At 43.3% G+C, this 576,716-nt stretch overlaps 4 protein-coding genes and 3 long non-coding RNA genes across 20 annotated transcripts in view; 3 read left to right on the plus strand and 4 right to left on the minus strand.

Annotated features, from left to right (window-relative positions):
- The first annotated feature begins 24,751 nt into the window (after positions 1–24,751).
- On the plus strand, positions 24,752–357,214 carry TSPAN4 (tetraspanin 4). Of its 10 annotated transcripts, none has more exons than XM_068684539.1 (9): positions 24,752–24,859; positions 125,420–125,469; positions 167,397–167,476; positions 286,315–286,506; positions 302,684–302,758; positions 336,072–336,173; positions 345,840–345,971; positions 347,535–347,618; positions 350,439–357,214. In XM_068684539.1, exons 3-9 carry the CDS (start codon positions 167,414–167,416, stop codon positions 350,505–350,507), a joined length of 717 nt encoding a protein of 238 aa, XP_068540640.1. In that variant the 5' UTR covers positions 24,752–24,859; positions 125,420–125,469; positions 167,397–167,413; the 3' UTR covers positions 350,508–357,214. The 10 variants fall into 10 exon arrangements, with proteins under 10 accessions (XP_068540640.1, XP_068540641.1, XP_068540637.1 ...); XM_068684540.1 differs by lacking the exon at positions 24,752–24,859 and adding an exon at positions 29,229–29,303; XM_068684534.1 differs by lacking the exons at positions 24,752–24,859; positions 125,420–125,469 and adding exons at positions 166,663–166,846; positions 167,002–167,151.
- Positions 257,692–260,510, plus strand: LOC137857697 (uncharacterized). The gene is made up of 2 exons (XR_011097229.1): positions 257,692–258,066; positions 259,043–260,510. It is a non-coding gene; the product is annotated as an uncharacterized lncRNA (long non-coding RNA).
- A 699-nt stretch (positions 357,215–357,913) lies between the features above and the next one.
- LOC137857696 (uncharacterized) lies at positions 357,914–370,644 on the minus strand. Its single transcript, XR_011097228.1, has 2 exons — positions 367,523–370,644; positions 357,914–361,161 (listed from the first exon to the last, which is right to left on the minus strand). It is a non-coding gene; the product is annotated as an uncharacterized lncRNA (long non-coding RNA).
- A 1,673-nt stretch (positions 370,645–372,317) lies between these two features.
- CHID1 (chitinase domain containing 1) lies at positions 372,318–471,579 on the minus strand. 2 transcript variants are annotated; one of them, XM_068684531.1, is made up of 13 exons: positions 471,457–471,579; positions 469,029–469,195; positions 468,198–468,347; positions 467,240–467,372; positions 466,189–466,233; positions 464,799–464,905; positions 462,928–462,989; positions 453,320–453,412; positions 429,379–429,480; positions 427,241–427,396; positions 377,603–377,683; positions 374,619–374,661; positions 372,318–372,591 (listed from the first exon to the last, which is right to left on the minus strand). In XM_068684531.1, the coding sequence occupies exons 2-13, from the start codon at positions 469,137–469,139 to the stop codon at positions 372,493–372,495; spliced, it is 1,182 nt and encodes a 393-aa protein (XP_068540632.1). In that variant the 5' UTR covers positions 469,140–469,195; positions 471,457–471,579; the 3' UTR covers positions 372,318–372,492. The 2 variants fall into 2 exon arrangements, with proteins under 2 accessions (XP_068540632.1, XP_068540631.1); XM_068684530.1 differs by lacking the exon at positions 471,457–471,579 and adding an exon at positions 471,266–471,414.
- Positions 471,580–477,032: 5,453 nt separating this feature from the next.
- Positions 477,033–525,590, plus strand: AP2A2 (adaptor related protein complex 2 subunit alpha 2). Of its 4 annotated transcripts, none has more exons than XM_068684526.1 (23): positions 477,033–477,232; positions 491,404–491,472; positions 501,656–501,798; positions 502,597–502,790; positions 504,666–504,795; positions 505,766–505,867; positions 507,314–507,422; positions 507,932–508,079; positions 508,493–508,661; positions 509,536–509,673; positions 510,805–510,987; positions 511,712–511,809; positions 511,984–512,215; positions 513,288–513,461; positions 515,300–515,463; positions 517,169–517,246; positions 518,157–518,239; positions 518,998–519,087; positions 519,890–520,013; positions 520,849–520,965; positions 521,197–521,266; positions 521,937–522,071; positions 522,900–525,590. In XM_068684526.1, the coding sequence occupies exons 1-23, from the start codon at positions 477,166–477,168 to the stop codon at positions 522,975–522,977; spliced, it is 2,895 nt and encodes a 964-aa protein (XP_068540627.1). In that variant the 5' UTR covers positions 477,033–477,165; the 3' UTR covers positions 522,978–525,590. The 4 variants fall into 4 exon arrangements, with proteins under 4 accessions (XP_068540627.1, XP_068540626.1, XP_068540630.1 ...); XM_068684525.1 differs by having other exon boundaries at positions 477,034–477,232; positions 507,929–508,079; XM_068684529.1 differs by lacking the exon at positions 517,169–517,246 and having other exon boundaries at positions 477,034–477,232.
- Positions 525,591–527,144: 1,554 nt separating this feature from the next.
- LOC137857695 (uncharacterized) lies at positions 527,145–534,838 on the minus strand. The gene is made up of 3 exons (XR_011097227.1): positions 531,702–534,838; positions 528,433–528,535; positions 527,145–527,338 (listed from the first exon to the last, which is right to left on the minus strand). It is a non-coding gene; the product is annotated as an uncharacterized lncRNA (long non-coding RNA).
- Positions 534,839–534,870: 32 nt separating this feature from the next.
- Positions 534,871–576,716, minus strand: part of MUC6 (mucin 6, oligomeric mucus/gel-forming) — a 69,088-nt gene continuing 27,242 nt past the window's right edge. The window contains exons 11-45 of the mRNA XM_068684353.1: positions 575,659–575,781; positions 574,550–574,670; positions 573,546–573,684; positions 573,279–573,383; positions 572,842–572,914; positions 572,397–572,534; positions 571,141–571,302; positions 569,992–570,086; positions 569,218–569,350; positions 568,062–568,311; positions 566,824–566,876; positions 566,615–566,724; positions 565,653–565,804; positions 564,728–564,869; positions 564,016–564,126; positions 562,551–562,736; positions 561,872–562,111; positions 561,631–561,787; positions 560,743–560,886; positions 560,186–560,248; positions 559,153–559,197; positions 558,189–558,386; positions 556,994–557,263; positions 556,273–556,320; positions 555,634–555,885; positions 554,030–554,425; positions 552,524–552,940; positions 550,854–551,270; positions 545,695–546,111; positions 542,097–542,513; positions 540,652–541,068; positions 539,316–539,732; positions 537,087–537,503; positions 535,119–535,535; positions 534,871–534,914 (exon numbers count right to left, since the gene is read on the minus strand). Coding sequence (XP_068540454.1) covers positions 534,871–534,914; positions 535,119–535,535; positions 537,087–537,503; positions 539,316–539,732; positions 540,652–541,068; positions 542,097–542,513; positions 545,695–546,111; positions 550,854–551,270; positions 552,524–552,940; positions 554,030–554,425; positions 555,634–555,885; positions 556,273–556,320; positions 556,994–557,263; positions 558,189–558,386; positions 559,153–559,197; positions 560,186–560,248; positions 560,743–560,886; positions 561,631–561,787; positions 561,872–562,111; positions 562,551–562,736; positions 564,016–564,126; positions 564,728–564,869; positions 565,653–565,804; positions 566,615–566,724; positions 566,824–566,876; positions 568,062–568,311; positions 569,218–569,350; positions 569,992–570,086; positions 571,141–571,302; positions 572,397–572,534; positions 572,842–572,914; positions 573,279–573,383; positions 573,546–573,684; positions 574,550–574,670; positions 575,659–575,781 — 7,286 coding nt within the window. The remainder of the gene's footprint in view (positions 534,915–535,118; positions 535,536–537,086; positions 537,504–539,315; positions 539,733–540,651; positions 541,069–542,096; positions 542,514–545,694; positions 546,112–550,853; positions 551,271–552,523; positions 552,941–554,029; positions 554,426–555,633; positions 555,886–556,272; positions 556,321–556,993; positions 557,264–558,188; positions 558,387–559,152; positions 559,198–560,185; positions 560,249–560,742; positions 560,887–561,630; positions 561,788–561,871; positions 562,112–562,550; positions 562,737–564,015; positions 564,127–564,727; positions 564,870–565,652; positions 565,805–566,614; positions 566,725–566,823; positions 566,877–568,061; positions 568,312–569,217; positions 569,351–569,991; positions 570,087–571,140; positions 571,303–572,396; positions 572,535–572,841; positions 572,915–573,278; positions 573,384–573,545; positions 573,685–574,549; positions 574,671–575,658; positions 575,782–576,716) is intronic.

Raw genomic sequence — 576,716 nt, forward strand, 5'->3', positions numbered from 1 at the left:
ATCGGTACGGTGCCTCCTCTGCTCGCTCACTCCAGCACTCTCCAGCAGTATCCTTCCCTTCCCTCGGTGAAAACTCATGCGTTCTTGCTCTGTCCTCCCAATTCCCCCACCCTGGCTGCTCGCTGACCAATTTAAACTGAACATGGTCCAGGGAGGCAGGAAACATAAAGGTAAGGACTCCTAAGTATTTCGTGAAGCGGGTTCACTCAAGCAGAAGTGATATTTATTTAGTTCCTCTGCTGTGGGAAAAGCTACAGCATGAGCTCAGCATTTATTTAACTGCGGTAAACCCACACTGGAGAGAAGTGTTACCAGTGCCCTGGCTCTGGGAAAAGTATCAGCTAGAGCCCTGGATTTAAGATGCCTGAGAACTGAGCTGCAAGGCACAGCAGGGACAGAGGTAGCCTCTTGCCCAGGGCTAAGCCAACAAACAGCCCAGCAAACCTAAGCCAAATGAGTCCACAATTTTGGATTAGTCACAGTCACCTTTTTTTAAGGTCATTCTTAAAACCTTGTCTAGGTGAAAAAGCCACTTGCTTACAACTTAAGAAATGTTGTCTCTGTACTTGTCTGGAGATGTCCTCCAAGAAGACAAACGTGAAAGGAATTAGCAGGAGCAACAGGGATTCTTACCCTTAGCTTCTGATGAGGATCCGAGGATCCTCTGACAGCACTTTCTTCAAGAGAGAAAAGTCTGCAGTTAACTTTTCCATGCAAGTAAAGAGACTGATAAATGTGTGTGGGGATGTGAAAGGTAATGCAAATGTAAACTTATGAATATATGTATTGTATTTTATTACTGATGTGTAATATTAAAAAATACTAGGGAAAGATTTCTTTCATCTAGAGAAACACAGCTACTCTTTCTTATAAATTTGTAAAGGCTTTTTTAAATTAATATGAAACGCAGCTCCATCTAATGAATGAATCCAGCTTCTAATTAAGAGTCTGTTTTTGCCCTTTATAAACTGTGGGAAATATTGCTTTCAGCAGTCAGCGCCTGATAATGGAGCTGTGGCTTAGCAAGCCCCGTTATGACCTGTAGCTGAAGGCTTGCGGCTCGTCAGGTAGTTTGAGCCCTGTCCCTCTTCCTGTCCAGTTGGATCACCTAGCATGAGGGATCCTCTTCCACTCCCTGGAAAACAAGGTATTTGCAAACACCTACATGTTTACATGCAGTACCTTGGGAGATATGCAGGTGATGATGATGATTTCAATTGCAGGAAGTCTTTGTAATATGCAAAAAAATAAAAAGTAATAAATCTGATAGATCACAGCAGATTGAAAAGAGCACCTCACAGCATTTGAGGGAAGGCAGGTCCTAGGGAGCAAGGCTTGGAAGTGCCTGTTGTCTCCTGTTGGGAGCAGGAGCAGATGTTGGTGTCTTGGCTCCGTACAGCTCAATGAATTGCAATGAATGCCTTCACCATGCTGAGGGATCTAATTAAACGTGTAGAGCTAGTGGGAGGACAGAAGTGTTTGCAGCAACATGGGAACTGAGAGACTTCTCCTGCCGTCATTTTGGTGTAGCCTGGCAGGTTCCCAATGAAGTCAGCCCACCAATAATTCATATAATAGGATCTGGCCTACACAGGATCTATAAACAGAGGGTGGGATGTTTCCTAGAGATTGTTTCTTTTCAGAAAAGAGGCTTTCTTAGTTGCTTTAATTAGTCCGGACAGTAGAGATCTGATTCTACAAGTACGTCTGCTGCTAATGAAATCTGTGGTAGGGAATCTTTCTTTTTAAGCAGTCTATTTTTAACAGTGCTGCTGTAACAATAACTTAAATGCTCTGAACCCTATGCACAGAGCACGGACCCTGATGGGCTTTTTGCCTCTGCTCATTAGATGGAAACAGCTAGCTGTCTGAGAGCACAGTCTGTTACTGGGGTTTCTTTAGGTGGAAACAGGCTGTGGCTGTTCACTCTGGCTCCTCTGCACCATGGGATCACCGAATGCTTTGGGTTGGAAGGGACCTTAAAGATATCTAGTTCCATGGGCAGGGACACCTCCCACCAGCCCAGGCTGCCCCCAGCCCCATCCAGCCTGGCCTTGGGCACAGCCAGGGCTGGGGCAGCCCCAGCTCCTCTGGGCAGCCTGTGCCAGGGCCTCATCACCCTCCAAGTTAAGAATTTCTTCCTAATATCTAAGTGTATTCTCACTTAATTTAAAGCCATTACTCCTTGTCCTGTTGCTATGCTCCTGCTCCACGTGCCTGGTGGAAGCACACAGTGCTGCAGGGCTGCTTCTCCTACTGTTTGTTCTTTTTCTTTTTTCCAGTGTGATTTCCCGTGGGGACAGGGGGGCAGTGTCCAGAGTGCAAGCCAACCCCGTGGCCTTGTAGACGTAGAGAACAGTATCCTAATGCAATTAGGATGCTTGTGTTATACCCGTTGCTGTCTTGAATTGGAGTGTGTAAGTTTTCTTGCATGCTTCTCCCTGTTTGTAGTCTGTTGCATGCTCCCAGCAAACACCCAGAAACGTAATGGTTGAAATGACAGTTGGTTTATCGCTACAGGATTTCTTTTGCTGGGTTTTGTGTTAGCACATATCAGCATAATGGTCCTGACTGGAAGGCTCTTATTGCCATCTGAAGACCTGTATACACTGTACATGAGTTTTGCAGTGTTAACAGCAGAAGCTCAGAGGTAGTAATCTACTGTCCGTAATATAAAAACAGAAAACCCCGACAACTCTAAAGGAGTTGAGAAATAAAGCACACACAACAAAGTTGAACTTCTGCGTCTTGTGCTAAGACTTATCTGATAATCACATCCTCAAAGTTCTTTTAAAAATACTGGCTGTTATTTAAGGACGTTATTAAAATCTTTCCTTTGGAGAGTTTGAATAAATGTAGAATTTAATTTAATTAACCTTGAGCAGTCTTTCTTCCTGCATGAAAAGGTGACCTTTAGAAAATACCAATTACATGCCCAGGAGCCTGCTGCTTGCCGCCTTCTGTGTCTGCATATATATTTGTACATATAGATATAGAGATTATCTATATATAAGAGAGATCTTTATAATAGAGATTTCATAGATATATGTATAGAATACGTTTATATATGTATATGTTATAGATATCTCATACACAATGTCTGTGTACATATACATGAAGAAAACCCTATTAAAACATGTTGGTACTTAAAAATCCTGTAATTTGAGCAGTGGCACTAACTACTGGCTACAGGTTTCCACGCACACTCGTGGTAGGCTCAGGTTGTTCTGCCTGCTACCTGACATACCAGGGTCCCATCAGAAAATGGGGCCGGGGCCACGTGAGGGCCGTGGTCTGGAAACCAGGCGGTGTTTGAGTTAGGGCCGTGCTTAGGGGCGTTGGCAGAGGTCACTGAGATGGCTATGTGCTAGCCCCGTTATGGGTGCATGGTAAGAGAGGCTCTCTGACCCCAAAAGCATGTCAGCTCACCAGACTGAAAAATGTTGGGAAGCTCAGGCAGAGGGAAAATGACTGTCCAGGTCACGTTGCCTGATTGCATTTCTCCCGAACCCCTGCTAAGCACGCTGTCCCATAGACTGCCCTGTCTTTTCTTGTTCTGAGATTCATCACTCATTCACACGCACACTTTTCCCATTGCTCATGTTAAGCAGTCTGGAAGGGAGACATCTAAAAGCTTTCCTCAACTAAGACAAGTGTGAGTAAACAATTTTTTGGAGAATATGAGGTCTAGTATGCCTGTTAAAATCCCCAGATTGGATTTGCTTTTAGTATGCTCTTGGGGTTGGGTTTCAAATGTATTTAAGTTTCTAAAGATGCGAACAGATGCTTAGTAAGATTTTTCAAAGGCTTTTAACTTGCTTAGGTGCTCTTGAAAATCCCTTTAGGTATCTGTGTGCCTTTTAATCTCAATAAATTTGCAAATCCATAGAGCATGTTGTTGAGCATTTGGGACTTGAACAAGGTCTGGAGTTTCTGTCTTCTGTTCGTATTTCTGTAGGAGTATTGATTGCAGCTGGATACCTGAATGCTGACAGCAGCCATGTAAAGGCAAGTGGGTCTCAGCTTTAAACCTGACCCTCCCCAGTGCAAGAATACGGTGTTCTCAGATTAGTTTTTAGGCAGAGCAGGTTTGTACATTTTGTGCTCTGAATCCATCCTGCTGCAAAGAGGGGATTCTGCTCTCTTTTTTTTTTTAAGACAATCCCTTTTTCAAACTAATCTGGTATAAAAGAGGTTATTGAATGTTAAAATATGCTCACACTGGTCCATAGCATCATAGAGCTTGCATGGAACCACAGCCTCTTTTCTCCTGCTAGTGGGAACGTGTTTGCAAACAGGTCTGTGTTTTAGGGAGAGGATTCATGGCGGTGCTTGGATCTTTCTGTTTCTTACCTGTTGACCTCATAAATCGAAATGGAGATCGATGGCAGAGCTAGTGCAAAAAACATTCACTTATTTATGCTTGAAATCCAGCACACCGACCGAGAGGACTCCAAACTGGTTCTTCCATGGCTCGGAGCTGAGATCAGGCCTGTTGAGGTGATAGCTCAGTGGTAGAGGGAAAGAGCTCTTAAATTTCAGGTGAGAATGTCCGTGAATTTCTTCCCTGTGATGTGTGTGATTAGAATACTTCAATTTGCAGTTAGGCTGCTTAGGTTAGGACCCTGCTCCATTGCAGAACCTGTTTTTTTTTTGAAGCCCATTAGCTTCAGTGAGCCTTGAGTGAGGTCCCCAGAATAAACATACAAGAAGTGCCATGTGCCAAGCAGTGAGCGTAATGTGGTTTGGTGCAGTAGCTGGGAACTTCTGGTCCTTTAAGGAAGCTGCATCTCACGTTGTAAGCTCTCTCCTGCATTACTCATTGCCAAATTATTATTATTGTTTTTAACTCCTCTGATGTGAGTGTGGAGATGAAGAATCTCCACTTGTAATCTGCAGTGTAGATTTCTTATTTTAAGTGGAAATGCTAAGGACTGCAGTGTCAAATGGAAGGAGCGTGTGGATAAATCTCCTTGAGAAAGCTAATCTGCCAATTAAGTTTTGCTCTGAGAACCACTAGCTAGGTTGTTACTTTTTTTCCAGCCACTAATTATTTTATTTTGCATTTTGCAGGGGTCTCTTTATGTAACAAACTAAATAGCTATTAACCCAATGCGGTAAAATCTTGCAAATGATGAAATGATTGCTGGGAAGTAATTGTCACTGAAATTTGTACCCTACGTTCCTTATTTTGCTCCTGACATTTGCTTCATCATGTCTTATGGGCGCTCCTTATAGAAAATGAAATTGCGCTGAGGCAGCTACCAGTAAAAGTAATGCGCTCTTTGTCTGGAGTATGCACTAGATAATTAAAGAGCAGACCTTTGGAGGCTGAATTTAGTGACGCTCCAGCCTATTTTACTTCTTTTTAAGTTCTTTCTTTTTCTGAGATAATGCAGTATATTCATTTCTCTGCTTCCATTATTGTCTAATGGTTCTTACATCTAGCATCTAACACTGGCACTCTTTTTTTTGTGAGTCGGTGACAGTTTATTTTGACAGCTTTGGGGAAAATGCCCAAACTTTCCATTAACCACTGCCTCTCTGCCTCTGCTGGGCTTTGCAACAGGCCCTGGAAGGGGGGCTGTGGTGAGACTGCTGCACTCGTTTGTAAATCCTCGTGCAAGGTGGGATTAAATCCTGGCAGATTTTTCATTCCCTAGCTGAAGAGGCTGGTCTTCCTGATTGAATGCTGCTCTTCTACCTCGTCTGCCTGCTAATGCAGTGTCCTCCTATCCACTGTCTTACCTGGGGTCTCTGTCTTGAGATTTGTCTGCCTCCTGGATGTCACTTCTCATAGTATGGCCTAGCATTGATTTCTGTGTTGGGTTTTGTATTTTGCAGTGCTGTAAATACATATGGCAGTGTGTATCTTCTGCATGGCTGCAGCTGTAGCAGTGCGAACGGTGGCTTGTGGGCTGGAGGAGGCTTGGAGCTCTGCTGCTGACTTGCGCTGGGAACTGTGGGGAAGGATGCTTGCTTTCTGTGAATTTTTTTAAAGCCTAACTTAAAACCTCTTAAAGCAGCTTTTTATTCCTGTAGAAACTTAAATACAGTTTGAAAGCGGGCCCCTTTGGTAGTGTTTCTCCTATGCAAGCGATCTTGTTTATCACGAGCCTTTAGATGTGGCTGCGCCATGTGTTCACAGCATGCACACACACACGGTGCACGTGGCCTGCAGCACTGACTTGTGCATCGTGCTGCAGCTGCAAGCCGGGCTCCAGCTGCACAGATGGGAGCCTTCAGTAGCAGCTGGGTGGCAGATTTACTGCTGCTAATGTTCTCGGGCACGTTAGGGATGGAGGCTCCCCAAAGCTGGCAGGGAGCATGGGTCACTGCATTTCTTGCTACGAGACACACCAAAGCCAAAACGCTCGTGTTTGTCTGTTAAGCTGTTTCTGTAGCTCTCTTGTTTTTCTGCTGCGCTCGGTTACATCCCAGAGCGCTTGGGGAACATGTGGTGCTCATTATGTATTTCTCAATAGGTCAGGAGCAATCCCAGCCCAGTGTGGATGTGTGGTAACAAACAGGCGTTGCCAAATCGCTGGTGTCCGTCCAGCCAACTGCTTGCGGGGCAGGAGCCAGATCGCTCTCGGAGTCCTTTGAATTGCCAAGGCCGGGGGCTGTTGAGGGACTTGGAGATGACACTTGCTCCTCCTGAGTTTGAGAAGTTGAAGTTGTTTCCTCACGTCTGGGTGTCCAGGCTGGGGATGCTGTCAGATGTTAGTGGTGGCAGGGAAATCGCGGGGAAGAGGAGTTCAGTTTGTGCCTCGTTATGCAACCATGAGATGAGAGCATGATCTTTTAAAAATACAGCTGTGCCTGAGCCTTCAGGAACCCTTGGCTGTACTCGGTTATAACACAAAACATGTGGCTGCGGTGTGGAGCAGAGGATAATGATTCAGCCCAAAGCGGCAGATCCCCAGCGGTGGCTGTGATCTGTGCTGGCAAGGAGGAAGCTTCAACAGTCCCTTAAATTCAGCTAACTGGGGGAAAAACAGCTCCAGTATCCAACAGAGTTGTGTGCTGAATTGATTACTGGTGATTTGAACAGAGGTTGAAATAACACTTGGACATTACTTAAGTTGGAATTGAACTAAAATGCCATCGCTCCTATGCTGCACCCTCCAAAACAACAAAACCAAAAACTCACCGACAAACCATTGTACTTATAGGCAGATCTCAAAAGGGGGCTCAGAGAAAGGTTGATTTTTATGTTAGTGTGTCCTGCGTATAAAAGGACTCTATTTTTAAATAGAGCCATCACTGTGTGATTGTTTCTGGTCACTGGGAGCTTGACTTACCAAAAAAAATAATAATTGACACTAAAAGATGCAGCTGGGCACCAATTTAAAGAAAGGACAGGTCCTATGGCTTTTAGGACAAGTAGATTTCTGACTTTTCCACCTTGTTTGTAGCACAGCTGCTACAGAAAGAAAGTCTCTCCCCCTCCCCCTCCTCTAAACTCTCAATTTATATTTCAAGTGAAGTATTGACATTTGGGGAAAATGCAAATAGGAGCGTTCACTTTGGTACTTACTGAAAGCACTACTTGACATTGTGCTATATTTATGGAGCTCGAGTTAACCTCAAAAGTCAAAGCTCTGTTACGTGTGCAACTTTAAAAAGAGCCTTCTAATGCTGAGATTTTGGGAGGGCATAGTTCTCCGGGGTGTTTGAAAGGTTATTTGAATGTCCAGAGGAGGATGTGGAAGAATTAGGCTACAACATAGTTCTTATTTTTGAAATCTAAAACTAACTTTGTATTTTAAAAGGATGTCTTTAAAAGGAATTAAATCCTTTAAGCAATACGTGGTGTTGTTTTAAGAAAACGAACTGCTCCTTATCCCATGCTGTAGTGAGGACCTTGTTTGTGTTTTAGTACAAGCTTGGAGGGGAAGGAATAACAAACGCCTCTGTCATGGCTTCAGTCCAACAAGATGTATGAAATGAACATTAAAAGCCAGTGCATCAGCGCCTGTCACCAGCACACTGTTCTGCTGCTGCATGGCCATGCGGGGAAGATGAATTAGCTGAGTGAGGAAATGACTTTCGAGTCTATTTTTCTGCAGTCAGCAGAGTTAAGTGAGATGACAGCACTCAACTCCTTCTGCTGTTACGAGATTTTGAGGTAGCTAGAGCTTGAAATACTCTATACCCAAATACGCTTGGGGGAGACTGATTTGTATTTTCAGGCTGTGTTAAGGTGTGTAGGGGAAAATCAAAACCATGCCGAGTCCTCACCAGAGGGAAATATTTCCTTGTTAGATACTCGGAGCATTTTACACACGACGGCTTTAGCAGGATGTAATATGCAAAAGCATCTTGTACTGCTCCAGTTCTGTGGGTCTCTCAAGAAGTTGTTTGCTTGGATCAAGACCTTGCCCTTAAATGCCTAGTGGTGCGGTTTGGGGTTTTCTGTAATTCTGAGCCACACCTGGCTAGAGGAAAATCTCCATCGGAAGGCCCTCCTTTGCATTACAGATGTCTGCTTAATAAAAATGACTTCTCCCTTTACTGAATATGTTAACTGCAGGCTCTGAACCTGATTTTCGGCTTCAGCAATGTGTAGCAGTAGAAAGGAGGATTGAGAGGGGCTCTGGAAAAAGAACAGGCTTTACCTCCTGTATCAGCACGCAAAACAGTGGTATTTATTTTTAAGACTTACTCTCCAGATCCTGTTTAAAAAAAAATAATAATTCACCAGCTGCAATGAATTATACCAAATTAATTTAATTTGCTGCTTTAAATTATCAAAGGTTTTGATCCACAGTGTCAAAACCTCACCTCTGTGTTGGTAGGCAGAGCTGCAGAAAGAGTGATCAAACAGCCAGGGCCACGGGAGCAGTGGGATGTGCATCTGCCCGCAAGGTGCTCCGTGCCCTCGGCCCCTGTTGCTGTGAGCGGTTTCTCCTGGAGTGGTTAAATTTAACAATGTGCAGCCTTCCCTTAGCAATGAGTTGCTTATTTTCAACCCAAGACATGAGACGTGAGATTCGGCAGCAGTGACAAACCCGGAGCAGCAGGCTCCTGCCAGAAGGGCTGTTCCTCCATCAGTGTGCTGGGATTATTAATGTTTTGGATTTAATTTATAAATTACACCTTCCAGGATTCTTGTGAGGCCCAGAAGCGTGCTTCATTAGCCATGTACAGCTCATAAACCATGGGTTAGATTTGTCATTCATTTTTAAAGGCCTTTTAAGTTCTTGTCATTTGAATTGCAGGAGCGCTTAGCAGGTCTGAGCTGCCACACGGAGGAGGGCCAGTCCTTCCCCCAGAGAACGGGCAGTTTAAGCAGAGAAAAGATGTAGAAAAGGAGGCCTAATTTATCCCCAGCACATGGATCTGTTTCATGGATCAAAAGCAGAGTGGCCAACAGGGCGAGGGAGGGGATTCTTCCTCTTTACCTGGCTCTCATGGGACCCCATGTGGAGCGCTGCATCCAGTCCTGGGGCCCCCACTACAAGGGATGTAGGCAGTGTGGAGTGGGTCCGGAGAAAGGCTTCAAAAATGAGCAGAGGGATGGAACAGCTCCCTTGTGGGGAGAGGTTGAGAGAGTTGGGGATTGTCAGTCAGGGAAGGAGAAGGCTCTGGGGGGACGTTACTGCAGCATTTCAGTGTTTCAAGGGCTGTTACGTGAAAGGTGGAAAAGACTTACTACCAGGGCCTGTGACGATTGGACAAGGGGCAATGGTTATGAGCTGAAGCAAGGTAGATTTGGAGTCAATATAAAGAATAAATTTTTCATGATGAGGGTGGTGAGACACTGGAGCAGGCTGCCCAGAAAAGTCACGGATACCGCACCACTGAAATTGTTCAGCGCTGGGTTGGATGGGACTTTGAGCAGCCTGAGGTAGTGAAAGATGTCCCTGCCCATGGCCGAGGATTGGACCAGGTGATCTTCAAGGGCCCCTTCCAACTCAAACCATTCAGTGATTCTGGGCTAATTGCAGACAGATTTATTCCTTTCACTTAAGCTTCACTTTATTTTTTTGGTCATGTTTTGTATAGGTGAAAGTCTTAGGTGAAGCAGATCTTTCACACTATTCTCTTTGCAGCTATCGAAGTAGTCCTGTTCTCTTACAGTTCAAGTGTAAGATCTGGTGTAGGAAAAGCAAGTAATATTTCAAGAACATAATTATCAATTGCAACGTTTAATATTAAGTTGCAAAAGGAAATTCTTTAGCTGAATTAATGACCAATGGCACTGTTAATGCTAAATGAGTCCATCAAGATCATGTTGTTATCATAAATGTCAGATGAATTAATCATGATTAGGCTGTCGTTTTACAGCTTCTACTGTGTCCAATAGTTATTGACGCTGATAAAGGATGCTGGTACAGCTGCTGGGTAAAAAGCTTGACCCACTTAAATTTTTGTTAACTTGTCAAGCATCTCTGAGCACACCTCTGTAGACAGAATTTCAATGAACACATGAATTTATTTGTGGTCTCCAGTAGTTGCAATGACACAAAATACAGTCTAGCACCAATGCTGAATCCGAATTAATGCTTTGATGTGTAGTTCAGATAATAAGTTTATCTTCACTAAGAACTTGTATAATTTTGTGTGCATGGTTGGATTGTAACCTCTAAATAGCACGGGTTGTGATTATTTCTCTTACACGAGGTGTAGGTGTGTGGACCCAGGCATAAGAGCCTTACTTGAAATTTCAAGTATCCCCTCTCTGGGACTCGCTGCATGGCACTTGATAATACGCTTGGGTTGTAGTTCCAAGGATTGCTTTTTATAACGTACTTAAATGCTTTTGTAACGCATGTCTGGAATATTGCAGAAAGGCATGGTCCTGACTTCCTCTTGCTTGTGGCTTTGTTTTTTCTCTCTTTTCCTTTTGTTAGATTTTTTTTTTTTGCAGGGTTACCAGCTGCACCGCTGGTTCTGAATGCTAGTGTCAGCATGAGAGAGGAGGCAGGTATAGAGCAGGTAGGCGGAAGACAGTAGGAGCCAGATTGCCTTTTTCAGTAGCATCCTACACATCTAAGATTAAAGTGCCTGTTGGACTGCCTTGTCCCAGTCTCTCCTGGCTGTGTCTGTATGCTCTCCGTAGCTGTACCCAAGTGCAGCTGAGCTTGTTGCACCGTGTGGTTCAGACTGGCTGTGCAGATCCAGTTTGTACCAGTGTTAGAAACCAGCAGTGAAAGTAATCAGGGTTGGTGAGCCTTGAGCCAATGTGAATGGGTAGACACATCCTTAATGCCTTGTCTTCTGAGTGATGGGAACTCCTGTCCTGATGAGAACAGGGGAGAAAATGTGCTGTAAAGATTATGAGGCACAAAAATTATATATTGTGTCTGAGGCGTGTGCAAACTAATCCTTTCATGTTGGAGATGGACAAATGCAGTGCCTTGGGTGACTGAGTCTTGATCTTTCTTGGTACTGATCTTCTACGTAGTACCTGTAATAAAGAAAAGGTGATGATAAAATGTGCACATATACACGTTAATATATGCACACTTGGTTCATGTTAGCACAGTGTTGTGCCTGCATTCTTCATTGCTATATGAAACAACAAACGTATTGTGGACTGAGTGCTCTCTGTAAGAAGTCAGGCTCCTTGGTGCATGTTGCACCCCAGATATGGAGCAGATGTCTCATTATCCACAGAATGTCTTCAATTACTGGGCTTTCAGGATTTTGCCACTCTTGAGATGAGTGTTTTGTTCAATTGAGCGTCTCTTTGGTGCTCGTGAGCAGGGCTAGCTCTCTTTGGCAGAAGGCGCTGGAGACTGAGGCAGGCTTGGAAGATGGGCTGTGATGCACCTAAAGGGAGAGCAAAGCTGACAGCTTTATGGCTGCTGTCACAGAACCGGAGCAACTCATAAAGAGGCCAGACTGAAGTCGTCTTTGCTTTGATAGGCGTTAGAAGATAGATGTTACCCTTGACATATGTGCTCCTGTAATTTGTGTATTCAACAGAAAAATGTCACTTGGTGACCATGCTGTGTAATATGTGCCTGATACTGTCTTCAGGGCTGGCAGATATATTTATAATGCAAGGGGAATCAGAGGAGCCACCCACACAACTGAAATATTTTCAGGAGATAAAGGCTATTAAACAGCTTGAAAAGACCAGTTGGGTCTCTAGAGGGTAGAAAGCCAATTTTGACCTTATGGAAACTTTACTTGCTGATCTTACAAAGGAAATGTTAGCAGAAAAGAGAAGGAGAAATCTATAATGGAATTACTTTCACCCTTACAAAATGTGCCCAATAGCAAGATCCACAGAAGTTGTGTGCTCCTTAAACCGAAATAAACTGAAAACAGGAACCAGAGGGTAAAGTGTTTGTTCTCTTCCCTGATGCCTTCCCCTTTTGTAGTGTCCAGCTCTACTCATCCACGCTGTTCAGCATTCCCTTGCCTGGCAATGGGAATAGCCCAGGATATGCACTGGTGATCCTATCTGTGGCTGGGGGCAGGCAGATCCTTGTACCGAATAGATGATAATGTTTGCCATCCCTGTCAAAGCAGTGCAAGTGTATGGCTTTAACTTGCTCCTGTTGTAGAAGGAGCACGAACTATACCAGTAAGAGGTATTCTGGGATGATAACCCTGGTGGCTATAAACCAGAAAACTTTTTCAGTACAATGTTATTTTTTCTGGTAATTGGGCTAGTTCAATCAGTGCAGAATTGATTAAGTGTTGCCGATTTGTTAGCTGAAGGGAAGTACTGCAGTTTATTTGTTCTTGTTAAGCTAGTATCTTTATTTAAACATATTGATGTTTTTCTGAAAGAATTCTCAACCCATTGTAGCCCTTCAGTTTTGTTTGTACAACTGTTCTTACAAAGAGGAGAGACTTCTTTGCACGTGCTGCTCACCTCTACTGAGAGGTAGTTAGATGGGTGCAGCTAATGGGCCGAGGGAAGTGTTTGTCCTGGAAATATCCCTGTTACTCAGTAACTTGGCCAAAACCACACTTGCTTTTGTATTAATTCCCTGACAGATGTTGCTGACCAATGTAAATACAGCTCTACCACCAAGCGAGAGGTGGGAGGAAACCAGTTTGTTTCTAATGTTCTCTATTTGCTCTGGCTTTTACCATGGAGCTGTTGACAGAAAGGTGGAGCTGCAGGAGGGGAGCTGTGCTTGGAAAAGACCTCTAAGGTCATCTAGTCCAACTGTCCCCCTACCAATATTGCCCACTAAGCCACGTCCTCAAGTACCACATCTGCCTGTTCCTTAACCACCTCCAGGGATGGTGACTCCGTGCCCTCCCTGGGCAGCCTGTTCCAATGAGCATGATTAATTGTCCTCGGGTAGGTGGAGTGAGAGAAAAACGTCTCCCTACAATCGAATTACTTCCAGACCTCTTTTGCACAGTACAGAATGACTGGATACGCTGCCCTTGAAGGAAAGTGTTTTTGGAGCTGTACTAATGAAAGGAGGTGTATGAGTTTGGTTTGTTCTTCTGCTGTAAACTTCCTTGCGTGATCATGAATGAATTTTTTGTCTCCAAGAAATTTATAAATGAGGTGAATTGTTTTTTTCTCCTACCTTTTTTCCATCTCAGTTGTGATGTCTGGGTAGCACAGATGGTACACTTTGTACTAATAGTAGCAAACATAGGAGGTGAAAGGGCCAAAGCTCTCCTTTCTGCTCCCTTGTGCCACTAGTTGCATTGCAGAAAGTACAGCAGCAGCGGTGTGGGAGAGGCTGGAAGGTGTGGAGTTGAGAATTTAGGGGCTGTAAAGAGGTATTAGTGTGGGGTGGGGCATATAGGAGTATTTTTAAATACTTAGAATTTTGGAAATTTTCAAAGGGTGTAGGAAACTTTTTTTTTTTTTTTAAAGTTACCCCATGACTTTAGGCTATGTCTTTATTCATGCCTCTTCTCAGTGAGACAGACAATGCTATAAAGGTAGAAAGGAGCTGGGTGGTTCATGGAGGAAGGATGTCAGACTTTGGGGGAAGATGAGAACAGGAGAATGTTTTTGAGTTTACTTTGAAAATGGGACGTGAATTGGTGTTAGCAAAGCTTTTGCACTGTGTGTGTGGCTGCTCCCTAAGTGCTGGCAAGTAGCACCATTATGAGCACTTGGGGACTGCTGGACTCTGAGTACAGGGTACTGATCTATAGATTTTTTTTTTCCTCTTAGTAAAGGACATCTCTTATGCCAGCTGTATTTGAAGCTATAAAGGAGTTTTTGAAAAGCTTCACACAGCAGCTTTTCATAATTTACTGTAATATCCTGCTGTTTAGGATAACTAATGAATGCATTTGTTCCTTGGATATGTTGAGCCAGATCATTAGTCTGTATAAACTGGCTTTGCTTCATGGAACTGGGGGGAGTTTCATTTATTTCACCTCACCTGAGAACCTGTGTCCTAGTGGGCATGTCAGGGCTGCACAGGGCTGAGAGGAAGCTTGAGGTCCCTGGTTGCTTTGTTAGCAGGCTGCATTGGTACAGAGGAACCTACAGAGCAATCTGTGCTCCCTTTGATGGAAGGAGAATGGTTCTGCGTTGAGTCTTGATTCCCACACTCCTGCTCCTCACCTTCCCCAGTAGCTGGGTTTTCCTCCAAGTTGGGTGGTGCAGGGAGGACACGGCTAAGTATATATTGAGGTCATGGAGAAATATCACCAGTTCCTTTTGTCAGGAACTGTCATGTAATTGTAGGGGTCTTAATCATATTTGCAGGAAAGTGGAAGTAATTGGAAACAAATAATGGTTGATGCTAGTCACTTGCACTGACAGCTTAAAATATACATGTAGAAAGAAACTAGTGTGGAATTGCTGGCTGGATTTGTGTTGACTGGAGATGAAATTGTGTACCTAGCTTATTGTTGGGAATATTATGGCATGGAACAGATACAAGAAACAACTGGTATTGCCAAGTTTGGGTGTTATTTCTTAAGAAACTTTTAACAACTTATACTTCCCAGCCTGTCCATAATGAGGAGCTACTTTCTTCCAGCCAAGTCTAGACTTTGCTTGACTTCCTTTCTTCCCATCCAGCTGTGAGGTATTGTCCCCCTGCCCTATCTCCTGCAGACTGTGTAATGTTAAATCAGTCCAGACGCAAGAGGATGTTATCTTCATAGCAGGAGTTTGCTCATATCTGAAGAGATACAAAGTTTTGACATAGCCACGGTATATTTCTGAGTTATAATCTCACCGTAGGTAGCAACAGCAGCGTTTCTCTGATTCTCATAGTTGAAGATCAAATACGTGCTCTGGCCAGCCATCCGCACAGGGCAGGAAGCAGCTCATGCAGGGACTTCAGACAGCCCCAGTGCATTGGTGGTGTTTACAGCATGGTATGAGCAGGCATTTCTTGGAGGAGCCTGCTGGGGTTCTGGGGGAGCAAGAAAGAAACGAGTTTATTTCTGTGCTTTAACTGTTGGCAACAAAGAAGCCTATCTTTTCCTATTCCTTCATGCTTATGTCAAAAAATGATGCATGTTTTATTACATACAAAACATCTGACTTGGGGTACTCCATTCTGTCCTTGACCCGTGGTCTGTGCGCAGCACCCTGTGCTTGATGGCTGTTTTTGTCTCAGCAGAAACTGTGACAAGTGACCTGAGTTCATGTGGCCTCGTTATAGCACCTCATCCGATTCTCAAAAATGTCTGAGACATTTTTATTTGATTAGAGTAGTGCACGCTAGTTGTAATGGATGGGCATTAGCCAAGCTTTTTGTTTGCAAGAGTCCTACCTGGGCAAAGTGAACATCAACACGCATGTGAAGCTCAAACTAGAGAGTCGTTTTAACCTCTGCCAAGCAAATGGTGAGTCAGAAGGGGAGAGGCAGGTGGCAGAAACTGCTGGAGAGAGGTAAGGAAGGACTTTATGGTTTTTATTAACTTGTGGGCCTGTTGTGATTCTGACAAGAAACACGCTGGTTAGCTGTGGTGCTATTGGAATACCAGTGGCCGGTGAGCAGCTGTTAGCCCTGCCATTTAATCTCCACCTGTAGCATTTAATCTACTTGACCAACTCTTGTGTAACTGTACCAAATCCCATGACAGAAGGAAAATGGAATGAAGTGTTTTAACTTTGCATTTTCTTGGATGCTTTTTGTTTTCTATCAATTTCTGAAGCTCCAGGATGGGCTGTCAGTCTTGTCACAGACTTGTACGGAGCCTTGCTTTTTATAAGTTTTTTGTTTCCCTCCATTTTTAAGTATAAGCAGTAATTATTTGTGTAGTCTAACGCCTGTTCAAATCAAGCAAAATCAAAAATTTCCTGAGGTAGACATAGCAAATAAGTACTGAGAGAGAATTGGTGCTCTCGAAAGGCAGGTTCAGGCTGTGTCCTTGAGCACCACAGCGCCTCAGGCGGGCAAACATGGCGCCGGCCCTCAGTCAGGGCGAGGTGCGCTTGGTGCGGGGAGGCTGGGGGATCCCTCCTCGATGCGGAGGGTGCCTCACCGACAGGCTGCAAACCCAGCCAGAGGTTGTGGTGACCCAGGCCCAGTGCCTGCCCCAGCACGCGGCTGTTCAGGGCTCCGGCTGCAGGGGTGCCTGAGCCTGTTGCTGCCGTCAGAGGGTGACAGAGATGCCGCCTGCGTGAGGTGCGGGCGGGTGGAGGAGCTGAGCAGCCTGGTGGCGGAGCTCAAGGAGGAGGTGAGGAGATTAAGGGATAAAGGAGTGTGAGCAGGAGGTAGGCCTGCGGAGTCACTCCCTGCCCTGCCTGAGGGAAAGGCGCCAGAGAGCAGGGGACCCCCAGCCCTGGCACTGTTGGGCAGAGGGAGGGGACCTGAGAGATGGAGAGGAACAGAAACAGGTCCCTGCTTGGCATCACGGGGAGCCCCCTCCCTACCCGCCTTGCCTCCCCAGCTGCCCTCACACAGCAGGTTTGAGGCCTGGGAGCTCGGGGGACAATGTGGTGGGGGTGTGGGGAAAAGTCCATACAGGAGGCTGTCTAGGGTGAGGAAGTTGACTCCATGCTTCAGGATTGCCTCCACCACGAAGGCAAGAAGGGTGATGGTGGTAAGCAACTCCCTTCTGAGGGGAACAGAGGGCCCCGTATGTGGGCCAGACCCTACTCATAGGGAAATCCACTGCCTCCCTGGGGCCCAGGCCAGGGACATTAACCAGGAGCCTTCCTGGCCTGGTTCTCCCCCTCTTAATGATTTTGGTCCCAAGATGGAGCAATCACATGAAGTATTGTCTCCATTTTGTGTGAGGTGCAGAGATGTGAAGACTTGAGACCTGTTGGTGCTGATTTGCCTGTGACAGGAATTGGGAGAGGAAGTGAAGAACTGCATCTGCTTTCAGGTGGATGCGGTAATGTGCAATGTGACACTACTGTAGCTGACCTGACACAAACCTTTCAAAACCCCTTAAATAATGTAAAGATGTTGATTTCTAAGCAATTTAGGGTCTCTTGGATGAGTTTAAAATACTTCAGGTGACTTGCAGTGCCTCAAGTCAACCTTCATTTCTACAAGTGGATCTTAAAGCAAACAAAAAACAACACTGATTCTTCAAGAGATGCATTCAGTTTTCCCCAGGCCCAGTGGTGCTAGCGATCCCATTAGAGCAGTTCCTCCTCCAGAGGGAAGGTTGTGGCACAGTGTAGCTGCTTTTTTTTTAATCCCCAGACAAAAGGGGACTTGGGCCCAAGAGCATGCATGGAAATCCAGTGCTTAAGGCTGTCAGAAAGCTGCTTCATGCAGCACTCGTTGAAATGAAGAACTCTCTGGATGGCACAAATGCTGCTGTCCTAGCCCAGACAGATCTGAATTCTGCCTTACCCACTGACTAGGTCACATCCAGCACTGAAACCATTTGCCAAATACCAGTGCTTTTAAATTACTGCGCAGCAGCTCTTCATTTACTGCTAAGTGCCTGCCATAGCTGCAGCGAGTTTTGCTGCTGGCCCAGCAAGAGCCCATTATTTTGTAATAATGGCTGATGGGCTCACAGCTGATGCTACGGTGCCCTGCCAGCACAGGGGCCGTGCCCGGGTTCAGTGTCTCTGTGACCAGATGGAGGATTGGAACAGAGGGAGTTGCTGCAACCCAAGATGGAAAATGTATTTGGTTTGTGTGGTTTTGGGTGGTGGGTTTAGGAAAGCAAAAGATAGCTAGACTTGCCTCAAAACTGGGAATGTGCTGTTAGCTCTGAAGTTACCACGAAGGGCAAAGATAGGATGGGTGTGTTTTCTCGCTGGAAATACCATGGTAAAAATTGTATGATGTAGTTCACTGCCTTGGAGATTTTCTGGGAGCAAAACGTGTGCCTTAGTTTTGTTGCTGTGGATACATGAAGATAGCAGTCATTCTCAGTCACTGGCTTAAAAGGAAAAGCTTTTTTCTTAATAAAAAAAAAAAAAATAACGCACAAAAGGAGGGGGAAGGGAAAGAAAGAAAAAAGTACTTTGCAGAAATCACAGCACTAGGCAACTTACAGCGCTGTGACCTTAAGTGCTTCACTTAATTGATTGGATTAGGAAATTAAATGACATGTAAATTGGTGGTGCTACCATCAGAATTTCCATTGCCTACGTTGGTTGCTCTTCCTGTCTCCCTCACTCCTCCACAGGCGCTTCTGAGGGCGTGCTTGGGGCATGCTTGTGGGATGGCATTTACCTAGTGGCTGCTCCCCATTGAGCTGGGTGCTCACTGCAGCTGCGTGACAGCATCATGGGAGGGCCTGGAGAGCTCTGGGGCTGTCTCCTCAGTAAAGTCACTTACTTCTACCTTCCTGCACGATGTCGAGTGCTGTGGGTTGTGTCAGGGCAGCTTGACATTTTGCTGTGACTCAGCATTGTGCTGCAGCACTGGCTGGGCTGCGGAAAGAGGGTGGTGTGGCCCTGGACCCCAGCTGCTGTGCCGTCAGTTGGCTGCATCAGCCTTGCTCAGAGTATTCCTGCACCCTGAGCTTTGCCCGGAGCCTGGGCGGCATCCTGCTCTTGCTGGTGTTGCCTTTCTTGCAGTGCCTCAGGTCTGAACCCACCCCAGTGTGGGAAAGATAGTCCTCCTTGTGCTTCTGAGGATGGGAAGGACAAACGTAGGCACTACTGTCATGTTGGAGGGGATGCATCAGCTCCTTGGGAACTGGAATACCTCCTTTGGAAAATACCTGTGACCTTTGGGACTTAGTGAGGGACAGTTGGCTTTGTCTGCTGGTAATGCATTTCAGGAGTTAAGCACCTGTCATGCTTTAAAAACATTGTTTCTGAAGCCTTGCAAGAGTTTTAAAAAGTGCTGGGGAAGTACTGCAATGAAGGCATTTAAGCAGTGCTATGTCCATAGTGTGTGTGTAAATATATATATATAAATATATAAATGGTGTATGTGAGATTAAATGCAGTCTCTGAAAAGAAACCTATTTAGTGGTGAACTCAAAATAATGGCAAATCAAGTTAAGATTTAAACTTTCTCTAACTGTTTAATAGCACTTGAATTAAGAAGTAGTAACCGGTGTAGGTTAATACTAGGGCTTTAAAGGGAGATGAAAGTGCTCGAACCACAGGAAATCAATGGCTTAATTGTCTGGAAAAAGTCTACCACAGTACCAGGACGCCTTCGGAGAGCAAGAGCCTATTCCGCAGGTGTAGGGAGAATGTTTGGCATTTACATTTCTCAGCAATTTCAGTTCTGTCAGGTAACCTGTGAAGTTCTGAGTCTGAATGGGAGTTGAAAATGTTTTTTGTCAATTCTCTCCTGGCCCAGGCATAGTGAGATATTCTCTTTACTCTGGTAGGACTGTCTGTATTGAATGAAAGGATGAAAACACGACTGCTTCTATTTTAAAACAATCTTGTGTAACATCTGCTTTGATAAACTTGCTTTCTTCTCTTGATGTGCCTTTAAGTTTGGGGCAGTTTGGGTAGTAAAGTTCAGTTAATGCTGTTTCTGCAGGTTTTAATTGGGTTTCAATTTTTGTTCAGGGACATCTTAGCAGAACGTATAAGTTTTAAAAACAACCAGTAATCCAACTGTAGTAGTAAAAAGGAAGTGCAGCATTCATCTAAAAAGGGCAAAAATAGACTTGAATAAGTGTATGATTTATTGCATAACTGCTTAGTTAAATGAATGGTGATGTATCTTCCTTAACAAATTTGTGTACCAACCTCTAGTGTAGGGGTTATTTTAAGCAAACATCTCCACAGCTACGAAGCAGGGAGAATCAGTCCTTATTCAGACGCAACAGTTAAAAATGGAAACCAGGTTTAAAACTGCTGACCTTACCCAAGGTTTTGTATTTGGGACTTTTAATCATTTTGATTTAATTAAGGACACTGCAACTACTAAATTGTCAGCGCGTGTCATAACAGCGCCAGAATTATGAGCAAAAGGTAAGCATCGGGCAGCCTGTCCCTTCTGGCAGGTGCAGGAGGATGTCATGGGAGCTGCTGCTGTGCTGCTGGTGTCCCGTGGGGTGTCCTGGTGTCCTGTGGTGGCTGAGGCCGGGTGACTCTGCCGCAGGTGGCTGTTCGAGCTGGTGCTGACCCCTCTGGTTGTTCAGAGCTCCACGGCCACGCTTGTGCAAGCCTGGGGAAGAAAGAGAGGAATAGTGATGCCTGGAAACCTCAAGAAATTGTCTAGCACAACACTCTGGATTTCACACGACTATTTAAACTCATTAATGATTTCTGGACACAAAGTAACCGATTTTATTTAAAGATACCAGCACAGATGGCTTTGGATTTCTTGATGTTCTAGTAGATACGAAGTCAGATAGCGAGTTTTAGATGGCAGTAATGGAAAGCAATGGCTGATGCCAAGAGGCTTTCAGGAAGGAATCCGCTGTTTCTGCCTCCCTTACAGGTTTGCAAGGGCTATTGGCCTTCTCAGGCTGCCCCCATGGGATGGATCGTTTGCTGGACAGCAAGCAAGGATCACACACCTTGCAGGTTTCAGTGCTACGTGCTGAGCACAGGTGCTGCTGTGAGCAGGAACACAGAATGCAAATACTTAACAAAATCTTCTCAAAGGGACGCCCCACTCCACTCCACGTGGTTCCATCTGGGATGCTGCTAGAAGTTTACACGCGGCATGTGGTTATGTTGCTTGGTACAGGGTTGGGAAGCGTGCAGTATTACAGCAGTGCATGCAGTGGAGTAGGAGGAGGTCAGAGCTCTTACAATCTGCCAGCCCTGTAGCTGTGCGCTGGGTCAGCTGCTTCTGAATAAGCAGGAGCGCTCGTCTATTTACTTGTTTCTGTGACTGTCATTGGGTAGCACGGAGGTGAGAGAGGAGCTCTCTGGAGCCTTAGTCTCGGACAGAAGAGATTTAGTCGTACGGAGATCTCAAAAGAGAACAGGATCACAGTTCATCAGTGATGTTTGCAGCCCTGTACCATTCCTTGGCATAGGGAATGTAGCCGTGAGCCAGAGCTTTATTGGATTTAGTGTTTACTAAAGAGCTTTTCTTGGTGCCAGAAAAACTCGATAGCAGCAGCTCCTTTTCAGAAGGCAGTGGTTCAGCGCAGCTCCCACCTGAACATCCACACGCGCTCAGGAGCTCTGGGCAGTGCTTGAACAGTCATCTGCTCTTTGCACTAGCTCTAATCAAAGTTCACACGAGTCTGTCCGTTGAAGAGTTGAGATACTAGTGTATTACGAGCAGATATTCTGGACTTTTTGTAAACAGTAACTCTGAAAAGTAAAATCAATCTGGGGCCTTCGATGAGGAGCGAGGCAGGTGCTGTAGGAATACAACTGTCAAGGGCAGTGCTGATGTGAAGAGGATGAGGATAGTGTAGGCTTCGGGAATATATTTTAATATATTTCTATATATTAGAAACCAAACCCACTAACGACACACAGGGGCTTCCAAGAGGGCGATTCACGTGTAGGAGCTTGAGCAGGTACCAGTGGAGGTAGCGGCAGCTTTGCTGGCCTTTGAGTGTGTGGTGATGGGCTTGGGTACAGCGGGAGAGGTGCACGCTGCAGCCTTCTGTGAGGCTGAGTGGCTTGTATCAAGCAGCAGGAATGGAAGGAGGAGGTCTCAGAGGAACAGGATGATGCCAAGTTGCCAAGTGGAGTTTTTGTTTGCAAAAAGGGAGAGTATGTAGGCAAAAAATTCAACATTACCTTTAAAAACTAAATTTAAAAAAATGGGGCAGGGAAATGCAGAAACCAGTGGGTTGTGGCACAGAGGTGAAAATTGCTGACATTTAATTTTGATACTTTTCACTTAGGAACACTGTTTTGGTTTTGTTTTTATCTTCCCTGAGCAATGCTGAGGCAAGAAGAGAAACATGAGGAGAGCAAGTGAAGGAGGAGAGCATTTCAAACCAAGCAAATGAGAGCAGCAGGGCTCTTGTCTAGTTCAGGGTGTTCCAGTTCCTGGAAAGCTGAGCTGTCTGTGACAGGTCCTTAATCAGACAGTTTGAATTTAGGCATTAGGACTCCATTCGCCCTCCCTTGCGAAGCTGTAATTTCCTCGCTTAGGAAACCCGTGAAGTGAGCCTGAAGAAATCCGCTAAGCAGTTGGGAGCTGTCAGAGCCTTCTGTCCCCATCGATGGACCGCAGGCTGTGCGCTGCATGGCAGGCAGCCGGGAGGCTTTTGGCACAGGGCAGGGCAGAGAGGTTAAACACGTGCCGCTGGTCTGTGGAGCAGGACGCCTGGTGTAGCTGGGCGAGGAGGGAGCCCTGTTGCGCTAACTGGGGTGACACCGCAGCGATTTTCCTGTTGGTCTCATGAAAGCAATGCTGCGAGGCCCCGTTGTGCTCAGCAGCACAAGGGACGTCTGCGCAGGGGCTGTGGTGCTCAGAGGAGGATTTAGCACATCTGCTGGGTCTGAGGAGCAGACTTGAGCACCAGCCTCTGACTAGCGACTGCCACTTGTGATGCAGCCCTGTCTCTTTCAGGAGGTGGGACTGCAGCCTGGGTAGCCTCATGTGACCCAGCTTTCATTAGCGTCGCTTAACAGGCGTGACGAAGCTGTGGCAGCGCTGGCTTTCATGTCATCGCCAGCCTCACTGGAGACAGCGTCGTGTACATGCTCCTGCAGCTTCTCCGCCTTAGCTGGCGAGCTGCCTGTGGCTGCGATGGAGACCCAGCTGCAGCAGTGTGTGACGCCTGGTTCTGCATTCCTACAGAATGAAAAGATGACATTAGGATGGGATCCGGGTCGGGCACTCTCTGTCCAGCTTGCTCACTCTTCCATGGCAGCCAGGAGCACTTGCTGAGCCGGTCCACACCAGCCCACAGAAGTTGTGGGGAGAGAGGGATGGGTTGGCATCGTTATTACTTGGGCTTCTCAACTGCTCTGCTCAGTGATTGAATTTGTTTTTCTAGGAGAAGTCTTTGCTGTTGTGAGTCACTCTGGCTTAGAAGGATTTAGCTTTCAGCTGCCTTTTGCCTTAAAAGGTGATGTTGCTTCTGGTATTTCTCAAGTTTAAAAATACAATAAAAATCTAAAAATTGTCAGGCAACTCTCCTTAAGAAACACTTGATACTTGCTTCCTTCGTTATTTGGTATTTTTTGTGTTTTTCTTCTTTTTTTTTTTTTGGGGGGGGGGGGGGGGGGGATGCAAACCAAACTAAGGCAACGTTCAGGGAGTGCACTGCTGATGCTCCTTGGGGGCCTGCTTGATTTATGTGGCAGTGAAACATCAGGCAGCGATGCTCCCACATGTACCAGGGACGCAGCCTGCTTTCTGTCGTGCCGGATTTCTAAAGCAGCTGGAAATTAGTGGCGCTCGACACGTGAGGTGTTGTGGTTTGGGCTTCTCCATCTGGTTTTGGTCTAAGGAGTCACACTGTAGCAAACCAGCCATGGTTGCTCTACAGGCCAAATGCCTTTAAAATGGGGAAGGAGGCTGTCCTCTTTGCTGTCTGTGGTCAGGAGGGATGTCACTCTGTTTTTAGGAGCTGAGCTTTAACCCTAAGGACATTACAGGGGTGCAAATTGCATTGCACTTAACTAAAAATCTCTGCAGTTCCAAAAGTTATGCTTGATACACATTAAAAAAAAAAAAGTCCCATGGCAAAAGACAGTAGTGAGATCCCTCACCTACTATAACTATGATAAAACTACAGTGGAGGAGGAAGGGCTTTTGTTTTTAAGAGGTCAATCCACACTACAGACCTTACCGCTACTTCTGGAGGTGGAACCAAACTGTTGATGTGTTTCAACATTCCTGTGCATTTGAGTATAGCTATAAACCTGCTTTTTCCCTGTGCAGAAGCATTTTATGCAGTTCTATCGCTCCCATGCAGAAGATGTCTTTCATTTTAGGGTATTTGATACATAAGCTGCTCCCACCAACCAGGCTGGCTTTGGTGGCATTTGTCAAAGTCTGAAACTTGAATGATTTATAAAGATTTATCATTATCACCGTCACTTGCTGTGACCTTCTCCTTGCACAGGAAACATAAGCTTGTGGTCTTTTCTGAATGCTTTCTGTGCCTTGTTCCCCAGGTGCAACAGAGCTTGTTTCTTAGGCTGCTGGTGGACCATAAATTGCAGGGTGATGTTAACAGGCACTCTCTACCTGGACTTTCCAGCTGGACTGCCCAGCATGCTATGTCTCTTGCCATTGCACGTTCACTCTCACTTTATTAGCTTGTGTGTGGCTTTCCTAAGAAAATGTCACCCCTTTTAAACTGTTTTTTAATTGTGTATTGGAAATGTGGAAGAAGAGATCTTCTCCAGTAAGTCAGTCTGTCTCCAGTGACTTGAGTTTCAGTCTAGTGACAAACTTCATCGAGGTTGAAGAGTGTGTGGGGAGAAGACCATGAAGTAGTGAGCAGTAATCACAGATTGAAGTGTTCCTGAAGTGATGCTTCATCTCTGCCTGCCTGTTTTACTCAGAAATCTATTGTTTTGTCTCTTGCAGAGCACCACCGAAGAACTGGACATTATTGCTGTGGGAGATCAACAGCAACTTCCAGCTGCATCTCGTGTACCAGCTGTAAAACCACAGTCGCAGTGAGTTTCTCTTATACTCTTATACTTTTCTCCAGTGAGGGGTCATTAATTGTAATCCATGAAAGTAATTGTGTTCTCTGTTTAGACTTCGTCCATTCACTTTACTACCACAAAAAAATTACCAATCCCATGCCAAATGGGTATGGAACATTTTTTCCCTTCATACTGGGAGCTTGGTATTGTGCAGGTGCCAGAAAAGGAAAGCTTTCAAGTTTTGCTGTGTCTTGAGGTGGGGGCGTCATACTTCGATTGTTTTGCTTATGTGTCCATTGATCAAAATGAGAATTGGATCAAATATTTTGCTCCCGAGAAACAGCTTCTGAAGTAAAGTTAAGTTAATTAAACGGAGGAGAGAAAACTATTGCTTGGGCAAAGAAAATTGACTTGTCTACTGGTTCAGAGTGCCAGAAGAAAGCACATCATACACCGATAGTCATAGGTAGGTGAAAGGAGAAGGTGTCACACTGCTGGAGTGTTGCTGAATCTGTTCTTAGGTGTACTCTTAAAACAAGAGGCTGGAATATTCTTAGGGCTGTAAGGAAGCTTGCTGACCAATGCTATTTGGATACCAAATGAACTCTTGAAAATCCTTGTTCCATGAATTTTTTAATAATTCCTACCTAAATGAAATGCTGAAGAAGAAGGCTCCCCTAGTCCTACCAGCTACCTGTGAATGTTCACATAACTTGCCTGTGATTCTTTTATCAATAATTCTCTTCTGTCAATAACACAGTAGAACACGTTCAAGTGGTATTTGATATTTTGCACAGCTTAAAATGATATAACGATTGTTTGCAAAGTCATCTCTGGTTTTGTATCTTATGTGGGGATTCTGTTTGCAAGAGTAGAAGGGCAGGAGTAAATCTAGGCCTGTGCAAGTGTTTGCTCTGAGGAAAGCTTGAGGATTCAATAAACAAACAAAAAGGTAAGTGCTTAAGGGATCTTAGGACACTTGTACAATTAAATGGCATTGAATATTGACATGCTATAGATTTTGGACTATGGGGGTTGGGTGGAAGGGAAGTATTTGTGCTCAGGTAACTGCTTCTCCTGAGAAATAACAAGGACAACAGGAGGAAACAACTCTGTAAAAGGAAAGGCCCCATGTCCTCTGAAAGGATATAGGAAAAAATTGGGTTAAATGTATGTTTCTAGCCTTTGTCAGTATTGCTGATGCATAAATTATATAAGAGTTAGAAAAAAAGACTTAGTAAAAGGTCGCTTCTATAGAGCTATTGTTTCTTTGCCTGGAAGGACGCAGCCAGCTTGCAGCGTACGCGGTGAAGAATACCTGTCAGGAATTGAATATTGAGTGAAGGTAATCTTTCTAATGAAAAGTAGTTAGAGGCAAGGCAGAGTCGAAGGAAAAGCAACTGCTCAGCTGGAAGGCTGCTTCCAGTGCTGCAGACGTCCTCTAAGATGCATATTTTATGTATTAGGAGTATCGATCAAGGCCGTGGTGTGCCTCACGTTAGCACTGTTCTTCCTGATCGTTGCGATAAAGATTTCTTAACTCTTTGAGTTCCGCTCCTGTCTCTGCGAGCAAGTGCAGCACACGTGGTGCTGCTGTGATGGGGGACTCAGCACTGGATATGGTGGTTAGTTTGCTGCTTTTTTCCTTCTAATTTAGTGCCATGCAGAAATGACTGTTTTAATCACAAAAAGATAAAAGGGTGAAGCTCAGTTTCTGCACTCACCTCTGAGTTTCTCTAGTAAATCTGCAGATGATGCAGATACCTCTGCTGAAGGTATCATGATCTTGTCACAGAAGCTGCCTGCAATCTCTCTCCTTTCCTCCCCCCCGTTAAGCCTTTAGATCCTTGGTCCTGCCTGCAGGCATTTTGCCTGACAACTAGACCATGAATTCGTGCTGGGTAAAATACAGGAGGGAGAAAAGCTTTAAGTGAGACACGTCCTGTGTCAACTGACGGAGCACTGCTCCTAGCAGAGGCTTCTTGATGCATGGACAGATACTCAGCCAAGTCTCCTGACTGTAGTGCAGACATGCCGGTTTAGATCTATTAAAATTTCTGAAAAATCATCTGCAGCTGTGGTGGTACCATCTTAAGGGAGTCGTAAAGGGGTGTCACTGGGAGCAGTGCCTGCTATGCACACTGGAGATGCACTGAGCTGAGTGCTGTAAAGGAGCCCTAGACTTTGCTTCTGCAAAGAAATATCCCAGGCTGCTTTTTGAAGCTCTTGACGTTGACTGAAAGCAGGATTGCATCCCCACACTTAAGCCTGCTTTCTGTTCCTCTCGAGCTGATGTCCATTCCCTTCTGATCCGTTACAGTGCTCTAAGAAAATTGAATCCAGGTTGAAGCCGTGGCAGCCACCTCTACTCGTTAAAACTAGCCTGCGTCAGAGGGTGATGTCGAAGGCCTATTCCCTGCTATAACACTTGGCTGCCGCAGCCTGCGGAGGCAGGAGTCTGCAGCTGTGGCTGCTTGAACAAGGCTCCCCGTGGAGCAGGTGTGATGCTGGATGCCTCGCACGTGCTGCTAACGCTGACCCGCGCCACCCTCGTCTTTCTGCTGCCGACTTGCCTTTTGTTTAGCCAGTGGGCTTCTTGTAAGCTGCACAAGTGCATGCTGACATGCACGCCTCTTGAAAGGAGAATGATCTGGAAGCTAATTCAGAGCTCTGCAAATCCAACTTCATCGCCCTGGTCTGCATACAGATTTCCTCTGAGAATTCAGCAGTGTGACTTAGTCTCTGTGCCAGTTTACTCTTTGTTAAAGGACTCTTCCCATCTAGGATGGGAGCTGAGGATAAACATACAGAGCTAGCAAAGGTTCCAGTATAGCAGTTAAAGAAATAAGTATTAGGATACCTTTCGCTAGTATTTCTGCCCAGCCCAAGTTGTATCCTTGGAGTCTGTTTAGCAGTCACAGTGAGATGATGAGGAATGAGGACTGGATGGATGGGAAGTGAGAAGGTTGTGTACTGTGCTAGTGACGCCAGGTGTCATCCCAGCGTCGAGTCTGGCTCCGAGCACCCAGTGTGTGTCGCCTTCTTGAGTGAAAATGCTTGCTTAGACCTGGGGCAGCAGCAGGAGCAAACAGCTTCAGGCTCGTGTTCCTCACCCGGTGTCCAGCAGCAGCAGCTTGTTCCTCGTGTGGCTCACAGTGCTTTGCCTTGTTTGGTCAAACTGCCTAACTCAGCTGGCCTGCCTGTCCCGTGTTGGCTTCACGTTAGGGTCACAGGAAGGACTTTTGCTTTCCAAATGTCACCGTTCTTTTTCAGAGACCGGCTGTTTGGTGGCTGCACAGCCTCACTCAGGTGCGCTCTCCAACGTGTCAAAGAGTAGAACCTGGCTAGGATTGACAGCTATAAAACATTCCCTCTGAACTCCGAGATGAAAGCGAGCCATTTCCTTTCTCCTTCCAGAGGGCTCATCTACTATAAGAGGGAGGTGTTTTTTTTTTTTTTTTCCTGTTTGTTTATTTTATTTTATTTAAATGTAACTCATCAGGTATCATAGCAGTATCTGTGGCAGTCTGTGGCAGCATGCTATGAGAAGCTGGGAACATGAGAATAAAAGGCAGCTCTCTCAAGGGGCTTCAGTCTTCCTTGATTTTTTTTTTTTTTCTTTCCTCCCCTCTTTTCTCTCTCCACGTTGGCTCCTAGAATGCAAGGGCACTGCTGAAATATGCTGGTGGTTAATCTTGTATTATATCTTTGGTTGTTCCATAACTTGATCCTCTTCATGCCAGAGCCAGTCACCTTAGAAAATGCGAGGATGCAGGCTGCAAGAAAGCAGGCAGTTCTGGGGGTACCACCAGCTCTGCAGAAATAACGCTGTGTGTTTGATCCTTATGAAAACGTTCTGAAGAACTGAACAAGAAAGCATTGTAGGAATTTGGAGGGTAGATTAATAGCATTCCTGTTTCAGGCTGTTTATTTGTAGCTTTAACTTTTTTTAAGGCAAAAAGTCTATTTTTAGCTTGCTTTTTTTCCCCCACCTTGCTAACCCAAACAAATTTCCTTCCTCGGAGGGGAGGGTGGAGTTGGGAGGAAGGAAGGGTGGAATTAAACTGCTTCATTAAATCGGTTTCAAGATCATCACCACACAATTTCATTTTCACATCACAGTTCTGAGTACACAAGAGTCCCTTTACACTTTCCAGAGAGGGCAGGCTTTGTGTGCAGAAGGGGAGAGTGAGGGCCTCTGGGACAATGAGGTGGTTATGGAAAGCTTGTGACTTTGGCTGAATTTTGTTCCTTCCTGCATGACTTTTTTTTTCTGGTTACTTCTGTTGGGGCTTAGCCCATAATTTCCAAGAAAAGGTGGGGCTTGGTGACAGTTTGCATTCACAGCTCCCAGTGTAGCAAGATGCAGAGAAGGGAAGGATTCTGGTAAAAACAGGAACGTCAATTAGATGTTGCTACGCCGCCGAAGGTGGATGCTCTCCCTGAGATCCTAAAGTATATCTGGTAAGAGGTAAGGCTGCGAGTAGGGAATTCTGTCAGATGTAACTCATTCGAACAGGGGCACAGTGAGGAGGGGAATCAAGCTCTCCTGAGTCCTAGGATGTATGTTTTGATGGTTTTATGGTAAGTTGCTTCTGATTTAGAGAGAACAAGAGCAACTAGCACCTTTCTTATTAGGTTGATATGACTCGAGCTTTAACTTCAATATAAGTACTGATTTTGGTGTGCTGTAGAAAGGGTTGATGAATCTAGGGCCTGTGGATCGAGTCTGCAGAAAGAAGCACAGGTCCCTGGATTGATCGATGGCCCAGCAGCCAGTGACATCTGGCCAATGCAGAGCATTGCTGCTTTCTTCATTCCCCCTGAATCTCTGGGCTTTAAAGTTGGTTCTTCAGCATCTGTGAAGCTTTCTTCTCCCTCTGTTAATGGGAGATAAGGATCTTTGCAACAGAACTTATGTGAAGTCTCCCTCTGGCAGCAAAATTGCGGAGAGCCTGTCTGGACTGCCTGTAGAGGCTTCTCAGGACTGCGTCATGAATCATTTCTTCTTGAAACATGTTGACCCTGTTGTGTCTCCTCCTGTGCTGCTGGAGAACTGACAAAAACCAGACATTACACTTGTGATTATTTAAAAAAAAAAAAAAAATGAACAATAAAACACCAAAGCAAACAAAAAAACCCTTTCCTGTTTTTGGAAATAAAGTAAATTCTGTTTTTCCCCATCCTTCCACATCAGGAGGTTCCTAATTTTCCTCTTGCTAGTTACCAACGTACTGAACCCTGCGCGTGAGCTCAGAGCTGGAAAAGACAACCTGACTTTCCGAGCCTCTGTCCCAGGGAAGGCTCCCTGCTGCTGAGGATCAACACGGGACAGGAGCCCTTTCTGCAGACTCTCAAATTCTTTCTTTATCTGCTTTCTTCTTCCGCTTCTCCCACTGGGAGGCTGCTCCAGAGGATCTCTGCTCCATACTCAGCTTCTCCTGACCTCCAGCACAGAAATCTTAGCTCATTTCTGCACCAGGATCACCCTGCGGGTTAAACAGCTCTTATTTCTTGCTACTTGCCCCAGCCAAGTCTGTTTGCAGGGACCAATCCTGTCCATTTTCAGGCTGTTCTGCCGATTTGAACAAGCCAAGCTCTCCCGTGAGAGGCCTCTTATTCTTAGCAGCACTTCTGTGCACCTATTTTCATTTCAGCTAATCATCTCTGAATTGTCATGTGCCCAGAACCGTTCACAATGTGAGTGGCTGGGAAAGGGCTGCTTTCAGTAACACTAATTTCAGCATCTAGCCATCAATTGCGGTTTAAGCTAGGTTATACATCTGAGAAAGATTTCCTGGTCTTGTTCTGAAGACATCAGCAATGGTGGCTCTTTTTCTGCTTTAGGGGAGTTCTGTCAATGGTTTCTTTGATGTTTAAATAGGTACCTTAATTTGAATAGGTAACATCTTAGCCACTGCATCTTGAAATGCACTTTGTGTGTGTGTGTGTTTACTTGAGGCTTTTATTATTCAGAACTCTCATTTTCTTGGAAGTGCTCTTATACTTGTAGAACATGTAAAAACAATTACTGAATTAGCCAGATCTGAGTTTCAGAATCTGAGCACTCCCATTCCAAGTAAAGGTCCCTTTTAAGGTATCTTTCAGTATCCAAAAATGTCTGACTATCAGCTTCCATCCCTGGATCACACTGGGCACTGCACCAGCAAGAATATATGCAAAGAATGAAAATAAAGTCCATTATTTATGACCCTCTCTCTGAGCTTCTCTGGCTTGTGTGAGGAAAGTGGAACTACTTGGAAATACTTTGCCTCCCCTTGGATTTCTGGCTTCTTTGAAGGTTGTCTTGATCTTTGTGAATAATCTTTGGTTTATACGTTTGATTTCATGCCAGCAAACTAAATCTTTCTATAATGCGCATTCCTTCAGGGTTTGCGTATCGTGAAGACTTGAGGCATTTCTCCCACTGTTTTGTGTAGTAGCATTTCCCTTCAGCTGGCACTGAAGAATAGAGGGATGTGGTTGTGAGCAAGGCAAAGTCAGGAGCTGGGATGTGGTTGTTCTGCAGGCTCTGTGCCTGTCCGAGAGCAAACTGCACAATTGCTCTCTGTATCTGTCCTCAACCTGGGGGCAATGGCATTTTGTCTGGCCCAGCTGAGCCCTTGTGCTTTACTAAATGCTTCTGGTGGCACGTGCTGCTTAGCTGTTGGGGTTACAGCAATGGTAGCACAGAGCTGCTAGGGGAGATCAGCTGGTGGCCCCCCAACCCACCTGAAGCAGTGGTGATATCTAGCTGAGCTTAATGCTCTCACGGAGTATTCTTGCTAGGATAGGATGCTAGTCATCAGTTTGTCCTAAAATTAAGTAAATGTCCATTTTTTTTTTTTTTTTTTTTGGAGGGGGGGTGGTGGTGATGGTGAGGAAGCTGCCTTCAGGATTTTAACTGAAATCCTAGCATGAGCCCCCTTCCTGCTAGATTGCTCTGCCAACATGCTCGTACAACTTGTCAGATTTATATGTTAAGAAAGCACCCATCTTTAAGTGTATTCCTCTGCTCTAAGATGGCAGCCATCCTTGTGCACCAGGGCTCTTTTGTATCATTTGAAGTATATCATAAACTCAGCCATTAAAGTAACTTGCCACACGTCCCATTATCCTTGAATAACTTTTCAGGTGTACAATTATAGTCCTTTCTACCTTCTTTCTTTGTGCTCTTGGGGAGGAAAAAAAAATACTCTGCTACTTTTCAAAGTATTCTTTTCCTGCTGTATCAAATGTAGTGTTAAAGTTCACTGTGCAGTTCTCCTCTAGTCACTTGCTGTAGTCCTTTAAAAGTAAAATTACATAATTTATATAAATTCAGAGGAGGAAAAGTTGAAGATGTCTGTACCAGCCTATTTTTTAATCCTCTGTGGAAGCTTGGAAAAATTCAGGTGAGTGTTCTGGAAAATAATTAGCATTTGAAATTGAGGCTTAGATTGGACTGTTCCTCATGTGTACTGCAGAAGGTGCTTCTGGAGTCCCTTTGCCTTTTGCAGGTAGGAGTAATCTCTCAGTTTTAATAAATAACTGCTGCAGAGTTGTGAAGCAGCTTCCCCATAGCTATTTGTCCTTGATAAAGAAGGTGGTCAGGGTCTGGTTTACGTCGAATTGAGAGATTAGCTCGACCCCTTGTAATCTTGAATATGTCTCCTATGCCTCTTTCCTGCCTGGAAACAGCCTCTTGTTTGGAATTTAGTCTAAGACTGATTTATTTATTTGCACCACAGAAACGTTTATGAGCCATGACTAGTAACTCATAGTATACTCATACCCTGTACAACGCCAGGACAAGAAGACGGTCCTTAACCAGGGAGCTTTCAGCCCAGCGTGGAATAAATGACCTCTGCATTAGCAAATACTTCTGCCTGAATAGAGACTTGGTGCCAGCTGTGCACAGCCCTCCCAGAGGGAGGGAGCACACAGTTCATCCTCCAGGCTGGTGAGAGCCGTAGCCCCAGTGCAGTTGGTCTGTACGAAGCAGGCACGGTGTGCTTCTCAGACCTGGACACACACCTAGGGAGCTTCTCATCCTGAGCAGCATGTGGACAAGATAGTAGGCAGCAGGGGGCTGCTGGCATCCGGGTGAAGGTGACCCGGTTCTGGCTGTGCTTTTCCCAAAGAGCCTCTCACCTGTGTACAGAGCAGGTCTGTGGGCTGTGCAGATTGCTTTTGTTACCTGCTTCCACCCAGATGTCTTATGGGGCCTGAAAGGGGAGAGATGAAGGGACACCCATGGCTTTCCAGTGGGACCCTGGTCAGTGAGGGCTATAGGAGTTCTTTAGCCAGCACATGGATTTGGACACTTTCAGTCTCTATCATTAAGTTCCGTTTTAGGACTAATTTGTTTTGTTCACCTATCTAAAAAAAAAAAAGTGTTTTAACAGTAGCAGGGGTTTATCTTCCCTTTTGCCCCTGGAAGCAGCAGTTGAACCCAGGATTAAAAGCTGAGGGGCAGACCTGCCAACATGAATCCAAGGGATAATTTTGAAGAGACAAAACTCTGTCTTGAGAATTTTCCTCTGGCTCGGTTCATGCTCTCAAGCATCACTGAAGTGCTGTTTGTATCAATCTTCAGGCTCATGAACAGAGCATTGCTCTCATTTGCATTTTGGGTGTGTTTAAAAGGCTATCTCTGCAACTGTAAGGGCTACATCTTGATTCATTTTAATTGGTAACATAGACTGTACAGACACTCAGAACTTGAATTTGCATTCTCCAGAGTAAGACTTCCAGTCAGTACAGAAAAAAGAGGATTCATTTTTGCAGACTCCATGTCTGAACTTGAGTCTCAAGTTAGGTGTGCTGCCATCAGTTTGACAGCCAGTGAAGTGAATCTGCCATTAGCTTCAGATGCCTAGAGACTGGCTGGCTGCCTCTGAGCTATGAGGACTGTCCTTTCAGTCAGTAAAGAGGAGATGTTTTAGGACACACTTCATCTGACACTGTTTTAGACAACTGCTTTAGCACAAAATGCGTTCTGCCCTGGAAGTGTTTCATGTTCTCCAGCAACTCTATTGGCGGTCCAGGCAACGAGTGCAGAAGTCCATGCTGACACTTGCTCAGATGAATCCCGTATGAAATACTTCTGCTTTTCAGTTCAATTGATTAGGTATTTTCAGCAAAGCACCATCAGACATCCTGGTACCCAGGAAGCAGGTTGTGTGCTGCATCTTTTCTGCTTTTATTCTCCAACTCTCTGTCTAGAGAACAAAAATTATTCCATCATGACAGGAGCATTGGCCTTCAGAAAGCTCCTTTTATCTACACGAGTACTTTCTGTGGTATTTTTCCACTAGCGTTGGCCTTTTGCTTATCCATCTTAGAGCTGGATTAACTTCAGAAAGGAAAAAGTGCCTTGTATGGTACTCTGAGACACATTTATTTCTTTGACCAGTAAATCAGTATTATAGTTCCCTGGGGACTGGGAAAGAGGTATTATGATGGAGTTATACTTCTAAGTCCACTTTCCTGAATGCTGAATTTCCAAGGGGAAGGTATAAATCTCCTTTGACACAGAGGAATCTGTATGAAACAGTTTTTGGTGGCCTCATTCTCTTTGCGTTTGTTTCTTTGCCTCCCTTTTCTGCCTTCCTCCCTTTCCTCAGGTGCTACGGTATATTACTTAGTTTCCTTTGAGGTAAGTATAGCTTCTTTGTCACTGTATGGAACACATTCGTATTCAGGAGGGCTTTTTCCTGTGTCAAAGCCAATATTTTGTTGCTTTGTAACACTAACCTTCTTGGAACTCTCCAGCTAATATTTTTCTTTTCCTCTGCCTTTTATTGACTGTGGTACGTTTAGTATTGCTTCCCTCCCCAGTAATTTTTTGGTTTTTATTCATGACTAATACATTCATTTTACGAAGCAATGAAGCCCATTTACACAGGAAAGTGAAGCTGGTTGCAGGGGCTTGATGGAAGTGACAATAGGAGGCACACACTCTTGAGTCATGTTTGTTTTATAAATGAGGTTCAGTGTGCAGCGGAGAGGCACAAATTCTGTTGGCTCTCCAGGATCCTTCTGGCTCTGTTTAGGTATTCTCCTCTATAGAGTGACTCTGAGATGCTGAACTGAGGCTAGCTGGAAACAGTTTTGTTCAGCAGAGAGGGCAAGGAGCTGTGGTCCTGTTGTGCATCCATCCGTGGCTGGGAATTCACATGGCATGCAAGGAAGGAGGATTCACCTGCATTGCAAGCATTAATCAATATGTGCAAATAACATTTACTTTTCAGCAAACCACATTTCGACCACCCTCAGTCTTCTCTTTAATTTATAGCTACTCCAAACCTCAGTTGTGCACCTCCCTGTTGGCGTTCCCCCAGCCCCACGAGGATGATGTCCAACCAAAACTGGAAACAGCTGCTCTTTGCGGACACTGAGCACTCAGTTTTGATTCCCTGCTTTGAAAGTGGTGGGAAGCCAGTGAGTGAATGGCAAATCTGGCCATCTAGCAAATGAACAAAGACATTCAACACACCGGCATTTCTCATGATGAAGTAGAGCTCCGATGGGAAGAGAGCAGCAGGAAAGAGTTGTTGGTGGGGAAATTTGGCAAGTTAAATGTTTTTGGATGTTTTAATTGGATAGGTTGGGAGACAGGGAGAGAGAAGATGATACTGGAAACAAGTCATGGAGTCCTGGGAATGGGGATGGAAAGTAATTGTAAACATGACCAGCAAAATAATCTACTTCATGAGCAAATCCTATTTAAATGTAAATTGCCTAAAGTGTTTTTTTTATTGGAATTTTTAGCAGCATGATGTAGAAAGACAGAAGTACTTTTCCTCTTGTTCAAATATGTGATGCAGACAGCTGTAGAGAGCTATAAAGACCCCACATCTCTCTACCTCCTCACACATTCTTCTTTCCCTTAGACTCCTTGGAGCCGTTCCCTGCAGCAGTGCTTCCAGGTAGTGACAGCTAGGATGTTCACTTCAGTCACCAGAGCTCTGTCAGGGCCAGTTAGCATCCTAATGACTGGCATGTACCATCTTGATAACATTCAGCCTGTGCTTTGTACCTGGGGACCTAGCCTCTTAAGAACCCATCTTGTTTCATTTGGACCATAGCAGTTGTATAAGCCTGTTTTAAAAAAAAAAAAAAAAAAAAATTTCCATTTCATCTTGTCTTCTGTCCCAGGGGCTTTGGCACAGAACAAATACACTGTCCTTTCCTTTAGCTGGAAATGATGAATCTGGGCTAGGGAGAGGGGAGCTGAATCAAACAGCTGCTCTTACAGGTACTGAGGACCTGGGGTCAAAGCCTCAGCTGAGGTTAAGCAATGCAGCACGCGTTCTTTCGAGCTGCGTTGAATAAAACAATCAGAGGCAGTCTTTAAACATTAAATACCTGGCCAGTATCAGGGCTAGGCTGGTACTTTCCTGGAATTACAGCTACCTGTTGTTTGGCTGTCTGCTGCCAAATCTGCTTCGCAGTGGACTAGCATCAGCAGTCAAAACTGTGCTTTTGTCCGTCAGTCAAAGCAGGGCCGAGCGCTGTGCAGAGACCTTTTCCAGCAGCACAGACCAGGGCATGCAGCTGAGGAGGTTCCAGGGAGATTTCACAGCTGCTCAGCAAGGTCAGTGTGTTGGAGAGGCCGGGGTGTAAACCTGCCACTCCGGCAGCCTTTTATCAGCACTGAGGCTTTGTGCTGCACCCTGCCAGGCTGCAGAGGGAGCAGGTCCTTGGCGGGGGCAGTTAAATGCTGCCATGTGAAATCACCCCGCTTCTGGGCTGTGTTGTATTGTTTAGGGACAACACACTTTTCCAGAGAAACTCGTGCATCTCTCCTGACTCCCAGTCCTAAATGGCAGAGCTCTCCTTGTTAAGGTGGCATTGCTGTGTAACCCTGCCTCATGTCCTAGCTCTTCAAGGGCTTTAATGAAGCGCTGCGATGCCAGAGCCAGCTGGCTGGCACACTGTTAGAGCTGGCACAGCCACGCTAGGTCATCTGGAGGGAGAGGTCAGCAGTTTAATGGTCCTTCGGAGAAGCCAAATAGCCTGTGATGCTAAATCAGAGAGAAGTGGCTGCAGGGCAGCGTGTGCGGCGGCTGGACTATAGCTGCAGCAGGGAGGATTTGTTTACAGTGAGCCTTTCACTGGCGGTGTGAAACTTTAACATAGCATTGTTTGAAAAAAAAACAAAAACACCATTGCTAAGATTTTGAGGACACACAAGTTGCATTCCCTATTAGAGACAGCAAATCCCAAGTGTGAAATCTGGAGACTGAGTGAGCAAGAAGTGTTGCTGCTGTTATTAAGGCCATAAGTATTCTTGAAAACACATGCAAAAAAAATACCTCTTCCACCTCCCGGCCCAGCCTGTGAGGCTGAAAGACAGCACATTAACATATCCACATGGTGCATATGTTATTCTAAAAGTTGCTGTGAGAATTTTGTCTTTTCCTGAATTCTTTGTATGGTGTTTGCATTTTCTATCAGCATGCTGTCATATCACTATGACAACTACTGAAATTATGATCTTAGATGTGATCTTCTGAAGCATCACAAGAGCTTGATGGCTAAGAAGGCTGCGGGTGAGGGACTGACAGGAAGACTGATGTTCATTCAGGTATTGGCATATACCTCAATCTCTTCTGGACGTGTCACCTGGAGACCTAAACCTGTGTCTTGGAGCCTATTTTCAGAAATGCCACTTGGAATATCACAGGAGCTGTCACACCCTGGTTGGTATGCACTGAGCCCGCTTTCACTGTGCGTGAGGTGTAGAGCTACGAACAAACTGCAGAGCTGACTTACTACATCCATACGCAGTACCCAGGACTAAGGGCACACCTGAGATGGCCTATTTGAACTCTGCCTTTTCCGTTCTCTTGTGCGCATGGCTTTGTTGCTTTTTGGGTAGATAGCTCTGAGGCTCGAGCCCCCTGTGTCCCTCTCTTGTGCATTCCTCAATCTGACAGTATCGGGTTTGAGATTGCACTATACTGCTTTCTCCAGATCTTCTTGTATTAAGCCCTACTCACAGTCAAACCTGAAGGCCCAAAGCTTTGTAAATAAAAACCATCTAAAGCATAACCTTCCATAAAGTGATTACTGCATAATGATCTCTGTCAAGAAGCTTAGGTGCTTAGTAAAGTGTCAAAACTGGGAGAGTTGGACGAGCTGATGTGACAGATGCTAATGGGGCAGTTTGTCCTTGCAGGAGGGATATGCACCTACCCCTAACTGTGAACTGTTCTGCCTCAAACCCAAAGCAGGGAAGGCAGCTAGCTGTCTGTGGCTGGTGTAACAGGTGGGTAGTGCCCTGCAGCTTTCTACGGTGTGTCAGAAGAGAGTGTAAGCTCCTGGGCTAGGCTTCAGGGGCTCTGCTACAGAGGTTAGCAACTCGGCACACGTCAGCAGGGGACTGGTTCAGTTCCCCACACCACACAGCAGGGCAGAGCCGTAGTGGGAGCCTGAGCCAGCCTTCCTGTGGTGGTGGAGTTTCTCAGCCTTCAGTCATCTGTTTGTACAAGATTGAAGCCAGAGGCTGAGAGGTAGGAAACTGGGGCTGAGGCCTCAGCTTATCCCCGACTGCCCTGGAAAACATAAATCTAGTTGATGTAACAGGACATATCTGTTGTAGCCAAATCACTTAGATCTGTAACTCTCACTTGATCTCAAGAGGATTAGGAGCCTATGTGGCTTTATATATCAAAACGTTCTGCTTCAGTTCTCCATTTGTGAAATCAATCAAATACAACCTCTTCTTTTCACCTCCCTGCCTGGCTGCATAAAGATGCCAGGGATTTATCCCATGGATTTTTCTTTTCAAACAGCTGGGACACGCTCTCAGTTGGGTCTGTCGGTACGGGGTAACCATTGCCCTGTGTCAGAACAGACGTCTGCTACAAAGCTTCTGCAGAAGCACATGGGCAGAAGTCAAAGTCTGCAGCTCAAAGTAATGCGTGGTCAGATCACCGCTCCGGACACTCGGCTTTTCTGCAGGATAGGACAATTGCCAGAGATGGATGTAAGTGCCAAAGCCTTTCTGGAGAAGGCAAGCCTCGGGACTGTATGATCGCACCAGGCATTGCAAATGGCTGTGTGAAGACTCGAAGCGATGTGTTTTTGGAACACATTTATTCTCAGTGCAGCTCAGATCTTAGCTCAGTGATGAATTGCTTTAAATTTGAAAAAGACCTCTTTGCCCTGGTGTCAGAACGGGTTATAATCTAAATGGTCACTTGGAGGAGGAAACAAATATGTGATGAAAAAAGCATGAGCCAAATAATGCATAAAGGGAGTATGAAGAGCAGATGCTTCCTGAAAGAGTCAAGGGTGCCTGAGGACTGGTGAAACAATGACTCTGTCCAGCATTTCCAAATATCTGATCCGTGCAGTTTTTTTAGGCTTGTAAAAACTTGTTTCTAAATCAAGATTTTTTTCATGTCCACTTCAATTAAATACTCTGGAGAAAAAAAAAAAATAAATCTTTGTTTCAACAGTTTGGCCTCCTTGCCCTTTCCAACTAAGTTGTAGGAGCTTGAAATATCTGTTCCCAAGGCTCTTGGGGAAGAAACCTGCAGTCAGCTTTTCCAGCTGCAACAGATGGCTGCTAAAGAGGCAAAAAATTGGAGAGTCTAGGGTTAAACTTAATATTTGTACAAATACTTGAAAGATGCCATCACCCCGCCCTTCACAAAATTTATCTTAATTTCTGAGGCTGATTTTCATCCCAGCTGCAGTCTGTATTCTTAGTTCTGCACAACTTCATATCTAGGGGCTGATAAAGTCTTGTCCCTGCATCGTTACTGTAGATTAAACTTAAAAGCCATGTGATTTAGTATAAGAGCTGATTTTTGTCCTGAAAGCAAAATACCCATTCTGGTGTTTGTGCTTTTGGAGGTACAGAGTAGGATGGCTCTACTCTGCCCACCCCTCCAGCCCCCACGTACTCTTTTCACTCATTCTGCGTGTACATGGGAAACATTAGAGGTTTTTTATGAATCTGTAGAGTTAACTGATACAACTTGTGATTACTCGGCTAAATGTTACGTTGTCAATCTTGAAAATGAATGAGCAGTTAATAATTGATGCTTAGCTCTTTCAGTGAGGCCCTTGGGAAACCTGGATCTCCCCCTCTCTGTCAAGTGGGAGAGGCTTGCATCAGCTCAGGGCTCTGCGTCGTTCCTGGTGTGGCATCAGTGCATGGCTTTTAGGCAGAGCCTTTTGGAGGAGTAAAACCCAGTCTGTCTGACTGCAGCTTTGTGCGTGTTGTGAGCGGAGCTGTGGTAACGAGCTTCTTAGCTGTAAGGTACAGAGCTGCCTAGCTTCAATCCTGCAGCTGCGGCAGGCTGAGAGGACACGTGAAAAGCTACGGTCAGATCCCGTGCCTCAGCTAGCACACTGTTACTGCTGACTTGCTGTAATTTGGGGCTGGGGCTGAGGCCACAACATGTATCACGTTGGGCACATCTGCGTTGTGGTGCGAGCCCTGGCGCACGGTGGGAGCTGGCAGTTCTGCGGTGACTTTGCATGAAGAATCACGTGGAGCTCTGCATTCAGTTAGCTCTGGGATAAGCAACAAGTGTCAGTGAGTAAAAAACTTCTGTTGTGTTAAAATCACGTTCTGTTCTGAGGATTTTCATATGGCTGCAGGCCTGTCGTGAATCAATGCAGCGTGCCTGTGGCCGGTAAGGAGAGGACTTAGGAGCTTGGTGCTGGGAATGGTGGGGGGCTCTCTGTGCCTCTGGGCTTAGTGGCAGGACTGCCATGCAACCTGTTATGTGCTGAGCTCTGAAGGAACAGCTGCTGAGGTGAGGTGGTCAGGTTGCTAACAGGCAGCAGGAAAGACTTTTTGCTTTCTCCACTCTTGTTTTACTACTTGAGCTGCGCATCATCCCGACCAAGAACTCTGAGTGTAGCGTCAGGCTGACTGGTTTCTGAGCCCCGCTCCCTGCAGCCCTGGCTGCTGTAGGAAACAACGGGGGAGGAAGCATGGGGGAGTAGTGGTTAGACCACGAGCTTTGAGGACCAGGCTCCTTTGAGGACCAGGCTTTATCGTTGCAAACTAGATGAAAGTAGGTTGGTTTCTTTTCTGTGTCCTCGAGGGACAATGAAGAACTTAAATGCTGTCACTGGCTGCCTGAAGGCAGCTGTGCCCTTCTGGTCTGCTGTGGCTGGTTGGCTGCAAGCTCAGACGTGACTTAGAGCGCAGTTCTCCTAGGTTTTCTAAAGTTAAGACTCCAAGGCACGGTTCTGCTACAGCGATCTGCAAAATTTCTAGCTGCGCAGTTCATTCCAGCCTGTGTGGCTCCTGAGACAGTTCATTGTCTGTCAGAGCTGCACGCTTTCTCTCTGTTCCAGGAATGTTTACAAATACTGTATTTCTTGCTTAATGCTTTAAACATCTTTTCCTCCACCTCCCAGGGCTTCCTTTTCCACTACCCAAGCGCAAAGTGCTTGTCTTCATTCTTGGAGCTCCTCGAAGCTGATCCCAGCCCTGCAGTGCCGAGACAGCCCCGTCCCCATCTGCTCTGTCGGTCCCGAGGGTTGGTTTGTCACGTTTTGCCATGAAGCCACTTTGCCATTTTCTTCCACGCCACCTCAGGCACCTGAGAGGGGAACCAGTTAAGGGGCGATAGAGCTGACAACTCTTGTTCTCTTCGAAACTTTCCCTTAGCCCTCTCCTGTCAGCAACAAGCTGGGAGGTCGTAGAACCATGGAAAGGTTTGGGTTGGGAGGGACCTCAAAGCCCATCCAGTTCCATGGGCAGGGACACCTCCCAGCAGCCCAGGCTGCCCCAGCCCCATCCAGCCTGGCCTTGGGCACTGCAAGGGCTGGGGCAGCCACAGCTCCTCTGGGCAGCCTGTGCCAGGGCCTCACCACTCTGAGTAAATAATTTATTCCTTATAGCTTATCTAAATCTAATACTGGCCACCACGTGCTTGAGACAGCTCTTTCCTCCTCCGAAAGTGCAGTGGATTTGAACATTTGCACGTGCTTCCTCACCAGTGAGAGGAACGGAGCTCGCTGGGGTTTCGGTGCGAGTAGCAGTGAAGGCCTTCCTGAAAGAGAATCTCTTTCCCCTCCTCTCCCATGGCAGACAACTCTATGGACTTATTTTTATCTCATTGTTTAACATGCCTCAGTTGTTTGTATACTTTATAAAGCCTTTAAAGTGGGATTATTGAATAAACACCCTAATGTTGGACCCACGTGTTTCTCATGGCTGGCTTCACACAGATATTTTTTTTCCCCTCTAATCTTTGTTTACAGGATGCAGCGTATTACATCCCCTCCCAACGCTTGCACTCCCCCAGCCAGAGCCAGAATCTGCTTCTAATGCTTTTTGTTTCGCTGACCATAGTCCTGTTCTAACGTGGGGATTATTTCCTTTTAATGTGGCGAGATGATATATCCAGCCCCGTTATTGATGTACGTGCACCAAAGCAAAGGGCCTGATTGCGGATCTGCGTGGGACTGTGAATCTTCCCATTGATTTTTCGATAGGTTTTGACTCTCCCTCTAATTGCCTATCGTTCTTGGGGAACCTCTGCTGCTCTGCTTACTTTGCTCGATGAGATAAGGATCGTTTTGTTCCTCGGTGAGATGGATTTCCAGGCACCTCTTTTTTTCCACCTGTGCAAGGATCGCTATATTTTAGCAACCTGATGCTAGTAAGTGCTGCAGCATTACTTGTGCCTTTGAGACAAAGCTAGTGCCACTGAGAGAAGTGAGACGTGCTGCAGCACAGACCTCTTGTGCACGTCAGGCTCCTGCCTTCACCTCGGCCTTGCTATAGAAATGGGTGACTGTGGCTGCCCTCAATCTACATCCAAACTCCCACAAATGTCACTCAAATGAAGGCACAGCTATGACATGTTGCTCCACCTTTTGCTTTTCTCTGCCATTTTTTATGTGCCTTTGTTGTCAGCTCCTGTGGCTTTTTCTCTGTGCTACTCCTTACCATGTGTCCTGCTAGTATTTCTGTGGCTTCTTTACATGTGTTGGGCCTTTCTCTCCATGTTTTTACCATCCCCACTGGTTTCTGCTCCCACCTATGTGAATGCTACTTTCTGAATAGCTCCGCGGTGTTTAATGACTTGTTTTCCTCTCGTGTAGCACTGGACAGCCAGCTAGTCCTCCACAGCTGGGCTTTGCCTGAGCATTCAGCCAAAGATCATCATCTCAGTCTTCCCTGGCAGCCCAAGTGAAGGTTACAGGAGTAGGATTTGTGCTAGAGCAGCTGACCAGTTTAGTCCCATTTCAGGCACTTCAGCTGGGTGTTCACAGGAAGAGATTACGGCCTGGTGAGCATGAGGAACCAGGAGCAAAGCATGCAGAACCAAGGCCCAGTGACATGCTTTGTGGCCTTGTTGCAAGGTCCTTGCTCCTATTTTGAGCACAGGGCACTCATGTAATCCTCTAGTTCAGCTTAAGAGTCTAGGTTGCCAAATTGTGAGTACTGAAAGCAATTAGGTATGTACTGACCCCTGAAGGAATAGCTCTACCTGAGCAAACAAACTGTCTCTGGATGCCCCAGTGCCCTTCCTAGTGGTAGAAGGGAAGTGGCTGTGGTTATTAAACCTTCCAAACCTGACTTTGTGACTCTTCTGTGCTTACAAACCTGCACGTTGGTGTCTGAGTGACTGCCCCACGTTGCAGACCCAGCCGTGGCGATGCCTTGTCCTTGGTATCCCCACCGAGACTTTGTGGTGACCCTACCCTCAGGAAGCACCGAATGCATACAAGTGGACCCGTTTTCTGTCTTGGTGTCCTGAGGGACAGTGCTGTGGTGTTTGCTGATTGGAGTCGTGCCTGGAAAATCTTTCTGGGCGTCTCAGGAAGTAGCTCAGAAGTCTTGATTATTTCTTAGGGAAGTTTAGCTTCCGCAGACTCTGAATCTTATCTGTAGCCCATGTTAATTTATTGCATTTATGTATTGAGCAGGCTGCATTCAGGATGTCAATTGAGTGGAGAGATGATTTAAAAACATGAAGTGTTCTGGAGATAGATTAAACTTTTTTTTTTTTTTCTTGTTCACTATTTCATATCTCTCTTCCTGCCGTGAAAATTGAAACTGCAAGTATTAATAAATTAATTGACATATTTTCTGGTCTCATTGCAACAATGCAGCCAATCCACAAGCAGTCAGATAATAAGTCATAACTTCAAAAGCAGGAGATTTTTTAAAATTGGGAGGTTATTTCACAGTGCTGGGTTTTATTTTTAATTTGTCTTCTGCTTTATGACCATTTAGGGTTAGAATTCATAGGCTTTTTTCCCCTCAGTCAGGGGAAGCAGAAACTTAAATTTCTTTTTTGTTTCCCTTTTCTAAAAGACACAGCAGTTATCCTCAAGAAGAAGAGAGATTTATAACAATAGTAAAAGTTGACAGATCTACAGCTTTCTCTGTATCCTTTCTGTTGTGATTTAAATTCCTTAAAGAAACAGCTCCCTGCGACTAGCAAATAGATAATGTTAACTCAGGATTCTCAAAGCAGATCCATAGTTGGCACTGTCTTCTCCCATCTTTCTCTCTCTTTTCTTTTGTTACCTCTTATCAAACCCCGAGGTTGTTTCAGTGGCATGAGCCACCACGTCTCAGTGGCCGTGCTCCAGGACAGCAGCAGCACTTTGGACAGGAAGACTGGGCAAGGTACATGCCAAAAAACCTCCTCAAAATGCATTTTTCAATGTCTTGTGCTGTTTGATTCCAGCCATTTGCATTGGAGAATTATTGTCTGAATGTGTTGGAGCTGTAGTGTTGTGCTAGGGCCTGGTACTACTGAACTGTGATGGTGTTACAGATCTTGGAAACATTAGCACAGTGTTCAGAGGTGATTAAGGAGGCAAATAAAATAAAAATTTTTGTTCTGTGCATGAATTCATGAATCTCTAGACTGATCAGTCTGGCAAAGAGGTAGATGAGAGGTCACAAGAGAAGGCTAATGAAATCATAAGGAAGAGAAGATAAATTAGGGAGTGATTGTTCACCGTCTCATAAATCAGATATTAGAAGCCATCTAATGAAGTAAGAAGTATTACTTTAAAAAAAAATAAAAATTAAAACCTGTTTTTCTGCAACACCGAATTCTACACCGAGGTGTAGAACTCATTTCTACAGCATGTTTCTGGGGCTCTTAGCATGCATGGACTAAAAAATCATGGGGGAGAGATTCATGGACTATTAAAAGATGATAGTTCAATCCAGCCTCAAGCTGAGGAGCTGTAGCCTTCTGATAGCCAGAACGCTTCAAGGAAAGGGGTGCACCTGGAGGAAGATCACGCTACCATCTCCAGGTTTCTGGTTCTTGCCCTTGTCACTTCTCCCAGTTTGACATTTGGGAGTGAACGGGGGCTGGCTGGACCCGCATGTGCCTGTTCCCTTACCCAGAGGGTATGGGCTTGGCTTCTCCTGTTGCTGGTTACTTGGTTGTGCAAAGTGCTGAGCAGCTGTAGGGGGCTGGTAAGGCAGAGAGCTGCCAGTGGGATGGGCACATTCCCAGCCTCACCGCGTGTGCACACAGCTTTTCTGGAGGGCTTTTCTGGGTAACCAGACTGCAGCTGTTTTGTTCCAGTGGGCTGGGGTCTTGATGCAGATTGCATCCAGAGAAATCCAGTGAGGTGCGCTTATAAGGATCCCCACTAGTTGTCGCTCGATCCCTATTTTAAAGCTGACTTCGACACCGATTCGAGCACTTCGCTTCTGGAAAAGCTTCGTGTGCCAGCCCCAAACAACAAGCATCTGTGGCAAGCTTTGCCATGGCTCTTTCTGAGACGTGGCGATAGAGAGATCTGATTAAATCATTGAGGTGGCAACCTCAGAGAGTTTGAGTAACTCTTACAAGGGCATACTGGCCAAGGGCTGCACTAGTGTGGGACATGAGGCGTCAGCTGCTGTATGCGCCCTGAGTGATGGTTCCTCTCCCTGGAGAGGTGATAGCCTCAAGGGATGTGTTCCCTCCAGGAGGAGGAGAAGCTACAGAAGAACGAAAAGGATGTGGCAGTGCCTCAGTCACCTTGGTTTTAGGTGTCGATAAGGGTTTCCTTGGATGCAAGTTAGCAGGACTGATAAGGAGTGTGCTGGCAGTGATGAGAAGGAAGAGGCTCTGGAGAGGTGCCACGTGGCTCGTTCCCAGGATGATTTCCTTCCTTTGAATTCTTCCAGTTAAAACTACAGATGCTTGTTCACTGTGCATGTAAACTGTTTTACAGGTACACCTTTCCTGTTTTCATTTCTTGGCGCTTACAGTCAAAGCCACCCTGAGTTTGAGAAGAAGAATACATTTCATAAACTCTGTAAGCATCTTATTTCTTGCTCATCTTCAGCCCTGCCTGTCACAGGTCCGTGCTGAGAGCACACGTGCTTTATTGTTTGCGTTGGAGGTGGCGTTGTGTCGAACGAATCCCGTTCTGTACCAGCTGATGCTTGGCACTGCAAAGATAGGAAGGGGGAGAAGCTGCTTCCCTTGAAGAGTTTGCAGTCTGAGTGAATCACGGGAAGATGCAAACATGTCACTGTTCAGGCTTGTAATTTCTCATTAATGTAACAAAACTCTGTTGTCCTTCTTTGTTTTGACATCTGTCTGCCATCTCTCTTTGTCAGCCTTGTCTTGGCCTGTCCCACTCCACAGAGAGGTGCAAGACCCAGTCAATAATAATAAGATTAATATTAATACCTGGGGACACTGCGGAGCTGTGCGTTCAGCTCAGGCAGTAGAAGCTCCCTCGTCTCTATGGAAGGAGGAGGTGGACAAGAGCTGTCTGTCTGGCAAGCTCATAAGGAAAACACGTGCCTGTCTCTACATGCTTTGGCTTCAGTGAACGTGTGATTTGAGGCAGTAGTCAGTGATGGAGTTCAGTGAGCAAGAGCAACTAGGACGTCATCTGCCCTCCTCCCACATGCTTGCTTTGTCCGTAAATATCGTTATGAGCTCCAGCACATGCACTCTGGGAGCCAGGATGGGATACAGCTAAAGCAGCCTGCGTCGTGTGATGAGAGAGTCTGGTGCCCATTTGTTCCCACAAAGCAGTTTCTGCTTCCTATCTCAGTGCTTAAATAGTAGGAGAAACTGCAGAAGGAGAAAATACGTTTTTCAAGATTTTTTTTTAAATGAAATGGGAAGGATTAGCTTTTCAGTGACTTGTTCATTGCACCAGTAAAACTGTTGTTCTGACTGAATTATTGATACAAAACTTTCATAGAAGGTATTATTTTCTCCCTTCCTCCCCTCCTCTTGAAATAGAGGAACGAAAATCAGCTCAAACTGGATTGCTCTCAAGGTTTTTCTCCTTCAAGGTTAGAGCATGTTTGTTTCCTGCCCCAGCCACGTGTTTGAGATCATTATGTGTGGGTTTGGAAATATTGTGAGCCCAGAGCATCAAGACGAGTGTCAAGGGAACAAGAGATTATTTTTAGACCAATGGGCAGAATGTTTGTGGTTCTGTATCGCAGTATTTATTATGTTTCATTTTTACACTGAGATCAAGCGTGCTAGGGATTTTTGTTTGCATGAGAAACGTGCCTTTTTATCTCTACTGTATCAGCCTATAATTTGCCTGCTTTGTTGAAACCTTTAGCTGATTGTCTAATATTTTTCTTCATTCTTCCATTTTCTAAGAACTAAAGAAAACCACGGAGACTGGGCAGTACCTTCCCCCATATTTTTCATTTTTAAATGTGGGAGAAAATGATCAGAAAATTCTTATTGCTCTTAATTGCCTTTTAATTATTTTACACTTTAATTAAGTCTCACCATTCCTCATTAAGAGTATTGTTCAGGAAGTGTATTAATAATCCTGCACAAGCAGCATCTGTGAAAGCTTTCGGTAGCTGTTGCCTTGGCAAGGAGGATTGCCAGTAATGTAAGCAAATAGCACACGGTGATGTTTGCTGTTCTCTTGTCACCTGGGCCGGCCTCGGGGGAGCTGTGGGGCAAAAGCTAAAAATCCAAATTTATAGAACAGCTCAGAAACAAGTTCCTGAGGCTGGAGCAGTCCATCCTGGAGATGATTATTGTGCTCATAACATGACCTTTTTCATGGTTTATGCTGCACAGTTCAGAAGCTTTCTTAGCCAGTTTGATGGCTTTGTTGATCCAAGCCACTTCATAATAAAACCAGAGAGGTTCCAGACAGTGACTTCTTAGGTGCTTACATCACGTCTCCTGTGGTGGCAGAAAGTCTCAGTCAGGGATCAATGCATGCATGAGGCAACTTGCCCAAGCCTGCCCACGTACATGGGAGGAAGGGTGCTGCTGCCAAGGCCAGGGCTGGAAGAGCTGATGCTTGGTGTGACCTAGGTGTAGTCACACCAAGGGGAGGGGGTCACTCAGCTCACTCACTCTTCATTTTAGCAGTTGCACAAAATTTAAATCCACCACAACCAGACCTTGAGTTCAAGTGAAAAATTCCTGTGTCACTGTAACACAAAAGAATAAAGCATGTGGCAAGACAGCCTCAGCTGTGAGCTGAATTTAAAGCTTAGGGGTAACTTAGAAGAGAAGTTTGAGGAGCAGTTAAAGATTTCCAGCCAAAGCCCATGCGGGAACAATGTCTAGATAACTCGGTAGTAAGATAAGAGAAGCCTGGGAAGTTGCAGTAACACTGAGGGAAGCTTTATCAGCTTGTCCAGTATGCTGGACACTTAGCTTGATAGGGCATCACTGCAGAATTAGTCAAATGGAAGTGCACCTTCATCTGCTGCAGTTCAGCCCTCAGTGAAACAAGCCCGTATCTCCTTGATTGGCACACCTAAATGATCAGTTTTTGTAAAGGTTAACATTAGCTATAAGACCCACATAAGTAAGTAGCTTAGCTCAAGGCATCGCTCTGAGCGGGGTATAATTTGGTCGAGTACCTCGTGGTGCTCAGTCTCACTTTGGGTCAATCTCATTTCTCTGGCACAGAGAAGCCGAAAAGCTGCGCTGTCTTTGTGTGCCTCTCTGCAAGAAAACACGCAGTGTAGCACACTCCAGGGCTGGAGTTGTACACAACGCTAGCTCAACCTTAGTTGACATCTTGGGTATTCAGCTGTGAATAAATGCGAGTCTGCCTGTCTGTTCAGGAGGGAATCTAGAAAATGAGGAACTGCAGTAATTAAAATCTTACTGGTGTGAAATCCTACTGAAAATACTTAGCATCTGCCATCCAGCAATTTTAAAATACTTAACAAGCTTTCAACTTTTTTACGAGGAGGAGAACATCAATGTCTCCCAATTCACAGGAACTGGGATTACAAAAGTGGCAAAGGACTTTCCCTAGCCACAGGCAATAAAAACCAAAGGAGAGCTCTCTGAGGGTTTGCACAGTAACGTTGGAGGTCTTTCCATTCGTGCAGTAACAGCTACCACAAATGGCAGAGCAAAGTTTTCCCTGCTGTAGGTTGAACATGAGCTTTAGAAATTTGTCAGTCAAGGAGAGACCAAGTGGCTTTCTCTGGAAGAAGTGGAGAGCCTTCTGCTGCTGTAAAAGAGGAGCTGTGACTGTAAATTCACTTCTTCCTTGCACAGATTTTTTTTTCATGAGCAAAAGAGCAGAACTGATACAAGTTGATTCTTAAGGAAAAGCTTTTCCTCAAGAGTATAAGAGCACTTCTAAATTACAGCTTAGAGCCTTACTTAGCATGTAAACCATATCAACACGCTGTATGAAATGGCTTATTACAGAAGTATTCTTGAAAGCAGTCAGATCGGTAATAAAGTGTAGCTTGACCAAGATCTGGTTGAAAAGAATTGAATAATTGCTGCACGTTGAAGGTATTTCAAGTGGAACATAAAGCACTTTCTCACCTTCATGGAAATGTAATTGCATTTCACATAACCCTCTGGAAGCGTCTAGCCAGAACCTGCTTTCAAGCTTAGGTGGGATACCAGGGGAAATATTAGACAGGGATTTGGGGGTTATATTATATGTACTATGGAGGCACAGGCCTACGTATTGATGGGGACTCTGGAAGACTGCAAGCAAACCCTGCAGAGGTTGAAGAGAAGATGATAAAGAAATTTAGCCTTGATAGAAGTCTCCTTTGCGTTCTGGTATGTTTTTTGTGGCACCCTGCTTACAAAATTGTACCTGGAAAACCAAATTATGCTTAGAGAAGTAATCTGGAGTTCTGCTGTGATGGATTTGGACTAAAACATTTAGTTGAAGCAGCGAGTGGGTACGTGTGCTCTTCCTTATCTTGATCTCATGGTTTTGCAGTGGAGTTTTTCAAACCTATACAGAATTCACAGGAGTTCTGAATTTTAAACATTAAGCTGGCTTTATTTCACAAGAAGGTTCATCATGAAGTCACTGAGATGTAGTTTATTTCAAAGATGCTGCAGATTAAATCCCCGATCGCTCATCAAATACTGCAGGTATTTACCTGAACAAAATAGGGTACTGGCTCTACTTCCAGCTGAAGCGTCACTGGGGGGTGTGTGGGATGCGATGACCATTCCACAAGTCACGATACGAGTTTGAGGAGGGGAAGAGGACGTGGTAAAGCCCTTGTGTGAGACTTCAGGAAGGCTTTCTAAGCATGATGGTTTTAGTGTTGCTACAAGGAGATTGTCCAAGATGCCTGAATGAAGACCCGTGTTATTCATTTATTATTTATAGACTTCTATTTGAAGTTTTCTAGGTGGCTGGGTTCTGAGATTGGTGTTGTCCTTAAAGCGCTCAGCCTGGCAGTCAGAAGGTGTGTAGTGATAATTCATCAGGTGTAGTGAGCACAAATACATTTTTGACAGATGCAATTAAGCTGTGTGTCTTAGCAACATTTTTCTTAGCCACAGGTCAATGTTTTCTCCATTTATTCAGGGCTTTCTCCTAACTGACAAATGGTGCAAGACAGCTGTTTTAAAAACAGGACTCATTTCAGAGTCAGAGGTGAGAAAACACTTTTTGTTGTGTGTAATGGAAAGGCCAACACCAGCGTCCACAGAGAGGCAGCTTTCGAAAGCTCTGTAGCTTTTTGCGATGTGGAAGAACTCCTTGTGTGTGAAAACAGGAGGTAGAGAGCACCCCTGCTCCTAGTGCAAGCACTGCGTAGTGCTGCTGCCTAGCACCCTGCGGTGCAGGAATCTGAGCACTCCACATCAGCGGTGGGCACAGGGTCAGTATCATACACCTCCGAACCTCTCTGCTCTGGGAGAGCAGCTGCTTTCCTTCCAGGACGTGATGTGCTCCTGTGCTGTTCTGCTCCCGGCCCTGACTCTGTCCTGTTGCCCTCCTGGTGCCATGAGTACCTTGGGGCTGAGCTCCCCGGTGTAGCCCTGGCAGCCCCAGTCTCATTTGGAAATGTGGAGATCTTTTTAGAGCTTTTTGGGCACCAAGCTGTTCCTCGGTCTTTCTCAAGTCCACTTGCCTTTCCTACTTTGCACCTTGAACTTGGAAAAAATGGTGGATTAGCTTGATTCACGAACTGGAGTCTTCTGCTTGAAAACAGTGGCCTGGAAGCGTATAAAGAGAGGCACGAGGCTTTCACGTGAGCCATGCTAGCGTCTCCCAGACCTAGAGGGAATCATTTCTTGTGGGAAAAAAAGGAAACTCATCCTTCTTGCCGTAGTCACTGGTAAGAGGATAAAATAAAACAGTTCGTGCAGCACGGGGAGCCTTTATTGGGAGCTTTTATTTCCTGACAAGACCAGGAAGGAGAAAACTTATCTTGCGTAGTCTGTAGGTACGCTGCCTGCTGAGAGCTGCTTAAAGCAGGTGACTTTGTGTTTAATAATGGCTTTCAAGCAGTTTTTTGTGCTCTTTTGTAACAGTCCTGCCAAGCAGGGGAGGTGTGCAGGAGATGGCAAGGAGCAGAACAACGCCTGTCCTCCCCGAGCCTCTGTGTCTCAGCAGACGTGCTCAGGGGCTGGCAATTCATGGGTTGTCTCCAGGAATTACGTATGCAGCCATCTGAAGGCACAAACGTGATTTGGTGTTGACGATTGGAGTTATTTAAAGTAACTGTGTTTAAAACATGAGGCCTGTGGGAACCGTGTTGATTAAGAGAGAAAAATGCCAGATGTTTCAGGTACAGTAGATGTCGAGAAGGGATTAATTAATAGTTTGTATAAATATGTATTTTCTATGACTAAAGCCTCATGCACTGAGGACGAAGCGATTAGTTTCTTGTGCAAGGGGTTAGTGAAGAAAAGTGGTGGGAAAGTGCTTAATGAGTTTTCACCACACTGAGTTCATGAATTTTGTGTGCGGTGAATCCCAGCTCTCCCGGCCTCGTGTCAGACAGTCCCACAGGACCCTTCCCGCTCCGTTAAGGTATTTATCAGAGAGCACGGCCCCGGTGCGCAGCGCGGGGGCCTGATGCCATGCGGCAGGAGCGCTGTGTTAGCACGCTGCAGGCTCTGTGCTGTCTCCGTGCCTCCCGAGGCTGCGTGCCAGTCGTGCGACTGCCAGCCGTGTCTGGACGGGAGCGGTGCCTGCGTAGGGGTGGCGCTTTCAGCCAGCGGCTCGTGGTGACGCTGACGTGTTTCTCCACGGGTGTTTTTACAATGTGTGTGCGGACAAAGCAGCAGCTGCTGAGATGCTCGTGACTAGCTCAGTTCTAATTACTCAACAACTGATGCAGACAGTCATCTCCGAGACAGGCTGATTGCGATATGACACAAAACAGTGCATTTAGCTGATTAATTTTCCTGGTAGTTTTTTTTCTAAATTCTTCTTCTTGAATGCAAAGCGTTCTCATTTCACAGTTGCCAGCTCTATTTATTTTGGGTTATTTTGACGTGGCATTTCCCCTGGGAGCCTTCACGGGTCTGCTCTGTCTTCTGGGCCTGGATGCTGCTCTTCATTATGAAGCATCCTTACGGTGTTATTTGTGTGAGTTGAGTCACATATTAGCTAAAAGGTCTCCCTGAAATTCCGCATTTCTGCAATTTCTCTTCAGTGGCCTTTAGAAACTGTCCCACCATTCTCTCTCTTGATCCCTGTTTAAAATCAGTTGATGCAAGGGGATACAGAAATAGCCATGGGGAGGATGGAAGGCCACTTTCACTTCAGATTTTAGGAATTTGTCAGGTGTTCTGCTTCCTACTGGCATGGAGCAAAACCTAAAATGTTGAAAGACTCCAGTAAGGAAAACTCTGTAGTCATGTGCATATAAAGAGATGTTTGACTTAGTCTGCATTTCTTGTTTCAAATTCAGAAACTGAAATATTTAATTTTGTTTCTAACTATTGAAATGTAATATGCAGAAAAAAAAGGAATTTAATAGAATGAAAAGTCATTTAAGAATGAAAAGTGAGCAAACCCCTTCTTCTGAAAACATTGTCGAGGGAGTAACTTGTTTCTGTGGTGGCTGGGGTTTTTGTTTGCCAATTCTGGCAAAATTTAAAACAAGCACACTTTCCAGGAGTCCCCTTCTCAGAAGGTTAACCATTTCAGTGCCTGCAGAGCCTAACTGCTAGGACAACTCGTTTGTTTCTTATAGGACCCATTTTGGTGCCAGCTTCGGCTCTCTGGAAGAGAGGATGCTCCCTTCTATCCCAGAGTTCATTTTTCCATGGCTGTAACTGACAAAAGGGAGCCCTGTTTTACATCTGACTTCTTTCCTTTCCCAGGATTTTCAGTGATTTCAAGGGAAACTCAACAGTAAATGCCCAGTTTAATGAAGGCCAAGCCACGAGTTCTGGGCTGAAAACTGTCATGAAACTAAGCTGGCTCTGACTGATGCAGCGCTGGATTTGGAAGTTACATCATGCTATCAGTGTGGCTGTGTTTTAACAGTGGGGATTAACGTGGCCTGTAGAAAGGTGGTGGTTTCCTGAGAGCCTCTAGGAGCTGTGAACACCACAGGTCTGTGACATGGGGGCTGTGAGGTCAGCATCCCTGCACCCTTCTCCTACGTGCCACAGGCTTCTCGTAGGTGACCTGGGGAAGTTTCTCTGCCTATGGTCTTATACAATGGAGAGGATTCATGACCCTTGTCGTTCTTAACAGCAATTTTTCTTATATATATATGTATGTATACATGTGCATTTCTGTAAGTATATCTGTATAGTTATATATACTCTTTGCTGACAACTGCCTTGTGCCCTGTCATAAGTACAGGGCAGTTGTTGCCTGTAGTGTGGGTGTGTAGCATTACACGTTCTGAGTATGTGCTCATGCTTGCTAACTTCTAAGCTTGCTCTGTGAAGAGCCTGCTTATAATAAATGACTTCAGCGTGGTACTCAAGACTTGTTTAGAAAAGTTCTGTTAGGAGTGTGTCGCTAAATAGCATTCGGGGAGTTAAGTTGCTGGATCTTATTACCAGAGGTGCAGTTATCTGGGAACAGTTACAAGACGCCTGATTATAATAACATCTTGCTTATCTTCCAGCCCTGCTCTCAGCAAGTGCCAGTTTCTTCTTGAAAAGTGCTGCAGCGTTTGATAGCACCGCGCGCAGGCTTAATGGGAGTGCAAGCAGGGCTGTCCTAATGCTGGGTTTGTAATTAAACATCAGGTGTTTGAGCAAACACCTGAACTGTACAAATACGCTGCAAGCTGTAGTTCTGCGGCTCTGAAATTGTGTAAATGGGGTCATTGTCCTGTGGCTTTGACTTGAAGGTGTTTTTCTATCATGCTTGCTGTGACGAAGCTCAATGGCCTTGTTCCAGGTCAAGATCTCACTGCCCTGTGCTCCCTACAAGTGACGCTGAAGAATTTAGCATTTAGATGGGCAGGACAGAAGGGAAACTTTCTTACACTGCTTTCAGAGATATGACCGTAACCTCGGCATGCTCAGGTCAGGCCCGTAGCAAGGTGCTAATTAGACCCAGCCATCAGTCTTAGGCCAAGGGCTTAGGCTCAAGGTCGCTCATCCTTCGTGCAGCGCTCCTGGTTCTGCAATAGGCATTTCCCTGATGTGTTGTTTCAGTGGTTATTTGCTCTTTCCTCGTTACATCGCTTCAAAAAGTACTCAGCCAGATGGGCTGTTTGATTTTCTGGATGTTTCGCTCTTTTATGTTTAGTGAAGTCAATACATGTCAATTTTTCATCCGTAAAGCAGAGCTAAAACTTTCCTATTTAATACTGTGCTGTGAGGATAAATTAAGAGGTTCATTTCTTTTTTGCTGTGTCAGGAAGAGAGTTAATATAGTATAAAGATGAAAATACATAATTCAAATCTGTTCTTTCCTTCCTCCCTCTCTGCCAGTCACACATATATACTTTGTATACCCAGGGTTTTGGCTCACACCTATCCACGTGTGGTTTAAGTAATGGCACATTTTAAATTTATTTTATTCCTTTTGGATTGCACAGGATAACACCTACTTATTCCATCTTTCTTTGACCTTGTTTCACGGTGGTAAGGAGAGAATTTGTTCTTCAAAGACAGCTCGTTCATACCACTGCTTAATTATCAGGAGAGAGCACTAACGGTGTTGTTGGGTGACTTGAGATGAGGAGTTAGGCTGCAGTTGCCAAAGGGAGACAATATCTTCTGGTGGTTAGATCGAAGGAGGCAGACCTTGCATTCAGTCCCTCTTTGTGCATCCTTCAGTATCCCAATGTCATTAAGTGCGGGAGCTTAAATTTCCCTGTCTAGCCTAGGTGCTGTAAGAATAAATTAATTGGTGTGTATGAGTCACTCAATACTCTGGGACTATGGGTTATTTAAAAACCTGAATTTATCACTGAGGTAAAGACTTTTCTGCAGGGCTCAGCTTGGCTTTTAAGCTCGTGCCAATAGCTTTCTTGCCACTGTCCTTTAAGATTTGTATTGCAGGCATGCCTAGAAGCCCACATGAACATCAATAATGTATTACACAGAGGTTTATTATCCAGGAGTCCTTGCCCTAAAGAACTTGCGGTCAAGTCGGGCAATAAATGGGCATGAAGAAAATAGAAGGAACGTGGCAATGGAGTGCGTGATGCATACAGCTGCTCACTGGTTGCTATTTGTGGTTACTTTTTGGCCTTTCTAACAGATGACATCTCTGAGGATGGGAGGGCAGGAAGAGATCAGGAGGTTTTTTTTCTTTAGGGGAAGTATTCACACGTACAGGCACTGCCAAGAAAGAGAAGAGAACAAAAGTGGTCCCCGAAAAGCTTTACGAATGAGTGATGCAGCCTGGTTTTGGCATGGGAGAGCTGGGAGGTCAGCGTGCAGCGGAGAAGTGCGGTGAGAAGGGCCCTTGGTGGTAAAACAAAACTGAGAGCTGGTGGAGAGGAGCATAGGAGTTCCTGTCGTTGTGGCTCTAAGCCAGCAGGAATCTCCTTGGCAGCATTTTAAACAAATGTAAGTAGCACAAGGTGGCATTTATCAGGAGAGGAGAGGAAGAGGCTTCGGTAGCAAATTTCTGAGTGAGATCGTTGGCAGATTAGTGCACAGAGACCGGTCTGTCTGTGCCCTGCAAGGTGTATTTCCACCCTACATTGAATTATTTTAGCTGTCAGCAAATACTTGATAATATAGTGATCTGTGCTTGGGAGATTCGCTCTTCATATTAGTGTTGTATTGCACTCAGTGCTGAGGCTAGACAGAGCCACTCATCTTCACCTCACGGTCCCATGTGGACTCACTTAACTTGCTCATGAGTGGGCAATTAAATAAGAAGAGAGACCTTGTCAGCTCCAGGCATTAATATAAATCTTGGTGCTTGTAATACATTTACATGGCTCCCCCAGGTCCAGCTAGACTTATAATCGGCTCTCTCACTCATGGGTCTTCTGGGACAGTGACTGCTTCGCTTCTGCTTTGTAGCTCTCCGAATCTGAACCGGGCCCAGGAGATAGCCAGCAGTGTGAGCGGTGTGTCTGTCTGCCAGGCACTCGGTAAACACAGACACTTGTCTACTTACCCACTTGTAGTGGGTAGGCATTGCCTCACATAGTGCTAAACACTCTGCTGGGGAAGCAGAGGCTTGTGCGTAGTGGGTAGCAGGCTTCTGCTCTCAAATTTGTCTTATTCAGATGCATTTTAGCTCTAAAATGGCTTCAAGTTGTCGTTTCCCAGTGGCTGGTACAGGTCTTTATGAACAGATTTGGTAATCTCTCCATTCAGTAAACGCAAGTGTCTGCATCATGGGGTCCTGAATGCTCAGGACAATGAATGAACAATGAATGAACGCTCAGGACATCTCTCACAGGGATTCCAGTAAGAAGCTCTTCCTAATTTCTTTACCTTAATCACCTGGAGGTGCATTAAGGACATAAAGAGTAGTATCATGGTCCTAAGTAGGCATGATCCACTTGTTTAGGTGGCTTCTGTTGGGCTTAAGCCTTAGCTGAGCTTATGGAAGATCCAGGAGCTGAAGGAAGCTTATGAAAGGGCCAGGAGCTGAGTTTGGCTCAGCCTGGAGAAGCCTCGTACCGAGGGGAAGGCAAGGTGCAGCCGTGCTGGAGCAGAATAGCAAAGAGGTGTCAGACTTGATTCTGTCTGTGTTTTGTTTTTTTTGGACAACTGGCAGGTTTCTGTATTCAAGCTGGGGAGCTACTGCCTGAACACCACCAAACTGTTTATATAAAATCCCACGGCATCTGGGGTGGGTGCATGACTGGAAACTGATATTTTTTGTTTTTTCCCCTGAACCCTAGAAAACGCTTTTTAATCTCAAAACAAGGCTCCCTCAGCTCTCTTCTATTACTCCAAATAAATACTGGGGTGTATTTTTATAACTTGTCTCCACTGGAAAATGGGGACTGAGCCTTCATTCCTGCTCTACACAAAGATGTGTGTTTTAATGACTTTTATTTGGATGACAGTCCTAGTGCTCTGGGTCTTTTAAAGCTAACATTTCTGGAGCTCCTTCCCTCCGCAGAAAGCACTGAGGTAGTGTCCACCTCCCATGTTGCTAGGTGCTGGCATTTCTAGTGTAGATGTGTCATGAAACCCTAAATAAGCTTAAGAGGTAACGTCAGCAGAATCAAGTATTGTCGGAGGCTGATGTCTCTAGCTCCATAAAGGGCATGCGGACTGTCAGTGTTTGTTCTGCGAGCCAGAGACGGGGACGCTGTGACAGAGCTTTGTTAAGGTGACTATTTCTGTTACACAACATGACTGGCGTGCATTTCCTCGCTTGGACTGATGAATGTTAGTGCAGAGACATGAACTGCCCACTCTGTATTCTCATTGATCTTCTGTTTTCAGCTCTGTTTCGAGAACCAACTGGTGGCAGGCTGCAGCAAGTTACAGACCAGCCCTTCACGCTGCGAGATGGATGATGGCAGCTAGGTTTGGCTGGCTGTCTTTCAGAGTTAGCTTTCAGCACTAAGTGGCCAGGAGTCTTCCTCAGGCAGCTAGCAGAGCCATTCCTTACCAATTTGAGCTCAATTTTGTCCTTGCGTGCATGCAAACTGCTTAAAGTGAACATAAGTTGTCTGCGTGACCGCAAGGCAGAATGTGGTTCAGCCTGGTGCTAAAGCTGAGTGGCAGCAGTTGGGGACGTAGTCAAATGGCCCCAGACACTTTCTATTTTATTACCTAAACCACTGCGGGCTTGCTCTGCTCTTTGCCGTCTCTCCCTCGTCACCTTTCCCTTCTGTTCATTGCAGGTGGGTGCTGATACACGTGCCGTGCAATCTGTTAGAGCTTTGGGGGAGCTCAGGGAGAGAGAAACTGCAGTGTTAATTCAAGGCACGGCGTCAAGTGTTGGAAACAGTCCCGATTGATGAAAGATTTGTGTGTGTGTGTATGTATATAGCCTGTCTGGTTGATATTTGTTGGTTTTAAAAAAAAAAAACTTAATTTGCGCGATGAACACAAAACATCTTCTGTTTCTTCTACTGCAGAGACAATATTTACAGCTGAAACTCTTATGGTGACAATCCCTCGGTAGTTTATGTTCCAGAGCATTGCTGAGCTGCTGATTACGACCTTTTGAGTCTTTGTGGTAACAGCCACAGAAATATTTTCCCTTCCTTTACTTAGATCCATTATGCTCGAGGTCAAGCATAACCTTGTCAGCAGGTCAGAAATACCCTGCCTTCCTCCTGCTGCTAAATGGGAGGGGAGCTCCTGGCATGGTCTGAATCATTTGCCATTAGTAAAAATGCATGCAAATTAATGAAGCCCTTGCCTTTTCTTGCTCATGTTGTATTTTGTCATTCCCTAAGAGGTTTATTGCCTCTCTGCTGAATCGTCAGGCTCAGAGCTCCTTTTCAAGCACTGTTTTGTTCCTGCCTGAGCAAGGCTGAATCCCAGGCAAGGAGTTCTGCAGGCGTGCATGCAAAGCAGACCAGGTGCTGGGGCAGGAGCCCAGAGGGAAGGCTCCTGCCTGCTGACCCACGGCTTCTTGCTCTCTTTCTAGATGTGGGGTTATAGCCAGCTGCTCTCTCTGGAGGGAGAAGTTTCAATACATAGCTTGCAGGAGTGATTCTGTGAGAGACTGATCTTCAAGACCAGACCTTTGTATTTTGTCCACCACACAACCGCTATATAGAATGTCCCCAGTTGGAAGGGACCCACAAGGATCATCGAGTCCAACTCCTGGATCCACACAGGACCACCCAAAAATCAGACCAGGCGTCTGAGAGCAGCATCCAAACACTTCTTGAACTCCAGCAGGTTTGGTGCTGTGACCCTGGGGTGCCTGTACCAGGAGCCTGCTTGGCCCAGGCTCCCCAGGATTTATTCCCCCTCCCACCCCTCTAAATTTCAGTACAGTCCATCCCCAGGGGTCTGGGTTTCTCTCGTGAGCAGTCCCACTGATGGCTACGGAGGGGCTTGGCATTCAGCAGCCACATGAAGGTGTGGAGGGCAGGGCTTTGTGTGTCAAACCAGCAGTGTTAACCTGCTGCTCCTTGTAAGAGGTGATTTGAAGTGGAGGTGCCATTGTGCGGGTGCTGAGTAAGTGGGACTTTTGTCTCTGCCTCATGAGTGCGTTGTCACCTAATTCAACAGAGATTTAATTAAGAGTGACGTAAGTTGTAGCTGAAATGTGCAGACAGTATTTAACTGCTGTGTAATTTGAAAAGGATGGTCTGCTGCTCTCAGATTCCTTCTGAAGCTTTACAGCAGAAGAGGCTTGGTTGCCCGCTGTCCTCTCAGTGCTGGACTTTGAATATTCACCCAGCCGACCTACCAGATTGACTGAAAGCCCCAGGTGGCTGCATATACACTAACACCGAGTGCTGCAGCAGCTTCATGCAGGATAACGTGTCTCCAGCACGTGGGGCTCGAGCTGGTGTTGCTGTGAGCATTGAGCATCCCTGCAGGTCTCAGGCAGTGCTCAGAGCAATGCTTAGCTGTCCTCAGCCCCAGACCTGCCTGGTCTCGTCTTGCAATTCTTCATCCATTCATGGCATAGATACCTTTTTCCACCACACGTAAAGCTGGCTCTTCCAATCCCTCTCTCCTTCGTTCAATTGCCTGAGTCCAGCTCTGACGGGCAGGCTGAGTGAGGCTGCCCCAAGGGGGAAAACAGTCCGAGCCTGTACTGTGAACATGATGGTAATGCAGGTGAAGCACCAAGACTTAAATTCTGTCATTTCTTCACTGTTATGAGCTTCACCTTGTAACTCCATGCTCTTTTTGAGGCTCTTTGCCAGCAGGTTGCACGCTGATCTGTTGACAGCAGAGGAGCAGTAAGACTCAGGAGGCATCCACCCCAATCAAGAGATGGATACCCACTGGAGTGCAGGATTTTTCTAAGCGCCTGTTTCCCCAAGAGCGGCCTTTCTGCCTTTTTCTAGATGATTGATGATGTTCCAAGCCTGGCTCTTCCCACTGGAGTCCCACAGGCAGTTTCACGCCACTTTTCTGTAGCCCTGCTTCAGTCCCTGTTGCCTTGATCGCTTAGCAGCTTTTGTGGACTTTCAGCCTCCAAGTTTCTCTCCTGACCCCATCAGATACGGTATTTCCTTATCAGCTTCCTTGCCTTTGCCCAGCCAGTTTCCTGTTCCCTCTTTGTTCTTAGCAAATCTTAGTTAGCCTTTTCTCCAATTTTCACTGCCGTGCACAAGCTTTTAAAAATGCTCGTCTTCTTTCACCTGCCTGCCCCCCATGGTGGCTGGTGCTGGAGTCCTTCCCCTGGTTCGTACGCTGCCTTCCCAGTGCTGCTGGGATCGCTCAGCCTGCTCCCTGGGGATTCCATTGCAGAGCATCTTGCCCGGTTCCCCAGCCTGCCGAGAGCTCACTGCAGCCAGGATCCCTGCAGGTGAGAGATATCCTAAAGCCTAATAAGTCTTTGCTGAGCCTGTGCAGACTGCAACACTGCGACTGCAGGTGCGAAGCTGCAGTGTATCAGCTGGTTTGTTCCAGAATGTGTAAATTAATCATGTTTGGGTGATTTCTGGCTGCACTCTGATTTAGAAACAAAACCCCAAAATGACAAACACAAACCCTGAAATGTTACATGTGTGTAAGATGTGCTGCCTCCTTCATAGGGTAATGCAGCACTCTGGTGTGTGCCTCAGCACGTTGCCTTGTTAAGGCTGAAGCTTTTTCCCTCCTCCTGCTATTTGGGGACACGGGGCCTGAGACAGTAAAGTGGTGCTCCAAATCATCTTTTCCTCCTTTTGTTAAATAAGATGACATGATGGCTATTCTTTGAACAAGGAGGAGATAATGTGAGGCTGAGTAGTGAAACCAGCTGACATTAACCCAGTGGAGAGAGCTCTGAGAAGTAGGCTAAAAGAAGGAAAAACACCAGAGTCCATCAAGCCGGCTATTGCAAAGAAAAAACCTAGGGGTCTTAGCAGATGGCAATAGAGAGGAGGATCCTGTGCCCCTTGCTAGCCCACTGAGAGAAGCAAAGAAAGCAGCAAGTTTGGAGATTCCAGGTTGGGATTTGCTAACAGCTGGTTTAGATCAGGTACACAAGTTGCTGTTGGTCCTGGTGGCATGCATAAGGTCTTGGTAGCACACCTTGCTCTGGAGCGAGACATAAGCCGTGGAGGAGAAATTCGTAATGGAAGGGCAGCAGCAAGCAACTTGCATCGTGTGTTAGCGGGAGAGCAGCTGCCTGGGACTCCTGGAGGAGCAGCAGGCCTTGGGGTTACAGCACCCTCTCGGATGAAGTCTGTTTCATCTTATAATCAAAAGTACGTTTCCCCGCTGTCTTCTCAGCTGAGTGAATCAACAGTGACCCTTGGTGGCTAGAATGACTCAGTGCCTGCTGGTCTGCCACGTGTAGCCCTCCCTTATTTCAACCCATATATTTGCCTTGACATGTCCTGAGTAACACAGGTAGTGTTGGCTGAAGCATTGGGCATCTTATTTCCTAACTGATCAGAATGATGTTTTAAGACAAAAGTCCTCTCCAGCCAGTTCAGGTTGCATGGAGCCTTCCTTTTCAAATGGAGGGTTTAAGGAGGGCACTTGAATGTCACCCTTGGACATTCAAGTCATCACTCTGACATAGAAATTGCCCCAGTGCTAATCCAGTTATGGATCCACATCACTGTCCTGTTCGGATCAAAGCTCGCGCCTTGATCCCCCATCCCTTGTTCCTTCCTCTCTCCCTGGCCCTTGGTGAACAAAACCCACAAATAATTTTGGGCAGAGAGGTTCCTTAACCTGAATTCACGAAGAGAGCAGCCCAGGGAAGTTTAACATCAGACCCCAAGGTGCCATTACCCGTGCTTTTCCTTGCAGACAGCTGCCTGCTGCACCAGCCTTTCTCACGCTGCCGTACCTGGGTGTAAAGCCAAGGCTCGCAGTGAGTTGATATTCTGATGGGTATAACTGATGATGATGTTGCTGTGTTTTTACAGTTCATTTCTATTTGTTCTTGAACCTGGGCTGTGCTTCAAAACAGGATTTAAGTAGAGTCACCACCTGTTCATTTTTCAGCCAGACAATCTGTTTTTTTCTTCTTTTTTTTTTTTTTTCTTTTCTATTTTAATCTTTTAATCAAATTCTCTTCAGCAGAAATCAGTTTGTTTCCCTGGCTGGCACCTGATTTCTGGCTCACTTTCTGGCTAAGTGGCATCTTCTCCTCGTGCTTCTCTTTGCGTCTCTGCTTCTGGCTGCTTAGTGCAACCTGTACCAGGCGATCTGGCAGCCCTGGGAGCTGTGGTTAAACTCCACGAATCCTGCCGGAGCAGGGTGCTGCAGGAGGTATGGTTTCACAAGAAAACTGTATGTACAGGGAGAAGACATTTCAATTAAATTTTCAACGTGTTCCTGCTCTTCAGTAAACTAAGCTGTTGTTCTGTTAGCGTAGGCAAGACATCTGCGTCCTGCTGGTGATTATATTTAATGTGTACATAAAAAGCACACGCACAGTGGATGTGTATAATGGTGATTTCTGGGCCCAATTTCAGACCCTTTTTGGAGCTACAAAGGGGACTTGGGAGTCCCTTGAAGGTGTTCCAAGAACAACATTTGCTATTGCTGCTTAGTTTGAAAACACAACCTTAGTATATGATGTCTCACGTACCTGTGTTTGCACTGCTTGGGTACTGGACAGGTCAGCTCTTGGTTTGTTTCCAACCCTCTCACCTTCAGTAATGCTGTAGGTGTGCATGTGTGTGTCAGCTCTCTATTGACATAAAACCTATGGGGAGCTTTGAATAACAGTCTGCTTTACCCCTCCTTCTCCCAAATGCTATTGTGAACTGATTTTAGATGTACTAAAACTTTTAGGAGGTTTTGCCTTAGTAAATTGCGCATAGGAGAGGGATGTGAGGCAGAGGAATGGTTAACTAGCCCTGTCTTGCAGGCTGGTAGCCACAGAAGTAATGGGTTACAGCGCTTTCCTGGGAGACTCAAAGCACAAGGGCCTGACCCGCTTCGTAGTCTGGTGCTAGATTTTATTATTTGCATTGCTACAGCATTTGTTTTTTCTTCGTCTCCATTTCAATCTAAACTCTCTGCTGGAGCTGGCTGCAGCAGTCTGATTGTGGAAGGAAACGTGGGCAGCAGAGTCCCCAAACTCCTAGGTTGGTATTGCAAGGTGCTGTTTGTGTTGCTCCATAAAATACGTCTGTATTTGCTGTGGCTCCAGTGCAAGGCTCTACAGAGACCCATGAGGGTGTCCTGTGCTCTGCTCTGAGCTGTAATTTCCACCTGGGTTATTTGGCATTTTATGATTTTTGTTTGTCTGAGTTATGCTGTTGTAGGGTAGGGAACCACTTTACTTTCAAATCTGTCATGTCCTAGAAATGGCACTTAGACCACAACTAAAATTAAATAGAGAATGGGCATGGGAGGGGTGCTTTCTTTGAGATTAAGCAAGAGGAAATTTTACAACACTAAAAAACTCTATAACGATGTAAAAAGAGTTGTCCAGGTGCAGTGTTTAGGATTTCAGAGCTGTGAAAAGCTTTCCCAGGAGACAGAGCATATGCAGGTTATAGAAGGACTCCTTCACGTTAATGTAATGCTGATAAAATACTTAACGAAAGGTGATTGAGGCTTTCACTCTCATTTTACCAAGAGAAAGTGTCTTGCCCCGGGTCAGAGAATACATCAACTGGGCTTGCCTTTTTCCTTGGGGATGTGTGGTTGATCCCCACCACGGTTTATAACCCTGGGTGAAACCTGCACGGCAGCTCCCAGGGGTGATTTCTCCTAGCTAAACATCAGAGCTCCTTGGTTTTCAGTGGTACCCCGGCTGCTTTGACCCTGGTGAAAAAGCACAACTTGCAGGGGGCAGGAACGACCTCTGGAACTCGTGAACCACAAACCTCGTCAGTTCAGGAGCTCAGGTCAAACGTGAGGCAGAGATGTGCCACCTGCCAGATGGGATGTTTCACCTTCAGCTGCTCACGCACTGGGGACCAGCCAGTGAATTTAAGTTGTCAAAGAACCGGGTGAGTGTTGAGATACTGTGGAGCCTTGAGAGTTGTGTCACTCGGAGGCAAGCTTACCATTTGGCTTCACGTGGACAAATTGAAATGCGGGCTTTCATGAAACTGCTGGGGTGCCCTTGTAAGCTTGTTCTCCTTGAGGGAGTTCCTGCAGTGCCTCACCATCTTCAGAAGGAACGTGTCTGGAAGAAACTTCGATTAAACAGAAGCCCCCTCCAGGGCACCGCTTTTGTTTATTACGAAGCACTGATGTATGAAATAAGTGCTATAATCATCTGTAAATGAACCACGAACTAGGAGAACATCCACGAGCGTTTTATAATGAGACTTGCTCTCTAAAGTTGCAGTTGGCTGGGATAAATCAATAGCCCATGGAGCGCACTTTTATTTTAGCCCTAAATGTGCAAAGGCTCTGGCTTTGTTTCTGAGAACACAGTGTGAGCGACTTTAAAACTTCCTGACTCCAGCCATTTTCTGTGCCTTAAGTTGTGTGCTAACCAAGTGGTAATAAATTTCCTGGCAATGTAGTAGGCCTTTCATCTTTATCTGCTGTGACGTATTCAAAGGAGGGAAATAATTACGGCTCCTTGTTTCAGGGGGCATTGTTCAGTGTTCCAGTGTTTAATGACTCCTCTGTTAAATATCATCGCTTTTGGGCCATTTGTTGTTTGTCCAAGGTGCTTAAAAAGAAAAGGGAAGAACAAGAAGAAGCAGAGGAAACTCTGAGGTGTGTTGATGTTTCAGCAAAAAGCTTGGACAGCAAAGGAATCGCTAGTTTTGTTGCTTTAGACATCTGCAAAGGAGTGGTTGTATCATCAAGAGTGTAGAAGCAAAGGATGCCCCAAACTCTTTCCTGGACAGCGTTTCCTTACCTGTCTGTTCATTCCTTCTCCCTTGCCCTCTGATTCCTTCCTGGCCCGGTTGCCTTGCACCCTGCAATTGCCTCTCTTCCCGGGGCAGTTCCTTCCCACAGCCCCTTTTCAGCACTGAGCTTCACAAGAGGATGATGCATACAGCAAACCTGCCTTGTGCTTTCCTACAGCTGGTGTCCTATGGCCCTGTGTGAGCCTGCAAACCCTTGGTGGCCACAGCACCAGGACATTACTATAGACTGGGATGTTAAACACTTCCAATTTTAGCAAGCACTTCCATAAAAACCTCATTTCACTGGTTTTTGTTGGTGCTGCAGGCATTGCTTTTCATCCGCCTGCTCAGGACGTGCCTTTCAGCAGCAGTGCTTCTCCCTTGCTTGCTAAGCTCTTCCAGGAGTGTAAGTGCCGTGTGTTTATGGCCGAGGTGGTGGCGGGTTGCTTCTGCTCTAACCAAGTGAATTCCCTCTGTGGCAGAGATTTGTGGCTGCTGGATCCTCGCTGGGAGAGCACAAGTCAGAGCAAGGTTGCTGCAAACAAATAAATCAATCGATGCCAGAGGAATTTATGGTCCATCACAGAAAACAGAATGGGAGCTGTGATTTATATATTTATTTGCTTTAATATGAAAAAATAAAACATGGTATTATTCATAGGAGCCCTGGTGGTGAGCGATGATGGCTCAATCTGTACCTGTCTGCCCAGTACGAGAGCCTTTCCTGGGCAGAAACTAGAGCAATGGACAGCGTGTTGAACGGATGGTTTGGGGTTGTTTTGCTATTAAGTGTGTGTGGGGCAGGCGTTGTGTTCAGCTAGCAATATGCCTTGGCAGTAAGTACGTGTGAGTAAGAGACAGCTCGCCTGTTTCTCCCTCAGACTTTTCAGCTTACCTTGTACGTCATCCTGGTTTTTTGTTCTTATTTTTTGCTGTGCTCTTGCCGTAAGCCAGCGTGGTGCTCCTGGTCTGTGCTAGTTCTGTCATTCCTATAGCGATCTTGTCGCTGATGCAGCATACCCGGACACGTAAACATTGACCAGACAGCAGAAGAGGTGGATTTTTTTCTTTTTTCACAATTTGCCGTAAGGAAATTGAGTTGCTCTGATGTCTAGAACTGAGTATGTGGAGAGTGAGCACTGTTTGCAGTTCTTACGCAGCCATTTTGGAGTTACAGCGTGTGTGCCACACATGGCTCTCACAGCAAGAGCGAGGACATACCCAAACTCAGGCTGACTGCTTATACATCCTCTTTCCTGGAGCACTTATTTCCCAGGGAGTGATTTCTGTTATTGCCACCGCTGATAACTGTTAATAAAATAGCTGTGTGGTACTGCACGTGGAAAATACGGATACGAGTTTGGGGTTTTGGAAGCCCACAGCTGAGATGTCCAAAAGGAGCTGACAATCTCTGTTGTGGCACATGGCAAATGTCTGAAATGCCTATAGGGCACTTGGCCACTGTATGTCACCACTAATCTTCCTCTGTACGTTTTCTTTTGTGAAATCTAATCTCACACATGTAGATCACACATTGCACTTGACCTGCTCAAGAGGACCCCGAGCAGCTCCGGGAAGGTGAGCAAGGAGTGAACCTGGGGATAACAAGCTGGGGCTCGTGCTTTATGTGCTGGTGTAGGGCGGGGTGCTCCCCTGCTCGCTGTACCAACACGGTAACACAGTGAAGCGGACTCACCCGGCTCCTACCTGCTGCACTAATTGAAAAGAGGCAGCTTCTGAATTGCATTACCTTCTGCAATAACATTTGTAAAGTACTTAAATGACACATTTACAGTCGCTCTCTTCTTTAAATTTAAATCTTCCCCATTCAGGTAGTCACAGCTCAAAAGTCTTGCTCAAGGCAAAAGCACGCCATAAAAACCTAATGAAAGATAAATGGGCCCTCCCGGCTGCTGGGGCTGTTTGAATAGTTTACACAGACTGAGCTTTTTCATTGCCTTTAGGCACCTCTTATAGATCTTTCATCCTTTTTTCTTTTTCTTTTTTTTTTTTTTTTTAAGTTGTTCCTCCTTGTAGTTATCCCAGCCCAAAAAATTTAACCAACACTTTTCTAAGGTGAAGGTAGATGAGGTAGGTAAGGATTTGTATCCAAGGTGATGAGGGTGGTTGAGGAAAGGTAGACGAGGTGGTTAAGGGTTGGTTTTGTTTCCTGCCCAGCTTTGCTGTGGGTTATCAAACACCTCCACACATGGATTTGGTGGTTGATGCCAGTTCATCTAAGCAAGGTCCTTGGAGCAGCAGGTAGCAGCAGCACTAAGGCAGGTACTGCAAGCGCACCTCTCCTTTTAGCGGGTGCAGGTACGTGGCAGCAGGCTGACTGCCTGCCTTCAGGCTCCTCATGTCCCCCGGGATGGGGAGGTGGTGGGTCGGCGCTGGGGGAAGCAGCTGATCAGTGCTTCCCAGCAGCGGAGACTTCTGCGAACGCTTAATCTCTTTTTCCCTGTTAAATCTCATTTCATGCCGATATCATGGGGGGAAAGCCTTTTGGAATTTAACATAAGTGGCTTCTTTATGGGTTTGGAGAAACTGGGAAGTTTTAATTGCCAATCACTGGTGGAAACTGTGACTGGTCATTTTAAACCCTGATAGTCGTGCTTTCCCAGACATCTGCGTTCACAAAATAACCTGTTACAAAAATTGATGGGATACCCGTAACGGGCCTTTTTCATGCACTCCTGTTGTATAAATAAGTGGCTTCTCACACTCGTGGCGCACAGGTGGCTGCTTTTGATGCTGCCTTTGGACTATGTGAAATAACCCAACAGACGCACGACTGCTACATACCAGCTCAGTGCAAGGCAGCATAAATCAGGGACTTTGGGAGCAGAAGTACAGTGCCAGGCTTCTCCTTTCCTCATTCGTCTTTGCCACGTTTTACCCCCCTGGGGGGGATAATATTTTGATGGGTGAATAAAATACCTTTAACTTCCCCATTATCATCAATCATCGTGACAAAGAAGGACAAGTAGGCTTTGTACCAGGTTTTGCTACTTGATTAGTCATTGAACCCTTTGCAAAATGAGTGTAAACCTCTACTTTATTAAGCCAGGGGCCCTGTGATACAGGCTTTTTGACAGCAAGACCTGTTTTAGCTGCTCTCCCCACTCACTTGCCCCCCTAGGGCACAGCAGCATCTCCATCCATTGTGCTGGCACAACTGCACGTGCAGGGAACCAGCTCGGCTCACCTTTTTAGAGAAAAAAAAAAAACACAACAGAAAATGCCTTTGGGGAGTGGTTGGGGCTTGGGGGAAGCTTTTTTAAAGCTTATTTTGTTTCCTGGTCCTCTTGCTGCCTGGCTTTGTGGAGAGCTGGCCTGGCACCCACCAAGAAGGGTGAGCTGGGCTGGGGGACAGGCAGGCCTGCTGTGGGGCGGGAGAACAGGTAGAAAGGTTTTTTGCCTTTCTTAAGGACTTGAGAATTTAAAAGGCAGGCTTCAGGGTAAGAAAAAGCAGTGAACTGTACTGAGGAACTAAAGCCTAGTTTGGTAACGTGCACAGGAGTTGGCAATGCCTCCAATCCAGACATAGAATAGTCAGCATCTTTGTTGGCAGCTTTTATTATGATCTTTTTTTTTTTTTTTCCCTTGCTGATATTTCTTGAGGGGAAAAAGCCCTCGGGGAGGTGGGGTGTGCTGCACAGCAGCGGGGCACGGTGCAAGGATGCGTACTGGGGCTGGTGGGGGCTGAGAAGCGCAGGGGCTCACGCTGAAGCTGCTGCACAGCTGGGGAATGAGGATGCACCAAGAAACTTCTATCAAGTGTCTCTTTCAACAGCAGCCCCTCGTGATGACACCAGAGAATTCTTCAAATACCTTTCCTCTGTTTTTTGTTCTCCAAAGGTCCCTGCAGACGTGTCAGGTTGTGTTTTTGTAAGGCACTGCTGTACCCCGCGAGGGATAGGTTATGCGCTGCCTCCCGGCCTTGGGTTTTTCATTTATTTTTTCCTTTGAAGCATCGTCCTGCCTCTTCCTCGCTGCAGCTTGTGTCTCTGCAAGCGGGGCAAATGGCATTTCCTCGTCTGCTCATTAGAGGCAGTTTTGCTTGCTCCTTGGGTGACTGTGGTGTGAGGATAGTCTTGAGTCTAGCAGAGGAACAAAATGTCGTGCGTCTCTTCCTGGTAGCATTGCTCTGTGCTTCTTTGTGCTGTCAACGTGCATGAACGCTTAGCAGGCCATGAAGCAGAATGACTTAAATAAAAATCTGCCCCTGTGTAAGGATTTCATAGGGATGTAATCCAATATGTAAGGGTTGCAGGATTTGACACATAATTTCATAGAATCACGGAATCATTTAGGTAGGAAAAGCCCTTCAGGATCATCAAGTCCAACCACCAACCTGACCCGAACTTCCAGGAGGCCCCGGCCTTTGTTTCAGTGAAGCAGCACTGAGCCACAGGCTTTATTTCCCCCAGTAGTGTCCTGTGCTTTGTGTCCTCTGTTTGCCCCTGCAGTTGTCCTGTCTGCAGCACCCTGCTTCTCCTAGCCTGCTCCTTGTCCTCTCCTGCAAGGGATCTTACAACCATGTGGTACCAGAATGGCTCAGGAGCAGCCTGCTCCCCTGGAGGAGAACCTGCACGCAGCCACTGCTGCAGGAAAAATAACGCCTCTCGGCCCCAGTCATTAGAGACGTTGTGCCACAAAGTCAGACTAGTGTTAACTCCTTCCCAAACTCCTTCCTGAAAAAGAACAATTATTTTTCCTAGTGAATGGAGTCTGTCTCCTCCACAGAAGCACCAAAGCCTTTCGTTTCCTGATGACTTGAACACATCAATTATTTCCCAGGCTAAGGGTATCCACACAGACTAACTGTATTTTCTATAGGAGGCAAAAGGTCTTTCAAATTGAGTTTTATTTTTGTCTCCTTTCCGTTTTATTCATTGTTCAAACCCCTTTACACTGGTCAGCCTAACCCTCTCACTGACCTTACGCTACTGCACATGTGGTAATGTTTGGAGGCAGCCAAGCCGCGTCTTTGTTGTGTTCCGCGCTAACAAATCTGTAGGAGTTGCCACTCTTTGCCTTCTGTGTGCAATTAGTAAGTGCTCTTTGTAACCCGGGGTAAGTCAAGGAAGAAGGGGCTCGGTGGGAAGAACAGGAGGGTGACCTGGTCCAGCTGGACCTGCTCTGAGCAAGGGGGAGTTGCAGAGGTCCCTTCAAGCGTCAATGATTTCACCCGTCAGAGTCTGAAAGGCACCGCAATACCTGGGAAATGCTCTAGTCACTACTGTTGCCTTGTTGAGTGAATTTGATTTTTTTTTTCTCCTTTTGTTTGTTATTCCTTTGGGAGATACCTGATTTCCAGCGCTGAGATGAGCCTGGTAAGTTAGCCAGTACATCTCCCTTGCCTCCCTTCACTGTTGAGGGAGGAGTGCTCCTTCATGTTGAGCTGGAGACGCTGAATGGCCTGCAGGTCTGTTCTCTCTGCGGCTTGGAGAGGGCATCTGAGGAAGGGAGAGAGCTCGATGAAAGGCCTCATCCTTCTCCTCCCCTTCTTCCTCTATTACTTTTTTGCTTTTGATGCACATTTTGTTTGAATATTTTCACCTCAAGAGGAGCGTTTATCACCTGAGCCTTGTCAGGCTTGCTGTGCTCTTACTTTCTCTTTCCATTCTTTCTTCCTTTCTTCTTCTTTTGTCCTTCTTCCTGTGCTAATCACCCGAGTTAATTTTCATTATTAAGCACTGGATTTGGCAGTCTGTGGAATCATCTTATGGTGCTTTGTGTGTCTGGACCAGGTTTTGAAATCTCAAGCACCGGGAGCTGTAAAAGAGCACCCACCTTCGGGGCGGCAGTGTTACGCTGTGAAGGATGAGCGCAGGTGGCACTGACCCGCGTTTCCAATCGTGGCAGAATAAAGTCTGGAAGAGTTCACCCAAGAGAGGAAAGTATCAGTGCTGCTTCTGAGAAATCTAGAGAGGGAACTGCATGCCTAAAAGTGGAGGTTTTAGACACTTGAGTTTCTGCATTAAGGCTTGTTGTGTTTGAATCAGCCTGCAGAAAGCTCTATAGCCTGTTCCTACCTGACCATGAAATGCAACCTTTGAGGCAGGTCATGTAGCACAAGATCCATCGCGTGCTCTCAGCACGGGGCACAGCAGAGCGGGTTGCTGTTGCAAATCAGTGTAATCAGCCCTGCAATCCCCTACCTCGTTCCTGCACTGTACAGGTTCAGATGCAGCAGAGAGCAGTTGGGTTCTCAGTGCAGATTTGGGTGAAAAACATTCACCTTGCTAGAGCTGCGTGGGTACTGATCACAAACACACCTTACCCCAGGTATTTGTTTAATCCTTTCTGCACATGTACCAGGGGAAAGCTTGGCAGTGGTTTGCCTGCACTGAGCTCCTGAAGCAGACGTGCAGCCATTGCAAATGGATGATCCCGGTCTCTGGCTGTGCTGGCCATGATGAATTGAAGTCCTTGAGATACGAGAGTGAGCAGATGTGAGTGACCTTACCTGGCACAGAACTGAAGCCTTATCTGCATCAGAGCTGGGGGTTCAGCTCATCAGCTACACTAGAAACTAGCCCAGGTAAAATTTACCAGAAGAAACCTGGCCAACTTTTATTTTATCTGATAACCAAAATGCTAACGAGCATTTAAGATGATGTGTGACTTTAAAGTGGTGCTTTCTTTTTTTTTTTTTTTTCCCATCCCAAATCTATTTTTCCTTCAAATACTCTTTCCCAGGGGTAGTCTTTGCTCTGTGCCTGTTTGGGTTTTATTTTCTTTCCATCCTCTATCTACTTTTCAGCACCGCCTTTCCATTCTCTTCGTCCTGATGTGTTTAGGGCCTGGTTCTGCGTGCAGACGGAGCAGTGGGTTGTTGTTACCCAGGCTAACAAATTGGTCAGGCAGCACTGGACACCGCAGACTGTACTCACAGGCAAGAAAAACACCACCCAAAACACTTCCTCTACCACCACCAGAATGCTGAGGCCTTGCTTCACAGAATCTAGGGGGATTCCTACAAGCTTCCAGGTACAGAAATCCTCTTCATCTGTGCTGTACCTGGCAGAACAGGATGTTCAGCTTGGTTGGAGAAACTAAGTATAATGAAAGCAACAAATACTCGGAGTCCCTTTTTGGCCAGGAATGCTGGGGATGCGTGCGGGCTTCTTTGTGAGGATGTGCACAGGAAGCTGTTGCTGAGTCCAGCGGGCAGGCCTGGTTTGTGTCTTGTTTTCTCTGCACTTTGCGGAAGAAGCAGCCGTGTACAAACAGCAGTCGCTGTAATACCAAAGCTGAAGTGCAAGTAATTATGCATGGTTGTAACTTTAAATTTCTGGGTAGTCTCATTGCTTTACAAAACCTTCCCAGGGGCATAAAAGTTGGCTCAGACACGGATTTGCTGGAGTCGTCTTTTCTGTAATGTGCACAGTGGAAGCTGCAGCGTAATTTGTTCGCAGAGCTGTGCTCCCTGTGGCTGTTGGAGACTGGTGCTTCTTTCCTTGATAGCAGTGGCACGAGCGGTGCTTTCGTGTGTCTCCTTGATTGAGTGGCTTGCTGGCAGAGGCTGGCTGGGATAGCAGGTCGCTGTGAAATGAGGGCTCTTTCTTTATGCTCATCAGAAAGCCTGTACCGAGCTGCTGGCTCCCAACAGAAGGAGGGAAAGCATAGGGGGGAAATGAGATGGGAGCAAGAGTGCGTTTCAGGCTGAAAATGTGAAAGGCCAGGAGTGTCAGGAAAGCGCCATTTCCCTCGATGAGTGATTGCTGCTCTCCGGGACATGGCCATGCACAGAGCACACCCTCCGCAGCACTGGCACTGCGTCTTCTCTAGCACCTTCCACCTGAAGACCTCAGGGAGCACTGGGGGCTCTGATGAGTGAAATTGGTGGCCTTTCTGTGGCAGAGATGCAGTCACCTCTGCTTCGCTGATGGACCTGAGGAGAAGTTCAGGTGCTTACCCAGAATTAGTAAGTCGTTAACCAAGGTAGGAACATCACGAGAGCCCTGACTCCTAGTCAAGTGTGTAGTCAGAAATGGGCCACAGTGAAGCTATTAAGCGAGGCTCAGCCCTTGCTGATGTAGTTGAACTAATAAAACTGTTTTTTTCTGAGGCATTGAGCACCCACCAGCTCCTGCAGAAACCCACCGGAGTGGTGGGAGCTCAGCTGTTGTGCAGATCAGGCTCTTGAAACGTGAGGAGTGTCGTGCAGTTGGTGCTGGCAGGCCTCTTGAGCCATCTGAAAAGAAAAGCTGCTTCTCCCAGTGATGTGCCAATGTTGTGTGCTGTGTGAAGGTGCTCTGATTTTGGCCGAGTCCTGCAGGTACTGACCTAATGCTAAATGTGGGAGCACCTCCCAAAACCTGCAGGTAGCAGCTTGAAGAAAGAAGGCAAAGAGTAAGAGGCACGTGGGAACTGTGTAGCTTTGGCTGTAACTTGGTTTTTATTCTCATAACCAAAGATTTAATTTGAAAGTGTTCTGGAAGTGAATCCTTGTCACCTGACACGTAACTCAAACACCTCTCCCCACATCCTTTCCTTTTTGCTCTGTGTCACTAATGTGTTGCAGACGTACAGAGAAGGCAGAACCACAGTGCCTCACCTTACCCAGGGGAAGTCGGCGATTAGCTGGCCACAGCCGCTGTGTTGCCATGAGCTGGGAAGGGCAGCAGCATGGGTACCCTTTGGAGAAGGTTGTGGGCTGGAAAATTCAGGATGTTTAATTTTTGTATTTGTTAAAAGAAAAGTTAGGAAGTGTGTGTGTGTGTGTGTGTGAGCTGGACTAGGTGAGTGCGTGGGGTGGGAGGAGAACTGAAACCCGTGCTGCTGAGCATTGAAATACCGGCAGGAACAGGCTGCTGGGCTGCGGTGGGAACCCTGCAGAAACCTCCTGTGAGGACTCCCCAGTGATAAATTGATAGCATCACCCTCTCATTGGAAATCTGTGCCGTGGATAGCAGTGCTCTGTTTATGCAGCACTTGAAATAGATCTTCTTTCCTACTTGCAGTTGGGCTTTACTACCAGGGAGCTCCGTTGTGGGAGTTACTTAACAGAGGGAACAGCCTCAGGAGAACGATGGCAGTGCTGCTGGCATGAGAACCCTGCTCTAACATTTTAATGTTGTCTCAGGTTTTCCTGCATGTCCTTGGGTGAGTCAAAAATAGCCTCTCTGTGCCTCAAGTTCCCAGGAATAGCCCAGGGAAAGTGGTGCTACGTGGCTTGGTGGGCATAGGATGATAAAGCCATTAAAATTGGTGAAGCATCCAAAAATAGAAGCTTTTATCTGAGTTAATAAGGGTGTCTGCCCATTCTAAATGGGAAATATCCTCAAAATAAGTATGGAGGCTTTTGCAAGCCAGGCCCTCGCAACCTTTGAAAAACCCTGCAAGGAAATAGAAAGCTACTGAGTGGCTTCTGCACCTCACACTTGGTTGCATCACCGTCTCTGCGACCCTCATCAGCCTGGGGGCCCACCAGGCTGCCTCGGGGCAGGTGCTGCCCTCAGCCCTTGGAGCTGGAGGTGTTTCTGCCCAAGCCGAAGCGCAGCCAGCGTGGTGGCAGCTCGTTCCTTAGCCTTGGTGCTGCTCTGGCCACATGGAGGAAGCATGGTTGAGCCTGCCAAGCCCTTCGGTCGTGCAGATGAATCGGGGAACCCATCTGGACATGGCAGTGACATGGAGTGACACAGAGTGCATCCCTGCCCCTCGCTGCTGCCTGGACGGTTTGCTCCCAGCTTGTGCAGCGTCAGCAGGAGCTTTGGCAGCCTTCGGGATGAGGAGACCGGGCAGCTAACAGAGGTACTGCAGGCAAGCAGAGCCTCTCCCAGGTGCAACATCAAGGCAAACAGGGGAAATGTGGATTTCCCGTGGTTGTGGCTGTGAGCTCTGGCTCTGCTGCAGATCAGTCACGCCACCTCGGGCAGATCCCCCTGGATGCTGCTTTTCTCTCGTTTGTTCCCGGCACGCAGCAGGGAGTGGGCTGCGTGGTGCCCTCTGTTTGCACAGCACCGCCTTGCAGGAGCCACGAGGATCTCCCAGCACATCCCTCATCCTCGTAGTGATAGCAGGGAAGGAGGGTGCCCGTCAGGAACTTCTCCTTACCTTTTAGTGATTAGTGTATTTTCCTTTCTCTATTTTTTCTTCTTGCTTGAAGGGGAAGAAATGTCAGCTATCTTTTATTCCTTCTAAAAGAAATGAGTCTTGACAGGTCTGGAAATGTGCTTCCTGCAGTTCCTCTGAGCACACAGGGGCTGTGCTGGCTCATTTATACACCCACACCACAAGCCAGACGTTTCATTAACTTGGCATATATCTTTTGTTTGCAGTGACAGACACGTGAAAGTACAACAGGAACAGGGCTGGAGGAGAGAAGGGAGGGAAGGGGATGCATTGCTTCCTGAAAATCGCTGTCTCACTGTGTTATGCCTTGCATATGCTAGGCAATAAAAAAAAATCTTTCTTCTTTTTAGACTTATTATCGCTTACTAGCAGAGCTTTCTACGTGCGAGAGCTGACGTGGACTCAGAAGAGCAGCCCGTGGCCCGGATGGCTGCTTGTGCCACTCAGACAGGGTTGATTTGTGATCTTTGCTGGCAGAAGGAGGGAGGAGAGCACGAGAGAGGATTCTCCCCTTGGTCAGGAGCCTGGAGAAGGGAGCACAAGGCAAGCACTTGGCCAGCCCACTCCCCTTCTCCAGGTCTCTCAGTTTCGGCTGAGATGCAGCCAGGGCTGTTGGATCAGCGCCGGGCTGATCTTAAATCCTGCGCTGCGCAGCCCCAGCCCTCCTGCTCCCCCCCATCCTGCTGCAGCTCCATCTTCCCCCTTCGGAGCTGTCCCCCTCGTTCCTCAGTGCAGTTCCTGGGCGGGTGGGGTTTGTCCCTGAGCCCCTCTGTGTGCTTGCAGCTCGTGTCCTGGAAATGTTTGCCCTTATCACATCCGTCCCTCTCAGTCAGCCAGCCACAGAGCCTGGCAGATGTAGGCCTCCTGCCAAGGCTTTCGCGCTGCTCTGGTCTCTCAAGCAGAAAGCCCCTCTCTGCTGTAGGTAGCAGAGGCTGACAGCTGTTTTGACTTCGGCTTTTGTCCCTGCCCGGCTGTCTTGGAGGCAGAAAAGGCACACTGAATCCTGCACAGATGGGAGAGGTGTCTGCTGGGATCTACCAAAGGTCAAATGAAAGCAAACCATGGAAGGAGGATGCTAGTGCCAGCCGTGCGCCTTCCCTCCTTCATCCCTGCCTTGAGATGCTCGTGGTGCGTCACCCAGGTCTTTGCAGCACAGTCTGCCTTTGTTCCCTCCTGGCTGTCCTCTCTGGAAGGCAGTGTCAGCACTCACCTTCTCCGTGCCTACATTTGGGCAGTCATCTCAGCAAGCTGCCCCAAGGAGCTGCAGATGGTCACACCTCGCATTGCTCGGGGAATGGTGTCCACGTGGCTGGCACCAGAGCTCGAGTTCCAGCGCTGAGTGAGAGCCTCTGAGGTTTGAGCTAAAAGGAAAGTTTTGCAGTTACTTTTTTTTTTTTTTTTTTTTTTTTCCAGTAAAAGTTAATACCCAGAGACTGACAAACTAAAAGAGCTACAATGACCTTGTACCTTCTCTGAGTATGAGGGGACCTGGAACATGCTCTGAAGAGCAGGGCTTTGGTCTTGCTCCACCACCAGCGCCCCAGCTCCTGCTGGTTGGCACTTTGAAGGCGCTTTGCAATCCAAGGCCATCGCCTTGCTGAACACAGGCGAGATGTTGGGATTCTTTCTCTGGGCTCACTGATGGGATCTGCTGCAGAAAGCCCCCTCCGTGCTGTTGGCTCTGACAAATGAAATACTGACTGCAAAATAAGATCTATGCATTTTGTTATTATCATGATTTATTGATTTATTTTCTCCTAAGCTTGCACCCCAGCAAGAAAGCTAACAGTAGTGTTTGGTGTGCAGTGCCACGGGTTATTCAAGGTGCTCATACCTATTAAAGCCACTGGTTGATTGAACATCACAGAGTTATAGGCCTGATCTGCCAAATTCAAACAGTGCAATAGTTTTTAGTTATTTCATAGGTTTAAATCCTGGTCTTTGGTCTTGTTTATTGACTGATCAGCTCTGGGCTTTCTGGGCTTTCTTTTTTTTTTTTTTTGTCATTTGCCAGTAAATTCCCACCATTGTGCTGAGTAAAAGAGGGATGGGTAGGGCTTTCAAAACACCTCTTTGTTGTGTCCTCATCATCTTCTGCTCTGAAGGCATTTGCTCACTCTCTGAATTGTTGTCATTGCTGCACAGAGAGTGTGCTTTCAGCAGATGTCTCGGCAGCTCTGAATTGTAGCAGGCCCATTGTTCTTTGGTACTGTTTCTTCCTTAAAGTGCTAGACAAACACTTCTTAAACCTTTGAATCAAGCAATGGTTTTCAGAGGTGCTTGAATGATTTAAGAGCATGGTTCCCTTTGGCTTAGAGTCGGGCTTTGTGCTCTTTAATCTTTTCAGGTGTTTAAAAGACATCTTTTCTTTCCCTTCCCCAAGGCTTTGCTGAATCTGTCTCTTCTAAGTGCCGGCTTGGCCCCTTTAGCTGCAGCATCCAGCCCTTCGGTGTGTCAGCCCAGCAGCCTAGCTGTGGAGAGGAGGTTGGTGTCTCCATCTTACAGCTGGGGAATCGAGACACGAGGGAGGCTGAGAAGCTTGCCATTAGCCAGACAGGGTTTTGGCAGCACAGATGCCCACGTCCTGCACTAAATTGCACTAAATCCCCGAGCAGGAGGCTGCTCTGCTTCTGTAAGGGCTGATGCTAAGCATGCTCTGACGTGCTTTGCTCAGGGTCCTGGGCTTTTTGTCCACATGTATGAGTGGTTGTCCACGCTGCTGAAGTTTTGCCAAAACAGAAATGTGAGAGAAGTTGGAGTGAGTTGGAAAAGGTTTCTGCTCTGAACTTTCCTAAGATGCTGCTGCTTTGGGATGCAGTGAAAGCTTATAACTGCTTGGAAGAGCTGCAGCCTTGCTGCTTGGAGAGGAGTGGGGCTTTGTGGAGGTCTCCTTCCTGAGCGGGGAGGAGGGCGAAGCCTCTGCACTGACCCAGGCTTTGTTCCTCTCGTTCTGTCTGTGCCGAGTGCCTGTCTGCAGCCACCACTGCCCAGCCGTGAGCAGTTCTCCCTTGGCCAGAAGGACTGGCTGGAGCACGGGGACGTTTTTTCAAACAAGAACTTAATTAAAAATGGTTAGGAGAAAAATACTAATTGTGCAAGGTAATTATTTCTGGGCAGTTTTTAACAATAACTGCAAATGTGCAGCATCTTGGCTTTTGTCTACTTTTTGTGTGTGTTTTGGGGTCTTTGTAGCTGCTGCTGCTGCAATTCCTTCCCGTTGGCTGCTCCTCGGTTAGCCGCGGCGTTTTGTGTTGGCTTGACAATGCTGCGTGTCCCAGGGCCCGTGTGCTGCAGTTATCTGCTCCGGGCCAATTGAGCAGCTGTGCTCCTCTGGCAGGATGGCTTCCTGAAATAAAAAATGTGGTGCTGATTTAGTTTTGTTTATTTTAATTCCTGTCTGGCAGTCAGTGCTTTGTACTTACTACGTTCTGATCATTGACAGTGGCTAACTGATTTGTTTGGAGTTTCAAGCCCTGAAAAAGGGCTTTTTTTGTTGTTGTTGTTTTAAAGGAAAACATTTTTGCAGTTTTGAAATCTCTTAAAATGCTTTTTTTTTGACTATTTTATCTAGTTTTATCCGAGATTATCAAATTTACTACCCAGAGATGCTCAGGGGAGCTCTTTCAGACCAAAGCTGAGCCCAGCAGCCTGTTGGAGCATGTAAACACACAAATATGTTTCAGAAAGGGCAGAAAACAAGCTGAGGATGGGGACAAAGAAGAGAGTGAGAAGCAGCAAGGAGGGGGTATCTAGGTTGAAGGTGTTGTGATTGTGAATCAGAAGTTCCCTGCGCTCATGGAGAAGACATGCTGGAGCAGCTGGATATTCCCAAAGCAAGTGCTGGTGATGGAGAGCCCGTGCTGGAGCCAGAGGAAAGACCTGAGAAGAAAGGAGTGGCAGAGAGGACCTCTTGTGGAGGGAGCATAAACTCCTTCCTCCCGTGCTGCCGGGCTCTGGAGTGATAGAGTGGAGTTGAGCCTGGGAAAGGGGAGACGAAAGGAACTGTCTTAACGTTTATCTGTTTGCTTCTTACTGCCCAAATCTATGTCAGTTGGCAATTAGTAGTTTTTCTCAAGTAATGTCTGCTTTGCAACTGGTAAGCAAAATCTCCCTGTCTTTATCTCAGCCCACAAGCTTCTCCTTCCTATTCCTCCTATTTTCTGTTTGGTAATGTAACCTGTGTGGGGTGCGGGTGGCGTAAGAGGGGAATAGGAAATGAGGATCAGGAGCCTGAGCCTTGAGCTTGTTGCCTGAGACCATCAAGGCAGAGCTACCTGGGACTGAAGTGTAAACTTGAAGGGTCCTTTTTCTCATTGACACACCCAGCCTGTGAACTGCCATCTAACTCGCTACTTGAAGCAGACTGGAATTGCAGGGCTATGGCTGAAGCTGTTGCTGCTGACTTTACTAGAAATGGCATTTCTTCTCTGACAAGTCTTGGCTCGAGCTGTGCCCATCTGGATGGCATCCCAGTGCTTTTAGCTGCAATCCCACTGAAACATCTCCTTGACGCTTAAGGTCTTAAATCATTACGTTGCCTGCAATTTGATGGACTCTGCGTGTGATGTGAAAGTGCCAACCTCTGCTCTTGTTTTCAACTCTTTATTTTTTAAGTATTTGACCTGAAAAGTAAAAAAAATATCAAGTAGTTATTACAATTCCAAAACAGAGAAAATTGAAAGCTGTTTACACGAAGAGGACAGGATTTCCAGAGTATTTGGCTTTAATTTCTGTCATTGCTGTTGGGATCCAGAACCCACTAGTAGTTTTTGGTTACTTGACAAAATAAAGTATTTTGAGTTTGTCCCAGGTGTTGGGTGGGGCAATATAAAAGGCAGAGAAAGAAAACAGACAGTCCCCATTGGGTGTGTGTGCTCAGGTCTGGAGACTTGGACGGTGTGGTACAGAAGTATCTGCCACAGGTTTGTTTATTTATTTTTGGTGGGGTGGGAAGCTGCACAAGGCAAACCGAGAGCATCTCTCCTTGCATGTCGTACCGATGCTGACCCAAGTGAGAGCCTGCTAGAGACCCAGCTGGCGGTAGGGCTCCAGTCCACCTGCAGAGAAAGTGAAGCAAGGCCACTGCTTACAGCTGTGCTGGGCTTTGTGGGGTGCCCAGGGTCTCAGCGATGGTGTTTGAGCCTCAGAGGAAGCCTCCTAACTGTGCAAGTCTGGAGTTTCACTCTGAGTGTGCTGGGTTAACCATCCAGGCTCCTCGCGTGCAGCACAAAGGGCGCATTGTTGTGTAGGGGGCTGCTCACCATCGGGCAGCAATTCAGGCAGAGGATCCCTCCTGAGAGCTTCACCGTTAAGGCTGCGCTCGTCTCTGCCAAAACAGGCCCTGAACTTCCCCTGAAGTCCCCGGTTCGGTCAGTATCTGCCAGGGGTGGGAGATGCACGGGCACCTGGGGCTTCCGTGCTGCATAGACAGGAGGAGATGCGGAAGAGCCAGATGGAAGCAGCCCAGCCCTTGACCCTTCTTCCCCTCCTTACAGCTGCTGCAAAGTGCCCCAGGCAGAATGTCTGTGTTTGCTGTGCTTTCCTGATGGTATTCTCCCCTGAACGTGCAACTGGTGTGTTTCTTGCAGAAGTCTCATGCTGGATGCAGGTGGAAGGTTTGTCATCTTTTGCAGTTGTAGGAGAGGGGAGCTGGCTGGCTCTCTTGCAATCAGAGGGGATGCACCTCTCAGCCAGCCAGAGCAGTAAGATGCCATCCATGGCACGAAGGCCAGTAGGGGCTGTCGTAAGCTACCTGCAGGTGGGAGGTGAGCTCCATTGAGAAGTTCTCCACAAAAGTAATTAAGCTCTTGAGAGACCAAACAGGCTTATCTTGGATTTAACGTCTCGTTTGGCTTTTATCCTGTGTTTGCAGAAGGGAGAAGGTTGGAAAGGTGTCTGCGAGTGTGTGTAGAAAAGCATTCGCCTTCATAGGCTTCCTTTTGTGCTGAGACATTGATTCAGTTTTCCTTCTTTCCCCTGTAAGCTAAGGGAACCACCCGCCTTGCTTATCATCTTGAGTTTTCCCTCTCCTGCCTTTGCGCTCTTTCCCCTTGTGTGTGTGTGTGTGTGTGTGTGTGTGTGCATTCCCCTTGATATACATCAAGGACTCTTGCAGTGTCCTGCGAGCAGCAAATTCTGTGATCTGTGATTTATGTGTGCGAGCTGGCAATGCTGTTACGTGATTACATCAATCACGGTCGCTGTGCTTCCTCCCAAGCCTTCCATCTGTGACCCTGCTGCCAGGAGAAAGTAACCACGTGCATGAGCCACATCTAAATAGAGCAGTGCTTTGGCGGCCGTGGCTTTTCTTCTTCTCCTTTCCCCCTCTGGTGAATTGTATTGATTTTTACAAATATACACTCAATTAGCACAGCCTGCTAATTCTAAAAATATGTTTGTTTAGCTGTCCGAGTCCTTGTCACTAATGCCTACCGTGTGACATTATGCAAGGAGCTGGCCGACCTTTGGGTTTGTAGAATATAAATGGGAGCCACTGCGCTTGTTCCTCATTCCCTGCTGCCAGGCCAGCTCTGCTGTCCTGATAACGCTGTACTGCTTTACGCTTGGTGGGATTTGCTTCTTTTGGAAGAAGTAGACTGGCTTTAATAAACACAAACAAGCTTAATAGGCATCCTGTAGGAGCTATTACAGTCACCTGGCCTTTCTAGTTAACTTCTTGCTGAACGAGGGTCTTTAACCCCCCTGTGCTCAGCCCTTCATTTTGATTTCTGCTGGCCTGTGTTGTCAGAAACCATACCGCTGCCAGGGAAGATCTGAAGGACAGAGACAGTACCATGCAGCTTGTTAATCTGTGGCAGTGGTTAACTACTCTCTATATTAAATTAGTCATCTTTTCTTTGATTTGTATTCTTGCTCTGCTTTACCGTGAATGGCTTTCCACGTGTCCTTTCTGCTATTTTAAGTTTCCTTCTATTACTGGAAATCATCTGCCTATGCAGGTGGTTATTCCTGGTAAATTAGGCAATTTACAGTTTCCAGTATTAAAGTTCGTACACAAGAGGATATGCTCCAGAAACTGCCAGCAGGACTGATGAACCTCAGATTTTTCTTTTTTAGGACATTTTTGAGTATCTTGTCTATCACAAGAGATAACATGCCCTTCGAGTTCCCTTTCAGCAGACTTCTGCACCACTCGCCCTCTTTGGATGGGCTGACTGTGATCGTCTTAAAACCTTCTTGGCCAGACATCACAGATCTGATTTTTGTAAGGCAAACATGAAAACGGAATGAAATTTCAACTATGGAAGGAGCTAGTTGATATGGGAAGGAAAAATAAATCTTGTTGGACTCCCCATCCTCATTTTCTATGCTGTAGCTACCTTCGTTCTTTAAGGACGTAAATGTCTAGCAGCTTGTTAGATAGTGCAGCCTTGTCGTGTATATATATAGAAATAAAATATTTTGCCTTTTGACATTTAATAAGTATTGCCTTTCCCAAAGACCAAGCAAGTGGTGTTAGTTTCCTTAATGTTCTCCGTTAGCAGCCAGTGCTGCTTGATCTCATGGAGAGTGATTAGTCTCTCTCAGATAGAGTATCAAGGCCTTTTGGTTTAACACCTTCATGTTCCTTTTGTAACAAAACTCAAACCAGTGGAGATATTCCTTTCTCTTTTTTTTGGCCACACTTCTCCAAAAGAGCTGGAGGATGTGGATGGCTTCAGCGTTGTATATCCTGGGAGCAGAAAGTGCCCTGGGGAGAGTGCTGGGAGTTTACAAGGGGCTCGGGATGAAGCATCAGGTCTTGGCTAGCTCTGGGTGTAAGGTGGAGCAGCTCCAGGGCAGGTGCACGTCTGCACTGCTGTGGTGCTTCTGCATGTGGCAGCACCAGCGCAGGTTCCTCAGCAAGTCCCCCGTGCAGGTGGGAGGCTGTTCCTGTAGGCAGCATGTCCCTGTGCAAGGTGCCCAGCTCCTGCTAGGCTCCAGGGCAGCAGCCCTGGCTCAGACTGTTGAATAGCTGCTAAATTTGGATACCTGGGGCTTGGATGTCCAGGTCTAGTGGTGTGTTACGTCTGGTTGTTCCTTAGTTGGTACGGGTCTGATGGATTGCTTGCCTCTCACCACTGCACTTTAATCCACTAGGCAGCTGTAGGTGTCCCAAGTGCGTGAAAATTGGCTTGCCGAGTTCTGCAGATGTTTTTGTGAGCCCTAAACACCTTGTATTTACGTTCTTTACGTGAATCCTGAGAATGAGAAAAGGATGTCCAAATATTGGAGCTGATTAAAAGAGAGAGAACGTAATTGTTTAGATAGCAGGGGTGCTCAGAAAACTCATTTACTGAGGTTAATTTTCTTCGGAGTGAGGTTTGTGCCATTGCCAAAGTGAAACTCGGAGAGGATCCTATCACAAGATGCAGTTTGTACTGAATCTTCCCCCGGGAGTGGGAGCTCTGAGCTACCAGCTGTGTGGGGGCAGGAAGGGCAGGGAACAGCAGCTCATCCTAGTAGGTGTACCCAGGCACCTCTTGAGGGGCTCCTCTCTGTTGTGCTTTGTGATGCTGCCCGTTATAAAGAGCACTGTGCTCGTTTGGGTGTCTGTGGTTCTTTGTTTTGTTTGGATTTTTTAATTTTTAACACTTAAAATGTAGACAAAAATAAAGTTGTTGAATTTCACTGAAATGTCATAATACATTTTAAAGCAATTTTGGGAAGGAACCCTAATGTAACTCTATGGTGTAGATACTTTGCTGCAGGCCCCGAGTGCTGAATCCCATCATGGCAGGGCTCAGTTCATCAAAGTGGAATTCATCTCATCTGTCTTTAGCTGTCTAAACTTCAAGCATCTGATCCAGGGAGTGCTCCAGTCCAGCTATTTTGGGCACCTGATTTTCGGTGGGTAAGTCATGCTCGTGTGCTGCCTGGCTCCACGGGCTGCATGGAGAACTAGCTCCAGTGCTGTGCCCGATTGCAGCCCTGCCTGCAGCCTCATGGTGTTACTTAAGGTGGGATTTGTGTGCTCGATTGATGCAATTTCTGCTCAAAATGGCACGTGGGCACCTTCTTCTCATGCCTTTGAGTGGGCGTGCTATCCTGGAACGGGGCCTCCAGGAGCAGATGTCCCCTCCTGGCTCCAGCTGCGTGCCAGCTAGGATGTCGATCCCCTTCGCTACTTCTCAGCTGATGACCCCACACGGATCTGACAGCAAGGCACGCTGCGGGAAGCCAAACCTATCAGCTTAGTGTAAACAATTTACAGCTCTCGCTCTGATCTGTTCTGATGGGTTTTACCCAAAGAGGACCCAGCAGCGCTCGCTCAAATGCTTCCACCAGCAGAGAGCCAGCAGCCACCGCAGGGTGATAACGTCAGCGGCACTGCAGCGTGTATAGGGCACGTCTTTGTGTGTGAACAGGTTCAGGGAGTCTCAGCCGGGTTTCTGCCTGCTGGACCAGGCTGTTCTCTCACTCATATCTCACCTCAGCCCCCAGTGATGTGAAAACACAGTTGGGTCTCAGCTGTGGACACATGGTTGGGTGCTGACCTCTTGTTCGGCCGAGCTGAGTGAGATGAACCATCAGGGGATGTGCTGTGCTTTGGGGGCAGGCGTGATAGTCCCAACGGGGGTCACTCGGGGCTGGGTGGAGCTGAGGTCAGCCTCTCGGAGGTGCAGCGAGCACGCAGAGATAACAAAAAGCTGGTTGTACCAGGGGGATTTGTGAGAACAAACTATGAAGTTTGGTATGGTGGTTAGCAGATGATTTCTGTGGCTGCGTGTATTCTTGCAGAGTCCTTTTGTTTTCTCAGGCTTCACCGTCACAGATGTGATGAGGCTATAAACGCTCTAATCTCTCCTTCTTAATTCAGAATTTGGAATCTTCCCTGCCCCATTAAATACCACATTTAACTTTATTTTGAAGAGTTTTAGTCATCAGAACGGCGTTGGGGACAGAAATGGTACATTTAGTTCTGCTGAATGGCTGTGGTGTTAGATTGACAGTCCCTGTCAGCGTGTAATTGCAGATTAATGGGATGTAGTATGTCATTATGGCAGCCCGAGAGCACAAGTTTTGGAGCTGTGCACAAGTCCAGGCTTTCTTTTCTAGTTAAGGGGGCTGCTCTCACCTCCCTTGCACTATTTTCTCTCTGATCTCTTGTGGCAGAGAATACGGATGTTTACTGTTCAGGTACTTAATGATCCTAGGAATATGATGAAATCCGACAGTGCAGTTTAAAAGGGATGGGGACACAGGGAAGAACCGATACAAAACGGGAACGACTGAGCCCAACAGCACGGTATAAGGAATGAGATGCGTGTGGAAAGTTTTATGTTGTGAAATGAGCAGCCTTCTGCGCAACACCTACCAGCAGATGTGAAAGTATGATTTCTTTCCCAAATTAATTAGGGCTGCTGAGCTCTGCTAACCAGATCGTGAAGCCAAGGGAGGGACTATGCTCATGGACTGGAAAATGGGGGCATTCCGTGAACGGGTTACTGAAGTACCTTTCCCAGCTATCGCTGGGCTGAGTGTCTGTCAGGCAGTAGTTTAATACTTCGTGTCCTGCAGCAAATGCTTTATGCTGAGCTGGCCGATTTGAAGGTGTTCTCACTGAAGGCCACCTTGAAACATTGCCCACCCATTTACCCCACGAGCAGCCCTCCTTATGTCAGCAAAATAAAATAATGCTGGTTGGGAATCGGAGAGATTTGATGATATTTATACACTTCTTGTTTTTAATTGCACTTACCTACTGCTACCTGCTCACTCACAGTTGGGTCTGTCATGATACGAAGTAAAGGATCTGCCCATGCTCTGCTGCGTGGCATTGGTACATGCTCGTGTGGTTCGGGACCTGTGCCATACTAACCAGTTATGTGTGGTTCCCAGAAGGAAGCGAGAACACAAAGAAATCTTTTTAGGACATGTACATCTCTCACCAGTTGGCCTTGTTTCACTGTGGGTCTAATCACACTTGTTGAAGTATTAGAAATGTTGTTGCGTGAACTGCCATACAACAGAATGGATTTTTTTCTCTAATGGGATAGGGAAAAGCTTTGTTCCTCTGTGGGACTGGGCAGGGAGGTACCAATCCCTCCCGCTCTGACTGGACTCCAGTGGAGGTAACACCGACCTTCCCAGCATGACAGAAAATTTGCAAGCCCGGAACTGCTTTCTCTCTGGCAGACTGCAGAACAGCAGCTGCAGCACCAGTGAAAAGACACAGAGGAGATGAGAGCCCACAGCTGGGACTTTCAGCCACATGGGAGGGATCCTTCGGGAATTTTTCCTTGTGCTGTGAAACTATGGCTCCCACCATGTCTGTGACATGCCATTTGCTTATGCTTCTTGTTCATGTTTCACGTATCCGTGGTCTCTTCCATTGTAAAAGTGGGTGCTGGCAGAGCTTCACAAGTCCTCTACTCAGGGGATCCCACGTCTTTTGTTGGTGCCAGGGATGCTTTCAGGCAGAAGCAGTATGTCTCTTCAGCCTGATGTGGTGTGACTGTGCTGCTGTGGGACTGTCAGGGACCTGTGAAGAGCCTCGCCTGGAGATGGGGTTGTGAGCAACCCATCAGGGCTGGATGTAATGCCACCCACCTGGGAGGAGGCTGCAGGTTGCAACTCCAGGTCCCCTGGGACGTGTGAAACTCTTCCAAAGGGATGTGGGGACCTGGGAAGGAAGCCTGTGGTGGCCTCATGTTTGCAACTCTCCTCCCTTTGCTCAGGGCTTGACGGGAAGCAGTGAGTGAACTAAATATTTGTGTGTTTACAGTTCACAGAAAAAAAGGGAAATTCTTATAAATAACACATATATGGGGATAATACTGCAAAACCATCAGGCTACTTCAAAAGAGTGGCAAGATCCTACTAACGCTTTTGTTTAAAAGGGCTGAGACGCTAATTCACCCCTAGAACTGAGCGTTTATCAAGTACCATGCTGCCAGATTTAGTATGAAAGTAATGCAAACAGTCATCTGTAATGCAAATGTTGACGTCTGATTAATAGAGAAAATAACATGAGCAATTAATCCACGGGGGAATAGATCATTATAAATGTAAATTAGATCATCAAAGGATAAGCCACACAGAAATAAAACTACCCCCAAACATGATTAATTATTGAAATTCCAGTAAAAAAGGCATCTTTAACAATAGGATCCTTGGAAGATGTGTCGTGCGATTCATCAAAATTCTGGGCAGGGTTATTTTACAACCCCAAAATTGATTAGCTTCATTATAAATATAATGGGGACATTTATTCCACCCAAAATAGTGGGCTCTCTTAGGGACAGGGCACAGCCATAGCACTACGCTGCCTCAGCTCTGATTTATGCACACCCCATTTTTTCTGTAGCGTGTAGTTACTGGGGTAAGTCAGGAGATGTATCTGCATGCATTTTTCAGGAAGGAAGACAGATTTTGCACTCGCACATTAGTACTGCGTATGCTCTTAATCACCCCAAGATACAATGTCAGAGAAAAGATCATCTCGCTGGTCAGGGCAGAGAGTTGAGTCAAAATGAGTGTGTCTCGTCTCATAAAGAGAAATATTCAGGTGACCTTGGGCAGATTGCTTTATCTCCCTTGCTTTATTCTCTATCTTGCTTTTGAATTCTTCTGCTTAATGATGTGAAACATGAAATAATTCCAAAGATCTTCTTTTCAAATAGTGCTGGGAATCTACTTCTCTAAATCCCTGGTCAGTTTTTAAAAGCTTAAGCAAAGATTTTACTTTTTGTCTAACAAGATAGGGTTTACCTTGCTCACCAAGTGGTGTTAATACTTGTGGCAAATCCTTTATCCATTTACACTTTATATACGTTCCTACTCACGCAGTGTTTTAGCACTTTTAGTGTTTGCAGCATTAAAAGCTGGGATCATAATTTGCATCTTTCCTGAGGTTTGGTGTTGTGTCTCGCTGATATGACAGACCTGCGTAGGACCTCGGCATTTCCCCCTTTCTGTCAAAACGAGATCTGATGTGCCTTGCTGCGGTAGTTCCAGCCCATTTCGTATGGCCACGCTGTGCAGAGCTGCACGCAGCTCACCTCATGCAACACCTCACTCCTGGTGATGACAGCAGTCGGGTTGCCACCTCTCTCAGACTTCAGCTTTCTTAGGGTTTGGCACATTTCCTTATGATTCTGTTCTGTCAGAGATTTCTCCTAGTTTTGAAGGACTGCAAGGTTGAAACATCTAAAAGGTGGGGCTCCTCCGCCCCACCCAGCTGTTAGCAAGCCCCGAGTGTTTTCTGTTTCCAGGCTGTGGCTGAGGTGCTGGTTCCTGTATGGAGTTGTTCCCCAAAACATTCACCTTTGCAGTGACCCACAGCCAGTGGGTTTTCTTCTCCCAGCATATTATTTCCAGCCCTGGCAGACTCACCTTTGGCGAGTAGCACTAGCGTGCTGATGCTTGTGGTGTGAATTTCTGCAGCTGAGAAGGCCACCTGTTGGTAAGTGTTTCTGCTGCTTCGTGCCATCAAATGGCCTTGGGGCACTTCTTACAGGAATTGAGCTCGGGTATTGTATGAGGTACCTTTGTGCTTTTGAGGCTCCAACAGCTCGATTTAAAGGCTGTAAAACATAACACAGAAAAAAAAAAAACAGTAAATTAGTAGCAAATACCTGCCAGGAAAATAACATTTTTGCATCTTTACACTGCCATCATGTCTTAAGAACCAGCCCTTCTGGCCTGGCACTACTACATGGGAAAAACTTGGCTCTGACTAACCTTTTGTTTCGTACCTGAGCCGCTGGTGGTACGAGGAAGGCACGTGTATCACTGCGAGCATCCCAGCTGAAACAGCAGTTGGGTTTAGCCTCTGATGGAGAGCGTCCCACTTGGGAAGGCTGAGTGCAGTGCCCTATGCTAAGGGCCTGCTATCGTAAACAGAAAAGGCAGAATTTGTGTTTTTCTGAGTTCCCTTTGGGCTGTAGACAGGGCCCTGAAGGGAGAAAGGCAGCGGAGGATAAGTGAGGCTTGGTAAATGGTATTAAAAACTAGCAGAGAGGGAGATATATGAACACAGGATACGTAGGGCTGTTAAGCGAGGGAGCAGGCTGGGAACCCAATTTATGCCAGTGGCATGAGGAATGAAAGGAGGAAGGTGGCACTCGGCAGATTCCCCTGGTTCCCCATAAATCTGAAAGCGACTGCCTTTCCTTTTTTAGTAGCCTGTAAAATGCAGCCCCGGGACTGTTAGAAGATGCGCTGATGAAGGTGATAGCAAATGAGAGGCTCATCCTGGCCCTCATTTCCCAGATCTTTAATGATTTGGCAGTCAATTAACTGGAGGTCAGGTGGATCTGTAGTCTGTTAAAGCATTATGCTCCCACGGCGTGTGCTGTGCCACCTCTCCCGCCTGCATCCTCACAGGCACACTCACTGTGACAGCGTTTTGGGTGCACGGTGGCAAAGAAAAGGATGTTAATTTTTCATCACCCTCCCACTGCTCTCTGCAGAATGTGGTTACTCTCTGTATATTCCTGTATTTTCAGTGAGAGGGTAAGGAAGGTGCTGAGCAAACAAACACTCAGAGGGCAGCTGGTTCCCAGAAATCATTTTAGGTAACGGGAAGAGGAAGAGAGGAAGGAGAGGCAGTCTTGTGGTGTTCCTGTGGTGGATTCGTTAGCTTAGGTCCAAAGGTTCTTGTGATGCTCCTCGTTAGGATCCTGTTCTTCTCCCCCATTACCTAGTGATTCCTCGGCTTGGGGACTCCCCTGGGGATCTCCATGCAGCTGCTATCTCACTTGGAGTATTTATTTCTGGCGGATTCGGTGTGATCCCTAGGAGTGGCCATCCTGTTCTCTGGCCATCTGAACTCCACCAAGGTAAGGTCTCGGCTTTTCATAGTCCCCTGTCCCTCAGGAGAGGTGGCTGATTTTCACGGGGGTGCTTTTCAAAGGTGCCTGCCGACACAAACCTCCCAGGCACAGCTACCTAGGGAGAGTAGGAGAAATCTCTTTTTGGAGGCATTAATGAAAGTAATTCCCTACCAAAATTTGCCGACTTCAACGAACTGTCCTCAGTGTCAGTACAGATAGACCTCATTAAGCCAGGAATTGCTCACTAAGTGATTCCCTGGCCGGAGTTAATGTTCCCTTCTCAGTGACCTGTTCGAGTGCTTGCTGATGGATTACCGATGCTCTTCTGGTAGACCTGGTGGTCTCCAGTCACTTTGCTCCTGTGTGTGGTGAGGCAGCGAGCCCTGCCAGCCCTGCAGGGCCTCCCCACGTCCCTGTGCGCTGTACTGCATCCTGTCCCCTCAGAGCAAGGGGTTCTGTGGGCCCTCTTCATGCGGAACCGTGCCACAGACAAAATGTCCCTGACCCTCTGGTGGCTTCTGTGTCTGGCTTCTGGAGGCTCTCCTGGCCTCCAGGGCTGGCTGAAGGACTCGGGCTTCCTCCCAGGCTGGCAGCACATCCCATCACCTCTCATTGCTGACAACAGCACCTCGAGCTGAGCTCTCCCTGTTCATTGGGGAAAAGGTGCAGCTCCTCCTCAGCCACCTCTGATGTTGGCATCATGCCATCATGCCAGTGGTCCTCAGCTGATCATGAGGAGCTCAGTGGGTTCCTGCGTGTGCAGATGAGAGGATGCACTCCAGAGGACAGACACAGAAGCCACCAGAGGGTCAGGATGGGGGGGATGTGAACTGTTCTATTGTTTTATAAAATAGCCAACCTCCTTTCAGGTAAGAGCTGCTGTTTCAAAGCTCTAAGTGGGTTCCTGCTCAGCCTCGCTGCACTGGCGTCGCAGCTTTCTGAAACCGAGAGCTTTGTGCTGTCTGGGGAGTTTTGTGCTGAACTTGTAATAGTTTGTGATGAGGTGCCGTGCAATTCAGCAGGTAATTGGCCTGTGGATAACTTGAAATGCTCCTGCTATACTATGTGGGCGAACAGCAGTTGGTGCTAATTAAATAATTGCTTCCATTTAGCTCAGTATAATTAATGCAACCTAGATAATAGAGAAAGGTAAGTTGGTAATTCAACCTTTACAGGGTTGGGGTAGGATTCTCAGTGATTTGTTTTGAGGCAAAGAAGAAAGTGTTGGAAAATATTGCTACGGAAGAACAAAAGGGATCATCTTGCAGGATGCGTGGCTTCTTGTTAGGTTACTGGAGTTGGAGCTGGGTGGGAGTAGGTTTTTCTCATCTCAAGAAGCCTTTAAGAATTAGAAAACTTTAATGTACCTTACAAGGTTGTGTCATTGCCCAAGATGCTCCCAGCAGTCTGCAGCCTCTCCCTTGCTCCCTCTAAGGAGTTCGGCAGCCTGCGATCAAAGCCTTATTGTTTCAGAGCAATCTGGTCTCAAGGTAGGGTCACATCCCTCCAGAGCTGGCCTGGTACTGTAACACCAGTGAAAAACCTGTTGTGTTCAACCAGAGGCTGAAACTACCTGTGTTTTAAATGCTCATGGTCTAGTGCCAGAGCAAGGGAGTAGGGCTGGCTGGAGTGCCTGGAGCAGGATGAAATCTTTATCTCTGATCCTGCTGAGCAGAGACCAGCCAGAAGGGTGTCCTCCGGGCACCAGCAGAAAGCCTTGCATCTCCTTCATCTCAGGCGCCTCGTATCAGAGAAATTCCTTGAAAACTTTGGTTGCTGGAAGCGGTGTTGGGTACTGTGAGACTGATGCTTTGTGAATTCCTGATAATTTCGTCCTTCCCCTGGTGCTGCTGGAGATGAATCGCAATAGTTCAGCTGTCAGAGGGCAGCTATGGTCCTACAGTAATTTCCTCCGTTGTTCTCACCTGCATATCTGCCTCTGCTCTCAGAGGGCTGATCTCAGGTGCTGGAGAGGGATTCACCTGCCTTGTCCTGTTATTTTAATCTTAGCTGACGCTTAGAAGACATTATAACGCCTCAAGTATGCTTTAGATAAGTCACTTGCTCTGTGTAAGCAAAAGATTGATTTGTCTTGACATTTCATAATCTTTCTGTTTTCACACGTTGAAGCTTAAAACGTATCACAGAAGACCTCTGTCATTTTTCTGAAGCCTTCTGGGTCATGGCAGACAGGATTAATATCCTCACTTCCTCGTGGTCCCGTTTCTGTGACCTTCAGGAGCCTGACGTAAGGTTTTGTTTTCTTCGGGGCTCTTGTGGACACTTGAGGTGTATTTGCTACCAAATTATGTTTGATGAGGAAATACAAAAAGATGAAATATAGTTTTATTCTCAGAAATGCCTCATTTATATTGAGAGTGGAGCTGGGTGACTTATCAGTCAGTACTGTCCTGTTCTCCATCGTGCTACACCTTTGGTTGATTCATGTAATGAATCTGGCAGCCTCAGCTTTAATCTTATTTTGTTGTGAGCAACCCATATACAGCATTGACAAAAGTCATTTCTATGCCAAGCAATATGCAGGACAAGAGAAAACACTTAGGATATTAGGATTTAGGAGACCTGTTGGATTTGGGAGCCTGCAAAGCTTGTCATCTCTGCCTTATTGTGTAGCCCAGCGTTCTGGTACCCTGCAGCCCATCAGGAGCAGGTGTATTTCTGCCAAGGAGAGAGAGAAAATTAAGCATCCTTCTCTCTTTCTGCTCTGGTGCTGCAGGAGATGCAGAGAAGAGAAGTGTGATCCCCGAGGATCCCTGCAGACAGTGAGGAGAGAATATATGGCGAAAGTGAAAATCAGCCTCAGGATGCTGTACCTCAAGGAATTCCAGATTCAATCGAGTTTTGATGCCTCAGGCTTTAAGCTGTCTTTTGGTAGCAGGCGTTGTAGATGATGCTGTCTTCAGGCAGAAGACAGCCCTGTGCAGCCTGTCCAGAGAACATCTGGGGGTAGGGAGGGGACACGTCAATGAGCAGTCAGGTTCTTGTATCAAAACATAGCCACTTTTTCCACAGAAACGTCAGAATTGATGATTCCTTATTGATGGCAGAAGCACTTTGTCAATAAATCCCCCCTTGAAATGAAACCAACCCAGTTAATGATGCTAAAAGGAGCTGGTTCACAAACAACTGGAAAACATACCCGTTTTGAATCCTCAGGAAAGACAGAGCCTCCAGCGTGCCACTAGTTATTTTTTTAAGTCATATATTTTCTGACAAGCTCCTCTCTTGGTACGGAGTCTCCCAGTCAGGGGAGGCTGGAGGGTAACACCAAGGATGCCGTGGTGTGAGATGTCTGTGAGCATTCACACTGGTTCTGTTCAGACCTTAGCCCTACTGCCGCTGCCCTTCAGATTTGTGGGTTGTGTTTGTGATGCTTTTCTCTTCCCTTGGAAGCTGAGCTCGCTTTATCACTTGGAGTGGCCACTGAAGGGCAATAGATTCTGCCTTTGTACCAGGATTTAAAAAAATGACTTATAGTTCTGTGGTGGTTGGACGTGTTTCAGTGTTAGCAGTGGCTATGCATTCTTAGGAGTGGAATTGAGACGCTCATACAAAAATAATCAACTAAGCATGTTCCTAGGATATTACTTTATAGTATTAAAGTATTGAGTGGGGTGATATTAAATAAAACCTTTCATTTATCAAAACACTTTCAGCATTTTCTTCCTTTTAGGAAGACGGGCAGAACTTAAAGTCTGAGCAAGGGGACGGAAACAATTTTGTGACCTTATATTCTTACATCTCTCGCTTTAGCTGGGGCTGGTAAAGCTGAATACATAATCATAATTTCAGAGGCTTAATTTTTGTTGAAGGGAACTTCTGTAGCAGAAGTTTGAAAAGTCAGAGTGCGATTGATGTCAAGTCAGTGTGGAGTTGTGCAAGCTTTGAGCCTCTTATCTGTAATAATATGAGCTACCCTCAGCCATGGTAGTGGGCTAACAGAACACGCAGATTTAACAAAATGTAGATGATGACAAAGAGATCTTGGGATTTTTACCCTTTGAATGTTAAGTGAGAGAGATTAAAGAAGAACTTTGTGGCTAATATTTACATGCAGCCAGTATGGTTTTAAAAATGTTCAGCAAAATGGATGCTGACGTTCCCTATTAGTCTGGTGCTCTGGCAGACGTGAAAAAATAAGTTCATAAACCACAACTGATTAAAACTGTGGAAAGGAGAAGCAGCCATTTTAGTAATGTAGACTATAGATGTGATTCATTAGGTGGGCAATAGAGCTGCTCCTCAGCTTCAGGCAGAAGTCCAGAATTTATTTCTGAGCTATCAGCCTGGTCAGTCGTGTCTTTGTATTTAGATCTCTGTGCCAAAAGGCAAAAGGATTTACAGCAGAGGAATTACAGTTGGGGTGGTCTCTAAGAATAAGCCAAGCAAATTCTGCAGGGAGATTTATATTTTGCTAGACCAAGTGATATACAGGGCACAAAAGCACTTTCTTGGATCAGAAACAAGGCAGAAACTTTGGGTAAGTACATTGTGGGGAAAAAAGTTATTCCAATTTTAACCTTACTCAATTTTTTGTTGGTTTTACTGCTTTTGCCATTTGAAACCGGAACAGGCATGGAATTTCTTTGTTCCAGTAAGCTGAAAATGAAGATAAAGACGTGCTTCTCCCCATGATGTGCTTTTTTTTTGTCTGTAGGGTTCTCCCCACATGCTCTCCTGTTCATGCTTCACGTCTACAAACCCCTCTGTTGAGAGCTGCTGGAAAGTCAGACTTCAGGCACACTTTTCCTGTTGTGAATGTCCTGCTCCCATATTATGGGATGCACCTTAGGCTGAAGACCTTAAGGGCAAGCTGTGTGTGCATCTTGCATGGCGCTTCAAGCTCTGAGCCTGATGCAGTGATGCTGTTTTTAAATAACAGAAGTGTCCAAAAGCAGGTAAAGGCACATCAGTGCAATCAGTGGTTCATAGTCTCCTTTCTCTTATAGGATTACTTCTTACTCGAAAGATCTTCTAATGCTGCACTTGAATTGTTTAATTTATGCAACAGATACATTTTTTCCCTTCTCGGTACTTATCCTGAGCTAAGAATGTGCTTAAATGGGAAGGAATGGCCCTATTTCTACTGCCTGTCTAATCTAATTAATCCATCTCATTTATTCAGTAATTGGAACATACAGATCTCTTTTTTTCCCCTTGAAGTAGAAAATGGGAGTGCTGAACATCCCTGTTTGTTCTTGCAGAGTCTGTCTGGTTGAATAAAACATCCTCCGGTGCCATCCTCTTCAGCTGAAACAGATGTTTGAAGTTCACCCTTTTGGATGACTTTGAACTGAAGGCAGGGAAAGCCTCCAGGGAAAATAAGTGTCAAAGGCCTTGTAGGCCTTCTGAAAGAGTTAAATCACTCTCTGATCTCCCTGGTTTCAGCCAGCTATTAGGTATTTAAGCATCTTGTCTTTGAGGATTAGTCTGAACTCTTAATCATCCAGTCCCAGTGGTTGCTCTCACCCAACGTGCACTAATCCCAACTTCAGTAAGAGCTGTGGCATCCTTGCGTTGGCACTAAACCTCTTGTTCTGCTTGGAACTTCTCTGCTTAAAAGCTTTCCCTTCAAAGCATCCAGCCAGTCCATAACTGGAGTGATAGGGACTGAGGAATGTGGGCAAAGCTGAGCCAAGCACGGGACTTGATTAAATCCCTTGTTCTCCAGTTTTCTGGGTTGATGGAAGCATCACCAAGCCTTTGTCCTAAAACCTGCCGGTATTCACAGGTTTTTTGCACCAGAAAAGGATCTAACATGTTTAGGGCTTTGGGAAGACTTGTTTTGTTTAGAAGTGGAACACATTTGTACATGAGTAGCAGTAGGGTGTGGGGTTTTATCATAATGGAGATGGAGAAGTCTTAACAGAGAGCACCACGAGGGCAATGACTTGACCGGGGACACAGGTTTTATTTCCCTTTATCAGTGGCATTGAAACACTGGATAAAGTGTGTGCAAGGGTGTTTGTGTACTTTATTTATGAGCTACACCTGCACAGTTAGCTCGTTTTTGTATTGGCTCCTTAAAGAAGCATTTTTAACCTGTAGCCTTCCTAGGTGAGTTTTGGCCTGGAGGCTTGCTGCCTCGTGTCTCCCTACGCACAGTGCTACCTGTGGTCATCTTGCTTTGCTCTGCAGCCTGGTCCCACTAATGATACCTCGGGCAGCTCTATTATTATTATTATTATTATTACATTTTAGTTTATAAAAAATAAAATCCTGTATCCATGGGGTTCAGGGGTAAATGTCAGCTTTCAGAAAAAGAAAAAAAATAAAGATAAAAGTCAGGTCTCTGTGGTTATAGAGGAAAAAGATCAGAAGCAGAACTTACTATAAAGCCAAGATATTAGGTAACACAGATTGTAATGCTCAATGTGTCATGAAAACGTTTTGGTTTTAGGAAGCTGATTTCTGTTTTTGCACTAGGATAACTTGACAATATTACTTTCTTGTACTTCCCGTCTTTCAGGCTTTTTTCCCCCCAAAGAGTGGATTTATGCATTATGTATTCTGGATGTGTAGAATTTGTGTGCATCTCTTTTCAGTCTCAAATCCATGAAGTGCTCATATCTGATCCAATGTTTAATGTGATTCAGATTATGCAGAGGAGCTGATAATGTCTGTTTTAATGAAGTGCTTGAACACGGGCCTGAGTGGCGCCGTGCTGTGTGGGACGTTCAGAAGTGCCCGTGGGTGAAAGCAGCTCAAGTCCCATTGAAACTGAAGAGCTCGATCCCACTGGCATGAGAACGTGACGCCTCCTCGATGCTCTTCTCCTGCTGCTGTCAGCAGCTGGTGGCAGCTCAATTTCATGAGCCGAGCGATGGGTTTCAGACCAGGGATGGGTTTGTGTTCTGAATTACTGTGTCAAAACTTCAGCAACTTCTCTTTCACTTCTCAAAATGAACTATATGCTAGGCCAAAGAGGTGCAGCAAGCAGGCTTTCAGTGCCTGAACTGACCCAGTTTTCTGCATTGCCACTGACAATTTTGTTGTTTTTATATGATTATATATTTAAGTCAAGCAGAGCTTCTAGTAGGCAAGGATTGGAGAAAAGTAGGAGGCTTCTTTGTTTGCTTTGTTGCTGTAAATATTCAGGACGGCTGTATAATTCAGAGCACACAGCTCTCGGGAACGCAGGGCCGTGTTTACTGCCTCATCCTTGGCACCGTGCGCAGCAATGTCCTACAGAGAGCACAGGAAAACAACAAACAAAATCTGTTTCTCTGCAGAAAATGTTTGTGTCGAGTCTTCACGATTGCCTTGACAGACTGAAGACAAACTCTTCTTGAGGCATAAGGGCATCTGGTGAAACAGCGCCTGAGTGCTGGGGGCGCCTGCTTGGGCTGCTACTGAATGTAATTGCTCGTGGATATAGCAAGGGTTTGTCGCTTAAATCATCCAAAAGAAGCGTGAGCTTCCCAAGTGTAGCATTTCTCTGTTGCAGTCGTGTGGTATGAACTATCATTCGGCAGGAGGTGAGGTTTAGCCAAGGTGCCAAGCAAGAGGGAGAGCCCCCGTGGACGCGCAGAAGGACAGCACGCCGGCATCTGTTTCCCTGGCAGAGGGAGGGAGATGTCTGCCCGTGTCTGTGCAGTACTTGCTCACAGACAGGGAGTCTAGACAAGAAGCTGTCAGGTTGTAGACTCTGATGGATCTAAAATGATCTTTCAGCCATCAAAAGACATTTTGCCCACATGCCTGATGGTAGGGATGGAGTCATTGTGGAGGAGAGTAATGCTTTCCTCTCCCCACTGACTTTTTTTTTTATTATTTTGCCTTTTCCTGCTTCATGGCTCACTACTGACAAGGAGACTGGTTTGCCATGCTAAATACCTTGGGTCTGACCGTAAGGAGAAAGCTTGCAGGCTCCTTTGACAGCTGTAATCAATAAGAAGTGAAAATCTCACTTGAGAAGCCCTTTTCCAACTATAAATGGCAACAAAAGTCACGAAGGTGAATTCCTGCTTTTAAGAGCAAGCCATGAAAACAGAGAACCAGGAACCTAAACAAGAAACAAGAGAAAGGTTTGCAAACCAAGAGTTTCTCTGTGCTCATCTGTGTGCACCTTGGTCGAGGAATGAAGCACCCAGAACGGGCTGCCGGCCGTCCTCAAAGTCATCCCGCAGGTGGTTGATAAGCTGGAGCTTTGCTTAGCTCTCAGGGCAGAAGCAGGCCTTGTTGCGAGAGCTTTCATCACACTGCAATCTCCTCTGAAGGAGCTGATCACCTTCTGAAAGGGGCTGAGTTCCTCCAACCCTTGGGAGGATCGCTGGGCGAGGAGGAAACGTCTAGGCCAAGGGAAGGATCTGAATTAACTTCTGAACTTAACAGGTTGTCTTTATTTTTAAGTACAAATCATTTCTGTGGAGGAAAAAAAGTTGTTATTTTCCAAATAGATTTAATTGCCAGCAAGCCTTGCATTGGAAATGGGAATAACAACTTTTAATTATGATGGAGGATAGACAGAAATTCCCAGAGCACCTGGTTAATCAAAAACAGAGGCAGTATTTTCATGCTGTATTACGGTGACAATGCGAAGTCATTAAGAAAGCATAATAGGAAAAGTTTTGTCTGACTGCTGTGCTCTTGTTTCGTGATGTGGAGTACTGTTTGTGTGGGCTCGTACCCTCATCTTGGTTTTGCAGGAAGTGATGGAAGTGAATAAATATGGCTGGAGCCTGCCTTGCTGTGCTCATACCTCTCAACGAGGAGATTTATTCCCCCTGTGTTACGGGTGCTGCTGGGACGTTGTTACTACTGAAAATACAGAGCTTTGGGGAAGGGCTTTGCACAGCTGGACCTCCATGTTTGCAGGGTGTGATTAACCTCGCTTTGCAGAAGGGAAGATTTATGCAGTGGAGAACCAGGTTTGCTCCCACGGGGACTTGGAAATCTGGTGGAAAGAGGACCCCAGCCCTGGAGCCTCAGCATGGGACTCGCTGTGCCCGACCGTGCAGCCTCTGCTCTGGCAGGATAATAGAACTGTCAGAGGCATCGCTCCTCCTGAGGCTGTGCAGAAGGGTTTCTTTCCCTCGATATTAATCAGGTACCTTTTTGTCAGCACTAAATTCATTTTAAAGAAGTGATACAAAAATAGAGCATCCTTTTGTATTAGATAGAGCATCCTTTTGTATTAGTTATCATACATCCTCTGGCAGCATCTTTGCCAAATGCATAAAAGAATGCAATTAATGGCTACCCAGGAGATTTATTCTATTATCCTGACTAGCTTATTTCTAAAGTAGTTTGACATTTTATTTGTCTGACTTATCTGTTGTTGTAGGGAGATTTTGGTTTATTACCCTTGAGAAGGCTGAAATGTTAAACAGGAAATAGAGGAGCTCCTTTCATTCCTTCTTTTTGTCGTTACAAAATGGGAACTCAGGCCGGAGTGTCAGCTCTGTGGAGAAGGAGAAATCTGGAATCATGGCTGGGACAAAACAGTGCTCAGGAGACTTAGATTTCCTTACAGACAGCAGCATCCCAGTCTCTCCATGGTAAGCTGCTCGTACCTCAGTCCTACAAAGCAGTTTTAAGCCCTGCACGCCCTACCTCTCAAACCTGGAAGTCAAACTGAGCTTTGTCTTCCCCTGGCCCTGTGTGAGAGTGCACTGTTCTGTTTCACGTTGCCATTTTCAGTCAAAGAAGGCAAAAAGTGTCTGGTTAATAGAAGCCTGGATAAAGAGATGTGCTGTTACAGTGGTTTCGGAGCTGTGTGAGTCCTCGGTTTGGCACCCCAAAACCTGTGTATCCTTCTGAAGGAGCTTTCATTCTTACTGGAGAACACCAGTAAATGGTAAATGGACCAAGCAGAGCAGCCATATGGTATTAGGCATGTTTTTGTGTAAGTAAATGAATACCCACAAGCCTAAAAGGAGACTAAAACTGAGCTCTGCAAAGATACATTGCTGTATCTCTCTAATATGCACCACATAAAAAAGCTCTGCTTCTTGAGAAGAATGATAGGAAACCTTAAACCTTTCCATAGCAAAGGATAATTGAGCTCTTGCTTTTTTTAATTACGTTATCTTAAGTAGGTCACCCATGTGCTTAAAGCTGTGGAAGGTTCAGGAAAGGTTAGGAACCTGATATAAGTGTAGAACGGGGAACTCTGTCTTTGGATCAGTCCCTGTGTTAGCACAGCTCTTTAGCATGGCTGCCTGCAGGCTGAGAGACATTTTCCTTGTATTTGTTGTTTAATCCAAAGTTGTATTAGCAGTTCTTTTCTGGGTCAACTGATTTCATGTTCGTTGCAGTCAAGCTGTCTTGTAGCAGCAGTGTTAAAAAAGATAGAGTCAGGCTTCTGAAATAGTGGCGACAAGATTGGCTCGGGATGGGGAAAGAGACTGAAAACAGAAACAACTTCATATGGGCCGTGATGGTACTGAATGCTGGCTTTCTGGTTTGGGATTTTGTTTTTCTCTTGAAGAAAGATGCGAAAATGATCAGCTCAGTTCATAAATGAAGTTTAGGATCTTATTTGTCCCTAATTAATTTCTTAAATGGGTGGCCACATCTTCCAGGTGTGTAGGATGCTGAACGTCCCTGGGGTGCTGAAAAAAATCTGACCTCTGGTGTCACCTCAGGAGGAACAGAGCTCCAAGTGCCTTCATGGACTGCTCCTCACCTCATCTGCTGCCCAAGCGGGATAGCAGAGCAAATGGTAATGCGTTTTGCTGGCAGTTGCTTTGGTATGAACTTCTCAATGATGTTCAGAGTAATAGGATTTTGTAAGTGTGAGATAGGATGTCTTACTTCTGGGATAATTGCAAATAAGCTTTTTTTCCTCAGCTTGGCCACGACATTGCCAGAGGGGTGAGGGAGGAAGGAGTGCAGAGGGGAGAGAGTGAGATAGCAAAGAGGCAGAACCTCTCTTTTTTTCTTCTTTGCTGCTGGGGTTAGACTCACAGTGAGGGACTCAAGTCCTGATGCACAGTTTTTCAATTCAAAGACATCTTTTCCAAGAGATTTAAGGCAAGCTCCAAGCCTGTCTCTTTTAATCCAGCGTGTAGTATTGTTGGTTGGCCAACCCAGCAGAAAAGCGGTATTAAAATAAAAATATTTTAATATTATAAAATGTGCTGGGGGCAAGCAGCCTTGTCGTTACAGCCCTGCCTGTTCCTACACCCATTTCATCTCGGTGCAGTGGCTGCTTTTCCTGCTCCGGGTCCTTCCATAAGAACACAGGTGGTACTGGAAGTAACTTAGGTACGAAGTAAAGGCTTGAAATGAACTTGAAACAAAATGGCCAAAGCTGCAAGAAAAGTGAGTTTGATTGGAAAGCTTTATCTGTGTGATAAGCCAAATCCTCAGGTCTGTTACCCCCGGACTTTTTACTGGATTGACTCTTCTAGGTTAATTATATATGTATAATCCTCTGTGGGGACGCTTGTTCTGGAATAAAAGTGTCTATGTAGAAATTGAACTTGAGCAACCACTTGGAAGTGTTTATTCTGCAGTAGCTACTTTGATTAATTGCTAAGCATAGCAGGGCCTACAGTGATTACATCTGGTATTGCTCCTGTAGCTCACTGCTTGCTTAAAGCAGCTCAGAGCACGTCCCCGGCAGTGAGTCGGGTTGGTAATTGAGCCCTTTCGTTTTATTTAAACCAGCAGAAGCAAACAGTCTTCTCACCTTTTCATCTAAAAATGTGCACCACAGATTGGAAAGCTGCACTGCGTGTCCGTGTGCTGACTCCACACAACTCCCCCTTTGCTCCGTCTCTCCGTAACAGTAGAGTTTAAATGTGGAAACATCTCCTGAGTCAGGCGAGGATAGTTGGTTCAGAAGATGGAAGGAGGAGGTCAGCGCATCCCATGAAGCAAGGTGGGAGCGGATGAGACGTGTCTAATGGAAAAGATTGGGAACAGACAAGGGAAAAATACCGAGGGAAAGCGGAACAACGGGATAGGAGATGGAACCAGGCGAAAATGCAGAGAGAGGCGGCAAGAACCTGAGGAAACAAAGAAATTGCTAATACAGTTCTGCAGTGCTCGGGCTGGGCCAGGCTCCCTGCTCTTCAGGGAACTTGGCCTTCACTGCTCTGATGCTGCCGTCTGTCACAGCCACCCACTGGCCTGTGGATCATTTGTGCCTGTCCAGAGGCACTGACTGCTGAGCACGTCCACACTGCTGTCTCGCCAGGACTGATGCTGTAGCTCAGCTGGGGGCCAAATTTTAGAGGCTGAGCCCCAAAGCAGCTTGTGCAGCTCCCTCCAAGGTCACTGAGGGAGGAGGGCAGCCCTCCGCTGCGCTGCAGCCAAGGCCATGGACAGAGTAGCAATATTTAAAACATAAAAAAGAAATGCTCTGTGCCTCCATGGTATCATTCATCTAAAGACCTTACAGTTTTATGGCTGGCTGAATGAAACTTTACAGAAATCCGGGGAGATAGCTCATCTCGTTCCAATTAATGCTGGGAAAAGAAACCAAAGGCAAATAGCTGCTAACTGAGCAAGAGCTGGGAACAACTTTCAGCTTGCCTGCCCCTTTCCCTGGGCAGTTGTTTCTTCATCAAAAGAAGTCTTTCATCTGCATGGGGCTGATAAACAGCCTTGTGTTTGGCGCGTGTTGGACCTTCTGTTCGTGATGCTCTGCTTTCTTTTGCTCCGTTCCCTGCAGGTCTGGTGAACCTGTGCTCGGCCAAGTCCATGTAGCTCGTTTTTGGTTGTGTGCAAATGCCAGTGGTGAGGTCTCAAGGGATCTGATTTGACTCCAGATGGGAAATGAAATTCTTAGTCCCTCTCTCATCTCGGATTGAGGTCAGCTCCCAGAGTGTGGTATAGCTCCCTTTTCTAGGGGAGCAGAAATGAGCCTGTCTTCACGTGGTCCTTATTGCTTGGAAAGGATTCAGTAGTGCAGGGGTGCTTGGTTGTGCAGGAGATGGTTAAAACTAATAGCTTGCAAGCACGTGAGAATTCACCTTCACCCTTCATTGATGATAAGGGGGAAATCTGATACACGTGTTAGAGTATGGCACTGACCAAAATAACTGCAGCACTTCGTACCCACAGGGAGCAGCTGATGCAGCAGGCAGTCTCTTCAGGCGTCACCATCTCCATGCAGTCGCCACTTAGACCCAAATGACAAACCCAAATAAAGTTACAGGCCACCGTCAACACGGCCAGATTTGGGAAGGGATGGAAGTTCCCATTGCTTCATTAAGGTTTCATTTCTTTATGTTTGTGTTACTGCCTGATTTCACAGCTCTAATTTAGAGTGTCAACGCAAATAACTTACATAAAGCGGACTCTGCTGCACAGAGAGCAGACATGCACTAGGGGAGAGAGTTAGCCCTCTTAAATCAGATGTGCTGTCAGTAAAAATAATTATGTGGAACTACAGCCTTAATAGTTTAGCCTTAATGCAGTTTTATACCGGCTCCTGATGTGAAGCTAAACTTTAATTTATTCACCTCCCGGCTCTTCGTGCTGAGTATCGTAATCGCTAAAGCTTATCTCATCTTCAAATGGTCTTCAGAGTTAGCTGTGTGGGGCACTAAAGGTAGGCCAGGAGCGAGCCATGTGCTCCATACCATGAACTCACAGCCTGTTTATCTCCTGCCAGTGGGGTTATGAAAGGCAGTTAGCATTCTGGATGTCCTTCTCTGCAGTGCAAGTGCATATTTATTGCATTTCTATTTACTTAATGATTATTTTCAGTGGGGCCTAACTTTTCTGAAAGTGCAGAGGTGATGTTTGGAGAGGTTTGGGGAGATGCCAGGTCTGTTTACAGGCTCAATCTCAACATCTCTTTTGTTGTTTATAGACCTGATTCAGACTTAGTTGGAGATTAAACCTGTGCAATTCTTTGTGAAATCAGCAGAGCTCTTATCAGCTGAATAATGCTTCTAGTGTCTCCGTGCTATAGGTTTTCTGGTTTGTGATGTATTGCTGAATATCTCCCATAGAAACTTCCTGAAAACCTGGAGAGAGCTTCAGGTAACAGCATTTTATTTATTTATTTATTTATTTATTTTTCTTTTGATAGCATGCAAGTGGAACATACTTTATCTGAGATGAAGAGTTGTCCTGGTTTTCTGTGTTTTGTCAACCCTTAGTTAGGATTTCTGGACATGTATGTGACAAAGATTTAGATCTCCTTTGCCATTCTGAATTTCTTTAAGTTTCTTTTTGACTTCAGCAGGTACTAAATCTAATAAGGGCAGGCATGTCACTATAAAATTGAAGCACAGACAGGAAATAAGCATTTGTCATATGGATGAATTTCAGCAAGCTTGATTTCATATTGCTTTTTGAAAAGCAGCCTGGTATGATAAATGACAGCAGATGAAATTCTGTTTAACAGTTGCTGACCTCTTTTTTTTTCAGAAGTGTTCCTGCAGAAGACATAATATTTAAACCTAAATACTGAAAATAAGCTGTAAGCACGTTAGGAAGCTTTCCATGTGTATAGTGTTCTCCAAAGCACATTGAGTAACAAGGTCCCGATAAGCACAAACATTTTTGCCATTATACAGCTCTGTGACAAATGTGGAGGGATGGAAAAAGATTCCCATGTGGCAGGTGTTAGCCATGGCACTTGATGTACATCTGGAAAGGCTTTGGGCATTGCTATTACCTTAAATTGAAATTGCTTCACAGACTTTAACATATGTTGTTTGGCCCCTGATTCTCTGCCTCCTCTCTTCCCAATACCATAAATAATAATGTTTCTCTCCTTACCCCAAATGGTAATATTTATAATTTTAGCAGCATTCATTGCCAAGGTGAAAATGAAGTGGCTTCCCAGCAAAGCTGAAGGAGATGAATAGCTCTTCTCCTGAACAGGAGTGAAGGATGGCTACATCATTTATCAGGGAGCGTTTAATGTTGGCTGTCTTCATACCAAGCCTGATACATAAAAGGTCGTGGAAGTAAAGGCCTTCACAGCTGGGAAAATCCTGCCAGCCATGGGAGAGCTCCCTTGAACTGCTTGGGTGAAGCCCAGAGGACCCAGCATGTATGGGAGAGTACAGATTGTCTTACCTCATCTAGTGCATGGGGACAACGAAGTCTGCAAAGGTAACGTGTTGTTGATGGAGAGCTGCCTGTGGAGCTGCTGCTCCCAGCTGAGCCACCTCCTCTGAAAGCCCCTTGGGGCACATTCACACATGCACGGTAGCAGAAATAGATCTTTTGGTCCAGAGAAGCAGCAAAGCCTTTGGAAAATGTCTCTCAGGATTGGTCATTCTGAACAGGGCAAAATCCAAGTATTCCCCTTGTCTCCTTGTTCTGTGGCAAGAATATATATATTGATATTTATGCGTATATGTGTATATGTATCTTTATTCCTATGTTTACTATAAACTGATACAGCTTTCCTAGAAGAGCACAATATGAAAAATGGTGTTTGGTTCTTGGAAACCTTGAGTATACAGGTCCCTCGTACTCCTTGGAGTTTCTGGGTGTATTTTTTTTTTTCACCCATGGTCTTGTGCTTGAAGCAGAGAAGCAAACCACTTTCCCTTAAATACTGTCTGTTCTTTGCTGAGAGTCAGGTAGTATCGAAGGATACTTTCTAAACCAGATGAATTTAGTTGAAAGTGAGCTCTCAAGCTTCACAGAAGCTGTATATTTGCATGTTAAGGCTGATCCCCTCCACCTTTTTTTTTTTTTTTTTAACCTTTTTAACACAATTTTGTGTTGAAAAGAGTTCAAATTCCAATACGAAGACGAGATAAAATGGTGTTGTGCCTTCTCTCCAATTTGGAAAAATTGCTTTCCAAGTGAGAAGACCTCCAGCATGTCCTAGTGCTGGGAACAACATGACAAGTCCCCAGGTGCCTTGAAGTCAGTGCATATAAGCAGCCTGGTGGAGCTTGAATTTTAAGATGGCTGGCAAGCTGAGACCTCCCCGCTCCCCCCATGAAATGCCTTCCAAAATGGGGGTGCATTTATATCTGCTGTTATATCTAATTTACTAATGAGAGAATGATGTTAGTGTTTAATGACTTGAGGCACGTGGTTTCTTTGCAAATGCTGGTCTCTTGTCCAGCAATAGCTTCCTCTTGCAAAAGCCCTGAACATGAAGGAAAATACAACTCCATATAGCACATCGACTGCTTAATTCCTTCCCTTGGACAACTTTGCAGTGCCACGCAGTGTGTGTGCAGTATTAACTCCCACCTCGTGCTTGGAGTTGGGCTTTAGGTCCCTCCCAGGGGTGCATCTTCTCTTCAGCCCTGTGCACCTACAGCTGGTGGTGTGATGAGGCGCTGGGGCATAGCTGGCCCTGCTGATGGAGTAAATAAAGCTTCCCACAGGTTTTGTCAGTCTCTCGTGTACCCTACACAAGCTAATTGCTCACTTGACTTACTGTTCCTCAGTCTCCAGACAGTTTTGAAATCCGTGTGGCTTCAGTTCTGGGTTGCAGCAAAGCTCTGTGTGCAATTGCTGTATCTTTGAGCTGCTGTTTAAGCTTGTACAGAGCTTAACGGAGCACAAAGGCACGCACATGCTTGTAGGCTTGAGTGCTGTATCAAATCAGATTGAGCACTGTGTCAGTTTTAGGAAGATTTAAAGGGCAGATTTGTATTTGCCTTTTTTTTTCTTCTCTTTTTTAAACAAAAAATCAATGTCTTGAAAGTACAAGGCTTCTTACTGCCACTAAGGAAAAGCCATACTTTCCGAGAGCTTCCTGTCCTGTAAGAATTGTGGTGGCATGGGGGGAAGTTTTGGGGTGGTTGCTTTTAATTTTGCTATTTACCTGCCATCTCCCACTGCATGCTTTAGACTGAAGAGTCCTTCAGTCATAACGAAGTATCGGCAGCTCCCAGCTCGTGCATTCACCTCTCGTCTCGTTGTGCTTGGTACTCTGGATAATGCAGAAGCTGCTGTGTAAATCCTTGGCTTTGCAACAGAAATGCCATCCAGTTACTCGCTGGCTGATCTTTATTATGCTTCATCTAGCTTTCTGATTTCATTGCAGATTTGCCAACACGTGGTGTGCAGGTGGCAGTAGCAGCCAGAGGTGTTTATAGGCACACAGTCACGTATGTGTTTAAATTGCATGCGTGTACATAGTAAATGCTTTCACAGTTATGAGTTACCATCATCTGCAGGAGTAGGCTACCAGTGTTTTCTTTGAATTGCATAAATTCTCAAGGTGCCCTAAACAAATAAGTGAATGAATGAATGGAAATGAATTGACTCAGAAGGCATGCATTGTAGAGATTGTTCAGAAGTGAACCGTTTGACTTGACAAGTTCAATTTTGAAAGCAATCTTTTTTAGGGCAGTGAAAGATAACAAGTGAGAAATCCGGCCCAGGAAACAAAAGAGACTCAATTTGCCAACTGTCAGACACGTGGCATTAACTTTGAACAAAATGAAAACCAGAGCCTCTAATGCTTGAGGCTTCAGTGGAGCCCAAAAGTCGGATGCACGTGTCTGAGTGATGCAGAGGAGTGGCCTTTTTGTAGCAAGGTTGGTTTTATCTCCTCAAGTGAAAATAATGTAATCCATAAAGGTGACTTTCCTAAAGGAATGACTTGCAGTGTAGCTGTTGAAATAAGTATCTTAACAGGTATGGAGAGGGATGAATTTTAACTGATCGCATTCCTCATTTCCCTGTGAAAAACTCCTCCTAGCTTTCATAGCATGATTCAGTTCAAATGCTGCTCCCATTACAGACTGCTTCCAATTTAGCTAGAGAAAAAAAGTGATGAGTGTTGAGAAAGACACTGTGTGTTGAGGTATAATATTCTCTTGTGTAGTCTTAGTGTGGTGCTGGGAGTGTCCCTTCGAGTCTCTTCCAGCCCCCTGTGCCCAGTGGACGTGTGGCTCTCGCTCTGATGCAGTGGCCTCGCTCCCAGCCTGGTGTGAGCTGAATGTTAGACCAAAACCTGAGCAGGAGCTGGGTGAATGGTCACAAGCTGCCTTAAATAAGTAAATAAATAAATAAAAGTCTAGTAAAGGTGCTAACTTTGTCAATCACACTCCTTGAAGTGGCTTCCACAAAGAAATGAGAGCTTTCCCTGCAAAAAGGGATTTTGTTGGACTAGATGGTGTTAGAGGTCTTTTCCAACCTAAGGGATTCTATGATTTTAATTAAAACAAAGAACACAAAACCAAAACCCAACAGGATAGTCAAATGCGAAGGAAGAGAAATGGAAGGAAAACAGCACTCGGTGGAAGGTTAGATTTTTGATACATTCCTCTGTTTTCAGCAGGAAAAACCTCCTCCTCACTCTGGGGGAAGGTGTTTTGCAAGTCCCGTCTTGCAAGTTGGAAGTTTAAATGCAGCATCGCTGTGGGTGGCAGGTGGCGCTGAAAAAGTGAAGCAGGACTTAACCCCTGGGTACAACCCCGCTTCATGAAGGAAGTTTAAGTAAGACTCCAGTCCCGTATGCTGCCATTTTGATCTTCCTTCTGGTGGAGATTACTCTAGCAAGTTTTATTTCAGGATCAGACGATAAGCTATAGGTTTCAGATTTCTTTATGATTTAGCAGGTTATGCATCCTAGTGAGCATGGTGGCTCGTTCCAGTTTTCCCAGAATCACCGTAGGGGTTGGAAAGGGACCTCTGGAAATCAAGTCCAACCCTCTGCTAAAAGCAGGTTCCTTACAGGAGGTTGAGCAGGAAAGCATCCAGGCAGGTCTTGAATATTTCCAGAGAAGGAGACTCCACGACCTCTCTGGGCAGCCTGTTCCAGTGCTCTGTGACCCTCACTTACCCACGTTTGTATGGAACTTGCTGTGTGCCAGGTTTTGGTCCTTGTCCCGTCGCTGTACACCACGGAAAAGAGCCTGGCCCCATCCTTTTGCCTTCTGCACTTTAAGTATTTATAAGTGTTGATCAGATCACCTCTCTGTCTTCTCTTTTCCAGGCTGAACAGAGCCACGTCTCTCAGCCTTTCCTCATACGGGAGATGCTCGTATAAGAGGTACAAAGTGAGTTTCTTGTTTATATGCCAGCACTACAGGAGGAGGGGGAGAGGAGATGTTAATTAGTGGTACGCAGGAGTATGCTTGAAAGAGGATTATGGTGGTTTAAAAAGTGATTATGAATTTACTCTGCTGGCTTCCTAAGAGGGCTGTTATATGTTTAGAGGGTATGGGATAGCCACAGATTGGTAGAAAAATCACTAGAACAATAAAAAAAGAAGTTTAAAGTATTTGGTATTTCTCTCTGTTTCTCTGAGACTAGATTTGGGTAGAAGGTTTTTGATAAATGGCTGTAAATGGATAAATGGATCCTGGTGTCATGGGTTCCTACTAGTAACTCTTACTGTGCCATGTTGAGGAATCATTCCTGTTGCACAGGGACTGAAATTTGGGGCTGCTGCTGCAGAGACCTACCTATGCTGATAGGCAGAGTGGAGGTAGAGAAAGTGACTAAATAAATAGACTCTGCAAACTGTCGTTTCTCCCAGCTTAGGCAGAGAGGCAGTTTGGGCACTTGGAATGCTAGTAAAACAAACATATTTTTTTTCCTGCTAAACCTGTGTGATCCTGAATGAAGTACATCTCACCGTGTTCTTGAATCTGTCTATGAATCTGTCAACTTTTTACCCTATGGTCCTGTAGGTTACAGAGACAACTGTAGCTCCCAGCTGTGCTAGGCTGTATTGTGCCAGGGACTGTGCAGACGTACAGTTATGGGAGAGCCTTGCTTCAGAGATCTCACTTTCTGAGCAGATTAAGGCACTCATGAAATGAGTAAATGCAACTGATATCTAATGCTTTGATCTCCTGGATGCCTGTGTCATTTTGAACAAGGATCTCGTGTTCATGGATCAACAGGATGGAATTCATCCAAGCCATCTGTCTAGCCTCTGCCAAAGGAAGTAAGCACCCCTAGGATGTTATCTCTCCTCTTACAGACACTATCAAGAACGGATTGGATTAATTGTCTGGGAAGTGCTTATTTCTCAGTGCTGGCAAGGGGAAGGGGAATAACAGGGAAAAGCTTAGTCTGGATGTCAGAAGTTGGATGACAGGAGTCTCATCCTGTTTGTTTTTTAAAATGTTTTTTAAAAGGTCAGAAATGGAAAAAGAAAACAAAAGTGCTGAAAAGTGAGGTAACTTGCACAGTTACCAGATGAGCAATGGATTGAGAGAATCCTGTCTAGGGTTGCTTTAATCCCTGAAGCATGCTTTTTGTCTGGAGAGTCACCCAAATGCCTTGCAGCAGCTGGGCAATCCTCTTCAAACCACAAGCACATGCGAAGGTTATGCCAGAGAAAACAGTAAATGAATTGTTCAGACCCATGTCCTGGTGGAGTGTAATGCAGTGACACGAGAGATCAAGGTTTCTTGGAGGATGGTATCTTATGAGCCATTTTAATCCTGTATTGTTCAGGAAATGTTCCTGAGATAACCCTGCACTCTCCCCTTCCTGCCTCTGGCAATACTCATTTTTGTCTCCACTTTCTGGAGCTATAGTTCAGTTTTTGCTCTGCTGTAGGTCATAGCATTGGCTAAAAATCCAGTGATTTAATGCAGTGACAAAGGTAAAGGAAGGTCTGTGGAAATATCTGCCAGAATTGTACTGAAATGTGAAGAAACACTTCCACACGTTGTAAAGCCTAGCTTATTGCCGCATGGAGGAGGCTGCTACAGATGGTGTCAGCGGGGGACCTGGAGAGTCATTGCACCTTAATCCTTCTCTGCACATCCTTAACTGGTCATTAGTTTTGTGTAATAGTTTATTTCAGAGAAAAAAGAGAAACCAAAAGAGATCAGAAAGTGAGGGAAGATAAGGGTTTTCAGGAGTATACAGGCTTTAAAAAAATGTATTGTGAAAAGAAATCCCTTCTTACCCTTCCCTCACACCATACTTCCCCCTCCCCCCCCCTCAAAAAAAAAAAAAGAAAAAAAAGAAAAAAAAAGGCACAAAGTCATTATTGACATTATTGAGGGGAGTGATGCGTGTGTTTGTTATGGCTCAGGATCAGCTTTTTCCTTATGGACCAAAGAACCTTTTCTCTTTTATTAAATGGATATGGATAGCGTGTGACAGCTCTGACATTGTTTTTTGAAATATAGCCGCTCGACAACTTTGTGAAGGGAGAAAAAAATCCTGCTTGATTTATGGGGAAAAAGCCTTAAGCTGTAGGTGACATTAGCAATGAAAATGTCAGGCTCTGTAGTATGTAATACATGACTGTGCTGTGATTTCACTGTATTTAATGTTATGGGACAATAACCAGGACTTCTGTGCTTCTGATTACTCATTTTGAATGCAGCTTTTCTAAAGAGAGTGACAGTTTGATATTCCTGGGGAACAAAGTGCAGCTATCTTAATGACTGAACTTCGGCCTCCCTCTACAGAAGTCAGTGGGATTTACTCATCTCCTATGGGAGAAAAATAAAGCCTTAAGGATATGTGTAAAGTGTGAATTTTCAGAAAACTTACTTTATTGGCATCAGCTTAGTTAGCGATTTACTCCTGTTTGCAAGGACCTCTTTCATTTTCATCTCAAATCTGTTTATGCCCTGCACCAATATTTTGTCCTTCCACTTCTACGCTTAATCTCTCTATATCTTATATATATATATTTATACATATAAAAGATCTGAAAGCTTTCAACACAAGGGTAACATACTTGGTACAAGATGGCGGCGCTCCCCTCAGCAGGCCGACCTGAGGCTCTGGGCTGCACCGGGAAAATCCTGAGGGAACAGCTTGGATATGTGGGGAAAAAAGGGTGTGTTGAGGGATTGTGGCTGAGTTTGTGCACAGCTGGTGCTTCTCTTCATAGGGTTTGTGGTCCCTGTGCGAAATGTGTGTGTTTGTGACCCACAGGTGCGTGTCACAGGTAGGCCCATGGGCCTGGCCATAGGAGGAATAACCACCACAGCACATCCATACTCCTTCCCCTCTTATGTGATGGTTGGAAAAAATGTTGCTGGGTATCTCTGTTCTTGTTCTACAGCAAATGGTGAATAAACTGAAAATTGCTTCCCCTGGGAGTAAATCTCCCTGTTCTTCAGCAAGGATTGAGGTGGCTGGTGCAGACCAAGTCCGTGCAGGACCTCACATTAGGCTAATAGATGTTACTGGAAGTGGCTTCATGCATCAGCAGGTTCATCACTGGAATTGCAGAGCTGAATGTTCAGCAGTGGGACAAGATCATCCCAGATGTCCGTTCTGCCTCTGTCATCCACTCAGAGGTGGCAGAGCACAGGAACAGGACAAATGGATGTGCCAGAATTTCTGAGAGATGACGGAGACCTAGGAACAGGCAAGTGACAAAGATGAGACCAACAAGTATTATTAGAGTGACTTTTTGGAGTCACTTCTGACTCTCAGCAGATGACTTCACTGGAGTTAAACCCATGTAATGGACACTGGGTTACATCCAGCTGACAGTGGCCTTGCTGCTTTAATTTTTAGCTTTCCCCAGTGTTTTACATGTCAACATAACTACAGTATGAAGTCTAGTCCAGTTGGTTTAATACTTTTGGATAAGGTAGTGCACAGAGTTGCCATTAAATCTGCTTCTATTTCTGCTTTTTATTTTGGTATTAAAACACTGGTTCAATTCTGCTTGTTCGTTAAACCCTGTTATGATACAGGAGCTGAGTTCTAATGAGCAACTTGGCTCATACAGTTGCAAGCACCTTTTATGGGAGGAAAAATGTCAGTTGGAAATAAAAATCCAGTCTCAGGCTGCCAAGGGCCTGTCATTATAAAGACAGTTTAAAAAATAATAGAAAACATTCTCACTGGATAGAAGTTTTGAATGGGCTATGTGAACTACAAGTCTTCAAGCTGGGTTTCCAAAGTCACTTAGGATGAGTTTTATGAAGATACTGCAGTGAGTAGAGCTACAGGTAGACATCTTATGGAACCAACAAATTTAAATGTCATTGAGGGCCTCAAAAATACGATTTTCAAAAAAAGAAAAAAATATCTTGCTATTTTTAGTGCTTCATTTGAATCTTTTTAACGAGGCACGGTTTTCCTGGGGAGAGGAAATATCATTTTAGAAAGTTGAGCTCTTTAAACTGTTTGCAACTGTACATGAGTAATAGAGAGAAATATTACTACTGTAATTGTTCTGGAAAACTATACAATTAATTCACTTCTGAAAAGGAAAAGGGAGAATCGTATCCAGTTAGAATAGTAGCACCATGTTTGAGACCAATGGGAAAACTGCCTTGGACATAATGATGATTAGTGATAGGATCTGTGAAGCTGGGATGTAGATGAGATTTCCACATTCCTTTGCCTAAAACGAATGTTTGGATTTCTTTTTCATGGGCTGATCTGAAAAAAAAAAAAGGAGACTTTTCTCTTTTTGCGTTTCAACTCAGTGTAGCACAGCTTCCAAATAGACAGTAGAATAATATAAATAAAAGAGAGCTAAAAATAAAGTGAAAAAGTCATTTCCAGCCAGCTCTATATGAGCACTAAAACCAGAAATAGAGGATATTTCATAGTTTCCCTGTAGCATCCAGCAATGAAAATCAATCAGTCTGAACCAGGATCATCGTGTGAAAACAAACCATCAAATTGGGGTTAGCAACAAGAACTGCAACATCCACAGCAAGGAAAAGAGGAGGAAAGGGTAAGCAAATGAATGGGGACATTTTACGTACTCTTTTGTGTGTGTTTCTTAGTTCTTCTATTCCAATAGAAAATCCAGTCTATACATGTAAATGTACGCTGTCCTGCATAGCCCAGTCATGTAGTACCTGGCCAGCACCTCAGCACTTACCAGACTCTCGCTTGCTGCCCCTCAGCGGGATGAGAGAGAGAACTGGAGGAAAAGGGAGGAAGGCTGCAGGTTGAGATGAAGCCAATTTAATAAGTGAAGCAAAGCTGCACATGCAAGCTAGGCAGAACGAGGAATTTATTCACTGCTTCCCACAGGTAGGCCGATCTTTAGCTGCTCCCTGTAAGGCATGCAGATCCCCTCTGCATGTGGCAGTTATTGGGGAAGATAAATGCCACGTCCACAAGGGACTGTCCTTCATCCTCCTTTCCCTGAGGTTTTGTTGCTGAGCCATGGCATCGCAGTGGGAATCGTTAAAAGGAGAGGAAGGAAGCTGACATCTTTGAGTTCTGCATGCAGCGAGGCTCTTTACCTGCAGTATGCTGGTGGCAGGCAAACTTCTTCAGCTATAATTCACAAAATATCTGGGGCATTGCTAGAAGTGTAATGTCTGGACCAGTATGTAAAATCCTGCGCTAGGTACCTTAACTGGGATCCAGTAGTATGCTATTGAGTGTTTTAAATGTTTCTGCTTCCATATAAACATTGATGGCATTACTCAGTGTTTTTGCTGCTAATTTAACAGCCGAGGTTCTGTTGAATAAACATGAATTCCAAAAGTTTGGGGGATTTGTTAGAAATTAGTTCCTAGTGCTTATGTTGCTGGCATGGGATTGCATTTTCAGCCCTTTAGCTATGGACAGAGGCCGTTTGGCTGGACGTAAGTCAGTTTAGCCTGTTTCATTTGCAGCAAAGAACTTTAAAAATCCTCAGCATCATTGTTGCATTCATTTGGACATGTTGAATTCTCCATGCACGTGAATCTTGCGTTTTGGAAGTTGTAAAGAGGTCCTGGCTTTTAGAGGGCAGTTGCCCATTAAGATAAAAGAACCGGACATTACTGCAGGTTGCTCTTGGCTGTAGCTGCATTCAAAGCATGGGACATAGGGCTTTTGATTCATATCCGAAATATGCATGAAACATTTCTGTGGGTTACAAATCAACACTGCATTTCAATGAGACATTTGCTAATGTTTCCAATACTATTAAAAAAGCTCAACCGTAACCACGAGTTTGTTTTCTCATGTTTGGATTTATTTATTTTTTTGCCTAGTAATTACACAGTTCCGTTATATAAATTATTTTTAACTAGAGCTTACACCTATGCCTACCTTGAATTTATTTCTTCCTGAAAATTCTTGTTTTCAGGTATGATAAAAGTATATAATAAACAAAGATTATTCTTAGCTGGTACAGAATCTCTCATATTACCAAAAATATGGATCTCTTGAGAGCTGAGTCTTTGTACCACATCCTTAATGCTTTACCCCTGCCAGCAATCTTAATGAAGATGATCTGTTTTTAAAGATCTGTTTAGAAATGCTATTTCAGTATAAGTTTTTATATTTCCTTTGCCTGAAGCAGCTGGTGTGCCCCTGAATCCTGGGCTTGATATTTGTCTCTGGTATTGAAGCCACAGAGCTGTGCCTGTGTAAACACAATTCCAGTCGTTCCTGAATGCCCTAGCAGTGTGTCAGAGTTAGGTAAATCAGCTAACTACATTAATTGCTCCTACGTCCCTCGAGTGCTTCCACTTTGTGGGTTTTACAGTAATGTTAATGTATTGTAATCCATTATTATCTGCAAAATTAAAATTTTTTTCCTTTGCATGCATCTGCCACTGTTAATTCAGAAGCTCTAATAAATGCATTAGAAGAGGGAAGAAATACGCAAAAGCAGGATCCCTCTGGGACTGTATAATTTCACTTTTACTCATGACTTTTCATGCTGGGTTGGATGAAAATAAACAGGGTAAATATGCATGCAGCTAAAGTGAGACTACAAAGCAAAGTCGTAAAACCCTTTTGTAGCTGTTACACTTGCATTTATTACAGAAATAGAAAGAATGAGACCAGGTAAATGCAGTAATGAGCTGAAAGCAGGTTTCAAACTTGCACTGAAGGGATGGGTGTCATGGAGAAGCCCTGAGTGGTGTCATGCACTGGAAGGGGAAACAACCCAGTAGGGCACATCAGGTCAGTCACTGTTATTGGGGAAAATGATAAACAGTCAGAAAGCTGAGACTCGTCAAGGACAGAAAGGAAGACCTAGAGGAGCTGGTGTGAAGACACAGCATCTGAGGAAGAAAAAAAGTGGCTGCATGAGCAGCTGAAGCTTTACAAGACCAATAATTTTGACCTGGTGCTTTATCACTGTTTGGGAGTTGGCCAATACTTGGTACGGGTTTCTCCTGCTAATTTTAAGAAGGCATTGGGTGATAGCAGACATTTAGGCACTTGATTGCCTAACTTCAAAGGAGCAGGGCAGCATGTGATATGGGGACAACCAGGGTGAGTCAGAGAAAGGTTTACGGAAATGCAAGTAATGTGAAGGATAAAATCAGGATAGGAACGAGACAGTGAAAAAGAAGGGAAGAAATGGAAGGGGAGCAGATATTTGGGAAGTGTTACATTCAAAAGCTTTTCTGTGAGGCTGAACTCAGGCAGAAATAGGAGAGGCTGAACTGCCTGGGGTGGAAGAAATGTTTGAAAGCGGTGTGGACATCCAGGAGAAGCCAGGAAGGTGGCAGTACGTAGGGAGTGTAAAGGGAAGCCATGGGAGAAGCGTGTGGCAGAAGCAACAAAGGTGCTTAATTCCAGTTGTTGGTGTTGCACTGTGTCCCTCTGGGGCTTCCCTGGAGTTTCAGAGGAGATTCTGGCTCAGCACCATACAAGTACAGGTGACACGTCTGACAATCATGACCCAGCCTTGCAGAGGAGCTTCTGGCTGCTCAGCTGAGGAAGGAGCTGCAGGGACCCTCGGCCGCAGAAGCGCCAGCAGCAGGCAGTGTAGGGCAGGTAGGAAGCGGGCCTTGCCCCGTGGGTAGGACGTGACAAATGTCCTGTTGTTTCAGTGCGATAATCGTCTGCCCTTGGTCTAATCACTGTAATTAGTCCTGCTGTGCTGGCTGGTGATGCCCCATGGGACGTGCCTCAAAAATGTCCTCCTGGTAGGTGCCTGGAGGGCCCTGGGTTTGGGAGTAAAGAACAGTAATGCTGTTATTGTTATCCGCAGTGACAAGAGAGATCACAGCACAGGAGGCATTGCAGAGTGGATCTTTCAGCAGTCACAATAAAAAGAAACAAGCAGAAACGTGGGTGAAGGTTATGAAGGGAGCAAGCCTATTGTACTTGACCAGATGGATATATTTATACCAGGGCAAGGTAGTCTGTGTTGAGTTATTTGTCCTGAGGTTTCTGCCTTCAGTGTATGTTCTAGAGGAAGAGTTTAATTCTTCAGCTGCTGGGGTGCTTACAAATCCAGGAGCAGGCCTGTAAAGTTCAGTGATAGAGTTTTTATGCAGACATAAAGCAATTGTAGTGAAATAAAGAAGTTTTTTTTTTTAGTATGATGAGGCTTAAAAATGTGTACGGCCCACAAAGCCTTACAAATCCCTCTTGGTTTTCTAACATGCAGCAGTATTGGGCTCTGCAGAATAAATGGAGCTAATCGTTTCTAGAAGCTGGTCTGATCCATTGCTCAAGAAGCTGAGAGCCGGGACTTGTTCCCTTGAGTCAATTGTAAGTCCTTTCTTCTGTCTTAAAATGCTAATAAACAGAGCTGAGGAATTTCATGGGTGTTTGTAAAGCTTTGTGAATCGCTGCAACGAAAGATTGTCCTTTACAAAGTACAGTGTTATGCCTCAACTCCTGTGGGGTATAGTGCCCTCCTTTTGTGTATTGGACTTAAGGGCTGAATAGTAATTGTTGGGCTTGAATATTTGCAGTGAGTTGTGGAAGAGGAATGGTACAATAGATAAAGTTTTCCATTAGTGTAGGTAAAGAAACAGATGTGCATTTAGTGAACATAAATGCATATTTGCCAGTCTTTCAAGAATGAAGAAAAATGGTATTAAAGTAGAACAAAGCAACTTTTACTAGGAATGAATAGAGCTTCTCTGTAGAAGTAAGATAAATATCAGAAAACAAATAACTGTGAAGCCCCTCAAAAAAAGCCGTGCTGTAGCAATGCTCACACACTTTGCTACTCACGTCCTACATTCATTAAAAAGCATCAAACGCTGTTAATGTGCTTTCAGCAACATCTGTTTCCTGAGCTCTCATTAATAGATGCTGATCTACATTTAGTTACATTATTGCCTCATTTCAGAGCCCTCAGTTTTCTGCTCCTTTGAAGAGCACGCTAGCAATATTTTTGGTTCCGTACTTCATCAAGCTGTAGTTCCTCTTCCCCTCCCACTGCCTTGTACATACAGTGCAAAATGTTTCCTGCAAGTTCAACAACCGTGCTAGTTTATGTGCAGACTGAAGAGTTTAGTGAGCAGAGGAAGGGCTTTTAAAAAGGAGCTCTGATTTTTAAAAGTAACTGCAGCAATGACAGCAAGATGGCCCATATCTATCGTCCCAATGATTTCTTGTTTTAGCCAGGAAAAAAAACACATATTCTTCTCTTTTAGTACATTAGGCAAGTTTGATGCTAATGTAGTTCTGATGAAATCAGTAGCAACATGGTGCTATAAAATAAGTGTAACATAATGGAAACAAGTATAGTGGTCCCAGTTGCCAATTCAAAGAGCTAAACTTTTTGTGTGAGCAGTACTTTTGGTATTTTTGGTCTGTGATTGAGAGTATTTTTTTTAAAAAGCTTTAGAGTCCTATAAAAGCACTGTGACTTTTCCTAACTTTGGCATTGCAGAGAGCTAATGCTGGTATCTAATTGATGACTTGGACACCACTACATTTTCATTATGTATACAACCATCACTGGTGCCTTATCTGTAAGAGTAATTTTGGCAATAAGCATTAAGTGATATCATCACTCTTCCAAATAGTCTCAGGAGAAGCCAAAAGATGATGTCATGTCTAAGCAGTCCTCTAATCCTGGAAATATTTTTAATGTCCTGATTTACATGTGTGAAGAATCAGTCTCTGTCGAAGCTGTATTTCATCTCGTGGGCTGTCAATTTTTCAAGTTCAGCAGTAGAAATTAGTACTTTTCAAGGAAAATTATGCATTCTTTAAATCGATCTCTGTATTTATGGATACATACATAGATCCAGCTGAATGTATGTACATATATATGGTTTAGTTTTTATCAGTCGGATGTTTTATTTATGTGTCCCAGTCCTAGAAAAAAAAAAAAAGGCCAGATTGTGTCAGAAAGGTTTCTTGGATCGAGTGGGCTATGTTGTGATTTACTTATTTGCTTATTTATTAGAACTTTTCTATACCAATAGCAGCCTTAACACATTGCATTTCTGCTGCCAAAAAATGTTTTTGCTGAAAGAGTTGTTTGTTGGCTTTAATTCTATGAACTGGTATAAATCCTACCAGCAAAAGACAATGGCACTGCTATAGGCTGCACCTATAATATGAGAATTAGCTGCTTTGGTTGTAGCAAGGTGGTTGTGCTTACAGAGCAATACCAGCAAGCCCTTTCTGAAGCAGACCTTGCCCAAGGCGTGTGCTTTATTTTACATACTGTGAATGGTTTCATTGATTTTGGAAATTACTTGTAAAACAAAATTTTGGCCCACACATCCCACAGACTTCAGTGGAGCTAGAAGGCACCCAAGGGGCATAAAGCATTTTCAAACTCGGGACTAGAGCTGATTGAATCCCTGAGGCTATGACAGAGGTAGAAATTGAACTTCTGATATTGAAGAAGAGGTGAGAGAGGCTTGTGGTTAAACTGTGGAAAATATAGCAACGATATTGATATTTCAGCAATGTTGAAAGAGAGAAGGGAATGAACAGAGGCTTGCGTAGTAAGAAATAGCATTGCCAAAGGGGATGGTCTAGGAAAATAAATGGCCATTAAAGTGGCATTTTGGATAAATAGCTGTGGAACAAGATTGCATTTGTCAAGAGAGTTTTATCTCTGTCGATGATACGATGCTATGGCTGGCCCATTAGTGATGCTGTGTGGGAAGCGTCTGCCTGTCTGCCGTGCTGAGGTATAGCTTAGATACAAGATATAAGAATGAACAGTGAGCTTCAAGATGAAGATGATAGTCGAGTTATGGGCTGGTACAACAGGAAGATGTTGTTATTGCTCACAAATCGTTAGGAAAGAAGTTAATGGGTGGGAGAGGCTTGAGGAGAAAATTAAGATATCTGCTTTAGCCATGATGAGTTTGTGGTAATTGCTAAGCACACATCAAAATATAAGCAAACAAGCTGAGATTCACATTTGAACAGAAGGTGTGGTATTTTGTAAGTCATCAGACTAGCTGAATTTTGTTTGCAGATGAGATGAAATGCGGAAGGAAAAGAGAAGGAACAAAAAGGACAGAGGCTAATGGAATTACAGAAAAAAAAAGAAACGTATGGAGCTTGAGGAGAGTTCAGCAGAGGACATGCTAAAGGAGTGCTTAGAAAACTAGAAGGATTTAGGAAATGGGATCTCAGAAGCCATGAAAAGAAACAGCTCAACAGCAGGAGCATGGCCAAAGCTACTGAAGGACGTAACTAAGAAATCATAGAGGTGGTGGTAAAAGTGGCTTCCCTTGACTCTGAGAGCGTAAAAAGATGTTTCTAGGCTGCATTTGTTGGAAAAGAATGCTGAATGGTAGCGAGCTCACATTGGCTTATGTATTCTGGCATGGATTTTTCAAGATGGGAGGAACTGGTGTCTTTGTACTGTGAAGGGCAGAGTTAGAAGAAAAAAAGTTGGCTTTGGGGGAGGTTTGAGAACAAGAAGAGATCACCCTGAAACATGAAGTTGGTTAGTGTTGGAGACCCTTCTCATGCAATCATCAGTGAGCACTCCCCTGAGCAAGAAAATTAATTACTCAAGCTGTAAACTAGACTTTCACTTGGGCTGCTGTTTTAACACTGTGGTCTACAATTTATCTCTGAGGAGATCTTGGCCCAATGAATTAGACTAGTTTTTGTGATGTGTTTGAGTGAACGTGCGTGTGTACCTTGGTGCGTTTAGAAAACTTTCATTCTGGCATTTGGAAGCCGTGATGACCATGTACGTGAAATCCCGCAGGCTGAAACAGGGTAAGAGTAGTTTCTTCCTGATGTCATCCATCAGATATTGCATGGGACAGGCAGAGCTGCTGTAAATGCCACATGAAGCTCGCGGGAATCATTCTATCCCTTTCTAGTATCTTGGGTATGCGTTCATGCCTTAGACGAAAATGCTTGTCCTGCGTCCCGGGAGACACATGCACCCGGTTCTTCAAGGCCACTTTCACAATCCCTTGAGCAGTATCGCTGGTGCATATTAGATTGCTTCTTTTGTTGATTTCATCCTGTTTGAAATATGCTTTACAGAGATTTAACCAAAATTTTCATCACCTCAGAATATTTGGCTTGCTGTGTTCAGAGGGGCCAACTCAGGCATTGCGTTAATCCTGATGCAGATGGGGACTTGTGCTAATGAGATCAAACCACTCATAACACCATTCAACACGTGTTCCTGTTCCATTTCCTTTTCTCGAAGTGGAGGCAATAATGGGCTGTCCTGAAGTTGTTGAAAGTGAAGTAGATGGCAAGAGCTTGCTGCCTATGTGCACCACTGTGAAAACGCAGTGACTGTGCTCTCCTGGCTGAGCGTACTCAATGCCCGTTAACATTAATGGGATGTGTCTGTGCTTGGAGTACAATGTACCCTATAGCCTCTGGGTAATAGAAACCCTTATCTTGCATTTCCATATTGCTGCATGGAACAAAAGCCATTGTACAAACAAATCCACCCCATCCCTTCATGGGTGTTTTCACTTGCTTCTCTCTTCATGAGAGCTAATTTGCAATGAGACAACTGAAGGCTGACAAAAGAGCTTTGTTACTTTCTGCTAGCTTAAAGAGACACAAGGAGAGACTTCTTGACATGCTGCCATTGCTGCCCAGACCTTTTATAAGCTTTATCTTCTCTAGATGCAGTCTGTGAGGTAAAAGTCACCTCTCCTAAAAATGCCATATGCTTTCCATAGAATGGGATCTCTACCCCCAGTTAGATTGCAACTCCTGATTTATGAAAATGTCACCGTCTCTGTGTGGCTTCAGACAGCTCTGAATTCTGAAAAGCTGTAATAAGTCCTGGTATCAGCAGAGAAACCAACCTGAGCACCTACCAGCCCTCCGTTTCTGTTTGTTGCCCCACCACTTGTATCGGGATGACTGTCAGTGGGGCATTGTGAAACTAGAACATCAAAATGATGGAGACTCGGAAACATGGCAGAAAACATGCCCTCGCCTGGAAGGAAAGGGAAGTGACACTGTTTATAGTAGATCTATGCAGCAGGACAGTTGATGTTGAAGACCTGATGGAGCACATTTGGTGCGTGTAGTTCAGACTAACTCTAGTCTAGTCTAGTGAATGCCTGTTAGCATCTGGAATGCATTCAGTGTGCTCCTGAGGCTCATCCTCGGGTTTCATTTCATCCAAAAGAAGTCAGTCCCCTCTGTGCACTGAGATGTGCCCCAGACTGACAACCAACAGGTAAAAATTGGGGATGACTGGAAAGTGTCCCTTCTTTTCTGAACTGAAACAGTAACACAGGTTTTCTAATACAGATTTGGCAAAGGTATTAGTATTAACTCTGCTAACTTCTAAGCTTACAGCCATCCGTTCATGACAGTCACCTTAACAGGCGAGGAGAATGAGCATCACTAGAAGTCCACAAAAGCACAGGCAGCTTCAAAAGTGTCAGTTACTCTTTGTGAACAGTGAAATTAACCTCCACGGAACTATACGCTGCCTATCAGTTCTGGTATCCAAGCTACCCAACCCTATTCCTAAAGCATAAGAGAAAGAAAATAGGATTATACTGACTTTACAGATTAGTTTGGAAGCAGAGAGAGTGTCAGTTAAATGATTCACCCAAAGTTAGAGAAGTGGCTTTTGTCAGAGCCAGGATTTGAATCATAATCATCTGAATCTCAGCCTGGCGCTTTAGCCACCGAAATGGAGTGTTGCTCTGGAGAAGAAAAGCCTGCAGTCAGACTGAAGTGCCATCGCTCAGTCACAGTTGCTGCTTTAGGGAAGTGACTGGCCAGAAAAATGAGTGTTAGCCAAATGTTTCTCATTTTTGTGTTTGTGTGAGAGAAGCTGTACATGCTCTAATTTGGTAAAAATGCAACTTCATTTCTTAATTAGAAGTTGTTGTTATCTAAAAACTTTGCAGCACTCCCACATGTCTCCTGACAGCTTGGGCTGCATGGCACAGACAAGCTAGGATGGCTTTAAATGTCAAAATATGCTTTTCATTCTTGTGTGTATATATATATCAACGCATTATCAAGTAAAATAAAACCCTGCAGTGTGACAGATTACGTTTCTTTAATTGCCATCACTCTTCAGATGAATTTATGGCTGTCAAGGGAAATTTGCACTTCTAGAAATGTTGGAAACCTGAATCATCTAGGCTGAAAAGCAGGCCAGGCCTTGCTCTGCATACCTCTTGCTGGAACAGTGCTGGAAGTGGCTGAGCTGATTTGAATACATTTGGTTTTGAATGCTTTCTCTTGCTCTGCTAATTATATACTGAGCTGTATTTCATGCGGATCTCCGACTATCTTCCTCAGCTTTTGAATTCTGTAATACAAGGAAAGTTGGTGTGTTTTCCAGGTCCAAAATTTGCTCTTGTTCTACTTTAGGACAAGATGTGTCCAAAAGTAATTTCCCTGTGTAAAATCTTCTCTCTGATTGGTGACTTTTGTACAATTATCAAGTTTGTTAAGAATAAAAAGAATATTCTCTGCTTAAGTGAAAACCTTTACAGTGCCAAAATAATTACTAGAAAATATAACTCTTGTGAGTATGTTTTCAGTTGTAAAACCTGTAACCAGTAGGGTAGTACATCGTTCCTGCTTATGAATTTGAGGATGTATAAGCAATCTGAAATGTCAGTGTCTCTTTAAAGGATAACATAGAATTGCTCCAGCCAAAATTGACAGGTGGATTCCACTTCAGTTTTTACATTTTGTGTTCATGCACGCGTGGGCATTAATTCTATCATGTTTCTCTTCTGAAAATAAGCATGCTCAGATAGAAAAGTAAAGAGTGTTTAGAAGTTTATGAGGGCAGAGGGCTGAGTAACGGAGGGAAAGGGTTTAGTGTGGACAATGTCTTAGTAGGGGTATGTAACATCAAGTTCCACAGTTATATTGGGATGCAAAATAGCTACAGTGGGTAATAAAAATGGGTTTTGCCAGGTGTCATCAGTCAACAGTATGTCTAACCTGCCCACCCAAAGGGAGTGGTTGCTTAGGTGAGTAGTGTGTAGTCCCCTAATTCGAACAGCTTGAGGAGAATAGCAAAAGCTCTTTTCTCCATTTCACTGTGCATTGGACAGCAGTATGACTGCCATGTCTGACTGAAAGGTCATGCTTCCCAAGGTTAAAATGCTCTTAACCAAAGGCAGGAGAGCAGGGAAGCTGTGTTTGCGAGCTCAGCTGATGGCTGTCAGCCATGGTGCTCCTCTTGCCTGGCCCTTCAGGTACTTGGCAGCTAGGCCGGGCCCCGAGCTGGCCACACGTGTGGTCCTTTGAGCTTTTTGTAGGGACAAGGGGGAGTTCTGCTGCCTGCAGCTTTCTCTTGGCGCAGGGCCTGAGGCCTCCATTGGTGGGTGGCCCCTGTGTGTGGGCCCCCCTCTGTGTGGGCCCTGGCCTGCCTCAGGGGTACAGCCCCGCGCGGGGCCCTGCCATGCAGGATCCCCCTCACAGCCCCACAGCTCCTCATGGTGCTCCCTCTGCCCTCCCTCAGAGAAACCTGGTCCCCAGGGGATCTACATGTAGTGTTTAATTTTAGTTTCTAGGAATTGTGTCTTAAGGAGGGGGAAGCTTTTCTAACTAATATATCTGCGTGTGCTACGCAAAATGGAGGGCCCGAAAACCTCTGTGTGGGAAAAGCAGCACTTGAATGCATTTTCCTTTCAATGAAGTGTTTCAGAGCATGTTCAGGACTTTGACTTCTGTTTTCATGAAGAGAAGATGATTTTATGTGGTAAATATCTGCTAATTTTGAAACTCTATCATATTTTCCCTCTTCTCTTCTTGATTTGTGTTTTCCATTGTTTAGCACATGTGGAGAGAAAGATTTGTGACAGAGGTTTTCATTCAGGGATGTGGCCTAATTAAGTAAGTCTCCAAAATAAAGGTGATCTATAAGAAAGTGATGGCCTTTGTGTGTCCCACACCTGCTGCGGGAGGCATGGAGGCACTGACTCCCTACCCTACCTGAGGCATGGAGGCACTGACTCCCACCCTGCCTGGGGTTTACCCACCCTGCTCTGTCTACAGCTGTAGGACACAGCAAAAATGTACTTTCAGTTATTGTCAAAGAGAGCTGGAAATGGCAGTATTCTACAGGCAAAGTCAGACTGGGGGGTGGGTCCAAATGGTCGTAACTTCTCCAAGTATTTTTCACATCAATGTGGATATTCAGCTAAACAAATCTTAAACATATGTTCTGGCCACGTCAGAAGTTTTATTTGTCATTTTTATTTAATTTCTTATTTTTGGTGTCTTATATTTATGTTTTCCCATCTCTTTCTTCTTTTACAGAGGCTTCAATAGACCATACTGCAAGGCATAAGCAAGCAGCAGAAGCAGAGGTGAGTATCTTCTATTCCTTTTGATGATGTATGTTGTTCTAGTGCTGTCTTGATTTGGATGTTTGTTTTCCTCATTATTGCTTGTTTGGGATGATGCATATTTATCAGAACCATCTGTATTGTGGCATGCCAGGGTGATGGAAAGGTATCTCCTTTACAAAGGCAGAAAATAGATGCTTCCCATTTTGTAGGAGCTGCAGGTTACATGAGATTTTGTGTTTTACCAAAGCATGCATGTATTAACTAGGCATCTGTAAATATTTCAGGTGAATCTATAGGGAAAGCGTGGATATTCATGAATTGTATTTTTCCATAAAGAGAACAAACAAACATGGATCAGCTGTTGATGGTTCTGGGAACATAGTGGTATCACCGTTGTCATCTGCCTGCCAATGTCTGATTGTAGAATGAAGAGCATATTTCCAGGCTTAATATAATGTTGTGAGGGATCTTTGAGATGGCAAACCTAAAACTGATGGTATTATTAGGCATCATGGTATTGCATCATGTGTCTATTAAGCAACACAAAATGATGTGTGAACATCATCTATAGGTATACCATAACAAAATTGCTACTAGGAACCACTGAAGGATGTGAGAAGGGGAACTAGGGAACAAATAGAGGCAAACTGAAACAAAGATGACTTGTCTGATGCCTTAACCATAAATGTCGGCAATGACTTTTAGCTAGGCAGAGATCTACAACTGCTATTCCAGACAGATTTCCTCCCAACCTTCTAAGGTGTTTAATTTTGAGTTTTATTTATTATTGAGCATCCTTTTATGTGCTGTGTAGATCTAAAGTCTTATATTGTCAATGAAGGGTCCCAGTGGGGTCATTAAAGGGGCCAACCTTGACACTATTTTATTTATTTATTTATTTATTTATTTATTTATTTTTGCTATGACTTAATTAAGAAAGCTCAGACTCTGGAAGCCTTAAAATCATATGGCTTGTGTGTGAGCTGGGCCTCTGCCTTGAGAGATGCTGTTCAAATGGCAGTTGTAGGTAGGGAACTGCAGGCAGGCAGCAGTGGTCCACCAGCGTAGCCTGAAGTCTTCTTTAAAAGGCAGCTCAGCTAAGCCTGGTCTTTGCTGCTGCAGATGTACCCCATTAGTCAGGGATTGTTGTATTTTCTGTCTTTTGGCCTTCATGGATTTATTTACCTGTTTAGATACTCTGTTGCCTTCAGAGAAAATCTGTGAATTAGAGGCCACAGATAGAATTGCCTTTATCCTGTGCTGCAGTTCCAGATGCAGATGGATGCCCTCCATGCACTTACAGTAGCAGCCAAGCAAGCTGGTAGGTCACAACACTCTTCTTCAGCCTAAACTGAAAAAGGAGTGACTAGCCTTAGTTAAAATGCGGGAAGAGCCTCTAATACTTTAGTGTTAATAGTGGTGCTGTCCTTGACCAAAATAGTTGTTAAATGGGGAGTAAAAACCTTTCCGTGTTGCCAAAGTTGTAATGAAAACAGTGGAGCTGTCATAAATATGATGTTCTCAGCTAAAATGATTATGGCTTAACAATTTTCCAATGCATTGCATTGGGTTATTTCCAGCACATTGAGATCTTAGCGCTGTAAAGGTTTAATACAAAATCTTGACAGTGAGTTGTTATCTGTGCTGGAGGAAAAGGTAGGCAGTGTTTGTGAAATCCACTCGCATTCTTTATCCACCTTCTTGATGTTGCTTGCATGCTCATTTGTTGTCATTATTCCATGTGTCTAACTCTCTCAAGAAACACTTGATCCAGTGTTTGGCTGCGGATTGCAAATTCAGTTGCTGGTGTGATGGAAGCTGCGTGAACCTAACGATAGTCATAGCCTCTAAATACACAGGCTGTATCCTCAGCCAGGATAAATCCATGGCAGTTCACAGAAGAGGCTGGAGCTGGGCCAGTCTGTGGTGCTTAAGCAGCACAACGATGCATCTTTGATGCAAATTACTACTTTTAGGAAAGACTGGCGTTTACAAGGAGTCGAGTGTGCACAGGTTAACGTTGAACAGCAAAGCAGCGCCAGAAGCTGCATTTGACAGATCTTTGTGAGATGCCAAGGAACTCGGGGAAGACTTAACTACCAGCCTCGGTAATGGTGCTAGAACAATAATAGTTGAGAGGATGCACAGAAGTGTTTTATTCCACATGGCAAAATGATTAGAACTGTCACGTTACCATTCACACAGTGGGAAAGTCATTCACCTCTCCGTAGCTCTGATTCCAGTTTGTCTTGTCTCAGTAGCAGAAGCTTTAGCAGTGGATGGCTCCAGCTTTCCTTAATTGATGATTCTGTTTCTTATTGCTCCAGAATAGGGTTTGAACATTCCTTGGTATGTTCCCTAGGGGGATTCCTAGTGGGCTTCATAAGTGAAGGGAGAAACAAGCATGTTGAAAGTTCTTCTGTTAGCCTGCAAAAATGTTGCCTTCTTTTTCATGTTTGCTTATTTTGGAGTAAAGGAAGAACAACAATTCATTTCTCCCATGGCCAAGAACTGCATTGAAGCTAGGGTGGCATTAAGAGCCTGCTGTCATATATAGTCATATAGTCATATATAGTCATATAGTCTATGACTATATGGGGCACCCCAGAAATAGTGGGCTGCAAATACTGAATAGTGCTTGCTTGTTTATCTGGTGGTAAAGAAAGCTCTTTGCACTAGAGGAGCATTCCCATTTGCAGTTAGCCAGCATACCAGGAAATGTCTTTCACATCCGTAGGTGTCCTCTGCATCTCAGTTGAGGGGAAAAAAGGTAAGGCTAGCCTCATAAGAGAGCAGTACAGAGACCCTGGTTGTCACTTCTTGCTTCACGGGTTTATTATGATGGGGCTCTGCGTTTTCTTAGTTCACTAGGTGCTGAAGAGCCTTTCTGAATAGATTACAGTTATGAAGAAATAGTAATAATAAAGTATTTTCTGCATTCCTGTGACTTTTTTTTTTCTCCCAGACAAAATAGACTGCACAAGCTAAAGAAATTGGTTGGTGTATTTATGTTATTGCCTCTTAATCAGTGGCTTTTTCCAAGCGTGTAAGTGAGCCGGGTACATAATGCCTTTGGAATCCCCGTGCGCTATAGAGATAGTGCTCACTGCTGACACCTTAGCAGTTGTGTGTGGATTGCTTTGGTGGACTAAAAACATACGTGAGGGAAGATTTTTCTTGGGGGATATTAAGTTTTAGTAAATCAACTGATTACTCCTAGAGAGAACAGACAAGCTTGGAGAACCAGTAAACTTGAGGTAAATCCTGTTAGTGGAGTAACTGTGATAGGAACACTTTCAGACGTTGTGTCCTAAGAACACTTGGATTCAGGTGCTAAATGCTCAGCACAAGGGGTATGTGCATACACATATACATGTATTAAAAAACAAACAAACAAAAAAACCAACTAATTATTTATATTACTATCCTGTTAGGATTATATTTGGTCCTCTATTTCTTCCCATTTTGTGTTCTAATGAACTGGACTAGGAGTAGTGACGTGAATGTAGTAACACAGGCGCTATGACATTCCTTGTTTGTATATATATTTTTACAGAGATTGCTGACATTTTAGCTCTAGATGTAGGAGAGTGAAATAAAGAGAAGAGGCAAGGGAAAAGATGGAGAGAGAAAAACAGGCAGTGATCCAAGAAAGAGTTTAGGGGAGGGCATCTGCAAGAATTTCTGAAAGAAAACCCCAATTTGATGTATTTTGCATTATCTGACAAGTGACATATAACAATAAAAGAAGCCAAAATTAAAGGTAACCACATGGGAAGTGGGCTTCAGCTCTGAATTTAGTGTTGGCATTTTCTGTTGCTGATTTGACATTTTATTGTTGCAGGGAATTTGGTGTTGTTTTTGTGAGTAGAATTAAGCTTTCCTGCTAGGATACGGAACAGCACCACACACCCCCTCAGGTTTCATTGATAAACAATTCTTTAGTACATACAAAAATGAGCGCCCTTAATATTCCAGGCACATCCAGTTTTGGCAGATGCACCTTTTTTTGGCGACAAATTCAGATGGTTTATATATTAAAGAGATGTGTTGCAGTGTCTTGAATTCGTGAAGGCAGATGGTTCTGAGTCGGACCGACATCTGGCCCCCTGTCCTTTTCTAACAGCAGCTTGGAGCAAGTGCCTTAAGAAATGGTAAAAGAAACAAGACAATATACAGTGTTAATTCTTGAGTGCACTTAGAAGCCATCGAGCCATATTACAGCATCAGTGCAAGCCCCAGGCAGAGGCTGCCACTTGGTACTTCCAGTTTTCCTCCTCTTTGAAACAGGAGGAAGTGCAAACATTACAGCTTGAGCTTTTCTCTTGTTTGCATCGGTGCAGATGAAATCAGTTCTTGGCCGCTGCCCTGTTCTGTAAGCCTCTGGCCCCAAGGAGCAGGTTAGACCTCTCAAGGTGCTGGGGGTAGTGTTGAGATGACACGAGTGCACTTAGCAGCTGTCCTGCGTTGTGATTCAAGCCTGGCTCCCGGTAGCTGTACAGCTGTTTCTCATGTCTGTGCATTTTGGATGGAAAGCGATAACAGCTTCTTATGACTACCAGCTCCTGAGGCTACCGAAGAAGAAATAAGCTCATGGTTGTGGGTGTCTTGTCTGCATGCAAGTGCAAAAGGATTATCAGAAAGTTAGCTTGGGATTGAAGCTGGAGATTCACCTCCTTTTTCAGAATCTTTTTCCCCTCCTTCCTGTGCCACCTCCCCTGAGTGGTGCTGGAACGTGAGGGCAATTACATCAGCTGCCAGGTTATTCCCCTCGCTTTCTGTTTAAGGGAGATTTGAGGCTGGCTGTACTTCTTGAAGAGTGAAAGAAAGACGTTGACATGCCTCTCAGTTTCTGTTTTATACCTGCTGTTTTAAATAATTTGATATTCTCCCTGAACACTGAAACTAAAATTCATATATTGGTTTCCGATTCCTTTTTCTGTTAGTCTTCAGGTGCACAGACTGTTTAACACCAATGATCAATAGATTCATCAGAGCTTTTTTCCTTTAAGCATATAGGATCTCTATGAAAAAGTGATTTATGATTTGGAATTAGACCTGAAAATGTCTTAAAAGATAGCTTGCATGGTACTAATTCTCAAGTGAGGTGAGTAGTCTGGATTTTCTAAAATGAAAAAAAAAACAACAAACAAAACCTACAGGATGGTGGAAGTTGACACTGCTGCTGATTTTTTCATTTGTTTCTTCTTCTTCCTCCTCATATTTTAAATCCTCTCTAGTAATTGTCATGGTGACTGCTACATTACTTTTGGTGACTTCTTTTGATACCTAAAAATTGTGGTTTTGTGTAGCTGTCTTTTTTTTTTTTTTGACCACTGATCCCAAGCCACTTCATAAGGGATAAAATCAAGGACAGAGGGGAAAAGATTGTCATTTAAAAGAAAAGGTGTAAGTAACTATTTTAAACTCTTCATTTAGAAACAAATCAGCAAATGTTGAGGCCCTCAAGGTTGGCCTCGAATTGCTCATCCCAGTTTGATCAGTCTTTCAGCATCTCTGTATGAACCGCTGAGCACAGGTGAGAGAATGGTGAATAATTTCCTAACTGAAGTTGGCAGTCTCCAAGGGAACATGGTTAAAAAATCATGGAGGTGATCTCGGCGCTTCACCTTTTGGTTTTCACAAAGTTTGAAGCTTGCGAAATAAGGTATTGAAGGCAGGAGGGATTATCAGACAGCCTAAGGCTTTTATTAATGTAGTTCTTTTTTTCTTCCTTTGAATTCTATTTGGTCGTATGCAATGAGAACTGTAAATATCCTATTGGAAAGGAAAGGGTTTTATAGCAGGCTCTTTCTCTTCTTTGTGAGAGCCAGTAATTTGAGGCACCGTCTGTTCCTGCTCTGGTAATTATTTAGCAGGTAGGCAAGATGGACTTGTTAACTTTTAGGTGGAAAGCGATAGAATATGTGAAGGTACTTGCGCAGGGCTTTTGTTAACTAGTCTTATTCTCCCTTGGCCTTTTGTAGCTGATTGGGCTTCTAGTGTCTTGCTGCAAATGAAAGGCAGTTCTGGAGAGTCAGCTCATTGCAGAAATAGCAGAAGGCTGTTGACTGAGAATAATCTCTCATGGAGACACGAATTCACAGTAACAGCATTTCTTCCGCTTTATTTCCCACAGCGCTAGGCTGAAGTGGCTCAGCCTTCTGGACATTACAAGCTTGTGTTGCTCCTTTACTTATTTAACACCTTTCCTGAACTTCAGGTTGATGTCAGATCTGGCTGTCTTAAGGCATGTTTCGTGTTCTTGTACACACTTCAATTACAGCCTTCTCGCTCCCCAAGAGGCCCGCCTCATAGCTAATTTCCTCGTGCTCCCCCTACACTTCTTTAATAGATTCTCTGAGCACAGAACAGCAAAGGATAGATTCCTAGCGCAAGGTCTTGCTTGAAAGGGCCACGTTCTCCAGAGCTGCAGTCAGACCACGAGATGCTAGAGGTGATCCGTGGTTGATCAGAGAATAGTCCTGGGGTTGCTCTGTTACCTTTCCACGAACAGAACCTCTCCAGAACACGTCTGGCCACAGCTTTGGATTTATCTGGTCAAGAATCTGCCTCTGAGCTGCATGTGGCATTTGGGTTACTGTGGGGTATGCGTGTGCTGCGGGTTACGATGCAGCTGCTCTATGAAGGAATCTCCTAAGGGTCGCTGCCCCTGACACACACTGGGAAACTGGTGGGTTATGGCATCTGCTGCTTAATGGTGATCTTACGGCTTCCTGTGAACTTGGCAGTCTCACTTTTTGTGCGTTAGTTCTTGTCTTCTTGAAAGCTCTACATGGGAGGGACTCTTTTATTGTTACCCTTGAGCTGCTAATTCTTCCCTAAGCCTCCCGATGCTCCCACAGGTTAAGGACTACTAACAACTGCCTGCTGTCGGGATGTCTGTCAGCTTTGTGTCTTGCCTCTTGTGGTTTAACCGTGTATTTCTGAGAAATGCCTGCAGTTATCTTTTGTTTAAATCTAGACACAACCAAGGTAAGTCAGTGAGTCTGCTGGTTCTTCGAGAATTGGGCCTGTTATGTATGGCCAGCTATGCACTTGTTTCTGGACTGTTCTCTTCCAACATGCGTGTGCATTGTCTCGGTTATAGTTGGCTGTGCAGAAATCTGAGTAGTTTTTTTATGCAAAAATCTGGTTATTTCTTTTCTGTTCTTTATCCCTCTACTGTAAGACTAGATGGTAATTTTTTCTTTCTGAAGTACAGTCATAAAATCCTTTTGGTTGAAAACAGGTCAATTTTATGAGTTTCTAGTGGTTAATATCTCTATAATCTTACAACTAGTTCAGGTGTCTAGTTCTGGTTTTATGCTAATTATTAATTAAAGACAACTTCTGTATTTCTGGATATTTTCTATATAAAACTATTGTTTGTTTTGTGGATTTTGGGGGATTTTGCAAATTGCCTTGGCTTTGTGGTTTTCCTTAAAACTAAAGATTAGATATGTAGTGATTTATTCGTGTCTGCAGTCTGTAAGTCGAATATGCTGCTACATATTTGTTAAATGCGGGCTGGGGTTGGTGGTGTACATGACGAACCGTATAGATAGTCATTGCTCTGAGCTAATCTTATCTTCTGAAGCGAAGCATTTCCGAGGAATTTCTAATTTTGACAACTGGGATCAAATGTCTGACTTCTGAGGGCTGACAATAATGCCAGGGGCTGAGCTGCTTTGTCCTGTTGATAGCAACTGCGCAGCTCAAAAACCACACCGAATGCCGGGGAACCACGCATCTTAGCTGCTCAGGTCCAGGGCGTGTGTGTTTAGGGGAAGGCGTTAGCTTTACAAGTCTATGGGGCAGAAATGCTGCGGCTGCTCGGGGGTAAAAATAGTTCTGGGTTTTCAATGGCTGCATTCCACGGCCGGGGCCTGAAATCATGAATCAGGGTTCAGCTCTCGGGCTGCGCGAGACCGCCGGCAGGAGCTCCGCGGCCGGACACGGGAGGGGAGCAGCTAGCTGAGATGAGGCCGAGCCCAGCGCCGCTGATACTCTGGGAGGGACCCGTGCTGCTCGTACACTCTCAGCAAGGTATTGTACACTCGTAGTTTGATTTCCAGCAGGAGCTTAGCTGCTTGAATGTGAATAATTAAAAATCTGCTGAACCGTGCAAAATCTCTCACTAAACCAAAGATGACTTTAGAAAAAGTGTCTCTTCTGTGCAAATTCAGCTTCACAGAGACTTGCAGCTTCGCACGTTACGAGCTTCCTGGGACCTGGGATGATGTATTTTGGTTGGAAGGGTTTGCTGCTCGTTCCCACATGAATGCTGTTTTGTGCGAGGCTTTGTCCTTGATTTTTGGATGGCAGGTGGTGTTTTTTTTTTTTTTTGCTTCATTTCAAAAATTTTCTAGCCTAGAAATTCCACCTGGGACTTTAGACACATAAATAGTTAGGACTCTTTCAAAGTCTTCCAGGAAGAGCGCTTTTTAAAAATGGTATTTAATACATGGATGCTTAACTCAAAGTTCTCTCTAAAGCTTCAAGCTGTGTGTGTGTTGTGGCGTGGGATCTGTGTAGGTTTAAATCCCTTTCTGACAGAGTTCAGATGATCATTTATAGTAGTTTAAAACCCAGCACAATTCCATGAAAGAGAGCATTTTGTACTTAGAGTCAGGGCTTCTTGTTCAAAGTGTTGTTAGGATGCTGCTAATGCTTTTGTGACCAACATTACCTTTAAAGGTGTGTGTTTTTTTCTTCTTGCTTTTTTGGTCTCTGGCACATTTCAGATATGTATCCTTCAGGCCATTGCTAGCGGGACTTCGAGAACTTGATGTTCGTGCCTTTTTTGTCATGCCCTGTGAGCTGAATAACTGTTTGATCCTCCTTCCAGAGTGAATTGCTCAGTTTTGAGTCGCTCGAAGTTACCCATGCCAGCCACACGTGCAGGTGTCCGTCCCGAGTGTTGCTTGAAGGTGAGGAGTAATGCTGGAGGAATCAACGTAGTTCCATGCCATCAGCTGAGTGAGGTGTTAGATGCAGGGATAGGATGAACAGCAGAAATTGGGAACTGTAAAATCTATATGGTTTTACTCTACTTGAGACATCTGAGTGTGTGAGGCACTGGGCTGGGTGCAGGGCCTGGGTTATATTTCAGCCTTGCTGACAAAACTTAGTTGCCTAACAGTCTGCTTGCTCTTTGGTTCCCAATCTGGGTAATGAGAGTGCTTTTACAACAGAGATGTTGTGGGAATAAAATCTCCTTGTCATGAGTGTACATGCTAGTAACGTTTTTACCCCTTGAGAGCTGCCAAGTTATCTGCTGGTGCACCACACCTGGGAGGCACGTCCCACTTCTGAAGCAGGAATTTTGTGTTCTTCTCACTAAAGTGATTTTACAGAAAGCGAATGTGGACTGCAGGCAGTTTAAAGGATGTTCCCGGAGTTGTATAAGGTCCGAGGACAGGAATAGATACAGTAATCCTGCCTCCCCGTGTCCTATGTGCTGCCCTCGCTGCGTGCTCCCCTTTTGGGACGTTCAGTAAGAGTTAGAAATATGTTGCAGGACATTAGGCCAGTCATCAGCACAGTACAAAAATAGTTGAATGGGTATTTTAAAGAAGTGACATGGCAAAACTGGTGGTGTAATTTTACCAATAGCAGAGCTGCCTAAAATAACAAGAACATGAGAAAGTCCTTTCCAACTGCAGCACTTCAGATAATGCCATTTTGTCCTACAGTGAAAAAAGCAATGAGAGGTATCTAAAGCATTCAGTCGGTGGTCCCAGATATTATGTGCTCTTTGTGTTAGGAATTAAAACACTGTGAGCTATCTGCCAGAGCTGTCAGCGGAGGTGAATGAAGATTCGGATGTTTGCCCAAGCTGTCCAAATTTAATTATCAAGTGAAACCTCATTAGAGATGAGCTGCACCTGTGATACTAGGAGGGAAGGAATATGAAGGTAGTTTAGACTGATTCATAACTCAATTTCAGAAATACTCTCTTAGAATCTGAAAGTTCTTGCTTCCCTACGTGGCTTGCTATGCACGGTGTTCAGTCCTGATGGGATTTTGTGAGGGCTGGGAAACAGAGAAGATGCACTTGATGGCTAAAATGATCTGGACAAATTGGAGATACAATCTGAAAGAAAACGCTAAATGCAACACGTCTCACTGGAGAAATAATCAGCCGCACAGGTACAAACAGGCCTGCAGAAGGTGTGGGGGTTATGGTGGATCAGAAGGTGAATTTAAGCCAGGGATGTTGGGTTGCTTGAAATGGCAGAGCCACCTTGTGCACCACAGCAGAGAGTTTTGCCCACGAGGCCTGAGAAATGATCGTTCCTTTGGCACCTATACAGCCTCAGCGGGATGTAGTGGGGTTTTCGGGAACTGCAGATGAAAGATGTGCTTCAACAGGAGAAGGAAACACGAGCGCAGTGAGAATGATCAGGACCTAAGTAACAAAATCTAACCAGGAAGACTGCGTGAGTTGGAGTTCTTTGGTAAAGACATTTAATGACACTGTACAAACCTGTAAGTGGCTGCTGGAAAGAGGAAGGGAAGAGCTCTGTGTAGGCACGGGCTAAGGAGTAACAGACGGTCACAGAATGAAACACCTGAGGCTGGAGATAGTTACACTTCCCAGCATTCGTGAAGCACTAAAATAGTTAGGGGAAACTGCAGCCTCCCCCAGGGACAGTCACTGAGAACAGATGAAGCCAGCGTCAGTCGAGCCTGCCTTAGATATAACAACCTGTACTGCCCTTGTCTGTGGGGTCACCTCTCCCAGTTCTGCCATTCTGTAATTCTTTAATTGTGCATGATTACAGGTTGGAGCTGGGAACTAATGTCCTTAATCCTCTGCAAAAGGCAAGGTGCTCGGCGCTCCCTGGACGACCAGTTCTTGCAGGCAGGGCTGATGCAATTATCTAGCATTACCTGCTATTTAGGTGAGGCTGTGCCTTGAATGCTGTGTTCAGCGTGGGGCCCCTTGCTGCAAGGACATCGAGTGTGTCCAAAAAGGGCAACGAAACTGGTGAAGGGTCTGGAGAACAGGTCTTATGGGGAGCAGCTGAGGGAGCTGGGGGTGTTTTGCCTGGAGATGCTCAGGGGAGACCTTGCTGTCTTTGCAATGACCTTAAAGGAGGTTGTAGTGAGGTGCAGTTCGAGCTCTTGTCCCAAGCACCAAGCGATGAGATGAGGGGAAATGGCCTCAAGGTGTGCCAGGGGAAGTTAAGGTTGGGAATTTCCTGAGCCACGTGTTGCTGGAGGCTGGGATTGTATTCCCTGGAGGCTGCTGCTATGTTCGTGCCCTGTTCTTATACCATTGGTGCTTGCAAGTGATGTCTGCCAGAGGCCAAAGGCAGAGCCGGGCCCAAAATTTATTGGAGGAGGGTGTTCTCTTTCTGAAGTCTCCAGCGCACAGCCTGTGGAGGCTTCCACATGCCTGACAGTCAGCACGTTTAAAATAGCCTCCTGCCTGTCCGGATCGGAGAAGAGCCCTGAGCAGGCCTGCTTCTGTTCCCATCTGAGAAGCCTCGTGTCAGCGCCCCCGCTTTAATTGGGGAGGTGCAGGGGAACAGCTGGGGCAGAGCGCAGAGAGGCAGCAAAAATGTGCTCGCAGGCCTCTGGCATTCTCGTGGCTTCGCTGGGAATTTCAGGGCACGTGCTTCCCACAGGATGTCCAGCCAGAACAGTGCTGGGAAGTGTCAGGTCTTTGCCATGGAGGATAGCTTAGGAAGCCCCATCAGGAAAGACATCTGTGTACATCTCCTTGCTGAGCATGAAGCTTGGCAAGGTCTGCAGGAGGAATTGCAAATAGCCAAGAGGTATGGGAGCAAGGTCAGATCAAAACTGCACTAATGCTATGCGTCAGGTTTTTTTCTCTCACAAAATTGTCCTCTGTTTGGCAGGACGATATTATGAAGGATCCTGAAATAATTCCTGTAGCTGACATGCTGCCATCCTGTTCGGATTATGCATTAGGAGGACATAACTCTGCGGGATTGATTTGCCAGGAGGTGGCACACAGGCTCTTGATGCTTTTCTGCCGATAAGCTTTTCTCTGCCAACAGTAAACCACTGTGTGGACAAGAGCAGGCTACAAATTTTACCTGTGGGGCAAACAACTTACTGTGTTGTCAGAACAGGATCGAGGACATCGGCAGGGGCTGCCTGGTAAGAGACTGCGGGGTTGGGAAAGGCCATACCGTGAGCTGAGCACCTCTGGTTGGGTTCGGCTGGCTACAGATGGTGGCCAACCTGCTGGAGCACGCTGTGAGAAGGAACGTTCCTGGCAGGCAGCGCGCAGAGAGATAACAAAACAGAAATTAGGCAGAATAATCTGCACATGGGAAGTCCTTAGCCCTACAGTGCAAGCTGGTGGGCAAGAGAGACTTTCAGCTCTGTTGCACAGTGCCTCTCTCTCAGTGAGCGGAGAGACTTCAGGTTTGGGAGGTACTGTGGTACCTAATCATTCTTCTGCTAGGCAGCTGAAAATGTGTTAGCAAGTCTGGAGCAAAGCTATACGAGGCGAGAGTCCTTTGTGTGTTGGCCACATTGTAGGGCAGATGTAGTACAATAATGGTTAGGAATCATTATTTCAGAAGCTGCCATTAAATACAAGCTGAAGAAGTGTTTGTTTGTGAAAGCCTCCTCAGAACACTGTCCTTGTCTCTCTAGGTATTGTCTCAGTTCTCTGCCCTGCTTCTCTAACATCGAGCCTTTTAGGGCAAAGCAAAAGCATCCTTTAATCTAAAGACCCTGAACAAAGATTCCTCAAGTTCAAGTTGTGAAAACAAAACATCAATTTAGCATTTCTTCAGCAGATTTCACTGCAGGTGATTCCCAAATCATTTTATCATTTATTCTTAATTAAAGAGCAGTAGCAGATTCAAAAGGGGGCTGTATTTCATAGGTGTGACACAAATTGTTTGCCTTGACCCAACCCTAATCCCTTGCTCTCTGCTGGCCATTGGCCAATACTGCATAGCTCGGGAGCCCTCCATTTTGTGGTTGGCTTTTCTCATCTTCTATAAATAAATTCTAAATCTTGTTTAACAGAAGTGTAAATGTTCTCGGGAGCCATATAGCAGTCAGTCCTATTAGGTCTCAGAAAGAAAGGTCTTTGTTTGTGATGGGGTGGTAAAAGGAGCCAGAACAGTTGCACAAGAGGAAATTTATCCCTTGCAGAACTTGGAGCAGCCTTCAAGCTGATTTAAGTTGTGCTGTCTGAATTAGTACCTGCCATGGGCTCTCGTCACGGGCTCGACACACCCCATGTGAGGAGACATCCTGCTGTGGCCAGCCCGCTCGCCCTGCCTCTCTCTGCACCACCTAAGCCAGAACGGTGCCAGCTGCGACAGGATGTGCCTGGTGCCAGCAAATCCCCAGCTTTGTTCTGATCGCAGCTTTGTGTATTCTGGAACATGCAGTCAGAGGAGGAGCTGAATAACCGTTGCTGTCATGTGCCCACCTTAAAGAAAATTCACCCTAAGGTTAATAAAAATAAATAACATAAAGCATCTTCACTCGGTGCTTTTCACTCCCTTGATAGTTATTGTGGAAGCAACAGATGTGCCCTCGGGGTTTGCTATATATATTGGGTGGTGCGCATAGCTTATCATGAATATTCTAGTGGCTATTCTATCGTAGTTATTTCTGATGTCCCAAGCAGAGTGGGAGATTTGTCTGCAGGATGTCGTCCTTGGTGCGCACTAATTCCTCCTGAACTTTTGATCTGCTTTGCTGAAACAGAATTTCCCTGAAGAATAATTCGCCTTCCTGAGATTGAACTAATCCACGAATGTGAGAGCACAGAGCACAACTCAGCTGTAATAATAGTCAGTTATTATTGTGAAATACATATCATTGTTGGTTTTTTGTTTGTTTTCTTGTTCTTTTTTTTTTTTTTCCTTGAGCTTAATTCAATGATGTTTTGAATATAGCAAATTTCCACTCAGAATGCAAACAGCTTCTCTCAGTGATACATAGGGAAATTCATGCTTATATCCTCTGTCTCATTACTAGTATTTCTGCAAAGTTTATTTGGGATTGCTTGTGCCCTGAAGCAATTTTACTGATGCCTATACCAAAGCAAAAAATCATTGGTCAAACGAGAGGAAAAATCCACGTTGGTACAGCGACATATCTGTGGCGTTATCACCTGCTTTATGGAGCAATGCCTTTAGTTCATCTTGTACATCTGTATCCTTAGCAGCAGGTGCCACTGCCAGCCAATTCATCAAAGTTCCCGCGACTGCCGAGACACGCTGAAGCTGCGCCCGTCGCGGGAGCACGCTGTGCTGACAAACAGGCTGCCAAGGTGGACTTCCCAGCTCCTCTGCCTCGAGGATTAAATGTAAAAGCCACGACAACGTTCCCTCCCCGGCTCATGATGAAGAGCGAATGTGGGACACCTTGTCTCAGCAGGAGACGGGAGCACAAGTTCACCGAAGGGGCCATCTGGTAGCTGGGCTGGCATGCACTTGCAGGAAGGTCGGGGATGAGAAGCGAGCAGGGATTTTTCCAGCTGAAATGCCGGCTTAGTCACGCTGTCAGCAGAGGCTGGACACTCGCATTCTTCTCATGGCAGGAGGCTTAAAAAGCAGCTCGTGCTGGTTCACAGATCGTACTGAGCAACTGCACCGCTCTGCCCCACCGAGAGCTTGGCTTTTCCTGCCCGTACCTGCTGATGCCTGCTAGCAGCAAGGTTTGCAGAGGTTTTACATCCGCCCAACTCTTTGCCCCACGCTGATGAGGCTGGCACAGAGAGCAGGGGAAACCAAAATTTGTAGCCGTGTGGCTGCATCCAAAGTAGTCAGGTTTGGAAGCAGGGAGCCTGGAGCTGGAGCAAGGATGGAGCAAGGACTCAAGGATGAGTGGAGGCACGCCTGTATGTCCTGCCCTCGTGGTTAGAGGTTACAGTGCCAGGGGGATCCTCATGCTGAAGCACGCTCGGCAGCTGCAAGGCTGCGTCCCTCCCTCTCACATGCAGCCGCACACATACAGGGATCGTGTCCCAGGAAGGACAGCCGAGCTGCCTTTTCCTTACCTCAGCGCTTTCACATTCAAAGAGCAGCAGCAGCGAGACAATCGGAGAAGCTGAGCGTGAGCTAAATGGGCTTGATGGCAGAATAGCAATGCTGGGCAGCTCGGGGAGGGACAAACTTAAACAGGACTGCAGGACAAAAGTGACCATGAAATGCTGAGCTCTCACAAGTGTTTTAGGGCACCAAAAGCTAAGATTCAAAGCCCAGGCATGTATTTAGAAACACAATTAAAAATGCAGGCCTGCAGTGTGATCATATTAGTAAACTATGCAACGATTAAATTAACCTTCACAGAAAAGATGTAAGCGGTTCTGCCATGTGCCCTGTGCAAGGCCGTAGCTGAATTGCGAGTCAGCTTTAGTCTCGGAGCACCAGATTTACATCCTACAGCCCAGCTTAATCGCTGTTCTTAGCCAGACATTTTAGAGAGATGCTGCAGTGATGCCAGTGCAATATTCTCTTCATTGTCCCCTGTATGATCTTGCCTGGTTCTATCTGAAATAGCAAAGTGTGGGTAATATCTATGGAAATTGTTCAGTTTATTGATTTTTACATGCCCTAAAGTGAAAGGGCCATCAGCACCATAGCTTGGATTTATGAAACAAAGATTTGAATTCTAATTTGTTCAATATTTTAGAAAAGTGCTATTTTCATTTTCAAGGCCAACTTCTGTCTTTGTTTGGAGCACAGCATCATCCCCCACGGAATTAACTTTTATTTCCTCATTTGTTTGCGCTTTTCAGTAGTTTGAGGTGGTTTGATGCTTACCTGTTGATGTTTCAGAGAAAGTTTCCCAGGCCCCCAGTCCCAAATTGTTGTTTTCCATCAAGTGCCAGAAGCTCCTTCCTTTGGCATTTATATACCCGCTGGTAGCACGTGAGCTTTAGAGCACTTCACCTTTTCACATGTCTCCTTTCTTTTCCAGCAAAGTTTTGGCTCCTGCTTAATGTTGTCAGCTATAACGAGTTAAGAATTTTGCAGATAATGTGTGTGTTACAAATTCTCCTGAATATTTTCATTGGTTTCATTTTATTCCTACATTAGATTACATGGGAATGCTGACAGGCTGACAGAGCTTAAAGAGCTTTCATTTTCCTCTAAATGGAGTTGTATGGCCAAATAAAGTAGCGTAAACAATTTGAAATGCAGGAAGCAGAGTATGGCTCAGAGATGGAAATTCGGCTCTCTGGTAGAATTTAAATAAACAACTCCACCACCAGCAAAGGCCTGTAATCTAGTTCACACGAGCGCAGCAGATGTTTGGCAGGATACAGCACGGTGGGTTTGCAGTCTCTGCTTATCACAGAAGCAGGGCTGTATGCATCACTGCCACGTGCTTCTCTTTTCCCTTCATCCCAGGGAAACTAATCTTGTGGAGAAAAGGAAAGTGGGAGGAGGAAATGTGTCATTCCAGCACAAGCTGGACGCAGTTCCTCCGCTTGATGTTTGTTAGCGGAGGCCGGACTGGGAGCTGCCTGGTGTCTTGCAGCCAGCCCATTGCAGATAGGAATTTCAATGTCTGCTCTGCCTTTTAGTGTAGATGTTTTCTTGTTTTGTTTTGAATGTATGTGAATTACAAGACTATCTACTTCAACAGACTCAGACACTGACATGTTTGGGACTGCAGCGTCTCTCCTTGTTGGCATATACGAGTGGCTCTCCAGCTGTAACTTCTGTTTTGTCTTGAATCAAGACCAGGAGAAGACGTGTGAGCACCAGAACCTGTCTCCAAAATGGAAAGTGTCCTTAAGATGCCTCTAAGTACCATGAAGTTTGGAAGCATTTCCCTTTTCCATTAGGTGAAGAAAATACTCTTTCCTTAAAGTTTCAACCATGGGAGTAATACGTGGAGTGTTGATATCGATAGTTCGTCAGTTGTTATCTAATGGTATATCCCTGTTAATCTCCTTGGGCTTCATGCTCTGTCCTTTCTACCTGAGCTGTAAGAGGAGGGAATTGACAAGACACGTTTCAGTGGCTTCTGACAGAGTGAAGTTTCCCACTTGAGTCTGGACAAACTACAGAGAGTCTGTGGCCTGAGCAAACCCGGGAATGGTGAGATGCTGGGAGTGTGGGGCAGACAAGCAGCAGAGCTTTAATTTGTACAGGAAACTCAAATGGGCTCATTTGATGTGGCTGTTAAGGGCTGAGTGTCACGGAAGTTGTTTGTAGGTAGGGAAATCAGTGGAACAAAAGACAAAAGGACCAAAGACACCAGCTGCCAAGCCCCTTCCTGATGAGCCAAGCTAGTTTTTGGGTAGATCTTTTACTCCCGTTAGGATCCAGCAGTGGTCGCGGGGAGGTCCGCTGCAGCAGAGCCATGCTTATGCCAGTGTCCATAAACCTCAGGCCAGGTTGCTGCCCATCGCCTGCTTCCCTGGTGGGCTGAGGAGGACAGGAGTGGTGGCTGGGACATTGCTGCCGTCCTGGTGTCATCTTCCTGAGGAATACAGGCCCTTCTGCTGACCCGTTGTTCTTCTGTTTCTTCTCATCCTGTATCTCCGTGTTCTGTTCAAACTGCGTTTATGCCGACCCTCATATTTCTGTAACATCTCTCCAGGTGAAATTTTAAAATGCACTTGTTGTTTTCCAAACTCTTTTTGTGTTGAAGTTAGTGGTAAAACCCTTCTAGACCTCCAGAAGAAAGAGTGAGTCCTGTCAGTGTTCAGCACTTTGGAAGATTACCTCCTGAGAAATTCAGATGTGTGCCACGTTTCCCTAAAGGTGGGGAAGGGACCCAGAGTTGAGATTTGGAACAAGCAGAATAATTTCATGTCCCTACAGTTGTTCTAGAAATGAAGCTTTGTATGAGCACAGAGGAACACCTAGGGTTTTGCATGGAAGTAAAGACATGTTTTTATGGGGCTGTTTCCACGTGGTACCTGGTTTTAGGTCTTTGCCAAGTGAGAACAACTTTGCTTCCCCATGGTTAGCAAAAACATTTAGACCCCCAGAAAAGTGACTGTTACCCTGGTGTGGCTGCGATCCTCTTCAGCTTTTGTACCCCAAGGCTAACCACAGGAGACCAACATACATACTATTTTGAAGATCCAGAGAACAGCTGTGGCAGAAGAGGAGCGGTTTGTGGGCAGGACAGCAGCGCTGAGAAGTGCTCCTCACACAGCTCGAGGTGATGGTGCTTCCAACAACCAGCTGGGTGAGACTCGCTCATGCACACAGACAAGATCTCGGGCATCGGGGACGTTTTCTGTACCGCCCTGCTCCTCCTCCCCACTTTGGTGTCTCTTGTGGTGCGTTAGAGCTATTAACGCAGAGTTTATCAGCACCGTGTGGTTAGTAGTCTCCTATGGAGAGTCCCCGGCGGTTGGGTTGTGTCGGTGCTTTGGCTTCTGCACAGCATATGTGAGCTTCACGCCTCGGTGGCTTTTGTCACAAGAGTGCTTGGTTATTGAAGCTGTCAAATGCACCTACCTGCAGCGATTTGGATGCTTGATTAAAACTTGATTTGATTCCTCTCTCTGAGATGAATATTCAGCAAAGAGTCCAGAACACCCCAGCGGGCTGAGGCAAGGGGAAATCAGAAGGCAGAGGTGGGCAATGGGGGTAGGGGCAGGAAGCAGCTGTTAAAATGTTCTGCAGCCACTGAAAGCTACATTGAAATTCAGTATCATTCCCAAGCTAAAAACGAGATTCTGCAGACCTCTCTTTATGCTGCATGTTGCGGGCAGCTTTGAAGCCTTTTAGAGAGTTGCCAGTGGGGTGTGACCCACTGGGAGATAACCCAGCCCGGAATAAAACTTTGCTAGTACCCAGGGGCAAACTGTCTGGGAAACAGCAAGTTTCTGAAGTATTTAGTTCGGGCCTTAGCCTTTGGCAGGATGGATGTGAGGGCTCATAAGCTGCAGGGAGTCGTTCTAACACGGAAGATCCCAAAGCAGATAGCTGTGAGCTCATGTGTTTGTAAAATTTCAGCCGCAGTTTCTGACATGCTTGCAGCTTTCTGGCTTTGTCACCCTGGTGCGCTTCCTCCGGATGTTTTCCTGGGACCTAAGCTGCAGCACCGAGGGGACACACCACTGAACGGGCACACAGCTGTATTTGAAGAAACCACTTCTGTGGCGTAGTGGAGAGCAACGAAGTCTTGTGGCATGGTCAGTCGTGAGCCTGGAACATTGCACTGCAGGGATCCAGGGAGCGATCCTGGCTGGGCTTTGGCAGGTCCTCACTGAGTCAGCCCTGGCTTGGCCTGTCTTCTTTCCACGGGCTGAAAAACCTATTGGGGAGCTCTGGTTCCCTTGGGAACATAGCACCGAGCTGCATTTCCGAAGAGAAAGATGCTTGGCGGGGTAGGGCGAGCATGTCATCAGACCTCCTGTCACCTTGTGTCCCGAAGCTGCCAGCACCAGGGAGCACCTCGCCGAGCACTGGTGGTGCAGATGAGCCAAAAGGCTCTTTTCTTAACTCCTGCTGCTCCCCTCCTGCATCCTCCTCCATGGCCATCGTGCAGCGAGGTTGGCAGATGGGCTGCCCCCGAGATGACACATGCTTACTCGCAGGGAAGAGCAGCTCTTGTTCCGAGACCCCGGTGAAGGCGCTGCTGCTGCTGGCAGGCAGGCAGCTCTGTCGCTTGGCAGCAGACCCCAGGGAGAAGATTACCTTGTCCTCGTTCTTAGCCCTGTTTGCCAGGTTCCCTCCTGATTACCAGGCTGGTAATGCTTGGGAGAGATAACCCTGGTTCAGCAAGCAGCAATTCAGGCTGCCATTGAACAGAAAATACTTGGATGGAATTAACAGAGCCATGCGCTGAGCTAATTCGGCACCAGACTTGTGGCTGTGGCTCTTCAGTACAGGATCGTTGTTGTCTTTCTGCAGGGAGGGCCAAAATCTTCCATCAGCACCTCTCTCTGTCCTCTACAGACCCTTCCCTGATGTTCAGCATCCACCTCCATGCTCTTTATCTCCAGACCAAGCTGCTGTCTCTTTTCTCTCTCCAGTAGGCGTCCCAGCAGAGGTGGCTTTGCCCCTTTCCCCCAGTGCACTCATCACTGGCTCTGCAGACAGCTCCTGCTGCCCTGGGGCTGGCGGAGCTTGCACTGCTTGGTGGAGATGCCCTACTTGGTGCAAAGGCCACGGAGAATTTACTGTGATCCTAATGTGTTTGAGATCTACTAAGCAGTGAATGCAGAAGAAAACGTGTTATTGTTTATTGGCCATTCTAAATGAGCTCCTGAAAGCAATTTTCTCCAGTGTTTCGATTTAAGATGCCAGTTAGCTGGTTTGACGTTGTGAAGAAGTCACTCTTTCCTCACCCTCTGCTGCAGGTGTAAAGCAGCAAGCAAAGGGAGAGAGCCTGGGAGGACGGGGAAGTGGCTGTTGTGGCTGTGTGGCGAGGGACAGGCAGCAGCAGGATCACCTAAGAAAGGCATTTATGGCATCACAGCTGCTGGCTGCATTTTCCGAGTGCTCAAATCTGGGTTGGAAATCTCTCTGTGCACTCCAAAGTCTTGCTGTTGCTAAACTTCAGGAAGGCATCGTGTTCCCAGATGCTTATTAAATGCACATGCCAAGAATATAAAGGGGATGAAATTGCTAATTGAGTGTGGCTGTATCAAAGCAGATCTTGGTTCTGCGCTTCGTAATGCTTTGTCAGCCTAGCAGTGGATTTCTGTTGTTGCTGCTGTGTTTTCTCTGAAGCCATTTGGTGCTGAATAACTGTGGTTTCCTAGTGCCTGCTGCAGCAGAACCCTCAGATGCACGAGCTCCAGGGTTTTCACTCCAAAACGTCATGTAGGAGACAGTAACCCACGCACGGAGCAAGGGTCCTACGCCACCGAAATTGTCCTTGTTGTTATAATTTGATTTGGCCAACGATTTTCTATTTTGGTGCAGGAACAAGTACGGAAAACCAGCCAGATTCCTTCCTACCTGGCGTGCTTTCCTACGCGGCGAGACGAGCGCCCGCTGCGGGTGGCACTGGCTGGCATGTGCAGTGCGCTGTTCTGTCCCACTGCAGCAGCTCCGAGGTAGTTTAATCACTGTGCCCTTGCTTAGGGCCTGCCTCAAACATCCCTGCCCGGTGGGGCTACCATGGGGAAGCTGGGCCTCTTCACCTTTGTCAAAACCATTTGCTGCCTCTGAAGTAGCCTGCTGTCAGTTCTCCTGCGCAGGCAGCGTTTGCTTGCTGTCGCCGTTCAGCTGATGCAGGGTGACATCGTCCCGGCGGTTTGACAGTGACCTTAATGCATTTGTGCAGCTCCAGCTACAGGCTGTGTGGCCAGAGATGGAAATGCATGGGCTTAAGCAGCTTATAATGAAATACAGGGGCTTTCACTTCAGCTGCTTTGAAGCCGCCGCAAATCAGTTGTTGGATTTGCTGTTTCTTTGGGGATGTGAAATGAATTTAGTGGCTTCTAGCTGGTTGTAGTGAATCAGGTGTTCGCCTCGTGAAATGTCCCAATATAATCAGGGTTTCTGGGAGATAGGCTTAGCACGTATGCCAGTGGCTATGTGGAACTGGGTGTAGTTGGTTTACCAACAGGGATTTTGATAAACCGGGATGGAGGCAGTTTAGCAGATGCATGGAGGATGAGCAGGAGCTTCCTGTTGCGGTTACTGGTTCTGGAGGAGCTGCCAACAGACGAGAGCGGGCTCTGAGGAGCTGAGGTGGGTGCTGGGTCGGTGGTGAGCTGGGAGCTGGCCCCTCATAGCCCTGCTGGGTAGAGGAACTGCCTCGGCACTAAGTTACCTCTGCACTGTGAAAAGTCCAAGCCTGGGCTCTCAGTCAGCTGCCTTTCTGAGGAGCTGCATGTGAGAGCAGGTAGCAAGTTACTGAGGAGAAAGCAAACTAGCTCTGATAAACAGAAAATGCTCAAACTGTCCTTGCCAAGGGATGGGAACGCATCATCTGGCTGAGCACCTTCCCACAACAACTTCTGGGAGTGCCAGTGGGGGGAGATGCCTGCAGGGCCCCTACTTCGTGCCACGGACACTCAGAAACATCTCTTCGGAGGATGAGACTTCTCAGAAGATGGCTTCTTAGATGGAAGTAGCTATGCACTAAGGGTAGACACCAGAAAACATCCCGGGCAGCAGATGCACGGTGTTTCCCTTGCATGGCACATTTGCTTCTTAATGGCAGAAGTTGGGAAGAGCACCGTGTTCCTTCCCTTTTGTCTTTTTGGTGTAACTTTCCTGGACTCTGTAAACTCAATAGCTCAGCATCCATTTCCAGAAGTCAACCATTTCCCTTGATAGACATTGTTTATTCGATGATGATGCAGTGGATGCATAAGCTGTGAGTGAGAAAATGTTCATTGCAGTCGCTTTTGCGAGGGCAAGCACCAGCTTTCAAGGCAATTAAGAGATAAACTCCCAGGTACGTAACCTGCCTCCTGCTTGTTACAGTGACAGCGTTTGCACAGGCTGTTCTCTGTAATCCCTTGCTGCCATCAGAGCATTTCCTGCTAGTAATTCTTGCTAGTCCCTGGAAACTTAGCTCCAGAAATTCCTCTTTCTCCTCCTGTTGATGGGAGTCTAAGCCAAATCAATAGGGATATCCAAGCCTGGCCTACGGGTAAATGAGAGTTGAGTGTTCTGTGGAGGAAGCAGCCCTTGTGGTAAAGGAATAATACTACAAACAAGCAGCTGGCTAGCATGGAGAGCTTCAGTATGACTGCAGCAGCAGAGGGAAGAGCCCAGTCGTATGGGTGACGCCATCAGCACGTGCTGGGCGAAATGTGAATGCAGCGTTAGCAAGTGGCAGGGGGAGCTGTGGATGAGCTGCCTTCAGTCGGTGCTCCTGGTGCATCCAGGCTCAGTGACACAGTGCTGAGCAATAAAATGGGCGTGGAGATTATGAAGAAGAAACACTGCTGAGATCCGGGGCACCATCTCCCTTCCTGCCTTTTCCACTGCTCAGCTGAGGAGCCTCTCCTTAGTTGTGCATCAGTGCCTTTAGCTGGCAGGTGTCAGTAACCACAAAAACGTTTTTTTTTTAAAAGATCCCTGTGAAAAGCATACAGAGGATCTGGACACAAACTCTTTTTTATGGTGTTCACTACAGACCAGGAGTGAGAGAAGGGGAACATAGCTGAGATCTGCAACATGGGCAGCAGGGACTTTAACTGCCTCCTGGAGTATTTAGAGCTGCCTGTCCGTGGTGCTTGCTCAAGGACTCGAGGTCAGACAATACACCAGTTGGTGTGTTCTCTTGTGCTGTGGCCCCAGAAGATCTCAGTGCTTTGTGAGCAACTGCCTTTGTGATTTTCAGCCCCCAGCCGGTCACATCTGATGGCCTCCCCTCGAGTTCTCCATCTCTCAGCAAACGGCAGAGCCGAGTTCGTGGTGAAGCACTGAAGCGTTCTCCCTCTCCCGTTTCTTATGGTCGGCGTGCCTGGTGTTTTACAGATGCTTCCTGAGAGGGAATGGCTGAAAAGTCCCGGGATATTTGTGTGCTCTTAGCCTCTACAGCTTTGATCTATGGTGGCGTTATTCTCTGCTATTTACAGGTCATACTTCTGCAGAGCTATCAGTGCACAATACCTCTAACTCTGTCAGTTTGTGCTTTATATACATCTGAGGTCAACTAAAGTACGTCCATTTGTAGTGACTGATAGTCCTTTGGGCCTGGCCCCTCATCCTACATTCTGGGTGTTCAGCTTTTCCACCGTATATCTTTGGTTTTTTAAACACAAGCGTGTAAATAGTCTGTGCCTGTGTGGCCATACTTAAACCCTCTGTCCCTGCTGTGACAAGCCACTTATAATTTATAACCACGTTTCTGTGAATTTTTGTAAAAAGTCCCTTGTATACTTTTTTTCCCTGCTGTTCACATCTGCCAAAGTCTCTCTTCTTGTCTGCTAAATCACTCGCTCTCAATAAAAACACAATCCTCACTTAATGCTTGGAACGCCGTCAGAGGCTCGGTAGGTCCATCTTCCATCTCTCAGGCACTCTGTTGCTTTTTTACGTTCCTTTTCCAACCTCTGGGATTCTGGAAGTGCTTCACCCCCTGCCTTGCTCTGTTTTGCAGCTGTGCAAGTGCCGAGTGGAGCCAACTGGTGGCTTTGCTTGACCTTCACACGCAGAATGCAGTAGCTTGGTGGTAGATGTTGGTCTCCACTGGGTTTGCGGCGTTGAACTTCATTCAAGACCTCAGTATTGCTTTCCACGTTACTGTTTGCAATATTTCTTTGTGCTTTCATTTTTAACCCAAGGCTTGGTAAATACTGTAATACCCAGAGCAGTCGTTACCTTGTGACCTGTTATTTCAGTCTTTATTTTCCAGGCACTATTTATCATTCTGCAAAGCTCAGGATCAGGAAATCCCTAACTAATGCTTCTTATTTGGAGCCCCACGTGAGACAACAGGGCTTATTTTTCAGAAGATGTAAACATGTCCTGCAGATACAGCATTGAATCTTACTGTCAGTTTTATCATTTTTTCCCCCTTTTTGTTATCACTGCAGAACAAAATGAGCTCGAGGAGTGCACTGTATTCTGGTATAGCTTGTGCTTTATTTCTGTGTTTGGTTCCTAGATTCTAATCTATTGTTTCTGTGCAAGTTCCTTGAAATCTGATGAAAGAATCCAGCTGGGACTCCTGCAGTGAATTTATAGGACTTGGGAAGGAAAATATTTTTTCCTACAAATTGAGGCTATTTGATTTGCAATTCCTTGAAAAGCTTCGACAAGAGAATGCTGTACTACTGCTTTTCAACCAGCTTTTAGATAGGAAGGCTTTGAGCAAACGCTTTCTGAAAGGTTTGGTCTGAACTCTTCATTTGAAACGGCTTTTCAGTGCTCCAGTTCTCCGTGCAGACTTTTCTCGGGGCTCTCCCTGTGTTGCTGCAAAGATGTAAAGCCTGGAAAGCTCCAGGTGCCACCACGCTGGGAGGAAGACTTGTCAATGCAGCAGCTTTGTCCCAGCGTGGAAAGCAGTCTTTTGCAGGCTTTTGTAGAGGATGTTGTTATCCTGCTTCACCAACGGCGTGTTTACTGAACAGGAATGTAGTTTGTAAGTGCCAAAGTGAAGGCATGCTGCTCTTCTTATGTGGAGGTGCCAGCTCTTCCTCTCCTGCCACCCCCTACGTCCTCACGTGTTTCTTGTCAACTAACAAACGTCTTTGTGGTGCTGTGCTAATGGCTGCTGCTGATGAATTGTCCCATCTGATCAGGATGGGAAGGTCAAGTTGATTTCTCCTCTGGAGGGAAGGCACCCTGCAGGTTTCTAGACGGAGCAGAGCTATATCCCTATCCCACCCAAAAAGCACTTAAATGTAAGTACGGTGAGGCTTTACAGAATTAAAATCTGCCACTCACACAGATGTCAGTGTTGTGCAGTCAGAAAGGCAGTCCTGTATCCGTTCCACATGAGGAACCACGAACACACGGGGCTGAAACAGCTTTCCATGGATGGCCCAAGGTTTTTTGTTTTTGTTGTGTTTTCTGTTCCAGTATTTTGTAACAGCACTCCCCAACCAAATGACCAGCTGCAAGAGCAGAAATCACGCTCTGCAAGGTTACAGTCAGTTCCCTGTCCTGGAGCAGTGGCAAGCTGACGCAGTCCGTCACCAGGAGAGCAACTTGGTGTCAGGATGGATGACGTTAGCAGGGTTTTTATGGTGTGTCAGCGTTGCTAAACGCAGGACCCGCTTTCACTGTTGGAATCCTCTTTTCTGGGCTAACCTAAGCTGACTTCTGTGTGCATTAAAACCCCAACCAGCTTTAGCAGAGCTGCAGCAGTGACAAGTTATGGAAATTAAACTTGCCAGCCTAGAGACAGCTGTAAAAAAAAAACGATGTCATGTTAACAGTGCTGTTCCACTAAGGGCTGTGTCCGCAATGGATAGCCCTGCACCGCTTTATTCCATCGCCCACCTCCGAGGTTATGATAAGCCTTGGTTAGTCGTGCAGTTTGAGCAGTACGAAAGAGCTGTTCTGCCAAATAGGTACTTGGGTTAATCAGCTGTGATTTAACAGCTTTGCTCTTCTGATTGTTAAGGTCTTTTTATAGGTTCATCAAAAATGTCTTAAGTGTAGTAAATGATGTCCCATTAAACTTGATGTCAGGGCTCTGACACCCAGAGAGATGCCTCTGACCAAGCAGTGGATGGCAGAGGTGTTCTCAGGGATCGCACCAGGTGGGAGCATGCTGGGGCTCAGTCTCCTTTTGCCTGAAAAGAACAAAGGACATGAGGTGAAATTAATGGGCAAAGAGGGATTAAAATTTAACATAGCCTGGAGCAAGTGTATCCTTAGCAAGGCATCGCCCTGCAGCCCTGAGTGTTTCAGTGAAGGGCCACCAAGAGGGCTGTGTACCACAGGGTAGAGTTGCTTGTTTGTCCTAAATCAGACGGATGCCTGTCTGTGCTCTTCAGTCCAGCAGTGAGCCCAACATGAGGCCCATTTCTTTATGAGGCAGGACGTTTAGTAGTGAGGGATGCTGTGCTACGTGCCCCTCCTGCGCACACCGTGAGAGGGAGGACCGCGTGTTCTCTGCTCCCAGCAGCGCTTGTTAACAAACATGTTTGAAATGCTTTTATCCCTTACAGTGCTTCAGGGAAAATCCGGTGCTTTGTCAGGCATATGTCTTCAACAGCTATTCCTGTTAGCGAGCTGCGCTATGCAAACGTGTAATCATCTCTTTCGAACAGGCAGGGATCGCTCTGCAAGGCGTATTCCTGATTTGTAGTATTAATTGCCATTCTCCTCTGATACTATGGCTTAGCTGTTAACGGGGAGTTGAAACTTAACTTGAAAATATCTTCAGATGCAGCGTTCTCATGTAACTGAAAAGTAATCATAAGAGAAGCCAAAATATCAAGGAGCTGTAACCCGGCTTGCTTTCTCCACCACTTCCTAAGGACTTTGTCAAACTCCTGGTGGGCAGTTGGGGGGATGCTGGAAAGAAAGGGCTCGTTACATCATGCTCTGTTCCCGCATCCCTCAGCAGGACGATGGCTGGGTTCTTATGGCTCTGGTACACGGTAGGAAGACGAACAAAACTTCATGGCAGCTGCTTGCAAAGCAGCCGGGCAGAATAATCAAGGTGAGCAGCCCTAGAAGTTAGGAGACTGGGAAACATTTTCAGGTATGCTTTCCAGCTGAAAGGCGATCTGCCAGTGGTGTTTGCAAGGAGAACTGCAGCACCTGAGTTGCTGTTGTGTTTGGTTAAAACAAACACAGGTGTTAAAGCCGGGAGAGGGAAAATTACTGGGATAAGTGTAAAACCAGGGTATCTTCCAGTGATAAACCTTCACTTCGTTTTCTGAGAGGATCGCTAGTAACAGGATGATGAAATTCTTAGTAATGCTGATGGGCGCCAGCAGAGGGCATTTGGAAACCTGGCTTTTCTGCTCATTTATTCTGCTCGTTTCTCTTCCCACCAACTGGAGCCCCTGTGCAGCTCCTGCATGAGGCCGATGTCCTGCAGGGCTGATGCCTTCAGTGTTGGCACAGGCCTATGGGAAAGGCAAAAGTCTTTGAACAGCCAAAACTTAGGGCGTTTTTGTGTTGTTGTTGTTTGAATTAAGGTACATAATATCAACAAAATACATATTTCTGAATACATTCTAGGTTATCAGCAGTATTAGCTGAGAGCTCTGGCTTCTATCAGAAGGGAACATTTCGGTGTGAGGTAGGTGAAAAGCCAGGAGGCAGGAAGTGAAGAAACAGTTTATTCTGTTTTTACAGTGTTTGTTATGTCTAAATTAGCAATCTAAAGTGGAAACAACCTGTTTGTTTGATATGGCATACCATATTTAGTCTTAATTATGTCTCTTCCTCCTGCTACCTCCATACCGGACACATACAAGGCACTTTACAGTGCCCATTTAGGGTCAATACTCTGTTATGGTTAACAAGAAATGGCTCCTATAGGCATAGTAGAAAACAAAACAAAACAAAAACAAAACACCCCCCAAATAATAACTCTTTGTATTCATGGCTGGAAGGACCTTGTGGTCTGCCGCAGTACTGTGTGAGGAGTTGGAGGCTAAATCCAGCTGTGGTTCTGTTGATCAGGGCTTTTGTGGCTTGTAGCAGGGTACATATGTGGTACATATGTACATATGTGGTAGAGGACAGAGCGGGTCTCTCCCCAGCGATCCTTTGGGAGAGACCTGTCGTTCAGAGCTCCTGTGCAGGTCACAGAGGAAACAAACAAGGACATTAAAGCGTAAGAGCATTTAATGATGATGCTCTTTTGTTCTTGGGCTTTGGATCAAGTGAGTCCAATCCATTGGCATCTTGTCCTTCTTGAAGAGGATTTCAACAGACTATTAAAAAGACAGTCTCAACTTCTCTGGTAAATGAGGACAGCCGGAACCTTGAGGCTGGCCTGGCCCTTTTCGTTCCAGGATTACAGATTGGGGTCTGAAGAGAAGGATCCAGCTTAGGTGTAAAATCTAAACAAACACAAGGAAGTTCCACTACATTTTGCACTTAAGTAAAACATGTCAAAACAGTGGTAGGATTCAGATCTCTGAACTGTGCATGCTCCATTTTGCTATGCAGTCAGAAGTTTGCCTTCATTACCGAAAGCCCGAGTATGCTGCCAAAACGTGCGGTGTGTTTGCGAAACCAACTGACTCCCATTTCGTACCTGTATAGCAAGGTGCACGCCTCGGGCACTGTGAGGCTACTCAGGCTTTGAGGTTTTGTATCTGTCTGGAAAAATGGTGATGAGGATTAGGGCAATACATGTATACGCATACATACATGTATATACACACAGCATGTAAAGATGCAGTAAGTGGGTCTAGTTGTGGTTCTTAGGATTGCTACCACGCATGTTAAAATATTACAGGCGTGAATTTTAATATACATGGTGACTTCTTTATTGCATATGCTAATCAACTACATTTGGAGAGTAGTTCCTCTAAGTCTCATTTGTGATAAGATATGATTTATGCTGTCAAATATGATTTATTAAGTACATCTTGATAAGATAGATGGAACAAAATCTTTCTGGGAGCAAAAAATATATTGATTTATAATAGAAGTGTCAGTAGCAAAGGCGGAGGAAAAAAAAGAGGAGCTGAAGGGTACATTTATTGATATATATTTCATATATACTTTACTTGCTATAACATCTGCTAACAGAATCCACCTGACATGTCCTTATATTTTGTTGTATCCCTGTGGCAGAGCTTTCCTTGGCCTTTTGAAAACGCTGGCTTGTTAGTGAATGTTAGTTTGTGCTGCAGCCCTTGCACTGCATTGTGCTTCCACATGCACTCGTTGGAAAAGGATTCATTGGCTTCAGCTGAAATAACTAGCGGAGCCCCTAAACTTGATTATTAACATTTGGGTGGTTGGTTTCAAAGGTGTTTGCTTCCACCGTTTCAGCCTAGATATCTGTCAGCTATAAAAAGCGAGCTCTTCCTTTGTGGAAACTTGTCACAGGGCTGAAAAACAGCTTGTTCCCTTCTCTTGCACGCTTGAATAAGTTAAGAGGGAGGCTGTTGGGAAAGGGAAGGAAGAACAGGGCTTGGGTGAGCTCTCTGCTGTGAAAGGAGCACAGGAGAGCAAAGAATTTACTCAGACCTTCAACAAATGGGTCCAAGGCTGTAGTTTTGCATCGGTGTTATGGGAATGCAGTGGTTACCACCATGGAGAAACCGTGTGTTTAGGAAATGCAGAAATCTAATTAAATTCTTGGCTCTACTGTATGGCTAGCGGCTCCTTTTGGAATTTAAAATGGGATTTTTTATTTTTTTTAAGCAAAGCTGAAATATTTCCTGTGTAATGACAGCATGCCTCCCTTCTCACTATCATCACCTGTCAGTACTGAATTTCCCAATTTCTGTTCCCTGACTTACCCTATCTGCTAGTGAACTATTTTAGGACAATGCTGAGATTACGGGGGACGTGGCAGACCTCCATTTCCATTTGCAGACCTGTCTCAGAGGAATCGAGTCAATACATCAGTTGTAATACACGCTGTTCTGGTTGAAGTGAGTTTTCATCCAGCCAGTGTAATGATTGAGCACAGAGCAAATAACATTGGAGTGACCAGCCACGTGTAATAGCTCTTGAAGTAAAAGCAAAAAGCACTTCAGTGAAGACTAGCCGGTGATATAATGTTATAATTAGCAGGGAAGTTGACCTCTTGCTCAGGAAAGTTCTTCTGTGGTACTCACCGATGTCATTAAAAAGCATCCTAGGATGCTTTATGCATTGCTGGGCCCACGTCAGCTCCCTGTGCTCGTGCTCAGGTTGGCGTTGGGTCCCCCCTCAGTGCCTGATGCCGTCACTGCTGCTGTCATGGAGCACGTCCAGCCCCGGCAGAGCTGCCCTGGTCCCTGGAAACCTCCAGGAGCTGCGAGCAGTGGATAGACACGTGGTGAGAGATGGCCTGAAGAAGGTCTGGGGCATGAAACAGGAGCACAGGGACTGCTGGGCTACCCAGCGCCAGAGGTGTGGGGCAGGGCTGGAATGGAAACGGCTTCTGGCTTCGTCCTGCTAACCCCTGCAGTTCTGGGGTCAGAGCCTTAGTCCTTCCTGGGGTTTATCTGCAAGATGGACTGATTGTCATCCTCCTTTCCTAGCAAAAGGCCAGATCTAATCATCTAGTTCGGCACATCAGGAGGCACCTGGAGTTTCTCCAAGTGTGCAGGCTCCGCGCAGAAGGGCAGCTGTCAGGAAAGTAGCTGCCAACGTCTGCTAGTTAGCTGTGTCGCATCTACAGGGAGATGGCTTTAGATTACGCTTCAAATGATAATGATTCGCAAAAATATTTGCCTCTGTGCTCTTCAGACTCATCGGCAGACCTCCTACTGGCTTCAGTGGGTGCTGGATTGTCCCCCACAGGGATAAGGAAAAGCACATTTGAATTTTGGAATAAACACTAGCTGAGCCGATAAATCCCAGTGGAAGCTGAAGCTTTCTCACTGCCATGGCTGCGTGGGTCCCCACCCCGGGGAGCTGTGCTGCCTCCTCTCATCTGCTTTAGGGGAGCAGGAATTTCGGTGCAGAGCTGCACTGTGCCTCTGTCCTGGGCAGCCTTCCTTGAGACCCTGTGTCTTCCAAAAACACCGTGAAAAACATAAAACAGGGCCATGAGGAACAGCCTGGTACAGAATAAATGAGAGCATTCGGCAGCAGTGGGAGGCTCTAACAAAACATGCAGCCGGCAGCAGCGTCCTGTCCTGCTCCCCCTTTGTCTGAAAGGAAAAACAAATCTAAAAACCTGGCTTCTCGAATGCAGCTGCCTTGGGTACGTGGCTTGGCAGGTGGCAAATAAGAGCACGAAGTGACTCCTGGCCCTTCCTGGCTGCTCGCCTGGAGAGAGAAGGGAGCCAACTGTGCCCTGAGCTGGAGGAGTGAGAGGGAGGCTGACCCCGTGCCCCAGAGGTTCCTCTGCAGGTGCTGAGCCCCGGCCCTGCTCCAGGAAAAGCGGCGATGGAAGCAGCTCCCAGGGTGCAGTTTTTAGATGATCATCTGGGTTCTTGGTTGGTGTAAACCCAAGCACTGCTTTTGGTTTCCTTGTAGTTCAGCTGTTTGGCAGTGGCTGGGAGTCTTGCTTTTGACATCTGACTTGTGACTGAGGGGCACGAGCCTCCGAGGGCTTCGTTTCATCAGCATACGGTGTTACAGCAGATCTAGTGGTGGTGAACACTGCTTCAGTGCACCTATCTGGGTAGAGGTTTGCTCCCCATTTCTAAAGAAGCCAGGCTGGCAGGTCCCAGCTCAGCCCCAACAAAGTCCAAGCCAAGAACAAACAGTTCCTTTTAGAACTTAACAAAAAAAAGTGAAGGAAGCCATTTCTCAGAGGTGTCATCGGAGTTCTTCAGACTGATTTCCTGTGAAGGTGCACGTGCTGGCGCATGCTCATTGATATGTGCGTTCACCACAGACGTATGTACTGGGAATATGTGCAGAAGCATCTTGAAACCTAAAGGCACGGGGAATCATCCAGTCAGAGCAAAGAAACCGCTAACTAATGCAGGTAATAGAGGCAGACAGGAATAGCAAAGTGCAAAGTGAACCCTTGAAACAACAATTTTGTGCTGAAACGTGTTTGCCTAGACTTGTGAAGAGACGGGTGGTTTGCACAGGGACAGCAGGGAAGCCGGCACCCAGCTTCCACTGAACCCAGTCTTCCCTATTCATTGTGTTCCCCGACCCTTTTTCATCAAGAACCCTACACCGATAAAGCCCAGGCCTCTCACAGGTGATGTGCAAATGGTGAGGTGAGACTCCTAGTTGTCATTACATTTGAAGTAATTGGCTATGTTAAAAGTCTGCCTTGTAAATCCAAGGTCATAGTTTATTTGTTGTCTAATGAGTTTTGTTTCTTCTCCTGTGATGCCAGAAGCTGTTGCCATGATCACTACAACATGCAGATTTACTCGCTGTCAAGTCACTCTCTGGGTGTTTTCTGTCCTGTAGTCTGTGCTTCTTCGTCCCTTCCCTTTGCCTGAAGGAGGATAACTGCAGGAGCAGAAGCCTTTGCTGTTTTCTTTCCAAAAGGAGGTGTGGGCTGAGAGTGAAACACGGATTTCCAAGAGCCGCTGCTGGCACTGGCTTCCCGCGCTGCCTCAGCGGGGTGAATGGAGTCAGGAGATGCCCGACATCCTCCTTCGTCCCAGCCCTCCGGGCAGGGGGATGTCCCGAGCGTGGCTGCGGGATGCAGATGTGGTTAAGCGGGTCCTTTTCCCCCAGCACCTTTTGTTCCCCTTGCAGCTGTGGTCTTGGAGCCCGCCGCGCTGTCTCGGTGGTATGCTTCTGTGACAGCTCAGGCTGTTATGACAGCGCTGCCTGTTCCAGAGTTTCCCCCTTGAAGGATCCCTATTTAAAATCCCAGCCATCAAGCAGCCTAGTTAGCTAGTTGTCAGCGCTCGTCATGCCATGTAATTAATTTTTGGACAGCATTCAGATACCTCTTCAAAGAGTGCGTAAGGGTATGTGTGGCACAGCATCTTTCCTGCCCTGCTCCTGCAGAATCAACACAGATCTTACTGCTTCAAACCAGGCTGCAGCCTTCATCATTGTAGGATCAGTGGCGAGTTTGAGATTAGGACCTGCTGTAACCTGGTCCTACACCAAAATTCTGGCTAACGTTGCTGCTATCACAGGGGTTTATTCACAACTGGCTGGGGAACGACCAAGGAGATTGATTCCTCGAGTTTCATCAACCTAGTTTGAGGAGCTGGCTTATTATATCCTAATAACTCTGTCCTGGGAGCAGGGAGATGGCACAGGCAGCCCTCAAGTTCAGGTCTCTGTCTTGGGTGGGAGGGGTAAGGCTGCTCACCGATTAGAGACAGCCATGCTGCTCACTGATTTTGTCGTGTGAGCGCAGTCATTCAGGGAAACAAACTCCTGGTGCCGTGGTGTTCGTGCACTGCAACGCCCAGCCTGTGCCGGCCTCTGGCTGAGCGGATAAACCCCAGAGCTTCGCTGATCTGTGAAAAGTATAAAAGGTCTGTGTGCACTTTTTTTCCCTTTTCTCTGGGAAAAATGCCAACAAGCTGCTTCTAATTTTGAGGGATTGCCATCCTGGGTGCAGTCTATTGGATTTTGGGGTTGTTTTGTTTTGAAAACTGTGTTATGGGAGTTACTGTCAACATGGAAAGTGGTTTTTTGTTTAGAGTGTAATAAAAAATCATCTTTGAGGTCTCCTAAATAATCAAACATTACTGCAGCAGAGTGTTTTGCTTTTAAACTGTGCAAGGCACCTGTGCTGTCCTGGTTCATCCCAGAACTTTCAATAAGGTCCCAGTGAAGGCAGAATTCAGCGTGGCTCTCACTGGAGTCTCTCTGCTGTCGGAGCTCAGAATCACAGAATCACAGAATTTCTAGGTTGGAAGAGACCTCAAGATCATCGAGTCCAACCTCTGACCTAATGCTAACAGTTCCCACTAAACCATATCCCTAAGCTCTTCATCTAAAATGGTCAAAAATAAGCTTAAAAATCATGGCAAAGCTGCAGAAGGTGATTCATTTGAGCTCCTCTTAAACCAGGAGGAAATAGTCCTAAAACCCCACGTGCACTTCTGTGGTATTGGAGAAGTGTGGAGGAGCAGGGATCCAGGACTGAAACGTTTGTGCTGGAGGAGCGCAGACACACGCCAGTACCAGGGTATGTGTGGGGATGGATGGAGATGAAAACACAGCAGGATTAAACTAGTAAAGCCTTGTAGCTTCTGAACCCAGCCTTCTCTGTTTGCCATGCATGTCTCTCACTAAATACTGGCTCCTGTGGCAGCCCACAGTTGTCTGCCTGCCTCTGCAGCCCCTTCCAGGACTCAGGAGTCCAAGGTGAGATGACTGCTTTTACACTCTGCTCATCACTGCTGATGACGAGAGCTTGTCTCCAAATTTTGTCATCTTCATCTAAAGGAAGTGGCCTCCTTTCTCCTGATTGCTCTCCAGCACCTGCTGATTGACCACATTTCAGACACGCCTCCTTGGTGACTCTCGGAGTTTCCTTTTTTCAGCTTGGATTTGTTTTTAGGGAGCACCTACAACTGCAGCTCATTTTCCTAGGTGATAAGTAAAACGAGAGAAGGAAGAAGGCAGTGCCCTGGGAAGTGCAGACTGGATGTGGAAGGCAGAGCAAAAAGAACAGGCTTTTTTTTCCCCTCTACACTATGAAGCAGGGCCACAGAGAGATTTACAGCGACACTGTGTAATTACAGGTGCAGCCTGGCAGAGTGCCGGCTCCATTTCTTCAGGCACTGCTGCTTGGACGAGGCTGCAGCTCTGCCAGCGCCGTCCTCTTCTTGTTCCCACTCCCTTCCCAGCAACCTGCCCTGTTGTTTGCACTTCTCAGGAGCTTGGGACCTTACGGCAGTACGTATTATTTTAGCTGGCTGCTTAGTAAAGAGCCTTAACTTTTTGCTAACTCGGGTGTAAAATAGCGCGTGGGCTCTGTGCACCGCCCTCACAGGTAGGGCCAGGCACTCCTGACATCATCTCTTTGACAAGGTGGCTAAATCCCACCTGGTGGTCGGCAGGAACAGAGGAGAACCTGCGAGTTGGTGTTTCCCTGCTGGGAAAGCAGCCGTAAGGGAACATCGGCAGGTCGAGCTCAAACCAGTTATCTTATTACAGAGAACCGCTGGGCCTCCAGGAGGAAAAGAGGCTGCTTTTGAAGTCAGGTCTGGGTGTTTATGAGCTTCAGTGAGCAGCGGAGAGCAGGCTGTCCTGAGGGCTGGGGAAAGGGGAACCTCTTGTGTAATTCCTCTGATCTGCAGGTTTTGTTATGTGGATGTTGTGATTTGTAGCCTAGGATTAAAAAGACCAAAGACCTTTTAAGTATGGATTTCATTCTGCTGATTGTGCCGTCGTCCACAGATGTGGAGCCAGGCAGTGTGCAGCAGACCCTTCATCAAGTAATTAACTCAAGTTGTCAAGCTGCAATCAGCGAGCTGCTCTCCTACTAAAATAATAATGATAAATTCCTCTCATCTGAAGCTGTCAGCTTCCAGCTGCACCAGACACGAGTTTGCAGGGTCTGTAACGTACTCCGTGTGGGAAAACCCGATTTGTGCCTCTGTCTCGCTGAGGCCAGCTCCAGGTTGGTTCCCTTCTCCTCGAGTCTGCTGTCGGAGGTAGCGGCACAGGACAGGTGAGGACTAATAGCTGTTGTCGCAGCAGCTCCTTATTGAAAAGGTGATGGTTTGGGTTGGGTTTTCTCTTTAAAAGGGCTACGTTTGTGTTGCAACTCTTTCCGTGGTGGTTTTGTGAAACAAGAAAGGCGCTGTCTGCTCCCTGGAGCTGGCACGCTTCTCCCCTCTGGGACCTGGAGGTCTGATGCCCTGCTACACCTGTCCTGTCGTTCCCATAGCATCTTACAGCTCAGGAAGGAAGCTCTGCCCCTCAGCAGTGGATTCAACCCTTCTGCCTCTGCCTTGCCTAAGAAAATGGAACCTGCATAAGAAAACGTAACTCACAGCAAGACCAGGATCTGGCTCCCTGAGCCGTGTGCTGGTTGAGGCAGGCGGAGGTACAGCTGTCTCCTGGGTGGTCTCGTTTGCTGCCGCGGCCAAAAATCGTTCAGCATCTTGCTTCTTGGGAGAGGTGCTGCCTGGGCTTTGGAGTGTCTGTGGAGTGTTTGGGAGTAGTCCCAGAAATAATAATTAGCTTTTACTATAATGAATCTCTTTCCACAGGGTAAATGTAACAAATAGAAATTAAAACACAGTTTATCCTTCAGGATAGGCTTGGGTGACACTTGTAAAAGGCTATAAAACAGCTTAATTAAAGTTTAATAGGCTCATAATTATGCACTATTTTAGGCCATCATCATTAATAATACCAGAACTATTGAGAAACTTAGTATGGTATTGAGATACCTGGAGATAAGTGTAAAATAAGAGTTTCCAAGCAGGTCCTGTTTCCCTATCAAGTGAGAAATGCCGTCTGAAGGCAGGGGGCAGAATGCAGGCACTGAGGAGTCTGGGTCGTCTTTCCTGTGCTCCCTGCCTTTTCTGAAAACCACCAGGAACAAGCATCTTTTCAGCTGGCTACTCAGCGATCTGATGCAGAAATCATTCTGTAAAGTAGAAATCTGCCTTTGTAAAAATCCCCATAAGCGTAATGAGGTAAACAAATGGCGTAGAGGTCAGACCGCAGCAGAGGTCGACCTTGCGTTTTAGCAGTTTAACATATGCCAGGGCTTAGGTTTAGCAGGATTAAATTTTGCAGACCTGTGCCAAGCTTTCTGTACAGGGCAGGAGTATCTGAAAGCCTTCTGCAGACCAGTAGGAAACACTGAGCACAAAAACTCAGGTGCGATTTAGGCATGGATTTGGTTTTGATTAAATCCTGAATCTTAACCAGTGTGCAGAGCAGGTGATGACTTTTAGGTCTAAACAGATACCTTGGAAGTACCTTTTCAGTGAGAGCCCCTAAATTCAGACATTTAATATCCTTCACTCCTTACCATTAAAGCTCTAAGAGATGTCCTTAGCTCTGTCCAAACAAAGCACCATGATTACAGTTAAGTACCAGCAAGTGCCTTAATCAATAGGGATGAGTTTAGCGTTATTTTAGACAGCTCAAATTTACTGGATTAGGGCCTCTGTATTACCTTCAGTAGCTGAATGTAGGTAGGTTTTGCAAAAAAGGCATCACACCTCTGCTGCCTGAAACTACAGGGGAGGTGAACACACAAATACAGATAGATGCATTCCAGTGCAGATGATACTTTCTCTTCCAAAAGAGCATCTTTAGTCAATGTATTACCACCATTATGCTCGCTAAGCTATCATTTAGGAGTAAATCCTTGGCTTTTGTTTTAAATTGTTTACCTGTTTGTGTTATCTGTTCGAAAAATATATTTGAAGATACGTCTGACGTCAGGAGTGCTGTGAGAGCTGAGAATGGCAAAGGAGAAAGCTAAAGCTTGTGCTCCTGCCTGTAATTCTTTCTTTTTTTGACAGCAGAAGCTCTTCTCTTTTTGCTTGAATGGATACAGAGATGTCACTGATAAGAGATCCACTGCTGTTTACTGATAGTAGGTGGGATGATAAAAGCCCTGTGATTCTTTACAACATCAAGGAAAAGGGATAATAGCTGATAACATAATATCTAAATATGGCCGGTTGCATTTTCTTTGCACAGGTCCGTTCCATTTTAACATTAACATTTAATCATCACCTAGCGTTCTTGTTTATTCTTTTCTTTCAAATACTCTTTTAATTTGCTGGAGGCTCTTTAATATTTCAGTTTTAATTTTAAACTCTCTCCAGCACAGCTTGCACTGTAAGAAACGCCTCCTGAGTTGGTGTGACAGAACTTCTGTGACATAAAAAATAACGTCCTTTTGCTTATTCCAAGAAGTTAGTGTTTTTCTTCAAGATGAAAAGGAAATCTGTTGCTTCCTAAGGGATTTTATTTTCAGTCCTTTTTGGAAACAGAAGTTTATTTATCGTTAAGGTAGGATTTTGGAAGGAGCCTAAGGGAGCTAGGAGCAAACTGAGGTCTTTTGGCTGCGAAGAGAAAGATGCCAGCAAGACCCAGCAATGCCAGCAGCAGAGATGACTTCTCCAGCCTGCCCTCGAGTCTCAGCGTGCTTGCTCACATCTGTTGACTGAGCTGCTGGTTTGAGAGCTCCCTACCCTGTCTCAGACCATCTGAACCAACTTTGCTTGTGGCTGAAGGCATCTCCCAGCCAACTCCACCGGTAGGTTTGAGAACATCAGCCTCAGAGCTGTGTGCTCAAGGCGTGATTGCTGCTGGGACAGCAGCTGTATGCCAAGTCCAGCTCCACCTGCAGCCTTTGAAACACTGCATTCCTCATGCTTGTGTGCAGTCCTGCTCATAAAAGTATTTAAGTGTGTGCTGACTACTTCACTACGTGAATATCTCAATGCAACAGAAGTTGGTGGTCGAGAACCTCGCAGAAATGGGCTCTCCGGGACCTGATTCTCAGAAGTGCTCAGCACTTGGAGCTCTGGGAGGCCAACGAATGTTGCTAGGCCTTCCTTGCTCTGGAAAGGCAGCTGCAATTTACAGCAACTTATCGTCATGCTCACAAAGCCCTAGCCCTGTTTTTAAGGGTGCAGGACAAGAACAGAACCCGTTTTTAATTTTCAGGGAAAAATCCACGGAGATGTTGAAAAGCAGACACTTGGTGGGGAGCATTTATGAATCTTTCAGTTTTCCTAAGTCATTGTTTTGTTTTGTTTGCTTCTGCTTTAAAATACCTACTTTCACAAGCAATCAGAGCTGTGTGTAGTTTAAAGATTTCTGCGTCTGATTGATTGCTTTATACTTGACAGAAAGATCCTGAGTACCAAGCGTGTGTTTGAAGTGGCATTTCTTTGAACGTCAGCTGATTTCTCAGGTTAGAGAATGTAACCTGATTTTAGGAAAACTAGCACATAAATTGCATTTGTGCTGCTAAGACCTGCTGACACCACAAAGACAGGTCCTGATAAAGGTTTTCTTTGGGCGGCAACTCATCTTGTACAGGGTGTCAGGCACATTCTTTATTTCTGGTCCTTCATCCTTTATTACTGAAGACATTGGCAGAGGAACAGGGCTGCTGCTTCTCAAGAGTTCAGCGGCCGGCATTGCTTGTCTTTCCTCTGAAGCAATGATGCTCTCTGTCCAGGACTTGGGAGTTGGCAGAGTTTGCTGGGGTTCCAGGGAACCTCCTTACTTAAAACTTGTGCTGTTGGGGAAAAAAAAAAGATCATTAGCAAAGAACAGGCTGACAGAAGTGCAGAAAGCACAAATGGCAAAGGGGCTCTGGTACACAGGGTTTTGGGACCCAATCCCAAGTCGGATTTAAAGAGAGTTTTTTTGTTTGGTTTGACTTGATACCAGCTCTCCTGCATGCCTGTCCGCTGCCCTTGCTGTAGGAACGTGCAGCCGCTCACACGCTGGGCAAGAAATGCTCTTGGTGTGCGCAGTGCGTGCAGCAGGAGCAGTGTGTCTGAACACACAGCGGAGGCGATGAGAACTGTTATGCAGATGAGAGCAGGTAGAAAGCAGTCAGGGTTCTGCAAAAGTAACTTTTGAGCAGGTTTAAATAAAGAGCATTGTAAATCATACCCCAAATATTTTCTCCCAGTGTCTGATTATGTTATTTCCATGGCAACTAATTATGCCATAAACCAAAGATCATGACTTCAGGTGGCATGTGAGCAGAAGGAGATGAGCTATTAAGTACTGAAGATCCTTTTTTTTTCTTTTTTTTCCATGCAAATTTCCTTATTTATAAAGAAAAGGAAAAAAAAAAGAGAGAAAGGAAATGAAAAAGAACCCTGAAGTCTGCTCTCTAAGTGAAATTGCTTCTGACTAGAATATTTTTCAAAGTTTTGTTGGAGGCATCAATGAATCTTTAAAGGAGTTGCAGGTACAGCTCTGAATGTCAAAAGATCTTTAGGTTGTGATAACTAAGGAAACCTCTAGAACATCTGGCTTTCTTCACACAGCCACGGGATGGCTGAGGTGGGAAGGGAGCTCCGGGCCCACCTGCTCCCCCCTGCTCCAGCAGGGACACCTCTGTGGCAGAATGGGAGGAGCTGCCAGACACCTACCCTCTATCAACACAGGATGTTTAATCATTTCTAGCAGGATTTGTTTTATTTATTTATTCGTATTTATTTCATGGATCACTTCGTAGAGTTTTTGAGATGCTCACGGACAGGCTTCTGAGGCTCATGGTGGGCTGTTTCATCGGGAAGATGGAGCAGGTGCAGGGAGTTTTGAAGGCAGTGACAAGAAGCATCGGTAGAGGGAAAGCCAGTGCAACTGTTAAAGGACTAATGAAGACTAAATTAACGAGGAGGTGACTTAGTGGCTGCACTCTGTGTGACCTGAAGGGGATGGATGGTGTTGCATGCGTAATCGTGAAAGTGAGATCATGGAGCAGAAATAGGAAGTGATGTTCAATGGCTAAAGCAAAAGCCCGTGCCAAAGTGGTATGGAAATACCTGTTGGTTTGGGGCCCAGAGGCATCGTGCAACATGGGGAAGGAGGAGGGGAAGCTGTGGAGGTGTAACAGGGAAAGAAGCAGCTGGGTTTGGAAAAAACATGTTTTTTTTTTTTTTTCCAAAAACTCTGTTTCTGATCAGCTGTTGATAGTAGGGTCAGAAAGAAGAACACTGGCAGCCGGAGAGGTCAGCTTTGCACACCTTCCTCGTGTTTTTCTGCGTCAGTCTGAAGGAGCCCCGCTGCTTGCTGATATTTGTTGTTTGTAATTTAGAGCAGCATTTAGAAACTCGTCACCTCACCGCAGGCCTGGGCTTTACGGACGCTTCCACCCCTAGCACGGGCCGAGTTCTGGGGACTGCTGAGCTCTCGCCGTGAGCTGCAGGGGGGTGGCTGCCGCCTCTTTGCTAGCCCAGAGAGAGCAGCTGCCAGGGGAAGTTTGCGGAGCAGACGGGCCGGGAGGGCCGAGCCTCGTTGTGCCCCTACGGAGCTCCTGCAGCTTGTTGGAAACCAAGGCAAATAATTAACCCGGCTCATAAATTAACGCAACTGGAGGGCGGCGTGCGGGGGTGAAGCACCCAGGCTGCGTGCACCCCCAGCTCCTTTCATTCCTCCTAATTCCTTCATGACCCCGCTGCCCGCACCTGCCTCGGGCCCTGCACAGGGGGGCTCGGGCTGGGGGCCGGGGGGCTCCGGGTGGGGTCGGGGGGCTCCGGCCGGGCTGTGGGGCCTCGGCCAAGCCGGGCCCGGAGCCTCCCCGCGGGGCTCGGGGCGGGGGCAGCGGGGGAGGCGGAGCGGGGGCCGAGCCGTGAGGCGAGGGGCGGCGCTGGGCTGCGGCTCGCTCGGCTGCCAGGGGCCGGGGGGAGCCGGGGGCGGCCGGCCGGGGGTCCCCGCTCCCTGCCCGCTCCCTGCCCACCCCCTGCCCGCCCTGCCCGCGGCGCTGCGCGGCATGAGGAGCCGGGCTCCCGCCTGGCGCCCGCCAGCCCGGCGAGCCCCCGCCTGCTTTTTTGTAAAAGTCGGGGCTTTGGGTAGAGTATCGCTGCGTCTCGGGGTGCTGCTCCGGTAGCGGGGGGGGGCCGGGGGCACGGAGGGGATGGTGACTCGCGCACCAGGCGCGCTCCCCGAGTCGCGGCTGCAGTTCGCCCAACTTTGCTGCCGTACAGCCCGCCTAACTCCTTGACAGGATGGCAGACAAAAGAACAGCTGGTGCAAAGCAATAGGGGATTCGGAGCAAGGAGGAGGCAAGGAGAGCGCCAACCTGCCACCCGCGCCGCCGCCGCCGCCGGTCGCCAGAGCAGCAGCCGCTGGGACCAGCCGAAGGCACCATGCGCAGGTCCAGCACCGATGAGTCGACGTACCACAGGAGCCCTTCCCTGGACAGCAAGGATTACAGTTTCCCAAATGGCGCCTTCCGCCGCTACAGCAGCATGTATGGCGGCCAGTTTGGGGCGGCCAGCAACTCTTTTTTTGGATTCCACACCAACCCGGGCCCCAAGGCCACCAAGGCTAAGTACACGTCCCCGAAGGGAAACAAGTACGTTGTCTTTTACCTGGATCTCTCGTTTATTTTTCTCCTAGAACTGAAGAGGTGCAGCATGGCTCACAACTGCCTGCAGTGTATCAAGTACCTAATGTTTGTCTTCAACCTTCTCTTCTGGGTGAGTACGCGTTCAAAACCGCGGGACGGTCGCGGCTGTGTCTGCTTACTAAGGCAGAAAAAGAACTTGTTGCTGCTTTTAAACTTGGAAGTTTAAGCTTGGAAGCTGGGCAAGATGGTGCCTAGGCTGCCCTTTCTTTGGCCTTGTTAATTTGTGTGGACAACTTGCCAAGGGTGTTTCCTTCACCCTCTCATTTCTTGCTCTTCAGTTTTGTTTCAAAACCATGCTACAAGACAAGACAGTGCATTTGTAGAGGTTGATTGCACAAATGCCTTAATTGTTTTGTTACAGTCAGGGCCATTCATGCCTTTTGTTGCTTTAATCTCTCATTTTCGTATTTGCTTGCCTCAAAAGTCACACATGGTCCCAAAGAAGTCACTGAGACTGCTTGTGATATTAAAGTTGAGCACATGCTTACACCCACTGCTGTATCAGGGATGGCACACTCAGTACATCTCAGCATCAATGCCTGTATCGGGAACCTCCAGCTGACACCACCAGCTGACCTCTGTCCCAGTTGGTGATGGGTCTTGATGTTGCCATTCCCTCCTGGAGACCTGGCTCAGAGGGGTGGAGGGACACCGAGAGTCTGCCTTGCTCCTCATGGGGCTGCAGCTCAGGGGTAGGGGGCTTACCAAATCCCTACAAGGCACGTGTGTGTCAGCAGGACCCCGCGATGGGAGGTATGGGCGTGCCTCTCCACGTCATCGTTCTGATAAGCGAGGTGGCTGTCGGCAGCAGGGCGGTTGGGTGTTTCGCTGCTGTGAAACTGAGCGTGGGCTGCAGAAGGAGCTCAGCAAGGGGTGCGGGCTACAAATGCCATGTGCCGTGTAAAAAAGGGGTAGTGCGATTGCTTGAAGAGGGGAGCAAGTGAACTGTAGTCCAAAGTCACCCATTGAGGTTTGGGGATCTGCTATGAGGTCCTCAGGAGGTGCCTTTGAACATCCAGAGTGCTTTATTGACATGCTGAGGGAAGCAGGGTATTGGGAAGTGACACCGCTCCTGTCCTGGCCCTTCGGGAGGGGGTGTTTGTTCTCTGTGTTCTCGTGTCCTGCTTATTGATGCCCAGTGCTCTCGTGAGTTGTCAGAGGTAAGCAGAGGGCTGAGAGTGAGATGCAAAAAGCTGTTCTCTAGTGTGCGCTGCTGTACAGCTGTTTAAAACCAGGCGTGCTGCAGTGCTGGTGCATCAGAAAACACAAAGTGCAGGAACTTTTGCTGGCCTGAGTCATAGCAAGGAGTTAAGGGTGTGATAAACTACTGCCAGCCCCCTGAACTGGCACGCTGCTACCCCGAGCCATGCTATGCAAGGAGGGTGCTCACTTCACACCCTAGGTAGTCTGGTAGGAGGAGTGTTGGTGAGACTGCAGTCTGTCTTTCATTTCACATCGGACTCTGGTTGCTTCTGGGCTTCTAAATATCATCTAATACTTATCCTTAGCTTACTCCAGAGCCTTCTGAAAAAGGCAAAAAGCACGAGTTTTCTTGCCCTTTTAAGCCTTGTGCCTCTGCCTCCTGTCCCTGCTCAAAATTACAGCACAGTCAGCCAGTTCAAGTGTGTGCTAGAGAAATGCAGTCGGATGCTGGCATGAATTACTCTTCTCAGGACTACGCATGGCACTGCATTCTGATTCCTCTCACAATACTCATCTTCCACTGAAGCATATGCACGCGATGCGGGCAGGTAGCGCTGCAAGGAAGCGTGCTACTTACAGTGGGAAGATCACACACAAGAGTTTATCTTCGGCTTGCTTTTCAGTAAGGGAGCCGAAATCTTTTAAGAGAGAAGGAGAGGTTTTTGGCTTTCCCCTGAAATCACCGAAGCTGTTCTCAAATGCCTGGAGGGAGAGAAAAGACAGGTCCCGAAAAGAGAGAATAACCATATGTGAACTTGCTTGGTGGTGAACCGAGGCATACAAGCAGGGGAGTGGGTGGTGTCGAATACTGCAGCACGATTTCTGGTTTGTTTCCCTTTCGCGTGCTACCTGCACAGCAGGAGTGATTGATGATGATCATGTCCAAATGAGGTTTGCACAGCGTGTAGTTATAATAGATGCAGCTTTTCACCTCCTTACACTGGAGAAAGTAACTGAAAAGAGATGATTTTTAAAAGTACTGGTTTAGGCTGACCTATCTTTTGTAAAAGAAAAAATCCATTTTTAATGATGAAAAATCTTGGAATGATTACAGGTTGTTGTTTTGTTTTTCGAGTTGGTGTCCGTTATCTGTCATCTTTTACTTTTGGTGAAATTAAAGGAGAAGCATCTCTGCCAGAAGACAGGATTTCTGTTTGCTTACAGGCTTGCTGAAGTTTTGCTGTTTATTATTGACAGACAATACAAAGTAGGAAGAGAAATTATTTTTTTTCCATGGTTTGACCTCAAAATAGAAATTACAGTTATTTCCGTGTATAAAGTACAGTCGTTACACTAACTGAATTAAATGCCTATTATAGAGCATTCCTGCTTTTCATTCAATTTTGAGAAAATGCTTTGATTTCCCTTTTCACAAAGCATACTTCTATTTTCTTCCTCCTGTTCCTACTCATTAACTCCAGTCCATTTTGTGCACCTCTATAGCCTACTCCCCAGCACTTCCCACTGTCTTTCCCACAGCAGGGCAGCAAAATAGTCCTCAGCCCTGTGCAGCTCCTGTGGGGTTGGTGCTGCGTTTCCGAGGAGAAGACCCTTCCTTGTGAGTCTGGGGAATCTATAGGAAATAAAATCTCAGAGACCTTGATTTTAAATGTTCCTGGCAAGCTTTATTGGATTAGGTGCTGCACTCCCGCTGTAAAATTTTTACAAGCTGTCATATAACTGTGAAAATAGAGCAAATTTCTCCTCCCCTTTCGGAGTGTTGAAGGGAACACAGAGCTCTTTCACCAGTGTCAGAGGCCGAGGTGCCTTGTCAGCATTGGTGCTGAATCCGTCCGTCCGTCGGCACAGCAGCCCAGCAGCTATTTACATGGAGCGAGGGTCTGGGAATCCTAGAATAGCTCTTCTCTCCGTGAAGAGTCCTGCAGAAATTACTCACGGTGCATTTGCGCCTACCCTGGGGTATTAAGGTGCTGGAACGTGGACAAAACATTATTAGACAGCAGCGCTGCCGCTCTGCTGGGAATTGCCATTCAGAGGCTGCTTCCTGGAGGGCTGCCAGCTGCGGAGCTGCCGCCCTTGCATCACTGCCTTGGTTTGTAAGCTCTGGAATAACTTTTGTCACCTGATACACAGTACTTGCCTGACTTCATTCATTTCTATGGACTTCGATTTTCTTTTGTTGAGTTGCTGAAACCCTTGAGACTAAAGATGGCCTCAGATGATCGCAAAGCAGAATATTTTTATTTCCTAATGAAATATTTGTATTTCGCTGTGAAATACCCAGGGAAGAACATTTGTTTTCCACATTTGGTCTTCCAAATATCCAGAGATTTTTTATGACAGTCAGTAAAATGAACTATATTATTTTTGCACTTATAATCCAATGCTCTCCTTGCCTTCTCTCTCTCTTTTTTTTTTTTCTCCTGGTGAAAAGGGGTAGGATATATCCTAAGGGCTGTGAGAGTGCTGTAGAAAGAAAAATGTCATCTCCTTAATCCCTCCTGGTTTATGCCAGCATTCCTACTTTCATTGAGTTGTAACTCCCAAATCGCTAAGACTCAAAAACTGAAATGCACAGAATTACGCTCATCTTTCCAGTGGCTCTTGCTTTCCTTGGAGACCCCATGCTAGAGAAGACTAGCTAAATTGGTAGCAACTTGCCCTGCCATGAAGCAAATACCTATACTGACCCTTCAGATGATGCTCTAGCCAACAGAGAAATTCAGCAAAGTACAGAATTTGCAAAATGCTGTTGTAGAAGATTGGCCTGCAGAGAGGAGACAGCAACAAAAAGAAAGGATGCAATTGATCTTAACAAACTTTAAATTCCTCATTTCTATGCATGTCTCCTTTCCATTGTTAATGTACACCAGGGGTGTATGCCTTGTAAAGAAGTCCAAGTGTTCAAAGTGTTGGGTGAAAATGTTCTCCCATTCCAGCAGGTAGGCTTTATTGGAAAGAAGGAGTGATGAAAATGAGAAGTCCCTCGTTACTGGCAGTTTTTCCTTCCTTGGACTTCACCCTCAGTGTCCGCAGGTGTCTCACGGAAGAGCTGTGTCCGTGCTGGCAGTACCGGAGGACTGCGGTCCCGGCGCAGCGTGCTTGGAGCAGCAGGAGGAAGGAACAGCTTGATCTGGAAGTGCTCCTGGGGAACTGGCCGGTCCCTGAGCCATCCTGGCCAAGTGTGGCCAGAGGGCGGAGGCAGAGGGGTGTCCCTTCATGTCTCTGCACCTCATTGGGAAGCCATCTGCCGAGGAGGGCTGGCAGCTGAGCACCCAAAGGCCGGGGAGCTGGGTGAGAAGAGCAGCCGAGTGTTGGATTGGATTCCTCGTCCTTCACCCACGGCCCCCACCCTGCCTCAGTTACCTGAAGGAGATGGATGGCTGGAGCAGCCGGCAACGCTACAGGCTGTTAGCGGCTGAGGCCAGCGATCATTTTGTAGCTGTACTTGGCTGCAGTCTTAAGTTAGTGGAAAAACATTAGCAGCAGAGCGGGGAGGCATTTTAACAGCCGGCCCCCATGGGTGAGGGCTGGTGGAGCAGGGACTAGGCATGCGTGTGCCGCTCGCGTGGTGCTCTGTGGCTTCTGACAGGCAGAAAACTAAGTAAAGAGCAGTGCAGGCTGTGCTCCTGTGCGGTGAATATGTGGGAAGTTTACCACAGAATGCCATTTTTTTTTCTAGCTACCTCCCAGCCTCTGATTCTCCTTTGTTATTTACCTCCTCCAGGAACTGCTCAGTCTCTGACTGACATCTTATCTCTGCCTCTGACTTTGTGAAGGCTCTCTGAGGATGTATTTTTAAGGAGCATTGCTTTTAAAGATAGGAAAGTCATTTGATATGGGAATTACAGGCTTCAGAAAATGGCAATGCCGTGTGAGGCAGAACTATTGAGAACGGATATCAAGTGAGAGAGAGAGATGATTGTATTACCTGATGTCTGATTTATATGAGCAGCAATTAAAGCTTTTTCTGTAGCGGTGCCATTCATACTGTCTCTTTCCTGTATGGATTCTGATGTCTAATAGGGGTTGGGGATCATGCTGGAGCCTTATCTCCCAGTGAAGGCATTGCCAAGGGCTGCATTTGCTGCCTAAATGCCTATCTTCTGAAAACCTTTAGGAAGTTAATGACTTTGAAAGGGTACCTATCTGTCAAATCAGGCTGACGGTGACAAATGGACCCGCTAGTTATTTGTGGGATGCACAGCCAACACAGTTCCATTTCATAATCTTCTTTTCCTTAGGAAACCGGGCTAGGAAGGCTCTTAATAGAGCAGAAAAAAATTGCCTTAAAGTTGACAGTATATTAGATACCGTCTTCAAATTGCCTGCTGTGGGCCTGTTTCTGCTTCTGTTCCTCATGACAAAGAGTAGCTTCATTGCTTCAGGTGGCTTTGCTGACATACTGATACGTTTTTTGGCCACGAGTATTGGCAAGGACTAAGCACCTAGCCTTATAAGATTTGCTGTCAGATATATCTACTGTATCTAATTCAGGCTTACTCTTAGAGCAAAGAACTGAGGAAGCCTCCAGTGGATAAACCCACAGGACACGGCATGTTGCAGCTGGGGGGAAACTGGCCTTTGGAAAGCAATGAGTGAAATGGCTGCAAACATGATTCCCTCTTCTGGACAATGACAGATATTAAATCTAGTGCAGCCAATATTTGGAACTATATGGAGAAAGGCAAAAGGCAGATGAGATCATTGCCATCATTCGCAGTTTGTCTCCAGACACTGCTGTTTCGAACAAGATAGCTATTAATACTGCTGGGTGATTTTTAAATTTGAATCCAACTTTTTGCTGAGATAGCAAATCCGTGGAACTTACTATATGAATAATATGAAGTATGTATTTAAGATACATAAAGGCACTTCTTTCAGTTATTAATAGCATGAAGCGAGCACGGCTAGGTCAAAAAGGAAATGTGGAGCTGGATGGAATGAATGCTCATGCATTCTCACGCTCGTGAAAATAGGAGACAGTAAATTGTATTTCTTAGCACTGTCCTGTAATTGTTTCTCCAGGAAATGTTAAACCGTCACAAGACGCAACAGAAGTAAATGAAATTGAAATTGCAGTCTGTAATTAGACTGTCATACTGTAACGCATCTTAAATCTGTCTTCAATAGGGAAACTAACACCCTCCACAAAACCCTCCCAACCTGCTTGGAGTGTGAAGGCATGCAGAGGTTGGTAATATAACACCACTCAGCTGAGACTTGCTCTGGAGATGCCAATTGAAATGGTCATTTAGATGAGACAGAAAGTTGATGTACAAGGACAAAGGACCAGAATGACCTGGTCTTGTAAGTTTTCATACGCAGACTTTCAAGACTTTCAGTTTCTTGTTTTGTTTTGTTTTTTTCCTTTGGCTTGCTTTTCCAAATTGCTGATACATCCCTTTTTGTTCTTTCCTTGACCCACAGTACCTTTGTTTCTTCTCAACTGCCTTCGCAGCAGTGCAGCAGCAGCTATTGCTTTGCGTTACCTTATTCCTGGGGTGCCTCTGAGTCCACATCAGCTTGATCTATCCTGGCGTATTGCATTATTTTATGGTTTTGTCTACCTTTGGTTCTGCTCTGCGTGTTATGCCGTACCTAATTATCTGCTCTCCTCCCCAGCAGCTTCATGTTCTCACCCCAGTCCATACTCCACAGGAGAATCCCTGTGATTAGAGCTCCCCTTTCCTCTCCAGCTGTAGTTTGTGACTTCCTTTTTGAGTGTACATCATCTGCTGTGCTGCTGGTACACGCTGCACCTGGTGACCACGGGAGGACAAAGCAGTGATTTACCAGCGCTGATTGTGCTTAATAGACACATTCATCGTGAACACTGATTAATCTGTGCCGGCTCTAATTTCATGTTCTTCCTCCTCCAGCACCCCGTGCTTACGTGTTTCGTTCACCTATCTATATATGTTTCATATCACCTATTACAGGAGGCATGCATGGAGGAACTTTGTTTTCTGTACATCGTTCCTGGCACTGTCTCTGGGGCCTCGGATGCTGCAGAGGCCCCTGTGTGTACCATAGGGTGGGAGCTCTCTCTCTCTCTGCTGGTTGTCACTAGTAGATGGATGTTCTGCAGGTAAAACCGCAAAATGTCTGCCTCCACTGCATTCAGGCCCTTCCTTTGAGCCTAATAGGATTTAGCTGGAAAGCAGAACTGTGCTGTGGGGTCAGGAAACCAAGCAGCTGCCTGGCCTTCCCGCAGAGGGCAGCCCGCACTTCCCTCTGCCATACAAAGTTCACTTTCTTTTTCCCTGCGTGGCTTTTCTTTGTCACCGTTGCCAACTTCAGCGATCAAACAGCTGGCGCGAGGTGGAATACTTAGAATTAAAGAACTTAAGTCTCTTATTTAAAACAGGCTTAGCACTTAGGAGCAGAAATCTCATTGACTTAATGAATGGCTATGTGGCAGGGCTACGGTGGGATTACAAAGCCTTCGCGTAGCCACAGTAACACCGGCAAAACTGTGCTTGTGCCAGGAAAGCTGCTTGTGTTCGGGGGGCTGGTGTAGTGGCAAGAAGTCCTTCTGCTAGTGTTAGTTGTTCCCCCGCTGGGGGTTTTGCTGGTGTGACATGCTGGCAGTTTCTTTCTGGCCCCCGAGGATTAAGAAAAGCAGCGCACTCTGTGCTGCCATCGGACAGCACTGGGTCCAGGCAGGTGGAGGGGAGTCAGGCACGGGGAGGGAATGGGATCTGGTTGCTCTCTTTTGCCATGGAGGTTGTTGGGACGGATTCATTGATGGGGATTTTACAGAATCACAGAATCATCTAGGTTGGAAGAGACCTCCAAGATCACCGAGTCCAACCTCTGAGCTGACACGAACAAGTCCTCCACTGAATCAGGAGGTCTCGCTGAGGTTTGGTCTGGTTTTCTCCACTTGGAACTTTTTTGGTGTTTTTGCATGTCAGCATCAGAAGTTTCCCTGCTTTGAAGGCTGGCTCTGGGGAGCGAGGTTTTGTTGTTGCCCAGGGGGTGGAGGCTGAAACTGTGCAACAGCACTAGGGGCACGAGCAAGGGAGCTGAGAGCAAGGGGGCTTCTCTGCGAGCCCCAGGACCTGATAGCTTTGTGATGCTGGCCTTGGAAAGGCGATCCGATGGCTTCCCCCACAGAAGGCTGTTTGGCTCTCTTGAACATCTGGATTTTTCTCTAGGTCATCTTAGTACAGAGCATGCCCGTGACATTGCTGATGCTTTTTATTCCCTCAGTATTCACTGCTGCCCATTTTTAAGGTACGTACTGGCTGAGCTGGACTTAGGGCTCTTGTATAAACTGTAAAACAGCTCTGGTTTGTCATGGAACCACTTAAGCATCCAGAAAAAAAAATGTTGCTGTTTATCAATAGCATTTATTTTTAAATTCCCCACAGAAACTGTTTTTGGTGTGGTTATTCGTGGCCATTTTATTGCACTACCTTTTTCTAAAGCCTCTCTACAAACTGACCTTAAGTTGTGACCTTAAGTTGTGTTGCACCCGTGAGGTTTGGAAAAGCCAGCCCGCCTTCGTGTTGGCCAGCAGAAAAATTGCGCTCTTGTTTTGCAAGCAGCATTTATCCAGGGCTGTCGCACAAATTGTTTCCTTACGTGTCTGAATAAATCTTTTCCCTAATCCATTCGTGGCAGCACAGGGAGGAGCTGAGGTGACACATGTGATACCGTTTCCTTCAACTGAACAACTGCAACTCTGGACGGGAACCGAGCTCCGCAGCCACTTGCAATCTGTTGCCAGCTCCCATCCTTGAAGGCCAGAGTTTTAACACAGCCGCCATCTGCTCCGTGCCTGTTACGCTCGTGCACAGTGCTTGCCTGCTTTACAATGACTTTGCAAACTAACATGTAAGCCCCAGAATTTGTCTGATCTGTCCTCCACGCACGTGCTGCAAGTCCCAAAGGCTGCACTGAGGCATCTTCTTTGGGCGTGAGGAATCGGGTGTTGTTTCATTGTTTATGTGGGGTCACTCCGTGACCCCCATCCACACGACTTTTTCCCTCTTGTAGCTCTCCAGTACTTTCCTGGTAAGAACTGGCTGGCAGTAAGAGTGGTACAGAAAAGGAGGCAACCCTGGGAGCTGGTTCTTCACTGCAGAGAAGAGCAGGAACAAGTTGTGTGTGCCTGAGTTCCAAGCCCATTCCTTGTAGCTGTGTGTCTTGGACTCAGCATGAGCTCAGGTTGGATTTTTTGTTGTTCTGTCAGTGAAGGGCTGCAGCATGTAGCATGGAGAGCGTGCTGATTGTGTCCTGGGGGGCTTTGGTGTCCTTGTCATCCTGGCGTGGTAACGTGGCAGCAAAACCCCCAACCTGTATGACAGGTACATTTGTAAGTAGGCTTTAGGTAGATTATTTGTGCAGCAAGACTGACTAACAGCTACTGAGAGAAAAGGCCTGCTCCAAAGAGGATGTCTTCACTTACAGGACTGCTGAAATTGTAATCCTGATAACCCCCAGCCTGGACAGCCTCGTTTCTTTCCACTGCTGACACTGTAGTGATAATTCGTTGCCCTAGGCAAACTTGAGAGAAAATCCTGTCATCTTCTATGTCCTGAATTTCTGTGTCTCTGCCTTTGTTTGTCAGCAAATACTGCACAGACTCTTCAGAATTAAGGAGCTGCTCCTTCTTCAGACACAGGTTTTGCTTTCCTTAGCTGCTGGTACCTTCCTCTAAGAGTCCGGTTGCCCTGCCAGAAGTTGCAGTGAGTTATTATTTTGAGGTTGGAGCTTGGAAATACTTCATGCTTTGTCACTGCAGCAGAAATCTCTCTCCAGAATAATACATAACCCATTCAATTCCCTGCTGAGTATTTTTAGCAGAAGCTGCTTACAGTGCCATGTCGCCTTCCTGGCAGTAGCAGGGTAGATTTCCCCGTGCATGTGTTTGCAGCGCTCCCTTTCGCAACTTAATTCCGTTAAGTAACTTGATAATTCTGATGTGACATGATGAAACCAGCAGAAGGCCTTTCATTTTAAATTTCTCTGCTACCAGTTGGAATTGTGTGCGTGTGTAAGTATCTATAACTTTATGGTCCCCTGTGCTGGGCACTTGTACCCTATTTTCTGTGGACTCCCAAACAAGTCAAAAGCTAAGAAATCTGCGTGCTCTGGCGTGTTCTCTTCGAGGCTGCTTGTACTTGCTCTTTTCGCTCTATTTCTTTCTGCAAGAACATGGTTGTGCTTTTTTTTCATGAGAGGTTTTTACAACTCCTGTACACATCCCATTTTTCACAGCTCCCACAAGATTTCCCTTTGACCCAGGCTTTGTTTGGATTCCAGGGTTGCAACACCGAAAGCCCACGCTCGCATCCTTTTCTCCCTGGTGTGCTTTGCTTGAGGAGAGGTGCCGGTGAGGTGGGCATGTTGCAGTGAGGAGGGTACAGCTCCCTGGCGTACGTGCCCGGTGAAATGTTACTGAGGGGAAAAAAGGAAAAGGAGAGGAGCCAAGGGATAGGGGTGGTGGTCCTGGCTGCCATTTGGTGCAGCATATGCACTCACCGTCCATCACGTGGCCGGGCAGCTGCACCAATGTGCCATCCCGCTGCGGGGATCTGAGCCCATGCTGGTTATGTCAGAGCCCGTGAGTTTTTTCACTCCAGCCACGTGTTGAGAATTTTTCTTCTCTTTTAGCATGTCCATAGAAGCAGAAGTGCTCTGCGGCCACATGGTGGCTGTGGGCTGGGGACTGTGCAGGTCTTCGCACACACTGTGTGTCTGCTGGTGTAAGAGGAGCTGGTAGGTTGCTCGGTGCGATGCAGGCTTCAGCCCCCACTATGCTCAGTGAAACAGCCATCTTCTCATCACAGATACCAGTAGCTATTATGTGCTGCTTCAGTTGCTGGAGAGAGGTGTCAAATCTTCCCCTGAATTACCAAGCAGGTCCATTTTCCCCATATACCAGCCCAGTTTAACCCCTTTTCCGACTGCAGGACCGGTTGCTCACACAGCCAGCGCTGCACATGGAGTAGCTTGATTTTGGGTTTGTGTCTGCAGCTACACCCTGCTTTGCTCTGTGCCCAAATTCATCTCTCGCCCCTGTTGCCAAATGCTTTGTCCGATCTTTCTAAGCACTGCCCGTAGAGCGGGGAAGCTGCAGGGCGCAGCTGGCTTCCAATGGCTGTGGCATGTTAATTAGACACAAACCTTTAAGCCTCAGCTACCCACCGACTCTGCCGTGAAGCTGTTGGGGCTCATAGAACCATTAGGGTTGGAAAAGCCCTCCAAGATCATCTGGTCCAACCACCCCCCTGCCACCAATGTCACCTGCTACACCACGTCCCTAAGCACCACGTCTTGTCCAGCCTGCAGGCCCTGAGCCACGGGCACGGGGGCTGCTCAGTTTCTCTTGCAGGGGTTGTTGCGGAGCAGCAGAGGTGCCCTCACGCTGCCGAGTGGCTCTGGGAGCCCTGCGTGCCCCCAGCCTGCAGGGGAGCAGTGGGATGGGTGGAAAGGTGAGCTGCTGCTGTGGTAGGTGCCTTGTGGCTAGTGCCTCATCCTTGTGCCAACAGGTCCTGGCACCTCCAGAAATGATGCAGAGCCTCCTTGGGGTGTTGTGAGCGTGGGAGGAAGGGAAACTTCCTAACGGGGAGCATTTGGGGCTGGGCAGGTGAGCGTGGCTGCTAAACATGCCATCTCTCTGCTCCTTCTGTAATCCTGCCCCTTTTCCCTCCCAGCGAGGCAAAGCAGAAGCCAGGGGGCTACAACGGGCTTCCCAGCTCTGGGCGCTGTGCCTGATGCAGCTGAGATCAAACCTTTTGGTTTAGGGCTCAGATGGGAGTCTGCCTTTCTCTCTCCAGAGGGAATCGAGGTGCCTCAGCTCAGTGCCTCAGCCGGCAGCATCCCGGTGCGCATGGTGATGACTTCCAGTCGCAGTCCGGTCTCCTCCAACCTGCTCTGCGTCAGCATTGCCTTTGCCTGGTTTTCCCCCATTTTTTTCCCCTGGTTGTCCCTTTTTTGTTGTTTGTTTTTTAATCAGAGAAACAGAAATATTAGCTCGCCCTTCCCTGTGTGCATACAAAGCAGAGAAGTGAGCAGGCCAGCCTGGGCATCTGCTTGCTTCTCCTGCTCCAGCACAATTTGCCATCTGCAAAGCCAAACGTGGATGGGAGCTCGTTCCCAGCACCCCCGTGTCAGACCTTGGCTGGTTTTAGCAGCACAAACGCTTCAGAGCTCCTCAGTGGGACAGGCTGATGGAAACCTTGCTTGTCTTGGCACCGGTGTGACCACTGCCATTTGCATCCAGGGAGGTTTTGGTGGGAGCACCGTGGTGTGCAGGTTGTGGGGAGTGAGGCTGCGTACAGGGAAGAAGGATCTGTAAGGTAAAGTTGGGCTTTGTAGAGGGCACAATGAGAAGCTTTTGCAAGGTTATCAACATCCTGGATGCGTGTTCTGGGATCTCCAGGGCTTTCCAGAAGGTTTTCCCAAAAATATTGCTGTGACAAGGCGATTCTGCTGCTGCTGACTTTGTCCTGAGCTGGCACAGCGAGTGTTTCGGGAACCCAAGAGCTGCAGGAAGTGATTTGTGTTCGAACTTCAGGAGAGCGATGGTGCTCCCCCAGATGTGCTCTTGTTTTGTGCAGCATCGCTTGCTTTATCCAGACAGTGATCGCTGCGTGCGGGTGGGTGTGCATGGCTACGAGTGAGTGAGAGAGCCGAGTGCTTGTGAGTGGGTGTTCAATTTGGGCTAACAAGATCCCACTTCACTTAGAATTTGAAATAACAAGTGACAGCTGGGGGGCTCACAGATACAAGTTGGGAAGTTTGTGTTACAGCCATTGTACCGGAGCGGTAGGTGTATGTATTGGACAGGCTTATTCTGCTCTGCGGGGAAAAACAGACATCAAGTTATATGAATATTTAGGGATATTAAGAGAAAATCAGATCAATTTCCTTGAAATAAATAGTACAAGATAAGAGATGGGAGTTGCAAGACACAAAATAGAGACACAATAAAAATAATTACTTTGCCAAGATCCATAGATCATGGGATAGAAAGCCTCAGTAGGCTTTTTTGGCAGAATTCACAAACCAGGCTATTTACTGATTGTGCAACTCTATTTGAAGCTCTTTTTGATAAAATAACAGATTATCTCTAACATCACTGGGGGAATCTCAAAAGAATTGAAATAAACAATTTCTCTCTGCCATCCAATTGAAAACAATACCCCAGCCACGGAAATAAATATTTTTGGGCTCGGAAAACCGCTTGAGCATTACAGCAATATCATCAAAGAAAATTCTTGTTTCTCTTCGCTTGCTTTAAAATGAACACAGAGAACTCAGCGCAGGGCTCTGCCAGCAGCTTCGTGTGCTTGTGCTGCGGGGCCTGGTGCTCTTCTCCCTGGCTGGAGAGGCGTTTGGCCTCTGTCAGGTGGTGAGCTGCCTTTGGGCAGGCGTGAAGCTGTAAAACCGTGCTGTCTGGTGCAGGCACTGCTTTAAAAAAGGGGAAGGGGAGGCTCAGGTGAAAATAAAATACAGTGGTATTTTAAAGAATGGCTTTAGCCCTAGGGTTTTCTCCATTTACCTTTCTTCTCAGAAGTAGGAAACATGATTTAAATAAATGTTTGTGTGTAAAACTTGGAATTATTCAGCCACATCCCTTTAGGAACTGCGTTGTGCAATACCTGGTGGCTGTTAGGTGCTCCGTACGTGTGCTGGAGGTGAACAGGCGTTGTCAAGTGTCACAGCTGGAAGTGGAGAGATTCCCAAAGAGTCGTGCTTTGGGTCTGTGCCATTTAGAGAGCACAGCTGTGCACGTGTGGTAGGGGGAAGGAAACAGAAGGGATTAAAGGGGTTGTTTGAAGAGCCTGGGTGTCCCTTAGTGGCACGTGGACCTTTTTACTCCTTGGCGGGGTATTACTGCAGCATACCGATGGCTGAGGGTGACTCAGTCACTTTCCCTGGGGACAGGGTAGTGATGGTTTTGAACCTGATGCTGTTCAGAAGGATTAATGTGACTTAAATGTCCACGTCCCATTGAATTTCCTCCAGAGCTGAACATCTCTTTGGTCCTTGGAAGTTTTATTCCAAGTCTGTGTCTTCAGTGACAGCTTCTTCGGGCACGTAGCCCTGCTTCTGCCTCCCGAGGACTGGAAGAGCTTTGCCCTTGAACAAGGCGCTGTGAGAAGGATCCAAGAAAGTGGGTCCTCACCTCTCATGCTCCAGACTCCTGTGATTCTCTTGGCAAATGTCAAGACTGAGCAGCAGAATGAACCACGTCACGCGTGGTGGCATAGGATCCAAGGTTTATCTGCAAGGCAGAAGGCTGTGGCACTTTTCAGATGTCTGAAGTACTCTGCTTCCAGTTATTTTGGTCAAAACCCTTTTTCCAGGCAAGCGAAGCAAGATTGAGTGATTTTGTAGCACCGTGATAACCTTTTAGCAGATTGTGTTTGGCTCCTGCCTCTCTGACTACTGCTGCACCTCCTGGGAGCGTTGAGAGAAGGCTGGGAAATAGGCTGTGCTTGCAAACCGGCCCCAGTGGGGTTTGGCTGCTTTATCTGGAATCACTGAGGGCTTGGGGTTGTTGGTGGGGTTTGTCGTTTTGGTTTTGTTTGTTCATAGCCAGAAAAAGGCCCACAGATAGGCAGTTTTACAAAATGCCCTGACGAGGAGGAATGCCTGCACTGCTGCTGCACACCTTGTGTCCGTGTACCCCTCTGCATGTCCCTGCTGCGGGGCTCAGCCCTGTCGGGGCAAGGGTTTGCTCTTCTCATCTCTGCTGGTGACTTACTCGGTCTCTGGAGTCACCCTGGCAGGTACAGACAGGTGGATTAATTCTTCAGGTGAACGTTGCAGTTTGGTGCTGACGGGGAGTTGTCTCTTTTTCATTTTTCATACTTTATTTGTACAGACTGTACCTTCCCCCTGCCTTCAGCAGCAGCGCCCGGGGCCATTGAAACAGCAGACCTGTGTGCCCCCAGCTGGATTTTATCACCAAGGAAATGCTGCTAATGAGTTGTCTCCTAGGTCTGCCACTGCCCCACTTGTTTGTCTCTGTGTAATTGGTGGGTGGGCTCTTCTGGGAAGCCCTAGTTATACAGCCTTGCTGTCTTTTCTTGTGAAAATGTTATTAATTAAGCAGGAAGTTGTATTATTGGCTTGAACTTTCTGGCTGCCCTTGATACTCCAGAGAGTTTGTGCAGTGATCTCGATATTGTTTATACATGGCAGGCTTTTTTTCTTTAATTACCTTTGATGCTAAGTTTTTAACAGTTCCCTCTAATCTACTATCTGTACGCCTGACAGAAGGATCATACAACTGGGAGAGTTTAATTCTGGTAGCAGGCAGAGCTGAATAAGCTATTAAAAACATTTACTCATGAGTTATCTGACCAAATCCGTGAAACAGAAAGCTGCTTTACAGAACCACGGTCAGTGGCAAGATGGGGCATTCATTGGGAAAGCTGCCTTGGGGTGGGCTGGCTCCCAGCAGCACCGGGGCAGAGGCAGCACTGGTGCGTTCAGCCTCATGTGTTAAAGTGCTCGATTTTGATCTTTTGGCAGCAGTTGGCGCTAACAAAGTGCGAGTTGCCAGGTTTCTCTGCAAGTCAAAGCAGTTGGTGATGTGCCTGGGGCTGCTCCTGTGCGGTGAGTGGAGGTTTGGGGAGCTTGGGGTCACTTGGTTGTGAAAGCCACCCCTCTTGTCTGCAGGGTGAGGCATGCCAGTTCCTTTGAGCGTTCCTCCTGCTGCTTTTAGCAACGTAGCTGGGTAGAAGTGCCATGACACCAAACCGTGCTCTTCTAGTTGCACATATGATGTGCTGAGAAATTCTGTCACTAGCCGGGCTTGCTGGAGCCAGGCCCCTTTGGCAGCGCTCTTTGCCAGAAGAAATTTTGGGTAGCAGGAGGTCTCGTGGGTACGGACATATGTACCGAGGCAGAGAGGGGAGGGCAAGAGCACTGGGGACCCAGGTGGGACTCTGCATGCATCCTTAGGACTGGAAAGCGTCGTTTTCATCTGTGTGCCTTACAAGGCACCGTTCTCATTTACCATTTCCAACCCTTTCAGCAGCAGTACTTAGCGCAGCTCCGGGCTGCACGGTGATTTCCTCCTCACGGCAGATCCTGGAGCAGAACGAGCGCTGCTGCTGCAGGCTGCTCGCGGGCCTGCTCGTTGCTCTGCGTTGCCTCCGGGCTGGGTCTTTTACCCAGCACTTTCCCTGTTGATTGAACTCCTCCGTGTCTTCTGTAGGAAAGGGCCCTAAGGAAGGTTTGCTCCTGCCTCTGCCTTTGCAGAAGTGGCCACCCATCTGAATGTTGCTCTTCTCTTCATCCCCAGTTGATTTAAACATTCCCTTTAGATGGTCTTACTGTAGCTGATTTTTGTTATTGTCGTTATGATTGCCCTGAACGCACGTTAGCTAAATCCTCAGCTTTTTTCCTTTATTTGGCATCTGTTTTCCATCACGCAAGCATTGCGGTGCTAGAGCAGACAAGCAGTTTGTCTAATCTAAAGCCAGTGCCAGACACATCAGGAGAAGGTGCAGAAAGCCTAAAACGGGCAACCCTCCCAGATCATTTATGGTTGTCTTATCTGGGTGTGCTCAAACGCCGTACGTAAAGCCCCGATCGGCGTGTTGGTTCCACTGACACCAGCGTGAGGAGCTCCCAAGCCTGCAGTCAGAGCAGGATTTCATTAGCTGCCTGCCTGCTGCTCATGTGCGTGGCTCTGGAGGTTAAGATGATAGCTTTTCTCGAAGACACTGCTATGGCTTGAAAACTTTGTAGCTCTGGAGTTCTGCAGGTAACAGTTCCCTCCGCTCGGTCAGGAGTGTTATCTCAGAAGGTTACAGGGATCATTCAGTTAGAGCAACGCTCTCAGTGGTTGTGACCTATTCTGTCCTTCCTGAGTAGCATCACATTGATTTTTGTCACTCTGCCATGCTCGGGAAGTGCCTCTTTTGTCAAAGCCCTCCTTTGTTGCCAGGTGTTCAGGCTCATCTGTTTTGGCACTTGAGTTTCTCATATTGGGGTACAGGACCTTATCGCTTCTGTTTCTGGGCTTACACCTTTTTTGCGTCCTCCCTCTATCCCTCATTCTCCCCCCTCCCCTTTTTTTTTTTTCTCCAGTCAGGACTTCTAATACCCTGAAAGTACCCCAAATGTACCTTTTTGCTCTACTTTTTTGCAGTTTGTTTGCAGGTGTTCTGTCCCTATGTGCAGTTATCTCTTGATTACTGGCTCTGAATTTTAGGGATTCTTTAACATGGCGCAGTAGGGGCTGCCCTGGCAAACAGGGCTCTACCCATAAAACCATTCACATGTCTTGCCAGTTTGGCCCATAGCAGTGAGCCCTTGGCCATGCAAGGAAGAGTTTTAGTGACCCCTTAACAAGCATCTGTTTTGCTGGCATGCACAGTGACAAGTTATCTGCTACGAGCATCCTTCGGTCGGTATCATCGATTGCCGTGTTCCTCACCTCCACGCTCTGCAGGCCTGATTCACCTGAGGTGTGTTTCTGGGGTCTGAATCCGGGAGGGACACGAGGTAAGGTCAGGCAGGACTGATATATTGTGGCTCCGTATGTGTGAGAGCTCCTCCACACAGGTGTGTGCCCGTGCTTCTGTTCTGTCAGACTTCCCCTGCCATCATAAGTTGTGGTTTCAGGAACCACGCTCAGTTACAGTGCAAGAGGCTGGTACTGAAATGTGTTTGAGCAGTGCTTTTGTTTGACACTGCAGAAACCAGACAGCTCCTTACATTTGCTGCCTCCTTCCCCAACTCCCTGCCTTCATTAAGTATCGCTGACAGGTGTCTATTCAGGAAATAGCAATTAGGCACATTCAGCTGGTAAGGCAACGAGTTCCTGATCAAGCAAAACGCTGCACGCCTGCGATGTTCCGGGTTGTGCAGGGGCTGCCAGCTTTTCAAATACCCTGGTGGAGTCTTCAGCTGTTCCTTGTATCCCTGTTCCCGTTGTGGCGAGGCTCAGTGTCACCCCAGAAGCTAAAGTGCTGTAGTCTTAGAATAGGATAGCGAAAAAATAAACACACTTTTTTTCCACGTAAGTCCCTAATGAAGAAATTGCCTAGCCACAAACTAACCTGTTTTGTTTTCCCAACTTCATCAATCTACCTAATAACAACCAGGTGTTTCTTCTCACAGCCTTGCCCCAGTTACATCCTTAGGCTATCGCAGCTGTGGTACCCCTCTTATTTTAGTAATGCCCCCACTTCTGCACAGGCAGATGAGTTAGTGCAGAAGTTTCCCTGCAGTGTATTTGAAGCCCCCGGGGGGCTCATCAGCTTTGCCAGAAATGCATTTGGCCACGGCCTGGAGAGCATCCTCCCTTCGCCTCCCCTCGGCTACTGCCTGAAGGGGGACAAGAAAAACCTTGCAGATGCTTTCTCCATTAACTAAAGAGCTTTCTCCATGAATTTATATCTTCCATAGCTTACTTTTTACGATTCAGCAGTGAGTTACATTCGGGCTATGTTTTGTAATTAGAGGGCAGAGCAGATGGCAAAGCCTCTGCTTGGCGTGATGTGTAGGGTAACCCACTGTGCTCACCAGAAGGGGAGGAAAAGTCGCCTCTCTTTTCTCCAGCTCGCTGCCAGATAGAGTTCTTTACATGGGAACCTCCAGGGGAAACTTCAAATCTCACCTAACAGCAGCTTGGGCCAACAAACCACATCTAGTTTAGGGACATGGGGAGTACCTCAGGAAACACAATGCTGTGAGCAGAGGCATCCCTTGAGAGACCGCAAAGTGCCAGGTTCAGCAGCTCGGGGACAAATCTGCCCTGAGAGGTGGAAGCTTTGGCAGAACTTAAGACTAGTTCAGAGCGTTTCAGAGACTCCCAAGGGACAGTCTTTTAGTAAAAGGATAATGATGATCCTTGATGAATTTCAGCATGTGGTGTTCCTCGACCACCACTTCAGTGTCCTCCTACCCTTTCAAAGACACCAAATTTTTCATTCCTTTTGCGTGGCTCTATTGCTTTGTTCCAGGAAATAGCTGCAGGCAGGACCCTGCTGCAGCTGTAGGTGAGCTGACAGCTTTCCCTGCTTCAGCAAATGGTTAGGAAATTTCTGTTAACGAAATATTTGCTTGTATTATAATACCTGGTTTAGGTTTCCTACAGAGCTGGTAGGGCGTGAGATGCAGCAATACCCTGCCGTTGCTTTTTGGAAGAGGTGCCAAATGGGCACTCATTCCGGAGAGGCAGGCACATTCCCTTTCTCTGTAAGCAGGAGTAAAGAAGTGGGAGATATCAGTGGAAAATATGTCTGATGTCAAGTTCTTGGTGTTGACTTTCTGACATTTCTTTCCATTATCACCCCTCTAGAGGAGAGTTTGTCTGACTTTGGCTCTGGATGCAGACGTGTAGCCACTGGCTGGCGGGTAGGAGCTGTGCCCAGAGATGCATTCAGTTTACCTGTGGGGTAAAAGAAAGGACAGTTTGAAGCTCTGCTTTCTCTGCCTCTTCAATGGTTCCTACTTTTCTTCTGTCCTGACATTAATCTGGCTGTTTCACCATCCTCCATCTATTCCCCTGCTGGTAGTCTGTATCTTTTCAGCAGCAATTGTGGTCTGTAAAGTCTGCGTTAGCATCATTATGAGAATTCAGAATGACCCAGTGCTATTCTGTACTCTCCTTTATTTTTTCCCCTCCTTTCTGCTGCTTCTACTTCATTAATTTCTCATTCCTCTTCTTCTTTCCTTCAACCAGTCCTGCTCTTGTATGCAGTCTTCCATTTCTAAATAATTATTTGTGTATAGGCTGGCCCTGCGTTGAGGAGGGAGCTGGACCAGGTGACAGTCTCTGTAGTTATAGTCACTGAAAATCATCCTGCAGAGTCTGCCCCTAGAGTTGCTAGCCATGATTCTTTCATGCAGATGTGCCCACGTTTTCGTTTTCATGTCACTGTGTGATGGCCTCATTAAAAGACAAAAAGCCCCAAACCTGGGATTTGTCTTGTTACCTCAATGGCATCTTGGATTAACAACCCTAACATCAGGTTGATGCTCGGTGTCAGCCCTTGGAGAGTTTTTCATATGGGCCTGCTTAAAACTTGGGCCTGTGCTGCATGACCAGGTTATCGTGTCACTGGCTGCTGCTGATAGCACACGCTCATGATATATTTGAGCTAACTCCACTTAGCTTCACCCGTGATGAAAAATTCATATTTCTGGCAGTGACTGCTGCTGAAAGCACACAGGGAGCGTCGCAGCAGGTGAGCTGACAAATGGTGGCTGTTTAAACCATGGTAATTTTATTGTGGATCCAGACCTTAGTTCAAAGGTGCTGGGCTAGGGATGCTAATTTGAGCAGGGGCAGGCTTTCCCAGGCTGATTTGCTGTGGGTAGATACCGGTTTTCTTACCCGCATTGAATGCTGCTGTGTTCATTTGGAGGCCATATTGAGTTTTGTGATTTGATTTCCAGTAGGAATTACTAATCCACACAAAAAGACATCAAAGTCTGGGCTGACAGACAACAGCAGTGAAGGCTTCTCCCCCAGCCCCTCCTTTGAGTTCAGGTCTAATGGTGCTGTCCTCCAAAAGTGCAATATTTGCTGTGTGTAAGATTGCAGTTTTTCCAGAGACTCCGCACTCCGACTGCTTGATCTTGTTACCTTACAGCCTTAAAGCACTTAATACACATTCTCAGTGAAAAATCTGCCTCAGAACATACTTAGTGTTGGGCTGAAAGCTTCCATAAATTTAAAAAGCTCAGCAGACATGGTGTGGAGGCCAGGTGACGTACCCCATGATCCCATCCCTTTGGCAGAAATGTCCCAGCCTTGTAATTATGTTCACAAATCGCCCTGCTACTGCCAGGCAAATATACTTTGCCCCAGCAGCCTTGTGCTTATATTATCCTCTCTCATTCTTGTTTTTTCGGGGGCAGGAAGGGGAAGAGGTGGTAGCAGCATCTCAGGCTGACATTCCTGCAGCTCTCAGAACTGTGTTTTGTAAACTACTCTTTGAGCTCCAGTCTTTTTACATAACAAATTCTCAGCTTATGAGACGCTGAGGGAAGAGAGTTTCAATGATTAATATCACTGCTGGGCACCAGGATGTCAGATGGCTGCTGCACAACAGATTTTGCAAAAGGAGATGAAGGCTGGTTTTCTGCTGGATGCCCAAAGGAGACAGAGCCAGGTTTTAAAAGGTGTTGAGGAACCAAAGTATAAAGCAGGTATCTCCATGGCTGCATCATTATTTCAGTTACACATGCCAGCCCCTTTTCACTCTTGAAAGACACTTATTACCCCGTAGTGATGGCAGAGTTAAGGAACAGCTTTCGCTTAAAAGAAACCTGTTCCCTTTTTATGGTGCAAAATGAGCAGGAAAAGAAGCCCTCTCTCTTGTCATAAAAGTAGGCAAAAACTGCTCAGCTGTGGACCAAGAGCGTGTTGAGCCCAATCCCTGGCCGTAGGCATGGCTGTACTGGTCCTGGAGGCTGCGATGGTCTGCTGAGTTAGCTGGGGGGGCTCTTGTGCACAGCCTGAGGGGAATGACGAGGCTCGTGGAGGGTGGTGGCTTGCAGGTACACACCACCCGTGGTTATCTGCAGAGTGCAGATGGCCAGGAGTAGCAAATAGATTTGTGTGCTCAAACTTTCTTTCTGGAACAGCACCCCGTCTGCATTATGAAGTTGTTAAAGTTGGAAGTGACTTGCATTGATGCCTTCTATTTTGGGCAAGTAATCAGAACCAATTTATTCTCCTTAATAGGATGGCGTATAACAAAGTGGAGGAGAGGCAGCCTCAGGGGATGCAGAACATCTTACTACAGATGTTTCCTCGATATTCTGTGTCATTTATTTGACCATTTGCGTTGTTTATACTTCTTTTCCTTCACTTCATATTCTAAGAGCTGTACTAATAAATATTGCTCTTGTAGGCTATGAAAATGTGACCATGACCGCAGCCTGTAAGAGTCTTCTGCGGCACTACTAGTGCACTGCTGTCCCCAGCAAGTTGACCTAGCGTTCAGGACAAGAAGCCTTCTGTAAAGGTGACAGGCTCGTAAACGGCCCTTCAGGGTGGTTATGTAGGAGTGATTTCGGTCAGTTGAGAACCACAGAGCACCTGTAGGCAGCCGGCTGGGAACTGCCCGTGCCCGGGGGGAGGAGCACTGCCTGTGCCGCACGGACCCAGCAGGTGTGGGGCTGCTCGGCTCTCGGGAGGAAGGGCACTGCTCTCTGCCTCGTTACATTCGTTAAACTCCATTCAGACCTAAGTGTCTGCAGCGATGCTAGGGATTCGGTGCTGCTCTGTGTTTCCTCTGCAAGAGTCATTTGCTGAGCCCTGGCACTCTGCAGCACCACTGACCTGATCCAGAAGGGGCAAGAGGCGCTTCATCCAACGGCTTCGTTGTCTTCGTTGTTCCCCACTAATCCTAATGGCCGAGCTCACTCGCAGGTTAAAGACTGAGCTTAAGGAAGGTTGCTCTGGGAATGCAGCCACTGCACGGAATTGATTTCAGTTGCCCTTCCAGAGCCCTGGGCTCTGCCTGGGCACCGGCATCCTTCAGGCCTGGCAGGATTCCTCCTCCTCCTCCTCCTCTGCAGCCTCACCTCTCGTTGCAAAGCTCATTTCTGTCATAAATACGACTGCCTGCGTGCTTCAGTTTTCCCCTGTCCATCTAATAAGCAATCGCTTAGTGCTGATGACAGGAAAGCTGCCTCCAGAAATCGATAGCAGGTGTGTGGCAGCCCTTTCCAGGTGAAGGCAGCGGAGAATACAGATGAGGAGAGCTGGTCCCTCGGTACGAGGAGGGTTTGCTGTGGACTATATCCATGTGGCCAGAAATAAGGGGCTTGGGAAAGGGTCTATTCGGGATGAAAGGATGGGGTTTGGGATTTCAGTATCGGTAGGGATAATTGCAAGACAAAGAAGCCCCTATAGATGTAAATACGCAATCACCTAGCCTCTGAGGCTCAATGGTTTCTTTTAAGAATTTGTTACAGACGAGTCGGCATTGGTGTTCTGGGGTACGGGGGTGTGTGAGGAGATGGGGTAGGGGAAGGATGCTGGTGCGAGTGCTGCAGTGAGCTCGGGAGGTGCCTCCTTAGCACTGCTGGCCCCCTGACTGTTGTAATCGTGTCTGCTGGAGCTGAGCCTCAGAGAGCACGAGGCTACATGTTCCTGGCATGGCACGCAGCTCCTGGTCCTAGGCGGTTGTCGTGGTCCATGCTGATTTTCAAGAATAAATCCCCGCATGCTCACTGAAATCACTGCTTAAGCTCCTGGTCAGCTAGCGTGGAAGAGGAGGGGAGCTGGAAAGCAGTGCTCCCACCTGATAGAATGGTTTCTGCTGACATTTTGATGCCTTCTGATTATTTTTGCTCAGTCATAACACTTGGTACTGTTGTGGGGGGAAAAAACCTTTCAACTTCCATGCAAAGATGCATTCAAGCCTGCTGCTTTTTTAGCTCGCAGTAATATTCCCTTGTTCCTCCAAACTGACCTTACCACGTTTGACAGTGCTGGATTTTCCTTTCCCAATACTTCTTCTCTCTCCCCTCCTCTCTAAGCCATTTCCTCTCCACTTGCCGTGCCGTAAAACTTTTTATTGTTCCCTGAGGTTGTGATTGACTCTCTAGTAGCAAAGTGTTTTACAACGCTCGCAATGGGGATGCTGCATAGAAATTAGCTGTATTCTGCACTACAGGCTGCTTTTTTGCTTCCAACTTCCCTTTCTTCCTTCACCTTCTAACCTCTTCCATTGTACAAAATAAACACCAGGATGAGTGCATATTAGCCACTCCAGATAAGACCCCGGGGACTTTCTGGTGGTGTCTAGCAAACTGTTTTTTTGTTCTGTGCAGGGTGGATTGATTTGTTATCTGTTCACATCTCCTAGACTTTTTCCTGACTTAGGGATCAATCTAATCTATCTAATCTTCTTGAACTTTTTTTTTTTTTTTTTGGTGCTCTGCAGACCTTTTTTCCTGTTCTCTGATTAGATCTGGCTGGGGCACTGTTTTAAAGTGACACGATGTAATTTCATAAACCCTTCTCCCCCCCTCCAAGATACAACACTATTTCCTGTGAGGTCTTCACAAGAGCTTGCCACGCTGAGAGGCAGTAACTCACCTGGAAACAGGAATGCCCCAGAGCTTCTTTAATATCCAGGAATGCATATTTTAACCACCGCAAGGTCTCATGACGTATCAGGAATTCACTAAAACTTCATCAGCTCTATCTTAGGTTTTGATGCGCTCTTGCTGCTTTGAGAGATAGGCGTGTAAATATTTGTTAGTCCCTTGAAAGCACTTTTCCTCTGTGGCATTACCAAGGAATGTGCTGGGTGTTACCTTGCAGGAACTGCAGGCACTTGGGCCCACACTGCCGCGTTACATCGGCTCTTTAAAGCCCGTACATCCCAGCTCGAATGCACAGGACCTCCTCCTTTATGTGGCTGTGCAGCTGCATTTGGGGAACATACAACTGTATGTGCCCCTCACCACTTATTGAAGGGCTTCTCCGGTTAGTTGTGTGCTATATATAAATACGAAATAAAATTATATACAATTATATACAGATCTTTGGCAAGAATTCTTGTTTGTGCTGTGCTTAAAGCAGTGGGGTTTTGTTCTCGGCTGGACCTCAGGCACTGCTGTAATGATCACAGTTGTTAGGAACAGTAAGATCGAGAAGCTAAGCCCCCCCCAAACCCGCCAGCTAAAGCCATTGCACAGAAGCTGGCTTGATTTGCTTCAGAGCAGGCCCTTCTCCAAGCCTGCACATCTACTGAATAAGACATGGTCGGGGAAAGCACTTACAGGTTATTTTGTTCTTTCCCTTTTTCTCTTTGGCCACCATTTGCAAGCATCACCCTGTCCCAGCTGTGTGTTTGCTCATTGCCACCTCCTTTCAGTAGTATTCACACACCACACACAAACTCACAGGTGTTTTACTTTTCTTTTTTCCCCCCGAAATGCTTCAAGTAGAGGCAATGTCAGCCGCTGTACTCTCCCTCCTGTGTGTGCCCTTCCTTAAGTGCAAAGTTAATACTTCAAAGACAAACTTTCACTTAATTTAAGTGACGTTTCCTATCTGCTAGAACTGCTTCAACACATACGTTAAGGTTTTGATCTCGTGAGTCCCTAAACCTTGTGGTGTGCTTCCACTCTTCTGTAGAACCCAGAACTGCTGGGGTTGGTGAGGGAGCTTCCTCTCCACCAGCAGGAGGGAAGGATTCAGCTTTCTTGTGCTGAAACCTTACGGAAGTTAAGTGTTATACGGGACGTGGTGTTGCACCACTGATTTCAAGGAGCAAATGCTTCAGTGAATGCACAATTACACGTAGCCTTCAGATTCATCGTTTTCCTGCACTTAAGACATCATTTATACCTTCTAGTGCCTCCCGTTATGACAGTCTGGTTCTCCAGAACTGTGAAAAATAGTATGAGTGTGCGCATTTGGGAATCTACCAGTGTGTGAAGACCTTACAATCTCATTTTCAACAAGATAAATTGCATTTTAATCCCAGGGTTCTTACAGGAGCAGGTGCATTTGGTGGAAACACGTTTTGGTGATTCCAGGGGATGATGTTTTTGTCCATTGTGATGATTTTTGCTTACAAAATTGCATGTGGAAGGACGTTGCCATCAGAACAGAGTGAGTAAGTTGCTAGCAGGTAGTAAGGCACGAGGAAGATCCAGTTGCTCTGAGAGAGCTGTGCATCGACGCGTGCCCTGAGTGAAGGGTTGCTTGTGCCTTGAAGTAGGCAGAGCGGCTTTGAAGAGGTGCCTGGAGCAGGCGTGTGGATTTGCTTGTCAAGAGTTAAGTCCTGTTATTTTCCATGAGACTCCTGCAATGAATTATCCTTGTGTGGAGTGGATGTTTTGGTGCTCCTGAAGCGTACTGCGTGTTTTCCTAGGTGTAAGAGTGGAAAAGCAGAGCTCCTAGCGGACATCTGCACAGAACCACGCGTGTTTACCAATGTGTGCCTGTGTCAGAGGCAAAATGGGCTTCTAATATTTCATGCACTGACCTTGTCCTGGATATATCCACAGTCTCTGTTGCTGGGATTAAATAGAGTGACTGGATCCATATAAAAAAGGATTTGGGAGAGATTATTTGGTTGACATCAGTAGGAGGGAGTGTGCAGTTCTGCAGTGCTGCCTCTTGCGGCGTTTCGGGCTGCACGCAGCAGCTGTCATGCTATCCCCTGTAAGAAGAGTTTCCTACCCAGAGCCAATGCCATTTCCAGCACTCACAATTCATCCTGCTGGACAAAACACTGGTGGAGGGGATTTGCACTGCCTTGTAGGAGGTGATGGGGGCCTGCAGCGTGCCCTGGAAGGGCGAGGTGAGAGCAGAGGGTTGTGGTGGTGCAGCCACTGCCTGGCACTTGGGGGCAGGAGGCAGGACGGATGCTGCAGGTGGGAAAAGATGGGTTTCACATGGAGAGGGTGAGCCTTGGCCAGCTGCTTTGGGGCAAGAAATTATGTTGCTTTTGTTGGTGGAATCTAATTAAACCACTGCATAAAAAGAATTTAAAATTTCCCCTTAAGTGGATTTGTTTGCTGGCAATTTGATATGAAATCAGGGGACTAGGAACAGATGATTAGCTTTTTTTTTTTTTTTTTTTTTTGGTTTAGTTTTAAGAGCTTAGGAACTACAAAATGCGTAATACAAACTTCTGGCATCATTAGCAATTCCTCCCGCTTTATTTTCCCTGTCACTCTGTAATGAGTAATGAACTAAGCTGGTATTAAAGCAAGCTTAGCAAGCTACTGCTTTTTAAATTGCAAGTCTCCCAGTATGTCCCACTCATTATTAATTTTAAATAACTCCCATTTTTGTTACTGCCTTTCTGTTCCTTGTGAGTTTTGCATAATATTTGCATTCGCACACCTCCAGTCCTCTCCGCAAAGGCACAGTGATGAGGCTCTCTGTTACCAGCTGCCAGCACACAAGAGCAAAGGATGTTCCTAGGAGTGAAAGGTCAGACACCATATGAGCAAAGGCAGGAATGTTCTTGAGAGGCAAGACAGTCTGAGAAACTCACTGCTGCACTGAATTTGCTGAAATTCCTGGAAGGAACTCAGAATTTCAAGTCTATTGACAGCATTTGTAGTTGAGCTGAGAGGAGGCCTGAGGTTTGCCTTCCTTCAAAGCTGTCTCTGGCCACATAGCTGTAAGGAGGCTGGGGCTGAGTCACTGGTCCTGTTCAGCTGGCATTTTTGATCCATCCAGCTCAAAATGAGTTTTACTGATGGAAAGATGCGGATTATTGATGCCAAGCAACATTTTGGCACAAGAACTTACCACACCTCCTTGTTTGTAAGCGTAGGACAAAAGGATTAATGCAATCTCATGTGCTCCTCTTGCCAGTTCACAGAAAGTAGCAACAGAAGATGTCCAGCAAAGGTGAAAGACTACTTTGACAATGACAGAGGCATTAACCTGCTTGAGCTGGTTGTTCATAAGGTATGAGTGAAGGCAGAAGAACCATTTCTGAGTGTTAAACTTGGGATCCTGTCTCCCTCTTCTTTCTCAAGAGACTTTGCCATTGAGGATATGTGGGTTTCTTGAGTCTCTTCAGTTCCTGAGCTCTGCGCAGAATAGAGAAATCTCCCTGTGTTAAGATTTAAAACACAGGTTTGGAAGAAGATGTCTCTGTGGAATATATTATTTCACTGTGCGCTCTAGAATTTACTTCCCCTTCTCAGGAACATTTGCCACTGTCAGAGATAAGATGTAAGAATGGGTGAATTGCTGGGCTGATTTGAAATTCCCCTACCTAAACAGCTCATAAAGCTGTATTTACATAACGTGTGGCTAAAGCTGCAGCTTTTTGTTACCACAGGGCATACTGCAGGCAGCGTGAGTTCAAACGGGAAAATCAAGAAGAATAAACCCATTAAAGGCTATGAAATATGAAGGCAGCGCTTCAGGCTCAGGGGTCTGGGGAAGAAATGCTTTGTGTGCTCTGTCCTCACCCCGCGGCTGTCCTCTGATGGAGGGAGGGCACACCAGGATAGGGATTTGTCGCTGTCCTGGGTAGAAGTTAGGTCTGCCCTGGTACAGCCATTTCTGAGTAAAATACTGGGCTCTCACCTCCTGAGAAACAGGCTCTATAAAACCATCTCCGTGTAGGTACCAAAAAATTGATGGGTTCGGATCCCTCTCTGCACCTCAGGCCGTAAAATGCCAGATTTCAGAGCATTAATTGTGAAGAATATTGCCTTGCTCCGTGCCTGACCCCAGAAATACAGGCTAGCTTGTAGATTAAGGTATTATTTGCTGCAGGCACGAGGATTGGAATTTAGCCATTGCCTGAGTAAAAGAGAATGCTTTATGCCAAGTGACAGTATTAGGTGAGCGATGCCATCTCATTCTTGATACGAGCGCTAAGAGTAATCCCGTCCAAATGCGGTTCTACATGATGGAGCTTAACAATTTCCGAGAGGAGTCGTTACAGGCGATCAAGTAAATAGAATGTATTTAGGAAGAAAAAAGCCCAGCAGCCTGAATAGTTATTTACCCGATGGCTTGGCGCGTGTAGGCAGAGGAGTGGTTATCCTGTCACGCATCCTGTGTACCTGTCAGAGTGTTTGCTGTTCCCCGCTATACATATTTATACAATCAGATTGAAGACTTCGACGCGAAGGAGCCATTGCCGGCTGTGATGTGTGTGTGCTCTCTGATGACAGGAGGATCCTTTGAAATAGAAAAGCAATTCCTTTCAAAGATGCAAGGCACAAACTTGTTTTGTCTTCGCACCTTTAGGCAAACATGAAAAAGGAGGGGTGGGAAGAGGAGAAGGAGGGTTACCGGAGCTCTTGGGCGAGTTCCCAGCTCAGTTCAGCCTGATTTACCCTCGGGCTAACACAGCTTTCCCCGCTCAGCACCCCGCAGCCGAAATGCTGAGGGAGGGTCTGCCTGCCTGCCGTGCTGCTCTGCAGACAGATCCTGGCACTGCCGTCTTGCTCAAGGTCCCCGCTTCTTTCCAATGTCCCTTTTGAAGGGCAGGGAAGCAGGAAGTGTTTCCTGTGTTCCTGGGCGTTTTGTCTCGGGGCTTGGTGCCCCCTCCTGCCCTGCAGGTGGGGTCGTGCCAGTGCGTGGGGCAGCTTGGTTTCGGGTGGGATCTTTGTGCCTTGCAGCATCGCTGAGGTGTCAGCCAAACTGGCTGCTGTTGTGGCAGGTGAGGTGCAAACACTCAGGAAGAGATTTTCTGGTCAGAAAGATGCAAAAAGGCCAGAAAAAGTGGAAAGGGGATCCACTCACAGGGACCTGAGCCCTGTGAGCATCAATAACTTGCTGAAGCATCAAGCAGGCAGCGTGTCCCTAAAGCAGGCATAGTAAAGACTTGAGTTCAATGACAAGGCGCCTGCTTGCTTTGCATTTGCTGTTGGGCACAGGCAAAGCAACCTTGCTGCAGCTGAACCTTTTGCGCTAGAGATCTAAGCACCAACCAGCACCGGTCCCAGAGGCTCTGAGGAGTGCTTTGCCTCGCACTTCTCCTCGCATCGTTTTTCTGTGCTCCTCTTAGGTCGGGTGGCAGGTTGGTGTGACTCACAGTCTCTGCTCGGAAGCACCTGGAGCAGTAGGAAGAGCTGTGAATCTGCGCCCAGGGCTGTCAGCACGGCTGGATTTACAGCCTGGCACAAACGCCTCTCCCTGCCCTGCCTGCCTGCAGCAGCTCTGCTTGCCCTCCAGCTTAGCAGAGCCCTTACGTTCATTCCCAGAGAGAAAAATGCTTACACAAATGGAAAAAAGGAAGATTTTATTTATCCATAAATAAAATCCATTTGGAAGGTTCGCTAGTGGTAACAACTGAGCGTTGAAGTCCCTGTGATGCTGCCGGAGGCAATGTCTTAGTCTCCATCCTGGACCAGCAAGGCTTCCAAGCAGCCGTAGAGGTGCTCACACTGGGTCCAAACTGGCTTCTGCCAGCCTGCTGCCCTTGTCCCTGCTGCCCTTTTAATGACCAGGGAGATTTTCAGTGGTTTTCCACCTGCCCCTGTTTCCTGTTATCACAGAGCCATGTTGATATTTGTGTTCTCATTGACTTTCTGTCCAGTCCAATGTTTGGATGTCGGTGCAGTTTGTTTTCACTGCTCCCATCTCTGATGACTCACGTGTGTATTTCAGACAGTTAAAAGCAGAGAATATATATTTTAAAGTGTGGTTTTGGTCAGGGAAGTGACTAGGTAAAAATAACTCCATCCTCATTACAGAGTGGCTCCCTGGTGTATTTCTGAGGCACTTGATTACTTTGACAAGTACAAGTCTTTTTGCTTCTGCTCCCTGCAGACCCTGTGAAACTATGGCAGAGGGGCCTCCCGTCCTCTCTGCCTCGAGCATCTGCTGCTTGAACTCATTGGCACGCTCCTGAATATGCAATTCTCAGTCTTTATTACCTGAGCTGCTGTTAGAGGCAGGAGAAATGTAGCATGATTTTTCCAATCTCAGAATGGGATTTCTGGACCATCAGGGGAGAAAAAGCCCATCACTGAGTTGTAAACCGAGCAATAACCGAATAAACGCCGGCTTCCTGCTCTCCCTTCTTTATAAACTGATTGCTCTGCTGGTGGGCCAGTTGATGCTCGGAGGGTTCAGCGCGGGCGCACGTAAGATAAGGGTGAGAGGTGCGTCTTATCAGAGCAGAACAGCGCATAAAATATACAGCTCCATCTGTTATCTCCTCACTTCTGTCACAGAGGCTGGCGTTGCTGCACCTGGGCAGTGCTGTGCTTCTGGAGGAGCCTCCACGTCCAGTGGTTAACACGGGCAGCGGGCCGGGCAGGAGGCTGTGCTGTGCTCATCGCATGCTCCTCCGCACGCCGATCAGACACGCCGCGGCTTAGCTGCTGCCTTGCTCATTAGAGATGGAGCCGAAATGTAAAATCTCAATTTCAGCCTGGATTTTCAAGCCCCAGGAATCTGAGGCTCCCTTGATTAAGGGCTTTGTTTCAGATCCTCGTGCAGCCAGGAAACAGCTGTAACATGGGAATGAATTCCGGGTCTGCGGCTTGGCGTGACCCTCCTGCCCTGGCCGCGAGCAGGGAGGCAGCTTGCTCCTGTTGGCAGCCAGCTTGGCTCCCAAACCTCCTGAAAGTACTAACAAGCCCTCGTTAAGCACATCTCCGGTAACAGAAGTTTTGTGCCTCTTTCTACTGATTTAGCAAGCTGCTTCTGAAAATGTAGCAGGGGCTGGGGGAAAGGCAGGGCTGTGAATCCTGTGGATCGAGCCAGCTCGACGCTGCAAGCGCAAACTAGGGCAAGATGCTGCGAAGTGGGTACGGAGCGGAGCTGTTTGTTTTATTTTTACTCACCATGTTACCCCCAAGCTGTGAACTCTGAAATGGGTTGGCAGCTCGTTCGTCACCACTTGGAGGTACGCAGGCAGGATCCGTGCCTCTTGCACCATCTGAGCTCCCTCTGGGAAGCCTTTGCTCGAGCTGGTCAGGATTGGTGTTTTGAGTGGTCTCAGTATAGATCAAATGAGTTTTCATTTACATTTTCTTTCCTATGGCTTTCTTCTGCAAAACGTGTGAGAAAAGGGATGTTTTGTTTGAAAAAAAAGTAACTTTAAGGCTTTGTTTAGGCTGTGGTCTAATGCTTTGCTGTATTAAGACACAAACTAGTCATGAAGGCTCCTGTACAATTTTGCTATCTTCCTCATGTAGATGGACGCTGCTCTCTTGACACTGGCGTTTATGTTGTTGTAAATATCAATCTGCTTCGGAGGATTCAAGAAGTGCACATTCTGTCAAGCTGAGATGCCCACTCGTCATGTAACAGTTAGTCCCTTTGGGACTCTGACTGTGTCCTTGGAAATCTTTTTCTGGAAGGAGGTTTCCAGGTCTCAGCACTGGGAAGGCGCTCAGCCCTTTGTAGTCAGCAATGGTACTTGAGGGAAGTGGCCTGACTCACTCAAGCTGTGTTCAGGGAGCAAACTTAGGAAAGGGGAGGACCAAAATAGAGGCTGGCATTTTCTAAAGAAGCCTCTGATCTGGGCGCTCGTTTTGCCATGATCATTGACAGCCTGTGCGTCTGCTGCTCGTGGCAGATCCTGTGCTTAGGAAGCGTTGGATCTTTGGAGAACTTAAACCTGTAGTGTTTTCTTGCTACACTCAAAAGCCATTTTTTTTACAGGAAGAAGTAGCGATGGCAGCATTACAAATGAGCTCATTGGAAAATGAAGACTCACTCCTATTTGATGCTGGGTAGTCGTGTGCACTGCCTGCCACAGGCTTGTCTTGCCGTTGTATCTTGTTCAGATGAGTGACTCCAAACTGAAGTGCTAAAGAAATAGCAGACCTTCCTGGAGTATTACTGAGGGTCTTCATAAGATAAAGAAGATTTGGAATTTTGTAGTGTGTATATATGTTTACATGTTTTTCCTGGGATGTTATTCTGTTTAAAGGTGTTTCCATTGCATCCAGTGTATAGTGATTTTGACCCGTGCAGTGGAAAAAAGGCTGTAGTTTTGAAGGAACCTTCTAGGTCCAGTTAAGCTTTACTAATGAAGGCAGAGTGGGAAGAGTTTCACTCATTTTATTCAATAATATTAAAAGCAAGGAGAGAGAAAGAGTTAATAAAAGGAAAGAGAAATGACAGACTTGATACCGACACTGCTGTTACTGGTAATGTTTTTACTAATATTTACATAGACTTTCCTCTTTGATCTGGTACTGTTTGTTACAAGGGGAAAGTTAATTTAATTTAACAGCAAAGCAAAAATAATTCGAGATAAGCTTGATGCTAATTAATTTGTGAGCGTTTTGACAGTTTCTGAAAACCCCAGTTAGAGTCCAAGAGCACCTCAGGCCAGGCTTTCTGCACCTTTAATAGAGAAGTGGGCCTTAGCTCGGAAGAGTTTGCAGTCACAGTATAAGAGGGGAGACAACTGACAAAAATGACAAACAGATGGGAGGGTGTGCAAGGAAACGGCAAGACAATTAAGATTAGCATAATAAGCAACACAGGGACGTTATTGTAATGCTCAGTAATTATACCCAAGTAAGAAACTGATGGGTGGTGAGTTTTATTTTCTGCTTGGAAGTGATTGAGTTGTTTCCTGCTGTTGTCTGCTATCTGTGTACACGAAAGTGTGTGTGTGTTTGTTTTCAAAGCCCCTTTCTTCTTTTTGGTTGGGGGAAAATTTCAGTTCTTGGGCATGAATCCTCAGGCTGCCAGACACCCGGTTTGATGGAAGCAGTAATCAGAGCCTTGGGTGCTGCCAGGTCGTGAAAACCAGTGCCCTGGATGACCTCACGCATTTTTTTGAGCCTTAAGTCTTCAATCTCTGCATTTTGGCTCACTTACAAGCCACTATTTGTGAACTTTTAGAGTATATTATCACTGGGAGGTGAGGAAAATACCTAATGGGGTCCAGAGAGAAATGCTACACGCTCTGAATTCAGTCCTCTTTTCTTGGTTACCTTTTGGTGGTGCGATCGGCGAGGAGCAGCGTCTGCTCGGGAGGCAGTAGGTCCAAGGGTGGAAGGAAGTCCTGTCCTGTAAATGAGGCCAGGCACGTGAGTGACTGCAGTCAAAACGTGCTCTTTGCTCCTCAGACAGCAGAACAGATGGCACCGAAGTTTATAAAACCAGGTAACAGGCTCTGATGGAGACAAGTACCTTAAATCTGTTGATCAGCTCCAACTCGGAAAGCCCCTGTGCGACTACAGGAATAATCAGAGCAGGTCCTGCCTGTGCTAACAGGTTGAAGGTCTGTCATCATTTCTTACAGGGAGCATAAAATACATGCTAATAACGAACTAGGAAGGCACATTTTTAGGGGAAGAATGAAAGGACAGCGAGATTCCCTTCGATCTTTCTGGCTGTGGCCTGAACTCCCTTATGTCTGCGTTCTGCTGCGTACCTGGCAAGGCACGACCCCAGGAATCCCCAAGCCCCGTGTGCAGGTTGTGAGCTGACCTTACCCTCTTTGAAGCACAGTGGACCTGCACTAGATTGCAGTCTCCGAAGACCTGCTCCACAGTTTCCTTGGCTATGCAAAATGTACAGCTCGGAGCATTTGTTGAAAGAGGAAGGCTGTTATCCTCTCTAGTTTTCGGCGGTATTTTTATACAGCTTGCTAATGAGTCCCACCTCGTGCAGTTATTATAACAGAGATCCGCACAGTTGGAACCTCTTGTCCGCTGCTAAGCTTCTGCTCTTCACAAAAAGGAACGTTTTCTGAAGTTCAGCAAAGCCTTCGAGACAACAGGGGTTCTCTAATGAAGCTCCGTTGTCTCCAAGGTGTGAGCGATTTTCTCTTCGCTAGCAGGAGGCTCCTTGTAGCCGACAGCCTCCTCCTTCTGTGCTGGGAGAGACAGCACGGAAACTTCTCAGGATGGAGCCATCTGAGAATCCCCTTCTGATGCAGAAAGCACAGCTGAAGCAGAAGAGAGATCATCTTTCTCATCTGCTGCCTCACCAATGTCTGTTTTACCCGCTCCTGTTTTGGTGCAGAGCTCGGGCGTGGTTTGTGCGTGTCACAGATGGGTTCTGGAGCTGTCACCTATGAGGTGAGTGTAGGGTGCAGTGGGGCCCAGTGCTCTCTGTGGTACCACAGCCATGCAGCTCGTTAGACACGGCCATGCTAACAATTTGGGCCAGGATCAAGCCGAGAAGGCAGGGCAGGGTGAAGAGCGCTGCCAGTGACACCAGGCAAGTCGGTGGGCAGAGCAGGGGCTGTGCAAGGGGGTCGATGGCTGGGTACGGGCATGGCTGGAGCCTGGCACCTCTGCACCACGGCTGAGCTGGGGCTGGAGGCTCAGTCAGGGGGATGTAGGGGCTCTCAGGGCCTTGTCTTGTCAGAAACGCTGAGCTGTGCGCTCTCTTTGCACCACTGTCAAGCATTTCAAAGCAAACCGTGTGTCTTTGCAGCTGGTGTGAGCTCCACAAAGGTGCAGATGAGAGGAAAATGTCTGTCTCCATGCTGGGGATACTGGGGAGGTCGCTGGGCTGAGTGGAGGCATGCGCTGCCTCGTCATGGGTCTCCAGGAGCTTCGTGACACTTCAGATGCTGGTGACTGGTTTGGTGGCTCTGAAGACTGATGGCTTTAGCTTGAAATTTTTTCAGAGCCATTCAATATTCCCATCCTGTTGGATCGAGCAGGAAAGCAAGCACTCCCAAGTGGTGTGTGGCAGAGAGAAATCTCAATTTCCAGGCACCTTGGAGGGGAAGGAGCGTGAAGGCAGGGACCGTGTTGTTCTGCAGCACAGAGCCGTGTTGCCTGTTTCTAAAACTGAAATGCCAACCTGTGTTTTGTTAGGCATTGCTTAGGGGCCTCTGCAGAGGTTTTACAAGCCCGAGATGGAGGGAAGCAAACTACTGGCAGACAGATGACCTTGAAGGAGTCAGTCAGCAGCGACTTCTCTCTGTGCCAGCTACACGCCTGTGGCTGGACTACAGTCACTTCTCTTCATTCTTAAAAATGGAACTCTTCCACACGTCTCCAACAAATCTCCTTCAGCATTTTTTTTTGCACATGATCATTTTTTTGGCTATGGGCAAATAGAAAGGCCTAGGGCAAAGTGGCAGCCCATTGCCTGTGAGCAATGGTCGTCAGTGCTTTTACTGAGTCTGGCCTTGGAGTTACGAAGACAAATAACTTTTTTTTAGAAGTATTTTTGGTGTAGAGACTTGTCAGCTAGAAATGTGACCCAACCCAATAGTTCATTTCACACAGTACGAACTGCACAGCAGTTGGTATGCTAACGATGTCAGCCTGTGGCTGCAGCTGAAGACAGAGTAACCCTCCATCTGCCAGGAATTCAAGAAAGGGGAGCATCTGCTGGCATCTGACATGGGCAAGGAAACTGGGAGAGAACCACGGGTGGATCTAAAAGATGTATTCCTGCATTTCACAGGCTTTTTTTTTGCTGCTGTTTTAAGGGAAGTACGCAATGAAGTCTATCTTGTGCTAGCTCTAACCTTACAGTGAATAATGTCAGGCAGCGCAATCGTGTTGCAGGTACATTCACAGACTGGTTCGCATTAGCTATAAGAATCTCTATTCCACGTCTAATTCATTGGGAATAAAGAGCTAAAGCCCTTCCCTTTTCCATAGCTACAATATCAAATAAAATGCCTATTCGAGAGGGATGAACTTGAACAAGAACTGTACTTACATCATCCCTTTTCCTTCAGGGCCTCGAGATCACTCTGCTCCGAGTAATTCTGCTGAGGTCTACTGTTTTTATCATGAGGTAGTGCTTTCAAATGGGTAACCATTGGATGCCTGTTGGGCTTAAAGTGCCAGATGTAGGATGCTCGCTGTGTCTGTGCATGGGAAAAGCATGTCTCTGTGAACCAAAGAGGAATTAGCATTTTCTTCTTTTGGTGGATTACTCAAGGAGAAAATCTCAAGGGAGTACCTTTTAATTTACCTAGTCACCAAGGCAGTAAAAGTTCCTGGGATACGCCTGGGTGTCCTGAAATGGAAAGGGTTAGACAGAAATGTTCTTTCAGTTTCTGAAACACAAGGTTACGTTAAAATTATTTGCACAGAGCAGGGGGTGAGTGGTTTCAGAAAGAGGTGTTGCTTGGCATTGCAGAGTGCACGACATCCTGTACTTTCGGAGAGCTGCAGTGGTACAGAATCTATTAGGCTAAGTCTCCGCTTATTTTGGAAAGGAAGGCTGGAGTTTATCAGTAGAAATACAATGTCTTTTAGGAGAGGTTCTTTAATGCTTCAGAGACATCCCAAACCACATTTTAGACACCAGCTGCTGTGTGTGGCTTTTCCTGCTTTATAGTGCGTGTCATTTGAATTGGACGCTGAATCTTTGGCTAGATGTATGGGAATGTTTTTCTGCCTTTTACACAGCAGCAATATTGCTGTCCCTAGGGAAAATAACTCTCCCTTCAAACATTTGCTGCTGAGAAGGATGCTTGAGGCGCTTAACAGCTGATATTTGGGGATGGCAGTTGTATTGCTGGAGCTGCGCTATTGTCTCTAGAGCACAGAAACATTTCTTAGAAGGAAAAGAAAAAACAAAAGCTCTAAGTGTGACCAATTCTGACTGCAAAGCCTCAGAGATGAAAACTGGGTGCTTCTGATGGTGGTGTGCCAAAGGGAAGAGCTTCCTGCCAGAGGTATCGTGCGAAACCTGAAGATGGTCCAAGGGACACCTCTTAACAAGGGCAAGCTTCTGCTCTTGCAGAGTAGCCCTGTGTGTCTGTAGGGGCTGGGTGCCACGTGGCTATGCCCTGCAAGTCAGGGAGGATGTCCCTCTGCTTGGGATTGGCGAGGCTTTGCCTGCTGTGTTGGCACTGGGGACATTGTCCCCCTTCACAGAGAATGCCAAGAAAGTGAAATGGATCCAGCAAAGGCCTGCTGAGATGGCTCGGGGCTGGGAGCACACAACTTAAGGGCAGAGCTTGAGAGAAATGGGTTTGGTGCAGCCTGAAAACCAACCAGCAGCTGCTCGAGGGGGGAGTAACAAAGAGAGCGGAACCAAACCCTCCGTGGCCAGCCCCCTCAGCTGAGAACTTTGGCTCGGTCCAGGAGCACTGAGCTGTTGGAGATGTAGTGGGGTGAAGGTATGGGTTTCTCTCTTGGTGTTTTCCCTGTTGATTTGACACAAGCCAAGGTTGTTGCTGTCTTGGGGTCAGACATCATTAAAAACCACTCAGCTAAAAATAGGTGGTAGCGAACCAAGACTCCCTTGGTTCATCTGACAGCATGCCCTGCTTCTGCCTTGTGCCATCAGCTGTCTTTTTTCTTTTAATTACATCTTTTTTATTTTTTATTTTTTTCATCTGAGCGTTTCATTTTCATACCACAGGGCTGAGTTTCTTCTTAGCTTTAAAAAGGAATTGTTAGCTGCTATATAGGAATTTCCAGTGGTCGCCATAAACTGCAGTTGGTGTGATCCACTCTCTAAAGTTTTCTGGGATTTTCGATGTTTCTTGAAACTTCCAAGAGACTGCTTCAAGGATAGAGTTAACAGACCCCCTTAGCCTTGCTTTAGTACAGTCATGCTCAAGTATTTAATGGTGCTTGTGACCAGCAATTTCAGCTGCAGCTAAATGTGTAGTTGTCAGCTGGTTAGGCTACTAATGTACTGTAAGGAAAAGTGTATCTTTAACAAAAATAAATAGGGCCATATTCTCAGCTTGGTTAAACTGCCATAGCTCGGTTTGATTTTAGCGAGATCATGAGGGTACAAATCTTACCTTCCTTTTCGGTCTTTTAAATTCTGTATTGCCTCTTGGATGGCACTGGGAAAAGAACACAGAGGTGAATGTTGGAGCATCTCTGCGTTACGCTGGAACAGTTGGCAGCTTCAGACAGGTTGTTGGTCAGATTAAAAATTCTTGGAAAAGAGGTAGACAGTGGAAGCTTGGGTCTGTTGTCTTCCATAAAGTTTTCCTATTTTCTTACTAAATAATAATTTTCTAAATAGATTATAAGCGTATCTGGAAGAGTGTAATTTGGAAGCTCCATTAATTGTCTCGCAAAAGAAGTAAGGGAGATAGAAGCCATGAGGTCCCCTGAATCGTAGTGAAGAAAATGTAATCTTGTATAAAAACCTGGAAAGCTGAATGAGAATGAAATTTGGGATAGAGGAATTCAAGTGAATATGCCTAATAAAAAACTTTGCACCGATGGTTGAAGGAAACTGCAGCGTGGGACGGCAATAGAAAGCACAGGTAGGAAGGCAGGCTGAATCTGCTGAATGTGCCCATAAAGTTTTGTGTCCCATAACAGAGAAGAGAACTTCTCCTGTACCTGCCTTTCAGATAAGATGCGCTGATCTATCAGATCTGGTTCTGAATCCTGTGATAGAGTTGGGGGTTCAAATGGCTTGTGTAGAATTATGGGAGAGGCATGGAGGGTAAGAAAAAAATCACAGTGATGCCCATGAGCAGCGTCGTTCAAGAATCTGGCAGAATATAGCGGAGGAAAAGAAGTATGACAACATGGAAGGTAAAATGAGAGAAGGAAAGGAAACGTTCAACAGTAAATTAATGAGCTTTATCCATCAGTTAGGGAAAAATCTCCTTGTCATCTGTGGAAGCCATCTTTGCTGTGCCACCACTGTAACGCAAAACTGAATGACTAGAAGTTAAAGTGTACTTAACGATTCTGCAGTGGCTGAGAAGTCACTTAGGGTGAATTAAATGGCTTGTGCAAAGTGAGTTCAACAGTAAAGTTCAAAATGACAGCGGTAGTCAGGCTTTGAAGAAGAATAAACAAATCCAAGATGTGTACCTTACAATCTACTTATGAGAATTAGTTCTGAGTTGAGTCTTTGTTTCTGACTTTGTCTTGAGAGCACCAGGTCTTGCCTTTTCATGAAGAAGCAAAAATAATTGCAGATCATTTTCCACTCAGGAACGCTGTGACCTAGCTTCTATAGATCTGGCAACTTGAAACAACTCCCAGCTCATTACGTGCATTTTAGTGCTCTCTCGGTCTGAGAACACTCCTTGGTCTCCAAAAACTCCCAAGAGGTGCTTGCTACTACGTTAAAAATATCACATTAGCACTTACAATTAGCACAATTCATCCTAAGCTATGATGAATTTTCATGCACTGGAAAACGTCTCTAGGAGGTTTAACTCTACTAAAAGCATAAATGCTTTTTAATAAAAACAGAAGATATGGTACAGTGTTGTTTCAGATAAACTCTGCCTTTCGCATTCTCTAATTAGTGTTGTTCAGAATGAACAATATTCAGCCTGAGTTTTCTGGTGTTTTTTTTTTTTTTTTTTCCCCACACGTACAAGATTCAGAATCCTACATTTTTTGCTTGGTCAGACAAAGAGTTATATGCAAGAGGTTTGAAGCTTACAGTCATAACTCATGCACTATATATGATTTTTTCAAATGTTGTACTTGGTTCTGCCTATGAGATCTTCATATTTTTGTGTGCTCTTATTTTGGACTTGTCCATCCAATCTTTGAAAATGTTTTTGTCATGTTCTGTAGCAGCAGATTTTGTAGTCTTCCCTATTCAGGGATCAAACCTGGATCCAACTGAAATCTGTGTGGGTCCTTGAATGATTACAGCGGAATCTGACTTAAAGAATGGAGGCAACCTCCAGACCTGCATCAGCACAGATGACAACTGCATTCACCTACTGAAGTAATTGCATCACCAGGCTGAAGATGAATGAGGAAGAAGTGCTCTCAGCTACCTTGGACTGTCAAAACGTGCTATAAGAATCGATTGCAGTATCACATAATAATGTGGGTTGGGAAGGATCTCTGGTGGTTATCTAAGCCAACTGAAAGCAGGTTTTACTACATCAGGTCATTCATTTGCTTCTCCAGTCAAGTTTCAGGTATCTCCAAGGACGGAAATTCCTCAGTTTCTCTGTGGACCTCTTCCAGTAGTTGACGACCCTTGATCACATTCAATTCTGTTTCTATTCACTAAATACCTGACTACAGAAAGAGCGATGCAGCAGAAAAACTTGGTCTGAGACATCTAAGACCCTAATGAGAACAGAATGACTTTCTTACTCTCATCATTCCCTATTATAAAGAAGTAGTAAAAAGCAGGCTACAAGGCAGTGGGAAATGTCACTATATTCTCAGTGTCTTCGTTAATTCATTGCTGCAAAATGCTCCTTCCATCATCATTTAGTTGGATGGGAGAGTCAAGAAAAAAGCTTTGACGACCTTTACAGTCAATACATTCTTTTCTACAAAACCTCATCTATGGTTAAAAGAGGGGGAGAAAGCCCTTTCAGGTTTATACCAGTAAGATAGTCAGCAGAAGCAAAATATTCTCTTCTTCATCCTTGAAGAACCTGCTCTTTGATCTTGGGCAAATTGCTTAACCTTTGATGTCTTAGCTTTTTCGTGGATGTCATGCTGCTTGGAGTTCCTCTGAAGTAATTGTTCATGGCTTTGTATGTATTGAGGTTAAAAACGAACAGTGGGTCATCTCACCTGATCTCATGTTTATCCCACCTTGAAGACTTTTGGCAAGATATTCTGGCTTTGAGCTTGTGTTTCTGTAAGTTATCTATGAAGTGCCTTAGGCAATATGGTGGGAGGCCTTCTAGGGGTCTTGCATGTTGAGTTCCTCAGTGGCCCACAGGAACAGGGGGTGCCTGTTTGATATGTTTGTGTCTATCCCTTTCAACAGCTTACATTCTACTTTCACTAGAAAATTTGGGGATCCTGAAATCTCTGGATCTCCCTTGTATCTCCACCTTATGAACTGACTGTTTTTCACCCAGCTTGAAATCTGCACACAAACCTGTTCAATTAGGCTACTTTTCAAACTGATTAGCGGTGTATTTAGCTTGTGGAAACTATTGGCTGTTCGGTCCCTTATCCAGTGACTTTGACTTACTTGCATCTGAACTGGCAATAAGCCCGTGTTAGCAAGGAGAAGGATGCAGCGCAGGTTTTGTGCGTGACTGTAGGCACTGTAGTCAATGCTCTCAGTAAATGGGGACTGGAAACCCAAAAGCAGAAATGAGAGTTGGAGGAACTGATAATGAATCTTATCAATACTGGAAGATAACCTTCAGTGGCCAGGTTTCTTGTTGGCTGATAGGAAGGGAAAAATGGAACAGTATGAATAGAAAAGAATGAATCTTAGAATCATTAAGAATAAAGAATATTTAATTAAAGCCAATAACAAAACAACAGAGCAAATGTCCTTGAGCTATTATCTCTGATTTCCATTGAAGATGTGCTTTCTCTTTATTGTGTTTCTAGGATTTCCCTACTGCCCTTACCCTTCTGCAAGACATTTTTTTCCCTGAGATTTGCATTTGGAATTAAATTTTGCTTCCTGCTCCCATGTGCACGCGGGAAAGAAAATGTTTTTATTGCTATAGCTGATGATGTCTGCTCATCAGGAGGATGTGAAAGGCCTTGCATATTTGGTTTGCTATTTTTGTTTCCCCTGGTGCCTTTTCTCTGCTAATGTCAGCCTCTCGGATGCAGAGCGAGCTGGTGGAAGAGAGGCTGCTTGAGGGAATTGTGACATGGAGGGGAGCTGAATTCTGCAGGCTAAAAGCTAACTGTCCTGCAACCCAGCGAACTGAAACCCCAAGCCATTTCCAGTCCTGGAGTCCCTTCCCTTCCCTGCTGCCAAGGGTAGTGCTGGAGGAGATGGCATAGCTGATAAAGCCAAACGTGCTCTCCAACTCCTATAAGTTTCTGATACTGTATTTCTGTTCTGGCAGCTAGCTGTGCAGGAGGTGCGTTGTCATATTTATGGGCTGTATTGCTTCTGGCGTCAGAGTCCAAGGTGCTGAATGCAAATAAGTTCTTCTTTTACCCTTCTTATTCTTACAGGGCCAACGTAGCGAAGTGACAGCATTGTTCTCATGTAATTTTTACGTGGCACTTACCATATTTGCTATTTCTCCCCAAAAACCCAATTGTTCCACTCATGTTAATACTTCAGAATGTTACTTTTTATTTTTGTGCACACACTTCATTTCTCCAGAGGAAAAGGTGTCACTCGAGCGTTGCGCTTCCCAGAGACACTCAAACGTTCTGGAAGGTACAGATTCCTAAAATGTAACAAAAGAAATGCATCCTGTATTTTAATCCAGCTTCACAGTTTTAGGGGGTTGATTCTTGATCTGCGTATGCATAGGATCAGCAGTATTAAACTGAGGAGGATTTTAGTCCTTTTGAAACTACAGCAGGCTGTTCAGAGAAGTACAGTGAGCTGGCTTAACCTCATTCAGCTATAAATCAGAAGAAACTACAGGAGGTAGTAGGGTTGGCCAGGGATCATTTTGGCCTTAGCGGGGAGTCATCAGGTCTCTGTTGTTACTTTGGGTGAGCTACATGACCAGTAATGTGAAGTATGATTGGAAGGTGCTATTTTTTCTTAAACCTTAGAAGAGAAAATGCCTGTCTTTCGGGAAAGATTACAAATTGCTTGTTCAAATCAGAGAAGATGAGACAAACCTGCCAGTTTTGTGATGTTGTATTTCAGGATGCAGTAGCATTTTAAGACCGAAAAATCCCCGTAGTCAGAGTTTGGTGATCGGTTCCTTCTTCACCTGTAACTTTTCTCAACGCCCTGGTGGTGGTTAAAGTTGAGAGACAATAAATTAAAGGAAGCCCTTACCTGGCACAGAGTTGAAGCATGTGTGTTTTAAGTAGAGGACTGCATTGCATTGGGTCTGAGCTCAAGTGATGAGGTGTTTTGCTGGGTACATGCAACCTGCCTGGTGTTTGTCTAGCCACCACAATCCCAAATAATTGTTCTTGGTCTGCCTCGTTTCTTCTGCCATGTGATCTCTAGCGTAGAATAACTGTTACAGAGCTGTGTTTGATCTCCACAACAATGGTTAGGATCCCAGAAAGTCATTATGACAAATTAATCTCTTGGATTACCCACATGCCTTGTTGCTTTTGTCCTGCCTTGACTAACAAGTTTTGACAAGTAAATTATCAGGTCAATAGCCCTTGTAAGATGAGGCTGATTGAGAAAGCTGGAAGCAGCTTCAAAGCACAAATGGTTTATTGTCACAAGAAACACAGCAGATCTTCAGGGATGTTGAACCCAATTATCCATATCCTCCTTGGATAACGCCAAGCTGTTTCAAGCTAATTACCCAGAGTTTAGACCAATCTGGATATGAATTTCATCTAGGTCTAATGAACTTTTATTCTTCGGCTTTGCTCATCTCAACTGCAGTGAATTTCACTTTTGAGTTAGTGTTGTTTTTGTTTTAATTACATTGCAGCAGACTAATTGGATGGCTCGGGACTAGATGCTGAATAACTTGATATTGTGTATTATTAGTGCTGTCATTTAATATTAGAGGATGGTAGAAAGTTATTACTAACCACGTAGGTTGTGGAGCCAGCTTATTCTTCCAGGAGAAGCAACTTGGATTTTTCCACCTCTTGGTTCAGTCTCCTTTCACTTAGTGAGTGATAGAGCTCTTAGTAAGGTCTATAAAAAGATTCCCATTGATTTGAACGAAGCTTTTATAGAGATGCTGATTTAGGTCTCAATTTAGAAAAGTACTTTAGCATGTGATTAAATAAGTTTCCCTATCAACAGAACTTAAGCACGTGTTCAAAAAAAGTACTGAAGCATGAATTAAGACTTAAAAAAGGTAATAGATTGAGAAACACCTTCCAATTCACCAGGAAAAAATACTAAATCATTTTAAGGGAGGGCTAACCTTCTACTATTCGCCTTTCTCTTTTAGTTTTGACCTTATAGTCATGACTGATTTATCTTTCCCATTCGTGCTTCGGCTAATTAGGGAGAAACCTCAGATGCTTATTTCCCATTTGCTGCCTCATTCACCACCAGCTTGTATTTTTTGAGAGTGCTTACGTTCACCTTTAATTAATTTTATTTTATTTTATTTTCCTTCAGCCAAATGATGTTTAATCTATCTAAACTGAATGGAGCATTACTATTTGATTCACAGGGGCTGAGATTTTTACCTGCTAGCTTCAGAGAGATGGTTTGTGTTATACGGCTTGCTGTGAGATCAGGATCAGGTCTTTGGGGCACTGTACCTCCAGGGGGGTGCTCAGTCTTGCATTCAGCAGATCATTGGCAGCTAAGCTTTTCTGTAAGATGCACCAGGGAAGTCGGTGGAGCTGTTCACCTCCATTCAATATAGCATACAGAAGTGTTTTCAACGATGATGCTGTCTTTATGGAATGGGACTGTATTCAGTGCCTGATTTCTGCATCTCCCAGATTGTTTTGGCTCTTCTCACGACACTGCCGTGTTTACTGGCTCTGGTGAGGCACGTAATTTGCTAACTGGTCCACTTGCTTCTTCAGCATCTCTCTGGGAAGTGCAGATGGTCCCAGGGAAGGAGGCAGTGAAGAGGACTACCAGTTGCACATCAGTACACTCTCATCTTTGTCCTCTTAAACCTTCAGTGGGACTTTTAGGTTTATATGAAAGCCATACTAAAACCTGTTTATTTAAGTTTTGGAATCGCTTTCTGCATTGCTAGGAGGCACTAAGATGGTGTTGGAGGAAGGATTTTTTAAAAAATTGCTCTGACACTTTGCTTTCTGCACTTTTTGTTTTAGTCTGAGATGATAAATCCTAGTGGGACAGTAAGGAATTTTGTTTCTGACTCAGTTGGTAGAGTTCAATTTGTTTGGAGGTTTGGAAATAGTCTATGTGTAAAGAAACTCTTGTTTCCTGTGGAGGAAAAAATACTAATGTTTCTAATCATATGGACTTTAATAACATTTTTCTGAAGTTCCCACCTGTTGTCTGCAATTTACAATGTGTGCTGAGACTTGGATATAAGGCAAGTGAAACTTTCGGTCCTTTTATCCTCCTCTGCTTCATGTAATTTGCATTTCGACAAGGCTGGTCGCAAGCTTGCTGTGTAGGTTCTTTAACCTGTGAGGATTAGCAAAGACTGAACATGTCTGGGGAGTCAAACACTCTAGACTCTACCTAGAAAATTATGAGACTTTAAACACAGATCAGAGCACTTTTACTCCCATCTTACGTTGTTAAATCTCCAAACTCGTATTTCCTAGTTATTCTTTGAAACCACAATGGCAAGTGATTTTTGGTGTTCCACTCTGCTGTTATCCCTGTCTCCAGGAGCTGGAATTGTAAGGAAAGCACTACACAGAACAAAGCTTGGGATAAGCATTGCAGATGTTAATAATGCTGATGAGCTGCAAGTGCTTGTTTTATAAGTCATTAGGAATGCCGGGGGAGTTTGTGGTGTTACAGAGATAGTGCCATGCAGCCCTATGGCATCTGTGGATCCCTCTCTGTGTGAGTGGCTTTCTTGTACCTGGCTGTGTTGCTATTACATTGCTTTCTGTTAATGATGTGGTCTGTACCTAAGAGAGAATATGAAGCTGTGGTTCCAAACCTACTTGCAGTTGTTGCTTGGATGCAGTAACATAATGGGAAGTGTGACTAAGAGTCTGGAATGCTGTGTGTCCATTCAGACCCCTGTCTTTCCATGTTCGGATGCCATTCAAATAAGAAATAATTTCATATTGTGACCCAGAGTTGTGACTGGGTAGGAGAGATGCCTATTTAACTGTCCTCCTAAAAGTAGAGGAAAAAAAAAAAGAAATCCACACAGGCATAAACAAAGTGGTGTAAATGAGATAAAACGCGGCACTGCAGTGTTATTTCAAATAGGAGGAAATATGAAAGACTCGAGTGTAATAATACATCACCAGAATGGTCTCTGGTTTTGGCAGGTAATGAACTGAAGGGAGTGCAAATAAATCTGTTTTAAATAGTAATCAATAGATTGTTGTGCGGGGTGTAGAACAAATTTACTATTTGGATTGCACATGGTGATTCTGCACTGTGTACCCATTACTCCTTCAAAAACTTGCTGCAGATGCCTCCTTTGAGGTGAAACCACAAGAGATCCACATACATATGTTGATTGCTGTCACAGCCGCTGCACGGATAGAAATACAGACAGGCTTGTTAGCAGTGTGTCCTCTCAGCTGTGGGTAACGCTCAGAAATCCTCGCTTTTTGAAGTGATCCCAACATTTATCCCAACATTAACATTTCTCCCAACCCCTTTAGAGTAGCGGCATTAATTTTGAAGGACCTGAGATCTGTGAACAGGGGCGAAAACTCATCTGTGCCAAGCAGCTTGCCATACAGTGCCTGTACACCAGGTGGGCTTCCTGGAAGGCCAAGAGGCCATGTGCGTGCTGTTTTAGACTTGAGCAATCAGCAGAAATGGGAAAATGTGAGCACATTTCAGTTTGTTTTGTTTCTGGAGGTGAGTTCTTCTCGTGGAGCTGGGAGGAGGTGTGATCCGTGTGAGAGCTTGGTTGGTATTCATATGTATCATCTGGATGGCTGCGCAGTAAGGATGAAGGAGGAATTAGATAGAAGATAACTAATTAAAGTGATGGATGAAATTCTGTATTCAACAAAGCACAGGAAATCCATAACAGACAAATATTGAGCCCCAGTTTTAATTTTCTGAGTCCCCAGGCCAGTTCTCTAGCCACAAAACATTGTTAATGTCACAGCAGCTAGTTTTATACCAGGTAAGCAATATTAGAAATTATTCTGGTGTAGCACATCGTAGCGTGAGGAAGAGGGAAGCCTCTAAGACTTTTTTTAATGTTTTTTAAAGCATAATGTCAGCAAATATAATTTTCCCAGCAAGTACAAATTCACTGCTGTTACTTTGCGTTTCCTTCACCTCTTATCACTACTGAATTACGGGGGGAGAAACCAAACCTTTTCTCCACTTTTTTCTTTTTACAGTACAAAGCAGCTGTAGCTGTAAAACATGTGCACTAGCAAAAGAAAAACACCAATGTTTTAAACAGCTAGTAAGAAATCATAAAGTGGACGGGAAGTTTTGTACTTTGGAGAAAGCAGTTATTGTAAATGAAGTCCCGTTTATTTATGAGACTTATTAACGTGAAATATTGAATCAGTGTTCGAGGGTTTTCACAGACGGCTACTCTCTTAAGAGACAGAGTAATTATGGTCATAAATATTGTGTGTAATCCTGGTGGGTGGAAGGCGGGGAGGAAAGGTTGAAGGGAAAGGGCTCTGGAAGGATTTTGAGGGGGCGTGCTGTAGCCAGCAGGGGATAGCAGTCTGACTGGAAACCTGATTAGAAGTATGAATGCAAAAAGTCCACATGGCAGTTGGGTGTTACAGATACCTTGTTACAAAGGCTGTGGGAGAGAGGAGAAGACATTTGAAAAGGTAAAAGCTAGGCTTAGGTGAATGAACACCTGTGGCAAGGCCAATCCCCAGTGAAGGTTTGATCTCCTTAAGGGGCTGAGGCACAGTACAGGCTGCTTGGAGGGTGCCACAATAAGCAGTGGCCGAGGCCAGTGCCCTACAGATATAAAACACTGTTTGGAAAGGCAGACCAGTTGTTGTGGCCGCGGCTAGAGGCAGTGAGCCACTAACGCAGTAACTTCTGTTCTGCTCCCACTGCTGCGCTCGCTGCCTGCGCTACACGGGAAGCTCAGGATCATAACAGCACTTTTCAGTGTAACCACAAAACGTGGAAGGAAGCATCTAAAATAGCCCTCGGTGGGGTGCTGTGTATACATTTGTAGAAAGAAGCTGCTCCGGTGCTCTGCTGCCCCTCTGCACAAGGCCTTCAGGTGGGCATGAGGGCCCTGGGAGGCCCTGCTGGCCCCATTTTGGCTGGGACTGCCCCCAAGGAGGCCCTGCCAGCCCAGGTCCCAGCTGCTTTTTCCCCTAGAAAATTGTTTTTCCCTTATGGGCCCAGTCCTGGCTCCAGCATGGAAATGAGGAGACATTGCTGCTCAGAAGAGCAGTCAGGCACTGGGACGGGTTGCCCAGGGAGGTGGTGGAGTCACCATCCCTGGGAGTGTTCAAGGAGAGGTTGGACGTGGTGCTTGGGGACATGGGTTTGTGGTGACATTGGTGGCAGGGAGCGGTTGGACCAGGTGATCTTGGAGGGCTTTCCAACTGTAATGAGCCTAGGATTCTCTGCTCATGCCCAGCAAATGTCACACTCGAGAAACAGGTGGGAATAAAGCTTGGCAGGGGTGTGTGTGCATGGGTGCGTGTGAATTTGTCCCCGAGGCTCTGACCTTTCAATGATCGTCAAATCTGGGAGATTGTTGGCATCTTCCAGTGTTGCCTCAGGTGCTTGTCAGTAATTAGCATCGCTGCTACAGCACGGAAGATGCTTATCACTCCCTTTGTGGATGTCATGTTGTTTTACTGTGCTGCCTGCTCAGCAGTAAGGACAGGGCTTTTTGACGCAGGAGATGCATTTCTCCACCTCTTCAGCAGAAAGGTCCAGCTACCGCATTCTGAGAGTTACAACCACATCAGAGCAAAGCTATACAGGAAAAAAAAAAGGTGTTTTAAGATGGAAATATTTCCCTGAGAAGGCCAAACAAGTGCTGCTGTAAGTCAGGCTTGTAAAAAGACAAAAGAAAAAGGCAATTTTTAGCAGCCCTTAAAGTTTCCTATCTTAATGGTACCTCCTTCAGAAGGAGGCTGAGATTTTTCTCGATGTGTTGATGCAGTAGCTCCGGTACAGCTGGACCATGATGATGTGGTGGTCCCGTGTGCTTCATCCTCACGCTAGTGCTGCTTTGGGATGGGCACTTTAGGATGGTTGGCAGTAGGTAAATGTTCTGCACAGCGTGACTTATTTCTAGTAAGTTCCTTAAAACCCCCTAAATAACCTTCAGGGGATAACAGAGCCTTTCCAGATTAGGCTGGGGAGTTAGCCTGAACCAGTAACCTGGAGGTGAGTGGCTTCTGTTTTTATCAGCCTGATTCATGCCTCTTCCCCAGGGTTTTCAAAAAGGTGGGTAAAATGTGAGAGCTGCTGTTGGCTCTCACCGATTGACTGCCTGCAGTTTCAGTTTGTTGCTCCTCTGGCCGTCTCATGGCTGGCGCAGCACCATTGTGGGCTGGATAGTTTTTTTCCAAGAGGTAAATGCGGTCAGCCCCGCACAGCCAGGTTATAAATACAGGTAAATGGAGAAGCAGGGAGGCAGCACTGTTTCCTGTGGTGCCCTCTGAGCACAGCCTGTCAGCAGAAATGTGCAGCGAGGAACCTGCCACACAGCCATTAAAATCCCAAAAGAGAAACTTCCTTCAGCCTGAAGAAAAATCTTCCCTGAGCTGCTGAGTGTGTGACAGGCTGTTAATGGCACTGCCCCCCCCGATGATGCAAACCTGGGTAAAAGTGCAAACCTTAGCACAATCAGTGCTTCAGGGCATAAACTGATTACCAGCTAGGATGGAGCTGAACTTTCCTACCCTGCTTAGGATCACCCAGGGCTGTTTGGTGTAGGCAATAGCTGACTCAGCACGGCTTTACTAGTGTGGGGTGGGGAGAGAGAAAAAAGGATGGCTGGAGCTCAAACACCTAATGGGTGGAGAAAGCAAGCTGGGTTGGTGGTGGTGGCGATGCTGATGGGGTGATTGTGGTGGCTTTTTGCCCTCTTAGTTTCTCTAGTAGGGGAATTCTGTAAAAAAAAAAAAGAAGGTGGGTGAGGAGTGCTAGTCCCGAGCCTTGTGTTCAGCCAGCTACACAAAACAAAAGCAAATCCTGTGCAGCTTCCTGAATGTGGCTCCTAAATCATCACATAGGTAGCGTAACCGAATGGGCAGAGAGTGCCCCGGTGGTGGTATTTGTGGAACAGGCTGTGATGCCAATCTTCATCCTTTTTGTATCCCTTTTGGTACCCGCCATGTGGTTTTAAAAAATGTCACCTCACCCCCAAAGGCACGGTGGATAACCGTGCCTCCAACCGAGGCAAGACTTTCTGAGGACAGAAAGCTTTAAAAACACGGGACCAAACCCCACACCACCGACCCTTTTAGAGTTTTTCCCTGTGGTAGAAAAATTGGGGCCTTGTATTTTAGTCAACGTGGTATCAAGTTCATCACCTGCAGACGCTGCAGGGTCAAGAAAGGGGGATTAAGCTCATGTTCAGGAACATCATCGTGAAATCACTGCTTTCCATATGACTGTCGGTATGTGTTCGCACGGAGCAGTGTTGACATGGCTCGTTTAATATGGTTTGCTCTTCTGTGGATGACCTGCTGAACTCCTGCCAAGCTCGCTGCCTGCGTGTGCATCTGTACACATCTGATTAGCAGCTTACCAGGGGCTCTGCAGGCTGCACTGTAGGCATTCATGTGTCAGAAGATTGAGACTTTTTTTTTAAAGGGAGGAAAGAAAATAAAGGGTAAATGGCCGTCCTGACACGTGACTTCAGGGTTGCCTTTGAAATTAGAGAAGGGAATTAACTGTGATTAGAGCTGAGCAAAATTTAAAGTTTCCATCACAGTGGGAACGCCTGCATTTGAATATTTGGTTTTATTCCAGGTTGGTACTAAAATGTGAAATAAGACATTTTAACATAGTAGGAATGCTGAAAAACTCCGTCTGACTTTTCTTTAATCAAAATGAAATATCTTAACACTTTCCAGGTTGAAGATGTTTAATTTCTGTTATTGATTGGCTCTGCAGTATTTCATTTTGAGCCTGTTTAGTATTTAAGCTATATTCAAGATAGGGATTGCAGTTAAGACTCATGATTTGTTTTCCATTCTCCCTCCTGGGTTGGCCTGCTTTTCTGGACTCCATCTCAAGGGATTACTCAGAATTATGCAGTTTCCATAATATATCATACAGAGCCCTCAGAGGAAGATCTGCATTGCATTATAGGAAATGTAATCTTTTGGGCCATCTAGTTTATGTTAGAAAATGTGGCCCCATACTTCCATTTACATAAATCAACATGCTGCTAGGGAAATGCAGTTTAATAATTTCTTAATCCAAGTTCAAGGAAACATTTTGGGACAGTTCACACTAAAAAAAAAAAATACAAACTCCCTTGCGGCAAGGAACTCTGTAATGAGATATTTCAGTTACATTTTTCTTAGATGGTGATTTTTCTTAGATGGTATTTAGCATTTTTCAGCAGTTTTCCAGTGGAAAGTACTGTTTTTGTGAAACTGTGTGTTTGGTTAGCAAGCTGTAGTATTCCTACAATTTTTATTTCTACAGGTTTTATTCAGTGACTGAGGTTTTCCCTCTGCTGATGGCAGGCTGTGGCATATTTTGCTTCTCTGAATGCTGTCCTCTTTCTCACTGCTGTCAGGGATTTACAGGTCACTGCAATCCACTAATGGTTTGTTTTGCCAAATGAAGAAAGAAGAAATCTAATACCTGGTTGAACAGCATGCTAGGACAGTGAGGGTGGTGCTAAACCTCCATCCCTGCACTGGAACAGGGGTTTAAAGTGGTAAGTGCCCAGAGTCACACTGGTTGGGGTGAAAGCTGGAGAAAACAGCTACCACTCGATGAGGTAGCTGTTATTATTCATTCATATTAGCCTTGTTAAGCAGCAGAGTTTAGGTATTATTGTAGTCAGTGCTATAAAAGTGTCGTGGGAAGTGTTTGTGGATTTCTTTAACGTTTTTGTAATTCTTTTAGAGATGCTGCTTTTGAGATTTCTCTTTAAACAAGGCACTTGCCATCACACGCAGGGTATGGCAAATAAAAAAAATAATGATATTTTTACAGACTGCCACTACTAATTGGGATGAGATTTCCCTTAACTAGCTGCAGTCCAGTATTGCCTGTTTAAAGTTGTCTCTGAGTGTTGTGCTGATGCTGGTTTTCAGCTGAGATTAAATTTGAAATGAGATGTGGTTGCCACTGCCTGCATTGACAGAGGATTTCCTCCTTTTTCAGTTTTCTCTCTTCTGAAAGCACAAGTCTGAGGAATTGCAAAGACTTCTTCAATCACTGTTATGTCAGAGGAGTGCTTGTGCTTCATAAATGGTTATTTTTTTTGAAGGTTGTCCAAGGTCGCTACTCTCCCAAGGCAAGTGAGAACGTACTCTTTCCCTGTGTTTTGGGATGGGTGAGGGATGCTTCCCAAACTTCCTTACGTTAGGAATGTAAGACGAAGCGATTCTCTGCTAATGCAGACTGTGCCGTGTTGGATTAGCTCATTACCTCCTGGGGTGTATCGCACACCGCCTCGAACTGCGATGGAGCCCTATCAAGGTGACCCTCAGCTCCTCTCCGTAATTTACCTAATCAACAGTGCAGTAATTTACTTAAGGCTGAAAAGGCAGAGGAGTTACTTCGTGACCTTTGTATCTGTCAGTCCACACTCCAAAGTGGGATTTTTACTACCCATTTTATGTGAGGTTGCATAATGATAACACTGGCTCCTTCTTAAAATTCATTACCTGCACCTGTCTTTAATGAATTCTGGCAATTACGTATTCTGTGAACTCCCTCTCTGTTGCCTTAAGAAGTCTGCCTTTGTATTGATTTTTAATTCACTGCCCTTTAGCTTTATTGATGAACCTAAATATTTCAAAATATAGAAATGCAGATTGTACCACCCAAGAATACATAAACCTCGCAGCAGTGCCCGAGAGCACTCTTGTGCCAAATTTATTCAGATGCAATAAACAAGTGTAATTCTCAGCAACTACAGAGGCTGGGCTTCACAACTGCACTGAAGTCATCTTAATGCATAAAAATGCATCGTCCTGAAAAACAGCCCTGTTTAACTAATTCTGCACCATAGAATTCACAAAATAATCATTTTCCAGGCTTCATTAAGATTCAGCTTGCCGCCAGTTGTACAAGTGTCATTAATCAGGAAGCTGGTGTATCTACCTGGACAGATTTTCTAGACTCAGTTTATTAAATTCAGGGCAGTTCAAGAAGGGAATAAAAGGTTGGTGTAATGATGAAACATATATTAGGAATACAGAGATGAAAGCAGCATTTTATACTTTGTGGCCTACTTCAGAGCTCACACTTACCAAAACCTGTAGTCTGGGCACATCTCCGATCCCCAGGGCCAGGAGTGGTCCTGGAACGCACCCCTGGAGTCCTCCACCACCCGCTGCTGGCAGCGCCTCTGCTGCCCAGGGACCCCTGTTGAGTTCCCTTCCAAACCTTGGGGTCTTTGGTCCCTGTGCTGGGTATTATGAGGACGGGCTGTTGGAGACTTACCTTCAAGGTACGGGGATGCTGGTTACCTCACCGTGACCTAAAGCATCTTGCTCCTAATGAGGAATACTGTTCAAGCTGTGTAATATTTCTCGTTGATCAGGTCGTGCACTTAGCACCTAGGTTTTTTGAGTCCTCTTGTTAGATGTTTAAGCGTCATGGTAAGGATGTGAGCAAAAAGAGGTGTGTGGACCCTGCAAGTGAACGGGTACCTAAGGCCTGTGTGACTGTTGAGTAATGGGATGTGTCACCTACACACCAGATGCGCTTGAGAAAATGCATTCCTCACGTTGTAAGGCGTTAACCCTGTGTGTTTCTCTAACTCTGCCTCACCAAGTACCAAAACCTTGTAATGAGCCAAAATGTTCTTCTTTTGATGCGGTGCATAACTGCTTAAAAGTAGTTGTGGGCACCACCTAAGAGCACTGCCCCATCTGAGCGCAGGAAGGCGGCTCCTGGCAAGAGCGTGCAGTCCTGTAGCAAGTCATCTGCAGTCGCTGCAGGGGGCAGAGCACAGCAGTAGAAGCAGAGATCTCGTGTGCCCTCAGGAGCACAGCCACTACCAGGTATTGTGCAAAGTGCTTCAGGAGCTCGGGAGGCTCAGCTCGGTCGGGGGTGAGTCTGGCCGGTGGGATCCCGTGATGGCTGGCAGACGGGACACAAGTCAGGCTTTGTCCTCGTAATCAATTCAGCATAATCAACGCCCTAGGGTAGTCTAAACAGAAATAAAAGTTGCCTTGTGACGAGTAATCACTGCCCAAGCTTTTACAAGACAGTGCTTTTATTACTTGGCATGTTTTCAGAATGTTTCTGTGCCTCTCTAAGCTGGTTTTGCCCCTCCTGTCCAAAGGGACCCCGTGGAACAGTGTGTGCATACAGCTGAGGGCGCTTGGACACGGGTGGTGGGAGACAGGGGCATAACGTCCTGGCTCTGTCGTGCTGAAGAGGGCAGAGTCACCTGAGGCTTGGGAAGTGCCATGTAAACCACAGCTCCCAACCTTTTCCTTAGCTTCCTTTCCTCCAGTTCAAATCTGTCTAGTGCAAATGTGATGTGAAACAAATCTGGTAAGAGAAGGTCTGTGTTACACAGCGCATCCACATCTTCTGCCTGTACTTCCCTCAGCCTAGCCGCACCAGTGTCTCATGAATCCAAAAGCTTTGCTTTTTAATTTTTGCGAGGATGCAGATGGCTGCCGTGCCCTCAAAGAGGGTCTGTGACATTGCTGTGGTGTGCTACGTTCTTTAACGCCTTCATTCGCACGCCAGACACGCTCCTGCTGTCCCGTTCCAGCGGATTTTGTTATGAGCATCAGCACCTCGTTTCCTCCTGCTCTACCAGCCTCCCTTCAAAGCCCCATAAAACCCATCTCACCTCTGGCACCTGACAAACATCGCTGGCATCTGAAGCACTGGTATGTGAGGGAAGCACGACATGGATGTTGCTGCACCTGGGAGCCAGCTAAGGACGGTGTCACCTTGATATTACCCCTGTGAACAAGGGATTATCCCTCCCTCCCTCCTCTTCCCCATTTGTCTCCTTCCTCCTGTCCTCCCCATTCCCTTCTCTTGCCGGCTTTCTCCTTGCTTGGGGAGCATACGTTGCAAACCCAGCCAGGCCTCCAGGCCTGCGCTGCAGCCGAGCAGCTCCTCTCCAATCTGCCTGGATTGGATTTGTCTCTGACAGTGATGGGGACCGATGTCCCCAGCAGCAGGGAGGCTGTGCCTATCGCTGCTGTCGTGAGGAGGAACTGCTGGGGCTATTTCAAGGGCTGAGCATATGTGCCTATTAGATTTTATGTACTGTCTCTTGCAAATGATTGTGAATTAAAGGATTCCTGCCTGCAGACTTAGGTAGTAGTTAGGATAGTAATGAAAGCAATATTTACAGCACTGTAGCAGGCAGGAAAGTTTCTCTTTGAACTGTACTTGCACTCCCTGCCTTTCTGAGTGCGTTTGCCTCTTAAGAGGCTTCTCTGTTGTGCAGTCAGCAGGTGGCTGAGTCCTCGCTGCACAACGTTCTCGTGCTCTTCCTGCACGTCTGTCTCAGCTTATTCCCTCCCTGCTGTTCCAAATCCTCTGCATTATTACTGTAATTACTTATTTTTACGGTTTTAGTGGCTGGGTATCTGCCATTACAGTGTCACATCAGGCTACGAATGGTGAGCAGGCATGGGTTCATAATGTGAGAGTGTGTTTCTACCGAAAGAGGCTTGCAAATGGATGCATTTTAAGTCATTTTATAATATCCTTGCCTATGAAGTTACGTTTTACTTAGGATGTGCTCACTTCTGCTCACTCTAAGACCCACCAGGAGCGGTAATGATCAGATATTAATGGTGGCCTGATTTTGTCTCTGCATCGTTTTACAAGTGTTTGTTAGTGTTATGACAGCAGTGAAAATCCCTTCACCTTCTCGTGCCAGATGCTATCGCCAGTTAATTTTCTGCTGAGAGAGAAAGTACAGATGGTCAGGTGGTGGGGCAGGCTTGGAAGCAAAGAGGTGGGAATGGTCACGGAGCTTAAGCCTTGTGCACTTCCTGGAGAGGAGGGAGGAGGCAGCAGGTGAGTGAACAACTTGGGAGCATTGGCAACAGAGAGAAGGAACCAAGGAGACTGGCGTAAAGATCAAACTGGACAAGAAAATGTCTAGACTTTAATTTGTAAAATTAGTCAGTTGACTTAACTACTGCTCAGGATAGTGACAGACACCTTGTACCCTGCTCAGCACCTGCTCTCGGCTAATTCTGCAGGCACCTCGGCTGTTTCAGAGACAGTCCACTTCCATTACTCCTTGGGGGCAAGGAAGGCTGCTGGAGATGGAGCCTCTGGAGAGAAAGTTGCTGTCACAGGCATCTCCCTTTGCTGAAGTCTGAGTCTGACATGACTTCTTCCTTGCTCCACCTCTTTCGCACGTGAAAATATAGTCAATTCTTCCAACCCATAGCTCTTCAGAAGTAAACTGGATTGTTACCCATATAACTGTCTGCTTTAGCAAGCAGCTTTACATTGCCAGTTGCAGATGAGCGCTGTGTATAAGGGGTGGGTCTGTGTTGAAGCTTTGCTTGAAGAAGTTGCTGCATATAGGCATCCTCTGGATTTAGGATCAGAGGGTTGGAGGAGTTCTTTGATTCCAAATTAGATCTGAAAAAGTATAAATACTGCTGGAAGTAGGACAAGGTGACTGGCTTCCTTCAGTCCTCGGGATGATGCAGGGTGAGGAGCCTCCATCAGCCAATTTAACGGTACCTGTGGTCCCACCATCTATCTCACTGATAAAGATACTAAACAGCACCAGTCTAAAAAGCAACCAAGCATCCATCCCACCCTCCTAGGGCCTCACATGAGTTATGAAGGCTATATTTCTTCCCCCCCCCCCTTTTTTTTTTTTGTTTAAGTGCTGAAAGCCCATTTGTTTTCTGTGTCCTTAACCAGACCCACAGAAGGAGAGATACAACTTAAACAATTTACTCTGCAGAATGAGGCACTAGCAATTTCCTTGATTAACGATATGTACTAGCTTTTGCTCTGAATTTGAAATACCACAATAATCATTTGACCTCTTTTTACAATTAGCTCTGTAGTGACAAATGAAGTCGAGCCAGAAAAATGATGTGGGGTTTGTGAGAGTGCCAAAGGCTCCAAGCGAGCTCCCCGTTTCAGCCCGAGATAGCTGACTTGTCCCATCGAGCCGTGCATATTTCTGCTCTGTGGTTATTTTTCATGTTATGATTTCTTTTAAGATTGTAATTGTCTTTGCTGTTTAAAAAATGAAGTTCTGGATGTTGTTTGAATTTATCTTCATTAATTAGATCCGCAACAAAGCGGTACCCGGAAGAGTGCTATTTTATCTGTTTCTGAGCTCGTGTTGGAGCATGCTGGTTTGTGCCAGCACATTCATACCGCAATTAATTCTACAGAAACACTGTGAAAGTATTATTTTAAGGTAATTAATGGGAAACTAAAAATAAAGACAAATGAAAAATACTCCAGGATGTTCCAGCAGAGTGCAGTTTTGCTCGGTAAGAGTTTTTCAGGGCCTCCTGATGAGCAGTTTGGACTCGTGGCTGGTGGGCTGATGCGAGATGAAGGACCGAATACATTGTGCTGTGTGCTTCTGCTGTTTTCTGCAGTTAAGGGATGTGCAGGTCCTGAATTGAAGGAGGCTGCTCAAGAAGAAACAGTTTGACTTCATGGTTACAGAGGTCATGAAGGCAAAAACTCTCTCTCTGTGTTTCAGAGGGAACTTTGGTAGAGCAGTTTTATGTCTCGGCTAGAGAGTGAGATCAGTAAAGCCCAGTGCTTCAGGCCAGGGAGAGTGGATTTCAGGAGCTGTCTGCTTTTGCTTCCACAAACTCTGACTTCCTTGCTTTTATTTGCTTCAGGAATCCCTCTGATTGCTTCTCACATTGATTTCCACCCCTACCCAACTTATTTATTTCAGCATCTGGACTCTAACTTAAGTCGTTCGATGAATGGGGTTTTATTTCGTATTTGTTATTCCATACTTTACTGGGGCAGGTCAGGAATGAAGATACTAGAACACCAGTTTGGGAACTCTATTTAAAGTGATGTAAAGTTGTCTTTGAAGTGCTAGAGTACCTTCTAGCTTGGAAATCACACAGGCCTTGTGCTCTGCCTAATTTTTCCATACCAATAAAGGCAAATTTGCTAAGGAAAGCTCTGTATAGCAGTGGTTGAGGAGGGAGGAGTTTTAATACCAGTTAACTGTGTATCCCCTGAAATTATCCCCATGGCTGGGATTTGTAGGGGTGGATTATTTTTTTTTTGGTCATTCATTTTAATGACAAAATGTCCTTTCAGTAAAGTAAGAAGAACTAAGTGCCTCCACTTGAAAAATCAATAGCAAATCTCAAATCCCATCAGCAAGCACACAAGAGGCTGCTGTTGCTCAAATCCCTTTTATTTTCACCTTTAATGAGGTAGAAAGTCATTCAATTGATATATTGTGCCCTGGCCTTTTCCCAGTAATTGACCTAGACTGCTGGGCTGTGCCTGAATAAATTCATTGTTGGAAGGGAGCGATGGAGAGGACCCACGAGTTTGGTCTAGACTTTTCATAAAGCTCTAGATTCCCTCCTTAGTAATTTCAGGGATCCTTCTTTGCTGAACAAGTTTGCTATCATAGCATGAAACTGACCCAAGTACAATCTGATATGACACCTAGAATGTAGTTTTGCTTTTACTGAAATTGCAATGTATGCAGGGCAACATTTACGGTGTTTGTGAGGATGCAGTCAAGCCCCTTTTCCTTTCTGATGCCAGCTCTTCATGGCAAAGGGTTATTGTCTTTCTTCGCTTTAAACTCAGTTCATATTTAGGGCAAGAAGAGTCACAAGGCTTTTTCCATGCTTAAAGATATCCACATTCCAGGGTAAAGGACTGTTTACAGGAAAAATTGGTTTTGCGCACACATTTTCATACAACTACGTCACTGGATTGGCAGTGGACACACCGCCTTGCTGCCTGCCTTTGTAGGGCTCAGGTGTCTCTGTGTGCTTCCAGTTGTGACCTCAAGGTCTCTGTATTAAACCAAAATTGATGCAGTTCTCAAATTTGTCCTGGTGAGCAGCAAAAAGGGTGTGTTTCTCCTGTTTGTCACCAGTAGGTAGGTAATGTTTCTTCTCAGAAATGCAGCTATCAACTGTAGGTGTCTTTCTGTAGGAAATGAACTGCCATAAAATCAGAGGCTTTGGTGTGAGCTTTAGGAGGCTGATTCCATTTGAAAACCAAGTCAGCTGTATTTATACACCAATGCAGAGATCACAAGAGCAAAACTTAATCATGGTAAGGAAGTGTTTTCAAAACCGTATTTGTAAGAGAACCATTTAAATCATTTAGATTCCTTTGAATATTATACTCTGTTTTGAAGATCTTCACTAAGGCATGCTTGTCTGAACGCATAAACAAGAACAGCATTTAGTCCAGCCTCTCTCTTTCAAAATAAGCAATATCTACATTATAAAATACGAGCCAGCAAGCGTGCATGTAGGTACATTCAAGTAATGAATTGTCAGTGTACCTGCAAGCATTCATATACGTGGGTGGAACTATAAAAGTGCAGAGAACTGCTAAGAGCTGTTGCAAGATTGGAAAGTATGTTAGAGGGGCCTTGTACTTCAAGACTCTAGAAGTTAGTGAATTGATCATATCATTCTTTAAAAAATTAATACCAAAAATGCAGTTTCAAAATGTGGAATTGTTATTGTTTCACACCTCCTGCTCTTAAAGCTTTCAGCAGCTGCATCTTTCACATTAGCTCTAGGTGTAAAAACCTTGCGTGCTTGAGTACACCTGGCCAGAAGGCTTGAGGAACTGGGTGCCAGACACCAGCAGCTGAACTGGAGACAAGTCAGAGATAGCCAATTTTCCCATTTTGTAGGTACTTGAGGAAGAACACCTAAGATCTCTTGAGTCCCATAGTTTCAATTTGACCACTGGGTTATGCTTCTATTATTTAGCTGGTTTGTTTCCTGCCCTTCAGATTTGAATGACACGCTTTTTTTGTGTGCAAATTCCCTGTCTCAGAATAAAGGCAAACAGGATGCTTTCATTACCATCCTAAAACTACATAAATACTAACAATCTCTGTGTGTCTTTATGTGCCAAAAAATCCCCCAAAGGATCTTAGTAAAACTAAAGTGCTCTAAAATAAGGAAATGCTCAAATTCGAGTAACCTATGCAGCATTAGTTTGGCATCTCTGCGTTAAATGCCTTATGGTAAGGATTTAGCAATTACATTGGAAACACTAATTTTCCAGTAATAATGGCAATCTTTTCATGTATTAGTGATGAAGATACTTTGTGCTCAGTCATCAGTTTTCTGCCGCTTTTGCTAGTGGAATAGCTGAAGTTAAAGGTTTTTAATGCACATAGAAATAAGGCATACATTTTAAAATATGTTACATAGACATTTGCTACCACGAAGGGTATTTGTGAAACTTTGAGACTCAAATTTTAGATTCCTTTCCAAGCTTTAGAGCTAGAGAGCTTATTTAGTGTGGGTAAACCTCATCTTCATAAACTCGGATGCTTCCCTGCTTTCCACCACCAATCTTCTTGTGCCAGTGCTTACACCTTTACACCTTAGGTCTTTTTTGTCTTCACTCTGCCGGAGTGTAGGAAGAAACAAGAAACTGTTTATATACTTTTGATGCTGAGGCTAGGTGAGGAAATCCGCATTTGTGGAGAAAACCTTGGCTGGCCTCCTCTAGTCCTGGCTGCAGCCTGCTCAGGGTGAATGGGCTGCAGCAAACCCAAACATCTTTGCTAAGAAGGACTTGGCTGTAGTTTTTCCAAAGGCTTATGAGTTATTCTTGGAAAGTGATTCCCCTGCCAAGTTGTAGTTCCACACTGCAAGTCTAGAGCTTCTTAAAGAAAATATTTTTTTCTTTTGTTTTTAAACGTGAGCAAAACAGTGTATTTTTCTGTAACCTCCTTCTGGGAAATGTCTGAACTGTTGAGACTGAAATTTTCCAAAACAGCACAGCCAGAGGCATGCCTCTGGTATGGTAAAGTCTTTGGGATTTGGATGATTTACTGATTTGGTGCTAGAAACAGGCTTGTCCTATACATGCATGCCTTTTAAAAGCCTTCAGCATCCGTTCCTCTGAGCTTGCTCCTGATGACATTCTCTGCCAGAAGTCAGCTTGATAGGGCAAACGTAGTATAATAAAGCAACTTTTGTTTAGTTGAAGTTGTTACTCATGCTACTGTATGCCTTTCTAAATATGTAAGGCTACATACCACATTGCCCTTTTACAGAAAACTATCACTTTGGCCTTTCTTGGTTCTCTGTTCTTCGAGCCACGTACTGGTTGCCTGACAGATGAGAGGTCTTGCAGAGGGTGTAAGCAGTCAGTCGTAGATTAAAAAGTAACTTCCTGACCAGAGGATGTGATTCACAGTGAAATCAACAGGTGTAATTAGATAACAAATCTCTAAGTTAGGGAAAGGATGGTCCTAATTACTTGGAAATACTTTCACATTTCCATCATCCTTACCTGTGTGTGCTCTAGTATCTTTTTCAGCACTGCATTGCACTTATTTTGTACATTGGCTCTTTCATTTCTTTTCTGCTTGAATTCTTCAACTTCACCATTTCCTTAGGATCTGAAAACTCTTTTGGCTTAAAGAGTGACAATGCCTATTTTTAGCTAAAGATTTATTTATTTATAATAATTTCAGTACTGATTCCCATATGTGAGCTACAGAATTTACTTTTTTTCTTATAAAATATTTTTTTCCTATGAAAGGAGCTACTTGAGTGTAAATTAGGAGTTGTTCTTGTAGGAGCATTCAGAAAAAGAAAGTTTTAATGAGTATGCTTTAGGAACACAGTCTGTATTCATTCCTGTCTTTCTGGCAGAACCCTGTGTATCTCTGTGTGGTGGTATTACCTGAGTGACATTGAAGTAAGTTATCTTCTGCCTGTCTCTGTTTATATAGGTTTATTTTTAACGTTTTGTGGAATGCATCAAAAAAATAAAATAACAATATAGATGTCACCCTGCCAGTCTTTATCAGTTCAATGAAACAAATTGTAATGTCAATAAATCAGGTTGAAGAGGAGCTCCATTAAATTCAGCAGAGTAAAATATACTTGTTTGTACTAGTTACAGATCTGTCCCCAATTGTATCAGTTTGGTGATAACGTACATAGGAGAATTTGTATGAACAGCTATAAAGATAGTTAATGCGTTCCTTAAATGCACTTTGAAATGCATTACTCTGAAGTTTCAATGGAGCACTGTCAAGTAAAATAAAATTTAATTGTGTTCCACAGACATTAATGCATTCTTGGAAGGACAGATTGTCCATAAGATGTGTCTGCAGCAGTGGCCTTAGAGTTTTCTCAGTTATATAATTCTGAGCTGTTCTTAAATGTATGGCCTCACTTCTGTGCAGGGTTAGTTTCTTCAGTTTTCAGGAGAAATTTTTGTCTTTAGCCAGCAGGTATGGAAGTACAGTAGAAAACTCAGTGCATTGAAATGGGAAGGAGATTAATACATTGGGAGTAATTTAGTGAAGTGTGTTACAAATAAGAAGCAGGACTTGGATACTGAAATGTATTGGTAGTTATTAGATGGTGTTCAGTCCTTTTTGCTGTAGAGCTGGTGTGGTAATATGGTAATTCTCATTAAAGTGTTACAGTAGTTACCCCTCATCAAATCTGGAGCAAAAGGAACTCTGTCTTCTTCCAAAGGTTTCGAAAATTGAAAAATGTCTTTGTGATTTTTCTGAATCCAGTTCGATGAGGTTAAATCACTCCTTGGGTGGAAGGCCAGACGCAGTCTGTGTTTTCTCTGCATACTCAAAAACCATCATAGGTTAGGGCTTTGGTAGCTTGTAAATTTTGTGGTGATCCCTCTGAATTTAATTCAGAGAGAATTGTTAGTGTTTTAGAGAACAGAAAGGGTACAGTAAACAGCAATGTACGTGTACAGATATTCTGTATTCAGAGTTTATTCTACCTGTTACTATCAATTTCTGCTTGTTAATTGGTATTGTGAGAAACATTAGTATGTTTTGTAAATGTTTGTTTAAAATTAATGTGAATCAAGGTTTCTTAAAATAAGGTGTTGGTAGATAATTCAAAGTTGCTGGCGCTCAAGAAATGTAAAATGTTTTTTTTTTTCTTTAGCATATGTGAACTCTTGTTTTTCAAGCACATTCCGCCTAAAGAGAGGAAGCTCCTAAATAGCCATGTTCAGGTTCATTTCAGCAAGGTTATTTTAACACAAGGATTACTCTGTTATTTTGTTACTTCCCTGTTTAAGTTTTCTCTACTACCTGCAAATTGAAGATAATACTGGGTAGGGTACTAGTCTCTCAGTGCTCCTGAGCACCCAGCCAGGTAGAAAAAAAATCTGTTGGTCATTCCCTTGATTAATAACGGCAAAAAGCTGTTTTGTTGCAGTGAGGGTGGCTTTACATTATGAACTCTTAGGAAGGCTGTATTCCTGTACGTTACATAACTCACCTACATTTTCTGAATTGAGCTTTGGCCATTCTAGAGTGTTTGAATAAATATGTGGCTATGTGTATGTGTACGTGTATGAGAATATTTGGATAGAGCGTGACAGACCTGGGGGTGAGGAGCGGTGTGTGTGGTGGATTAGCTTGTCTAACAGGCGGCTCCCGCCCGCTGCTGGCTCACTCCCCTCCTCAGCAAGATACGGCAAGAAAGTAGGAAGAAAATGAACAGGAAAGCTCCTGGGTTGAGATAAAGTTTATCAGTTAGTGTTGTAGGCTCAACTTGGGGAAAATTAACTTTAATGCATTGCCAATTAAAGCAATTTGTGTTGTGAGAAACAAGAATACACACAGTAAAACAATGCCATGGAGCACCTCCTCCTTCTCTGGCCTTGGTGCTCCCTCTGCTGTTTCCCACTCCTTCTGAAAGAAAAAGGGGCGTTTTCTGCCCTTTTAAAATAGTTTTCAGCCGAGGCACAGCCGCTGGGGCTGGTGCTGGTGCTGAGCTGGTTGTGGAGCCGCCTGAAGCAGGCCGCAGCCCCGGCCTCTCCTCACAGAGGCCCTGAGGCACCTCGCCTCAGCAACCCGCGATTGCGAAAAGGGGGTTAGCTTAGGATAGTCAGTCATTTGTTCTTAAAACCAGGCGTTAATGGTTTGTACCATCTGCACTGATGTGCTTTCTGAGTGTTAGGGATTTAGTGAATCAACTTTTGAAGTGATTTTGTAGGTGCTGAGTAACTCTCCACACAGTGCCGGCCTGCAGCATGGGGGGGGGCTTGCGCCTGTGTGAGAGAACGGGCCTGAAGGGCAGCTGAAGACTTTGTCCCATCTCAGGAGGCCTTGTCTGAAGAAATTCAGAGATGACTGCATGCTTTTTGGCTACCGAGCATAGACATTACCTGCATATACTGATCAGTTGCTGCCAAAGACCGAGTAATGGCCGTTTCTCCATCCTTTCCGTCAGTGCATCCACAGGTATGCCTTCCTCTCCTCTTCGTAGCTGTGGGTATTTACAAAAATTACAGAACCTACATTGTCTTACAAACATCTATACTTGCTGCCAAGTTCAGAAGGTGAATGGGTTTCAAATTGCTGGGGAGGAGGCACCCACGGATGGGTGGGTAGATATGATTGTCCCATAAGCCTCATCTTCATATGAAGCCATGCTGAAATAAACTGTGGTAATTTATTACAAACTGATAAAAAAAAAAATACTTTCACTTTGCAGTTTTGACATATTTTAAGTGTATATGATACATTTTATTTTGGTCATAGATTACATTGTGTCAAGCCTCCTTTGGGAACTCTACCAGTTCAGGCTGTAATAGTATTTTACTATAATTGCTTTTGTTTAGAAAATCCTACAACCCAATTTCTACTGAGGTACTTTAAATCACAAAAATCTTTAACTTCTTGATCTTTCAGATATCTTTTCCCTTTTCATTAGTACAGATCTTGGTTAGAATGTACTCTCCTTAATGACAATTTCTAGAGCAAATTTACTTGTTTAGATTAACCCTCAAGTTTAACTGGTTAGTAACATACCTTTTATTTACAATAGAATATACAATGTATACATCCAAAGATCACAAAATATACCATTAAGCAGAACAAGGGCATTTTGTTGCATTTGCCTTTGAGATCACCTTTCAAGGTGATGCATAAATAGTATTGTTGGAAGTGGAAACACTGGAATTGCCCATTTCAAATCATTCATGCTTTTAAAGGAAAGTTTTAGACTTTGGAAAAGCCGATCAGGTTCACAACTGGCTGTTTTTTCCCTGTGTTATGTCATCACAACAGGATGTATAATATCCTGTGGCATTGTGTTCTTGCAGCCCAGAAAGCCATCCATACCCTGGGCTGCACCAAAAGGAGCGTGGGCAGCAGGGTGAAGGAGGGGATTCTGCCCCTCTGCTCTGCTCTTGTGAGACCCCACCTGGAGCCCTGTGTTCAGCTCTGGGGCCTTCCAGTACCTACAGGGGGCTACAGAAAAACTGGTGGGGGACTCCTTGTCAGGGAGCGTGGTAATAGGACAAGGAGGAATGGTTTTAAACTGAAAGAGAGTAGGTTTAGATTAGAAATAAGGAAGAAATTCTCTGATAAGAAGCTTCTGTTCTCACATCTTGTGGAGCTCTTGTGACAGAGGAGAGGAATGGATGGGCCAATGTGTGCCACAACAGTTGGAGAAAGTGGAGGCAGTGCCCAGACTTCCCCAAAGTACCAAGCTCTCTCCTGATGTGCCTGGGGAACCACTTAGTTCTGTCCCTGTAGGACCTACAGCCTATGCGACCTACACACCACCAAATGAAAGCAGAAGAAAATAATTTCTACCCCAGAGCATAGTTACTTCAATGGGTGTTGTCCCTTCACTCCTTCATCTGGCAGGATACTTTCTCCTGTTTATCCTCACCTGCCTCTTTGGCAAGAAATACACCGTCAGTTCTGAATTGCTATAACCTTGTCTGACTGACAAGGACAGAAAGAACTGTTTAATGCTTTCTCCTCCTCGGGAAGCTCCAGCCTAACATTTGCTGAAAGCGTTGCTCACAGGGAACTAAACCAGGATGCTTCTATGGTGAGGAAATCTTGCTTTTAATGGGGCTGCATCAGCACTTCTAGTGCATTAATATTTTTATTAGACTGTATACTGAAGTACTGGGAAGGACGTGCATTAGTGTGGATCAGCATTTCTGAGCTGTGGTTGTGTTTTATAGAGGTTATCAACAAGACACTGCGTTTGAAAGCTCTGTTGATCTGTATCAGCAGTTCAGTGCATTAGTGATTCATGCAAATGCCTAGGCCCTGGGATCCAGGGAGAATAGGGATGTGTTGCTGTGTGTCGCTAATCCAATTGTTATTATCAGCCTTTGGCTTGAAGCTGAAGTTCAGAACTTGGTGGATATTGATTATCTGATGAAAACTTTTTTTGTTTAATTTATTTTTTTAGTGAAAACGGGGAAATGAACATGGCAGTGAGTGATTATTTTTGCCTTTGAAATTTAATATAGTGAACAGGGAATCTTTCTGGAGGAAGGTAGACATATATTCAAGGAGAAGCTATACAAAAATCCACTCAGCTTTTAATGATTGTATGTGGCATGCTATCAATTAGGAGTGGAACCAAAAATTCAAGTTGAAGATACCTCAAGTGGAGTGAGTGAGACAGGTAATTGCTAAGGTCTGAGATGAGGGACACGTGAAGTGGGTCCTGGGTCCTGGCTGGTGTTGAGGGGAAGATGCAGAAAGGAACAACATCTCAAAACCCAAGTATAGGGGAGGAGACAGAACTGAATCCTATCCAGAAAGGTCACAGAGTCGGTAATAAATAAAAATATATTATGTTATTATATATATATATATTTTTCTTTCAGATGTTACGAAAAATAGTCTGATAGGAACGGGTACTTGAGACCAAGAGAAACTGAAGTCGTTTCTGATTTCCTGCATAAGAGAATGCAGTGCAGAGATCCCACTGTAGGGATTCAGGGATGCATAGTGCTGAATTCTGTCCCTAGGTATGGGCATGAATGTCCCGTTAATGGGGATATTTTTGTGCGTATCCAAACATTGTTTACAGATTTTTAAGAAGCACAGCATTTTTTTCTGCTTTTGCTTAAAGCTTTGACACATTCAGTCCCGTTGAGCACCACATTGGCAGAATGTGATGTGCAAAAGAACAAAGTCCACAGAGGGTTAGTGCTAAAGATCCTTCAGTGTTTCTTATCCAAATAAGAGAGGCCACACTTCACGGTTTCAGTACAGATTTTCAACATGGGAGGAAAAAAAAAAAGGAAAAAAAAAATGCACATTTAATTTAATTTCTCCTTTTTCGGTCAATTCAAAAGGTAACGTTGTTGTATCCTGTGATTTCGTCAGAATTTCAGGACAGTTTCACCAACACCCCATTTCAGCTTGTATTCAAGTCCCGGTGGAGTCATGGCACTTCGGTATGAGTTTTAATTTAAATGTGCTCTCAGTGTTTTGCTTTGGTTCCCTGTATCAACTCTTTTCCTTAAAAGGTATCTATTATGCTATTTCCATCTTTACTTTCAAAATCCAGGCAAAACCAGAGTATGTTGACTTGTAGTTTATCTATATTTTGGCACTGTAAACAGGTGCAAAAGCTCTAGGTTCTTTTAAAACTTTTAAGTTCTTGTGACACAGATGAAATGAAAATGTGTAGGCTCTGTAAAGAAGACACCTGGGAAATCAGGCAGGCTGCATCTTGTAGTGGATGCATTAATCCTGCTATTTCCACTGCCGAGTCTGATCCTTCTAGATATAGATTAACTTCATGGGTCATCACCTAAAGAGGTACTGAAGAATCGACAGGTTACTATCAGGGGCTTTGGAAAGTGCTCTCTCAAATGCCCATTGGAGAGCATGGGAATTTAGATGTGGTGCTTCTTTATAGAAAACCAAGAGCTGATCTGTCAGCCTTGGCTGCAAAGCAGCTGTCATCTGGGGGCTTTTTTTTTCGTATCCCCCATCAGGGTAAGCAGCAGCAACGGCAGGAGCAGCAGTAGCACTGCCACTCTTTTTTTTATTTTTTATTTTCTTTCTCTTGAGCCCCTTTTGCTGTGCTTTTGGGATATCAGATGCATATTGGGTATTCAGAGAAAGATTGTGCTGTTGCCGGCATGCTGTTCAAAAAGGCAGAGTGATCCAGCGCACTTGCCTTCATGCGTCTGCATCAGCATGGTGCCTGCCTCTGTGTTGCCAAGCCCTGAAGAAAACAAGGATTTTTTTTCTCTGGTTCTCCTTTGCAGCCGCGTGGCAGTGCCTGGTTGAGATGCTCATCATTTTAATGCGCTGGCAAATCACTTCAGCAGACTCAGAAACTCTCTGTAACTCTCCCTCTACGGGGTCACTTCTGTTTGGGCATCTCTCTGTGCAATTCAAAAGGTACAGCAGGACGTATGTAATGTAGGAGTGCACAGGAATTGTTTATCAGCTTGTGCATACAGTAGGGAGCTGGGACAGCAGCACTAAGAGGCCAGCAGGACATCAGTGTGTTCTCCAGTGCTGGTGCAGAGCCCTGGTGTGTGCGGGTTCATTACCAGTTACTCATCAGCCAGCTGAGCAAGGGCTGGCCTGTGCTGCGCCTTCAGCTGAGCTGCTCCCTGACCCATCTGGCTGAGCTGCTGTCCCTGATTCTCTCTTTTTCCTTAGGGTTTTACAGCTTCTCCTGTCAGTGTTTTTCTCGAGTCACTGGCTTAGTACCGTTTCTCCAGTTTCATTTCTGTCTGTGTTTCCATCTTGCTCGGCTTTAGCTTACAGACTGTCTCACAGCCCAATGGCCATTTTTTCACAAGAAAGCTGAGCCCAAATCTCGTGGCTGTCCTGCACCCTGTATGCAGACATCTGAACCCCAACATTGGAACTTTAAAAATGCTCTTTTTTTTTAAAAAACTTTTTTTCCCCTCACATGATGTGTTTGGCAGTATTCTGGCTAAAATTTTCTTTTGCTCGTTGAAATGATTTCCTGTAAAATGTGTCTCTGTCCACATACTAAATGAACAACCTCTTCAATCAAACCTCTTGTGGCGCGTGTAGAAGAACTGGACTGAGTCTCCACTGTGGGAATGCAGGTAGAGGAATAAATGGCATGAGTGTCAGTAATGGGAATGAAGGAGTGAAGCTTGGCAGCGATCACGGGCAGACATGAAAAGGGGTGCTTTAAAGTGTGCAGAGAGCAGTGGGATTGGAGAGAGCCTTTGAGCATCTCAGATAGCAAGAATCCATTGAAAGTGCTCAGAGACTTGAAAAGGAAAAAATACCGAGGGTTCTGCACTTGCAGAAGAGAGGCTGTCCCAGGTGAAACGTCTGAGTGAAGGCCTCCAAATACAGAAGTCAGAATCAAACCTGATTTGTATTTCTCGGGTTTGCCTCTCACATCTACTGTTGTACTTTAAGAATGAAAAAATCCAATGTCTTTTGTGGCTGGAGGTGACCCTGACTACTTAACCTCTTTTGTTCTTTATTTTATCTTTGCCATCATCCACACCTTGTGTTCTTCCTCCCAGGCTCATTTTTTACTGAAACAGGATTTGCATCTTTTGTGCCAGGATTCCCTAAAAAGCGGTATGTGTTTCCTCTTTGGTCCCTATGCTGTGCTAGTGCTGAGTGTAGCCTGCTTGTCCCCGCTGTGGAAATGTCAGCTTTGCAGAGGTCGTTCTCCGAGAGCCCGCAGGTGAGAGTGAGCTGCCAGGTGATGCTGATTTCTTTGGAGAAATGCTGCCAGGCAGTCAGTTGCAAGGGAAATGATGACACAGAATAATCTCCCAATGAGAACTCATATCAGGGAAGTTTGGCAGCTCCACAGAGCAAGCAAGAAACAGATGCTGAGATCCTGAGTGAAAAACAAAATTTAAACCATTCATTTGTAGAGCCTCGTTCAGGCTGCACTTTTAGCCTATCTGTGACAGCACCGTGCTTATCATTTGGCTTGGCAGGGCCTATAGTGCTGTGGGAAAGAGCCAGACATTCAGGTATGCTCTTGTAGGCACAGAGACACTTAGACACACAAACTAATTAATGTGAGGCTGGGGTTAATCACGGCAGACATACAGCCACATAGGTCTGGAGAAGAGATTCATCTTAATAAACTCCAGAGGAAGCTCTTTCACCTGACTGTATCAGGAACTAAGAAAGACTAAACTTTAGGCCTTACATGCACAAAGCTGGGCAGCGTGAACAACCCCGCGGGTAGACCAGGAAGGTCACAGCATCTGTCTGAGGCTGTGAGCGTGACTTAGAGGAGAGCATCGCCCCCCAGCCTGCAGAAATGGGTACACCTCTGCACCTGTGTGACTGGTTCCTCAGATCTGAGTAACCGCTCCTTGCTCTTCCTACGTGCTCTGTTAATACAGAGAGCAAATAAAATACCCAAAGGAGCTAGATAAATTGAATTGTGAAACAGTGATTCTTCTCAGTCCAATCTGTTGTCTGTTTTTCCTGTTTTCTGTACGGTAAATTGAGTGTTATTTACGTGCTCAAGAGCACTAAAGGAAAAAGAGACAATATTATGGTAAATAATTCTGTGCTCAGACGCTCAATCAGAGATCTCTATATTAAGCCCAAAGACCAGGTAGTCTGAAGAGTTGCTTTTCTCAGGAAATTAAACTATGCTACTGGCAGAGAGCAGCAGAGACGAGAAACGTATTAATTAAAATATGTCCAGACGATTCTATCAGGCAAGCTATGCACTGTGCAAAGGAGATAGGGGAAAATAAAATAAAAATTCCCCCAAGGCCCTCAGAAAATTCCTTTTCAACTTGAGATCAAGTGGATCTGCATGCTCTTGAGCATCCAAGTAACACTCAGCAGCCAGCCCCGAAGAAGGACTCTCACAGAGCACAGCAGTAGCTCTCCATCCAGTGCCCACAGCTTTAGTTGCAGCCGCTGTGGTGCCTCAGGGCAGGAAGAAATGCTCAGGCAAGGGAAGGACACAGTGTGCCTCAACAACCAGCCACTGGTGGGAAAATCCTTCCCGACTCTGGCTGCAGAGCACACAGCCGTCAGGGCCAGTGAGGTTCTTGAGGAGCTTTTAGCTCAATTTCCCTCTCCTCTGTTCCCAGCCATTTAGGCCAGAACATTTCTCCCAGAAGCAGCATTAAGGTACATATTTGAGTGTCTCCAGATCCGAGTAAGCTTATCACCTCTCCTGGTAATCAGTTTTAATAATTAATTACACTTTTACCTACAAATCGTACCCTGTTTCAAGGTTAAATCCGACTAACTTTAACTTGCAGTCCATGAATCTTGCTCTGCCATTATCAGCAGGATTAGAAAGGCTGCGCTATCAGATCTCTGTTCTATGAAAACAGTGTTTCACAGTGTTCAATATCCTAAATACATCAAAAGCTCCTTAGTTCTTACATTATCAGGATGAGCTTTTCAGCTCCTAGGACACTTTTATGATCCTCTTTGGCACTTGCTTTCAGGTGGCCACAACCACCGTGGTAACTGTAGAGCAGAACTGAATGCACCGCTGTAATAATGATCCTCCCAGCACTGGAAGACAGGAATTGCTTCTCAGGGTCGTGAGCCTCTGTAGCGAGAAGTTGCCCTTTTTGCTTGTTTGCTTCTCTCAGCGGTTGTTGTCTAATGGCTCTCTGCTAAAACCACTGAATCCTTCTCTCAGTCGCTGTTTCTGCAGACAGTCTTTCATGAGACAGACGTAGTATTTGCTGTTCACACGTGCCTGAGCTTCCCAGAGGGTGTTAGTCGTGTTCAGTGATGACCGTTTCTATGGGTCAGAGCTGGTGCTGTGGGAGGAAGGTCTGCGCTGAGCTCGAGAGTGAAGGGAGGCGTGGATAGACAGAGCTGAAAAGACACGCGAGGATGGGGCCAGGAGAGCTGCCTGCTCCCCGCTGTGCCTGCAGCACGGCTCCCTAGCAGCTGGTTTAGGTCAGACTTTAACTGGTTGCTCTGTGTTTCTTCCAGGTAATAAGGTATAGCAAGGTTAGAAATATAAAGAAACACACATTAAGTCCCAAAGAATGAAGAGAAACCGCGCTCACATCCACTTGGGAAGGCTGCCTTCAGAGTGTATCTGTAACTTGATCAAAACTACATGAAATAATGGGGGAAATAGTTGGGATGAAATAGTCATACCCATTTGCAAATCAAATATTTAAAGGTTTAGCAGATAGGAAAGCTAATCACTGCTCAAATTGACTTAGTGAAAACTGTGAGCATTGTTTCTGCAATGATAACACATGGTTGGAACCAGCGATGAAGCAGAGATGTGGTTTGCCAAATTTAACGCAAATATTGAGCAAAAAAAATCTGTGTTAAGAATTTTTTTGATCTCTTCATTATGTGATACCGGGACAGGATGGTCACAGGCTGGAGTAAAGCAGGGTGTGATTAAACCACTTGATACTCAACTCTGAATTTTTAAGCAGGGAAGAGGAGGCATTATATAGTTTTTGCTAAACCACTCCTGCACACGTGTCTGCCATGAAATCCGTGGTTTCTGGGTTTTTAACAGTTTGCAGGAAACTGTACAATAGGACATTTGTAAATCTAGTGAGGATGGTTTTTGAATTATTACCTAGGATAGTGTTTGTTTGTTTGTTTAACATTGTCAGCCATTAAGAACGTAATAGGTAAAGCCCTTCTGTGTAGTAGCCGTGGGAATTCTGGCTGGTTGCCTCTGCAGTCTTAATTCATCTCCTTGTGCTCAGGCGCTTTGATACAGACTCTAACGAGGTGCTCACAGTTCTGTTTTGTTCCACAGAGCCTTCCTCATGCAGGACACGGGAAAAGTTGCAGCACTGAGCAGGGGATGGGCCTGATCTCCGCAGAGCCCTTACCCTGTTTGCAAACTCTGCGGTGAACGAGGCCAGGGATTGCTGAGAGGCGATGGATGAGGCTGTGCAATGCCAAAGTATTCAGAGCCACAGTTTGCACGTTCCTAATGATGCGGGTACTTGGTGGGATGTAGCCTAAGCCAGATTTGCATAAATGCTGAGCATTCCCAGCTGCAAGTGCAACCGCTTGGATCTGTGCTCTGCGTGTACAGGGGGCCATAAAAATGATAAATACTTTGGAAAAGCACACTCTGGGGATCTCAAGTTTGTTGATTAAATGTAGAGTTTTAGCTATTTCGGCTTTACTTGCTGCTAGCTTTCCCTTCGTGTCTGCCAAAAAAAAGATCGTATGAGTGCCAAATATTGTAATAATATTGAGACAAAATGTGAACTTTGCTGCTGCTAGTTAGTATTACGAAGACCTGGAGGGGTGGTGCAGTCAGCACTGGGTTTTCAGGGGTGTGCAAGAGTCAGATGCAGTGCAGCACACTGAGTGTGGAGGTTGAGTAGAACTGCCAGGTGACTACAGAGTCACTAAGTGAGCCAGAATTCCTACGGAAAGAGTTTTTGGCAGTGCATCCCAATGCACGTGCGCTGGAGAGAGACCTCAAGTGCGACAGGCAACCTGTTATTATCTGGCTTTGCAGTCCTAGCTTTCACATGTTGAAGGGTTTTCTTTCTTCTTTTTCTTTTAATTTAATAAAAATATGTCACCACACTTCCCTGACTATTTGTTTGACAGGAAATAAAGACATTTGTGCCATTAATGCCTCAGGCAGTCCGGGTGCAGCTGTGCAAGGAGGTAATATTTCTCTGTGATCCAAATGAGTCATTCAGGGAGATTACTGTACACAGTGTCATTCAACATCACTGCTGACGCCTGATGGAATTAATATTGCTATATATATATCAATAAGATCAGCAGCAGATAGGTTCGATGTTATTAATAGTATAATTAGCAACTATGAATTTGTGTCGATGTTGCAGTACCTTCACTGTTAGCACATCTTGAAAGCTAGCACTGTTAGGCAGCGGATGACAGGTGCTGAGTCAATGAAACACCTGCTTGCAGATAATTGTAGTTTTAGCAGCCACTTTTAGTTTGGTGAATGGGATCCTTTCTTTGTCTAGGGCTTACTGTAATGTCAGGGATATCAAAAGGAGCCACCAGAAAAGACACTTCAGAATCCTCTAATCTAGCTCCAGGGATCTTGCACGTCTGCTCTATGCAGCTTTCCTGCTAGTAGCTGATTTTACCCGTTCCTGAATATTTACAGTAATGGTTCCTGCCCAGCTTCCCTGGAGATGCTATTCATTTTTCTGTTATTCTCCTTAACTTAACACTGCCAGCTTACCTACCAACTTCTGAGACAGCAATTCCCTTCTTTCATTTATACATTTATGTTGTTGCCTTGAAGATATTTATAGAATGTGATTGTGTTCCCCTTGAGTCATCTCTCTTCTAAACTATTAGTTCCTCCAGCTCTTCCTTATGTGTGACCTGTTTGCCTAGTTTTCTGGGTCACTGATGGAGAAGGGGAGCTGCCTACAGTACCTAAATGGAGTATGGGTCAAAGGAGAAGGGACTGTAGCTGAAGACTAACCTTGAAATGCATCAGAATTCTTGTGAGATACCAGAACTGCCTCTCTTACACTCAGTCCCTGTCAAAACTGTTGTAAATTTAACTTTGGTAGCTGCTGGTTCACACTCTTGGTTCTCTGCTTAGAAAAAACCTTAAACATTAAGTGAACCTGAGCTGTTCCAGTTCATCTTTATTGAAATGGGTGTTCACAGCCCTTCTGAATTTAGCTTAGAAAATAAGCTTATCATTTACTCAGGACTTTGATTCAAGAAAGAGGTTACTTTGTACACAGGCCTTTGTGCTAAGGCTGCTTTTACTGTACAGAAACGATGTAGTACGCTGGTAGGCTTCTTATTAGTTAACTTAGGTACCAGCTGCAATCAGCTGTGACAGCACGGGGCTCAGCATGACTGAATTTTTCTAGAGTGAAGGTATGCCACACATGTGTATGTTGGTGTGTGTATATGTACATGCCCTGTGCTATAACTGTGTGCGTAGTGCAGAGCATCAGAGCATCTGGCTAAAATAAATGTGGGTTACCTACAAAAAATCAAGCGGGCAGAGGAAGAGGGCAAGGTCTATCGACCTTGTAAAAATCAAATTTTAAGGCCATAGATTTTTGTGTTCCAGGATATATCAATTTACTCTGGCATCCCTTTGTTATGTCTTCATTGTGTGGCTTCGCTATGTTCCAAATAAGATCAAAGGAAAGCAAATCTCTATCATCCTTCAGTTAAATAAATATTTAATTTCAAAAGAATAGGGCAGGCAGTGCATTGGGTGTGTCGTTCAGTCTGACTCTGATGGCCCTGACCTAGTTCGTTGTTTGCACACAGTCCTACTTATGGAACATCCTAAATTACAAATGTGCTTTACTTTGGAAGGCACTTCAGCAGCAGTATCATGTCAAGTACAATAAAACATGATAGCTCGTATGAGATTATACTGGCTTTGTGGAAATGGTAGAACGTCTGCCATAACATAAATGTGTCTGTTTCATACACCGCTGCTTCTTCCTTAGTTCTAATCTGCATTTCCAGAAGACCGAGGGATCGTGTACCAGCCGAATGATAAGTCTCAGCCTCTATTTGCAGGTGACTCTTTCAAAACGGCTGCCTCAGCTCATGCGACTTTATCTTGGCAGATTCTCCAAGTGCTATTTGCTTCATATTTATCGTGAAATGCAAAGTAACTTTCTCAGCCATGACTGTGTAAAATATTCCATGCGTGGTAAAAGAGCTCTCTCTGTCGTGCAGTAATCGGCGCTGGGCATTACAGAGTGTCGTAATCCTGGTGCTTGTAGCAACCCTCAGGCAGAAACAGCCACTGCTGTCAGATCCATTCTGAATCTCCAGTGTGTACACAGAAGACTATGTGGCTGGTAACTGCTCTAATAAATTTTATGGTGATTGTCTTTATGGTTGCAATTCAACAAAAAGGCAGAAGCTCAAAATACTGAAATCAACAGTACTGGCTTATAGCAGTTACTTATTCCATGCAGTTCTTGGTAGATCCTCAGTACCATTTCTGGGCTAGCTTCTGCTTTCGTCTGTGTCCTGCAGAACTGGGAACTAGCCTGGATGTTGGTTTCCAAACTGACTTTACGATTGGTGCTCCTTAATCTCTAGTGGAAGAGAGAGAGAGTCCTGTGAGTGCAGCATCAGTATTGTGACACCATTTATGATTCACTGAGGTGAGCTTTTGGGATTATCAGTGGGGAACACAGGGAAGTGCTTAGAGAAACAGTAGCGTGATTAGAGAAACTTTCCATTCATTAATCAACATACCAGCTATCTCCACTTCCAGACAGGTAAGAAACTGATCTATGGAGCCAAGAAAATCAATCTGCAGCTTGAGACCTTTCATAACTGTGCAAAGAACAAAAGACCATCTTTGCAAATCTTACAATAGAGCTTACTTTTCGCTGAAGCATTGATCTTCATTTCTTTAGGGACGAATCGGGACAGCCTAAACATATATGTAAGCATGAATGTCGTTGTCAATGTGTGCTTAAGTATAATGAGAGAGACGTAAAATATATGTCAAAAACAAATGCTGTGCACGCCCTCCAGATTTTATCTGCTCTGTATTAACTTCTTTTGCACACTAATGCTCCTTGTGTCCTGATTAGGGGTGCAAACTCATAGTGATTATGCTGTAGATTAGGACCGGTGAGTGAGAAAACTCCACAGAAACACACACACAAAAAAGCAACAAGACTAACAACATAAACCAGTCTGCTTCTATAGGTGTTACTCATAGAAAAATATCGCAACTCTTCACACTCTGTTATTTTCTGTGTATGAAAACATATCTATTTTAATTTAGATCCTCTCCTCCTCTTTCCATCAAAGGAAAACCAGTTATTTTGAGAGCCTCGTCTTCTTACCTGCTTATTAAAATATATTAGCAAACATTAACAGTGTTATAAACAAACACATTTCAATCTGTCCTCCCCTGATAAGGATTAACACATGCCAGGCATTCTCTCTCTGCTCGTAGCTGCCTGAGAAACCAGTCTTTGTGGCAAACCTGTAAAACAGTGATTCAGGCTGCTCGGCGCTGTACCTACTGCTGAATTATCTGGGAGCTTTGCCTGGAAACAGCCCCGCTTCTTCAGCACTACAGCAGGGGGGAGTCCTCCTAAGTTATCATGACCAAGGCAGATATATCAGCAGCCCAAGCCAACGGAGGAGTCATCAAACAAATTAATCCAAGCAGAGCCCGGTCATCTGACAGCACAGAACCAGGGACCTGTAGGTGTAATGTGGATTCTGCAGAAACACAAATAGCTGGCTTCCCTCTGAATGAGCAGAAATTGTTGAACGGCCTTCCTGTGCTGCACGTTGCAGTGATTATCACGGTCAATCATTGATCTTGTTGGTGTTGTGAACAAACAATGTTGTGGATGCAGAACAACATGGGGAGGCAAGGCAGCTGGGGAATACGTGGGCATCTGGGAGTGTCTGAGCATCTCAGGAAACACTGCTTGCTTGTTAAAATGCGATTGAAGGACTGGAGCACAAGCTAGACCTTGATGTCAGTCACCCAATGCATTATTTCATCTCCCTGTTGTGCTGCAAGCTTTGGCATCCCTCAACATCAGCAGAGAGACAAAGCAGAGCCTAGAGACACCGAGGGCATTCTCCAGTGATGCAGGAAGCAGTGAAGTGAGCTGAGCCATTTTCATAGCATCAGGGATGCAGCAGCTTGGCCACCCCAGGGAGCCAGAGCACCGCCAGCACTGCTGGGCACATTCTGGAAAGCAGTCCAGCTCAGAAAGAAGATGGAAAAGGGGAAGGCGAGGAAGGAGCTTAGTAACGTTAGCATGCACGGCTCGTTCAGGACCTGCAACACCCATTCAGATGTTGTGTGAGCAGCAAAAATCTACCCCACAGCTGTACACTGGAGGGGACATAAATGGATCGTATGTACCAGCCCTCATTTCTTGGAATCTAATGAATAAGGTTACCTGGGGCTCTTCCTAAGGTGCCTTTATGGCTCTTTTTGATATTTAAAGTCTTCAGGAGGCTCTTCAAGCCAAATCCTCTGGAGATGCACCAGAGAAAGCATAAAAAACATTTTAAAAAAAGGAGGGATGGGGGAAAGTCAGTTGTAATTGCAAGTTATAGTTGGAAGGTACTTATATTGCTTTCTGAATATCATTGCTTTTATTTATTTTCTGAGGAGAAAAGGGCCTCTTAGGATGAGGAGACTCCGGAGGTGATACAACTGTGCAGTGCAGACTGAAGCAAAGGTTTCTTTGCTGTTTTAAGCTTTTAAGAAGTGTGCGATAAGGTGATGGTTCAGGAAGAGAAGGCTATTATCAGCACCAACCTCTTAGAAACTATTTCATCCTTCAGACCTTTGGTTTCTTTTCATGTAGCAGGGGGCTCTTTGTTTTCAGTGTCTTTGGGGGAAGTTGCAAAGGGTCTGTCTAAGGGGCTGGAGCAGCCAAAAGAGCCTAGAAGAGCCTAAAAGCCTGAGGCACAGGCTGAGGGGCACAGAGAATGGAGGGAAGCATTGCTAGCAGCATTCAGCAGCATGGCTCCTACGAGCACAAAGCTTCCTTGCTTGCTGTGACGACCGCTCACAGCAGAAGGCATGAATTGAGGCATCAAAGTCTCTTTGTTTGCTGAGCAGATGGAAATGTTTGGCTACTTTGTGGATTTCTTCTCACCGTCTGGACCGAAATTGCCCTTGTTTTCATAGCATCCAGCATTAATATTTCCCAAAGTTGCCCCTTAAGCAGAGCAAAAACGCTCTACAGCGTGTTAACAGCACGAACGTAGCGCAGTAAATGGCTTGATGCATAACCCAGCCTGGTCGTTAGCCAGCTGCGCGCACCGCACGGAGTGGAGGCGGCTCTGAAGGCGACGCTCCCACCCCAAGGGCTATCGGAGCTCTGCTGGCCTGCGCCTTGCGGTGGGCAGCGCTCCTCCCTCGGTCCATCCCGAGGGTGCTTTATGCCATTGCCAAAGGCCTGTAAGCCGTGGGCTGGCTCGGCGAGAACAAGCTGATGGCACGGCAGGCGACAGCTCCTGTGTGATAATCACAGATCTGTTGGCCGTGAGAATTGCAAACCTTCCTAACGCGCTGCCAGTCAGAGCTGGGCAGGTTTATACCTCGTAATTTACTGCCCTCAGAGCTATCTCATACTGGCCTAATGGCTGGATCCACCTATTCATCATACTGCTCCGGCTCTGTAAAATTAGAGAAAGGGGAAATATTTGATCATGGAGCACAGAGAGTTTTTGTTAGCGAAAGTTTACAGCCACGAGTTATATCGGCAAAATTTTTACATCCACAACAAGTTATATGTGCCATCCTAAGTAAGTGCCAATAAAACTTTTATGTTGTGCCACAGACACTAGCATGTATTCAGAGCATACCTCAGGACCACCGCTTCTGTTTCAGTATCTGCACTGCCTCTTCAACTGTGGGAGCCCAAGAAATGGGTATGGTGCTGGTCCTGGAAGCTTCTCTCGTGAGCTGTGCTGTGCAGCTGGCACACCTGCACTCATCCCTGGGACAACTCAGATGTCTGACAGTGACCCCAGTGGCTGAACACCAGTCACAGGGGTCCAGGGGCTCTTCTGTTTAGCTAGACTGAATGTGAGCCAACTTGTAGTAGTTTACCTAGTAAAAGAAAAAAAAATTAAAGGCTTGTTGACAGTTCATAGGAAGCTCTAAAGATGTTTTGCTGGAGCACAATATAAAATAACGTTCAGATGTCCTGGATTTGGTTTTCACATTGGAATATACTTTTATGGCTATTTTTTGATATGAAGGGCACTTCTTCCAGGTATTTTGGGAGGCTGTAGACCAAGAGTTGTTTTTTTTATTCTTTTTATTCTTTTGTTATGTTTGTTGATGATTTCATTCTCTTTTATGCAAACACTCACTTATAACCTGATCCTGTGAGTGCTTACCATGCTAAATCATAGCAATGATAGAAATGCTTTATTTTGTTGTCAGCTTTTCATCTTTTGACTGCAGATGGTTTAACAAAGGAGGTCACTGTCATCACTGTCACTTACAGATAAAGGCACAAGGATGGTCATGAAATGTCATAGTCACTCATTCACAACGTATGTGGCAAGCTGAGAAACAAATCCTGTAACGCCAGCATCCCAGGCCTGTCTCCCATACCTCATAAAGTTTGTGAGGAGACTCAGAGGCATAGGGTTTGGGCAAGCTTGACTGCGTTGAGCCAGAGATTTTTGTGTTGTACACTTTAATTTATGCTGCGCAGAGGAGCACAGAGTAGGCCTCTTTTACAGATGCTTCTAAATCTGCCGGACACTGCAATTTGTTCCTGACTACAAAACGTCAATCCTCTGATTCTCTATTTATGATGGAAGGAGTACCGAGCTGTTAGCATGGTCAGTTATATAGCAGCCATTTAAAATGTTATATATGCAGGGCTCCATCAGAAGGAGCTGGGGTGTGATACAGAATCCATCCAGTGGAGCCCTAGAAGGAGCCAAGGACGGGTCTGCTTCTGTGTTCCCAGGTGGGGATGAGGCAGTTCCAGGACCAGCAAGGCTCTGCAGCCCTCGCAGGGCAGCACCGTGCCGCAGAGGTGGCACTGCAGCCCTTTGGGGGCAGCTGACTGAGAAGGACCAGGAGTAGGCCATAGCTGCTTGGCATGTGTTTTTCTGGACCAAAAGCCAGAGGCAGGCATTGGTGGAGGTTCCCCATTCTTCCACCTACACACCTTGACGGCCCCAGAAGTGGTACCGACTGGTGTATCTCAGGTAGAGGTAGGGTTGGACGCTGGAGATGTGGCTGGCTGATTCTAACACAGGTTGGAACTAGACAGGTAAAAAGGAAACAAATCATGTCACTTGATAGACAGATTTTTCAGCGATGTTTTGGCTTGGTCTGTTATTGCTTACAAAGTTGAACAGAGAGTCAAAGAGAGATTTTTTGAAAGCTCAGCTACCTGTAAGCAATAAAAGTGGACAAGTTTTCTGTAAGGCCTGACCTTAACTACTATAAAGGAAGTGCTGTGAGCTGAAGTTAAAGCTTTTGTGGGTGTTTCATTTAAAGAGGACAAATGGTTTGCCTTTCACTCTGCAGTGTCAGACCTCATGGAGCGCAAATTAGAGCTGAGACGATGTTAGAGTCAGGTTTCTGGAGTATTTGAATTCTAGACTTTGCTCGAGTCTGAAACAAAGGTGGAGTTACTTAACCCTCTGACACAGACGTGTACTTGCTTTCACACCCAAAGTGCAGTGGAATGAAGTTGGATTGAGTATTTAAGTTCATCTCGAGTAAAAACCTCCTCTTGTCTTGGGGGAAAAAATCTTGGAACAGCAGTTCCATGCTACAGGCCCTGAGATACCCACGCTGTATGAGATCATTGTAAGAGGGAGAAGAAAACAAAACAGGAGCTGGCTTGGAGAGAGATTCAGCAAACAACACCAAGCTGCCAAATGACCATTTTAGTGCCGCAGTTGTTTGCCTCTGCAAAATTTCAAGGACAGCCATCAGACAAGCTTGCTGGAGAGCAGCCCTTTAAAAAAAAGGGAGGTTCTGTGGTGGCAGCTTCAGTTTGCAAGAGTTGTGTTTTGAGGTTAGGCAGCATTGCTTTACTAGAAGCAAAAATGCAGATTTTATAATAAGCAATTCTTGTTTTTAGCCCGCTACAATTACGACATCTTTTATGAAAGCATTTCCGTGTAGGTTATCTCATACCTGTGTGTGCCTCATAGTTCTGTAGGCGCCTCAGATAAAGGTTACTGTGCTCACTGTGTTTTTGTATCCATTCTTTCTTTCCCCTATAAAAGATGCAGGCAGCAGTGGGCAGCGTTATGATGGAAAACCTGTTGTGCTCTCCCATTGTAATGACAGTAGAACAAAAACAACCAGGAAAGGTTAAAAAAAAAAAAGTCTCTGTTATTTAAAAGGCAGTGAATACGTTCCCTTTTATCAGTGGTAACAGGCATTTCTTGGAGAGACAGTTTCCAAGTTGAATGTTATGTTCCCAGAAGGCACGAATATGACTAAGTTGTAAGCAAGTGTTCCCTGAGAACTCCTCTCAGCCCACAGGGTTTGTGTTATTGTTCTTGCTGTTTCATCCTAGAATGCCTCCCTTGCCTCCAAGATCGATTATTATGTTCCTCTGTACCAAAACCCCCTCAAAACCTGAAATCATCCAATCAGACAAGTATTTGTGCCAGAACCACTTAATTTCCCAGAATTTGTATCCAGCATCATAAAGCAGAGCTGGTTCCCTCATGCTCTGGCCGAGGCAAGAATTCTTCTGGGAGCACTGAGTCTTAATACAAACTTGGTTTCCGTAAATCGTGTTCTTTTCAGGTATTTGTGCTGATGCTCTCACCTCAGCATTAGTCGGTGAGCACTGAACTAGAGCACAACTCATGTGGTGCTTTCCAGGGGCAACTTTACATATAGATAACTCGCAGCTGGAGAGGTGGTTACCAGACCTCATACCTCCAGGCGTGTGGTAAGTGTGCGCTCTCAGAGACCTTTCCACAGTAGTCCTGATGGGAGGGAGCAGGAAGGGGGGTGTTCATTTGTTGCTTTTGTTTTCTCCATAGCTATGGAATTTGCATGGTAGGGCAGAGTAGTTTTTCAGATGCCAGGACTGCACATTCTCAGTGGGATTGCATATTCGGGGTCCTAAGGCTCCAACAGACTTGGTTTGTGTTGTGGCAAGTGCAGACTTTGCTGTTGGCCTCATCGTGACGTCCTTGCCAGCAAACTAAGAGGATATAAAAACCTCGCTCTCTTAAATTAGGTACTTCTTCGGTTAACACTGCTCAGTGTCGTTGTATCAAATCTCATGAGAAATCATCCTGTAAACGCACTGCTGCAAATTACAGGCATTGGCTTGCTAAATGCTAAGCTGCTTAATCATAGATGAGTAAGAGCCTGGGTAAGTCAGCTTCCAGAGGACATTGCCATCCTGCTCTACAGGAGACTCCTTGCAGAGCCCCAGGACAGTCAGCTGCTTCACCTACAAATTCTGGGACTTCTGCTATTCAGACCATGGCCGTGCCCCATTACGGGCTGCTCATTCGTCTGTATCACCAGACTTGGTTTTGCCTGGACATACTTGGGTGTGCATCAGTTTTCTTTTTTCTGCTATGGTACCAGTCCACATAACCCAACTTCTCCTTGTACCTCATTCTGCCTTTCAGGGGTTGGGAGCTGCTGCTGTAATATCCGTCCGTCATCTCTGCCAGCCTCACGTCACGTCCTGCTGTACGAGCAGGATAGCCTGGGGTTTTTGCATGCTGCGCTTGCTGAGCTCCCGAAAGCAGAGATTATGGGCTGCCATGTGGCAGTGACAGCAGCAGCGGCTGCAAATAGCTCTTGACTCCGTGTCAGGCCCTGCACGCACGCAGATGGCTGGCTGCTCGGCAGCATCCTGTCTTCCCAACAGAGCGCGATGGCCAGCCTGATTCCTGTTTGTGTACGGCACTTTGGGATCCTCGCACATAGCCACCAGCACAAACAACCCATCACAGGTCCCAGAGACCTGGCTTGGCAGCGGGTGGAATTTGCAAATTGGAGTTTGTGTCTGAAAATCTTCCCCTGGCAAGTCGGGGGTAATGGCCTATTACATTTTATAGAACTTTTTCTTTGCTGCCACAATACTGTATTTTTGAAAACGTCCCAGAACAGCAATGGTTTATAGCTCTCCACTCTGCCTCTCAGCTCCGCTTTGGTACGGGCAGTTGTATGCTGCTAATTCAGTCACGCTCTTGCCAGATCTGGGCAGACCCAAAGTAATTGGTGATGAGAGTATAAAACAAAGCAGCCAGGCAAATTTCAAATTCTATTATGGAGAACGGATAAAAAAGTGAAGCGTGTTTATTTTTTTTTCCTCCTCCATTACAGTATTTTACCAAAACTTAGATTCCTTTGCCAAATCCAATAAGGTAGTGGGGGTGAGCACCAGGCCCAATAGGATTATTAGCAAAACAAGGTAATTGGGAAGTTTCTGGCCATTGGAACCACTGCTATTATAACTAGCCTGAAAAATCAGAAGTGATGTCCTTTTAAATAATTGAAAATCATCTTAAAGATCTTAATCAAAAAATGCCCAGTGCCTGAGATGAAGCTCCTTAGCATTGTGCTTGATGGCAGATCGAATCAAGATACATGGTGCTGGATTCTTATTTCTTTTTATTGCTTTAAGGGTAGACCTTAATCTCTTTTATCCAGATCATTTCTAGTTTGCTCAGGAGCGTGCCTGGCTGACCCTTGGCGGTCCCCTGTTTTGCAGCAGCACTTATCAAATCAAGTGTGTTTCTGTTAGAGGCAGAATGTTTAGACAAAATGGCCCTTGCCATTAATGTTCCTGTTCATATGGAGCCTACTTATTAATTTTGATTGAATGAGCAAACTCTCATTTTTTAAAATTACTATCATTAGTCTGCTTCTCTATTCTTTTCCTCGTATGGGGCTAGTGGGGAGAGGAAGGGCATTATTTTCTGTTCTTGTACAAGAAAAGAAGTGAGCAGATGCAGAGAGAGCGGTGCTCTGTTCCTGTTTTTAACTTGACCTGTTGGGAAAGAGAGCAGACTTGTATTTCGCCACATACTTTCGAAGATTCAGAAAACACTTAGCTTGTTTTCCTCAACAATGAATTAAGCACGGATAATAACTGTCTCAACAGCAGGTTTTCGTCTGCAGGTGAGGCCTCAAAGTGCAGCTTGTACCAAATACACCTGTAAATCTCAGTATGCAAGACAGAGGAGGGTAGAAAACTAGAAGGCTGAGAGCAAAAAGCCATAGCTGTTGTCTCTAAAGTCTCCTTGCTGGTAGCAGTCTTTCTCAGTTTAAAATATTTCTTATGCTAAATGTTTATCTTTCTGCTTAGTGCTTTTCATAGCTAGTCTTTATAAATAACTTAGGAGTTAGCTGATACTAAACAGTACAAATTGAAAATCATTTGTTTGGTGCAGCTGGAGGGTGATGTATATGAAACAGGCTGCAAGATTTTTTGGTTCTGTATTTTGTGGACAGACAGATGGACAGTTCAGGAAGGTGTGTCCGTGTATTACATTTGCACAGACTGTTTCCTCCCCGCTGTGTGTCACATGGAGAGTTGGAGCAAAGTCTTGTATTACCATGAGACAGATGCCAGTGGGCTTCTGATCAGGCCACAGGGAGGGAGCAGACCTGCTGGAAAAGAAATGAGCAGCCAAATGGTAAGGACACATCAAAATATGGTGAAAATTTCAATTAAAAAAGAAAAGGGAATGGGTGAAATAGTTTTTGACTTCAGTTTGAGCAGCTGAATAGCTCCTGCCTAGCAGCAGGTCCTGTGCAAACCCAAAGATCCGGATTAGAGTTTCTGGCTGATGCCCTATTGCGGTCATTTTCTGTTCCTTTCAGCGTGCTCCCACTGTAATGTAGGGATATTTTATTTTATTTTTTAATGAAAGTCATGGCTGCCTTTTTTCATATTTCCGGATAGATCCCTTGTCTAGCTGAAGCAGCTGTGATTTAGCCAGTGCAGCGCAGCGCTATCTGCTGCTGTCAGGCTGAGGCTGTGCGATTCTGGCCGTAACAGAGACGCTTTTCCCTCTGAAGCCGGGCACTCGAGATAAGATGCAGCACAATGTTGACATCTCCAGCTCTCAGCAAAAGATGAAGATTTGACAAAAGAAGCCTCGTTAGGAGTCAGGGAATCTCCTTACAGGGTATTCTTTAGGTGTGATGAGCAAAAGGGGGAGGTGGTGTTAGAAGGAGGCTGTTCGACAAGGTGCTTCAGGGAAGGGGCTAACAGCGCTGTGTTCTGCTTGGCTCTAGGAGAGGGCATAAGGCTTTTCACACTGTGCGTACCGTTGTGCTAATAGCATGAACATTATTCCTCTGAATAATGTTTAATGTTGCAAGCAGCAGCATATGCTCTCAGTGCAGCACGCAGGCAAACGTTTGCATGCAAGAGGACTAGTTTTGGAGAGGAATTGCCTAGGAAGCCTAAGGTTGTCCTTTTAGGTTTGCTGGGACACAAGGTTGATGAACAGTGCATGAATATTTAAAATTACTTATATGAAATCCTTTACAAGCTTCACTGAATCCACAGATGGGGAGAAAAGTGTTTTTGGATTATATACGCTAACCTACTCAGAGCATTAACATTAAACACCAGTCCACCACTGAGAAAATAAAGTCAACAGATTTTTTCACCTCGTCAGGCATCAGGCTTTCCTTGTACGTCCGAGCCTCCCCGTGTGCCTGACAGTCCTCCTTTCCTTCCTTGGCAGCTCCAGGTTAGGATACTGCTATGATTTCAGCATCCTCACCTGTTTCTCTTATCGCTTCTGTTCAGCCCCTTACCCCTGTTAAATGCATCCTGCACGAAAGGTGCCAAGTAGCTTGGAAAGCCCAACCACCATTTTTTACAGAAGAGGCTTCCCAGCTTTTTTCATCGCCCCGTGTAAGGCTCCTTGCATGCTGGTACACACAACAAAGGCAAACCACTCCTCTCCTCTTCGGGCCTCATGCAAGGAGGAGGGTTGCAATGCAGTTCCAGGAGGAAGGTTGCAATGCGAGGCTGCGTTTGGAGTCCCAGGAAGGTGCACGTGGCCGTGTGGGCTTCTGCAGACGTTTCCTACCATGCTGCATTATGCGGACACCGGAGAATGGGGCCACAGCACAGCAAGGGGGCTCCTGAGTGCAGGCTGGCGCCGCTTTCATCTTTTAGTACTGTGGCTGCACTTTTCTTCTGTCCATACACACTCTGCAGCTGTTGGTTACAAGTTTCCCCATCGGTTGCCAGCAGCACAATCTGTTACGGCCATAAACTGGAGAACTGCTAAACCGCTGGAGAAGGTCGTGGTGACGAGGCCCAAGCAGTGCTCACTGGGGAATGAAGTTGTCGCAGGCCGCACCACATCATTAACAACGAAGGCAGCAGATGACAGCATGTTCAGATCCCATGGGGCACATTTATTTGGATTTTCACTGTATTTCTATTTGAGGGGGAAAAAAAAAAGAAGCCCTAAATGCTGTCTGCTGCACAGCAGACTTCTGACAGCCGTTGGAAAGGACAGTCAGGGCTTCCCAGTAATTTCACAGGATGGCAGCCTGGCCATCGTGCTCCATGACAGACGGTGTGTTTGGCCTCTCAAATATTCTGGTTGTGGTCCTCGATTGGAGATGTCAGAGGCAGCACTCGGGCCCACAGGGACATCACACCTTCCCTGGGACAAGGGGAAGGGGCTTCTGGGGGCATTGAGTACAGGAGATTGGGGATTCTGCGGGACAGCAGCTGCTCGGGGAACAGAGAGCTTCTTTGGGGTGAGTCCTTACAGACGGGCCGTGGTCTGCTGCAGGGAGGGACTGATGGCAGACGTAAAGCCTGGGGGCAAGGAGCGATCTGCAGAAGATCGGGTGAAGGAAAAACTGCTTTTAACCAATTTTAATTTCATTTTTCTCTCCAATGGTCTTTTTAGAGTGTTTTTTTTTTTTTTCTTTAATTAAAAGTTAAATGTTCCATTATATATTCTATCAAAGCCTGCCCTTGTGAGTCTTTGGTCCTTTATGTGGAACTTTCTATAAGGAGAAGGCGTTGGATCCCTTCAGACATTAAATGCTCGTTAATTGTTACCTCCATCCTTGCCTGCTGCCACGTGGCGGTCCTGCAGGGCAAGGTGGGAGGGGGTGGAGGTCCTTATGCTGCAAAGAGCAAAACCCAGCTTCAACCTTATGCTCCCTAGTTCCCCTGAGCATGTGGACTGAGACTCAAAACATGAAAATCAGCCAGGCTATGAGGAGTGCACAGGGCTAAGTACCAAGCAGATCTGTGAGGACAGCATCAAAATGATGCTCAGGGCTCCAGGAGCGTGCCAAGCCCCAACAGCACATGTGCTACTGCAAGCAGCAGGCGTTGTGGGGTCTGTGCTGGGCAGGGTTCCCTGCCCCAAATGTCACCCATCCCCTTTGCCCCTGTTACCCATGTCACCTCGTAAAGGTACCCTCCTCCCCTGTGCCTGCCTGCCGTAAGGTCTCGGAGGGGTGTCAGTGCTTGCAGTAGATCCCCAGAGACAGGCCGAAGCACTTAGGCTGCGAAGCTGTGCTGTTTTAATTTGAGGAGGCAGGAAGCCAGGTCAGATTGGCGGTTTAAGTACCGACAAAATAAACTAAATGCAGATTGTGAGTCCCAGCCTCTTCTGCGTTCAGTTCCCGCGGGGACACTCTGTTCCAGTGGCCTTGTTCCATTCGGCTTTCTCGCAGGGGAATTGGAGAGTGTCCAGCTTTTCAAATTACCTCAGCTTTAATTTATTCTGCTTTTGATGTTCGCAGCACCATATATCTAATGGTCCCCAAATCTTTCCCGTAGTCCCTGAGGCTATAATTTACCTGCCCGATTTCTCAAAGGCAGATAGTACTTAAAAGTTAAGTCTAATTTTAATATCCATATGTTTATATAATATATGAAGATTGCAGGGTGAGGGAGGAAGAGAAATGACTTAGCTTCATGAACCTTCCCGGTCGCTTTAAAGACAAATGATTTTCAGTTTTACAAAGGCGTTTTGCAGAAACCTGCCCAGGTCCTGCGTGTTTAAGGTGACTTACACCTGGCAAAAAATGAACGAGCTGTTCTCCCTTAGGACTCAGTACCGACCTCACAGACCTAGGTGTGATCCAGCTAAAGGTATCCCTTTCCCTTAAACAGTTTTTTTTCTTTTCTTTTTTTTTTCATAAAAAGAAATACTGACAGTGGGGGAGATGAGTGCAAGGCACAAGTTGGGAAGCACTGGATTTGACATGGCAGGATTTAGAAATAGAGAGCCTGATTCCAGTTTCTATTGAGGCAGCTTTATGTAAGCCTGGAAATGCAAAAGGGAAGCAGTGAAACAAAGCTGTAGCACTTGTTAAAGCCCCTTTTCAGAATAGGTTAAATAAAAATCAGGTCCAAGGCCTTGTTTCCCTCCTGACTCCTGGGCTGCAGGAATGAGAGCTGTATATGTAAGTAGAACAGAATCACGGTGAGAGTTAAACCCTGAAGACAGGCCTCGGGAGGACACAGGCTGGCTCAGGAAAACAAATCTGAGGAAGATGTCCTGTGATTGCATCGCAGCTGGTGAAAGTGAGCTGCCGTCCAAGGCGAGCGCTGATTCCGGAGCCCTGCAGCCGCCTCTCGCAGCTCCCTGCAGTGGCCGGGCAGAGCCTGGCTGCTGATTTCCTCCCACGTCCAAGCCCGCCGTCACCTCTGCGCGCTCGTGCTGCTACCTTGGCATTATGGACATCAGACGTGGTAGGAAAGGTTTGCCAATTCTCTGCAAAGCAGGTTAATCCAGCTCCGTTAACACGCCTACTCATTTCAACGATACTCGAAGCCTTTTATTTTCACCTGCACTCGTCTGCTCAGGGAGAGCCACGTGCTCACCTGGTTCATGGTGGTGTAACTTTTTGGAAGCCTGGCGGAGGAAAAGAGAGCTCTGGAGATGTGACCTTATGAATTCTGATCTGAACACAGAGCAATGAGGATAATTTAGCAGTTGCTAGCAATAGAAGTGTAACGTCAGACTTGTGTTTCGATTTCAGACTGTGCCTCAAGCAACTGGCTTATGAAACAGATAACTTTTCTTACTATGCAGAACTGACCTTTTTTTTTTTTTCTTAGGGGAAAGAGGGAAAACAAAGCCACTGCTTGTGTCCTCCCTGTGCCACCCAATAGGGTGTCCTAAACAATGTGAAAAGGTGTCTCGCATCTTCCTTACAAGCTGTTTGTTCCTTTTTCTGCCTCCTCTTCCTTTTTCCTCCATAGGTGATGGAACAGGTTGGCTCCAGCTCACCCCTCCTGGCATGCCATATGTGCTGCGTGCTGCCCTTCTTCACTAGATTGGTCCAGCCTTTGGGGAGGTGGGAATTTATTCCTGGAATCACTCCAGTGTCCAGATCACTTTCCTTGTCTTTATTAGGATGGACTACAGCCCACCACTGTTGAGAAGAGCAGTTGGTAGGGAGCATGAGATAATTGCCTAAAATGAACTCTGCCTCCACGGGGCACAAAACCTCTCAGTGGCATCGCCACTCTCCCGTTCCGGCTTAAGTCACCTTCCTCCCCCTGGGCAGTAGCTGCTCCTTGCGTGTGTTCTGGGGACCATATGCTCGGCCTGCTCCCCGGACCCAGGCTTGGATGCTGCCTGCAAAGCTACGCACGTTCTCCCCCCGCAGACCTGCTCAGATGGCATCCCCATCCTACCGGCACAGGCAAAAGAAATCACCTCTTCTGCAAAGCTTCGCAGGTCCCAAGGGACAATCTCCCTGCCTGCCCATTCCTAAACCCACACAGCCTTGTTTGGTAGGGCCAGCCCCCCCAGTGCTCTTCAGCCTCATGCAGGGGTCTGACTCTTCTGTCAGCCTCAGCAGCGCGCTGTGCTGTTTTGTATGGCATTGGGTTGGAGATGGGTCATAACTGTGAAATTTTGGTCCAAGCTTCTGAACGTTCCCCATCCTGTAGGTGCTACAGCAGCAAGGCAAAGCAAATCCAGAGCATGGTTTCTCTGCTGGGCTTGCTGAGCAGACAGCTGTGTATCAGAAGTGGTTAAGCCTGAGCCTCGTTCATCTGCCCCAGCTGGAGCCAGTTAGCTGGGGAGTGCCAGAGGCTGCCAGCTCCCCAGGAGGAGGTGAAAAGCAGGAGAAAGGTAGAGGCACAGGCTTGAGAGCTGTGGACTGAGAGGAATTATGTAAGGAAAAGCATAAAACAGGGAGCAGAGGCTGCCAAAGCAGGTAGGGAGGTGGATGAGGGGTGGGGAAGAGGTACATAAGACATGGCTGTTGTGCTGGAGGCGGGTCTGGGCTTTCCTTCCCCTCCAGAAGGGCAAATCAGGCCTGGAGGCAAATTAGCACCAGAAGGGGAGAGGACCATGGGCTGGCTTGGATGGGCTTGGGGTGTTTGGAAAGTGAGAGGCTCTGCTGTAGCAAGGCAGAAAGGCCGAGCCTGCCTAATGCAGTGCTTCTGTGTCTGTGGGGCTGGGGCAGGGAAATGCTCCCTCCCAGTGACTTTGCCTCCCCCAAAGCTGGCTGTATTGACCTGCTGGAGCTGTGTGTGAGGGGCTGCCCCTGCAGTCCCACAGAGCGTTAGCTTTGCCGCACTGTGCTGCATGCAGGATGGGGGGGATATGTTGTGCTGGAGCTGTTAGTGGGGAGCATGCTGGGCGTTTTGTGCCACCTGCCTTGTAACAGAACTCGAATTCCTGCAGCGACTTACATGTACACCCCATGGGTGGTTTTCTGAAACCTCTTGCCAAGTGAAGCTTCCTCTCGAAGCTGGAGGTCCCCGGCTCCTCTCAGCCCTTGTCTGCTGGGCTCCTCTGTGCCACCTTCTGCTCAGATTTGTTGTGTTTGTGCAGAGGGAGAAGGCAGAGTCCTGGTCAGCCCACTTCTGGGGGCAGAACGGACCCCAGCCATGGCCTGGCTGAGAGCAGAGGCTGACAAAGCAGCAAGGCTGTACAGGCTGCTGCAGCGGCCCCTTGCCCTTCCAAAGGGAAACAGCCACGTGTCTCTTTGCCAGCTCAGTGAGCACGGGGCTTTATTAGAAAATGTTTCCTTGCATTTGTGTCCTGCTTGGCTTGTTTGGTTCTTATTAGTTAGTAATTGTTTCATTACTGTAGAAATAGATGTCATGTTATTTTTTATGTTGGTGTCTTTTTTTTTTTTTTTTTTCTCCTTTCTTCTCTTGTTGTTTTGTGAACATTTGTTACAGTTATTTGCTGCAGGGAAAACAGGAGAAGGACTGTGGGCAGAAGCTGAGAAATTGCCTTTGCTTTGAGAGAGCCCAGCTCATTGCCCACAGCTGGCAGCAGCAAACCCAGCAACATCACCCTCAGCTGTGAGCCCCAGCAACATGCCCCTGCTCCTCCTTGCAGAGGGAAGGGCAGGAGCAGGGCAGATGGAGGCTCTGGAGAAGAGCAAAGAAAGCCCCAAAGTGTTTGATGGGGCCCTTTGCACCTTGAAGAGAGGTGTGGGAAAGGAGTAGAAGGAGCCAGGCAGAGAGCAGCCTGCGGCTCAGATAGCTAAAAGCTTGGGGGGCCCTCACTCTTTGGTTGGAGCCTCTGGAGGAGCGCAGAGCATGCTGCTGGGAGTGCCCTGCTCTGTCCTCTGCCCTGCATGTCCTGACAGCGAAGGTTGCAGGCTTAGGGCCTTCATGAGGGATTACTTCCAGGAGAATCAAGTGCTGGGCATCACGGCCACAGCAGCATCTCCTATGGCAGAGCTCAGTCTTACACCTCTGTGACCTTCTGTGGCTCTGTCCCGTCCTGCCCCTTACACCTCGCTGTCGCTGCTGGTGCTCTTGTTTTCATGCTAAATTAAGGAAACCATCGGACCCTTCAAAATGTCCTCTTACCATTTCAAGGAGGGGCTGGCTGGAGGTAACTTAAAGCAGAGAGAAGAGCCGTGGAGGAGAGCTTTGCGCATTAAGATCTCAATGAATTATGCATGCTGTGAGGCAGGCTGGTACCGGCGCTGCTGGCTTTATGGGAGGAGGAGAGTGATGGCAACAATTCACCTCAGTCTCGAGCGGGGCTTCTCATGGCGAGGCAGTAATTTGGGCTGAGAAGGAGCAACACAGCTTTTCCTTTGGGCCCCTGGGGGCTGAGAAAGGTTATTTGGCAGCAAGGAGCAGAGGACCTGCTCGGAGCAGAGTGAGGAGAAAGGGAAGGGAAGGCAGGGAGCACGCATCAGCTCCGTGAGCTGCTCGGCAGGGCCGTGCTGAGGAGTGGTGGAGATGCTGACAAGCCCCAGTGGGTGCGCATTAAACCCTGCCACGTAACGGGACAGGAAGGCTGACACCAAAATCATCATATCAGGCAGCCCCTGCTGCCTTGGGCTCACTCTCCTGCGAAGCAAAGGTGGAAAGAAAAAGAGGAAGCAGCAGTTAAAGCAAAAAATCTCGTTCAGGGTAAAGGTTGGCTGCAGGAAAATAAAACTCTACATCTGTCTGAGATGAGGTCCGTTCCCGTGCGTGGCAGCTGACTTGCAGAGCTCCTGCATGTCACAAGTGCGTAACTAGTTCAAGTGGTTTGCCAGGAAATGAAGTGCCCTAGAAGTTTTCCAGGTCTTCGTGAATCAACAGCAAAAAGAAATTAGTTTCTGCGCTTGCTGGCGAGTTGCCACCACGTATTTATCAGGCAGCTGCTGCTTTGGTAGAGGCACTAGTAGGAGCTTGGGTACCTTCTAGTTGTTTGTGGTTCTCTTTCAATGAGATCTGCTTCTTCCACTGCATTCTTTAAGGGTCTGGGTTTTGGTCACTCATGATTTTGAACCCTTTTTTAAGGAAGAGGCAGTCCCTACGGGCATTGAAAATGGACTGTGTTGCCCTGAGGCATCTGCATAGCAATAATGGTAATTTTTTCTTTTTAGAGTGTTGGCTATTCTCCCCTGTCAAAAGCACTGAAGCTGTATGCTGCTGCCCCGTGGTGGGAAAGTGTATTTGTGTTGTGTTTACAGATGCAGAAGCTGGCCTGCAGAGACACAGTGCAGCATTTTCAAAGGTGTTCTGTATTGGGAGGCAACCATCTCCTGAGATCTTCAGAGGTGCTGCTCATCAAGTGGACCCTCTCTGGGCTTCAACTTGAGTATTTGGCTGGCATTTACAAAACTGGAAAGTATCTGATATTAAACAATATCAGAGGCTACTCTGAAAAAACTTGGCCTAAGTGATTTCCTTGGCCAAAAACTTGCCCCAGGTGACTTCCTTGGCCTACAGGGCTCCATGGGAATAGTGGGCACTGCTGCAATTTCTAACTGTTGTTCTTTATTGTTGAGATGGTGATTGTGATTGCCTTGGCCGCTGCCTCCCAGTCTGTCTGAATCCTGTACGAGACGAGGCTGTGTATTTGTATCTTACTGACTTATTGCTGCACTTTCAAGTGGGGTTCGCTGAATTGTTGTCTTGTGTTTGGTGGTGTGGGTATACACGAAAAACTAAACCGCCCTTTTGAACTGTAAGCAGTAAAATATGTATTGTGCTTTAATTATTTTCATTTTTGGCAAAGCTGCTTTATAATACAATTATGTGTGTGCCCAGGGGCATATGGGATTGAATTACTGGGTATCTGCCTTCCAGTGCTCTCACCCCATACTTAAATTATATGAATCCTTTGGGAACCAGGCAATTGTGGAAGTGTTAGTTAGCAAAAATATCCAAAGTTGCACACAAACATCCTTATCTCCAGAGCTGTTTTGTAGGTAACTTTTATTTATCTAATTGCTCTGAGTATAGGCTTTAGATCTCTCATCAAGCAGATTCTTACAAAGATGTTCTTCCATGTGCTGGGACAAGAGACATCTGGGGAAGATGGGGATCACCTACTCTGGCCAAGCATGAGAAAAGGAGGAGGGGAAAAACAAGTCGTTGGGGAAAAATAAGTCTATTAGCTGAAATGAAAGCTCTGGTAATCCTTATTCAGACAAGGTTTTTGTTAATATTCCACGAATAATCTTCTTTGTTTGACTATGCTTTTTCTGGTGTTTTCTTTTAATTTTTCAATGCTTTATAGAAAATGAGGTGCGTGTGATGCTTTTGCAAAGATGCCAAAGCAGAAACTACTCATTGCTGGGGATGAAATTAAGGTCAATACCACATGCAGCTTAAGTCAGCTTGATTAAGACTTTTTTTTTTTTTCCCAAAGCAGTTAAAATTAAGCAGAAGCAAATTTTGCATGGACATTCTTCTCCTGAGTTATCCTGCTTCCTTAGGTAATCTGAAGTGCTGTAAACTGTTTAAATTGAACTAGGTGCATGCAGACAGGTGTTGGCAATAAACTAAACAGAACAGCTTTGAGCCAGTTTCAGTATGAATTTGCAGTAGTAATTTGTAAGTGGGAGCAAGGCAAAAATTTTTGACAAAAGTTGTGGAGTCCCCATAACCAGAAACAACTTGATTGATGTTGACATTGTACTGTGCAAAGACTTGATTTGAGATCTTACCCAAAACCACAGTGGCAAGTTCCACCTCCTTAAGAACGTGCCAGGGAACAGTGAATTCCTCCCTAGATTTCTGCAAGGGATATGCATCTAGAGATGCTTACAGAAATCCTTTTTCCTTTGAGCAGAGATGGGCACAGCTTCCGAGCTGGTCTGGATTTGGTTTTTTGCTAGTCTCTAGCAGGATTCTCCTTCACTGCTGCTCACCAGCTTTCACAGATTTCAGTTCCACTGTTTGAAGTGTAAAAAAAATCTTTATTCCATGTATGTTTAAGTATGTTCCTAGCAGCTCAAAAGTTTCTCTTTCTTTATCAGCTAGGCTGATGATTCAATTTCTTGATTTGTTCAGGGCTTGGGCAGAGTTTTTCCCTTCTGGCACTGGTCCAAGCCAGGTTTCATTGGCTGGATCTCTGCTTATACACGGAGGTGGGCTTGTGATTGCTGAGATTACACATGGGTATTTACCTAAGGATAATAATATGCACCGTGTGTAACCTCTTCCTCGGGCTTTTATTTGAATATTAAGGGGAAAGAAATGATGTTTCTACAGGGGTTTCCTTCCCCGTTTCTCTCAGGGAGGGGGGGAAAGCAACAAACAAATGTGCCATGTTTTCTAGCTAAAACCCATTCAAACAAAAGAAGTCCTAAATCCATATTAATCACCACCACCTCTAATTTTTCAATCACTGCTTGATTAAATTGCTGCCTAGATTCATGCTTTCAGTGATGGGGCCTGGTGAGCACTCTACAGCGAACTCAAACAGAGAAGTAATAAAGTGCTTTCTGTCATAGGCACTCCCCAAAGCACCAGACACAACACAAGTTATTAAAAAAAAATTCCAAGAGTGAGCTGCTGTAAACTGCGCAGAGAGGAAAAAATGATTGTCCGGGGAAGTGGAAGAAGATTTTAATTTCATATCCGCAATTACAAAAGCAAATACATCTGTACAGAGGGTATTTCAAAGTCAAAAAGAAATGAGCAACATCAAATGGTTGGGGCTGTGTCAAGGGCTAGGTTTGTAAGGGTTTTAACCACAGTCAAAAGACGAGAGCCCATTATTTCTCTTTCAATATAATTGTCAGCATAGGGCACGTCCATCAGTTAAAAAGTTTGCATTGATCCACAGCCCCTTGCCTTTAAATCTTCCCATCAGTGCAGGCGTTCAACTGCAGACGTGCTCCGATTGCCGCCAGAGGTGGGGTTTTATTCAAGCCAACTTGAATTGGGTGCAGCCCTCTTCTGATACTCCATGGTTCTTCTGAAATTTGGGCGTGTTGCTGGAAGACTCGAGGTAGACCTGTGGTTCTTGTGTCTCCTGCCACCAGCGAGCAGTTACAGTGCTGCTCCTGTGCTGCTCCCTTGCTTGGGCTCCAGCACTGGTTATTTTCTTTAAAATGCAGTCCGTGGATCTCTTGCAATTATATGACTATCCTCTTGGCTTTACACCTTGTCTTCATCAGCTCTGTAAGTTGTGATGTTGATAAACGCACATGCTGGCCAAACTTGCTCTCCTTGCCAGGGTGTCTCACAGGGCACGTTGCTGTGTTCTGACACCAAGGACACAACTTTTTCTTTCCTCCCACCCTAACATGGCTACAACATGAGTCAATAAAGAGTCAACATGAGCTAAATCATTGTAAGTCAATGTTAAGCCAATTTGGGAATGTCCACGCTAAGGTTTGTGTGGACAACAATTTAGTGAAATCAATTGAAAAATCAATGTTGGGCCTCATCTCTGTCAGTTTAACTAGCTTCCCTCCCGGTCAGCTCCCAGCCGTCTAATAGCTGGCAAAAACCTGTGACATAACATTATCTTAGGCTTGCACAGCCTTCATCGGGAAAAGGATTTCAATCACTGAACTTACTCTGTAAGTCTGGGTCGTGCAGGGTTCCGCCCAGCTGAGTGGGTGATGAAGCAGCCTGCTCGATGCCCACGGCTGCAGCACGTGGAGGGCACGACAGCCCTGTTGGTGAGACACCAAAGGAGGAGCTGAGAGCTGAGTGCTCATTTTTTACCACTCATCTCTGTCTTTTTTCTCTCCCCAGATAGCCATGGTAGTACAAATCTCACACGTGGTGTCTGGGTCTTATTTCCATTCATTTGTTCTTGGGAAGCTTTTTAAAAGCCGCAGATTACAAAAGTAATAAAACCACTGCTGACTGCAGCCACTGGATGCTAAGAGTAGGGCTGACACATCAGTGGTGCTCCCCCATCCTGCCCGCTCATGTCAGTGTGCTCCGGTGAAAATCCAGGGCTGGTGTGGTGATGATGAGGCAGGTTTCCTGAATAGATCTGTCATCACACAAAGCTCCAACTAATTATTTAGCAAATGCCTTCGAAACTTTGGAGCCAAGCATGATTATTCTGGTTAGGAAGGGTGTGATTTCTCTGGAAGAAGTATTTCTTCCCTTTGTTTTTCTGTGCTGTTGAAGACATGCTGTTAATGTAGTGGTTCTGGTGCAGTGCTGACTTTGTGTTTGCAGGTGCTGCTTTGCCTCCATGGGAGCCACAAACCTGAAATAGGGTCACAACATTAAAATTCCTGCTTGCTGCAGCTTACCTGTTGAAAGATTCAGGAGCGAGGTATGTTTTTAGCCTGCGTTACCCGTACACATTCAGTGGTTGACCTACATCAGACTTCACAGCCCTCAGCTAAAGCTACTGCTGGTGCCCGTAGCGTAGAGGCAGGGAGCTGGTGTGGGTAATTGCTGCCTTTTACCGTACAGCAAGGCACGCACGCCGTGCCTCTCCTGGAAGAACTCATCCCGTGCTGCTCTGCAGGAAAACACAATCATCCCACAATGAGCAATAACAATTCAAAAACATGTAATAAACATTTCATTAAAAAAAGACAACCCCCAGCACAACAGCGGTGTTTCATTTTCCCAAAATGACTGGGAGATCTCTTTGCAGGCTGCGGTAGAAATATTGTTGGAGCAGTGGGTCTGAGGCTCTGTCTTTCCCCGCTGTTCTCCTATTTAACATCAAAATACGTTGAGGCTTCCTTCTCTGCTCTAATACTATTGTTTGCAAATCTGTATTGCTCTTCTACACTTTAAAACCCTGACCGAGACCGGTTGTGCCATTAGCCACTTGTTCGAGAAAAAGAGCCAAAATTGAGCCCTTCCAAAAGGTGCTAGGTTGAATGTTGAAAATGTCATCCAGGATAGCTGTGTGCTTACCTCTGCTTTTCGGAAAACACAATCGTAATTTTTAATTTCTGCAGGTCCCTGAGGGAATCCTACTAGAAAAAGCTGATAAGGGAAATTGCTTCTAATTCTGCAGCACACTCCACCCCTTCCCTCGTTCAGTTATTATCGTATTGTGCTAACAGTCCTGGTGACACGCTCACTGCTCCCTTGTCCCCTCCTGCTCTGCTGCTGTTTTAGCCATTTCATTAGAACACTGCATCCACGCTTGTTGTTTCGTGTAGATGTAATGACTTGGGATGCTGAAGTCCTGAGGCAGGCACGGGGCTAACCTTTGCATCCACTGTGATTGTGTCAGCTAGTGGAAATCATTACGAGACCTACAACACGAGCCTGAGAACAGACAGGAACCTGCAGCCAGCAGTTGTGAACATCTTGGGGTTGTTATGCCCAGGCACTCAGGCATCCTCTAGCCAGATGGCAGGTGCTTACTTCATCAGTGAATCACTGCTTTAGCAAGGAGATGGCATTATAACAAGATCTTTACTGTGTTATCTGAGTGACTTCTGGTTTAGTCAGGTGAGTGATAAAGAGAAAAGGAGCTTTAATAGCAATAAGGTCACTTGGTTTTGGTTATAAGCTTGAAGGTGTAGCACAGGTCAGGGAGGTGCAGCACACACAGAAGCATTGGTTCTTCAGGCTTTGGCAGATTCACTTCTTTGCTTTCCTGACTTTGCTGTTGAACAGTTTTTTTTCCCAGAAGAAAATCAGACGGATGAACTAGGAGAAACGTGCAGAGCAAAAAAGGAGATCTGAGCATCTTCATCCCGAGCCCTCTCAGCCATCCGCTGCCAAACCAGCTGGTTACAGAGCATGCTGATAGAACATCCCCACTGCACGCAGTCGGGCTGTGTGTCTGCAAACTGCCTTTTGGATGTAGTCAGGGGCTGGACGGGCTTTATCCCAGTGCAGCATGACCAGCTGCAGTGGGCCAATGGCCCCGAGTTCACTAGGCAGACCCCTTTGGGGATAGCGGTCCCCTCTGCGGTGTGGGACCGCTCTGAAGAGCAGCACTATCACCTTTTGCATTTGCCTGACAACCTTTCGGCTTTTCAGTCTGTTTGATTATAAATGCCAGAGCTACTTAGGAGAACATATGCTGTCAGCTTCGATTGGCTTCCTTTGTAATTTTGACAGACAACGTTCCTTAAATATATGACACAGAGGCTTACTCGGTGAAGGCTGTCACGTAGCAAGACAAAGGGATTTTAAGAATAATAATGACAAGTAAACATCCATCTTTGGTGGGCTCTTGGTACAATTCTTTTCCTGTGAAGGGTGTAAACAAAATGTTAGGAGTTGCTAACGGCAAGAATGAGAATGTGTGAGTACAATTTTTAGTGATTAGGGTAATTAAATATAATGCAAGGTTTGGGATATTTTTTATTTTTATATTTTTTTGCTTTTAAGCATGAAGAGGAGCTGAGCAGCACAGTAAAGGAAGATGCAAATAGGATAAGAGACTCAGAATGGCTAAGAGCTGGATTTGCAGAGGGTAGGGAAGCAGCCAGAGATGCCAGGGAAAGCTCATTCTGGCAGTGTGATTTGTACAGCTGGGGACTGCTCACTTAGATGGAGAAGGAAAGAAGTAGGGGCCTGGAACAGAAAACCTGGAGTGAAAGAGAGCTGATGAACAGCAGTACCAGACGGAAATTGGATAAAGTACACAGAACTGCGTGATTTGTACCTGTGGAGGATCTAGCCTGTTAGGCTTTTTTTTTTTTTTTCTTTTGGCCATTTGCACCCATATAAAGCTCAGGGTTGTGCGGCTGATGTCATACAGGTTTTCTCATAGTTGTCTTCCGTCAGTCTAATTCTTTTTTTCTATATTTGTGTGTTACTAAGCGTTAGAAGATGCCACAGTTACAAGCTTGCTGGTTTCCAGAATATACCATCAGAGCTGGTACTGTGTGTTTGTTCGTTTGTTTTTTTGTGTGTGTGTGTGGCTCCTGGCATCTCCTGAATGGCAGAGATCATCCAGGGCTGCCAAAGGCCCTCTGACTCGCTCGGCTCTTACACTGTAAGCTGCGTGCTTGGGGTTTGCAGCTCAGTGACACCGGTGGCTGCAAAACTTGGGCGTGCAGTGAAAAGCTGCACCTCAGCTCCAATTTTGCTGGATTTTGTGCTGTTGTATTTTTGTGTACTGTTCTTTGTGCCAACAATTGGGGGGAGTTTTTGCCTTTTTTCTTTTTTTTAAATGCCATTGTTGTGGCAACAAAAAGAAGAGCTCTTCTGCCCTTCTTTACTGAATCGTGCTTTTTCTAGGAGGGAAGTAAAATAAGTATTAGAAACAGAATCAAGAAGACTGAAAACACAGGATAGGAATAAAACCACATGACTGTTTCCTCCTTTCTTTCTCCCACAACAAAAGGAGAAGGTGCACGAAGGGTGAGCAGAGTCTGCCCTGCTGTGGGGAGGCACAGCAGTCTTCTGTGTCCCTCTGCTTTTACAGGGAATTGCAGCAATGAGGCTTGGTGGCTGCTTGCATCAGTGTCCTTCCAAGGAAGGCCCTTAAACCAGCAAACTGCCACAGCACGCTGGAGTGCAGGTGGGTCAGAACTGACCAGGATTTGGGTGGTACTGGGAGCATACATCATAACACACTTGAGAGGAGCCTTGCTGTTGGGTTCTCTGGAGGTATTTCTACGTCTTAAGAAATAGCCCAGTCGCCTGAAAGTGGCTGCAGTGCTGGGGGGGGAGAAGGAAAGGCCTTCAAGATGTTTGGGATGGTTTCAGAGTTTGTGTTCAGTGCCACCCTTTTGTTTTTGAAAAGGTTGTGTTATAAGTTTGCACTGGTGGCTGGGAAAATTCCCTTTTCGCAGCCACCAGGGACACACCGTTCCCATGGGTAGAAAGGAAAATCCGTGGAACTACAGAGCAGTGAGCCTCACCTCTGTGCCTGGGAAGGTCGTGGAAGCTTGGCAAGGGGTTGGAACTGGGTGGTCTTTAAGGTCCCTCCTTTTCATCCCAAAGCATTCTGTGGTTCTGTGATGTGATAAATGCTGTGTAGCGGCAGGACCACAAAGCGTCGCTCAGGTTAAGTGACTGGGAACCTGAACCACAACTCTCCGAACTCAGAGGAGGTTTGGGTATGGCTCATGGCCAGGAAGGGGCATAGGCATATGAGTAAAATGGTACCAAAATAAAGGAGAAAAAAAGCGTGCTCTTGGCATTCACCTGTCAAGCCAGGTGTTTGTTCTTTGCAGTGAGATTTACCACTCAGGATTTGTGTAAGTGTGTCACTGCTGGCATGCAGCTCAGCGCTGAGCCCTCCGGTTCTGCAGCATGATGCAGGAGAGATCCCAACGTGGCAGTGTTTCCTTTTCCTCCCGTCCTTTCTCTGTAATTCAGGTACAGGTCTGACTGGTGAAAGGCACCCTAAAGGTTTGTCCTTACCAGCTCTCCCTGGCCTGCTCACTTACGCCATTTGTGCACGTGTCAGTTTTTCACACCTGCTTTGAAACAGCAAGGGAAGATAACATGAGAAGAGAGAGCGAGCTGCCTTACTCTTTCCTTCCACACGAATGCTCGGGCTAATCCAGGCAGGAGCCTTTCCAAAGACACAACTTTATCAAGCGCCAGCCGGCTTTGTAAATTGGGCCTCTGTTTTGGATTGATATTCTTCGTGAACAAACTCTGGAAGTGGAATTTAAAAACAAAGAAAGGGATTCAATTATTTTAGCTTCATTACACTCCGTGCTGCTGCTGCTCCTCCTCTGGAGAGCACTGGAGAGGCCCCCGTGCTGCTTCAGGCTCTTCTCATTTACAGCAATGCGACTGCATGCGTTGACCACATTTTCCAAGCCACTGATCTCGCTGCAAATGCTCTGCTGGCTTGCTTCGGGCTTATCTGCAGAAAGTTAGTGAGATGCATGGAATTGTCAATACTTATTGTAACTGAGGGCAGTTCAAGGGGCCTGGGTTTTGCCTTTCTACGTTCCTGGTTGCTGTGCTCCCTGTGCCTTGGGTGGAAGGGGAGGAATGCTGGGTCAGTTTGTGCGTGCTTGCATGGCTCCCTGAATGAAGTGGCTCTGTGCTGTTGTCAGAGCTGGCGTTGGCTGTGTCAGGTGATTCCTGCTTTCAGGCAATTGACATGCTTTAAATTGCATCAGCTAATTGGCCAGTGAATGCCCCGCTGAGAGAGCGCTTATCACACGCATTAAGCACATATGAGGACATGCAGCTTGTTCTTTTTTTTTTTTGACAGTCTCATTTTTTTCCTTTCCCTTATCTCCTGCTGCATCCCATGTAGCATTATCTGATGTGCTTTTCATCACAGAAACACACTTACACTCCTTTATTTCTTTTTCTCTCACCTGGTGTGCCCAACTGCAGGCTTACCCCACTACAACTCAGACAGCAGAGACCATCAGTAGCAGCTTAGGATTGCATAAACCTTCCTGGGCATGTTCAGATCCTCTCACGTACCCATCCTACAGCAGCCACAAAGCCAGGCAGGAAGCATTTCATCGATCAAAGTCTAGCTGAGAGTCTCTAAGCCTTGTGACGTGTGTGCGTATGCATATATAAAACATATATATATTAATTCCACCGTGCTGGCAGCTAGCTGATAAGTCTAAGCAGAGAAGAGCGTGGGGATGCCAAGTCTTTCACAAACGCCTCGTGTGTGGTGGGTCCAGAGGGGACCATGGGGAAGGAGGGTGCGAGCAGTGCCACGGGAGGCCTGCATGGCATCCAGCTGTGAATAACATGCTTGTAAAATAACCTCTTGCTTCAGAAAAGCAGGTGGCATGGCTGGTGCAGTCACGTTCAGGTGGTTCTTCCCCCTCGCTGCGCCCAGCCCGCGTCGTCTAGAAATCTCCTCGGAGCAGAGCCTGTGGAGGTGGCTCAGATGAGGCTGGAACTGCTGCAGACTCCCTCTATCTGCTGCCTGGCTGCTATTTTCCTCCCAGCTGATGCCAGGAGGACTTTGGCTGCCCTTGCATCAATCTGTTTGCTGCGGGACAGGTGGTGCTAGGCCATTCCGGCCCTGAGCATGAGCTTGCTGTAGCCAGTGCCATCAAGACCAGACTGTAGCGAGCATTTGCGGAGGAAGAGTTTAATGACTGGGGCTGGACGTCGAGCAGGATGCAGCGGAGCAGTCTCGCAAGGTCTCCAAAGCAGCTTGGGGATAATCATTGTAAGGTGTGGGGGGAGGCAGCAGGCGGTCATGTGTGTCGCTGCTCCTGGTGGCGCTTGGAGAAGCGTTGGCTTCCTTTTCCTGCCACAGCTTTGGAGGGTCTGTCCTTGGAGGGACAGTGGTGTGTTTGCAAGGAGAGGAGCAGTTTCTCACGTAGCGATGCCAAGTGCTGCTCCCGCTCACACAAATATTGCCGCCGTTTAATTCTGCTCCTCGAGCTGGCAGCAGCAATAAAGCCAGCGAGCAGATGCTGCGCGGCGAGAAATGATTTCTCTGCCTTTGGTTTCCTTGCCCTATAGCAAAGTTGCGTAGCGAGCCGGTTGTGTCTGTAATAAGCCAGGCTTTCCAAGAGCTGTTCTCGGGTAGGAGATGGGGAAGTTTCACTGTGAGCCTCTTGTCCTCCTTGTCAGAGTTAATTTCCCATTTCTAGCTGGCTTTGAGGGAATGCTGTGCTTGTTTTGTCAACTTGAGAGCAAGGGAAGCTGCAAGTTTCACCTGTTGAAAGCCCCGAAGTATGTTCAGCGTGCCACATGCTGTTGTGCCACGGGCCTCACAGGAGTTTGGGGATGCTCCTGGCTGCCTGCAGCCATTGCAGGCTCACAGAGTGCTTTGTCTGGGATTGTAGTGGTTTAAAGAGGAAGGACTGGATTTTGAATGTATTTAAAGTAAAACAAAGCTGTAGGATTCCTGCCTAAGCCAGGTTTTATTCCACTTCAGTGGAAAACGTTGAAAAACGTCGTATCGCCTGCAAGCCTCTGCTGGACTCGTCTATTGAGTGAAAGCAAACGTGACAGAATCAGCCCTCTGCCAAACGAGGGCTGCTTTTAATGGGAGCGGTGGCTGGGGAAGCTGCTCCTGGAGACGGATTCACTGCAGGGCAAACCGATGCCACCACCTCTCTAAACGTAACCTCTTCTGTGCTGCCTGTTCTCACACGTGACGTGGTGCAGGCGTGCTGGATGCACAGCGCTACGTACAAGGCTGCCAAGGAAAGCCTGACCGTGCTTTCCTTGGGCTTGGGAGAGCAGGATGGTGCTTCACACAGGAAACCTGAAGGATGACGACTTGGATGCAGCATCAGCCTCGCTGGAAATGGTGTCAGGCTTTGATCACAGCTCCTCGGAGGGCCTGATAGGAGTATTTATTTAAGAAGCTGGTGTTTCCGAAGCTACTTCTAGCTGCTTGCACCATCCGTGGCTATTAAGGATTACAACTTAGGATAATTATTCTTTTAAGAACTGGCTTTTCTCAGAGAGGACTAATGCGCGGCACCATGTATGTCTTGGTGGTGCTTCAGCACTGCCTCGTAATCATTCACTCTAATGCTGCACAACTGAGCAAATCCCATGGCCATTTCACCAGATAAAATAGAAAAGATAGATGAGCTTTTCCCTGCCCCTGGAAGGCTGACAACAAATCTCAGACTCATCAGACCAAGGAGGAAGCAATTACCCTGACAGCAGCCTGCCAAACAGCAACGTTCTCCCTTAAAATAAAGGGGCACGATGACGACATATTTCCACCAGCTTTCCCCATGCTGCTGCAGTGAAGGGAAGGCTTCTTCAGGAGCTTTCCTCTGACCCTTTTCTGCTTCTAAATCCATGCTTTCTCTGTTAGCTTGTTTCCTGCATCCCAAATGCAGTTTCCTCCTTGCAGCTTTGTCCCAGAAAGACAGACTTACACTAAATTTCAGATTTCTTTGGACAAATTCATGCCTCTGCACTGGCATTTACAGCTTTGCTTCCTGCCCCATCATGGGTTGAGGTCAAGCACGGAATAGCTCAGGCAGAGGACAGAGATGATACAATTTAGTGGGGGGACTTGCCAGTACCAGGTTAAATGTTGGACTAGATGATCTTGGAGGTCTTTTCCAAGCTGAACCATTCTAGGATTCTGTATTTCAAATCCTGAGCAGCATCTGAGAGGAGTGTTTTAGGATGCGTAGAGGAATACTTGCCAAAAACCTCTCGTTTTCCATGCATCCCACGTACCATTGCTCAGAGGAACATTGCTGCTCTCTTTTGGGTTCAGCTGCATGCCAGCCACAGTGTCGAGAGGCTGCTTTCCCCAGCAGCTGTGGTGTGGACGAGGTTAGCCAGGAAGGCTGTTGGCAGGTCTCTTTGTCTTGGGTCCTTGCAAGTAAAGTGGAAGGATGAATTCCAGGTAGCCTGTCATTGGATCCACAGCACCCAAGGGCTGGATGGCAGAGCGTAAGTGGGAAATGCCCTCAAGTCTTGGATTTCTTTAATTAGTCTGGAAGTTTGGGAGTTTTCTGGCCCTTGGGGAGGGATATACCTTCCTGTTGGTTTTCTCTCCCAGGTACGTGTGCATGGTTTCTATGAGCTTCATTCACTGTCTGTAAGCAAGGCAGAGAGCGCAGGCATTGAGCAGAAAGGAGTTCTGGTTCAGCGAACACAGAAAGCCTTCAAAGTAGGGATCGATGCAGGGCTCCAGTAAAATACAAAAATTGCTGAGGTTGCACACGATGAAGGACAAGGACAGAGAGGCAATATTCATCCACATCACTGAACCTGGAGGGAACTCGTTAAGCAGAGGAGGCTAGTTACTCAAAGGATTTTCCCTCGTATTTCTCTGCTTTATCTTTCCAACGTTATTTGAAAACTCTCATTCATCCTGCTTGTTTTCTGTGTCTTGTAATGCTTCGGCCCTGTGTTTCCGTACCAGTTGTTTTCTCTTGTGAGAGAGCATCTTAATGGCCAGTCATGCTCCTAGGGAGCCACGGAAAAAAAAGCAGCTGGACTGAAAATTGGATGCTCTTTTTTGGTGTTTTCCTGGCACAAGTCCATTGCAGTAGCACAGTTCCTGAGATGTGCCACCTGCCAGGTAAGACACCATCATTCGAGATTAAGCAACAAGTGTTGCTGTTACTTGATAGACAGAAATTAGAGCGAGAGACCATGCTGGGACTGAAACGCCAGAAAAATCACTGAAGTGACTGCCTCTGGGGGATCTTCTGTGCTGTCTGAAGGCAAGCTGCTCAAACAAAGCTCCAGTGATGAAAGTTTTCTGTCCCTTTGATTGTTTGGCCTGTTAAATGGTTAACAGAATTGGGTTGGAGACCGCTGAAATCATCTTGAGACTTCTCTTATTACTCAGCTCCTCGATTACAATTTGAAATCAGCCATTGAGCTCTTAGTGGCTAAGGGCCATTCATTATGAGCAGGTTCCTTAAAGTACAGCTGCAGCCTGTAAGTGGCCTGATGAGGAGATGTTTAAAAAGGCTTTTCCCTTGATTCACAAACAGGGCTTGTAGCCTGAACTTAACTGAGAGTCTTGTTGACCCTTTCTTCCTTCCTGTCCCTAACCTACAAAAATCTAGTTAAGCCAAGATTAGGGTTCGCTAGCTGAGACATCCTCATGTTCTTGTTTGGGTAAAGATTTCAGCCTGTGTGTGACTTCCTTTTCTGTCCCTCATCTCTCTCTGATCTAGTTCTCTAGACAGCCCTGTCCCACCAAGCACAGCCACAGCGCAGCAGTCTCTGCCCTGCAGCTGGTTTATTCTCCTGCCTATTAAATTTACATTAAACTCCACCATTTCATTTTGGGGGACATCCTAGAATTAGCACACTGCCTGGTGTCAGAAGGCCTTTGTCTAGTTTTCCTCTCTCTGCTGAAGGCTGTAACATTTATATTTGAAAGCTCTTTATTTTTCCACCTGTGGCATTTGAATTGCAATGCACCCTGTGGACATTTCAGCTTTGTCAGCTTGACTGTTATTAAGCTGTAATCATTCATCATCATTGGCAATGATTTTACGTCCGTTTTTTTTAGCAACTATCGCAGAACGTTTATTGGTAAACTGCTGTGAGCGTGCGAAGCCTAAGATACATAATTTATAAAGCCGTATTTCTGTAGCAGTGCTTTATGATGGAAGGTTGTGCTGAGAAAGCGTTTGAGGTGATGGTTTATTTTTAGATGAGCCAGAAGTCTTTGTTTCCATCTCATTTCAGGCACCGGCACAGAATGATTGAGAATCTCCAGAAACCCAAAAGCTTTTTTCCCTCTAATGGCGAGAGAGAGTATGTAAATAAAACTGACAAACATAAAAATGCAATAAACTACAACTGTTTCATGAATTTATAACGTGAGGGGGCAAAGTAATAAAAAAGCTATAAATTCATGTCAGTCACCCTCCTTTATTAAGAGCCACCAAGCAGCACGTGGAACGGGCGGCGCGGCGGTGTAAGCACGGCTGAATGCTTTCCATGAGCACTCGCTGCAAGGGGCTTGTGAAACGGGGAGAATTTCCTTCTTCAGGCTCCACGTGTGTACTTGTATGGGGTGGGATAGTATCTGTGTCGTAACCATGAGGAAGAAAAAAAGGAGTAGTTTTAATGAAGAAAGGTGGATGAATTAATTTCCAAATCGCTTGGGGAGGATCAGGGAGCTCCACAACCTGTTATTGGGAGTGAGAATTCTCTCCTGCCTTTTAGATAATAATGTGCCAGCCCAAAAGCTAGTTGTATGGATCTCAGGTTAGAAAAAATATCTGCAATCTTTCTGTGTTGTAGCCTGTAGCATGACAAAAAGAGATGCGATTTAATCCCGAAATCTTCTGCAGCTGAGATGTTAACAGCGGTATTTATATGACCAGAGGGGGACTGGTTGGTAGCCTGCTGTGTGGACGTGTGGTTTGGACAGTCCCAGTGGGAGCGCTTCGTGCTCCTCGTTACTTCACAGCCTGTGTGCTCACTCAGGTGGATCCCCAAAACAGACAGAAGGGGGAAGTAAGGGATTCAGTGGGCTCTCCTGTTGGTGCTTTGCAATGACGCCGCTGATCAGGGATCTGTTCAACTGAAAGCGCTCCTTCCAAAGCAGGTGAAATGCTTCTGCAGCAGATACGTGGTTGGTGGTAGGAAAAGACTGTAGTGTTTCCTCTGGGGATAACTAGCGCAGAAAAAAGAGATTGTTTGAGGTGGCATTCATTACTGATGGCGTACTGCCCGTGCTTGGAAGTGGCTGGGGATACGGCAATTGTATATAAATAGCAGCAGTAAGAGTGCAGCAAAGCCTCGGATGTGTTATTGCATAGCAAAGCCTAATATAAATAAGCAATCATTAAAAATTGCTAACATAAAACAAGGGAATAATCTTTGCTCTCTCTTGTACTCCCACCCAATTAGAATAGTTTCCTCGACGAGGCATTTGGGCTATTGAAGTGCGAGATGCTGTTCCAGTCACCAGGCTGGTTTTGTTACAAGGGACTGCTTACATGGGATCATTAGGCAGTTGTGATGGTAGTAAATACTTTGTTTGCCTGTACAAATATGATTAACACTCCATAAAAGATTGAGAACGCTTTTTGCTCAGCCTCCTGATGACATTCAGTGAAGGAAGATGAGTCCTGTGATGTGAGGCTGCTTGCTATTCGGGTGCAATCGCTGCTCCCGAGTCTGGAATCGATCAGGGGATCGATACTGAAAGTGGTAGAAACCCTTCCTACGGCCGTGTGAACCATTTATTGATGGGACTGTTTCAGAAAGACTTTTCATTAAAAGCTAGTTGCAGCGCACGAGTTTGATCGTTCTCCCCATCTCAATGAAGAGCTAAATGTCAGATAAGGGAGGTTTTACTGCCTCTTAATGCCTTTCACATTTCGTTAGCGGTGCTGGTGCTGCCATGCTCTGCTGTCCCGCGTGGAGCTGTGTTTGCATCTTGGATGCCCAGGCTGGGATAGTTTTGTTTGTTTAATACAGGAAGGAATACTAAGGCTGTGTGCCTTCTGTGAGCTCTTAGGGCAGTGGGGGTTAAGTTGCATGCTGGAGGGTAACGGGGTTTGCACAGCCCAACATGGCAGAGAGAGAGAAAGGGAGAGGAGAGAATGGCATTGGAGTGATCTGAACCTGTCTTCTGTTGCATGATTTTCTTCTGTATGTGAGGCCTTAGCCTCCCTGCCTTGTACTCGAGATGCTCTGTAGTTCATTGCATTCCCCATATTAAGCTCGCAAGTTCTGTTGCTTCCATCGATTGATGCTGTAGTGTATTATGATGCACTAAATGATGGAAGTATCCTTAGCATTACCAATAGCATGAATGTGAAGAAGCCGGTTAATAAATACCAATGACAAGCTGTTCATGCCTCATTCAGGTGCTGGAGTGGTGTCATGAAGCTTCCTAGGTTTTAGGAACTGAGATTTTGGGTAAAAGTCCTACTGCTTTCTCAAACCTGCTGGAGATGGCCCGATTCCTGAGCAGGACTCGAGCTCCTCGAATGGAGAGCTCCAGGAACCAGCCCAGGTTTGTGGAGGCACCTGGAGAACGGTGGGAAGGAGGGATTTGGTGTGGGACAGAAGATTTATCTGTCTTTGCCAGGACTCGAGGTATTGCCAGCCCCTCTTTAGCACAGAGCAGGTTGGAGGGAAGGGAGCCCTGTATTCCTGGCAACCTCCAGCCCTCTGCCTGCCATCCCAAAACCTTCGGGCATTGCATGGTTTTGACCCCACACGTCCGTGCTGCCACCGTGTCTTTCGAGTGCCACCAGCTGCCGAGCAAGGGAGGGAACTTCAGAGATGGATGGGAGGGCAGGCAATGGGATAGCTGTACTTGTCAGGGGGGAGAAGACCTGCTTGATCGCGTAGGCTATATCTTAGCAAAGAAAAACGATTTCACTTTGAAGAGGTCTCCATCAGGAAAATTAGCCGCAATCACTGTGGAATGCATCAGCACAATTTGGGACCTGGGGCAAGGATGCTCTTAAAATCAGGCTTGAGATGCAATGAGCCAAACACGTCAGTAAAAGCAGCATCCCCAGCCCTCGCTGCCATTTCCTAATCTGTCTCAACTTGCAGAACTAAGTTCAGCTTCTGCCCGTGTGCATTGCAGGAGACCCTTTATTCAGACTATTTTTAATCAGATACTGGCTGATGCAGTCAAGACTCTTTATTTTTTGGAAGCTTTTGTTAGGAAGGGTATCAGCTTTAGTTCTTTCTTTCCCCCGGTATCAGCACTTTTCTATTTTAGATACACAACTAATTTTGCATTTAGGCTATAGTATCTATATTCACTCTGGAGGTTTCTATAGTAACCAGCACTGTGCTATCTGCATACCTCTATGGATGGATTATACATGCAACAGGAAAATATTTTTGCTTCTATTTTCCTGCAGACTGTGCCTGTTAGCACATGTTTTAAAAACTTCTCAAGTAATGTGAAAGACTGTCTGTTGGCTTTGTACTCTTTAAAAAAACCTGTTTGTTTACATTTGTTTTTTCCTTTCTGACCCCTGTCATCTTCGTATTTCAGTACTTCTTAGTCTAAACCCTTCCAATGCCTCTAAGGGAGAGAAAAACTCTACAAACACCAAATAATCAGTATTTTTTTTGTAGTGCAAGAAATCTGTCATAGACCAACTGAGCTGTGGCTTCTGGGAGGCATTATTGTGCTTGTTGTCCTCAGTTTCTCTTGTCACCTCACCAGATGGCTTGGGTAAAAATCTCTGTAGATAATCTCCTTTCCAGAAATTACACTATTTTTGAAGACCAAATTTCACCATTTGCTACTTTTGTTTTCAGTATTTAACAGAATGTTATGGCAGCAAGAGGCCAAAATGAAACCCACGGCTCCAGATCTGGTCTTTTCCCAGGTGCTCTGAAGTGACTATAAACTTTTTGTATCAGTTTGCAGCTGGGAGAGAACTGGGACTCTGGAGCACATCCAGTTTTCTCCCTTTTCTGCTTCTTTTTTAAAAGCTTTAACTTCATTTGATGGATTCTGATTCCAGACCTCATGCATGTATTCCTCTTTAAAACTGTATCGATTTCATTACAGTCATCCCAGGTGGATTTAGAAATGACATTTGAGGAGCAGATGAAAAAGCTTTAACACTTTCAATTTGGCAGCGATTAAGATCAGAACCTGCAAAGAGGCTTTTTTTTTTCATTGTCCTGTAGCCACCCCCTTCCCTCTTCTAACTGATGTATTACTGATGTATTTGCTCTGTGTTTCACTAAGTTGTTGTGAACGTGGTACATAGCTTCCATCTGAGGTAGGTTTTAGGCAAATTTCCAAATCAGATGCCTGTGACATTGATAAGTACCATTTTTAAGTATGCTGTGATCATGTTTAACCTTTTTATCAGCAGTGCTGCCTTGATAGGTCATCCTCACCTGCTATCTTTCTGCAAGGTTTTGCATCCTCAGTGATGTATGACTTTGCAGTACGGGGCCACTGAGTGCCCTACAGAAGTGACTAATTAAAGTCAGGGGCAGTTGAGCACGTACTTAAATGCTTTGCTCACTAAGGGTGCCATTGAGCACATTTAAGTGTTTCCATGAATTTTGAGCCTGTGAAAGGAAAACACCCTTTTTACATGGGGTGTTTTAACTCGTAAATGTTGTGGTTCCATTCTTTTGTAACAGTAGTTGATAGATAACTGTGATTTAGAGGAGCAAGTACTTAGGAGAATACTGCTCATAAAACAGCAGGGATTAACTGAAAGACTTTTTATTCACTTTTCCATTAGCGGGGTGTCAGTATGATATTCTGTCTTTTGACATCTTCAATTGTCCCCAAATTTACTTTAGTTGTATGGGGCTGCAATTTAGTGGTAGACCTCAACTGGAGAAGAATAATGAATTTCTTAAGGCTTAAGCTCTTGAGGCTCTTTCCTCACCAGGATAACTGAAAAAACAGCTTTTTATACATTTCCATTATTGACACTATGAAAATAAATGCCTTTCGTGAACGATTGCTTTTCCCATAAGCTCCAAAGTTCTTTTCTGTAGAATTTCTAGGCTTGATAAAAGCACTCTTGCTATTTGTCAGGCTCGCATGCAGGATGGAATATCCTAAAACACAGCTTATTTATAGGAGAGAAATGTCTAAAAGGAAGGAAAGCAACAACACGAGCTCCTGACGTGTTTATCTTCCAACCTGTGACAACAGACTGTGGTGAGAGAGAGAGCAACCAGGGCACGAGCCCCAGGATGATGCATCACGTCTGCTTTGAAATCATTTTGAGCCCTACCCACTGTGTTGCACCACTGACTATGGGTAAGGCAGACAGCACATGAATCATTCCATTAGGAAAAGTCCAGACCAGCACTCGGGCTGGCCCCTCAGCGCTGTTATCAGCGAGGTGATTGATCAGTCGTGCTGGTTGACACCTATGGGGAGTGTGCACACATGACTCTTGGAAGCATTTGGCCGCCGCTTGTGTACGTAATGGCCCATATTCCAATTCAAAATGTTTGTATTTGAAACTTAAAAACTCCTTTTTTAAGGAAAATGAAAAGATGGGATCACGAGGCCAAACAATTAGTTTCATGAAGCTTTAATTTTTAATCACTCTATGCTGCTTATCTGCGAAGCTGAAGAGATTGGCATTTGGAACGCTCTGTGTTTTACTCAGTTGTGCTTTTTTAAAGCATCTTCCCGTAAGTCATGGAGATATTAGTGAAAGAGTTCAAAAGTGGAATAAAATGACCTCACAACAAAATAAAATTTTGGCTGGAGAGAATAGACTGCAGTGAGTAGATGTTGTTCTGAAAGAAAGCGTTGAGTAGAGCAGCATCCAATCCATTTGTGATGTGTTTTTTTTTTTTGTGGGATAATGTCTGTCTACTGGGTGGATCTGGCATTCATTCCAGGCTGAGACCAGACGTGTCTGTCTGAGAAGCAATGCAAGTGAGAGCCCATCTGAATTAGATGAGGAAACGATTCCCTGAGTTGTTCTCCTTCACAGGAGGGATTTGCAGACTGTGGGCTTGTTGTTATTTTTTTCCTCTTTTTTTTCCCCTTCTGTACAAATTTTGCAATGTGCCCTACTGTTGAAATCCCAAGCTTCAACAGAGTTTTGAGGTCTGTCCTAAGACCAAACAGACTGATGACTTTTCTGCCCTTACCAAGGTGCTAAGGTGTGTGGAATAAGAGGCGGAAGGTACGTGTTTGCATTCAACCACCTTTTAAAAGGTTGCTTAATCCCAGTAGTGGGAAGTGAGGGAAGCTATGTGCTACGATCTAGGGGATCTGGAAACCCAGCTCTCATTGATTGTTATTGACATAAATTACAAGACAGCTCAAGTGCTCTGGAGTGATGACAGCTGAGAGGTGGCTGGTGGCTGTCCAAGCAATGCAATTCCTTAAGCAATGCTGACAACCTGGGCCGTGGCTGTGAGAGGAGAAGGCAGCAAGGAGGAGGAGAAGGGAGCACGTGTGTGTGAAGAGCGGATGTGGAGGAATCTTTACTCTGGTTCAAAATGCAGCCAAATAACTTGATCCTTTTTTATTTTATGTACCACAGCTTAAGCACTGCATTGCTTGTAGCTGTTGATGGCACGAATGCAGGAGTCTGTTGCTTGTAGGACTTTTCCACAACCGTTCTGTCTCAAATCACACAAAAATTCAAGTAGAGTGGGTGCGTAGAGTTAGTAGGCCCTGTTCCAGGTTGGACAGGTAGTGTAAGGAGGGTCCAATTAGGGTCACTGTGCCCACTGGAATTAAAGTACAGCCTCTGTAGGTCCAGTGGGTCTGAGGAGGAGGAAGACATTTTGACATTGTTGCTAATTACGGGACAGCTTTCTTCGTTTTGGTTTGAATAAGATCTGCTCTCATTGACACAAAAGCAAGAGCATGACATGTATGTGAGGAGAAACAGGGAATTAACTGGTGTCTATAGCTATAAACCTGTCTCCGCAAACAGGCTGATGCCAAGCAAGGAAAAAAAACTCAAATTGCAAGTGAACATTGAAACTGGGGAGGGGAGGGGAGGTACGTGAGGAGAACCACACAGATGCCCATCATGTTGACAAAGATGGATCTAGCCAAGTACTCTATTTAGGGTCATGGCTGTTCAGGGATGCTGCAAGAGAATGTAAGAAAAAAGGACAGATAATAAAGGACACTTTTCTCAGCTGCTTCAATTTACAGCTTAAGGCCTTTGTCTGCAGGGGTTGCATCCAAACTATTGTTTTTAATAGCTAGGGCACTTTGCCCTCCTTTGATTTGTGTAATCCCTCCTTGAACCTGCTTATATTTTGATATCCACAAAACTGTGGCAGTGAGTTCCAAAATACAATTAAATGTTTCATGAAAAAGTACTTGCTTTAATTGGTTTTAAACCTGCAGACCAAATGAGCGCTAGCTTTTTTAATCTCAAGAAAAATAAATTATCATTCTCTATTCCCCTTTCTCATCCCGTATTGGATTTTAGGGGCTGCTGCTGTTCAGTCTCTTCACTCCCAGGAATGTCATCCCCACTAACTAATTTCTTTCTAATTCTTTTCAAATTATTGCTAAAAGGGTAGCTCAGATCATGGCTGCTTTGGATGATATTTGCACATTTTCTTCGTCTCTGCTGCAGAGCTCTAGAGCCTAATTATCCTAAGGGCAGAAATGTGCTTCAGCTCCCCATTCACTACTCCACTTAACTTTCCAAAATCGGAGGCGCAAAGGGATTAAGTTTTATAATATCCTTGCCTCTTACACTTGTTAAGTTTCAGGCCTTCAACTAGCAAGAGAAACGCGTTGCGTGCTGATGTCGAGGAGATTCTTCAGAGTCTAAAGGCCACAAAGTGCTGGCCTGAAGGTGTTGGCCAGAAGTGGCCACCAGCCACCACCTAGCTCTTGGTTCTCTTAACCAAGAGAGGCAGCAGCCACGAGGAGAGGCTGCTTGCATGTGTGTGTAGAGAAAGCCATGGTGCCCACAGCAGCACGTGAGCTTCTGCTTGGGGCGGGTAAGATTCATTACATCCTGTCAACATATATATACGTATTCCATTTCCACCTGACATGTATCCAACTACAAGGAACAGTAATTTAAGTCCACCTTACATTACAAGAACATCTGCTGGATGATGTTCCCATCACTGCTGTTAATACTTTGATGTTGATTTTTTCATTGCATCCTCTTATTTCATAGTTAAAGGAGGGGGAGGCACATTCACCCAAGAGGAACTGCATAGCAAGTGGGATTGAGAAGGCCCTTTTTGTTTAAATTTGTGGAGGCTGGGAGAGAAACCTCTAAGTAAATTAATTACTATGACTACAAAACTATCGGCTGTACCTTATACTTGGGTTCTGTTATTGGTGGATTTTTTTAATACAAAAGGAATTATTAAAAAGAGGAAGCATGATGGGTAGATCCCAATCAGATACAATATGAGAAGCCTTGATTAGATGCATTTTGTATGTAATAAAACCAATAAAAAAAACACTTAAAGACACCAACACCATTATCATGAACAATGAGGCAATTTCTCCTGCAGTATTTTAAGCGTGTAGCTGTAGCTTCTGAATTATTTTGTCCGACAACACGCATATATCTGGGGCTGTTTGGGATTACTTTGTTTACAATATTGTAAGATCAATTCTAAGTGCATGCTCTGAAGTCTGAATAATTTATTTTCTAGCCCATTAGAACAATTTGGAGGATCTAATTCTGTAGGCAGCTTTTCTGCCAAGAGAGTGAGCGTACACATGTCTGTGTGTCTCTGGGGGGAGAGATGAACTGAATCTGTGCTTTTAGAATAAGCCACCAGCTTTACTGCTTGACCCTGCCTGGGAGCAATTTATGTTGAGCAGAATAAAGCACTGCTTCCACAGCCAACTGCAAAGTCCAGGGCTTGCAAGGAACCCACCGGTCATGTCTTTGTACTCGGTGTGTCGCGACCGAGGCATGGATGTATTGAGCAGCCTGTTCCAGATTTACACCGGGAGCTGTCCTGGAACAGACGCTTCACTCAAATCTCTTAAGACTTAGGGCTAGGAAACCATCCCTTCTGGTGCCACAGTGTTTTGGCACAATAACAAAAGATTTTACAAAAAAATGCAACACTTACTAGAAAAAAAAAAAATGTTAAAGGGATCTGCATTCTGCTTTAAATTTTGCCAGGTTGCCTGGCTCCCCAGAGTAGAATATCATGAACAATTAGGCAAATACCATGTTAAACATTTCACAGGGGATTAAAAAAATGCTGTTTTCACCAGCCTGACATCTTTGAGGTGTGTTGTTGTTGTTGTTTGTGGTTGTTTTTTTTTTTTTTTGTAGTCAACCTTGCACTTGCCACGTGGAGTCAATACAGACTTGTATTTGGTCGCCAGTAGATCAGCTTCGAGCTATAGTTTTCTTGCTAATCTTTTTGTTTTAATATTTAGCGCCTCTTCTAACTGTGACAGCTTGGCTGCTTGCAAAGAAGCCCCTGCATTTCCAAGAGTAGCCCTGTTAATGGTTTTGTGTTTGTTTAATTTCACATCTCAGCAAAGCCTGAAAGCTGTCAGGACTTAACATCTCATCTCTCTTCTTCTGCCTGCTTGGCACAAACAGGGGGTGGGGATGGTGTAGGGGAAGTAAAAACAGAGGAAAGGGAACATGGTAATGAAGTAAAATTGTCTGTAACTTAACAGCTCCTTAGGTATCAAGGCAGGGAAATTAAAACAGGCAGCACAGAACCAACCACAAGAGTTTGAGATACCTGGAATAAATAAATGGGATTCTGGCGATTGCTGGGATTGGAACTGGGAATTGTCACTGTTCAGTTTGGAATGGGGGGAAAGGCAGCCACGTGATGTTTGGGAAAAGAAAATAGTCTGCTCCTGTGGGTTCCTATGGGTGTCATGGTGGGTCTTGGGTTCCCTGCTGCATTCCTTAACCAGGTGCTTGAATGTTATGTTCAGTGGCCGGAAATTTGCAGGGCTGCTTCGGTCCTTGGTGGAAAGGGAGATTTAAAGAACCGTGTAGACAAATATTAAAGGCAGCCTTTGTTTCCCGGGACACTCTATGGCAGCTTAATGGTTTTATTCAAGGAATACAAGGGGACCTTCAAGTACTGGAAAAGAAACAGGGCTGAAGTGCTGCCATTGCCTAAGAATCCCATGGTGAAATCCAGTTGGAGCCAGATGGTGCTCAAGGGGTCCCTGTGCTTTTCAGGTTTTGGTGAATTAACCGAAGGAAAATTGGTGTTTGAAATGTTCAGCCCTGATCTAAGCGAGTATAACCAGACCTGCACTGTTTTACACAAGCTATCTCTTGGTCTTTGGGTTTAACTCAGGTATCTGCTACCTCTCCTTAGATCCTCTTCTATTGTCCAGGTAACCTTCAGAGTTTTAGTTACTTTTTAGGGAATCCATAACAAATTTCTTCCCGCTTTTTCCTTGTTAATATCCCCTTGGGTGCCCTAAACAATTCCCTTTGGGATACCTTTTTAAAGTATTTTCCCCGTTCCTCTCCTCTAGCTATTCTTCAATCATTTTAGACCATTGTAAAGATCACGGTCCGTAAGTGGGCACAGAGGGAAGGTACTTCAGTGTATGTGGTCATGGCACACGTGGGACTGCCCCTCCCGGGTGTTTATGGAGGACGCTTTGCAAAAGGGTGGTGCAGGATGTCTGTATGTGAACAGGCTGCTTAATGGGATGGTTCGAGTCCGTGGGTCTTGGAGTCTGCTTTCTCCCAGTGGAGGTACTTGATGATGAGGTACAGTTTGATGCTGTAATTCTGAACAAAATAAACTGGTTTACAAGATAGACTGGTTTACAACTGGGACAAGCAGTTGTGCCTTGAGACACAGCCACCTTTCTGGTCTCTTATGGAGGGGGAATTCAGTATCGTGCAGAGGCAACCTTAGCAATTAGTACTAAGAAATTGCTTTGGCTTTTGTGCTTCTCTTCTGTGTTTCATTTCTGAGGCTTAGCTCTGCCCCAGGATTAGCTCTGTCTCTTTCCTCTTCTGATTCGGGATCTGTCTTACATTCATGCACTTTATGCAGACATTTAATTGATATGCTCCTATGTCTGGCTTACCACTCTATGAACACAATTTCTTTCCTAGCCTTTAATTGATTTGGATAATAAAGTGCAATTATAAAACTCAATAAAAATTGGTTATTTTAAGGAGAGAGAAGGAAAGAAAGAAACCTAAGTGATGCTCTGCTGTGTGACTGTATAATAATGCAAAATCCCCTTTGGTTTAATTCTATTTAATTGCTCAGCTTTACTCAGATTGTTACAATTCTGCAAGCTTTCTCTCAATTATAAGCAGCAGGCTTATAAATGTTTGCATTCTTTAAAGTTCCTTGTGTATATAATAATTGTAAATTTTATGTTTTTGTGGTGGTGGCTCTGCCTGTGCTGCTAATGCTCCCTTCTCCTTGCTCCCGTGCCTGAGGAGCCAGTACAGTATGTTAATACTGTTCCCCTTTCAAGTCTTTCCTAAAGCAGCAAAGTCCTCTTCTGAGGATTGAATTACCAAACCAGTGGCCACATTAGCAGTAAGCATCTATTAATTTCTGTAATGCTAGAGGAGAACTCTTCCTCCTTCTCTGGCTCCTTTACGTTCTGAATGCCCAAGGGAGTCTTGACATTGGTGAGGAATTGGGAAGAGGTGTGAGGTGTCCTACCAGGGGATGCTGTAGCAAGATCAACTTTTAGCAAGTGCCAGAGACAGGAGACGATGTGTTGGGATGGGAAGAGCAGGGGATCCAAACTGCTTCAGCCATTCTGGGCAGCTCTGTGAGGTACCTAACTGGGATATGGATTGTTTCAGCCCCTTTGAGATCCGAGCCACTGGGAATGTCTCTTTTAGTGAGTGTCTGCTTTTTCACTGGAGACCTGATACTTGAAATTGTGGCTTAGAGTTAGGAAATGTGAGCCATTTTTTGAGTATGCCAAATCAATACAGATTAACATCTGGGGTTACTTTGATGCAATAACTAAGCTTCTTTGTTTGTCTTTATTTTTCCAGTTGGGAGGCTGTGGAATCCTTGGAGTGGGCATCTGGCTGGCTGTTACCCAAGGGAACTTTGCCACCCTCTCCTCTTCTTTCCCGTCCCTGTCGGCTGCCAACTTACTGATCGTCACAGGGACTTTTGTCATGATCATTGGCTTCGTGGGCTGCATAGGTGCCATCAAAGAAAACAAGTGCCTCCTGCTGAGTGTAAGTATTAAGCCGCTATGCTTTTGCAGTGATTGCTGTCTTAAGACCCCAGTGTTATTCCAAGGCATGTTACAGCGCCCTGTATTTCTACAGAAGTTGCCCACTTGACATGGAAGAGGTGTGAGTTGTGTTGGATTCAGTCTTCGGTAGCTCTCAGAAGTTGCTAGGTCATTCCTGACCATGCTTTTAACCTGTCCTTGGAGCATGAGACCTGCCAGAAGGGAAGGGCTGGTGGTTGTGTGGGTTTCTTTGAACTTTTCAGAGAAGAGGGGGAGATTTGTGAAGACAGCTTTTGCAGTGTACTCTTGCATTGTTGCTTACTTAGCTGTGGTAGCTATCTACTCCTTATGTCTACTATACTGGGACTGATGATGTGAAGTCCTGGGCAAAAAGTTCAATGTAGGCAGGAAACGTTGTGAAGAGACGGGTTGTTTTTGGCTTAAATTGGAAATGAAGTCCTTTAAACTTGCAATGTTTGCTTTGCCAATCATTAACTCTCAAAACACTGAGATGTCAGGAAGCAAAGTTGCCAGCATGAGAAGATTGCTGTGAAATCAAAGATTAATAAGGTGCCAGCTGTCCATAATTTAACGGAGGCTTGCACCATATAGCTGGTGCATTTTATCAAAATGTGATTTGATGCTACTCAGTGCTGGGCTGACGTTACAGTAGTGAGGCCATGTACTTGGAGTTAGTCTATACTTTTTGGTCATGTTCAGGTAAAAAATGGGAAGTGAGTGGGGTGGCCTTCCTGCTCCAGTCCAATACTTCACAATGAGGCTCACCAAATCTCAGAGTGAAGTGAAGCTGGAGTTTAGTTTGGTGAGCTGGTGATTGCTTTGTAAAAAGGTTGTTCATCACTCTTTCACATACTCATTTTGCTCCCCTGGGAGCAAAAAGCTAAACAATGACTGAAGACATCCAGTCAATACCACTGAGGTTTTTGAGTTCGTGGGAGTTCCTCTCTCTAGCCTATCTCTGTTTGGAAGGAATATGGATAGTGGTAGTAGGATCTTCTGTTCCTGGGAGCAAAGTTTTATTCCGTAGGTTTGTCCTTCATTGTCCTTCTCCTGAACTGGTGTATTTACTTAACTTGTGTTTGAAATAGTGCTATTAAGTTCAGGGCTGATGCATCTCGTTTTGGCCAACTCTTGTTTTTTGAGGTAGTGTAGATACTGAAATAAATGCTTGAATGAAAGAACTTGCTGAATATTGAACAAATGCTGTTCTGGGTGTGGTTGCCACACCCTCTCATTCTTTTCTCTTTTTCATGGGTATTCCCAACACTGTCTTCTGCCAAAAAATAAAAAAAAAATAAAAAAATAGAATCTCTTCCTAAAAATATCTATGCTTGTTTTTTGTTAAGCGTCTCTGAGAATGCCCTCTCTACAGCTTTTTCAGGGGACTGTTTCATTATAGCTGGGATATAAGATTTACTAAGTTAAAAAGGGAAAGCCACTAAGCTTTGGCAACCCTGTGTGTATTTGACTTGGGTTGTGTTTAACAGCCACTGTGGGATCAAGTCCTTATACTCCTTTCTGTATATCCCAGGCCACAACTTAACATCTAGTTTTGTTCCTGGTAGTAACTAAGTTTACTATTTGAACTGAATTCCTATTTCGTAGAAGCATAGAATATCCCGAGTTGGAAGGGACCCATAAGGATCATTAAGTCCAACTCCTGGCACCGCAGAGCTCTGCCCAAAAGTTTAGACCATGCTACTAAGTGCACAGTCCAATCACTTTAAATTCAGACAGGCTTGGTGCAGTGACTACTTCACTGGGAAGCCTGTTAATTTTATTCCATCTCCAGAAGATATTACTGCAAGTGTGAAGCAGCTCAACAGTAAATTGTCTTGCCTGTGTGTGATGTCAGTGCCAAGTCTTCTTACGCAGTGTTTGTTTTAGCTAACTTTACTTAACTTAGAAACTATTCTTCCTAAATTTTTCTTCCATTTGTAAACAGGAGCTTTGATAGTATCTGGACAGACAAACTGAAGTCTGGCCACATACATATGCTTAAGATGGGCTGATGGAAGGAGGCTACTTGATGGTATGGGTAGTATATTCTGTTGCGCTAGATAATGTTATTTGATTCTCCTAATTTGCTCTCACCCCTTAGTATTTGGCTAGCTCCAGCAATAGATCAGTTAAGATTCAAGTGCTAAGCAAACTTGTGGAACTGGGTTGGACGGCAGTGATACAAAGTCTGCAGGCAATTGAAATAAATTTGTGATGGGCTTAAAACCAGTGAAAAACTGTTAACTGAGTGCCAAAATGAAAGCAAGAAGTAAAAGGTTGTGTCCCTTGCTTGTTTTACTAAGCTTTATGCAATAGTCTGATGAAGTGAGATTTCAAATGGACAAAACCAAAACCAGATGGAATAAAACAAGCTGGAGTTCTGTGATGGCAAGTACTCAAGTTATCACCTATATACACAAGATCAAACATTTCTGCAGTGAGCAGAACATCTCTGTGTATCTCTGAGCGAGCAGTAGGTTTCATTGCCCTCCCTCTGTCCTCTGCTCAGTAGTGTGAGAGAAAGTCAGGGGTGTTCGATATGACTACAGACATCAATAAAGATTATTTGAATGTCATCTAATCCTTCAGATGCCCTGTACATACTGTGTTCCCGTCACCTCCTGCTCTGAAATCCTGCCCTCTAGATCTCCTTAAAGACAGTTATGACTTTATAAGCGTATGGGCTATGTGGGACCCACCTGGTTTAACCAATTTGGGCCTCCTGTAGTGCACCCTGTGCTAATGACAGAACGGCAGTAGTCATAGACCTGCAAAGACTGGGAAGGCGATTTTCCAGGGCAACAGGAATATCTCTTGTTCAGCTTCCTAAAAGCAGAATAAAGAGGAAAAGGATGATGTGGTTACAGGTTGGGAGAAGGATGTGGTTGAGAATGTTTGAATGCTGCTGGTGTTGGGATAGGTGGTTTGGAGGAAGAAGTTGGAAGTTTTGCAAGAAGCACGGAGCAACGTGGGGCTCCAAAAATGGACTGGGGTGAAGCAGGGGAAGAACTGCAAGCACAACCCACCTGCATTGGAGGAGCAGAAGATTGGACATAGCAGGATCAGTGTGTGTTTGGTGTTACCTTATGAACAGTGTTCCAGGTTGATGATGTGTTAAGGGATCAGATATCCTTAAGGAAAGGGGTCGGATTTCCTTAAGGAGTCTGCTTGAGTGAATAGGAAATGAGCAGTATCAAGGAGACTCACTGCAAACCTGTAAACTCTTTGGTACTGGGCTGCTGCGACATTAGATATAAATTATAACAATTGCTTACCTCCCAAATTTGCCAACAGTTTTGAAAGGAAGGAGGACAAATGAAGTGTTCTGAGTAGCAGGGGACTGATGGAGAAAGGAGGTCAAAAACAAGTAAACTTTAATATGTAAATGAGATTTATGAATAGCTGGGTGTAATAGTTAGGAATGAACCACGTAAACCCTGTGAAGTGTTTAGATAGTAAAGCTTTAGGCTGGCTTGAAAGGATTTATCATGTGTCCACCAAGAAGGGAGCTGGCAGATACTCTTTGTTCAGTGACATTGTATAGCCAGGACAATGCCTCGTTAATCTTTTAAGCAACAGGCCCATTCCTATCTCTCTGCATTCAGAGGAATCAAATAGTACGAAAATCTAAAATGGAGCATGAAGGAAGAATGAAAAGGAAACCTCAACCATCCTATGCATTCTGCAGAAATATGCAGATGAGGTGAATTGTGCAGCTGTCCTTCTAAGATCTCACTGAACAAAGAATAGGTATTTACAATGATTCTTATTTGCGCCAGATCCAACATGAAGGAAGATAAACTTTTCCATCATTGAATTTCCCTAGGGAAATCAGAGCAACTAGCATTTTGTGAAGTAAGCATACAACCTGGTGTGTATAATCTTGCAAGATGTGTATAATCTGAATGCAGATGCAAGTTGATGAGGGAAGCAGGCGAACAATGCTTTCTTGCTTCAGTAAGATTCCTTTGACATTTCTGCTATTCTGGTTGCTCAAGATCATACAACAGAAGTGTCTGTGCTTCAGATCCTGCTCTAATTAGAAAATGACAGCTTTGTTCTGATGGGTTGGGTCACCGTCCTGAACAGATGGCAGGTAATAACCTAAGAGTCTGACTTGAGAAAGTTAGGTTATTGACTTCACTGATGTTTTTCATAAGTAACGAACACACCCTGCAGGGTCATCTAGCTGTACTGCAAATCTCTAGACGTTACATTGAAACAAAATCAGGAATCTGTTTTTATTTCCTTCCCTTTTGCAAATGTCTTGTAGTTCCAATACCCAGCAGAGCCCTCAGCCTTTATCCTCAGCTTTGGGGATTTCGGCAAGGATTTGCAGCCTGTGCACTTGGAACCCGGGTGCAATGCTCACACTTCTCAGCTGAGGGCAGGTGTTTGTGGAAGGAGACAGCACCAGCTTGCTGCGCTGCTCACGCGTGCTCGGTTATGATGAGCACTGGGATCCTAGTACTGACATCCCCTTTAGGCAGCCCCTGTATGTACATGTGCCCATGCTGTTGCTCTGTGATAGAGAAACTCATGCCTCGTTAAACCCTTTTTCTCTTTCGTGCTCAAACACTGACCTGGCTGACTCTTAAGTATCTGTGTTAAGATCGTCCATAAGGTTAATTGCTTAGGATCTGTATTTGAGGGCCTGAATTGCCTGAGTTCTGTCTTTTGTACGTGTTTAGCTCTGTCTTTCATACATGATGTGTATTGGTATGCATGCACGGTGAGAAGTCATTATTCCATGCATAGCCCAGGTTAAAAAATCCCAACTCTCGCTGTTAAATCATGATGGATTACATTATTTATTACCTGCTTTACAGTATCCCCTGCAGGCAGCCCATGAGATCAGGACACTGGTGCATGCATTCTGTATAATCTCCCTGGTAAGAAGCGGTCCCTGCCCAGTAGAGCTTTCCAGCTAAATAGATAAGACAAATGGAAAGTATTATTACCCTCATTAGACAGATGGGGAGCTGCAGCATAGTGAAGCTAAGTGTCTTGCACAGGTTGCACTGGGAGATTGTGGGAGAGCCATGAAGCAAACCCAGATTGTCTAAAGCCCAGGAAATTGTGTCTGTTTGGTTGTGAGAGCACACGCATATGGATACCACATTTGGAAACACTTGAGTCTTAAACAATAACCCTTGTTCTGGAAGGAGGCATGATTCGTAGGTGGTTCCTTATTTTGTCCACTCATTCTGTGCTGTGTTTTTTTTTTCCTTGGGATTTGGCACAAAGCACATGTTCCTTTGCTCCTGGTTGGCATGTGCAAAGTGGTCAATAAGCCTGTCAAAAGAGGTAGAGGATGAGTCTGCCCCAAAGGGCCTTAAGCTGATGTAGGTGATTCTTCACCACACGTTGTTTGGAGTGTGTTAGAAAGGGAAATGGGTTTGAGGCAGACAAAATGCCAACTCCTCTCTCCCTGCCTTCTTGTGAAGCACCAAAGCTGGGCACATCCCATCAAATCCTGGCTTAGATAAGCAAGAAGATGTCTTAGGTATGCCTTGTTCCCCCTCATTTGTGAATAAGCTTGACGCCCCCCACCCCAGAAAAGCTGAAGGGATGATTATTTTCTTTCCCCTTCTCACTGATCATTAACAGGCAGATCTACGTGCTCAGCTTCACTGAAACGAGAACCTCATGTTAATAAGTGAGGAGTTCATCGCAGTTGCTGGTGTGAATAAGATCAGAATTAAATCTTGGTATTAGGTGGGGACTGGCTGTGGAACGAGCTGATAGCGTGTATCTGAATGAACATCCAGACATCAAAAGGCTTTTATTTATGGAATAGTCCAAGGGGAAAATGAGTGCCCGTGATGTTTTCTACTGTGCTGCTGAGAGTTTTCTGAACTTCAGCCAGCTCATCTGTAAGTGAAATAGCAATAAAGAAAATGAGGAAAAAGTTAATGAGTGGGAAGAAAAGGAGAATAAAAACCCTACTGTTTTCAGTAGTGTCACTGGATCCAATCAGGGAGCTGACAGCTGAAACTCTAGTGGTGACAGGGAATTTATTTCAAAGCAACTAAATGGGAAAGAAATAGCCCGTGAATGACTTCATCTCAGTAATTTTATGCTACAGACCAAACAGTAGCTTCGTACTCCAGCTCAGAACATCAGCTTGTGTTAGCTTAGGGATCTGAGTAGCAAAATCAGGGAAATTGTGACACTTGCTGCTGTGGCTGTAGCCACAAAGATTGGGAAAATACAAGGATACACAGGTCTGTGAGCACACAGCCAGCCTGAGAGCCTCATATGTCGTGTGTAGTAGTGCTGTGTTGCGTGTGACAGTGCTAACTTGCTGCCTCTGTAAGTATTGAGAGCCAAGCTCCTTCATTTGGTTGCTTTTTCTTTAAGTTTTTAATGACTTTTGCTTCGCTGATACTGAAACTGGGGAGTGGATGAGAGCAGGATGCATCCTCTTCCGTCTCTCTTCCTTTGGTTCTGGTTGTAGCTAATCAGAAACCCGGGAACAGAATAGAAGGAAGAAAGGATAAAGCTGGTTTCCTTTCCTTCTGTTTTTAGACTTCAGCCTAGGCTTACCTCAGAAGGTCATACTTGTCTAACAGAGGCTGATGCCACTAGTGTCCGATAAGTTTCAAATACCCCTATTTATCTTTCGTGTTGCCAAGATGCTGCTTCATGGCAGACGAAGAGCATCACTGAGCCCTGTGCAGGAGTCAGTGCAGCTAGACTAGTTTACATCAGGGGAAGGCTCGATCTGTTTGGATGAATAACTCTGTGTTTCAGAATCCCTAACTCCTGGCTGATTAACCTGTTAATGGGTAGTTTTTAGCTGTGTGTGAACAACATCAGCTTCTCTAACAGTCTCTGTAGGCTCAGGATCCCCTATCGCTTGGGAAGCTCCCCTTACCCTGTCTCTCGTCCCGGCATTGAACCAACTCTGATGTTTATTGAAAAGAAGCCTGGATCAGAGCTGTTTCAGAGCAGGACCCAGAAACCAGGCCTCATCTTGCCCTACTGCTGTCTTAAGGATTTGAGGCAGCTGACAGCTACCTTGCACAAATCAGATTGCCGGGGACAGTTACGCAACCCAATGAACCTCGCAGAGGGAGAGCAAAGCATGAGACCATGTCGTGGTCAGCTCCTTGGAAGTTACTTTCAAGGAAATGTGTTTTCTTCCAGAGCTTGTATTCTCCGTACAGGCAAAACCATGTGCTAATTGGCTGATTTATAATAAGACTGACTTCTGATGTTTATGGGATTTTGCTCAGACCTATGGTCACCTGCAAGAGCTGGTAGGCAAGAGAACACTCCCATTTCAGCATCAAAGACAGGTAACCTTGCGTGCTCCTTGCCAGCTCAGACATTTGTGGCAATTTGAGCATGACATTTGATTTTTTTTCTTTCTTTTCCTAACAATACAATCATCTCCTCAGACAGAAAGCCATAGGTTTAACAAAGGAGCAGGTGGGCTTACTCTTCCAATCATTCGTTTGCTGTTTTAGCCACCTTAACACTGCTTCTTAAATTAGAGAGCAGTGCTGGCATTTCTCTTTAGAGATTTGAATTACCTGAACTTCAGACCAATCTAGCTCTGGAGGTGAAGAAATGGAGACTAGTTTGTGCAAGTCAGTGATGCCTACACAAGGTGTAGCAAGAGCAGTTTTGATGCTATAGACATGTTGGTGCCCCAGGAGGAGCACTTAATGAGCTAGAAGATGTAGGATCAGGTAAAACTGATTTGCTGTAGTTGTTCTGTTTTTTTTTTTTAAGCTGCTGCAAGACTGACCCATACAGATCTGATGCAGCAGTGTAGCACGTGTAAGATATGTCTGTGTAGTATGTTCAGGAACAGCAAGCTGGGCAGAAAACCAACAGTATGATTTAAATACTAATAAAATACTGACTTGTCCTTCTTTATCTCCTTGGCCATCTGCCTCTCACCATTTCCTTCGCTTGCACATGCAGTGCTATTGCGGCTGCTAGAAATAAGGGAAATCTATTCTTATAATTAGCAGGAGAGGTCCCAAGGTCCCCTTGTGAGGTTAGCTCAAGGTTTGCAAATGCAACTGCAGAATTTCAGTCGTTGTTTCCACGTTAGGTCATTGTAAGTCATCTGAGCAGCATGCTTGGGTCACTTGCCCTGCTCGTATCAGGGGGAGCCTCTGTTGGCGTGCTCATTTGGGGTCAGCCAGATGTTGAGTGTGACCAGGGGTGCGAAGCCAGCCCTGCTGACTTGCTCACTCACCAAGCAGGGTGTGCGGGACTAGGTAGTGCCACTCCCCAGTTCTTCTCAGGGCACTGAGCTGTCCAAACGCTGTTCATGCTGGAACTCCAGATGGCGAGATGTGTCCTGGGGATGGTAGATTTGGGGAGAAAGAGCCTTTCCATTACATGTATTTGCCATTTCCATTTGGAGTAATCTGTGGTCCTGTTGGGTGGGCTTCTACCCACCTGCTCTCGTGATGTGACTGTGAAACCTGGCTAATGCTTGACGGTGGTTGATTTTTGAGTCAGTTTTTGGAAAAAGATTGAAAATGCCTAGAAATTCCACCAAATGCCAGTTACAATCCAGTGGTACATGGCTTGGGAATGGACAGCCTCTCGGCTCTCACAGAGGCAGTAAGACTGGATGATTCCAACTGAAAGCAGTGAGACTGAAATGAAATGCTGTTAGTCTGCATTAAAACAGCATATGTTGTATATCTTCCCAGAAATAATTACTCCAGCTTCCTTTTGAGCCTTAATGGTCACTAGGAATATCTGCATATTCATAAAGAACATGGTAGAAACATAAACAGAGCTATACTATATATTCAGCGGGCATAAGGCATGCAAAACTTTGTCACAATCACAATGAATTAACTGTTAAGGCTTTTAGAGAATAATAGCTGATGAGCCAAATTTAGTTACATGTCATTTTCATAATGGAGTTTCTGTTCATAAGTTTGCTGTTACACATTACTGCCTTTTTACGGTTTATGAGCAAATTTAGCATTTTTTCTGCTGCAAAAAAATGATCATGGGGCTAAAGAGTTTTACTTCCAAGGAGGTATTAAAAGCTAAATATGCACAGCAAGGCTGAGATGAGGCTCAGGACATCCATAAATGTTCAAGATTTTTTTTATACTGTGGGCAGAAAGGAAGTACTCAGGGCACTACAAGGGGTGGTAAGAAGGAGCCATGGTACAGAACTAACAAAAGGAGAATTCAGACCAAGCATTGGCAAAACCTTTGGTGCTGAGATGTAGAATCTACTGTGGAGGAAATAGGTGGGAGTAAGTTGCCCTTTCTCTTCTGTTGTGAAGTTCATATAGCAGATCAATACAGCGGGATTTTGTTGACTGTAATCCTGGTTGTCGTTACAGTCTTGGCGCTTTCCTGTCATTTCTCATTCCTTGCCCTGACTTTTTTTTGAACAAGTCTTCCAGGCCACAGGAGAAGTCATCTCTAAAATGCCAATGCAATTCACGCTTTTCTCTCTGTTCTCCACTCCTTTCTCAGTTTCTTGGGGAAAATAAAGAATCAAGGATAAAAATAAACAAATAAATCTAAAAATAAATAAATCTAAGTGAGACATTTGTTAACATACCAGATCACGATGCCCTTTGGTAATAATGTGAAATCAAACTTCTGGTGAGCACTAGTGATATATCAAATACCTGTGCTTTCAAAAGTGGAAAAGTCTTATTCTTTTATTTTTGAGTGCTTATAAATCTGTACTGCATGAGTTTTGTGCTGTCAAAGTCATGTACCATTAGGTAATAAAAAAGCTATTCTAGAAAACTTAAAATATTTAGGGATTATTTGTTTATTGCAGTGCTAAGAAAGCCAATGTTGTCCAGGTTTGGTACCTACAAGCTGGTACAGGACCTGTACAGGGGCTAGTGTTCTCCAGGAGTGCCCTGCTTTAATAACTCGAAAATCCAGTGCAAGTATTCCACTAACTTCCTCTAGGTGGCTTGATTTTTTTCCAGATTGTGGACTGTGCACAACTTCCAGTAAATTTGGCAGTGATTTTTAGCATTCTGGACCACTGACTGTTACGCCTTTTGGTGCTCAACTTAATGCAGCTAAATTTGTGTGTATTTAATTTAGTTAGGCGATTGGTTGCTACACTTCTGCAGGGAAGACAGGAGGTTTTGGCAATGCCATCTGTAGTAATGCAGCAGGTTCCTGTGGTCTAGTAGATGTTATTTCAATCTGTAGAGTGTAATCTATGATAAGAGAACAGACATTTTACAAAGCATATTAAATTCAAGGCAAGTTCTTCATTTTCAAGCAGCTTGGTAAAGTGTGGCTGCCGAAAAATTCATGAAGTTCTTTTGGCTTTAATGGAGCTCTGTGAGTTTGTAGATAAAGGTTTGACTTTGTTTAGTTAGTCAAAATCTGCCTTTGCTTTAAATGCAGATAAAAAGATAAATATAACAGTTGGGCAGCTGTGGGCTGTTTGAAGGTCATTGCCAACCTCTGTGATGCCAGAGACTCTGTCTTTTAGCTGCCAGAGCTGGGCTTTTCTTACAGAGCAAACTTAGACCCGTGCGTGTTAGGACCAGGCAGAAAAAAGCTCTCCCAGGCTATGAAGGTGGAGTTCTCTTGGAAGACCCAACAATTCTCGTCTGATATGAATGCGCTCTGATTTCTGCTACCTGAGGTGCTTCTTAATTAGGAAGTTAAATGTAATACTGAAATTCAAGTTGATCATTGAGGGCTTGGTAATTGAGCCTAATTAAAAAGCAAAATACTTGATTGTATTGAACTTGCAGTTGATGTAACAGAGGAAAGATTGCCCATAAATATATACACGTCTATTTTCTCTTCAGCTGGGAGCTGCTGCAGGCCAAGACCAGGTAGCTTGCTGGAGATTAACAGTGTGGGCAGTGCGTAACGGGACACAGCACAAGCTGGCTGCTTAAGTATTTGTGAAGTTTCTTAGGCTGTGCTAACGTGTAGGCTGTTTGATCTCAGCAAATTATTTGCTAAGCCATGAATCTTAAAACTGTTTTGGAACATGTCACTATTCCAGAGAGACGGCTGGCTTTTGGGTTTCCCTACTCCTTTCTTGCTGTTTGTCAAAGAGGATTGGATTAATACTCTGCAGAACTGCAGTCTTTTGACACTAGCTAAGTGGGAAGAGGGTCTGGCACCCTGAGTGCTTATTGTCTCCTCTGTAACAGATTCACATTATACTAAGAGCATTGCTTTAGGTATTGGGCTAAACACTGCATTCTCAGTTTCTCCATAAGTTATAATGGTTTTATCTCATAGCAAAATGTTAGGAGACTAACAAGGTAATGGCAGGTTGGTTTTCTTTGTACTTGGTCACTTTTTTGGGGGGGTGGGGGCATGAGAAGATCAGCTACCTCTAACATGGAGAGATGGGCAATCTGAGCAATGTGATAGAGCTATTAAGATTTGGGAAGGAGGGGAAACAAAAGAAAATCCTATGCATTAGTGTGATTCTTGGTCATCATACAGAGAGGCAAGTGTCTGTAGCACCTGGGAAACCAGAGCATCGTGTTTGTTGGGAAGAAAATACAGTTAACCGTTCCCTATTCCTTTGTGAACTGCAGTGGAGACATGATTTAAACAATGCGCAATGTACATAGGAGAATCAAGAACTGTTTCCTGATGTTGAGAGGCTTTGTTTGGTGCTGGATGAAGGGAATAGGAACTAGTGGGTCAACTGTCTAGTACAGCTGTGCTGGGGATTGAGTTACAAAGCAGATCTCCTTTACTACACTTTTCTCTCTGTGATATCAGAAGGGCAACGCTCAGCTTTGCAGAAAACACCACAGCAATTGCATTTTCTACTCCTTTAATGGGTGCCTGTAAGAAAGTCATGGGCTTTGTAGATTATAAAGGTCAGTGCTGCAAAACTACCCGTAGTTTTCTTTGGGGTTGGAAATTAGCAATGGTAGCTGGACAGAAAGGCATCACCTTACCTCCCTTCTTATCAAAACTCCTCTGGGGCTGTTTCAGGTGTAATTTATGAATAGCTGTAGGGTAGGTACCTCTCCAGTGTGCCTCTGCTAGGCTGCATCCCGCCATTTGACAAATAGGGTGGTAAAGCATCTCTGTACAAGGTCAGATTAATCCTTTTTGCGGAGTTTTACATGAATGCTTTGCTTTGGGATTGTTGTTTCTCCATGCATAAATCTTTATATCAGCAGCCTGCAGCCCCAGTGAACCACAGCAAAATTTGTTTTTATTGTTCTCTGTATTTATCACCACAGTGAGAGAACTCATTTGAAAAGGAACCGTGAGAGGTTCCAGTAGGCGTGGTGGGGTTTTGGGTGCTGTGAGCCTTCAATGATTTTATGTTTTCCCCTTCTAAATTTGGATGGGATATGCCAAGCTACCTCTGGCCCCAGATTGGACATCGTTCCCTCTGGGATGATACCAAGAATGGAACTGAACGTGAACTTTTGTGGGAAGGTGCAGGGGGAACAGAGGGACAGGCTGTGCATGCTGCCATGCACACACTTTGGTCCAACAGTTCGGAAGATGGGATGAAGCTTGCAGGCTGTTCTTTGCAGCCAGGTCAAAAAGCCTAGATTTTTTACTTTCTGATGTATGGGTTTGGGTTCAGGCAGGGTTCTTCTTCAGAGGGAGATGATAAATGTGCTGGCATGTAAGTGCTGTAGCTTTCAACAGATGATGAATTTTAAGCCTCTGCCTTGAGGCTGACCTCACCTAATTTACCTTTGCAATAAAAGACATAGTGAATATCTCTACTGTCTGTGCACGGTGGGATTACTAATGCGTGGTATCTGTTATATAACAGCATACTTTTTGTCAATGAATGCAAATAATGAGATAGATAAAACCAGAGGTTTTATTTAAAAGCAGAAATATTTTTCGGTGGAGGAAAAGCATAATCCTACTTATCTACATTTTGACTTTCTGAACAATGTTAATTTTAGTTCATTGTATGACTTCCAAAATCTGCTGTGCATGAAACCGAAATCGTGCCAACAGTGGCTTTGGCACACAGCTTTCCAGAGAAGAGCTGGTCTAAACGGCGAATAGGAGTGGAAAGCTCTGGAGAAACCTCTGAGCCTGCAGAGAGAAGGGCTTAGCCATGGTACCTAACCATCAGTAGCAGAGCTTTTGTTCTGAGATTTCCTAAATTTTGAGTTTCTGACTTTAGAATTTTAGCACCTTCTACAATTGCGCTGTCAACCCTATCCCTATTTCTCTAGCATGAAGTGAAGGACTCAGGAGTGCCGTTGTGGTCCGCCAGGAGATCCAGGCCCCAGGAGGCTGCCGCTGGCTGCAGCGGCTCAGCTGTGCTCGTCCTGAGGTGGGGGCTTTAGCAGAGCTGTGTGACTGGGTGCTGCAGGGAAAACACTCTCAAGTTGGGGAATTTCACTTAATTTGTTGCCATTTAAGGTAAACTTACAATTCCAGATACTGGCATTGAGAAGTGAAGATGGCAGACAGTTAAACACAGCTGCCCCTGGGCCACTTGTGCTGGGCACCATTTTGTGGAGGCGGGCGCCATTTTGTGGAGCCGGCTGGAACCAGCTGCCACCTCTCCACAGGCATGGGGCAGGCTGCAGGCCCCTCACTGCCGAAGCCCTGCCTGTTGCACCCCAAACACCTCCGAGTGTGCTTCACACCCCATGTTTAGGGGCACATAGGAGGGTAGTGGTGGCTTGTCTTTCTGTCGTGCCTTTCCCCTGTGGCCATTGCTCTTGGTGAACCTCCCGGCTTCGGCACCTGTCCCCTCAGGCGCTCCCTGCTCACCAGCCCTGTGTCTTCTCTCAGGTGAGGGAATCAATCCTCTTCATCTCTTCCCTCCCCAGTCCCCTTCTCTTCCAGGTCCAGTTTCTCTAAAACTGGTAGCCAGTTCGTGTCCTAAACCCATCCTAACCCGAGTTTGTGTGAGGGGGCCTGGTATGGCGGCTCTGTGTGAGCGTCACAAGAGGGGGGGAAAGGAGCTCGGCTGGGGTGGTTTGGGAGCTGCGGGAAGTATTAGAGTGAGCTTTCTGTGGTTGTAGGCTTTGAAGATCTTAGTGGCTGAGCCCTCTCATCTGTGCTGGATGTGCGAAATGCAGTTTTTTTTGAAGGCTAATGACTTGCCCACAAAAATCCACCCATAGTTGGGTAAGACAAAAGGCCTGGAATGGAGCCGCACCTCGCTGCAGCTCGCCGCTCCTAACGCTGGAGCGTAAAAGAATTTCAAATTAAGCCACCAGAAATTTAACCTCAATAACGTACTTTGCCCTGCCTCGTTCTTAGAAGTAATTGAAGTGCCTTTTTTAAAGCTCTTCCAAAAGCTTTTATCCTTAAGACAGAAACAAGCTTGGAATGTATAAACCTAGACAATTAAGGTTTGGCAAAATTCTAAGCTGACAAAATTGGGATCCTGTGGTAGGAAATGCTGATCCTTGTTGATAAGGGGAGGGGGTGCAAGTCCTTCCTTTGTGCTAGAGTCTGCTTAATGTAATCTGGGCTATATCAGTGAATTTCACAGGGAGACTGGTGTTCACATGCACATTTTGGAAAGCCCATGTTTTATGGACGAGCAAAAAAGTACCCCACAGCTAAAGAAACAGGGCAGAATGCCTGTGCATCTCTGCAAGGAGTGATGTGATTTGCCTTGTTTCAATTAATACTGCACAACAGGACAAAACTGCAGAGTTTGTTTGTTTGTTTGTTTGCTTTAAAAAAAAGTAAGCAGCAGTAAGGCTGATTTTCAAAGCTATTCGGAGGGCCAGTGCTGAAAGGTAATGATATGGAAATTGGCTCGGATCACTGCCATGAATGAATTCTGTGATTCGGAAGTGGGCCGTAATGGGATCCAGTATTAGGGTCAGGCAAGTGTGAAGATACTAGTGATGAAGATTTGAAAATAAACTTTAATTTAACACTCCTGGGGCAAAATGCAATGAGTTCTGTAGACAGTCTAATTGTAGTAGTGGAAAATGGTATTTTCTCCCTCTTGACCTTCTGTCCTCCATTCAATTACAGAAATCCATAGGTTCAAAGGTTTGGTTTTGACTTGCCAGGCAGTGAAGAAGCTCTGATAAGGTTTTGTAGCTATTAAACTTTCATAGGTTCGCAGCCTTGTGGTTGAAGCTAAAGAGATAGTAACTTTTTTTCCTCTTGGGAATGGGGTTTCAATTAAGTCAGTGTTGCTCAGTATTTGAATTCCAGCCTAGCAAGCTGCTAAGTGTGTGGAATTGGTGTTAAAGGGAGCAGGGCCTTTGTCTGTGCCAAAAAGTTCTGAAAATTACTCTCACTTCGTCATCCGTTTTTGCAAAACTCCGTTTCATTTTCAGCTCAGACAATGGGTTGTTCTAGTCTGTGCATCTTCTGTTTTGACACTGCTACAGACCCGTGCAGCTTCTTAACAAAAACAGAGGACACGTTTTTTCAGAAGTATGTGGCATAGCCTGCAGTTCATCCCACTAAAGATGATCAGAGCTGAGGGCTTCTGAGAATCTACCTGAAATACTGGTGTCAAAGGTTTTTTATCCACTCCTTTTAGCTTTTGCCTTTTGGGTTTTATACAGTTCCTTGGGTTGTGAGGAGACAAAGATACAGACCAACTTTGTGTTGATGTCTTAAGTACAAATCAGCCCCTTCTGGCTAAAGCCCGTGAGTAGTTCGTGTAGCTGCCTGAAACTTCTCTTAAAGCTGGCTTGGTATACCACTGTTTGGGTGTGCCTTTCACTTCTCCCACAGTTCCCCTTGAAAGGGACCACGACTTTATGGTTTATGGATGGGCTACCTGCTCTAGCAATGGGAAGTCTAAACTGTGGTTTTCAGTGATATCTTCCTAATGGAAAAGATCTAATGGGAAAATAAAATAAAGCCTAACCTAGGAAGAAACTTCAAGTGTTGCTGTCAAACAGATCACTAGCCTGGTGGGGGGGACAGATCTTTGTGGGGTTTTATGCTGTTCTCCTGAAATCAGTACTAGAAACAAGCCCTCCATATGCCTGGATAGGGGTGTGTTTCTGCCTAGTCCTTTACCTGCGTTTGTGGTTGTTGCATGTCGCGTGCCTTCTGTTCCACTGTAAGACAGCAGCTTTGCATCTTGCTGCCTGTATGACTCCCACTCCCCTTTCTGCATGATCTGCTGAGTGTATTTATTGTGCATCCAGAAAAAAATGAAATAGATGTTGACAGTTTTTGCTTTTTGTTTTTTTTCCCGTCCCTTCTTCTCTTGACAGTTTTTTATCATGCTGTTAATTATATTTCTGTTGGAGCTCACTGTTGTGATTCTGTTCTTCGTCTACACAGACAAGGTAAGTCAGATTCTTCATTTTTCTTTCCCCTTCGGCAAATTTTTATGCCCCTTTTCCCTATAAATAAATCATGAAGCACTTGGCTTGGTATGCACATCATGCTTCTGTCTTCCTTGAGACACCCCTCTCCGAAAGAGCTCTCTCAGAATGCATAAACAGCCTTACAGGACTGGGCTCTCTTGCTTGCTCATGTGTATAACTCAAGGTCACAGATATTGCCAAGTGCATCTGCCATTTAAAAAAAAAAAAAAAAAAAAGCCACCAGACACACAACGGAAACACAAAGAAGCCAACCAGCCTTACTCGGAGCATGTAGGAAGAGACACCCATCAGACATGAATTGGATTCTTAAAAAATATGGTTACAATTTAAGAACTATATTAATGTTGTACCAAAGGAGGTATTGTAAGCAGAGGTATAAAGGCAAAAGCACACAAATCAGTATCTTTCCAAGTTGGTCCTTGCAACACGTGTACTTACATTTTAGTGAAAAGCCTTTAAGAGTATAAAAATCTAGTACACACAGTTCTTGTTTCTAGTTTCAGATTCGACTTATGTTTGACATTTGTTCCTGTGCTTGTTGTTTCTGTTGCAAGGTCAAGATTGCCTATCTGAATTATCTTTATCATTAAAAGAATTATTTAAAGAAAAAAATTGAATTCTTGCATGGCTAAGAAAAAGACTGAGTCAAAATCAAGTCAAAGAGCATAACCTGCATATTCAATCAAAGTTGTGTAACAAAGTCTCTCAAAACTGACAACGACTAAGGAAAAACTATGGCCTAGGTGGCAAAATTTGCCATGAATTAATAGTCATCAGGTACATAACCACTAAGTAGCATATTTTGTTTGAATGGAAAACATTAGTAACAGAATACAATGAAGATGAATAACAGCCCTAATTTATTCAGTGTATTTAGCAATAACCTGGACGAGGAGTGGAAAGATGGCAACATTACTTTCTAGAAAGGCTCCAAATTATTCAATTAATGAACACAGGGAATGATTGTCAAGTGCACTGCTGAAGGGCTGAGAAGAGCTGGGTTTCTGGATGGCATGTTTTAGTTGGAACTTGGAGTTAACTTGCAAGGTAATTAAAGTAGAAAGGGCAATTTGAAATTACTTTTATGCATTATTGGATTCTGAATTACTTGTAACCTCTTGGGAGAAAGATCTACGCGTCATAGATGACAGCTTAATAAAGGCATCTACTTAATATGCAATGGGCCTCCAAAAACCAAATACAACAGTTGGTGCATATTTACAAAGGGAATCAGAAAATATTATCATGTCATTGCTTAAATTGATGGACTCAACTCACTGTTAATTCAGGATTCAGTTGTGGTTACTTCATTTCAGTGAAGGGTAACAGAAATGATGAGAAGCATTGGACAGGTAAGAGAGAATAGGCATGAAGGAATTATGGAGACTACCCTGATTCGGTTTGGGAATGGGAAGAAATCCTCTGCTTAGGAGATACGTAGAGGAGAAATGATAGCAGTTTCTGAAATGCTGTTATACTAAATGACTGTCTTGTACACGCAAGAAATATTTGAAAATATCAAGGAGTATGTTTAAAAGATACGTGTTTCTTATATTCTATATCTTCATTTTGTAAAATTCCCTGTCGTTGGCAGTTTTTGAGGCTGATAATTCAATAACCGTGTGGGTTTGCAGGATATATAAAAGAAAAAAAGTTGAAACGTTTTTATTCATAAAGCAATCAGTGCTGTTGTGTTGACAAGTTTGTCACGGAGAATGTTGGTCCTCGCTCTTCAGAGGTAAAAATAGTGAACGTGCCAGGAAGCATTCCCCTCCCACTTCAGCCTGCTGGTTTGTGGCATTCCTGTCTGTGTTGTGAGTAAGGATATCAGGAAATCCTGCCTTCCTCCAAGTCACCTACCGTGGGCTGGTGCAGGAGGTGGCCTACAGTTGTCTGTGTGATCAAAGGTTAGTCTAAAATGTGGACTCCAAGTGCAGGTTTACAGGGTTAAGAAATTGCTGTAGTCTGTGTATCACAAATGATCAAATTTGAGGCTTTTAATGGTCCCGTATGACTTTACATCCACAACTTTGTGCTGAGGAAATTAGTGGCTTGTGTCTGTGTTTCACTTGCAGTCCTGCCTACTGAGTGCAACAGCAGCAGCCTGAAACTAGTATGTTCTTACAGCATGCTTAGAAATGGTGTGCTGGCTTTCCTGGTGCACAGAACAGAATTGCCATACACACTGGTACGGAGAAGGTAGCTAACCCAGACAAGTCTGCCACGTTCATTGAGTTAATACAGTCCCTTGGAAAATCAGTGAGGGAGCAGTCTCCACTGACACCCACACAGCAGAAGGTTACGTTAACTTTGCGTGTAAAAGCAGAAGGTGACTGGAGGTGAAGACTTTGAGGGCTTCTCTATCACATGTGTATGGATATGTGATCATATGTATGTATGTGTGATCAGCAGTGCTTTCAATTACCCACCTGCTAGCCTTCTGTTTATTAGGAGCATATATACATGTAAATATTACCCAAGATGAAAATGAACCCTATTATTATTTTCTGTTTCAAGGCTTTAGAGCAGGTTGAATAACGGATGAATAAGCAAAGGGACTGAACTGCGCCAGCTGCGGGGCTGGGGCTTTGTCCCTCGGTCACTCAGCTGGTGCTGGTTTCGTTCTCTCTGCTGCAGAATGGGTGCAGCGACAGGCTGAGCTGCCTGCCACAGTGTGAGCGTGCATCCAGGTGCATCTGTATCCCTTTCTGGGCCCATTGCTTTAGCAGTGGTTAATTATTAAAAAGCATCAAGACAGAAACTCTTTACGGCCATTCACAGATAGGTTTTTGGCACAACACTTTTATTCACTTGCTGCAGGAGAGTGTGCAGCTGTGGAGATGGACAGGACTGGCTGCTGGGACTTCGGGCAGCCTGGACTGAGCTGTTCTCATTCATCAGTTTGGGAGAAGCCACAAAATAGCCTTTGCCTCTCGTTCTCAATGTCTTGGCAGCAGCCTCTCTGAGCTTTTAGGCAGCAAACTTGCTCCCATGCCTTAGGATGTCATCTGCCCATTTCTTGATGGAGCAACGTTTGTCTTGACCTCATGAGATGAGTGCTGCCCTGGACTTCACGGCTCTTTCTCTGAGCTGGCTGTGCAATGTGGTGTTGTAAAGAGAGAAGGGCTTGGAAGAACAGCTCCAAGGAGGAAAAAGGGGGCAAAACCGTGCTTCTTGGAGCTGCACCATGGGTCTCTGGCAGGGGCTGAGCTCACACCTGGTTCACTCTTCTCTTCCTTTTACCATCCTAGCTGGTTATGTTATGAGATACAAATTTTCTAGGTTCTCCACAAGTGATGTGTGGGCATAGGGTGGGGAAATGCATTCCTCTGGGATGGCTGTCAGGAAACATACATAGTACTTCTGTTTTGTCCTGACTCTTCCCAAAGCAGCAGTGAGGGGTTCATTAGCTGTTTTCAGATCAATGTGGGGCATCCCAGGGACTTGGAAGCTCCTGTTGTCCATATGCAAGTTCCCAAAATATAACTTCATATTGTTCTGAGGGCAGAAATACCAGAGTAAAAGATGTGTGGGTCTTGAATGAAGTTCATGTGGTTATGAGTACTGAGGTATGTTCTCTTTCTTACAACACTGTTTTCTCAGGCTAAATTTATGCCCCCATTTGTCCCAGCTCCAGTGACTTTGCTAGAGCCATGTGAATGAATGTCTATATGCAGCTTGAATTTTCTCTTTAATATATATATATTAATTTGATTCCATTTGTTCAGAGAAGCATTTGATATTTTTGTAAATTCCTGTGTGAGGGTCTATATGTATTTATAAAAGATCCGTGGAGTACTGATAAGGGTAACCTTCATTTTTTTTGTGATAAAGAGACAGCTGCTGGGCTCTATCTTAAGAGACTGGATACTCTTTTTATTTCTCGACACCAAATTAGACCCTGTTAGAATATAAATTATGCTAATAAAATGCATAGTCTTGTACCAGTTCTTACTTGTATTATCCTTCTGGTTTTAGCATCTGTATTTATTTTTTACTGTGATGGTTCTCCTGGAGGCACAGAAAAAAAAAAGTCCATATTTACTTTTTTGCAGCTGTAATACATGACTTTTTTCCGTTCTGTTTGTTCAGATGTCTGCATTTTTTTCTGATTTATGGGCAGAGTTATGGTGCTGCTACTTAATGCCCGCAAGTGGAAGAACATAACTAAACCAGCATAATGTATTCTTTTTTTCCCTCTTTTTCTTTTGCAAATGTCAAACTGAATAAAGTAAACCACTTTAATAAAAAAAAAAAAAAAAAAAAAAGGATCACTGACTATGATATTTGATTATGGAAGCAGTTAATGCTGTTGGCAACTCAAAGTTAACACCAGAACTTTCAATAGGGATTAGGCCATTAACTCACTTGGGGATCTCTGTGAAAATTACAGCCCAAACTCCATGCCTGGTTAGCTGTGTTGGAAATAGCTCACAGAATGGTAGATTTGAAAATAATGGCTACTTCTGCTTTTCCTGAAATATATGAAAATGCTCTTGTTTTCTGTGTCCAAGTAAATCGTAATGAATTCACCTCCAGCTCTTACTGCTCTTCCTGGAACACGGTCTGTAGAGGAGCCGCTTCCCAGCAGGAAGAAGGGGTTCACCATCAGGCTGAAGAAACCAATCATACAGAAAATTTAGTTCAGACCTACTGCAGAGACTCAGTTGTTCTGAACTTCAGCAGAGCAGGATGTCTGCTCTGCTGCTCAGCTAACAAAATGCCTCGTGCTCCTGGTGTGTCTAGCACGCAGAGCTGTCCAAGGCGAATGCACAGAAGAGGTTAATCTATTTGAAGATGGAGAAATGAAGGCTAACGTGAAGGATGAGATCATCCCAATTAGGTGCAGCTTCCAGATGGTCTTAGCTTATAGGAGAAACAACAGTCCTTGGAAAGCCCTGCAAGAGTGGCAGGTTGGTCACTCTGCCCTGCTCATCAGTCAGGGGTCCTGCCTTTTCTCTTAGTTTCCTCCATCAGCATTTGGTTAGCCTATGCCATCACATTGGCGTACATTTAAAAACTTCTTACTGGTGAAATTTTTGAGTAATGGTAGAATTACTGGGTCGCTGTATCCTCCTCCTGCCACAGTGAGCGTGGCTGTTCTGCTCCCTTGTAAGGCTGGGGGAGTTTTGGAATGGTACCAGGGCAGGTAGTATGTGTGTTTGTCAGTGTGCAGGAGGCTCTCAAGGGAGCAAGGCCATTTTTAAGTCTCCCTGGTATTTCCGCAGGGATGTGCTGCGTTACCATAACATGCTTCAGAGCATGCGAGGTCTGAGCAGCCAGTGCATTAACACCTGACTTTTCAGTTAGAGCTCAGTTTGTTGTGTATTTAAAAGAGCTCTCCACACACGGAGCAGTTCCTGGCATACAGCATCTCTTGGGCGGTGTTCTGAAGCTAGGCTTTTGCTCGAGTGCTGACATAGCTAAAAGCCATTCCTCCCCTAGGCAGGAGTAGCAATGCAGCCTGAGGTGGAGGAATCCACGGATCATCTCCTGGAACTGAAACACCCTGCAATTACTGCTCTGTCAGGGGCGGGTGCCTGGTCAAGTATTTTACTTCTCTAATGCAAAATAATGTTATATAAATGGTGATAGAAAATAAGAAAAGGCAGCAGTGCCTCTGTGGTTTATTTTACTTGGTAATAAGTGTAATTTTAACTAGTTTATTAGCATTTCAGTACTCGTGTCACACAATAGGGAGTTGCAGAAATTTCATGAAAAGAATTTAATTATAACCAATTCATTTTGGCTTCTTTTCAGCAAAGTCTTCAGGCATGAGTATATATCTGTCTCTATTCAGCAGATATCTTAAGTGCATGCTTAAATCCATGTGATTTACTTAATCATATACTAAAGTCTTGTCAACTTTGATACACACCTTTTGTGTTCTTTCCTTTTAAAAGAGATCTTGCTAAGGAAATGCTAATGATAGTGAAAAATCCTGGAGATGGTGAAGATGCATCACGTTTTTCACTTCACAGGGAATTTAGTGAAAAGAATGACTGTTTGCTTTAAAGTGTTAATGGTTGTCTTGTTCTGTTTGTTCTGGAACAGCTTTTCATTTAGCATCTTGATCTCCAGCACATCACTTTAACCCTTTTTTTTAGGCAGGGGCAGGTGTGGAGGATGGAATTTATTTGTCTCTGTGGCTGAAAAAGGCAAATACGCCAATGGAAATCCCACGGTTTCACTAATTCATTTGTCAAAGGAAGATTTCATTGAAAGTAGACCTGCAAAATGCTATTAACGGGGTTGTTGAAGGATAGCAAAGTATTGATGAAAAGAATTAAGTGCATGCTCAGAAATAGGTGTTACTCGGGAACAGTAACTGCAGATAAAATGCATTAAGGCTCCCCACTGGGAACTCTTGATCAATGGTTGATCAAGGCCTAATTGATTCCTTGAATAAAGTGTTAGCAAGGGAATGGGTGCGGGGAAAGGAAAATCAAACTTCCCTAAATTAAGCTCCATGCCTAACACAAATACCCCGTGTAAAGATTCGATAATGCAGTAGCCTGTCAGCTCTTTATGCCACATGTCGTCCTGTTTTGGCTGACTTCAGAAATGAAGATTAATGTAGGTGTCTCAGCCTGGTCAGTGCCCATTTTTGTTCATACGCCGATGAGCACGATACAGTTCGTATTGCACCGCTGCACGATTTGGAGTTATGCTTTTTCTCAGGAGAAATTCTGAATTCCAACTCGGCTGACTGGGAAATGAATTCCCAGAGCTGTATAGATGAATCAAACATAGCTGCCACTGCCATTATGCCTGGCTTAAAGCCAGCCAGATCTGCCTTATATTTCCTGACATCACTAAATTCATCTGGGGGTCCTCTGATAAATATTTGGCAATGGATCAGTGAGCACACAACAGAAAGAGATGTTTCTGGGCTTCCTTCTTGCTGGTTTGTAATCCTTAATTAGAGGTTATCTCGTAATCTCAGGGGCACATCTGAGTAGGTCCCTAAGTGGGGAACACTTTTACAACAATTGGTTTCCTGTGCTCAGAGCTTCCTAGCAGACAAATAGGAGTGGTGCAGGACTTCAGATGGCCTCTGCCAAGGAAGAGTAAGAAAAGAGTAATGCCAGTTATTGAATACATGGCACAGCTGCGTGCTTTTTGTCTGGGCATCTCAAACCATATTACAAATGGAAAGTAAGTAGTTCAGCTCCTCTTCTGACCGGCAGAAGTGCTGTTGAGAGCTGAATCCTCAAGGTACAGTGTCTCATGGGAAATACTAAATGCCGTCATGTCTGAATGTGCTTGAGGGAACCTTACTATTCTGGAGGCCAGGTCTTTATTTGATTCATGTGTGGTCAAAGAAGCCATTTCAACATGTAGGTGGATCAGGAATTGAAAGCGTGCTGGCGGTCGCTGCTGATAGGACTCAAGGAAATGGCACTGGTTTGCATACACCTGATCCATGCTGGTTTTAGTGGTGTCTGACCCCCAGCTCTGCATCTGTTCTGAGTGCTGACACATTTCATAGCACTTTGTTAGCAAAAAGAGAAAAGAATGGTTTAGAAAGCTAATAAAATAAATGATTAAGACAGCTTAAGACATTTAAATACAGGCAACATCAAATGCAAAGGAGTGACGGAGGTAGTATATTGAAATAGACAGCACATTTTTTATTCATTCTATGAACATTTTTGATGTGTCACAATGTATTTCAGACAACATGAGAAAATGACAGTAAACTAAATGTTTAACGTTTCTTACATGTACAAAAAGAGAAGGGAAGGTGGCTTTTTGTGTTATCAGACTGTGCAGGCCAATAGCATACAGCCCTTGTCTTAGATTTGTCAGCTGCAATTGAAAAATAATGTTGTGGGTAGGCTGCTTTATTAGTGTAATTTGCAGCTGAAATTCTTTCAGCTCCTTCCTTTTAACTCGGTGATGGTGTACACAGGTTGACTCCAAGCTGAAATGAGGAAAGGCAGATCTGTTGATCAGCAGCTCCAAACCACTGCAAAATCAGGGACCTCTTTGGTGATAAATTGTGCTGAAGCTGTGAAGTTCAGATGCAGGAAGGAGGTTCAGCAAGTGTTCTAGCCACTAGTCATCGGAGCTTTTGAAATCCATTCCCAGATTTACAAAACTGGCGTACTCAACAGTGCGTAAGAGCTCATGCCAATAAAACTGCAGCCAAGTATATCTGTAATCATCTTTAATATGGACCAATTTTCTTTAATCATTTGAGATCTTGGACTCTCTCTTTTTACAGATGAGCACCAAAATCAGTCATACTTGACGATGGGAAAAGGTTGAGATGGAAGAGAGAAGTAGTTTTGAGTTAAAGGGTTATGTGTCTTAGCAGGAAGCAGAGAGAGAACTTGGCTTTACCATTTCTGAATCCACACATTTCCTACTTGAAGTTTTGAGTGCCTCTGATAATCCAGATGATGGTGGTATAATACAATTTCTCTGCAGTGAATGAGGCGTATGCAAAGATTTTTTTTTAACCTGGGTGCAATTTTAATTCACTTAGATGTACTGCAGTTATTTTGTGTGCCTTCTCTGTCCCTATAAATTGGGGAAATGTATCCTTGAGAACAGAGTATCCTTGTATCAGTTCAGTTCTTGCTGAAACTCACTCATCCTTGTGTACTCCTCCTCCTGCTACTAGCAGTCTTTGGTGCAATTTAGGAAGGATTATTTTCTGTGATACATTTCTGTCTAATAAATCAGTCTACATGTTGAGTTGCTTGCTCTTGCCATTTTGCACATCACTGCTGCAAGCCAAGGATGTTGTTGCTCTGCCAGACGTTTGTGCCATCTGCACCTTGCCATTTTGAACCATGGGAAAGCAGAACAATACGTGTCATCGTCTTCTGCTGTGCTAATGCTTCCTCTGTTGACAAAGTCCTAACCTCAGCATTTAGGAAACCTTTACAGAGGTCAGCTCGAAGGGCATATTAAAGTGCAAATTGAATTGCATGTTATAAGCTAGTAAATTACATAAATGTAGCAAAATGGGAAAGATTCAAAAGATCATTTGAAGGTACTTAAGAAAACAACTAAAAAGTCTTTCTCCAGAGAACAATGACAGGGGGAAGTCATGAAGCATAACAGGGAAAGATTTTGATTCAAAACCGGATGTTAGATTGATCACATAAGACATTCATTTTTTTTTCTTTTGAAAATTCAGGACCAAAAGAGTTACAGTAAGACTTGAATTAATCAAAATTACTGAAAGGTTATTTAAAAGCTGGGAAGAGAATCAACATTACTCTCAGAACAACACACACAGAAGAAAACATCCTGTAGATTTCTTTCAGGTCCACCTTTTTATTTTGATGAATAGAGAATGCATTGTAGTTGGCAGAAAAGCCGCTGAATACATTCAGACAAAGAGAAGCAATGTTTTTTTCAAGGTCAGGTAGCTTGGGGAAAAAAAGAAATTGATTTTCTTTTGGGGACTGTGAAGAAAGGAGGAGCAGAATGTTGTTGCAAGCCTTGAAGTATGTTGAGATCCGACTGGTATTTAAGGCAAATGTCAGTGGAGTGTCCTTGCTGCTAACATCACCACTCGTGGCCATTGAGTGGCCAGGTGCAGCTTCCGATGGTAGGGCTGTTCTCAATAGAAACCTGCCTCGTGCTCTCTTTGACACTGATTTACGTACAAATGGCAGAGGCAGCCCTTTCACCATCTTGTTGTTACTGCGGAAGAGCCTGGAGCAATGAGGATTGCTTTTCCGACTTCCCCTTGTGAGCTTTCTTTCTCTCAGCTGTATTCATGGCAGCGGCAGTTTCCGTGTGAGAAGTGGCAGTAAGAGACAATTGGACAAGTTACGACTCGGGCAGCGGAATGGCTCTTTGCTGCTGGGTCTCACAGGTTTGCCACATCCATTTTAAGCCATTTGAGGGTTTAGTTGCACAATACAATAATACTGGGTGTCAGCACAAAAGGAACACATAAATTACCACTTCCTATATGGTGAAATCCTGTCCCTAGTGAAGTCAGGGGGAGCTGCACAGTTGTCTTGTATGGAACAGAATTAGCTAGTAGCTAGTCACCGTTTTTTTACAAAAACTATGGAAATTGAGTGTGTCTGAAATCTGTGTTGTCTACCAACCATTGGACTTCATTTTTTGCTTTATAATTATTTATTGAGGGCTTATAATGTCAAGAAATAACTTTCCAATAACAAAATGCTCCCACTGGTGCATGTCATAGGTTTGCAGTGATTAAACAAAAGGGGAATATTTGAATTAAAGTGAGTTAGAGCTTTTTCTCTGTGATATTTATTGGAGTGCTTTTCTAATTAGCTTCTCACCATCATTTATTTTAAATTACTTTTTTTTTTTTTAATACTTGCTTCCAATTCCTAGGATATGCTTGAAAGGAAACTGCTAAGGGGACAAGGAGAGACCTCATTACACACAGCTGGATTTTTTTTAGGATTTGATGGGTCCCTTTTCAACACAGTCATTTATTAGGTTTTGTGGTTGGATAGGGTTAATATTTTTATACTCATCTCATGAGGATCAGCTAGTGCTATGTATGGAAAAATGCAGAATGTGGCTTTTTGCTTCCACACCCTTGGTGAGGCTGTGCAGATTCCATAGGATTTGGATTCTGGGTTCCTTGGGCTCCTCGCTCCCGATCCAGCGGGAGCTTCTGGTGTGCTCCTTGGGCGCCACAGCATTATTGTGTAGCTCTTTGAAGGTATTAGATCAGTCTCTGAGATACAAAACTACTCTGCTGCTTGATCTGGGAAACAAAAAGGCACGGTTATGGCTTAAAGGCCTTCTTGCACCTCTTCCAGAAGTGATTTGAGCAATGGTTCACCAGGGAAGCTGACTGTTACAAAGAGACCTGTTTGCTATGTGCCTGGACCACACGGGGGAGATGCTCCTGGCAGGCAATGCTGTGAATTTGCCCGTGTCTTGCCTCTGCTGTGGCCTCTTAGCAGACAGGTCCCAACCACCAGGTCTAGAGACAGACAAATAAACTCTTCCCACGGGCCCTTAGGATACAAGCTCAATACAAATGAGCAACACCATATTTTAAATATTTCAAACACACTATTTTCTAATTTTAAATATAAATATATCTCACACCACGTGTATTTATTTCCAGTCCAAATAGCGTGCCACACAGAGCCTGTAAGTGTCACTCAAGAAGTCCTTATCCATGCCACAGCCTTCAAGTTAAAGTTGATACATCTCATCAATCTCCTGTTTGATTTTAATAGCATATTAAATTCAAGGATTCCAATACCACTCTTTCTCAAGGTTTTTCCACGTGAACCTTTGTAGAGGAGGTAAATTTACCAGAGAAGGGTTAAGTCCTGTTCTACACAGATCTTTGTGAAAAGTGGCAGGGCTGGAGATTTAGAAATGAAGGTGATGAAGGGTCTACAGTGCTCTGCTTGAAGCTTGTTTCTTCAGTCACATGGTGCTTATTATTCTCTTTCTCATTGAAGACTGTCTAATTCAGCTTAACATCATGAATCCACAATTTAAGGAGCTTGAACTAACAGGATCAAGTTTGTGATTGCTGGAAACTTTGCAGTGCCCTGGTTACTCTAACCTTCCAAGAGGAGAGGGCGTGGAGATGGTCCATGTCAATTCTGACTTGCAGATCACTTCACCTTTTGTACTTGAAATGATTATCTAGCAGGAATTTTAGGTCGCATGCAGGCAAGTTTTATTCTGATTGAAGAGAGTTAAGTGGAGTTAAGTAGGCAAGAATTTGACACTTGCTAGGGAGGTGGTGCTTCTGCAACATGTACGTGCCCTTTTAAGTGGAGTTGAGGGAATCTGATGAAGAACAAAAATTAATGCTAAAGGAGAAGGAGGTTGAACAGACAGTTAACTACATCCCGCATAATAAAAATGTGTTTTTAAGCCAAGAGTGGTTGGGTGTCTCTTCATTGTTGACCCACTTAGAGAGAATTAACTAAGGCTTGAATCTTGGCACTTGATGAAGCTCAGACCTGCCAGGATGTGAAGTGCACACCTGCAAGCTGTGGCCGATGTGGAGTGACACCGACTGGCAGTAGCACTTCACAGGGAAGGTTTCTTTGCATGCCAATTAATTGTACATGATTTATATGATACAGCCGTATCCTAGTACGTCCTCTTTTCTGTGTCCTGTGAGCACAGAGCTGAGCCTCTCTATGTACCAATATCCCTCCCCAGGCCTGTCTCAGGAGGGGCTCCTGGGCTTCGGCAGGTGGCTGTGAAGACACAGTGTGGGCTTTTTCCTGCACATAAAGCTATTCCTTGAACAAAGTACATATGGCGCCTAAAAGAGAACTTGTTGATTTGCAGCAAGAGACACTTCGATTGGTCCTTCAGTGCCCCATGGCCTTACCTCACCCCTAGGGTCTTCCTTTTTGTACCTCATCAAGGAAGAGTTCCCTTTTCTGACCTCGATGGTCAGCAACTCCAGGCAGCAGGGTTAGGTGGGGGGAAAGCAAGTGTATCATGCTACTGCTTTTTTCTGCTGCCTTTCCCCTTCCCACATCATACCTGGACGCAGATTGAAGTTGCTGATGAAGGGAATGAGTGCAGGTCTATGCCCTTTGCTTTGCCAGAGATGGGTATGAATACGATTGGTCCCCATGCTGGGAGTGTAGCTTCCAGCTCTCATTTTACTGCTAAGCATTACACAAATTGTGGCAGAAAGGGCTGCTCAGGATTCTCCAGGCAGCATTTGTTCTCCAGCTGTCCCCCCATCCTGAGGAATGTGGACCGATGGCACAAGTAATTTAATGTGATTAAATGCTAGCCCCCAGTGAAGGGAGTGACGAGGGAGATTCTTTACTTATTCCCCATTAGTCCTGAGCAAGCTTGCTCGTGAATCCTGTAACCTTGGCAGCGAGAGAACCTCCTTTTGCTTTGCTATCTGCAAGGAAATGAATTACACATGCACAGAAATTCATGAGCACTGAATACTGCAATTAATTTTGTTAAAGTCTCTTTATATATTTAGATAGGGAAGAGGAAGGAGGAAGCTTATCACTGGTTATGAGTCTGAAGCCACAAATCTTGTGCAGCTTTCACTTTGAGATAAAAATGAATCTATAAGGAATCCAAAACCTCTTTGTTTATTTTATGTATTCTAAGAGTGAGAAATGATGAAGGCAGTAATATAAAGTAGTGTTAACTGCGCAATCCGCATGTTAAATTGATTAACATGGAGAAAACACATTAATAGCTTTTTATTAGTAGTCTGAAAACTTTACAATGGCATTTATTGGAACAGAACTGAAATGTGAATGGCAAATCATTATAAATCTCAGTTACTGTGTGGTGGCCTAAACGTTGTCTGAAAATATTTTCCAAAATACAGTCCAGGCGTTGAATGTAGCCAGTTTTTCCCATTTAACCTTTCATTTGTACATACTAAGCAAGCGATCACATTGCAGATGAGAAGTGGGATGTAAAGCTGGATGTATTGGATGTGCAAATTCTCGCGCTTTATGGCCGAAGCAGGTGCATGTAAATGTTTCATCAGCACACCCATTAAGCTCACAGTGGTAAATTTAGCCACAAGCCTTGGAGAGGTGCTTACTTTGCATTTAATTTAGAACTAAAAAAAGAAGTAGCAGGTTTATTTAAAATGCATTACATTCAGCTTATTTAATATTCTTATTCTCATGCATTCTTATCCATTATGTGTATATAAAAATAAATGAGGAAGTCAGAGAAATACACACGCATCTCAGGGATGAGGGTAGTTCTAATGTAGGTGAAGTCTGGCTTAGAAGCCAGCCAGTAATGAACGTGCCTGAATTTAGGGGTAACCCCATCGACATTAGTGGCACTCCCCTCTCTTCTTAAACTACACCAAATATTGATAGTTTTCACACTGCTGCACCATGTGCTAGCACTGTAGGGACATTGTGGTTCTTTTTCATCTTCTTTTTCCTATCCTTTCCTTGTGGCCAGCATCAATCAGCTTGCAAATTGCAGCATGCTCAGGCTTGATTGCAGTGGGGGTTTCTTTTCCACATGCTTCCTGACTTTGCAGCATTAACTCTTGCTGCCGCACAGCCTCGCTCTGCCACAGGTGAGAAGATGCAGGGACTTGGCTCCTCTGGCACTCACCTGTCTGAGACAGCAGCACTTTGCACTTCAGCACAAGGAGGGTTTTCTTTGGGAGTTATGTGGAAGTCACTTAACATGAAAAACATATATTTTATCACATTAGTTCAAAATGGGTGGCCAGAAATTGTAATTGCTGGGCTAAGGGAGTGATGTTATGATAAATTGGGTACTGTAAATAAAATGGCTATCTGTAATTAAAAGGAAATATATTCCTAATTGGCAGGTTATGTTGAAGGGAGTTGGCAACAATGCATGAAGCAGATTTGTCTTGGTATCATCAGATACGTACAGGCCAGTACGCCTCTGAGAAGTGTACTTGAATGCCATTTGTTTGGAAACTATCTACCTATAAAGTGCGGAGTATTTATACACTAAGTCCTTCAATATCAATCAAAGTAGCATCATCATCTTTCTCCTGTTTCAACATGTCCTCAGCCAGAAGCACAGGATTCAGCGTGGTGAGCGATTAAATTGGCACAAAGATCTGAGCTTCTCTGGTGTGGATTACTTGCTTTGGCATGTTTTTATTTATTCCCTTCTCTTTCATGGGATGGAGTTTTACTGCACTCTGTCCTTGCAATTTCTCTGTAAATAATAAGAAAACTTATTAATTATACTTGTTCCTGAGTTTACCTTGTGTCTAATCACCAAGTTTTAGAAGGTAATTTTAACAATTTTGGAAGCTTTTCTTAAATTGCCTGTTGATGAAAAAAAGAAAAAGAAAAGAAAACAAAACAAAACAAAACAAAAAAAAAAAAAAAACTACTTTTTTCCCTGTCTGATTATTTTTACCAAAAAGGTATTTCGTGGAAGATGGGAGCACATTTTTCCGCCCTCATCCCTTCCTATCTTGTTTCATCACAAGTCACACTCCGTTAGAGTCCTAATGCTTCTATCAATAAATGATGGATTTGCCAATGGTGATTTAAGTTTAAAATTACTTAGGAAAACTTAATGAAGCCTGCAAATCATGAATTAGATTTCAAAGAAATTGCCTCTGACAGTTAAAAATTAGAGGGCCAAAGTAATTTCAAAGGTGGCATTTTTTCCCCTCTGTAGATTTTGGACAGGTCAAAGCAGAGGTGGTTCTGTGGGAATTATTTTTTGGAGCAAATCACGGGTTGGCTCTTGCTGCAGTAACTGTCTCGTACTGCTGTGTAGTGGGGTGGGTGACATAGTGATACAGGAGAAAGCTCAGCTGTGCTTTAACTGGCTGTTGCGAGTGCTGGCCTGCTTTTAATCTCCACTTCCCCTTGGCTTGAATGGTGTAGGACGTTCCTGGTTTTAATCCTGCTTCCCAGCCTTGTGCCCTCGTTACTAGACTGCTCGCACTGTTTGTCCTCAGGGGGCAAAATCAATACCCTGAGACTTTCTGCCGTTGTCTCTCAGTACAAGGTTATGATTTTATAACCCCAAATGTGTTCTTCACAGGTTTAAAATGACCATTTCAGAAACTGCTTTGCCCACGTAGGAGGGGATGCCTGATGCTGGCTTGCAGTTTCACAAGGAAGAGAATCCCCTTCCTCAAAGGGCACGTGGCGAATTTTCTGTTGCTTGGGGTATATTAATTTACGTAATTAGATTTGTGAAAGCTAACGAGAAGTTTCCTGTCCTAATTTCAGCATATCTAATGCAATCTGCAACAGGTTGTAGGTCTACCTAAAATAACTGGGTGAAGAACCGTGGTTGCCCCATTGATGTTCCCCTTTCTTTTCCCCCAAATCCAAGGAGATAAGAGTAGTCAAAGGTTCACAGTTTTTAACTGTTTTGTACCAAAACCCCTGGAAATACTTCTGATGTTTGGTACTTCTGGTCTGGCTGGTAGGCAGCTTGTTTCTGAAGGCTGTTGATCCCTCATTTGGTCAGTTGGAGCTTAAACTAGAAGGTTTTCTAAAACAGAAGAACAAACAGGAATGTTGTGCATTGTTTAGGTGTAGCGTAAATCATACAAGTTCTTTTCCTCTACTAATTTTCATTGAAATTACCTTGCAAATGGTGCCTTTCTTCATCAGACTTTTAGTGCATCTTTTCCAATATTACCATTTACAGTGGTTGTTCTGGAACTTGTGTTTTTTATGCCCTATGTAGTTTTGGTGATAGCCATCCACCAAATACCCAGCTTTCTGTTTCCCAGTTTTTTTCTAACGTGTTGAATTTTTTTCCCATGTGCCTGCATAAGCTGTCTTAGCGGGAGGCATTCCAGCCCTGGCTGATTAGTCTAAGCATTTCTCTTGTCCTCTTAATTTGTAGCAAGAGCTGAGCGCAATGGGTTTAGTAATTGAAACTTGATTCAGTCCTTGCAGTTAAGGACGCCAGGTCTCATTTACTCCATGTATGCCGAGTGTCATTTTTCACGTGCAAAGCTGCTTTATGCAAAGCCTCAATGTCTGTTGCTTTTGATTTGCGTGGTTTCAACTCAGTTTCCAGGATTAGATTGCTTATGGCACGCTTACCTATCAACAAACTGTTTGTATGATGATGAGAGGCTCTGGTTTGCATGATGCAGTGTTCCTCCTGACGCAGCTCCAGCTTACACCACCTGTGGCTCTCGCCTGAATGTTTCCCTTACCGATCAGCGTGTGTGTTTGGCTGCAAGATTGGCTGTTCCCACCGAGGTGATGTTAGCAAAGTGATCATTACTGCTCCGTAACAACTGTTGGCGGCGCTGGGGCCTTTGCAGTGTAAGATCATTTGGAATCCAGTCCCTGTCTTGAGACTTTCTGTAATGTTATTGTGGTCCTCGTCGTTTTAGTGGTGCCAATCTCAACCCTGGTTCTAATGAGCTCTGAAGCACCCTTGTCTCTGGTGACAGCAGCGAGCGCTGTCACCTCGTCTTGAGCTCCTTCACTGGAGCATGTTGAGCGTGCATATTTGCATATAAGCCTCAAAGCCTTTCTTCCTCCAAATGCTCTGACTCCTACGCCATTGATCCCCGGGTTCTCGCTCAGCGATTTCTGAGTTTCTCCTTGTCAGATGTGTTGCCACCTTGCCTTTTTGACACAACCCAGTTCAAAAGTTGTGGCTTATTTTTTTCTGTTGTGAACATGCTGCAGCACTTCCAGTGCCACCAACTGGGTTTCAGCACTGCTTCTTCTCTTGCTGACTTCCAAAATCCGGAGATTTGGAATCTGACCATGGACCCAGGCAACACTCAGAAGAGTATTTCATGCATTTATGTTCCAAAGCAATACTAGATGGGATGCGGTCTTCTGAAATTACATAGTATATATGTTTTCTGTGTTGTTGAGAAAGATATGTGAGGCCACTGGCTTTTCTTTCTGCTCTGTTTGTCTTCATGGATGTGATAGCAAGAAATGCAGCAGCACTATGCTGGGTTCAGTAGTAGGAAAAAACAACAAAACCCTGATACTATAACATTTTTCTATTTTGGAAAAGAAATCACAGGTAAATAAACTTTATCACAGATAGAGAGCCTCTACACTTTCTGTGATAACTGCATTTTCCAGCAGTCAAACCCAAGGAAGGTGAGAGCTGGCACAGCAAAGACTTCCCCAGTTATTGCTGGCAGACTGCGCTGCATCACCAAGCAGCTCGGGTGAGGGCTGGATGCTGCCCATCTTGGAGGTACATGGCAGAGAGGACGTGGTCACTGCATAGGATCAGATGGGGGAAAATATCACCCACACGTCATAGGAACTAAATGGTTGTTACTGACACCGAGTGCCCCTTGATGCTCAGTTGAAGCTACTGTATATACAGTACTGGATATTTTGTTAGATTCGGAGCTGGTTCGAATAGGCGGGGTAGCTGCAGCATCTGTTAAATAGCCACGTACGTCATCAGCCTGAGGTAAGAAGCTGACTGCATTCAGCATAAAAAAGGTTATGCAAAGTAACGCTGATGGTGAGGCAAAATGACAAGTATGGCTATTTCTTGGGCATTGGTTTGTTTTTATTCACATTTTGGTTTTTAATATTAAAAAAATAGTGGAAATCATGAAGTCTCAACATTTTACACCAAACCACTTTTTAATAAACACCAAGATTCTCTACTATACCTGCTGGATACAGTAGCAGGAGTATTATTCAAAGCTCCATGAGACTCTGATGTGACTTTTGAAAGTATCCCAAGAGCTGGCAATACTGATAAAAATACAAGGTTGCTCCTTTGGATTAGTGACTCATTTGCAGGCTAATCCCAGCCTGTAATTTCCTTGATGCTGTGCAGTGGTAGGGTGGGTTTGTTTGGTTTGGTTTGGTTTTGGTTTGGTGTTTTTTGCATGCAGGTTGTTCAAAAACCATTCTCTTTGTCTTTTTGCTATTCAATATTTAGCTTGTGCACTTTGTCATCCTGGCCAAATTGGGTATATTTTCTTTCTGTGATAGAATGAAGAAAATGTGTTAAATGATCAGCAGTGAACAATGAATAAATAGCAGAACAAGTCTCAGACTAATTTTCATTCTTGCTAAAAGTAACATTTTCTAGCATTTATAAACGAATTCCTCAGTCTTTCAGTACCCTCCAAAAAAATTCACAGCTTGCACTTCTGTGTGTATATGTTTTATTTTCACTGCAGCAACACCCGAAGGCCTCCGCTGTTGTTTTTAGGCCTATAGGATCAAGTAAGGAAAATTGTGATCTCTGCTCCAAACATCTTTTTGTCCCGTAGGAGCTTTATTGCTATCGATCCAGGTCTGTCTATATTAAGGTTTGAAATGAGCACCGAAGCGTGTCACAGTCACATCGGACTGAATGTGAGCTTTTCCTGTGCTTCGGGTCCTGAGTGGCAGGTAGCCTCACCGCAGCTAATCGCAGCACTGTGTTTTCTGAAATTGTTACAGTTTAGGTGATGGAAGTTTTTCAAATAAAAAAGGTAATGGGATTCTGAATAGGATGCCGTGAACCGGATGCTTTTCTAGAAAAAAGTTCCTGCAGAACTAAAGCAGGACTAGGGAGTGTGGCGAACATGGGTGTCCGTGGCAGTGAGTGGCCAGAGAACAGAGGCAGTGTCACTGCAAACAAAATTAGAGGAGCCAAAGTGACTCAGCTGTTTGGGCTGACAAAATCACCTGGCCTTGACTATTGAAAGGTGTATCGAAGGCGTTCTGTGCTGTGTGTCTAGGGGTCTTGGCTTTATGTCAAAGGAGGGAATAAAAGGCATTTCCCCATGCTCATTCAAGGCTCTTGGACTGTAATGGAGCATGATTTGTGCCCCCACAGAGCACGATTTGTGCCCCCCAAATCACCAGTGCCACTTTAAAAGAAGCAGTGCCTGACGCTCCAAGGTGGGATGTGCTAAATAGATTGACTTGTTTGCTATCAACTTTTCTTCCAGGACGGATCTGAAGTAAAGTTGAAGGAGCAGGGCATGGGTAACAATCTGGCATGAATAACAAAGTCCCTGTCCTTGGAAAACCATGTAACCTTCTGGAAAGGCTTAGAGGTTGTAAGACCAGATAAAACTGTTCAGGTCACCTGCGATCCATAGTATTGTCACCATCAAACTAATTGCATCTGAATTATAACTTTGCAAAACTCTTGAGCCTTGATTTAAAGACATCATTGACTGCACCTCATTTCTCAATAAATTGTTCCAAAGATTGTTTTTTCACAGTTAAAATTGTGCCTTGTTTCTGTCTTGCATTTGTCTAGCTTAAACTTCTAACCATTAACTCTCATTATGTCTTTTTCTGGTAGATTAAAGTGCTGTCTACTGTTGAGAATTGCTTCTCCATGTAGGTATGTGAAGGCTGCAATTAGGCTGCTTTTTAACCCTGCCACTCTGCATAGTTTATCCAAGAGCGTTAGCCGTGTGAAGCAAAGCGTGCTTCTCTGGCTTTTTCTTGTAGGTCTTCTCTGAAATCTTCCCAAATTTTCTGTTGATCTCCAAAAGCGTGGATGTCAGTCCTACAGCGTAGCAGTGCTGACACATCTCAGCCTTTATTGAGCTTATGCTAAGTATACCCATGATCGTTGCCCCTTCAAGTTGGAAGCGTTGCTTTCGGAGCGTGTTCGTTTCCTCAGTCCTTCTGCAGATTTTCTCCTTTCCAGAGTCTTACAGTCTCATAGTGTGACTGCTCTTTGTTCCTAAATGTCTGTTCTTGCATTTTGGCTGGATAAGCCAAAGACTCTGTAACCAGGCAGTCCAAGTGATCTCAGCAGATTATTTAATGCACAGCAAATTTGGTGTTATCTACAAAATCCTATTAGCAGTGATTTTTTTACTTCTTTCCCTAACAATGAGAAAGATATCAAATAACTTGGGGTCAAGAACCCGCTGAAATCCCCACTGGATGAATCCCTTGTTTTTATTACTGTTCTTTATCTGTAACTTTACTTTTTAAAATATGTTCAGTATAGCTGCACTGATTTTCTTTTCTCTTATGCCCCCATAAACCTTGAAGCTGTTAGTAAATGTCAGTGAAACTGGAGCTATTTAGGGGCACTGAAAGCAGTAAGTTAGATGGGTGGAGAGAGACCCCATGGAGAAAAAGGTCTCAGCGCTAGCTCAGCCAGTGTTCCTAGACACCATAGCGTGCAAGGGGGAAGAGAGAGAGAAGACAGTGTCCAGCTTTACAAAGAGACGGGATCAATGCTTCTCTTTTTCAAAAAATCAATCTCTTAATTAGGAAAGAGGGACTCGTTTTGATTTTTAAGATGAAAAGTTAGAAGCACAAGCAGTAAGTACAAAACAAGCCAGAGGCAGCTGAAGAGCATCCCCTGAAGGGTTCTTGAGACCATTGTCATATGTGGCAGATTTAACCTTTTTCTTCAGCATCCACTCGTCTGAGGGGCAGCTCACACTTCTGACAGGCTGTTGGTGAATAAACCAGATCCTAACTGACAGTAGCTCGGTCTGCCCGGATCACTTCCACAACCTTGGTGCCCTCTGTAGAAGCAGCACTTGCATACAGCAGAAATTTGGTTTGGGTCTTCAGCTCGACTCTTTCAGAAACAGATCCTCTTCTGGTAGATGTGTATGAATGTGCAGGTGGTGTATGATACAACCAAAATAAACAGGAAAAACAAACAAAACAAAACCAATGTTCTGTTCCTACTTGCCAGAAAGCTTGTAGGACTGGAGGGATTTTTGGAAGAAAAAGAAAGGAGATGAGTTAGCATAGCTGGTTGGTGACAGGGTAAAGCCCATGCCATAGGCTTGCACTCACCAAACAACTGTCTGGAGATAGAGTGGCATTCGCCTCAGACAATTTGTGTGGCTTTATAGGTGATATTGGACACTACGTACGTGTTTATACCCAGCTAATATTACTGTAGCCTGATCTCAGAAGCAAATCCGAGGTGTCTGGAGATTGTCCAAACTAACCTTTACAAATGTGTCAGTGACCTCGAGGTGACTGGCAGTCAATTAATTCAAGGTGAAATTATCCAGTGGAGATATGCCCTTTAAGGATCCTGATTAAGATGCAGCTTGTGCTTGGAACTGATTAAAAGTGATTGCCATCTGAAGGAGATGGTGTTGTGGCCGGCAGTGATTTGATTGAGTCTGGATTATTGTAGACAGTTCTCTATATGCTTTTAGATGTGACCTTGTTCTGTTGTTGAGAGGCAGCCAGGCCGAGAGGGACCAACTCTGCAAATTTTCTTCCTTTTTCCTAAACAGTGACTCCTTTGGATTTGGAATGGGACAGTTTAATAGGCCAGGCATCACTGTTGATGCAGTATGTTTTGTATGAAGGTATAAGATTTCAGGCTATGAAGTCAGCAAAATGAATCATTTTATGTTATCTCATGGTGATAGCAAGTCACTCACCGGTCTCTTGAGTATTTTCTGTCACAACACGGGCATCCCCTTTCACTGGGGAAGTCTGCTTACCCATAGTTCAGCTGTATCTGGTATGTGATCTCCAAATGCTTACTAGTATGTCTGGGTTTTATTGGGTTAGGTGAGGGTGGCTCAGATCACAATCTCGCTCGGGTCCTTTGAATGGATCACATTCTGGGATATAGGAGGCTCCCCAGGCAGTAGCAGTTTGGGGTGAACCTTTCTCCAAGATTTCCAGTTTCTCCTTTTATCCAGCTTTTTTGCATTTAGCAGGGTTTCTGCTGTTCGTTTACTAAATGCCAATTTTATGTCAATATTTTTTTTGTTCTTATGGAAACATTGCAGGCCCCAGTACCCTGTCTGTATGAAGACACTGCCATTCACCTCTGTATGGTGAAACAACTGCCTTCCTTTCTCCATTCAACCTGCCTGACTTCACGGGAGAAATGCAGCTCTTTGTGACATGATTAGAAGTAGAGAGGATGTTGGAAACGTGCATTTTGTGTTACGGAAGTGTGACTGGCAGGTTGTTTATGTGCTTGTTTTCTGTTATTATGGAAAGCAATCTCCATGTAGTTTTCATTTCAGTCACTGAGTCCCAAATCATTCCCTTCACGCTAAAATCTGTTTTCTGTGAAGTATACGGTGAAGAGCTGCAATTGTTTCTTTCATTAAAACGAAAGAGGCATTTAATAGCAGTTACTCACTTCCGTCGCTTTTGTCATCTACTAGCTTTCCAAGACATTTTATTTACCAGTTCACGACATCTCCACTTAAAAGCTACCTGATGATTAAAAGTAATAATTCCAGTTGCTCATGAAGGTCAGAACTCCCACGATGTCAGAAATGCTGTTTTGAAGAGGGAATGGTTTACAAACTTGCATGTACCCCAACAGAAACATGTTTCTGAGCCACTGGAGAGCCTATGTGACTGATGCCAAGTAAGTAGAAATGTGAGCAACTCCATTGATTTCCGTGGAGCCAGGCAGATTTCTACTAGCTGAGGAGCTGGTATTTCACGTAACCTTTGATTCTTGTAAGTGCATGTCTGTGTGATTAGAAGAAAAGAACATATTTTCAAGGAAGAAAATGTAGGTATGGAGATAATTACCTTCTCTGGTGGTTCGCCAGGAGGATATAGAGATCTTTCTCCATTTTCTTCAGAATAAAGCCTGGCAGCTCTTCAAATGGTCTTGCTGAGTTTCTGCAAAGTAGCCAAGTGTTCCTGCAGAGCCCTCTGTCTCTCCAAGCATGCCTTTCCCCAGAGCCAGGACTTCTGCTACCCTCTCGCTCTGGGACTGCCATGTGCAGTCCTCCCACCTGGAGGCTGAGCAGAGATCCTCCCGTGGTAGGCATAAAGCTTGCTGTCACGAGCACGACTTCGCCTGCCGTTTCGTTCCCTCCGAGGACAGTGGTAATTCTCCTCGCAGCATTATTTATTTAAAATGAGTTCATTTCAGAGAAAGCATATCTTAAGAATAATAAAGCAGGCTGTGTGCATAGCTCACTTCCCCTAAGGACTAACGGTCCCGGGATTTAGGAAGACACAGTTGGTGCAATCCACAGCATCTCTCTGCCAGCCTGCCTTTCCAGACAAGTTTCTCCAGGCAGAGTAACAGATATTAACCCTACAGTGGGCTTTAATCTGTTTTGGTTTTCTTTCTTTCTTTCTTTTTTTTCAATGTGTATTGTAGCTCCAGCAAGAGAAAGGTGGTTTATCACCAGACTCTGTTCTAAGGAACCAGGAACACTTCCTCCCCTGAAGACATGATTTAACCAGCCCTCTCCCCCTCTTGCCTTACAGCTTCCCCTGGTGGCTAGTAGTTGCTGGTGGAGCTGACAATGCTAGGCCTGGCAGATCAGGTCTGCACCCTGCAGTGCCAGTGATAAACCCCGGGGAGCTTACATGCCTTTCCCATCACCTCCAGCAAGGTTCAGGTGCCACCATTCAGATCTAGGTAGGGTGTAATTGTGACTTGCTCAGAGATGTATTTACCTCACAGCACTGGACAAATTCTCTGTTTTGGCTTATATTTTCCTATCACAGTTGTTAATTTAAGAAGAAATGAGGTTCTTTGGATAAATGAATTTGACAGAGAGCCCCCACTTAGATGGTTTGTGGGACTGGCCCATCCTCTCTTGCCACAGGGAGAGTGTAGGGTATGCTTTGCCTTTGCTATCATTCCTCCCCTGATATTTTAGTAGGTTTGCTTTGAAAGCCCTCTCATTCACCTTTAAACTAAGTAAATGAGTATCGTAAATAATTGAAACTACAGTTGATCCCATGGGAAGGCTGCAACAAATGGCTTATTGGGCAAGTGGCCAAGTCCTTCATCTCTGTGAGTATCCTACTGGCTTTCCCCTTCCCAGCACACAGCATCTGCGAAGGAGTCTGTGCCCAATGTCACGGTTCCGCCTAATATATCATCGCACAATGGCCATCAGTTCCTACAAGGAAGGAGGCTTGTCTCCTTGCTTCAGTTTGCCTCTGCACGCTCTGAAGCCTTTGTGGCAGCTAATTGGATCTCAAGCTCTATTGACATGTGCATCCCTAGGTATTTGGGTTTTTTAGGGTGTTTTTTTTTGGGCTGCAGAGATGGAGATAACAGGTTGTTAGCACTTGAAACACAAATCCAACCCACCTTTCATGTCTCTTGGCAAACAAAGGCTAAACAGCATGTATCACATTAATTAGTATCCTTCCCAATTTGCTTATCTGAGGATATACTGATGGCTGTTGAGGACAAATGAAAGTGAGTATCTTAGAAAAAGGCAAAGAGGCTGAATACAGATATCCAGGAATTATTCTCAAGACAAGCACAGGTTTTGAAGGAACGGGCATTTCCCTTTTCTGCTGTTGTAGATTCCGTGTACATGGGATTTCAATACATGAACATGGCTCAGAGGAGTCTTTACACCCTGGCATAAAAATGGTCCTATAGCCACTGAAGATCAAGGCAAAATTGCCATCTACTGGGACATGCAGGGAAGGAATTATTCTTACTGTGGGGAAATGAGTGAGTAGGAGGGTTGGCACCCAAAGGAGACAAAGGCTTTGAGGATCATTTGGAAGATCTGTGGGATACGAGGCTGATACTCCTCATGATGTGCATTGCTGAGAACAGCAGCTGGTGGGACGCATAGCTGGAAAAACGGGTCAGATTTCTTCTGAGTCTTCGGAGTCAGATCTTTTCTGAGTCATCTTCGGAGCAAGTACACGGAGAAAACCTAATGAGCAAGAAAAAATTTCCCTTCCTAAAGGGAAATTACATTCTGGAAGAGAAATGGCAATGCTGGGTAACGACAGCACCTGACTTTGCTGGTGTCACAGCTATTGAGGATGTTAGTATCATTTTCCCCAACCAGCTTAATAACCTGAAGAAGAGTTTATTTACATGTGAACAAAAGGTTTCTTATAAAGAATCGTCGTAAAAAGCATCCATAGTGCTGTATTAATAATTCTGTATTTCACAAAAAACATGCACCTTTATGTTCTCTCATTGAAATTCCTCCAATATGCTGGTGAGACTTTTGTCACTCAAAATGCATAATGCTCTAGAAGAATTCGCTTAATGTCCTAGTAATTAATTAGTTGTGTTAGCCTTCTGTGTATGTAATTGATTTGATTTACCTGCATAGTTTTACCTAGCCCTTTCCCCATGCTCACTGCTCCGTGCAAACTGCCCTGAAACAAGAAGCAGCAAGCAAAGAATTCATGCTCAAGGCTTTTATTCCCAGGTTCACTAAAAATAAATGAGCTCAGTTTTTTTTTCAAGGACAGTTTCACTTGGGAGTGCCGATGCACAGGGTGCCACAGAGGATAGAGAGCTGCATGTACCCATCCTCTTAAATAAGTAGTCAGCTGTGCCATTGGATTAAGTCTGTATCAAGCTAAGAATGTGTATCTTAATATTTTGAGCCCTTCTCTCTGAGCTAGTTATGATGTACTTTATTTAAACAAGCTTGGGGACCTGATGCACAAGCTATTCAGCTGTTGCTGTGGAAGAGAACATATGAGATTGCAGTGACCTCCTTGGCTAAAGAAAAGCATACTTTCCACTTACACCAGCAATAATGGGGACCTAAACATCCACCCTATGAGAAAACAGCTCTCTCCCCTAGAACTTTAAAGGAATCATTTGAACAAAATGAGCTGTGGTTTGCTGTAAACACGTGAATTTGCTTTTGCATGAGAAGTTTGATTGGCAAAGCCTAGTGACTCGTCATACTTGTGATCTCTGTTTAAAACAAAGCAACAGTAAAGCTGCTGTTGGGATTTGTTGGTGTTTTAATGGTATGAACAGCACAGGGATGTTTCAGTGGCTGCCTCTCTTGCAGCCTCAGCTGTCTGCCACGTCAGGTGCCTTGACGCCTGCTTTTGAGCACAAGCAGGTGCTCACGGGCAGAAGACTGATGAAATTGCAGTTAATTGTATGCACAAACCCCGGACACCAGAAAAACAGATCTGAAAACCCAAGTTCTTTGGCTTCCTTTTATTTTTTTCTAATAAAAACTACTGCAGGTTCTTGGTTCTTGTGGTGGGAGACTCAAAGTTTCACCAGCTTCCTTCTCCAGGCTTCCTGCTCCCTTCTTTTGCTTTCTGCTGGACCTCAGTTTAACCCTCCCAGTGTCAGGAGGGTTACTGTCCCTCTCAGGTCAGTATCTCAGATTAGCTCAGATTCTGTACAGGGCTTCACATCCCAGGTAGTTTTTGGCATTAAATACTTGCTCCAAATTTTGTGGCACAAGTGCAGTGTGATATCTTCTGTTTTATCAATAAAGAACTGAAACACAAGACAAGCCATGACATTTCAAGAGCACATAGAAAGCCTGTTGCACAGCTTCTTCCCAATCCCAGGTCATTTCTTAGGACCTTCTGTTCCTCTGTTCTCCACTCACCCTCTGAAGTTACTCAGCCAGTGACGGTGTGTCTCCGCTGGTATCAAACATGGCTAGAGTCAATAAGCAGTTCAGCAACCTTGGAAGATTCTTAAATATTTTATTCCTGAGGTAGGCTTTTACAGTCAAATTAGGAAAAGAAAATTCAACAAGCAAGCAGCTTGGTGTTTTTAAGGAAGAAATTACAAGAAAATGTTAAGACCTGGAGCTGTTTCACGTCTGGAGAGAAAGCGAGGAAGAGGGAATCTCCCAGAGCTGACTAAAGCATCTTGGAGATGCCGTGTAACGCTGGTGGCACTGACAAGAAATTAGTCTGTTGTCCCTTGATTGCCAAACATCAGCAAAACTCATGCAATGCCTCTTACTTAGCTTAGTAGTCCTTATCCTAAAATCTTACAAGATTTCTATTGAGAGGCAGACAGTGCAAGGAGTTCAGTGCTGAAGAAAACACGTACTGCCCTGAGCTTCTTTCTCTTATAGACAGGCTGGGGACATCTCATTTAAAACAAGCCTTACCTGTTGGTACAATCAATCTCATCTCTTCTTAGCAGGCAAGAGGGCTCCCACAAATGACCTTATAGATTAGGTGCTTTCTGTTTTCATTCGATTTCCCACTCCCTGCTATTTGTAGAAAATGATCATCAAGGCATTACATTTAAAGTTTTGCCTGGTGGGAAACTATTGGATATTTTGTCATTTCCTTGCAGCTTCTCCTACCCGGGTGGAGAGGCAGAGAGGTAGGGGAAGCAATCACCACAAAGGTCAGGAATATTTACTTACCTATATTGAAGCGCTGCTGAGTGGCTTTGTCCAGTTTGGGAGCTGGCTGGGTGGAATTTTTTTTCATTCAGGATGTGGTAGGGAAGTACTGAGGCTTGAAATTAAAAGCCTCTATTTACCTGTGGGTTAGAAAGCTGGGGTTGCTGCTGGCATCCTCTGTCTGGACTTTGCCTAAAGGTGATGCCAGAATATAAGTGACATCTCACGCGGGCAGCGAATTGAAAAGGAGTTGATAAAGAAAGATCTCCCCAAGAGGCTGCCTTTGGCCCTTCCTCCAGAGAGGATTGCAGCAAAGCCTCGCAGTCTGCCATGACAGCAGGAAGGATTTGGCTCTTCAGTGTCACTGTGGCTTCAGCTTAATCAGAGAGTTGTATGGTACTGATTGTAAATACTGGCAAAACCTGGGCTCTGCACAGATACAACTTGTTGTTGCAGTTCCCTGGCTTTTACCAGGAAGGCAAGAAGGAGTCTGGCAGCTCCTGGTCCTCTTGAAGGGTGCTGGCCTTGCGCTGGGCTTGCCAACCAGCCACAGCTCCCCTGGTGGGCTCCACGTTTCCAAAGCAAAGAGGGGACACAACCGAGAGTAAAACAAGCCTTATGTGTGAATTGCTACGGCTTCAGTAGCTGTCCCAAGGAACTGCTTCTTAACTTGGCCTGAATTTATACACAGGTTTAAGTAAGGTGTGTGTAAGGGACGCCTGGCCACTGCTGTGCTGTAGATGAGGCTGAGACAGATCCCTGCCCCTTCTCCCTCGCTGCATCAGCTGCTTCCAGCCACTGACCTCGGCTGCAGTTACTCTCCAGTCCTACCACAGGTCCTGCAGCTCCCCTCTTGTTCAGATACTGTGGTACTTATGTGCCTGAAGCTCTCTGCACATGACCTGTGTACCATAGAGTGGTATCATTTGTTTTTTAGAAAGTTTTTTTTTTATAAGGCAATGAGATATTTAAATTAGGCTCTGATGGAAGACAGTGGGAAAATATTTGTGCTCATTTCAGTGGGAACAGGATCTGACATTAGGTAAAGTGCTAGCCATATATGCCCTGCTCTAAGAAGTGGTGATCTTCTAGTGGATTTCCACTCTGAGCAACAGGACGCATTGAACTGCTCTTAGCAGAAACACCACTGAAACCTGGTGATGTTAACAAACAGGAATAAACCTCCAATGTGAGCAAAGCCAGAAGGAATTTGCATGAAAGTGGTGCCATAGAAGCTCGCATAGAAGCATCTTTTGCCTGATGAATCCACTCCTCTCATCTTTTGCCTGATGAATCCTAAGGAGAAGAAGAATTTTTCTCTGCTTCACTTCCAGATTGATAAAAGGTTCTTACTGTCTAACCTTTCAGAAACCCTTTCTTCTAAGGAATTCCGCATGACTAAAAATAGGCATCTCATTTAGAATAATGGTTTGCCTGCTGAGTTTTTTATTATGCTTCGTTGTGCTCCTTCACAAGTATTATGCTTTGCCAAAGGCATGGCTCATGTATGGGAGAACACAGCAGATTCAGACTGCAGAATATTTAATACAGCTCGTACAGCCCCTGTTTTGTGATAGACGTTTTGCCCGGCTGAGGACTGGTAGCGCAGAGACAAACAAGAGAAGCTGACAGATTGGTGAATGCTGGGTGGGATCGCTTTTCAGCAGACTTGATGAATCACTCTGCTGCAGCATTTCATTTTCAGAAAGATCATTTGTGGAAAAAGTCAAATGGAAGGCAGAAAAAGAGGCAGCTGGGAGTGTTTTGTGAGTTTTCATTTAAATCAAATATACAATTAAATTAAAATAAAGATATATTTAAAAGTTCCTGCTATTCCAAACATATTTTGAGGAACAAACAAAATCCAGGCTAGCAGGAAACAGAATGACCTGGAGGAGGATTTGCCAGTCATGTTCCAAAAGTAGGTGTTCAGTTTTGCTTAACTCTGATTGAAACCAGTCAGAATCACGTGTCTAGAGCTTCAAACAGCACTTCAGTTAGGTAAGAAAAAATATCCATGTTAAAACCTCACAGACAGGTCATCCAAGCAGAGGTTAATGTGCTTTTAATAGGACTGCATGTGGACACTGAACTCCTCGTGGCCTGAATGAGGGAAGTGGTCTTGCTTAATGCCTTGTCTGGGCTCTTAGAAGTTCAAGGCTGCTTCTGTGTCAAGACCGACTAATGAATAGATGCACGTTAATAAAAAGGGCTCTCTCGGTTGTGCTGCACAAGGTTGCTTTGAGGGCTCTGTGCTCACGTGAGGGGTGACTCTCACATCCATTTTCTCACCGTACCAAATTTGTTGTTGTCTTCAAATCAGGCTTGGCAGTTTTTCTCCCTTCTCTCATGGGAGCATCAGCCCATCTGTAAGAGCTTTTCCAGGTCAAAACTTCCACCCTTGTTTCTGGATGCCCACCATACTCAGCGGGGTTGCAGGGAGGTGAAGGCAGGCAGAACCCATCCCTGCAGGCAGACCGTACGGAGGGGTGGGAGTTACAGCACAGCTGTATCAGCTTGGCAGGGTGAAAGGCTGTGGGGATGCCGAACACCTTTTTGACCCTAGCGTAAGCATACAGCATAGTGTGAATGGTTTGAGGAGTAGCTCTTTGAAAAAGGCATTTACAACACACCTGGTTAGAAGATCAGTTAGAAACTCATATAAAGGAGAACTCTGTAAAATGCGGCATTTACAGTCACTCACATAAATACAAAGCTGTATATGTTTATGCTTATATATACAACTATGAGACTTCTAGATAGCTTCCCATGTCAGTGGACAAGGAATAAAAAAGCAAAGAAATCTGGAGGTACTGTTCACAGCATCTGTATGCCTGTCTCTTGCAAAGAAGCAAGCTGTCGAGAGACTGCCTGGAGATGAGAGAAGGAAATGAGACACACATACAGCGTGGGGTTATAAAGCGCGTATGTCCCCTTCTAAGCAAGGTGTTCAAACAGACACTGTTTTTAAACCAACAAATAATAGTAACGGGTCATACAATGTGCATGAATTGATGTGAAGGGACTGGATTTCAAAGCACTGACGCTTTGAAATACTAGTGAAGTATGTGGTCACGTAATGCCTGTTTTCTTGAGTAATATTTTGCTGTTCACTCTGTTTCTGAAATGTGGAAGTCTGTTGCCAGTTGTGTTCACAACATAAAATTCTTACAGTATTTGTGCAGGGAAAAGTGGTTAGCTTTATGAGAAGGAGAGGGCTTGCTTTCATTTTGCCTCTGCAAGTTGCTCATTAGTGAATCTTCTGCAGGTAAAAAGGAAGAGCAGAACTCATGGAGAGGCAGTCTATTGAGACCGTGTTCAAGTACACACGAGCTAACAAAACATTACTCCTGATGTTGAAGTACTTTATAAATGTTGATTGTAAGTTATTAAACATCATTGATCTCAAGTAGGACATGGAGATTGCCTTGACAAGGGCAGCCTGTGAGCCTGCGTAAAATGGATTATCATGTTGAGCCACTGCAAAGGTTTGCAGATCAAAATCTGAGTGCGGAAATGCAAACTTCACATTTTGCATCTGGTAGGATGCCACGTGCCTTTCAGAGAAGTTTCACTGTTTCATATGACCTCATCCCCCTTCTTTCAGATTAGCAGTGATGGGAACTGTAGGGCTGATGCATCTCTCTCTCACTTTGCAGGGCAGATTTTCTTAAGTCTGATAAATTAATATTCCAAATAGACCTTCCTCGTTTGTCTTCAAGGCGATAAATCTTACAGCTAGATATCTGCGCTCAGCTAGGCTGTTCCTGTCCACCCGTCCCTTTCTGAATTAGTTTTTCAACAATCAAATTACCTCAGTACTTCTGTTAGACACTAGCTAAATTTCAGAGCCTTTCTCAAACTAACAGCACAACTGTGCCTATCCACCCTCACTGGTGGTTCTCCTTGAGACCACCGGAGGTCCAGACAAGGAACAGGATGTTGAGGGTAAGTGAAGAGCTGAAACCCAGCCCAGTCTAATTCCTAAAGGAAGGCTAGGAATCCCAAACATGTGTAACTTTATCATTTATTGCCAGTAATTTTCTCAGCTAACTTCAAGCTTAATAATAGCTTTCAGATTTGGTTTTCTGTTCTAATTAATGTTCCAGTGACTGTGTATTCTCTCTGCATAAAATCAAAAGCAGCTTCAATGATAATTGCAGTGGGAGCAGAACACCTCCTGTTCAAGATAGTCATCCACGAGAAAGTGCTTGTTTGACAGTCAAGGTGTTGAGAGTTAGCAGTAGCTTTTTCTGGTACTGCCCCAGCGCTGTATTCTGTCAGTGGCTCTGCTTGGTGGTAGTAAACTTCTAAGAAGGAAATGAGAGAAACGGAGAGACCAAGCACCACCTTTACACGTGCAGCAGAGATCTCCTCGTTGTGATGAACGTCTGAAGTCATAGTTTGTCATGGAGTCGTGTTGTTGAGTAACTTTACATTTACCCCGTAATAATTATGACTTAGTGGGGTTAGAATTCTTCTTTTACACTGAGGGAGATGCTTTGCATCCACTTTTTTTCCAGGAGCAAACAGAAACAATTCAGTGTGAAGGGCGCAGATGGAAAATCCTAGTGTATGGTAGAAGCACAATAGCTTTAACTCAAAGTTAGCATCGGTTGTTTCATTTCGGGTGCCCCTAGCTGGAATGACTGGTGTTAGAGACGCAATTACCAAGGAATATGTTTGGTCTGTCTGATGTCCGATGTCGAAGAGAGGCAGGCCTTACCTTAGACTGTCTCTGTGAAGCAAGCTGTGAATTTATTTTGGTTGTCATTTTGACTGCTGCAGCAAAAAGATCTGAGTAGCATTGTATTTTGCAGTCAGAGTTAGGGCAGATTAAGAGAGAAGAAGGAGGGACAGCTCTGCTCACCCTTCCTGCTGCACCTCGGCTGTCACTGAGGAGCACCCAGTGTGGGGATGGGTGGGCATATCTGAGCAGCTCCTCAGTGCTTTGCATTTACAGCAGAAAAATCAGGTTAAACTGTGACTATGCATAACAATAATATAGAAATGTTCCTTCCCTTTTTTGTTTGCTTGATTCTATACAAACCTGTACGTGTGGTTATCCTGGCAGAGAGCACTTGCAGTCGTTTTGGACGCTGTTTGTTGGTGACCAGTGGGCCCAACAGCAGCCTGCTGTAACCGAGAGAGAGACTCAACTCTCAAGCACTGCAAAGGCCTCTAAAGCAGAACTTTATTTAAGAGCAGCTCCATTTAGTAGCTAAATTCTTGAATTTATATCCTGAATTTTGGATAGCTCTTTCCCTGCCGCTTCAATATAACTACATCTGCCCAGGTGTAAGAAGTGGGGTGCCTTGGCCAAAATAATAAACACAGGTCAGAGCATCACTACAACGTTAGTGCGGCTGCTGATCTTTTAGGAAGCAAATGAAAGATGCTGCGGGAAACTTGTTCTTAACAGAAAGATATTAAGCTTAAAGGAAATGCTATGGGTAGATGAAAGTTTTCATTTATAGGTCTCATTTGCAAAAATGAGGATTAAACTGAATCCAGTCTCTCTATAGTACTTTGGTGGTTAAGGGAGAAGGGAAAAGACATTCTGAAGGTCTGCAATGGAAAACACGGCCATTAACTCAGAACTGGGGCTCCTAATGTTCTCTGCAGATACCTGTAATAGACACCAACTCTACGGGAGAATGGCTTTAGGAAATGTCAGTTAACTTCTTATTTATTTCAGTTTATGACTATTGTCTAACATCTCCGTGCCCCCCTGCACTTTGATTTGGAATGGTTGTACTCAGCAAAGTTTGAGTTTTGTGTCTTTTGTTGTTGTTTCAGATTGACAAGTATGCTCAGCGCGATCTGAAGAAGGGGCTTCATTTGTATGGGACAGATGGAAACATTGGCCTAACTAATGCATGGAGCATCATTCAAACAGATGTAAGTCTGAGCTTGTTGTTGTTTTTTTTTTCCCTTCCTCTCTACCCTCTGGGTTCTGGAACAGCATATTCTATGTGCAGACCTAATTAGACCCCCAGATCCCAAGCCAACCTCTTCCTCTCATCCAATCAGCACATTACCAACTAAACTGCTGTTTGTAACAAATGGTGATTTATGTTTATTTATTTTGGCCAGGCTAGCTAATTTCTGTTAAATATTTATATTTTGTTGACACCTACATATCACTTAGTTTGTCGTGCAGAGAATTGAGATGGTCAAACAGCAAGCAAGCGTCACCTTCTCTTTAAAGTCAAAGCAATAGCTTACATCGGAGCAAGCAGCAATAGTGTAATAACAAACACTTCAGACCTGTTTCATTTCTGCCTTGTCTCCTTTTGTTGCTATTGTTGGTTTCCTCTAGCACAAAATGGAAACTGGCCGTGGTGTTTGCAACCTCCTCCTGCAGTCAGCACATTTTTTCCCAGCAGAATTCAGTCATCCTCCATCACAGATGGGCTGGGAATGATTTTTGTTATGTTGCCACCGCTGTCGCATCATTCTGATGCTCTGACAACACTCTGCCAGTGTTTGTCTCATAAGGCTAAGCTGAACTCCATAGCTGGCTTTTTCCTTTTGTCCTTGTCTGGCTTGCTCAGGAAACGCCATCATTTACAGTCCAGGTTTATTAGCTCTGTCCATCTCTTCTCATATTCAGTGCAATTATTTCTCTTGGGTACTATCTTTCTGATCTAAGTACTCCTTCAGTGAGGAAAAGTGCTTCAATTTCTCTTCAGCTTTAGGAAGAAGCACTTCTGCCACCTTGGTTTTACCCAGAATATCTTCTGTAGCTTTCTCAGAATTCTCCTCCAGAGGCGCTAGCATGGTGCAGACACGGAGGGCTCTAGTCTTGCCTCTGATGCCTTAAATTGTCCAGAAACGATAACCTCTGCCAGCGCTTCCAAAGCTATATGAACTACTCAAGATGATGCATGGGCAACCTACCGCATTCTGGTACAATAAACCTGCTCATTTTCCCTTTTCTTCCTTTACTTTAGTAAAATCCTGAACTGTACATCTTCCAGTCTGATAGTGTTCAAGATTCACATATACTTTTCTATACAGTGTAAGTGTAGTGGGTTTACGTGGCAAGGCTTTGGTAGCAGGGGGCCATAGGGGTGGTTTCTGTGAGAAAGATCTAGAAGCTGCCCCATGTTTCAGAAGGGCCCCATTGTTTTCCAAATCTGAGCCAATAAGCGATGTTGTTTTGCGCCTCTGTGAGAGCATATTTAAGACAGGGAAAAAACGCTGCGCCACACAGCAGCCGGGAGAGTCAAGGGAGTGAGAAACAGCCTTGCAGGTGCCAAGGTCAGTGTAGAAGGAGGGGGAGAGGTGCTCCAGGCGCCGGAGCAGAAGTCCCCTGCGGCCTGTGGTGAGGACCATGGTGAAGCAGGCTGTGCCCCTGCAGCCCATGGAGTACCACGGTGGAGCAGGGTTCCACGCTGCAGCCCGTGGAGGAGACCACGGTGGAGCAGGTGGCCCTGCACCGACGGAGGCTGCCGCCTGTGGAAGACCCCTGCCGGAGCAGATTCCGGGCCGGACCTGTAGCCCGTGGAGAGGAGACCACGCAGGAGCAGGTGATCTGGCAGGAGCTGCTGCCCGTAGGGGAGCCAGGTTGGAGCAGTTTTCTCCTGAGGGATGGACCCCGTGGTACGGACCCATATCTGGAGCAGTTCTGGAAGAGCTGCTGCCTGTGGGAAGCCCACGCCGGATCAGTTCGTCAAGGACTGTATCCCGTGGGTGGGACCCCACAGCACAGGGGACGAGAGTGACTGAGAAGGAGCGGCAGAGAAGAAGTGCTGTAGACTGACCATAACCCCCATTCCCCCGTTCCCCTGAGCCGCTCGGGGGGAGGAGGTGGAAGAGGGTGGATGGGGGGGAAGGTGCTTTTGGTTTCTTTCCTTTGTTTCTCACTTCTCTAGCTTGTTAGTAATGAGCAATAAATCTTACTATCTGTCTTCTTATGCTGAGTCTGGTTTGCCCGTTACACTAATTATTGCGTGATTTTCTCGTCCTTATCTCAATCCTTGAGCCCCTTTCACATATTTTCTCCCCATTCCTCTTTGAGGAGGGGGAGTGAGAGAGCGGCTGTGGTGGAGCTCGGCTGCCCACTCGAGCGGAACCACGACAGTAAGATAACAGGAGCAGCGGGCTGCCGAGGAAGGTGGGGAGTTAAAAATTTCAGGGTTGCTAGCAGAGCCTGAATGGGTTTGCTAATCCATGCATATTTTGGGGCTGTAGGTCCTGTCCGTATAGAGAGCAGCAGGCTGGCGGTGACAGTACTGCATATGAAAGTGTTGAACAGCTCAGGTCCAGCAAACAAGCTTCCTAGTCTGCTATCCTAGCAACTGCATGGGGAAGGTTCCTTCTGTTACCTTTCAATGGACTCAGCACTTTGCATTAGTTCCTTATATTTTTCTCTTTCAACACTACACTATATGAAAAGGGGGAAATTACTGACAAGAGAAATGCATTTTGAGGTGCAGGCCCAACAGTAAGTCATATGAAATGTAGATAAAACGTTTAATATCATTGCTTATTTCAAACAGAAGATGGAAGTTTTGTTCCCTTTACTCCGGAGTTACTTTACTCCGGAACTTCATTCCGGAGTAAAATTTACTAATATTAAGGTGTTTGTGTTAAATATTAATCTGTTTTCAGTGACACCCCAAGAAGTGTTAGATATATATCTAAGGTGGAGGAAAAAACGTTATGTGGAGGATTTAAGGGACATACAGACTGTGCTTCTGCTTCCTTCCTGTAAAATTGGTGCAACAATATATTCTGGTATGTCCAATTCACCTATCCACCACATTTTTTTCAAGATGTTCACAAATTGGGCTGGCTTCAATAAAGATATGCCAGAATAATCAGAACTGTGGAAATCTACTTGATGGTGAGAAATTTACAAAGCTTCACTAACCAGGAAAAGATGAAGTAGTGCTTTGATTGCAGTCCTTAAAGCGAGCAGGAAGGGAAATGGTTTTTGAAAGTAGGGAGCGCTGCAATTGATCTGAGAGCTGAAAACACAAGCTACAGATATTTGATGGCAAGATGCCATTTGTGCAGCAGGATGCTGCATCCTCCCTCCCTGAAGTTGAGACAGTTTGTTGTGTTTTTTGTTGTGTTTTTTTTTTTTTTTTTTCTTTCTAAAATAAATGGTCTTATTCAGTGACAAGCTTGGGCTTGATAGTTTGTGGTCTTTGCAGTGCTACAGATGATGCTAGATGATATTAATGGTTCCTTTGGCCTTGAAACCTCTTACTGTTTACAGAGGGTCTTACAAGTTTCAGAGGTCAGCTAGTCCTAATGTCAGTGAGTTATTAAGCCCCAAAAGAGCCCAAAAGATAACAGGAAAGAAAGTGCCACCTTGCAAGCCACCTGCAGTTGTGTTAAGTCGCTCTCCTTTCTAGCAGGCCAGCCACAAGAGCACCTCGCAGCGTCCTGGCAGCACCGCCCTCGTACAGCCCGCGTGCTCCCAGCACTGGGTAGCGAGGAGAGGATCACGGCGCTCCCAGAGAGCCAGCCTTACTGCTCTGCATAATTGCTTTTCACATGTATCTTTCAAAACTATTTTGGAACAGACTATTGCAGTGGTGCAGTGGAGGCAATCCAGCATAGTTAATTATGTAAAGCACTTTGCAGTTGAATAGCACTATGTAAATGCCAAGTATTATTTTTTGTGTTCGGTAATAATCGTTACCCCTTACATCGCTAATCAGTAGAGTGTAATCGCTGATGAGAGGATTAGGAGCATGCAGGGGACTTGCAGAAGGGAAGGTCCCGGCCCAGACTTGCTGTTCTCATTCTGGCTGCTAAGGGACAGCTCCTCCCCCAACCCTGTTAGAGCTAATCACGTTGCCATACAGCAGAATGTCTCAGCACTCATTTTTTTAATGGAGCCAGTAGACACCAGTCATCAGTTGAGCTATGGGCCATGTCTGTATGTGGATGGAAAACAGCAGCCTCAGAAAAAGGCGAAATAAAACTTGACAGTAGCAGAAATGATGATGAGTCGTCCTCCCTTGTCCCCTCCGCATTCACCCTCCTTTCTTTGCACAAGCATTACTCAGAGCTAGAGCGGAAGGCTGGCACTGGGATTAAAGTACTAGGCCTAGACCCAGGGGACCGAGCTCTGGTGTAGCTCTGCAGTTGTCCTGCTGTTACCTACAGACCATCCCCAACCGGAGGTCACCAAGTGCCACCAAGTGTGGCAACTGCTGCTTAAAGAAGGGGAAGAAAAGAAACAGAAACAGAGCCCCGTGTAGCTGGTGTCAGTGGGTCTCCATGGGACTGGCTGGTCACGAGTTAGGGAGCCGTCTCCACTGGAGCATGGATGGCCAGCGCAAACACAGGCACCTGTGAACGGGGCTGTTGGGCTCCTTCGGGGTGACCCAGCGGATGGGCAGGCTTCCCTTCCTCTTTTGCAGAGTGGGGTGGGTGGGGGTGTCCCTGACCAGTGTGACAGAAGAGCTAAGCAGGGAGGGGAATGGGGGCTGTTTTTGGGTTGTTCCTCCTCTTTTGAGGGGCTTTCTTCATTGAAGCCTTTGTGCCTCAAGGAATTGTTTTCCCCTTGTTCCCAGAAGCATGCAGAGCACAGGTAACCAGGACAAGGACAAGGCAGGCTTGGGCAGGCCCCACTGCTGGGAGGAACATCTAGATGTGGTCTGTGGTCTGCTGGGATTACCAGCGAGGGAGTGGGGCTGAGCTGCATACATGCAATGCGTGGTAGAGGAAAGCACTAGGCTCATTCTGCAGAGGTGTTAAGCCTTTAGGTCAGGGAGCTGGTGCAAACTGGAACATTTTATTGATTTCTTTTTAATACCTTCAGCTTACCAAACTCACTGCTTTCTCAATGGAGTTTCAAGCCTTAAAAGAATCCAACGCACAAGCAGGTGGCTTAATGCGTGTCATAACTAAAGACCACAAAAGCATACATTTTTTTTTTTTTAAGTATGGCTGAAATTCCAATAGTTTAGGATGTCAGTTACACAGAACCATATCACACTCCTCACCAACTAGGACTGGTTAAAGTTACAGGTAGAAATCATTAGGAAATGAGAAATATGCATTAATTTTTAAAACGTTGCTTCATCCCCAGCACCTCTGTGATCAATTTTTGAACACTTCTCCTTTTAACTAACCAGGCAGTAATTTGAGAAGCAAGGAGAAAAAGCATTAGCTTCACTAAAGTGAGCAAATTCAGCTCACTTTTATTGCTGTGTAATCCCTTTCATGTCTATTTAGACCAATGTAACTGAGAACAAAATTTGACCCAATCTCCCTCCACCCTGTCATTGATTTGATGTTAGATCAAAACATACTTTGGGATTACTGCAGAACTAATCCCAGAAATCCATTAAACATTATATGATTTTAAATTATAACCATCTTACACACTACTTTTTACAGTGATGAAAGAAAAAATAAATAATATAAAAGTCATCCTACGCTGTCCCTAGTGTCCCTACTAAAACCTGACTGAGTCAGGGACTGGATGTCTGCATGTTCAATTCTTATCTTTTTATCTTTTTCTTTCTTTTTTTCTCCAAAGTCCCTGTCCCAACGTGGCTGATCTTGCAAGATTTTGGCAGTGAAAATAAGGCCTGTTCAGTCTTGAATACCAGCAAAATCCATGCAAGAATCTTTACATTTCCACTGCAGTAAGATGGAAATATCGTGTTTAACATAAATTACCAGCCATAGATATACCAAGCAGCTATTGCTTGTTAACACAAAAATAAAGCCATCTGCAAGCAGCTTCCATTCCAAAAATACACCACAGAGACCTCAGTGCCGCTGGTGCGTTTGGCTGGGAAAGCACCTTAGCAGCATCACCTTTTGACTGCACCTGGGCTTTTGGGAACCAGCACGCCCCTTCAGACCGCCCGGTAATCAATACTGGGGAGGGACAGACATCTGTAACCGAGGAGGACAAAATGTGGTTTGATACCTCAGGAGACGGAGCCTCCCATGTGAAGCAAACAGCATTGTTGTCTCAGTATTGCTGGGAACGTTCAGCAGCAGGAGGTCGGATGTGCAAGGGCAGTTGACGAGCTTTTTGCTTGTTTGAGCCACTGTGCCCCAACATTTGGAGGGTGTGAGCATAGAAGCAGTACCCAGCTGTCACCTTGTGCCAGAAGTACCCCATTTGTTCGTGTGGGCAGGCACAGTTGCCTCCAATTAGACAGGTTCTCTTACAGCTACAAGCCCCGGCCGGCATCGAGTGATCTGAGGTGTCCAAGTCAGGGCGCCTTAAAGTTCCTGCTAGTCAGGACAGTACCTGCCATTACTCCTTTTTAAAGTGTGTCAAGCAAGATGCCCCAAATGAGCACAAGTAGTTTGTTATTGTGTCTAAAAATGTGAGTGAATTGTTTCCTCTTGAAACTAGGGGCAAAATCCATCAATTAGGCAACCCTATCTAACTTTAACTAGTGAAAGGTGTAATATGGGACTGTAAACAATGTCCATAAAATGAAAGTGGTTGTAGCTTACCCTCCAGGAAACAGAGTCCTCAATTGCTTCATGACAATCAGGCAGTTTAACTTTCTAGCCATGGCAAAACATCAGCCTTGGTGAAGGAACATGAGCTCTGATCTGCCTGGCTGCAGCAAACTGCTGGTTGCAGAAAGTACCTTCCACATGCCCTGTGCTTTCTCTACCCTCCAAGCTATAGGTCTGTCTCCAACCATCTTTGCTTAGAAAACACATACCTTTTAACATTTAGCATAACATGGCCCACAAATCTCTAGAAAGTAATCTTAGTTTGCTCACTGTCCCCAGCATGTGCCTTTATTATGCTTACTCTGTTTGTTTAGCAGTCCCTCATCTCCCTTAATAATTTGGCTACTCCTTGTTGTTCACCTTGCTGCACACAGGATAGATCAGTTGCTTGTAACACGACCAAAATCACTCCCACACTCGCTCTTCTCTGCTTGGGCCCTCGCGTCGAAGTCTCCCAGGTTACTGAGCTCTCAGTTTATCCATCTCTCCGGATTCTAGCCGCCCCCCTGTGCTGAAGCTGTGCTGGTGATCCACTCAGACCCACGGCTGCTCGTTTCCTTGTTCTTGCCTCTTGCTTGGCCTGCTGCCCTCTCAGTGCCTCTGCTCCCTGCAGATGCTGTGTGCCTGACGTGGGTTTCACTGGCCGCCGCCTGCCCGCTGGTTCCCTGCGGTGCTTGCACGTCAGCGGTCAGCGCTCCCTCTCCTTTAGGACTGCATATCAGCCACTGATTAATTCCTTTGTGCAGCCTTTCTTTGTCTTCCGAAGACATGACATCTCTTTTGATGTGTTATCATTATTTCTTCCAGCACCAAGGTTATTGATCCTCATGCAATTTCATTCTCTTTCACCCTTGATCTTTTCTTAGCCCTTTCTCCCCTTGCTGGGACTGCCTTACCTGCCAGCAGTGGCAGGTAAGCATCAATATTTAGTCCTCTGCTTTTGTACAGTACACAGAGGATCTGCGTGGGCAGGGAATATGTGACCAAGACCAAGCCAAATTTGTCCCACTGTAGCTTGTCCATACCTGCATCCCCTCCTATCATTTCTACCTGTTGGCTTACTGGGAAGTTTTTCACTGTTTGGCATCCCAATCCTAGATCGTGGCCTAGCCCTGATCTGCTTCATGGGGCCCATAAAAGGGTTGGACTCAACATCTGTATTGGAGCTACAAAACCTGTATGTCATCCCCATAGTCTGTCGGACTTTGAGACCCTCAGCCTTACAAAATTATGGGGAGAAGGGGTTCAGTCCCAGTCTATGCAAACTTCTATCACTTGTGTTTGGCCAGAACAGCACGCAAACATCTCAGCCCTTTCTATTCTACTCTGTGTATCACAGATGAGCTGCATTTCCAAGGCTTGCTTGAAAGACAAGCTGTCTGTCACTTCCATCTATCAAAAGAGCTGACTGATAACTAATGATGATACCCTGCAAGACCTTCTCGTAAAATTTCCTGATAGACCCACACTCCTCAAATGCATGGCCTGTGCTCCATACTGCTCTGATCCATTTTTGGGACCGCCTCCTCATGGAACTCCTGTCTTGTGTGCAGCAACATAAAGGAACAAAATAAAGTCCCAAACTTTTTTTTCTCTTTGAAGGCATTTTATAGAAAATGCAGCCTGTAAACTCACAAATCAAACACTAGCAAGCTAAGGATTGATTTCTGCCACAGACCAAATCAGAATTCTGAGCAGAACCTTAAGGGGATAGATGCGAGTCCAGGAAGGATTTCTGAGTTTTGTTTGGCAGAAGAAAAACAGAGCTGTGAGCACTGAAACGTCTCTATTGCAGACTGCTTTCTGTGAGTGCTAAGTGAGGTAAGATGTGCAAGGCATCGTGTGACACCTCTGCCCTCTGTTGGTCTTGAATGGCAGATCTCTGGTGCGTGCAGAGAGCTGGCCACTCAGCCCTCCGTGCCCACAGACCCTACAGCTGTTAGAGGGAAAACACGCTCAGGCCCATGTAAGTATCAGTGTCCTAAATCCTAATAGGATCTAATGTGAGGTCCTAAGACTTGGTGATGGAGAACTTGGCATGATTATGAGCTATCAGAAACAAGAGGAATGAGCTGTGTATGGAAGTGAAAAATACTGCACAGGCTTATATAAAATCAGGCTTAAAAAATGAGACCTCAGCAAGGCATTTTGGGGCCAAGGAGGTAGCTGGCATAGCCTTGAGAAAGCGCAAAGTACAGCCTGTAGCTGGGAGCAGTGCTGTAGCCCCGTCAGTGAAGCCACGTCATTAGCACCAGAGTGCCTAAATACCTACAGGTTCTTACTGTGGAGCTAGCGCAGGAGTGGCAGATGGTGTATATATCTACATGCTAATCAGTCCTTGCGTGTTTTCTATACAGGCAGATACCAGATCCTGGAGGGGAAGATGGTCACAGAGCCATTCCCCGTACTGTTATGTACATCTCCTACATGTTGCATCCTGCTCCCAAAGTGGAACAAACCTTCCAGTTTAGCACTAATGCAGTTCCTGTACATTGCCTTAGTGTGTGAAGATACTTAAAGCACCCACCACTTAGCAGCATCAAATAATGACGTTACGGAACTGCACCAAAGAGAGGAGGAAATAAATCTTTTAGTGAGTCACAAAGACTTTCAGAGGTGATCAGTAATTAACAGCTTGGAGAGGAATTTGCCTCATTAACTTCAATCATGATTTCATAAGTAGCGTGCAGTAAAAATCCCAGTGTCTTTACCTCCTGGCTCCTATAACTGTAGCCTAAATTATTTTTTTTCCTGACAACAAGCTGCAAATAATTGGTGTAATCCTGCTCAGTCACACAAAACCTTGTTACTTGGCTTGCATTGTCCTATTTCAGCTCCTGCAGTGTCCTGGCATTGTAAATAGGTGCCTTTGCATCTTGTCTCAACATTAGCTACTTTAGCCTGTATGGGTAAAGCTAAGGAAATACTATTTTTTTAAAGTTTCAAGCTCCTGCTGGTGTATTCAAGTGTAACTCTGTGCACTGAATGAGGTGTCCAGTGTTTGCGTCCAATGGCAGGCATGGAAGCTTCTTCCATCACCTCAGAACAAGCAGACACCAGGAACAGATCGTCCTTACAGTATCATCTCGGTTCTTATTTTTCCAGTTCAGATGCTGTGGAGTCTCCAACTACACTGACTGGTTTGAAGTGTACAATACAACCCGGGTGCCAGACTCCTGCTGCCTGGAATTCAGCGAGAACTGTGGGCTCCATTCCCCAGGGACCTGGTGGAAAGCGGTGAGTCATTCCCCAGCTGCAGCTCAGCAGCCTCCTTCCAACCCAGGTGAAGGGCAGGAAGTAGTTAGCTGTGAGGTGATAAGGTGTGGTATAACTTCGGGCAGCTTTAGTTGGGTTTTAGAAGGCTTGTGTTGAGCTACAGCTTTTCACCTCTGATGATACTGCCAGTTTGAATACTTTTAGGAGCTGAAGGCCTTTCATGTGGCAGCCAAGTACCTTCACTGATCTGGAGCACAGTCCGCACAGATCAAACTAGGAAATGACAGGATTGCCTTTTTTAACGTCCACCTCCTGGATTAAGGTAAAGGCAAATGGCTTCCCACACATATGCCCTGGAGCACTGGCATAGCTGTAGCTTTGTGTGGCACAAGCAGACATGAGGCATAATTGTGAGCCGTGTGTGCTCTGCTCCTGCTAGGCACCCTAGTTCAGGGGCTTCTGCTGCTCACAGAGCCCAAATTTCTGTCTGTAATTAGCTCAGCAATTGTTTGTGCTAATTACAGGTAGTGTAAACACCCAGGAAGGGCATGGGGCAGGGCCAGCTGATGACATAGCATTGAAATGAAGTTTTGCTTGTTCTAATGATTTGTGAAGACAGAAACTGTGCAAGAGATCCCAGTTACCTTTCAGTGAGATTTCACACCCATGGATTGGCACTGGTAGAGGCTGAGTTGTAACCAAACACGGTTCCATCATAGCTCTCACGTAGCTCCAAGTCAAATTCCAAATTTAAGGACTTAAAAGTTCTTATTCTATTTTATTCAGGGTACCAAGATAATTGGTGCAGGTTAACCAGGCTAAAACCAGACTGTTTGGGTAGGCATTAATCCCATTTACATACTGTGGAAGCCACTAACTGAAGGCTGAACAACCTTGCCCATGTACATTTCCAGGACACAGGGCAGTGCTTGTGCAAGGTTGTCCCACAGAGTGTATTATTTAAAGAAAGGCTTCACCTCAGCCAATTCCAGTCCCTCCAAGGGAAGGGGGATTGCCATGTTCCAAGGGTACAGCTTGAGGTTAGAGCTAGTGTGGAATCTAAAGCAGGAAGAAAATAATGGAGGAGCACCCATACTGCAGTTTAAAATGATGGAAAATGCTAAAAGAAAGCAGTCCTTGTGCAGCAGGAGAGGCTGCTGAGCAGCTCTCACTGACACCCTTGTTTGTGTAACGTGTATATATTTGTGTGTGTGTGCGTGTGCCTATTTATTATATATGTTCTGTAATAAACCATTCCTGAGGCATGGAGAAAAATGGGAAGGATCATTCTGAAATTCTAACTGCTTCTAGTGGGATTTTAGAAGGCAAGGATGCCCCAAATCTAGTTCTTGGCTATATTTAATTACTGGCCCGCTTCACATGCACGTGTGCGGCATTTTGGAGGCAGTACTACAGCTAGTACTCCCTGTGCAGGCTCTGAGCCAGAAAGGCGCCGTATTTGCTCCAGTGGTGGCAGGACAAACCAGGGTACCCAGCAGCTTAGTGTTGTACTTTCTGTCGTTATGTTCCCAGGGGAATACCTCCATGTGTTTAGAGCTAATAAGTTTTGTGGTTTTTTTCCAGCCTTGCTACGAAACGGTGAAAATATGGCTCCAGGAAAACCTACTAGCAGTGGGAATCTTTGGATTGTGCACAGCTCTGGTGCAGGTAAACTTTAATACTTATTTTCAAATCCTAAGTAATCACAACTAAATGTTAATAAATAGATATATTCTGCCTAAGCCTAATTTAATAATTTCATATTTTGCATGATACTGGACTAAAATTCAGAGATTTAAGTGTCTCCCATGTTTTCATTCTGTTAAAATACTGTGTAGTGGGTAGAGAACTAGGAATACTGCACACATTTTCTGTGTCACGATGCACTGCAAAGAGCAGGCACCTTACCATGTGGTTTATCTATCACACTGAACGCAGTGATGAGGCAGAATCCTAGTCATTGTAGGGTGAATTGCCTTTTAGAGTACCTGTATTTGTTCAGTAATTTTCCAGAGAGGCCAATCAGATTAAGTTAAATATCTAATTTTGAGCTGGCGTAAAGGTAGCTTAAGTCTTCAATTCCATCCTAAGTCCTAGGGCAAGTTCTAAGTTTAGATGTTGCTCCCAGAATTCAACCTTGCAGATAAAACTGTTCTTTGCCATTAATTTCTGTGAAAGTAGGTAGGCCGGACTGGTAGATAGCTGCTGCTAAGGTTGTGACTTGCAGTTATTTCCAGTGTAACTTTGGTCAGAGGAAGGTCAGCCGTCAGTGCAGTGGATTGTTTCTTTCTCTTAAGTATATGTATTTTTAATCCAGCTGGTGGTGAGGCTGGCCCCAGTGCAGCCACAGCAGTACAGCCCTCAGCCTGAGGATACAAAGGGAAAGCTGCACCAGGGCTCAGGTGGTTTCAGCTCTAGGTCAGCCCTCTGCTTACAGCCTGGAGGCCCACTCCTGAACACAGTAAGACAGAGTGTTAGTGTCCAGTTCCTGCCTCTCTCTCACTGGCAACACATAAGCAGAAAGGATGGCATAGCTAAGCTAATGCTGTATAACTCCAAATTAACCCGTGGCTTTAAATTTTGCATGGTATACTGCTGGCAGCAGCAAGAGAGAGACCGAGATCACAGTTCAGTTTTTACGCTTGCTAGTGTTGGGTTAGGCAGAATAACATGCATCTTACTTTCTTGTAAGTCATGGCTGCAATTTACCAGTGCAAATGCCTGACTCCTTAAAGCCCAAATTCAGTAGAGTTTTATGTTTGCTAGTATTTTAAGCTGATATGTTTAGGAAACAGGTAAGTGTAACAAGATCAAATGGCAGTGAGGCAATATACCAAGATTTGGTTATTAATCTGTTACCACATTTAAAAAACAGCTTTTGAGCATCTATGCAGCATTTAGGGAGTCTTTAAAAAATACATTGAATGCCCAGTAGACCATAGCAGTGTCCTTCCCACATGCCCTGATGACGTTCAGGGTACTGAAGAGCAAACACTAGCTTTCTGACAAACAGGAGTGGCTAATTTCCAATGGGAGCAAACATTCCAGACAACTTTAAAATGCTGATTAATATTGCTAGTAAATGCTGTGAAATACAGAGAAAATAGCTCAGCATACAAACACTTTTGTCAGGGTCTACGCCTAGCTGTACTATATGATTGAATCTAATTGATGATGAAAGACTTCATCTACTGTCACCTAAAATGAATTGGGCTCCCTCCATTGTTGCTGTTATGATGTTGATCTGGCCCTAAATGTGTGATAGCTCTTGTTTGTCACATTAGTGATTTGATAGTTAGAATCACACCACGACACAACTTGAAGGACATACAGCAGGTGTGGCAGGAGAATCTTCTTCAGCCATGCATGCTAGATAGAAGTTGTAAAACAGATTCACCACCAAAATAAAACCACCAAGGTTTTATTACACAACTGTCTCAGAAGGAATTCCTTTATTAGGAAATAGAAGGCAGCATTGTAGGGCTACTTCTAAAAGGCATATGTTTATTGTAAGACAGCAGACTAAAGCCTCACTGCTTTATTTCACTCTAGAAGAACAAGAAAGGAGACAGATATGTAACAATTTTTTTTCCTTTATTTATGAAGTAGTATGTCTTACTCATGTTCTTTCAAAAATAGCTATCAGTAGAAAGTACCATTTATATAAACAGTACCATTTATGTGGTCAAATTAGGTGCTTAAAATAGAATTCACACACAAAGAAATTCTACCTGGCAAATCCTTATCCCAGTGAAGATGTTTACAGCAGAGTTGCAAAAGACCAGCAAAACCACTCAGTACATTCACGTAAGTACTTCAGATGGAAGGGAAATGGGACTCTTCCTCCGCCCCGTTTCTGAGGAATTGAGCTACCCAAGGTCAGCAGTCAGGCTGGGAGCAGGACCACCACCTCTGCCTGCTGCTTCTCTCGAACAGCTTGAGCAGGAGAGACACTTACATTGCTGATGAGCCACTGATGATTATGATTAATGCATGGACAGTCTCCAGTGATTCCCCCAGAGGGACCTGTGCACACATACACTTTGAAAAGTAAAGTACAGTAAAGTAAACCACAGCACCCTTTGGGTCAGGGATGAAACTGATTGTCTTCCAAAGCAACAGCTACAGAGATAACCACAGCCCCACAGCTGAGCAAGTTGCTACCATAAAATATTTTTGAGCAAAAGACATCCAAACATTTTTTTTCGATACACCTCTTCCCAGTATCTGGCTGCTGCTTTTCACAGAGACATCAACTCTCCTGCGCTCCCATTGTTCGTTCTGTAAAACAGCAATACAGGTAAGGACAAAAGGCAGACAGACTAGGAACAGGAACAAGAACAGGAGCTGGCAGGAAAAGCAGTATGTGATGTGTCTTCCTGTGTGGGAACAAGACCAGTGTAAGCATGCTTTTCTTTTTTCATTTGTTTCAATAAATAGGGTTTTTTTGACTTACTGAAAAATGGTTGTTTGCTCTTTTTCTCTTAGATTCTTGGACTCACCTTTGCAATGACCATGTATTGTCAGGTAGTCAAGGCAGACACCTACTGTGCATAGATACCATTCCCAATCTTTCTGCTTCTCCTCCAAAGGACACAGGAGAAATCTCCTTCATCCTCATTCATCTGACCTTCCCCCCCTCTTTGTACTATAAACTGTATATAATGCTATCTTTCTGAAGATTTTGTGAATCACCCCATTTTACTGAAGGAGGAAGAAAAGAAAGTCAGTACTTGAACTGGCACAGGTAAGAAGCAGCCTTGGCTTTAAACAGAAGAAAGCCTCCCGAGAGCGACGGTTCCTTTTCTAGGGCCTATGGAAGGCAAAGGAAGCTGCAAACGAGGGGCTGATCTGCAAACCCGTGTTAAGAAAAGATTGCACTGGTGCAACCTCTGTGAAACCTGCCAGGTTGCCTTCCAGCGTTTCAGAGTCTGGAGGAGAGGGCGTAGAAAATGCGTATTCTTCAGCATGGAAAGAAGGTACAGAGTAGCTAGCACTGAATGCAATTGTAATTTCACTACAGTTTGCACACAGCTAAAATGTCAAGAGCAACCAGCCTTTCCTCCAAGTGTCTCAAGATGATTTTGTAGCCAGGAGAGGATCATCTTCAGAAATGCTATTTTAAAGGAGTATTTTTAATTTCATGTGCTGCAAAGTCAGGCTTTTAATCAGAATCTGTACAGTGAGATCTGGCTGTTAAGGGAAAACAATATTGGACACTGTCTCACTTATTAATTGCCAGTGGCATATAGGTGATAGTTGACTATGTAATACATATTACAATTCATATACACATATTGTTCTGAAAAGGAGGTGAGAATAACCAGCATCTAACCTCAGAAAGAGGGAACCTTTCTATCCCATTTTACATTCCAACTGAAATAACCAAGTACTATTTCTTGTAGGAGGCACTATCACTTATACCTCTGGGAAACAAGTAATTACTTTCAGCTGTATCTTCATTTCAGTAAACAACTTGTGAGTGGGCTCCTCTGTCATTCTACTATGATTTTATTTTTTATCATCTCTGTTTCAAGTTAGTCTGCCAAAAAAATATCACTCATTTCCACACTCGAAGATTTGTACAATGCTGTCAGCTGTTTCTTCCCTCAATGTCACCATTTCATTAATTTACTCTAGAATATCATTGTCTGCAGGTATGATAGAGTTTGCCTTGCTAAGGAAAAATCTTTGCACATTGCTCATCTTTCCAAGAGTTATTAAGACTTCAGATGTTTTTATGCTTGGCAGTTTTTTCCAGCTGTGTGCTTACAACAGCCAAGGCACATCAGCATTTGTTAGAAATTGAGTCACCTCTCAGTTCTGCTTTTCGCAGCCATCTCCCTCCTACTGGTTTCAAAGGCTGATGGCTAGAACATGCCCCACACTTCCTGGAATTTGCAGAAATCAAAGTTAGTACTTTCCTTCTGCCAGGAAGCAGCCACCAGTTGTCTGATTCTCCAACCTACATCAGTAACTGAAGTAATTTATGTAGTACCTTCCTGCATGAACCTTCCAGAATCTACAAATCTCATCCCTACTGCTCAAACAAACAAACTGCCAACAGTTCCCCATCAGCAAGCAGCCCCAGGTAATGTACACGTGGCAGGGAGAGGCTGAAGCACCCTGGGGAAGGGAGACAGCAGCGAACAGGCCAGCAGAGCAATGCAGCTGGCTTGCTCCCCACAGCAGCCTTTTGAGGACCTCAGCTACAGCCAGCAGCCTGGGGAGACAACCTCGGTGCCCTGTTTTCACAGAAAGCCCTGTGCAGCCATTCTTACTGGGTCAGACCAGAAGCACCACTAGTGCTTACAACAGCACGTCCCGGCCACAAGTGAATTTTGCTTACCCTGATTTAAAGGCAATTTCCAGCAGTAAAGCTGGCCTTGCCACCCCACGGCCTATTAGAGTCTCTCCTTAACACCGGTCAGTAACCCCCCTCCTCTGGGCCTGCAATGCTCACTTATGCCCATTTTACACATCAATCCCTGTAGCACGGGGCATCTAATTGTGCAAGCTAAGTTCAAAGTAACGTGTTACTTGTGTGCATTTTGTGCAGCTTCCCAATCATTTGCTCTCACAGCAACCTCACCACGACTAAAGAACTTCATTGCCATGCCAACAAACCTCAAACGTTAACGGACTTCAACCCATGACAGAGGTTAAACTGAGCGAGTAGCCCACAATACACAGGTGACCTGTGCCTTGAGCAGGAGACTTACTTACGCTCAGTGTTGTAATCACCACGGTCTCGATGCTCTCTGCTCCTTGAGCCCAGGGTAACCCCTCAACAATCATGCTCTTGGAGGGATGGGAGAAGTTTGTTCCTTCCTCTCTCCACGTTTCTTACCTGCACAGAAACAATTCCAGGTTAGTGGTACTGTTAGTGCGAGTTTTTGCCACGCTTCATAGTGTGTACTCACAGGTGCTCCTGCTGACAGCTCTGCATTTCCCCCCCTGAAAAGCTGTGTACCAGAACGATGAACACAACTGTAAAACATTGACTTTTAAGAAAGACAAAAGGTAGACAAGTCTATTCATAGTGATCCCTGCTGTTAAAAACTAACAGCACACCTGATAGCTTTAGTGAGGAGAGCAAACCACTGTGCAGCAGAGTTCCCACGTGGGGCAACTCTCATCAGTTTGCCCGGTGGTGGTGAAGGGAGAAGACAGAGTACAACCCTCATCTGTGAGTATCCCAGTAACACACACTGAACCCTTAGAGCAGGCTGCCAGACTTCAGCTACACCTACAGAATAATAATAATAAAATAAACCAATACAGATGAGACATCACACATTCTGGTTCTCTCTAATCATTTGCCACAGTTTGGGCATCCTTAAAAGATAAACAGCCTCAGTTTTCAAAAATACAATCTAGAGGCAGTATGAGCAACGCTCACTTTGTAAATCCCAGTCACTGCAACAGCACCATTCAGCATCAACTACTGAAGAGAAAAAACACACTGCCAACAGAGATGCTAGTGCAACTTACTGATAGTTTGCACTGGACTGTTTTCTATATTTGATGTTAGTAACTCTCTTTACACAAGCCAAACAGATGTTACGGTGCTTAAAGCATTACCAGCACAATCCAGTTTCAAACCTCTGAACGTATTGAATATAACAAGAATCAGCTTTAACATATTTTCTTTCTAAAAGCATTGCATCTTTCTCCCCTGAGGTCAGACTGTTTTGTGATGTTTAACAGCAACATTTTTTTCTAAGCAACAACAAGAAATAGTTCCATTTTACGCATAAAACTTGACATTGAACTGGTTGATTATAACCACCCCACAGTACATTTAAAATGGTGCTCATACTCTATTTATGCAGAGCACCACAGAAGTCATTCCAGTCGCTTCCATTAGTGTTTTTGTCACTTTTAGTAAGGCCTTTTAGATTACTTCCACTTATTTTTAAATGTGAAGGAAGACTCAACACATTTAAAGACAGAACCAAAGGTAACAAACAGAGTGAAGCAGAGAACTCCCAATTTATACCCATTGCTCTTTCTGCTTAATAACAAGATGTGAAAGCATAGGGCACACAGCTGGACCTACTGAATTCAGCAAGATCTGGATTTAGCTTTTAGATTCAGTCCAATATACTTCTGGCTTTTCATCTTCACAATTATAAGAATATATATATTTAATAGAATGTGTTTTATTTTCCTATACGGTAATTGTCAGCAGCAGCCAAATCTTACTGCTTGTACCATAGAATTATTTAGCTCTATGTATTATAGCGCACAATCACTGAAATTCACTCCAGTTTCTGTTCTGTGAACATTTCTTCACTCCTCCTCCTCAAGTAATATGAACTTGTAAAGGTTTATTCTTCCATTTAATAGCTACCATTTGAATGCAGCATTGTATGATCTATAATACGGAGAGGAAGGAAATGCACTGAAGTTGTAAAAATACATTACCTAGCATCAGTAATAGGGCCACTACGTGAATCCACCCACCCCCCTCACTTCTCACAAGCTAATTAAAAATTGGTTCTATTTTTCAATGCATGTGGCTCCAGGCTGCTTCCTCCCATCCACAGACAGGACAGGAGGCTGTCAGCACGGACAAAGTTAATGCCCTGCACTTCACGCTTGGCCTCGTTGCTGTGCTGTACGTGTGGCACCAAAGGTAAGCAGGGACAAGAAAGCCGATTGCGGCATTTGTTTTAAAACCAAATGCTTTATTACCTTTGTCCACAAGAATTCATGCTAAGTGTGAATGATCTTCGTAGACACTGAGTTAGGCAATTCACTGTAAGAAAACAAGTCAGGACTCGCCCTGGGAAATTTTGTTTGGATTCCATTATGAATTCTTTTAGAGCGTCACCTGTGTCTTACCGCAGTGGGCAGGTCTCCTCAGTTCCTTGGATTTTGTCACTGCAACTATGATGATACATTTTTGTGCATTCATATAAAGAACAAAATTTAAAATATACATTTTATTTTTAAAAAATTATTAAATATTCTTTAAAGTTTACAACAGAATGTCTTTTGTATTCTTTATAATGAACTACACAACAAGCTTTACAGCGAGTATATACATACCCAAAGATGGGTGTGCAAGCATGCACACACACCCACACTATATGCAATAAGAAAATACATAGCATACTTTTTGTCATTTCTCATTGCCTATCTTTGATTTGATCTGTCCTTTCTTATTGGTTCTTTAGGGTTTTTTTTGGTTTTGTTTTTAAACTTGACCAGCTTACCCATTTCCAGGTAAATTTATACCCCTGTCTGTTTCCTATTACAAGCAACCTGAAATTATGTACAGTCAATACAGTCAATTTTCAGAAAATGCTGGGGGGGGGGATCATGTTTAGTAACATAACGAAAAACTGTACACCCAAAACCAACTGTTATGTTCAGAATGTGTTATTGGCAATTTTGAAAGAATCTGACTTCTCTTTTTCTGAGGTAGTTGCTCATATTCACAAAGTGTGTAGGAAAACTCAGAAAATTAACACTAGAACACCACATTAGGAACTCCTACTACATCAGATCAAAACCAGTCTGGTTAGCCAAGTACCTTGTCTGAAGCCTTGTCTAACACTGCCCTGTTCAATACAATTTATTGCACCCTCCAGGTCAAACAGCTTCACGAGTGAAACTGCCTCTAAATTTGGTGCCTTCTGAACAACACAGACAGACAACTGCAAGTGTTAGGGGTCAACCATGGCCTGAAAGCAGAGAACCAGATTTAGAGGCTGTTGCAGGAAATCTCACAAAGGATAATCCAATCCTTTGGTGAAGTTTCTTCCAACTCCCTTAGGTCACTGGCAGGCTTGTATTCCTTGGATTTTCTTCATCCTGTTAAATGTGCCACTAGATGGTCTCATTAACCATATCTATCCTTAATCCTTTTTCTGAATTCTGTGAAGATTTTCTACTTCAGTCTTACATTGTAGCAGTGAATTTCACAACTTCATCATGCCATATACATTAAAGAAACCACCCCTTCTTAAATGTATTTCAAACATTTTGCCTTTCAGTTTCATTTATTCACCATTGGCTCTAAATTTCTAAAATGCTAAGTTAACAAATGTTATGGAAGTTTATGGTCAGAGAGCAGCTCTATTTACCTTTACAGCCTAATTTATTTTCCCACTAAAGCTTTAACCTGGGAAATAGAGTACGCTATTGGTTTTCAGGATCCCATTGTTTCAAAATTGGAAGTCTAGTCTACCTTCCCCAGCAGCCAGCCTAGCTCAGTTGTCTTTGCGTTTTGAACTACATGTTGGCACAGACAGAGGTGTTTCTATTTTAATCAACAACTAGCCCAGCATTTCAGCTGACATCCTGCTATTTTTTTCTGAAATGTACTTAGCACAACCTAGGAATGTCAGGCTTAGCTGATTATACTTGCTGTGTACTATAAAGTATTTTGTGGTGGCACAGCACTGCAGCTACAAAGGAAACCCCACTAACAGTAGCACATAAAAACAAGAACATTCAAAAAACATTTTCAAAGAGGCATAAAAACATGACCCTTACTTTCTGGTATGTTGAAAAAAAAAAAAAAAAGCAAAAAATAAAGAATCTATCGTTAGCAATTCACCCAGTGATTGCAATTTGAAAGGATGTTTTTCTGAAACCCAAACAGTTGGATACATAGGTCATTTTCCCCTAGGCCTTGATTCTTTTATACGGTTTTATTAAATATAGTTTTATTAAAACTATTTCCCCATAGAAATACTGTATGTTATTCTGTTCACTAGAACTTGTGATTTTTTGTTGACCTGGAAGTACACCTTACCTTACATTCCCTCCAACAGCCAGAAAGCATTCGCTATGGCAGTGCAAGCTAGAGAGCTACGCAGGGTGCTTAGAAGTTACCTCACAACACGTTTCTTTAGTGATGAAATGGCTGATCTGTTAAAATGACTTCTGCAGAAATGGTTTAGGCAGAACACTTTGTTACGACAGAGGACTTTAACAGAGACTTCCCAGTACTGGTGGTTAAAGGAATAATTTGAAAGGATGGGATCCTTTATCCAGTATAAACCTCCCATGACATTTCCAAGGGACTATTACAGGACATGGTTCAAACCATAGCCAACATAAGAAAATGTAACTGTATATATCTATAAAAAACTAACTTTTGTACAAAGTACAGCATAAAAAGCAACTGTTAATGTGTATTGCTTATGTATTTATTTTTCCATACTGACAGTGACAAAAGTTTTAGGTGTGAAGCATTTGTCCTGAAGATATTGCAAATTACTAGAGAAATAAAAGGATTTCAGGAACCAGTTTGTGCAAGTCTATTCAGATGCACCTCACCTCCCTGCTGCACAAATGCCTTCCCTCGGCTGTACAGCTGAAGCCCGTAGGTCCTCCAGACCTTCCACCTGTACGGTACCATTTAAACCTGCTGTTCTGCACACAGGGCTGCCCTGTTAATCAGGGGCCCGCTCTGCCAAATGCAGCGAGGACGAAATTATTTACATAACTCTGCATCCTATGCAAGACTGGCATCTTACGTGGTGTTGGGAACCTTAGGTTTGGCACTGTGCTAGGAGACCAGTCCCTGCATAGGAGAGAAAAGTGAGTACTGTGACCAGGTAATTCACACCACAGCCTAGTTAAGAACCTAACTAGCAACTGCATCTGCACCACTCTCTCAGCATCCAGTTCCCCTCATGCAAGCCTGCACACTCCTACACATCTGACCAAGCAGAACCACCACTAGCTGCTTGGCATTCTCCAGAGAGACTAATGCTGCAGGGAATTGTTTTTTCGTCCCTCCCTCCCCCCCATTCTTCTAACACAATTTACCTTGCAAAAATCAGTTGAATTAATCCATTAGCTATTTCTGATACTGTTTCTGAGCTTGAATATTAAGCACGCAGGATGCTGAACTCAGCCTCAAAGCTTTCCATTGCTGTTCTTTTGAAAAGCTCACGTACATCCACACAGTCCTGAGGTGATGACCAGTGCAGGCATCCCTGCATTTCTACTTGTGCAAGCTAACTGTCCAAGACAACTTAAACTAGAAACAGAAACAAAACCAAAAACAACAAAAACCACACCAAAATCCTACTGGACAATTTTTAGTTTGCTTTCATTTCTGAAGGAACCGAGCCCTCCCCTCCTCTCAAGGGAATTAATGATATTTACAGGCTCAATTAAGATGAAGCATTTGCAAATACTACCGGAAAAGAGCACTTCAGCACGATGCTCCTGCTAGTGCGTTCTTGGAAACTCTGCTCTCACTCACTTGCCCGCACCAGATTGCTTGTGACAGCCGAAGTCACAGAAAGTTTCTTTACAATCCTCAGCACTCCTCCCTCCCCACCAACGGCCTCGGTCTTTGTAACTGCAGTGGCTTAACTTGAAGGTCACGCTGGCATTAGCTGAGTAGGGAGACTGCACCGGGCTGCAAGTGCAGAAGGGCCATTGGAAAAATTCTTCATGCTACAAGCTCAGCTGCAGGAATGTGACAGGTATGTTAGAAATAGGAATATTTTGCCCCAGAAGTCAGAGGTGCTTTGATTGTTCTCCTGGTGAGCAGCTGTGTCTTGGTCTTTCAAGAACAGAGATGTCCCTAAACCTCATAGTTGAAATACTCCTAACATTTCCTACAGAAACTGTGAACTCAGACCTGTGCACAACTGAAGGCATCGTGGATTAACAAATGCAAACACAAGAGTACATAAATTGAATTAATGTGTCATATAATTACCCACTCACTTTCCCTAAACAACTTACCAGCTTGGAAGTACAGCTTGTTGTCATGAAACTTGCTTGATATTTGGTGCTAATAAAAATGGAAGTTTTAAATCTCCTTCCTGTGAAGTCCATGCATTCAAGTTCTTCCCTATTAAACACCTTTTTATTCCTAACTGTGCACCACAGCTGGTTACTGTGACACAGTCCATTCTTCATTATCAAAGTGCTCTTTGAAATATGTGCTCATAGGTTTAAAAGAATTATCATCACATGAAAAATGGGCATAATTAAAAGCTTACTGCAAATCACACTCTAGTTTCTGATGGAATCAAGAGTTAATGTACATTCAATATAAACGTATGTATCATTTTCTCAGAATCAGATTATTCCAATGCAAGCAAAGCTTATTTATTTTTTTAAATGGGTGACATGGTACTCCAGTTTATCCAGTTGAGCAGAGCGTTTTTTCCCCTCCCACTGTAAGGTACAATAGAGCAGCATCCCATGAAATACATGCTGAGCCCTTGGACAACATACAGTGTTCTTTCAAAAACATGCTCCCAGAAAAGAATCAGGGCTGCAGTATGTCTAAAACCCTGTGATTTTGCAGACTGGGGGGGTTGAGTCTTGTGTAAACGTGCAGATCCCTGTCTGCAGCATGCTGCTGTTCAGAAAAGGGGGGCAGTCACCAACCCCAGCTACAGTATACAAGGTTGAATGTATGCATGTAAGTGTTCAGTGCCATTTGGTTTACCTCGTGCCTTTGATCCTGCTTTCCTTCTGTTCTAGCAGCTTTCCTGTCCTCTTCCAAGGTTATGACTGAAATCCCAGCTACTCCCCCCAGATGCCGCACATTCACAGAGCTAATGCAGGACACAGGATGATGAAAACAATTCCAAGGGATACAAACACTGATTTCTCTTAGCCCCTCTTCAGTACCTCCAGCCTCACAGGCAGATCAATCCAGGGAGCAGTGGGGGTGAATTTATATGCAATTTAAACGTTACCAAAAACTTCTGAGATCTATGACATTTAAAAGAACTCAGCACACCAGAGCCAACATATCGTTGGTCCACATACTCATATGGAGCACAGTGTCCTGCAAGTGAAAGTTTCCTTAACATCGGTGCAATCATACAAACCGTAAGGGTGTGCAGTTACACAATCAGATCTAGCACCAAACAGCTGGGTGCTCTGGTGCCTTACACAAGCAGCTCCTGTTAAGCATAAACAGAAATTCGGGACAACAAATACAGTTCTGATTGATGCACGCTTATTTCATTTTAATCTAGTGACCTCTCACTGAAAATTAAAGTTTCTCTGAGAGCTTTATAGCATGAAGTGAAGTGGCAAATTAAATTGAAATTGAGATAATCCCCAGAAATGTGTACACAAGAAAAGCAACTTTAAGTCCAGACACCTTTCAGACTGGTAAGTTCTTACATAAATAAGAAAAAGCAATCTCCTACAATGAAAATATTCTCAAGTCTTTCAATTTATCTGAAGACATCCCAGAATGCACCACACTGTGTCTACATTATCATCTGCAGTGGGGCTACTCAGATCTCTATCAGAGAATGAATTAGTATTGAAATGGGTTACATGAACCAGAAGCACCATGGAATTTCACAGACAGGAGTTAAAAAAAAATAAATTCAGGCAGCCATCTGAGCCAGTCTTTTTCAAATCTCCTCTGGCTAGCTTACTGATAGCACACATCACTAGCCTCAACATAATTTCCATTTCAGTATTTCCATATAGCTACATTTGCTTATTTGAAAGCTTAAACAAGATCTCTGTTCAAGGAAGAAAGTTGCTCTGCAACTCTTTTTTTTTTTTTAAGGTTTGGGTAAAATTGTTCCTGTGGCAACAATATAATAAGAAATGAAAACCCTGAAGGAATGACATTCAGCATATACAGACACACACAAGGAATTTAAGCCCCAGGAATGAAAGTAGATTTGCCAGTAGGCAAGGTTGTGCTGTAGTTTCAGTTATGTCTTCAATACAATTTCTGAAGCAGAGAATATGATGATTCCCCAGGGAAACTGCACAACCACAATGCCTAAGCATATTTAAAGATTATCATTCAGGGCTTTTAAAGCCAACTCTGTTTCCATTAATCCACTGAGCTGCCAGCCCAATCTCACATTGGCAGGCTTGCTCGCTCTTTAACAATAGAGAGCTTATTAAATATTAAGGTCTTAATCTTAAGTATTTCTGTATGACTGAGAAATCCTGAACAGTGCAGAGGAAATAAACATTTCCCAACTAACACAAATATATAAGGGGTGGTATTAGATGAAGGCAAATGTCCCCTCACTAGGGGGAGAACTGAGTAATAAATCCCAGCAGTGTGCAGCCAGCATGTCCCCACAGTTACATTCTCCCCTGCTTGTCTAGACACGGGGTTCACGGGCTTACCTCTGAAGGACGAAAGCTTGCTGCTCTCCTGCCTTGAAGCGCCAGCATAGCAATTAGCAGGAGGTTCATGGAAGGGTTCATGCTACTCCTGTGGGAAACACTACAGGTAAAGAGAAAGAACGATGGATGCTTGGATGAAGTTAGTGGGACAAGCAGCATGTTTGATTTCTGCGTACTGTTAAAAAAAATGAACCCAAAGTAAAACCTAAAATGTTATCAATATAGCCTGTAACTGCAATACTTAAACTGAGTATATATCCAATAGGAAATTTTCTGAAAAATCATTTTCCACCCAACAGGGAAGAAGAGCATCTAATAAGATGGATTGTTTTTCTCTTGTATTTGCAAGTGGATTGCTTCAGACCTAGCACAGCTCAGGGAAAAGAGAAAACAAAAGGAAAGCTTTCAGCTGAGGTTTTTAGCCTTCCATACTGCTAAGCCATTGCACGGAACTGAGCAGCAAGACAGATGGTCACCAGCAAAACAGGCAGTGGAAAGAAGCCAGGGAGAACCCACAAAGGTGCTGAAACCCCATCGGCCTCTTAGGCAGATCGGCAGAGCTCTGTAGCACAAGTTCTCCTGTAACCCCTGAAGCAGCCCCAGGAGCTTGTGACTAGTGTGCCTTGCCTGAGGAACTGAGACCTCCCCCGTACAGACAGCTCCTTTGTCTTCTTTCTCTGCACCCTTCCCTCTGACCCAAATTTTCCACTGCAGCCAGCTCTGCTCCCTGCTGCACAGCACCACATTCCCCATTCCCCAGGGGCTGCCAGGCTGAAACCCCTCGGCCTCTCTGACTGCAAAGAGAGGCATGGCACCTTCTCTACAAGCAGAAATACAAACCTGAAGATCTCTTCCTAGACTCCAGCAGGTTCAGGTCACAAACAGCAGTCAGACAGGCAACACACTCAATACTTGGGTATTTCCAAACATGACAGAAAGAAGGAGCTTGGAGTTCATGTGTACACACACCATAGATATCAGTCAAGAGCAAAACACTGGATTTAGGGCTGAGGTGTCTGAGGAACACAGCCACCATTTCATAGAACAAGTTCTGCAGGTGCTGCATTGAAGTACGAAGGTACTGAGGGCTAGGAAACACATAAAGCTTCCAAACCTGCGGAAGGGATAATGCAGCACGCAGAATTATGTAAGTCATTTTGTACTGCAAGCCAATCCCCTTATTAACAAGGGATTACCACAGTCACAGCATTTGGTATCACTCACACACATACAACTCGTATATTAACTCCTATATATGCGAAACCCAGTTCGATGATACACGCCTGGACGACACTTTTTTTTGTCCCCCCCAAAAGGTTTTTACATGTAAGAATATCAACACATCAGATGTAAATTTCTAAAGGTGTCCTGGATTGTCACAGAGCAGGGCCACTCACCAGAGCCGAGAGGAACGTGGTTTCTTCATTTACCCAGAGCTCACAAATCTTTGCCCTTACGGCAGCAGCCCCTATGACCACGCAGGCTACCAGGGAAACTGGAAGGTCTGAGGAGTGACTAGTCTGAAGCAAACAATATTCAGACTCCTTTGTAAGTCCTGCAGTTGTTTCAAGGACTGGCATTTGGTAATAAAATGATCTTCCTCTTATCATATCAGTTCTTTTGTGTGTGCACTAGTTTAGCTTGTTTATGCCTTATTTTATACTTGGATATCTATTTTATAGTAAGTCTTTAGAAGAATTCACTATAGGTGCTTACAAGTGCTCCTTTATAAAGGAAATAACAAAAACTGAAACATGGAATCATTTTAATGGACAAAATACTTAAGGTGCAAAATAGTTTCAAAGAAAATAATGTGTTACTTACGTAAGCATGGGAAGTAATTATTTTGATAATGTGCAGAACAATCCTTAAGACATTAAATAAAAATAAGCGTTTCAGCTTCCTTCTAAATAAATTCTTTTATAATCTCCTCTCTTGACAGGTAAACCAAGTTTGGCTTGCCATAAATTCTATGTGCCCTAGCACAAAGCTTGGCAGACCTATCTCATCATAATTTAATTTCTTTCCTTATCCTTCCTAATTCTTAAAGTTTAATTTAACATTGGCAGAAGTGAGCTGGAATAGCTCAAATTAAGTGGAGAACAGCCATTATTATGAATGCACATTTTGCCAGCCTCTGTTCCAAATACTCATGGAAATGGAAAGGATTTATTCTCCAAAGCATTGCTGGTCCTCAGACCCAGATCCCACATCTTAGCACCTAACGCACATTTTGACAGACTGTATGTGGGACACAATCCACAACAGATTCCAAACAAGGGGTGTCTTTTAAGGTGATTCAACACAGCATCATAGGGTTGCTTGATTTTGTACAAATAATTAGCCTCAGCTCCACTTTCCTGAATAGTTTCTGAAGAACCTTTTCAATAGCAATGGAAAAGGATTCGTCGCAACACAGATAACTCAAAGCAAACCAAACATCCTTCCTCAGGGCGATGCAGGGGCTGCTTGCAAAATACTGCCGATCAGCAGAGCATTGGCCATTTCGCAGTCTGACAGCAAGCAAAGTTTTACAGCAAAAAAATTAAAAAAAAAAGCACTAGACAGGGAGATGCCATCAGAGACCTTGGAGGGCTTGCCAAGTGCATCTCACTTTCAGCACTGCTTTTCCTGACCACCCCAATACTAACAAAAATTCAAGAACGTTTTCATGTGCAGCGAGTCATGCCACAGCCCTGCTTCATCAGTGCTTGCAGTCATTCTGGGTGACATCTCCCTGTCACCATGAGGAAACTGCCCAAATTTAAGCGCCTGACACGTGCACTGTCACACGTTTCTCACTAAGAAAAGCTTTCATTATTGTGAGTTTGTTCTGAAATTAGAAGTAAATTCTTTCAAATGCATCCATTTACTTCCAGAATACCCCCAAATGAGTCACTTGATGCTGCCAGTAGAAACTTTAAAAAGGGAAAGAAAAGGGATCATGAAAGCAGCAGCATCAAAAAAAGGGAGCTGTACAACTTCACAGCATAGCTCTGTCCTCAGAAGTGTCCTCCTTTTCATCACAGAGACCACTTTCTGCTCCGCCCTACCAAACAATGGTTTTAAATTTGGTGCAGGAAGGGGGGAAGTCATTACTATTTCTTTTGATTCCTCCAGTTCTAATTTTGTCAACACAACTGCAGGAGATGAAGCTGGATTATGTTTTCATTCAAGATTCATTAAAATAACTGCAATCAGGCTGCAGCTGCACTGCTAAAAATCTGTTTTAATTATAAGCAACGATAAAAATCCTAGAAAACAAATGGGCTCCAGACACACAAGTCAGTGGCCTGTGGCATCTTTAAGCAGTGATGGTGCCTAAACATGAAGAATGTGAAATGCCAGGAAAAAAAAACAAACATGCCTTCACTTAGAAAGAAAATGGCTTGGAACTGAAAGCTGAGCAGCAGTTTGACTCGGACAGCTCACGCACAGACCACGCGGTGACTTTCAAAACAGAGAAGTGCATCTTCTGGAGCACGTACACAAGCAGAGCAAGGCTGGCCATGTAAATGTAGATCCTGGCCATGTAAGTGTAGATCAACTGCAGATCCTCGTCACTGTCTTTAATCTAAGTAAAATGCAGAAAATGGCAGAAGTACCCAGGCACTGGAAAAAATGTTCCTCCTTTTAACGTCTATAACCAGTGACTTCATGACTAGGAAAATATTCAGGCCTTTTAAAAACCCAGCTACTGTCTGTAGCCTTCTGCCTTACTGCAGTAGTTAATTGCTCCACCTGATTGCGTGCTGTGCAAATTACTGTTTCCATTTATCCCTTCTAGATTTACTTGTCTCTGTATCTACAAGCAAAGCTATTTTCAAAGCTATTCTCCCTTAACCTGTGGTGGAGAGGGAAGGAATTCACCGCTCCTCACGGTATCACTCAGTGGCAACACCATTGATGATTCGGAGGTGGGGTCTAGCTAGCAGTGATGGGACAGACAGAAACCTTAGACCCTGTCTGACTCTGTGACCACCTCATACAGAAGAAGTTAATTTTTCCTTTTGTTTCCCCTTCATCCTTTGGCTGCTAGGTCTGTTTAAAGCTGCACGCTCTCTGGAATGCCATCCTCTTCCAGCCTGTAGTGCATCTCCTGCCTCTCTTCTATTCGGGGAAGCCTACCTCTTTTTTCAATATAGTTATTATCCCTAACAACTGAGGGTTCCTGAATACCTTGCCAGAGAGAGAGAGAGAGAGAAAGGGGGAGAGAATGAGGCGGCTTCTCATATACTTGATAAATGAGTTTAATTCTGCGTATGCTTGAAATTCAAATTATACACCAATATGCACACCTGGGAAGGCAGTAAGTATTTACAATAGTCATGTTGCGATCCACAAATTCATTCAGTAACTTAATTCTCAGCCAAAAAAACACTGTGTGCAACCATCAGAACAGTACACTTAGTTTTTTACAAATATATTGGCCAAGGGTACAGCATTGACTCTGCCAAAATATTTCAGATTCCTTGGCTTCAAGAAAGACAAGGCCCAGGGAAGATCTTGGGAATGCAGAGGCTTGGCTTTTTAATTTAATTTTATTTTTTGCCAAGCGTAGCTATTTGATGCTCCTACAATAGTTAGAAAAGGAGAAAACATCTCTTCTGAGAGCAGCTGCTTCCCTCCAGTCCCTCTCTCCCATTTTCCTCAAACCTTTGTGAGCGCTGTTTCCCCTTCCGGACCCATCAACCACCTTAAGAGATGCAGGCAGAGAACAGCTCAGAAGCTACTGCCAAGAAGAGATGAAGTCTGACATGAAACTCTGACCTTGCTCAAGCCAAACGTTTAAGCGCTGTATCCAAGCAAACAGGCAAGTACTCACTCTCCTGGGGAAGATATTCTCCCTGTCACTTTATTTACATAATTTTATCTCTTATCTCTTTATATAATTTTATATCTTACCTCAAAAGAACAGATAAATCTGGCATAGGAAAAACAAGAACTTTTAAAACCTTACTATGGATTTCCCTTTTTATCAGGCTCAGTAATCCCAAGTTTTAAAACAAATACTAAAGGTATAGTTTAGCCCTCCATGCTTTAAAATAGTCAATATACTCCTAAAGTGGGCTTTCAAGACATGAGCTCAGCCATTTTCCTCTGTGCAAATGCATCCTCACATCAACAGCAATTTCAAGGTTGATATGAATGAAGTGAGAAGGAATTAGATGGAATTTAAAATCCTGGCACACTGTTTGACACAGAAAGTCCATCTAAACAATTCCAAGCTAACAGCAAAAGCAATTTAATTTTAATAGAAAGTTCTGGGTTAAAAAACATAAGCAGCATGCAAAGACCTGATACAGCAGACAACCATTTAGTGGCTGTAATTCTGAAGGCGTCATTGAATAAAACACTTTCTAATGTTAATTCAAAATGATGATACCTGCAAGCTAAATAGACTCCCAAAAAACCAGTATTACTGGTTAACTGCATCTACTGTTGCAGCACAAGAGCCAGTATGTTTGTGTAGAGGGGTGCTTGCCATAGGGACTTGAGACAAAAACTATTTATCTCCTTGGATTTGCAGAACTTGCCTGCATTGATTACTCCAAACACTTCCACCTGGTTCACATCAGAAGTGCAAAACAAAGGGACTTGGGCAAGTAGCTGAAGTTATCAGTTGTTTTAATGAGCAAAAATAAAATGATTATTAGCACAGTTTTTTCACACCATGACATGAAATAGCAGAGTAAAACCAACACAACTGCTTGTTTTACACAAACTGCTTGTTTTTCACAGGAACTGAAACAGCAAGTACGTGTGAAAGGGAAAGCAGCCCAGCTGTTCTGAGCAAAGTGGAGCTTTACCACCCTCCACTCTGTATCACTGTAGTAACTGCAGAGACTAGGAAGCCACTGTGGCAAATAAAAAGGCTTAAGTTCCCTCTCCTCCCCTCTCACTGCAGACATACAACACTCTCAGGCACCTTTTACCAAACTTTCACAGCACAAGAGTGCAGATGTTGTTACTGCTGGGCCTTCATCTGCTCAAGGTACACAAATGTATCCACTCACAGCCCCCCTTTTTTTTCCTCAGGTTCCAAAACCAGCAAAGGGAAACAAAAGGTTACAAGAATGGCAAGAACAGGCGAATAACCAGTAGAAACTTAACTTTTCTCTCCCACAAGGGTTCATCTAAAACTCAGAGGAGAAATATTAGAAGACTGGGTGAAAATAGACATAGCAAGTTAAGCAGAGACTGCCCAGTGGCTGTTTACAATCACGCTCCCATTCTCAATAGCTGCAAGCAATTACAGCACACACCAAAGGCTCTGGCACATGAAGGGAAAACTGCCTGAAACATATCAAAGGGCCTACCCAGACCGTTTCTAAATACAGATTAGATTCTAGGGAATAGAAGAGAAAACTAACATTTAGCAAAAATTAGTGATGTCCTTAGATGTTGGATTGTTTTTTGGGGGGGGATTAAACAAAAGAAAACAACACACTCAGCCTTACCTTTTTGAGCAGGATGAGCAGCAATAACCAAGTAGCAGGTTCACATATGGAAGGAAACTGGTGAAGCACACCACTACCTTCTGGCTTCAAAACCCTGCACACTGACCTTTGAGAAAGGTGAGGTGTAGCACCCAAGCAACCCCAGCTGCAATTAATTATGCATATAGCAGGGTCACCACAGAAGAGCTGAGAGAGCTGGACCATTAGACAGCCCTGCTCCAACGTACTGTGCCTGCGTGTGCAGGAAAATGCAATCATCCTATGAGGTTTATATCAAGTCACTTACCTCAAAAATCACAAAGCATACAGTCTAGCACTGGAGAGTGCATTTTTTTAACCACTGTTGTGCTTAGTAGGTTCAGGTAAATGAAATTAGCATGGTTAGGAAGTCTCTAGAAAGTCAATATGCTGCTTATCTACACTGATCACCTTCACATGAGCTTCATTAACCATCTTCAAAACGCACATGTACATCTGGTTAAGTTCTGTTCCCACTTGGGTAGTCACAGAGTTCATAGAAAGGGGGGCAGCTTTTAGCTTATTTCATGTTTTGCGTTTCCACTCTGGAAAATTGCTAAATTTTACCTTATTTAAACTCCACACTCCAAACAATGGGTGGATCAAAATGTGATCAAAATATCATCACCTATGTGCCCCATGAAGGCAATTCACTCATAGCCCTTTGCTCTCCTCTCAGCAGTTGATGTGGAGAATGTAAAATGATTGATTGTTTGTAATTCTGAGCCTTAGATTCCATTCATATGTGTGTTTTGTTTTTTGTTTTGAAAAATTACCGTTCATACTAATATTCTCATTCCAATGTAATACATTACAGGCACATCTTCAGCTTTTAATCTCAAGTGCTAACACTTATAAGTGATCTTATTTATTTTAGCAATGTTTTGAATGAAGAGTGCTAATCAAATTCTATTCTAGTTATTTTCCATATTAAAGATTTTATTTTTTTTCCTAAAGAGAAGATCTATATTCCCCCAACACAGAGTATCAAAATGATTCCCTGGTAGACTACAAAACACCAATTCAGGCTTACTTAATTTGCACTTACTACATAAAAAAGATATCACTGGTGAATGAGATTTCAGGAAAAAGTAGAATAGCTACATTCTGCACCTCCTCAAGCTGCAGAAGTAGAACCCATGTGCTTTGTGCTGCCATTCATTTAACTGAAGTTAAATAGGTGCACTGGTTATTAATCAAAACAACGAACTATAAAAGACATACCCCAAATTCAGGAGAGACTGTAATTACAGTTCCTATGGATTTTCATTAACTTTATAGTCTCCACAGAGAAGTATGCACAGAACAACCCCACAGTGCCCAAAATAATCACTACTATTGTATTATTTTTTTCTCAAGCCCATAAGCAATGTTAAATTGTTACAACTCCATCAACAATTCTTTATAACTAAGGAGTGGTTCAAGAAGCTGTTCTCCTGTTTTCATACTTCACTCTTTCTTGCCTCTTTCTCTCACTCCCACTGTTCTCACCTAGAAGCTACAAGTAATTCTGAAGTTTGAGACCTACGAACGGTAACAAAAAGAAATTATAAATCAAATACTGGTGCAATTTTACTTGAAGAAGTAGCATCTCACTGTGACACAATCTATACAATTTATTTTCCACAATTCTCTGTTAAAACAATTTTTGCTCACAGAGATTCCATAGTGGCTCTCGTTCTCAAGACAGACACACTTACCACAAGAGACATTTCCTGAGATAATGTGCGATGCTGTTATTCCAGAAGCATGGTCAATGAGATCCTGCAAGCAGATAATCTCTTTTCTGTCTCAGTAAGATACTTAGTTGTACACAGATATGGGAAAAAAAATCCTATTAAAATGATGATAATTAACAATAAAAATATGCACAGTGAAGGCCAGCTGCAACACAATCAGCTATTTCTTTTTCTCAATGCATGCAAGCAAAATCGTGCAGAACAATGAATTTACCTTAATTCTGTACAAGTCTAGCCTAAAAAAGTAAAACACGGGGAAACACAAGGATTGGATGTAAGAAAGCTCTGAGATCTTACTCTAATATATGGAAATGTGTTCCTACAACAGAATGAGGTGATAGAGCACAGCTTTTTTTTCTTACTTGTACCTTAGTGATGGAATATTCTGTTGAAATAAACACACTTCCATTTTACTACCTACTATACCAAATGTATTTATGCTTTATGTACACTGCTTTAATAGGAACACCAGATATTTCTCCCCAGTCATACCCTTGATTCTTTAAGCCCAAAATCTTTGCCCCTGAAAGTACTTCATTTAAGGAGTACTTGGCTTCTAAGGAAGAGTGAAATGTCTCTCTCTCTCTCTCTTTTTTTTTTTTTTTTTAGCTTTACAGAAAAATGCCTCAATGCACCATAAAGCAGTGCTTTCTGTTCTTTTTGAAACAAGGGAATAAAAGCAACTTGCCTGGCCAGTACCTTGGTTCTTACAGCAGTGCCACAACAGCGCTCCCACCCATCGTCTGTCCTTTGCTCAGCTTGTCCCCTTGTCAGAGGGAAAGTCATAAAAACTGACGAACCTACTCACATACTCAGCATCTCTCTTGTGTCATCTTTTCAAACGTGCAGTCAGGTGCAACTCTCAAGAGAAGCCTGCCTTCATCATGGATCACTGATGGCACCCGGCTTCTTGCATTCTGTGACATCTGACAAAAGACAATCTGACACTGCCACGCATTGAAAAATTAAGCAAACATAAGACAAATCCATTAGAAGCCAGTTTTCATTCATTCTGGAGCTCAAACACCTTCTGCTACTCACTATATTTTTTGAAAACTTTGCACTGAACAATTATGCCTTCCTTCTTTTGAACTACTATTTTTAAAGCACCAGATCTATTTTGCCCTTTAGAGACAAAAGGTAACATCTTTGGCCTTGAGCACCTATATACCACGGATTGCTGAAACTTGCAATGTACTTCTCATCTGGTATTTATTTTTCATGATACAGCAAGGGTTAGTTTGATCTTTTTGACACATAGAAGTATTCATTCTACTCTAAGGATGGAAAAGACACTTCTTCCTAACAGCTGCACTCAAAGACAAACAGAACAGTTGAACTTCACAGCAAATCACCATGGAATAAAAAACTGATGATGAAAAACATGACAAATTACAAATATCCTTTCTAGAGAGGAAACAAGCAACTAAAATGAAGTATTTTCTTCTTCCCCAACCCCTCCATGTTTGAAAGCACTACCTCCCAGATAGTACTGGTAATGGATGCCATTTCAGATCACAATCCCCTCCATTTTTAACTGGTCTTTTTTGTTGTTGTTTTTATGAGATACTGTGGTTCTGTAGTGTCACTGAAAGTAGAAAAACAGCATAACAGAATTTAATTCTTGTGCTATTCTAGATACTATTGCCAGAGTGACTTCAAATTGCTTTTGAACGAACTAGAAAGTTCAAGTTAATTGAACATGAGGATTCACGTAGCAAATTATCTTAGTACTAATGGTATGGAAGAAAGAAGCCTGATTAGTAAACCCCGCTGGATACTGCAATGTGAGAACTCGGAGATGCCAGAACTAAATCAGAGAGGTGAAGATCAATAGTTCTTTAATCAATGGTGGATTACAGTGGAATTTATTCTGCTGAAACCAGCAGGGGCAGATAAATCCCCCGCTGAGATTAATTACTGGGAAGGGTGGATGCAAAGAGAGGAGTGCAGTTATCTTTGTGACAACTGTAAGTGGCAAGAAGAACACCAGTGGGAGTACAGAGCTATTGCCTGGATCTCTGATGGCGACCAACAACACTCTCATCAAATTCCCAGCACCTCCCCTTGGTTCCTTACAAGAAGCTACCTTGAAGCCTGTGTATTTCTACAAACACAAAACACATAATCCAAAAAAAACAGGACAATTTCAGGAGGGAAATTCTGGCTTTGTTTTTAAACTAATGGATTGTTACAGCTTTTTGGTTAATAAAAATAAATAAATCTGTTTTATGGAGGTAAAAGTACCAATGTGTATAGTTAAAGAATGACAGCTTTATTCAGAAAGATGGTGATTACATTGGCAACACCTACTTATGTCAAGGAATTGTCAGAGCTGCTCTGGGGCTCTCTTGGGGCTATCCGTGTAATCCATCATTACATGCATACTTCTCAGTTCCATTGCAGCTTTTGGTGCTAAACACTACAGTTCCCACAAACTAACCACTAATGCTGCATCATGCACTGGTGCTAAATACTGTAAACTAAGAAACTAAGCAAGTTAAGTAGAAGAGAAAAATCACAAAGCATCCTCTCTTGTATGAAAAAAAAAAAAAAAAAAAAAGGTTTAGAAACAACACATGAATCAAAATTACTCCGATTTTGAACTACTTGAAGAATTTAGCAAAATGAAGGAAACAACCAGAGCCAACAACACGGCTTGTCAGTATTTAATCCTCAATCAGCCTGAGGGAAAGATATCTAATTACTCCTGTGCCACCCCCCTCCCTCTTATGTTGATTTACCTTATCAGAAGACAGCAAGCTGCAGAGAGTCCAACAGATATTAGATTTGCTGTAAATATCTGTTTACATACTTTTATTATTAGCAACAGTAGTTTGAGAGGTCTCCATCTTAAACTTCGATCAGATGATAAGAACTTGTCCGTTTTATTTCTTGTAGAAAACAATTTCAATTCCAGTGCCATCCCAGTTGTGTAGGTCTGTTTTCAATGATTGTGAATTCAGGAGCATTATAATAAATTTCTGTGGCTTTTCTTTTCTTTTTTCTGAATGTTATCAGAAACCAACAATCACATCTACGTGGCAAATCAGAAAAGCTTCTTTATTGGAAAAAAAATGCAATAATTTTTAATACAGGTATTATATAAATTACAAAACATACTTTAAAAATCACCTCTCTGGTATACCCAAATTAATTGAAGGTTGGAGTCTCAGCGAAGCAAACAAAGTCTCTCCCAGATCATCTCTTACTTTAAAGAAGGTCATAAAAATAATCCAGGCCTTGTCCCAGTTCCCAGATGGATATTCCAGTGCCCAATTCTTTTGCAAGCTCTAAGCGCAACTGGATGGACTAAGACAAAGACACATAAAGCAATTAGCTTTTAGTCCGTGACATCAGACATTCCATGCTGCCATCTCTTCATACCATTTTCAGACTTTAAAAATAACCATCTGTGAACTAGATACTGAAAAACTTGAAGTCCTGTATATCAAGTATTCTCTGGTTAGAAAGCAATCATTTAGTAAGAGACAGTTAATTGCACCAGCTAATTCAATGACCTAATACACCATAACCAGCTAAATAGACAAAATGCCATGGAAATAAATCTGATTTATGAACTATGCAAAGGACTATTCTCATTTAGGCTATCACTTCACAACTTACAGAAATCCTAACTCTTCCCAGAAATTTCCCAAGGGTAAAATAAAACTTTATCACTGAAGACAATTAGAACAACCATCAAGATCTTGTGCATACCCTTGTCTTCTCCCAAGACAGAGTCATAATTTTCATTATCAGAATTCTATTTTAGAATGATTCTGGAAGATTAATATTAAAATGTATCCTATCTGTGCTACTGCTATTGATTCAGAATTAGTTTAGCCATTGGTTTACAAGGGAACTAATGTTACAATTCATGTTCTGAACTTCTTTCAGTTCAGACAATAAAAATAATTCCTTTTGAGTCTTTCATTTTCAGGTTTTCTGACTTTGAAGTGCAGCATTGCTTGAACTGCACATACCACAGGGATGTTTTAAAAACTCATTTCCATAGGAAACAGAACAAAGTGTTGAGCCACCATTAATAGATCTGCTGGGGCCAGACTTCATGCTCGCTTTTATCTGATTATGAACAAGTCAATTTTGAGTGGATCAACCTACCAGTGACTATAACATTAAAAAGAGGAATAAACACAACTGTGAGAGGAGAAATAAACCAACATGCAGTGTTCCACTGATAGTCCTGATCGCCATTATGTGACTAACTATTTGATCTGCCTCAGCATACAAGTCTCAAAGTATTTCATTACAGCCTTGTTGAAATTTGAAAGAAAACCTGCTTCTGTAAATTCACCAAACACTTCAACTGAATATGTTATTAATATAAGAAGGTGTAAAGAAAGAAATCTACAGGAATAAACGTTCCTTAACCAGGCTAGGACTGACTCTAGCAGGATTAAATCCTTCCATAAGACCAGAGAGGATGTAGCATGACAACATGCAGCACAATTTGTCTTTTCTCTGGTAGATTGGCAATGAAACTTTCTGTCACTCCAAGACAGATACTAGGAAGCACATAGTTAGACACGGTGATTAGTATCTCATAGATTGTAGTATTTCCACCTGTATTAGATTAATGAAGGGAAATATAGTTGTATTAACAGAGCATAAGACAATATTCCCATTCAGAAAAATGGAGCTTTAGATAATTTCACACTAGTTTAACCATACAAAATATCTCTGTTCTCTCCAAATATGATATATTGTCACTAAAGAAGCAATTCTCTTCCAATATTAAAAGCCAGAAGAGGCTTAAGATGCTGCCTTTAGCTTAATTTGAGAAAACCTAAAAATAGCTTCCTGGGAATTAAGGCAAGTACCCATTGTATCATGTATTCTCATACATTGCAGACTACTGTGTGCACAGAAATTGCATGTCCAGCCAAAAGACTTCAGTAAGGGCAAAGTTTTCAAAATACTAAATATGTTCCAGAGAAAAAGAATGGAAGATAATAGGCTGATGAAGGGCAACAGTGAGAAACAGGACCCCATTACAGAGGAAGGTGAAACCAGCACCTGTTAGCACATGACCTGTGCACTCAAACAGATCCTCTCAGAACACTGTCTGCCTTGGTGTGTCTTATCTCAGACATGGCAAATCTTCAAAGATTCTCCAAAACCCATTATGCATTAGACAGAAAAAAAATATCTTGTACTGGAAAATGAAACCTTGAATCATAACAACTACATCAGGGTGAATTTCTTTCACAGAAGTCTAAGCCCACTTAAGCATTTTCCAAATCGTCTCAATAATGCAAGTCCAGTAAACACCCTTTTCCTCTTACTGCCCTCTGACCTGAAAAAGTCACACCTACCTTCAGTGTTGGATAGAAGATGGCATGTTTTCCTCCTTTATTTCTGCAAAACAGGAAAAAAAAACACAGTAATCACAATAGCTTTAGTAGACTCTCATGGGACTTTTAGCTGGGTTTATAATTAAAAAGAGTTTTATTCTTTCTAATAAGAATGAAAAAAGACAGTGCTGGAGAAAACTGCTGACTTCACTGTGAAGAAGTTATCACTTTTAAAAGTAAGCATTACTATGCCACTATCAAGAGACCACTTGCAATTTAGTAGCTTGTCTGAGATTTCTTACCCAGTGGTCATCCCACTCTGGAGGCTGAGGGACACTGAATTCAGACACTTTTGACATCAACTTCTGTTCAGTCCATACTTGCCCTCAGACTACTCTAGTTACTGAGTGCAGGGTAGGGCCAAAATGTTCTCCAGTTCTCTTCCCTTTCTACTTCAAATAAAAACCTTCTACTCCTGCTCCTTTTCTACTATAGATACAATCATATCACAGTACATGAATCAAAAGTGGTGGGGAAAGAAAAGCAATTAGGGGAAGCTACACCTGCACTATGTATCTGTAAGTCAAGTATGCAATCTTTCCACTCTCCTGCCGGTCTCAGTTACAGGAATATTTGGCAGTACATCAAACAAAATACGTATTTACTTCACACAAGTGGTGTTTAAGGAGGACAACAGTTAAAAGAGGTGGAAAGGCTAATAGCAAAAAAACCAGAGGCTACAAGATGTCCAGAAGATGCAAACTGAAAAGGACATCTCAAGCCAGAGATGGCTTGATACAGGCTCTAAGTAAATACCTTGCGATGCCTTACCGCAGCTGCGTGCAACAATATTGTAGAACTGACAGATAGTAACAGGCAGTTCTGCCTACTAAATACTTATCGAAAAAAAAAAGATGAAGACACTTGACTGTCAGATGCAAACTGTGAAAAATTTCTTCAAATAACCAACCACTTTTTATGTTAAACTAAATGATACCAGTATAAAATATATAGGCAGGGCAAGCTACAGTGAGCACAGATACCAAGGCTGCATTTTAACCACTAGAAATGAGAAGGATGAGTTACAGGTGGTCTCACAGCATCACTTCACCAGTTAGGCTAGGAGGGAAAGCAGAGTGCTTGGACAGACCAAGCGGACATTGCTGGTCAAATCTTTCAACTCAAGCAAATGCATACCTACCTGTACAGTGCACAGGGACAGACACCCAGAGATGACAGATTTCTGTGATTATTTGTAATAGTTTCTGCTTCTTACATGAAAACCATTAGCTGTGGTTTGCTTAAAGATTCACAATTTGATTTCTTAGCAACTGCAGACATGCAAGATTTCCAGGTGAGATGCTTTACTAGTGAAGCATATTTCAGGCCTACCTGCTATTCCCATCCAACATAACTGCTCCTTTGCAAAGCAAGGTGGTGCCTGAAAAAGTGTTCCCTTAAATAACCCCCTGCATTTGGCTGAACCACTGCAGACACAGTGAGCCACACAGCTGCCTGCCAAGCACTGCACACCAACTGAAATTCAGAGTGATTTTCTTACCCAGCACATTTTACGCATCAAAAATTGTTCTTGAAAGGCCACAAACAAGAATCTCCAAAGACTGGCTTTCAAAGGCAAATGATGTAGTACTACTGACAAGCTTTCTCTTTCCTACATGTTCAGTTTGGAAGATGTTTAGGAAATGTGTTTCCAAAATGAATCCCAAACTCACGCCATTCAAACAGAGCCCTCAGATTTACTGCTTTGAGAGCAAGTTTTCATCCAGTGGTTATTGTGTCTCCAACTGGATTTTGCATTAAGATCAGTAAGACAAAGCTTTTGATTTATTTCTCTTTGGTTAACACAAAACACCTTGTAACTGTTTGACACAGACAAAGTAACCATGCAACAGGATACCAAAGAATTAAAAATGAAAGGACACAGATTCCAGTCCTGCTATACAGACACATAAAATAAATTGAAACATTGCTGACCTACAAGTAATTTATTTTTTTTTTCTGATAAGAAATACATGTAAGCTGAGAAGCTTACAACGCAGGCGAAAATTGCAGGTTGAGAGAATCCTTGAAAATTAATTACAATACCTAGGTAGGGCAGGGCTTTTGTTTTTGTTCTTTTTTTTTTTTTCTCCCTCAAGTTCAAAAATATCCAAAGCAAAAAGGTATTTATTAAAAAGCAATGTAGTTACATTATTGTTTTTTTTTTCTTAAAACACCCCAAAATGTATTTCACCCTTAATTTCAGTGCTTCTTCTCAGCAGTCTTCAAAGCAGTAAGATTTTGTTTGTATAATATTACTGTATTTTTGTATGTTTGTATATAACATATAGCAAATTATTGAGGCTTAATAAGATTTTGCTGTTTGTTTAACTCTGTTTTAAATGGATTTTTAATAGCAGCAGGAAACCTCTTGGCATTTCCTGATGAAAAAGAGAGGACAAAGAAAGTTATTAACCTTTCCCTTCATGCTCTTGGGAGAACATTCCCATACTTTTAACAATTTCTAATGTTCACCTGATAGTCTCATTACCCTACTCCACGGTGCATTTTACTTAGTGCAATTGCTTAACCAATCTAGTCACTAGGACTTCTAAAACCAGGCTCCCATTCCACAGATTTTTCTCAGAACTATATTTGGTTGAGTTACTGGTAATCACCCAATTAACTCACAATACTAATCTCAGATGCTCAGAGTAAATGACACTCAGCAGATAACTTTGATGGATAGCTTCTAAAGATATGACTCATCAGACTTCTCTTCTGAAGATTGTGTTAGCTTGGGTTATTTCATTAATCCTTCCCTGATTTAATTCTCTTGCCTGAAGCACTCTTATGCTGCAGTTCAGTGTTGACATACAGATCACAAACAACAGAATTTCCATTTGCTGAATTCAGTTGCATACTATAGTTAACTGGTAATACATTGTGTACTGGGCCATGCCTAATAATATTTGCAGAACAGTAAGCAAATAACTGTAACTCACTTTTTGTATTTGAAGTAGTGTTCAGCAATTTGTTCATCCCAGACAATTTTTGGTTTGTGCTCCTTCAAGGTTTCAATGTACCTACAAATTAAAAACATAGATATGGAATTAACTCTTCTAAAAAGCAGTTACTAAATTAAATAGCAGGCAATTCTAAAAAGCAGCTTTACCACGCTTAGATGCTGAACACTGTATCAAAATGTTCTTGCTTACAAATAATTTTCTCAGTCAATTTTCCATTTTGCCATGTTTGCATTTATAAGCTTTTTTATTTAAGCAGTGAATGAATTAACATTCATCAGATAAGAAGATGAAGACTATTCTTCAATATTTTTATAGTCTAATTCTTATATATGAAAGCATAGGAACTGAAGTCATTCCTAGGTTGTACCTAATTAGGTAGCATGAGGCTAATCAATGCACTTAATTATAAGCCACTATTATGTGATCAGAAAGGCTATCCAATAAAAGGGGCTTAGTTAATGTTCTAAGAATAAAATAAAAAACTATAAAGCTTGTTTAAAAGAAAAAGTTACTCTTAAGCAACCTTTAGCAAAATTTTCTTTACCGCTATCTTCTTGGCATTATTTTCTTTCATGGACATTTTGAATGGGGAATAATCTACCTCATATCTACTTGGCACAAAGTGGAAACTGAAAATTACTTGTATGCAAAAACTGTGTAGGCAACTACTGCAGAATAGTTAGTATGTTGTAAGCTGATGTTCTTTGTTCCCAGCATCATCTCAGCACAGAGACAGTGTCTCCTTGTGTCTGCATCTTCGACTGCACAATGGAAACAATGCTGCTTGCTGCCTCATGGAACTACACCAGAAGATGGCAAGCTACTAACGAGAGACCACAGCAGCATCACAGCCTCTAGCACGTTCTTCCATCTCTTCTGCAGCATTGCAACCTGCAGCTTTGGCCAGCAAGAAGGCTGAATTAACTCTGCTGACAACTTTCTTGACTACACATTAGGGGATTTATCTAGCCACAGTCACTGGTTTCTTTTTTTTCCCCTTGGGGATTATATCAGCAATTTAAATCTGAACTCCTGTTAGCAGTTGTCCATCTGTATGATGATTATATAAAACAATCAAAAGCAAACATGGTGGTCATAAGGTAGCATTAAAGATCATTTTTTCCATTAATAATATTTCTATAAAACCTAGTAAAACTATACCTTTCAGAATGTGTCTCATTTTTGTGATTACATCTATGATTGTGACAGGATTTGCAAGGAGAAATTTCCCTTTAAATCTTGTTTGAAATTTCTCCCTCCTAAGATGACTATAAATTATTTCCATCAGACACTACCCTGATCCCATCAATGCTGAAATTCCATTTCACTATACAGTTAGAGAGAGAAAGAATTTGTATTTCTCATTTTGAAAAAGATTCATTTTCCCCTTCCTTACTAATCTAAATTACTACTTGCAGAATTGCAGGGAATATTTTCCTTCTTATGCTGTGGTTTGCTCATGCATGTATTGGCAAATTGTCGCCTACTGCTAGAAGGATTAGAAAAGATTTTCATTTCATATTTAGGCCAACCCAAGCATGCTATTTAAGTATCTACATAAGCAAACAAATGGTATCAGCTATTACACTATTTCTCAATACACACATGCCCAGAAACAATATACCTTTCCAAATAGTGCAAGTTAAACCTTGGAACCTTCACATATCCCTTTGTAAGAAATACAGAATTGTAAGTTGTCCCACTAGACAAATATGAAAACAGATCTACTTTTCTACATTTAAAATTTAAGGATAGCTTTTAACATCTTGCCCCATTCCAGTACAGTGACTTCAGTAACGGCAGGAGCTAACCTTTGTGCAGAATCGAAAATGAGATGTTACAGTCCAGAGTTATCAGCCAAGGAACCCTGGCACACAGTTTTCTTCCTCAACACATTCCCTCACTTTGGAAGTTCTCACTTCTGTTGCTAAAAATCCCAACACGATTAAAGAATGCTCAACATACATATGAACGAGCTTGAAAATTAGAAATGTAACTTGCAGCAATTATTACAGCCTATTATATGTAAGGTATGCTGTTATTTTAAAGTTGTTCAGGCATGCACCTCATTTAATGAGAACCCATCCTGACCATGCACAGAGAATTTATTTTCCTTTCTCCTGCCTCTGGGCATTTATCAACATTGTATGTAAGAGCAAAAGTGAATTAATTCATCTTCAAATCACATCCATGGGGATGATACTAGCTCCAAGCTTGACTTTTGGAAAAAATCAATATTAAGCCCAAAACTGTAACTATCATCCAATAATTTTGGGGGTCTGACTTTAAATGCATTAACTTTTTTTTTTTTTTTAAACTGTCTTTGTTAAGGACAACAAAAATTCAAAGTACAATGTTCAAAACAGGGAGCTCCCATTTACTTTGATTGCAACTGCGCACAGACATCTTCCAGATGTGCCATATCTCATCATCTCGGACCTATCCTATCACAAGCATTGTAAGAAGGGTTACTGTGTAAAACTGCAGCACACATATTACTGCACACTTGCTTGAATCACAGTAATGCTAATCAAACGTTCTTAACATGTTATGTCCTAGCTGAGGTGGTATTTGACTCAACAAACATTTGACATATAGTTATTTCTTAAAAAAAATACTGGATTTAAAAGAGCAATTTTCCATCATGAACCAGACAAGCATGGGATATTGGCATGACTGGGACAGAAGAGATCTAGTTTCATTTCCACGTTCTGAAAGAGGGAAAGGGATGGGCAGGGAGCTGATCACAAACAGCCTTCCTCTTTCTCTCCACCTCTCACCTCACTCCTCTCCTTTCTCGTATTCACTGCCTTTTTCCTCTCTTCTCTTTCTAATCTCTCCCTTTTTGTACTGCCACTTTCATATCCCTTCAGACTAATTTATTTTCTTCCTTGTCCGTCCGCCCTTAACTTAATAGACTTCTTTTACCAAGCTGCTTCAGCAGCTAGGGTACGATAAACACAGAAAACCTCAGCTGCCTTGCACTAGCCATTTCCCAGGAAGCTGTGACCAAAGACAAAGGAAGTCATGCTCAATTTCTCTGCTCCTGGCCTGAAGCACGGATGAAACACCTGGAGTGATGATGCTTTTAATGAAGCTCCAGTGCAGAATTTCATTGGATTCATCTCTGTTGAGCCTCATTTCCCCTCCGGCCACCTTCATATTTAGTGTAAAGCCCTCTAGATGAACCCTGCCAGCTCTGGGTCTATAGTCCATTTCCCCCTTTGAGGTGGGACCCATTGGCAGCCATCAGGGCAGGTACTGAGGAAACCTCCCCATGATCAAAAAAAAACCACATAAATTCCTACAACGGCACCAGCCTCTCATCCATGTATTGATCAGCCAGGCCTTCCAGGTGCACTCAGTATCCCTCCCCATCCCTGAAGAGACAGAGGAAAACACCACCTGTGCACTCACTCCATCCACTAAGTGCCCCAACCCCCTGAAGTCCTTTTTGATAGCCTTCAGGCTTCTCTCAGCACTTTTATTGCTGCCAGCCTGAATTATCACTAAGGGATAATAATTAGAGGGGCAAACAAGGCCGGGAAGGTTCCTGGTAATATCCCTGACCTGGGCCCCCAGGAGGCAGCGGACTTCCCTATGGGTAGGGTCTGGCCCTCATAGGGGCCCTCTGTTCCCCTCAGAATCACCTACGACCAGTATCTTTCTTTCCTTCTTGGTGGAGGCAGTCTCAAGGCGTGCAGTTGACCTCCTTGCCGTAGACAGCCTCCTGTATGGACTTTCCCCCACACCCCCACCACGCTGTCCCCCGAGCTCCCGGGCCTCAAACCTGCTGTGTGAGGGCAGCTGGGGAGGCAAGGCGGGTAGGGAGGGGGCTCCCCTGCGACGCCGAGCAGGGACCTGTTTCTGTTCCTCTCCATCTCTCAGGTGCCCTCCCTCTGTCCGACAGTGCCAGGGCTGGGGGTCCCCCGCTCTTTGGGGTGTGTCACCCCGGCGCCTTTCTCTCAGGCACAGCAGGGAGTGACTCCGCAGGCCTACCTCCTGCTCACACTCTGTAGCCCTTAATCTCCTCACCTCCTCCTTGAGCTCTGCCACCAGGCTGCTCAGCTCCTCCACCCGCCCGCACCTCACGCAGGCGGCAGGCGGCATCGCTGTCACCCTCCGACAGCAGTGACAGGCTCAGGCACCCCTGCAGCCGGAGCCCTGAACAGCCGCGTGTTGGGGCAGGCACTCGGCATGGGTGGCCACAGTCCTTTTGGCGAGCACTGGCCGCCTGGTGGTGGCCATGGCTGGGTTTGCTGCCTGGGAGGCAGCCAGTAGGTGTCTTACTACAAGTGCAAAAGAAAACACAAACGTTACAGCCTTTCTATGCATATAGGTTTACATGTTCATGGCGCCTCTTATTCTCATTTAACGTCGCAGAAGTTTTATAAAGAAAAGCCCTGAGGGCTTACTCAGTAGTGAAGCTGGCAAATTACCCTAGGGAACCACAAGTACAGCTGAAAGTACCCTAATGCTATCTTTTCTCAGTATAACCCAAATGGTTCTCCTTTATAAAAAGGAAAACAAAATTATATATCGATCAGAGAATAGAAGTAATCACGTATGAGGCAGAAAAGGTGCAAATGTTTATGTATTTAAGGTTTTGACTCAAACTGGCAGATACAAGAGGAACATATGAAAATCTCCTTAAAGAAAACAAGACCTTTATTTGTAACCTAATAAATATTTCCCAGACAACACAGACATACCAGATTGAGGCAGAAGGTTTGCGTATCTGTTTGGATACCTTTGATAACATGCTGCTGTTCAGCAGTCCCGTTTTATTTTGCAATGATACAGATTTAATATTTTTGTTCTTATCCTCTGTTTGAAATGCTTAGGTGAGGCTACAAAACATGAACTTTTTTTCATTGCCAGTTGTTTATGGTAACAGCTAGTTACTAAGTCACTGTTTGTTACATGCATTCACCTTGGGTATTTTCTATCAGAAATCTTTGTTGGGTTGACCACAGACAAAATCTCAACTTCCTAGCTGAAGCATCAGACAGTATTTCCCTTTGTATTTGTTCAGTTAGCTGTGGATTTTCTTTCCAATTTATCCAACCTAACACATGACAGATGTGTTAGGGGTTTATAGTATTTACAGAGGTTTGGTTGTAGCAGCTGTTGCTACCTTGCAAGAATGAGTTCCTTGCCTTTAAAAGTCTGTTACGTTGTCTGGACATCTATTTCTGCTCTAGCCGAAGGGCACCTTCCCATCAGGCAGAAGTTAATGGTAGAAGAGTTTACTATGCTAGAACAACAAGCAGGATTCAGGCAACCTTACAGAAACACAATTCCACAAGAGAACAGAATGTAATAAGGCATACAGTTACAGACTAGCTCACAGAACATCTCTATTTAATCATGTTTTCAGAAGTTTAGTTTGACTATTAGCTAGAGGATCTATATGTTTGTTTTATGAACTCAGTACATGGCTCAAGTCTTCACTAAATCAGATCTTCATTTAGTCTTGACTGCCTTAGCACACATTTTTTAAAATGTGACTATTTAACAGAAGTGCGATGTTGTCTCTGGTATTCATCGTGGAATTATCACCAAGTAGGCATGCGACCGGACGAACAAAGAGTGACACAATTCTCTCTCAAATTCGGAAACAGGTCACCTCGAGGTTAACACAATTCTGCTTCTAACTTATTTCTGTTACGAACTACACCAGACAGACCTCTCATTATGCGCTCACTTCTAAGCAAACATCTCCCTCCTCACAGTTTTAAGTTGAAATTAAGAGGAAAAAAAAGAGAAAAAAATGGCAGATGTATAAAACAGTCAGATGTGAATCATTTAATAATTTAAAAGTTGATCTGAAGTAGATCCTCCCCTCTCTCACACTTCCTCTTTCATAATTAAAAATGTTTTCATTAGCTATCATAACTGTCTCTGCTGTACATCAGGGACAACGTGAAAAGCCTGCTTTAAAGCAGATTGTCAGACTACATTTTGCAGATGTAAGACGCACCACACTGCAAAAGCAAACTGATTTTCTTCCAAACTCAGCCCATCCACCATCAGCAACGCATACCAACAAACCACAGATAATATTAAACCTAAAAAAAAACAAAAAAAAAACCCTTTTCCTAAATGTGATTGAAAACTTGTATTACTTGTGAAAAGACAATTTCAATAAAATGTGTAGCACTGATGTGTCAACAGCTGTACTTATTACAATATCGTATGTCAAATCACACAACCTGCACTTAGTTATTAAAATACTATATTAATTTTCTATTTGCTTTTATAATCAATGTAATGTTTCAACTATTCATTATGATACTAGGAAAAGGCAGGAGGGGGAGATACCATTTTTACTAAAGTCTAGTTACAAAAGTATTACAATAAACACATATGAAAGAGAATATTCAGCAAAAACACTTTGTCAGCAAAGTATGTGACCTTCTTGTAGGATGTCAACTTTTAAGAAAAGAACTTCCCTCATTCTGAAAAATGAGAAAATCATGGTTTTCCCACTTTTTAATTTTTAATTTATTTTGTTTTAAATCACTTGCCTCATTAGGCTCTCTGTACATATATTTGTATATAAATACATTTGGGGTTTCTTTATTATTTATTATTATTATTACTTTTCTCTCTGGACAGGATTTGTAATCTGGATCTTTTGTGACATATGGAAAAAAAAAAAAAGGACAGTGTAGAGATCTGTATTAAACTGAAATCTGCCTAGGTGTTCCCACTACATGGAAAACTGCACTGGAAAAATAACCCTCTTTTCAGGACAAGCCTCAAACTACAAATGCTGTTTCAGAATGTTTATACCTGAAGATGACAGAATTCACTTTGAGCACAATGAAAGCATTGCTTACTCCAACCACACTAATGCATTCTCCACCATAATCCAGGATGAGAATCATCTCAACACCAAAGATTTGAGCACATGAACTTCCATTAGAGATAAGGAAGAGTAAATAGAAGACTAATTAAATTATATTGAATAATAAATAAATAATCGTGCTGTCAAAAATACACATAACGCTTAAATTACGTAACAAGCATCTACATTGAAGAAAAGAAGCTGAGTCACAGCAATGTTATTCTTACAGAATTTTGTAATATGTCTAAGTGCTTCCAGGCTTCCAAGACAATGGCACATCTAAAGGAGAATTGAAAATATGTATTGTTGAGAAGCCAATAGGTGATTTTTTTTTCTGAACCACTACACTGACGTTAATGCAGCTTAATGTCCATCCTTTGTAGATGAAACATGGGTCCTAATAAATTCTTGTTAGATGATGTATCATAACAGTAGAGGAATTAGTCCTTGCTAGACTGGACAACATAAATATAGAAGCTCTACTCCACCTCATCCAATAATCTGGCTTACTACAGTCTTAGACATGACACCATCTCTCTGGTTAAAAACTACTTCTCAATATAATAAAAATTAATGCTTGTTTATCCCTGGAGGCGTGTTTCAAGAATCAGCAGGTTAATCATAAAAAGAATTTTTTGAAGACAAAAACTACTAGTTTAAAGGCACATATTTTGAAATGCTTAAGTAACCCTGAAGTGAGGTTGAAGCATTTTCAGATACAGTACTCTAAATACAACGCTGTGCCCCGTTCCTCCAAGAACTGGTATTATACACAGTGCACGTGAAAAAGTGAGGCTGTCAATTCCTGGATGTGAAACTGAATAAAATTCAGACACACTAATACATCTACTGTTCATCTTCAGCTGTAAATAAGAAAAAGTAACACTATGCTAGTTCTGCTGTATGGCAATTCGTTTGTTTGTTCATTTGTTTTAATAAATAAATACAAAATTAAAAGCTTTCCAGATTAGCCTCTTGCTTAGAACATGCAAATCTGCTATATTAATACAGTGCTACACAGATCGCTACAAAAACTCTTTATACTGGGTTTGGAGTCTGGTCCATGGCAGATTACAATAATTTTAATTCAGTGTATAGGAGATGTATTTTGATCAACTCCAGCTATGACTGGATGAAGGTTGAGCTACAGGCAGTTGATATCCCAAATTCTTCCATGCCTGATTTAAAATTGCAGATAGAACAAAATTACATTTCTTTTCCATCCTCACCTAAAAGGTCAGATCTTTCAAATGCCAGAGAACATCCTGACTAACTCTTCCAGTTGCTTCTTGCATTTCTCCTCAACCACACCTGAATTAAAACCACTCCAGTACAAACTCAAGGTGACCAGCACCATCACCCAAAAGACTTAACAACCACAAAAGAAAGAGGGAGCATCCTTCCCTCACCCTGTGTCAGGTAAGGAGCAGTGAAGTTGTTCCAAGCCCCCATCCCAGCCCTGCCTAACCTGGAGCTGGGGTTCTGTGGTTGCCAGGAGGCCTGAGCCAGGTAGGTGTTCTTTGCTTGGTAGCAAAGAAGAATGAAAGAGAATGTGCGCTGGGTGCAAGCAACAGAAGGCACAAAGGGTGGGAGAAGAATGCTGTGACTGCAGGTAAAGACCTGATAGCAGCGCTGCTACCGGATGACATTCTCTGGTCAGGCAGAGTGTAAAACTCACAGGCTGCAGGATTCTGGGTATATAAAACTGATCCAGGTCAGCAATGGCCTTAGGAGAGAAATGTTGTCTCTGTTTTCTCTCCAGAAATAGTGTAGGCCAAACAAAAGCAGTGTTATTTGCAAGGAAACAGAACTTCAGGTGATGAACAAACCTAGGGGAGCACAGCATGAAATCCTATCCACTATTGGATTTCTTCTACTTCACAATATGCTGGCAATGAGATGCTCCACTTCGAGGAGCCTCAGAAGAAGAGTGTTTAGATTCCTTAACTGTCAGTCATGCCAGGCCTGGCATTTCCACCACCAGTATCTCTGCCTGTTCCACCCTGGCCTTACTACTAGCGGGTTTTCAGTAAAACATGACCAGTGAAGGCAAAGTTGATAGAAAATGCTAAAGCATGGACATGATCTAGCTGTTTAACAGCTCTCTCCCTTCAAAGCAGTGGGAAAGTTCATATCCTTCAAATCCCTTGAAGGCAGCCCCTGCTTCAATGGCCCAGCACTCTGTATTTAGGGTGTGCTTCATTCTTGTGCTATAGGAAAGGCAGCTCTAGAGGCAAGAAGTCAGCATTCCCCACTGCCCTTTGCACCTTTGCTAATCCCGAGCCTGCTGAATGCATCAAATCAAATGCTCCTGAGAACACTTTTAACTTCTGCCCAACAAACAATTTCATGACAGCATTTCCCTCATCAGGGACAGAGTTCTCAGAGCCCTAAGACTGTAATTTTGAATGATGCTATCACAAACAATGCCCACTATTTACTTGGATCCATTTTTGTTTATATGTGAAAAGTGCATAGTAAATACTTTCAAAATGCAAGAATAATTATGAACTTTAAGTAAAAAAAAAAGAAAGAATTCAACTCAGTAAGATCAATTGAGACAAATTATCTAAAAGAAGAATCAAAGAACTGATAAAGCTTTGATTACCTTAGTGTGCTGCTTTAGTTTGATAATATATTTTACCCATGGTCTCTTAAAACTAATGCATTCAAAAGCTATTTAAAGGTACATTCCTAAGTGGAAGCATAATGCAATATTCTCTGACTTCTACAGGTAGCAAGGACCAAAATCCAACAAGTTTTGCTCTTACTTCTGAGGTTTAACCGCCACATTCTCATTGCTGATAAATCTAGTTAAAATAGGACTACAAGGTTATTACATACATAGTTTTTGAAACTAATTTGCTGGAATGTCAATTACATTTTGGTATTTCAACCTAGCTCTCACAAAACTGAAGAATGTTTCTAAAGCTATTCCATGTCTTTTAAACATCACCTGTCACGCTTCAACTCCAACCTTGCAAGTTGAAGAGAGCTGAACACTAAATGCTTTCTGTAAGATAAAAGAAACACAGTACAGTGATAGTTTTTTGGCATGAAGTAGTTACAGATGTGCAGTAATACATTTAAATGACCAAGCACAGTACAGCAAACAGTATTACCTTCATATGAAAGAATTCATAAATTCAATTCCTGACTGCAAGGATTGTAGTTATAGAGGGCACCTATGCTAGATGAAAATCTGTGGTACATCAGTAAAATCCAGTGTCCTATGCAGCTATGAACTATACACCCATTTCCAGTTTTTGGGACTAAGCTAAAAAACAAAGAACATTTCTGCTGATTTTCCAGTTCCTTCTTCATACTTATCAAAGGGAGTTTTCTCCTCTCAGTTGACCATATTTTAGTCACAGCTATACAGAGTTATTTAGGATTCACACCAACAGAACTACTACATAGCTTTCAGCCTTTGTTTTTTGAAAAGATAGAATGATGACAAATTCATGGAAATAATTATTAATCTCTCATAAATGATGCAAATCTCACAGGGTTAGTACATTTTTAACAGGCCTCAGAATAATCTGGATGGCACTCTTGACTTCAATTGGAAATGGACTATGAAGTAATAAAACTATATTTTATCTAATTACAGTGGAGATTTATGACTTTGTGACTTTTTAAGAAGTTATCTTCATCAGGGCAGTTAAATACTTGAGAGCAGGGAGTTTAAATCTCCTGATATTTAGTTAAACTAATATTAAGTCATGTGGCAGTATGTAAAAAAAAAAAAAAAACAGCACTTTGCACCATGAAAAAGCAGAACATCTTCCATATCTGTGCAGTAAGTAAGACAAATATTTATATATTTGTATTCGTTCATTTTTTGCCAGAAAAAAACATATCTGTACTTCCTGCTAAAATATGTTAAGATTATTTTTTAAAGCAAAGAACAGCGCGTGTATTTTATTTGAAATTATTTCCAAAAGAGGTGTTATTTAAATCAAATGGCAACACTTGGAGCACAAATCAAGGGACAAAATGATGCTCATACTTTTTTTTTTTCCTTAAATTAACTGGAAACTTCAAAATAGAATATTGTCTTACCTCTAACAAGTATGTGTACATATATACTTTTTACCATTAAATGAAGCAGCCTGATTTTTCACATTAGCCATAACTGCGGTCTTCTATCAGGTATATACCACTCTGGACACAAAGAGTCTTTGGTTTTCTGAAGAAATTGCTAATTTAGAAGAACAGCGTTAACGGGAATTACACTCACAGCATCTGTGGGCTTTGTGTACATTCTAAGATTTTGTTACTGCCTGAGGAAGTTAGAAAGATACATCTTTTTGCCATGTTTGAACAATAAAAGTTTGTGTTCTGCAAATATTTGAGCGAATTCAAGACAGTAAGTGTTCACAATTAATCTGATTACACTGCCAAAGGTAAAACAGTACGGCATGTTCATAACTGAAGTGGTTCCACATGCAAATATGTGAAATTGCAAGAAGGCGTTCAAAATACTAGCACTTTGCATTCCCTATACAAGTCATCCAACACATGGAGTGATCACCAGCTGTGCAATTAATATAAGAAGAAAGTCCTTAAAACACCTACTAATTGTAAATCTGAACAAGTTAAACATTAACAAACACAATGATATGTATGTAACAGAAGGCCAAACGATAAAGACCAAAGTTAAAGAGCAAAAACTCCTGCAAGGCACCGATTAATAAAAGCATAGTGGAAGAGAGACTAATAAAGTGGGAATGAAGAAATAATGTTTTTGTTTGTTTAAAAAAAATATAGAGAGAGAAAAAAATCTTGGGCAGACAGAGGTTATCACTTTTCCCTTTTGCTTCAGCTTTCATCAGTGAACATATTTTTTTTTTCAAAGTCATAAAAAGCATTTGATTGTGTTAATGGAAACATGGATTCCATTGAATTAAGTCTGCTAAGATACTAAATAGGTTCACCGCCACAAATAAGTCAACTTTTTTACCTTGAGGGAGGCCTGAAGGGAGAAGTAAAGCTTTCCTTCTCATTGCAAAGAGCCATTTCAAAACCATATGGCAGAGGTGCCATGTGGGAATAACTCCCTGTGCTCCACATATCTAATTATCACAAGCTCCTGCTACAGTCATATACCCAGAGAAGAGGTACGAATGACCTTGTTAAGTAAAGAAAACATAAAAAGAAGATGATTGCTAAGCTAGAAGATGAAGGGAAACAGATGGGACTGTCAACTGTAAAACCGCAAAGCCCTGTGATATAAGAACATGAACAACATGGAGAACAGTACCTGCATTAGAGGAAAAAGTTCTAGCTGAAGTCACTGGAAGATTTACTGACCTATGTTTGGGATTGCCAAGGCTTTTGCTGGGCATTATTTTAATTCTTTTACATAAGGTGGAAGGATGTAATCCACTGCGGCTATTGCAATAAACCTGAGTACTGCCTTACACATATTGCAGTCTACAATGCAGCCTTTGCACCTCTTCAGAAGCTCTTTTATTTCTGTCCCCCCACTCAGGATGGCTACTTTCTTCTCAAATCCAGGAGTCCTGAAGACATATGAAAAATACCTCCCCAGAATATAAAAAGGCAGGTTCTCAGCTTTTCAGTAAGCTCTGATTCCATAACTGGTATCAGTTGATGATTACCTTTTGATCAGTTTTCTGATTGATTTTGTCACTGCCTGAACTGAAATCCCAAACACTATGTTGTGAGTAATCTTTTTTCCTCCAAAGCTCTACATCTGTGGATTATGATGATTACTATCTTTGATCAAATGCTCAAAAAGTTTCCATACAGAGGGCAATACTTGGAAAAACAGAAGAACTCGCAGTAATATACAACTGAGAGCCTAAACCCTAACAGAGTAACACACTGGAAAGGCCAAACCAGATTTTATCGGGCCATTTGTCCGTGTGTTTATCAAGTCAAGGAAGGACTAAATGTATCATACATGTTATAGATTTTAGAAGCTGACGAGAAGAGATGAAGAAAAAGGAAAAAGGGGGGAAGGGAGCAAGAGCTGTTTTTTATTCTTTATTCTGAGCAAGCAAAAGCAATTCAAATATGTTGGAAACTGGTTTGAATCCTGGGGAATGAAAAGATAGATTATTAGACCTATTAATTCATATCCACGAAATACATTCCAATTACAAGTGGTTTCTGACCCTTTCTGTCCCCACAGCCATTGCAAGAACCTCTTTAATTACTTGCCTCTTTTGCAATAAAATACAATTAAGCCGTACTAATTATTTGACACAAGATATTTTAAGTATGGAAAAGTCTGACCAGTTGCTATAACAACACAACATAATGAGCTTGACTGGCAGGTATTACAGATTCATGCCTCTGATTGCTCCTCCCTTGTCATAATGGCTTTGAACTGCATCCCCACTTTCAAATCTATCATCTTCGTTGCTATTTGTTATTTTGTACCTACAGTAAAATACGAACATGCTGAATACAAGCACACTCAAAGAACTCATAAAACCATCAAATTGTCACAGCACTTCACACTTCAGGATGATTGCATAAACATCAAGCAATTAAGACAGAGGTGGGAAGGCTGGTGATTAAAATAAAGAATCCTTTTTGGAAACAAGTTCTTCCTCTGAAAGATAGAAGTATGGGATAAGGTTATAAATTAAACTAGACAAAAGCAATACCAACCCAACCAGAAACCACAGGGATTTTGTATAATTAAACAGTGACTTCTCCCTAGCAGCAACTAAGGAGCAACTAATATTTATGCCACGATGCATAAATATTTCTTCAGAAATACTGTAACAGCTTTAGCAGATGTTTAGAAAAAGGTAACTTAAGGAAGATATCAGAAAATTATAAAAACTTTGCAAGTTCTGTACATGATTCTAGATGATCTTCATTGTGTCCAAAAGGATGCCTGGTCATGAAGTGAAATGAGAAACTAAGCTACCAAGTTAATAGAAAAGCAATTTTAAGGAAGCAAGACAAGATTGTAAAACTTCAGGAGCACTTTGCTCTGGCTTACATCTAAAGCAAATCAAACTGTTCACTACTTAGTAGTTCCAGTCAGATTCAAATTTCATTTTTTAACACAATCAAAGAATGATGAATTCAAAAGGAATCCAAAACGCTGCTCCAATGTTACAGAATGGCAACACCATTCTGTAAAGAACTGGTTTTGTAATTTTGAGTGCAGAAGGACAATACCGAAGCTTCACAGAACTAGAAATACTGTTTCATTCCAGCAAATAAATCTGTTGTTCATAATAAAATACAAATAAAATATCCAAGTTTTCTTACCTTTCCATTTGCATTACTGGATATTAAAATTATATTTGAAGCTAACTGTATTCACGTTTGCTTTTACCCACAGGCTAAACCATTCCTTGAAAAGCTTTAGTTTTAACAATTAAAACTGAAGGCAAATGCTAGAATTTTACAACTATGACCCATAATTAACTACAACTTCAAATAGAACAGAGTAAAAAATTCTTGACTGATGTCTGATATTCATCATTACCACCAAACCTTTCTTTTTGACCTTGTGACTTCTTTAGCTAGTCAAACCAAATGAGGAAACATAGCAGACTGATAAAACAAGACTAAAATTCACAAGTGCTTTAGAAAACAGTACACACCTACCATTTTGCCAGTATCAAATCAATCCTCTCTCTCCTTCATTGAACAAACAAGCATAACCCAGCTCTGTTCCTCTGCTAGTCAGTGTTACCAGAGTACAAATACTTGCATTTGGTTCTACAAATATTTTCAGAAGAGAATTTAGCTAAAGCATCAATTAAGAAAATATTTAAAACATTAAGATACATTAGTTACCTTAAAAAATATAGAAATAAATCCAAAATGTTTACTTAGTAGTCATTACACAATTCTCCACTAAGACAAAACTAGCTATCTTGCATTGCATACACAGTAATAGGTTTTTTTGTTTGTTTGTTTTTTGTTTTGTTTTTTACAATAATTACATAAATTTAAGCTTATTTCTTTCTTACAGAGTATATGGAGTTTTAAAGATTCATATCTTAGTCTATGAACTATTTCAATACAACATATTTTAGCATTTTCATACAAAAAAATCTTAGTAGGACACACTGTAACAACTTCTGAGGTTAAAAATTTGGGCAATCTTTACCACTATAACATTAAAACGAAAGAGCACCTGATAGAACCTGGCCCATAATGCTTCAGCATTAATCACATCCATAATCATACATATGTGTCATATTTAAAGAAAGGAAATGAAATGAAAAGGATCAAGGAAGGGAGGTAATAGACTGTGATCTTCCGTTTAGTTTGATTTTCACAGCTACTAAGAAAGCAATACATTTATTAGTCACACATGGGAAGTCACATCTCACGGGTGAGATCTGGTAGACTGCAGGATGCTATGACTGACTGTACTCTATCCCACCCCCACAAATACTGAAGAACATAGTCCTTAGGTATGGAAATATTTCCTCATGAGGCAGTACTGAAAAATTGAAACTGAAACTTCACATCTTTTCCTGAAAATAGCCAGGATGGTGATAGTCATTAAAACAAGCAAACACAGAATAATTTATCTTCGGCACCTCTTGAACTTGACTAATTGACTGCTTAACTTTCACTGCCTTTGAAGTGTATTTTAATATAACTATGCAATCACTGTATGCAAAACATACTAATAACTTCCATAATTTACGTATTCCAAAGCATTATGAAGAGTAATGAACCTTGCTGTTGAGATTTATCATGCAAGATAACCTAGTCAGAAAGTTCGTCATTAAGCAGCCACTTTCCCTTAACAAAAAGTGGAAGAAGTCTTCGCTAATGGAGGAAACACTATAAAATACATCTCACAGGTACATAAAGGCTACTTTAACCATTCCAGAAGTTTCTGTAAAATTATGGGAACTTCAGAAGTGTGAACAATTATTCATCAAAGGTCTCCTAAGACTTTTCAAGGTCAGGTGTGATAATATTTATTTCACAATGGTCTAGCATCTTCTAAATGCTTCACTGGCATTATTCAATTAACCTTCAGAGCAGTTTATCTAGAGGCAGAGATGGTAACTTATGTCACTAGTAAGGGTGATGTGTTCAAAGTCACCACAGGAATAGAGGTCTGCTGTTGTAAATAAAATGGCAGGTTTCTGTATGTAAACAACTGATTGTTATCAAAATAGTATTCTGAAGCAAACTTAATACACTGTTTTAATACAATTAAATATGTAAAAAAATAATAATAAAGCAACCACTCACTTGATTAACATTTTTCTTCCTAAATATTTACAAGCACAACTCTTGATTAATCCCCCATTTGCTCACCAGTCTGAGGATAACATCAGAAGACAAAATGACTAGATTCCAACTTGAAGAACAAGTTTATTTCCTTCTGTTAAAACTAAAAGTCAGTTATTTAAGCCAAACTTTTATACTGCTTTTAATAGACTTGTAATCAACAAAAGAAGAAATTCATGGAGGGAGATAATGTAAAGCAGGAGGAAGAGGAAAAAGACATCAGGATAGGAAATAAGTAGGGGACTGCAAATTATAAGAACTCAGGATAAATTCAGGAAAGATGAAGTGTATATAAGACTTAGGGACTGACATGGATTGAAAAATAATTAAATTGCCAATAAGGATGGTTATTAAAATATCAATACTAAAAAAATCAATTTACATAAATGTATGTGTTAAAAATGGGATTCAAATCAAAACCAACCCTTTTCAAATTCAGTTTCATATCAGAGGTGAAAATAAAATTACTTAATTTACATCCTACATGAACTTACAGAGACAGAGAAATAAAATATCTTTTTCAATATATTAGTCCTAAGTTTGCATTTAGAAACTTGCCAAGGTTTATGGTGATGTTATAAAGCTGAACTAGATGTTGAGAGCAAGTTTTGCTTGTATCAGTTTAGTAAATCTTGATGGAGTGAGACCTGGGAGTTGGTGCATTAGACAGCTAGCAGAGTTAAAGGGTTGCTAGCTTCCTACTCTTCCCCCTCTTCTATGGCTACAGGCAAGTTACTTATGAACGCAGAATATCCCCATCATAATACAAGGTTATACCCACTTTCACAAGACATACTGAAACTTCAGACTGAACATAACACCCAGATTAAGTACTTCCAAGGCTCTTTTAGAGGATTACATAAATACACTCAGTTCTAACCTGTATTTACTGTTCATAAAGAAATTCTGTAATTTTATAACATAGGAAAGAACCATGAAAGATTCAGTAGCAATCCTTTATTGGCCGAAGGGATTTCATCCTGTCCTGCTATGTGTATAAGCCCAATTCTTTAAACCCCCTTGCAGTAACCTATCTAGCAACCATTAGAAAATACTCTTAACTATGAAAACAATGTGGCTGATTGTGGTTTTTATATGAAGTTTTGTTTTAGTTACCTTTTTGGAGACTTTTTTATATTTAGATTTCAATGTACAAGACTTAGAATCTCGAAATATCAGCTGCCTCCATTAAACTTGGTAATAAATCCAAAGGTAAAATAAGATGTAGGAAAAATCAAGTCAGGAGAGTCATACTGTCTAGTAGTGTCTAATGAGAGACTTCTTATTAGAACGAGTCTTCCCAAGTGTGAGTACGTTGTAACAACTCATAAGTCCAGCTAAGCCAATTACTGAGCCATGGGAATGACTTTTGGTTAAAATTCTGACAACACAATTCCAGTACAGAAGGTTTAATGGGAAATAAAAATGAAATCTAACACCAACAAGTCTGTTTTCATTGGGCTACCTTCTGCCTATTTTCCAGAGCCACTAGGTATAGGTTAGATGCTCCACAAATAAAAAGGCAAAAAGCATGTGGCACCTAAGGTAATGCTTGACAGTAAGATACTTGGCGACTATAAGCTTTACTATGAGTAACCACAAAAAGCCAAGTAGAGAAGCTCTAAAATTAGCATTCAAGAAGAAGCTAGTAGCTGTTGATCAACTGTCGATCAACTAGGATGGAGTTGAATGACAGGAGCTCTGGTTGCGCACTCTCACAGCCAAGGGAAGGACGTCTGATCCTCAGCAGGCCTACCAGATGATGCAAAATAGAATCGGACAGCAAGAGCCTTGTTACAGAACCTCAGAGTGGCCCCTGAGACATTCATTATGCACTGAATGTCAAACTCGGCTTTAATTCACTAACAGAACATTAAATACATCAAAGGAAATGCTGATGAGGGACATTCTGGCATAGGCTGTCCTGCTGAGGCATGTAAGGGAAGACAATTATGTAATTTGTGGAACAGTCCCTGGCTGAGCTGGGTCAAATGCGGAAGACAACCTTGCAAAAATATAAATACGTGGCCTGTTAAAACTGATATGTCAGACAGAACAATGCTTGAATTTAAATATGATTTCAAGGGAAATAAGAATCTACCTGGGAGGGCACACTGTTTTCTAATGCTTATACTGTGTTTAACACTCATTTTCTGGCAGCATCAGCTGATGCATTTGAATGAGTTGTACATTAAAATACTGTGCAGCGTTACTATCTTTTCTTAAGTCTGAATTTATATTTTCATGTAATTACCAAGATAAATGTTTGTTGTTGTTTGTTTTAAATCCTCGTTGTCAAATTACATGAATAAAATACTAGCCGCAGAGGTACACAGCATGAATGGCATGCCTTCATCTCTGATTAACACACAATACAGCAGCACAAGATGTGGATGTGCTGAGTCTGGCCCTCTGTCACCCTGAGCACCACCTTGCACATGGTAAGGCCTAGGTCCTAAAACGATTTCGTAGGGTTCATTTCTATTACGAATCCTAACTTTAGAAAGCTTCAGTAAGAACCAGGTGCCCAAATGCCTCGGACAATCTGGTCTGCAGACTCCAGAGCCAATACTTAAACATACTGGGAAAAGAGAAGGTTCAGGCCTTAAGCACTGCAAATCTATCAGATTTTATGTCAAGGGTTGGTAAGGGACAGGGCAGTCATCTATGATGTCATTTAAGTATACCTACAAACTTAAAAGCACTGCAATTAATAATTAAGGTGATCATAAATTTTACACTACCCACAAAATAAATATATGTTTTCCAAATATAAAAGAAATGCATATTTCATTGCAAAGCAACATGGATTGTTGGTGGCAGTAAGAGCAGGGCTTATGCATTATTCACTGCCGAAAAAAAATCAGTGATTCAAAGGTTGCCTGATGGCATTCGTGCCCTTCTGCAATGCTAAGTCTGAAGATGAGCAAAGGTGTTTGAAGCTCAAGACCACTGAAGCGCCTGCTTTTGCTGCCAGTGGCTCGCAGGGAAATACTTGCACGCAGTGCAGGCACCTCCAGAGTTACACAGTGGGGTCAACAGAAAGAACATGGCAAAGCTACGGCTGTGGTGGGCGGTGTTTCTTTCAACTTCGCAGCCTGGCCCATGCACAGGAAAGAGCTGCATAAGAACTATAATTTTGAGAGGTCTGAGCACTCCCAGATTCAGCACCCTAGCTGAAGATGTGGTATTGCTAGTGAAGAACTGCAACATGGGGCCTGCCAGCCTGTAATTTTCTGTTATCCAGGCTGTTAGCAGGTGAATGGGAGCAGAGCATGGTCTGTAGATTTAAAGGTGAGCAAGTAAAATGACAGAACTGGAAGGCAACAACTGCTTTAATGTGAGCAGTAATCAGTGTGACCAAAGGACATAAGCATGTATCTTCTATGTCAGGCAGTGAAAAGGCAGCCTGCAAGGACTACTGGGCATACTGGTGCATCGCTGAAAGAGACAACACCTGCTGTGTGACCAAGTCAAAAACCTCTCACGACTGATAAAAGATACTGGTAGGAATCCACAGCTCTGCAACAAGTAAGGCTTGCTCATCAACTTAACAGACAAATGGATTTGTTTGGCAATAGTAAATGGTTGGTTACACAACAAAAAGAGGTAAGCTGCAGCATTTCACAAAGATCTGTGTAGCTACCTTTGCTATTCAATCTATAGACAGAAATAACCTGAAAAAGGAGAAATTAGCACAGGTACAATAATTTGCTGATTACAGAAAAATATACTGAAATCAGTCACAGAATTTCATAACAATGAATTAAGTGGCAAGAAAATGGCAACTGAAATTTGATGCAATAAATACAAAAATAATAACTATGAGAAAAGTAAAGCACTGAATAAGGTTCTGAATAAGCTGTTATCAGTCAGAAGAATGACCTTGGTGTTTCTACAGATGGCTCTCCGTGAGCATCAGCCTAGACTTGGGTCAAACAGGATGTTAGAAATTACTAAGGGAGGACCAGAGAACCAGGAACTACAAGTGATAAACTGTTATGTTCACTCAAGCAAGTACTCTGAATGCAGTTCCCAGTTCTGGTCCTTGAAAGCCTATGATGTATGAAGAACATTTTAACAGGTTATACAGCAACATTCAGCTAAGGATCACATTTAAACAGAATCTGGCCAATCTGTAGCCAATACCATTGCCTACTACACATCCCCTTGAACTAAGAAATAAATAACAAACCAGAAATCATTCATATTACGTTGCCCGTACATACCACAATCAGTTAGGTGAACATAAAATTTATCTCTGTTTGAGCACCTATTTCAACTTTGTTTTCCCACAGGGCAAGTAGGTGCCACTGCAGTAGAGACGCCTAGGAAATAAAAAAAGTCTGAGGCACATTTCCATTAGTCATGGTTTAATCTCAATTTCTGCGGAAAAAACACTAATAGAACCTGTCAGTCATCAGAAAATCTGGGGGAAGGGTGGGGAGGAAGTGGGAAAGAGAAGATGCTGATTTGGCACACAAACCTTGTAGGAGACACACCAAACTCCAAGGAAAATCTAAGCAAGAGTGTTAATTTTACAGTACGTAGAAAAACATTAGAAACAGAATCGAGTTCTTAATTTTAATTGCAGCAGATCTGGCATTTTAAGGATATAATTTATCACCTTGATTGTCCAGCATACTTGAAGGATCAAGGGTTTTGAAATTCAGTAGATCATTTGGTTTTTAGAAATACACGTCATATAAATATGCTTAGAAACACCTTAAAAGGACAGAAAGCACTGATTTGACATTTATGAATGGGTTCTGGGATTAGCACGTTAACTTGTCATCAAACATGAATATTTTTTTTCAAAATGAACATCCTTTAATACTTGGAATTTAACATTACTGATAAAATATCAGTTATTTTTAATCACAATCATGGTATTTCAGCAAGCGAGCTGCAGAAAAAGTTAAACTTTCCAATCCTGCTTTGTTTTTCACTTCTCCCTTTGTGAGGACTACTAACTTTCAAACCAGACTGGTTAGTACTAAAAACTGACCCTAGAAAAGGATATTGATTGTCATTGAAATGTTGCTTAATATATAGATTTGTTAAAATGGTTTTAACTTTCTTTTAACCCTTCATCAAAAAGAAACAATGTCAAAATTATTTTCCAATTGGCACGCTAAAGCAGCCGTAAACATTATTTGCAATGAAACTTCATACATAATTTAAAGAATGTAATTATAGCATACTAAAACTTTAAAGCAACCCAATATCATAAACAGAGCCAGTATTACAATGGTACCATGGCTGGATATTACGGTTGAAATTTCAGTGAGATATGCTTTGGGGATTTCTCAACTGCAAGACCGCATGCATGTGTGACAATACTTAAGATGGTGCTGTGAAAACTAAGAATGTTCAGACTGAGGAAAACTCTTGAAACTTGCAAGGGAGACTGAAAGACAAGATTCTTTACCTTTGAATTAAAAAATAATGAAAACAATACAAGTAACACAGTTTAGAGTTCTGCATAGGTGCACTTCCTGCCACTGTGCAGCTTCAGATTATAACATAAAATAATCCTAGTATTCCTGTAAACGTACAATGCCACCAAGTTTCTGCTTACTGTAACTGCTAATGCAAGCAATGTTTCTGGATGAGACACAGAACAATAAAATGATAAATATACATTATTTTTTAAAATTATATTAAATATATAAATATTGTTTATAATATAAAAAAATCCCTGTCAATAAGACCAGGCTCGTCTATCAAATGGTGCATACTGAAATACCAAAAGTAATCAGCATGTCATGATTTAACACCACTTTGACAGCCCTTCGGCATGAAAACTCATCCACAGGCCTGACAAAATCTGTATCAGCACTGCTTAAATCCATTACTCTACTATAACAGGTAAAGTAGGCAAACAGACAAAGGAATCTGCATTAGGTTGGTGTCAGCATAAAGCTTTGCCAGTTAAGTGGTTTTCATCAATATTTTAGGCAAATGCCAGCAAAACATTTTAGAACAGTCTATATCTTAAACTTCCCTTGGAGTAGCAACTTTTACGCCAGTCCTAACTAACTTGAGCAGACTGCAAGATGTAGAGAGAACAGGAGAAACACAAACTCAAACTTACGTCGTTTGAAAAAATGGCAGATTTCAATGCAGTTTGTTCTTTTCATTTCACTACAGAGGTGTTAAAAATACCATCATTTTTAAGCCACTTGTCCTTTTGTGTAAAAGTAGCAAACTATGTAAACATAGAAAATGAATATTATTAAAGTAATAGGATTTACGAATATAATCCAAAAGAAAAACAGAAGTTGGACAATCTAGTGTACCTTATGTTTCTTCTCTGCTTTTGCGAGCATATTTTTGCTATTTAATAGCAATCTAAAAGCTCTGATCTATGCAGTCTGTCTCCTCATAATGAACTACAATATTTATAGATTTAAACAGAAATGGATTCCAGGATCCTTGCACTGACAATCTTCATTTTGTGACAGTAATAAACAGACTCGTCATTATTTGCTTCTTTCACATACACAGCTTTGCAAATACCATATTGCTTTCACTTGTGTTAGCAAGCCTCTGCATTGCCATTCCACCCTTCTGTTTTATCCAAAAGTAACAGCACAATAAGCTTTGAAGAACATTTTCTCATTATTCTGCACCGGAGGTCACAGAACTCCCCCCCCACCAACCCCCAGTAAATCTTCCAAATTTAATTTCTTCCAGTTGAATTTCCATCAGCTACCTTTGACAAGTCAGAGAATGTCACTAAGATATGAATTTTGCTTAAGGTTATGAAAAGTCACATCTCCTATGGCCTCCCGGCACATACACTTTGCAGTACGCCCTCGGAGCCGCAGGTAGCCTCCCGCAACAGATGCGATACCGGATCAGCTGCTGACCATTTATTCAAACAGAGCAACCTTGGCAAAGGGGTCGCTACACAAAACTCCCATTACATTTGAATCCTAAAAGATTCTAAATAAAAGAATGAATTTGACCCCCACATGAGGCTGTCTGGTAAAGACAGACAGCAAGAGACAAGGGATTATAAAAGGAGGGGTTACCTAATGGTCCTTTACTGAGAACCTAGCGGAGAAAATATTCAAAAGGATTTATTTATTTTTTTTTCCCCAAGCAGAAGAGTGAAAACTATGTGCAGGATGGGAACACTGAATGAACTCTCAAAGCCTGTAATGCAAACTCTGAATAATACTAAACAAGGAAAGTGAAACCATGAGAATAACAGAGGCTTTCAGTATTTTGTCCTCAAATATTTTGTTTCTTCTTCTACCTAAAGTGAACAGTGCTTGTTTCCTTGGACTCATTACCAAGTCCCAGAGGTCATTTATTTGCTTCTTTTTCCTCTAAGTATCACAAATATCTGATCAGACAAGATGCAAAATGGAACTATAGAACAGGAACTCAGGGAGAGTGTGTGCTGCCAGTGAATTTGCAGGATTCATGCTCATCCGGGAACTTAAACATGCTGAAAGTTACAGTCCATTCCTGGAGAACGAGGGTTTAAACTAAGGGCTTTAAACTAAAAGAGGCGAGATTTAGAGTAGGTAGGAAGAAATTCTTTACTACGAGAGTGGTGAGGCCCTGGTCCAGGCTGCCCAGAGAAGCTGTGGATACCCCACCCCTGGAAGTGCTCAAGGCCAGGCTGGATGGGGCTTTGGGCAACCTGGGCTGGTGGGAGGCGTCCCTAACCACGGCAGGTGGTTGGAACCAGATGATCTTTAAGGTCCCTTCCCACCCAAACCTTTCTGTGGTTCTATGACCGGCAAAGGATGGTGAACTTCAAATCCTTGTGCAGTTACAGAACCAATCAGTACTTATGTTGTCAATTCCACTACTTGCCTATGTTTTTTTGCTTGTTTGTTTGTTTGTTTTTCCCTTCAAATCCTGCAGAGATTTTCCTAGTAAAGCCCCAGTTGCAGAAACACAATTTTTCTGTGAAATCTCTGAGGGAATCTCACCACATTAACAGCATGAATTATGTTAATTAGAACCGTGGTAAGTGGAAAATAAACATCTCAAGAAACTTATTTCAAAGCGTTGTGTAGGCTGTGCTGGAGAACTTATCCATGTACTCCTTCAGTTTCATAGGAACAGGCTATTTATTACAAAGTGGACTTTTTCCCATTTATTTTGTCTAGCCATTCATGCCAGTATTTCTCAGAACACATGCACCAGATAAGAGATGTGGTCATGGCTCACATGAGAAAGTCTGAGCACTTAACTGTGCAGCAGATGGAACCATAATTACTACCAAGTGTAATTTTCCATGCTTCACTGTTTTGAATTTAGACTGTGTGTATTTATAGTGATTTCAGAACAAGAAAAACCTGCTGAAGTCAACTGAAGCCAATTCTTTATTGGCTTAACTGAAGTCTCTGCATTGGTTCTGTTCATCTTGTTGATAAGTTTTAAGTTGATCTAATAACAGATTTCACCCCATGACTTTTCTTTGTAGAGTGGCTTTTATATTTCTTTTTTACTTACACCTTCAATTAATTTACTGTCAAGAACCCAGTGGTAATTTTCCAGAAAGCTGAAGCCTAAGTAAAGCATTTGCCGGGACAGCAGTGGTGGTTACAGGTGTTGTACTTCACTTGTTGCAGTATTTCTCATGTGGCAAGTGAGGAGTTTTGGTATGCAGCGTCTTTCACACACTTTACACTGGGAGTGTTCTCTGCGGTAGCTATGCCTACAAATATTTGTAGTGCTAACCCCCAAAATTTGCAGACTGATACAAATATTTATAAGGTGTTCACACCAATATTTGCAAAAATACTCTGAGATCACGTTATTTCAGGGATGGACAATTTCCATTAAACTACTGTACCAAACAGGAAGGTAAACAAAACCCCTCCAGAACAGGAAACAACACTATACTTGGAGACATTGTACGTGACAGCTGAAACCTACATTTTTGTGCAAGAATTTCATGTTTGAACACTTAAATGTATGATGTTTGTGTTACTGTAATATTAAAATACTTATGCAAGTGCTTTTCATGTTTAGAGCTAAAAAGTGGATATAAAAGATGGAAAATAATTCTGCTTAATTAAGTCCATACACACATGTACACAAGGATCACAGCAAAATCCCTGAAAAACTCTGAATTTTCAGCTGAACTGACATTCCAGTAATGATATCACTGAACTAGCAGTGTTGGGCTAACCACAAGTAAATGTGAAATCAGAAATTAAAACATGTAAGCTATTTAAGTTGTCAGTTCTTCCAAGAACTGACAGAGTTGTATCTTATTATCCAGTCACCTGCTCTACATTTCAGAAATCCTGGTGAATTTACTCTATACAAGACTTACTAAATACTTCTTACCATCTTTTATTAAATACTTCTTACCACTTATGGTATTTTTAAACTTTAAAGCAGTACTTATGTTTTACTTTCTACAACTTCTTTAAAGGGCTATTATAGAGATATACAATATATTTAACAATATATTTATTTATCCTCACAAATTTCAAAATACCATTGTGTAACCTTAAGCATTTTGATTGAGGCAATCAGATAAAAAAAAAATAGTTTCGACCAAGTACATACTTAAGCCCCGTGTTTTTGAACTGTGTCCCGTCCCCCCCCAAGATGGTTTTGTGTGGTACAAAATTATATTAAAAAAAAAAAAAAAAAAAAAAAAAAGACCCTACTATCCCCTAAACCTGCCTGTTTTTCTTCATCAGCTTTTCTGTGATCCTGCTGTGACTCCATGGATGGAAGTTTCATCCTTGGCTTGGAAAACTGAAAAAAGATACCCCCAAACAGTGTTTTTCTAAGAGCCTGCTTTATCTACTAAAATAAGTTATAAATATTCTCCAAACTATCAGAGTTTATTTGGAATGATGTCTCCACTCTTACATTTGGCATACAATCCACTTGCTCCTTCCGTTTCCAAACAATAATGTTAGTTAGAATTAATAAGCATTGGTTTTGATCCAGCCTATTAACATAGCACGATTGATCCATGGGGTGTTTTATAGCTTGTTAAAAGTTTATTAGCTAACGCAGACCATCAGTAAAAACTGTTTAATTGGCTAATTGCTACAGCTGTTTCTGACAGTGATGCTTGTGATTCTTCCCATACATACAGTAACATCTACTCCTGAAATCCACCTGCCTGACATTCATTTTTCATTCTTCTGCAATGTGAAGCAGTTTGTTTCTGCTCTCTTAACATTTATTATGAGAAACACTAGATTAGGTCAGAGCTGAAGACAGAAGAATCTTTTTTAAAAAGATGGAAAATAAACAAATAAATAAAAACCCTGCTCATGTCTTGGTTTGGTAAGCAGTGACCTCCAAGTCAGTGCTACGATGAGCTGACTTGGGATTACTGCAGCATCTCAGTCTTTCTTTAGGGCTATACAGCAGCTGTTTCATGATCTCAACTCAATTAAGCAAGTATTTGCACTGGAAAACATTTAACAACCAATATTTGGTCAGCTGGAATTGTAAGAATGGTGATATTTCACAATTATTATTAGCTGCAATGTAGTTTTATTTGAATTCTATTTCAAGAGATAAAATTGTTTGATATGCAGGAACTTCTCATTCTCTCCATAAACAACTTGCTCTAATTGCCTGTAATATGAAGACTGTTTAAAAACATCAAGAGTGTATTTTTGCTCACTGAAACAGCTCTTAACTGTTATTTGTTATGAAACAGGGTTATACTTGCAGAAATTCTTAGGGAAAGAAAATGCATATAGTGTTTATTCATTCATCTATTCCTTCCAAGTGCTGAGAAGCTCAAGCACTGCTCTAAAGTAGGTATTGCTATAACAGTCCTCCTTAAATGTTCTGGGTGAAAAGAAAGAGCACAAGGGCTGAGAGCAGCCTGTTACACCTTTGAATTTTCTTTATTTAAAAAGGCTCAAGTAGAATAAAAGTGGTGGTGGTAAAATATTTCTGGCAACAACCTCCTCTAGAACTTACACTTTTGCTGCAGAAAAAAAAAGAGGGGTTTAATTTCTTTGCAGTTATTCTTTTAGATTAATTCCGGTTCATTTTAATACCATTCCTTGCGTTCAGATTCTAGAACCTGTCTTATACACAGCATATTACTTTTTACTAGCCTTCCAGTACAAACTTGATATTGACACAATGCACAAATGCACTGAAATCTAGAAAAGCTTTATCTGTTTGTTGAACAACAGCAGTAGTTACAGAGCAGATTATCATCCTAGCAGATTGTTGAATCTGCTTGTTAATTATACCTTTAAGTGTTGACCAATGCTAGAAGTGAATTAGTACATTACAAAGACATAATGTGTCTTAAACTACAGTCCTCTCAATATCAAAGTGAAAAATAATTTTAACTGCAGTTCAACTCGATAACTATATTTTAAAGTAATAGTTTATGCTACTAAAGCCTGAGTGCTTGTAAAGCTAGTGTGAGCATATCAAGTCATAAAAAACTAGGCCAGTTGCAATTTATATTGCTGCTTTAGAGTCTCACCCATTACTGTAGATCATCTCTCCTAATAAGTCTAAGCATTCAATTTTTAATTGTGTCCTAGTATTTCTTATCCTTGAAAAAGTCATCCTATGTGTACTTATATAGCGGGCCAAGGAAAGAGAAGAAAAAATGTAATAATTAGATATATGATTAGCACTGCCACTAGAATTTGTGGATTAAAACAAAACAAAACAAACAAACAAACAACCACAAACAACACCACAGTGCTCAGCTGACTCTTCTATTCCAGACCCAATTCTACTCTTACTGGTTTTCTGGTCATTTCCTAGAATTCCTCTAGTGCCATGTACAGATTAATTAGTATTTGTAAGGATCTTCATAATTTATAGACACTGAAACCTGGAAAGAGAATATTGTTCACATTTCTTCCTCTGTGAGACTGAGAGAATTCACATTTCTGAATCTCAGTTTGAGGTAAACAGAAACTCTTAAGGATTCCTAGGAGCTATGATGGTAGCTGAATATAACTTATCTCATGCATGGTACCCACGGTACATGGTACTCTGACAGCTTCTGCGATATACAAGCCAACCAACCTAATTTTTTCTATCCAACCAAAATAACTGAAAAAAAGATGTTGCATAAGATAATTTAAACCAGTAAACAAGCTAAACATTAAAATAAAACATATCCTGAAATGTACTTTCCTGTATTCTTTTTTTACAAGCCTCGTAAGCCTCCTGAATACTTACAGAAATGAAAGGCTTAAAGAAATGGAGACTCAGATCCTGATTGTGGCACATCAGGACTGGGATACAAATAATTAATGCACTCCAATGCAATATGATGGTCAACAGAGCATTCGTGCAGCCAAAGAAAAGGTCACAAAATACATCTCTTTTTAATGAATACAGCTGTATGATAGCGCTGAATTCAGAAAATATTGAATTGCTCATGAGATAATGTGAAGGAGGAAAAAAAAAATGAGAAAAAGACAATTTCCACTGGAAGATTTTTTTTTTTTTTTTCTAAGATGGAACCAAAAGGATGTGGCTGCCATTCACCAAACGCTATGGATAATCTCAGAGCAGAGCCCGCAGCCACTGACAGTTTGGGTTACATTGCAGTCTATCACTTGCACTTTTAGGGCAAAAACCCTGAAAGCTTTGCAATTTCCAACGTCTTCTACCAGGGAATGGAAACCTAAAAACAAGGACCTGACAGATGGCATCTAGAGACAGAACAGCCAGCCTTATGGTATGTGTCAGAATCATGGTTTTTAATCAAACTTTGACTTTTAAGTCAAATTTCTTAAGAGCGAGCTCTGCTGAATAGGAAAGTAAGCAGAGAAAAAATTCTAAAGTGGCAGTCAACAAGTCTCACGAAAGACCACACCAAACCTTTTCTAATACCATCTGTTAATACCAGATGAACACGCGGATACTGGGTTTATGCTGGCAATCATTAGCATGTTTTTCAGTTATATCTTCATAAACCCCACAAGTTGTTTAGTTGCACAGAAAATAATCCATAAAGAAAGGAGTAAGCCTAGCGAGGCCGATTAAGAAAACCCATATGGACAGGCAACTTTTGTACCATTGCAGGCTTTAAAAGGCTACTGTCTAATGCAAAGAAATAGAAGACCAAGGAAGATTGGAAACTTGAGTGAAACCCCAAGCCTGTATTTAGCAAAGACGCAATAAAATGCATCAAGGTTTTCTTGTCATTCACAGAAAGACAGATCTCATCTAAAACACGCAGCTGTTTCACAAACAAGGTGGTTGCTCATTCAGGCTTCTACTAAGAACTCCATCCGTTGTAAGGTAAGATTTAACAGCCCTTCCTGATAACCAACTGAAACTCATACCAGCATCCACCTCCATTTTAATGAACATAACACCCTTGGATGGTACAAAAAAGTAACACTGTAGCGCAGTTCAACATGGCTACAGCAGAGGAAAAATCCATGCTTTTTTGAACAACTTTTTAGCTACTAAATTCTGATATAAGCAAGTCACAGTTATTCTCTTTCACTAAATAAGGAAGCGTTGAGTAAAGTAGCATGCTATTACTGCGGCTGGCTGCAGAATGGGAACTGCTTTGCAAAGACTCAGTCATCTACTACTCCAGCCACCTCCATTTGTGAAAAATTAGGAATGATATTTGGGTGCTGAATATTTACTAATTGTAAAAGATTGCAGTGTGAAAAACACCAGTCATCGTTGCCTACCAACAAAAAATGGACAATTCAGGCACTGTATATACCTCCAATTTACCCAGAAAATGTGTCCTCGGGATAGAATCAGCACAATTCATTTAATCAAACCTGATTCATAGAATAGATGAATTTACATGATCTGTTTGTAATGCCAGCTGACCTCATATGAATCAGCAAGTCTGAATGAGTATTTTTTAGTCAGTGGCTCCCGGACGGTTTGTTAGAACACAAAATCACATGCTTGCAGCCTTTCACCTAGCCAAAAAGAAAACAGTCAAGCTGGCATTTTCTAGTTCATCATTCAGAGAGGCTTAGTACACTGGTAAGAGACGGAACTACATTACACCAGTCATTATCCATGCCTGAAATGTTTTTGTTTGTCATATTCAGCTTCAACATTACTCAAACCCCCTTCTGCCTTAGAAAACATTGATGTCCTACACGGTGCTCTCCAGTACCATCACCACTAGTGACATCAGCTTTGCAATATGCATGTGCGTGCTGAATGTCAAAGGCTTCACACCAAAAAAAACATTACAGGGTTTGGAGGTTTTGTTGTCACTATTGCACTGAGGAAAGGATGGGGAACCCAACCTCATGTTCAGATGTCAAGTTCATAGATGGTGCATGAATTCCGCAAATTAAAGTAATTTGGGTTGGTTACAATTCCCTGTGCAAGCATATAATTAATAAAATGGGAATAAACCTTGCTGTACAATTTGTGCCAGCACTTGCTCTAATTTCCCAGACAGCCCAGCCTCATTACCTCCAGATTTGTGCATCTCATTATGATGCTGACACTCACATTTGTGTGATTAGTGCTGAAATTACAGATTCATCCTGATTTAGTGTGGCCTTTATTGCTGTTAATTAGGCAACGAAATGTGAAAACTGTTACGGCATTTTAATTACCTGAATGCAATGAGATTTGTATGGTTAAAAAAAAAAAAAAAAAGAAGAGAGAAAATGCAATCTTTTCCTTGAAACAGTTGCTGGCTCTGATGGAAAGAGCTGACTAAGAGAAATCTGATGTTTTGCTCCTAGTTGAGATGATCCATCGTGGCTGTATCTGTCGTGTACAATTCCCTTTTTTTTTTTTTTGTAAAATGACAGATCAAATATGCTCTTTTATTAAAGGGCATCAGAACATGGAAAATCAAAACCATGAATGGAATAAAGATGGATGAATTGGTTAATCTAAGTAACTTTTTAAATATTATTTTGGCCAAGATCCTTCAAAAAAAAATAAAAATATGGAGGAACAGCCACAGTAAGAACAAGTAATGTGCAGAAGCATAACCTCAAGAAAAGGCAGCATCAAAGCTCCAAGAAAAGAACCCCTGGAGTTGCTGGACTTGTGTTGAAGTAATTTTGCACAGATTGTGCCCTGAGCACGAGCCATGCCCTGTAAGAACTTGCTAGAGAAGACAGCAGGGGGCTGCCCCTATGGCAGTGGACTACTGCACTAACAAGCTGTCCCGTGACTGTTCGATTTAGGTACACAGCTCACATGTAGACATTTGCAGGTAGACACACAAATGTACACGCCTGAGTCTTGAATGGCTCCATGCCTCTTCAGTTTGTATCTCTGGACGTACTTAATTATGGCAGACATGGTCTTTACAAGCACTGCTGTGAACACAGAGCATGGGAAGCCTGCAGGCAGCTGCTGATAATGAAATGTACAATTTGAGGAAAGCACTGTTGTGGTCCCACAATTTTTGTTACAGACTCAGATTCGCAGAACATTATTGTCATTGTGCCCATTTAACTACATTAATAGTCTGTTGTCCATTTAAATCATTCTTCAACAGTGCACCTTATGTAAGCATTTTCTTATTTGACCATAAACACCTTTCTATACATAACACTATGATTTTGGTGATTCTGACTAAGGTTTCTTCAGCCTGTCTACTCCTTTCATCATATACTGGATAAAATTTTGTGGATCAAAAAAAAAAGTAAAATAAAAAACAGCATTATGTTTATTTTTGAAAAGAAAATCAAATTGGAGCCATACTTTTTAAACAGACAGATTTCAAGCAAGAAATCAGCAAGAATCAGAAAACATAAAAAAAGGACACGTTCAAAGAAGTGTCAAATATAATAGATTTTATACATTTCTATCCAAACAGCAAATGCATCCATCAGGAGCCCATAACATTACAATGTAGTTGGCATGGTGTTACTCTGAGAGCTTCTCTGGTCTCTATGCATTTATGTTCTTCTCTTAAATTATGTCCATTTACAATTTTGGATTGACAATTTTTTTATGAAATAGATAAGGAAAATATTACTTTTTGTTTGTTTGTTTTTGTTTTGTTTACTATTCTGTAAACTTCTAATGAAACCAAATTCAAAACAGCGTGGTAAAAATACCGAAGTCTTTTTATTATTGCTAGTATTGATCTACTGACTTTTAACATGCAAAAACTTAGCATGCTTATCCAGGTGCTCAGTGTTCAGAAAGCAGAGGAAACTGTTTCAGAGAGATTTCATCCATAGTTTCTATCATGCAGATACAACGACCGGCACCTTTTCAACCAACAAAGTCCGTTTTTTCCCCTGAATGTTGATTTGACATGAATCCAAATTTTAATTCCATAAAAAAAAAGATAATTACCTTTATATTTGCTTTAATATTCCTTAAAAAAAAAAAAATGGCATTCTCTTCCCTTAAAGCCAATATAGTTCATGTTGTATCTCTGGAGTCATAAGACATCACCTTTTCCTCGCATTGCCGCATGCTCATTCAGACATTCTGCTATACAACAGAAATACCACCGTATCTTGCCCTCAGTAGAGAAGAATTTAGGTCCAAGTAGGAATATCTGAAAAGATTATCTGGCTCCCCACCTTCTGCCTCCCCTCTACTTTTGATACCAAAGACAATCCCCTGAACATAATTTTGACAAGTGTACCATAAAGATATTATTGAATTGACCATCTGCCTGAGGAACTAAACATGGATTAAAAAAAACAAGACAGACAGGAATAATATGAATAAATAAGGATTTGTCCAGCTATTTTTCACTCTAAAGACAGCTTCCCCCAGAAGCATTTTACAAGAATAAGTACCACCATTTTTCAAACTAGGGTTGCAAATATTACACAATTTGCCAAAGGCTACACTAGTCAATAAGAAAATCATGAGCAGAGTCCAGTTCCTTGCTGAATTCATTAAAGTGCTAAACAAAGTCTTTAGAAAAGGAGGGCAAGAGACACATATTCTAAATATAAGCAAGAAAACAATGTTGATGGAATAAATACAAATACAGGTATACAGTCAGCATGGCAGTACTGCAGCTTTTTAAACCACTTAAAACAGCAGAAAGATCAAAATTTGGGGAAATAGCGTCTTTCTCTTACTTCCGATTCCAAGACACTTAGTAGTTGAATACACTATTCAGAAAGTGCTCAAGTACACCCCTTTACACATCATTCCTTGACATCTCAACAACCCTAAACCTAACCCCAATTATGACCCTAACCCAACACCAAGAACACCAATTTCTCCCATCAAAAAGTGCTCACATCGGAAGCCTTTTGCTTTGACCTGAGAGACTGTTCCTATAGGAGAACCTTTAAAATTAAAAATTAGAAGGAGGTGTGAATCATGGTTGTAAACTAACCTTTAACTTCTCCTTCAGAAAAAATAATGAATACCATGTGTAATTGGGAAAGAGTTGGATTACACAGAATTAGAACGTTCCCAAGGTATTCTGTTTTTTGTATTAATATGTATATCATTCCTCATATTGATGGAAGTTCAGAGGGCAATAATACTGACCCTGAATGTGGAAATGTTACCTGTGAGGTAGGGATTTATCTATATGGTACCAAATATGGTAGCTACAGGAATGCTAACATATATCACGCACACCAGACACGACATGGGAATCATCCTATAACTGAATGGCTAGTCCTGAAAGGCAAGGGGTGGTATTGGTAATGGTAATTGGTAATAATGTGGTAATAAAGCCAGGAAGGTGCTGACCCTAGGATGGAATGAAGCTTGCACCCTGGGGGCAGTAATTCCAAATGTAACTATTACCAAAGACGTACAAAGCCAAAGCCCCCTTGGGACCCATATACACAGAATGAAGAGGACTCCAGCTAATCCTCTAGTGAACAGGAACAGGGCATTTCACATGTTTGAGAGGTGGTTTATCCCTAGGTTAGGGGTGAGTGAATTAGAGAAAGCTATTGTGAATATATCAGCTGTAATAGAGGAATTAGAAAATAAAACTCTGGATGTGATCTAGGCACTACAAGAGGAGGTGGTGAGTCTGTCAAAGATAGCATTCCAGACTCTAAAGGTGCTCTTGCTATTGCTGCTTGCAAGGAGGGGTTCACACTATAATTAATGCCAGTTGCTGTATGTATGTAGACCAAATGGGGCAAACTGAGACTGTCCTCATAAATATTTGGGAGAAAACCAAGACCTTAAATGAGGCGACCCAAGATGACACTCCCTGGGGATTTAGAGACATTTGGGAAAAATTGTCTGGTTGCCTGGATGGGATTGGCTCAAGTAACTATTTGTATTCTAGTAATAATAGCATTGTGCATAAAATGCCAAGTATACTCTCTGCTAATACCACTGTTAAAGGAAGTGTACTTATTAGCCAGCATAATTAGCTGCAAGCTTCTGAATGTCAATTCACCATGCAAGGCTGAATGACAAAAGGGAACAATCAGTCTGACCACTGAGGTCTTTATGAATTGCAGACATTAGCAAATCTCAGTAAGAAAATGCCCTGAAGTGTATATTTGCAATTTCTCTGCTATTAGAGATTATTAAAAGTTATTCGTATGCCACAGCTAGAATGGGACAAAAATAGAAAGCCTACATAATCATCTATTATGAAGAATGAGTACCAAATGTAAAAATAATTGAAAATGAGATTGTAGGCAGCCACTGGAAAGCTAGAGTTGCCATAGCTCTAAAAATACACAATAATGTATTTGTTGGTTAGTGGCTGTAAAGGACATACAGCTGATCTGCATTAATTTATAAACACTGCATGTGACCTGGTCACTGTAACAGCTACTGCCTGCATATATCAACTTGGCTTAGTAACAGAGCTGTTGGGAAGCTAAACAGAACCATTAGATTAGCAACAATTGCCAGGTTATGAATCAATCACCTTGTAAACATCACTGATGGAAATAATAGAGGTCTTCAAGTCAAAGTTGCAAGACTTATTTTTACCTAAGCTGGAAAGCAAAGATCTAAAGGACACCCAACAGGTAGGAAGCAATTTTCCACTTTCAGCTAGGCAAGAAACATTGCAGTGACCTGCTAAGTAATCACAATTTGCAGTCTGTACACAAGTGGATCACCCAGCTCTCACTTTACAAATGAGTTCTCCTGCAGGTGAAGGAAACAAGACTGAGTTTAGCAGAGACACTCAGGAAAACCAGAAAAGGAAACAGAAAAGCAGCCAATACACAAGTCCTCACAAAGACATCTTTGAAGAAAGTGCTTACTCTTATTTTTGGTAGGATGTTAAGTATCCTGAAATTTTCTCTTAGGAAACCTCTTCTTTTTTTTTCTCTCCTAGCATTAAGGGTGTGCAATGTTCAATAACATACATGGGTTTACTAACACAGATGATTCACACAGTGAACTAAACAAAATATTCTGTGCAACTGACTTAACTATTGTGCCTGTTACCACCAACATGTTCTAGACTTGCCTAATTTTTATACGAGTAAGAGTATACACGCAACAAAACCAGTAACCTGACAATTGCTTAAACTAAAAAGGGTATTCCCAGAGGACAACTTGTCTTTCTCAAACCTTTCAAAATAGTTGTTACATAAGGAGTAACGATGCCCACTCACACATAACTAAAGCAGACACAGCTCTCATGGAAATTAATAACCACAGATAGAGTCTATGATCAGCAACCTATACTTTCACCACATTACACTGCTCATTGTTTCGCTATCATGCTGAAGAACCTTCTTAGCTGCAATGAAGTGCCATTAAAAGAATAAGGTGCTAGAAGGAGAAAGAAAATGATGTGGCCTTGTGATATTCAGAGGTCACAGCAAAATTAATCAGCATGTGTTGCCATCAGTGCTATATCCAGAAGTTCATGCTGTCTAGAGGTGAAAGAATATAAAATTAAAGATGAACTGTGACTCAGAGAGAGGTCAGAAATGATCTCCTTTCAATTTATCTCTCAGCATAATATACTATGTGTAATAGAGGCCTTACCCCCTGAAGATGATGCAATAGAAAATGGGAAAAATACTTGTTATAGTATGTATGAAGGAAAAAAGACGTTTGCTGCATCTTTTAAAGTGCATATCTAGTATATACTACCCTTTATGAGACAACTTGTCGCAATTTAAAAACTAAGTTATATGTGGCTACATACCACTGGTACTTTGGTTTGTTTCATAACAAAAAAGGAAAAAAAGGCTGAAGTCCAGAGAAGCCCAGCAACTCCAGAAGTATCTTCTTGTTGTGAAAACTACAGAGGTGGAGCACCAGAAGGTGTTTACAGTTAACAAGAAAGACCTTTGAGACTTAAGGTCCTTAAAACCGTATTAGTGATATCATTCAACATCAAATCTCACAGAGCTTTATAAAAACATAATTCTGAAATGCAGCATGCTTCTACAAAGAAACTCATTAAGAATGATACACATAATCATGTTGACACTGGAAGAAACCCACTACCCAAGTGATACTGCAGGATATGCTGTCTGAGCGTAAAGAAGCTTTCCTTTTCAGGTCTGGTGGAAGCTCCTGGTAAACTGCATTTGAATGACATAAAATGTTTCATTTCCCTTCAAACTCTGAACGTTACCTGGAATTAAACATAGTGCTTAAGTATCTGCTCAAAAAGCATTTAATATCCTTCTGTAAATAGCAAATTCAGTCACTGAGGTGGTGCAAAGAACTGCAAGTGTTATTAAATTAATACATAAAATATATATCATACTATACTCCCTATATATCTATATATATAAAATGTAATAATGAATTAAACATTGTGTATGAAGTGTTTGTATTTTCCACTACGATGAAAGCTTCTCTTTAGTCAAATATAGCTCTGGATTAATAGTTTCAGCTGCTTCTAAAAAAAAAAGTACCTGACAAGTTACTACATCAATTAAATGGAATCAAGCCAAATGAGGAATATACTAATAACTTCTGGAATGAGAAATGTTAATTCTTTTACATTAACTGGCCTTTTGGGGTTTCTAATAGGCTGAATCTAGCATACTATGGGATTTTAACATTGACATGTTTCTAATGAGAGGTTAATGAATCTAATCTCTCACACTACGGTGAAACACAAGACTGGGATTCAGGGAGCCAGCTCTGATGGTGTTTGGCTGCGTTCCAGTTGAGTTCACTTATTTACGAAGAAGTTTCCATCAGATGTTCCTTTTCGTACTGAAACGAAGTGACTTGGGACAAAATGGTCCCTGTGGCATGGAAGAGACTGTCAGCAGCCCAAGGAAGAGGCCAATTCTAAATTAAAATTCATTAACCTTAGCATCTGTCAGAGTTTTGAAAAGAAAAAAATAAATAAAGGGGGGGAATACATTAGACAGAGACAAACAGAATTACCACAGCTTCTCTGCTTCCCAGCAAACTACTTACTGAATCAACAGCCTTCATTCTCTGAGAATGGTATGTGCATTTGATAAACAGAAAGATGATTCTGACTAATTACCGTTCTTCACTGACAACTCCCTTCAACTACCTGCTATTCGAATGTGATGAATACCTTTTTTTTTTTTTTTTTTTTTTACTGTCTTCCTTTTTCTGTCCTCCTGGTCCCACCCCCCAGGTTTGTGTTTTATTTATTTATTTATTTTTAATGCCTCCCAAATTCCATTTCTTCCTTAAGGAGCATAAAAATTCAGTAAGAGTTTGCAGCCATGTCACATAGAGACTTGATGGGCAAAAGAACATGAAAACCATTTTAAAGATTATTTGTGCTAATGAAGCATCTATACATGATGAAATCACTATGGGTGAGACAGCGCAGTTTTCATTTGTACCATGCTTTTAGAATCCACAGCTAGCTTTCTGCTACTACAAATGCAAATAATGTATGAGAGAACTCCAGAAAAAAAAAAAAAAGTAATTAAAAAAATATTTTCCTCTATTCAGAAGTAAGCATTTAAGAAAATGGTGGGCTTTAAAGATGAAAAACTGATAAGGAGAAAACAAGATTTCATTCTTCTCTCAACAAGCACTAAGACCAGCACTATCATAGAATCATAGAATATCCTGAGTTGGAAGGGACCCTTAAGGATCATCAAGTCCAACTCTTGACACCGCACAGGTCTACCCAAGTTCAGACTATGTGACTAAGCGCACAGTCCAATCTCTTCTTAAATTCAGTCAGGCTCGGTGCAGTGACCACTTCCCTGGGGAGCCTGTTCCAGTGTGCAACCACTCTCTCTGTGAAGAACCCCTTCCTGATGTCCAGCCTAAACTTCCCCTGCCTCAGCTTAACTCCGTTCCCGCGGGTCCTGTCGCTGGTGTTAATGGAGAAAAGGTCTCCTGCCTCTCGACACCCCCTTACGAGGAAGTTGTAGACTGTGATGAGGTCTCCCCTTAGCCTCCTCTTCTCCAGGCTGAACAGGCCCAGTGCCCTCAGCCGTTCGATGCAAGGAAAAAAGAAAACAAAAAAGGCAGGCAAAAAAAATAAAATTTTCCTTTGAAATCTACTGATTATGAGATACAGATGTATTATTAGGTAGTTATCAAATACAACTGTATCATAGAATCATAGAATCTCCCAAGTAGGAAGGGACCCAGAAGGACTCTAGTCACTTCACAACCTTGGTAGCCCTACTTTGGGCATCCTCTAATAGTTTTATGTCCTTAAATTGTGGCACCCAACCATTTTTAAGGCATAGTTCCCAAACATGAGAGAAACAATACGTTAACAACAAGCCTTATCTAAAACACATTTGCAAAACAACTTTTTTTCTTCTGAATTTGTAATACCGAGTAAAATTTTGTTTTTAGGCACTGCTGAAACTTTCAAGTGGATTAACTGCTCTGCTTGAGTACCAGGAAGAGCTGATGGAATTAATGTGTAAGTACTATTTTCCTCAGGAGGCAATAATTTAGTGAGAGCAACGGAAAGATGAAGTCTGTATCTGATTCAGCAACTAATAAAGAAAGTTCGAGGTCATCTGAAGTGTGATTACTGATGCTAGTTGCCATGCAGACAGGCTTGTATATTTGGGTATCATTCTTGTCAGTTTAAATAGTATTGAGAAAATATGTTGACCTAACTTGTTTCTGGCAGAACACTGCTTGCTGTGTTACTTTATAACAAGTGTTTTTATCCCCTTCTTGACTCTCAGAGCAGCATAAAGCAACCAAGTGTTTTGGCCAAATTTACGTATGGTCAAGCAGAAAGCATCCCACCAGCTAGGCCTAGAAATCTACCTGCCACCAAAACACTTTTCACGCAAACCACACCCAAAGAGTCACGCTGTGAGAAATGCAGACATCACGTACTCTAACCCAACTAAGCACACAATTTACGAGGTCTACAGGCATAGCAAACAGGAAATCAGATTTAATTGTTGTGTGGGGCGTGGAACTATCTCTAGCTGGATTCTCATTTAGACAGGTAAAAAACCTTTCCCAGTTAAGCTCCATATGGATTCTCTGTAAACCAGTAACAGATATAGCTTAGAGCAGGGAGTCTTACTCTCCTTACAGCTATAGCTTGTGATTTACAGCTCTGCTAAGCCACCCACACTCAGAAAAGTTGTCATCTTTGAGAACTTCAGCCTCTGTCAAATTTGGTTTAAATTAGCCCATATATACAAAAAGCACTGCAGAGAACAACTGTGTGGACAAGATGACCAGCAGATAAAACACAAGTTATAAGCCTTATTTCTTTAAGAAAAGGAAAAATAGTACTAATCTGGATGACTCACTGTAGAATACTCAAGATATGAAATATATCAAATGAAGCCAATAATGCATTTGAGTACATATATATTTATCTGAATATATATACAAATGAAAAATCATAAACACCTCAAAGCAAACGGAACTGAGAAACTTCCAGAGGTTTATGAAGTGGTATTAGTGTTCACTGGCAATTCAAAAGTCAGTTAGCATTTCAATTTCATAATCTACAGTAATGTCCTCAAAACACACTGTTTTTTGGCAGACTACTCTGACGAATATTTGGAATTTGTTCTTATACAATTTGTATTTCCTAGCAATTGGAAACACAATCCTACAATTAACAGTGCCACAACATGGGTAAATAAATACATTTTATGCAAGTTATTTAGACAGTCTTACTGCTTTTCAAATGTTATATTCCTAGTCTTCGACTGTAAATGATTAGCATCCTGCTCTCATGCCTCTCTGCTTAGCTTGCTTTTAAGTTGATTCTTGCCTGGAATACAGCTGCTTTTGAATAGAAGCAGGTTGTAGTGATCCAAAGTCTTGTAATACTTCAAATATTTGATTTATATATATATATATATATATATATATATATATATATATATATATATATGTATATACATATATATGTGTGTATATATATATACACACATATATATATATATAAAGATTAACATGCTCTTCTGCCTCCCTCACCAGATCTTGAGTTAAAATACAAATGCTAATCCAAGTCTCTCCATTCACTCTGTGGGAGCTCAGGTTCCTTATTTGGGTCAGTAAATTCCAATTTTGGCGTCAGGGACATCCCTTTTCAGTGGTCCTATACTAGGAGAACGTTTAAGCCACTCTGTGAGTGGCAGAGTTCTAACAGATTGAAACATTGTAGTCTGGTAGCTTTTTCTTTCACTTTACAAGCTTGTAAAATACATAGGATTTGGAATTATGAACAGAATCTTTTAACAAAAATACATGCTTTAGCACCAGGATAAGAGATCATCCACGGGTATGGTGAACTTTGCAAGAGATGAAAATATAAATTAGAAGATGTAGTAGAAGCTTTAAAGATTTTCAGTGCATATTTGAAGAAAATCACACATCAAATAATAAGCCGAAATAGAACATGCAGGTATAACAAGACGTTCAACACTGGTAACAGCAATGTTCCCATCAAAATGGGCCTCCACTACTGCAGAAAGGTAACATCATATGTTCTCAGCTGACGAAGATTATTCTTTCTTGGATGGGCAACATTCAAAACTAACACCCTAAACAAACAGGAAAAAAAAACAAATAGCTTTGAATCTAATCAAATAACTTCAAAATAGGTAGCAAAATAGGAATAGTCTGTAATAGAATATAGAATGTAATATTTTGTTGAATATTTATTTGAGACAACCTTCTACTACAAAGAGGACACTGTAAAATGACTTTCCTTGTTTCACTATAATGGAGGAAAATACTGCCAGTTAATACTATTAAAGAGGAGAAAGTATCAAACATTCACCTTCTCAAAGCCATCCACATTTTTCACGGTCCAAACTGAGATCCCTTGTGCCACAGTGTTCCAGGATTATTTTTAATAATGGCAAACTAAAACAACAAAAACCTCACTTGCCCAATTCCTGCATTCCCATTTCATTCTTTTAAAGGCTGTTAACATGTTCAAGTCTCCCTTCAACAGGCTATCAAATACAGCAGAATATTCCGTCACTTCCCTTTATTCTCCCCAAGTAGTCCTGGCAACCATAAAAACAAGGGAACAAGAGGCAGAATTGCTATCTGCTGGGGGAAGGCTGAGTTCTCTGGATTACTTCATGAAATGATTATTGTACAATCACTTGCCTGCCAGAAATTTTTACGTGAAACCAATGTTGGTAAGAAACATGTTTAGGAAGCAAAAGTACAGCTTATTCCTCATGAGAATGACATTTTCTTCTTCCCCCAGCTTTACAGAATACCTGGTAGAGGTTTTTTAGTTGTTTAAAAGATTTGCCATGTTTTTTTTCCACCTGTCAAAAATCTTCCCTGCAGTGAAATTGTCTGAAGACAAAGGGCAAAGTGACTCTATTCATGAAGATTATCTTTAGCAATTAACTAAGACAAACAGCTAATGAGTCTGAAGGTGTAATATGCAAGGCAGTTAAGTTCGGGTAGCAGAAAGAACTGTGAATAGACACCAGACCAATCAGGAATAGAAAAGAACAAAAGATAATAATGCCTAGGATTAATTAGATAATTGATTAAATGCATATGACTAAATTAATTCAAGAAACCAGATGAAAAGCTATTATTGGGTAAGACAAAATGTATTTGTTTTCAGCAAAAAGATCAGATGTTCCTTCTAACACCACCAAAAAAGTAAAACAAAAAAACAAGCTCACCCCAGTTACAGTTCTCCATCGGACATCCCAGTATTCATTACACTGTCACTGCCCAGTGCTCCTGAATTGTGCATTACCAATATTTACCATTGCTCTGAATAACATACCACAGTCTTTTTACGTTGTGCTATGTTATTTAGATACAGAAGGGCTACAAGAGCAAAAACTGCATATCAAAATTAATTCCAAGTTGTTGAGATTTTTAGTGCAGTGCAAAACATTTGCCAAAGTTCAAATGCATACCTCTTACCAGCAATACCCCTAGAACTAAATTACATCCGTCTGCTTTTCTAATAGTTCAAATAAAGGAGGAAAGAGATTAAATAAATTGCTAAGGTTTCACAGCAAAGTCGACAGCACAGTTGAGAAAGAAAATAAAAAAGAACATTTTACTTCTATTAAAAATTCTGCCTTTTCACCAGCATGTTTGTTTTCCTTCAGAAATATAACCTTGAATTTTTATTTAAAGTGAGCCAAAAGAACACAGGTCTCTGCACAGATGCCTGTTTTGGATAAGCTTTCCTATCATTTGCTGTCCAAACTCTACTATGTTTCTAGTCTTATTAATTACAGTTTGCTTTGGAGGGGATGGGGGGAACTTTGCTCCCCTGGCAATGCGCAGTTAATTATCAGGCCTATTGATTGGAAATAAAGATTTATCAAAAATGCAAAGGAAAAGGAAACATTTACACAGCATTGTTTTCCTCAGAGACCCCTCTCTTACAATTTCAATACCTCTATAGGTATCAGAGTGAATTACACTGGACTGCTTCATTGACCTTACAAAGAACGTCCAGAAATAAGCACTGTTTAAACTCCAAGAACAACTTCCCATCAGATCCATGTAAACAAAAATAAACTAAAATTTCAAATGACAAACGGTTAGCGTGTAAAACCAGAGACAGTCAGCTTTAGTTGTGCACAATGCGAGAAGGGAGTTTTAATAACTGCTGTGAACTTGGAGAAAACGAATGAAGAGAACTTCGAATACAGCCCATGTCAAACTACACATACTAACGTCAGCTGGGGCAAATGGCACCATGACAGCTGTAAAATTTTTTTTCCAGGCTCCAAAATTACTAACATTTTTGAAGACACTGACTTTTCCTTACTGCAGTTGTAAGATCATACCTTTTCCTATTCAAGTACAAGATCACTGAGGAGGCCTTCTGAACAAGTTGTTTCATCTTCTGCTGGACTCCCTACTGCTTACATCTATCTACTAATCCACTTCAAGATTTTAATTTTATATTCTTAACACACTCCTTTATATATCTTTCAGGACTACAAAGCGGATCCTAACATACTTACTCTGGAAGATCTTACTGTACTTAGTAAAACACACAATCAGTCTTCTATTATGCACCATAATAATGACCATTTCATGAAAAACTAATGGCAACTGTTTTCTTTGCAAACTGCCAGTGTTTTCCTTCAGGCAAGTTCACAATTCAATACTATACTCTTGCTTTAAAAAGAAAACACAACCAAGACACGTACACGCACACAAAACCACAAAGATTTTCAATGATTCTTAATGCCATTGCTAAATAAATGGTGCCAGTCAGCAACAGGGTTCCAGGCATATCTTATGATTGAATATTCCCATTATGGATTTACTCAAAGAAGACTCTAGGGGTAAGGAGCAAGAAAACACTTCATTTCTGTAGAGGTTTTCAGATCTGATTTAATTTTATTGATGGGGCTCTCTGTGAGCTTGACACACTACAGCCAGTGGCGCAGGGCTTCTTTGTTTTGTCTGGGGAGAGAGATTATATTTAATTCAGACTTATCAAGCACTTCAGTTTCTCTTGACCTAAATTTTAATTGATTTTCTTAAGACAAAGCTGCTTTTTGGTTTGCTGCTTCCATCAGCTTTCTTTCATGATTAGATTTGCATAGAACAATTAAAAGAACAGCTAAAATACACCTGAGTATAATTGGTTCTAACCCAGGAAAAGTATCACACATACTGCTACATTTGGTCATAACTTTCACTCACATTGTCAATACCATAATATATTCCACCTCTATATTGAGTTTTCCTCAAACTGTCTAGTGCCTCATTACTATAAAATGAAGAATTCAGTGAAATAACTATATCTAAATCCATTAAAACTAATTCAAAGCAGTGCAAGAACATGGAAAGTGACAGCTTCATTGACTTTTACCTTTTCAGGTTTATAGCTCCAAGTGATCAGCGTATTAAGCACAGACCTCTAACCCTCAACTCAGCTAGAAGCAGAACAGGAAAATAAATTCCTGGGACTTAAAGCCTGCATTCACTCAGACTACTGCTGACTCAGGGAAGTTTTGTTTTCACTCACGCAGACAAAAAAAAAAATCTTGTAAAAACACTGATGTGTCTACATTTTATTAAATACAAGGAATCACTAATGATAAGATGACCTCCTCTGGGTTTAATCATCTTAGTAAATAATTCACATTTTTATTGAAAAAAAATCACACGTACCACCTGCCTCTCTTGCCCCCACCCAGTATCTAAGGCTGGCAGTAGGACCATCCAGGCCGACAGACATTACCTCTCTCATGCAATCTACATCCTCGCACACGAACAGGAAGTACATATTCCTGCTCTAAGCCTGCCCATGCGGCTACTTTGAACTGCACATGAAATACAACTCTGGACAAGTTTTCTTTCTACTCCCCAGCCATAAAGGCAGGTAAATAAAAAAGCTGAATCTATTCAGAAAACATAAGATATATGAAGAGGTTCAAAACCAGCTTCCTTCTGAAACAGATAACAAAAGCTACACTAGATTTAAATATGGAAATGACATACCTCAAATGGTAAGAGGCAACTACTGAGGATATACAGATATTTGGGGCACAATCTTGTACATTAAATACAGTTTCCAAATAACACATTTATAATAGTTTTTGTAATATTGTATCTTATTCTAAAAGAAAAACTCTGCCTTGATTTCTATCTTAGTAACATTTTGAAATGCAACTCTATTTTCAGCGCACAGCTATTTTAGCTTAAATTTGTTACTCAGCATTTCTAGACTCACTTTCCCAAAGCAGGCACAAAATAATTTAATGGTGGGAAAAAAAATCTCCTTCTGTTTCCTGGTGTTAATAATATTCAGAAATGTCTCAAAAATGTGATGAAAAAATTCATTGGACCTTATACTGCTATTAAATGTTATCAGCAGAAACCTTATTCAATCACCTGCTTTATAATGCTAGGTATAAACAAGCTGTTTGCCCAAAACAAAAGCTGTTAATGTTGTGGAACACACTTGCACTTCTATTACTCCAAAGACTCTGGAGCTATATGCTCCATTACTATTTTCTGTTAGTATTACTCCAAGCCTATTCAGAATCTTGCATATTTCACAGGCTGGCTCTTGACTCATTTATTAAGTCCTTCCATCAGGAATTAAATCATTATGCTTAAGCTGTTGCTGCCATTACTACTTTTCTCTAGAATCGTAATAAACATAAGCATTCCTTCCTGCCCAAATGACTGGGCACAAGAACACATTGAGAAATGTTTGCTGTTTTGTTTTTTTAACAGAATCTTTTCCACTGCCTTACACAAAAAGTAATCAGTATTTTTTGTAATGTTATTGCTTTTTGTAATTCTGCATCAAAACTCTTTGTCAAAATGAAAGGAGGCACTTTGATTTTGTACATCAACTTTTAGTAAAAATCAGAATAGAGCTTGTAAAATAAATTCTTAACACCACAATATAATCCCAAATTAACATAAGTGCTGCATTATTATTATGATATTACTGCAATTGAATAATCATTTATATAATATCCTAATGATTAAGAGGTCCTTAAGAGCAGGTAGCTAATGGGGGAAAGAGTACTTTGGAAGAAGGAAGTTTGCAAGACTGAGGGGCTTGTTGACCTACTGAAGGTATCAACAAGAACTCAAGGGTAAAGATTCTGCAGAAAGGCTGAACAATTTCTTAAGCTTCGGGGGAGAGTGCAGAATTATTTACCCAAGATGTACACTTCAGAGGTGAAGAAGAAATATTGTCAGGTTCAATAGTATCAACAGAGGACACACCAGAACAAAGTGATCATAAGAGCAGCAAGCCAGCCACACCAGCTGGTTATAGTCTGACAGGATTTTAATACAGAGGTAAGTTTTAATGACTAAATCTTAGCAGTTCAGAAACCTGATTCTTGACAGCCAGAGGGCAGTAAACATTGCCAGAAGCACTAGAGGTGGTTTGGGGAATCACAGTCATGTAACCTTTACTTCAATTTAGCATTTCATACAAATTATGTCAGAAATAAATATACATGGGAATGTAGCTTCCCTGCAGCTAAACAACAATGGTACTTGGTAGATTAAAGCGCAAGAATGTGCTATCATCTCTGAGAGACTCACTGCATTAACAAATAATACTTGTTGCTGCACTGCAAGTGAAAGATGAACACATCATTAAGGCAAACCTAAGTTGTAGTTCCTACCGTAAAAACTCCCAAAGACAAAGCTACGTTGGGCTGTGAAAGAACAATTGTTTTCATTTCATATCATTCAGATATATAGACACATACACAGGCACAAACACATATACATATTACTTTTTCCAGTGTGTATGAAGAAAAAGGATATTATATGGAAAGCCTGTATATCTTTTCAGCAAAATGGTAACCAAGTAGTTCTACCTTCAGATTGCATGCTGCAATAAGAACAGCCAGATATTTTATGGAAATAGAAACTCTATTGAAAATTGTTCTATGAGCTTCTTAACTAAGAAAACATTCAGTGAATGAGATCTGCCTAACTTTCAGAATCTCTTTCCATCACATAATTCCTATACTGAAGAAAAACACAAACATGAAACCAGCAAAGGTTTCTGCACTTCGCACGTAATTTTACATATAAGCTATGCCAGTAATTTTAAGCACTAGCCTGTTGAAGACCTGCATGTGCAATAAATTTCACACGCAAAAACTTGAAGAAAAACCTACAACGAAGAAGTTGATAGTCCCATATAACACTTTGCTGAACATATTTTAAAATAATTTTACTGACAGTACATCACTATCCATGCAACATATTGAGGGTACCTTCAAGGAGCAATGACAAACATTGATCAGCACTTACTACATGACCAACACTGGATTACAGCCACCAAAATAGAAGATCAAATTCACTAAGGACTGAAGGTAAGAAGCAAATAATCAAGCCATCCCTTTCTACACTGAGCAACTTTTTACATAGCATGAAGCAGACACAGAAACGAGAAAGAATAGCATCAGCCTCAGACATGAGTCTTTTCAGATTTAAAAAAAAAAAAATACTTATGAAGCTGGAGTATTAACAATGGAATAAGTGTGAAGCTTTTGGAGAGGGAGGGAGAGCCTCTGAATAAGCTATGCCCACTGTGGGATTCAACCGGTTGTGATACGGATGGTTTTCAAAGACTCACAGATGCTGGAAACTGAGATTTTCTTACAAGCAGCCTGTTACCAATTAAGAGGCAGAAAGCTTATTTCACACTGAACTCTTTTTTACCCCTTCTAATTCAGAAGCTTAGCCTACTTTGAAACTATTTTAATTGAACCTGTTTTACTATCACATTACTATATATGACACATATAGCAATGACTAATGCATTAAGTGTGCATGCTCGAAACGTATTTCTAGAAAAGCAAGCTTAACCACAGACAGATGCTTAACAGGACAGGCTGCAAGTGAAAACTAATGGGATTTATGTATAAATTCAAACAGTCTCTGACACAAAGACTTTATCCAGAAGCAGGGTTCTGGTAGATCTATGTAAAATATCAGTAACATGCCTGTTAATGGAGAACATATTAACACAACTATTCTCCATATAGAACATGTTGTCCCATACTGTGCACCTACAAACAGCCAAACAATGCCTTTCACTAAAAATTAATCACAGATAACTATTAGCTAGGAGATTTTCGTCATTAAAAACAACATGCAATTACTCTATAATATAAGCCAGGATATGAAAGGTCTGTGCAAAGTAAAAGTAGTTACTTTTCTATCTAGTGTGCAGTATGTTTTCTAGAAGAAACTTCACTGCAAAAGCTGCAGTTCAGGAAATACCAAGATTCGTTTACTTTGCAGATTAGTGATACTCCAACCTGCAAAAGGAACTGCAAATTTTGTAGTGAGCTACGTTAATTGTGCTGAGTTTCAAAGAATCACAGAAAGGTTTGGGTTGGAAGGGACCTTAAAAGATCATCCAGTTCCAACCCCCTGCCATGGGCAGGGACACCTCCCACCAGCCCAGGTTGCCCAAAGCCCCATCCAGCCTGGCCTTGGGCACTGTCAGGGATGGGGCATCCACAGCTTCTCTGGGCAGCCTGTGCCAGATCCTCATCACCCTCAGAGTAAATGAGTTTATACAATTAGGCTTGCAAATCAACAGTGCTTTGACTAAATATTAAAATAGCTCCTGCCTAACCACGTTACAACCAACTTTACAGAAGACATTCGGATATACTTTCCGTATACCTTCCACTGTAGATAATGGCTTTATTCCCTTCACCCTATAGTAATTTTCTACTATCCAGCCAGACTCAGCAAGTGGAAAGAACTATGTCAACAGTATTATATCCCAGCAAATGGCCAAAGTGAAGCATGAAGACAGTGCAGGCAAGTAAAATGATGACAAAGTGTTTGTGTAACTGAAGGCACTGACATAAAGTGGACCTTACCTTATACAAGCCACACCAGATATTATTTCAGTGCTTAACTATTTTTTTAAACACTATATTGAAATATGTTGATATAATACACTTAGTAATCTGTGTATGAAAGTGATCATCTCTTATTTTTTAAGGTCTGTTTTCACCTACCTGTCTTGTTTTAATTTTACAAATTAGTATCAATTTTCAGAACAAACATGATTTTCCTGCCAAATTCACATTTTTTCTTGCTTTCTCTTCTGGCTTGATGCATTCTACCCATATTGTATTTCTGTGAAGCTCACTGTTTATTACATGTGGTTATTACCCAAAACTAAAACAACCATTATCTTCTGAGAATCAATATAAAATTTCAGGCTGTCTTTGGAATACTTGCCTTTATCTTCTTATAGATTTTTGTCTCCAGGTGAGCTTACTGAAGCTTTTCCTACTCAAAAGAAACTCTGTGGCATATTGCTGTTTGAAACTAATATCAAATTTGAAAGTAACAGGTAACAACATCAGGAGCTGAGAGAAAAAATCTTTAGGTCACCTGAATGAACCTCCAAACTGATACAGAATATAAAAGAATACAGTAGAACATTGTAACACAAAGATGACAAACTGAGTGTACAAACATGGAGAGAGGAAGGAAGGAAAATTACACAAACCTTTTTTCTCTTTTGTGTTCTGACAGGGTATCTGTGCCATCTATCTGCACTTCTGTACAAGGAACAACTGATCTTACTCTAAATGGTGAGGTACTATTTCATGCACAAATTTATCACTTCTGCCATTTCTGTGTTACCAACACATTCATATTTCTAAACAAGAATGCTTCTGAATTTCCATGTTTGTGAGAATCTCATGTATAAGTATAATCCAAAAAAGTCTTACCTTCCACCAAGGATTGGCTTCCCCAAGGCTCCCAAAGCAGAGTAGTCCATGCCATAGAAATTCAGCCCTAGAAGAATCTTATTTCTCCATTTTGAATCAGGATCCAGTACTTGAACACAGGCTCGAACCCAGGGAAGTGGGGAATTTGGACCAGGTCTGTTGAGTTAGCCAAAAAACAAACAAACAAAACACAGGTGATCATGCTGTCAGAAAAAGCACACGTTCATTCTCAATAGCCCTCTCTTTTTGCAGAGTGCAATTATAGAGAAAGCTATGGCACACAGAAAGCATTGAAAATAACCTACAAGCCTACAAAGATTCAATGCACATTCTTCAGTGGCTTAAAACTGCTGATGCACAGAACATGCTTGTCCCACTAAAAGGTCATTCATTTCTAAGGTGTACGTGAAACTTCCTATGGTGGGTAAAGAAGTTACCACCTAGCACATTTACCATCACTGAGCTTGGCCCAACTGTTTTCCAATACCATCCTCAATGTTTTTACTGTACACCAGCACAATATACAGGGACAAAATCCATCATTTACTCATAGAACAACTATAAAAGCAGTGACAAGGAAGCAATACAAGTTTCAAAGACTGCTTAACATTTGTACACTTTATTTATGAATAAAACTCTAAAGGGGCAATTGCTTAGCAACAAAAAGCTCTGTTGTTAGAAAGCAGCACCTGAATATGCAGACTAGTTGAACTATCCTAAATACAGCATCAAGATACCAGTCTCACTCTCTCCCGAGCTCAGAGAACAGAGCAACAGGCTCTACTGCAAACATTCGCTAATACAATAGAAGTAAAAGCATATTCCAGACTTTTAAATATCAATATTATCTGCTCAAGGTCTTCAGAATATCTGTAACATTAAAACTGTAAGTGGTAATAAAGTACAGAAATTTTGCTGTATGTACACTGCTTTTAGTATACTCAAACCAATCAAAGCAAATTTTTAAAAAAGGTGGTTTTTTTTTTGTTTGTTTGTTGTTTTTTTTCCCAAAACCTCTCTCACAAACTACATTTATTTCAAACACAATAAGTGTGTTAACTGAACACTGTCTCTCCTACTTCAAAGTACAAAAGAATAGCAGTTCCAAGCCAGATCTAAGTAACTTAATGCAGCAGTAAAAGCATTAAGGTGTGACTGTACCATAACAGAGCCTGTAATTTTAACATGATATAAAGCATGGTGCAGCTTCACCACACAGGAAAGATGTAGCCTACAGTATGGTGTAAAACTCAAAGTGCATCCAGAGTTCCAGATGGGTTTGCACTGACTGTGTGAAAGCCCTTAGCACTTCATCTTCATAGATGTCCCATTTACCTAGAGGAAAGCTAAAATGGTTACCTCTATGCTTCATATTCCAGCAGAAGAGAGTAACAAAAGCCTGTTCTAACCTCAGTACACATTACTGCCCATGATTGTTTTCCCCTAGGGTGCTATGTTGGAAGATCTAGAGACAGGGTCTGGGGAGAGAGAGGAAAGAGGAAGGTAAATTTCAGAAGAGACATAATTGTTCTTCTATTGAACCTGCCTAGACACTATCAAAGTGCTAGAATACTATGGGTGGCAGACGTCTTAGTGATGGAACACATGCAAAAGTGATGGCATGTAAGTCTGCCAGTCTACCACAAGTATTAACTCTGGAGAAGCCACCTTCAAGCAGAAGGAATTTGAGAAGCAGAAGGAATCTGAGAAAGAATTTCTCTGCCTCAGGATGAAGCAGACAAATTACTTGTCAATTTTGCTCTTCTTTTTTCCCCCACAATGATATGTACTGGATTATTTTGTACCATTGTGCAGAACTGTGCTAAGTAACTAAAACCAAAACATCCTAGTCTGGAAAAAATAAGTGTCACAGTACTAGTAAAAGAGTAATTCTTTAGCTCAGGTACAAAGCCCTTCTCAATACTGGGTGCCAGATCCTCACTGCAGTTACACCCAAGTTATGGGCTGATTCAAAAATAAACTATCCTAACTACTAATCCAAAACTTTCCTGTCTATTACAGTTAATGCACACCATCCATTTTATGGGAAAAAAACAGTAACTCATATTGTAGATTTCATAGCAGTGTAAATGGAAATGAGTTCCTTCAGCGCGTTTTTCCTAACGTTAGAGTCTTACCGTTGTGGTGTTGAATAGTCGTATGTCATGAGACTGAAGCTGTCTATTGCTGAGGCCAACTGATCAAATTCTTTCTTCGTGAACATTCCTGGCTGGTTAGTCCTTTTAAAACAAAACAAAATAATAATAATAAAACAAAACAAAAAACAACAACAACAACAAAAAACACTATTGTAACAGCTGTGCTTAATTTCACCTCTGGGTTTCAAAATCGTACTTTTTTTCTTAAAGCACCTCAGAATGAATCTTATTTCTGTTCTTAAAGTAAATTGTAAAGAAAAAAATATTCAGTGCTACTTCTGTTGCCAATAGGAAAAATCAGACATCTACAGCACGCTAAGCAAATCTGCATCACCAGCATGGCTACAATAGTGGTTGTAAGGACTATGGACTAATCAAGTTGCTTTAGATATTAATCAGTTGAAATCTAAAGGCTTTTACAAAACTCTGAATTGCTTGGACTGTCAAACTGTCCTTGGTATTTATAAAACTAAAGGTTACCTGAGCCATACTTAAATGGATGAGTGCAGCTGTTGATAACAAAATACATACATAAATCAAAGGTAACATCTTGTTTAATCTCCTAGGCAAAAATAATTTTATCACAGAATGGTTTAGGTTGGAAGGACCTTAAAGCCCATCCAGTTCCAACCCCCTGCCATGGGCAAGGACACCTCCCACTAAACCGAGTTGTCCAAAGCCCCATCCAAGCTGACCTTGAGCTCTTGCAGGGATGGGGCATCTTCCAAGGATAGGATTTTCTATTGTACTTAAGAAATTTCTTCCAACATGAAAAGGTTATGTTAATTTTTTTTTTTCTTCGCTTCCAAAAAGGTGATAAAAAGCAGCAGGGCAATACAAGTACAGCCTTTTAGCAAAAGGCTATACAAATTTTTTTTTTTTAAAAAAAAACACAAACAAAACATTTATTTTTCTTTTGAGGGTAAGTAGTAGCAGTACAAAAGGAAAAACTTTTATATCCATGTGTGCTACTAAGTAGTAAGATAAGGCAAAGCAATTACCCATTTCTGAGAAACAGCTTAAGAGTTCAAGTCACTGCAAAGTATTCAGCAGGTATAATGTACATGCTAACCAACATTCTCTCCTCTCTTTTTTTTTTACCCCACAAATAATGGTTCATAACACGACATTAGGGAAACAAAAATACTATCAGTCTTGGAAGAAGACTCCGAAAAGGAAGAAGGTGACTAAAGGGAGTACTAGGGGTTGATTTTTCCTGAATCTTGGTGGAAATTCAGCATTTTATCCTCAGTTTGAGAAAAATCCAGTCTATGAACCACGTTCTATGAACACAGCATTCTTACTCCCCTGCACTTTTTTTTTTTTTTTTTAAAACTTCATCACAGCAGGAAACATAAGAAAGCCTTAATCACAGGGCAAAGATGGCAGTGAACAAAAAAGAAGAAGCTACTGCAAAGAAACAATGTTGTCAGAGGGCTCTGAAGCATAAGAGACAGACAGGTAAAGTTGGGTATTCTCCTGAATAGCCTAAAAAAAACCTCTAAAAGCTAAACTAAAAGCGGGGCTCACAGGAGAACCCTGCAAAGAAAAAAAAAATGGCTTAACAGCTACAAATTCTAGCACAACAGCCATTCTAACAGATTTAAACAACTGTACGAGATCCCTCTTGAGGATAGAAGGGAAGAGACTGAAGAATTTAGAACTTTCCAGTGATATCAGAAACTACTACTTGACCTACAAATTAGCAGGCAATGCCTATATAGACAAGCTATACATTACAAGTCACTTGCAGTCCAACCTAAATGTAAAAAACAAAAGAGATGCTCAGCAACAGATGCAAGTAATAGACTGGAAAAAACAACAACTTATTTTGACCCTCATCGCTTTTGGATCAGTGCGTAAATTCTGCATCCAACAACATTTGCTGAATGGGTCACCAGAGCATAACAGCATTCTGCTACTGTTTTAAAAGGACACTTTCTGTTCTCCCACATTAGGAAATAAGTTAACAGAGTACAGGTAATGAAGTGGGGCAGAATAAATCATTTAACATGTCTGTCATGTTGTAAGGGAGCAAAGCATGAATGATATTTGCGAGTGAGGTCAATGGACCTGACCAAATGCACACTGGATTACGTAGCTCTAATTTGTACAAAGCACAGTGGTGTTCTGGCTGTCTCAAGTTTTCAGAACCAGTTATATACTTCTCATAATGAGGAGAAATCCCGTCCCTTTTCATCTGGGGTTTTAATAAATTAACACAAATTTTCACTTCTGGAACCATTGGCAGACCTCAGGTTTGGGTGGTTGTTGTTGTTGTTTTTTTGTTTGTTTGTTTGTTTTGTTTGTTTGTTTGTTTTTTATAGTTATCTGCCTGTCATTTACTGCAATTGCAAATTACAGCTGTTCTACAAGAATAAAGAAAACAAGGACATTTTTGAAACAATGTCATGGCAACCTGGATGCCCTTAGGCAAAGCAATTCCCCATTGCAAACTCCAGCAAAACACATTTTCAGTAAATTGATTTTGATTACTTATGACGGGAAAAGCATAAAAAGTAATTATAACGTGCATTAGATATTATGGCAAGTCAGACTGCCTTACAGATTAGGCTGGGTAGTATTTTAATGAAACTTGGATATGGAGGGCAGGTAATATATCCACTTTTCATATACATTGTCAAGGAACGGAAAAAAAAATCAGGTTAAAATGGATGTAGTCATTCTGTGCAAAGCAAGCTTGTAACTGAACTACTTAACTACAAAGGAAAAGCATCTGAGGAGCAGAGGCATAAGTTCCAACTTGGAACAAGTCTAGCAGTGATGAACGTGCTTTGTCCATTCATGATTGGTGTTAAAACCAACTTTTCTGCAAAAAACAAGCACCACTCACCAGCTCTGTCAGCACCAGTCAATTCTGCTCTAAGTCAAGCACATTGAGAAACTGCTCATTGGAACAGCACTAAGACTACTGGACACATGACTTCAGAATTGTTCTGAGTCAAAAAATGGCACTTAAGGATAAAAACAATTATTTTTTCACAGCTGTTATGCTTCTCTTTTAAGGTTCTCCAATCATTCTGATGTTTAAGTTAGTCCTAAACTCATCTCAAGTACTGTTTCCAAAACACTCAGCCGTGACAGGCTCCATCAGCATTTATCAACAGTGTACAACTTAAATACTAAAGAGGCCTTGTTATTAAACTGCCAGCAGACAAACCTTGGTGACTTTTATTTATATTTATTTTTGCTTACCATCAACATCAAAAACGTGAAGAGACAGAAAGCAGGTACATCAACACGAGTTACAGGAAAAGCAGATTATTTATTACATTATTTAATTCAAAAGTCTCTTTGCACAAAATTAACCCTAACCTCTGAAGTGTTTTGTTCGCTTTGAGTTTACCCAAAGACACAATTCAAAAATTACACCTCTTCTGGAGTCTAACAAACATACTGGATAAGAGAGTGAAGCTGAGCACTGAATAGAGATCTGCCATATAAAGAAATCTGCGTCTACTGGCCTACATAATTTCCTACTGAAATTATGCAACATGTGTTACAAATATGAAACAATTGGGTTCAAGAAGTAAATTTGAAGCAAGAAAGAGTATTCTTTTTATTCCAGATTATACTAAATCCTTTTTATTTTTTATTATTTATTCTAAGAGCCAGATACTTGATATAATATTTGTATTTGTATTTCTCTATCTCAATAACTGAAACAAATTTCATTCATTCAGTTTCCTTAACACTCTGCTTAGATGCACTAGTGTTCTTGTTAGATTCTTATATCAATCGTTCAACATAACTATGAAGCTTCCTACCTGCTAACAATAAAACCCCTGCTATTCAGGTTTGGAAATGGCCATCTAATCAAGACCAAATTTGCATCTATGTGGACTGTAAAAGTCACTCCAAGAGAAGAAATTCATCAGAGATGACATTTATAGCACACTAGTAGCCGCTGTAAAAACCACTAATACTGAATATACAGTAAATCATTTGTTTTACGTGAGGTCTGGACAAAATGTCCGTTGTGATATATGGGACAATAACCTAGGTGCTTGATGAACTTGCATATCTTGTCTGTCCTTTTGTAGGGAACCACTGAGTTACTGAGAGGAAACAAGCACTCTACTTTTTGAGCATAATGCTTAAGAGATGTACATTTCTAGTAAGTGTCACAGTCCATTTCTTGTACAGATTACAGCTGTCCAAGATACATCAATACTTTTACTTTAGACCAGTCCATTTGCTTGAAAGGTAATAAAGCTTCCACCACATGCTTCAAAAAGATTCATTTCTTGGCTAAAATACTTATTTTCCTGCTGAAACCTTGTTTATATGACCATTCTCCCCCACTTCTAGTTAAGCCACTTTTCACTTGTCTAAGAAGCTGTGGTGGTTTCACACTGATGGCCAACTGAACCTCACCACAGAGCTCTCTTACTTCCCCCCTCCTCAAAAATGGGGAGAAAACATAAGGGGGAAAAAAAAAGTCACAGGCTGAGACGGGAAAAGTTCAGTTAAAGGAAAAAAGGAAACAAAACAAGCAAAGGCTGCACAGAAGTAAAGAGAGAAATTTCTGACCCAAATTTCCATTGAACAACACAAAGAATAAATATTCCCTGAGATCATAGGTCTCATTTGCACATATCCTCTTCAATTTATTAGTATTTTTTGACAGTTGGCTTGTTTATATAGATATATATACACACACACGTATATACACACAGACAGAAACTGGTAGTACAGTACTTGAACATCAGACTTAGAAGAAGAAATCACATGTTTTCCTTGATATTTCTCTATACCCGGGTTAGAATTTCCCAGGCCTTTTTAATTATTCTTTCCCACCTAAATAAGCACTGGGTGGTTTGTTTCATAGCTTGGAATGTCTATTACCTGAATCTTCCAAATAGCATATGGTAGTACGTATCAAAATTCCCATTAGAGCTTTACTGATAAGTATTTCTATAAGGTTTTGACTTTGTCGTCTTTCATTTTGAAAGACTGGAAAAAAATACTTCAACCATGCAAGCCACTTTCATTTACTTTCAAATGAATCTACATTCTCAATTACTTCTTGTCTCACTATGATTACTCTCAAAATGAAATAAGATAAGGAAAAAAAGGTCTTGTAGCTGACTGCTATTCCCTGCAAGTTTGAACTGCATTCTTGTCTGTTTACCTCACCTTGTCACCTACCACGAGAGCTCTTCTTTATCCTCACTTCTTTGAACGATCCTTCATAATGGAAAGCTGATTGATTTTCTGTTTCCTCTATATATCTATTTCAGAAGTCATCTGCTCAGTAATGACTTAATTTTCTTGTTGCGTGTAATTCTCTGTTTTCTCTGTAAACCAGCTGTTTGCAAATCTTCCCTTCTCCCTTCTTTTCTCACCACCAGATATTAGTTTTCATAGCTCCTCACAGTTAGCTGCACTAAAGTATAATGCTATTGCATTTTATGAACAGACCACTGAATTCAGTTAATGCATGATCATGGAATACAAATTCACTGTTTCTCTCTGCACCCTGTCTGTTCTACAGCAAAGAGGAACAAGAGCTAAATGAATCTCTACCATGTGGATCATGTAATTCAGGCATTGATAATGAAGTAGTAAAACACACAAACAAGTTACAATCCTAAACTACTTTATTTTCAGTAAAAATCCTCCTGGCAGTTCTGCAACTACCCTATCTCATTTTAGGTTCACCAAAGCCCTAGATGGATGATAGCTCACTGAAGTAATTCTCTTCTACCAATACTTAAAAGATAGTTCTATGTGAATCCTGGTTTCCGTGGACGTTTTGCAACTAGACGCTCTGGTGTCTTATAAATGTTTCATTTACAATGCCCTCCCACTGCTGGGTCTTGAAGAAAAAGATCGGTCTTACTCAGCTGCCCAGCTGCCTATTTTCATGAAGTGGCAGGGACCTGACTATTAAAATTCTATGCCTATGTCCACTTTGTCTGAAACTGGCCAAATGGTAAATACACTTCTGCAGAGGAATGAAGAATGGAACAGATAAAGCTTTGAGACACCTTGCTTTCTGCGAAATCAGGCTAAAAATAGAATTAATCTGTGCCTGCAATAGTATTGGATGAAGCAGGCAAGTCAACAACAGGACCCTGACACGATACTGCTGTTCAGAGGCATGAACAATAATTATAGACCTAATCCTTGCTGTCAGAAAAGAACGTGACCATACTGAATGATTACCCAAAAAGGGATTCTCAGACAGATGAAAACAGATTGAATATATAGCGCGGGCTGAATTCTGTGCAGCTGATTGGAGAATTTAAAAAGCACTGCATGATCTGCATCTCTGACCTCCCTCCATCAGCGAGTGCATCCTTGCAGATAACGTATCAAGGTTTTTACATAGATGCACATTACTTGGTAAGCATTTCAGAAAATGCACGTGCTTAGTATTCAAATAAGCTCACATACACTTGTAATAAACCATTCTTTTTCTCTACTTCCCTTCTGAGGACAAAAAGTTGCAAGAGCTGAAGAACAATATACAATAATATGCCCTAAATCTCCATTGAAGCAGAACTTAAACACAGTATCTGATTACGTGGCCTACGCTTCCAGACCAATATGACAACTCAGGGACCGTACATTGCAAAACCAAAACTATTAGTTCATTGAACCATAGTGTTGAGGTACATCTGTTGCAGGAGAAACAAATAACGAATTCCAAGTTATTACACATCTTTTTCTTTGTTCATGCACTGTATGCAAGCACTGTTCCTCTTAGAATAGAGAGAAGAATCCAACTGAAAAGGTAATTCCATAAAACCAATCACCACTGCTCACATACTCTCCCAATTTCAAACCTGAGAAGTCTTGGGAGAGATGGAGGGAGAGACAAAATCAGGTTCTTTGCCCTCCCAGCCAAACCCCAACATCTTAACATCTCCATCAACATTTTGCTTATATAATATGAAAGACTACCATACTGGTAACAAAGACAAAGAAACTACATTCCGATAGATGCAAACTTTGAGAGAATGAGCAAATAAAAAATGGAAACATGAAAAACTAGCAGTTAATTTTTAACGTGCTGGAACAGCATGAATATCCCAACATAAGAGAAAAGCACAGAATACTGCAGTTGCACAAGATCTCAACATTAGCTGAAGACTGAGTTAGAGTCCAGATTTACAGGCTTCCTGCAGAAGCTAATGTATGGTTGTCCACAGTAAGACAATAAAAGACATGAGAGTGTGATGTCAGAAAACAGAAATCTAAAAATCACTGGCAAAAAAAATACAGAGTAAAAATATTCTCTTTGCATCACTGAATGCTTTCCCCATTCTTGTGTTCTTCTCAAGCACAGTCACATTACTTTGGATATATTTTGAAGAGAATTTAAAACTCTTTTTGAAGGTTTAAAACTCATCTAACATTTGAAAAGTAGTATTTATCATGTCCTCTGTAAGAAACCACTGTAAGGAAGAATGAACACTGCTAGCCAAGGAACAGCACTTTTTGCTTTTTATTTACATGTGTAGATATATTGAAAACCCTTTGGGCTTATTAATTCTCTTCCTTTTTCTCTGGATTTAAAATGCACAACAGCTACTAGAGGAAAATAGCTTTACATTTCCTTGTTTGCATCTGTACTGCAGGCATTTATATCGACATGATTTTAGGGTTTAATTTACTGATAACTATGGCTTTGCAAACTGAGAATTACATTTTTTAAGAGTGTAAACAATTCCAGTTTATATTAGTAAATATAAACTGACAGGACTGGCAAACAAACTTATAAAAAGAACAAGCATAAGCAACAGGCTTTTTTTTTTTTAAGCTTGTTTTAGTTTTCTGGTTCAATTTCAGAGATCAGCCATTTTACACAATCATTTCTCAGTCATAGGGCTCGAGGGGATGGAATTTACTTTTTTTTTTTTTAATGAAAGCTGATCACTTATCACAAGCTTCTCATTCTGGGACAGCACCATATAAATTCCATGTGTGTTTTCAAAAATTTCACTGACACAGATAGTATTCCTATTTGATGGATGCCACTATTGGCCCTGCAAGAAAACACTGGACAAACAGTTGTTTAAATTATTAAGCCCTTCTTGAAAACCCAACTCATTTTCTGTAAGAATGAATGTTAATGAATACAACGTGATGAATACCAGCATCACGTTGGGAAAGGGGATTCTGCATCTGTTAATGTGACATTCGTATAACTGCATGACTTTTATTGCAGATCACAAAGCCTCTGATCCTAATACTATTTTATATATTTCTAGTTTAATTCCCTGATTTCTGAGCATTTGCAACAATCTGCACTAATATTCTACCTGTAAGCCAGCTTTGCTTTTTTTAGTATTTTGGTCTCATCTATCTTCCTGGTACCTCTTGCTATTGGAATACAAAATCCTGTCGTAATTTCTGTGCGTGGCCTTGTTTGTTCACCTATTGAATTCACATTCTAGATTATAATTTAGCAGACGTACAGTGTTTGAGAATACAAATTATGTTTCTATTATCAATGATTGTTGATGCACAGACCAAATGTGCAGGCTACTGCCTTTTAAATATAGACCATCAGTTGTCAAACTTCTCAGTTGCATGAAAGGGAGGGCAATCTCTGACAATTTCCGCTTGGAATAGAATCACAGAATCATTAAGGTTAGAAAAGCCCTACAAAATCATCTGGTCCAACCATCCCCCTGCCACCAATGTCACCCACTAAACCATGTCCCAGCATCACGTCCAACCTTTCCTTGAATACCCACAGGGATGGTGACTCCACCACCTCCCTGGGCAACCTGTCCCAATGCCTGACTGCTCTTTCTGAGCAGAAATGTCTCCTCATTTCCAACCTGAACCTCTCCTGGTGCAACTTGAGGTCATTTCCTGTTGTCCTATCACTGGCTATCTGCAGATAGGACAACGCATAGCTTTAAGTTACAAAACAAGTAGGCCTGGGCTAGACAATACTGAGAACCTTCTAATGGTGCAGGTAAGTGTGGGAACATTAAAATTAAGCAGCGAACAAGTGTTGTTATAAGAGCTCATTAGATAAATGCCCATCAGAAGCTACTTAATTATAGCTTATTTTGCCTTAGAATAATACCCCTTTCAATACCATTCCCTACTATTCAGAGTAGCAGCTTAAATTCAGAAACAAACCTCTCCAACCCTATTTATGTAGTGCCTTCAGCTGCTGCACTAATTACAGAGACATCGTATAATTCAGATGCCTTCAGAGAGCACAAGCACTGTCAGTTGTCCACAACAAAGATCATAATTTAAACTACAAAATCAGTTCATCCTAAAAACACAAGCCTGACTTTCCTTGATGCTATTAGCATTCCTGATGTTGTTCAACTTTCCTTAATGGCAAGCATCTCTTTATCAAATTCTCTGATTAGATCAGGATAGTCATTAAAAAACAAAACTAAACTAAACCTAGCCAGCTTGACAAGCACGAAAATTGTAACCAAGTGCTACAGGTTCACAACACAAAAGAGCTGGGAGTGGCCACTTCACAAAAATATGAGAGCTTCATGTCACTGGGGAATTGTAAATGATAACTGACAGAAAAATAAAAATTTGCTCTATTTTGATCAGGAAACAAAATGGTATTTGCAAACCAAATGGAATTTTTCAGATCACTGAGGAATGGCACTCTTCCTTAATATACATATCCCATCCCAGCTGTTGCCTTTTCAATACTTGGTCTCCAAACAGAGAGAAACACGGGATCTGTTCTTGTCATGGAGTAGCCTACACAGTTTTCACGAAGCCAAACTAATTACCTGTGGCCCATCTGGTATAAACCAGTAACAGAAGTCAAGAACGAGAAATACGCCAACAATTACAGGTCCTGAAAAGCAAGCAAGAAATCCCAGCAGACACTTAAGGACAAATGAACCTGGAAACTCCTGTCCTGTCTTTCCATTGACAGATTCTTCCAGCTAGGGCTGAGGCACACCAGCAGTCCTATCTGTATAACCTGCAAATTCTTAAGTTACCTGAAAAATACAGTTTATCTGAAACTCTTAATCCAACATAATAAATTAGCCCGTGTTAAAAACAGACATATCTGAGTATCACTGAAGAAAAAGTTCCTTTTGATACTTATTGTATTTACTGTTTCCATTTTGGGGAAGATAAACTGCTGTCCTTTAATGCCATTCCTGTTATGTTGCTTTATCCTCTTCAGAGGAGTCATTTACGCAATAAATGAAAATTCATTGTGTCACCATTTGGTTCTCCTAATTTCCAAACTATTCCAGTGCCTTTGATGCCAGGGCTCAATGCCCAGGCAAGGCATGCTCCAATAGCATAACATCATGCAAAACAAGCTTGTACCCTGGAGCATATGAACCTAATTTAAAAAATCTAACACACCAAATGTAGGCTTAATTCCTCCTTGCAAAGATTAAAAAGCACATCTTTTTTCTCTCTCCACCCCCCCCTCCCTTTTTTTTATTTTTTGTAAAGTTGTCCAACATCACCCTGAAATTTCTGCAGTCATTGCTCTGTAGCAGCTGGCTCAGAACTGAGAGAGCCACAAACACCAGACACAGTGATGAATATATTCCACTTCTCTTCAACCATCATTAGTTGACCTACAGATTATTTTAACGATTCTCTCTAGTGGGAATTCAAAAGCTGATGAGTGCACCTGCTTCAACACACAGGAGCACAGTCAGACCTTGGCTGTATTAATTTTATATAGTGAGGCACAGTCTTTTAAAAGCCATTTACTTCTAAGAATATATTTGTTCCTCTCAAGTCCCTTCTGAATCCATACAGAACGCATTGAACTTTCATGGCTGCAGTCAGAGCCATGCTGTCCTGAGCTGAAAACCCAACAAACAGCAGCAAAACCAGGCAAGTCACTGGCAACAGAAACACAGGTATCATTTATAGCCATTAACAAGCATCCAGATTTACTGTGGCTAGCAGAACCCAGTTTATAAAGAGAAGCTACTGGCAGATCTATTCTATAAGCCTTTATACAGCAAAGAAACAAAATCCATGAGCCCAATGGCGGGACCAAGTATGATTCAATAGTATTATTGTAATTAGAAGAGGTTATTAAACTTTTTCCAGTAACAGTTACTCAGAAGTAGTCAGCAGTCATCTCATACCCAGTTTCCTGCTCTCCTCAATATAAACTCATATTTCAAGCTCTATCCTGTGATCCAAGTCACACATTTTATAAGTTCTCTAACACCCAATAAGAACTATTACGCCAGTCAGCTAGCCTAGACAACCCACTTAAGAGTTATTTCTATGCCTTCTCCAGTGCTGAATTTTATGAACAGAGCCTAATTTCAAAGTCTTGGTTCATAAATGTACCCTCCATATTTCTGACAGTGTCACTTCTTAGGATACTCACAGGAAGATTAACGACTACAGGAAAGATGAAGGGCAGTGTGTTATTACCTACCAGGCACAACAAATAGGAAACTGCATAGTTATAAAGAGCTCTCAAATTTTGCTTCCCATGTCCTGTTTTGTGTTTATTACTTGCCCAAAGAGACTGTCTTCAAGCATCAATTTCCTTTATTAACATACAACAGGTCTGGGAGAACATACTTGGTGTATATGCTGGCTAACTATACAGTGACCATTTTTAGAATCACCTGCTTTTATGTGACTTCGCATCAAACTGGAAGGAAAAGTAAAAAACATAACATGTAGAAAGATTATAAAAGCTCAAGAGCCTTATTGATTACAACAAAGTTAGATCACTACAGCCAGGTGTGCCACAAACACTTTAACCTTTCACAACATTAACTATAGGTATTGGTAAAAACACCAGAATCCTACTTAATAAACTCTACTCAACAATATTGCTTTTCTAACATGCTGTTATTTGAAATAACTGGTTTATTTAAAACTCCACCCCAATCTAGAAAGGGGTTTTCTGCTGTTTTGATCCCTGATCTGTTTACTTATCAAAATTTCAAGAATTTACATTCTGACCCACAGTCCTGCCTGTGAATGGTGTTAAAACTAAGCGTCTGTTCTTATTTCACTCCAGAACAAAGATATCTTAGAAGCTGTTCATAACTGAACTGCATTTGTTTACCATAGATTATCATATGATAAACAATGGGGTAATTTTATGCTACATCAGACTTACTACTTGCTAGCAATGCTTGTAAGGAAAAAAGTGTGTGTACTGGAATAGTGAACCCACCAACACATCTCTCAGTATACACAAAGTCATGGCAAGGCAACTACCTGAATCTTCAGCAACTTTTAAAGACGATACTTTTGGTGAAAACCAAATTCTTTCAATAATTAGAAGTGCCCATCCGTAATCAACTTTTAAGAGACTAAAATACCTATTTCCTTTATCACACAGGCAAAACACTGGTTCATTGGGACATCCACTGAGCTGGGCAACTACAAGGGCAACAGACCATTTTCTATCACATACCCTTTCCATTTTCCAGCACAGCATGCACGTAGACTTGTAGGAAAGTAGAAAAGTAGCACAAAGTAAAAGAAAGGAACAAGTTCTCCGTCTTGCTGACAACCTTTCAAAAGATGCAGGGTAGCACAACTATGCTGATTTCCACTGCTACCTGAAAAATTCTGAATAGCAGTAATGACGATTGAATACCTTCTGGTAATTTTGGTATAGCAGCTTTGGAAAGAAAATGCTGAAGCTCTTTAAGGTACCTCTGTAATGTGCTTTTTTTTTTTTTTTGGTGATGTTTTTTATTTTATTGTCAACAGACAATAAGGAATTAATTGAATGGCTAAAATCTTTATTTTACACAAGTGGAAGTTTAGAGGTGGAAAATACTGACACCGTGTACTTAAAGAAGCTTTGACTAACAAAGAGAGAGACAAAGAGGTTCTTCTACTCTTACATATTCAAATATGAACATCCAAAGTTAGGGATGCTTGCTGTATTTTGAATGAGGAGCACACACTATGTTCAAATATTTGAAGATAGAAGAGAAGTTCAGGTTCCTGTGGCTTTCAAATGAAAGCAGCTGCACTACTGCTGTGCATCTCATGAAGCCAATAAAGACAAACAATTTGATATGGATTATTTGCCAAGACTGAAGCAGCTTTAATGTGCTCTTTCCAAAGCCTAGAATCTAAAAAAGTGGAAAATGAAAAGCATGCTTAACTACAGATTCAACTGCACATGTTTCACTTGCAAGTACGAAGCTATGACCAAGATTGTTGCACATTACAGAAGTGTTGTGCAAGCTCTTTAAAACAGGTACTAAAACAGCATTATAGACCAGTAGGCCGAAGAACCTGAATATTTTGGCATAAATTGGAAATCCTAGTTTCCAGCCACCTCTGATTCTGGCTGCTTAAGTGACTTTCTTCAATTCAATTGTCTGGCCTTCAGTTAAAGCTCTGGGAACACGTGTACTGTTTGAGCATTTTCTTCCTGTATTTTTTTGAGCATTTTCTTCAGAGACTGTACCAAGTTCAGCACAGCAAAGGTAGCAATAATTTGAAATTGAGCAACAACATTTTGGAAAGAAATCATCTCAAGATGCAGGTAGCTCTCCCTCCCCCAAATCCATTGTTACACATCTTGCTTACACCATAAATACAGAACAATTCAAGGACTCCCCCTTATATAAAGGTGGATTTTAATCCATAAAACTTGCAGTGACGTCTAAGTGACACCTGATTACCACAGCTGAAAAACAAACATTCACTTATTCTGAACAGTCAGACAACTAGTGCCCTAAAGGAAGACACTCTGCTGCATAAACATCACCACATAAACACGAGAGAAGCTAGATAAAACTTCCAGCTTCTCCAGAAAGGTTCTTTCTTTACTTCCCACTCCATCAGAAGAACCATTTTTAACATCTTATTTTTCTGGAAACAGAATTTCTTCCTTCCTGAAGGTTCAGTGAACTGTAACCTTTCCATCCTCATACAGTTCTGGGAGAATTTGAAATAAGCGTTTTTAGGAAAAGATGAAATACTTGCCCTAATTACTATTTAACTTGGAATAATCATGCCTAAACAGCATGAAACTGAATAGGATGGTAATCTGTATTAGCTACCTTCCACGCCCATCACCCAGAATGTCCTAAAAGATGCTTAGGCTAATTCCATATATGAATAACTCACCATCACAAACCATATTTTTCAGTGCATGAGGACTGCTGCTCCAAAGTTACCAGAGACAGCTAGTCTTTCCACGTCAAAAATATAAGAATTTATAACCAGTCCCACCTGCCCTCCTCTATCACTATTAAAAAAAAGAAGCAGAACTGGTACAGAACATTCCTCTTGACCTTTTTCAGGAATGTCAGACTTGTTCCTGTAACAACTATAATGAAGATTACCAAAAAAATACTACAGAATATTTGAACATAAAAGACATTCTATTTGATGCCTTTAAAAAAAAAAAAAAAGAGCACTTTAAGGCAGAAAAGAGGAAAATTGCTGAATCACATTAAAGTACTATCAAGGTTTTATAATCTTTCTAGTCTAAAAACAGTAATAAAGTAATGGCTTGAGATACTTTCCTTTTTTTTTTTCTTCAAAGCCCCTGGTATCATAATGCATATGTAAAACAAAAATACCCTCTGCAAGCAGCTTCCAATTGCTTTTAAAAACGTAGTGTGAAGACGACATAGCCTCAGCGTAATCCAAATCTGTTATCAGATTTTAAGACTTCAGACTGCTTGAAAAAGTACTTTGATTTCCAACTTCTTCCAGTCAAAAGAGATCAACCACAGTAAGAGGCAGCAGTTAAAAATGATGGTGGGGACAGAATTGCACTTAGCTGAGAATGGATGGGAAGCAGAAAAACACTGAGATTCTGTGCTTCACATACAGATGTGGCAAACTGCTCAGAACAGGGAGAAAACAGCCACAGTATCTGCTACAGAATGCTTTGTCAAAGGCATGTTTTGTCAATTTTAGACAAGTCATGAAGACTCACATCAGGCTATAAATTTAACAGTATGAGCCTCTTCAGTGCTTTAGACATTATTTTGGAAATGTTTGTCTGGTATTTTAAATCACTGAGACTAACAGCAAGCCTACAAGTCTCAATCTAAGAACAGAATGCCAAAACCTGACTTCCATGTCTTCAGCTCCCTCCATTCCTTTTCTGTGACCCTTTTTCAAACATAACCAAAACAAACAAACAAAAAACAATCTATCTAGATTTCTGGTTTACCTGAAACTTTAGTAGGAAGTCTTAAAAAGACAAAGAAGTCTTCAAAAAGTACATTCCAAAATTTTCCTAGGTGTTTCTACAGTACTTTGCCATACAATGTTATTCTTTTTCTAGTATTCAGCTTAAGACTTCTTTATCAAACTAAGAGCATTTTTAATCCTTTTCTTCCATGCTGACAGAAAGACCTATTTATCAGTCACTTAAACAACCCCTGTTGACATACTTGAAGTCTCCTGACACTTTTTGCTCTTTTTAATATACGAAACACAGTCCTTCAAATTTTTGTCATAGGAGGCATTACCTATTTTCAGCTGTTTTTCTTACTTTTCTCTAAGCACTCCCATTTTTCCAAATCTTCCTACAAATATTACCCCAGACAGTCTGCCATGAGACCTCCCAGCACTGAGAAGTGCAGATTAATTACTTTTTGGCACCCTGAAAGCTCAATGCCAACCATATCTCAATATCAAAAATGTTGCTTTCCCCACAAACAGCAGTGTACACCCAGCGTTTTGAAATTCTGATCCTCTTCCAATTCAATTCCAATTTCTGTTTCTGAAATAACCTCAAGATCTGATCATATTCCATTAAGTTTTTGCTGCGTTGTTGTTTGTTTATATTTTTTTTAAAACAATCTTGTACATTCTACAAAGTTAAGCCAAATCTACCAGCCACACCATCTTAGGAAAATGTTTTAGGTGACTTTCACATGACATATACTTCCCTAACACTTCTTTGGCCCAGATTTTACAGAAGTCCAGCAACCTGGATAAGTAGCCACAAGACCAGCAAAGACTGATTTTATACTGCATGTACAACAGGTCCAATATATCCAGGATGTACTAGGTTTGTAAGGCATAAGCTACACAAGTGATCTGTGCAGTCCTAAGTGTTCTGTTCTATAGCACACGGACACATTTCTGCCAGGAAAATCTAAGGACCACACCTTGAAATAATTTCAACATATTATTCAAATCTAGTGTTTGGGGAACCCTATGTTAAGGAAGACATAGGAAATTTAGAAGAGTCCAGAAAAGAACGATCCATGTCTAGAAATCTGACTCAGTAAAACATTAAACAGACTTCAGCTTATTTAGTGCATGCAAGATCTGCTCATGGGTCCCCTCTGAAATGTCATCACAGCCTGACAGTCACACATCTGCAGAGCAGACTCTTTTAAGAAAGCTGGGCACTTAATGTCAAATTCATACCGAGATCCTTTGCTTAAGAGATGAGGAAACACACCTTATATGCACTAAAGCTTCTCAGTTCTTCTGAGACACGTGAAACTGTGAGGTTAATTGTACCCATTATCATAGACGAACACGCTTGGTTTTAATTTAAATATTACTTTGACAGACACTATCAGAAACTGTCCAGGAGATAATTCATTCTCGCTAGACCACATGCAATTTACCTGTAGTAGCATTTTTGAGAATTTCATAAGGGCAGCGATAGCCTCAATATCTTGTTTACAATGTGCTACATTCTTGCCAATAACCCAAATACCATGTCCTGTAAGGACATGCTGCTCAATTACCTCTGGTCTGTACTAGTAAGCATTTTACTACGACACAGGTAAGAACAACGGCTTTTTTGTATGCTATTACTTAAACCAAGGATTGGGGTCTCATATACTTCAAGCATTATCATGCTACATTTTGTAAAATTACTGAAGCATAAAGCTGCCTTGTGTTACTTGAAGTTTCTTAACAACTGAATCAATCCATTTTTAAAATTGAATTCCATGTATCAATCATGATTAAAGTGCATACCAAACTCCAAAACTAAACAAAAGCAGCAATCACTATTCTAACAGGCTTTTTACCTGTAACGGCAAACTCTCTTCAAAGAGAAAGAAACACTCATAATGGTATGTTATCGTTTAAGGGATTTCATGTGTTTACATCATGATTTTACTTCTTCTGACTTACAATTCCATAGAACTTTAAGAGAGAAAGAATCATCTGCTATTCTTGGAGCAGCTACTGCCCTATAACCTAAAGACAGGTATTGAAAAAGGATATCAATCACGTAGGCCATAAGTTGCTTGTTACATATCCTAAGCATCAATATGCAAGTAAAAAGCAGTGTTATATTATGAAGTCAGTGATGCAACCAATGCCATTTTTTTATTGCTACTTTGTACAAAGGATTCTACTTCAGGGGAAAATAAAATTCCGAGAAAAGCGATCGCTAACAACCCATCTGTAAATATGGAGTTACTTAACACAGTGTTTAGCCTAAATAACATTTTTTTAATGACTTAGTGCCTTCAAACCTGATCCTCAACTGTTATGCCATGTGGAATGTCTGTAATAAACTATAAATGCCAGAAATGCACCTAGTTAAGGTACAACCAAGTTCCATTTGCCTTTTTAACAGCAAATTTAACAGAAGTTGATACCTATATCTATGCGCTTTTTAAAGGCTGACTCCTAATTTAAACAAAACAACAAAAACCAACACCATAACAAACACAAAGCAAAAAAGTGAACAGAAAAGACTAGTACCACTACCAAACCAGAACAGAGCATAAAAGTAGTTTACTCCAGCACAGCTACTCCATTTGAAAAGAGGCTTGTGATACAAGTAATAAAAACATCCACAACCAGCTTTTGCCACTGTAGTTTCTGCAGTAAAATCACTGAATTGATTCCTTCACTAGAAAAACAATATATAGTGTGTATATATATATATATATATATATATATATATATGTATGCATTTATATATATATATATAAAAACACATTTAGAACCACATATTTAAGCCAAGAATTTTACCAAGCACAGGCTTAGTCAGCACAAAGAGAGCTACCCAACATCACCAGTTATTTGGTGACCAACAAGCAGAACATGCCTGGCCACCCACTGCTGTTTTAGATCCGATACTCACAGAGTTTCTACATGCATCTGCATCCATGCATGCTAAAAGCAATAACACTGTCTAACATTTTGAGGCAATCTGTTGAAAGACAGGCTGGAAGCCTTCAGCAAACCATCTGCACTAGCAACCATTTACATAACACAACAGCCCTAGCACCTCTTCTCAGACACGCACAACCACAAGTCTCCCATCCCAAAGGAGAGTCACTGCATAACACGTACACACTTCAGATGACAGCTTTGTCTCCTACTGTTTCTCCCTTGCAGTCACTTATGTCTGTGGGAAAATCATACAGCTCCTGGACATCAGGTGGATGGAAGTGCTAACTAGCTTATTTCATGTTTGCCAGCAAGGTAGCTCCACATGCATTCTCTGGGACAGCAAAGCTTGCTAGCAAGATTTCTGCCTCCCCATACATTCCCACCTTTTCATTAGGTCAGTGCATCTGTCTCCAGACAACGTCATAAACAGACGCATTAAAAATGCTAGAATTATATTCAAGGTCTGCTTCTACCCAGCCTCCCCAGGTGAGGCTTTCCTTTAGCCCAGAACATTTCAAAAGCAAACCAAGAGCCAGAGGCCTTACAGGATCCTTCGGTTATGAAAGCAACCTTCAGCTAGTGGATCACTTAGTTTAAGTTGTTTGCAAAAGCTACATCTGAAAAGTTAAACAGATGACCCAGCATTTCCTCCCTGCATTATACAAATGATCTCATGTACAGCAATGCATTTTCCAGACTGTTTTTCCTGAAGCAAACCAGTATTTTTAGCTCTTAAAAGTGTCTCTTCTCAGACAGTTTGCTGCCAGACTGCTTTGATCTTAATGCATATCAAAGAAGTATAAATTACAAATTCTTAAATAAACTGCTTACATTTAACTATGCTCTCTTTAAATTTTAATCAGGGTAGAACACAAAAGAAACGATGTTTCAGCTGCTAGGATCCCAGCTGGGTAGGGTATTCCATGTCTCCTTTATCAGTCCTTTGCCAGCTGTTGAACTCTAAAATATTATTTGATTCTTGATGATACTTATTTCCATGCCTTTTGCTGTCTTCTTGATTAACAGTCTACAGTGACTCCAACAAATAAAGGATATAAGATGCATTAAAGGACACACACTTCAACCGTGTGGAAGTATTAAAACCCAAAGTGAGTTTCAAGACACAAAGAAGCTGACACAGGATTTAATACACAATGGAATGTAGCTTTCAGTAGAAGCCTTGTTATCCTATAAATCAAGATTTTCAAGTAGAGCTACAATCCAAAAAGCAAAGCAAGGAAAAAAAAAAATCAGGATTCTGTTTGCAGATATCATTAGGTCCAACAGATTTCTAAGCTTTAAAGCATCCATGGATTGTGTACATTTTAGGATGTTTCCATAACTGATAGCTGCACTTTCAACTACCTGTTTACCCAATAAGTTGAAGTGTTTCTTGTAGTTAACGCATTTGGAAGACATAAATGCAAGCCAAAGGTTTATATAACAGTATTAATCTAAAAGAATGTGACTAATTATTCTCCTGAGCAATCAAGGTTTATGATCAAATCCCAGAAACCTTTGGAATGCATAAAGAAACAAATTGTTTTAGAGGAATGAGACTTTTCAATTCTTTCATATGAACTATGGGTTTTATTTCCCAGGGCAACAAAAGGAGACTACTTCACTACTCCTTTATAGATCAAGGCCATTTAAGGGCAGGCATGTAAAATATATATGTTTTTTCATGTCAAAAAATGTACCTCTGACAGACAGCTATTCCCAGCTCCACCTGTAAGAGGGCAGCTCTAAATCTCACATCACAAAGTTGTTGCAACAGTGAACACCCTATCAGGTCAGTATTCAGGACAGCAGCAGGAGGGGCAAGGGCAATGCAAGGTCCAAACCTGGGTGTGGTGTTACACTTCTAACTAGTGCTCACAGTTACTGTAACAAGGCAAACTCTGACCAAGACAAAATGTGAACGCAGGGAGCTTACACCAGCTTCAAGTCCTTTTTATGGATTTAAAACATTAGACTGTAGACATACGTGACTGCATCTAAATAGAACAGACTTCTGTCCTTCTGGGCACAAGACTGAATCCAGTAGCAGGAGTATAACAATAAACAACAATCTTAAGGTCTGTGCTGTTCTCCACTTGCTTCCTAACACCAGGAGTGGATGCACCTTATTGTAACCATTGTTCACAGCAATTACTTAAGTTTTAACGCTGCATGTATTAGCATTTTAAAAGCATTTGTGTGATGTAGTGATTGATAAAGCATTTCAGAAAAATGATTCAAGTGTTCTCCTTTGCTTTATCTGTAACAGACTACAATTAGTAGCAACAGAAAATTGCTTTAAAAAAGGAACTTCAGTTGGGATGAAATGTAGATCAAAAGACAGCAGCATGAAAGATTAGAATAAATGACAGACATAAGACCTAGTTATTTCTCATTTTTGACTCAACTGAAGCAAGAGAATCTCAAAGTATTCTGTTATCACCACTGAACACCCATGTGATGCAAAGTTGTACCACACCACAATTTTCTAAAGAAACCTGCAAAAAAATGAACAGACTGAGTAGCAGTGGCCTGCCAACATTGCAAAGGTTATCTCATGAGGAAGGATCAATTTTCCAGGATTTAGCTTCCATGTCTATATTTCTAAGTTCTGCAGTCATTCCTGTGTGATGCAAAGATTTAATACAAGAGATAACACTTTGGTTTACTTTCAGCCATGCTAGCAATTCTATTTAAAATTTCTGTGGTAGTAATGAATAACATCTGCCCAGTAGCTCTGATTACTTGCAACACATGTGATGCCTCACCCTGATGAGGAAGTTCTGATCAGAAGCTCCCTTGTTTTTGATATCCCTCAGCATCTTCTGTAAATGCTGCAATTTCTGCCACCTCCCCACAGCTTGAGCTTCCTCTCATTGTGCTGTGATGCTTACAAGAGGTTCCAGGTTTACATGATGCACCAATGAAGAGGAGAGGCACCATGTGTAGGACTACAGTCCTGTAAATACTCAACTGACCTAACAAGAGTATGGTCTCAGGACTCATCTTCGCCTGAATTGGATTTAACTCTTCACGAGAGTTGGAGTGCAATGGTCTACCAAACTGCCTCAGGTTTACAGACTGTGTATGCTGATATAGGGAGACCATGGAAAACACAGAGTACGGGGAGGAATAAGGAACAAGCCACACTAAGTCTAGAAGAAAAACAAACACCAGCAAAAATTGCCAGCCACACATGGAGGCAAAGGGATTTTGCATTAAATTGACTACCTCATTTTAATGGTATAAAACATTCGCACTACACAATAGAGAAAAATAATAAAGAAAAATCCTCAGATACTTTTACAGAAAATAATCTGCAACCAAATTTCATCCAGCTATTGAAGAACAAAATTACAGGTGGGTATTATTCTGGACTTACTGTCCTAAGTAGGCAGAAAGTATGTATGCTACGTTCAGGTCTCAATTTGGACAGGGTTACATCACTAACGTACAGTTGAGGTGACAACAGAGTGGAGATGCCAACTGCTCTCAACACATAAACAGCTTTTTAGTCACCTACACGTTGTCTGAATCTTCTTAGCAGGCAGCATTTAAGCTCTGCACAGATCCTTATAGGCAAATGCTTTGTTTCTCCCTCATGCTATGGGACCTCCCCACAGAACTCAGTGAAAACCTCTTTAGACCATTGCAGAGAAAAGGCCAGTTGCAGAAGATACAAGCCATTTACAAGCTTGCTTGGGCATTCCATTTTCTCAGCCTTTTTCGCACCTTGAAAATGAACATATTCAGAAAGACTGCAACAGCCTACAAGAAATGTAGAAGCTTATTCAACACCATCCTGAAATTGTGCTGTTGAACTGCCATAAAGCATTAGTGACTGTAAGCCAGTAAAACAAAGAAAGAGGATGTTGTAATTTTCTCTCTTGCTGACAAGTTTCACCTAAAAAATACCTAATAATGGCTTTCCATTTAAGATTGACACGTGTTTCTGAATTTTCATGTGCAGATGCAAAGCTGCTGAACAGCCTGAAGAAAATAGGAAATTTGGGAAGAAAACAAACAAACAAACTTTCATTGCTCACCATGCTAATATTCTAAATCTTCCCCAGTTATCATTATCAGGAAGTCAACGCCTAGGAAGCCAAAGACATTTGCACAGTTACAAGGAGGTGCTATTCCACTAGGTAATATTCAGAGATAAGGAACAAGAGTGATATAGGATCAGTACGTGTCCTACCAGTCACCTTTTCTGCAGTTAGTACAACCCTTTGGAACACACAGAGTTATTTTATGAGGACGGTTCCACACACATAATCCTATACGACAGGTCATGCTTTGTCACTGCTGTCCCGCATGACAGAAGTCCTCACCTTAAACAAGTAAAGAGCCTATCTTAAACAATTATAGTTACTTGGAGTACCTTACCCAGAGTAAGAGGCCATGCCATATGCTTAACTTCAACATTTGACCTATCTACAGTGTAACAGGGGCACTCATTGACTTTGAGGGGCAAGGAAAGGGAGATAGGAGTACAAAGATTTAGAATCTGACAGTTTATGGGATCAGATAACGCCTGTTAGCACAGCTCTCTGTAAGAGATGATGTATTCCTTGCAGTATATCCTTGTAACACTATTGTGTATCATGAATGCTTGTACACAATAGGACAACAGATAGCTATGCTCACAATGCAAAGATGCCAGGCAGCTTTTCACCTGAAAGGGTACTCAAAGGTGACCAAATGTTACCAGATAGTTCTGCTGGGAGATGGATATTGGCAAAACTCCTGCTATTAAAGCTTTATAGCATTAGCATTGCCCAGACTTCAATTTGAAATGACAGCACTACAGTTCTATTACTCTGCTAATCTTCTGAATCACCCTCCACCCAAATGGCTTCAGTTCTATCTCCTCACTCTTATGTGGGTATAATCACTGATAGTCTCATCCTTCAGTGTTTCACATGATCAATCTCCTGAAATATAGAAATACTGCAGATCCATTGGCCTTCAGAAAAAGTAGTACAATAGTACTAGAGATATACAGAATGGAAGAATCACTGTTTTATCATATGTCTCGAAGACAATGTAGAATCTTTTATTAAAAATGTAAAACTATAAAAAAAGATCCAAATTCCTTTCACATATACTGAAACTACATTCTCACTTTCCATTTTTTGTTGGTGGTAGATTTCTTTGTCCCCCAGCAAATATAACTTAGGAAGTAAATATCTGCTATAAATATGGAAAGATAAGAATTCCTTACTGTTATTGAACCAGAAGCAGCTTATCAACTGGCATATATATCAGATTCAAATCACTGCACAAATAAGCAGAATAATTAACAATTCTAAATAGTATCCTCTTACTAAATGCATTTTTGGTACATATGAATTACCAAGTCAAAACAAATAATTTTAGAAAAAACACCGCACATACAGATTGACTTGACAACATACAGATATAATTCCTTCCTGTAGCTCTACCTGTCTTGCTTCAAGAACAAGCATAATCTATCATTGCTGAAATTGTGCCCAGAGGCTCAGAAAGCTTTTTATATGCTACTTTTATGATATCCTTTTCACTCCTTGGCAACAAGTCATTAAGCTCCACAATTGCTTTGCTCTTCTCCTGGAAGTTCTTACCAGACATTATGGGTTAACACCACAATAGGAGGTCCTTTCACAAGTTATTTTCGTATCAAAAGTTCTAAGTTATACGCAATCCCATGTAATTACTAAGACTCCACAGTGCAACATGCATGAAGACATGACTACCTCAAACTATTTTTTTCATTTAAGCAGCATAGCTACAAACAAAGCTTTGATTTTACTGTGTAACAGGCAAGCATTTCTCATCTGGAACCTGCTATTTAAATAGGAATACTCACCCTGCTGCAACTGCAGGAGGGATGACCAGTATGAGTTTTAGTTCTGCTTCATGGAGAGCTTCAGAAAGGTGAACGAGCAAGTGAATCAGCTCCCTGAAATGTAAACATAGTGTTAGGGGGACAGACAGAAAACTGGTGCTACTGATTGACAAGAGCAAGTTAACAGATAACAGCAGAAATAATTGAAAAGATGCAGCTGGCAAGAGATCCAAACATGTTTTCTAGTGAATGACCATAGCAGAAGATTAAAGGCAGACTAAAAAGAGTTTACTCTCTTACAGGACTAGGAACGCTGAACTGCTGGAGATAGTTTTATTGTATCCTGTGACCTCCTTACAGCTAATACATTTTGTTGTAACCTAATGATGCATTGTTAGCACATAAAATCAGTGCATCTTACCAGAGCAGGTTACCCCTTGAAGTCATATTCAGTAAAAAGGATTAATCAATAAAAACACTGTTCTGGAACAAGCAACTGTTGAATAGAATCGAGTTGCTACTGTACTACCACACATGAGATCTGAGAATCTGTAAAGATGCTTTCACAGCAAGACATGCAGTCTTCAAGGCATGTCTCTAGAAAGAGGCCTCAAATATCTGTGATTTTTGTTGTTGTTGTTGTTTGTTTTTGTTTTGTTTCTCAATATATTACTGTTTAACTACAAAATGACTTGAAAATGTCATATCTGGAAGAATCATCTCCCATATGCGTAATTTTAAGATTTCTCACAAAAGCTATTTTCACATCCTTATTTCAATAGAATAATAAATTCCAAAAGTCTCTTCACAAAAACTGTTTCTAGCCTTCTCAACTTGAAGAGTATGTTAACAGCAGACTGCAGAAATGAGAAAGTTTAATGGTTATTATTTTCACCTTAAGAGAAGTCCAATGTGACCTTCAATTCACACCACAAACATGGCCCTTCTGTGTGTTTTATATCATTTACATCTTCAGAACAATATCAACTTCCCTATTTATCCATCAGCAGAGTAGATCCACAAAGGCAGGCAGCTATCAGCAGGAAATACTAGATCTGTTCAGAGATATGCTTAAATGCTTAAACTTGAGTAGAAAGCAACTCCACAGCCCACTTCAGCAGGCTGGAAGAGCTGGAGCAGGAAAGTCAGGATATACACAAGCAAACAAGTTGCTTGCTGCACTTATCAACCAAGATTAGACCCGAACATTCAAAAACAATTCTGGTACTGCAACATCCCTTCAAGGCAGTATCATCCTAGGAGTATTCTTCTAAAATCATTGATTTTCTGCAAAATTATCCATCATGGTAATTAACGATGTTTGACTTACACAATGTGGACTCTATTCAAATAAAGTAACCAACTATTTTAATTTTTGCTGGAACAGTTCAATACCCACTGAAAACTTCAGAGGAATGCTACAAAAAACTCTCAAATCCTTGGCAAAACCAAACAAAACAAAAAAAGCAATTTTTATTACTTTCCCAATACCATCAACATTTTGTGCTTACAGTCTGCAAGTTGGCTATGCTGAACACCTCTTGCCAATGAACCAGGACAATCACCTGTATTTCTCATCCAGGGGGGACACAAAATTACAGGTATCAGCTCTTAGCCCATCTGCAGCACATACTCCTAGCATTCTTATGCTGGGAAAGCAACAGCTTCCCCTCCCATTCCTTACCATACTGCATTTCACATTAAGAGTGTCACTATTCAGACAAATCAATTATGGCAAAGAATCCTTTTCCACGGAAAGCATTCAAAATTACAACAATAACACATTTATCGACTCCAACATACACATCACAGCTCCCACATGACACAGTCCTATCGAAAACTATAATCAGTATTAGAACTAGCTAAGCCTTCTTTAATACTGTTTCTGTCTCATGGCTAAGTGACCTTTTAGCTAATTATGGCCGAAGTAGTACAAATATACTCTTTATAAGATGTCAAAGATGCTACTTTTAAGATGAATTTGATCAAAGAATCAATTCCTCTAGCACTGAGATTATTCTGCACTCTTCACCAGCAGGATCTCTTCTCTACCTGGGTCCTTGTTAGCTGTAGGAACTCTGAGATCTCTGCACTGTAAAAAGCATCTTCTGACTTTAAATTGTTTAGAGGGTAAAGGGAGAGAAAGAGGGGCAAAATAGGACAAAAATATAACATAGGCGCAACATCAAGGTAACACTTTTTTTTTTTTGATTTAGAAGCAAGGCTGACACCACAACTCCTGCTGCAGTTTCACATATCTGCCCCAGCTCCTAACACTTTGGTGTACTGATGCAGCATAAGAAAGGCAGCTGGAATTATTTTGAACCAGATGCAGAAGAAAAAAAAGTCAAGTCAATGTTAAATCCAAGGTTCCTCCCTTCCTCTGCAAAGTTAGATGCTCGTGGTTCAGCAGGTCAGCAGAGGTTAAAAAAATATATATATATATATACACACACATGCACACACACACACACACTCACAAAAGCAGTGATGCACTCACAAAAAGAGTGCACAGAAGTAGTCACACTTTTGAACTGGAAAGGCATGCAGCATAAGCAAGCCTGGCATACAGCAACTCTGCAATTGTAAACGAAGGGCAGAGATTTGAGGCCTGATACAGGGCCAGAGGCATGTTTGGGATTTCTCTTTATTTTTGAGCAAGCAGACAGGACTAACTAAAAGCAAATTCCTTCAAAACAGCTTCCACCTCCCATCTTTCCTCCAACAAATCCAAGCAATATTGTTTTAAACAAAGAAAGTTAACTTCAACTAGGAGTAGGTCAGAAAGAAAAGGTATAGTAGGACAGATTCTTAAACAAGAAACCTAGATTAACATCTACCCATTAACCTGTCAAGCCAGGTCTCTTGGCTCCAAGACCTTTATTAGCAAATCACACTGGATTAACGGTCAGACCTCATTTAGGCTCACTTCTATCTATCAGACGAGATAATTATGTAAATCAAATGTGCACTCTACCCTACTGCCTGAAACAGCAATAGCAGAATGCTCAGTTATCATGTGCTATAAATTAAAACTTTTCTGGCTCCCAGTAGTGTTTTCCAATGTTCTAACACAACATTTTCCCATATTACCACCAGTAATTTTGAAGGAACTACTGACATTTTAAACATTATAACAAAGTGCAGGGAATTAGGAATAGTATCAGTCTTCCTGAAAAGGCTACATTAAATATTTACCGGAGACTTCAGCATTGTCAAATTTTACTTTAGAGTAGTTACTAAGACATTGGCAGCTTTAAGACCATCTTAAGCTCATTAAGGTCCACCTCAATCCTACACTGTCAGGCACTTCTATTAGCACTATCATGTGGAAGGTCAGTTTTTAAACATTCATGATCTTGAAGTATCTTGTCCCCTATGAAGTATGAACACCTCCAAATTTTCCTCACCCAAAGTTTGAGAGAAAGGGTTTTTTTGGAACTCACTTTTTCCTAACACTGCTACTCTATTGTATTTGGGACATCCTCTAACAATTTACTTCGATGCATAAAAACAAGCTGTCATTGTATTTGAAAAGCCTCACAGAAGATGCTTAAGACTGTTAGATCCTCCCCTTCAGTTACCTGACCCTTCAGAACCCTGCAACTTTCCAACTTCTGCCACTTTCTTGTGCAAGTCAGTGCTCCCTGAAATTTATGCCTTGTCAAGAAAATTGGACAGAATAAAGCTGTCTGCTTCAAGAAGAAATTGCCCTTTTGTGCCATTTCATTGCCTAGTTAATACCAGGAAACTGGAGTGAATTATGACAAATCTTTGATTAATAGATTAATTTTTTCAGGGACTAACATGAAGAATAGAACTGCCAGAAGAGCTTTTTGCTCCTATATTCCTACCAGCATTCATAAGATGTCTGAAGGTCATCTTCTGCAAGATTTGCAGCACGTGGCATCAAAAATCATATTTTTCAGACTGATTCTGTGTGATGGCAGTGCCATCTGTCAGCTGATGCCAGACAGAGCAGAATGATGTGTACCCTGTGTACACTATGAGATTTTGATGGGCACATTCATGCCTTTTTTTTTTTTTTTTAATAACATGACCCAGGTTGGGGGGAATAAAAGAAGCAAAAAAAAAAAAAAATCCACATAATAAATCCATACGTGAGATTAGCAAAGGAGACATTGTCCTGTCTGCTTGTTAACTAAATACACTGAGAAAGCAGAAGCTCTCCTGCTATCTCAGTATTTTTGCCATGTGTAATTTTCTAACCTTAATCACCACAGCATGAATAACTGACTTTTTTTTTCAATAAAATAATAAAGTCGATAAAATAATAAAATCAATAAAGTTTTAGATAAAAAAAGACAATTGCATAATTAGGAAGCAGGCTTAAACAGTAAAAGGCAGTAAAATATATTAGAATTAAGGTAATGTTTGCACTGGATACCTTAGTTGATTTTGACTTTTGTTCAGAAAGTAATTTCCTATGTGTTAGAATAAAAGATGTAAAGCTGAGTACTTTTTCACTGTGCAGTGATTGTCAGCAAGACAGAAAGGAGCAAAGAACATTTCCTTGCAGTTAGATGGAGTCTTTTATCTCACAAATTTTACTTTACTTATTTGGGTATCAGTAATTAGGAGCTTCTATTCTCAGAAACCACAGGAAAGAAGGAGGTACGTACAGAGGGCTCTCCAACGTACCTGTACATTTACTGCAACCTGATCTGGTCAGTGTTAGGCCCCTACAACTTAGGTCCACACGCACAATTCTGCGCAATCCAGGTTATTCAGATGGAATAGGTGGTATTTCAGCATTTAAATCTGAGAATCTAATGCCATTTTAGACATCCAAAGGTATACAAAATACACATACACGATTGCTGTTCAAGCCTCCAGGCATCCAGGGCCCTCACATCCTACATGAGCAGCCAGAGACCAGGCTGCTTCAGTAATTTAGCATAAAGCCAGGCAGCTATATCCAGGCACATAATTCTCTTATATAAAATTTACACTCAGTTTAAAAAAAAAAAATTAAATGATTATATAAGAGAAAATAGCATGAAGGACTAATATAATTTAAGGCTTCACTTTTCTGAGCATTACAGAGCAAGAACAAACAGCAATCCTAGCCCCAAATAAGAATGATTACAACATTAAGTTTTTGTTCTTGAAAACAAAAAATGAATTAAGTTGGTTCTGCTTAACAAGATGTTAACGTAAGACACATAGTGAATCTAAGACTACATAATTTCATGTCTTGCTAGATGCCAGCAATATAACTTCCTAGCAACATTTCACTTCTGGAATACTAGCTAGGATAAACTAGAAACTGAAAGCTCTTTTTAGGCAACTACTCATTCCTTGCAAGAGAAATTTCCATTTTTTTGCCAATGATGCCATGAGAAACAAAAAAATCAGGATTTTTTTTCTAGAAAGATGCAAAGTGCTGAAAAGGAAGTAGATCAGTTTGCCTCTTCTTAAAAATTCGCAGTGATTACAGGTTCTCGAAGAGGCTGGTGAGAGACCTTATGGACTACTAATTATGCAGAGACACTTACAAAACTTCATAGTCACAAGGCCTTCAGGAAGTTCATTTTTCTAGATTCCTTTGCAGCCTCATCTGCCTCAAGAGATACTGGTACACTCATATTTAATAGCAAATACCTCTGCCAAAAAGTATCACGGCACATCGTCTTTAGAGAGCGGATGCTGATGTTACAGCTGAAACACTGCCAAAGAAAAAGTTCTTCCTAACTGTAGATCAAGAACAAAAGTTCCATAAGCAAATCTCACTCTCTAGACACTGTCTGATAAAGAAACCTGTGCTGTAAGTATCCCTGCACCACTAAGGCAGCCCAAAAAATGGCATCATGGGTCTTTTCATAATGGTACTAAAACCAGAAACCATTTCCATGGCTTTCTCCTCAATGTGGATACATAAAAGGACGCACTAGAATAATTGAGTGCCATTTTATGATTTATGCATTTAATAGCTAGAACATCCACTTACTCCGGGTTTTTAAAAATGAAAAGCATAATGCTCTTTAAATTACTTTTTAAAAACATAGATCCCAACACCAATCCGAAAGGAGAATTTCAGAGTTCCAGTTTCCTCTGTCATTTTATAAGGTAAGTTGATAGCTGCAGCTTAACCCCAAATAGTTTTATGCACCTGTGTTGAATCTCCCTAACTTGTTGTTGACTGCTTATGCAAGCTTAAGACTATTCTGTGTATTTTAGGGGAAAAAGCACCATGTGATTTTTTATTATTATTATTTTTAAACTAACACACATTCACAGTAAGTGGTAGGAATAAATTGTATTAGTTAGGCAGGTCTCCTTGTACTTTCACACAGCTCTGGAAGCAATTTGAAGGCAGACACTATCGGTGCCTAGAAGCATCATTATGATCTTTTATTCCTTTACCTAAGAATAGGTTAAGCTGTTTTCAGGTGTTTGACCTTGAAGGATCTGAATGAGGAAATCCTACACAATGTACCTAACAGTTAATACCCATGCTCCATATGGAACATATACAATTCCTGTTCTATCAAGGCTTTGCATCTCCAAAGGATAAAGGGTCATCTCTGTGTTGACACCTACCTGCCAATTGTCCCTAAATCTTCTAATGTTAAGAACATGCTTTACTAGTGGTGGCTGTTGCTTTGAAGATACAATCAGACAAGGATCACGTATGAATCACGTTACAATACTGCCACTCTGTGGACTAAAGAGGTCATGGGCTGCTCTAATTTACTGTCAGGACCAAGTGAAGCAAAGGGGCAGTCGATGCCTTACCTATTTTATCAGGACTAGTTCTGCTCTGCTATTCAAAGGGAAATTAAGAGATCTCAGAGTAAAAGCACTCAATATGCATTTAAAAAATAAAAATAAAAAATCAGGCTTGACAAGATGCTAAGTTCACTTAATTCTGCCCTTAACATCTGTTCAAAGCACCTGTTCACTCCAAAAATCACTGACAGGGAATTTCCCTGTGACACGGGATACCAAGCAATCCAGTTCTAGAGCGAGTAAGCAGCAGAGCAACCGACTGTTTTTGTAAAAACAAGAGTCCCTTCACTTACAAGTATCATGAGACAAAATTTTAATGAAGTGCTTCTCCTACTTTCACAAAATCACAGAATCACAGAATTTCTAGGTTGGAAGAGACCTCAAGATCATCGAGTCCAACCTCTAACCTAACACTAACAGTCCCCACTAAACCATATCATGAAGCTCTACATCTAAACGTCTTTTGAAGACTTCCAGGGATGGTGACTCCACCACCTCCCTGGGCAGCCTGTTCCAATGCCTCACAACCCTTTCAGTAAAGAAGCTCTTCCTAACATCTAACCTAAAACTCCCCTGGCGCAACTTTAGCCCGTTCCCCCTTGTCCTGTCACCAGGCACGTGGGAGAACAGGCCAACCCCCACCTCTCTACAGCCTCCTTTAAGGTATCTGTAGAGAGCGATAAGGTCGCCCCTGAGCCTCCTCTTCTCCAGGCTGAACAAGCCCAGCTCCCTCAGCCGCTCCTCGTAGGAGGAAAAATAACTGCTACTTCACACATTAGGGTAGCTTCACTTCAGCATGCTGCCTAGACTATTCTTTTTCAGAATATTTTTCTTTGAGTAGGCAAAGCATTTTGCATCTTAAGCACCCCAACCATTTCTAAGGCGGTGGCAATAAAATGAAAGAAAACACAGGTGGGTTTACACTTGTTAAATCAAAAATGGTGTTGAAGAATAAAATATGCAGCTCATAACTTTTGTTTCTACTCAGGTTTTTCTGCCAAACTTATGCTTTCAGACTTTTGGTTAGGATAATCCTGAAATCTTGCTCACAGGTGGCCACATATAATCAAGCATTATGGGCTCAGAGCAATGGAGACAGTTACCAGTCTGCTTCATGAGAATCACCCTCTTCTTCTCTAAGGTATGGGAAATACTTCACATTCCTGTTTAACAATAACTGAAAAACACTGAATATGTAAGTGATGCTTCTAAACTTTGCCCAGATAGCATTCTGGTACCAAAGACTGCAGTAACTGCACTCATCTACGACAGTCAGTTCTTACCATGCAAGATGGGACAAGCAAACAAAAAACATTTTAACCATGCAAGAATTAAACTCAATCTGGAACTAATAAATATGTATGTTTGATACTTGTTCACCATTTGCAGTACACGATTCTGTTGTTTGTATGCTTACATTGGTTTTCAGGGAGCCTTAAAATTACAGCAATATATTCTGACTTACATTCATCTAAGTTAATTTACAAGAAAAGCATCAGTTTTACTGAATAACACTAGATAAACTGACCACTACACCCAACGTTTGGCTTGCAGTTACTATTTGCTTAAATCACTTTATTGACCGGCTTATTAGGAGATTGCAATAGGTGATCTCTGTACTGAGCTCTGGATCCATCAGCAACAACCTGGCAAATTACCCAGTTGTGAGCACAAGCATCTAGTTTAAGGTTTATTCATTCCAGTGTAAATGACAGAGCCCTTGGCAGGGCTACAAAGATTCAGCAGTTTCATATTCCTATAAAATCAATACTTAGGAACAAAGGAACAGTAGGAGCCCCTTAATAGCACACTCCATTCCAGAAATAACTATTACATACCATCAGCCAATATTCTTAACTATAAGCTATCCTATACCTATCACATACTACCAGCCATTATCCTAAACAGAATATCCTGGAGAAACCTTTTTGAAATGTTAAGTCTTCCACAGAATGCAGACTTCATTGTGGCACTTTCTTTTAGGCCATTTCTTCCTCCCAGACCTTTTAAGCACCAGAGAGCTATTAGGAATACTGTGTTTTAAGGAATGGATGTCTGAATTTCCCAAGGCAAAATTTTCAGATTGCTGTATTGAATGATTCATTTCATCCCACATTCTGCCTTTTCCTCCTGAAGAAGCAGTTTGGAGCTTGCCTTACCTTTACTCTGTCCAAGATGTTAAGACAGCCAAAGGGCTTTTGCTCAAGGAAAATAGATTACAACATGTCAGGAAACAACTTAATATAGATAAGCCCTTTAGTTTCAGCACATACCATAAATTCAGTTTCTGTGAAACTTCACAGCAGAATTACTAAAAGATAGATCAGCTACTCCAAAGTTTAAAGAAAATAATGTTGTGCTTGCAAAAACTGAAAGTAAGTTTCTCCCTAGGTTTTCTTCAGGTTGGGGATTTTGATTCTACTTTCAGCACACCAAGAAGATCTCCATATAAAGTTTTGGAAGATTTCCTAATTAACTCAAAGCTGGTGCTCTTGAAAGTAACCACACTTCCAAGAACTACCCAGTAACCCATATCAATCAGTGATATAATAAAGGCCAGTGCCAGCATCTAAGTGCTGAGGTACCCTCTTCACTCTTGTACAATAGTAATATCTTGCAAAACTGAAATATAAAAAGCTAACATGGTCTGATAGGTCCACTGTGAAGATTAATATGTTACCTCTGAGCTCTTGTAGAATAGAGTTAACTCTTCTCCTTAATTCTACGTCAAGTGGAACAATCTCAGTTGTCCTAGTGTAAAGCGTATTTATTTACAGAATATGACAAATTCAAATCAACATGGACAAATTAAACTTTAAACAGATGTTTTACAATAGGTGATTTTTGGGAATTGCATCCTAGAGACTTGTACTTACTTTTGCTTTTGATTTCCCAGCTGACTCCAAACTTCAACTACAAAACCATCAAAGTTTTCATTCTAAAAAAAAAAAAAAAAAAAAAGGAATTGACAACAATATACAGTTCATCACTATGCTTACACTTTCATCAGAGATAATACAATAGGAGAATCTTATGAAGTAGAGATAGAGCACTGACAGTATTAAACTAGTGGATGTTACTTAGTGTCTTGGCTAACTATAGTGCAAATTAAAGCAAGAAGCCTTGGGCCCCTTACCAAGGTTAGTCTCTTGATAAGAGTGTGAGCCTATCTTAACTGGCAGAAACTGGTCCTGTGGATAGACAAGAGCCAAGAAGCAACTGAGTCTGCGCAGAGACAGGAGGTCAACTAGCGGTGACGAGGAAGAGTCACCAACCTTCATCCCCACGACCCCTGGCAACCACCACCAGGAGACACTGCACAAGCACGGATGGGAGGAGCTTATGGAAATGACTTCATGAACTAATTTTAATACGAAGGAGGAACAGGTTATGCATACGTATAGGCGCATTTTGAAACGTCATGCATATATAACTCTTTACTGCATAAAACCATGGCAAGTTGATGCATCACATGTGCACAACTTTGGTGGGACTACCCCACGTGCTGCCCAGAGCTGAATAAACATACCTACTTTACAATCTTACTGATTGTGGAGTCCATTTTCCATAAGTCACTTGCTAAGCAAATCATTTGAAACCCTTTACGTGTATATTGGGGAAAAAAAGTCACGAGTTATTGAATATCAAGATATAAATATTAACTTGGCATATGCATAATTCCAAATTAATTTAGAATAATAAATATGTCCATAATTCCAGAATTTAACTTGTGAAACTTTGTTTAGCATGATCAAGGATACTGTTGGACTTGAGTATCCCTTCCTTAAGAGGCCAACTGCTACGGAAGACCTAGAATTGACATAGCAGTCACAAATTTTAAACAAGTATTCAGTTCACCTCTACATCCATCTTCCACTAGAGCATGTTAAGATTTCTTTACAACCTGTAACAAATGTGAAGATTCTTATTCTGACAGCAATTAGGCAGGCTATCATCAAACAACCACTAAACTGAATGTATTGGGCGCAGCCTGTCTAGTCCTGCGCAAGCATAGCTCTAAAGCATTAGGCTGAAGGACTGCCCAGAAAAAAAACCTTAGCAAACAGCATGCAGTTCTTAAAGAAAACCTTCTTTTCTTTCCTTGAAGTGTTAAGAGACTGGGGAGGCTGTTTTATCAGATTTAAACAAAACTGTACAGTAACAGACACCCAGCAAGTTATTCTTGCTATTCCAAATAACTCATTAGGTTTAGCACACTGAGTCTGAGCCTACTCCTGTAACACAAACAGCAAGCACTCATTGCACCCATGACCCTTTTTCAGCCTCTCAGTAAAATGCAATAACCAATTCAGTCCATGAATAACAAATTTATTTATTAATTTCTACTAATAAAATCAATCGGCTCACTAGATGACCTCCATGAGATGCTTATCAGGCATCCATTGCTGCCTCAATCTTGCTCAGCACATCAGCTGTCGAACAGATTTCATCAATTATGACTTATAGCAGGCAAAAGTATGCAACTGCCAATGATAGTTTAACAAGTTTATGGTGATAAGACCTCTTTAGTCTCACTTTAGACTTCTAGTCAACAGTACTTAAGTATTGCTGTACTTCATATGTACAGGAGTTGGACACATACTAGAATATACTACTAAGAATCCTGCTGTTACTTTTTCAAATAGAATTTTATACAATACAAAATTACTAGAAATAAGAAAATACACTTCAAAGAAGGAATCGGAAATTACACTGTTTTATAAGCATTGGTTAAAGGTCTTTTTACCTTGGCTAGCAGAACCATGTTCTTGGAAAGTTCCTCTATCTCATCTTCACTGCCAAAAACACTCTCAAAGTCTTGGTAAGTCCAGCCATCAAACAAAATTCTAGGCACTATCAAGCAAAGAAGTCCATCGGTAGTGAAAAACTAAAGATGTATTACATATACTGAAATATTTCTGCAGAAATGGAGAAGTGTAATTTTATAGCAGATACCAACAGGAGCCAGCAATCAACATACTTCATAGCTAAGATCATTGCATTTTATCAGCACTGAAATTGATAGTGCAGAACAATCTTCTTTGTTTTATGGTTGGTTAAGCGTTACTGAATAATTGATGAAAGTTTTAAGAAAAGGTCTATTCAATTGACAACTGAACTATCACTTAGGGCCCCAAGTAGAAACTTTAAAGAACATCATTGAGAAACAGCAACCCTTCCGTAAATTGTGCCTCTCTTCTACCACAAGAACAGCGAGAGAGAAGAGTTTGCATCGAATTCTAATTTGCTCTCATGTACATAGCCCTATATTATTTAACTCTTTTGCTGCTCTCAATAACCTACGACAAATTTTTATTTTGGAAGTAATGAGCATTTGAGTGTCCTCCCCCCCCCCCAACACATTTAAAGCACTAAAAATGTAGTAAGGCAAGAGTCAAGAAAATTGCTGTTGGAACAGTTGACAGGCGTGCTGACATGCACCCTGGAAATGCCAACGACTCATACAAAACTGTGTCTAAGCCCTTTCTAGCTAGCAAGGACCTAAGAGTATTTCTGAAAAGTCTAGAGAGGCTTCAAAGGTGTTATCATCTGGCAGCTGAAGTAATTTAGAATATCTGACAGAGCATTCAATTTTTCTAATCTGTTCCAAGTTTCATACTACCTTCTGAAGCAAGAATTTCACCGGCTTCAGCACCCTACAATATTCTTGCTATAGACAAATGTAAAGAGTTCAGCATCCCATTATCACTGTAGCAGTGTAATACATTTCCCCTGAGGTTTCAGCTTCGAGAGAAGAAAAGGGTGCAGGAAAGTCTGATTGCCTCAAATTTGGATTTTTTTCTCTCCTTTTCTTTAAAGCTGGAGCAATAAGCTGGAGGACTATTCCCCAGGTAAGCATATCACGTTATGTGTAGAGTACCTCTCCAGAAAGGGCCCAGTGGCTATGGGTTTGTCTAGAGACAAGAAGCTACAGCAAAATATTAGGGCACCAACAGGATTAACACTTTGATTAGTTAACTATTCATAGCTAACTGCTTTTACTTTACTTTTCAGACATCTTCTGTCTTACGGCTATGCTCAGGTGAACTCTCTTCTGTATATACCTGGAACAAAGCTTCCCCTTGGTCTGCTAGGAGTCAAAGAAGATGAAAAGTAAACACAAAAACCAGGCTCACCTATTTTGATGTTTTTGGAGTTTTTTCTGACATCTTTCATCCAGCCTGTCAAACAGTATCAAGTAAGAGAACAGCTTTTAAAATACGGATATGTTGACAATGACCATGTATTTTGAAGCACTCTTCACATAATGTAGCACAGTTTCACTGTATCTGTCTTCCTGCCACAGGCTATTACTTCATAAGCAATGCAGGGGAAACAGACTTTGATATACAGAAAGTAAAGCTATTCACCTCCACCATAGCACAACTAGTATTTACTACAATCTTACAGGAGTCTCTCCCCAAACCATCCTCCTTGCTGCTTGCAATTCTGCACGGAAAATAACTCACTGCCTAGTGCAAACAACACTTCCATAGGCACCAATCACCACTTGGGAGGAATGCATTTTGTTTGGTTAGGTTTTGTTTGTTTTTTAATTTAAGATGCTACTTTCAAGACTCATGATCACTTGCTCTTGGCAGTGTTTGCACTAGAATGAATTTGTTAGTAGGCACTAACATAATAAGAACTTTAACTCTTTAAGAGATTCCACAGACATTATCTTTCAACCAAGTTCAAAAACAAACTACTTAGTTATTATTTAAAAGCATACTAACTAAAACATGGAACCTGCTGTGAAGGGAAGTTATCTTCAGAGTAAATTTATCTTTCACTCACAAAACAAACTCACCCAAAGTTTTTTTGTCTGTAGTGAGGAGGGGGCAGATGAACAAGTAAATAACTGCACAGTGCAAACACCAAGGACTACTTCTGTCTGTGCAGATTCTTTATTTCTTCCGTTTTCGAAAGGGGCTTTGTACATAGTCTGCTGGAAGAACTAATCTTTCTTATTGTTTGGACAGAAACCATGAGCATTGGTGGAAGCAAGTGAGCACAGAAAAGAGCTCATTCTCAAAGAAACTTTCCAAAAATTTAATGGATTAAAATAATTCACCATGAGGCAGAGTGAGAATAATCCACATACATATATTACTGAACTACACATCAGTCCACAACAAGAACAGCAATCGTATTTGTAATGCATATTCAAAGAAAAGAAAAGAAAACCTTTATCAGCATCGTGGAGCCCAGTGAACTGGAACCTCTCCTTCCCTTTTCTTCTCACTTGTAACCAGACTGGTGAGATTAGTGTAAACTTGTTTCCAAATATTTTGGAAATATCATAGCCATGGCTGTTCCACTTGCAAAAGAAAGAAGAAAAAAAAGTGAGAGGCTCACAAGCCAGATATACAATCCACTTTTTGACCAATAAGAACTCTAGCACAAACAATCATTTGCTAGATCCCCATTCGTTAGTTTGAGAAACCCTTATAATACGTGTTTTGTTTAAATAACAAAGATCTTTAAAAACTGACAGCTATATGTCAATCTTCAGTTTGTACAAATTCACCTGAACTAGAGAAATTTGTATGTAGATTCCAACAGACATTTGAATTTACAGGCTCTGCATTTATGTCCAACAGAAATTGAGAAAGGTAAAGGTATACGGGGTACCTATTTCTCTTTTGAGCAGTGCAAGAATGAATCAAGTAAAAAACATTCTCTAAACAAAAGGAAGCAACATTTATTATTCAAGAGAGAATGCTTTGAATAATAGCAACTGGATAGCAAAAGAGATCAGTTTGACAGCAGTATAAAATTTTTACTGTTTATTTAGAAAGTTCAAGTTGGTAACTGCATAGTACGGGGACACTTAATATTATTGATCTAATATTACTCTACTGCAACTTCACCTGGCTTGATCATAAAGAACACATGAATACTTCTGTTTTACCAGAGACAAAACCAGAATGACCTAGATACCCTTCAAGAGGTAGGTGGGAAAACACAGATTTGAGACCACCTGAATCCCAAGCCAGCACTTGAATAATCCTCCGACTACGTGACTGTAGACCAGAAGCTCCTACTACTATAAACATAGCTTTATAGCAGGGATGCAAGACTTCATATTAGTACTGTCTACTGCATATTTATTCAAAGCACCAATTTTGTTTTATTAACTTACAGGAGTAACATATCCCAGAACATCTCCTGAGAAGTGTCTTTCCTTCATCTTCTTGGAACAGTAACTTCTGTGCTCCAGTATGATATCCTTTGCCTTTGGATCCACAACTACCAGACCCCGCTCCTGCACTGTTTTATCAGAGTGCAGCACCTGAGGCAAGAAGACAGTTTTTAGAACCGTGTGCACTAGCTACTTTCAAGAGCAGCAGACCTCAAAAAGAACAAAAAAAAAAACAAAATGACATTAAACTGCACACTTTTAAAATAATTCAGAACATTTTGATTTAAAAGCAAAACTGGAAAGAGCTTGGAAATGATTTGCCATTGTCAGTAAACTTACCTTGTTTTCAAGGCTAAAAAAAAAATAAATCAAGAATTGGTAAGATTAAACATCATTCACCACAGCTGATGACTAGTACATCCACAGCATAAAAAGCAATTCTGCAAGCAGTTTAAACATGCAATACAGTACTTTCAATGTCAGAGTGAGGGTCTAGTACAATTCCTGGCAGTTAGACACGTTTTGACATTAGCACTTTCTAAATCCTGGTCTAGGACAACAAAACATGAAAATGATGCAAAAGCAGAGAAAAAACTCCTCTTAAATACTAATAATGGCCAATCCTGCAAATCAATAAAAAGTTTGTTTCAACCCAGAAAAGTTGAAATGGACAGTTTCAGGTAGTTTCATCTGTGAGAACAAGCTTTATTGGAAACACATGGTTGCTTTTAATACAATATGGAAAGAATGAGAATCACTTTACCATCTCTCAAAGTCTGATTAGTTCACTGCACACGTTAAATAAGATGAGCATTCAGTTGTTTATCTTACCTTTTCTTCCATTTTTTTTGTAGCACCTTTCTTTGCATCTGTTTTTGACAAGGTACCTTCAGCTAGCCAGCAAATCACAGAAAAAGATAGTGAAGTACAGAGAAGCCTCATGGTGTTTCTCCCAGTGTCAAGTTCCTCCTGCCCTGAAAATGTAAGGGTTCAAGTCTCTGCAAAAAGAAAAGAGTAACAGTTAAGAGAATAAATTCAGTCTTCTTTTCTAACAAGAGTCAAGTGTTCGTGTTATCTTCTGCCCTCTAGAATCTGGCTTACTAATGCAGTTGTTTTAATACTACCTTGGCTCTTGTGGCAAAACAGAATATTTTAAGAGATTCTTACATGTATCACAGGAAAAGCCAGTAGGATGCTTGCAGCTTTCCTTTTAAGGAACCCATAAAGAAATACAAGGTTTCACAGCTGAAGCTGCAATAAATGTCTGCTGCCCAGAACAATTACAGCACAGCCTTGCCTACTCCATAGCATGTAAGAGATACAATTTGTTTCTGCCCTACCCAACCGACAATGCACAAGCTAAATAAGAAAAAACTGCAGTTGTCTGCTTATAGCTAAGCACCTTTACTACAGTGAGAACTTCCCTACACATATTTGGACAAGACTGGTTTAGCACTGAGATTCTGAAAAGCAGAGAATTCTGCAGTGGTCAAGGAGGTGATGGTCAAAAAATGGATAACAGGAAGTTCCACACCAACAGGCGGAATAATGTCTCGGTGAGGGTGATGGAGCACTGGAAGAGGGGGAGGCAAAAGCTAAATTATTGTGCTACTTAAGTTTCATTATTAATTATAGCTAGTGCGTTATGCTTCTGCTTTGCCTTCAAGGTCACTAGTAATTCTCTTGTAAGGTCACTAGTAATTCTTTTCTGCTTCCTAGAAGATTAGTCAAAGGAGTTTGCTCTTGATAGCATCTACTCTGTTCCATCTAGCTTGGCAGGATCTATAAACTACTGCAGAGAGGAACAATTGAGAGCCTGAATAGTCAATACAAGTCTTAACAGTTTGGACAGGATATCAATTCTTCCAGAAGCTGGTATATATTGATTTAGAGATGTTTGATTTCACTTTCAGAAACAATTAGCAACAGTATCACTTTCCTAAAGAGAAGTTAGTGTTTAACAGGTAAAACACAACAGTTTAAAAATCCATCACTGAACTCTGATTAGACATCAAAATATGCTCATTTCCTCGACAAGATCATATCCATCCACCAGTTACTACAAGCCAACATCCACTCCTGAGTCTATACAAAGAGCTGAGCCTGTAGCGATGGTTTCTGCCAGCAAAAGTCCAACATTGACCCTTGGTAGGAACCTTATCTTAATAGGATGTTCTTTAATAAAATTGGTTTAGTGAAAATTAAGTGGACATCATCACTCTACTACCAGAACACAAGTAAGTTAATCTTGAGATGTTTTTTATGGAAACTATAAGCATGAACTTTGCAAGCTTTATGCAAGTAGACGTTCCAGTTTTCTTCAGCAAGCCTTCCTTCAACGTTTTTTTATTTTCTTCATACTAACTAAACCAAGCAGAACACCAAGAGCTTGGCATTCTTGCTTTTTATCTGTTCTATTACAACCAACACGCAAAATCAAAGATTGACTCTGCTTAGGTCCTTGTAAAACCGACACTAAAGAAAAATTCAAAATTTAAGATGATTTGTTTTAATAAATTGGTCTGAGGGCAGAGTTTCTCTAACCCAGGTGGCAACTCCTGCTTAATCACAGCCTCCACGTGAAGTAACACTTTTAGGCAGGTGTTTCAAATGCAACTTTATTTTAAATAGAAAAAGCTGATATAGACTGAGGCTGCCCAAAAGATGCAGCCAAAAAAAAATCTAAATAATCTTGGAGGCTAGCACAGAAACTATGTGGAAATCTGTTCATATATTATTTTTAAAAGAGAAACAAGGTTCTAAGTGCTGCTGTGGTAGTCTGAGGTAACACACTTTGCTTAGTAAAGCAAACCCATGATGCAAATTGTTGATGTTTTTAATTTAAACTAGAAAAAGGTAGATTCAGAGATGAAATGAGTGAAAGTAAACCTGCTTCTAAGTTGTGCAAACAGCATTCCCTTTCCTCGTGGAAGCTTCTCTTCTTTAAGACCAAGAATTGCCTCCCATGTCTCCGGAGGTAGCCAAGCTTTCTCTTTTACCTCAGCGCCCTCCCGCCAGCCCGCCACACCCGCGGGCTCCCTCAGAGCAAGCCCCAGCCGCGGCCTTACCCCGGGGCCAGCCCCTTTGGGGCCACTGGGCCACGCTTAGGACCACCCTCATGGCCACTGGGCCACCCTCTGTGCCCGTGCCGCCACCTCCCGGCTGCGGGGCAGGCTGAAAGCCGCCATCCCACCGCCCGCCTCCTTCCTTTCCTTCCTTCCCTGTCTCCCTCCCCTGTGGAGCCGCTGCCACCACCTACCGCCCGCCGCCGCCTCGGAAATGGAGGCGGGCGGCACCGCCTCCCGGCTGAGGGGAGGCGCTGAGGGGATGGTTAGGAGCCGGGCGCCATGATGACAGCGGGGTGATGAGCGGCTGAGGTGGCGGTCTAATGTCCCTGCTGTCTCAAGACAGGCTCTCCCTGCCTCCTTCTAGCTCATAATAAATAAGTAGGGAGTTTAGGCTACACTACACACACTGTCCTGGGGAGTAAAAATAGCATAGACCAAACCTGAGGGGGTCTTTGCATGTAGAGGGGGTCATCAAGTAATATTGCTAACTCCTGGTGTGTGGAAAGTGTGTCAAGCCTCAGGTGGGCATTAACAGGCTTTAAAATAAAAGCTTGTGTTTCAAATTGAGATTTTATCATCTGTTTTGACCTACCATTTATGCTTTAACATGTAGCATGAACTTGCTGTTAGTAATTTTACTGCAGTGGAAATTTTGATGTAACCCTGTTATTTCGTGGGCTGTTTATAGGGAATAAATACCATATGGGAAGACTTGATAAAAATGGTTGTGTTAACAGCATCGTGATGTAGTGGAAAACTTAGCGTGTTTGGCACCGTGCTTCCCAGCAGAAGCCTTTCTGAGACCTACTTTCTGCGTTAGTTAGAGCTTGGTGTCACTTCCCAGAAGCAGAACTGCAAGTTTTCCTGATCTATCCATCTCTTTCTTTCCTTCTTATATAATTAAGATCACCATGAACATTCTTCATCATTGAATAGAACAATAGAAGCATTTTTCCTCTGGACAAAAGTATTGTCCATGAACCAGATGCATGGTCCTTCTGGCAAGAGCTGAGTCCGTGTACGTTTCCTCTGTCACCTAAATTCTTAAATTCTCACAAGGACTTCAGAAAGAAAACTGATGCTTATTAGCAGGTTTGGACCCACACCCTTGCAGACTAAAAAGCAAGAAAAAGGAATGTCTCATCCTATTTTTTTAGTCACCAAAACATCTCTCAAACCTTCAGCTTCCAACGAAGAAGTGGTGCCTTTTTAATCTTATAGGACTGCATAATAGGCATGCTTAAAAGTGTACATTTTTAAATACAAACTCTCCCAAATTTAAAGGGTGCATAACTGAAGTACTTGAAGTCGCAATCTATTGGGTACTGTATTTTCTATTGTTTTGTAAATGTTGTTCATCTTTCACAAACTTTAAACATTTCCAGGATACACTGCTCAATAGCAGGAAAGACAGAGATAAGGCAGGAGGGGATGAAAAATTAGGTTTGTTTCCAGCTTCTCTATAATGAAATCTGTCATTTCCTGTGTTGCGTTCCTACTATACCCTCCTGCTGACACTCTTTCTCATAGCCTAGTGAGGCAGATCCAAAGATTTGCTGCAGGTAGTTGACATGGTACATGCTGCCTGTAATAGAATCACAGATCATTACTCTTAGATGTAACGATGCACCCGAAGTTTTAACACATCTACCAGGTATTGGAGAGTCCTTCCAGAGACTCATATTTTACCAATGGGAAAAAAAAAAAAAAGTGGGTGGTGGTGGTGGTAGAGGGGGGTATCTTTCTTTTACTTCTGTGTTTTCAGTCTGTACACTACTATTCCTTTGAAAAATAGTGCCTGAGTAAGATAGGACACCTGGGGGAGAGTAGAAGTGTGCTCCTTTCCTGGAGAGTAACTGTGCATACTCAGGAAAAAAAGGCTTGGAAATAAAAATGGTTTCTCAGCAAGAAATGAAGTCTATAGCCTCATTTGGAAGCCTGTAGCTAAAGAGAAAGACAGCTGAGAGAAATAGGTACAAGGAACAGAACAAGGCCTCAGAGATGAAAGGAGAAAGAAAACACTCCTATGAGCTAGAAGGAATTATATGTAGTTTATTGCAACTCACAAAGCTACCTAGCTGCCTGGCACTACCCTGCCACCATGCAGGTGACAAAGGGGAACTTGTCCATAGACCCTTTGCTCACCCTCATTTTATCTTGTCTATTCTCTTTGAGTTTATTTTAAGCTTAAATATTCTATTTTATGTTTTTGCATACACATGGTATCTTGAGTGCAAAACTGTTTGGGTCATTGAGATGCTTACTGTAAAGAAAAGATCTAGAAAGATCCATATCTAATTTCTAGAAATGTACGGCTTCGTGATATCAATATTATCCTAACTTTGTGTTTCTTAATCTTGAAAGCAGCACATCTGATACTCTGGAGTGGCAGAAGACATTGCTGATAAACCTATGCTCTCCATTAATAGATAATGAATGTTAGATATCAGGTAGAGAAACATGATTGAGTATTCGTACAGAAGGAGAAAACAATTCTATTTTCTCCTTAGATCTTTTTGCTTCCATTATGGTTAGAATGACCATGGGGAGGAGAAGAAAACTGATGGGGTGAGGGACAAATCTGACAGAAGTAACAAATGAAAAGGAACAATTTCCTTTTTCTGTCTAGAAATTCATTAAGGTGGTAGGAAAAGCTGGCAACCCAGCTATATACCACAGTGCATGACTTCATATCCTAAGCACAAAGCTGTCCAAATTATTCTAGTGTGATTTTGGCAGATAGTCAGGTAGGGGTGAAGAGTAGCTGTAGGTAGCAGAAGAGCTGTGGCAGCACCAAGCACAGTATGGGCTGTAAATTATTCTGAGTGTTGGATGATTTCTGGTGTTAAAATTCCTCATAATGATGTGTAATCATACTCAAAAATGAATCATATTTTGGCTTCAGAAACTAAAGAGGAAGCCACACTGTGCACAGCAGTTAAAGCTCCAGAGCAGGAGATGAACTCGTCTGTAAGCCACCACTCAGGTCTAAATGTCAGGCAGAAAAAGAAATGCAGAAAAAGCTGTAGTTCCCACAAGCAGATAGATACTCACCAGCTGAAACCAGTCAGCTTAGTGGTATTAATTTTGTGAAGGTCAGACTGATTTTTCAAGTCTTTGTACCAAAGGATATTGAAATTCTGAAAAAGATTAAAGCAGTTTATGGATGACTTGGGGAAGATATATACATTGTCGATTTGTTGGCAAACAAATGTGCTGTAAAATATCTTGCATAATAGGAAAGCATTTCTTGATATTATTTCCACTTTAATGCTGATTTTTTGGAAATTGGCAATCTCTAAATATCACGTCATCTTGAGATGTATGGAACTGATGAAGTCTGGGTTCTCACAAACTGGTGTTTTGTAGATGTTGAGCTCAAACTGAAACATTTTCCAGATATATCAACTAGGTCATTTGTAAGGGGTATCTAGTGTGAACTCTGTGCTCTCTAATAACACATTGGGCTCGCATTACATTTCTTTCAGTCAGAATGCATCTAGAGACCATTACGAGCTCTCTTTCCTCTAACTGGCTGTTTATTCATGTAAAATCTTTATCTTCTCCCTACCAAAACTGTCTGAAATTGGCTAGTGAGCTCTAAATTAAGAGGAAGTAGGGGCATTCACCATAATTGCATAAGAATTTGTTGACGCAAAAAAAAAAAAAAAAAAAAAAAGCACAAGAGAGCAAGAATGTGTATAGTAAAGACTGAAATGTCAGTCAAAGGAGGTGGATATAAAATAACTGGGGAATGCGTACTGCATACTGAGTCAGTTAAAAATGAAATAGTTATAACACTAAAGAGCTCCACGTAGGTTTTCTATTTGAATATTTACTCCCCTTCTGAAACAGAATTTACAATCCATAACGTGCTTGGTACTGCCACAGCTATTCCACTAGCTGTATTTAAGTTCCTTCTTAAAAGGTTGCTTAAGTGTACCTGCACATCTTACAGCTGCAGTGTTGACTGGAATGCAGCCAGACAGAACTGATATACATAGCCTTTAAGTGTCACTCTGCTCTCAAGAGTAGAAATTAGTTCAACATCTTATTTTGTTTAACTCTAATATTTGTTTGTTTGTTTGTTTGTTTTTCAGAAAAAGGAATTCCTATGTAGTGAAATCTTAAGTTTTCAGCTTTGAAGGTAAATGGAAATTATAGTTAAACATCAGTATTTGATTATAAAACTCTGAAAAAGCACAATTTTCTTCATCTAAACTTCCTTATCCAGAGCAGCTGCATTGTGCACAATTGCCACTAGCTGCACTTGGTCTACTATGCCCAGGGAGGAAAGGACACGTTCCTGACTACCAGATGCTATCATTTTCTCTTTCTAATAAATATCCAACTGAAAAGCACTGGTGTAAAAATGTATCCTGAAAACATGCAGAAAAGACACTTGAGAGGTGACCTGGCTGAAGTGTGCCACCACTACCTGAAAAAGAGTATCAAGTATTGCATAGCTCTCTATTTATGAGAGAAAAATATATCATTAACTTATAGGCACTGAAGCTTGATAAATTTAAGTAAGATGCGAGCTTTAAATGAGGAGCATTAACCATGGGAACAAACTACCCAGAGAAACAGTACATTTGGTACCTTTTGATGATGTCAGATCAAAACTATGCCTTTCTGGACAACGGACTGTGACTAAAATCTAGGTTTTGGCTCAATGCAGGGAAGAAAAAAAAAAAAACAAAACACACACACAAAAAAAAAAAGCAAAAAAAAAAAAAAACAAAAACCATGCAAAATGAAATAGTTTGAAGAATACAAGAAAACCGATTAAATAAATTACTGAGTGGTCTCCAGTAGTCTTAAATCCCATGATTCTAGAGGTCATTATAACCCGCTAAGTCTACTAATAATTTGTGTTATGACTGAACCTCTCAACACACTGTGGTTTAGGGAGACTAGGCCAGTTTTGACACCCTTTGAATCTATTTTCAACTGATGAGATTAAATGCTCTGTGCAGTCCAACCTCTTTGGTGTGTTTAAGAAAGTTTAACCTTGAAATGTTTTCCATCTCAGGAGCAGACGTGGCATGGGACTGTGTTGCTCTGCAGGTCCATGGCCTTTGAGGGAGACATGTGGCCCTGGCCTTGCACACCTGCACGCCCAGGGTAGCATGAATTGCCACGTGTAATGCAGAGCAACTGCACTGCTTACCCCAGGGGGTTGTGACAGGATCTGCATGTACCAGCTCTTCTAACTATGCAAGGCTTGTGATGGAGATCCCATGCACAGCTTTTGGGGCCCATTTTTCGCTGTAGGACTGAGATGCGTCCTGCGTTGGCCCACACTGGGGAAACCACGGTCTGTCTTACGTATCCTACCGTAAGGAGTCAGTACCTCCCTCTCCACAGAAATAAGATCCTAGATAAGAACTTACCGCTGAAATCCCACTTCCCTGTCAGATCTGCTGTCCCTCTCCTTCTCTCTTAGAAGTTAACACTCTCTGAGGCAAAACCCACACGCTCCTCCTTCACCCATCACTAAAACCAGCGGGGGCAGGGGGTGAGGCAGCGATTAGGCCGTTCCTGAGGAGACACCGACGCCTCAGCAGAAGGACCCTGCGGCTCCCGCTTACCCCTTACAGGCCGTGCCCCACAAACCAGCCCCCAACACCGGCACCGAGGGGGCCGAGAGGGGCGTGAGGGGGCCGTGATGGGGCCGTGAGGGGGACACGGGGAGGGCAGGGCCGGGTCCCCGCCGCCTCCGCCCGCCAGGGGGTGTCCGAGCCTCGCCGCCCGCCGCCCGCCGTGGAGCGGGAGCCATCGCGGCGCCTGCGCGCAGCAGAGGCGGCGGCAGCGGCCTGAGGAGCCCCGCGGGGAGAAGCGGCGGTGGGGTTGCGGTGCTTTGGCGCGGCGCTTGGCGGCCGTGATCGCTCGCCACCATGCCGGCGGTGTCGAAGGGCGATGGGATGCGAGGCTTGGCCGTCTTCATCTCCGATATCCGCAACTGTGAGCGCCGGCCGGGGCGCGGTGGGGCCTGGGTTGGGCAGGGCAGGGCCGTGCCGTGCCGCGCCGGCCGGGCGATCACCGGGTGTTTTGGGGCCGGGGTGTGGGGGGGGTTCCCTCGTCCTTCCCCCCCTCGGCTCCCTTCTCTGCCCCTGGCCGCCGCGCCGGGCCGCCCGCGGCTCTGCCGCCTCACGAAATGGCGACGCGCCCCGGGGGGGCGGCGGGAGATGCGGGGGGGGGGAGGAGAGCTCGGGGCGGGCAGCCGAAGGCTTTCTGCTGCGGGTTTGGGGTTAATTCACGGCTCTTTTGGTCTGGCCGGCTTGATTTTGTTTGTGTGTGGGGGTTGTCCCTTTGTTGTGGCCGAGGCCCCGGTGGAAAAGGGGTGCCGGGGGGCTCGGAGCCCGTCGGGGATCCCAAAGGGCGGCGGTGGGCGGCTGCGGCCGGGGTGGGCACCGGCGGTCGCCTCTCAGAGCCGCAGCGGGCTCTCGATGCAAAACGTCCCTGAAGGAAAGCAGGCCTCTGGAAGGCTGGCAGCGAGCAGGGCCTTCGCTGGGTGTGTTTACGCTTGGCTTCAGTCTGCTTTCAAATCCTGTTGTGATAGAAAGCAGCTCCTGGGATCTGCTCGGTTGTAATCGCTGAGGGAGCGTGGCCTGAGGGGAGCGGGGACCCTCTGCGTAGGGCTGTGGTGCAGAGGGCAGAGAGGAGAAGTGTAGGGCTTGGTGGGGCTGGGGGCTGGCTGCCTTCCTTCCCAGCCCCGGGACCTGCATGAGAGAGCAGTTTAATATTAATCGAAGTCAGAGATCTAAGTGTGTGATGTGGCAAGAATTGCCTGGGGAAGGGCTAAGGTCGCTGTGGTTGGCGTGATGAAACGGCCATATATTTTGTCCACCTGCGCGGCTCCGGATTACCTGAGGCTATTTTAAAAGGAATGTCATCAAGGCTTCGTGTCTGACAGATAAACGTGGATTTGGAGACAATTTAATGTAAAATCATGGCGATCTAGCTAGGCGCATATTAGGATAACCAAACTGGCTTGGAAATGTCTCCACCTTCAGAGGGCTTTGTGGTGATGACTTCAGAATTAATCCAGGAGCAATAGAAAAGACTGGAGAGAAAAGTGGACTGATAAAATGAGACCCCTTAAATGTGCAGTTTCCTTCAACTAAATTCAGGTGATCTGGATTTATAGCCTAGTACGTAAAATTCAAGGTCCTGAATCTTCTCTATAGAAGGCGTTGTCTCAGCATTTTTTCATAACCGAGTTTCAGATCCTTAGGTTCCTTCAGACTTCGCTCTTAAAGGCCTTCTGCACATACAAAATGTGGTGTTATCAGTTCAAGGTTACTGACTCACTCTTGTGCTTTGGCTGGTTGGCCCAGTTTCCTGAACATCTTCTAGTACACCACTGTTGTGTGCCAGCTGCATGTGTAACATAGTTTCACCTGGTGATAATGTAAGACTTTGTTGCTGATGTGTTTTAGGTCTTTTTGAATGACTTATTTCATTCATTTCACTAGAAGTACTAGAATTTTATTCTTCAAGTATCCCTTATGTCTTGCAGTTGGTCAGTATTCCTCCACTTGTGTTTCCTTCTACTCAATTTCTCTGAAGACAAGAGAAACATTCAAGGTCTTAGGTACCTAACATACATTAATAGATACGGAATTACAAGATTTAAGGTAGTAGGAAGAAGAAATTACTGTTTTTTCCACGGGCTTGCCATTGTGTAGACAGTGCAGGAACCTGGATGAAACAACCACCTGTCTGTCCAGTTTGGACAGCAAACCACTCATGCTCTCTATGTCTGCAAGAGTGGCAAAGAACTAACTGCTATGTGAAACAAATAAGATGTTAATGCTTTATCTGTTTAAACATATACAGATAGTTCTGTCCCTTTCCAGCTACTGGAAGCTGTAGTTACCTTTGTGTCTTTCATCTTCATGATGAAGAAGGCAACTGCCTCTTCTAAATAGGTGTGAAAGAGCTGATAGTTCCCACTGGTAGGTGATCTAGGCAGCTTACAAATGGGTGTTCAATGACACCTGCGTCTCTTCCATCAAGGGAGCTCCTGGTGTTGCCAGCTAACCATGGTCTGTTCTATGCTGAGTAAGATTCCCAAATACACTGAAGAGCACTCTCTAGGGACTTTGCATTTTGCAAACACTGGTATTAACTTGAGTTCCATCTTTCCCATTTCAGTGTGGGGAGCTAGGTATTTGTCAAGAACAGAAAGTAACAGCTGCTTAGCTGACAGGATCTTTGGACATGGAGATCTAAGAAAATGTGCCTGTTCTGGGATGGGAGGGAAACAAAACACCAAGTGCAGCTTTTAGGCTCTGTTCTAGCCTGAAAATCAAACAAAATATCTGATCCTTGTACTGATGTGCCAAATACCTGCTGCTATTCTAAATTTGTCTTATTTTTGTCTTTGACTCATTCATCTCCTTTTAATAGGTGCCATCTCTTTGCCATAGGTGCCTGAATTTTTTAATTTGCCTACAATCTTTCCAGATTATAAATCGGACTTTTTTTTTTCTGAAATACTTTGTGCAGATAAGGAATTTGCATCATAGATGTTGCTGAATAATGAAAATGTAGATATGTGCTAACTGCTTAGGTGGATGTACAGCATGTTTCCATGGTAACAGCATAACACTTCAAGAGGGACTTCAGTAAATTTAGACCTTCTATCTTTATAAATATTTAATCTTACATCAAGTTTTATTTCTTGGTCATCTGTACCTACAGCATCTGCAGCGCTAAACAATGTATTCTCAAACAAATTTATTAAATTACTGATCTGGGAGTCACGCTCATCTTCCCTGTCTATTTTTACAAGTCTATTACAGAGCTTCAAAAAATATATTTGACAGCAACTTTCAGTTCTTACAACTCTAGCTGGTTGTGAGTTAACACTGCTGGTCTGTATTTAGTAGTTAAAGGTTGGTTGTTACTTTGTTGGTTAAGCATGTTTTTAGGCACCTGCGTTATCTGTTAAACTTCTAGATCTGTGTGTGAAATGCTTCTATGCCATGACTTTGAACACAAGACTGACTTGCTACCTGATTTTTAAAAGTCTGCTTAAGATATTCTGGTTTCTCATGTCTACAAAGCATTTTTTTTTTTTTTTTTAAGAATACTACTTACAGCAAAAATTACAAAACCTTTTTAAGAAATGGAAGAGCTTCTTAATGTTTTGACTTTGACCTACGTATATGAAACACTAATACTCACTGACATTTTCAAAATGAAATGTTCTTTCTTCACATATATTCACAAATATCAAGTGCATTTTTAAAACCTGAGTGTAAGAAAACAAGTTATTCTGCAGTTTCTGGTATCAGAGTCTTATTTCAGGACAACTTCTTGTTGTAGGCCATGTATTTTGCATATATTTGTGTTTTTGCTTGGTGGAGAGAAAAGACTTCTTAAGAAAAGTGAAAATAACATGACAGCTTGCTGGTAGAGATAAGGGCTTTTCTAGAAGCTTGCCCAGGCAGATGGCTTTGTAACATATATAGAATAGTACAGCAAAAAGTTTTTTAGCTCTTGTCTTTTGTAGACCCCAGAGAAGAGACAAGAAAACTAAAGGTTGAAAGCTGAACTGAAGCACGTACTTGAGATAGGACAGGTAATTAACTCCTATATAATGTGGCCTACTGAGAAAATAGCAAGACAGGACTGTAGTGCAAAATAGATGGTGATGATAGTGGAGCTGTAAAGCTCTGATCAGAGGTTTGATGGAGTGCTATCCAGATCTCAGCTCTGGAAGAGCACTCGTCACTGCTTGGATGAAGTGCCTTGAGCTGAAACCCAACAAAACCTGCATGCGTTACGCATACAAGCATATGGAGTCCTCTAAGAAATGCTTGTTTTTAACTCAAGTATGCTAAATCTTTTTTGCAACTCCGCAGTACATGCACACAAAAAGTGATCTCGTTAAGGCAAGATGGTGCTTTATAAACTCTTCAACTGTCTTTGCTGATTAAACAGCTAGATGCATCATCACAGGTCAGTTTTCTTTTCTTTTTTTTTTTTTGTGAGAATGGCTTTATGCTTATCTGGTGATAAAGTTCCAAGTCATCTGTCACTCAGGCAGTTCTGTTGCAACAGCAGTCTTATCTGCCATTCACCAGGAAAACTAGGAGAGCTTGCGGTGGTGTAGGACTACTTTCTGTTATAGTATTAAAGATACTACTGGTAATCCCATCCTCCACTGTAAAATTATGAAGTCATCTACTCTTGGGCTGATGAAATGGGCCTACACAGAGGCAAAAGGTGCTTTTGCCCCAGGTTTGTAGGACAAGGCAGTTCTTGTTTTCACTCCCTACTTTCAATAACTGTCCTACATTTTCAGTGATACTGTAAAAGTTGTACAGAGGGAAGGAGGATTCCTTTAGTTTAGTTCTCAAAATACTTCCGTATCTCTTCTTCTGTACTGATACCGCTTCTTTCTCCTTGGGCTATATTTTTTCCTTAAATAAAACCTAACAGATGTATTAAATAAATAACTATCTCTTAGAGAATTTAACACATTAATTCTAATTTGTACTAGGCAGGGAAATTGTTCAGACCTCTTCCAGTCTGTCTTCAGTAGGTTTGCTTCACTGAATTGGGATGGGTACGTCAGGTAAGGAACATCAGGTTACAGATAGGCATGTGGGGGGTTAAAAAAAAGGCTGGTTTGTGCAATTGGTCATATGCTGATTACCCTTTTGACTGGACAGAGGATAATGAAGTGCCATACCCATGTGTGTGAGAGGGGCACACGTGAGCTTAAAGATCAGAGTTTGCTGAGAGCAGCTACGCAGTGAAAGAAACTTCACATAGGGTGAGTTGGGCACATAGGGCTTGTTTTGGTGCTGTATCAGTAACGTGGCTTTCAGAGTGTGGACTAAAGCCCCTACGTGCTCCTCTGAGGTGTAGGTTCTTAACTACAGGGGGTATAAGTCTAAAGTAGGACTTGTTTTACTTCTGTAGACAGTCAAGGACTTTGCTGTGTATGTGCAGACTACTTATCTCTCAGAAGAAATGTGAAGGCAAGTGTTATCGATTCGCTGTCTGTCCTGTTTGTTCTGGGAGGCTGTGGCCACTCCTCCAATACAGACACTTCCCTGTCGCTGTCTGTCCAAAGAAGACCCTAGGAGAGGGTGCTATGTAGAGCTTCGAGAAGCACCAGGTCTTGCATCACTTGCGACTATTTGCAGGAGCGTGATCTAAGGAAAAGCACAATTAGCATGAGATTAGTCTGAGGGGGTGGGAGTGTAAAACAAAACTGGAGTTCTGCATGTGGCTTCTCTGTCTTTGCTTTCTTCTGCTTCTTGCACTGAACTCTTCTTTTTGATTTTTTTTTTTTTTTTTTACACTGTTGAATTTGTGTACGTTTGGCTGAGAAAAGTAGGTGAAAATGATAATCAGTAGATGAGAGGTAGTAAAGAGCTAGGATCTTTCATGTTAACATCCAACCACTCTGTTAGAGTCAATGGAATTGTGTAGCGACTGCTGAATTGGAGATGCTTTGGATAAAGGCAGCCCATCAGGGCTGGTAAGAGGAAGCTGAGGGCTGCTGCAGAGAACATGGCGTTAGCTGCATCAGTTAATGAGCTTGCGTAGGATATAGTCCAGGTTAGATGTGACAGTGAAACGACGAGAATTTGGGTGAGCCTCAAACTGCTCTGTTGTTTGAACATGAACTGAGGTGAAGAAGAGTCCGCAGTGCCTTGAATTTCCTCAGTGCAAATGCTGTCTTACCCTGGTGAAGGGAGTGTAACAGCACGGTCTGAAAATGTCAGTCAAGGAAATGGCCACTAAAATGCTGATCAGTCAAGGAAGGAGGAAGAGCTGCTTTCTGTGCCAGACTAATGTTGTGCTTCTGCTTTTGTATATCATCTTAGCCTGAAGCTTCTTTTCATAAGAGTCAAGGTCTTTCTGTCAACTGAATTGTCAGATGGATGCTTCAGTCTTCATAAAGTCGCTAAGATATGAGCTTCCAGTAAGCTTTCACTTCATTTGGGGTAAAATCTGGTCTTAGTGCATGACCCTATTACATTGTCATGGATGTTTTCTATAACCAGGCATCATATGTTAAGAAAAACAATGTTTAAAATTATTAAATTACATCAGTTAAGAGTATCTAAATTGATGGGTTTTGGAAGCTGCTGTGTTCTCTCTCATTTATTTCCCTTTCTTGAGGAGGACAAGGAGTTAATGGATTACTGGATTACAGTAAAGCCTGTGACTCCCTGCTGTTTCACGAGAAGCGTTGTTATAGTGACCAGCCTCCAGCGACATACTGGAGGAAGAAGTCAGTTCTGTGAATCTCAGTTCACTCGTTATGCAATGTCTTGGAAATGTGAGGTCTGTAGAGGTCTTAAGAGTGATCACTAGGTCACTGATCTCTTCCGCTGCAGCAACGGATACCTAATTGCATCAGGATGTCCCAAGGCACAGCAGCCCTCAGTTGTCATTGTGCCATTCCAAATTGTTGTTTTTGTGGGGGCTGGAGGCAAGGAAGAAAGAAGGGACAGACACTTTTTTGTTTCCCTCTGATCAAATGTCTTGTGAAAGAACAGCATGTACTTACATTTTTGTTCATATCAGGATGTTAACAATCATTAAGCAAAAAGCTTGTTGTTCTGCAGCCTTGTACTGTTTGATTTTTTTTTTTTTGAACAAAACTGGAGCCACACTAACATTTTGCAAAGGTATGGTATCTTATACTAGTTGCTTTGGATTAGTTTCACAGCGAGTTTGTAAAGGATAGCACCAGCATCCTTCTCCAGACATATTCGAGGGAACCTGTAATTAACTCCTTCTGATAGTTTAGCCTACTGGAAGGATTCCTGCAGGCATACAGCAAGCAGACCACTCTGCTGCACTGCCCTGTGACGTGCTGCCTTTCAGCACTCTCACCTGCGGTGTTAAATAACCAGCTGTCTTGGAGATTAGGGGGAGGAGGTGGAGGATGGATTTGATGTTTTGCTTCATGAAATGCAGTAAATGATCTGCATGGGAGATGTCTAATCTATACTATAGAGCTATAACATGACTGTTCTGCTGGCAGGTAAAAATAATAGTTTAGTATACTGATACACAAGACTGTAGAAGTTTCATCACAAAGGCAAGAATAAGTGCCCTCATTAGTTTTACATGAATATTTTCCTGTATTTGTATGGTTTTTATTGCAGAGGTGCTAGTGGTTTTGATTTGGGCTCTCTCTTTCACCCACTTTCTGTCTCCATCCTCTGACAGAGCAGGGTTAAGAACACGGTGTAGTCCTAGCATCATGCTTGTAAGCTTTTTTTAGCAATAGGAAAGGCAAGTGGATAATCTGATTGCTTTAAGCTGCCTAAAGTGTGTTCAGATGGTGAATGTGGTGAACTTGCTCTCTGCCTGGTCATGTATTCTGCTCTCTTCTGCTGGCATTATCTCTTGTGGTAAAGCTGATAAGACTTACTACTGGGACACTAAATAAACAGCTTGCTTTTGGCAGTGTTGGCTCCCTGATTCTCCTGACCTGCAGCAGTACAAGGTGGTAGCAGGAATGTGTGTGCAGGGGGAGAGCAGTGCCAAGGAATGGTCTGGAGTTGCTGTCTTTTAAGAGTAGCCTTGAACCAAACTGATTACAAAACTCCATCAACATACTGTGCTGAAGGGAGGCTTATCGCAGTTTGACTGTGGAATCTCTCCCACCTCACTTGCCAGTCAGCTTAGATGTTCCTAATGTAGAGGCTAAGGAAAACCTAACAGATGTTTAACATCTTTGTTGGTGACATGGGCAGTGGGATCGAGCACACCTTCAGCACGTTTGCGATGACACCAAGCTGTGTGGTGTGGTCGGCATGCCAGAGGGAAGGGATACCATCCAGATGGAGCTGGGCAGGCACCTCTCAAGATGGGGCTGTGCAAACCTCATGAGGTTCAACAAAGCCAAGTGCAAGGTCCTGCGCCTGTGCTGGGGCAATCCCAAGCACAAATCCAGGCTGGGTGGGGAATGGATTGAGAGCAGTTCTGAGGAGAAGGAGAGAAGGACCTGGGGGGGAGGTTGTTGACAAGAAGCTCAACATGAGCCAGCAACATGCGCTTGCAGCTCAGAAAGCCAACCCTGTCCTGGGCTGCACCAAAAGCAGTATGGCCAGCAAAGAGAGGGAGGGGATTCTGCCCCTCTGCTCCACTCTCATGAGACCCCACCTGGAGCCCTGTGTTCAGCTCTGGGGCCCCCAGCACAAGGAGGACGTGGAATTATTAAAACATGTCCAGAGGAAGGACACGAAGATGATCAAGGGGCTGGAGCACCTCTCCTGTGAGGACAGGTTGAGGGAGCTGAGTCACTCTGACTCTTTGTCAGGGAGTGTAGTGATAGGACAAGGAGGAATGCTTTTAAACTAAAGAAAAGGATAAATTTAGATTAAATATTTGGAAGAGATTCTTTACTCTGAGGGTGGTGAGGCACTGGCTCAGGCTGCCCAGAGAAGCTGTGGCTGCCCCATCCCTGGAAGTGCTCAAGGCCAGGTTGGATGGGACTTTGGGCAACCTGGGCTGGTGGGAGGTGTCCCTGCCCATGGCAGGGGGTTGGAACTGGATGGTCTTTCAAGGTCCTTCCAACCCAAACCATTCCATGATTCTAAGTTCTTATGTTTGGAAAACAGTGACAGATTTGTAACTGTCTTAAGCATCTAACAGTTCTGAAAGAACTTGAAAATGGAGGATCTGTTCTGAGTAAGAACTTTCATGTTGTTCCCAAATAGGTGTTCCTGGCCTCTAGACTTAGGAGGGGAAAAAGCTGCTGCTCTTAGCCTTGATGGTATTTGTGGTGCTGCTTTCCTAAACAGAAGACTCAGCTTGTCATGTCTTCAAAGCCTGTTCAATAATTGAATATGAACAGAGCAACGTGTTCTGTTGGACAAATGGCAGTGCCACAAATAGAAACCAATGCTACTTACCTTCAAGAAGCATGACAGAATGCTGGCGAGCTCTTTGTCATGCTAATCGAGCCTCCTACCCAGCGTGCTTTATAGCTCTTCACACTAATAATGGCACGGCTATAATCAGAGGATCATCAGATGGCCATAGGGCAATTAAGGCTAAGAAGCAGCACCATGTAACAGTTCTGACCTGTGCATAAAATCAAAATAAACCAATTAGAGGGTGGGCTTAATTATGCTGGCTGCTCACCATAAACAAATCAGAACCAGGTGAGTACTGGAAATATCTAAACTTCTGTACAGCAAATCTTTTGCTGTACACGTTGTCAGTGTACCAGCCTTTTAATAAAATCTTGCCTGCAGAAATTCACTCCCCTCAGGTTTGGGTAGAACAAGTGCTTCTCTGCTCCTTAGGGAAAGAAATGCGTGCATTTGGTCAGAAATATGCTAAATGGTCTGTTTGTCTAAAAGCTAAGAACAGGTTACTGTTCTGTCTGATCACCATGGATGCACTTGGGGCATCAGTCTTGGCTTAAGCAGTTTATCCTGAGAGCAGCAGCAGCAACAAGTTAATCCTGCTGGAGCAGGTCACTGTTTAAATGAGCCACAAGTAGCCCACTAATTCCACCCTTGAAGTACTTGCTTAGTCTTTCAGTCCTCCTGCCAAGTTAGTATTAGATTATGTCTAAACTGTTCTCTTCAAGTGAGCAGACTCGACAATCCCTTTGGTCTAACTTTTCTGTTTTCTCATTCTTCTGTGGATTTTAATGCAGAATTCCCAGCCTAGGTGCGGTGCTGTTGTTCATGCAATACTTCCTGAAGCTCTGCCCGAAGCCTGGATTACCAGGAGGTTAAGGATAGCAACTGGTTCCCTGAAGAGCTGGATGACTTTTGATGTTCACTAGTATATCTTTGTTAAACAAGATGATAATTAAAGATAAGAGTACAGCGCAGGGTAAATTTACCTTGCCTAATGAAGGCAGCAGGCAGCACAGTGGAGCCTGAAGTGTGGCAATCTGCCAGCTATGAAGTAATCGCTTGCTGAGCGCCGGGGCCCACGTTGTGGCTGGGTACCCATTTGCTCAGGTACTCATCTTGGAGAATGCTAACAGCAGTCGTACGCCTGTGGCTGCCTTCTTCAGAGTAGTGGGCTAAAACTTACCAGTTTGAAGTCACCTCTTTTAATAACTTGCTATGGGTATCTAATTATCATCTTGTTAGACTTGAAAAAGACTGGATAAATGAAAGTGAGAAGGATATGGCCTGAATTCATGCAGAACGTGATCGTGTGCTCCAACTTAACTGCTGCTGTACCCATCGGTTTATACACATGATGTTACCTTTGAGAAGTCCCTGTAAGTTGAGTAGCTTGGCTATAGCACACTGTGTCAGAATACAGCTCAGGTAATTTCTTGAAATGGGAAGCTGCTTAACAGACTGGAAATGAGACAGGTGGAGCAATTGCTCTTGCAAGCTTTGAAATGCAAGCTTCTAGTTCTGCAGTACAGAACTTCTTCAGCTGTTGTCAGCAGTGGTTTTATCTTAATTTTTGACCATCCCTAAGGAAGCTGAAGTATTTCTAGGCATGGCAAAAGTAAATAATGCAGAAATTCTTTACTGTTACTGTGCCTGAGTAACGTGAGGAAAACTTGTTGGTTAAACATGTTTTGTTTAATGGAGAGGGAAGATCTAGCTTCCTTCATGGGGAAAGGAAGATCTAGCTAAAATTGATGCTAGTTTTTTGTCATTGTTGTTTTCTTTATTATTCTTTTCTTTATACGTATAACAAACTGAAGCTGTATAACAAACTGAAGCTACCTGCCACTATGAGGTTTTATTTTGCTTTGTCATCCTCTTATATGAACAGTAAGTTAAGCTTGAATAAGCTTACTGTGCAGTGTAACTGCTGGAGGCTTCAGGAAGTGCTGTGCTTGTGAGTTGTTGTGGTTTTTTGTTTTGTTTTGTTTTTTTGTTAAGGTATTTCAGCTTAATTTTAACTTAAATGTTGACGTTAAGAGGATCTTTTGCTTGACTTTGGAATGGCTGACAATGAAATTCATTCATTAGCTTAAAAGTTATTTACACCATTTTAGTTGCACTATTAAGTGTAAAGTGAACTTTGGGAGATTAAAAAAAAATATTTTTTTCTTTTACTCTTGTTCTTCAGCTAACAGCAGCTTTGTTGATCTTAATAATCCCAAAGGTGACTTTCTGAGTAACTGTAAAAGTAGCAGCTTTAATGGAAGAAGCAGTTAGTGAGCCTGCTTGCTGCACTCTGTAACAGCTCGCTCTAGACAAGCTTCCAACAGCCTGCTAAATGAAACTCGGAAGAGATGAAGTAATTTCTTTACTTCCAGATGCTTTATGGGTGAAATCAATGTGGTAAGGAGGCACCTTAGGACTTAATCATCCAAGCTGGGGCTCCAGTATGGGGAGTTAAGTTTTTATCACCAGCTGGTTGCTATGGTATTGGTGTTTTGTCAAGGTCTAGATGAGATTACATAGCGCATTCAAAATAGAACGGCCTGAAAGAATTACTAAAAACAGGCTGTTTTTCTGTTCACGTGCTATGCAAGTTCTTGGTTTCCAATGAAACCAAAACTTCAGACCTGAGGTTGTTGTTTGGTGTGGGTCTTCCTGACAGCTCACCGTTGCAGCTGTGTGTGGGGGATTTTGTTTATTCTTTTGCTGAGGCTGCAATCTGCTTCTACCAAAGGGTGCTGACTTCACAGATTCCTAAAGTATTTTAGTCTAGCTTCCCTCAATACTCTATTGCTTGCTTAGGACACAAAGAACACAGTTTCTAGCAGTAACTGATAACGTGTTAATGTAATGGATAGAGAGGTGTTGTTTTTTTTTTGTTTGTTTGTTTTGTTTTGTTTTTGTTTTTAAAGCCATGATTTTGTTTTGGGTTTAAAAAAGCTGTATGAGACTGAAGTACTTGTCATGTTTCTTCCCTTCCTCCCCATTTTAAATTTCAGTGATTATTGCCTCACTTCCTGAGGTTAGAGAAACAATTGCTAATAATTCAGAGTAAATATTGTAGTGTTTTACCTGCAGACAGAGCCTAAAGACACAGCAAGGACCTAGCTTCCGAATTTAGGTAATTAAATATTCTACTCAAGTTCACCAACTTGAATATATCCCAGACTGAGGTCAGTGTTCTCTGACCAGTTTATCTAACTGAAGTACACAGTCTCTGGACTCAATGGTAACATTTTAAAATGAAATATGCCTTTTGCTTGGTAAAGGGGGGAAAGAAATTGGTAGCTTTAGAAATTAAAACATTACGCTCTTTATTATTATTATTATACTGGAACAGATTAATTGCTGAAAATAACGGAAGTATTTTCATGTTTGAAAAAGTGCTGATTGAAGGTAGCTTAGGAAACTTGGAATGCTTTTTATTTACATTAACACTTGTATCCCTTTGGCATATGTTACAAAAGACTTGCTTCTGTCTGGTAGTGAATTCCTAATGCTGACAAGTATCTTAGACATGAACACCTGGTTATCTCTGGCATGTGCACAGGACAAATAATCTAATCCAATTAAGACAAATCTAAAATCTGTGGTAGAAAACACTTTAAGCTTTAGATTCTATCAGTTGGCGTCCATTTATGCAGAGAGTATTGTTACAGCTTTAAAACCAGCTTATTTTAGGTAGGCCATGTTTAATTTGAAGAAAACTGTTGCATGAAATATTGGTGAAAACTGGTTAAATTCCTGATCCAAACAGAGGCATCCTGCTGCCAGACCATCTTTGGAATGGGGAAGGGATGAGAAAGTCATTGGGTGGCATGGGAAGTTTGGACACTCAAATGTAGTACAATGTTTAAATGCCGGGAGTTGTTCTGCTTATGCGGCAGAAAGGGATGAGCCTGGAGGTGTTGTGGAGTGCTGGTCCTGATCTGCTCTTCAAGCCTTGTCCTGTACCCTCCTTGCATGGACATGGCTGTGGTTGTGATCAGAGAGGTCGTGAGGAAAGGGATTTGTCACAGTGGGGCATCTGATTGCCCCTGCAGATCAAAGTGGATCACTTTCATGCGGGGACAGGAACTTAGGTACGCAACCTTGTAGCCCAATACGCTTGTTAGAGAGTAGAGGCAGCTGCCTTTTTCTGCAGCCACTTCAGATGTTTTGGAAACTGTTAGAAAGTTAATTCCATACTGGTCTGAACTTGCAACCCAACTAGATGTCCAGTTCTGAGTTGCTGGAATGGGCTTCATTTGTTTCCCTCAAGCTTCAAGCAATTGTATATGATACCTGAGTTGGATGCTTTATCCTACCATGCTCACTTTGATAGGGGATAACTGACCCAGACCATTGTAGAATCTGTCCCTGAAAGACAAAATGCTAACAAATAATGAACTTGTTTGGTTCGGACAATTTAAGTATTACCTGGACAAGCTTGCATCAACAGAATTGAAGCTGCAGCTTATTTCTGTGGTTATTAAACTTGGCATGGTAAAACCTAATACCTGTCCTTACAACCAGAAGCTGCTATGGAATATAAATTGTTAAGGAGGCTAAGGTGGTAAAGACATCTAAGAAAATGGGAGTTGTAAATGCTTCTGTTTTCTAAGGTGACTTTGCTGGGATATATCAAAAGTCTAGTAAACTTTAAGCATGTATCCCTTCTGTCTGAGGTCTTTCAGTCTTTGTGGTGCTCATAGTTTTATTATTGTTCCTTTTTAATGCCCATTAAGAATGTAAAGGTATTCTTTTGAAAGCTGCTTGAATGACTATTCAATAGAGAAACAGTAAATTTGCTCCTTAAGCTGAGGAGCAACAGAAGTTGTTTAGGAAGATTCGTTTCTCTTTCATACCATTCTGCGATTCTATGATTCTTTCTTTAAGAGCACTGTCAACCTAGTAATCAAATCAGAAGTCATTCTGTTTTCTCTTCCTGTTTTACTCCAAAGAATACAGGAATTGAGGTGTTTGTGCAAGTCAGTAATAAAGGCATCTCAGATTAGACATGAAAGCCCTATATAGTTCAAGTCTGCAAGTACAACTTTTTGAAATGTAGAGGTGTTGTTAGCTACTCAGATTCCCCAATAAAGCAATGCTGAAGTTAACTCTGATGTTTCCCTTCATCTATTCCAAATGCTGCTGTGGACCGGGGGGGGAGAGCAGTAATTCCTCCTGATGTTTGTATGTTCATGCAATGTAGTTGGGTGTAAAGAAGCTTGGGGTTGGCAGAGGGCTGTAGACACTGTATCCTGATATATGTTCTTTTGATTGCAGGCAAAAGCAAAGAAGCAGAGATAAAGAGAATAAATAAAGAACTAGCAAACATTCGGTCAAAATTTAAAGGTAAGTGACTTGACTGTTTTAAACTATAGTGTTTGCTTTCCTCATGGCATTTTTGTATGGGTTTTTGTTTGCTTTTATACGTTCAGATTTTCTGTCAGCTGTGGACATAAGCAAAATGCTAGCACAGACTGTTACAATAGCTACTGAAGGTGTTCTCTTAAGCACAGAGCTTCTTTGCAGTCCTGTGACTCAGCCATAAGGAAAGAAAACTCCCTCCTCTATCAAAGAGCTGAGATAGTGTTCACAAACTTTCTAATACTTTTCCACCCAACCATGTGACTACTTAACCTTTTTTTTTTCAGGAGGCCACAAACTAGTTTGAGAAAACATGAGTGGGTGTAATTATTTTTACTAAAACAGTACATGTTCAACCATCCTCCCACTCCCAACCACTTAGGGAAGTAATGTATTAAATTGTCTTATGGAAAACTTAAGATAAAAATATGTAGTTGATAAGCCATATGTCTTGACCTCTCCTATAAGTAACAGCAGTAAAGGTTATTCATATGAAACAAAATACATGCAATGACTAATTCTATACTCGTAAATTCCAAGAGGAAACAATTCACTTCTTAAGCAATGCATAGTAATACTCATGCTATAAGTGTGTTCAAGTTTTGTATGTGGCCTCAAATTTTAAAGATTTTGAAGAGTAATTGAGATGTTTTTAAATGAAATTCCAGCAGACGTGGCTATGGTAAACATTCTGTTTAAATAGATATGGGGCTGTGTGTGCACCTAGATAAGGCATTGCAGCATGGAGTTCATATATGTGGCTTCAGAACTTGCTGATTTTGGATTAAGCCTTTTTTACCTTCATTTTTCTATTCTCACTTTGACTAATGTTTCTATTTGGTATGCTTTTTGCACTACCAAAGTCTGAAGTAGCTTTCCTGAACTTCACATAAATCTGTTGATTTTTTTTTTTTAAAGTGTTGCATCTCATAAGGAAATATGGCAAAGTGAAATGAATTGACAGATGAAGTAACATGAAACTTCTGTGGTTAATTTATTAAACATGTACTGTAACTTCTTAACCTGTTTTGAGTTAAATTCAGCATCTTTATCTGCAAGACATACTAACTGTGTCTAGTATAGATATTGCTTGGAGATTAAACTGCCTTATTAAAATGCCACCATTTTATGCTTTTACTTGGAGATGAGATCATGCAGTTGGAACTAACAAAAATGGCTGTTAATCTTGTAAACAAGTGTCTAGTAGACCCTTGAGCTATGTACTGGTTGCTCAGTGTGTGCGAAGGTGATGTCTACTGGTCACTGACTGGAGAATGGACACAAGTTTTATTCTTGGATTAAATGATGGGGAAAAACAAGCTCTAGAATAGACTACACAAAGCTTGTTACTTCTGCCAAAAATCAGTCCAACATCAGTGTTAGATGCTTTGCTGTGAAAAGGAAGTGAAAAATAACGGCATATGAGGGTGAATATGAGAACCTTCCTCTTTTCCCTTGGAAAGTCATTGTATTTACTCAGTTACCCTATGACAGAGGTTATTATATAAATGCGTGTGTGTATGTATCTGCATGTATATGTATTTTTTTGTGAATTGTCACGTACTGTTGACGTGCTTGATGGGAGGGGAGAGTGAAAACAACATTGAAACTTAAGCTTGTGTCATTTAAAGATGTTTGCTGAGAGGCAAAAATTCCTTAAGGGAGTCCCAGCCAAGTCCTGTTTTGGATGTGCCTTGCAGTGCACGTGTGAAGGTACTAACTTTTGTTCTATCAGAGCACCACATTCTACATCCCTAACAAGAGTGAATATGAATCTGAGAATTGTATTGATTCTGTTCCAACTTTTCCTGAACTGGACTAAAACTGGATTAATTTAAATGGTCTTGCACGCAGCAGAGATGATGAAGACCCCTGAAAGTGATGTACGCCAGTTCTTGTTTTGGCTTAGTGTTTCCCACAGACTTACAGGGTATAGTTTTCTTACTTCCGTATTGTTTTTGGAAAGCAACTCAATTGGTAATATAGTCAGCTGGTTATCTACTCACTGGAAGCTCTAGATTTTTAACTGGACTCATCTCAGGGCCTAGGTGTTCTAATGTTTCTTGAAATTTTTCTACCATCTTATCAGGAAAGCTTTACTTAAAACCTCCTCTGATTTCACTCTGGGTTCTTCTAATATCATGGCAGAGGCAAACAAACAAACAAAAAACACCACAAAATGAACAAAAAAAAGAATGCTACAGCCTTTCCTTTTACATAGATCTGTTCACTTCCAATAAAAGAATTGGTGTTATTAATAAGGGGAAAATCTATGTATTTCAGCTTGTATTGTCTGAGAACTGCTTTGTGTGGAGAATACTATGTTTTCCAAAGTAGAAGAGCCTATTATGCCTGAAATTGACAGGCATAATTGGTCTATGTGCTAGAGATGTCTTACCTGACTCCTACTGGTTGAGAAAAAGTGTTCTGCTGTTGATGACTTGGATGAATTACTGCTTTGCTGTTTTTCTGTTCTACTTGCTCTGTGAGCCCTCTTGACATTTGTACATTTGTATGTCAAGGCCTAGCACGCTGAGCCTTTGGTCGCTCAACTGTGGAACATAGCTCATAGGTCAGTAAGTATACATACAAACTAAATACAAATAATACCTCCTTTATTGCTAGAGCTTATGCTCAAGAGGGCCACTTCTGTCTGTACATGAGGCAGGCTCTTCTTATGGAAGCCTTGAATTCACCTAGATAGAAGACAGGTGAATTAGTTGTACCTGGCTTTAGAAGTTTAGTCAAGAAGAGAACAGATTTTTAGACTCTCTATGAAGGTGCCTTTTGCCCCTCTGCTAACCAAGTCACCTATGAACAGTATTCGTATTTCATTTTTCACCTTGAGTTGTAATGGAAATTTAGATGAGTTTATTCTAAGAGCATTAACTTCTAGATCTTTGCAGACAGACTACAGAAATCCCTCAGCTGAAAGATTAATAGACAAAAAGTTGGTGTCAGAGAGACTGCTCCCAGTCACAGTTGGGAAGTCCTGACAAGAGTAGCATAAACTGGCAGGGACAAGCCAATTCCAATGCAACATTCTGTCTTAATGTGGAATGTGCAAACTTGAGAGGTTGTATTTTGTCCCTCTGACAACTACAGGTCACAGAACCATTAAGATTGGAAAAAACCTCCAAGATCATCCAGCCCAACCGTCCCCCTACCACCAATATTAATGACCTGTATCTGCTTTGCAGCTCTTGCTGACAGAACAAAGCCATCCTTTCTCATATTAGAGGCACATAAAAACCTGAGGAAAGCTTATGTGACTCTGATAACAAATTATGTACTATTCAGGAAGAATTTCATAGTTAAAATTTACAAGTTAGATGATAGTCATAAGTGCAAAGAGACGTTCTCCCCATCTCAAACAGCTTCACTAGTCAACTTGCCTAATAATGGAGCAAATAATGGCTTAATTCCCAGCTATAGTTTTGTTGTGCTACTGACTTCTGTTCACATGCCTTTTCTTTCCAAATCTATAATATACTGTAGTTTTTAGTCAGGCTGACTTGGTATTCTTCTGGAACATCCCTACCAACCTGTTGTGGTTGGCCTGAATTGACTAAAAGAGTCAAACAGATTCCAAACTTCCCTGCCATTTCTGCAAAGCTGCTCTGCTGGAAGCTCTGAGCTATCTCCGAGCTTCTTTACTTGAGACTTCAGTACCAATTCTCACCATTTCTGAAGGTTTTTTCTGTATCTAAATATTTTTACTTAATATTTAGACAGGACAGATCATCGTGCAGCCTTTCCTATATTAATGTTGCCTATTTTATTCTGTCATCATGAGGTTAATGCCTGACTGGAAACTTTGCTGCAGTCACATTAATGTAGAAATTCAGTGCTTTCAGCAACGTAACTTGAAGCTACAGTACCTGTTGGTTTTTTTTTTTCTAATTTGTTTTGACTGATGGGCAGACTTCAGTTTGGTTGCAAAACTTTGTCAATTTTTCACTAATGAAAGTAGAAGCTCTCACCAGACCTTCTTTAGTTTGCAGTGAGCAAAAACTTCAAAAGGTGTTTTTGTTTTGTTTTGTTTTGTTTTTAAAAAAAAAAAAAAAAAAAGAAACAAAGTGTGAATGAACAGGTATTCAGAGGTCGCTAGTGTAGCCTCTAGTACAAGTCTGCCTAAAGTGATAGAGCTTGTCCTCACTGCTCCCTTCTGCTCCCTTCTTCCCTCCTGATGGAGGAAAGTAGCAATGTAAGCCACTGTATAACTAACTGTAAGAAAACTTGGCAGTAACGAAGCTCTTAGTTGACTAAAACAGCATTCTCTGGTTGATACAGGTAGTTCTTCTGCTATGTTGTATTGCTGTAGGGTAAGGCTGCTGATGGCACAGTTCATGAAGACCTGTGAAATTTTGTTCCTCAGTTTTGCAAGGTATTTCATGGCTTAAGTACCGAAATATTCAAACGTACAGACACAGGAAATTCTTCTCTAGTTAACTGATGCAGGGGAGAAATGACCATAGAAGCTTCCAGCTGTGTAGAACTGTCAATCAGGCAATGATCAGAGGCTCAAGGTGTTGTGAGTAAAGCAGTGTAGTAACTTCAGCCTGTTTACCTTGCGCATAACATCCTCTAAGCACAATTTGAACAGTTCTGAATAAATAACAGTATGCGTTCAATGAGCAATGTGAGTGAAATGTGACTCAACTTTCCCCTCATGTATACTTCTTTACTTTGTGTGGATTTTAGGTGAAAAATGTCATTCAGCTGAAGACAATGACTTGACATACTCAGAAGAAAAAACAGAAACAAAAGTCAAAATGTGGTTGAAGCCAGTTTGGACTGCTTGTTGTGTAACCGTTTGTGTCCTTGAGGGTGTGAGGAGGTGATAGCTGTGTATCTTTCTGCTGCAGGATTTCTACGGGGGCTCTGAGTTGCATGGTTCTCCCTTGCAGACTATAAAAATAACCAGACCTTCATAATGCTTTTTTTTCCCCCTCAGTTTAAATAAGATGATTCAATTTAACCCAATTCCTTCTTATGTAGCACTGACTTTCAAAAAGTGTTTGTTAAATAGTTTGGATTAAGGCAAATGTATGATGGAGTCCCTTAAGATGGAGTCTCCTACTAAATAATTATGGTGTGTGCAGGGGCCTTGTGCTAATTACCTGTCTGCAGATGCAGCAGTTGGACTGGCTGAGTTGCTACAATCACAGAAAGGGACGGCTGTGAGAAGCACAGCTGGCAGTCATGTCTCCTGTCACATATATGTTCTTGCTTGAGCCCAACATAAGAGGCTGGTATCCTTTCCTCCCTCTAGACTTCTCTACTCTTCTGCATGTTCTGTGGCAGTATCTAGACCCTCACTCCATGTAGCTGGTAAGACAGGCTCTCTCTATGAGCATGTGAATATTACTACTCTTGTTACTCTCACAGAAGTAGCTGGCAAGCCTGTTGCCCACCTTATGTTTGGGTTAAGCTGCTGCTTAAAATGCCCTTGTGCTCAACAGGCTGGGATGATGCTGCACATCTGTGGAAAAGCCATGCTTTTCTTGAACTGGTGCAGTGTATGTCTTGATGCTGGGCTTGGATCTGGCTTCTGTGCTCTGAGCTCAGGAGGAATCCAGGATCTCTGTACTTGGAGTGGCTTTGTCTCTTGTTTCAGTGTGAGGAAGCTGTGTTGTTAAGGTCAGTGTGTCCTTGACGGTTGCTTTAAATACTTTTGCATTAACTGAGATAAGATGAATGCTGTATAAAGAAACTACACGAGTGTAATAAAGCAGAAGTTGTAGGAGTTGTGTGAAACAAAAAAAAATAAATCCATTTGTTTAGTTTTCAGATTATAAAACTATTTTTTCCCATGCTTGAGCCAGACTTCAAGTCTAGCTGTCAGAGTATTAATTGCTTTGTAAAGGACATCTGCTTTCTTGAGTGAAAAATACCTGGTTTATTGATGTGTTGCTTAATTTTGATCTCTCAAAGCAAAACCTGTATACTAGTGAAACTGCCCACAGATTTATATGCTGTTTCTGCAGGCAAATGGGCTTTGGTTACTGTTTGATTCAAGCTTGTTCTTTTTTCCACAGCTGACACTGGAGCTCTTTTTTTTTCTTGTTGCTTAATGGGTTTTGTGTTAAAAGAGTAGCTGCTGGATTTAAGACATCCTACTGAATCTAAGCTTTGGCTTGTGCAGAAGAAGGAACACCAGTGTCAGTTTGTAATATCCGTTTTTGTTCTTAACTTCAGCTTACTTGCTTTCCCAAGATTGAGCAAGTTGTCCCAAACTACACAGTAATCCATAAAAAGTCCAAGCCTCTAAATATGTGTTTTAAACAAGCTGTGTGACAGTGGATTGCTTTCCTGCCATGCTGTGTAAGCAGCCTTCCATTATTTAAGATGGGTCTGGTGTTTTAGTCACACTGCTTTCATACGCCTCTTAGACAAGCGGGAGACAATCTGACAGTAAAATAATAGTGTCTTCACTGACAGAGTGAATTGTTGGAAGCAAAACCAGGCTTCAAGTATCAACTGAGTTGTAGGGATGCTGTAGTAATCCTGTTTTGGTGGTAGTAGCAGTCGCTAAATACCACCTTATGGATTGGTATGAGTTGTCAGTCACAAATATTCAGCCTTTTGGTTAGAGGGCTTGGACTGTATCACGTTCAGAGGAAGATGAATCTTGTCATGCCTTAAAGTTTAGATACATCCATAAAAAATAACTTCATCTTTTGGCTTTCAAGCTAGGAGCAGGCCTTCTGTTACGGTAACCTGCTGGACTGCTGTGCCAGCTGCACAAACAGGTCAGTGTCTGAAGTTACACAGCTGAAGTCATCTAAGGAGGAAGCACACTGAATGCAGAGGAGCACTTCAGGATGTTAGCTGCTGTGTTTTGTATAGGTCACAACTGAAGTTCTAACTCTACGGTATATCTACACTTTGAGATAGCAGTCGACTGTCGGGCTGCTAGTGGGACTAGACTTGCCAGGCTTCCTCACTCTGTCCCCCAGTGAGCACCCTACAGGACCAAACTGCCTTCCCGCCCCCTCTGGCTGGCAGTAGGCTCTGAAGCTGTGTAGCAGGGTGGTTTTTAAGTGTACAGAGTAAGATTCAAAAGCAAATGCTGTGTTTTAACTCATTATCCAAGTCAAGGACAGAAGGTGCTGCCTGGGAACCAAAAGGTCTTGTAAAGCATTTGTGCCTTATTCTTCCCTCTTGGAACGCTGCCTGAAAGAGATCTAGCAAACTTTTCAGGGAAAGCAAGTAGTCTTTGAAATGCCCACTGTGCTCAAAACCTGCTGATGTGTGTTCTGGATCCTTCCTGTTTCTGCTGACTTGATTTGCAGTACTTGCAAATGTTCGTGGAAGCATTTAAAAATGAGCTGAGTTGAAAGAAATGATTGTGTATTGCAATAAAGATAACACAGAATGTGCAAAACTTCCTTCTGCTTTTGTTTTCAGGATGTTTGCTTGGGGCTGGGAAGGGCTGTGCTATTTTTGCATGGACTTCAGCAAGATGACTTGTTAGTGATGTTTAAAATAGAGCCTTTAAACTCAGTAAATGCCACATGGGTGGAGAGGAATTGAACAGTTAAAATTTCAGTAAGAACCTGAAGCAAAGGCTTCTTCAAAACACAGTTGAATTTAGATGAATGCAGTGAGACCTTTGGCTGCAATGCTCTTTTTTTGAATTGCACAGCTAATTAAATGGCATTTAAATAAAAGGGGGGGTGGTAGTAGATGGAAATAACATATTGGGGACTAATAAAGCTTTAAAGAGAGATCTAATGTCTGTTACTTGGCTTAATTTAAGCTTTCCTCTTAATCACAACTTTCAGATTGCCTGTGCTGTGTATAAGGGACAGAGGCTTTTCAAAGTAGGCATGAAATATTTTTTTCTTGTCTTAAGGAAAAGTGTTTCAGGTACCAATTTTACAACACTGTTCTCAGTTAGCACGTGATACAGAAGAAAGCTGCTTTTTCTTTGTCAGTAGGATGATAACATTTTGAGCCTTGACTGCAGAGCATAACTGCTATCAAAGATGCCTGAAATACCTCACAATTCAAGGCCACTGTTAATCTGAGCTCTACCAATGCTGGTAGCTTGGAAGAATATAACTCTTTAAATACCTGAATCCTGAACCTGAAAAAAAAGAATTGCCAAGTCACGACAAATACTTTGTTGCGAAAATCTGTCCAGTTCTGAGCATGCATACTTTCCTCTACTCGTGTTTTTAATTTAAACAATTGGATTGCAGTGTTCTATACTCCCTCTTCATTTCCGATCTCAAAGGGCAACAGCAGAGCCATTTGGCAAAATTAGAGAATGGGTTTTATACCTGCAACTTCTGCGTAATGCTGCACTAACAGGCAGCAACAATTGAGTCTTGGACTTGGTCTTGCAGGCTCAGGTTTCTTCCACTTATGGTAAAGTAGATATGAAGCTACTTTCTGACACCTTTTGGTCTATCTGTATCTCTGAGAGAAGTAACTAGTGATAGGAATGCTATTAAATACCGTAGCAAGTCCTCAATTACATAGATCTCAGCCACTAGGGGAACAGAGGCTTAAATGGGTTCAGGGTGTTTAGTGTCCCCTCCTGTGGATCATAATTGTATCTGGTAATGGGATCCAGCATCACCTGTTCCTTAAATCATTCACCTGGAAACAGTTGGTTTGTCACTAGCTGGCGTGTGCTTATCACGAAGTAATATAAAGCCCCTCTGGCTTATGCATTGATTCTTTCTTTCCCTTTCAGATCTCTTACAGAATACAAATTGAAAATCTAATGCTAAGAGCCTGTGGAAACCTTTCTTATGGTAGCAGCTGAAAAATGTTTAAAAGTTCAAGTTGTCACTCTGCCTTTGTGTGTGTGTGTGTATATATATATCTAATATATTCTGCCTTTCATAAGTAGGATGTCTTTGATTTACACGGTTCTTTTCCCTTACAATAATGCAATAGGAGGAGGTTTCGGCTGTTGAGTACCCTCTTATCAGGAAAATAATATAATATGAAGTATTCCTTCCCCAAGTTGCAAATGCAGAAAGCTTTATTCTGCTGCTTAAGCTGTAGTTTGATAGCGACAGTGAATAGACGTACATGGCTGGGTATGTTTTTCCCTTGGGCCATGTTACTTCCGAAGAAGGAAAGAAATTTTTTTTTTTTTTTTTCTTAATCTGGATATCTTGTTCTGTTATGTCTAATGTTAATTCGGGTATCTAGTAAAGCAAACAGGCCAGGATTCATTTGGCTGCTGACTCAGCAGCAAAATAGCCTTATGGCAGCAAACTGTGTGTGTGACTCAAAGAAAGCATGATTTGGGCCAGTTTTCTGCAGAGCTGGCTGCAGTGAGAGGTTCCTGACAGGATCCAGTATGGCAGGACTTCATTACTATGAGTATCTTAGGTAATGCTGCTCCCTGTGTTTAAGGGAGATGTGACGTGCTGGATTCCACAGTATGGACATGAAGGCAGCTTTTCTCTGCTTAGCATAAAAATAGCTTCAAGCTTCAAAAAGCTTATTTTTATTCGTAACTGGTACATTGTCATTAAAAAAGGAAACAACCCAAATCCTGTAAGATCAACCGCTGTCTAAAGACTAGGATTTGAAGGGTACCTCCATCCATATTAAAACTGCAATTTTATGCTTACATTTTGTTTCTCTTTTAAAATGAATCTAAATTAAAAAAAAAAATCCTAGCTGTCATGTATGTAGAAAAACATTCGTGTTGGTTTTTGCACAAAATGATGTAAAGAGTTTTAGTCCCAGTTAGGTCAGAGGTGTGGATCTCTTGCATATTTTTTTTTCAAAGTAGAGTGAACAAAAACTCAAATAACAACTTAAAATGTGAAATTTAAGTACTGCAATAATTTGAATTCTTACCTTTCTGCTGAAATTGTGGAAATAGTGATCTGCCTCTATTGTACACTTGCATGTGGTTATATATGTTGCATATGGGACAATACGTTTGAGATTGTAAAACCCAACAGTACATTAAATTTTCATTTATTGTTCACTGAATGCCAATGCATTTTCTATTTTGTAGTGTAATGGATTGTGAATCAAGTGCCAATCTTCATAACTAGGTACACCTATGTCTTGTTACTGTGTTTAAGATATATGATATTTCAGTGGAACCTTTCCCGTGGCTGGGAGGGAAAGCAGGTATAGGAACAACGCAGACTTAATTGCTTTTTGTTTCCTTGCTTTCTAGGAGACAAGGCTCTGGATGGTTACAGTAAGAAAAAATATGTCTGCAAGCTGCTTTTCATCTTTCTCTTGGGGCATGACATTGACTTTGGTCACATGGAGGCTGTTAACCTGCTCAGTTCCAATAGATACACAGAAAAGCAAATTGTGAGTAACTCCATCCCTGCAAAAGATAAACCATTTTAACAGTCTGCTTCAGCTGTAAAGCCTGCAAAACAATTTTCCTCCCTCTCTCAAATGAAAGCCTTGTCTTGAATCTAGCAGTGATTTTAAAAATGTAAACACCTTTGTGCACAAGGAATCTTGCTTTGTTAAGTGACTTAAGAGGTGTTGCTGTACGGTCTAAATAAATTCCACTAATTGTAACAGCTAAAATATATACTCTGTAAGGTTATTACTCCTGCTAGGTAACTGCCTTGAGTCTTGCAAGCAGGTAAAAATAGAGACTTCAGAGAAACATTAGCTACTAATAACAAACTATAATGCAAGTATGAGTTCCACTGCAAGTACTATGTACTGGCTAGCTGTACAATATGTGAACCAGAATAGGCAAGTAACCTTTAATTTTCAGAATCTCTTTAAATTTTCATAGGTAAGGTCATATTTATCACACAAGTGTAGCTTCCTAGAGTCTAAACAATAAGCCAAATTCTTCATTTGCATACAATTCAAGTATCCCTTTCATCCAAAATAATATTTTGAGTATGTGCTGAAAGAGATTGATAGGCCTTGACCCATCTTTCTCTAAAACATGATAAATTACAGAAACATTGAACTAATTAATCTGCACTTCATCTTTCTAGCCTTCACTCTGGTATCTAAATATCTTTCTGCACATACATTTGGTATTGCACAAGAACTATATGTCTCAAAATATTAGTTGTGGCATTAAAAGAGAACATAACATGTCAGCTAAAATCAATTTTCCTTTTTCCTGAAACACAGGGATATCTCTTCATCTCCGTACTAGTGAACTCCAACAGTGAGCTGATTCGTTTAATAAACAACGCGATCAAGAATGATCTGGCAAGCCGCAACCCCACCTTCATGGGGCTAGCTCTGCATTGTATTGCTAACGTGGGTAGCCGGGAGATGGCAGAAGCATTTGCTGGAGAAATTCCAAAAATACTTGTAGCTGGGTAGGTATGATGTGCCTCCTTCAAACAAAACACCAGTAAACCTTTTCAGTGACTCACTTCAACAGAAGTGGCTGAACCCATGCTTTGAGCTACTGTGCTTTCAGTACAGATAGTGACAGTCTCCAATAACTGCAGATATTTTGGTATACCTGAGCATGGAATTCCTTGTATAAGTCTAGAAATACAACATGAGAAATTAAGAATATGTCAACATCTTGTATAGGCTTTGTGTAGCAAACACTTTTTTGTTCTATATACATGTGTGGTAGTGAATGCCTCTGAAATGTCTATTTTACTTCCCTTACCTGTCTTGAAGGAAAGAGAAATAAATGTACCTAAATAGAGGTTTAAACTATAAATCCTGTTATAAAAGCTTTTAAAAATATTCCTGACATTATAAAGCATGTGAGAATATTCTGTGGAGTGACAGTTCTTGCCTCTTCTGTTGACCATGTGAACAGCAGTTCCAGTAAGTAGCAAGTAGTCACAGCCAGATCTCTAACTTTCTCTTTTTGTTGATAGGAAGTCTCTGAACAGACTAGGTAAATGTCTGGAACTGTAGTTAACTAAACCTATAATAAAGCTTGCGATTGCAGTTTGTATAGTTCGTATATTGTAACGATTTTGTTTTGAAACTTATTTTGAAGATGCATTCTGGGGCCCAGGCAGGCTTGCTGCTGTCCTGTACTATTGTGTCTTTGCCAGGGTGCTGTTCCCCATGCAGCATAGCAGAGAGAACACTGTAATGATGAGTCACAGCTTTAATAAGCTACCCTTAAGTTCCAAAAATTTCATATAGGGTCATCAGTCAGAGCACAGCACCTTCAGTTCAGGCTTGTTTGAACTTTGATTTTTTTATGTTCTGAGATCAGTCTTCAGGGCCTTGAAGAAGTTTGAGGCGAGGGTTTTGGCTGTTGCGGGGGGGATGTGTTTGGGTTTTGGTTTTGAACTGTGATCCCACATGATCTCATGAGAAATTGATTAACTTCATAAAGAACAAGTTGACTGAACTCCTGTAGAAGTTTCTGAATATTTAACCAAGATCACACAATTTAAACTGCCTCTTAAAACTTTCAGTGCTAATGCTCCATAATGTATTTTAGCTGTTATGACAAATGCAATATATTTAAAACAAACAAAAAACACACCACCACTAATTCCCTATTTTGTGAAAAGGAGCTCAGTGAACTGGAGTAGTAGCATGCTGTTCCTAAAATAGTCAATTCCCGTGCCAGCAGTATGGATGGCTAGATGAACAGACATGTGGGTTGTGTGCTTGGTAATAGACAGCTAACTTGCATGCTAGCTGTTGAGTAGTTAATGATTCATGTCTGACGTGCAGAACCTATCAGGAGATCCAGCTGTGCTCACATACGTAATGTGTTGGATCTTAACTGTTTGACTTGAGTCCATATTTGACTTGAGTCTGAAAGAAGCTTGTGCTTGTGGTACTTCAGTGAGAGCTTGACTCAATTAGGAGCTCTGATGATGAACCTTCAGATCTGATGAAAAGATGTGAGATGTCTCTCATCTTGTCTATAAGTAGCTATAACTATATAGTCTATAACTATATAGTCTATAACTATATAGTCTATAACTATATAGTCTATAACTATATAGTCTATAACTATACTTGTCTATAAGTAGCCAAGCCTCATTATAGAGGCTGCTAAGGATATGTAATGGTTGAAAACTTGTATAGTTAAACTTACTGGCCAAATTTAACAACAAATACTGTAACACAGGAAGAACTTACTTAGCAAACTTCTGTTGAAAAGTTGCTACCACGCTAGTGCACAGATTAACATGGTACTATCCTGTGAATATTGCTGTGGCTTTAATTTGGGTTTAAGATATATTGGTTATGTCTTGCAGAGATACTATGGATAGTGTGAAGCAGAGTGCTGCCTTATGCTTGCTGCGTTTGTATAGAACTTCTCCTGACCTTGTCCCCATGGGAGACTGGACGTCCAGAGTGGTACATCTCCTCAATGACCAGCACTTGGTAAATTGACTTACTTATGTTTCTTTGGCCTATTCTATATAGAGAATGATGCCACTTCAGCTGTTAAGTATGTTATGAATTTATTTCCTCTAGTGTTTTTCAACCAGCTGGGCTGTTGTTTACTTAAGGCTTGCATAAAGAGTTGGAAGGAAAAGTTGTTCTCTTGTTAATTGCTGTATATATTCATTTCTAATAAAGTCTTGCTTACCTTAATTTTTTCTGGAAGTAAAAGGAATGGTATGCACAAGTTCTTTACTTGGTCTGACTGCAAATTAATCCTGTGCCTTGTGATCCTAAGTCATATGTATGTATCAGCAATACCGATTGTCTTAGTATTAAACTGGGACTACAACCTTACTTGTTAGCGCTTGAAATTCACTGTCCTGTGGTATCCGTGTTGTCGTTCTTATTCTGATGGTTCAAAAAAGCCCTATTCTTCTAGATAAGAGGTTCTGTATTTTTCCTGTCTGTCTACTTTAGGAAGAAGTCTATTTAGACCCGCGCTTCAGCAGTAATGGAAGCAATTTAGTACTCAGGAATATAGAACATTTGTCTTTTACGAAGCCTTCTCTTCATATTGGCCTTCCAGAATCCTCTTCTGGATGAGCTGCTGCATCTAATTTTTTTCTCATGTTTCTCTTGTGTAAGAAGACAATTTGCATCCAGCCTTTAGTATAGCTATCTAAATATGATTTTAGATGTACTACCCAAACGTGAGACAAAGCTAAAACAAAAATAGAATGAAATGCTCTGTACACATGGCAGTATCATGTCGTTGAAGGTCCTATCCAGATTTAAAGACTTGTAATTTGTCTAGCTGTTGGCAAAATAAATGGCTTTTTAGTATGGGCCTTTGTCATGGGGATTAACTTTGTTTTTCTTGTATATTAAAAGTTGCTTCAAGTGGTGTTAATAAACAGCATCCTAAGCTTTTATTAAAATGATTGTACGGTTTTGTTTTTCTTTTTAGGGTGTGGTTACTGCAGCTACAAGTCTGATCACCACTTTGGCACAGAAGAACCCAGAAGAGTTTAAAACTTCTGTCTCCTTGGCGGTGTCTAGATTAAGCAGAGTGAGTCCAATGATAACCCTGACAATAATTTACTGTTGCTTAGTTTACTTGGCTTTCTAGGTCAGATTAGCTTACTGTTGCTTTTTTATTCAGCTTTCTATGTCAGATTAGTTTAGTACACCATAAGCAGTTAAGATGATTCGGTTTCACTTCATACATCTGGTTTTGTCCTAAGGTTTGTTGCTTACCTGGACAGAAAACTGTTTTAGCTTGCCCAAACTTTTTTTGGTGTAGCCCTTGCTATACTGCATGGGTGTGTAGCAAAATGGTCTCTCAGCTACTGCTATATTGAATAATCCCAGTGAGACCGTTGATAACACCAATATAACACCAAGGAGTACTTGGATCAAAGGCTGGTTCTGCAAATTTCTGCACGGAACCCTTGAAGATTACAGCCTGTGCTCTTAAGTTTATTTAAGGTTCTTACAAGATGAGTTGTCTTCGTATTTCCACTTTTGAGCTGCTGCTAGAATAATATTCAGAAGTATTTGATATTCTGTAAATGGGTGTAGGGAAGCAGGAGCATGGAATGCAGGGAGAGGAGCAGAAACATTTCTGTACAAATGCAATCTTCAAGTTCGTATCTCCATGCTGGAAAACATACATTACTGTGTTATTTTATTTTAGTCTCTGGAATGTATTCAAGACATGGGAAGATAATACTTCACACATGTTTTAAGCCTAAGTTTATGTAGTCTTATATCCAAAATAAATTACATACAGTTCAGAGATACTTCATTTCTCTTCAAATCTGAAGATTTTGTGTAATACTTAAAAGCAAGGGAGTCCTGAGGGAAGTGCATAGTTGTTCTGTAAAGGAGCAGCAAGAATCAGTCAGGAATCTCTTCGAGCAGAGCTAATGCCAGACTCATGCTTACCCTAGAATCAAAGGTGGAAAAGAAATCCACGAAAAGAGGTGCTCCCTCTGAAACCTAATTTATTCTTGTCACACTTCTCTCTATTCATATAAACCTCTTCTGTGAAATCTATTGGTTCTTTGCTTTGGAGCAGGAATAGTAATGAAGATGTTAGTTCAGTGTTCCATAGAGTCTTGTATTTGAAATTCAAAGTTCACCTATCAATGGTCAGTCAAGTATAACACTGTATTTATTTAGGCTTTCTGTTGGTGGAATCTATGAATTGCTGAATCACAGAAAGTCAAGCTTCTAGTTAAACATTTAGATGCTATGAGATGGCTGCCTTCATTCTTAAGAAAAACAAGTATGCTTTAAGAAAAACTCCGTCTGCTGCTGTATGATTAGAGAACCTGATGGTATACTTGATAGTATGACAATTTGCACCTAATTAACCTACTTCATTAAACATTTCCAGTGACACAGTTTTGTAAGCCTCTGTCAAAGGTGACCTACAGTGTTCTTGGGGTGCTGGTCTTGATTGCAAGTCACTTAACTTCAGTAGCTGAGGTGCTGTCTGCTTATTTTACAGATTGTAACTTCTGCATCAACAGATCTTCAGGACTATACATATTACTTTGTTCCTGCTCCTTGGCTATCTGTGAAACTTCTGAGGCTCTTACAGTGCTATCCACCTCCAGGTAATGCACAAATCACAACAGTGGTCATTTCTAACACAGTGCATTATCTACAAAGAGCTGTTGTGCTGTAGTGTGACTATAACTTGGAGTGCAAGCACTATGTTGTAAGACAAGGATACAGAAGCCTGTTCTTCCGAGTATTTCAGATTGCTCTGAGCTATTATGTTTTCTTGAATTATGTTGTTTAATTTTAAAGTGTCAAACCATCTTGCAATTTGCAAATCACTTGCAACAGCTGTTTTAAGCATACGTTAATACTATCAACTATATTATAGCCTTGAAATATATTCCAGTGCAGATTGTGTTTGGATTTTGCTCTTACTTAAGTTGAAGTGTGGTTTAGACTTCCTGCTAACTGTACACTGTCGTTGGGGGTGGAGCAGATGAACTGTTTAATGTACCAGAATATTTTAGTTTAATCTCTGCATTTAGCAAGGTGGAAGGCCTAAGATAGGAATTAGGGTGTTGAGCAAAGTGAAGTTGTCCAACGGCTTGTTCTTCTCCAGAAGACCCTGCGGTACGTGGTCGTCTCACAGAATGCCTGGAAACTATTCTTAACAAAGCACAGGAGCCACCAAAGTCAAAGAAAGTACAACACTCAAATGCGAAGAATGCTGTGCTGTTTGAGGCGATAAGTTTAATTATACATCATGACAGGTAAGCTGTGAAAACAACTGTATTGCAACAGGATTTGTCGAAATGAAAAGCCAAGGCTTTTCACTGAACAGAATTTTACTAGCTGGGATTAAACAGAATATGAAGTTGCTCGCTAGGTTGGAACACAACCACAGCAATGGGTTTGAACATTAAAGAATGGTGTCACTGTCAGAATATTTTTTATTTCTTTATTTCTTGCTTTTTGGGGGGTATTTTGTATTGAGCCCACCACTTAAAGCCATTGGCAAAGATTTGCTCACAGTGTCTGAATTTTCATTTCACCAGCAGAACATTCTAGCAGACACCACCTGAGGCACTTTAAGAAATTTGCACTGCAGAAAATAATATTCTGTATTTGATGTACTCAAATCTGTTGCTTTTAACCCTTTCACTTTCTCTCCTGTTCTGTGCAGTGAGCCAAATCTACTAGTCCGTGCCTGTAACCAGCTAGGTCAGTTCTTGCAGCACCGAGAAACTAATTTGCGTTACCTAGCACTGGAAAGCATGTGCACGCTTGCCAGCTCTGAATTCTCACATGAGGCTGTGAAAACACACATAGAAACTGTTATCAATGCATTAAAGGTAAATATTAAGTGTGCAGTCTGTTCTGAGTCTCTTCTCCCATTCCCATGTCCCATCCTTCATCTTCCCCCCAAACTTCCCTCCCTCCAAGCTCCCCATCCCTGGTTAGGCTAAGTTATTCTCGGGGACCAAAGGAGTTATTTTCCTTAATCACGATGTGATGGCAACAATAGAGGTCAGCTTTAGTTTATTTCTGCAACTTATAAGTGAATCTTTTATTTGTACCTGTGGCCCCTGTAACAGTATGGTACCCTCCTCACCTGTAGAGTGAAGCTGAAATGGTGAAATACAAGACGGAGAATGCCGAGGAAGACCTTGTCCTGATACTCTCTTGCTGGTATCAGACATTTTACCTTCACTGCAGTAGCTGATGGGGAGCAGTGAAGTAGATCAGCTTCCACTGTAGCATGTGCCGTTTTCCAAAAGCTGAGAAACCAGAAAGACAAATTCTTAGGTCAAGTTTATGTGAAAAACCAGAAGCCAAGAGGAAGACAGTTTTTCTTTTACATTTAGTTGCACAGTTCAGTGTTTACATGTATTGTTTCCTTCCAAGCTCATACTGTAGCATGTTAATACGTTTGTCTAACCTTAAAATATACATCTGTTTCAGCTGGGCTTCTGTTGATTTGAGGCAAGTTCAAAATTAAACCTGATGATAGAATTCGGCAATCTCAGCCAATCATTAGTTAAATTGTGGCCAGTGGTGACAGTTACGTGGTGCAATCTCATTCATAGAACTTCATTGTGCATATGAAAAATTATTAAAATTTATTTGTTTTAAATTGAATTTTACTGAGTTTCATGTCTACAGTAAGTTGCATGTTTTCTAAATAAAGGTGAGATCTTTTGACCCCTTGCTTTTGTCTTTTTGCAGACTGAAAGAGATGTGAGCGTACGACAAAGAGCTGTAGATCTCCTGTATGCAATGTGTGACCGAAGCAATGCCCAACAGATTGTGGCTGAAATGCTGAATTATTTGGAGACTGCTGATTATTCCATTAGAGAAGAAATTGTGAGATTTTTGTAATTCCTTATTTTTTCATAGCTGGCTTTGGTACCATATATATCACTTATTAATTGGGGGTACTGTTTGTTGTAGAGATTTTTGACTGTGGTTTAAGAAAAAACAAAACACAAAAGCTGTAGTCTAATATCAAAGAATATTTTTCCATTAGGTTAAACTAATGGAGGAGGGGAGAAAAACACTTGAAAATAAGGAATTCTAAAAGCTACTCTCAGTTACAGGGCATTGCATATAGTGAAGTGAATTTTATCAGTGCTTGAGCAAATACGATCTGTAGGTCTGAGAGTTATATACTTCTCAAGTCAACTGTCTAATAGTTTCAAAAACTAGTGTTTTATCTACTTATTTGTAGACAGAACTTCACACTTTGTATGCTCTGAGGATGCTATTTCAATCTAAGGATTCCCCATGACAATGCCTTATGATCAGCTAAAAGGGAGGCATGATGTCTGTGTCCTTCATCCCAGCAGAAGAAAAAGTGCAAAAGGCAAAATACCCAATTAATGGCATTCCTTGAATGGTAGCCAAAATCTATGCTTACAGTAATTATTTAGCTTTACTAAGTACTACATTTTCTTGATCAGAGGAATGAACAGAAAATACGATGTTAGTTGTTTTACTTTTTGTACTTTCTTGTTGATGTTGGCTATCTATCCTGACTTAGGAGTCAAAAGTGAATTTCATCCTGTTAATTTACTACTCCTAAAAAAATATGCCACTACAAATATAAATGAGACCAAGTTATGTGGACATCTCTTTCTATGCAAATTGTTTTCTTCAGGATATAGGAATCTGAGACCTGGAAAAGGCAGCTGGCCTGTGCCTACCATGAGTGTCCAATTTTTTTTTTTCACAGGTCTTCAGTTTCTCAATTAGTGTAGCATATTCAGATGTGTTACTAGGAAAGTATTAAGTACCTGGCAGCTGGTGTATTCTGACACCAAATCTCAATATTGGTCTTTAGCCTTTGCTGTGGTTGCAAGTCAGCTAGCAGATGCATCTGAAACTGAAGCTTTTGGGCTACTATATGGTATCACTGGGTGTATATAAAAGTGAATCTTGTTATCAAGGTTATAGTAGAAGTTAGTCAACCTTCTTAATTCTCTTATGTGTATACAGGTACTGAAAGTTGCAATTCTAGCTGAGAAGTATGCAGTGGATTATACCTGGTATGTGGATACAATATTGAATCTGATTCGCATTGCCGGTGACTATGTCAGTGAAGAAGTATGGTACCGAGTTATTCAGATTGTCATCAACCGAGATGATGTTCAAGGGTATGCAGCAAAGACTGTTTTTGAGGTGAGAATAACTGGAGCGATTAGTAAGGAAACTATATTACCTGGACAATATTCAAAATGTAGTAAAAATTGAAACCTTTTACATTTTTTCCCCCAAATTTTCTGGATACAAGAAAACAAAACACTCAGTAATAATGTAGCGATCCTTCTGGAAGTATGTAACCATTCCTTCTGTTCAGGATCTGATAGAACTGGAATTTGAACTATTAAAGGAGAACACTGTCAAATAGCTGGCCTTGTTGCTCTGACTTTACTTGGGTTGTTTGTATGGGCTTTCTACTTTCTTGTTGTTGTTTACTTTCCTAGATGTTTATGCTGATTTTTCACAACTCATCCCTGCTATGTGCTTCTTCATGCTCAAAAGGGGCAATATCTATATCTTGAGCAACTTCAGCACATTCCTGCAAGACTTAATCTAAGTGTATTAACAGCCTTCTGATTCTTCCAAGAATGTCAGGGGAAATCTAAGCAGTTGTGCTTGTCCACAAAAGTCGCCAGTGCTGCTAGGTGGGCCTAGCAGCACTCCTAGGCCAGTAATGCATAGAGATTCTTCTGTAAAATCGTTCCACCTGTTGTGCTTTTCTCATAACTGGTTCTGTAGTGCCTTGACCTGTGATCTGCTCTTCTAGGAAAGTAGAGTTGGAAACTAGACATGGGAGTGACAGATGGAAAAAGATCTTTTTTTGAAACACTGCAGGTCAGTAGCTATTCATGTGTTCTTACAGGCCCTTCAAGCTCCAGCATGCCATGAGAATCTTGTGAAAGTAGGTGGCTACATCTTGGGAGAATTTGGAAATCTGATAGCAGGTGATCCAAGATCAAGGTAAAACACCTTTTAAAATATTTCACTGAAGTAGTAGTACTTCTTTTGGGAAGAATCCATCTGTTTAATGTTTGTAAAAGCCAGTTAACAAATGAGTCAGCTCTTGATAGTAATGACATTGTAATTATCCTGTCAAAAGAAACCTAACAAATTATTTTTCTTCCTATTCTTCAGTCCCCTTATCCAATTCAACTTGCTACATTCCAAGTTTCATCTGTGTAGTGTTCCTACCCGAGCTCTGCTTCTGTCTACCTACATCAAGTTTGTGAACCTGTTTCCAGAAATCAAAACTACAATTCAAGATGTATTGCGCAGTGACAGTCAGCTAAAGAATGCTGATGTTGAGCTGCAGCAGAGAGCTGTTGAGTATTTGAGGCTCAGTACTATTGCCAGTACTGATATATTGGTAAGTACAGAAACTTTTTTATTATGCATAACTCCAGCTGTTTCTTCTGTCAATAAGTAAACTTCACTAAACCGTAGCTGATGGATCAGAAATCTTAATGCAGAGTTAAGAACGTAGCATGGGTGCTGATCGTTTTTACTGTGCCTAATTCAGCCACAGCCCTATTGAATTTAGAGCTAAAACCAAAGTTGTTACTTCTTTAGACAAATGACCATTTGTATTTTAATATAGCATTCTAGGTTTTCAGAGATTTGACAAGTGTTTCAAAGATGTACATATTGGATCAAGTCTTACAACTCTCAGATGTGGAAACTCTTTTCCACTTCCATTCCTCCACTCGCTGGTCCAGTGTCTTGATGTCCTTTAGCTTTGCAATTATTGAAAAGTTAATGGCAGCTCTAAGGGTGAGCAAAAGGAAGTAACACAGCTAAAATAACTGTTTGACAAAGGGCATGCATGACTTGAGACTAAACAGAATAATAAGTCCTCACTTAATCCTAAGCTTTTTTGATGCTTATGCTAAACTGATGCAGACTTCTCTGAAGATGTGTGAAACCTGCTTATTTCCTGGTGGGCAGGAAACTTGTAGTTTTCTGTGCAGGTTTTTTTTTTTTTCATCTCTAAAGTTTCTGAGTGTTTCAACCTGATGCTCTTGGACTTGGCCAGCACATGGCGCTCTCAGTCTTGACAGCTAATAAATGCTTAGGTCAGACTACATCATTGGATAACCTTCTATGGTTTCAGTCCAGGTCTGCTATGGTCGCTTTTTTCTTTATCATCTCTTCTCACACACGCACATTTTTTGTAGTAGCACTTTACCAAACAGGTAATATATTCCTGTTCTTGTAAACAACTGCTCTGGGAGGACTTCAGAAAACTTAAAAAAAAAAAAAAAAAATAAATAATGCTCTTTAAGGCAAGTCTAATCTACCACTTTGTACCGTACTGCATAGTCACTTTCTGTGTAGGTAATTATTTCTGCTTTTGTCTGAACCTATCTTCAAAGACTGGGAAGTTGATTTAGCTTGTTCTGTAAATACAACTAATATACTTTTTTTTCCCCCATGTTAAGGCCACAGTGCTAGAAGAAATGCCTCCCTTTCCAGAGAGGGAATCTTCTATTTTGGCTAAACTCAAGAAGAAGAAAGGTCCAGGCACAGTTACTGACCTGGAAGAGATCAAAAAGGAGAGGAGCTCTGATATGAATGGAAGTGCTGAACCTGCCTCAGTCAATGCCAGTGCTGTTGTGAGTTTATAATTTGTTCTTATTTCACTTATTCAGAAGGTGTGAAAGTGGGGAAAGACTCATTTCCTTAAAGTGGCTTTTTAGGAATTTAAAGCTTCTTGTCTTAAATTTCAAACTATGGGTGTTTGCTATAAAGTATTGGGGAGCATACAGCTATTCCCTGCATATGCTTGGTTGCAATTTTCCTTTGAAAATCATAGCTGTGCTGTAAATGAGGCAAACTGTCTGCAATTTAAACAAACAATACGTTTAAAAACAAAACAAAAACTTTGAAAAGCATTGCTTTAACCTTAGAAACGGAGACTTCCTTGCTGGTAAAGCTGCAGTGAAGGCGAGATGATAAAATCAATATACTTCAAATTCAAGTTACTCTTTTTAAAGTATCAGCTGCTTCTGCTTTGTCTAACTTACCTACTTCTGCATTGTGTTTTTGGGTTACTGTTGTTCTTTACTAGAAGTGTACAATGCTTTCATTGATTTAAGGACATCCAAGTTGTGTTGTTTAGTCAACAGTACTATTAGAGTTCAGTTATGGTGGGCAGGGCCAGAGTCTTGTTTTTTCTGAGCTGAAACTTCTCATTTTAAAGTCAGTTAATGCTGCTTGGACGAATTATTCCCATAACATAATACTTGATGCTGTTCTAATTGACAAGCATAACTTGTAAATGCAGTTGAGATGCAGTAGTATTTTAGCATGTTCCCTTCTAGTTGCCTTAAAACTTTATTCTTTAATCACTGCAGTATGTTAGAGTGCATGTTCCAAATGCAGCATGTTTTAATGGACAGAAACACCTTTCCAGCAGAAGAGATGCCAAACTTTGCATGCCAAATTGACTAAGGTGTCTGATAGATAAAAGTTTATTATGTCTTATGAGCTTCACTTTCAGGTGCAGCAATGTAAGAAATTCTGCTAAGTTACCTTCAGCACTGGTTTGGATATGACCTCCGTCATAGATGCCAAGAATATGTTCTGAATTGGAGTTCAGCTCCTTGGTTTTTGAGTTTTCTTATTAACTGATTTCTGAGAAAAACAAATAGCCAGGGAATTTCTGGTTATCCTGCATCCAATTTATTTTTTGGAGTATATGATAACTTTTGAGTTGGTTTGTATTTGAATTGAGTCTGAAATTTTTGTTCTTTTATCTCATGACTTACATCTTCAGCATGTCTGGTGTATTTTAAGATGCTAATATCTAATGCATGAATGCTTCATTTAACAATCTGTGCTTTGTTCTTGCACATGACCTGGGCACATACGAGGCCTTTATTAATGGTGCATGATTCTGTGTCCTGGTTACTTGACCTGTTCATTTTGAGCATTTTTTTTTTCTTTAAAATCTCACCTGTACTTTTAGTGTTTGCAGCTTGAACTAACTACAGACCCTGCTTTTTTGCTAGCTAGGTTTTGCATTGTTTCTAAGTTTTGCCAAGCTTCAAAAACTGAGGACTAAAAAATGGTCAATTTAAGTAAAAGTCACTGCCTTTATTGCTGGATTCTTCATGAATGAAAAGCAATACCTTAAAATTTTATTCCCTGTGGTACTTAATTTCTCTTGGTTTCCACAGAACCATATTGCAGATACAAGTTTTTTTTATATACAAAGCCATTAGATGGATATAGCTGTATTCAAAGAAAAAAAAAAGAAAGCCACATCTGTAAATGACTTTAAATTGAAGCACAAGGGGATAACTACATTCATGAAGCCTTCTGCTGTCTGTTCCAGTCTTTATTTGAGGAGGGGAGGGGCACTTTGCCATAGCTTAGTTGTCTATGCAAAAAAGTCACCTGTGTTTTAGTCTTGCTGTAGATTAACGCCGAAGTATCTTGTCTTCCCTAGTCTACTCCTTCTCCATCTGCGGATCTGCTGGGTCTGGGTGCAGCCCCTCTCACCAATTCAGCTCCCCCACCTTCCTCTAGTGGTAGCCTCCTGGTGGATGTATTTTCAGATTCAGCTTCTGCTGTTGCACCTCTTGCTCCTGGTTCTGACGACAACTTTGCGAGGTAATTATGTCACCCTGCAAGGTATCTGAGAAAGCATTTGTCTGCTGAAACAGGACTAGAGACAAGAAATCAAACAATAACTTCTGGTTTTGTTCCAGTTTATTGAATGCATTCCTGGGTGGTAGTTGTGCAGCAAGAGAGGTATTCCTGAACTTTGTGCTGGATATGCTACCTTTAATGAATACCTCTGCTCATGGAAAATTAGTCTGTAGTTATGAGCCTGAGAATATTAGCCACGCAGTCTTGCCTAGTTTTCATGCTGGTTTTTACTTCTTTGTTAAACTAAGCTGCTTCTGCATCTCAATTATTTATCTTGAATTTGGGGGATGTCTGGCCTGACATGAATATGTTTAGACTTGTCCTGTTTCCATAAAGTGTTCTTGCATCTATATACTTAACGGAAAACTGATACTGGAACAATGAGTTGGTTTATATCTAGAGATACTGGTTCTCAGAATTTCAAGATATAATGAAATTGTTCTGCTACTGTCTGACAAACAGGTGTAAAAAGAAAAACAAAACAAGCTTTTCTTTTTTAAGGGGATTTGTTACAAGTATCTTCCTAATTATATTGCTAACTGTATTGTCAAGTGCAGTAATTATTAATCCCTTTGAAATTAATAGCCACTGTGGCTACACTTAAGTGTTATTTGGCTAAAATGTTGAAAATAATGTAAGATCACAGTATATCTTTAAAAATATGTAATTCTTTGGCCAAGGTACATGATACTACTGTCAAAGACCAAATTTAGAATGATGTGATGACAAATTTGCAAGGTATCTTAATATAAAAGATATAATCAGTGAAACTAATCTACCTGAACCATTGAGAGTTTTAACAAAATTTAATACTAGGCAATATGCTGTTGCAGGTTTGCAGTGATTTAAGACTTGATCCTGTATTTCTCTTGAAAGTTGATAAGTGATTTCATAATACTATACAATACCAAGACTGTAAGAAACAACACAAGTTTGTTGGAGCTTTTTCTAAAAAGTTGCCTGAAAAGAGTTTTCTCTTTCTGCTGAAGAAAGCATAGCATTGCTCAACCCCTTGGTCTGTCTGTCTGTAGGTGATGAAACACTTCTCTAATTCTATTGAGAAGTTGTCTTTCATAGTTTCCTTCCACTTTTTAATGCTGTCATCACTCTTGCTTCTAATCTGTCACTTGGGTAAGCCATTCTCTGTGTGCCCGTATATTCTTGCCTACATTTTAAATACTTGTGAGTATTGTAACTGGTATACTTGTTAACTGATTGTGCAGTTGTAGTTAGAAATGCCACTAATTTGATGAGGTGTCTGCTTCAAAGTGCACATCACAGTAGCTAATATACATCTACATTTATGGTTTTGAACTAAAACTTTTCTACTGTCACAATTAACCACCCAAAAGGGTTTGGTTAAGACGTATAAACTTAAGCTACTGAACACCTTCAGCCACCTCTTGCCTTCAGGAGGAATCCCTGGTTCCTAACAATCAGGGATGGGTGGGCTGGGGGATAGAAGAGGGAGGGGGGGGGGAATCACTGCCTAAAACCTTTCTAGGTGTAATGAGCTAGGGCAGCTAATTATTTTTTCATGCATTAAACTCAGCAGTGCCGTTTTTGAGGAAGGAGGTAAAAGAAGTAACTAAGCACTAAGCTGTCTTTACTAACTCCTGCTGTCTCTGTCGCTACCACCTTTCTTCCTTTGTGCTGCCTGAACTAGCCCTGACCTGGCTTCATCTGAGGTAGTTTCTGAGGAACCAGCTGATACTGTGCATGATGCTGATGAGCTTTTTCACAAGTAAGCAATAATAAAACCTTGCAAGGCTGGGCAACTTCCAGAATATAGTTACAAAGCAAAACTATAGTATACATTGAGTTAATACCAGCAAAAGCAGACAAACATACTGTCAGACTTGTGACTAGAACACGTCTGTAGATACTGTGCATTTTATGAGATGCTTGTGAAAACACAGCTTAGAGCTGGCTTTTATGAGTCAGTGCTATCACCAAGTGCTCTAAAATAAGGCAATGACAGTTGTATATTAAGCTTTGCAACTATTCACAAAAAAAGGAAAAAAGGGTAAACTATTAAAAGTATCGATATTTGGAAGTATGTTTTAAGTGCCTTGAATGAAAAAGGCCAATGTTTGCTGACCACCTCTTCTACTTTAAGTGAAGGGTGACAGACAGAAGGACTGAAATCACTACAGAATGTGCTTCTCTCAAAATGACTGAAAAAAATACAGCTCCCAAGTCAACATGTACGTGATACAGAACTGATAAAAACAAGGGAACTCTTTTTTTCTTTCAGGTTGAAACAGTCAAAGCTTCCAACTTTTGAATTCTGCGCCAGCCTATTGAATTTCAGAAGTTGTCAAGAATATGAATAAGAAAAATCCTAGTCTGTTGCCTGGTCCTTAATAGTGTGTGTGTGTGTGTGTGTAGCATATTGTGGCTTCCTTTGTAGTTTCTCAGGCATCCTATCAGATAGAAATTCCAGTTATTTTAGTGTCCTGCAAGTGGTGATTTAGGTTGTAAAATGGATTTGTCTCTTTTTAACTGCAGTTTTCTGCAAAAGCCTCTCTCGCAGACTGATGCCCTCTAGGTTAACAACAATCTTCATCCACTCTGTAAACCCTGAATTTTGTGGTTCTGAATTTTGTTTAGTGTGTCTTAATTTAAAACACATTTGCCCTCTCTTCCTCTAGGTTTGTGTGTAAAAATAACGGAGTCTTATTTGAAAATCAGTTGCTACAAATTGGATTGAAATCTGAATTTCGACAGAACCTGGGTAAGCTTTCAGAAACAGTGGCTGTCTGCATTATTAACCCCAAAATCAGCACGAGGTTGAGGATAGGGCTTAGTTTTAGAGTGCTGAAGAGGGGAATGTAATTTCAGGCCTAACCTGTCTTTCTAAACCTTGCTGTTTGTGTGTCCCTGGCATCTGTGAGTTCTTTTCTTAAACCTTTCAGTTGTTTTGGTATCTGAGATGAAATGGGAGCCTAAATGGTTCCAAGTTCCACTTCTTACTGCATAGTTCTAAGGCCCATACAGCCAGAGTTTTATAAAGGGACCATTCTCCAGATTTTTTTGTATCCTATGGTAGAGCTTATGGTAATACTATGAAGCACAATATTTTTTAGACATTTTTCTCCTAATACATTAATGTACAAGACAGTGAAAGTATCTAATGAGGAGCTTGGAATCGAGCACTGTCCAGAAATAGGATTGCTTGCTTCACCCCTTCTGCATTACTTTTGGTACTGCAGTAATCTTTTTTACAGAGATGGTAGCATTTTCCAGCAACTGGAAGACTTGATACAGGCAGTTAAATAATTAGTGGGACACAGAGGTCTCTTGGTTTGTTTTAACGTGTTATTTTATTTTGAGCTGTGAATATCTTGGCAAGATAAAGCACGTAAATTTTGCTTGATTTTAAAAGTTGCTTCAAAGCAGTGTAGAAAAACAATGTATTAGATACTTGAAGCACAATAGTCCAGTATGATCACATGCGGTGTGCCTAAAACTTCTGCTTTCTTTTGTTTCTAGGACGTATGTTCATATTCTATGGTAATAAGACATCAACACAGTTCTTGAATTTTACTCCAACAGTAATCTGCTCAGATGACCTTCAGCCAAATATCCTTAAATGCAGTACCAATTGCCTGTTCTTTGGGGTTTGTGTTTTATGCTACACATAAGTGTAATAAAACTTGCTGGATCAGGACTTCATGTCCTCAAACATGAAGTAGGAACTTGCTGATATCTTTCTAAACTTCTTATAGAAAGAACAAATCTTGAGCAGTGATGGAAGAATCTCCTTAAAGTTCTGCTTACAGAAACACCTTTTACACTTGAAATAAGGGGATGTTATTCTGAATAAATATGTAATGTAACTTGGTAGCTTTCTCCATTGTCATGAGGTAGTTGAGATATAGACATGGTATTCTTCAAGTGCTGCATTAGCAGATGACTTCTGACTTGAGCTGTAGGTAGAAGAATGCATGTACTCAAAGATGACAGTGCTTTAAAATAAGCTTTTCCTTTACAGTTTTTCCCTTTAATGCTTTATATTGCAAAATTAAGATTTCTGGGATAGTATGTAATCTAATGTGTTTGACTCAGCATCACTGTAATGTTCAAATCAAAATAAGCTAATCTGGTGTCTTTTATTGTAGACTGCATGCTCTCAAATGTTTTTGGGAACACCTTTAGCACAATTTCTGTAACTGAGAATTGTGGGAGCTATTGCTTCCGGGCAGGTCAATATGAAAAGAAACAATTTAGCTTTAAAAGACCTGGGCTTTGAATTTTCAGTAGAATACAGAGAATCAACAGACACAGCGTTAATTCTTCCTACAGTTTACCAGTAATACTCGCTTCTTTCAAATTTTTTTGTAAGTTATCAGTTCACTGACGATTTTCCTTAGCCGCTTCTCATGCCTGAATCTTCAGACAAAGCCTGTTGACCCCACAGTGGATGGAGGTGCACAGGTTCAACAGGTTGTGAACATTGAATGTGTGTCAGACTTCATGGAAGCTCCAATCCTGAACATTCAATTCAGGTAAAAACGAAGTAGTTCAATGCTATTGAATTAATTAAATGAAAGATTTTTTGTTGTTGTTTTGTTGTTTGGACCTCTGACTAAAGTGTAGAATACAGAGTCTCAAGATCCAAAGCTATCTTGGGTAGATGATTTACCTGAAAATTTGACCTAACAAAGTTTTGAGCTACCGGAGGAGGGTGCAAACCCACTTGTAACAATATAGTTGAAGGAAAAAATATCATAAAGAAGCAACTACTGGTTTAAAAAAAAAAAAAAAAGTCTCCATGTTTGCTATCTCTGCTATGCATATAAAACAATCATCTTGGCATTTGTTCAAGACATCTTGATGGGGAATATATACAGTAACTTTCTGGCAACTAAGAACATTTCTGCAAAAAAAAAAGAAAGTTGGATAAGAAATGTATGTAGTGAAAATTAGAATCTTGTTATATCAACTCAGCATCAACCTTTGAGAAGGAATCATTTAAAATCTTGGTTTCTGTCCTCCATTCTGTTTTTAAAGTCTAAGCTGTTTTTATTGGTGTTTTTACAGGAGAATCTTTTCAGTCCCTTGATGGGGTACTATCTAGAAGGATAGCAACCTATGTTGAAATATATTCTTACTAGAAATTCCTTCAACTTGCCTTCACGTGCCGTTTAAGCAGAACAAATAAAATAAATCTGTCAGTGGATTAAAACTGCATCTTAGAAATAACATCATCTGCAGTTCTTGGATTTTAATCATCAGACAACTGCAACTCAGAGTTCATTCTCAATTGCTTGGTTTATTTAGGCTGTGAAACTGCTGGCACTTTGTACTACACATACCATGTTCTGTCTGTTCTGTATGCAGGTATGGGGGAACATTCCAAAATCTTTCAGTAAAATTACCCATCACGCTGAATAAATTTTTTCAGCCAACAGAGATGTCTTCTCAAGACTTTTTCCAGCGTTGGAAGCAACTGAGCAAGTAAGGCTGTGTCTGTATTTGGGCTTGAGGCTTTTGTGGTGGGCCAAGAAAAAGCAAAACCAGTGTACTGTGAATATAGCTGATACAGTGCCCCACTTCTTGCTTAGTCCTGAGAATTATAAACTTCTATAAAAATAACTTTCCTAAGTTGCTATTATTATTTAGTTGCTATTGAACGATACTGTATGTATTACACGTTATATGAGGTATTCATCTTTCCTTGTCTTGCAGTCCTAAACAAGAAGTACAGAATATCTTTAAAGCAAAACACCCAATGGATGCAGAGATCACAAAAGCAAAGGTTGGTGGTGGTACAGTATTTCTAACCTTGTAGCGTAAGGATAGTGGTATAAGCAAGCTCTGTTCCTTTCAGTTGATAGAGCTATCAGATCATCCTGTTAAAGCATAAGTCTGTGTGTAACAGACCTTTGGCAGGGCTGGGTTGGAAGGATTGTTCCTCAGTATGGCTTGAACTAATTGTAGATTTTAACAGCAGTTGGAAATTTTGTTTTATTTATTTATAAATATGATTATTTATGAAAATGTGGAGTCTACTTAAAACTGAATTAGAAGAAACTTAAAGCCTTAATTTATTCTAGGGTTACTAGTGAGAGAAGAAAACAGAATAGCACTAAGACTTCTTGTAGAGCTGTCTGCCTTAGGCAAAGCAGAAGTGACTGCTGCAAGGCAGGAATGGCTTTATCAAAAAGAGGGGAGTTTTATGTTTAATCTAACTAATTTCTCAGCAGTTTGCCAGAAGAACATATTCAGGGGCAACTCAGTATCAGGCATCACTCTTTCTCACTCAAAATTTCTGTTGTATTGTATATTGATATTGAAAAGCGCATTAATGTCTTGAACACTTCAAATTAGTCTACTGGTTGTTTTGCTAATGAGTGGTGGCTGTGCTTGGGTAGACTCGTTGTTGTCCTGCTTTCCTGACATTTAAATCTTTTGGGTCTCTTTCATAGATAATTGGCTTTGGATCGGCCCTACTTGAGGAGGTTGATCCCAATCCTGCTAACTTTGTTGGTGCTGGTATCATACATACAAAAACTACTCAGATTGGATGCTTGCTGCGCCTTGAACCCAATCTCCAGGCACAGGTATCTGTTTCTGTATCTACAGCTTAAATACAAGTTCTTGTCTGCACTAAATAAATAAATAAATAAATAAAAAGTATATATCTGAAATTCCTTAAGGTTATTTAGTAAGAAGTGTATTTTGTAATTGCTAATTGTGATTGTAGGCTCTAATAAGAAATGAAATTGCAACAGCTGATTCTGGCATATTTTTGTAAGCTGTTGCTTCAGAGAAATTCTTTTCCATGTGCATATCACTCTGTTATTCCAGACTCTGTGGATTCTCATCTTCCCTTGAAGGCTGGGAATACTTAATGTTTTCATTTTTTTGCACCTTGGATAAGAATAACTCTAATTCCCTTTGCCAATTAAAAATAATAAAAGAATAATGTAGCTAAAAAGTAAAATGTACACGAATGAACACAAAATTGTTAAATCAGAGGAATAATATTTTCAGAAGTATTTGGATAGAGATTTTATCAAAAGATAATTGAGGGCCAAAAGTAAGTTTTGGGTAGTAAGTCCCCTTTTTTCTGAGCAAGTGGACGTGAAGAGTTTTTAGACTTTTCCACAACGCTTATTCCTCGTAAAGGAAAAAATGTTGTACATCATGTTGTCAGTAAAGCTTAAAATCATTAGAATAATGGTAACTTTCCCAATGAGGGTTTGAAGACTTGCTCCATCCTATGCTTTGAAAGAGCTAAATTGCTCAGTGACTGCCTGTTTCTGAATGTTTTAACTTGGTCTTTTTCTTACCAACTCTAACAAAAGAAGTGAATAGTAACTGGTTAACTTTCACTAGTTGTTTAATACCAAACGATATTTAAAAAAATATTTTGTGTTCTTTTTCAGATGTATAGGCTCACACTACGAACAAGTAAAGAAGCTGTATCTCAGAGATTATGTGAATTGCTGTCAGAACAGTTTTAATACTAACCATGACAGTTTTGTTTTTCCATTTATATCATTGTCATCATACTTGCAAATAAATGTCTTGTACATCACTGTCTGAGTACTGCAATGTTAACAAATACCAGCTCCCTGCCTTAATAGGACTTGCCCCTTGTTTGAAATTGTGATTAGAAAATGTACAGTACAGGGAAGTGACTTTTTACATAAAAAGTGGCTTTTAGTATGTTACACAAAGGGTGGAAGGGTTGTCTTTGTGCTCCTTTTATTGCAGAGGTTCAACTTTTAAACTTGTTAAAGGGAAGTTGATTTTGATAGGGTGACCAAGGGTTTCAACTGGAAAAGATTAGTAACGTTTCTCTCTTACTGCCTTTAGCAGGTACTCCCTCTGCTCTGAGCTGAAAGAAACCAGTGTAATGCTGCTCGGTAGGGTTAATGCCAGTTATACATGTAGAGTTAAAAACCTTGTAATGTTAAACATTGCCACAAGTTTTGTACTGGATGGGAAGGGCAGATTCCAAGGTGTTTGATTTAAGTGGACATTTATGTTGAATGTCGCCAATCTGTGTTGTATTTGAAAAATTATACAGGTCCAGAGTCTTAAAGTATTAATCTTATAATCCTTTATGTCTTACTGTTTTCTGATCTTTGGAAAGTGGATTGAACACAAAAGCTATTCTTAATCCCGCTTATCTCAAATAATGAGGTGAGCTTCCCTGATAGGTAGTGAATGAGTACATGCTTGTTGGGTCAAACCGAAGTTAAATATTCTGTTCTGTTTTTTCTGCTACCCATCAGATTTAGCAAGCAGCAGTCCCAATGATGTGATATAACTAACTGCAGAGAGTAAGGGTTCTCATCAGTGTGGTGTTGTATAAAAGGAAAACAGGGAAGAAACGTGCCCTTTAAGGCTAAGGCATGCACTTTGCTAGACAGAAATCTAATTTTAAACTTTTTTTTTCCCCAGTGTATAATAATGTTAAATCTTGAGGGGCTGAATAACTGCTATCTGTAGTTTTCTGTCTGTCAGTGGTGGTAAAAATATCCAACGTGGTGTAAAGAGCTATGTTGAGACTGAGCTAGAAAAGCTGAAAATGTTCAGCTTACATAGTGGTTTTTACAACCAAAACCTCTGTAGCTTGTTCCAGATCATCAAACTCTGCAGCCTCTCTGCACAACTCAGTGGGTGGAATTTTGGCTCACATTCTTGAAGCTTTGAGATGCACCAGAGGCTGCCAAAACGAGCAGGTGAGGTTGTGCAGTTAGAAACTGCAGGCAGTTGTCAGTGAGGCAGTACTACAGGTCAGGATGAACCAAAAGGTCAGCTGCTGCTGACGTGAGAAGTGAACCTCGGATTAAGATTCCCCTAAGGTTGTTTGAAGGAAGCCCGGGACTGTTGTCTCAGCACATACAGCCAAGTCTGCCCTTGAAATAAAAGCTTCAAGTGATAGTGGTCGTGATGACAGTGAGAATCGTGCCCTGCTGCCCAGTGCAAAGGAGGGGACAGGATTCTCCTTGGTTGAGTGTGCCTTGCTTTCCTTCAGTGCTTTGAGTTGAAGATGGAACTAGGTGATTACAGTTCGGTGCAGTGGAAGGCTAATGGTTGTGCTTGAGTACCAGTGAAAAATGAGAGGAACAAAGGTTTGGGTGTGGTGTGTGATTTTGTTGCTTTGTTTTGCTTTTTTCCAGAAATGGTTGGTAATTTATGGATGTTATGTCTGAAAACTTGTCTATTGACCTGGTCTTTCTGAAAAAAGTTCTTTTAAACAATTGGCCCTCTTGTGGCCTCCCACGCAGCTAATCGCAACTCTCTGATCACAAATATTGTCTTTGAAAAATCTTCATACATGTTTCCTACACTCAAGTTGGGTAGTTGGCAGAGTACTACTGGAGTACCTACATTCTGTCCTTTGGAGGCTGTATGATCTTTACTAATCCCATGATCTTAACCATGTTGGCTACTGTGTTAAAAATCTGATGTGCTGAACTAAAGGGAGTCTTAGCAGAGACAGGGAGTAGCTTTTTTCATTTTTTTCCAAATCCTGTTGTACATCTGTTCCTCTGAGTATGTTCTGTGCCCTCATTAAAGGACATCTTGAGACACACTGTACTATATTAGTTCACTTAGCTTTGGTTCCAGCTGTGCTAAATAAAAATGTGCATTAAAAATATGCGTAGGAGGGGGGTAAGGGAAAGCATCTTTTCAGTGGTGACTGTATTAAGCTTATGACTGTTCACGTTTTGTATTAGATGTCAGCTCAGTGAAGCCATGAGCAGAACAGTGAACAAATTAAGGATAAATACTTGATTTTTTTTTTTTTGTGAATGATGGTTAACTTACCAAAGTGATGTATCCTCTCAAGCAGACAAAGTAATTTCTGCAGTAAACAGTGTTATTGTTTTCAAGTACAGTATTTTCAGGCATTGACATGTGAAAATAACTGAATAGCAAAACAGGTAGCATTTGTTCATTCTTGACCTACACTCCTGTATGTAACATTTATGGTGATTGTCTTATTTGTATAAAACAAAGTTCTGTCAAATTAAGTGGAGAATTTTCATATAGAAGACTATATATTAGACTATATTCATCAGAAGAACATATTAAGATTAAATAAATGATTAGAACAGTAATCAGACTGTCCTTTTTTGTCTGGGGAAATGGGAGCATAAAGAATACTTGCCCAGAATGGTTGTTTCGTTCTGAATATAATGTTATGGACCAACAATCGATGTAGGATGGTTAATTCTTTCCTACAAATGACTGACTACAGGGTTGTGTTTGGTTCAGTCTTACCTGACCTGCAGATCTCTGGTTCCCCACTGAGTTTGGGTTTCTGTATGGATTATTTTTGTCACATGTTATAAATATTCTGCTGTAAAAACTTGATGTAAAACCTGTCTTCCTCTATGTTTGTATGTTTAACAGCTGACCATATCACTATTAACAGTACATGCTACCGTAAACTGGTGTAACTCCTCAGAATAATAACTTGAAACCTATGTTCACAGCTGCTTTTTGGATTTCAGCTTGTTTCAAAACAGTGGTTCTTTCCTTGTTTCCATTCGTTGCAGGGTACAAATACCAATGTATGTGGCATCTCACACACGGCTTTCCATGTTACTCTATTTGAACGATGGGGTAAGCCAGAAGCCGCAAAAGCACACGCCCCTATCACACCGAGGCAGGACATGTAAAAGGTTGATGTTGCTGTAAAAGAAGAGAGTACCTGAACAGCTAAATAGCTTCACTCGAACTTTGCATGTATGATTCAGGTTCTTCTTACTTCTCTAAAACTTACTTTAAAATAAACAAAAAAAAAAAAGCCCCTGGGCATTACGAACTTCTGTGCAACTTTTTCTCAAATGAATTGCAGATGGGTGATAGTAAAAAATACTAAAGAAATACTCACTACTAGCAGCAAGTAGAAGTTGCTTGGGTGAGCAACTGCCTCTTGTTTGAGCATCATGGTCTGGTAAGTACTCTTTGATACTTAAACTTCTGCCAGAGAATTGCCCTGCAAATTTCCTCTTTGTCCAAAAGCCCCTAGAAACATCTGTTAATTACATCTTCAGAAATGCATTAAGGGTGCAGGGAGAAGCCTTCTCCCAGTAAGGCTGAGTCACACGGACCTTGCTGTCTGCCAGCAGCTGTGTACGAACAAGCACAAACACTGTGCCCACTTCCAAAGGAAAGGCAGCGGCTCACCACAGCCATCTCTTCTTGGATTGCACAGTGACGGGCTACCCCCAGGTCCTAGCTCAAGTGTACAACCTAACACCCTATTTTCAGTTAAAAAAAAATTGGCCAGACAATGAGAAACAATTTAACAAATTCAATTCCTTCTACTTTATTTGGAAGTCAAATTTCTGTTATTGCACAGTGCACAGGCCAGTGTTCAGCCTCTAGTTAAATATCACCCTGAGCATGGCCAGACAGTCTCTGATATTGTCACTCCGTACCCCTGCCCATTCTTCTTTCTCCCTACCCCTTCCCCCTCCCCTCAAAATTAGGAATAATTTATCATGTAGTTAACTTCATTGACACTCCAGGTAGCTGCTCAGAAAGCCTCTGCAAGGCTAACCATATAATCAATACAAAAGAACTCCCAGCAAGGAGCAATCGCTGTGGAAGTATGTAGTTGTAATGAGCATTTAATAAAATTAAAAATATATCTGTATCTGAGGCTATCTGGAGGTCTGGCTATTGTATGCAGGTGTCAAAGTTGCAAACACAGCCACCAAACACAGTGATTTCCTTAACAAGCCTTTTTTGGGGGTTATCTGGATCTTCACATGGTAGCTGGAATTCCTTCTTATAAAGTCGAAGAGGCCTACAACAGCCGCACGCTGTGGTGACCTCCATGGTCTCAGCATTCAACCTGTTTGGAAGAGAGGGAGGATCGGTTACGACTTGGATACAGCTTTTTAGGTTTTGTTCAGGAATGTATTCTGTGAATGGAACAGTCGTGCAAGGTGTGCAGAAGCAGTTCATCCAGCTGGCACTGTGCCATTAACCGGCACTGCAAGATGCATAAAAAGTGGAACAAGCCAATCCTTTGGGCTTGTATGGAAAAGGTATTTAGGTAAGAATATCTGTAAATAAGGGAAAAGTCTGCATCATTTTCAATAAGAACAAAACTTTTCTTTCTAATTGCAGCTTTCTTGTAGTGATAGTGATAAACCTTAGTAGTGCTTAAAAACAAACAAGCAAACAAACAAACAAAAAAAACCCTTCAGGTTTAACAGCCCTTTTGAAAACTCAAGACACAAAGGTGATCATCAGTTTTCAAAATGCTGGGGGACAGCTGAGCTCACCTAGCTCTTAGCTTAAGGATTAATTTAAGTTGGTTATGGTAAAAGCAAAACGCTTCATTGTTTTCCTATTCTGGAACATATTCATTCCCAGCAGTGCATGCAACTGCTTTTAACTTTTTTCTCAAATAAATGTGAACTCTAATAGTGCTGCAAGCAGAGTTTACTTTTATTGAAGCTGTCATTCCCTGTTTGAGCAAGCAGAACTGCAGAGACATCACGTTTGTAGCTGTAAAGCATCCCTGTAAAATAACCTGAGAACATTGTGAGGCAATGGGAATGACCTGAAGGATTTAGGTGGGATAAATATTTTAGGTTACATTCTTGATTTTTGGAAAGTAGTTATTGGTAGTCTGACTAAAAAAAAAAAAAAAATAAAGTATTAAAAAATATTAAAACAAAACAAAACAAAAAAAAACACAAAACTTAAGTGAGGAGACATTCTCTGTTTAAACTGTAGATCTCTACAGACTAATTGACCTGTATTAGTGCTAGCTCTAGCTACCTGGCCTATAGTGCCACACTGTTGCTAGATAAATACCACAAAGCTTTTTCTCACTGAATTGGAGATGAAAGGAGAGGCAGTTGACAAAGATCAGGATTCATAGATAAGAAAGAACTTCACTGTATTTATTATACAGAAGCTCTCAAGTATCCTTACGTTGTTGAAGATGGACACGATCCTTCACATCGGCTCAAAGTGATGTTAGCAGAACAGCCTTTGTAAGTTATTTTTTCTTCATATTCGACTTTTAGGCAATTCTCTGTCAAACATTAAAAAATAAAAATTTATCTTAGTCTTCTAGTGTGACTTTTGATGGATGCCAAAAGCCTCTGTACTCAGGTTCCTGCAAAACCGTTCCTATTGCATGACTTCAGAGGGACTGAAGGAGGATTGACAAGTCACCAGTAAGTAACATGGCAAGAGAAGGTTTTTAGGAACTGAAACTGTGAGATGGTGACATAGCAGGACAGCTATGAAAATACACGCAGCTGGAAATAGAAATGAGAAAAAAAAAAAAAAGAAAAAACCAAAACAAAACAAAAAAAAAAAAGAAAAAAAAAGAAAAATCTGTTAACAATGGAATGCAAATTAAGTCCAGGAGGAAAAAGCCCTAATCCACTGATGAGAAAGCAAAGATGCAAATAAAACCATCAGCTGGCTAATTCCAGCAGAATTATTTCTGGTTCACAGACTTGGTAATAGATGTGACTTACTTGAAAAATGCTTAATTAGCTCATTTTAAGGATTTATTTATTTCCAGGCATATTTTATAAATTTTATAATAACATAAGCCAAAATTTCATAATTTAAATCTCTAAATAGAACGCATAATGCTACTTGGAAGGTAATGGTGTTATGTATTGATCTTGCACTTTTTCTGGTCATCTCCTGACTTGAAACAAGACACTAGGCATCATATGAAGCAAAAAGGTGAATGAAAGTGAAGTTTTCAAATGAGCTGAAGAGGTTAAACATTGTGGTTTGTACCCCTTAACATGAAGAACACTGTGAAGGCAGTTTATGCACCCCACACTGCTCCTGCAGCATGCTCTGTCGAGCGCATTCAGGTTCCTAGCTTGAAGCAGGTTATGGATGAAAGCCAAGCGTTGTTGAGGGGGCTCAGTTATACTGTAGGGGGTTTAGAAAAAGGCAGCTAATGGCACACCACACTAATGTGCTGTCCTCTGCCTGTATCTTGTAAAGTTGATGAGAGGCTCTAACCTTGCTTTTTAGACTGAAAGGTATTGTTAATCTGTGTGACTGACAAGTATGTGAATTGCTCAGTTGAGGGCAGACAAATGTGCAGAGAGAGGATGCAAAGGAGAATTTGTACACAACTCTGAATTTATGAACTGAACCAGGAGGCAGTGCCTGTTAACAGCAAGGACCTAACCTGGTAATGGTATGGTTGGGAAGGCAGAGTTCAAAAGAACTATCTTCAAAACTGAATGCGAATAAAAGCCAAAGAAGGCAGCAAAACAAATATATTTGGGAACATGAGGGAAAGCCCTTCTGCTTAGGGGAGTTCCTAATTGTATTCCTGTTCTGTGAGGTGAAAATTCTGAGGAGGCAGGGAAAGAAGGGCCAAAAATAGTTGCACAATAGAAAGAATCCCATCTTCTTGTGTCAAACCACCATTTCCTGACGCTTGTGCATTCATCCAATTCTGGTTTCTACTATTAAATATATAATTGAGCTGTTTGGTACTGCATTATTTATGTAAAGTGGGATGAAGGACAGACTGTGCATTCAAGTGCTTGCTTCTCGGCATGCTCCCACTGCACAATTCTGACCTTCCTTGTGGCTGAGCTGGCTGACCTGGATGAGCTGCTCTCTGCTGACAAAGTTAATGGAGGAGACAGGGACAGGAGGGTGGGCTAAGGTGATTGCGCCACACATTGAGTCACATCACTATTTGAGAGCAGTTCACTGCAAACAGTTTCCTTAGTTGACTTTTGGGGATCCTGTGTGTAAATCGGTTTTGTGCAGTGAGACTTGACAGATGACTGTTGGGATGACTTGAGTGTGGTATTCTGCTTTGTTCAAATTTTGTTGCTGTTAGTGATAAGCTTATGGTTCAGTTGCTCTGATCGTAGTGAAGGAATGGCAGACTGCGTGTGAAGATTCATAGCAGCTAAGGAAATAGCAAATAGTGAAAATTATCGAATGCTTCAAACAAATACTTATAATCTTGTTATCAAGCAGTGTAGAAAAGGGCAGACCTATGAGGCCATAACTCTTGAAAAAGATCAGGCAAGTGAAGGCAGTAACATGTTGGAGGTGAGGTTCCCTTTCTTTAGGAATTAAACAAATGAAAAGGACAATGGATAGAGGCAGTGGTGCATGACAGTGGAGAAGGAACAGTCACAGGAAGAGAAAGCAGTATGATATGGTTGCGGTACACCTTCCAGATCATTTCTCCTTTCTTTGTGGAACTAACCCAAAAGGGAATGCAGGAAGTAGCTGAAATTGAGATGTCAATTCTCTCCTGGGTCTTCAAACAGCAATTTTAAGACATATAAAAATATATAAATATAAAAATAAAAAACAAACAAAAAAAATTTAAGACATATAAACATCCATAAAACATTACCACCGAAAACAAAATAACAAACCAACAAACCACACAGGAAATTCTACTTCCATTCACAGATTGAAAAAAGCACCGTTCATTTCAGTTTATTCTTAGAAGGGTTAATGCATACCCTAGAAGTGCTGAATGAGAACTGCTTCACTGCCTGTTACTAGGTATCTGTGCACTCACGCCAGTGCTCCTGACTCCAGCCCTGTAGGTTATAAAGCAGGAAAGCTTCAGTTCAAACCATTAGGAATGATGCTGCTCTGTGCACCTCCCTTTCAAAAAAGTTACGAAGAATTGTAAAGAGTGTGCTATGCTTCAGTCCAAAACTGCTAGGTTTTATTTACGCAGAGGTGCAAAAGACCATTACTATATCTAGCCAACACTGGAAAAAAATTAGCTGTGGAGAAGGTATCAAAAAATTCAAAAAGAAAAAAAAAAAAGCATTTTCAGAAAGTCTATGAAAGTTAATAGAAGGACTGTAGAATGAGGTAAAGCAATAGTTTGTCCAAATAACTGGTGTCTTTCTTACACCATTAAAATAAGATTTTTAAATAGAAATAGATTCTATGACTTTCTCCCTGGTAAATGTCCTGTCAGCCTGAACTCGTGTTTCTTAGTGTATGCATCAATGCACTGCAGGAAGCCTGCTGGTATGAAAACGACACCAAGACAACTATAGGTGTTAGAAAGTAATATGCAGTAATGATAAAAGAGGAAGATACAGTCAAAGTGTACAAGCAAAATGTGACATAGCAAAAAAATAAGAAATGTCCCAAAACTTAATAAGTATGAACCAAAAGATGTACTAAGCAACAAAGTAGGATAAACTAAAGAAATACTTTACCTTGTGGTACTGTAGCTGGTCTAACAGAAGACAGGGATGTTGAAAGTTCAGATGTAACAGGAAGAGACGATGTAGTACGCCTGGTAGTTAGTGTAGTTGTTCGGATAGAAGTCTGTTCAACAGAAGGGGTCTCTGTAGAAGCAGTGGTAACAAAACTGGGAGGAAACACAGTTGTTGTAGGTAACACTCTTGGGATCACAACTGGGGTGGATTTGGAAGAGACAGCAGTTGGAAGTGCTACTGAAAATGTTTCACCACGTGGAGTAAAAGAAACTGTGGTGTTTGGTGAGGGGGAAGAATAAGTGGTACTCTCAGAGGAGGTCAAAGTGGGAATGAAGGCTGTAGGCATGGACTTTGTTGGGGGCAACGGGGAGGAGGCTGTGGAAGGGGCGGCAGATGGCAGCCTGGTGCTGAGAGGGCTGCTGGGGGCAGGCGACGTCCTGGCCACTGGCACTGCTGGGCTGCTGGCGGGGCTGGCCTCGCTGGGCACGGACGTCCTGGAGGTGCTGCTGGCAGACGTGGCCGGGGTGGTCTTCTCCGTGCTCACGGGTGGCACGATGTGAGGCACCGTTGTCTCTTTGGGGGTGGAGGCTGCCGGGAAGAAAGCACAGGGGGACTGAGAGTGGCAGGGCAGGAGGGGCAGGCAGAGGAGGAGCGCTTGTTCTGGGCAGGTGCCCCAGGACAGCCCAAAAGGCAAGGAAGTTAGGGGTGTGCAGCCCTGAGTTGCGCTGGGCAAAACAGAGGAACAGGCCAGGGGCTGCTGCCCTTCCCCTCCCCATCTTGATTCTCCCCACAAAGGTGGTGCAAGGAGAGTGTCCCACGGCTGCCCTACAGCAGCTCAGCACCCTCTGCTCCTGTCTGAAAGAAGAACCAAAATGAAGGCCAGCCTATAGTGAGTTCGCTACAGCTGGATCTTAAGCCTCATTAAGTCCCTCATTTGTTCATCCTCAGGAAGGAACTAGAAACCAGCTGGAAGGGTAAGAGAGAGAAAACATTCAGGTATAAAAATGCACAGTACAAGACCTGAAGAAAAACAAGAAACCAACCCCCAAGTGAAGCAAAGGCAATCACTCCCCACCTTCCCCCTGTACAGCCAGGCCCCGCCAGGCTCTGAGGAATGGCTCATTCTGAAACCTGCAACCCTCATCGTCTTGCTGAGCGTTTTGGTGTACGGTAAGGAATGGCTCGCTGGGCTCTTGCTGTAAGCTCTGCCACCTCTGTCCCCTCCCTGCCTCTTGCCTACCCCGAGCCCACTTACTGGACAGCAGACAGAGAAACAGAGAAGGTCTTTGTCATGGTTTTCAGTGTTGATACATTCCATTTCCATCACGGTGTTGTCTACAGTGATACATTTTCAATTTTGGATGGGCATACTGTTGAGAAAACACTGACATTTCAGCTGCTGCTGAGCAGTGCTCACACATAGTCAAGGACTTCTCTGCTTCTGATGCTGCCCTGTCAGCGAGGAGCCTGGGGGTACACAAGGAGCTGGGAGGGAACACGGCCAGCACAGGGGGCCCAAACTCACCCAGGGGCTGTTCCACACCATTTGACATCAGGATGAGTGATAAATGTTGGGACGAAGGGGGAGGAAAGAGGGATATAAAGAATAATGGCATTTGTGTTCCCAGTAAAGGGCAGGCAGAGCAGAGGGAAGGCAGCAGGGAGCCTTACCTGGCTGTGAGGAGCTCGGAACTGCTGAGGACACAGTTGAGAGCGGGGAGGACGCAGATGAGGGCAGCGGGCTGGTTTTGGCTGTGGAGGGTGCGGAGGACGCAGGCGACTCTGTGGGAGCACTGGTCCTCGGGGGAGAGGGCTTGGGCCTCAGGGTCGTAGGCGTGGGCCTGAGCCGGGAGCTTGGGGGTGACGGGGAGGAGGCTGTGGAAGGGGCGGCAGATGGCAGCCTGGTGCTGAGAGGGCTGCTGGGGGCAGGCGACGTCCTGGCCACTGGCACTGCTGGGCTGCTGGCGGGGCTGGCCTCGCCGGGCACGGACGTCCTGGAGGTGCTGCTGGCAGACGTGGCCGGGGTGGTCTTCTCCGTGCTCACGGGCGGCACGATGTGAGGCACCGTTGTCTCTTTGGGGATGGAGGCTGCCGGGAGGAAATCACAGGGGGAATGAGGGTGGCTGAGAGTGCCCCAGGGCTGCCCTCCAGCAGCTCAGCAGCCTCTGAATCCCCATGGAAGGAGAGCATCTCTGTGTGTTTCTCTCCAGTTCCAAGACAATGGTATGGAATATCATCTGCCTGCTGTAAGTCTCTTTAATATGCTTACTGATGACTTGGATGAGGGAATTGAGTGCACTCTCGGTAGGCTTGCAGACAACACCAAGCTGGGGGGCAGTGTTGAATGCCAGAGGGCAGGAAGGCCCCGCAGAGGGCCCTGGACAGGATTTGTTGATGGGCAGAGGCCACTGGGATGAGGTTCAACATGGCCAAGTGCCAGGTCCTGCACTTTGGCCACAACCGCCCCATGCAGCGCTGCAGGCTGGGGGCAGAGTGGCTGCAAAGGTGTGCAGGGGAAAAGGATCTGGGGGCGCTGATGGATGTTCACCTGAACGTGAGCCAGCAGTGAGCCCAGGTGGCCAAAAGGCCAGCGGCATCCTGGCTGTGTCAGGAATGGTGCAGCCAGCAGGAGCAGGAGGTGATCGTCCCCCTGTGCTCTGCTCTGGTGAGGCCGCACCTCGAGTGCTGTGCTCAGCTTTGGGCCCCTCACTACCAGAAGGACATCGAGGCCCTGGAGCGTGTCCAGAGCAGGGCTACGAAGCTGGTGAAGGGCCTGGAGCACAAGACCTGTGGGGAGCGGCTGAGGGAACTGGGGGTGTTTGGGCTGGAGAAGAGGAGGCTCAGGGGAGACCTCATTGCTCTCTGCAGCTGCCTGAAAGGAAGGTGTGGGGAGCTGGGGGTCAGCCTCTGCTCACAGGTAACCAGTGATAGGACTAAAGAGAATGGCCTCAAGCCGTACCAGGGGAGGTTCAGGTTGGCAATGAGGAGACATTGCTGCTCAAAAAGAGCAGTCAGGCACTGGAACCAGCTGCCCTGGGAGGTGGTGGAGTCACTGCCCCTGGGGGTGTTTGAGGAGAGGTTGGATGTGGTGCTTGTTATGTGGTTTAGTGGTGACACTGGTGCTAGGGGGATGGTTGGACCAGATGATTTGTAGGTCTCCTCCAACCTAAATGATTCTGTGATTCTGATACTGCCCTGCCTGTGAGGAGCCTGAGGGTGCACAAGGAACTTGCAGGGAACACAGCCAGCACAGGGGGCCCAAACTCCCCCAGGGGCTGTTCCATACAGTTTGACATCAGGATGAGTGATAAATGTTATGGTGAAGGGGGAGGAAAGAGGGATAGGAAGAATAATGGCTATTGTGTTCCCTACAAAGAGCAAGCAGAGCAGAGGGAAGGCAGCAGGGAGCCTTACCTGGCTGTGAGGAGCTCGGCACTGCTGAGGACACAGTTGAGAGCGGGGAGGATGCAGATGAGGGCAGCGGGCTGGTTTTGGCTGTGGAGGGTGCAGAGGACTCAGGCGACTCTGTGGGAGCACTGGTCCTCGGGGGAGAGGGCTTGGGCCTCAGGGTCGTAGGCGTGGGCCTGAGCCGGGAGCTTGGGGGCGACGGGGAGGAGGCTGTGGAAGGGGCGGCAGATGGCAGCCTGGTGCTGAGAGGGCTGCTGGGGGCAGGCGACGTCCTGGTCACTGGCACTGCTGGGCTGCTGGCCGGGCTGGCCTCGCTGGGCACGGACGTCCTGGAGGTGCTGCTGGCAGATGTGGCCGGGGTGGTCTTCTCCGTGCTCACGGGCGGCACGATGTGAGGCACCGTTGTCTCTTTGGGGGTGGAGGCTGCCGGGAGGAAAGCACAGGGGGACTGAGAGTGGCAGGGCAGGAGGGGCAGGCAGAGGAGGAGCGCTTGTTCTGGGCAGGTTCCCCAGGACATCCCCAAAGGCAAGGAAGTTAGGGGTGTGCAGCCCTGAGTCGCGCCAGGCAGGGGGAGGAATGGGCCAGTGGCTGCTGCCCTTCCCCTCCCCGTCCTGCTTCTTCCCACAAAGGTGGCACATGGACAGGGCCCCAGGGCTGCCCTCCAGCAGCTCAGCACCCTCTGCATCTCCCTGAAAATGAAGCTAAAATGAAGGTCAGAAGTGATTTCTGTACTTCATCCCAAGAGCCTGCTAAGCCTCACTCACTCTTCTTTACTCCCCGTCAGCAGGAAAGGGGCTGAGAATGGAAAAGGCAAAAGACTGGAAGAATTCAAGAGTCAACAAACTGAGAGTAGAACAGAAGGAAGAACAAGAAACAGAAACCCCAAAGTGAAGCAAAGGCAATCACTCCCCACCTTCCCCCTGTACAGCCAGGCCCCGCCAGGCTCTGAGGAATGGCTCATTCTGAAACCTGCAACCCTCATCGTCTTGCTGAGCGTTTTGGTGTACGGTAAGGAATGGCTCGCTGGGCTCTTGCTGTAAGCTCTGCCACCTCTGTCCCCTCCCTGCCTGCTGCCCACCCTGAGCCCACTAGCTGGACAGCAGACAGAGAAACAGAGAAGGTCTTTGTCATGGTTTTCATCATTGATACACTCCATTTTCATCACAGTATCTTCTATGGTGATGAGTTTTTGATTTCTGTGGTCAGCTTTGGGGCCCTCGCTACAAGAAGGACATCGAGGTGCTCAAGCAAGTCCAGAGAAAGGCAACAAAGCTGGTGAGGGGCCTGGAGAACAAGTCTTATGAGGAGCAGCTGAGGGAGCTGGGATTGTTCAGCCTGGAGAAGAGGAGGCTAAGGGGCGACCTTATTGCTCTCTACAGGTACCTTAAAGGAGGCTGTATCAAGGTGGGGGGTGCTCTACTCTCCCATGTACCTGGTGACAGGACGAGGGGGAATGGGCTAAAGATGAGCCAGGAGAGGTTGAGGTTGGATGTTAGGAAGAACTTCTTTACTGAAAGGGTTGTGAGGCATTGGAACGGGCTGCCCAGGGAAGTGGCGGAGTCACCATCCCTGGAGATCTTTAAGACATTTAGATGTAGAGCTTCATGATATGGTTTAGTGGAGGACTTGCTAGTGTTAGGTCAGAGGTTGCACAAGGTGACCATGGAGGTCTCTTCCAACCTAGGCAATTCTGTGATTCTCTGCTGCTGAGCAGTGCTCACATCGAGTCAAGGACTTCTCTGCTTCTGATGCTGCCCTGCTTGTGAGGAGCCTAGGGAGCACAAGGAGCTGAGAGGGAACAAAGCCAGCAGAGGGGGCCCAAACTCCCCCAGGGGCTGTTCCACACCATTTGACATCAGGATGAGTGATAAATGTTGGGATGAAGGGGGAGGAAAGAGGAACAGAAAGAATAAGGTCATTTTTGTTCCCTACAAAGAGCAAGCAGAGCAGAGGCAAGGCAGCAGGGAGCCTTACCTGGCTGTGAGGAGCTCGGCACTGCTGAGGACACAGTTGAGAGCGGGGAGGACGCAGATGAGGGCAGCGGGCTGGTTTTGGCTGTGGAGGGTGCGGAGGACGCAGGCGACTCTGTGGGAGCACTGGTCCTCGGGGGAGAGGGCTTGGGCCTCAGGGTCGTAGGCGTGGGCCTGAGCCGGGAGCTTGGGGGTGACGGGGAGGAGGCTGTGGAAGGGGCGGCAGATGGCAGCCTGGTGCTGAGAGGGCTGCTGGGGGCAGGCGACGTCCTGGCCACTGGCACTGCTGGGCTGCTGGCGGGGCTGGCCTCGCTGGGCACGGACGTCCTGGAGGTGCTGCTGGCAGACGTGGCCGGGGTGGTCTTCTCCGTGCTCACGGGCGGCACGATGTGAGGCACCGTTGTCTCTTTGGGGGTGGAGGCTGCCGGGAGGAAATCACAGGGGGACTGAGGGTGGCAGAGGGTGACAGTGTCCCAAGGCTGCCCTCCAGCAGCTCAGCACCCTCTGCGTCTCCCTGGGGCCAGATGGGATCCCCCCAAGGGTACTGGGGGACCTGGCAGAAGTGCTCCTCAAGCCGCTTTCCATCGGTTACCAGCACTCCCGGCTACCAGGGACATCCCATTGATTGGCAGCTAGCAAATGGGACACTCAGCTCCAAGAAGGGCCGGAAGGAGGACCCGGGGAACTACAGGCCCATCAGAGTGACCTTGGTGTTGGGGAGCTCGTGGAGCAGATTATCTGCAGTGCTGTCACCCTGCACTTGCAGGATATCCAGGTGATCAGGCCCAACCAGCATAGGTTTATCAAAGGCAGGTCCCACTTTATGAACCTGATCTCATTCTACAAGTTGAGGTGCTCAGTGGATGAGGGATGTGGTCTACCTAGGCTTCAGGAAGGCTTTTGATACTGTGTCCCACAGCCTTCTCCTGAAGAATATGGCATCCCAAGGCCTGGATGGGTATATGCTTCGGTGGACTAAAAGCGTTGAGCCCAAAGAGTAACGGAGGTAAATCCAGTTGGTGGCTGGTCACAAGTGGTGTCAAACACGGCTCAGCGCTGGGGCCAGTTCTTTCTAAGGTCAATGATCTGGATGAGGGGATGGAGTGCACCCTCAGGTTGCAGACGATACCAAGTTAGGTGCAAGTGTTGATCTGCTCGAGAGTAGGAGGGATCTGGACAAGCAGGGCCAATGGGCCAAGGCCAACGGGATGAAGTTCAATGAGGGCAAGGGCCAGGTCCTGCACTTGGGACACAATAACCCCAAGCAGCACTACCAGCTGGGGGCAGAGTGGCTGGAAAGCTGTTGGTGGAAAGGGACCCAGGGGATTGTTCAACAGCTGGCTGAATGGGAGCCAGCGGTGGGCTCAGGTGGTCAAGAAGGCCAATGGCATCCTGGCTTGTGTCAGAAACAGCGTGGCCAGCAGGGCTAGGGAAGTGATTGTCCCTCTGTACTTGGCTCTGGTGAGGCTGCACCTCAAGTATTGGGTTTGCTTTTGGGGCCCTCACTACAAGAAGGACATCGAGGCCCTGGAGAGTGTCCAGGGAAGGACTACAAAGCTGGTGAAGGGTCTGCAGAACAGGTCCTGTGAGGAGCTGCTGAGGGAGCTGGGGATGTTTAGCCTGAAGAAAAGGTGGCTCAGGGGAAGACCTTATAGAACTCTACAATGACCTTAAAGGAGGTTGTATGGAGGTATGGATCAAGCTCTTCTCCCAAGCAGCATGTGATAAGACGAGGGTAAATGGCCGCAGTGTTTTCTGGGAGAGGTTATGGTTGGCTATTAGGAGACATTTCTTTATGGAAAGAGTTATTTGGCAGTGGAACAGGATACCCAGAGAGGAGGTGCAATCACTGTTCTGGATAGTCATCCAGACGTGTAGATGCAGAAGGCAGTAGCATGGTTTAGTGGTGGACTTGTCAGTACCAGGTTAAAGGCTGAAGTTGGTGATCTTTGAAATCTTTTCCAACCTGAATAATTCTAGGATTCAAAAATTCTGTAATCCTTATTCTCGAGGTGGCCAAAATTCACACGGGATATTCCATACCATTTGATATCAAGCTGAGCAACGGAAGTTGGAATAAAGAACTTCAAAAAGGGGACACAGGTCACAGAGAAAATGCCAAAAGAGGCAGGCAGAGAGAATGGCTGTCAAGGGGTTTGCATTTCCCTGTACAAAATAAAGTGAGAACTGGCAAGGGTGGGCAGAGCAGAGGGAAGGCAGGAGGGAGCCTTACCTGGCTGTGAGGAGCTCGGCACTGCTGAGGACACAGTTGAGAGCGGGGAGGACGCAGATGAGGGCAGCGGGCTGGTTTTGGCTGTGGAGGGTGCAGAGGACGCAGGCGACTCTGTGGGAGCACTGGTCCTCGGGGGAGAGGGCTTGGGCCTCAGGGTCGTAGGCGTGGGCCTGAGCCGGGAGCTTGGGGGCGACGGGGAGGAGGCTGTGGAAGGGGCGGCAGATGGCAGCCTGGTGCTGAGAGGGCTGCTGGGGGCAGGCGACGTCCTGGCCACTGGCACTGCTGGGCTGCTGGCGGGGCTGGCCTCGCTGGGCACGGACGTCCTGGAGGTGCTGCTGGCAGACGTGGCCGGGGTGGTCTTCTCCGTGCTCACGGGCGGCACGATGTGAGGCACCGTTGTCTCTTTGGGGGTGGAAGCTGTCGGGAGGAAAGCACAGGGGGACTGAAGGTGGCAGAGGGTGACAGCGCCCCGAGGCTGCCCTCCAGCAGCTCAGCACCCTCTGCTCCTGCCTGGAATAGAAGCTATAATGAAGGTCATACTCTCATGATTTGATCCTAACTGCGTGCTAAGCCCCACTCATTCTCTATCAATCCCCCTTCATAAAGAGAGGAGCCGACAACTGGAAAGGCAAAAGAGAGGAGAAACTCAAGTGTCAAAACACAGACAATGCAAGAACGGAAGGAAAAACAAGAAACAGATACCAACCCCCAAGTCAAGCAAAGGCAATCACTCCCCTCACTCCCCATCTTTCACCAGCACACCCAAGCGCAGCCAGGCTCTGAGGAACGGCTCATTCTGAAACCTGCAACCCTCATTGTCTTGCTGAGTGTTTTGGTGTACGGTAAGGAATGGCTCGCTGGGCTCTTGCTGTAAACTCTGACAGCTCTGTCTCCTCCCTACCTCTCGCACAGCCCAAGCCCACTAGCTGGACAGGAGACAGAGAAACAGAGGTCTTTGTCTTGTTTTTCAGCTGTGATACACTCCATTTTCATCAGAGAATCATCTACAGTGATGCGTTCTCAATTTCAGATGTGCATAATATTGAGAAAACATTGATGTTTGAAGTGTTGCTGAGCAGTGCTCACACAGAATCAAGGACTTCTCATGCTGCCTTACCAGCGATGGGCCAAAACTCACTCAGGGCTGTTCCACACCATTTGTCATCATGCTGAGCAATGGAAGTTGGAATGAACAACATGGAAATGGGACACAGGTCGCAGTGAGGCAATGCCAAAAGCAGCGGGCACAGAGAGTCAAGGAGTTTCTTGTTGTAGTAATGAAGGTGAGAACTGGGAAGGGCAAGCAGAGCAGAGGAAAGGCAGCAGGGAGCCTTACCTGGCTGTGAGGAGCTCGGCACTGCTGAGGACACAGTTGAGAGCGGGGAGGATGCAGATGAGGGCAGCGGGCTGGTTTTGGCTGTGGAGGGTGCGGAGGACGCAGGCGACTCTGTGGGAGCACTGGTCCTCGGGGGAGAGGGCTTGGGCCTCAGGGTCGTAGGCGTGGGCCTGAGCCGGGAGCTTGGGGGCGACGGGGAGGAGGCTGTGGAAGGGGCGGCAGATGGCAGCCTGGTGCTGAGAGGGCTGCTGGGGGCAGGCGACGTCTTGGCCACTGGCACTGCTGGGCTGCTGGCGGGGCTGGCCTCGCTGGGCACGGACGTCTTGGAGGTGCTGCTGGCAGACGTGGCCGGGGTGGTCTTCTCCGTGCTCACGGGCGGCACGATGTGAGGCACCGTTGTCTCTTTGGGGGTGGAGGCTGCTGGGAGGAAAGCACAGGGGGACTGAGGGTGGCAGAGGGTGACAGCACCCCAGGGCTGCCCTCCAGCAGCTCAGCCCCCTCTCCATCTCTCTGGAAGAGGAACATCTCCATGTGTGTTGCTCAGGCCCAGGACAATGGCATGGGATATCATCTGCCTGCTGCAAGCCAGGACTGTGTGCTCCAATAGAGAGACCTGTGCTGCAGCACAATGACCAAAGAACCTCGAGGAAGAGGAAGCTGTCAGGGCCAAGGAGAAGGCCACCCATGGTGAGTTCACACTGGCTGATGGTTGGGCCCCACTCAATTTCTCTCACACTCCCAAACAGCAGGAAGAGGGCCACGTACCAGAAAGGCAAGAGAGAGGAAAAATGAATGCATCAGAGCTTGGACGGTGCAAGAAATGAAGGAAAAACAAGAAAAAGAAACCCCCAAGTGAAGCGAAGGCAATCACTGCCCATCTCCCAACAGGACACCCAGGCCCAGCCAGGCTCTGAGGAATGGCTCATTCTGAAACCTGCAACCCTCATCGTCTTGCTGAGCGTTGTGGTGTACGGTAAGGAATGGCTCGCTGGGCTCTTGCTGTAAGCTCTGACAGCTCTGTCTCCTCCCTACCTCTTGCCCAGCCCGAGCCCACTAGCTGGACAGCAGACAGAGAAACAGAGAAGGTCTTTGTCATGGTTTTCAGCTGTGATACACTCCATTTTCATCACAGTATTGTCTACAGTGAGGTGTTTTCAATTTCGGATGTGCATAATGTTGAGAAAACATTGTTGGTTGAAGTGTTGCTGAGCAGTGCTCACACCAAGTCAAGGACTTCTCTACTTCTGATGCTGCTCTGCCTGTGAGGAGGCTGGAAATTCTTAAGGAGCTGAGAGGGGACACAGCCAGTAGCTGTTCCGCACCATTTGACATCAGGATGAGAGATAAATGTTGTGAAGGGGGAGGAAAGGGATATAAAGAATAATGGCATGAGTGATCCCAGTAAAGGGCAGGCAGAGCAGAGGGAAGGCAGCAGGGAGCCTTACCTGGCTGTGAGGAGCTCGGCACTGCTGAGGACACAGTTGAGAGCGGGAAGGACGTAGATGAGGGCAGCGGGCTGGTTTTGGCTGTGGAGGGTGCGGAGGACACAGGCGACTCTGTGGGAGCACTGGTCCTCGGGGGAGAGGGCTTGGGCCTCAGGGTCGTAGGCGTGGGCCTGAGCCGGGAGCTTGGGGGCGACGGGGAGGAGGCTGTGGAAGGGGCGGCAGATGGCAGCCTGGTGCTGAGAGGGCTGCTGGGGGCAGGCGACGTCCTGGCCACTGGCACTGCTGGGCTGCTGGCGGGGCTGGCCTCGCTGGGCACGGACGTCCTGGAGGTGCTGCTGGCAGACGTGGCCGGGGTGGTCTTCTCCGTGCTCACGGGCGGCACGATGTGAGGCACCGTTGTCTCTTTGGGGGTGGAGGCTGCCGGGAGGAAAGCACAGGGGGACTGAGGGTGGCTGAGAGTGACAGCACCCCAGGGCTGCCCTCCAGCAGCTCAGCACCCTCTGCATCTCTCTGGAAGAGGAACATCTCATTGTGTGTCGCTCAGGCCCAGGACAATGTCATGGTGTATCATCTGCCTGCTGCAAGCCAGGACTGTGTGCTCCAAGAGAGAGACCTGTGCTGCAGCATAATGCCCCCAGAACCTCAGGGAAGAGGAAGCCGTCAGGGCCAAGGAGAAGGCCACCCATGGTGAGTTCACCCTGGCTGGTGGCTGAGCCCCATTTAATGTCTCTCTCACTCCCCCACAGCAGGAAGAGGGCCACGTACCAGAAAGGCAAGAGAGAGGTAAAATTAATGTGTCAGAACTTGGACGGTGCAAGAAATGAAGGAAAAACAAGAAAAAGAAACCCCCAAGTCAAGCAAAGGCAATCACTGCCCACCTCCCACCAGCACACCCAGACCCAGCCAGGCTCTGAGGAACAGCTCGTTCTGAAACCTGCAACCCTCATCGTCTTGCTGAGCGTTTTGGTGTACGGTAAGGAATGGCTCGCTGGGCTCTTGTACGCTCTGCCAGCTCTGTCCCCTCCCTACCTCTTGCCCACCTTTACCCTACTTACTGAGGGGTAGAGAAATTTGTTTGTTCATCTCTGGGGCCCCCATTCCAGGAGGGACTTGGGTGTATGAGAACTCCAGAGGACTAGCAATGAGTTCTGCCTTCTCTGTCTGCACCTGTGGGTGCAGCCCATCAGGACCCATAGACGTATGGATGTCCGGCTTGCTTAATCAGTCCTTAACACAGCTGTCATGAGCCCAGGCAAACTCCTTTATTTCAACTTCCTCTGGGGCCTCAGGGGTACAGGGGTCCTCGGGAGAGTCTCTGGCATATGGACAGAGACAAATGAGGCATTCCATAACTTGTTTTCTCTTTATCTTCTGTCACCAGGGCACCCACCTCATTCATTAGTGGGCCTACATTGCCTCTAGAGTTAGTTTTATCTGCAATGTTTTTAAGAAGCCCCTTCTGTTGTCCTTGACTCCTCTCGCAGGGTTTAATTCTAAGGAGGCCTTAGTTTTCCTAGTTACCTCCCTATATCCTCTAACAGCCTTATTCCTCCCAAGAGGCCAACCCCTCCTTCCATGACCTGTAGACTCTCCTATTCCACTTGAGTCTGCCCAGCAGTTCCCTGTTTAACCATGCAGGTTTCCTGGCTCTCTTCCCTGACTTCCTACTTGTTGGGATGCTCTGATCTTGAGCTTGGAAGCAGCAGTCCTTGAACACTAACCAACTGTCTTGCTCCCCTTTTCCTTCAAGTACCTTATCCCATGGAATTTCCCCTAGCAAATGCTGGAAAAGGCCAAAGTTGGCCCTACTGAAGTCCACGGTTGTGATTCTGCTCAGTACCCTGTTCCTGCCACATGAGATCCTAAACTCCACCATCTCATGGCTGCTGCAACCAAGGCTGCCTTCAACCTTCCCTGCTTCAACCAGCCCTATCTTGTTCGTGAGGACAAGATCCAGCAGTGCTCCTCTCCTCGTTGGCACATCCACTATTTGCATCAGGAAGTTACCCTCAGTACACTGAAGGAACCTCCTGGACTGCAGATGGCTGGCTGAGTAGGCCTTCCAGCAAATGTCAGGGTAGTTAAAATCCCCCACAATAACCAGGGCCTGTGCTCATGAGGATGCTACCAGCTGCCTGTAAAAGGCCTTGCCATCTTCCCCATCCGGATCTGGTGGCCTGTAATAGACACCCCCAACAGTATTCCCCATGCCAGCCTGCCCCTTAATTGCCATCCACAGACTCTCAACTCGCTCCTCATCCACCCCGGACAGTACTCAGTACATTTCAGTTGCTCTCTCATGTAAAGAGCAATTCCGCCACCTCGCCTTGCCAGCCTGTTTTTCCTGAGCAGGACATACCTATCCATGGCCACATTCCAGTCACGTGAGCTGTCCCACCATGTCTCTGTAATCGCCACCAGATCATAATCTCCTGACTGAACATGCATTTCTACCTCCTCCTGCTTATTCCCCATGCTCCATGCGTTGGTGTATAGGCACTTCAGGGAGTGAGCTGAGCATGCCAATTTCACCCTAGGGGGGTGGGAGGTCTCACAGTCTTCATCACTGCTAGGGCGCTGCAAGCCCAGCTACAACCCCCTCCCCCTTCAGATCTAGTTTAAAGCTCTCCAAATGAGCCCTGCTGATTCCTGTCCCAAAACCCTTTTGCCCCTGTGAGATAAACCTTTCCTGTGTATTACTTTCAGGCCTGTAGTCTTATAAAACCACATATTATCAAAGAACCCAAAGCCGTGCCCGTAGCACCAGTCACATAGCCAATCATTTATGGACTGGATCCTTCTATTCCATCCCATGTCATCACCCCAGAATGGAAGGCGGGAAGAGGAAAAGGACTTGTGGCCCAGGCTCTTTCACAAACCATCCCAAGGCCTTGAAATCTTTCTTCATTCCCCACAAACTAGAGGAGGCAGCTTCTCATCTGGAAGATCAGCAGCGGGTAATAGCATGTTGAGCACACCGGGTTGGGAAGCGTCCTGGTGATATCCCTGATCCAAGCTCCAGGTAGATTGCAGACTTCCCTTTGATGAGGGTCAACTCTGCGTGTCGGGCCCTCTGTTCCTCTCAGAAGGAATCTCCTGCTCCAATTACCCTTCTTTCTTTCTTTTTGGAGGCAGTCATGAGGAGTGATGCCAACTGCCTCTTCCTACATAACTTCGTAGGTGGGCCTTCCACAACATCGTTGCCTACCTATCCCTCAAGATCCAGGGCATCAAACCTATTACAGAGGGACGCCTGGAAAAGCAAGGTAGATAGCGAGAGGGGTTGCCCATGATGCTGAACTGGGACTTGCTCTTGCTTATACCACTCTTTCTTGTTTTGGACCCCTACCTCTGCCTGACAGCAACAGAGCTGAGGCTCCACCACCCTCTGGGGGGTATCCCCCGGTGCCCTTTTCTCAGGCATGCCAGGGAACACAGGGGCCCAAACTCACCCAGGGGCTGTTCCACACCATTTGACATCAGGATGAGAGATAAATGTTGGGATGAAGAGGGAGGAAAGAGGAACAGAAAGAATAATGGCATTTGTGTTCCCTACAAAGAGCAAGCAGAGCAGAGGGAAGGCAGCAGGGAGCCTTACCTGGCTGTGAGGAGCTCGGCACTGCTGAGGACACAGTTGAGAGCGGGGAGGACGTAGATGAGGGCAGCGGGCTGGTTTTGACTGTGGAGGGTGCGGAGGACGCAGGCAACTCTGTGGGAGCACTGGTCCTCGGGGGAGAGGGCTTGGGCCTCAGGGTCGTAGGCGTGGGCCTGAGCCGGGAGCTTGGGGGCGACGGGGAGGAGGCTGTGGAAGGGGCGGCAGATGGCAGCCTGGTGCTGAGAGGGCTGCTGGGGGCAGGCGACGTCCTGGCCACTGGCACTGCTGGGCTGCTGGCGGGGCTGGCCTCGCTGGGCACGGACGTCCTGGAGGTGCTGCTGGCAGACGTGGCCGGGGTGGTCTTCTCCGTGCTCACGGGCGGCACGATGTGAGGCACCGTTGTCTCTTTGGGGGTGGAGGCTGCCGGGAGGAAAGGACAGGGGGAATGAGGGTGGCAGAGGGTGACAGTGCCCCAAGGCTGCCCTCCAGCAGCTCAGCAGCCTCTGAATCCCCATGGAAGGAGAGCATCTCTGTGTGTTTCTCTCCAGTTCCAAGACAATGGTATGGAATATCATCTGCCTGCTTTAAGCCTCTTTAATATCTTTACTGATGACTTGGATGAGGGAATTGAGTGCACTCTCAGTAGGCTTGCAGACAACACCAAGCTGGGGGGCAGTGTTGAATGCCAGAGGGCAGGAAGGCCCCGCAGAGGGACCTGGACAGGATTTGTTGATGGGCAGAGGCCACTGGGATGAGGTTCAACATGGCCAAGTGCCAGGTCCTGCACTTTGGCCACAACCGCCCCATGCAGCGCTGCAGGCTGGGGGCAGAGTGGCTGCAAAGGTGTGCAGGGGAAAAGGATCTGGGGGTGCTGATGGATGTTCACTTGAACGTGAGCCAGCAGTGAGCCCAGGTGGCCAAGAGGCCAGCGGCATCCTGGCTGTGTCAGGAATGGTGCAGCCAGCAGGAGCAGGAGGTGATCGTCCCCCTGTGCTCTGCTCTGGTGAGGCTGCATCTCGAGTGCTGTGTTCAGCTTTGGGCCCCTCACTACCAGAAGGACATCGAGGCCCTGGAGCGTGTCCAGAGCAGGGATACGGGGCTGGTGAAGGGCCTGGAGCACAAGGCCTGTGGGGAGTGGCTGAGGGAACCGGGGGTGTTTGGGCTGGAGAAGAGGAGGCTCAGGGGAGACCTCATTGCTCTCTGCAGCTGCCTGAAAGGAAGGTGTGGGGAGCTGGGGGTCGGCCTCTGCTCACAGGTAACCAGTGATAGGACTAAAGAGAATGGCCTCAAGCCGTACCAGGGGAGGTTCAGGTTGGCAATGAGGAGACGCTGCTGCTCAAAAAGAGCAGTCAGGCACTGGAACCAGCTGCCCTGGGAGGTGGTGGAGTCACTGCCCCTGGGGGTGTTTGAGGAGAGGTTGGATGTGGTGCTTGTTATGTGGTTTAGTGGTGACACTGGTGCTAGGGGGATGGTTGGACCAGATGATTTGTAGGTCTCCTCCAATCTAAATGATTCTGTGATTCTGATGCTGCCCTGCCTGTGAGGAGCCTGAGGGTGCACAAGGAGCTTGGAGGGAACACAGCCAGCACAGGGGGCCCAAACTCCCCCAGGGGCTGTTCCACACCATTTGACATCAGGATGAGAGTTCAATGTTGTGGTGAAGGGGGAGGAAAGAGGGATAGAAAGAATAAGGGCATTTGTGTTCCCAGTAAAGGGCAGGCAGAGCAGAGGGAAGGCAGCAGGGAGCCTTACCTTGCTGTGAGGATCTCGGCACTGCTGAGGACACAGTTGAGAGCGGGAAGGACGTAGATGAGGGCAGCGGGCTGGTTTTGGCTGTGGAGGGTGCGGAGGACACAGGCGACTCTGTGGGAGCACTGGTCCTCGGGGGAGAGGGCTTGGGCCTCAGGGTAGTAGGCGTGGGCCTGGGCCGGGAGCTTGGGGGCGACGGGGAGGAGGCTGTGGAAGGGGCGGCAGATGGCAGCCTGGTGCTGAGAGGGCTGCTGGGGGCAGGCGACGTCCTGGCCACTGGCACTGCTGGGCTGCTGGCGGGGCTGGCCTCGCTGGGCACGGACGTCCTGGAGGTGCTGCTGGCAGACGTGGCCGGGGTGGTCTTCTCCGTGCTCACGGGCGGCACGATGTGAGGCACCGTTGTCTCTTTGGGGGTGGAGGCTGCCGGGAGGAAAGCACAGGGGGACTGAGGGTGGCAGGGCAAGAGGGGCAGGCAGAGGAGGAGCGCTTGTTCTGGGCAGGTGCCCCAGGACAGCCCCAAAGGCAAGGAAGTTAGGGGTGTGCAGCCCTGAGCCGCGCCAGGCAGGGGGAGGAATGGGCCAGTGGCTGCTGCCCTTCCCCTCCCCGTCCTGCTTCTTCCCACAAAGGTGGCACAAGGACAGGGCCCCAGGGCTGCCCTCCAGCAGCTCAGCACCCTCTGCATCTCCCTGAAAATGAAGCTAAAATGAAGGTCAGAAGTGATTTCTGTACTTCATCCCAAGAGCCTGCTAAGCCTCACTCACTCTTGTTTGCTCCCCGTCAGCAGGAAAGGGGCTGAGAATGGAAAAGGCAAAAGACTGGAAGAATTCAAGAGTCAACAAACTAAGAGTAGAACAGAAGGAAGAACGAGAAACAGAAACCCCAAAGTGAAGCAAAGGCAATCACTCCCCGCCTTCCCCCAGTACAGCCAGGCCCCACCAGGCTCTGAGGAATGGCTCATTCTGAAACCTGCAACCCTCATCGTCTTGCTGAGCGTTTTGGTGTACGGTAAGGAATGGCTCGCTGGGCTCTTGCTGTAAGCTCTGCCACCTCTGTCCTCTTCCTACCTCCACGCACCCCAAGCCCACTAGCTGGACAGCAGACAGAGAAACAGAGAAGGTCTTTGTCATGGTTTTCATCATTGATACACTCCATTTTCATCACAGTATCTTCTATGGTGATGAGTTTTTGATTTCTGTGGTCAGCTTTGGGGCCCTCGCTACAAGAAGGACATCGAGGTGCTCAAGCAAGTCCAGAGAAAGGCAACAAAGCTGGTGAGGGGCCTGGAGAACAAGTCTTACGAGGAGCAGCTGAGGGAGCTGGGATTGTTCAGCCTGGAGAAGAGGAGGCTAAGGGGCGACCTTATTGCTCTCTACAGGTACCTTAAAGGAGGCTGTATCAAGGTGGGGGGTGCTCTACTCTCCCATGTACCTGGTGACAGGACGAGGGGGAATGGGCTAAAGATGAGCCAGGAGAGGTTGAGGTTGGATGTTAGGAAGAACTTCTTTACTGAAAGGGTTGTGAGGCATTGGAACGGGCTGCCCAGGGAAGTGGCGGAGTCACCATCCCTGGAGATCTTTAAGACATTTAGATGTAGAGCTTCGTGATATGGTTTAGTGGAGGACTTGCTAGTGTTAGGTCAGAGGTTGCACAAGGTGACCATGGAGGTCTCTTCCAACCTAGGCAATTCTGTGATTCTCTGCTGCTGAGCAGTGCTCACATCGAGTCAAGGACTTCTCTGCTTCTGATGCTGCCCTGCTTGTGAGGAGCCTAGGGAGCACAAGGAGCTGAGAGGGAACAAAGCCAGCAGAGGGGGCCCAAACTCCCCCAGGGGCTGTTCCACACCATTTGACATCAGGATGAGTGATAAATGTTGGGATGAAGGGGGAGGAAAGAGGAACAGAAAGAATAAGGGCATTTTTGTTCCCTACAAAGAGCAAGCAGAGCAGAGGCAAGGCAGCAGGGAGCCTTACCTGGCTGTGAGGAGCTCGGCACTGCTGAGGACACAGTTGAGAGCGGGGAGGACGCAGATGAGGGCAGCGGGCTGGTTTTGGCTGTGGAGGGTGCGGAGGACGCAGGCGACTCTGTGGGAGCACTGGTCCTCGGGGGAGAGGGCTTGGGCCTCAGGGTCGTAGGCGTGGGCCTGAGCCGGGAGCTTGGGGGCGACGGGGAGGAGGCTGTGGAAGGGGCGGCAGATGGCAGCCTGGTGCTGAGAGGGCTGCTGGGGGCAGGCGACGTCTTGGCCACTGGCACTGCTGGGCTGCTGGCGGGGCTGGCCTCGCTGGGCACGGACGTCTTGGAGGTGCTGCTGGCAGACGTGGCCGGGGTGGTCTTCTCCGTGCTCACGGGCGGCACGATGTGAGGCACCGTTGTCTCTTTGGGGGTGGAGGCTGCTGGGAGGAAAGCACAGGGGGACTGAGGGTGGCAGAGGGTGACAGCGCCCCAAGGCTACCCTCCAGCAGCTCAGCACCCTCTCCATCTATGATAGGGGAACATCTCATTGTGTGTCGCTCAGGCCCAGGACAATGGCATGGGATATCATCTGCCTGCTGCAAGCCAGGACTGTGTGCTCCAAGAGAGAGACCTGTGCTGCAGCACAATGACCAAAGAACCTCGAGGAAGAGGAAGCTGTCAGGGCCAAGGAGAAGGCCACCCATGGTGAGTTCACACTGGCTGATGGTTGGGCCCCACTCAATCTCTCTCACACTCCCAAACAGCAGGAAGAGGGCCATGTACCAGAAAGGCAAGAGAGAGGAATAATTAATGCATCAGAACTTGGAAGGTGCAAGAAATGAAGGAAAAACAAGAAAAAGAAACCCCCAAGTGAAGCAAAGGCAATCGCTCCCCACCTCCTACCAGCACACCCAGGCCCAGCCAGGCTCTGAAGAATGGCTCATTCTGAAACCTGCAACCCTCATCATCTTGCTGAGCGTTGTGGTGTACGGTAAGGAATGGCTCGCTGGGCTCTTGCTGTAAGCTCTGCCAGCTCTGTCTCCTCCCTACCTCTCGCACAGCCCAAGCCCACTAGCTGGACAGCAGACAGAGAAACAGAGAAGGTCTTTGTCATGGTTTTCCGCTGTGATACACTCCATTTTCATCACAGTATTGTCTACAGTGAGGTGTTTTCAATTTCGGATGTGCATAATGTTGAGAAAACATTGTTGGTTGAAGTGTTGATGAGCAGTGCTCACACCAAGTCAAGGACTTCTCTACTTCTGATGCTGCTCTGCCTGTGAGGAGGCTGGAAATTCACAAGGAGCTAAGAGGGGACACAGCCAGTGGCTGTTCCACACCATTTGACATCAGGATGAGAGATAAATGTTGTGAAGGGGGAGGAAGGAGATATAAAGAATAATGGCATGAGTGATCCCAGTAAAGGGCAAGCAGAGCAGAGGGAAGGCAGCAGGGAGCCTTACCTGGCTGTGAGGAGGTCGGCACTGCTGAGGACACAGTTGAGAGTGGGGAGGACGTAGATGAGGGCAGCGGGCTGGTTTTGGCTGTGGAGGGTGTGGAGGATGCAGGCGACTCTGTGGGAGCACTGGTCCTCGGGGGAGAGGGCTTGGGCCTCAGGGTCGTAGGCGTGGGCCTGAGCCGGGAGCTTGGGGGCGACGGGGAGGAGGCTGTGGAAGGGGCGGCAGATGGCAGCCTGGTGCTGAGAGGGCTGCTGGGGGCAGGCGACGTCCTGGCCACTGGCACTGCTGGGCTGCTGGCGGGGCTGGCCTCGCTGGGCACGGACGTCCTGGAGGTGCTGCTGGCAGACGTGGCCGGGGTGGTCTTCTCCGTGCTCACGGGCGGCACGATGTGAGGCACCGTTGTCTCTTTGGGGGTGGAGGCTGCCAGGAGGAAAGCACAGGGGGACTGAGGGTGGCTGAGAGTGACAGCGCCCTGAGGCTGCCCTCCAGCAGCTCAGCACCCTCTGCTCCTGCCTGGGATAGAAGCTATACTGAAGGTCATACTGTCATGATTTGATCCTAACTGCGTGCTAAGCCCCACTCATTCTCTCTCAATCCCCCTTCAGAAAGAGAGGAGTAGACAACTGGAAAGACAAAAGAGAGGAGAAACTCAAGTGTCAAAACAGAGACAGTGCAAGAACGGAAGGAAAAACAAGAATCAGATACCAACCCCCAAGTCAAGCAAAGGCAATCACTGCTCACCTCCCACCAGCACACCCAGGCCCAGCCAGGCTCTGAGGAATGGCTCGTTCTGAAACCTGCAACCCTCATCTTCTTGCTGAGCGTTTTGGTGTGCGGTAAGGAATGGCTCGCTGGGCTCTTGTTGTATGCTCTGCCACCTCTGTCCCCTCCCTGCCTCTTGCCCACCCCAAGCCCAATTGCTCTGGAGCAGACAGAGAAACAGAGAAGGTCTTTGTCATGGTTTTCCACTGTGATACATTCCATTTTCATCACAGTATCGTCTACAGTGATGTGTTTTCAATTTTGGATGTGTAAAATGTTGAGAAAACATTGTTGGTTGAGGTGTTGCTGAGCAGTGCTCACACCAAGTCAAGGACTTCTCTACTTCTGATGTTGCCCTGCTTGTGAGGAGCCTGGGAGTCCACAGGGAGCTGGGAGGGGACTCACCCGGAGGCTGTTCCACACCATTTCTCATCAGGATGAGAGATAAATGTTGTGGTGAAGGGGGAGGAAAGGGATATAAGGAATAATGGCATTTGTGTTCCCAGTTGTCCTGGTTTCGGTTATGAAAGAGTTTATTTTCTTACTAGTAGCTGGTAGAATGCTATGTTTTGGCTTAGGGTGAGAAGAGTGCTGATAACGCCCCGATGTTTTAACTGTTGCAGAGCAGTGCTTACACCAAGCCAAGGACGTCCCAGCTTCTTGCTCTGTCCTGCCTATGGGCAGGTTGGGGGTGCACCAGGAGCTGGGGGGTGAATAGAGTCAAGCACAGGGGGCCCAAACTAGTCAAAGGAGTATTCCATACCATCTGACGTCATGCTGAACAATATATAGGGGTGGCTAGCTGGGGGTGGGTGAGCAAATGGCTTTGTGGTCTTTAGCTGCCGGCCGGGTTACACCACGACACCAGTAAAGGGCAGGCAGAGCAGAGGGAAGGCAGCAGGGAGCCTTACCTGGCTGTGAGGAGCTCGGCACTGCTGAGGACACAGTTGAGAGTGGGGAGGACACAGATGAGGGCAGCGGGCTGGTTTTGGCTGTGGAGGGTGTGGAGGACGCAGGCGACTCTGTGGGAGCACTGGTCCTCGGGGGAGAGGGCTTGGGCCTCAGGGTCGTAGGCGTGGGCCTGAGCCGGGAGCTTGGGGGCGATGGGGAGGAGGCTGTGGAAGGGGCGGCAGATGGCAGCCTGGTGCTGAGAGGGCTGCTGGGGGCAGGCGACGTCCTGGCCACTGGCACTGCTGGGCTGCTGGCAGGGCTGGCCTCGCTGGGCACGGACGTCTTGGAGGTGCTGCTGGCAGACGTGGCCGGGGTGGTCTTCTCCGTGCTCACGGGTGGCACGATGTGAGGCACCGTTGTCTCTTTGGGGGTGGAGGCTGTCGGGAAGAAAGCACAGGGGGACTGAGGGTGGCAGGGCAGGAGGGGCAGGCAGAGGAAGAGCTCTGGTTCTGGGCAGGTGCCCCAGGACAGCCCCAAAGGCAAGGAACGTATGGGGTGTGCAGCCCTGAGTCTTTCTGGGCAAGAGGGAGGAATGGGCCAGGGGCTGCTGCCCTTCCCTTCCCCATCCTGCTTCTTCCCACAAAGGTGACATAAGGACAGGGGCCCAGGGCTGCCCTCCAGCAGCTCAGCACCCTCTGCTGCTGGCTGGAAAAGAAGCTAAAATGAAGCTCAGAAGTGATTTCTGTACTTCATCCCAAGAGCCTGCTAAGCCCCACTCACACTCTTCTTTGCCCCCCCTCAGCAGAAAAGGGGCCAAGAAGCGGAAAGGAAAAAGAGAGGAGGAATTCAAGAGTCAACATATTGAGAGTAGGAGAACAGAACGAAAATCAAGAAAAGAAACCCCAAAGTGAAGCAAAGGCAATCACTCCCCACCTCCCACCAGCATGCCTAGGACCACTCAGGCTCTGAGGAATGGCTCGTTTGAAACCTGCAACCCTCATCGTCTTGCTGAGTGTTTTGGTGTACAGTAAGGAATGGCTCGCTGGGCTCTTGCTGTAAGCTCTGCCACCTCTGTCCTCTTCCTACCTCCACGCACCCCAAGCCCACTTGCTGGACAGCAGACAGAGAAACAGAGAAGGTCTTTGTCATGGTTTTCCGCTGTGATACATGCCATTTTCATCACAGTATCGTCTACAGTGAGGTGTTTTCAATTTTGGATGTGTAAAATGTTGAGAAAACATTGTTGGTTGAAGTGTTGATGAGCAGTGCTCACACCAAGTCAAGGACTTCTCTACTTCTGATGCTGCCCTGCTTGTGAGGAGCCTGGGGTGCACAAGGATCTGGGAGGGAACAGAGCCAGCACAGGGGACCCAAACTCCCCCAGGGGCTGTTCCACACCATTTGACATCAGGATGAGAGTTAAATGTTGGGATGAAGGGGAAGGAAAAAGGGATAGAAAGAATAAGGGCATTTGTGTTCCCAGTAAAGGGCAGGCAGAGCAGAGGGAAGGCAGCAGGGAGCCTTACCTGGCTGTGAAGAGCTCGGCACTGCTGAGGACACAGTTGAGAGTGGGGAGGACGTAGATGAGGGCAGCGGGCTGGTTTTGGCTGTGGAGGGTGTGGAGGATGCAGGCGACTCTGTGGGAGCACTGGTCCTCGGGGGAGAGGGCTTGGGCCTCAGGGTCGTAGGCGTGGGCCTGAGCCGGGAGCTTGGGGGCGACGGGGAGGAGGCTGTGGAAGGGGCGGCAGATGGCAGCCTGGTGCTGAGAGGGCTGCTGGGGGCAGGCGACGTCCTGGCCACTGGCACTGCTGGGCTGCTGGCGGGGCTGGCCTCGCTGGGCACGGACGTCTTGGAGGTGCTGCTGGCAGATGTGGCCGGGGTGGTCTTCTCCGTGCTCACAGGTGGCAATGTAGTTTTGGAGGCTGTCAGGTGGAAATTACCAGTCAGTTGGTATTTTTAGAGCAAGAGTTGAAGGGAAGTGAAATGGGCGATTCTAACGTAAACATCTCCTCCTGGGGGTAAGGATAATACGTGCAGTACCGCACCTCAGTGACTCTTTTTTGTAGAATATAACAATGAGATCTATGATGCCCAGCATGTCCCGCCCCATCCTGCTACGCCCCAGCATGGCCAGGTAGTCATGATTTATTAGGATGCCCTCCATCAGTTCGTGTCTGCTCTTTCCTTAATTCTTTAGAAGGGAAGAAGTATCTCTACTTTAATTTTTCCACATGTTTAGAAGTAGTTTATCATGTGTCTATTTCAGAACATGCTGGTATGGTTTCCTGGGGGAGTTGATGCTATTGATGGGACAGGCATATGCCCTGGGTGACTCTACTCTCTCCTGACCAGAGCACTCACCTGTTACTACTTTACTAGTTGGAGTCTTAGCTCTGGTTGGCTCCCTTGCTACAAAGAAAGGGATGAGAGAAAACAATGGTTGAGTCTTGGAAAGGATCCTAGGCAAAGCATGTTGCGGGATCTCCTCAAAGAAGGTATCCTGTTTGATATTAGGAAGACCTGGGCATTTGTAGCCCCATAGGTCTAAGTGGGAGAAGTGTACCCTGGAGTTTGAGCATGCACATTCTTGTCCACCCTCCACTGGTGATAATTTTGCACACAGAGTCAGCATCTGTCTTTATGTATGGAGCAAGGAGTTGGCATTTATTGGCCCATCTTTATCGTGGGTGTGTCGGGGCCTGGGCTTCCTTTGGGTGGAGAGCATCCTTGTTTTCTGTCTCTCACCCCAATTTTTCCTGGAGTTGTAATCTTCCACTCTCCACTGCCTTCTCTCCCCACTGCTGTGCATTCTCAGGGCACCACTGTAAGGGGAGGAGTTGTGTTAACTAGTCTCCAATTACTAGTTGCAGGGCCGGAACTCACAGAGGTCTGTACCCTGATGAAGTCCTGTGCCCCACAGCCAAACCCCTGAAGCAGCAGCGGAGAAGGATGGCCAGTGTGACTGCCAGTCCCAGGACGTGCCTGAGTTGCAGGAGTACCATGGCAAGGGCAGTAGGAAGAGGAAATTAATACTAAAAGTGAAACCTGTGCAGAAAACGCCACTTCGAAGAGAAGGGTGGGAGCTGAAAGGAGCAGGCAGCAGCAGCAGGAAGAGCAAGAGGGGCCTTACCGGGATGTGATGGTCTCAGCCGTGTTGAGGGCAGGGCAGATGAGGAGGAAGAAACAGATGAGGTTGAGGTGACAGGTAAAGAGCTGGGGCTCGGAGACGTCTTTGTCAGTGGGACTTCTGGACTGCTGGCAGGGCTGGCTTCTCTGGAAACAGAGGTCTGGGAGGTACTGCTGGCCAATGTCACAGGTGTGGTCTTCTGCGTGATGAATTGTGGCACACTGTGTGGCACAGTTGGCCTTTTGTGGGTGACAGCTACCGGGAGGAAAGCACAAGTCGATTGAGGGTGGTGGAGCAAGAGGGGAAGGTGACAGAGGTGGGCAGTTCCGTGCCAGAAGCCATGGGCTGGCACTGGGACAAGAAAGGCACAGATCCCTCCTGCTGGGCAAGAGGGAGGGATGGCCCAGTGGCTCCGGCCCTCACTTTTCCCTTTCTGCTTCTCCCTAGGAATGCAGGGCAAGAACCGGGCCAATTCAGCACCCTCTGCCTCTTTCTGGACCACATGAGGGAAGATGAAGAGCCTCTCCAGATGTGTGTGTCTCCCTTGAAGGCACTCCGGGCTAGGCATGGGCATCCCATGGGAAAGCTGGGTAAGTGAAAGAGTTGTAGGCTAATGGCAGCTCTCAGGTTCTTCTTACTCACCTACTGAGACTCGGTGGTGTAGAGTGGTTGCTTCAGTTCCCTCACTCTCTGTAAAGTAAGGATAAGTGGACATTTAGTAATGGTTGATGTCTGAGAAGGTGCCTAGTTAAAGTGGGTTGCGATGCTTCCTCAGACTAAGCTGTAATTGTTGGCACAGGAAGACCTGGATGTATGCACCCCAACAGTAAGGATGGGAGATGTGTGGACTGGGAGAGAGTGTGTGCCCGCCCTCCCACTACAACTGACTTCTCCCTGCACACTGTCCCAGCTTCTGGTGTCAGAATACAGCATCAGAGGAGGCTGCGCTTGTTGACCTACAAAGTACCTGACAACCCAAAGCGTAAGTCCTTTTGTGATAGATAGGATTTATGATTTTCAGAGACGTTGTTACAATGGCATGGGGGAACACACATTCCACCATCTGTAAGGTTTTCAAAACTCACTTTGAAGCACAAAGTGATTTTGCCTTAATTTGGAGGAATTGGTAGAATATGGTTTCCAAGAGAAATGTTAGGTTTAAAGATCTTATTGGATGTCTGATGCTTGTTCCATTGAGGGACACCATAATATCTATTTTTGTCAAACTCCTTCAGACACCCATTCCCTTTCCTACTTGCCATGTTAAAGACATCTAGTAAGAATGCCTGTTTTTATTACAAGGAATCCATTAACATGTTTTCTGAGTGACGGTTTCACATGACAGATATCAATCAGTATTTACCTACTGTTGTTAGTTCAGGCTGGCTGGAGGTTGCAATCTGAGATGTAGTATGAGAAGATATAGAGGTGGTTGTCATTTCCTTTTTTGTAGGGGTCTCGAAGAGTGGTGTAGTGACCCTTACTTTTTCTGTCTCTGTTGAAGCAGTGGTTGATGAGGCAGTAGGTGTAGATATCGGCTTACTGGATGTGGTCCTTTTTGTTGAGGTAGTTATGGAGGGTGTAGTGACAGTTGTGGTCATACTTGGCGTAGTAAAAACCAATGTTGTATGTTCTTTTGGAGTAAAAGTAAAGAATATAATGTGAGTAATCAATTTACTTAAACCCGTATTCCAGAAACCCAAATTTTGCTCTTGCTCTTTTCAATGCTTTGTGTGTAATTGTTTGTATTTGTGTTCTCATAATCTTGCCATACATTTTCCACTTGTATTTGTTTTCTCATCTCAGATATTTCTTTGATCTCATTTTGTGTGTTTTTCCTGTGCTAGATTATTTTTCATTTGATTTTTCTAAGAAGTTAGCTTTGATGACTTATTAGCTACAGTCTGTATGACTTAGCTAATGACAAGATTAGCCAATGAAATTATGTTCTGAATTGGCCACAGTTTCAGCTTCTCAATTTGTATTACAAAATCAGATAACATAGGACTTCATTTGTCCCGGTGCTCAAGTCACCTGGCACAATGGCAGCCCTTGAAGTTTTGTTTTAACTCCTGTGGTAACTCTTTTTATTTCCACTTTCTCTGATAGCCTGGGTCCAGGATAGATTTTTAGTTGAACTGCATGTCTATGGTAAGTTGTATCCTATTATTAGTTTCCTCATAACTGAACTAACTGTAGAACGGGCAGAACAGGCTGAAACTAAGCTAATAAATCCAACTGGAGTTGAGGTGGCTCACTGCTTATAGAAGTTCTAATGTGCTTCTCTGATGATTCACACGTAAGTTATTTTGGTTGCATTTTTAACTATTATCTATATCCTTTCTCTTTCCAGGCACTTTCCATCTACGCTTCTGAACATTTCTGGTTTGCAAACTCCTTTCTCGAAGCCTGCTTTGCCTACCTCATAATTTGCAGCCTTACGCTTGGACGTTGAGACAGCTTGCAATACCTAGCAGCTTCTTAGTAGAGTGATGTCTAAACTATGTATAGAATGGGTTTGGTGTAATTTATTTTAGACAGTAACGCTAACAACCTACCAGTTGTTGACTTTATTGTGACAAGAGGTGTTGCTGATGAAGTTCTTGGAATGGTGATTTTTGAGGTTATTGTTGGACTCATGGTCTCAGTTGATACAGTAGATGCAGAAGAGGTAATAGCAGGTGATGTTGGTAGCAGAGTTGCGGGTGATGTGACTGCAGTAGAGCTTCTTGTTATGTTAGGCTGCACTGTTGTTACTAAGAGAAAAATCAAAATCAGAGGATAATAAATAGTTCTTAATAATCTATTATAAATATGCCTATATAAATTTATTTTTTTCAAGTAAAAAAACTAAACAACTACTTGTAATAACAATTATTAATAGCTACTACCTTAATTTTAAATGAAATATTTGGGAAAAGCTTTCTATCTATTCCTTTGCAATTATCTGCAGTATATATATTGAACAGGGATTTTTGCAGAAGCTTATTCAGACAGCCATCAGCATAACTTTTTCCCAATGCTTTTCATCTTCATGGAAATTACTGTAATTTCTAACAAATTAAAGATCAGTATATACAGATTTATTTTGTGGATCAGGCTGTTCGGGCTTGGTACACATGAGTTTCCATGAAGACCTTCTTAAACTGACCCAGTGTTATAAGGTCAGTCACCATTAAAAATTGTGGTGATTTTTTGGTGTGATTTCTGTGTATCAGAAACAAAACAGAAATTGTTTTTGACTTAGAGAGGTATTTCACTGTTGATATCTGGAAGTGCCTAAGTGTACTCAGGGAACACTGTTCTCTCAATAATTTCCTTTCCCAATTTAAGATTTCTAACACATGTTAGAATAAAATGTGATAATTACAATAGTGAGTAGTTTTTCATTATTGCATCTTAAGCATGTGAAACTGGTGATGTCATCATATCAAGCAAAAAAGGATACTAGTTATCTCAGAAACACATCTAACAACGTACATCACTGTGTAAGTACTTGTTTTAGCCAACTGCTTAACTAACCTGTCAAAGGTGAAGTTTCAGGTGTAGTACTAATGCTTTCATATCCTGTTGGATAAAGGTAGAACAGGTTAAATTTGTGAGTGGAAACATATTAAAAATATTCCAAATAAGGCTAATTTCAGATTGGGAGAAAAATAAAGATCTTTCCAAGGATTGTGTTACTTAGTGAAATCATCCTGAAAATGTTCGCTACTCCTTACTTCAGTGGGGGGCTTAAACAATGATGAAAAAGTTAATACACCTCACAATAATAATACACGAGCATATTTTTGCTGCCTTTCTTATGTCTTTTATGGATAAGGGCACTCTCTGAATTTATTTATTTTTTTTTATGTGTAAATGAGATCACCAGCTGAGATTCCAGTTTCACAGGCTATAATTCCATAAAACGAAAAAAAAAAATGTCCTTGAGGTCATTTTTTAAATCTGCATGGAAATCCAAACTGTGCAGATGGAGTCTATTCACAACATTATTTAGTAAGACAAGTTTTCAGAGTAGCACACCATACGGTAATAAATCTTAAGTTAAAATAATTAAAACAAACATACAAACAAAAACAAACAATTTAAGGAGAATTGCTATGCGAAGTCCACTAGCTAGGTCTGATTTCTTTCTACATGTTTTCTTTGTTTAAGAAAGGCATTGAATGTATCTGGGACCTATACTTTCATCTTTACTTCATATAGATTAGAACATCAATGAACTTTCAGGAACACCCATATTTTGAGAAGTACTCACACAATTAATAGAATTTTTCACCTTCCTGATTAAAATCAGTCAGGGTCATACAGCTTCTCTATTGTAGCATTCCTTACCCTAATCTATATTTTAATTAGTTATTTTCATTACTTTATTTATCAACCAAAGTTTTACATATTAGCAGTACACTAATAAGATTCTTTTGAAGAAGAGTTATACTAGGATGAATACTCACTGTTAATTGAGAGGTACTAGGAAAAATACTTCTTTGAGAACACACCAAGGTTTTAGTTACTGTACAAAAAGACAATGAGTATGTAGGTCCCTACTTACCACATGGCATGCATTTTTCCGTCTCATAGTCAAAATATTCATCATGAGAGCAGTTGTAACAGCCTGAAGAAAGGAGAAACTTGTGTTACCTTCTTCAGAGAACTGCATGTAGTCTATACTATGTGTATAATCTAAATAATCTTTCTTTTATGAAGAAATTGTATTGATTGCAACTTAATATATTTAGGCAACCACCTCCAACATAATCCTCAGAAGGATCGGTATATGTAGTATTTTTTTTCTTACTCCAACTATATCTATTTGTCTAATAGAAATAATACTCAGATAATACATATATTTCTTACATAAACAGAGCAAATTCTTTTAATTTGGTGCATGTCAGAGGATATCTCTTCAAGCTAATCCGAGGTCAATACAAAATTAGGTATAGTACAGGCAATTACACTGATTATGCATCTAAAGCAGTAGTAGTAAGGTAAAGATCAGCAAAACTGCTTTAAAGACAACACCAATTAGAGCACGACTATTTAACCATGGCATGACTGAAAATAATTATCTTACTGCTTTGTGGTTTGAAATAGCATAGCTTCAATTACCTTCAATGTTGACATATTTGTAGTTTTGGTTTGGACAATTACAGGGCCTGTAATGCCAGGTGCAGTTGTCATTGTTGTAGGCATAGGATAAAGCACCTCCACTTCCTGTGTTTTTATGAGAATTGTAATACTCACAATAGACAGCTAAAAAGGACAAAAAACAGGAGAGAAGTCAGAATTTTGCAAATTAATGACATTATTTTCAAAGTACTTAATGGAGGACAAAATTAGTTAATGGCTTGAATCAAAATTTTTGTCACTGGAATTATCACCATCTGATGTACAATGAAATGTATGCTTTAGTGAGATGAGTCAGTTTCTTTTTCTGTGAACGGACTATGCAGACATTTCCACAATTTCTAATGTATAATATAGTGAGTGCGTGAAAGAAACCATCAAAGATGACAAGCTTAGCATTGATTTATAACACTCATCCTCTCTTTTCCTCCATGTATGGTGTTCTGGGACACACTGATATTTTCCTGTTTTACAGTGTTCCAGCCAGCACAGCTGTCTTTATTCCCTTGACATCCACACAAATAGTGAATTCATCACAGCTAAAAGAAAACATTTTTTTACAGTTTCATATTCCATCTACTTACAAACTGACTATTCACTATACAGTAGCAGCAGAAAAAATATGCTGCCTTCTGTGATCATTTATCTTCTCATTATTCCACGGTAAAAACAGACATATTTTGGTTAATTTAGCACAAATGAAAAGTACAGAGTTCAAACTTCACGTTACTGAAATCAACTATTGGCCCATACAGAAAACATACCCTCTGAGGTGCGTATGTAAGCAATTTCCTTTGTTACCATATTAATATACTCATGATAAAAATAATTGTCTCTTAAACTGATTAAAGAAAGCTTAAAGAAACTTACGGCAAAACTCAGGGGTCCTCCAGTCAATGCAGATACCTTTATCTAAGCATGCCATCGCATATACCGCAATGGCATCACACATGCATTCACAATCCCCTCCAATGTCACAGCCACATGAGTCTCGAACGCAGGCCTCGTAATAGGGCATACGATTCACCTGCATCGGAAAATTAAGTCATGAATTTTCTAGGATTCATTGCTTTCTACAAGTACCTAACAGGAAGCTGTAAGGTATTCTTACCTTATTGTGACAGGCAGAAAAGACTTGGCTGTTGATGATGGAACATGTCTTTTCTGCCCAAGCCTTACGGTAAGGGTTCTTACTACATGGGTCCACTACAAAGTATACGTCCCCACAGAGAGGATTCTCCTTCCAAGAGTTCACAAATTCCAGCTCATTTGATGCCACATACTTGCTTCGGGTTTCAAAATCATCTTTCATATTGCCATTATAGTTCCCACACAAACCACAAATAGTTTCCTGCATAAAATAAAAACATGGTAAGTTACTTTCCCTCTCAGTTACTGACATTTTTTCCTGTGCATCACTGGTGATTGTAATCTACAAATACTCTCTCATATGTTCTTAGCCCCTTGTGCATGAGGTCCTGTTCATCAGTGGATGCCCTGCTCTTCTAAAGTGTAATTTGTAATTTGTCTTTGTCATCATTTATCAAATTCAAGCAAAACATGCAGTTGTTGTATAAAATACAAGCTCTTTAACTCAAAAGGTTCCTGTCACGCAGAAGGGTAATCACATAAAGTTAGATTTTTTCAGACATAATGATGAATAGAAAATGAATTGTTAGTAGAATCTCTGAAAAACCTTTGTCATCATAGAGAGTCAAGACAACTGTCATCAAATTGGCAGTTCAATCTGAACTGAAGGATAGTTTTCTGAGGAAGTTATTCTGCAATACCTGTGTTTCCCTGGAGATCTTGATGAAGAAGTTCATGTGCTTATTCCAGATCAGGGTCATGTTGTATTTTCCTGGGATAATGATATCAAACATCAGGTGGAGAGCATTCTTTTTCACACTGTATCGCACTAAAGGATTTTCCCCAGAAACAGAGAAGGTTTCATCTCGCAGTACAAGTGTCAGGTTCTGGAACAAAAATTACGTGTATGTTACAACTTACCAAGTTTCAGTATTTTTCTTACTTTCTGTGTCACACATGTTGAAGGTCAGATACAGAAGGTCTGCTACAGACCATCTTGTCATTCCTGTTTATTCTACAGTAGCCAAATACTGCTGAATAACTTTCTGTCATCCGTGATGGAGATCTTAAAAGGTAGTTGAGTTTCCTTGGGTTGTCACCCTATCTCAAAATAATTGCCTTTTGTTTCTTTTTTTATTTTAACGTATATGCAAATCTCCATAGAAATATTAAATATATATATATATATACACACAACTGTCCTCATTAATTCTCAATGTTACATACAATAGCATTTGTTGGAAATAGTATGGGCATCTATATGAAGCCAATAGAGTACAGGAGGTACATCTTCATGTATTCTTAGAAATAAAATATAAAAAGTTACAGAGAAAATAGATCTAACACTAGAGCTCTGTTACTATCTCCTACTCTCAAGTGTACTCTTACAAATCCTGTTGTAGTGCAGTGTTTCAGAGTCTAGATAATAAACAGAAAGGTTTGTCTGGAAAATGCACTTATCAAGCTGGATCCTGAGCAAACAATAAACTTTTTCAGCACAGCACTGATGAGCTGGAACTGCCAATATTCAGTAACCTGGCAAATGTGTACTGCTTGTAGTGACTGTTTAGTCACTACACATTTCATCTGTCCCTATACTTCTCTCTGTCTGATAGTGAAAAGACTAAAATGAGCTGATACTACTGGGCGTTACTGTTCAAGTACAGCCAAGGGCAAAAATTATCTGATTTTGGAAGCTGTCAGACAGCAGTAGAAATGAGGATAATTGCTCATTACTTTAATTTCAAAGATGTATCTCAGGTAAAACAGTAGCGATCTGGATGTATTTTGAATTGGTGGATATTACCTGGAGTAAGAAATCTGGAGAGGTTTTGTGTGTCATCCATGATAAGAATTCCTCAATTTTATACTAGTGTTTTCTTAGACTGAGTTTAGTGAAAAAAATAATCTTTTGACAGAGCCCACTGTTGAGTAAGTAAGGTTCAAAATTTTGTGGCTTCTACATAGGGAAGAAGTTTGAGGACTGAAACACTGACATGAGAACTGATAAAAACGATGGCAGTTTCTATTAACAATGAAGCTCCAGGTTAAGCACATAATTTCACATATAAAGACACCACTTCGAAGACATATCTGAAGTTTCCAAAATTGAAGCAAGTATGGACTTAAATGACTATTCTGCTGGATAACAGAAAAAGATCTTACCCCAAGGTAAATGCTGATGGATCTAGAGCATGTAACCCCTGATTTCCCACAGATGACATTCTCAGTAATGATTTTAAAAGAGGAATGAGGTCTATTAACACTGCAGCCATCCTAAAAAAAAAATAAAAATACATGCAAAAAGACCTAATAAACTCTATGTCTGAAGTGTAACAAAGTAAAGAAAGCTTAGACATGTCATGGCTGTGATTCTGCCTTTCAGCACAGCAAGCCATCTCTATCTGATATTCTCATTCTCATGTGAGAGACAGCCCATCTGTGAATGTCTTAAAATTCACTGTTGGCTAATAAAAGATCGGTTCTAGAATATTTTACAGCTTTCATAGCTGAACCATTCTATTCCTTGCAGAACCCACACCTTTGTAGGTAGAAAGGAAAGAGTTACTGGGGTATCATGCTTTAGCTATTTCATTGTTTTGGGAGGTATCAGTGATGACCTCTGGTTTGGTGGTCAAACTGACATCACTTCACTGAAAGACATAGTTGACTGGTAGAAAATATGTTACATATCTATGACTTTATATGTTATTTAATCTAAAATTGGTTGCACATATAAAATCACCTTAAGTGTTTAGAAAGATTCAGGGTGCTATATTGGATAAAATACATCCTATGATATTTTCACCAGCCATTTAAATCAAGGTATTCCTTCATGCTAAGATATAGCCAAAAGAAGCAGTAAGATCCAGGTTACCATAGCTAATATGTATTCACAGTTGCCATCAAAAACAAAACGTTGTCCATCAAAAGTGGTGATGTGGCCTTCTCCATAAAGATTACACGTTGAAGAACACTTTGATTTCTGAACACATTTCCATTTGCCTTTTCTGCAAGTGCTGGGAGTGAGAAGAGAAACTATACTCAGATTTCACAGGAGTAGCACCTTAACCTACATCTTCTTACATACATACATTTTTATAGATAAGACATTCATTTAATTGACTTGTGTACACTGTGACCAAGTCACAATTAATGTAAGATATAAATACATAAATAAAAGTAATGGATTGCTGAGAAAATTAATTCATGATAAAGAAACCTTCACTCTCTTTTTCTTTCTTTTCCATTAAAGAAAAATACAAGCTCATTTCTTTTTGCTGTTAATGAAAACAGGTATCTGTGTTCTGTGCTGTTTGGGTGCTGGTGGATTTTTATACTAGATTAGAAACTGGAAAATGAATAAAGTACCTTGATAATGCTACTAAGGAGATGGAAGCAATCTTTTTGGGAGGTTGTTTATATCTATAGAGAAGAAGGAAGACAGCACCCTCATCTTTATTTAGTTGTTAATCCTTGTGGAGCTGTTAATCCTCAACCTTACATAGTTTACATTTATATGCCCTACAAAGGATGCCCTTATTCCTTGGATATAGAGGTGGAAGAAATATCCCTGAAGCCAGTACAGCTGACTAGTAGACCATGACTCATTTGTACATAAATATTGCCAAGTGTTAAGCTTCTCTTTATTTAAGGAATATAGTGCTTTGTCATTATATTCCTTCAGTTTAGCTTTCAGCTTTTGCTATTTCCTACTCTCCTATCAACTGAATGCTTTTGTTATATAGTTGTACGGCTGAGTGAAACAGAGGTTCAGGAATAGAAAGTGGTGTGACCCTTACCAGATTTCACATTCAGTTTGGATCTGTTCACCTCTTCCATACGCAAGGCCACCATATTCACAAGGACAATCCTCAGCTGGAACACACCTGCCATCAAGATTTTCGTATAGCCCATCAGCGCAGACACATCCTGATTCACATTTAGTAGGTATCTGGTAAAGATCAACCGATTGCAAAATGAAAAAGAACATAAAATGTATTTTATCTTGTACGTGACTGGTGTCAAGAATGAATCTGTGCTCAGTTCTAGTTTTCATTTGATTTAAATGTTATGATTTTCTTCATGCTAATATTCAACTAGTCAATTGAACTAGTTTCACTGAAGTTATAAGATATACCTGTTGTGTGAGATAGTAAACATACTTGAAGACTGAAAAATTTCTTTTGTTTCTACATACTTTTCTTTCGTTCCGTTCAGACAAACAGAGCACAATATAAGTTTCTTTATACCACGGAACACTATTACATTACAATGTTCCAGTCAGTCTTTTTCCTTAGTATGAAAGCAAAAGAAAACCCTATCAGGATAGACCAGAAGTCCACCTAGCTTAGGTATCTTGAACCCTACAACCGTCAACACCAGATATTTGTGAAAGAATCGAACAGAAAGCATATACTACATGTTCTGTCAGTTTCTAGCAACATGTAGCTTATGGAGCCAGAGGTGATAGTGAAGGATTATATTATCCTTAATGGATTTTTATTCTATTTGTTTCATATAATTCAAATCAGTAATCCATTTAATTTAATTCCCTTAATCCCTTTTTGAATGTGTGTATGTTTTTACTGTCTACTGTCCATAGAAAGAAGTTTGGTGCTCAATTATATATGTTAGAAGAAATATTTCCTTTAATTTCTCTAGAAGGAACTGAATCCTGCCCAGATTTCTCACGTTCTAGGTAACTACCAGAACATTCTTCCTCTCCCCTAGAGGATTAATATCCCAGGGCTGTGAAACTCACACATTCAATTCCAGTAGCCAGCATCTGACAGGTAGGGGCACATGTAGCTCCATACTTGTTTTCTAAGTTGTCAGAACATGATATATATTTCTTAGGAGCTCTGCAGCTTTCTATACAAAAAGGAAGAAAAACAAACATAGGAAACTGTGAAGTAGCAATTTTAAAGCAGAAAAGAATATGTTACAAAGTAAACCAAATCAGACCCATACCTGCAGGATTTTGAGGTTTGCCAGTGCAACTGAGCCTCCCATTAACACAGTAGCTAGGGGAAAAAACAAATAGAAAAAAAAAAAATTCAATGCAGTTCTCTCCTAAGAAAGAAATACAGATTTTCTGCAAAATGACAACTTGTTATTCACCACTGAAGGTGTTTCATTTGTGTTAGTAGTACCTCCCCATCCTCCAGAACAGAACATGGATCAGTTTGCCCTTTTTGCTTTTAGCGCACAGTAGCATCAGTTTAGAAAGTGAAGGGTGAGCCATCTTGCTGTTTGTATACAGCAGTACAAATGTGGTTGGCAAAGTCTCCTACTATCTTTGACTAGGAATAATCAGATTTTACCTATTATTTTCTAATTTTCTACCATTTCCAAGCTTAAGGTTTGTCAAACATTTTCCGTTTAAGAATCTCGTCATTTTAGGAAGTGACAAAAAAGATATCTTAAAAAATATTCCTTTGCTATTAAAATAACAGAGACCATACTGTTTTTGGTTGGGATGGAATTCATTTTCTTCATAGCAGTTTGTTTAGTGCTATGTATTGGATTTGTGATCAAAATAGTGTTGATAACTGACCAATGTACTAGTTTGTTATATAGCTATTTTTTAAATATATATATATATACATGTACATATACATATATATATATATATATACACACATATATATATATGTTATATAACTGTTGCTGAACAATCTCAAGGCCTTCTCTGTTTCTTAACCTGCCCCACCAACAAGTAGGCTGGGGGTGCACAAGAAGTTGGGAGCAGACACACCTGGGACAGCTGACCAAAGAGATATTCCATACCACATGACACTGTGCTCAGCAATGAATCTGGGGGAAAGAAGGAAGAAGTGGGGACAGACAGAGTTATGGCATTTGTCTTCCCAAATAATCACTATGTGTGACAAAACCTTGTTTTCCTGGAAACTGCTGAATATGTGCCTGTTGATGGGAAGTAGTAAATTAATTCCATATTTTGCTTTGCTTATGCACACAACTCTGCTTATTAAGTAAGCTTATTTTTGCTTATTAATAGCAAAGAAAGTTATTAAACTGTCTTTATCTTGATCCATGAGTTTTCCTGTTTTACCCTCTGATTCTCTCCATCATCCCACTAAGGAGGAGTGAATGAGCAGCTCTTTAGTGCTTAGCTTCTTACTGTGGTTAATCCACAGAGACACCTGAAGACATCTCTTCATTTCAAATTAGTTGACTACACTTACCAGGTAATCCCACCACTCATTGTTGACTGATCAGGTAGGATGTACTTCCTATCTTCTAAATAACAGGGACAGTGAGATTTACGAACACACTCATTCTTGTGGTTCAAATACGTTCCTTTAGGACAATGGCAGCCTTCAATAGGGATGTCAGTTGGATGACATTCCAGGGCTCGGTAGGAGAGTGACAAGCATGTCCTGTCGCATGCCTGAGTGTTGTAGCTGAATGTTTGATTGCCTGTACAGGGAATGGCTATAAAACAGGAGAAGAGTGTATGTTACACTTCATTTTCTTATCCTCTTTGCTGTGAAAGATCACTGCACTCAGAGTAAAATGCCACAACATATATTCTATCAATAGCTTCAATGCTTAAGGCTACCTATGGCTTCTCTTCCTGAGGATGTGGAGCTGTAGTAAACAGTATTACAGAGCAGGGCTTAACAACAGCCATGTGGCTGTTTCGTTTTTTTCAAGGTTAAATATCTTATTGCCTCTTTGTGTCTTGGAATGAAATGATGCAAAAGGAAGCTTTGCAGAAATACCAATGTATTTTTACACAACTGTGAAATTTGTGTCAATCTCTAAGATGCAGAATAGCCAAAATCACATCTGCAACCAATCTTTCCTTGTTTTTCCTAACCCTATGACACAGTATAGTTTTATCTGTCTATTCCACCACTTAACTATCAAGTCCTGGAAGCATTCACATGTTTATCTTAAAGCATGTGAATAAAGTTTTTGATAAAAGTCTTAAAATAACAGTCCTTTTCTGAAACAGACTAGCAGGGTATTTGTAAGTTCGATATCTGCTAACCCACTTCTGCTTTCTTCTTTTTTCCATCAATTACTTTCTGCATTACTCTTAAGATGATGTGGACACTGCTTAGAATACTGTTGTATCATTTATGATTTTTTGTTGTGTTCTGACACATCTGTGAAGTCACCAGTTCATATGAACGTGGCTTTTGTACATACTAGTTGGTCTGCTTAAACAGTATATAGTTGTTTTCTAATGACTAATGTAGTTTTAAAATATGTTCTCATCCTTTCTCAGTTTTTGTGATAGAAAATTCATGTTTGAATCACTTAAACGGAAATAAATAGACCTCTATGCATGCAATAATCTGATGACTGACCTGAGGTTGTTCAGTTACTTACTGCAATTGTCCATACTCTCTCTCCAGTTTTCAAGGATTAAACCCATCGAACTGCATGTTCGTGCATACGATCCCAGAGCAGAACAAATATAAGGGAAGGTCTCTTCGTAATTACAGGCTTGGTAGACGCATCTCTGAAACCCAACACATGGTAACTATTCTGTTACTGAGAAGCAGACATTTGGAAGTGCTAAACATGCTGAACTATTCAAGTAACTCAAGCAAAACACATATTATTGCATAACTAAAATTGATGAAAACGATCGGGTTAATTGTCTGATTGATATGAAGAAAATATACTCAGTACCTAGAAGATACTTTTGTATATTCACCACTTTTCAATTTTAATTCTCAAAATGTTTCACAGAGATTGGCAAATGTAATGAGCTCAGTTACGCACCAGGGAAAAACAATACTTTACAGAGTTAAAGTCTTTGACATGGAAAATTGCAGCATAAGCAAAACTATTTTCTTATTCTTAGAATCACAGAATATCCCAAGTGAGAAAGGATCCACAGGGATCATGGAGTCCAACTCCTGGCTCCACACAGGACCACCCAAAAATCAAACAATATGTCTGAGAGTGCTGTCCATATAATCTTAGGGATGAGATTGGCAGTCTATGGTCAAACACACTTCCAGTGTAGTGGAGACAAAAACATGCTTGTTTCTTAGCCTTTATGCATTGCTGATCCCAATGAGTGGCACATTATATGTAAGCACAATGTGGTCCATATTTGGACGCCCTCTGTACTCCATGGATAGTAATTCCTACCTTGTAGAAAGGAATGGGGTTCACCACAGTATGGCACTTCTCAAACACTGTACCTTTCTTCGTAAGAATGGAGCAATGAGTCTCAGCAGATATTTCTAAGAAAAACAAAGCCATGGACATTAAACACCAGTGAAAGTGAGGAAAAAGGTGAGTAGGAGATTTTGCCCTGCCAGTTACAGAATTCAAGGCTTGGAAGGGATCTCAAAGGCTCATCTGGTCAATATCCCTGCCAAGAAACACCAGGAATGCTTACATTAGTGTTGACTAACATTTGACTAACCTATTACTAATTGCCTCCAGTAATTCAGATTTCTTAACATCCCAGGCAATCTGTTAAAATGCTTTGTTATCACAGAATCATTTAAGTTGGAAAAGACCTTCAAGATCATCAAATTCAACAAACAAATTATGAGTTCATGATTAGAATATTTATCTAATAGAAAAACAATATATTGCAGATCATGTCTTATCTTTTCTACCAGTGATGTGGAGGATACTATTACTTTATTTTTAGCAGATTTGAAAACTACTACATTTCCATTCATTTTTCTCCTTGTTAAATTCTCCTTTTAGTGTATTTGTCCCCTTTTATCCTTGGTCTCACATTCTAGACTACAGATTATTCTTGCTGGCCTTCTCTGGACTCCCTTCCTATAGCTGGTTCTGCTTTTCTCAAACCATAGTTCTACTTTCTAACTGCAAAAGTAGGCATGCAACTCTAGCTGAGCTGTTGGCAATGATGGATTCAACAAAAGGACAACTTCAAATGTCTTGCAAGACTATAGTTTAGCTCAAGCAGCTCAGCTGGGTGCCTTTTAATACCAACAGCTGTAGGGACTTGAGAAAGTAAAGCCTGGATTTCAGATACTGTAATGCTGAACAACAGTCTAAGACATTCATGGATGTTACAATTTCACTGGAAATATCAACAAAAAGTCTCATTCATTATCTCAATCCCAGATCTCTAGAATGAGATCTAGTGAGTTTTCACTAGATATATATTCCACAAATCAGAAATGTCTTCTTGGCGACAGAATTTGTGATGTTCAACTGTCTCAGCCTATGCTTCTCTCAAATCCTCTTTGGGTTTATGGAAGTGGCAGACAAAGCTAGCTGGAGAGATCTGTTACAACTGGATCGTCTACTTACTGTTCAGTTGACTCAAAGCACAAGGGTCAGTCTCTCTCTCTAAAGCAGGATTGCAATTTCCTGCCCTCCAGGAATCTACAAACAGGGAAGCTGTTCCTTCAGTGATATCCATGCTAGTCATGAAGTCATCTGTAGTGTCTCCATTGTAATTGCCACACAAACCTAATAACATTAGAAATGCAAAAGATGACTGAACACCAAAAAATATGTACACAATGGTCTATGTTTCATTCTTCTACAATAGTGAAAAAAATTTGTCAGAAGCTCTAGATGCATGTCACTGAATATTTTAGGTCAAGTAGCCACAGAATCTTGATTACATTTGCATTCAGTCACTAAGCCTCTCTCTAACTTCTCAGGTTAACGTTATCCACTTCTGCTCTATGACACCAAAGCACACAAAAAGTTTTGTCTTGTTTTTGGAATAAAGCATTTTCAGTGGTTTTAAACTAGAAAAAAGAGAAAGGTCATGAAATACTTTTGCATGTTTTCTTATGTATATAAAATCTGTAATGACAATAATATACATTTAGACTTTTTTAAACATTCAAAGCCTCTCTATTTCCCCTCAGAAAACTAGAATGCAGGTTGTGCCTTTGCAGTTAATGTTGCTGCACAATAAACACAGACTGGATCTAATCATTTTACTCGCCCTTTTCTGGACCTGCTCTCCAACAGGTCCATGTCTCTTTTGTGCCGGCGGCCCCAGACCTAGATGTAGTAGTTCAGGCGCGGTCTCAGGAGAGCAGAATAGATGGGGAGAATCACTTCCCTTGCCCTGCTGGCCATGCTGCTGTTGATGCAGCTCAGGATATGGTTGGCTTTCTAGGCTGCAACTGCACCTTGCCAGCTTGTGTTGAGCTTCTCATCTGCCAGTACCACAAGGTACTCTGCAGGGCTGCTCTCGATCCATTTATCACCCAGTATGTAGTTATGTTTCAGACTGACCCAACCCTGGTGCAGGAACTTGCAGCACTTGGCCTTGTTGAATTTGATGAGGTTCACATAGACCCACCTCTCAAGAACATTATTATATTACACATGAAAAATGTCTCCCATCAAACTCCATTGATTATTTTTAAAGTTGTGCTAAGAATTTATTTTTCCCTGACATCTGTTTCCCAATGCAGCTTTTTTTTATTATTATTATTTTTTTTAATCTAGAGAAGAATGGTTATTCCTTAAAGGCTGAATACTGAGCTTTCAAAATTACACTCTGTATATTCTCTCCTTCACATGGGGACTCGATTTCTTACCCAGGGTTCTGCCTTTGAACTGTGATCCAACTTTCACATAGGCCTGGAACACAGGTGATGTTTGAACTAGAACTTCCAGATCAAACACTGTATGTATTTGAATGAACATTGAGGACTGTCTGAAAATAGTGATGTCTCCTAAAAGGATAAGAATATTTTTAAATAGAGATTTTGAAGCATAGGAATACTGCTACAGATTTTAATGCATATATATATATATATTGCATATATTTTTAATGCATATATAAATGTTCTAGCATTCTGTCTACACATCTTCTCCATCCACATACAACTTTCGACAGAGGGACAGATGAATAGGGAAAGATTTTAACCTTCCTCTAAAACAACTGCTATTGGCAATTACTAGAGAAAAGAAGCTGGGTTGTGTGTTGTAAAACAGATATTTAATACAATTCAGATTTTACTTATATTCCCTTTTCTTTACCTGATCTGTAAGGTAGCCGTTTAAGTTCATCATCATCAGTAAGGAGTTCATTCTGAGAAATCACAATTTTGTCCTGTATGAAAAGGACATAGAATCAGAAGCAAATAGCTATACTGATGGTATTTATATTTTTCTTTATTTTAGCAAGTGTGTTGTCAAGGACCTACATATTAGGAAGAGACTGATTCAGGCTTTTTCTCATGTTATTCCATACTGCTTTCAGTTTTCACTTTGAAAATACTGTAGTTTTCTTCACAGCAACTCTAATTCCATAAGTTGATTTGGCAACACAGATCTTCAATGCATACACTGGAGCTTATGTATAATATCTATTTCCCATAATTTTTCATCTCAGGTTACTAGCAATGACTTTACATATTTATTTTACTATCCTGGTTACTTAAGAGCTGGATAGAACCTGTGGAGGGATTGCTTACCTTCGTAGACAGGTAAATTATAGCACTAAGTGATGTTTCAGAATGAGAATAACCAGACTTTTCATATACAGCCATTAGGGTTCCATTGTTTGGAAGGCTTGAACTCTGAAGGAAAATAAAGAAAATGTAAGTCTGTCAGAGTAGAAATTATTCGTGAAACAAATGCATATCATAGAAACACCTCAGCTTGTGTTCCAAGAAGATACTGAAGGTAGACTAAAATTATATTAATTTGATTTTGTGTGTTTCCACATTTCAGGAAATTACCTTCATAAGAATATAAGTGCAAACTCCATGGAACCTGTATGATCTAGAATCAAATGTGGTAACAAAGGAGCCTCCTTCCAATGAACACCTTCCAGGGCAGGGCAAGTCTTTGCAATTCCATTGACCCATTGTACATTTACTGAGGAAAAAAAGAAAGTTGGGTTAAGATTATTCTCATAGCAACCATACTGTTTATAAGCAAAGAGAATTTGATTATGTGTTCTGGAAGTTTTGCTATAACTGATCAGCACGATAAATCAGTTGTATACACTATCTAACATATGTATATAAACTGAATTTTTATTTCCACTATTTTGAAATTTTTCTTCACTTTCATTTTAAAATCTCAGCAACTTGCCAGTGGTGGAAGACAAAAACTTTTAATCACTTTTCCCTTCACACTTTCCGTGCTTTGATTTTCTGCATGTAACTATATGAGCTGAAATTTTTTATCTGAATTTAAAGCTGCTGAACTCTGGTATGGAATGCTATAAAATTTGCTGAATGGATTACCCATGAAAAGCACGCTTTTTTAGTTCTGAGGCCACTTTCCAGCATTTATCCTCTACTTTATTTATCTGAATGATGACAGCAAGAGAAGTAACACTACAAAAATGTCATTCTGCATTTAATATAATTTCCAAATTTAAAAAATACTGTCTTAAATAATTATTTTCTGTTGCAGAACCAAAATACAGTTTTAAGGACTGATTTGGTGATTAAAACTGCTGAGATAGCGAGGAAGAAGTAAATTTTTTATATTTGTTTTGTACTAACTAACCTCCACTTCCATAGGAGGTAATGTTATTGTTTTGTGTGGCCTCTTTCAAGCATTTATATTTCTGCAGATGAATCATGAAATAAAACATGTGCATCTTAAATTAAAAATGTGTAGTTTGTGACACTCAAAGAAGGTGACCTCAGAGATGATTTCACACATTTGCAGCTGTCTTCAGAAGAGTTAGGATACATTTTTCAGTCACTTGGAATCCGTTGCTACTCACCACGTCCTACATGCTGCTTTCATTGTCTCACCAGGAGCATATGTTTCCCCATTCAGTGTACATGGGCACTGACTAAGGTGAACACATGTTCGATTCTTTGAGATGTCATCAAGAACAGTTCCTGCCAAAGAAGGCAAACAACAGAAATACTTTTCTGTATCATTACTTAACACTAAAGCTATTATAACTTGTATGTCTTCCAAAATCAGCTCACAAATGCTATTCTTGCACAGCCACTGCCTATAGTTAGAAATACAACGTGGAGGAAATTTTCCCTTAATTAAAATAAAACTGACTCTTTACAAGTGATAATGGACTTTGGCTAATTTGTTACATGAAAGTGCAGGTAATTGTCTTCATTTGAACTTAGCCTAAAGTAACACTACGCCTGAAGTTTATTTTTTCCAAATTTTCGCTATGGTGCTCTAACTAGGTTGAGAATTTTGGGATGGACACAATCTAGTTCCTAAATCTAGCTTTAAATGTGTATATCACAACATGTTATTTATCACTACTATAAAGTGATGATAACAATGTAAATACCCATATCACAACAACCTTGGGGAATATTTCAGTTCCAGAAATTCAGTTCTGGTTTCAGCTTCAGGAAATAATGAACATGATAGTCATAATTACAGTTCTTCTATGCTTGTTCATCCTGAACTACTTTAAAGGAGCTTTATAAAATGCCTATAATATTGCAGAATTTCTCTGAGGTACTCTGCCTCTTGCTGGTGCTCTGAAAGGATAGATACCACTTTAGGAGAGGAAATGAACTATATCTTACTCAATTTGCTACATATCTTATTCTATTTGCTTACTCAATATACTACAGAAATATAAGAAGGCAGCATATAATTATCCCTTTGCGTGCTATGGTCATCTGAGGAAAACGCTTTTATGACTGTTCTAGCAAACAGTGACCAAGGATCTTTAATGACCATGACTATTCAAGACTCCAGTTAAATCATGTTCTCTCAGAAATGGCAGTTCTAGCAGCACAATGCCAGTTTACTGTTCCAGAAGTCTTTTCCATTTGACTATAGATATATTCCAAAAATATTTGCATGGGTCTTTTAGGTCTTCTATGATGAATACAAAAATGATACCTTCTGGACAAAAGCAGCCATAGGTACAGTGACTGGAACAGCTGTATTCTGGGTTGGAACAGGTTTTAATACACGGAGAACCACACTCTTCATAGATCTGGTTAGCTGAACATTTTCCCACAGCTGCAACAACCAACAGTGCAAGTGTTAAGGCTTCTAAAGTATAAACATAGAAGAATCTCTCATCTGCCACAGAGGATGGAGAAGACCTTGTGATTACTAGCATTAACGTCTTGTTACCCCACCTAAGTACTCAGTTCATCATTGGAATATTCTTCATCATCATCACCATTCTAGCCTTTATTAATTTCTGTTTTTATTATGTATTAAATTCAAGCAGAGATTTTTCACCATCTGAAAGAGGAAAGTGAGGTGGGGAAAGGGGGCATTAGAGACAAGGTTGACAAAGAAACAATTCAAACTAAGAAGTTCATTAACTTTGTATGTTTGGAATATATTAGCAAATTTGAAGATTCTCAGCTTCGTTTTTGGAAAAAAAAAAAAAAAAAAAGGTTCACAGTCACTACCTGGCACTCCCCTGCCCCTTTTTTTTCCTTCCTTTTTTAGCTTTGCATTTTATCACTTTACTACCAATCTTTGTAACGGTCTATTGGTTGTATGAAAACTGCTATGACTTTGAGAAGACCGTGATTTTACTGTGATTATTAAGACTTATTGTACAGTTCTGTAAATTTACATAGTGCCTTACTAATATTTATCAATGTCTACAAAATCCCCTGAAGAATTAATAATTCTGAAGGTTTAAAACCTATTGCAGACCAAACAAAAAATAAAATGGGTTACCAACATGTATGAGGGATAACGTTGGACAGGAGGAGAAGAAAAATTATTTCAGAAAGAAGGGCATATTAAAGATTTGGGGATAATAATGGAAATGAGTAGGGAAAGTTTTCAGTAAGAGGAAAGAATGAAAAAAATCTCATTGTTAAATAGAAAACAAAAAATGAAGAGTTATGCCAGCGCATATGAAGATCAAGAAGAAAACAGAAGAAAACAGTATGGGAGATGCTGGTAGGGCAAAATGATACGAGGCCTTG

Source organism: Anas acuta, chromosome 5 (genome assembly GCF_963932015.1).
Source record: "Anas acuta chromosome 5, bAnaAcu1.1, whole genome shotgun sequence".
NCBI lineage: Eukaryota > Metazoa > Chordata > Aves > Anseriformes > Anatidae > Anas > Anas acuta.

Excerpts from the sequence above, each read along its gene's own strand:
- CHID1 (XM_068684531.1), bottom strand. The coding sequence starts at position 469,139 with ATGAGGCTTCTCTGTACTTCACTATCTTTTTCTGTGATTTGCTGGCTA. Across the intron at positions 462,990-464,798 it reads ACATGGTTCTGCTAGCCAAG|AATGAAAACTTTGATGGTTT; the intron begins GTAAAAAGACCT and ends TTTTTTTTTTAG. Across the intron at positions 453,413-462,927 it reads CTGGGAAATCAAAAGCAAAA|GGAGCTGATTCACTTGCTCG; the intron begins GTAAGTACAAGT and ends TTTACATTTCAG.
- AP2A2 (XM_068684525.1), top strand. The coding sequence starts at position 477,166 with ATGCCGGCGGTGTCGAAGGGCGATGGGATGCGAGGCTTGGCCGTCTTC. Across the intron at positions 477,233-491,403 it reads CATCTCCGATATCCGCAACT|GCAAAAGCAAAGAAGCAGAG; the intron begins GTGAGCGCCGGC and ends TTTTGATTGCAG. Across the intron at positions 522,072-522,899 it reads AACCCAATCTCCAGGCACAG|ATGTATAGGCTCACACTACG; the intron begins GTATCTGTTTCT and ends GTTCTTTTTCAG.
- TSPAN4 (XM_068684532.1), top strand. The coding sequence starts at position 167,144 with ATGCGCAGGTCCAGCACCGATGAGTCGACGTACCACAGGAGCCCTTCC. Across the intron at positions 167,477-286,314 it reads TCTTCAACCTTCTCTTCTGG|TTGGGAGGCTGTGGAATCCT; the intron begins GTGAGTACGCGT and ends TTATTTTTCCAG. Across the intron at positions 345,972-347,534 it reads CAGGGACCTGGTGGAAAGCG|CCTTGCTACGAAACGGTGAA; the intron begins GTGAGTCATTCC and ends GTTTTTTTCCAG.